The 557,466-nt window shown below is 39.9% G+C and overlaps 2 protein-coding genes and 1 non-coding gene across 23 annotated transcripts; 1 reads left to right on the forward strand and 2 right to left on the reverse strand.

Moving 5' to 3' along the window:
- Positions 1-21,266: 21,266 nt before the first annotated feature.
- On the reverse strand, positions 21,267-127,699 carry TINAG (tubulointerstitial nephritis antigen). The gene is made up of 11 exons (XM_070777770.1): positions 127,311-127,699; positions 113,959-114,022; positions 113,231-113,320; positions 103,818-103,932; positions 88,917-89,040; positions 84,764-84,914; positions 81,685-81,865; positions 79,592-79,637; positions 76,098-76,221; positions 39,624-39,669; positions 21,267-21,906 (listed from the first exon to the last, which is right to left on the reverse strand). Exons 1-11 carry the CDS (start codon positions 127,663-127,665, stop codon positions 21,772-21,774), a joined length of 1,431 nt encoding a protein of 476 aa, XP_070633871.1. The 5' UTR covers positions 127,666-127,699; the 3' UTR covers positions 21,267-21,771.
- On the forward strand, positions 121,742-121,845 carry LOC139179190 (U6 spliceosomal RNA). Its single transcript, XR_011563613.1, has one exon. It is a non-coding gene; the product is annotated as a U6 spliceosomal RNA (small nuclear RNA).
- A 62,044-nt stretch (positions 127,700-189,743) lies between the features above and the next one.
- MLIP (muscular LMNA interacting protein) lies at positions 189,744-485,049 on the reverse strand. 21 transcript variants are annotated; one of them, XM_070777778.1, is made up of 15 exons: positions 473,100-473,383; positions 340,637-340,792; positions 337,057-337,449; positions 316,918-318,399; positions 296,557-296,628; positions 285,937-286,002; positions 285,769-285,852; positions 285,590-285,649; positions 275,827-275,871; positions 262,798-262,842; positions 249,344-249,472; positions 223,998-224,204; positions 200,198-200,251; positions 190,251-190,302; positions 189,744-190,059 (listed from the first exon to the last, which is right to left on the reverse strand). In XM_070777778.1, the coding sequence occupies exons 1-14, from the start codon at positions 473,160-473,162 to the stop codon at positions 190,258-190,260; spliced, it is 2,901 nt and encodes a 966-aa protein (XP_070633879.1). In that variant the 5' UTR covers positions 473,163-473,383; the 3' UTR covers positions 189,744-190,059; positions 190,251-190,257. The 21 variants fall into 21 exon arrangements, with proteins under 21 accessions (XP_070633879.1, XP_070633875.1, XP_070633872.1 ...); XM_070777774.1 differs by having other exon boundaries at positions 285,793-285,852; positions 316,918-318,474; XM_070777771.1 differs by having other exon boundaries at positions 316,918-318,474; positions 473,100-473,378.
- Between the last annotated feature and the right edge of the window lie 72,417 nt (positions 485,050-557,466).

The following is a 557,466-nucleotide window of genomic DNA, read 5'->3' on the forward strand; positions in this document are numbered from 1 at the left end:
TTTCATACAGAGCATTACAAAGTCAAAAGGCAGAACTCATGCTGTTCTGCTATTTTACTTAGTGTTTATATGAATGAAGAAACACGGAGTTTCAGAAGCTTGCTTTTTCTTTTATTTTCCTTTTTTAAATCAGATATTTGTGGTTGACTTAGAATTCATTAGACAGAAAATAGTAGAAATGCTCAGTTTTAGACTTTTATGCTTGCCCAGACTTGAAAAGGAAACTTAGAGTTTATGTCAGTGGAGGCCAATTGTATATGTAGGCAAGGAAAGAATCATCTAAATTTAAGTATCTTTGTGTATTTGCATTTTTTGAAGCTCTATCAAACTCAAATTCCTGGTGCTATTGAAATCCAATTTTTATTGATTTCTTGTCTTCTTAGGACTTCAATTAATCAGAATTATTTAACTCTACAGACATTGCAGATACTAAACTTGGCTACTGGAATATTCACCAAAATTTTGCATCACTTTTTTTTACTATCTGCACTTTATTTTTTTTTTAATTTTATTTTATTTTTAAACATTACATAATTGTATTAGTTTTGCCAAATATCAAAATGAATCCGCCACAGGCATACATGTGTTCCCCATCCTGAACCCTCCTGCCTCCTCCCTCCCCACACCATCCCTCTGGGTCGTCCCAGTGCACCAGCCCCAAGCATCCAGTATCGCGCATCGAACCTGGACTGGCAACTCGTTTCTTACATGATATTCTACATGTTTCAATGTCACTCTCCCAAATCTTCCCACCCTCTCCCTCTCCCACAGAGTCCATAAGACTGTTCTATACATCAGTGTCTCTTTTGCTGTCTCGTACACCAGGTTATTGTTACCATCTTTCTAAATTCCATATATATGCGTTAGTATACTGTATTGGTGTTTTTCCTTCTGGCTTACTTCACTCTGTATAATAGGCTCCAGTTTCATCCACCTCATTAGAACTGATTCAAATGTATTCTTTTTAATGGCTGAGTAATACTCCATTGTGTATATGTACCACAGCTTGCTTATCCATTCATCTGCTGATGGACATCTAGGTTGCTTCCATGTCCTGGCTATTATAAACAGTGCTGTGATGAACATTGGGGTACACGTGTCTCTTTCCCTTCTGGTTTCCTCAGTGTGTATGCCCAGCAGTGGGATTGCTGGATCATAAGGCAGTTCTATTTCCAGTTTTTTAAGGAATCTCCACACTGTTCTCCATAGTGGCTGTACTAGTTTGCATTCCCACCAACAGTGTAAGAGGGTTCCCTTTTCTCCACACCCTCTCCAGCACTTATTATTTGTAGACTTTTGGATCGCAGCCATTCTGACTGGTGTGAAATGGTACCTCATAGTGGTTTTGATTTGCATTTCTCTGATAATGAGTGATGTTGAGCATCTTCTCATGTGTTTGTTAGCCATCTGTATGTCTTCTTTGGAGAAATGTCTATTTAGTTCTTTGGCCCATTTTTTGATTGGGTCATTTATTTTTCTGGAGTTGAGCTGTAGGAGTTGCTTGTATATTTTTGAGATTAGTTGTTTGTCAGTTGCTTCATTTGCTATTATTTTCTCCCATTCTGAAGGCTGTCTTTTCACCTTGCTAATAGTTTCCTTTGATGTGCAGAAGCTTTTAAGGTTAATTAGGTCCCATTTGTTTATTTTTGCTTTTATTTCCAGTACTATCTGCACTTTAAAATGTTGGCTATTCATTAGCAAGCATATACTAAATATGTTTGGAATAAGCATTACATTAGCACAATTTAGGATACAAAATTTTCTCCCTCAAGAAAACTCTAATCAACTATGAAGAGTGTTGATATGAAGTGTGTGTGCTTTACACACACACACACACAATCTCTATATATACATATACACATACACATACATACGCATAGAACATTTTTAGTATTTTTGTAATATTGTTCAATTTCTACTTTAATTGCCCATCCAATATTATGGGCAAATAATATCATATTAGTAAATTCTTGGTTGTTGATCGGTCATGTCCTACTCTTTGAAACCCCATGAACTGCAGCATGCCAGGCTTCTCTGTCCTTCACCATCTCCTGGAGCTTGCTCAAACTCATGTCTTGGTACAGATAGTCATTTCTATTTCAAAACTAGTTAACTGAGGACTTGTTCCTGAGTGCTTTCTGGGATGTAGTTAATTCCCAAGACTTATTTAGCCTTCCTTGGAGCATTGCATAATGAGAGGAAGGAAGAAGGGTATTTGGACCTCATCATTGGCGAAGAACTACAGAGCCTCTTGAAAGTGAAAAAGGAGAATGGAAAAGTTGGCTTAAAATTCAACATTCAGAAAACTAAGATCATGGCATCCAGTCCCATCACTTCATGGCAAATAGATGGGCAAACAGTGGAAACAGTGGCAGACTTTATTTTTTTGAGCTCCAAAATCACTCCAGATAGTGACTGTAGCCACGAAATTAAAAGATGCTTGCTCCTTGGAAGGAAAGCTATGACCAACTTAGACAGCATATTAAAAAGCAGAGATATCACTTTACCACCAAAGGTCTGTCTGGTCAAAGCTATGGTTTTTCCAGTAGTCATGTATGGATATGAGAGTTGGGCTATAAAGAAAGCTGAGTGCAGAAGAACTGATGCTTTTGAACTGTGCTATTGGAGAAGACTCTTGAGAGTTCCTTGGACTGCAAGGAGATCCAACCAGTCCATCCTAAAGGAGATCAGTCCTGAATATTCATTAGAAGGACTGATGCTGAAGCTGAAACTCCAGTACTTTGGCTACCTGATATGAAGAACCGACTCATTGGAAAAGACCCCGATTCTGGGAAAGACTGAAGGCGGGAGGAGAAGGGGAAAACAGAGAATGAGATGGTTGGATGGCATCACTGACTCGATGGACATCAGTTTGAGTAAACTCCTGGAGCTGGTGATGGACAGGGAAGCCTGGCATGCTGCAGTCCATCGGGTCACAAAGAGTTGGTCACGACTGAGTGACTGAACTGAACTGATTGGCTTTTGTCCATATCACACGCAGACGTGATGCTCATTCTCCAGTTTGGTCTCCAGCAGGAGCATCCCTCTATTCAATGAGATGTCGGTCTCACTGTCATTCTCCAGTCCATTTCGTTTTGGACTAATGTAATGATTCTTCCAAACAGATGCTTAACCTATGCTTGTTGATGAATAGCCAATTTATTCAAACTTAGAAGCCACTCTTGATATTTCCCTGTACCTGTTTGGTATATAAGAGACCTTTATGGTCTCTCTTATGTCACTTTAGAACTACGGAAGCCTTCGAGTCACATCAATTTAGCATACCTAAATGGGAACTGTTGGTTTTATCTCAAAACTGCTTTTTCTGATTCTTCCACATCTCAGTGAATGACATTACCATCAGCTCAGCTGGCCAGGGAAAGATCTGAAAGATCTAAAAGTCTCTGCAAATATAAGTTATTGTAGCTACTGTTGAAAACAATATGGAGTTTCCTCAAAGAACTAAAAACAGAATTTTTTCTGGATCAATTGCTGGATCATTTACCATATGATCCAGCAATCCCACTCCTGGGTATGTACTCAGACAAAACTATAATGCAAAAAAAATAGATGCACCCCTATGTTCATAGCAACACTATTCACAATAACGAAGACATGGAAACAACCTAAATGTCCATTGACAGATGAATGGTTAAAGAAGAGGTGGTACATATATACATGATGGAATATTACTCAGTTATAAAAAGAAAAACAATAATGTCATTTGCAGCAACATGAATGAACCTAGAGATTTATCATACTAAGTGAAGTTAGTCAGAAAGAGAAAGATAAATACAATATCACTTATATGTGGAATCTAAAATACGACACAAAAGAACTGATGTAACAGTAATAGAATCACAGACATGGAGAACAAACTGATGTGCCAAGGGTAAGAGGGCGTGGGCCATGGGTGGCGTGGGAGGTTGAGGTTAGCAGATGTAAGGTTCTATATGGAGAGTGGATAAACAACAAAGTCCTATTCTATAATAAATCATAATGGAAAAAATATTAAAAACAGTGTATATATATATATATATATATATACATGTATATCTATCTGAATCACTTTGCTGTACAGAAGAGATTAACACAACATTGTAAATCAACTGTACTTCAATTGAAAAAGAAGATAAAAGTCTTCCACAATCACACAAGCACATCTTTTTCTTCCTGCTTCTCATTATCCCCTGCTCTTCAGTTACTGCCCTGATCTGAGCATCCTCAACCTCTCACCGGTTCCGCAGCTATAACCTCCTTACTGGTTCTTTCTTCATCTTGATTTTTCTTCAACTCATTTTCCACATGGAAATTCAAGACGTAATAGTTTCTCAATGCCTTCCCACCACACTGAGAATAAAATCTAAGCTCTATACTGTGGCCTTCACAGTCCATGTGGGTTTGTTCTCTGCTGTTTCCCAAAATCACCTTGGTCTACCTCCCATCACATCACATCTCACCCCCACTGCACTTTGGCCAATTTATTTTTCCTTCAGCTATACTATTACATTGAGAATATTTATACCTCCCTTTTGAACAGGCTATTTTCTTTTCCTAAAATTTTCTTCTGGCAGAAGGACAGGCTGCATCTGTTTCCGATCACCTTTCCCCACGCTCCCCAGGCTCAGCCCGCCCTGCTGCTTTATCCCCTAACCCATAAATACCCCAGCCACTCACCCTCTTGTGGGGGCCTGAGCTGAGATTGGTTTTTGTCACTTCTGCACTTGACTGTCCTGCAAATACCTTGTCTCTTCTGCAAATACCTTGTCTCTTCTGCAAATATCAGCGTCTCAGGGTCTGGGTTTGCTTTGCATCAAAGAGAGCCTGGTGAGTCAGCTAGAAGAAGAGGATGATGCTTACAGGCAACGAAAGCTTTTAAAAAAAAAATTTTTTTTTTCTTCCCTTCTTCATTCACCTGGCTGATTTGTGAATACTATTAGATAACTTCCCCATAAAAGGCTTTCATGATCATGCCATCTAGATGGATCTGCCCTTCTCCTATGCCCTTCTCTCTACTCTCCCTTATTCCAGCCTGTTTGAACCACAAAACTAAGTCCATTTTTGAACCCCTGTATTGTGAGAACTGTTCTCAATACTTAGCAACAGAGTAGTCATTCAAAAGATCTGTTGAATTAGATACCAAAAATGCTGAGACAAAAAATTTACATCCAAAGTTAACTTTTGCCTTGAAAACAGTATTTCTAGGATAGATTCAAAGTTTGTTGTTGTTTTTCAGTCACTAAGTCATGTCTGATTTTTGAGACCACACAGACTGCAACACATCAGGCTCCTCTGTCCTCCCCTATCTCCCAGAGTTTGCTCAAACTCATGTCCGTTGGGCCAGTGGTACCATCCAACCATCTAACCCTCTCTTGCCTCCTTTTTCTCTTGCCTTCAATCTTTCCCATAATCAGGGTCTTTTCCAATGAGTCGGCTCTTCACATCAGGTAGCCAAAGTATTGGAGCTTCAGCATCAGTTCTTACAACGAATATTCAGGGTTGATTTTCTTTAGGATGGACTGGTTGGATCTCCTTGCTGTCCAAGGGACTCTCAAGAGTCTTTTTCAGCACCCCACAATTTGAAAGTGTCAGTTCTTCAGCACTTGGTCTTTTTAATGGTCCAACTTTCACATCTGTACATGGCTACTGGGGAAACCATAGCTTTGACTATGTGGATTTTGTTGGCAAAGTGATGTCTCTGCTTTTAATACACTGTCTATATTTGTCACAGCTTTACTTCCAAGGAGCAAGTGTCTTTTAATTTCATGGCTGAAGCCACCATCCACAATGATTTTGGAGTCCAAAAAAATAAAATCTGTCACTGTTTCCACTATTTCCCCTTCTATCTGCCATGAAGTGATGAGACCGGATGCCATGATCTTAGTTTCTTGAATGTTGAGTTTCAAGCCAGTTTTTTCACTCTCCTCTTTCACCCTATCAAGAGGCTCTTTAGCTCCTCTTCACTTTCTACCATTAGAGTGGTATCACCTGCACATCTGAGGTTACTGATATTTCTCCCACAACCTTGATTCCAGCTTTTGATTCTTTCAGTCTCACATTTTGCTTGACATACTCTGCATATAAGTTAAATAAGCAGAGTGATAATAAATATACAGCCTTGTCTTCTGTGTGTTCTTGCCACCTCTTCCTGATCTCTTCTGCTTCTGTTAGGTCCTCACCATTTCTCTCCTCTATCATGCCCATCCTAGCATGAAATGTTCCCATGGTATTTCCAATTTTCTTTCCTATTCTATTATTTTATTCTATTTCTTTGCATTGTTCATTTAAGAAGGCCTTCTTATCTCTCCTTTTATTCTCTGGCACTCTGCCTTCAGTTGGACATATCTTTTCCTTTATCCCTTAACTTTCACTTCTCTTCTTTCCTCAGCTAACAGAGTTTTGTCAAGAGAACACATTGGTCATAGAAAACACCCTTTTCCAACAACCCAAAAGATGATTCTACACATGGACATCACCAGACAGTCAATACCAAATCAGATTAAGTTCTTTGCAGCTGAAGATGGAGAATCTCTCTACAGTCAGTAAAAACAAAACCTGGAGCTGATTGTGGCTCAGATTATGACCTCCATATTGTAAAATTCAGGCTTATATTGAAGAAACTAGGGAAAAACACTAAGCTATTCAGGTATGATCTAAATCAAATCCCTTATGATGATACAGTGCAGGTGATGAATAGATTTGAGGCATTAGATCTGGTAGACAGAGTCCATGAAGAACTATGGATGGAGGTTAGTAACAGCAAGTATCCCTCTAAAAATCCCTGAGCTTTAACTTGGTTTAATAACCCAAATCTTTGGAATCTTTCTGGAATCCTCTCTCTTGCTCCTCATCATGGGTCTTAAATCAAGTCCTAATAATCTTATAATCTAAACACTTTGCCAAACTGGACATTTCTCTTCTCCATTTCCTGGTCTAAATCACCACTACATCTAGCCCCAAGCTTCTTAATCAACCACTTGATTAGTGGGAGCCTTGTCTCTGGTCTTGCCCTCCTCACATCAACTCTCCAGCCAGCTGCCGCTGCTGCTGCTGCTGCTAAGTCACTTTAGTCATGTCCAACTCTGTGCGACCCCATAGACGGCAGCCCACCAGGCTCCCCTGTCCCTGGGATTCTCCAGGCAAGAACACTGGAGTGGGTTGCCATTTCCTTCTCCAATGCATGAAAGTGAAAAGTGAAAGTGAAGTCGCTCAGTTGTGTGCGACTCTTCGCAACCCCATGGACTGCAGCCCACCAGGCTCCTCCACCTATGGGATTTTCCAGGCAAGAGTACTGGAGTGGGTTGCCATTGCCTTCTCTGCTCCAGCCAGCAGGACATTTCAAAAATGTTTAATACTCTCCCCTCATCATTGCTTTGGGGATAAAGGCAAAGATCTCTAACATCATTCCTACTGTCTTATACAATTTACTTGTCACCTACCTCCCTACCACCCTCCCTCCTTATCTCACTCACTCACTTGCAAAAGAGCCTCTATTAACTCCTCTGAGATTACTTGTCCCCCCAGGCCTTTCTTCAGTTCAATTCAGTCACTCAGTCGTGTCCCACTCTTTGAAACTCCATGGACTGCAGCATGTCAGGCCTCCCTAACCATCACCAACTCCCAGAGCTTACACAAACTCATGTCCATTGAGTTGATGATGCCATCCAACCATCTCACCCTCTTCCGTCCCCTTCTTTTCCCACCTTCAATCTTTCCCAGCATCAGGGTCTTATCAAATGAGTCAGTTCTTCGCATCAGGTGGCCAAAGTATTGGAGTTTCAGCTTCAGCATCAGTCCTTCCAATGAACACCCAGGACTGATCTCCTTTAGCACTAGTTGGATCTCCTTGCAGTCCAAGGGACTCTCAAGAGTCTTCTCCAACACCACAGTTCAAAAGCATCAATTCTTCAGCGCTCAGATTTCTTTATAGTCCAACTCTCACATCCGTACATAACCACTGGAAAAACCATAGCCTTGACTAGATGAACTTTTGTTGGCAAAGTAATGTCTCTGCTTTTTAATATGCTGTCTAAGTTGGTCATAGCTTTTCTTCCAAGGAGTAAGCGTCTTTTAATTTCATGGCTGCAGTCACCATCAGAAGTGATTTTGGAGCCCCCCAAAATAAAGTTTCTCACTGTTTCCATTGTTTCCCCATCTATTTACCATGAAGTGATGTGACCAGATGCCATGATCTTAGTTTTCTGAATGTTGAGTTTTAAGCCAACTTTTTCACTCTCCTCTTTCACTTTCATCAAGACGTTCTTTAGTTCTTCTTCACTTTCTGCCATAAGGGTGATGTTATCTGCATATCTGAGGTTATTGAAATTTCTCCCAGCAATCTTGATGCCAGCTTGTGCTTCATCCAGCCCAGTGTTTCTCATTTGCCACCCAAGTGTGAATCTCTCTAGTCTATTTACTCCTACCTTTCCTTTGGGGACTAACCTAAATATTCCTCCTGAAAATCCGTTTACCTGCCAACACCCTTAACTAGACCAATTTCTCCTGTTATAGCTTCTAGTCATGCAGAAATTCCCTTCATAATATTCCTCATAAATTATTGTAATTATGCACTGAATATCTATTTTTAATACTTATTTCATTTAGCCACATTATAGTTGCAGCGTGCAGATCTTCCTTGCATCATGAGGAATTTTTGTTTCTGTGTAGAGTCTTTATTTGTGGCATGTGGGCTTAGTAGCTCAGGGACATGTGATATCTTAGTTCCTTGCAGCCACGAAATTAAAAGATGCTTACTCCTTGGAAGAAAAGCTATGACCAACCTAGACAGCATATTAAAAAGCAGAGACATTACTTTGCCAACAAAAGTTCATCTAGTCAAGGCTATGGTTTTTCCAGTGGTCGTGTATGGATGTGAGAGTTGGACTATAAAGAAATCTGAGCACCAAAGAATTGATGCTTTTGAGCTGTGGTGTTGGAGAAGACTCTTGAGAGTCCCTTGGACTGCAAGGAGATCCAACCAGTCCTAAAGGAGATCAGTCCTGGGTGTTCATTGGAAGGACTGATGCTGAAACTGAAACTCCAATACTTTGGCCACCTGATGCGAAGAACTGATTCATTTGATAAGACCCTGATGCTGGGAAAGATTGAAGGTGGGAGAAGAAGGGGACAGAAGAGGATGAGATGGTTGGATGGCATCACCAACTCAATGGACATGAGTTTGAGCAAGCTACCGGAGTTGGTAGTGGACAAGGAAGCCTGGCATTCTGCAATCCCTGGGGTAGCAAAGAGTCATACGCAACTGAGCGACTGAACTGAACTGAACTGGAACAGAAATCAAACCCATGTCCCCTGCATTGCAAGGTAAATTCTTAACCACTGGACCACCAGAGAAGTCCCTGGATATTTTTTCATGCCAGACTAAAAAGCACATTTCCTAAAGGAGAGCCCAGGTCTGACTTTTTTGCCCCAAATATCCCTGGTGCCTGACACAGAGTCTAATAGAGAGCAGACTCTCAATAAATTTCTATTTAAACTTGGATGTGAAAGAGACTCCTATCTCCAAAGTTCCAAAAAGACCAATTGTGTCTGTGTCTACATGTGTGTACATTACCACCATAGACAATGTCAGATTATTAAAACCATTGGCAGCAAATGAATGTTGAAATTCTCCTCCCGCTGCAAGAAGTCTAGATGATCCTGGAAGACACAGATTTACATTTCCATCTCCTAAAGTGAGATGATGTGTGTTTACCTCCAGTTTCTATCTGGAACTTGGAAACCTTCTCTTTTCTTCCCTTGTCCCAGGTAGTCCTTGAAGGATAACTTGAAAACTAGAGGAGTGTCTGTTCTATTTAGAAACATTTATTCACATAGCATCCTTGAGTAGTAGATTCTCTATAGCCATCATGATGTCAAATAGAAGATCTCATGATCTCCCTAAGCACACTTGTAGATATCTGACTAGGCATCCTAATGGTTGGATCAGAAAATATGGACACTGGCCTTACACAGAACAACTCTGAGGCAAGCTGCCCACCCTTAGTCAGCTGCAGGATTGGGAGTCAGGAGTGGGAAAAAGCTTCAGAAACTTGTTTGGATCATCCGTGTCCCCCCCTCCCCTTTTGCCTTCACCTGTTGCCACCTTAAGATAAGGAGACTGTTGTCCTGTCATTGAAAGAGCCTGTGTCCTGTTTAAATTACATCTCCTGGAGCTGCATGAACCACCTGTTAAGTGAAGTGGAGACTCTGAACAGCACTTGTCATTATCACTCAGTACCTAGCAAAGGCTCAATGAATGTTAATACGATTAATATGTTTACTTAGTTGAACATGACCCCCAAGAAGCAATAGACATTTAGTAATTTCTCAGAGGTCTCAAAGCTGCTTTACTTGATAATTTGATATTCACATAGAGAGTTGAGACTAAGTTTTATTGTGCAGTTGCCCCTTGAACAATATGGTTTTGAACTGCATAGGTCCACTTATACAGGGATTTTCTTCAATGCTTACTACCTGATCCACAATTGGCTGAATCCATGGATGTAGAACCAGAACTGGAAATGAAGGTCAACTGTAAAGTTATACATAGAATTTTCACTTTCCAGAGAGTCAGAGCTCTTAACCCCTACATTTTCAGAGGTCAACTATATTACACAAGCACTCCTCCAAACTACATTAAAATAGAAAAATGCTATTTTTATTACTTCATTGCATTATCATCTTAATTATTCTATAATTCTTTAAAGCACTGTTCATATGCATGTCATATACATATGTTAAATATCTGACAAATAGTCAAAAGGGTTTTTTTTTTCCTACAATGGAGTTATTTCTGTTTGAAATTAATACATTTCCAAGGAAAGATATCTTGTGCTGTATTAATTCATGAATCAAAAGTATAAATTAGACAGAGTTGGGTAAATGCTAAAGAGATTTCAAATGGCAATTATCACTGGTAATTGCAATGGTAAGAATAAACTTTTCTTCCTGAGCACAAATATCTCTTTACTGGGAATGTACGTGTGAATTCAACATACCAAATGCCAAAATATTTTAGAGAAACACAACATACTACAAAATCAGAAATGAATGTTTGAATGCAAAATCATTTATAGCTTGCTTGGCTTTTCTGCTACTTTCTTTTCTTTGTCTGTAGGAAACTGTAGGCTAAGAAAGGAGGGATCTCATAGTGAGTGGCTCTTGAAAAAGAGACTCTTATCACTTGAAATGAAAGAACTAACACTTAATGGCCTGGCCACAGAGAGAAGTTCTCCCCAGAAATGTGACTTTCATACATCTGAGAACTAGCCTGCTGTGAATGTTCCAGCTTCAAATATGTATTAGAGGCCTACATATTGAAACGTGTTTCTCGCAATGCAAAGTACATCAATACAACTAGTTACTAAACCATAGAGTTGACATAGCTATGCTATTTAGTTCTACATGGCATTTGTAAACTCACTGAATAGAGATGAGCTGAGAGAGTACATGAGAAGCAAAATATAACTACAATTGATGCAACTTTTCTCAAGGTTCCACTTAATAGAAAATGTGTGTCTTTAAAAAACAAGTAATTAGAATTATAAAGAGTGAAAGGAAGCCATGATTATACTGAGAAGCATCATTTAGATAACATCGTACATGAATACTTAAATTAGAACACCAGAAAAGCTCAAAATTAATGAGTTAAGGGTTTACTTTAAGAAGTTAGAAAAAATATTCAGAATAATTGCAAAGAAATTAGGAAGAAGATAACAATGATGGAAACAGTTATTAACTATAACTATACAGAAAACAATGATGCAGAAGAAAATATGAAAAACCACAATTGTTTCTTTGAAAAGGAAAATGAAATAGACAAATCCCTGACGAGTTTAAGAAAAGAGAAAAAATATGTAAAGGATAAATGATATTAAGGAGGAAAAGTGAGAAATAAATACATATTCAGAAAAATTAAAAGAATGATAGATAGTAATACTATAAATAATATAAACTAATATTTTTAGTAATATGAAAGCATATGAAATAGGAAAATATATATTTCTATTGCTTAGTATGCCACAAATATTTTCTCCTCATTTACTTCATCTCTTCATTTTCCTTATTGTTTGAATTGTGTCTTTTGTGGAATAATGTTATAACTTTCATGTGGTGAAATTTAGCAAACCTATTTATTTCTTGGTTAATGCTTTCTCTGCCTATTTATTTCTTCTTGGGTCATTTTGTCTTTTATATATATATCATATAATTTATATAATTATATAATATTTAATATATGTGTATATAAAACACAAAATGACTATATGCACTATTTTATAAAACAGTAGTTTGTGAAATAATATATATAGTTGAATCTGCAGATGTGAAACCCATGGATAAGGAGGGCCAATGGTCAACACTGAACCATGCTGTTTTATGCATAATAGGGATTTGAGTGTCTGCAGATTTGGGTATCTGTAGGAGCTCCTGAAACCAATTCCCCATGTATACTGAGGGACAAGTGTAATAAATATAGAATTGATAATGTGTTTTATTTAATGAGGATTTTTAAGAGAAAAGGGCTGTGGACACGCATGGAACCATTGTACACAACTCTACATGCTGTGTACAATGTTGTGTATGTTTATACAATGAACCATTATATACAATGAATGGTACATATCATGTACATGTATTATACAAGTATGAAATAAGTCACATTTTTACGGCAAGACCAGAGAAATTTAAACAAAAAAAAAAAACTTTGCCCTTTGACGTCCTCACCCCATACTGCACATTGTATATCTGCTTTATTCATCAACCAGACCTCCCCCACAGGCAGGAAGGCTCGCTCAACCATAAAGAGCAACACTGTTTTAACATCAATGACAAAACTCTTTAAAAGATCCATGCATTCCTGATCGGGGTCACAGGACACACCATGATGATGCTAGATCTGTTATGTAGCTGTCAGTAACACATCATTTGATGTACAGGCTTCTGCCTCAAAAATATTTATACAACTGTGCCTTGACGTCTAACAGGTGGACGTGCTCTCAGAGTTTTCTGAGATTTCTGGGTTATAATCTACAAAACTTCTTAAAAATAAAATTTTCCACTTCTTTCTTAGATGGACTTAATAAGTTTTGGTCACTGTGATGATCCTTGTATAAAATGATACATGTTTGCTCAATGTGTATGTTGCATACCATGAGCCATGGTACACAATTGTAGATTGTATACAACAATGCATACCGGTCCCCACGATGACACCTGGCCAGGGGAGTGAGCCCAGAGCCAGGCAGAGCTTGGCCAGGTGTCCCTGCTACTGCAGAACTTTCCAGGGGCCTAACTGTAACCTGGGAGCATTTTAAATGGTGGGTATAACCCAAGATAAATCTTATATTCTATATAACTGACACTTTTTTATATCTCAAAAGAAACAGACTTAGCTCATTGTATAGGGGGTGGAGGGGGTGGAGGTTACAAACAGGGGGCCAGGGAATGGATGACAGAGGGAAAAGTTCTTTCCAGCTGCACTAATTCTAATCAATGAGGTTGTAACTAGTGATTCTTGGGAGAAACCTCACATTATAGGGGTTACCTGCCAACTAAACATTCACTTTAGATATCTAAACAAAATATCTAAACAAAATGATGTATATTAGTGCTCACTACTGAAGGTGGAAAAGCTTTCCCCTTCATTCAGTCACACCATTTCTGACAGTGCTGTCCTGATTTTCCCGCCTTCATAGAAACCTCTGGGGAGAGAAATGTCTGTATGCCCTTTCAGTTCAGTCAGTCAGTTGTGCCCAACTCTTTGCAACCCCATGGACTGCAGTACGCCAGGCCTCCCTGTCCATCACCAGAGTTTACTCAAACTCCTGTCCATTGAGTGAGTGATGCCATCCAACCACCGTCTGTCATCCCCTTCTCCACCTGCCTTCAATCTTTCCCAGCATCAGGGTCTTTTCCAATGAGCCAGTTCTTTGCATCAAGTCACCAAAGTATTGGAGTTTCAGCTTCAACATCAGTCTTTCCAATGAATATTCAGGACTAATTTCCTTTAGGATGGACTGGTTGGATCTCATGCAGTCCAAGGGACCCTCAAGAGTCTTCTCCAACACCACAGTTCAAAAGCATCAATTCTTTGTGGCTAAGCATTCCTGGTGGCTCAGCTGGTCAAGAATCTGCTTGTAATGCAGGAGACCTGGGTTTGATCGCTGGGCTGGAAAAATCCTCTGGAAAAGGAACAGCTACCCACTCCAGTATTCTGGCCTGAAGAATTCCATGGACTATATAGTCCACGAGGTCACAAAGAGTAGGACAGGACTGAGTGACTTTCACAAGCTTTCTTTATGGTCCAATTCTCACATCCATACGACAACTGGAAAAACCATAGCTTTGACTATATGGACTTTGTTGGCAAAGCAATCTCTCTGCTTTTTAATATGCTATCAAGGTTTGTCACAGCTTTTCTTTCCAGGAGCAAGTGTCTTTTAATTTCATGGCTGCAATCACCATCTGCAGTGATTTTGGAGCCCAAGAAAAGAAAGTCTATTGCTTTCTTTAGAGATCTCTTCAAGAAAATTAGAGATACCAAGGGAACATTTCATGCAAAGATGGGCTCAATAAAGGACAGAAACAGTCCTAACAGAAGCAGACGATATTAAGAGGTGGCAAGAATACACAGAAGAACCATACAAAAAAGAACTTAATGATCCAGATAACCATTATGGTGTGATTGCTCACTTAGGGCCAAACATCCTGGAGTGAGAAGTCAAGTGGGCCTTATTTCCGCATCTATTTACCATGAAGTGATGGGAGTGGATGCCATGATCTTCATTTTTTGAATGTTGAGTTTTAAGCCAGCTTTTTCACTTTCCTCTTTCACTTTCATCAAGAGGCTCTTTAGTTCCAGCTTGTGCTTCATCCAGCCCAGCAGTTTCATGATGTACTCTGCATATCAGTTAAATAAGCAGGGTGACAATATACAGCCTTGATGTACTCCTTTCCCAATTTGTAACGAGTCCATTGTTTCATGTCGAGTTCTAACTGTTGTTTCCTGACCCGCACACAGATTTCTCAGGAAGCAGGTAAGGTGGTCTGTTGCTCCCATCTCTTTAAGAATTTTCCACAGTTTCTTGTGATCCACACAGTCAAAGGATTTGGCATAGTCAATAAAGCAGAAGCAGATGTTTTTCTGGAATTATTTTGCTTTTCCTATGATCCAGTGGCTATTAGCAATTTGATCTCTGATTCCTCTGCCTTTTCCAAATCCATCTTTAACATCTAGAAGTTCACAGTTTGCGTACTGTTGAAGCCTTGCTTGGAGAATTTTGAGCATTACACTGCTAGCGTATAAGATGAGTGCAATTGTGTGGTAGTTTGAGCATTCTTTGGCATTGCCCTCCTTTGGGATTGGAATGAAAACTGACCTTTTCCAGTCCTGTGGCCACTGCTGAGTTTTCCAAATTTGATGGTATACTGAGTGCAGCACTTTCACAGCATCATCTTTCAGGATTTGAAATAGCTCAACTGGAATTCCATCACCTCCACTAGCTTAGTTCACAGTGATGCTTCCTAAGGCCCACTTGACTTCTCACTCCAGAATTTCTGGCCCTGAGTGAGTGATCATACCATCGTGGTTATCTGGGTCATTAAGTTCTTTTTTGTATGGTTCTTCTGTGTATTCTTGCCACCTCTTAACATCTTCTGCTTCTGTTAGGACAGTTTCTGTCCTTTATTGTGCCCATCTTTGCATGAAATGTTCTCTTGGTATCTCTAATTTTCTTGAAGAGTTCTCTAGGATTTCCCATTCTATTGTTTTCCTTTTTCTTTGCATTGATCACTGAGGAAAGCTTTCTTATCTCTCCTTGCTCTTCTTTGGAACTCTTCCCATTTCTCCTTTGTCTTTCAGTTCTCTTCTTTTCTCAGCTATTTGTAAAGACTCCTCAGACAACCATTTTGCCTTTTTGCATTTTTTTTCCCTTGAAGATGGTTTTGATCACCACGTCCTGTATAATGTCATGAACCTCCGTCCACAGTTCTTCAGGCACTCTGTCTATCAGATCGAATCCCTTTAATCTATTTGTCATTTCCACTGTATAGTCATAAGGGATTTGATTTAGGTCATACCTGAAATGTCTGACTTCCCTGGTAGCTCAGTTGATGAAGAATTTGCCTCCAATACAGGAGACCCTGGTTTGACTCCTGGGTCAGAAAGATCCCCCGAAGAAGGGATAGGCTACCCACTCCAGTATTCTTGGGCTTCTGTGGTGGCTCAGCTCATAAAGAATCCACCTGCAATGCAGGAGACATGGGTTTGGTTGTTGGGTTATGAAGATCCCCTGGAGAAAGGAACAGCTACCCACTCCAGTATTCTGGCCTGGAAAGTTCCATGGATTGTATAGTCCAATGGGTTGCAAAGAGTCAGACACAACTGAGCAACTCTCACTTTCAGTTTGAATGGTCTAGTGGTTTTCCCTACTTTCTTCAATTTAAGTCTGAATTTTGCAATAGGGAGTTCATGAGAGTCAGCTCTCATGTCAGCCAGAGTCAGCTCCCAGTCTTGTTTTTGCTGACTATATAGAGCTTCCCCATCTTCAGCTGCAAATAATACAATCAGTTTGATTTCAGTATTGAACATCTGATGATGTCCATGTGTAGAGTTGCCTCTTGTGTTGTTGGAGAGTGGGTTTACTAGGACCAGTACATTCTCTTGGCAAAACTCTGTTAGTCTTTGCCCTGCTTCATTTTGTACTCCAAAACCAAACTTGCCTGTTACTCCAGGTATCTCTTGACTTTTGCATTCCAGTCCCCTATGACGAAAAAGACATATATTTTTTTTTATTAGTCCTAGCAGGTGGTGTAGGCCATCACAGAACCATGAAACTTGAGCTTCTTTGGGATTAGAGCTTGAGGCATAGACTTGTATCACTGTGGTATTGTATGATTTGCCTTGAAAATGAACAGATACCATTCCGCCATTTTTGAGATTGCACCCAAGTATTGCACTTTGGACTCTTTTGTTAACTATGAGGGCTACTCCATTTTTTCTAAAGGATTCTTGCCCACAGTAGTAAACATAATGGTCATCTGAACTAAATTCAACCATTCCAGTCCATTTTAGTTCACTGATTTCTAAAATGCTGATATTCACTCTTGTCATCCCCTTTTTGACCACTTCCAATTTACCTTGATTCATGTTCCTAACATTCCAGGTTCATATGCAAGTATTGTTCTTTATAGCATCAGACTTTACCTCCATCATCAGTCACATCCACAACTGGGCATTGTTTTTGCTTTGACTCCATCTCTTCTTTCTGGAGGTATTTCTCTACTCTTCTCCAGTAGCATATTGGGTACCTACTGAGCTGGGGAGTTCATCTTTCAGTGTCATATCTTTTTGCCTTTTCATACTGTTCATGGGGTTCTTAAGGGAAGAATACTGAAGTGGTTGCCGTTCCCTTCTCCAGTGGACCACGTTTTGTCGGAACTCTCCACCATGACCCGTCTGTCTTGAGTGGCCCTACATGGCATGGTTCTTAGCTTCACTGGGTTAGACAAGGCTGTGATCCGTGTGATCAGCTTGGTTAGTTTTCTGTGCTTGTCCTTTTCATTCTGTCTGCCCTCTGATGGATTAGAGGCCTATGGAAGCTTCCTGATGCGACAGTCTGACTGTGGGGGAAACTGGGTCTTCTTCTGATGGGCAAGACCATGCTCAGTAAATCTTTAATCTAATTTTCGTTGGGTGGAGCTGTGTTCCCTTCCTGTTGCTTGGCCTGAGGCCAAACTCTGGTAGGGGTAAAAGCTATGGTAGGGGTAATGGCAGTAATGGCGGCCTCCTTCAAAAGGGCTTATGCCCCCACCGTTGTATTCAGCACGCAGCAGGCTACTGTCTTTCCACGCCTCCGCAGGAGACTCCTGGGCACTCACAGGCAAGTCTGGCTCAGTGTTTTGTGGGGTCCCTGCTCCTTTCTCCTGGGTCCTGGTGTACACAAGGCTTTGTCTGTGCCCTCCAAAAATCTGTTTCCCGAGTCCTGTGGAAGCTCTGTAAGTAAATTCCACTGGCCTCCAAAGTCAAATTCCCTGGGGGTTCTTAGTCCCCTTGCCGGATCCCCAGGTTGGGAAATCCATTGTGGGTCCTAGCACTTCCTTAACAGTGTGAGAATTTCTTTGGTATAATCATTCTGCAGTTTATGGGTCGTCTGCCCAGCAGCTCTGTGGTGGGGCCAATGGCAATCTCCTCTAAGAGGGCTTATGCCGCACACCACGTGTCTCAGATCTGCTGCAGCCAGAACCCCTGTCCCTGCAGCAGGCCACTGCTCCCCCGTGCCTCTTCGGGAGACACTCAAAGGCAGGTTTGGCTTAGTCTCTGTGGGGTCTCTGGGTCCTGGTGCATACAAGGTTTTGTTTGAGCCCTCTGAGCGTCTCTGGCGGGTATGGGATTTGATTCTAAATGCGATTTCACCCTTCCTACTGTCTTGTTGGGGCTTCTACTTCGCCTTTGGATGTGGGGTATCATTTTTGGTGGGATCCAATGTAATCAATCAGTGAGAAATTGTTCCTTCATGAACTCTTAATTTGCAGTATCTATACGGAATGAAACAAAAATGTATTTTCTGTTTCTTCTATTATTTATCCCCTATCCTCATCCTATTCTTTGTATCTGGTAAAGGGTGGAATTTAACCATGACCGCTTGATTTCATCACCTCCTGTATCAATTGTCTTTCAGCAGGATCAGCCAATGAGAGGCACTGATGAGAGTCTGGAAGGTTTGAGCGAGGTAGAAGCTTCAGTATTTGTCTACCTTTCTGCTTTAGGTGGCACATTTGGCAACACTTTGTCTTTTCAAAACTCCAGCTTTCACCAAACAGGTCAGTCCTGCTCCCATCTACCAGCAGGAAAACACCTGTCCCCAGATCCCAGTCACCCCCTCCTTCACCTTGAGCCCTCCATCTAGGGGTTCTGATAGCCTCCTCCTGCGGCTTGTCCCTGGACTGACTCAGCATACTTTACTCCCCTCTCTGCTCCTCCATCACCTACTCAACCAAGTCTTTTCACTTTATTCCTCTTATTGCAAACACTTAGAGACATTTCCTTTTTTTCTGGTAGAATATCAACTAACAATTCCATTTGCGGATTTAGAGAGAATTCATGAATATGAATTTTAAAAACCTGGAGAAACCATTTTCTTGTTTAGAAGACAAAGAGGTGGGACTCAAACATGGTGAACCCTGAAAGGACATGTGTCTTATCTTCCAGATCTTCTCTATTTCTTTCTTATGTATGTTTCCTAACAACACTCAAAGAAAGAAGCATGATTCAATAGGATGGAGCAGCCAGGCTGTAATTCAATGTGCTATCTTGGGACTATTTCCTGTTTTTTCCAGGAAAAACTAGACAAAGTTCTGGATTTCAACTGAAACCCATGAACAGCACATAAGTGGCACATACCTTGGATTGAACAGGAAGAAAACCAGGTCTGAGTACTCTCAGTGTCACCCAATCTGAGACTTAGTGTTATGTGATCATAGGACGATTCTTCACTCCTATGCTCTAAACACAAAATAAGAATGCTGAAGTCACATGGACCAAATGTGTGGTCCTTCTCATTGCTCAGTCCAGGCCAAGGTGAGAAGGGCACACCAACAGGCCAAGAAAAATCACAGCATAGGAGGACACTGTCTAGCCAGCAGTCAAATCTATTCCACAAACAGCTACTTACTGCTTAGTGGGCAAAGGAAGATGCCAATCACTATTTTCTGAAGGCTAACTCGGGGACTTCAGATAATAAATAGAACCAAATATGCTCTTTAAAGTTAAAAGAATGAGAAATTTTTGATTATTATAGTTTATTACAAGATATTGAATATACTTCTGTGTGCTATACATTAGGTCCTTGTTATCTATCTGTTTTATATACAGCAGTATGTATCTGTTAATCCCAACCTCCTAAGTTATCCCTTCCTCAACTTTGTGCTTTGGTAACCATAAATTTGTCTTCTATATCTCTATGTCTGTTTCTGTTTTGTAAATAAGTTCATTTAAATAATTTATTTAGCTTTGACACAGAAATGATATCATATGACATTTGTCTTTCTGCATTTGATTTATTTCACTTAACATGATAATCTCTAAATACATCTGTTACTGCAATTGGCATTATTTCTTTTTTTGGCTGAGTAATATTATATATTACATTGTATATATATATATGTATATATATTTGTACATGGAGAAGGCAATGGCACCCCACTCCAGTACTCTTGCCTGGAAAACCCCATGGACAGAGGAGCCTAGTGGGCTGCAGTCCATGGGGTCGCTAGGAGTTGGACACGACTGAGTGACTTCACTTTCACTTTTCACTTTCCTGCATTGGAGAAGGAAATGGCAACCCACTCCAGTGTTCTTGCCTGGAGAATCCCAGGGATGGGGGAGCCTGGTGGGCTACCATCTCTGGGGTCGCACAGAGTCGGACACAACTGAAGTGACTTAGCAGCAGCAGCAGCGCAGCATTTGTACATACACACATATATGTGTGTGTGCCTACACATATGTACATACACATACATGTATCAACCAACCACAACAAGGTGAATGAGACTCCTGTATGGTTTCTAGGGGAGAACTAAGTGAATAGATGCTTCTTCTGATAACACAGCAGAGATTAATGGAGAAAACAACCATTGCAGCAGCACTTCACATTTTCGTACTCTGTTTTCTCACATTTTCCACACATCTGGCTCATTTAGCCAGGGTATTATTGGGTGCGACCACATAAAAGAGCTCTATACTGGAAATCCAGACAACAGAGAGCCCAGAAGTGAAGGGCTTGGGTGTCCCACCATCGTCATTATAATCTGCCAGGCTCACTGACAGATCAGCTTCGCTTCTTTATTTATTAATTTGTCATTTAAGATGTCAGTGAATTATTAGAAGATTGCATCCTTTCCCAACAAGGATGCGGAGGCTATTTTTGTTTCTCTGACTATTGAGAACTGAAATCAGATGCAAATTTGTGACATCTGAGCTGTTTTGGGGGGTAAATATGTGATCTCACCCAATACAGCTTTGCAGCTCATTTTAATAGACTTTCCACCAAGTGCACTGGTTTCCAAAAACAGGAGTGTGTGTCCTACATACACATTAAGACGGTACTTCCATTGCCAGCATCTAAGTGTTTTTGTTACTTACCATCTTCCCCGCATCATAAGCAATTACATTGTAGGGTAAAGAGTAGTTCTTTCCTATGATAGTGACTCTCCCTTTGAGTTAGATTGCAAGTTCATTTTAGAAGAATGAAAAGAACCAAAATGTCAGCTTACTGAGAGAAACAATATATTTCCACTGCTTTTTAGCAAATCATAAGCAATGTCGGAATTAAGAAAGCATTATTGGGTGGAAAAAAATTGCAAATGATGGCAAACTGGTGTTTTCAGTGCTTTTTGTTGTCTGACATCCTCATTGTTCAAAGACAGAGACCAGATCATTTCCACAAACAAATGCTATGAACTTTTAAAACAAATGCCATCACACTGTTTGCAAATGATCAAAGTCAAAAGGAACATTGTCATGCGAGGGAAATGAAGACTACTAGGGAATTTAAAAGGCATTTAGTCCCTCTGCAGTCCTCTGTTAGTGGTTTTACATATTCGGTGACATAAAGGAAATGGGAGCTTAGGGCCTGGGGTGAAACAAGAAAACAAGAAGGTTGTGATAACAAGGTGACAAGGCAAAGGTTGCACTGTCACAGAGAACCTCACATGGCTTAATTCCAATTTAAAGGGTGACTTGAATGCTTGGCCTGATGGAAATTTAATGATATGCTATGGTTCATCTGCACTTGTCAGCTGGCCCCAAGCTGCGATAATCAACTTTTCAATGTCAGACTCATTTACTCCACGAAGAATCCTAAAATAGCCATTCTCTCCCCAGGACTTTCCCCAGGAATTTGCAGCAATCTGTAGAAAAACCAAAAAAAAAAAAAAGAGAAAGAGAGAGAGAGAAATACTGAGTACCACGTTTGGATATTTTTAATCCAGTCTGTAATGTTACAAGGTATTCCTGTGTCACTTTATATGCCTTTGACTTATCTTTGACTTATTATAGACTGCAATTATTAAGAACCTGCATATTTTCTAAATAAGAACAAAACAATCATGTTAGTCATTAATTACATTCATAGGCATGTATCCTCATGTTCAATAAGCAGAATTGGTGAATCCCCCAGAGTACAATGGTAACATATACATGAGGGTTTGAAGTGCCACATTAGATGACACAAAACTCCAGTTACAGAGGGTCTGCTATGTGACTGGTCCACGATAAAAAAATATCCCGTGTTCAGAGAGCTTACAGTCTAAGGAGAGATGATCAACATAAGGCAAGTACTAAGGTAGGAATATGTGCATAGAGAAGCATCTCATTCATCTGAATGGTTCAGGGAGGTTGTCATGGAGGAAGTACCACCCAAAATGCTTATTAAAGCCTGGGAGTCAATTGACCAGAAAAAAAAGGAGGAAGAGAGATTCAGGTAAAGGGAAACAGTAAAAAACATAAATATAAAAGCATGAAGCATTGAAATAAAGCAAGAAAGTTGTCATTGATCATAAAACAAAAGCAGGTTGGTAGGTTATGAGGCTAGAAGAGAAGAAAAGGAAACCCATGCAGAGAAAACAATGGTGAAAATGATACAAGTCGTTGTTACTTCCAGCAGGAAAACAGGTGGACAAATTTACATTTTGATTACATTATTCTCTATGAACTGAGATGGGTAAGTTTAAAAAGGCTGGAAAAAAATGCAGGGAAGTAAGCAGCCCTTTGCAGAAAACTGTCCTCAGCAGGAAACCCCTTCTTTTGCCATGTTAGCGAAGGTATATTTTAATTAAACTTAAATCAGGGCCTCCTCATGCTCTGCTCATCTCAACCTAAGCACACTTTTCAAATCTTTTGATCGCACACTACCGTGTCCAACCTGTTGGTTCTTCCCATAAATCAAAGAAGTAGAAATGAAGATTAAGTAACCAGCAGGTGACCAGACCTCTTCCCTAGCTTCCTCTTCAGTAATCTCAGGAACGAACTGTGTAAAGATAGCGACTAAAGAGAGACCACAAGAAGTTGACAAGGCTGAAGGCATGGTGGACAGTGAGGACTCTGACCCCCACCCCAGTGATTAAATGAGATCATTCCCCTTTTCCCTTTAAAATTTTTGTGATGGAGTAGAATCTTCAGACTTGTTTTTTGGGGGTCATAAGTCCACTTCTCCCCAAGTTACTGGCTTTCTGATTAAAAGAAACTTCCTTTTCACCTTTATTTCCAAGCTCTCAATTCTGTTCCATTAATCTGTCTGTTTTTATGCCAGAATCATATTGTTTTGATTACTATTAATATATAGTATAGCTTGAAATCAGGTAAGATGATATTTATTGCTTTGTTCTTTCGAAGGATTGTTTCGTCTACTCTTTTTGTTTCCATATAAATTTTAGGATGGTTTTTCTATATATATAAAAATGCCATTGGAATCTTGATAGGGATTACTTTGAATCTATAGTTTTCTTGGCAGTATTAAATTTTTAATAATATTAATTCTTCTCATTCAAGAAGAGAAGAATTAATAAAAATTCCACTTATTTGTGACTAAAAAGTAAAACAAACACCTTTCATCAATGTCTTATAGTTTTCAGAGTAAAGGTTTTTCACCTCCTTTTTTTTTTTTTGATGCTATTGTACATGGGATTGCTTATTTTCTTTATTTTTTCTGATAATATGTTGCTAGTTTATAAAAAGGCTACTGATTTTTGTATGTTTTGCTATCCTATAATTTTACTAAATTAATTGATTTGATCTGACAACTTCGGGATGAAGTCTTCAGGATTGTCCAAACATGTATACCTTGGAGATTTTGCAGATTCAGTTCCAGTTCACTGGTATAAAATGAATATTGCAATAAAGTGAGTCACATGAAATTTTTGGTTTCCCAGTGCATATAAAGTTATATTTATACTATACTGTAGTCTAGTAAGTGTAAGTAGCATTATGTCAAAAAATAATGTGCATACTTCAAGAATACTTTATTGCTAAAAAATGCTAACCATCATGTGATTATTTTGCAAGTTGAAATATTTTTGCTGGTAGATGGTTTAAAATATTGCAAGCATTACCAAAATGTAGCATAGAGTGAGTAAATGCTGCTGGAAAAATGGTGCCTACAGGTTGCTCAATACATCCTACTGCCATAAATCTTCCATTGGTTAAAAAAAGAAAAAAGTTGAAAAGTCCATAAAGTGAAGTGCAGTGAAACACAGCATGCCTGTATATAAAATCACGTATCTACAAAAAAGGTAATTTTACTTCTTTCTTTCCAACTCTGATGACTTTTATTTCTTTTTTTTGCCAGATGGCCCTGGAAAGGACTTCCAGTACTATGCTTGTTTCTTTTAAATGAATTTATTTATTTTAACTAGAGGATAATTATTTACAATATTGTGTATAAAAAGGAACACATCTGAGTCAGTTCTAATGAGGTGGATGAACCTGAAGCCTATTATATAGAATGAAGTAAGTCAGAAAGAGAAAGACAAATACTGTATATTATGGATATATATATGGAATTTAGAAAGATGGTAACGACCATTCTACATGAAGGGCAGAAAAGGAGACACAGATTCAAACAACAGACATCTAGGCCTATGCTGAATAGGTGTGGTGAGAAGGAGCACCATTGTCTTGTTTCTCAACTTAGAGGAAAAGATTTCAACCTAAAACCATTAAGTGTGTGTGTATGTATATATATATATACATATTTCCACTGGACATGGAAGCAATACATTGTCCCATGTCCAGTGGAAATATATATATACGTGTCTATATATGTGTGTATATATATATATGAAATATTATCAGTAAATATATATGCACAGAAACATGGAAAGTTAGGTCCATGAATCAAGATAAATTGGATGTGGTCAAACAGGAAATTGCAAGAGGAGTGAACACTGACATTTTATGAATCCGTAAACTAAAATGGACGGGAATCAGTAAATTTAATTCAGATGACCATTATATCTACTATTGTGGGCAAGAATCCCTTGGAAGGAATGGAGTAGCCCTCATAGTCAACAAAAGAGTCCTTGGTTACAATCTCAAAAATGAAAGATTGATCTTGGTTCATTTCCAAGGCAAACCATTCAGTATCATAGTAATCCAAGTCTATGACCCAACCAATAATGCTGAAGAAGCTGAAGTTGAAGGATTCTATAATATATATATATATATATCCTGTATATAATATATAGCATAATTAATATATATACTGATAACATTATACTTAATAACATATATGTGACATATATATTTACTGATAATATTTCATATATATATGTGTGTTCCTTTTTATACCTGAGTAATATTTCATTGTGTATATGAGGGCTTCCCTGATAGCTCAGTTGGTGAAGAATCTGCCTGCAATGCAGGACACCCTAGTTCGATTCCTGGGTTGGGAAGATCCGCCGGAGAAGGAAAGGCCACCCACTCTAGTATTCTTGGGCTTCCCTTGTGGCTCAGTATATGTAGCACAGCTTCCTTATCCATTCATCTGACGTTGGACATCTAGGTTGCTATATATATACACATGTCTATATATGTGTGTGTATATATATATATATGAAATATTATCAGTAAATAATAACATACATGTACACATATATGTGTATATATATGTATATGTATACATATATGTGTATATATATACATACATATATAATGTATATTATGCTATATATTATATATGTATGTATAATATATATTATAGCATAATATATAGCATAATTAATGTGTATAATATATAGCATAATTAATATATATACTTAATAACATATATATTATATGTAATATGTATGTTACATATATATTATATGTAACATAATATATTATACTTAATAACATATATGTGACATATATATTTACTGATAATATTTCATATATATATGTGTGTTCCTTTTTATACCTGAGTAATATTTCATTGTGTATATGAGGGCTTCCCGTATAGCTCAGTTGGTGAAGAATCTGCCTGCAATGCGGGGCACCCCAGTTCGATTCCTGGGTTGCGAAGATCTGCTGGAGAAGGAAAGGCCACTCACTCTAGTATTCTTGGGCTTCCCTTGTGGCTCAGTATATATAGCACAGCTTCCTTATCCATTCATCTGACGTTGGACATCTAGGTTGCTATATATACATACACATGTCTATATATGTGTGTGTATATATATATGAAATATTAGCAGTAAATAATAACATACATGTATATATATACATACATATGTAATATATATTATGCTATATTATATATTATAGCATAATATATAGCATAATTAATACATATACTGATAACATTATACTTAATAACATATATGTGACATATATATTTGCTTCCAAATTGGGAAAGGAGTGCATTAAGGCTGTATATTATCAGTACATACAATATATATACATATACTGATAATATACGTATATATCTTGTATATAATATATAGCATATATTTTTCTTTACAGCATCGGAATTTACTTTCACCACCAAATACAACCACAATTAGAGGCCGTTTCTCCTTTGGCTCAAGCTCTTCATTCTTTCTTGGGTTATTTCTCTGCTCTTCCCCTGTAGCATGTGTATGTCTGTCTTAGTCGCTCAATCATGTCCAGCACTTTGCGACCCCATGGACTGTAGCCCACCAGGCTCCTCTGTCTTTGGAATTCTCCAGGCAAGGGTACTGGAGTGGGTTGCCATTCCCTTCTCCAGGGGATCTTCCCAACCCAGAGATTGAACCTGGGTCTCCAGCATTGCAGGCAGATTCTTTACCATCTGAGCCATGAGGGAAAACTCCCAGTAGCATATTGGACACCTACCAACCTAGGGGTTTATCTTTCAGTGTCATATCTTTTTGTACAAAAGTTCTGTTCATTAGAAATGCTGGGCTGAAATATCAACAACCTCAGATATGCAGATGACACCACCCTTATGGCAGAAAGTGAAGAAGAACTAAAGAGCCTCTTGATGAAAGTGAAAGAGGAGAGTGAAAATTTTCACTTAAAGCTCAACATTCAGAAAACTAAGACCATGGCACCTGGTCCCATCACTTCATGGCAAATAGATGGGGAAACAGTGAAATCAGTGGCTGACTTTATTTTTCTGGGTTCCAAAATCACTGCAGATGGTGATTGCAGCCATGAAATTAAAAGACGCTTACCCCTTGGGAGGAAAGTTATGACCAACCTAGAAAGCATATTCAAAAGCAGAGACATTACTTTGCCAACAAAGGTCTATCTAGTCAAGGCTATGGTTTTTCCAGTGGTCATGTATGGATGTGAGAGTTGGACTATAAAGAAAGCTGAGCCCCGAAAAATTGATGCTTTTGAACTGTGGTGTTGGAGAAGACTCTTGAGAGTCCCTTGGACTGCAAGGAGATCCAACCAGTCCATCCTAAAGGAGATCAGTCCTAGGTATTCATTGGAAGGACTGATGTTGAAGCTGAAATTCCAATACTTTGGCCATCTGATGTGAAGAGCTGACTCATTAGAAAAGACACTGATGCTGGGAGGGATTGGGAGCAGGAGGAGAAGGGGACGACAGAGGATGAGATGGTTGGATGGCATCACTGATTCGATGGACATGAATTTGGGTGGACTCCGGGAGTTGGTGATGAACAGGGAGGCCTGGCATGCTGCAGTTCATGGGGTCACAAAGAATCGGACACAACTGAATGACTGAACTGACTGGCTGACTGACTGTTCATGGGGTTATCCAGGCGAGAATGCTGAAGTGGTTTGCCATTTCCTTCTCCAATGGACCATGTTTGTCAGGCCCTAACTAGCAGCCCTGATAGACAAAGTGCCTGAAAAACTATGGATGGAGGTTTGTGACATTGTACAGGAGGCAGTGATCAAGACCATCCCCAAGAAAAAGGAATGTAAAAAGCTAAATGGTTGCCTGAGGAGGCCTTACAAATAGCTGAGAAAAGAAGAGAGGCTAAAGGCAAAGGAGAAAAGGAAAGATATGCCCATCTGAATGCAGAGTCCCAAAGAATAGCAAGGAGAGATAAGTAAGCCTTACTCAGCGATCAATGCAAAGAAATAGAGGAAAACCATAAAATGGGAAAGACTAGAGATCTCTTCAAGAAAATGAGACATACCAAAGGAACATTTCATGCAAAGATGGGCACAATAAAAGACAGAAATGGTATGGACCTAACAGAAGTACAAGATATTAAGAAGAGGCGGCAAGAATACACAGAAGAAGTATACAAAAAAAGATCTTCATGACCCAGATAATAACGATGGTGTGCTCACTCACCTAGAGCCAGACATCCTGGAGTCTGAAATCAAGAGGGCCTTAGGGATTATCACTACAAACAAAACTAGTGGAGGTGAAGGAATTCCAGTTGAGCTATTTTCAACTCTTAAAAGATGACACTGTGAAAGTGTTGCACTAAATATGCCAACACATTTGGAAAACTCAGCAGTGCCCACAGGACTGAAAAATGTCACTTTTCATTCCAATCCCAAAGAAAGGAAATGCCAAAAAGTGTTCAAACAAATGCATAATTGCACTCATCTCACACGCTAGCAAAGGAATGCTCAAAATTCTCCAAGCCAGGCTTCAACAAAATGTGAACTGAGAACTTCCAGATGTTCAAGCTGGATGTTGAAAAGGCAGAGGAACCAGAGATCAAATTGCCAACATCTTTTGGATCATCAAAAAAGTGAGAGCATTCCAGAAAAACATCTGCTCCTGCTTTATTGACTACACCAAAGCCTTTTACTGTGTAGATCACAACAAACTGGAAATTCTTAAAGAGATGGGACTACCAGACCACCTTACCTGCCTCCTGAGAAATCTGTACACAGGTCAAGAAGTAACAGTTAGAACCAGGCATATAACAATGATTTGGTTCCAAATTGGGAAAGGAGTATGTCACCCTGCTTATTTAACTTATATGCAGAGTACATCATGCGAAATGCTGGACTGGATGAAGCACAAGCTGGAATCATGATTGCCAGGATAAATATCAATAACTTCATATATGCAGATGTCACCATCCTTACAGCAGAAAGTGAAGAGGAACTGAAGAACCTCTTCATGAAAGTGAAAGAGGAGAGTGAAAAAGCTAGCTTAAAACTGGACATTCAAAAAAAGAAGATCATGGCATCAGGTCCCATAACTTCATGGCAAATAGATGGGGAAACAATGGACAGAGTGACAGACTTTATTTTCTGGAGCTCCAAATTCACTGCAGATGGTGACTGCAGCCATGAAATTAAAAGACGTTTGCTTTTGGAAGAAAATCTCTGACCAACCTAGACAGATATTAAAAAGCGGAGACATCACTTTGCTAACAAAGGTCTGTCTAGTCAAAGCCCTGTTTTTTCCAGTAGTCACATATGGATATGAGATTTGGACCATAAAGTCAGCTGAGTGCTGAAGAATTGATGCTTTTGAACTGTGTTGTTTGTTGGAGAAGACTCTTGAGAGCCCCTTGGACTGCAAGATGAAACCAGTCAATCCTAAAGAAAATCAGTTCTGAATATTTATTGGAAGGACTAATGCTGAAACTGAAACTCCAATACTTTGGCCACCTGATGCGAAGAAAAAAAAAAAAACTTACTTATTTGAAAAGACCCTGATTCTGGGAAAGATTGAAGGAAGAAAGAGAAAGGGACAACGTAGGATGAGATGGCATCACCAACTGGATGGACATGAGTTTGAACAGAGGAGAAAGGAGCAACAGAGGATGAGATGGCTGGCTGGCATCACTGACTCAATGGACATGAGTTTGAACACATTCAGGGAGATAGTAAAGGACAGGGAAGCCTGGCAGGCTGGAGTTCATGGGGTAGCAGAGAGTCAGACATGACTTGGCAACTGAACAATAGTATATATCATTAATATTACTATATATAGTAATCTTAATAGATTCAGAAAAAAACATTTGACAAATTCTGTATTTGTTCATGATGTAAACTAAACAAATTAACTGTAGAAAAAATGTACCTCACTGATAATATATGTCATTCTATTAATGGATATTTCATATTGATTAGCTTGTATATTTTAAAATATCCTTGCATACCAGGTATAAATCATGATCATTGAGAATGATTTTTTTAATGTGCTTCTGTATTCAATTTGCCAGTAATAAAATGTCTTAATTGCTGTAGATGTATATGAATTCTTGACACCTGGTAGCGTACATCCTCCAGCTTTGTTCTTCTTTACTGTGGCTATCTTGGGACTGTAGGTTTTTTATATCACCATTTAAAATTTAGAATCATTATTTCAATATGATCCTCTGTCTTCCAAAAGCATAAATAAATAAATCTCTAATTCTTAATTAGAATGTTAGTAAATTAATAAATCAAGTTGGGAATGCTAATCTAGAGGTTTGGGGTCATTAATACACTATAATTCTCCTTTTAGCTAGGTCTTCTTTCATTTCTCCCAACACTAAAAATCTTGCACATTTTTTTCATTGAAACATTCCCTCAGTTTTTAAATAATTACATCATTTTAGGTTATGTTTATTTTTAATTTCCCATTGCCTCTCACTACTATATAGAACTACAATTTGTATTTTACATTGACCTAATGCAACTGATGTTGAAGCTGACATTCCAATACTTTGGCCACCTGATGCAAAGAGCTGACTCATTTGAAAAGACCCTGATGGTTGGAAAGATTGAAGGCAGGAGCAGAAGGGGACAACAGAGGATGAGATGGTTGGATGGCATCACCGACTCAATGGAGATGAGTTTGAGTAAACTCCAGGAGTTGGTGATGGACAGGGAGGCCTGGCGTGCTGTGGTCCATGGAGTCGCGAAGACTCAGACACAACTGAGCGACTGAACTGAACTGAACTGAATAATGAGTGATGTTGAGCATCTTTTCCTGTGCTTACTACCTATCTGTATGTCTTCTTAGGAGAATGCCTCTTTAGGTCTTTTTCCCACTTTTTGACTGGATTGTTTGTTTTTCTGGTATTGAGTTGTATGAGCTACTTGTATATTTTGAAGATTAATCCTTTGTCAGACATGACTGAGCAACTGAACTGAACTGAATATCAAGAAAGCTTGCCAAATATGCTGTTTCTAACAATTTATTTCTATATGTATTTTTAAATTTTCTATACACATAACCATGTCATTTGCAAATAACTTCAGTTGTATTTCTTTGCACACTCTGCCTTTATTTTTTGTTTATTTTTTGCTTGCTTGTTTGTTTGTTTGTTTGTTTTACTATACTAGATGGAACCTTCAATAAAATGTTAACAAAAATGACAATAAATGTTTTACTTTTCAGTGATAAGGGGGAAATGTTCAGCATTTGACCATTAATTATGATGTTAGCTACTGGGTTTTTGAGAGTAGACTTTATAAGTCTAGGGAAGGTAGGTTCTTTTCTTAATTTGCTGAGGTTTTAAAATCATAAATGACATCTGAGGTCAGCAGAATTCTACAATGACAGCTACACTCCTGCTCCCTGGAGTGGTTGCCCCATATAATCCTCTCACTTGATTGTGGAAAGGACCTGAGGATATAATGGGATGTCACACCTGTTATTAGATCATGTTGTCTCACAAAGTTGAATAAGTTTTGAAGATGTGATCAAATCCCCAATCAATTGGCTGTGAATTAATTAAAAGGGAGATTATTCTGCCTAAGCTAATCATGTGAGCCCTTTGAAAGAGAATCTAGAAATTGGAAATTGTTGCTCTAATGATCTTGCAGCTATGTTTGGAGAGGATGTATGAGAGTATCTATGAGAGGGCAGGTGGCAAAAAGCAGTTATTATTACATTTCGGCACCTAATAAGATGAGGCTTCCCTGGTGGCCCAAACAGTAAAGAATCTGCCTGCAGTGCAGGAGATCTGGGTTCAGTCCCTAGGTTGCAAAGATCCCCTGGAGAAGGAAATGGCAACCCAGTCCAGTATTCTTGCCTGGGGGAAAACTCCATGGACAGAGGAGCCTGACAGGCTACAGTCCATAGGGTTGCAAAGAGTTGGACGTGACTGAGTAACTCACACACACACACACACACACACACACACACACACACACACACACACCCCAATTAAGATAAGCATTTTTTTCCCATCTTTAGTCTGGCAATGTGATGAACTGTATTTATTGATTTTACATTTAAAACCAACTTCACACTCCTGCTATAAACCTCATTTGATTATAATATTTGCCCTTTTTACATTTTACAGCTGTGATATTTTGTTTAGAATTTTGTATTCATAAGAGATATTGACCTGTAGTTTTCCTTTCTTGAGTTGTCTCTGTCAAGTTTTGGTACTGGTGTTATGCTGATTTGTAAAATGAGTCAGGAACTGCTCTCTATTTTCCTAAGGTATACTGGTATAAAATTGATTTTATTTGTTCTTTAAATGTTTGGAAGAATTTACCAGTGAAGTGATTGGAGACTGGTGCTTTTGGTAAGAGTTTCTTTTTAATACAGTCAGCTTTTCAAACTGTATTATAGCTAGATTTCCTATTCTCACTTTGTATGAGTTTTGATGCTTTGTTTTCCAATGAATTTATCCATTTCATCTATATTTTCAAATATAGTGGCATGATGTTTGCATAGCATCTTAGAACCTCAATAATCATGAAAAAGGAGAGTGAAAAAGCTTGCTTAAAATTCAACATCCAAAAAATTAAGATCATGGTATCCAGTCCTGTCACTTAATGGCAAACGGAAAGGGAAAAAGTGGAAGCAGTGACAGATTCTCTCTTCTTGGGCTCCAAAATCACTGTGGATGGTGACTGCAGCCATGAAATTAAAAGATGCTTGCTTCCTGGAAGGAAAGCTATGACAAACCTAGACAGTGTATTAAAAAGCAAAGGCATCACTTTGCCGACAAAGGTCCATATAGTCAAAGCTACGGTCTTTCCAGTAGTCATGTACAGTTGTGAGAATTAGACCATAAAGAAGGCTGAGTGCCAAAGAATGATGCTTTCGAATTGTGGTGCTGGAGAAGGCCTTTGAAAGTCCCTTGGACTGTAAGGAGATCAAATCAGTCAATCCTAAAAGAAATCAATCCTGAATATTCCTTGGAAGGACTGATGCTGAAGCTGAAGCCCCAGTACTTTGGCAACCTGATGTGAAGAGCTGACTCATTGGAAAAGACCCTGATGCTGGGAAAGATTGAAGAGAAAAGAAGAGGACGGCAGCAGAGGATGAGATGGTTGGATAATATCACTGACCCAGTGGACATGAACTTGAGCAAACTCTGGGAGATAGTGAGGAACAGGGAGGCCTGGCATGCTGCAGTCTATGGGGTTGCAAAGAGTTAGACATGGGTTAATGACTTAATAACAACAACAACAATATCTATCGAACTGAAGACAGCCTTCCTTTTTTATTTCTGTGGTGATTTTTTTTCTCTCTCTTGGTTTCTTTGCAAGCTTTCCTAGGAATTTAATCTTATCAAAGAATCAAATCTTCGCTCTCTTGATATTCTCTATTGTATGTCCACTTTTTTCATTGATTTCTGCCCTTTTCCTTTTAATTCCCTTCCTTCTATTTTTTGTTTGTTTGTTTGTTTTTGAGGTTTGAGTTCTTTATCTAGATTATTAAATTGCTATTTTCAGCTTTTCCTGTTTTAATATATGCACTGATTTTAACCTTTTATTTTTCAAATACATGCATTTCCTATTAAATTCAGTACTGCTTTAGCTAACTAACACAAGTTTTTCCATATCACACTCTGTAAAATTTAATGCTTTCAATTTGTTGAACTTGCCCTATAACCAGCATACGGTCAACTTTGGGAAACATTCCATATGCACAAGAAACTGTCCATTAATATTTGTGTCTAGTGTTGTATGAATTTTAAGCTAGCTAATAGCTTTTTAAAAAATCTTCTATATCTTTACCTATATTTTAGCTGTTTTCTGTATAAAATTATAAGTAAGACATCCTGGAATAGGCAACCAAATTGTAGGTTTGTTTTTCTCTTTTTTCTATGACTTTTATTTATATATTTTATGCTGTGTTATTTTAGCTTTTGTTTGAATGAAAGTGTTTCCTATTTGCCTTCTTTGAAGAAAGTTGTCAATGGATATACAATAAAATTCTAGTTTTGCTTACTTGGAGTTTATTGAGCTTCCTGAACTTAGGTTGATGTCTCTCAGTTTTGGAAAACTTTTGACCATCAGTTCTTCAGATTTTGATACTGCCTCATCCTCTCTCTCTTATCCTTCTGAGAATATAGTTATATATATAGTGAATTAAGTCAGGAAGAGAAAAACAAATATCATATATTAACACATGTATGTGGAATCTAGGAAACTGGTGCAGAGGAACCTATTTGCAGTGTGAGATAGACATGCAGATGCAGAGAGCAGACAGGTGGACATGAGGCGGGGCAAGGAAGTGGGATGGGATAAACTGGGAGACTGGATTTCCATATGTACTCTACCACGTGTAAAATGGTGGGGAGCTGCTGCACAGCACAGGGAGCTCAGGTCTGTGCTCTGTGATGACCTAAAGGGGTGGGATGGGGCAGTGAGAAGGAGGTCTAAGAGGGTGGGGACATATGTATGATATATGTATGATTTACTTCATTGTATAGCAGAAACTAACCCAACATTGTAAAGCAACTATACTCCAATGAAAACAAACAAACAAAAGTCTGAATGTGTCCCACCCATCTCTTACTAGTGTTTTGGATTTTCCATTATATTTTCCTCTGTGTACTGCAACTTGGATATATTTTATTGCATTTTTTAAAGATATCTAATTTTGCATGCTATTTAACCCATACATTGAGTTCTTAATTTCAGACATTGCATTCATATGTACAAAAACTCTTTTATTTTGTATACTGAAACCATTCAATGAAATTCTCCATCTTTTCCTTTATATTTTTAAATATTTTTTTACAATGGTTATTACATCTGTTGCTTCTATTGATAGCCTTTTCCCTTGGTTATTGTCATGTTTTCTGCTTCATGTGTCTCAAAATGTTTAAATGTATGCTATATGCTCCTGCTCCTGCTAAGTCTCTTCAGTCCTGTCCAACTCTGTGCGACCCCATAGACGGCAGCCCACCAGGCTCCCCCGTCCCTGGGATTCTCCAGGCAAGAACACTGGAGTGGGTTGCCATTTCATTCTCTGATGCTATATACTTGCCCATAATAATCAGAGTTATCCCTTGATGTCTGTAGGGGACTGGTTCCACGGGACCCCTCTCCTCTGCACCAAAATCCATAGTTGCTCAAGTCTGCCAACTAAAAATTGACACTTTCCAACATGGCAACCCACTCCAGTATTCTTGCCTGGAGAATATCATGGACAGAGGAGCCTGGTGGGCTACAGGCCATGGGGTCACAAAGAGTCAGGCATGACTGAGCAGCTACGCCTAGCACATCTGCCTCTAAAAGGATGAAGTCACTAGCCGCTGCAGTCTCTGAGATTCAACACACCTGAAAAGAGTTCAGGGGTGAGATCAGGAACGAGGTACCCTGTGTTCTGGAAAACTGGCAGAACAGACCTTTAGATAACTAAATATTTTCAGGAGATTTTATGAGCTTAAATTTTTGCATCTTCTCATATCTAGAAAAGCACTAAAATCTTTAATGGAGACATCTGCTCCTCATGACTAGCCGTTACCTCCACAAAACTAGCAGCAACCTTCTGCAAAAACGTGTATTTGATTGCATGTACTCTCCCTTCACCCAAACCATATGTATATAGACCTCCTCCTCATCTCTTACAAGCAGTTTCTCAGAGCTATCTGAGAGGCTATCTCCTGGGCTATGGTCCTTATTTTGCCCGAAATAAAACTTAACTCACAACTCTCACATTGTGGGGCTTTTTGGACAAGTCTTTTATATAAAATGGCATAATATTTGTGTATAACCTGCACACATACTCTTATATACTTTAAACCATCTCTAGGTTACTTACAATACCTAATGCAATGTAAATGTTATGTAAAAAGTTGAAAAAACAATATAAATACTATATAAATAGTTGTCAGTGTACAGTAAATTCAAGTTTTGCTTTTTGAAGCTCTGTAGAATTTTTTAAATATGTTTTGTTGAATCTGTGGATGCAGAACTGGCAGATATGGAGGGCTAACTGCATAGATATTGACACTGAGATTATTTCCTAAAGAAGGTCAATCTTTTCTTCTTTAAGAGTGATATGGTGAAGAATGGAACCCCTCAATTTAGTCAAGAACTGAGCAGGGTCAGGGCTACAGGAAAGTTTGGTTAAACTTAGTTTTGTGTGTGTGTGTGTGTGTGCCTGGTTGCAAATATTTCAAGGGCTATGTCTACCACGTGCATGTTTCAGGCTCTCTTCAGGCTTGTCCTTCCCCACTTCTGGCAGCAATGTAGACACTCTGTCTTCCCCTTCCCTTAACTACTCATAATATCCCAGCATTCAGAAATATTCCAGGAGGCTCAAATAATATATTCTCTTTCAAATATTATAAATATTAACTGTTGAACACTAATGTTAATTATTGACTACCTCAACTGTATTTTAATAAGGAAAATGATATTTTAGAAAGCTAATTTAAATACAAAAAAGCATCATTCTATTCAAGGTCATGTGTGCATGCCTACTAAGCTGCTAAATCATGTATGACTCTTTGTGACCCACCAGGCACCTCTGTCCATGGGATTCTTCAGCCAAGAATAATAGAGCAGGTTGCTATGCACTCCACAAGGGGATCTTCCCAACACAGGGATCCAATCCATGTCTCCTGCATTGCAGGCAGATTCTTTACCACTGAGCCACCTGGGAAGCCCATACTCAATGGCATAACACCTCTATATATCAACAAGACAAATACAGGTGGTGACCACACACTTGGGTGATTGATTTTTTGTGAGTGCCTTTTGGAAAAATCTAATTAACAAGAGTCACTCGAGTGAGCACAAGCCCTAATATTTAGTATTTTGTAAGTTATAATTTGCCTTCTAATGCATATATTCAAATTAAAATTCTATGATAAATAGACATATTCCAGTACTCTTGCCTGGAAAATCCCATGGACAGAAGAGCCTGGTAGGCTGCAGTCCATGGGGTCACTGGGAGTCAGACACAACTGAGCGACTTCACTTTCACTTTTCACTTTCATGCATTGGAGAAGGAAATGGCAACCCACTCCAGTATTCTTGCCTGGAGAATCCCAGGGACAGGAGAGCCTGGTGGGCTGCCGTCTATGGGGTCACATAGAGTCGGACATGACTGAAGCGACTTAGCAGCAGCAATAGCAGCACCAGCAGCATACAGTAGTCATGTATGGATGTAAGAGTTGGACTGTAAAGAAAGCTGAGCATCAGAGAATTAATGCTTTTGAACTGTCGTGTTGGAGAAGACTCTTGAGAGTCACTTGGACTGCAAGGAGATGCAACCAGTCCATCCCAAAGGAAATCAGTCCTGAATATTCATTGGAAGGACTGATGTTGAAGCTGAAACTCCAATACTATAGCCACCTGATGCAAAGAACTGACTCATTGGAAAAGACCCTGATGCTGGGAAAGAGTGAAGGCGGGAGGAAAAGGGGATGACAGAGGATGAGATGGTTGGATGGCATCACCGACTCAATGGACATGGGTTTGAGCAAGCTCTGGGAGTTGGTGATGGACAGGGAAGTCTGCCCTACTGTAGTCCATGGGGTCGCAAAATGTCAGACACGACTGAGTGACTGAACTGAACTGATGATAAACAGCATTACCTAAACTTTATTTCTGACAGAATAAAGGCTGTATGGAGTTTCCCTAGTGGCTCAGCAGTAAAGAATCCAAGCGCAATGCAGGAACTGCAGGAGACACGGATTCTATCCCCGGGTCAGAAAGATTCTTTGGAGGAGGGCATGGGAACCCACTCCAGGATTCTTGCCTGGAGAATCCCATGGACCAAGGAGCCTGGTGGGCTACAGTCCATAGGGTCACAGAGTGTGACATGACTGAAGCAACTTGGCACACATACACACAAAGGGTACATGTTATAAGGACCTAGGATAATTCATCAAAGTTTATTGTAGTCAATCAGGGAATAATTCCAGTCTTCTTCAAACTGTTTCTTACATATAACTTTCTGTAATTTTAGGCTAATGATTGTTTTTTCTCAGTAAAGAAACATGTGTGTTATAAGTTGGTGAAAAAGAAAATAAAACTCTACATGTATATTCAATACTAACATTACAAAAGCATCAACCATAACAAAAATAATGTAAGAATACAAAGTTGATTGACATATATGAGAGAACACTGATCAATTTTTTAAGTTTATATAGATGATAACAGACAAGATTTTATTTTTACTTCATTTTGAAAAAATACTGATTCACTGTTACAATTTGAAATAAGAAGAGTTGAAAAGGAAACTATAAGCAAGGTGAAAAGACAGCCTTAAGAATGGGAGAAAATAATAGCAAATGAAGCAACTGACAAAGAATTAATCTCAAATATATACAAGCAACTCCTGAAATTCAATTCCAGAAAAGTAAACAACCCAATCAAAAAAATGGGCCGAAGAAATAAACAGACATTTCTCCAAAGGAGACATACAGATGGCTAACAAACACATGAAAAGATGCTCAACATCACTCATTATCAGTGAAATGAGAATCAAAACCACAATGAGGTACCATTTCACGCCAGTTAGAATGGCTGCGATCCAAAAGTCTACAAGCAATAAATGCTAGAGAGGGTGTGGAGAAAAAGGAACCCTCTTACACTGTTGGTGGGAATGCAAACTAGTACAGCCACTATGGAGAACAGCGTGGAGATTCCTTAAAAAACTGGGAATAGAACTGCCTTATGATCCAGCAATCCCACTGCTGGGCATACACACCGAGGAAACCAGAATTGAAAGAGACACGTGTACCCCAATGTTCATCGCAGCACTATTTATAATAGCCAGTACATGGAAGCAATGAATGGATAAGAAATCTGTGGTACATATACACATTGGAATATTACTCAGCCATTAAAAAGAATACATTTGAATCAGTTTTAATGAGGTGGGTGAAACTGGAGCCTATTATACAGAGTGAAGTAAGCCGGAAAGAAAAACACCAATATAGTATACTAACGCATTTTTAAGGAATTTAGAAAGATGGTAATGATAACCCTGTACGCAAGACAGCAAAAGAGACACAGATGTACAGAACAGTCTTTTGGACTCTGTGGGAGAGGGCGAGGGTGGGATGATTTTGGAGAATGGCATTGAAACATGTATATTACCATAAGTGAAACGAATCGCCAGTCCAGGTTTGATGCATGAGACAGGGTGCTTGGGGCTGGTGCACTGGGATGATGCTCAGGGATGGGAGGGGAAGGGAGGTGGGAGCGGGGCTCAGGATGGGGAACAAATGTACACCCCTGGTGGATCCATGTCAATGTTTGGCAAAACCACTACAATATTGTAAAGTAATTAGCCTCTAATTAAAATAAATAAATTTATATTTTTAAAAAGAGTTGAAAACTATTACTATAACATAAATGATTACAATGGATTTTGTCCTGGAGAAAATACCAATATTACAAGCAGTAGTACAGTGATTTAGGATATGACTAAAGAATACAAAACAGGGAGTAGAGACACAGATGATTCTAAAATATTCACTTCACAGCAGGAATTCAGTTGGAAAGTGTTACATACCCAGAATTTTTCTTTCTGCCCCTGTGCTCCTCTTAGTGTGCCCCATCTAGAAATAATAATAAAAATTATTAGCATGGTTAAAAATACTTGAGCTGCATCTTGATGAAACACAAATTATTGTGGGAATTATATCTTTTCTATTTCCCTCTGTCCCACCATGTTTCATTATGGAGCTATCATCATTGCCTACATAAAGGTGAATATACTGTTTCTTTTTAATCAAAACATCATTGACTTTTTAAGAGTCCACTTAACTAGTCCAAATGGCTTGAAATCAAACTCATTGATGAAAGGAAATAAACCTTAGGGCAGCTGGGATGCAAGGGTTTAAAGTACTGAAAGATATCTCCTCTCTTTACATCTCATCTTCTGAAACTCTACTAAAACTCTCCAAGAATACTGATAAAACCACAATGTAAATAAAGATAATTGCTGTAAAAGTGTGTTTTTGCAAAAATATTCATATGCATATATTATTTTATAAAATGGCTATATGACTAAGGTGAAATTTCTCTATATACATGCACATATGGAAATCAAATCCTATATTCTCAGTAAGTGAAGGGGAGAAAGTGGCAGAAAATGAAGAGAAACTAAAGAGCCTATTGATGAGGATGAAGGAGGAAAGTGAAAAAGCTGGCTTAAAACACAACATTAAAAAATCTAAGATCATGGCATCCAGTCCCATCACTTCATAGAAAACAGAAGGGGAAAAAGTGGAAGCAGTGACAAATTTTATTTTCTTGGGCTCCAAAATCACTGTGGATGGTGAGTGCAGCCATGAAATGAAAAGATGCTTGCTCCTTGGAAGGAAACCTATGACAAACCTAGACAGTGTTTTAAAAAGCAAAGGTGTCACTTTGCTGACAAAGGCCCATCTAGTCAAAGCTATGGTTTTCCAGTAGTCATGCACAGATGTGAGAGTTGGACTGTAAAGAAGGCTGAACACTGAAGAACTGATGCTTTTGAACTGCCGTGTTGGACTCTTGAGGGTCCCCTGGACATCAAGGAGATCAAACAAGTCAATCCTAAAGGAGATCACTCCTGAATATTCATTGGAAGGACTGATGTTGAAGCTCTAATATTTTGGCCACCTGATGTGAAGAGTTGACAAATTAGAAAAGACCCTGATGCTGGGAAAGATTGAAGGAAAAAGGAGAAAGGGGTGGCAGAGTATGAGACGGTTAGATAGCATAACTGACTCAGTGGAAAGTGAAAGTTTCTCAGTCATGTCCGACTCTTTGCGACCCCATGGACTATACAGTCCATGGAATTCTCCAGGCCAGAGTACTGGAGTGGGTAGCCTATCCCTTCTCCAGGGGATCTTCCCAACCCAGATCTTGAACCCAAGTCTCCTGCATTGCAGGAGGTTTCTTTACCAGCTGAGCCACCAGGGAAGCCCAAGAATACCAGAGTGGCTAGCCTTTCCCTTCTCCAGTGGATCATCTCAACCCAGGAATTAAACTGGGGTCTTCTGGATTACAGGCGGATTCTTTACCAACTGAGCTATGAAAGAAGCCCCTTCACTGACTCAATGCATATGAATTTGAGCAGACTGTGGGAGACAGTGAAGGACAGAGGAGCCTGGCATGTTACAGTCACGGGGTTGCAAAAAGTCAAACATGACTTAAAGACTGAATGATGAGGATGAGTCTCAGTACTGGTACATTCTCAATGTAACAGATAACAATTCATTAACAAAAAAAAAAATCAAGACTTAAAATACCTCTTCTTTTTCTCTTGATTAAAGCCAGGGACATAGATGTTACTAACATGTTCTATTTACTAATGAAATGTCAAGATTTGTCCAAGATCCCAGAGTGGGGATGTTGAACCACAACTCCAAACCCCATGTTCTTCTCAATATGTTATATTGCTTCTCTTATAAACATTCAGTCCCCAACTACAATGTGTCATGAATGGCATGAGTTTTATGTGGAAAAAGCATATTGATCACCATTTCCATGTGCTTTGGTGGATTATGGGAAAATAATCCTATTCACATAAATTAATCCCTAATATCCCAAATCTCAACATCAGAGTGGTTTTCCATTGTATAAAAAACATTCTGGAAAAGATACGAATTTGTTGTTCAAATATTATCAATATGTCCATTTCCCAGAAAGCTGTTTTTAATAGAGTATAAAAAGAATGATACTGCGGTACCATAGAAGTATTGTTTAAAGACGGCAGGTTTATTGTAAGGATATTGGGGGCATTCATGAGAATAAGTAATAATGCAATAATAATGATCAAATAATGGATCATTTGATCCTGTGACTAAGAGGTTATCTCCTCCTTCTTCCCCTGTGGCTCAGATGGTAAAGAATCTGCCTGCAATGCAGGGTACCTGACTTCAATCCCTGGGTCAGGAAGATCTCCAGGAGAAGCAAATGGCAACCCAATCCAGTATTCCTGCCTGGAGAATTCCATGGACAGAGAAGCTTGGCAAGCCACAGGCTGTGGGTTCGCAAAAGAGTTGGACATGATTGAGTGACTAACACTTTCACTTTTCAAACTGATTCAGTTTTCAAAATCATTTTTCAACTTTATAGTTACATCTACATTCTTGTAACTTTTCTAAATAAGGTACTGACACTGAAAATTTTACCAGTCAAATGATTTGACCCCAAATATTCAAGAGTCATTGTATGCTTCTACCAGTAGATCATATTTGAAAGGTTGAGTTGCTCATTTTCTGCTCATGATGGCTATCATGTCAATTTCAGGAAGGTCAAATTCTGGACCACTCAAGAAAATGTTCTTTCAGGCGGTCTGTCCACTAATTACTTTAGTTATTTATATGAAATACAAAATATACAACTAAATCAGAAGAATCTAAGGAGCCACTTAACTCCAAAACAATATAGGCAGGAGAGGACCCCCACATCTGAGATCCATCAGACGTGGTAAGAAGTTGAGGTACATCATGCTTGAGGCACTAAAGAGCCTCACAGGAAAGAACTTCCATTAGAGAAAGAGGTATCTAGACACAATGAGCTCAATCCAGTAGTTAAACATTTGTCAACAAGGAGGAGGAGCCATTGAGAGTATAATCCATTCCCTGTCACTCAGATATGTCCAAATAGAGCTCCATAATGAACTCAGCTAAGTTTGGAGTTGGGGCAGAAACAGGTCAGACTTTTTATTAAAATCTGAAAAAGCTATTTCGCTAAAAGCTGTGTATGCCATAAAACACTTTTAGTAATACTCAAAAATAGAGGGTAATGGTAGAAATGCATAAAAGTTTCTTTCCCACTTTGTAAGAGATTTCTACCTTCCTAGGCTCCACTGCATTGGGAATGGTGCATGGGAAGACAAAGCAGTGTACCAGAAGGAATTGAAAAGACATAATGGCAAAATACACCATGAAGTAAGAATTGCATGTATCATAAGCCCATTTTAGATATTCCTAGCACTCTCAGAAATACTGAGACTGTTTTGGAGCAGGAAGATCCACAACTGCATATGGGGTTAAGATATATGAAAATGATGACTACACGATAATTCCATTACCAACAATCAAAGACTAACTCCAGTGGACCTTTGAATAATATGGGCTTGAATTGCATAGGGCCACTTGTATGGAGTTTGTTTTCACTAAATACCTACTACAATACCACAGGGTCTGAGGTTGGTTGAATCCATGGATGCTGAAGCATGGGTGCTGAGAACAGCCTGTAAAGTCACATTCAGGATTCCAAGCATGTGGGGCTCATGCTTAACCTCAGCGTTGTTCTCGGGGCAACCGTAATCCTAACAGCCCTAAGAAACAGCATTTTCTCACAAGGAAGAAGTGTAGTTGTATAATTTTTCTTATTCTATATCACTGGAAAAAAAGTAAATAAACCATTCTGTGGATATCTAAGAAGTAAAAACTTTCACTTTTGCTGTTTTTCAAGTGTCATATTTTTCATATGTTCCTAATATTTTTATGACTATCTAAATCATATTTTAATGATATAATAGCAAGCATTCTTATCTTATAAATCTATCAACTCTTTGGAGTTGCCTTAAATTCCTTTTAAGTAGTATTGCTATTTATTATCATTTTAAGACGCATTATTTTGAGCACCAATCATTTTTAATCCAGGGAGAAAGTCAGTGTTCAAATTATTATAAACATTCTCAAGGTAGACAGAAAAGTTCATTAAATCCTTCAATAAAAGTGAGAGAGGAAAAGGAAATAAGTAGGATAAAGCTGATAATTTCAGGGGTTTGGATGCTTGTGAAAAAAAATTATAAACAAAGGATGTTGACCTTTATGCAACATTCAGTCAGAAAGAACATGTCACACCTCTGCACAGAAGCTATTGTTCAGTTTCCAGCCTCTGTGTCAAATGAAAAGCAAGTTTCATCCATCAGAGACTCTAACGTTTGCACTACAACCTTCAGCTATCTTTTCTTTCCTCTGGAGTTTGTTTTCACTAAATACATACTACAGTACCACAGGGTCTGAAGTTGGTTGATGGATGCTGAAGTCTGGGTGCTGAGAACAGCCTGTAAAGTTACATTCAGGATTCCAAGCGTGTGGGGCTCATGCTTAACCTCAGCGTTGTTCTAGGGGCAACCATTATCCTAACAGCCCTAAGAAACAGCATTTTCTCACAAGGAAGAAGTGTAGTTGTACAATTTTTCTTATTCTATATCTGTCTTCTGTGGACAGTTCCTAAGATGGTAACCAAATATCCCATAAAGTCACAAAGAAGTGTTATAGAAAGGTAGACGTGTGGGTTATTTTCTAAATATCCCAGGCTCTGCATGACTGGGAAGAATCAGACCCTAGATTATTAATATCATAGTGAATGCATATATATATATATATATATATATATATGAATAATATATAGTGAATACACACACACACACACATTTATACTTTCCTGAATTGTGGTACTGGATTTTGCTTGCCATTGTACCAACAGGTTGAAAATTTTAGGAATGTGTATATATTTTTACAAATATCTACTCATCAGACAACAAATGTCTTTGAGAACATGAGGATTTTCTTTACATTAATATTTGCTCAAAACCTGTTTACACTCTTCTTTGCTTCCCTTGTGCCTGTTCAATTTGAGAAGTATTCACAAGTATTTGTTTAAATGGACCAGTACCTTAACTGTCCTTTGCTGAGATTTTTCCTTTTTAAAATAAAGAGGTTTTATATAAAGTATTCCAATTTGGGGCACTACCCCACAGGGCACGTGGGATCCTAGTTCCTCAATCAGGCATCAAGCCCACGCCCCCTGAAATGCAAGTGGACCACCAGGGAAGTCCCTAAGAGTGTTTCTTAGGGAGGGATGACTTGGGAGATTGGGACTGACATACACATACTACTATGTATGTGTGCATACGTGCTAAGTCTTCAGTCATGTCTGACTCTTTGTGACCCTATGAACTGTAGCCTGCCAGGCTCCATCTGTCCATGGGATTCTCTCAGAAAAAATAATGGAGTGGGTTCCCATGCTCTTCTGCACGGGATCAAACCCACGTGTCTTATGTCTCCTGAATTGGCAGGCAAGTTCTTTGCCACTAGCGCCACCTGGGAAGCCCATTGCTATAAATAATATAACTAATAAGGATCTATTATATAGCACAGGTAACTCTATGCAATGTTTTGTAATGACCTATATAGGAAAAAGACCTTTAAAGAAGAGTGGATATATGGATATGCATAACTTAAACTCTGCCTTCTGGGTTTATCTTATATGCTTACTTTCAGGTCCTTCTGGAAACATTACCCTTTTGCATAATATTAAGTCTTTCTTAGAGAGACCATAAATTCTACAAAGTAAGCATTAAAGAATGATATAAGATTTTGTATTGCTAAGGTTATTCCCTTTGAAAAGGATGTTATTCTTTTCAGACAACTGTACTAAATGATACTAGACTTCCTAAAATGCTGTTTTAAGTTCTGTCTAGATAGTAAAATCATTGGAACTAAATAAGTACTTTGTATCAATATAATATTTTAAATGATTTTTTTTCCTCTCCTTTGGTTTCACTTGCTTTTGCCGTTGAGACCCATTTGTCCAATGTTGGTCATCTTCGACATGGTAAATAAGAGAAAACTGAATGTGCAATTTTCTTAAAGTAATATTGATATTCCTATAAGTATTTTTTAATATTAAAGCACAGAATCTCTTGTGTACTTCATCCATTTATTTATGCCTTTATTCAGCAAACTACTTTTTAGTACAAAGAAAATATATCTTCTCCCTTCAAGATGCTGATTATCTAATGGGAGTGATGTTGGGAAATGAAAAACAAATGAATTTTTGTATCTTGTTCATGTACCTGAATATGTTCCAGTGTCTTCTAGTTTATAATCTATGGGAACTTGAATAGAATTTGTATCCTACTGTTGTGTGAAATTGTATAAATCTTAATTATACTGAATTGGTTCAAAAATAAAAATTAAAAAATAGTAAAAAATAAATGTCATGGACATGAAATACACAACTTAGAGAATATAGTCAATAATATTGTCATAACTTTGTATGGTGATAGATTGTAACTAGACTTATTATGGTGATCATTTATTAATGTATAAAAATATTGAATCTCTATGCTGTATATTCAAAACTAATATGCTATTGTATGGAAAAATATAAGAATAAATTGAACTCTATAATTGCTACCTTTTTGAAAGAGTGTTTCACAACTTTTCTATAGGTTACAGATGAAGAAATTAACAGTGAGGGCAAAGACCATCCCTTCACAGAGTGGAACAGAAATTCTTCAGGTGGAAATGGAGTGTAGAATTGTAAGCACTTAGTGCAAAGTCGCAAGAGAGCAGTGAAAACGCTATTGCAGCCTATTCTCACAGCAGCACTTAGGCCGGGGGACTGGAGAACAGCGGTGGGAGTGGCTCAGCCCATAAGGAGCACTCCAGGCTATAATGCTTGGCATTTACAAAGCTGCTGATAAAGAGTCATCCAAATTTGGGTTGTCACATGATCCGGGGACAGCTTTGGTGTTAGCATAGGAATAGATTCCAGAGGGAGGATTCATTCCTCTTAATCCCACAGCTTAAGATGAATGTTGTCCTTAAAGCAAGACATAATGAAATGCCCAGTAAGAATGGAAGCTCTCTCAGGCAAATGCTGATTCTTTTAACAGCTGTGTCTCCAACTCCTGAAAAAGTGACTATCACAGAGGCAACCCTCAATAGACACTTTTTTGAGCAAGTACTGGGAATGAACAGGAAGGCATAGGTTTGAGAGTATTTTGGAGATAAAAGGGAGGGAATTTACTGGCTAATATATACCAACTGAAAGGGAGAAGGACTTGAGGCTAACTGCAGGATTTCAAGGTTGAATGAGCAGGAGGGTTCATCAAATATGGCAAATCTTGATGTACACGTCACATGATACAAAGATGTGTTCCTGACAACTGGGTTGACTGAGCAACACCAAGGCTGTAATTACAGAACTGCTTGTTCTTCTTGGGAGTTCTCTCTACTGATAGTGGTTCTCCTTATTAACTTTTAAATTCATGGTTGTTCAGGGGTTCTGACAAGTAAAACACTGAAATAGAGAAGGAAAGCTGATGACTTAAAATAATGGTGAAAGTGACTTTCTGCAGAGTGAGAACTGGGAGGAGGAAATTGCAACCCCCTCCAGGATGTTTGCCAGGAAAATCCCATGGACAGAGGAGCCTGGTGGAGGCTGGTGGGCTACAATCCATGGGGTCACAAAGAGGTGGATACAAGTGAATGACTGAGCACACACACACATGCAAAGTAAGGAATTCTGTGATGAGAACAATTATTTTCTAACCTACCAAGTCAAGATCATATTTGCTTAAGAATCAAGTTCTTTAAATCCAGCTAAGAATTTGGAATGACAAGAAGAAAAAAATATTATATTGATGGTAAGTATATTACACTCTGATCCAAATATCTAGATCAAAATGTTGCAATGTTTCAGATAATTTTCACTTCTGGGGTCCCAGCATTTATCCAATAGACTGAAAAGAGGAATTCAAACTCATGTTTTCTGGGCAGACCAGTTCCATATTAGTGAATACAGATCCAGACAGATAAAAAGCAAAGTTTCTAAACAGTGGACATGTAAAGAAATTTGATGCAGTACAGACAACTAAAACCGGAAATTTTGGAGGAAAACAGGGAACAGATACATTAAGAGAGCCTGATATGAAACTCCAACCCTTCTTATTGAGGAAATGAAAGTCAGATAGGATATAAGTATAAAGAAACCACCAAATGAGTTTCAAGTCATAACAATGATAAGACTACTCTGGATATAGGACTACACTTTTAAAGGTGAGACTACAGCCAGATAATTAGGGCTTTAACACAAAGATTTGAAAGATAACTGCAGTAATAATGAGGCAAAGATACACAGGGACTTGTTGTTTTATGAATGTTCTAGTGGCGACACTTAGTAACTTCATTCAAAAAATTACTCAGGCTTGGCAAGCATGGCCATCTTGAATAGGACGGAGAGCCATCACAAAGTGCTAATTAATGCTAGATCAGAGATGAACGAGAATAGTTTGCATGGGAAAGCAAAATAAAATGATGGTCTCCCCCATCCTCCTTCATTTTTCTACTGAAACAAAATGTCCATCAAGCCAGGGTTCACCGAATCTAAGATTGGCTATTTTGTTGATGCATTCTGCCAGGGAGCTATAAACTTTATCATTGGTTGAAATAGCATATGGAGATTTCTGAAAGATCAGTTTTTGTATGAAAGTGTCAGAGAAGATTGTATATTTTGTGTGCTCCTTAATTAGTCATCCAAACCACACTGTTTATTGAGTTGCAGGAATGTTGCTCACACAACCCTATTGTAATATTTCAGGAAGCAAAAGGATTGCTGAGTGTACTATCACATTTAATTTGACCTACAGAAAGGATTATGGAGGAAATTGATGACAAGGTTGTACTCAGTTCATGCCCTGGTCAGAACGGCCTGCTGAGAAACTGGGAGAAGTATTCCTCTGCATTTACTACGTTAACAGATTATGTGCGGAGATGTCTGCACCATGAGAAATGTGCTGGGAGAGACTGTAGGACCAAAACTATCCATCATCATCAGTGACAATGAACTAGGGTAATATCTAATGAAGCTACACTGTGAGGGAAAACTTCAGCCCTTTAATGTTGGGAATAGAAATGGCTTTCTATTTTTTTTATAAAACCTTAGCACTGAAAGGAGACTTTGGGTTTGAGTATATGACTAATAGGCTAAATCCAGTCCACAGCCGGTTTGGTTGTTTGTTATTTTATTTTACTTTTTTATTGGGGGAGAGTTGCTTTACAATGTTGTGTTAGTTTCAGTGTACAGCAAAGTGACTCAGTTATGGGACACTCAAGCTCATTCATCTACATATTATTTGTGTCAGCAAACGGCAGCGTTGAATAGTCAAGATCAAACAATTTAATCTGACTGTAATCCAATTTATTTCCTTCACAGATAATGCAACTGAGGCCAAAAGAAGTTAAGTAACAGTTCAAAATTATGTAGTAAGTGGCCAAATTGCCCTAGTGTCTAAGGAACACAAGCAACAAAAAGCAGGACCAGAGGCAGAAATGGGTGGAGTCCTTTCCAGCTGTGAAGAGGGAGTGAATGACGGGACTTGCGCAATTTGTAGTGGATGCCAAGGGAAAGGGGGTGCAGCTGAGAGAAGAGAAGGAGATAATGCCAGGGGTCACCCTTTGTGACTTCATCGAGGTGTCATGAAAGGCTTGAAGTGGGAAGGGCTGTAGGCAGCCCTAGAAGGATAATAGTGGTGATGATGAACAAGATGGGCTAAAACGAAAAGTGTGGGGATGGAGTCAGGAGGGACAGCTTGGCTGTGATAACAACATTCCATCAGGGTTGCATTCGCTCACATCCAGCCAACTCATGTATACACAGAAACATTATTAACCTAATTATTAGAATCATGGGGATGAAAATAACATTTGATACACTTATTTTGAGGATCAAATGAATTAAAGTTTTCGTTTAGATTCACAGGTAGTACATGGCATCCGGTCCCATCACTTCATGGGAATTAGATGTGGAAACAGTGTCAGACTTTATTTTTTGGGGCTCCAAAATCACTGCAGATGGTGACTGCAGCCATGAAATTAAAAGACACTTACTCCTTGGAAGAAAATTATGACCAACCTAGATAGCATTTTCAAAAGCAGAGACATTACTTTGCCAACAAAGGTCCATTTAGTCAAAGCTATGGTTTTTCCAGTGGTCCTGTATGGATGTGAGAGTTGGACTGTGAAGAAAGCTGAGCACCGAAGAATTGATGCTTTTGAACTGTGGTGTTGGAGAAGACTCTTGAGAGTTCCTTGGACTGCAAGGAGATCCAACCAGTCCATTCTGAAGGAGATCAGCCCTGGGATTTCTTTGGAAGGACTGATGCGAAAGCTGAAACTCCAGTACTTTGGCCACCTCATGGGAAGAGTTGACTCACTGGAAAAGACTCTGATGCTGGGAGGGATTGAGGGCAGGAGGAGAAGGGGACGACAGAGGATGAGATGGCTGGATGGCATCACTGACTCGACGGATGTGAGTCTCAGTGAACTCCGGGAGTTGGTGATGGACAGGGAGGCCTGGCGTGCTGCGATTCATGGAGTCGCAAAGAGTCGGACATGACTGAGCGATTGAACTGAACTGAACTCACTCATCATCTATGAAATTTATTTTTTCTGCCACCTCTCCCTTTGTTAGTGAAACATAGACTTGGCCGGACCTTCTCTTTGACCTTCTCTTATAGAAGGAGTCAATCATATCCTACATGTTTTTGTTCAGAGACATGTAAATCATCATAGCAACACATGCTTTTAACAAAACCTCCGAGTTCGTTCATCCATCAGAATTGTTATACTCCTGGAGCAGAAGATAAAATCCTGAGCCTAGATTACAACACAGTAAGCTTCTATTATTGGTCACAAATTTTATTTGGGTTTTTCCATAGCATCTTATGGAAAACCTGAATAAATCCTTTGGCCAACCTAATACATACTTTCTAAAAATGATTAGTGATTATTTTGAAAGTACTCTGTCTTTCAAGGCGCAATCTTGAAAGTTCACAAACATACACTTTACCTAACCTTCATGTGAACTCTATCATATTTAAAATTTTGAGGACAATACCTAACCTAGTGATAAAGAACCCACCTACCAATGCAGGGGGCATAAGAGATGCAGGTTAAATCCCTGGGTCAGGAAGATTCCTGGAGAAGGAAATGGCAACCCATTCCAGTATTCTTGCTTGGGTAATTCCATGGACAGAGAAGCCTGGCAAGCTATAGTCTACAGGGTCGCAAAGAGTCAGACGTAACTAAGAATGTAATGACATACCTACCATAGAAGGTATTAGATTAGAAAACAGAAATAAAACAGGATCATAATAATAATATACCAAGCTACAAAAAGGAAAAAGCTAAATTTGAAAGGTAGCACTGTGCCAGGGACTCATAATAAAGCTCCATCACACAGGCCTCCCAAATCTGAAGCATTCACAGGCATTAAAACTCATCTCATAAGGAAGGTAAAGTGCGCTTTCCCAGTACCCGAAAGCCACTCTCAGCCTTGTTGTAATCCAAGTTCTCCATAAATCTAGGGAATTGTCTATAATCACCTTCCACAATCGAAACATTTGTTCATGTACCTTGTCTTTCCTCCATATTTACCAAATAGAAAATTATTATTTCAAACTACATGTTTTACATAACCCTATAGAATTAAAATGTATGTGAAACCCATGTAAATGTAAAGCCGAACTCCCAACTACCTGTCTGACTTTCTTGGTGCAAACAGAATCATACTATCTAACGTCATAAGAATGTTATCACATTTATTAAAGAAATAAAGTTTTCCCTCCTATGGTCACATTTCTATTTCCTTTCTCATTTTTATTCAATTGCTTGTGTTCTAGGAATAATTGGATCATTGTCTAAAAAGAATAATAAATTGGAATGATAAGGGTAAAAGTACATCATGTCCTTGATCAGTACTCACTAATGCCCTAATTAGAATTAGCTTCATATTATACTTTTAAAAAATAATTCTTAAAACAGATTAAGGTAAAAAATTAAAAAGTTCAGGAAAATACAATTTTTTATAGATATTAAAGAACATGTAAAATGAGTAGCCTACTAGGAAGCAGACACAGTGTCTTCTTAATCCTAACAACAGGACAGGGAGGAAACTGTTATTACTCCAGTGAGAAAACTGAGATTTAGAGAGATTAAATAACCTGCCAAAGATCACCCAGGGAGCAGGGCAAGGACCAGCTTCTGCACCTAAGCCTGTCTTTAAATTACATGTCCTTAATGCTCTACAGAGTTGCCTCCATAATCAAACTTAGTCTTTACTGTTCTGGAGCAAAAACAATCTTAGAGACCTTTGCGTGTTAGTGTGTGTGCATTAGTCACTATATCATGTCCTACTGTCTGTGACCCCATGGACTGTAACCTGCCAGGCTCCTCTGTCCATGAAATTCTCCAGGAAAGAATACTGGAATGGGCAGCAATTCCCTTCTCCAAGGAATCTTATGGACCAAGGGATCGAACCTGAGCCTTCTGCACTGCAGGCAGATTCTTTACCATCTGGGCCACCAGGGAAGCCCTGTGCATGTGTATGTACACACAAATATGTGTTTTATGTATGTATTTATATATGCTTTAAAGGTGTGTTTTAATGAATGTCAACAGAGATTTCAAACAGCTCTTTTTATTTAGTATTTTTTATTTAATTTTTATTTTATATTGGAGTATACTTGATTTACAATGTTGTGTTAATTTCAGGTGTACAACAAGGTCACTCAGTTACACATAAACATATACCTATGCTTTTTCAGATTCGTTTTCCATGTAGGTTATTACAGAATATTGAGCCAAGTTCCTTGTGTTATACAGTAGGTCCTTATTGATTATCTATTTTATTAATATATATGCTAAGTCACTTCAGTCGTGTCTGACTCTGTGTGACCCCATAGATGGCAGCCTACCAGGCTCCCCCGTCCCTGGGATTCTCCAGGCAAGAACACTGGAGTGGGTTGCCATTTCTTTCTCCAATGCAAGAAAGTGAAAAGTGAAAAGTGAAAGTGAAGTCGCTCAGTCGTGTCCAACTCTTCACAACCCCATGGACTGCAGCTTACCAGGCTCCTCCATCCATGGGATTTTCCAGGCAAGAGTACTGGAGTGGGGTGCCATTGCCTTCTCCGTTAATATATATAGTAGTGTATATATGCTTACCCTAATGTAATATAATCTCTTCCTTGCCACCAAGTTTCCTATTTGGTAACCACTAGTTTGATTTTGGGGCTTCCCTGATAGCTCAGTTAGTAAAAAACCCACCTGGAATGCAGGAAATTCCAGTTCAATTCCTGGTTGGGAAGATTCCCCTGGAGAAGGGATAGGCTACCCACTCCAGTATTCTGACATGGACAATTCCAAGGACTGTATAGTCTGCGATGGACCGCGCAAAAGCATGCCAGCTGTGACAGACCGCACAGAAGCGTGGCCGAGAGGAACTACCCCTTGCCCAAGGTCAGGGGCAATGGCCGAGAGCGCCAGGCTGTGACAGCGCAGGAGCGGCCAAGAGGAGCTACCCCACATCCAAGGTCAGGGGTGGCAGCTGAGAGGAGCAACCCCACATCCAAGGAGCAGCAGCTGCACAGGCACAGGAGGGCCGAGAGGAGCTACTCCACGTTCAAGGTCAGGAGGGGAGGCCATGAGGAGATATCCCTCATCCAAGGTAAGGAGCAGTGGGTGCACTTTGCTGGAGCACCCATGAAGAGATACCCCACGTCCAAGGTAAGAGAAACCCAAGTAAGATGGTAGGTGTTGCAAGAGGGCATCAGAGGGCAGACACACTGAAACCATAATCACAGAAAACTAGTCAATCTGATCACACGGACCACAGCCTTGTCTAACTCAATGAAACTAAGCCATGCCATGTGGGCCACCCAAGACAAGAGGGTCATGGTGGAGAGGTCTGACAGAATGTGGTCCACTGGAGAAGGAAATGGCAAACCACTTCAGTATTCTTGCCTTGAGAACCCCATGAACAGTATGAATAGGAAAAATGATAGGATACTGAAAGAGGAACTCCCCAGGTCGGTAGGTACCTAATATGCGACTAGAGATCAGTGGAGAAATAACTCCAGAAAGAATGAAGGGATGGAGCCAAAGCAAAAACAATACCCAGCTGTGGATGTGACTGGTGATATAAGCAAGATCCGATGCTGTAAAGAGCAATATCGCATAGGAACCTGGAATATTCCTATGTCCATGAATCCAGGCAAATTGGAAGTGGTCAAACAGGAGATGGCAAGAGTGAACATCAACATTCTAGGAATCAACGAACTAAAATGGACTGGAATGGGTGAATTTAACTCAGATGATCATTATATCCACTACTGTGGGCAGGAATCCCTCAGAAGAAATGGAGTAGCCATCATGGTCAACAAAAGAGTCTGAAATGCAGTACTTGGATGCAATCTCAAAAACGACAGAATGATCTCTGTTCATTTCCAAGGCAAACCATTCAATATCACAGTAATCCAAGTCTATGTACCAACCGGTAACCCTGAATAAGCTGAAGTTGAACAGTTCTATGAAGACCTATACAAGACCTTTTAGAACTAACCCCAAAAAACATGTCCTTTTCATTATAGGGGAAAGTGAAAGTGAAGTTGCTCAGTCGTGTCCAACTTTTTGCGACCCAATGGACTGTAACCTACCAGGCTCCTCTGTCCATGGGATTTTACAGGCAAGAGTACTGGAGTGAATTGCCATTTCCTTCTCCAGGGGATCTTCCCAACCCAGGGATCGAACCCAGGTCTCCCGCACTGCAGGCAGACACTTTACCATCTGAGCCAACAGGGGACTGGAATGCAAAAGCAGGAAGTCAAGAAACACCTGGGGTAACAGGCAAATTTGGCCTTGGAATACGGAATGAAGCAGGGCAAAGGCTAATAGAGTTTTGCCAAGAGAACACACTGGTCATAGCAAACACCCTCTTCCAACAACACAAGAGAAGACTCTACACATGGACATCACCAGATGGTCTACACCGAAATAGACTGATTATATTCTTTGCAGCCAAAGATGGAGAAGCTCTATACAGTCAGCAAAAACAAGACCGGGAGCTGACTGTGGCTCAAATCATGAACTCCTTATTGCCAAATTCAGACTAACATTGAAGAAAGTATGGAAAACCACTATACCATTTAGGTAGGACCTAAATCAAATCCCTTATGATTATACAGTGCAAGTGAGAAATAGATTTAAGGGACTAGATCTGATAGATAGAGTGCCTGATGAACTATGGACAGAGGTTCACGACATTGTACAGAAGTCAGGAATCAAGATCACCCCCAAGAAAAAGAAATGCAAAAAAGCAAAATGGCTGTCTGGGGACGCCTTAAAAATAGCTGTGAAAAGAAGAGAAGCAAAAAGCAAAGGAGAAAAGGAAAGATATAAGCATCTGAATGCAGAGTTCCAAAGAAGAGCAAGGAGAGATAAGAAAGCCTTCCTCAGCGATCAATGCAAAGAAATAGAGGAAAACAACAGAATGGGAAATACTAGAGATCTCATCAAGAAAATTAGAGATACCAAGGGAACATTTCATGCAAAGATGGGCTCGATAGAGGACAGAAATGGTATGGATCTAACAGAAGCAGAAGATATTAAGAAGAGGTGGCAAGAATACATGGAAGAACTGTACAAAAAAGATCTTCACAACCAAGATAATCACGATGGTGTGATCACTCACCTAGAGCCACACATCCTGGAATGTGAAGTCAAGTGTGTCTTAGAAAGCATCACTATGAACAAAGCTGGTGGAGGTGATGGAATTCCAGTTGAGCTCTTTCAAATCCTGAAAGATGATGCTGTGAAAGTACTGCACTCAATATGCCAGCAAATCTGGAAAACTCAGCAGTGGCCACAGGACTGGAAAAGGTCAGGTTTCATTCCAATCCCAAAGAAAGGCAACGCCAAAGAATGCTCAGACTACCACACAATTGCACTCATCTCTCATGCTAGTTAAGTAATGCTCAAAATTCTCCAAGCCAGGCTTCAGCAATATGTGAACCGTGAACTTCCAGATGTTCAACTGCTTTTAGAAAAGGCAGAGGTACCATAGATCAAATTGCCAACATCTGCTGGATCATGGAAAAAGCAAGAGAGTTCCAGAAAAACATCTATTTCTGCTTTATTGACTATGCCAAAGCCTTTGACTGTGTGGGTCACAATAAACTGTGGAAAATTCTGAAAGAGATGGAAATACCAGCCCACCTGATCTGCCTCTTGAGAAACCTATATGCAGGTCAGGAAGCAACAATTAGAACTGGACATGGAACAACAGACTAGTTCCAGATAGGAAAAGGAGTACGTCAAGGCTGTATATTGTCACCCTGCTTATTTAAGTTATATGCAGAGCACATCATGAGAAACGCTGGGCTGGAAGAAGCACAAGCTGGAATCAAGATTGCCAGGAGAAATATCAATAACCTCAGATATGCAGATGACACCACCCTTATGGCAGAAAGTGAAGAGGAACTCAAAAGCCTCTTGATGAAAGTGAAAATGAAAGTGGAGAGTGAAAAATTTGGCTTAAAGCTCAATATTCAGAAAAGGAAGATCATGGCATCGGGTCCCATCACTTCATGGGAAATAGATGGGGAAACAGTGGAAACAGTGTCAGAGTTCATTTTTCTGGGCTCCAAAATCACTGCAGACAGTGATTGCAGCCATGAAATTAAAAGACGCTTACTCCTTGGAAGGAAAGTTATGACCAACCTAGATAGCATATTCAAAAGCAGAGACATTACTTTACCAACAAAGGTCCATCTAGTCAAGGCTATGGTTTTTCCAGTGGTCATGTATGGACGTGAGAGTTGGACTGTGAAGAAAGCTGAGCACCAAAGAATTGATGCTTTTGAACTGTGGTGTTGGAGAAGACTCTTGAGAGTCCCTTGGACTGCAAGGAGATCCAATCAGTCCATTCTAAAGGAGATCAATCCTGGGTGTTCATTGGAAGGCCTGATGCTAAAGCTGAAACTCCAATACTTTGGCCACCTCATGCGAAGAATTGACTCATTGGAAAAGACTCTGATGCTGGGAGGGATTGGGGGCAGGAGGAGAAGGGGACGGCAGAGGATGAGATGGCTGGATGGCATCACTGACTCAATGGACATGAGTTTGAGTGAACTCCAGGAATTTGTAATGGACAGGGAGGCCTGGCGTGCTGCAATTCATGGGGTCTCAAAGAGTCAGACACGACTGAGCAATTGAATTGAACTGAATTGAACTGAGTTTGATTTTGAAATCTGTTAGTCTGTTTCCATTTTGTAAATAAGTTCTTCTTGTATCTTTTTTTAGGTTCCAAGTATTATTGATATCATATGATATTTGTTTTTGTTTCTTTACTTAGTATGATATTCTCTGGGCCCATCCACATTGCTGCAAATGACATTATATCATATGAATTCTTTGCAAAATTATTTATTTTAATCGAAGGCTAATTACTTTACAATATTGTGATGGTTTTGGCGTCCATTGACATGAATCAGCCATGGGTGTGCATGTGTCCCTGCTTCCTAAGCCCCCTCCACCTCCCTCCCCATCCCATCTTTCTGGGTTGTCCCAGTGCACCAGCTTTGGATGCCCTGCTTTATGCATCAAACTCGCTCTGGTCATCTATTTTGCATACAGCAATATGCATGTTTTGATGCTATTCCTTCAAATATCCCACCCTCGCCTTCTCCCACATCGACCAAAAGTCCGTTCTTTACATCCGTGTCTCTTTGCCTGCCTTGCATATAGGATCATCATTACCATCTTTCTAAATTTCATATACACACATATATATATATGTGTGTGTATGTGCATGTGTTAATTCTTTTTAAACCAACCCTTGTACCTTGCCTTTCCCTAAATGAAAATACAGCTGTACTTTTTTCTATTGCTTTGTTTTATAAAAGCAATAATTTTTGCTGTTGTTAATAACAGCAGTTACAGAGTTAACAGTCCTGGTCAGTGTTTCAGATGACAAAAAAATGAAAGACCAATGTCAAACAAGAGCAACGCAGGGAACACAGGCTGTGCTGTCAGTTTGATTCAGCATTGACAGACAAGGCAATGTGATGCCATCAGCTCTGAACACCGAAGTAAAATAAAATCAGTTTCACCTCCCTGGGTCTCTCTTCATCTCCACTTTTCTGTCAATGAACTCAGCTCAAAAGATCCCAACTGTCTGTATAGCCACTCAGTGGCTTTTCTGAATGATCAATAGCTTTCCGTAGCCAGCTGTATCAAAACAGTGCGTCTTGTTTTATTTATTAAGGCTCTCAGTGTTATTTATCTCAGTACCCTCAGCTCCTAGCATGTATAAATTTAAAATCTTCGAAAATATTAGAAAAAAAATCAAGCCAACTTTTTAGAACTATTTAGATGATGTCACTTATTAAAACACCCAGGATGATTTTATTTTCCATTTCATCAGTTCCATTTTCTCAGATTAGAAGTTCAACTTTCATTCACAAGGAAAGAATCTGAATAACATTGCAAATTTGAGAATGTCATTTACAATTATTAACCTCTTCAAAATGTTGCATATTGGGGGGGGGGGGGGGAATTCAGTAAATTTTAAAAGGTTTTTGGGATTTCCCTGGCAGTCCAGTGGTTAAGACTTTGCCCTCCAGTTCAGGAGCTGAGGGCTTGATCCCTGATCAGGGAGGTAAGTCGCTCAGTCGTGTCTGACTCTTTGTGACCCTATGGACTGTACAGTCCGTGGAATTCTCCAGGCCAGAATACTGGAGTGGGTAGCCTTTCCCTTCTCCAGGGGCTCTTCCCAACCCAGGGATCGCACCCAGGTCTCCCACATTGCAGGCGGATTCTTTACCAACTAGCTGCAATGTGGGAGACCTGGGTGCGATCCCTGGGTTAGGAAGGGCCCCTGGAGAAGGGAACGTCTACCCACTTCAGTATTCAGCCTGGAGAATGTATAGTCCATGCATCACAAAGAGTAGGACACGACACGACTGAGCGACTTTCAGTTCACTTCACTCCAGGCAGCTAAGATCCCGCATACTTCACAGCAAAGCACCAAGACAAAAACAACAGAAGCAACAACATAACAGATTCAATACAGACTATAAAAATGGTCTACATTTAAAAAAAAACTTTAAAACTTAAAAAAAGTTGTTGAATTATATATCTAATTACAAATACGGCCCAATCGATCCCCACTGTTGATATTATTACTAATAACAGTAAACATTTATTGAATGTTCCCATATATCCAGCATATGAGTACTGTGTATGCATAATCCCATTTATTCCTCATAAACATCCTTTTATCCCTAGCTTACAAAAGAATAAACATCTAAGTAAATTATAGCAATAGCTTTGATATAGATTCTCTAATGTCAGTCCAATGATTTACTAAACAAGATTAGTATTGAACTGGTTTCAGCTGAATATTGGGTCTGCAACTAACTAGCATGTAATCTCTGGAAAATCTCTATTGCTATGCCCTCTTTTTTTATATTAGGTTATTGGGAAAATAAAATCCAGGGTCCTTTACAGATCTTAGATGGATAAAATATTTTAAGTTTGAAAAGTAGCAAGTTATCTAATCAATTTAATCAAATTATCATTCTAATACTTCTTTTATTTTTAATACTATTTACAATTGGAATATTTCAATACAGTAATAAAAGTAAAATAAAATAATTTAGCAGTCAAATAACCTACTTCATCTTTAAAAATTGTGTTTAAGAAAGATATAAAAAGCTTAGGGTATAGTGAAGAGAAAAAAAGTTTTATAAAAACAAAATCTTTAAAAAATAGCATTTCTCTAAAGAAAAATAAATGCAAGGGACTTAATAGCCTTTAAAGTAAGAAAGTTTATGTTATGTTATTTATAAATAAAACATACAAGTTCCAATTTAAGTTGCTCTGAGTACTTTTTTTGTTTGTTTTAATATCATTAGATAAATAAACTTGAAAATAACTAGATAAATATTGAAAAATGAGAGCAATATAGCAATTTGAAACAACATGATAGTAAAATAAAGCTGTAGGAAACTGAACAATGGCATGTCTTTTGAATAGAACACCCCGACTCAAACCATAATAAATGTATGTAATAATTTAATAAGCTATAAAAATGCACTTCAAAGGGTAAAGAAGGAATAGATTATTTATTATGTGGCCTTGTTGCTTTTAGTTTAGAGTTTAGAGAAAAAAATTAGATTATCACCACACATCATTCACCCAAATATCTTCCAGGTAGATCTTTGACTCAATTACCTTAGAAATAGAAGTTTGAAACTCTAGAATAAAAGTTAAAGCATTGTCCAGGTCAAAGGCATTAAAAGTAAATTTATGAAGCCAAAAATAAACTGGAATTTAGTCAATCGTATAAAAAAGTCAAGTTCCCAATACATTATGAGCTCATACCCATCAAGATTTTAAAATTGAAGTCTCTGCTAGAAAAATGAATAAAGGACAAGAATGCTAGTGACCTTTATTCTAGGGTCACTTCCTACTCTAGTCCTCACCTGCACACTCTTTGGTGAAGATTGCCCCCATGCCCAGGCTTTCAAGCACTTTGATTCCATCCATTTCAAAACCACTTACATTTCAATGCAGTTACATTATACGGGTTGTTTGTTTTAATTGCTGGAGATCAGCCAAAACGGCGGAGTAGAAATACCCTGAGCTCACCTCCTCTCATACCGTGTGTTTACAGGGCTGTCTCCACTACCGGACTGGAAACAGTTCAAGACCAGGCGACTGTATGAACATAACTTCCCAGAGCTCAGGCCTGCCACCGTGTGTCAGGGGAAGAAAGAGTCTTTTTCGTTTTGAATGCTACTCAGTTTGCACTACTTGCTTTATCGCAGAAACTGAACAGTGGATCTCGTTTATTGAAATCCCATTTCTATTCTTTGGTGACAATTTCTGCTCTCAGATACACCTGCATCTCAAAGTACAATGACCCAGAAACAGGCTGAACTGAGTTAAACTGAACATCACAGAACAGGGGGAGGAGAAAAACCACCTGGGCACTTGGAACTTTCACTGAAAACCAAACAATGTTGCTGCAAAGACATACAACTTCCTGCAGAGTCGATGGAGGACAGGGAGGCAAACCCAAAGGTGCCGAAGCACTCAGACCAGGTGAGGCCCCCGAATAGGTAAGTAAATTATCATTACTAGAAGAATGCTCCAGGATTAGGCTGCCTTTTAGTCTCGGTTGTCACTAGATTCCCCCTTGCTCTACTCGCTACCTATTTAATACTTCCAGTGCCTTAAGTGGATCATATTCTCTCTTACTGTGAGATTGTCCGTTTTCTGCTCACTTTTAATCTTCTCTTTCCACGTAGCTCTAGTAATTCCTTGCTGCTCTGCTCACCTCCACAGCAGGTTTCCTCTTCCCTGGAGTTTTCTCTGGCACCAGAAGTGGAGTCCTGTGCCTGCCTATATGATGCACGCCCTCACGACTCAGTTTAAATTCCTGTTGTGTTTGCATCTCCACACTCGAGACATTGTGTGTGGTCAGCACTGCTTGCTCCTCTCTCCCTCTCTGTCTCCCCATTGCCTTCTCTGAACCTCCTGTTTCTCTCTCCCCACCTGCTTGAAAACAGGAGCAGAGCAGGATATTTTTGCTGTTTGTATTCTTAATGCCTAGCACAGTACTTGACATATATTACATACTCAAAATAAGTTTCTTGCTGAAAAATTAGGAAAAAGTCTTTACATATAGAGTAAAGGTGTGTGATCAAAGCAAAGGAGAATATAAGTTTATATAGGAAAAAGGGATACATCTATTTTTACCCTAATGGAATTTTTTGTAAAACAAAAATTAGAACAATTCCTTGAGAAAACATATGTGGTAAAAATACACTGAGTGAATCTTGACATTGGACCTTCTTTGATAGATAATAGATGAATAATAGATAGATGGAAATAACAATATAGATAAATATAGTTAACATTTATATATAACCAAACCCCATGAACAGCATGAAAAGGAAAAATGATAGGATACTGAAAGAGGAACTCCCCAGGTTGGTATATGCCCAATATGCTACTTGAGATCAGTGGAGAAATAATTCCAGAAAAAATGGAGGGATGGAGCCAAAGCAAACACAATACCCAGTTGTGGATGTGACTGGTGATAGAAGCAAGGTCTGATGCTGTAAAGACCGATAGTCCATAGGAATCTGGAATGTTAGGTCCATGAATCAAGGCAAATTAGAAGTGGTCAAACAGGAGATGGCAAGAGTGAACGTTGACATTCTAGAAATCAGCGAACTCAAATGGACTGGAATGGGTGAATTTAACTCAGATGACCATTATATCTACTACTGTGGGCAGGAATCCCTTAGAATAAATGGAGTAGCCATCATGGTCAACAAAAGAGTCCGAAATACAGTACTTGGATTCAATCTCAAAAACGACAGAATGATCTCTGTTCGTTTCCAAGGCAAACCATTCAATATCACAGTAATCCAAGTCTATGCCCCAACCAGTAATGCTGAAGCAGCTGAAGTTGAAAGGTTCTATGAAGACCTACAAGACCTTTTAGTACTAACACCCAAAAAAGATGTCCTTTTCATTATAGGGGACTGGAATGCAAAGGTAGGAAGTCAAGAAACACCTGGGGTAATAGGCAAAGTTGGCCTTGGAATACAGAATGAAGCAGGGCAAAGGCTAATAGAGTTTTGCCAAGAGAACGCACTGGTCATAGCAAACACCCTCGTCCAACAACAAAAGAGAAGACTCTACACGTGGATATCACCAGATGGTCAACACTGATATCAGATTGACTATATTCTTTGCAGCCAAAGATGGAGCAACTCTATAGAGTCAGCAAAAACAAGACCGGGAGCTGACTGTGACTCAGATCATGAACTCCTTATTGCCAAATTCAGACTTAAATTGAAGAAAGTAGGGAAAACCACTAGACCATTCAGGTAGGACCTAAATCAAATCCCTTATGATTATACAGTGAAAGTGAGAAATAGATTTAAGGGACTAGATCTGATAGAGTGCCTGATGAACTATGGACTGAGGTTTGTGACATTGTACAGGAGACAGGGATCAAGACCATCCCCATGGAAAAGAAATACAAAAAAGCAAAATGGCTGTCTGGGGAGACCTTACAAATAGCTGTGAAAAGAAGATAAATGAAAAGCAAAGAAGAAAAGGAAAGATATAAGCATCTGAATACAGAGTTCCAAAGAATAGCAAGGAGAGATAAGAAAGCCTTCCTTAGAAATCAATGCAAAGAAATAGAGGAAAACAACAGAATGGGAAATACTAGAGATCTCTTCAAGAAAATTAGAGATACCAAGGGAACATTTCATGCAAAGATGGGCTCGATAAAGGACAGAAATGGTATGGACCTAACAGAAGCAGAAGATATTAAGAAGAGGTGGCAAAAAATACACAGAAAAACTGTACAAAAAAGATCTTCATGATCCAGATAATCATGATGGTGTGATCACTCACCTAGAGCCAGACATCCTGGAATACAAAGTCAAGTGGGCCTTAGAAAGCATCACTACGAACAAAGCTAGTGGAGGTGATGGAATTCCTCCATCAAATGGAGGAATACCTCCATTTGAAAGAGTTGAGCTCTTTCAAATCCTGAAAGATGATGCTGTGAGAGTGCTGCATTCAATATGCCAGCAAATCTGGAAAACTCAGCAGTGGCCACAGGACTGGAAAAGGTCAGGTTTCATTCCAATCCCAAAGAAAGGCAATGCCAAAGAATACTCAAACTACTGCACAATTGCACTCATCTCACACACTAGTAAAGTAATGCTCAAAATTCTCCAAGCCAGGCTTCAGCAATACGTGAACTGTGAACTTCCAGATGTTCAAGCTGCTTTTAGAAAAGGCAGAGATACCAGAGATCAAATTGCCAACATCCGCTGGATCATGGAAAAAGCAAGAGAGTTCCAGAGAAACATCTATTTCTGGTTTATTGACTATGCCAAAGCTTTTGACTGTGTGGATCACAATAAACTGTGGAAAATTCTGAAAGAGATGGGAATACCAGACCACCTGACCTGCCTCTTGAGAAACCTATATGCAGGTCAGGAAGCAACAGTTAGAACTGGACATGGAACAACAGACTGGTTCCAAATAGGAAAAGGAGTACGTCAAGACTGTATATTGTCACCCTGCTTATTTAACTTACATGCAGAGTACATCATGAGAAATGCTGGACTGGAAGAAGCACAAGCTGGAACCAAGATTGCCGGGAGAAATATCAATAACCTCAGATATGCAGATGACACCACCCTTATGGCAGAAAGTGAAGAGGAACTAAAAACCATCTTGATGAAAGTGAAAGTGAAAGTGGAGAGTGAAAAAGTTGGCTTAAAGCTCAATATTCAGAAAAGGAAGATTATGGCATCTGGTCCCATCACTTCATGGGAAATAGATAGGGAAACAGTGGAAACAGTGTCAGACTTTCTTTTTGGGGACTGAAAAATCACTGCAGGTGGTGATTGCAGCCATGAAATTAAAAGACGCTTACTCCTTGAAAGGAAAGTTCTGACCAACCTAGATATCATATTGAAGAGCAGAGACATTACTTTACCAACAAAGGTCCATCTAGTCAAGGCTATGGTTTTTCCAGTGGTCATGTATGGACGTGAGAGTTGGACTGTGAAGAAAGCTGAGCGCCGAAGAATTGATGCTTTTGAACTGTGGTGTTGGAGAAGACTCTTGAGAGTCCCTTGGACTGCAAGGAGATCCAACCAGTCCATCCTAAAGGAGATCAGTCCTGGGTGTTCTTTGGAAGGAATGATGCTAAAGCTGAAACTCCATTACTTTGGCCACCTCATGCGAAGAGTTGACTCATTGGAAAAGACTCTGATACTGGGAGGGATTGGGACAGGAGGAGAAAGGGACAACAGAGGATGAGATGGCTGGATGGCATCACCAACTCGATGGACATGAGTTTGAGTGACCTCCACGAGTCGGTGATGGACAGGGAGGCCTGGCATGGTGCAATTCATGTGGTTGCAAAAAGTTGGACACAACTGAGTGGCTGAACTGAACTGAACTGATAGTACTATTAAAACAGATATTTTGGAAAATGTAAAAAGTTTTCTAAAACATTTTCAGACTCTTATTTCTAATAAAGTGGAATGATAATTCCATTTTATAAGCCTTTTTGAACAGGAGGATTGTGTGTCAGTGCTACTTCAGCAATTATAAATATAGTTGTTATATTAATCAAATGTATTTATTAATTGGTTTAATCTTATAGAGCAGTAATTATTAGAATTTCCCGATAAGATTCTCTAAAAGCAGAGCACATAATCACTGAGGGCCTAGGAGATGCAGATCGAGTCAGCTCTCTACAAACTGAAATTTGTGTTTCTGTGTTTTACTTTTTTTAAGTTTATGCAAATTTGGAATTCTACTTGAAGATATACCTTTATTTGTTCTGATATTATAATGTTACTGACAAAACTTTTATACTTCTCAGCTGACTCCAGCTGGGTAGAGTCGTATCAATGAGCTTTAGCCAAACAGACATGAATGGACTAGAAAGGTCATTTCTGAGTCAAGGCTTTAAAAGAAGTGAATTTAAAAAGTCCTCCTCATGCTCTTCCTATTTCCCAGATGCAGAATAAAATGAAAACACGTGACCCTAAAAAATGGCAGAGCAATGAAGTAGAAAAAGCTTGGGTCCCTGAAACCATATAGGGGAAAGCCACCCCTAATTTAAGACCTCAGATCTTGAACTATTAAATGAATAATATGCTTCTATAAATGTATTTGAATTATCAAGTATTTTGAGTCTGTTTATTGCAGCAGCTTCTGTTATTCAAAGCAGTGCACTCTCTAGCCCCCCTCCCAAAAAGAAAGAACTAAGTACTTTGCCATTAAAGATGCCCGAAGACCCAAACTCAATGTTTTTGCGTTGCCTATACTAATTACCACATATTTATTTTCATTTTCTAAGTAAGTGTTCATGGATCTGTCTTAGGCTTCGCCATTCATTAAAAACCTCTAATTAAAACATCTGCTCAGAATGTAACAATTTGCCAGGGGTTAAACATAACATAGCATGAAATTTCAGGTTTACCATTCAGTTATTATTTAGAAAGGAAGAAGGGGAAAAAAATGAATGGGGAAAAACAATGGGTGACCCTAATAAAACTACATAAAAATGGTGCAGTTGCACTTAATAGTGATTTGTGTTCCTGGAATCCTTTCTGTATGTATGTTTAGAAAATATGAGGAAATTATATTAGAAACTTAACTCTGAAGCATTATTTTTACTTTTTTAATGAAATATAGTTGAAATATAGTTGATTTAATAATGTGGTATTAGTAAAATGAGGTATACATATATATATTCTTTTCTTACATTCTCTTTCATTGTAAGTTATTACAAAGTGAAGCATTACTTTCATAGTCTCTTTGGATTAATTATCTTTAAATGGATAGATGAATAGATAAATAAATATATAAGACAGATAGGCAGAAATCAAGTGTTTAGGACCTAAAAGACATTGAGTATTCCAAGATAATTAGGTGCTAACAAATAAAATTATGGCTTAGTCCATTCTACCACGATGTTCATAATCTGTAAAATATTGCCTCATTATTACATGATTACTTTTTTCTCATAAACAATAAAAATAAAACATTAAAGCTCTAAAAGGTAAGAAAAATAAGTTAGAGAATCATAAAAATCACAGAGATTAGAATCATCATGGTCTCTAGTCCAGTGATTTTACTATTTTCTTTGAATCCATCAATGCTTTCTTTTCATCAGACTCATCAAGTTTTCTGCCATCTTACTCATATCCTAAACCCCTTGCTTTTCCGATGCCTCACTGCACCCATATGGAGAACTGTCTGTCTTAAATGAACTCATTTCTCTTTGCATCCACCAAAGTGCTGATTATAGCTGCAGAGATCATATACATGAGGGCAGACGGTACCATCAGTAACGTAAGGCAATTCCTATTGGTTCCTGGGGCAACTCCCTCACCTAAATATCCAGAGGACCATTGCAAACCACCTCTATTCTCAAATTTCTGATCATTCATCCTCCCACCACCTCTTCCCTCTACAGTTAACCTCACCTCCTAATTCCTGGAGGTTAGAAAAATAAAAGCAATCTGATAGGAATTTTCCTCAACTTACCACTACTTTTCATGTCAGAAGTTTCATTTAACCTCCTTTATTCCTTCTCTGATGATATAATAGACTCGTCACTCAGTCTTTCTCTAAGACAGATGTCTTCACATACTCTGGATCCCAAGCTTACAGTTTTCCAGTTTTCTCCAGATCTTACAATAACCACTTTTTAAAATACCCTCACTGGTTTCTACTCCTTCTTTGCAGACTCATCATTTTCTAGCCAGTTATGAATATTAGCTTTTTCCCGTCCCTTACCCTCGGTCTGTCTTGCTTTTTTTGCTTTCCTTATTCTGTTCAGCACCATCCATCTTCAACCCTTGCCTCTACTATGACCTCGAGATCCGTATATCTACCTGTCTTCTCTGACATCTATCTGCATTTTTATGTCTCAAAGACATGCCCAGTAGGGAACACCATGTCTCCATTTTATCATCCATTTCAATATTAAATCCATATCCTATCTTCCAGCTTTTCTCTTGAAATCTTTTTTGACTCACCCTTATTTTCTCAACTCTTTCACCATCTAAGTCCAGACTTTTTTTTTTAATGTGATTATCACCATTTGCCTTTTGTATCACATTCTTTATATTTATTGCTTTAACAATGCAATATTTTTTAAAAATACAAAGATCATACCACTTTCATATTTAAATCTTCAATGACTTCCCTTTGCTCTTAAGGTCCTTAATGGAATACTTAGTATCTTTGACTAAATTCTCTACACTAGCCTACAAGTCCTTGCCTTCCAAGATTCAGCAAACACAACTTTCTTTGTGTTCATGTACTACTTTGTATCCTTCTGACCACAAGGACTTTACACAAGCTAATCCCTTTGCCTGCTACTAAACAACTCATAAATCTTATCTCCTACTTTTTTTTCCTCGAGGGTCTTTCTCAGATCTTCAAATCTAGATCAGATATTGTAATAAATGTTAACACTTTCCACCCTGTCTTGTTAAATGTATCAAAACTTCGCATTTTTGAGTGTTTTTGGTTACTATATAGCTGCACTGTGAGGGCAAAGGCTGTGTGTTTTTGTTTTTGTTTTCATTTTTCTTTTCATATCTGATACCGAGCACAACATGGTGAAGAAGATGGGCTTTCTTTTAATGTTTGTTGAATATGTAAAAAAGAGAAACGACTCATTCTGTGTCCAATTTTAAGTAACATTATGGATTTGCATCAAGCTTACAGAAATCTCTGACTTTGATTTTCAATAATTTACTCAAGCCAAATGCCTTCACAGTCATTTTTTGGAAATATGCCCAATTTCTATCACTTTGCAACATTTTAATGTATTTCAGTCAGTCAGTTCAGTCACTCAGTCATGTCCGACTCTTTGCAACCCCATGAATCACAGCACACCAGGCCTCCCTGTGCATCACCAACTCCCCGAATTCACTCAAACTCATGTCCATCGAGTCAGTGATGCCATCCAGCCAACTCATCCTCTGTCGTCCCCTTCTCCTCCTGCCTCATGGCTGCAGTAACCATCTGCAGTGATTTTGGAGCCCCCCAAAATTAATGTATTTGGGGTTGTTTAATTTAATTAAAAAAACTGCAATCCTCATTCACAATCTACTTGAAACATCTTTGTTATTTTTTCATGTTTTTCTTGGACTTTCTTAATGTTTGCTTTCCTTTTGGCTTCCACCTTCCAATTGTTTGCCTTTTCTCTCTGAGTCAATTTTTATATGCTAAAAATTTGATACTTTTGACCCCAGACACACAAACACACAAACTTTGGCATAAAAATTCTGGCCTTTCATAAACACAATTGTATTTGCCTAACAGCCATACATCAATTCATAGAATATAAATTTGATGAAGACCCTGTGTCTATTTTGTTTCCTGATATATCCTTAGTTTCTTGACAACACACCTGGAACATAGAAGTACCCAATAAAATATTTGCTGAATAAATAAACTTTCACATAAAGCATTATTGAACAATGGCAAAAATATGTCCTAAAATAATTTTTATTATTCCCTTTGTAACAGAGAGATTATTCCTCAGTAAAATCCTGTCCCACAAGCAGGGATGACAATGACTTATCCACATAACTTCCCGTAACTTTCTAAAATATCTAGCTGCTACTTTTTTTTCATTTGAGTTTTAGTGGTAAAGCCTGGAATCATATGCAAAAGTAAATGCCTTTAAGGTACTACTTTATACTTCCAAATGAGGGTTTAAAGAAAGTTCACAAGTTTTGGTGGACAAAGACACAGGATGAGCTGTCCCTCATATACAGGACCGTAACACAGAGACCACTGGCCACAATGAAAGTCTTAATTATCATATTCTTCACTGTATGACACACTTTCACCCCACATTTTAACATCTCTAAGTTGAAATCCATCGAATAATCAATGGAGTTGCTTAGTTTAATTAGTAACATTTCTTTCTTCTTATTATTATTATTGGCATATAAAATAAGCCATGTTTCAAAATATCTGGCATTTTTAATTCAATTAAATCCTTTCATGGTAAGGAAAGAAAGAAGAGTAAACTAAAATAGTGAGGAGTGAAGTGGACAAGAAGATCTAGGAGGAAAAAAAGGGGGAAAAAGTACCAACCAGAAGAGGATTACCATGAGGGCTGTGAGCATGTCTAATGCTATGCTTCAGAGTACTTTTGAAATGAGAGTCCTTATATGAAATCTGTCAGCCAGACAAAGCTTCCTAATGGAGCAGTGGCTGTGAGGAGACAGAGCACCTCAGGTGTAACAATTAACACAAAACATCTTCTGAACACTGGCAGAGGACCCCAGACATCCAGAAAGGCAAACCAACATCCTTGGAATGAGTCCATGAATCTCTTGGGTGTTCTTGGCTGTTGAGAGCCATTTCACTATAAATCTAGAGGCTTTGTCTTTTGTGCTATATGGCTTGAGAAGTCTTGATGCTATTGTAAGAAGTCAGGTCTGAATCCCAGAGGCAGGAGATTTAAACTAAGACTTTGCACCTTCAGAGAACTCCTCACCATGGAACATTAATAGACAAGAGCCCACCCAAAGTCCTCCAGCTCAACACAGACCAAGCACCACCCAAGAGCCAGCAAGCTACAGTTCAGGATGCCCCATACCAATCCTTCAGCAAAACGTGAGCACAACTCTGCACATCAACAGACAGTCTGCCCAAATCCATTGTGAACTCACAGATACCCCAAAACACACTACTGGACACAGCACTGCCCTCCAGAAAGACAAGATCCAGCTCCATCCACCAGGACACAGGCACAAGTCCCTCCAACCAGGAAACCTTCACAAGACACTGGTCCCAACCTACCCATGGGGAATAGACTCCACAGTTAAGAGGAACTACAACCTTCCAGCCTGCAGAAAGGAGACCCCAAACTCAATAAATTAAACCAAATGAAAAGACAGAGAAATACACAGCAGATGAAGGAATATGGTACAAAGCTACAAGACAAAACAAGCGAGGCAGAAATAGGTAGTCCACCTGAAAGAGAATTTAAAATAATGATAGAAAGATGATTTAAAATCTTGAAAGCACAATGGAGGCACAGATAAGTAGACTGGAGGTGTGTTCAAGAAGCAGCAAGAAATGTCTAACAAGGACTAGAAGAATTAAAAAATAATCAACAATGAACAATGAAATAACTGAGCATGAAAATATCCTGGAGGGAACCAACAGTAGAGTAACGGAGGCAGAAGAATGGATAAGTAAGCTGGAAGATAAAATGGTGGAAATACCTGAAGCAGAGTAGAAAATAGAATAAAAAGAAATGAGGACCGCCTCAGAGACCTCTGGAAGAACATTAAGCATCCCAACATTCAAATCATAGGTGTCCTAGAAGAAGAAGACAAAAGGAAAGGGCATGAGAAAATATTTGAAGAGAATATAATTGAAGGTTTCCCTGAAATGGGAAAGGAAATAGCCACCCAAGTTCAGGAAGCCCAGAGTCCCATACAGGATAAATCCAAGGAGAAACACCAAGACACATATGAATCAAACTAATGAAAACTGAACACAAGAACAAATATTAAAAGCAGCAAGGGAAAATCAACAAATAACATACAAGAGGACCCCCATAAGGCCAACAGCTGACCTTCAACAGAAACTGTGCAGGCCAGAAAGGAATGGCAAGATATATGTAAAGTGATGAAAGGGGAAAAAACTACAACCAAGATTATTTTATTCATCAGGGACCTCATTTAGATTTGAAGGAGAAATCAAAAGTTTTAAAGACTAAAGTTAAGAGAATTCAGCACCACCAAACCAGTTCTTCAATAAATGCTAAAGGAACTTCTCTAGACAAGAAACATAAAAAGAAAGGCCTATAAAAACAAATCCAAAACAATAAAGTAAATGGTAACAGGATGATACTTATCAATAATTATCTTAAATGTAAATGGGCTAAATGTTCCACCCAAAAGACACAGATTGGCTGAATGGATACAAAAAGAAGAGCCCTATGTATGCTGACTACAAAAGACCCACCTGAGACCTAAGGAGACATACAGACAGAGAGTAAGGGGCTGGAAAAAGCTATACCATGCAAATAGAAATCAAAAGGAAGCATGAGTAGCAATACTCATATCAGATAAAATAGACTTTAAAATAAAGACAGTTATGAAAAAAAGAAAGACACTACATAATAATCATAATTGACATATTGTTAGCCAGACTCATCAAAAAAAAAAGGGAGAAGAGTCAAATTAATAAAATTAGAAGTGAAAAAGGAGGAGTTATAACAGACAACACAGAAATACAAAGGATCGTAAGATCCTACTATGAGAGACTATATCCCAATAATATGGACAACCTGGAAAAAAATCGGCAAATTCTTAGAAAAGTATAGCCTTCCAAAACTGAACCAGGATAAAATAGAAAATATGAATAGGTCAATTACAGACACAGAAATCAAAACTATAATAATTAAAAAAAAATCTTCCAGTAAACAAAAACCCAGAGACCTTCAAAGGTGAATTCCAACAAAAGTTTAAAGAGCTAACACCTATCCTACTCAAACTCTTCCAGAAAATTGCAGAGGGAGGAAAACTCCCAAACTCACTCTATGAGATCAGTAGCACACTAATGCCAAAACCAGACAAATATGCCACAAGAAAAGAAAATTATAGGCCAATATCACTGATGTACATAGATGCAAAAATTTTCAACAAAATTCTAGCAAACAGAATTCAACAGCACATTAAAAAGATCATGAATCATTACCAAGTTGGTTTTATCCCAGGGATGTAAGGGTTCTTTAATATATGCAAATCAATTGATTTGAGACACTATATTAACAAACTGAAAGATAAAAACCCTATGATTATCTCAATAGATGCAGAGAAAGCTTTTGACAAAATTCAGTACCAATCTATGATAAAAGTCTCCAGAAAGTATGAACAGAAGTAACCGACCTTAACATAATAAAGGCCATACATGACAAATCCACAGCAAATATTATTCTCAATGGTGAAAAACTTACAGCATTTCCTCTAAAATCAAGAACAAGACTGGATGCCCACTCTTGCCACTCTTATTCAACATAGTTTTAGCAGTCCTAGCCACAGCAATCAGAGAACAAAAAGAAATAAAATGAACCCAGATTGGAAAAGAAGTAAAACTCTCACTGTTTGCAGATGACATGATTCTTTACAAAGAAAACTCTGAAGATGTCACCAGAAAATTACTAACACTAATCAATGAAAATAGCAAAGTCAAAGGATGTAAAGTTAATACACAGAAATTGCTTGCACTCCTATACACTAACAATGAAATATCAGGAGAAATTAAGGAAACAATCACATTCACCATTACAGCAAAAAGAATAAAACACTTAGGAATAAACCTACCTAAAGAGACAAAGCACAGACATTCAGGTTGCCAACAAAGGTCTGTATAGTCAAAGATATGGTTTTTCCAGTAGTCATGTACTGATGTGAGAGTTGGACCATAAAAAAGACCGAGTGCCAAAGAATTGATAGGCAATTCCTATCAAACTATCAATGATATTTTTCACAGAATTAGAACAAATAATTTTACAATTTGCATGGAAACACAAAACACCCCAAATAGCCAAAGCAATCTTAAGAAAGAAGATTGGAGCTGGAGAAATCAATCTGCCTGACATCAGACTATACTACAAAGTGACAGTCATCAAGACAGTATGGTACTGTCATAAAAAAAGAAATATAGACCAATGGAACAAGACAGAAGTCCTGGAGATAAATCCATGCCCTATGGGGACCTTATCTTTGATGAAGGAGGCAAGAATATACAATGGAGAAAAGACAGTATCTTCAATAATTGGTACTGGGAAAGTTGAGGAACTACACGTGAAAGAATGAAATTAGAACACCTCATAACACCATACACAAAAATAAACTCAAAATGGATTAAAGACTAAAATATATAAAACTCTTAGAGGAAAATTTAGGCAGAACACTCTTTGACATAAATGACAGCAAGATCAACTATGACCTACCTCCTAGAACAATGGAAATAAAAGCAAAATAAACAAATGGGACCTAATTACACTTAAAAACTTTTGCACAATGAAGGAAACTATAATCAAGGTGAAAAGACAACTCTCAGAAAAGGAGAAAATAATAACAAATGAAACAGCTGGCAAAGGATTAACTGTAAAATATACAAGCTGCTCATGTGGTTCAATACTAGAAAAACAAACTACCCAATCAAAAAAAGGGCAGAAAAACTAAACATACATTTTTTCCAAGAAAATGTACAGATGGCTACTAAACACATGAAAAGATGCTCAACACTGCTCATTATTAGAGAAAGGCAAATCAAATCTACAATGAGCTATCAGCTCACACCAGTCAGAATGGCCATATCATGAAAAAATCTACAAACAAGAATTGTTGGAGAGGATGCGGAGATTAGGGAACTCCCTTGCATTGCTGATAGGAATATAAATGGATACAGCCACTACGGAGATTCCTTAAAAAACTAGGAATGAAACAACCATTTGACCAAGCAATACCACTTCTAGACATATACCCTGAGGAAACCAAAACTGAAAAAGACATGTGTACCCAATATTTATTGCAGCACTGTTTACAATAGCTAGGATGTGGAAGCAACCTAGATGTCCATCAACACATGAATGGATAAAAAAGCTGTGGTACATATATACAATGGAAACTACTCGGCCATGAAAAGGTACATATTTGAGTCGGTTCTAATGAGGTGGATGAACCTAGAGCCTATTATACAGAATGAAGTAAGTCAGAAAGAGAAAGACAAATACTGTATATTAGCACATATATATGGAATCTAGAAAGATGAAACTGATGATCCTGTTTGCAGGGCAGCAAAGGAGACACAGACATAAAGAACAGATTTAGGGTCACAGTGGGGGAGGAAGAGGGTTGGAGAGAGTAGTATTAAAACATGTGCATCACCATATGTAAAATAGATAGCCATTTGCTATATGGGAATTTGCTATATGATGCAGGGACCCCAAAGCAGGTGAACTGTGACAGCCTGGAGGGGTGGGATGGGGAGGAAGGTGGGAGGGAGGTTTAAGAGGGAGAAGACAAATGTACACCTATGGCTGATTCATGCTGCTGTGTGACAGAAACCATCACAATACTGTAAAGTGATAATCCTCCAGTTAAAAATAAAATAAAATGATGAGAAGCAAAGAAATTTAAGTGTTTATCTATCTACCTACTGTAAATATATAATATATATATGTATAATACATATGTAATATATACATGTATGTGGTATATATAAAATAGTATAAGCATATATGTGTAAATATATATATGTAATATATATATATATATATATATATATATATATATATATATATAATGCCATGCATATGGAAATACACAACTTTTATCACCTTATACTATAATCACTTGTGAATGTCTCTACTTTATTCCCTAAACTCCTTAAGAACAGGACTATGTATTAATCTTCCTTCTATTGCTCAGCGATGGGCATTTGATAGAAGTTTAAATTCATTAAGTACAAGTGAGTTAAATCTGATAGCTTTGTGTTTGACAAATTCATAGCAAATAGAATTTGATGCAATAAATTTGTAAGGTATTTCATAGAAGTACACTAAGTTCTCTGATAAGGAACATTAACTTACTTGGGTTATTTGATTACTCTCTAATTCACTGATGCATTAATTTTCTGAATATAGTAATTACCAAATCAGGAAATACTAATAGAGAAATGAATAAAAATCTACTGCTTCAGGTCATTTAACAATGCCCAAGGGCCCTAACATATTTCTGAAAAATAAACAAAATCTCCAAAAGTTATTTGCTCACTAGAAAAATTAGCCTTGCTAATTGTCACACATGTGAGATAAATTTTTAAGTGTCTCAATCCTTTAGGAGTTTATAAAAGTGAACACATTATTTCAATTGACACACTCAATATGGAAAATATACAAACAGTGCAGAATGATTAAATACAAACACATTCATATTGTTCAACCCCAGCATGAACAAATTTAGGAGTAGAATGAAGAAAACATGATCAGCATGGCAGGAGAGAGATAATAAAGAATCAGTTCTAATCAATCAAGAAAGGGTCCACATCAAGGTTCCATTCCCAGAGTTCTCTGAATAATAAGAAAGATCATTTCAATCACCCAGTGTGTGGGAAAAATTTTTCCAAATCATGACTATTACTAGGGGAAACAAAAATTGATAATGAAACGTACATAGGAAAGAGATTTAGAAGAAACAGGACTTTCAAACTGAAGGGAAATGGAATTCAAGTGGCACTGAATTCCCAGTTCCAGTAGCAGCATAAAGGAATTTTTTACTCTGTTTGCCTTTCTGAAAAGTCACTGAACAATTAAGAATGGAAAAACAAAGTAAAACAGGACAAGTTTTCACAATTCTCACATAGATTTAAACAAATAATTTTACATTGAATAAAGGAGATCTTACCCTGTCTTCCTGCTTAATCTCTACCATTTGTAATTCCATCCAAAACCTTCTCCCCATATCCTAGCACACTTTGGTTTTGCACACTTTCCTTGATCATCCCATATGTAGAATTCCAATAATCTATTTCCTTGCCTTAGAACAGTTTCTTAGGATGGATTCCCAAGGAAGTGAGAGACATGCTTTGGTACCTTTCCTAAAATAATGAGTTGATTTTTCACTGGATTTTAAAATAATGACTAAATAATGTCAAGGTTTTATAATTTTTAATTTTTATGAGAACCTCTCATACCAAAAGGAATTCTGGCACCTAAATGCACTACATAATCTATTTTCAATCTTATTTTCAGGAGGTATTAAATGAAGACTTTTGAGAAATCACCTTACCCAGTGAGTTTGACTGCATGTGTCCGAAACTTTTGATATTTTTCTGAGTCTTCATTTGTGCTGGTAATGTGTCTATATATCCCTGTCTTATAATTGAAGAAATCCTCATGAACTTGCATTATAGCTAAAATAAAACCCAACAGGATAAATGACATGAGTTTAAATCATTATCTTAAAAAAAAAACCTTCAGAAATTCTTACAGAACAGTCAACAAGTAAATTACCAAGGGTAGAATCTAAAAAGGAATTTTGCGGTTCAGTTTAATTTTCTTTCCTACTTAATTGATTGAAACATTTTCTAGTTCTCTTATAAAAGTAACTTTTAGCTACTTAGCATATTACTTAAAATCACATTGTACGTTTAGAACTCGATCTTTTGTAATTGACAGAAGCACTATTATCAGGAGCTGAATCCTTGCAGGAAACCCAATACACTCACTGGTGATCACCAATTCTCCATTAACCTTGGGCTTCTCCACCAGTCCCTTAAAATTCCAATTAAGCTATCAGTGAAGGGTGAACCTAACAAAGGGTTTAAAGTAATTGTCCTTCCTCCTTAGAAGTAAATACAAAAGTTTCCTTGGTGAGTTTGAATAAAAAGTAACCCTTAGCAAAAGAATACTCTGAGAAGATTGCATCGGTCCCACTCTGGGGAGCTAAACCAATAGTGTATTCTTTGGAAAGGAAGAGCTTATACTCTTCAGAAAGGAAGAGCTTATATTTTATAAAACTCTTCTTTCTTCCCTCACCTAGATTATTTCTTTTTCTTTTCTGTATTGTGGCTGTTTTATTGAAAGGCTTGAGCAATTTATGGTGAATACTTTAAACTTCTCTAGAAGACATGAATTGAAAGCATTTTTATTTGGGCTAGTTACATATACCTTGACAACTGTGCACAATGCTTGTCTTAGTTTGATGTGAATTTTAAATAAAATAAGGAAGAAAGCCACTAACATTTGACAGATGCTAAAATGAAGCTTCTCCTCCAAAGTCAAGTATTACTTTTGATTTCTACTTTTTATTTCATTTTTTAATGTTTCATGCCTTTTCTGATGGTGTCCAAATATTCATAAAAGAGATGAAATCTTTATTTAGTTGAACACACCTTTCCATAGGATGTTAAGAATTTATATAACTGTACTCTATTCAGCTCTTTGTTTTTGTCCTCTTTCCCGCACCTAAAATTCTTTTTAATTCTACAGATTTTAGAAGAATGCACACAGTACCATTTATTCATCAATCTATCACATTTTACATTCTTTTGTAAGGCAGAGGGGGAAAATGTTGTACCTTAGCACTGGCAACAACACGCAGACAGCCATGTTGCATCTACAGCGAGATGAGGCAACCAGCATTTATAACTGTGAAAATATTGCCATTGGCAATCTCTTCCATAGAGCTACTGACCCCATTAGCATTCAAAGCACCATGAATAAAAAGTACTCTTCAACACAGGAATTTACCCTCCCCAACCTAAGAAACATGAATGAGATGCCATGACAATTAACTTGAAGATGGATTCCTCCTTGAGTTTCTGACACCAAACAGACCTGATGATCTAACTACATAAGCTACCATAATGCAATTTTACTTCTGGAAAACCACACAAACTTATTACACTCTACCCACACACAAGGGTAGGATACTGAGCTCTGTCTTCTGCTCTTGCTTCAGCCTGGCAGGAGGAAAGTTCTCAACAAACATTGGTTCCATGATGCTGAATAATTTGAACTTCAACTTTATTATTTTAAAATTTTACCTCTTTATTTTTGATTCAGTCTGTAAAATTCATGAATACTTAAATATCTGACCATTAAATAAACATAAGCTATTCTCAATTTTCAATCATTATGCTGCAGATTTCTTTTAACTGATTAAAAGAATGAGAGAGAAACTTTAAACAGTAATATAATGATTTTAAAGACTCAAAGAGGTTTAGATAATTCGACCAAAGTCATTTAAGTAGCAAATGTCAAAATTGGAATTTCAAATTCAACCTTGACTTCAAATGCCTGGCTTCCTTCAAGTTTGTCACACAAACTCCAGTTAATGAAGGATATATTTAAATTACACATTAATTCCCTACTGTTTTTCTAGCCTTCAAAGATTACACAACTGAAAGGAGAAAAAAAAATTTCTTTTTATTCATTTCAGGTTTTGTGTATGGCCCCAGGATTTTAAAAACTGAATTCAGGCCATGTTCAGAATAAGCTTTGGTTTCTCAATAAATGTTAAGCGATGATAAAGATCAATAAAAGTCTTTCCAACACAATTTAAAAATCTGTATTTCCTGTTATCTGTTGAACCAATATTGATTAGGCCAGCATTCAGAAACACAAAAATACATATAACCAATAGTTCTTTGGGTATACATCAAATGTTTTCAATTTAATTTTGGTTTGTTTAGCCTAATTATTTTATTTATTTATCAATTCCACTGCATTGATAATATTAATATATTTTTGGACTTTTCAGTATTCACAGCCTGAATTTCTATTTTAGGCCTCACTGGTTTTGTTCTCCCAAGCATTTCAAGGCAATATTTAATACTGGAAATATACACTGTAAATTTATTTTTATTCATACCATTGGTGCAAAATAAATTCCAATAGATAAGCAGAGGAACTGTGTATCAGATATAATATCTTCATATTAAATCAATGGACATTTTATAAATTAGTATATGATTTCCTTATTGATTTTAGTTTACTATCCATAACACATTTTCAAAATAGATCAAAATGGAAAGCATTTTATAAATCACAAAAATCGTCCTGGCTTATTTGATTTCTTTTGAGCTCATAGGAAAAGGGAAGTGTCTACTTTGTTTCTATTGCTAAACCTTCATTTTCCTACAATCCATTATCTAATCCATTTAAGCCGAAGTGAGATTTTTAACACTATGTACGAGTCAAATATAACTAAACAATCAAACGAGCTCTCAGCATTTCCTGTTTGAATGTCTTTTGGGTCCATGACCACTTTGTATAGACTGAGCTGACTTTCATCCAATGTGTCATTAACATTTGTTCAACAATTCAATTTATGAATGAGTCTGTCTTCTTCAAGTACAAGAGGAGCTAATGAGGCTATTAGGTGAGCGTATCTCCTATAATTACATTGGTCTTACAACCATTGAATCTTTAAGAATTATCTAAAGCAAAAGATGTCTATCATTTATTAAGCTCTTTATATGAGTTAAATGCAAAGTTGTTTATTAAAGAAATACATAAGACACAATCATATGTCATCCAACCTTACCTTGTGTGCATGCTAAGCCACTTCAATCAAGTCCGACTCTTTGCAACGCCATGGACTGTAGCCTTCCAGGCTCCTCTGTCCATGGGATTCTCCAGGCAAGAATACTGGAATGGATTGCCATGCCCTCCTCCAGGGGATCTTCCCAACCCAGGGATCAAACCCATATCTCTTATGTCTCCTGATTGACAGGCGGGTTCTTTACCACGAGTGCCACCTGGGAAGCCCAAGCTTACCTTGAACTGGTCCATTTTGCATGATTTCTCTCATGATCTCAGTTTCCTGGAGGGAAAAATATCAGTGAACACCATTATCGTTGTCAGAGTACACTACACCTATTGTTTGGTCTGTAATGTTAGGGGCTGTACAATCAGCTTAGGAATTACGGAACCCAGTGTGCCTTGACAACTTGCAATTTACTCTTAATCATACTTTGAAATACTTGCATGTGAATCTCCACATTGGTGAAGTTGCTAAAGACAAGACACACACATGTTTCATTGACTCTTACACTGGCAATAATTTTGTTTTTGTTGTGGTTGGTTATTTTATTTATTTATTTTTTTGAGTGAATTTTTTTATATTATTTTTTAACTTTACAATCTTGTATTGGTTTTGCCATATATCAACATGAATCTGCCACAGGTATACATGTGTTGCCCATCCTGAACCCTCCTCCCTCCTCCCTCCCCATACCATCCCTCTGGGTCGTCCCAGTGCACCAGCCCCAAGCATCCAGTATCGTGCATCCAACCTGGACTGGTGACTCATTTCATATATGATGTTATACATGTTTCAGTGCCATTCTCCCAAATCATCCCACCCTCTCCCTCTCCCACAGAAGTGAAGACAAAATATAATAATTTTTATGGTCAAAAAGAAAAAATTAAATAAAACACTGTTTTATCAGTGGAAAGTAGTGTTATCTCCATTCTTTGGACCACAACAGTGATCCCAGGTGATTATTTTGTGAGGTTCCTCAGTTTTAGCATACAAATATTTATCTGTTTTCATCCACTGTGTAATGCAACTTTTAGGAATGAAGAAGTTCGTTCACATATGCATTTTGATTAGAGTACATCCCAGAAACTAGGACAGAAACAAATATTAACCTTGCACCAGTCCTCCAGATAGTTCCATTTTGGTGGAGTAGACAGACAATCACATAACTAATTGCTAAGTAACATAACTAATCATGATATACTAAGCTTGATTATAGAGACAAGCACAAATACCATGGATACAAACAAGAAAGGGACATTGATTCTGCCTAGAAGTCAATAAAACTTCTTAGAGAAGATGAAGTTTTGACCTACTTCCTTGACATGGAAGTTGGTGGGATAACCACTGGTGTGAGAGGAATCATCACCCAGCTAAGTAGAAGCAAAGAGGGCCAGTGCATGTGGGGAGCAGACAGTGGTCAGTTTATGAGGAACATTATGGGCAGGTGGGGAATGGGTAGGTTGGTTGGACATGAGTCCAAAAAGCAGTAGATCAGAACCAAGTCATGAAGGACCTGTATGTCACGATAAGAATGTTGAACTGTATTCTACAGATAACTGGAAATCACTGAAGCTTCAAACAGTCTGAAAGTGAGAATGTCTAGGTGACATTGATAAGATGGAGTAAAATTCTCCCAGGATTTTAACATGACAAACTGGAATCCAGGGGAATCTTTTTCCCACCATGACTATGTCCATTTCAAGTATTTTGTGGAGTAAGGCAAAGGATGAATAAAATAAGCTAATACCACAGAAAAGTCAATGAAAAAAGGTTTGCTTTAGCTTTTATCTGTCAAGTATGTATATATGTATGTGTGTATAGGCTTCCCTGGTGGCTCAGTCAGCAAAGAATCCACCTGAAATGCAGGAAATGCAGATTCAATCCCTGGGTCAGGGAAATCCCCTAGAGAAAAATGGCAACCCACTCCAGTATTCTTGCACGGAGAATCCCATGGAAAGATGAGCCTGGCAGGATCACAGAAGAGTCCATGGGGTTGCAAAAGAGCCAGACACAACTTAGCAACTAAACCACCATTTACTTTATATACACATATATACGTGTATGTGTTATATAATAAACATAATTATAAAACTCTATTCCCAAGGACATTCTAAAATTTAAGGCAATCATTTGCACAGCTAATATTACAAAGATAAAAAATTATACACAAATTGAAAGTCATTAATAAACACTTCAATAATATCAAAAATTATATCTGAAAGCATAGTATTATTTTAGAATATTCTTGTTTTTAAATAGTTTTATTAACAGTAGTATATATTTTTGCGAAAGCTAACCACTAAGAAGTCTTGCATTTCAGACTTACATTGGAAGAGACCCTGTACGGAGGAGAACACTGGTAGATCCTATTGGATTTCTCGATGCTGTTGGGACATGGCGTGGTGGCATGCCGTTTTCCCCGTCCATCAGACCTACTTGCCATGGCGCAGCCATTGTTGGTAGCATTTTGGTCCTTGAAAAGTGGATAGCACGCATGGGATACCAGTCTACGAGGAGTAAGCAAAGAAGTAAAGGTAATACTTAGGAAATGCAGTAATGACCTATCTCCGTACGATTTTACTGATTCGCATATCTGTAAATCATTCTGGCTACTTACATGTAAGTTTCATGACACTGAACATAGTCCTTCAATCATATGAACTCTTTCCCCGCCCCATTCCTATATCTTCACTATAGTTTTTTTCATGGTAAGGCATTTTATTTTAAATATAGCAGTGTGTACATGCCAATCCCAAACTCCCAATCTATCCCTCCCTCTAACCCTTGCCCTCTGGTAACCATAAATTTTTTCTCTAAGCCTGTGAGTCTGTTCTGTTTTATAAATAAGCTTATTTCTATCAAATATTTTAGGTTCTAAAACCTTGCTCAAATCGATTCTAATAAAGACATTTATCAAAAAAAAAAAAAAAAAATAAAGACATTTATCTACCAAATAGAATTTTGTGAAGATGAAAAGCAATGATTAATAAAATATCTGGTAATATTAATAGGGGAAGGGCTCCTTAAGTCTTCATTTATAACTATAATATAAAAAAGCCAAATAGATAGCCAAAGGGAATTTGCTGTATGACTCAGGGAACTCAAACTGGAGCTTTATAACAACCTAGATGGGGAGGAAAGAAGGAGGGAGTTTCAAGAGGGACATATGTATATCTATGGCTGATTCATATTGATGTTTGGCAGAAACCAACACAATACTGTAAAGCAATTATCCTTCAATTAAAAATAGATAAGTTTAAAAAGCCAAATTTAATATGAAAAAGAACCGGTTTTAGCATATTCAGATGGAGTATTCTGATAAATTATATGTTTTAGAATTAAGTATTTTTACATTTTTATTGTTATAAATACCTTCTCATAGGAATTCAATTATTATGTGCTTATAATTCATGATCCTTCAAGAGAAATTATATATACTACTACAGTATTGAAGTTAATAAGGTAGAAAGTTATCAGATATATACATTATACAAATGATAAAAGAATTTTGATTTCTGATTTTGAAACTGGACATAGAAAAATACAAATTATTTGGATCCAAATCTAACACAATTCATTGAATATGGAAGCAGACGATAAGGAAAATAGAACAGTGAATTTATTTTATGGATAGTTGATGTTCAGCTGGCCATAGAATTATGGTACTAGGATTGCCTCAAGGAAATTCAACAGTGTGAAAAAAGTAAGAGAATCTGAGTAAGAAGCATGATGAAAGCTAAGCCACTTTCACAAAAGGTGCCAGTGGATTACTTGGGGATAATGAGTACTATGGATTGAGGTGTGTCACCCCAAATTCATGAATTTAAGCTCTAATCACCAATGCAATGGCATTTAGACATGGGACCTTTGAAAGATAATTAGCTTTTTTGTTTGTGTGGTACTATAACTTTATTTAAACCAGTAGTGAAAATATTCACATTCTTGAACAATATATTAGATTGGAAACAAATGATTATCTGATCATGATTATCAGATCATCCATGAACAAGGTAAGATTATGGACAAAATTTTCAGAAAGAAGAAAGCATATAATTCACATATATGTATATGTGAATTAGCACTTTCTTTCCAGAAAATGTTTCCTTATGCTAACTTTTCAAATCTCCCTACAAAACTTCTGCTTCATGTAAGTTTAGTTATTCTGTATTCATTCACTTTTCTCTGCTTTTCAAACATTTGTGTGCTTTACTTTTCAACCATAGATTTATCTTTCTGTATACAGATTATCTATATTATCTCTATATACAGATATATAGTTATATCAATATAGACAGATAATTAGCTTTAAATTAAGTCATGAGGGTGGGACCCTCATGCTGAGATTAGTACCCTGAATTAGTACCTGATTAGTACAGAGACATCTCTCTCTGCAAGTGGGGACTCAGTAAGAAGGCAAGCCAAGAGGAGGTGTCTCACCAGAAAGTGATTTGACTTTGAGTACCTTGATCGTGAACTTAGTTTCCAGAAATAAAAACTCTGTGGTTTAGGCCAGAGTTTATGGTATTTTGGTATGTTAACCTGAGCAGACTAATACAAGGAGATTTAATTGGCTTTCAATGTTAAGTTATATTTTTAAGCTCCTGAAGGGCTTTAACTTTTATTATAGTAAAATAATACAGAGCTGACCAAGCACTATTAAATCAGGAAGGTATTAGCCCAAGTTGCCCATTCTAATCACCATCTTATTAGCAAAGCATTAGATACACATTTTAAAGAACTTTATAAATACGTAACACCCAGTCTCTTATAGCACACCCAGAGCACTCAGTGGATGAGGAAAGAACATGTGGGCGGCACATACACCAACTATTAGTTATCAGCTGCTATTTCCTTTGCCAAATAACTCAGCTTTTAAGTAGATCTTAGAGTAGACACAGGGTGCTGCATGGGTATCAGACTACATGAGAGTAAAGAAATGCAACCTGCATCATCTCATCAGATGGGATTAATGGTGACAATGATGTTGATGAGTTGAGGCAACTATACAGCATGTCTTTATATCATTCCTCTGGGTCTTAGGCTAATTTCCCCCTGGCATCATCTATTAATCTGCCTGGGGAACTAAGAGTCTCAAGATAAGTATGAACTCTACCCGCCTTGTGGGACTCTACAACCATTTGGCTCAGAACCACAAGAAGACAATGCTTACTTGTCTCGATTAATTTAGCTAGAACAGTATACATTTTTTCAAACAATTTTTCTGATAGCTTATAACTTCAGTAGATACCAAACAGAGATTATACTTAAATGAAATTCCTGTGTTTATATAGATGTAGCATATATATTTGTAGAGTTTGGGGAAAATGCAAAATGTTTTTTCCCCTTATTCTAACCCAAGCAACACTCTTAAGAATCCTAGAGATACATATTGGGGAGCTATTTACCCACGTTTTCTCAGGTACCACCAAGCCCTATCAACACTTCCGCTGTTGCATCCATGGCGCTTCTTGGCACAGCAAGAGATCAAATTCTGAGGGGATAGGTTGGCGGTGTATCGACCTTGGGACTGAATTGCTATGCGGTCAGCTGCCACACCTGCTTCAAAGAGAATATTAATTAATTTTCAAATGGCACATAATATTGCCAAAAGTTGCATAGCCCTGTTTGTCTGAATCATTAAACTAGTCTCTGAAACTTAATGGAACTTAAAGGCCAAATGTGATGCATATTCCAACACACTCAACCGTGTCATAATTTCAGTCATAGTTGATATCCGGTTTTGGCATTGCTTCATTACGTTACCATCTTCAAAGTCTGTTCTAGTTTCTTGTTCTTTTCATGTTCTATATACTTCTGAATTCTTCATTAAGAAACCTGTCAAGTGAAACACCTTACAAGCAAGAGTCATATCTTGCTTACATTTATATCACCTGTACTTAAAATGTGTGTGTATGAATATCTATAATGAATATATATATTCATTATATAATGAATGTAACTAACCTGAGGCAATCAGAAAAGCTAATCACAGAAATATTCATTGAAAATGTATCCAAGTTAATCTGATATAGTGGAATAAATTACATTTTGGTTTTAAAACTAATTGAGACTAGCATGAATCTACATTATAAACTATCACTCATTAATACTTATGTATGGAATCTAGAAAGATAGTACAGATGAACCTATAGAGAATAGAGACGCAGGAATAGAGACGCAGGAATAGAGACGCAGACAGAGAAAACAGACTTGTAGATACAGTCGGGGGAATCAAAGAGTGGGACAAATTGAGAGAGTCGGATCAACGTACGTACACTACCATGAGTGAAATAGATAACTCTGGAAAGATGCTGTGCAACGCAGAGAGCTCAGCTCCTTGCTCTGTGATGACCTAGAGGGCTGGGATGGGGGGATGGCTCAAGAGGGAGGCGATACATGTATACATACAGCTGATTCATTTTGCGGTACAGCAGAAACCAACAAAACAGTGTAAAGCAATTAAACTCCAATTTAAAAAATTATCAAAAAGCTACATAGCACACTTCCGTGCTTATAATTTTCTTGAAGATCATGTTCCTAATCTCAGTGGACGTCGAATTCAGCTTGTTTTATGTATACATCTACCCTTTGTGACTGAACATTCTATTTGTTTAAATAATCCCCTAGCACGGTTGCTGTTAATGCGTGTTCCTTTCCCCAGCACACATTTGTTCACCACGTGCTAGGTGGCAGGCACAAGACTAAGCAATAGAAATTGCAACAATGAACAAAATCAAGAGTCATCATCCTGACCTCATAGAATGGTAGACTGGGGAAACTAATCAACCAGTAGCAGAAAACTATATATGTGAGCATTTTGATCACGCGACCATGACAATATGTGTGTGGAGATCACAAGAAAATCCGAGTCAGTGACATTTTGGTACAGACTTGTGTTGTTGTTGGAGACCTAATTAGTCTTCTTCTTAATCTCTGACTCACTTTTGATTAAAGGAAGCACATTCATAACCTTTCTTCTACCTATCCACTTTTCTCAGAAGTTATAGTTTTTACTTATCAAAATTATCTGTGTACTGGAACCCCTCACAGTGCTAGTTTAGAATTATTAAACTAGCACTGAAATAAATTCTTCAAAAATAATTCCTTTACTTATGTATTTCTGTATATGTATTTACAAAATGAAATCACAGCACATGTACAATTCTGTAGTGTAACTGCTGGCATATTTTAGATGCTCAGTATGTGCTGGATCTATAACCTGCTACTTGCTTCTCAATTCCCATGTATTTTGTGCTAGGATAAATTTCATAGAAGCAAAAATCATTATACCTCCATCTCTCTTAGTCTCAAGAAAATAATTCCCTGTTTCATAAAAGAAAATAGAAATTCCTTGATGCTTTGACTTTCGGGACAAGGGATCAGAATCAAGTATTCCCGTAACCATTATCTGGTTCATAAAAGACTTTCACAAACAATACTGAAGGAGTCAGAAACCTGCCTCTGGGGTCACTTCTGGGACTTCTTGCCTTTCACTTTGCGCAGGTCACTTCTTTTGTTTGGGCCTCTTTTATAAAAGCAAAGGCTTGAAAATGGGGACCTCTACCTTCCCTTCCAGCCCCATGAATCTGTAGATTCCAACCAAAGGATAAGAGCTTTAAATTCTAGTGATATTCAACATGTTGCTCTTATTACAGACATTCCTGAATCTCAGTGAAGGTTTAATCCAAATTCTCTTGAAATACTTAAAAAAGGTCAGAAGATTTAAAAATGACTCAGTTCAACAAATTGTTTTCCACTCTTTATATGAAAACGTTCACTGGGCTTTACCTCTGACTCACAGTGATATTTTTCCTGCTTATTTTATTCTGTCTCCAAGTTTGCTCTGCAGCAGGCATCATCCCTACCATTCGGAACTCCTTCGCCTCTTAGCTTCTGACATCTTGCTTAAATTTTATTTAGCTATATAACTATATTTTTATATGTGTGCATATTTTTAATTGTCTTCTTTATCCCATTTTATAATTTTTAGCTTCTTTGAAAGACAACTTTTCTCATTGTAACTACTGCTATATTGAATATGCAGGATACAAAACTGACATCCGTTAGGCAGAGGGACAGATGGACTTGGCCCTGTGCTGAGGCCGTCTATGGGACTGTGATCAATGGACCCCAAAAATATACAGCCCAGATCAGCCTAGCAAATCACTTTCAGTACAGCAAATATCTTTCCTAAGACATCTTCAGAAATGCTGGTCTAGCTTAAAGTAAAATTATTATATATCCCTTAGGAGGTGTAATACATTAGCCACATAAACATAAAATGGCAAATGATGTATCTGATTAAATCTGTCCCCATCCATTTGAAACAAGGCTCAAAGAGATTCCCATGCCAGAGAATGTTTACCCTGGTGGGATAAGCATTACCATAGAAGTAACAGATGGAGACACTCCAGGGTGAGCTCAACCAAATGCATCTTTTCTAGAACAAACTAGCTTATTCTATGAAGTGATGGTATTTAGAGAAAGTATCAGCACTGCTCTGTCCCAAGAAGTGCCACCCTTCAGAGCCTATGAAGTTATTTCATGATGCATTCAGTACTTAGTCTGTTTTTGAGGACTCTTGGAATTATTTCTAAGCCTAGAGCACAGTTTTATGAAACTGATCTTTGAGAATAGACAATGTTGTGTGAGGTCTAATTGTTGTAATACAATCAACACATTTTGAGGATACTTTGGAGACCAAATCTTGGGATTAACCTGAGTACTGATGTACTGGCCTTGTGAAACGGTATGAAGTTGCTGTAATAGAGGTGTGTTATCCCTCACACTGCTTTTAGTGAACTTTTTTTTAAGTCTTTACTGAATTTTTTACAATATTGCTTCTGTTTTACTTTTTGGTATTTTGGCCACAAGACATGTTGGGTCTTAGCTTTCCCACTAAGGATCAAATCCACACCCTCTTCGCTGGAAGGCAAAATCTTAACCACTGGGCCACCAGGGAAGTCCCTCCTTACACTTTTGAAGTAATTTGGAAACTACTCTTGTTAGATCAGTTGTTTCACTGTAGAGTCAGAATCTATAAAACTGATTTTATCTAAAATGAAATAAAGCCCATTTAATCCATTATCACTTAGTTCTGAAGTCTCTACATCAAATATATTAATTTCATAATTAAATATATTTCTGCAGATCTAATCAAGAGAAAAGAATATAAGAATTATTTTATACATACAATATATATGTATAGCATACATATTAGGATTGCAGACAGTACTATGGGTAAAGAGGAATCTTATACTGTTCTTATGATCTGGCCTTAACTCTCAAAGAACAAACAAATTTTGGCAACTTTTCTCTGTTGCTCTTTTGATCTACTCTCTATTTAAAATTAGTCTGTGATGATAAAGACCAATTTCAGAGTAAAAATGGGTTTTTATTTAATCTTCAGGCTGCTTTCTCTGGTCAAAGTAAGATTTTATTTTATTGACCAAGTGATAATATTTAAATGTTCTAAATTAAAAACCCTTTTAATTACTATCCCAGTGTCTAGAGTAAAAGGAAGAATTTGTAAGGAAGTAATTAAAATGACTTTATTACTTGCAGTGGAAAAAGCCCAGGATGCAGCACAATTTTTTTGATCCAAAGGGCCATGGGTCCATCCAGGCCATTTGTAAGATGCAATAAAGAATTCTGGAAGATCAGTAGTTTTGGTTAAAGAAGCCTAAAGAAGAAAAAGAAGCAAATATGTCAGAGTTTTTCCAATTTATCCCAATAACCATTATAAGAAATCCCCATGCCCTGTTATAATGTTTATTTTGTACATTCAACTGTTCTGAATGACATTTCTTAAACGTATGATTTATGTAACATATCTCTTTCACTCTATGTTTAAAAATAGCAATTCAGTGTGAGGAATCATAACATAGTACAAAATTGAAAGAATACATAGAATGTGTTTTCTCAGTTACTATATAATGCAATAATTTTGGCCACTGCTTTTTGTTATCCTTACATGCTGCTATTTAGGTGATGGGATAAAAGTGTCAAATTCTCAAGTAGATTGTGGTAGAGTGTCTGCGTGAAAACTCGAAGAGCAGTGCCATAGAAATCCTAGAAATCTGGGTGGTTTTAGATTCTTATGTCATCAGATTGGCCACACTGCAGAATCTTGGAGTTGGAGCAGAATAAATTTGCTTCTCTGAGTAGATAGTTTCAGAGACATAGACACGGTCTCAAAGTCTTTCTACCTGGGACAGAAATACACCTACCTTATACATTACTCATACCTTCATTATTGGTTAATCAGTGTGCTTTTAGGAATTTATAATACTAAGCTGCCCCATGTTCCAGAAAAATAGCTAGATTATCATTGTTATTGCAATTTATCACTTTAGAATTCTAATTTAATAATGGAGCTGGGCTATTTCCCTCCTGCTCTGTGGAAGTAATAAAGGTATAACACATTTTTGCAGGGTTGAGCTATTCAGAATTTGACATCCACTTTCCAAAGTTGGGAGAAGGCAATGGCACCCCACTGCAGTACCCTTGCCTGGAAAATCCCAGGGACGGAGGAGCCTGGTGGGCTGCAGTCCATGGGGTCGCAAAGAGTCGGACACGACTGAGCGACTTCACTTGCACTTTTCACTTTCATGCATTGGAGAAGGAAATGGCAACCCACTCCAGTGTTGTTGCCTGGAGAATCCCAGGGACGGGGGAGCCTGGTGGGCTGCCATCTGTGGGGTCGCACAGAGTCGGACACGACTGGAGCGACTTAGCAGCAGCAGCAGCAGCAGCTCCAAAGTTGGCCAGAGAACTTTGTACATGGGAGACATGCAGTGAATATCTGATAATAATGAAGAAATACACATCTATCTGATAGATTGCACAACTTTAAGAAAATCATTTCCTCCCCACAGGCACATTGTTATAATAATAGCATTTATTTATTTTTTTATGATTTACTGTTTAAAAATAAAAGTATATTAATGTATAATCCTTCTCCATAAGAAAAGGTGATAAACAGGCAAAATATCATATTTATTAAAACATATTTACAGTATCTATCACTAAGTCAGATCAATTCATGAAGCTCACCTGTCAGATCTTACAAGACTTTTTACCAATTATTTAATATTGCTTTTCTTTAAAATAAGCCCTTAGGACTTGAGACCCAAGAAGCGTGTATTACCTTGAAATTTTATTTACTTTATGATGCCAGACAATCTGATATAATAAACACAGGGAAAATTTTACATCTCATTACTCCATGATTATTGCATTCCTCTATAAAGTAAGAATGTTTTCAAGAGCTATTAAAAGTAAACACCACAGAATAACAGCTTTTAGGAGTTGGTAATGAAGTCTGACTTCATTAAATGATTTTTTTTCCTTGGTCAAAGGATAACTTAATAAAGCAAAAAACTCAAGAGGATCAGCTGACAGAGACAGAAATTCCAAAACGACAGTGACCTAAAGACACAAAAATTTAATTTTAAAAAGTTTTACACTATTACAGATGGCATTTTACTTTCATTGTAATGTTGAAAAATTTCAGCCACATTCTGTTTTCAGATTAAGATTAGCCAAACTTGAACAGTCTCCCACCTTAATATTTCAATTTTGATTAGAGATTAAATATCCTGTGAAAAAATGTAAGAATTAAAAGCATGGGTGAATGCTGGAGAATATTTTACAAGAATTGTTGCATTTAATAGAATCAAAATCTCTAAAAGTAATGGAAACCCAGTCACAGAGCAGATTGAGAACTAACTAATCAAATTCTGGACCTTCTGGACAGTGTTACTAAGAGCCCATGTTTGCACAGTATCTGCTCGGCGAATCACCCCTTCATCTCCTAGTTGCACTTATTCCCACTTAAATGTGGATAATGAGTGAGCCAAGAATCAGAAGAAGTCAACAGAAAATATTATTCTCTTCTGACTAAGTTCAGTGACCGTGCATACCAAGAAATTTCTTCTAAGCTACTTAATATTGGAGACGAAAGGGCTAACTTCCAGGTGATAATGGCAAAGTGAATTTTTCATCTTCAATAATATTTGCCTACATGCTTGAAATCTGAAAGAGTTTTGCTTTGTTACTTGGCCAGTTTTGGTTTTTTATATGGAACTAGTTTCTTGTAAATATCATTAATCAGTGACCACACCACAGAAGGTGGTGCTAGTCCCTCAGGGCTCCTGCTCTGAGTAGGCTTTCCTTCCATTTATAAGTTTTAGTGAGAGCAATTTTAGTTCAGTACCTGCAGGCTCAGAAAAATAACTATATTTCCTGGTCTCCCTTGGCTCCCAGGTGTGGCCACATTACTAAGTTCTGTCCCATGGAATTTTACCCCTTTTTATTTATCCTTTTCAGAGAAGACAATGGCACCCCACTCTAGTACTCTTGCCTGGAAAATCCCATGGATGGAGGAGCCTGGTAGGCTGCAGTCCATGGGGTCGCTAGGAGTCAGACATGACTGAGCGACTTCACTTTCACTTTTCACTTTCATGCATTGGAGAAGGAAATGGCAACCCACTCCAGTGTTCTTGCCTGGAGAATCCCAGGGATGGGGGAGCTTGGTTGGCTGCCATCTATGGGGTCGCACAGACTCGGACATGAATGAAGCGACTTAGCAGCAGCAGCAGCATTTATCCTTTTATCTTTTTTTTTTTTTTTTTTTTTTGCTTGAACCCAGGACATTGTCAAATGTAAGAAGCCTCCCAGCTTCAGAGGTGTGATAATAAAGAAAACGTACCTCTGGAAATTGATGAACTGCTCTCTCTTAAGATGACTTTCTCAGAACACTAGTTCTGAGAAATTGTAATAGATAATTACAAGAGGAGCAGCTGATTAATCAAACAGTTCTAAGAAACACTGGCTTTAAAAATTAGTCTTTTTTGTCCTCACTGCAATATTTTTTATAAACTACCTAAGTGCTGAGAGCCTGTAAGAAACAAAAATAATATTTGTGATTCTCAATATGCATGACCCAATGCAACATATTCTAATCTATTTCATTTGATTTAACATCATTTTTGCTGTGAAGTAGATCAGAGGACTAGTTTCATGGAACTCACTTGGGAAAGAATCATCATATAGACAGATAGTTTCTAATTTGGGGAGTCCATGTAACCCAGAAGGACCCTACAAGATCATCTGGAAACAGACTCCCACCCATGTCCTCCACCTGCCTTTTGTCTTTAGAAGTGAAGTGAAAGTCACTCAGTCAAGTGCGACTCTTGTGACCCCATAGACTGTAGCCCACCAGGGTTCTCTGTCCATGGGATTATCCAGGCAAGAATACTGGAATGGGTTACCATTTCCTTCTCCATGTCTTTAGAAAACTTTAGTTAAAGAATGAGTTTAATTAAAGGAATGAGAAAATGCGAAAAGAAAACAGTATAGCAAGAGAAAATAATAATACTTTAGCCATTAACCAAAGTCCAAGGCCTCCTTTAGTTATTCCTCAAGGACTCTAGATAAATATTCAAGTCATGTCTTTTGAGCTGTTTTGCAGACACTGAAACCCCCACCAGGTGGGAGAAGTTAACTATATGCTGCCTTCAAGGATTTAGACTCCAGACCGCTTCCAACCAGAAGGTTAATGATGTGGACTCCCACTTGCCTCACCACCAACCAGTCAGAAGAACGTCCACAAGCTCATGATGCCCTCTTTGACCTGTTGCTATAAAACTCACTACCCTCTCCAGGTCAGAAACACAGTCTTGAGGGCACTAGCCCGCTGTGGCTCTCTTGCCTGGCAAAGCAATAAAGTTATTCTTTTCTGTCTCACACAAAACTCTCTCTGAGTTTCTATTCAGCACCAGTGAACAGAGGCCATATTTCGGCAACAGCCAAAGAGCAGGTATCTATTATATCAGCACACCTCAGGAATCACCTCAGGAATCTACTTTTTAACAGCCACCAATTTTTGTTCCCAGAAAAGGGGAAAAGTAAATTTTCACATTTCTCTCTCAAAGATATGTCCTGTGGTGATCAATTCAGCCCCACGATGTTGATTCAATTACATCACAGTGCTACACGTCAGGCTTCGACTAGTAAAGAAAATAAACCGAAAACCCAGAAACAGACTGATAACACATTCGTTCTGCCACAAGTTCAGCCGAATGAGGAGTGAGGACAGTGTGCATTTCCTCAAGTTTGCTGAAGGGTTTGTGATTCTGTTTTGAGGAGAGAGAGAAAGACAAGAGAGAGCCTGGAGGAAACATAAGGAAGTGCTTGATGCTCTTCGAATTTCAAAACGCTTGTTGCAGAGACATCCAATTCTGCCCCTGGTTCTTCACCCACAGAGTGGAGGAGATGCTGGGATGAACGAGGGAAGTGCGCACTTAGAGTCCACCATGACACCTGCCTGTCATGGCGCCACATCACTGACACCTACTGTTTGCTATGACAAGCCTAGACAGCCTATTAGAAAGCAGAGACATCACTTTGCTGACAAAGGGCTGTATAGTCAAAGCTGTGGTTTTTCCAGTAGTCATGTAAGGATGGGAAAGTTGGACCATAAAGAAGGCTGAGTGCCGAAGAATTGGTGTTTTCAAACTGTGGTGCTAGACTCTTGAGGGTCCCTTGGACAACAAGGAGATCAACCAGTCAATCCTAAAGGAAATCAACCCTGAATATTCATTAGAAGGACTGATGCTGAAGCTGAAGCTCCAATAATTTGGCCCCCTGTTGTGAAGACCCGACTCACTAGAGAAGACCCTGATGCTGGGAAAGACTGATGAGGGCAGGAGGAGAAGGGGGCAACAGAGGATGAGATGTTTGGATGGCATCACCTAGTCAATGAATGTGAATTTGAGCAAGCTCTGGGAGGGTGTGAAGGACAGTGAGGTCTGGCGTGTTTGCAGTTCATGGGGTCGCAAAGAACTGGACACAATTGGGTGACTAAACAACAACATGATGAGAGGTAAAAAAGACCTTGGGAATAGTCACCCTGATATTTCCCAAAGGTACCTCATCGCTCAGTATTTACCCACACTAAAGTACATTTCAGAAAATAATAAGCAACTTCCTCCTAGAGAAACAGATTTACTCAATCAAATACTATGTTTTATCTAGATAATGATGATCCAGGTAATGAAGTAATTTTTTCTTTCTCACCTCAATGATCAGTGGTTTTAAAAGTTATATAATATATAAAATGTTATTTTACTTTAACTGCCAACAAACAAAAGAAAAAGATGCCGTTTTTTATTTGTTGGTGATGTCAACTTAGACACACTAATATCATGCGTATTGAATGTCTGAGAAAAGATGTACTAGTAAACAATGAGGTTATCCCCCAAATTTAGAACATGTTTACATACATCAACCTGATACCATATAATGTAGTAAAGTTACAGGCTTTAAATGTTTATTATTGTTTATTTATTTGGCTGTATCGGGTCTGAGTTGTGGCATATGAACTCCTTAGCTACAGGTTTTAAATGTTATACCAGCTTTAGTAGTGTTTTAATAGTTTCCAAATAGCTCCACCTAAGAGGTGAGTCTTATTTGCGATAAATTAGTTAACTTCATTGTTCTTCCAGGGAATGAATAACAAAGCTATTAAAATTATATTTTTAACTAAGCCAAGTAGAGAAATGAACTCTGACTTTCCCCATCTCTGTTTGAAAACAGTATCTTTTATTCAAAATATTTGCAATATTTATAATAGGACATAACTCAGGGAAGCCTCTTAAAGTTATCTCTCAAATTCAATGCACTTGAACTTGATGACTGAAAAACAATCAGGTACGGAGCTGTTCATTTGATTAGATTAGACTTGACATGATTTGATTTGATTTGATTTAGGAGCAGAGTAGAATTTTCAGGTTCACCAGAAATACATAAAGTCCGTCAGGGCCAATAAATCCAGAACAACACTCTATTTATGAAATAAAATGCTCTAAATAATGAAGCCTTTCATTATTTAGCTCTTACAGAATTTACCTGTTTCAGAAATCTGCTATTCTCCCAAGGTTAATGAAAGGAAGAAAGAGAAAATTTATATATTATATAATAACATTTCTGTTATGCTCAACAATTATATGAGCATAATAGATTATGCTCAATCTATTATAACTGTGTGGTAAGTACTTCTTATTCATCATTTCATGGACTTCTCACAGGCCTGTGAGCTGGGTACCTCTGCTATAACCATTTAAGCCAGACTAAATAAGACCCAAGCACACAGCATGCAGAGCTCATGTCCATCAGGGCATATGAAACACAGCCATGTGACTAAACGCACTGCCTACATGTACCTATCAACAGACCTCAACTGTGCTGCTTCTGTTGGCTTCAAAGGACCTCAGTTTTCAGTTCAGTCGCTCAGTCCTGTCTGACTCTTTGCAACCCCATGGACAGAAGCATGCCAGGCTTCCCTGTCCATCACTAATTCCCAAAGTTGCATGCCAACTTTGCCTACAATCATAATAATTATTTTCTTTCTGAGACACTTAGAAACCTTTGTTTTATCCCTGAATGTATTTCTGCTGCCTCCAGTACTTTTCTTTCAATATTTTAGCATCTCCTAAGTGTGTTCTGTGGGCTTCCCTGGTGCCTTTACGCTTTACCAGATGGTAAAGCATCTGCCTGCAATGTGGGAGACCCGGGTTAGATTTCTGGGTCAGGAAGATCCCCTGGAGAAGGAAATGGCAAGCCACTCCAGTACTCTTGCCTGGAAAATCCATGGACGGAGGAGCCTGATAGGCTACAGTCCATGGGGTCGCAAAGAGTTGGACACGACTGACCGACTTCACTTCATTAAGTGTGTTCTGTGGAATATAAATCCTGTGGAATATTAACCATCATTATAAGCAAAGGAGAAAAGGTTCTATGATGTCATGAGTTCAGGAAACATGGGGTAAAAAAAAATGTCAATGAAGGAAGAGTTCAGTATATTAATGAATAGTGTGACTCTTTGGAAGAAAGATACACCATTTCACAAATATATTTGACCACATATAGGACACTTTTATTCCAAACCTTGCAGGATTGATGACTAATGGCACATATGTCAAGAAATATTGAAATAATCTGTGTTTTCTAACCTGTTTTAACTGTGTTTTTAACAGTTTCTAACTGGTTTTTCTACCATAAAGAGAAAAAAGTCTTAAGTGGTAGAGTTTAAATTTTCAGGGACCTATAGTATTCAGAAGACCAGCTCCCCATCAGTCCCACTGTGAATTTATCAAGACAGCACACGAAGTTCCAATGGGCTGACAGAGAATTGTTGGTTAATCTAATTTAGAGGAAAACAATTTGGAACAGGGTTGTCCAATCAAGGCATTATTTTGAACAATCTCAAGAAAGCACCTTTAAAGAAAAAGTTAGGCAAAGGTTGACCAGCCGATGTCATTTGACTTGACACTAGACGTAATTCTAAAGTGGGTGGAAATGAGTCTTCCTACAAAACAAGGATCTGCATGGTCTAGTCAGGACCCTCTTGCCCTCTTTCTTTCCCCTCTCTCACTTCCTCTCAGTCAGTCTGCTTGTACCAGGGAAAACAATCAGTTTTTGTTTCCTTTTGTCTGCTCACCCTTAGGACTGTCATCCAGGAAGAGCTACCAAAATCTTTAAGCTAGACTCTTTCTAACCTCCCATGATCAGTATATTCTATTCCTCATTGTTACACATCACAGCCTACAAAAATTCATTTGGGTTGAATTAATTCATATTTTGGGGGGCTCCAAAATCACTGCAGATGGTGATTGCAGCCATGAAATTAAAAGACGCTTACTCCTTGGAAGGAAAGTTGCGACCAATCTAGATAGCATACTAAAAAGCAGAGACATTAGTTTACCAACAAAGGTCTGTCTAGTCAAGGCTATGGTTTTTCCAGTGGTCATGTATGAATGTGAGAGTTGGACTATGAAGAAAGCTGAGTGCCAAAGAATTGATGCTTTTGAACTGTGGTGTTGGAGAAGACTCGTGAGAGTCCCTTGGACTGCAAGGAGATCTAACCAGTCCATTCTAGAGGAGATCAGTCCTGGGTGTTCATTGGAAGGACTGATGCTGAAGCTGAAACTCCAGTACTTCAGCCACCTCATGCAAAGAGTTGACTCATTGGAAAAGACTCTGATGCTGGGAGGGATTGGGGGCAGGAGGAGAAGGGGACAACAGAGAATGAAATAACTGGATAGCATTACCGACTCAATGAACATGTATTTGGGTGAACTCCGGGAGTTGGCGATAGACAGGGAGGCCTGGCGTGCTGCAATTCATGGGGTCACAAAGAGTCAGACACGACTGAGCGACTGAACTGAACTAAACTGAACTGAATTCATATAGATTAACCAGTTTTTTTTTTCATATTTATATGATCATGGAACTCTTTGTAGAAGACCTGTTGATAAGCCACTAACTTAGCTAAGAAGACATATTATGGGAACAATGGCTTCAAACAAGCTATGCAGCCAGGAAGCCAGCTAGAGAAGATAAGAGCTTTTCCTTGAACCAGGAATGACTCACAGATCACCTTTCCCACTCAAGATAAAGAATATGATAAATCTCAGTTCTCATTCAGGTAATGTGCTCAAGGAAAAGGACCTGTCTTGGGCTGGTGATGCAGGGTTCTCAGAAAAACTATCCCAACTGTTGGTAACTGCCTATCCAGTTAGTACAGTTAGTATGTAACACCATCCTATGTTGAAAATTGTATTTAAAAAATGTGTTGGGGGGGGCAGTTATCCAGAAGCAAACACACAGAAAATAATTCATTTCTACTATATTCAGAGTCCATTTGATAACTGGGGGTATTTTGTGTTATATGTAGTCACCAGGCTAAGAAGTAACCTATTTTTAAAGCTCTTCCTGTAGCAACCAGTTTAACTCAGTTCATTTGATCCCATGTTATTCACTGAAGTACTTGTTATGTTTCTGATGTTCTACTATTTGACCAGATACCAGGACAATTTCAACACTCAGAAATTTTTTGAAGAGACTTCAGCCTTCAAGCTACTGTACCTTAGAAATGGGAAGCTATTTCCTTGCTGTGTATCATAAGTGGGCAACAGAACTCTTACAGATCAGCCAAATTTTCCTTATTGCCTTCCTGGAACTACTTGGCAACTTTATTACATTAATTCATAGTGCTAGGTAATTTAAATTCTCCCGAAGCACTAATCGTTTTTCATTTAAATATCGCTTTAGTGACTTTTATGCAAACAAATCCCCAGGAGCCAATAAGTGATTTAGAATTAGATTTCCTTTTTCTATGCTATAAACTGTGGCAACCTGGGAAAGAAATGTACCTCATTTCTCCTAGAATATAAAATACTCCAAGTTGCAGGAAAATAGAGCTTCATAAGATATGTTAGAAAGAATTCAGAGAAAATGTATATTACACCTAAATGAATACTTGGCTTAGTGGGCCCTCACTAGAAGCAAGGGAAAAATATTCCTTATAAAGGGGATGAATTTCTTATTTTCCCAGACAATTCTGTCTCTTTTTATCCAGATAAGGACAAAAATGAAAAAGAAAAAAAAAAAAAAAAAAACAAGAAAAAGTATCTCTTTACCAACTGATCATATAATTAAGTCACTCAAAGTTATGATAACCTCTAAAGATGTTATAATTTACTGATTGTAGAAAAAAAATCCAAAAATATATCTGTTGTAGCTGTTCAGTCACTCAGTTGTGTCCGACTCTTTGTGACTCCATGAACTGCAGCATGCCAGGCATCCCTGTCCATCACCATCTCCTGGAGCTTGCTCTAACTCATATTCATTGAATCAGTGATGCCACCCAACCGTCTCGTCCTGTCATCCCCTTCTCCTCCTGCCTTCAATCTTTCCTAGCATCAGGATCTTTTCTAATGAGTTGGCTCTTCTCATCAGTGACCAAAGTATTGGAGTTTCAACATCAGTCCTTCCAAAGAATATTCAGGATTGATTTCCTTTAGGCTTGACTGGCTTGATCTCCTTAAAGTCTAAGGGACTCTCAAGAGTCTTCTCCAATGCCACAGTTAAAAAAAAAAACAATTCTTTGGTTTTCAGCTTTCTTTATGGTCCAACTCTCACATGCATACATGACTATTGGAAAAACCATAGCTTTAACTAAAGGGATCCTTGTAGATAAAATAATATCTCAGCTTTTCAGCACACTCTCTAGGTTTGCCATAGCTTTTCTTCCAAGGAGCAAGCGTCTTTTAAATTTCATGCCTGTAGTCAATATCTGCAGTGATTTTGGAGCCTAAGAAAATAAAGTCTATCACTGTTTCCATTTTTTCCCCATCTATTTGCCATGAAGTGATGGGACCAGATGCCATGATATTAGTTTTCTGAATGTTAAGTTTTAAGACAGCTTTTTCACTCTCCTCTTTCACTTTCATCAAGAGGCTCTTTAGTTCCTCTTCATTTTCTGCCATAAGGATGGCATCATCTGCATATCTGAGGTTATTGATATTTCTCTGGAAAATCTTGATTCCAGTTTGTGCTTCATCCAGCCCAGCATTTGGCGTCATGTACTCAGCATATAAGTTAAATAAGCAGGGTGACAATATACAGCCTTGATGTACTCCCTTCCCAATATTGAACCAGTCCCTTGTTCCATGTCTGCTACTAACTGTTGCTTCTTGACCTGCATACAGATTTCTCAGGAGGCAGGTAAGGTGATCTGGTATTCCCATCTCTTTAAGAATTTTTCACAGTTTGTTGTGATCCACACAGTCAAAGGCTTTAGTGCCATCAATGAACCAGAAGTAGGAGTAGTCAATGAATTACATTTGCTGCTTAGAAATATATCTAAGCTGATCATTTCAGAAAGATATCTGGTTCCAAGATTAAAAGCCATTTTGCTATTTTGAACCTGAATGGGTCAAAGTTAACTGATTCTACAGGAACACTCAGTACCATTTGGGGGACAGATCTTTTAAAGTCCTGGCTCTGCCCATGATATGGAACAACTTAGATGTCTATCAACAGATAAATGGATAAAGAAGATATGGTACATGTATATATACAACGGAGTATTAACAGATATAAAAAGGAACAAAATTGGATCATTCATAGTGATGTGGATGAAACTAGAGTCTGTCATACAGAGTGAGGTAAATCAGGAAGAGGAAGATATCGCATATTAATGTATATATTATGGAATCTAGAAAAATGCCACAGCCGAACCTTCTGCAGGGCAAGAACAGAGATAAATATATAGAGGATGCAATTGTGAACACAGTAGAGTGGGGAGTGGCTGAGATGAGCTTAGAGACTAGCATTAACATATATACACTGCTGCTGCTGCTAAGTCGCTTCAGTCATGTCTGACTCTGTGCAACCCTATAGACGGCAGCCCACCAGGCTCCCCCGTCCCTGGGATTCTCCAGGCAAGAGCACTGGAGTGGGTTGCCATTTCCTTCTCCAATGCATGAAAGTGAAAAGTGAAAGGGAAGTCGCTCAGTCATGTCTGACTCTAGTGACCCCATGGACTGCAGCCTACCAGGCTCCTCCATCCATGGGATTTTCCAGGCAAGAGTACTGGAGTGGGGTGTCATTGCCTTCTCCAATATATACACTAACATGTATAAAATAGTGGAAAACTGCTTCTTGTACACACAGTGAACTCTGCCCAGAGCTGTGATGACCTAGAGGGGTGAGATGGGAAGGGGAGGGAGGCTCAAGAGGGAAAGAATAAATGTGTACATATAGCTGATTCATGTTGTCATACAGCAGAAGGTAACACATTGTAAAGCAATTCTACTAGAATAAAAAAATTATAATAGTATAGTTCTGGCTCTGCCATCTAAATAATTCTAGGTGGCTTCTCTCTACTTCAGTGTGACTTAGCCTCTCTCTTTCTCAGTGTTCTTGTTTTTAAAACACAGATAATCACAGTACCCACTACATCAAGCCAAGAATTAGATGAGATAATGTATGCAAGAGCTAATAAGAGTGCTTGGCACACAACTCCTCAGTCCATGGCAGCTATTGTGATCTTTTCGCGTACTAGTTATAATTTAGCAGCGTCTGCTACCGGAATGTGAATTGGAATAATAACTCAGGGGATTACATCTTTCGAAAGCAAAGCACATTAAACATTTAATGAGAAACTTGTGGATTTACAACTCATCCAACAGCAAACAGCAGCACTGCTTGCTCTCAAATGCTGAGAGCTTCCAGACAGCCAGCAACTGACATCTTCATTGCAGAGTGAAGTGCCAGTTCTTTAGCAGCCTGGACATTTGTTCTTTGGGCTTTTTTTAAATTTAATTTTTATTTTATATTGGAGCATGACTGATTTTCAATGTTGTGTTTGTTTTAGGTGTACAGCAAAGTGATTCAGTTTGTCTATATGCAAATATTCATCCTTTTTCAGATCCTTTTTCCATGCAGTTTATTACAGAATACTGAGTAGAGTTCCCTGAGATATAGGGGGTGTGTTATGTTAGTCCCTCAGTCATATCTGACTCTTTGAAACCTCATGGACTGCAGCCCTCCAGGCTCTTCTGTCCATGAAATGCTCCAGGCAAGAATACTGGAATGGATTATCATTTCTTTCTTCAGGGTATCTTCCTGACCCAGGTACTGTACCTGAATCTCCTGCATTGCAGACAGATTCCTTACTATGTGAGCCACCAGGAAAGCCCCAAGATATACAGCTCTCTTTTTTGATTATCTATTTTATATACAAGGGCTTCCCAGGGAGCTCCGTGGTAAAGAATCAGCCTGATAGTGCTAGACGCAAGAGATATGAGTGGCAAAGAATCGGACCATACAGGCATACAATGTGTATATGCTAATTCCAAACTCCTAATTTATCCCTCCTTTCCAGCTTTCCCTTTTGGTAAGCATAAGTTTGTTTTTGAAGTAAGTCAGACAGAGAAAGAAAAATATCCTATAATATCACTTATATGTGGAATCTTAAAAAAGAAGTACAAATGCCCTGGGCATTTGTAACAGCATCTCAACTGAGAGGTCCGCACGTGGGGTAGTAAAGCTGCAGCTCTAAGTTAGAGGTCTGTGATAACTAGAGATGCAGAAGTCTCTTTATATAAGACGCCGACGATCAGAAGATAACACCTCTCAGTAACGAAAGGGAAAACTAAGTCAGCAGTACAGAGCACGAAGGTGTTAGAAAACGTGGCAATTTCATGAAGGAGTTTGCCAGCTTGTCAGGCAAAGTTTGAAGGTGTTCTTTAAATGAAAAAATGTGAGGATTTTTGAAGATAAACTTTATTAATCATCAAAGCATACTCATCTGCAGTTACTGGCATTTATTTTTTTAATTTCATAATGGAGAGTCCAAGGGAGCCAACAAAACTCTGTTTTGATGAATTCACAAAATAACTAAGTTTACTTAAAAAAAGATAAATGAGGACAAATAATGATTTGCTTAAGCACTGAGTCACTGGAAAGTCAATTATCAGAAACATGAATTTCTCTGAAATGATTAGCAATGTAAATGGACACACAACCATTCTTGAAGAGACTGTATCTCATTGATATTAGTGAACTTTCAAAGTCCACATGAAAATTTTGAGGGCAGTAACGACCATTTTGGAGAAAGGTGTTTGTTTGTTTTTTAATGACAAAATTATCTCAGAATGCTCAAAACTCACTCTTTCAGTTATTTTAAATGATTTTATTTGCAAAGCAGAAATAGAGACAGACACATAGAAAACAAACGTATGGACACCAAGAGGGGAAAGGGGGTTGAACGGGAGGAATTGGGAGATGGAGACTGACGTATGCACTATTGATACTATGTGTGGACAGAGAACTGATGAGAACCTACTGTATAGCAGAGTGAACTCCACTCAATGCTCTGTGTGACCTAAACGGGAAGGAAATCCAAAAAAGAGGGGATATATGTAAATGTGGGCTTCCCCCATGTCTCAGTGGTAAAGAATTCACCTGCAATACAGGAGACACAGGAGACGTGGATTTGATCTCTGGGCCAGGAAGTTTCCCTGGAAGAGGAAATGGCAACACATTTCAATGTTCTCAACTCCAATACTCTCGCCTGAAAAATCTCATGGACAGTGGAGCCTGGTGGGCTACAGTCCAAAGGGTCACAAAAAGTCAGACACCTCTGAATGCCTGAGCATATGTATAATTACAGCTGATTCACTTTGCTGTATAGTAGAAACTAACACCGGAGAAGGCAATGGCACCCCACTCCAGTACTCTTGCCTGGAAAATCCCATGGACAGAGGAGCCTGGTGGGTTGTGGTCCATGGGGTCGCTAGGAGTCGGACACGACTGAGCGACTTCACTTTCACTTTTCACTTTCATGCATTGGAGAAGGAAATGGCAACCCACTCCAGTGTTCTTGCCTGAGAGTCCCGGGAGCCTGGTGGGCTGCTGTCTCTGGGGTCGCACAGAGTCGGACACGACTGAAGTGACTTAGCAGTAGCAGTAGCAGTAGAAACTAACACAATATTGTAAGCCAACTATACTCCAATAAAAGTTAATTTTAAAAATTGCTTTAAATGCACCTATGAACACACTTATATAAACACACATATACATGAATCAAACTGAGCAAATACTTACGGTCACTTCATTCATGCTCAGAAGCAAGGGGCTGGGTGGTAAGGTGCCAAGGCGGTATTTGAAACCCTCCTCTAATGTCATTCCCCAGAACTGGCTATAGTTCTGGGCTGTCCATCTGCCTTACAAATGAAAGAAAAAAAATAGGTACAGGTTATATGATGTCACTTTCATCAATATAGGTTCATGTGACAAAATTGGAACCATTACTGAAACCTAGGTATTTGTTATATTAATGATGCATTATTGATCACTCTAATATGGAAGCATATCACTCTTCTTAAATTAGGTCTATGTCAATGATTTAAATACCTCATTTGAGGAAACTAAGGTTGTATCAACACAGACTAAATTTAAGAATATGGAATCGCTACTTACAGTGAAGTGATTTTAGTAAAAGGCCAATATAGGTAGTTTCTTTTAAAAATCATTAAATGCATTTTAGAAAGAAGCTTGAATGTTCAGGAATGTGTTTAAAGGTTAAATAAGGTAATGTTTTATTTATAATTTAGATGTGAAAAGAAGTTGACTGTATAAAAAGAAGTATCCATGAAAAATTAAAGACAAAATAGTTACAGTTAAAAAGATTACAGCAATGCTAATTAATTTTATTGAAATATTTAAATATTGCAGCCATGAAATTAAAAGACGCTTACTCCTTGGAAGGAAAGTTATGACCAACCTAGATAGCATATTCAAAAGCAGAGACATTACTTTGCCAACAAAGGTCCGTCTAGTCAAGGCTATGGTTTTTCCAGTGGTCATGCATGGATGTGAGAGTTGGACTGTGAAGAAAGCTGAGCGCCAAAGAATTGATGCTTTTGAACTGTGGTGTTGGAGAAGACTCTTGAGAGTCCCTTGGACTGCAAGATGATCCAACCAGTCCATTCTGAAGGAGATCAGCCCTGGGATTTCTTTGGAAGGAATGACGTGAAAGCTGAAACTCCAGTACTTTGGCCACCTTATGCTAAGAGTTGACTCATTGGAAAAGACTCTGATGCTGGGAGGGATTGGGGGAAGGAGGAGAAGGGGACGGCAGAGGATGAGATGGCTGGATGGCATCACTGACTCGATGGACGTGAGTCTGAGTGAACTCCGGGTGTTGGTGATGGACAGGGAGGCCTGGTGTGCTGCAATTCATGGGGTCGCAAAGAGTCGGACACGACTGAGCGACTGATCTGATCTGATCTGATCTGATTACATATAAATGAGTTAATTTGTGTTAAGTGCCCAATAATCTTAGTCATTATTAACAATAATATGAATTCAATTGATGTAAAATTAGATAACAAAAAAGCACATAATTTTCTAGAAACATATTTCATGCCTTACATAGAGAAGGAAGCTTTGTTTTCAAAATCTTATGTTGATATTTGAAGAAAATTCCTTAAGAGATGATAGGAGATGACACATGAAAAAAGATGAAAAGTAATTTAATCAATTTTGATTAATTTAATCAGAAAAAGATGAAAATAATTTAATCAATGTTGTTTGAATTAGCTACAACTTAAGGACAATATATTTTCAGTACTTAAGTCAAAACTAAACTTTATCCTACTGTGTTTATTACCAAAATTGCTTATAATGGGAAAGGGTCTAAGGAATGATTCAAGATACAACTTAATCTTCAATAATATGCCTGACAAGTTAATGCTTTTCTTTTATAAGATCTGTTAGTTCATAAAACCTTAAGTAACTTTAAGACACAATTTTTAAATATAATGTCCATCATCCAAGGAATTTCAATAAGGAAATTTCTGAATATATTAGATACTGCAGCCTTTATTTAAGAGACTACCAGGACCAGCCTTAGGCAAAATCATGATGTCAGTAAAGTATGTTTTTGGTGCTCTACACTAGTAGTCTTCAGACAATGAGATATTTGTGGGTCTTTTAATTAACCATTCAATTTAGTAAACAGGGATCAATTTTAAAAGATAGAATATGGGGAAAACAACAGGAAATATTAGAGTTTATCAGACAGAATGAGAGTAGGTACTGTTTCTATACATTTAAGTATATGTATAGGCGCACACAAACACGTGTGTGTGTGTGTGTGTGTGTGTTGTTTAGTCACTAAGTCGTGTCTGATTCTTTTGTGACCCCATGGACTGTAGCCACCAGGCTCCTCTGCCCTTGGGATTTCCCAGCAATAGTACTGGAGGGGGTGGCCATTTCCTTTTCCAGGTTATCTTCCCAACCCAGGAATCAAACCCTCATTTCCTGCATTGGCAGGCAGATTCTTTACCGCTGAACCTCCAGGGAACTCTGTATATTATATATCTTTCTTTAAAAAGAAATTTAAATATTGAAGAAATATTTAAAATATTTTGACACATATATTTTCTAAAAAAAAATAAATTTCTATTATGGTTTATTCCAGGATATTGAATATATTTCCCTGTGCTACACAGTAGAACTTTGTTGTTATCCATTCTATATGTAACAGTTTGCATCTACTAACTCCAAACTCCCAATCTATCTCTCCCCTACCCTGCCTCCTGCTTGGCGATCACAAATCTGTTTTCTATGTCTGTCATCACTTTCCAAGTTAGCATTTACTGAATCTTCTTAATTTATCAATCATATTCTCCAATAAATACTGGGAACATAGAAATAAATAAACTTTTCAACCGTCAAAAATCTCATACCCTAAAAAATGACAAAGAGAGAAATGACTTCAGTTTGTGTTATTTATTAGCAGTAGGTCAAACCCTGATCAGAGTAGAGAATTGAAACATAACTCTGCCTGAAGCAGTTAGAACAATTTTTTACAGACAGTGACTTTTCAGTGCTCATTCTAGAAGAATGAGAATGAGTTAGGTAGCCAGATGTGGGGGAAGATAGAATTTATTCTAAACAAAGGCAACTCTGGAGCAAAGCATATTTGAAATTGGGAAGCCCATTTAGCGAAGAGGAGATATGTAATGCTTAAACTATGACAGAGACCAGAAAGACAGGCTGGAAAGAGTGTAAATGATGAGGCGGTAAAGCATTTGGGCCAAATTGTCATTTATGCAGAGAAGCGTAATTATATTCTAAATCAATGGAGTGTCATTGAAGAGTTTTCAAGAACAAGAGTAAGAGAAGCAAAGCTTTGTTTTAGAAGGATAGCCATGAGAGTGTAAAGGATTGGTTTGAGGTTTCACTAGGCTGGAAACAAAAGAAAAACTCAGATCACTTCAAACTAGGCTTGATCAAGAAATGCACTAGAATATAGCATAGAAATACAGGAAACGAATTTCTAAAATAAGCTTTGTGAGAAAAATAAGAGCCTAGTGGCTGAGAGTGAAGAGGGGAAAAGCCTGAAACTAACTTTGGATATTCTGGCTTAGTTGACAGGGTAGAGGGAGCTGCCAGTAACCAAGGATAAGTCAAGGGCTAATCTTTTTAGTTTGGGGTATTTTTGATTTGACACATCATTGAGAAATCAGGACCAACTTATTCAATAGACTAGACATTGAGTTCATAATAAAAAATCAGGTTTAGGGATACCATAGATTAAAAATGGGCACAAATTCTTCTCCATTTCTTCCCATTAAGAAATGGAGTTCATTTCTCCAACTGTTGCAAGTGAGCTGGCCTGGTGACTTGCTCTGCTCAGTAGAAAGCAGTGAAACTGCTTGAAAATTTCAAGCCTCAGCCTCCGAAGGGGTCATTTCTAGCCTCCACTCATGTCCTGCTTGAACACTGTCATTATATGAAGAAGCCAAGGCTGTCCTCCTGGAGACATGTGGGCCCCCAACAACCAGCACCAACCACCAGCCGTGGGAGTGAGGCCACCTAGACAGTACAGCCCGGCTAAGGCTCCAGATGTCTGTGGACACATGAGTAACCCAAGGAAAGATCAGGAAAAGAGCCTCAGCTAAGCCCATCCTGTATTGCTGATGTGAACATAAAAATAAAGCCATGGGTGTACATGTGTTCCCCACCCTGAACCCCTCTCCCACCTCCCTCCCTACCCCATCCCTCAGGGTCATCCCAGTGCTCTGGCCCTGAGCACGCTGTCTCATGCATCAAACCTGGACTGGTGATCTATTTCACTTATGATAGTTTACATGTTTCAATGCTATTCTCTCAAATCATCCCACCCTCGCCTTCTCCCACAGAGTCCAAAAATCTGTTCTTTACATCTGTGTCTCTTTTGCTATCTAGCATATAGGGTCATCGTTACCATATTTCTAAATTCCATATATATGTGTATACAGTATATATAATATACTGTAGTGGTGTTTTTCTTTCTAACTTACTTCACTCTGTATGATAGGCTTCATACAATTCATTAGAATTGATTCAAATGCATTCTTTTTAATAGTTGAATAATATTCCATTATGTATATGAACCACAGTTTTCTTATCCATTCATCTGCCAATGGACATCTAGGTTGCTTCCCTGTCAATGTATGGCAAAACCACTACAATATTGTAAAGTAATTAGCCTCCAATTAAAATAAATTAATTAATTTAATAAAAAAAGAAAATAAATAAATAAAGCTTGTGCATCTGTTTGAGTTTCCTGAGCCATATAGCAAATTCCCATTGGCTATCTATTTTACATATGGTAATGTAAGGTAAGTTTCCATGTTACTGTATCAACCTAGAGGGGTGGGATGGGGAAGGAGATGGGAGGGAGTTTCAAAAGGGAGGAGATGTATGTATACCTATGGCTGATTCATGTTAAGGTTTGACAGAAAACAGTAAAATTCTGTAAAGCAATTATCCTTCAATAAAAAATAAACTAATTTAAAAAAAAAGATCCCACTTGCTGCAAGGTGCAGCCAAAATAAAGAGAACTTTTAATAAATAAATAAAATTTGTGGTTTTAAGCTACTAAATTCCGAAGTGATTTTGTTACATAACATCAGATAACTGAGACTGTCTCTTTCTCCCCTTGTTCCACTACCTTGCTGGTGATCACTTGCGCTACGAATTTAGGATTTATAACAGCCCTATCATTAGAAACCCTTCTACACAGCTATGGCATGTGGGCTCCTCAGCTGGATTGTAAATTCCTCCAAGACATTATTTATTTGTATCCTCAGCAGTGCCAAAAGGGAAACACATGTTTTGTTAATATTAATTGCACGAAAACATAATACAAGGAACACATAAGCACCAAAGCAGGTTATGCAGAATGAATAAAGGCTTGGATCTCAATACTACCAAGATGACAGGAATAAATGCTTTAAAGCAAAGGCTGCATATATTTCCATGTAGGTTATTTTTACAAGAGCCTAAAATAGACATTGAATGATATAAAATGATATCATTTTCACACAATGAAAGCAACTTGAACATCAGAAACAGTAAATATCTGAGAATTAGAACTTTCTTTTAAATTCAAGGACTTTTTACACTCTGTCTTTTCTTCCCTGGTAAATAATTTTAGTGTTAGTCCTTTTCTTCATCACTCATCTCTTTTACTTAACTCTTGTGGGCAGAGAGCAAATTGGCCAAGATGGTGTGTTCAGGCTCCCTCTCCCCATGTTTTGTAAACAATGAGTATGTAACAGCAGAGATCATTTATAGCATTGCACATGCCTGTCACGAGGTACTCACTTGGTCACAGGTTGTGTGCAGTACACATATATGTGAGCTCCACCCATAAAGTCGGGGTTTTACTGTGATGTCATGGCTGTGTCTGTTGGATCAGTCACGAGAGGAGAGAATTGTATGGCTGCTGCATCAGCCAAGAGAGAATACTGCTATGGCTTCCGAACCAGCCAAGAGAGAGGCTGTATTAGAGCTGCTGTGCCAGCCAGCAGAGAATAAATGTGCCTCCAGTTCCTGTGGCTCCTCAAGTCTCCTTCCAGCCTCTTAGCTCACAGCTTGCCTCCCCTGGGTTCAAAGAACAGTGTCCACAGTGGGATACAGCAAGACAATTGGTGCCACAAACAGGATGATCAGCAATACAATTGGCATAGTTGGCAGGATATCCAGCAGGTAGGGGAGCCTGAGGTTCCACTAGATGGAGGAAGCCAGTGGCCACCAGATAGCATATGGTACTGGTGGCCTCTGTTCTCTTGACATGGGCTCCAGTTGGAAGACTGGGAAGTGGTGGATGGTTCACTGGATAGTATTGAAAAGGCGTTACAGGCAATGAGTTCTCATTTGCCCAACAAGGCAGCACGAACTGCCTGGCACCGTGGGGTGGGTTTTCCTGACTGCCCTGAAGGCGAATATTGATAGTGCTCTCTGTGATGCCATGCCGGTGTGCAATGTGCAGAGACTCTTGGAAGAACTAGAGCAGCATATATTGGTGTTAAAGTGAGAACCCCGTGGCCCTGAAGAACCCAGCATCTCTGACAGCGAGGCGGTAAGTGACAGTGAGGATGAACGTTATGAGCCCGTGGGTCCCCGCTTGGCAGTGAGGCCCGTTGTGCAGCAGAAAGTGAAGCATGAGCAGCCTAAGGCCAAGGAGTGGGGCTTCGTCAAGGGACCCCAGTGTGACTGAGTTCACGACATATACTCAGGTGGAGTTGGTCAACTTGGGTAAGCAGTTTCAGCAAACGCACAGGAAACACTTGGAAGCATGGCTTTTGTGACTTTGGAACACAGGGGTGGGCCGCGCACCTGAGAGGTTTTGCAGATCCTTACTGAGAGAAGCCCTGGAGAAGGAAATGGCAACCCCACTCCAGTGTACTTGCCTGGAGAATCCCAAGGACGGAGGAGCCTGCAGGCTACAGTCCATGGGGTTGCAAAGAGTCGGACACAACTGAGCGACTTCACCTCACTTCACTGAGAGAAGTAGAGAGACGGCATGCAGGACGCCATTTTGAAAGTGCCAAGAGCCCACAGGTGGCCCGAGCTAGCAGGGGTCCCAACTGGGTTATGCAGATGCAAACGTGGCCTAATTTATGGGGAGGGTACTGTAAAGGCCGTGTCCTCAGATTTAGAAAAGTGTAATCATGTGGGTGAACTGTGAACAGGGACCACAAAACACCCCTTCCTTGCGGGGTGGGCCTGGTGCCTGTCGGGGGTTTTGTGTGTCCTTAATTAAAATTCTGCAGGAAGGGAGTTGCCCCTGTGGAGGCTTTCCTACAATCTCACAAGGACAGACAGTGGACTGGACTTGGCCATGAAAGATAAAGGCACTCCACGTGCAGTGGGTGACTCTTCTAGCACCATGAGGGCAAGGACTGGAACAGGAGTCCCGAGTGATACCTGGTGTTCGGTTTTGCTATGTATTGGGGATGTAACTGCTGTTGTAGCTACTGCTGTTGCAAGATGTAAATCCAAGGGTCAGTGTTACTGGCCAAGGGAATATCACAGATGGATGGCACACAGAATGTGAGCGAGAGACCCTGAAGGGGTGGAGTGTGGGGAGAGAGCAAATTGGCCAAGATGGCGTGTCCAGGCTCTCTTGCCCCACATTTTGTAAATAATGACTGTGTAACAGCTGAAATCATTTACAGCACTGCACATGTGCGTCATGAGGTACTCAGTTGGTCACGAGTCGTGTGTGGTATGCATATATGTGAGCTCCACCCATAAAGTAGGGGAAGTTACTGCTGCCTCACGGCTGTGTCCATTGGGTCAGTCACAAGAGGAGAGAACTGCAGTACATCCGCTGAGCCAGCCAAGAGAGGGGCTGTGTTATGGCTGCTGTGCCCACCAGGAGAGAATAAACGTGTCTGAAGTTCCTAGGGCTCCTCGAGTCTCTTTCCAGCCTCTTAGCTTGTGCCTTGCCTACCCTAGGTTCAACGAACAGTGTGCACAGTGGGATACAGCGAGACAATTGGCGCCACAAGCAGGGCGATTGGTGATACACCTCTTTTTTCCCTTTTGTCTGTGTATATTTTCTTTTCCTGCAATTTTATTTCACCTTTTTTTTTTTTTTTTGAGTCATCTATGTTTGCTACTAAAAGGTAAAGCCCATGCCTCTGATATAGTCCTAGAGTACTCTCAACAGTAAATGAATGATGGGAAAATGCTTCCTTCCAAGGGAGATAGCATTCCCAACAGATCTAGACTCTTACATGACTTTCTCTCCACATTGCTTTAAGCGGTGGTTTCTCTTGGGTTCTGTGACAGCAGAAAGGTTGGCTGCTTATCTTGGCTTCCTGGAAGTGTGTGCTTGCTAGGTCAAGCATTTGAATCCTTTTAGGAACCTGATTCAGATAATCTCCCATGATGACACATATTCTCATGTTCTTTTAATAATTTAAATATCACTTAGCCACGGAAAAGAATTGATTTTCCCTAGAAATACTTAAAATGTCATCATATTATCACCTAAAATATTGGTGAAACACACACACAGAGGAGTTTAAAATGGTTTGAGAATATTAACATCAACAAATGTGACTTCTGGCTTTCACGTCTTCCAAGAAAATACTCAGGGTACGTTGAAAATTAGTGCTCCATTGTGCTGGGAAACATACAGCTTAAGTGTGGAGAGAAATGATATTTTTACTTTTTAAAAATTCATTTGAGGATGACTTCACTTTTATAGTTGCTAGACAATAGATCTTTTCAAGTGAAATCTTTTCCTGAAGGTGGAAAATGTTATCAAGGGTAGAGAAATCCTGAAGCAGAAACCATCCCACCATCCCTCTTCCTTTCAGTTCTGTAAAAAAAGCCAGTGTTGGCATCTTCTCCTTATTCCTTCTATGAAGTGGCAAAGTGACTTTGCTAATCTATCAGAGCATCAAACAGTTATTTTAAGTGTCAATCAGCCCAAGTTTTTGTTTATTAGCAAAGTAAAATGGCCTGACCTTTTGACTCAACTATGAGTGAAATTGGCTAGATATCAGTCATCTCAGTGAAACTGTCTAGATGGACTGGTCTTTTGGGGAATCCTCAAGGTAAAATAATACTCTCTTAAGGTAAGATTCTGCACAGGATAGCTTGAGCTTGTGATTGGCTGCTGCTGCTACTAAGTCGCTTTAGTCGTGTCCAACTCTGTGCGACCCCATAGATGGCAGCCCACCAGGCTCCCCCATCCCTGAGATTCTCCAGGCTAGAACACTGGAGTGGGTTGCCATTTCCTTCTCCAATGCATGAAAGTGAAAAGTAAAAGTGTGATTGGCTAGGTCAGGGCAAATGTGGAAGGAAAGAAAATAAACATGAACGAATCAGTTTGCTACTTCCTGATTTTGTCTGACTACTTATTTAAACTAAATTTCCTCCTACACACCTCACTCATACCATGACAGTGCTCCTTCCTGAATAATTTAAGACCATGCTCCATATTTCTCCTTTGTACATTTTAATTTTTAGTTATTTGAAGTTTACCTCTGTGTATTCCAATTTCACATGTCTTTCTATCTCCCTCTCCATTTCTCTCACACTCTTTTTTTTTTTTTAAGAATGATCTTTTTTTGCAGGTAAGTGATAGGAATTACATTGTTTGAAACATGAGGGGTAACAGGGAGGTGGGCACCAAAAATCCCAGAAAGCAAAATTTTTCTCACCCATAGTCTCCTTTATTGACATGTTCAATTAATCCTGGTTGAACAAGGCATACATGCTGGGAACATTTCCACTGCTGTCCTGAGCATGTGCTGTAAAAATACAAGCATTATGAAAGTGACTGGGCCTTTTAGGAGTACATTTACAAAATTAGTACCCAGAGTTGCACCTTGTTAAGGCATAAAATATATTTTTGATTAATGTTAATGTTTTGATTAATGACTATTTAATTCTTGACAAAAACAAATCACAACACATTCATTAATTACGCTACAACGCAATATCTTCTACTCCAGGCAGTTAATGAATGAAATGACCACTCAGTCATTGAAGTTTGAAAATAGACAACAATGAAGACAGCAGCTTCAGTATATGTAATTGGAAATTCTCTGCAGGATAATCATTTTAAGGCAGTCTGATTATAATATATTTAGTTACTGTGCTCAAGGAAACACGATTTGATTTGTCTATAGTATATCAGAATGTTTGTAATTAATAGATATGCTTAATGGACTGTCACTAACATCAAACTCAAACATTAAAAGAAATATTCATGTGTAGATTTGGCACATCTATTAAAATTAAATATGTTCATAAAGACTACTGATATGTGCTATCTTATGATTCTGTGTATCTGTATTTAAACATATGTTTTGTTTCACAGATATTCCTTTTACTTGAAGAAAACATACACAGCAGAATTCAGTTCTGGGCCACTTAAATTCATTACCAGGAATTGCAGTTTTCTTTAATTACTGATCCTTCTTCATAATGTTGACCATCTCTGTGGCAACCTGTCAACACAACATGTAAACAAATCAAAATTCTAAATTGATTAATAAAATGCATTCACATAACAAGTACTCTAAAATTGTGTTTAGTGTTCTCAAATATGCAAAAATATTTGGTGCCAGTCAGACAGAAATCTACATGGGGTTTTTGTCAGTGTTTGGCCACCTCATGAGAAGAGTTGAGTCATTGGAAAAGACCCTGATGCTGGGAGGGATTGGGGGCAGGAGGAGAAGGGGACGACAGAGGATGGGATGGCTGGATGGCATCACTGACTCGATGGACGTGAGTCTGAGTGAACTCAGGGAGTTGGTGATGGACAGGGAGGCCTGGCGTGCTGTGATTCATGGGGTCGCAAGGAGTTGGACACGACTGGGTGACTGATCTGATCTGATCTGATTTATCCAATTTTTCTGGATTTGTTCCATGAGCTTCTATCCTTGCACTGTGTATTTGTCCCAACTGCGAGGATTTGTAAAGCATTAAAAACTAGATTACTGAGGTATTAATCACTAAACACACTCAAAAAATAATTAATGTGTTTAAAGAAATAGGGAAGCAGTAAAACAGTGTTTGAAATAATTAATAGCATTTCTCATCTTAAAATCTAATCAAGTCTCATATGGATATAAATAGTTGCATATGATTAGAGGAAGGAACAAGGTTTTGGACCAAAATATGAAGCTGTTTCAGCGAATTCACCTTACGAAGAGAAACTCTATTTTTTCTCCAGGATGTGAATCCAGAGGAAAGTTTATAAGACTGCAGCCCTTTGTGTTCTAAATCTAAACATTCCTCAACTATTAACCAAAAAGGGAAAGTGTTAGTTGGTCAGTTTTGTCCAACTCTTTGCGTCCCCATGGACTGCAGCACTCCAGGCTACTCTGTCCATGGATTTCTCCAGGCAAGAATACTGGAGTGGGTAGCCATTCCCTTCTTCAGGGGATCTTCCCAGTCCAAGGATTGAACCTGGGTCTTCCACATTGCGGGAAGGTTCTTTATGGTCTGAGCCACCAGTGAAGTCACATTAACTGCAACTTTTTGCTGTTTTACCAGATTATAGAAACTACTCCAAAGAGATCAATGGTGAATTATTATTGCATGAAAACCAATCAGAAAGATATGGTAAAATAGTGCACTAGCTAGAAACTAAATCTCTTTGTAAATATAACTTACACAAATTACTGAATTAGCAAAAGTAACATAATTCACTCCTGTGTCACATGAAAACTTTCTTGATGGAAACGTAACATTGAGAGATCACATCAATGGCCCCTAGTTAAATAAAATGAATTCTAACTTTTTAAAAAAATATATTTATTTTTAATTGGAGGATAATTGCTTTACAATATTGTGTTGGTTTATGTCATACATCAACATGAATCAGCCAGAGGTATACCTATGTTCCTTCCCTCTAGAAGCTCCCTCCCACCTCTCACCCCATCCCACCCCTCTAGGAATTCTAACTTTTTACTGTATATAGTAATAGGAGTAAATCTACATATTTAAAAATCATTTCAAGTGTCCTGGTTTAACTACAAGCCATAATGTCACAAAAGCCAATTTCAGGTTAGCTACCTTCCAATTTTTCAAAACGTTGTTTCTCAGGGAACATTTACAGCTGCTTTTTTCAGCAAGCACCGTGTTCTCACAGTTGCTTAATGAATTTCGAATATCCTTGTATTTGCATCTATCCATCCCTTTTCCGTGTATTCCACCATCACAGGAAGAGAGAAGGAAAACACTTCTTTAGTGGCCCACAGGGGAGGAAAATGACTCAACTTTAAATTAAGTTCAGAGTTTTAATTACTACCCAGGATTAAACACTTTTTGTAAATAAATTTCTATGTTTGCAATTTACAAAGATCCTAGAACTTTTCATTACCTAGGCAAGCAACAGTAAAAATTCAAGCAACAATTCAAGTGTCATTCAAAGTCAAGGAAAGTACTCCACTGACTAGTTCTAAAGGGTGGATGAAAGTGGGGGGGGAAGCTGATTTTTAAAATTTATTTTACTGGAGTATAGTTGATTTACAGTTTTATGTTAATTTCTGCTAAACAGCAAATGATTCAATATGTATGTATATGTACGTGTGTGTGTGTGTGTGTGTGTGTGTGCTCAGTGGCTCAGTCATGTCTGACTGGGACCCCATGGACTGTAGCCTGCCAGGCTCCTCTGTCCATGGAATCTTTGAGGTAAGAATACTAGAGTGGGTTGCCATTTCCTACACCAGGGACTCTCCCCAACCCAGGGATCAAACCCATGTCTCTCGTGTTTCCTGCATTACAGGTGCATTCTTTACCACTGCACCACCTGGGAAGCCCTATATGCATATATATCTCACAGTGTTTGAAACCTGAGGGGTAGAAGGGAGGTGGGCACCAAAAATCCCAGAAGCAAACATTTTCTCACATACACACACATATATATGTATGTATGTATTATGCCAAAGAATGCTCAAACTATCACACAATTTTACTCATCTCACACGCTAGCAATGTAATGTTCAAAATTCTCCAAGCCAGGCTTCAACAGTACGTGAACCGTGAACTTCCAGATGTTAAAGCTGGATTTAGAAAAAGCAGAGGAACCAGAGACCAAATTGCCAACATCCACTGGACCATCAAAAAACCAAGAGAGGTCCAGAAAATCATCTACTTCTGCTTTATTGACTATGTCAAAGCCTTTGACTGTGTGGATCACAACAAACTGTGGAAAATTCTGGAAGAGATGGGAATACCAGACCAACTGATCTGCCTCTTCAGAAATCTGTATGCAGGTCAAGAAGCAACAGTTAGACCTGGACATGGAACAAATCAGGAAAGGAGAACGTCAAGGCTGTATATTGTCACCCTGCTTATTTAACATATATGCAGAGTGCTGGGCTGGATGAAGTACAAGCTGGAATTAAGATTGCAGAGAGAAATATCCATAACCTCAGACATGCAAATGACACCACCCTTATGGCAGAAAGTGAAGAAGAACTAAAGAGCCTCTTGATGCAAATGAAAGAGGAGAGTGAAAAAGTTGGCTTAAAACATTCAGAAAACTAAGATCATGGCATCTGGTCCCATTACTTTATGACAAATAGATAGGTAAGCAATGGAAACAGTGGCAGACTTTATTTTGGGGGACTCCAAAATCACTGCAGATGGTGATTGCAGCCATGAAATTAAAAGACACTTGCTACTTGGAAGAAAAGTTATGACCAACCTAGACAGCATATTAAAAAGCAGAGACATTACTTTGCCAACAAAGGTCTGTCTGATCAAAGCTATGGTTTTTCCAGTGGTCATGTATGGATGTGAGAGTTGGACTATAAAGAAAGCTGAGTGCCAAAGAATTGATGCTTTTAAACTGTGGTGTTGGAGAAGACTCTTGAGAGTCCCCTGGACTGCAAAGAGATCCAACCAGTCAATCCTAAAGGAGATCAGTCCTGGGTATTCATTGGAAGGACTGATGTTGAAGCTGAAACTCCAATACTTTGGTGACCTGATGTGAGAACTGACTCATTTGAAAAGCCCCTGATGATGGGAAAGATTAAAGGTGGGAAGAGAAGGGGATGACAGCAGATGAGATGGTTGGATGGCATCACTGACTCAAGGGACATGAGTTTGAGTAAACTCCGGCAGTTAGTGACAGACAGGGAGGCCTGGCATGCTGCGGTCCATAGGGTTGCAAAGAGTCAGACATGACTGAGCTACTGAACTGAACTGATGTTGTATGTATGTACGTATACATATGTATATCTGAAAGCTGGTTTTTATTCATACAGCTTAAATGTTTCTTGTCCAATGTACCAGTTTTATAGATAAAGGGACTAGAAATTACAAAGGTTCTAATTGGAGGAGGCTGTCCCTTCTCTGACCTGTTCCCCAGCTACTAATTTTGAAGCCAAGAGAATGCTATCCCCAGGCCTGCCCAACATCATTAGTACTATGTCTAGTGTTATCAAAAGTTCCATTTCTTCGTCTTCCTTCCTTAATGTCAAGTCAGAATTGACTATCAGAAACAATGTTTGCTACAATCTCACTTGAGAGGTGGCTTCTTAAACAAAAACCATTATTTGTTCATCTGAGCCTGGCCAAAGTACTGACAAAGTGAAGCATCAGCTTTTATACTAATACAGAAATTCAGTTCACCCCCTTCCTCTGCTCCTGCCTGACTCCAGTGTATCCTTCATCCCCTGAACAGCATTTAGAGAGCTCTCTTAAGATCTGTGTTATGTCACTCTCTGCTTAAAAGCCTCATGTTTTTCTGTATTAAATTTAGACTAAAACTGAACCTCTTACAGGGACTTGTAAGACCTTATCCAAAGTGTCTCTTCCATAAACTGTGTTCTCACCTCTCCGAGTCTACTGCCTGGAGTGGTATTCCCAGAGGAATGAAGGATTTGCCTGATACAGATAAGGGTGGAAAGAACTGGATTAACTTAATTTGGAGCCAAAGCAAATAGGATTAACTATTGGAGAATCAGGAAAAACAAGGGTCACAGAAGTCTCACTAAGATTTTTGCTTAAGGGATAGAGAAGCAGTGATGCTATTATTGAAATAAGGAACAAGTTTGTAGTGAGAAATCAAGCTTCCGCCTTACATATTTTAGACTAAGATCAAATCTAAGTTAGACATCCTAATGGAGAACATCAAGTAGAGTAGGAATGGAAGTCCAAAGTCAAGGCAAGGCTGGAACATGAATTTCAGAGCCAGTAAAGTACTTATCTTTAGGTTTTTGAGAATAAATAACAGTCTCCTTGAGAGAGTGTTTGTAGGTAAGAGAAAGACATCCAGGACTGAGCTCAAACACTGTAACCAACAGACATTCAGAAAAACAAACTGGGAATAAGTGACCTGGGAAGAAGAGGGGAATTCAGGGCATGGTGGAGTCCTGGAAAGCAACAGACATATTCCACAGAAGCAGAAACAGTCACCTACATAGAGTATGGCTGAGGGGGTCAAGAAAAGAATGGGGATCTGGGATTTCCCTGGTGGTCCAGTGGTTAAGACTCTGCACTTCCAATGCAGAGGAGGCAGGTTTGATCCCTGGTAGGGGAACTAAGATTCCACATGCTGAACAGCACAGCCAAAAAATAAAATAAAAGAGAATGGACACCTGAATACTGCACTTGAAAACATGGAAGCCTTCAATAACCCTGCCAAGATAGAGCTCGGTAAAGTAGCAGGGAACAAGGTCTTGTAGGAATGAGCTAATGAGAGGTTTAGAAGTAAGGAAGTGAAATGTTTCTTTCAGATATTTTGCCATTAAAGGAAAGGAGGAAATAAGATAAAACTGGTTAAGGACATGGAGATGAGGGTGGGCTCTTTGAAAGTTGGGAGCTACAACTACCCACCAGCGTCCTGCAAGAGAATGTCTTGTAAATGACATTTGCTCACTTTCTTAGTTATTTCCTCAGGAAAAGTTCCAAGAAGTGGAAGTTCTGGGTCAAAATTGAGATTTGGACATCTTTAAGGCATTTAATTCATATCATCTTTTTTTTTTTTTTTTTTTTTTTAATGATTTCACCAATTTACACTCACCAGCAGTGAAAAGATGAATTATCCTGTATCACTCTAAGGAATAAACTGTATGATTCCCATGCTAGGTATCACTTCGTCATGGAAACAGAGTCAGGATTAGAAATTAATTTTTGATGTCTAGCTCCATCTCCCAAGCAATGTTTGTATCCTGTTTTGGATTCTACTAGTTTTAAATAAAAAGTATTTCTTTTAAAATGTTAATTTGAGATCTGAAAGACAAATAGGAGTCAACTAAGTGATGAAGGTATTTCAAGCAAAAGAATAGCATGAACAAAGTTTCCTTTGGTGGAAGAAGCACTTTAATTCTCACTAATTTCAGATATTTAAAGTGCAATAAGAGTCAAATACAAAGTAAGTGAAATAAGGAGCACAATGAAACTAAGAAGTAATAATAGCTAACTTCTCTTAAATGCTTTTAAGGTGCTGTGCCAGTCACTGCTTTCATGTTTTTGAGGTATTAACTCTTTCAATGTTCAGAATTATAAATAGCAGCGCTAATAATTGATAACATAGGTAACATAAAATATTTTTGTTCCCATCTAGGGTTAGGTGAGTTACCTTGATTAAAATTGCACTTAAAAAAAAGAGAGAGAAATCTGCCTGCAGTATAAAAATGAATCAGTCACTACTTCCTCAGGGAAGCATTCCCTAATTTTTTTCAGAGTAAGAAAAAAATTACATTATCACATGACCTCTACTTAATGTTGAACACCTTTGTAATTTTATATATATATTTGTTTGATTAATGTAGACCTTCCAGATTGTAAACTCCATGAGGACAGGAATTGTGTTTTTGTGTCATTGTTCAACTTTGTTTTTTTTGTGCCTCATACAGTGCCTGGCAAGTAGTAGGTTCTCAATAAATTTGTTGAAATAATAAAATAATGGATGAGATATCAAAAATAAAATAAAATGATAATTTGAAAATATGATTGATGATTTAAAGGTAGTAGAAATTGAGTAGTTAAAGAAAAGTTGGGAGCTACAAAAATACTTTCATAAATCAATAACTTTGTAAATTGATTGATCCAGAAAAGAAGGAGGGAAATGATGGTTTAGGAGAGAAAGAGGGAGAAAAAGGGAGAGAGGAAAGAAGAGAAGAGGAGAGGGGAGGGAGGAAGGAAGGGACAATTGTAAGGGTGGAGATCTTGAAAAGACAAGAGATGATGGGATTCAGAGCTCAGGAAGAGGAATCTACTTCATGGAAACAGTAACCAAGATGGCAGTAAGTTGAAAATTATGATGAGAGGTGAAAGAATTCCTGGTGTCTTTATTTTCTCAGTGAAAAGCATATAAAAGCCTTCAGTGTGAGGTAATCAAACTGGTTACACCTTGATATAAATAAATAAATAAGTAGATAGATGCATAGCTGTGACTGTCAAAACCAAATGAGTTTTGCAACATTAACAGCCATTATTAAAGAATTAGGTAAATCAGATTTTTGGAAAGTTAAATAAGTCTCTTGATTTTAGAAAAAATGACAGTATGCCTTATGATCCAGCAATCCCACTGCTGGGCAGACACACTGAGGAAACCAGAAGGGAAAAAGACACATGTACCCCAATGTTCATCGCAGCACTGTTTATAATAGCCAGGACATGGAAGCAACCTAGATGTCCATCAGCAGATGAATGGATAAGAAAGCTGTGGTACATATACACAACGGAGTATTACTCAGCCATTAAAAAGAATACATTTGAATCAGTTCTAATGAGGTGGATGAAACTGGAGCCTATTATACAGAGTGAAGTAAGCCAGAAGGACAAACACCAATACAGTATACTGACGCATATATATGGAATTTAGAAAGATGGTAACAATAACCCTGTATACGAGACAGCAAAAGAGACACTGATGTATAGAACAGTCTTTTGGACTCTGGGAGAGGGAGAGGGTGGGATGATTTGGGAAAATGGCATTGAAACATGTATAATATCATATATGAAACGAGTCGCCAGCCCAGGTTTGATGCACGATACAGGAAGCTCAGGGCTGGTGCACTGGGATGACCCAGAGGGATGGTGTGGGGAGGGAGGATGGAGGAGGGTTCAGGATGGGGAACACATGTATACCTGTGGCGGATTCATTTTGATATATGGCAAAACCAATACAATATTGTAAAGTTAAAAAAGAAAGAAAGAAAGAAAAAATGACAGTATAATATAATTTATTTTAAAATACTCCATCAGTGCTCGCTTCGGCAGCACATATACTAAAATTGGAACGATACAGAGATTAGCATGGCCCCTGCACAAGGATGACACGCAAATTCATGAAGCGTTCCATATTAAAAAAAATAAAAAATAAAATAAAATAAAATAAAATACTCCATCATAATGTGTTCTACTATCTGTGTTGGCCCCAACATCACTTCAGGGAAGGCAACTGCCTGCTTTAATCAGGAGTCTGCATCCCATGGGTGGTCAATATAATTTATCCTGAAAGTCCAGACTCAAGGGCAGCTCCTACAAGGGGTTCCACTATCCATCTTTTAATGAACACTAGAGTATAGCATAATGAGTGCCAGATATGGGCTTTCATTGGTAAAATTAGTGACTTGTTAATCAGCATAATGGATATAAGCAGTCAACTCATCACTTAACAATATTCAATTTATATAGATTAGTTTAAATAGTTAAAAATCATATCTCACTCATACTCCCCAGTTTTTTTGTATCTTTTAAGATCAAAAGACTTCGTGCTTAAACCTGATACCCTAGGATTAATCTCCAAAACATCTGTCCAGCCACTGGGTAAGAGGATTTATTATAACCTGATAATCTGTAATATTATCAGATATGGGAAAATGCCAATAAATTTTCAAGCATGGTAAATATGGCAACATCTAACAGGATGGGGACCTGAGATTTCATGAAGCTTACACAGGTTTATGGACTAGTGTAGGTCTCCATACCAATGTATATTATTGTAATTATCAGTATGAACAGCAGAATTTGGAATGTGATTTATCTTCATTGTAATGTGGTTAAGGAGGTTGTGAAGGGGTAAATAACTCTGATTCAATTCAAATGTCAGTGATTTACATCCTTTTTTTTTTAACCAGTGTGAACATAGAAGTTGTGTATAATCAAATTAGCTTATGTCTATTCATAGCAGATGGTTCTCTAGACTCTTCCTTAAGATCTGCCACACTAGAGATTTTGTCTGGAAAATCCAGTCTGGTTGCATTTCAAACTCTATCACTTTTTTTCTGTATCTGACCTTTGAAATTCCCCAATGACTGGAAGTAACTATATGTCCAACTTCCAATTTATACAAAAGGGACATTATAAACAGTGCTGCAATGAACATTGGGGTACATGTGTCTCTTCCAATTCTGGTTTCCTCAGTGTGTATGCCAAGCAGTGGGATTGCTGGATCATAAGGCAGTTCTATTTCCAGTTTTTTAAGGAATCTCCACACTGTTCTCCATGGTGGCTGTACTAGTTTGCATTCCCACCAACAGTGTTCAAGAGGGTTCCCTTTTCTCCACACCCTCTCCAGCACTTACTGTTTGTAGACTTTTGGATAGCAGCCATTCTGACTGGCGTGAGATGGTACCTCATTGTGGTTTTGATTTGCATTTCTCTGATAATGAGTTATGCTGAGCATCTTTTCACGTGTTTGTTAGCCATCTGTATGTCTTCTTTGGAGAACTGTCTGTTTAGTTCTTTGGCCCATTTTTTGATTGGGTCATTTATTTTTCTGGAATTGAGCTTCGGGAGTTGCTTATATATTTTTGAGATTAATTCTTTGTCAGTTGCTTCATTTGCTATTATTTTCTCCCATTCTGAAGGCTGTCTTTTCACTTTGCTTATAGTTTCCTTCATTGTATAAAAGCTTTGAAGTTTAATTAGGTCACATTTGTTTATTTTTGCTTTTATTTCCAATATTCTGGGAGGTGGGTCATAGAGGATTCTGCTGTGATTTATGTCAGAGAGTGTTTTGCCTATGTTTTCCTCTAGGAGTTTTATAGTTTCTGGTCTTACATTTAGATCTTTAATCCATTTTTAGTTTATTTTTGTGTATGGTGTTAGAAAGTGTTCTAGTTTCATTCTTTTACAAGTGGTTTAGGACATGGAAGCAACCTAGATGTCCATCAGCAGACGAATGGATAAGAAAGCTGTGGTACATATACACAATGGAGTATTACTCAACCATTAAAAAGAATACATTTGAATCAGTTCTAATGAGGTGGATGAAACTGGAGCCTATTATACAGAGTGAAGTAAGCCAGAAAGAAAAACACCAATACAGTATAATAATGTATATATATGGAATTTAGAAAGATGGTAACGATGACCTTATATGCGAGACAGCAAGAGACACAGATGTATAGAACAGTCTTTTGGACTCTGTGGGAGAGGGCGAGGGTGGGATGATCTGAGAGAATAGCATTGAAACATGTATATTATTATATGTGAAACGAATCAGCAGTCCAGGTTCGATGCATGATACAGGGTGCTCAGGGCTGGTGCACTGGGATGACCCAGAGGGATGGGAGGGGGAGGGAGGTGGAAGGGGGGTTCAGGATGGGGAACACATGTACACCTGTGGCTAATTCATGTCAGTGTATGGCAAAAACCATTACAGTATTATAAAGTAATTAGCCTCCAACTAAAATAAATAAATTTTTTTAAAACGGGACATTATTTACTTATTTGGCATATTGTTTTTAAACCTTAAGATAATACATTTTTAAGTCCCAGGTTGAAAATAATTACAGTGTAAGAAATTAGACCATATCATGCAGTTAAATAACTGAAAAACATTGAATAAATCAGTGATTTTGTCTCTAGCATCTCAGAGGAAAGTCACTTCATACATGCAAAAAATTACTGCAAATAGTATGCCATTTGGAGAAGGCACTGGCAACCCACTCCAGTACTCTTGCCTGGAAAATCCCATGGATGGAGGAGCCTGGTGGGTGGGTTGCAGTCCATGGGGTCACTAAGAGTCGGAAAAGACTGAGCGACTTCCCTTTCACTTTTCACTTTCATGCATTGGAGAGGGAGATGGCAACCCACTCCAGTGTTCTTGCCTTGAGAATCCCAGGGACAGAGGAGCCTGATGCGCTGCCGTCTATGGGGTCGCACAGAGTCGGACACAACTGAAGTGACTTAGCAGCAGTATGCCATTGTCTATTTATTTCATATAATTTTGTATCTTTTTCAATATTGTGTAGTGTTATTTTCTTTCAACAAGCTACTTTCATAAGAAAGAAAAAACAAAAGAAAACAATTACCTCATGAGTACAGTTATGATGTGAACCTTTGCCTCTAAATAAAATAATAAATTGCTTCCCTCCATCATGAATGGAATAAAAGCTATACCGGGAACATAAGTTCTACCTAAAACATAACCCTAAATTAAAGTCTTAGCAAAGTCTTAGCTTTCAAGCAAAAACGGACATAGATGAAGTAGCAGTTTCTTTTCTAAATGGGTTGTTGCTGCTGCTGCTGCTACTGCTGCTATTACTGCTGCTAAGTCACTTCAGTCGTGTCCGACTCTTTGCGACCCCATAGACAGCAGCCCACCAGGCTCCCCCGTCCCTGAGATTCTCCAGGCAAGAACTCTGGAGTGTGTTGCCATTTCCTTCTCCAAAGCATGAAAGTGAAAAGTGAAAGTGAAGTTGCTCAGTCATGTCCGACTTCGCGACCCTGTGGACTGCTGCCCACCAGGCTCCGCCATCCATGGGATTTTCCAGGCAAGAGTACTGCAGTGGGGTGCCATTGCCTTCTCCATCTAAATGGGCTACAGGGCTCAAATAAGGAAAGCTCAAGTATGCTTTAGCACATCAAAAGCGCTGCAGCTAATACATAATACTCACCCTCAGCATTCGTGAAGCCGACCCTGCTCATACCTGACACCTTTCAATGAGTTCTCATAATAGGATAAAATTTAAAATTCTTGATATAGCCTATAAGTCCCAGCGAAATCTGCCCTCTACTCCTCTCAAACCCCTTCTAATGTCACCTTCAACCCTCCGCCAGCCGTGACTCTCCAGAAACGGTGGCCTCCGTCCAGCACCTAGTCCACACCAAGCTCCTGGCGCCCAGACCCGGTTCTGTCAGCTCCTCAGGTGACCACACCCCTCACTCCCCAAGCTAATACTGTATACTGCTTTCCATGTTGACATTATATTCTGATAGGCTTTCCCACAGCACCGAAATGTTTCCTTCTGAGAATTTAACACAATTTGCAACTGTACAGTGAATTTGTTAAATATCTTACACCACGCATCCCCCCCCCGCCCCCCCCCCCCAAAACTTGACTATCACTCCCATAAGGATAAAGTGAAAGTGAAGTCGCTCAGTCGTGTCCGACTCTTGGCGACCCCATGGACAGTAGCCTACCAGGCTCTGCGATCCATGGGATTTTCCAGGCAAGAACACTGGAGTGGGCTCCCATTTCCTTCTCCGGGGGATCTTCCCAACCCAGGGATCGAACCCGGGTCTCCTGCATTGCAGACAGATGCTTTACCGTCTGAGCCGCTTCCCCATGGTTGCCCCAGCAAAAGTGCAATGTCTGGCATGGTGGAGGCGGTCAATGAATATTTTTCAATGAATGACAAGCTCTCCCATTTCTGATAGACTATTTAATTGCTGTTTGCTGGGAAAGGCAAAGGTCTAGCAGGAATGACCATGCTGTGGAAATTTTAACGTAGTATGTGTGTGTTTTACAAACAAGATGGCACTATTGAAAATGAAAGCAAAAGTCAGCATCTGGATTTTGCTGTAAAGATACAAATCCTAATTTGTCCTGCACTGTCTTCTAATCGTAATTTCCACTCACCATCACCTACTTATAATTATGTGACAGAGTTTTGAGGAAACCTGAATTTTGCCTCATATAAAGTGGAGCAGGAGAGTTTTGTTTTGCGTTTTTTGCAAACTTTAGATATATTGATTGCTCAGAACCTACAGTCATTCTACTATAATTAAACCAATAGAGTAAATAACACTGTCCTCCTTATGAATTATTGAGTTGACCAAAATATTCATTCAGGTTGCTCTATAGAATGTAACAGAAAAACCCAAATTAACTTTTTGGCCAACCCAATATTTATATTTATTCACTCAGTCTTAGACTTTTACAACTACTCTGTATGAAGCACTGTTTTGTTTTTCACAGTTTAAAATCCCTGATTGGCAAAATGAACAAAAACATTCAGGGAGAATCTCTTTGGGATTACTTAGGCAGGGAGGGTGGCCACTTTTATTACGCTCCTGCATTGGTTTAAATGGCATTGCTGTAACAGAGGTTCTAACGCCACTCATGAGACAATAAGTAAAATGTTACATACATCTGCAGAGGATCAATCTTGTGACTTTGATGTGATTTTCTGAGGTTACACTCAAAAAAGCACGAGAGGTTGCTTTTTGTCAAGATGTTTTACAAAGAAAGAATTTTAAGTAACTTTTTATAAGGTGAGTGGCTATTCAAAGCAGAACGGAAATCAGCCTTCGTGGCCGTCACACCAGGACTTTGCCGAAGGTGCTAGGCTGAGGCACGTGCCGGCATCTGAATCAAAGCATGTTAACAATCCAAAGAAATTTAACCTGGTGATCAAAGTATTCATTTTTCATTTCAACTTAAGAAAGGAAGGGTGGAAAGAAAGGAGAGAGAGAAAGAGGTAGGGAGGGAAGGAAGGAAAGATGGAAGAAGAGAGATGGAGGCAGGAAGGAAGGAAAGAGAAAGACAGTTAGACCATGTTATGAACTAGGGCAATGCTGGAACACATTCCCGAATCCTACCTTCTGGGGACCAAGGCTTTGTGCGAGGAGGCCAGCCCTTTTCTTCACGGCAAAATGACTTGTAATCAGGGCAGCAATCAGAATTCTCCCTTTCACAGAATTTATCACAGTAACACAGCGCGTCCGCCTCATAGAACTGAGTCACGCAGCCATCATCTCTGTCTGCACAGCAACCAAACCTTCTACAGTACTGCCCTTCGAAAACGGCTCTTTTGAATCGAGTACCTTCTGAAATGGTGTGATTCCTAGTGAACTCAGCTCCTGGGTCCACTTCTCGTTGTGATAAATACTGTCTCTCCATCCAAATTTCTGTGGTGAGATAAGCAAGGATTAAGATCTTATATCCGGCGCACATTCTCCAGAGGTCAGCAAGGCTCCCACTGGTTGGTATGTTCGATCCCCTTGCCCCTGGGGCTTCTCCTTGGAGCCTAAGCTCTAATCATCAAGACAACTCAGCGTGAATCCTGAAACTGATCCTTTAGTTGAACTGAGTGTATTTCTTGTAGTTAAACATTAATCAAGAATTTCAGTGCTTGCCAAAGATAATGTGCATGTTAGCAATAGACCATTGTCATTCCTCCAATGTTAAAATTTTATATTTCATATTACAGGAGAAACACCCATTGCCATAAAAATAAATACATAAAATCTTAGGTGTAGATGATACATTGAATATTGCTTGCCTTCAAAATAACCTAGATTCTTAAATCAAAAACCTCTCTGGAATACACATGGCCCAAATTTTGGCTGCAATGACTACTGGCAAGGTGTAGGAAATTCAAAAGTCAAAAACACAATTATTCATCTCACCTACTTGCACTGCCTCTAAAATCCAGACTCTCCTGAGATTGCCTGCTAGGCTCTGTCATATCAATAACAAATGCCCAGTCACACACGGGCTTGATAGCGCATCCATACAGCATTCACCTACCAGAAGCATTTTGATTTCAAAACTCAGTGGAGCCTAATTTAGCTAGAAATTCCCTGAAGGTGACCTTAGTTTTCTCTTCCTGAGTTTCTGCTTGACATCAATGCAGGGGTCTGCAATATCTGAAAGGCAGTTTATAGTCAAGAAGAGTCAGTGATCTGAGCTAAGGAGCTGTTGGGGAGGGGGAAGAGAAGAGATGTGAAGGAAACTCAAAGGTCAAGATATCTTTCATGTTTCTGTAAGGCTGTGGGTTTTGCCATCCTGTATTTACTGATTAACTATAATATCTTCCTTTGGATTAGAGACAAATAACCAGCAGACAATGATTCACCAAGAGCGTCTGGGTTGCCTACTGGAAAGGACTTGTCCTGAAGATCAGAAAACCTGGACCCTTGTCCCTGAGCTACTATTTAATTGGCTTTATGATCTTGGGTTCATGATTTGCTTCTCTGGTCCTCAGTTATTTTCCTATAAAATAAGAGTCTTTCTCTCCAAAGTTAATTCATAACTCCAACATATCAAACGTATTCCCCAACTTTGCTTTGTAAATTATTTAACTCATAATTTTATCTTCATTGTTTCCCTTCCTTTGGCACCTTTTTTTCAGGCTGTAAACTAGTGCAAGTCTTTATCTTTTGTTATTTTAGTTTAGTATCATCTTGGTGTCGATATCCATAATCCTACCTGTGCGATCTTAATTCTGCTGCCTCTGATTCCTTGCCACCCACTGAGTCACTGAAGTACTGCAAAGTGCCATTTCCAGCCCCATTCAATTGTCTCTAACCTCGATTCTCATTGACCTGAGTCCATATCATCACACCTGAATCCTCCACAGCATCTAGCCCTGTACAGTGAACTTGTCAAGAACAGGAGCCAGAAAGACTTATGGAAATCAAATTCTAGTTTCACCAATGATTAGCAACACATCTTTAAGAAAGAGGATTAGTCTCTCTATGCTTCAATTTCATCAGCTGCAACATTTAGATAATAAAATTTATTCCCATATCAGGTGGCTGCAAAATTTAAATGAGATAATACATAAAGGTCCTTAGCACATCAATAGTTCAGTCACTCAGTTGTGTCCGACTCTGCAACCCCATGGACTGCAGCATGCCAGCCTTCGCTGTCCATCACCAACTGTCGAAGACTGCTCAAACCCATGTCCATAGAGTCAGTGATGCCATCAAACCATCTCACCCTCTGTCGTCCCCTTCTCCTCCCACCTTCAATCTTTCCCAGCATCAGGGTCTTTTCCAATGAGTCAGTCCTTCATAACAGGTTGCCGAAGTATAGGAGTTTCAGCTTCAGCAGTTCTCCCAATAAATATTCAGGACTTATTTCATTTAGAATTGACTAGTTTGATCTCCTTGCTGTCAAAGGAATTCTCAAGAGTCTTCTCCAACACCACAGTTCAAAAGCATCAATTCTTTGGTGCTCAGCTTTCTTTATTAGGGGCCTCCCTGGTGGCTCAGAGGTTAAAGCATCTGCCTGGAATGCGGGAGACCTGGGTTCGATCCCTGGGTTGGGAAGATCCCCTGGAGAAGAAAATGGCAACCCACTCCAGTACTCTTGCCTGGAGAATCCCGTGGAGGAAGGAGCCTGGTAGGCTACAGTCCATGGGATCGCAAAGAGTCAGACATGACTGAGCGACTTCACTTTCGCTTTCACTTTTCTTCATAGTCCAACTCTCACATCCGTACATGACTACTGGAAAAACCATAGCTTTGACTAGACAGATTTTTGTTGACAAACTAATGTCACTGCTTTTTAATATGCTGTCTAGGTTGGTCATAACTTGCCTTCCAAGGAGTAAGCATCTTTTAATTTCCTGGCTGCAATTACCATCTGCAGTGATTTTGGAGCCCAGAAAATAAAGTCTGTCACTCTTTCCACTGTTTCCCCATCTATTTTCCATGAAGTGATGATGGGACCAGATGCCATGATCTTAGTTTTCTGAATGTTGAGTTTTAAGCCAACTTTTTCCCCCTCTTCTTTCACTTTCATCAAGAGGCTCTTCAGTTCCTCCTCATTTTTTTGCCATAAAGGTGGTGTCACCTGCATGTCTGAGGTTATTGATGTTTGTCCCAAAAATCTTGATTTCAGCTTGTGTTTCATCCAATCCAGCATTTCACATGATGTACTCTGCATATGAGTTAAATAAGCAGGGTGACAATATACAGCCTTGACCTACTCCTTTCCCAATTTGGAACCAGTCTGTTGTTCCATGTACAGTTCTAACTGTTGCTTCTTGACCTGCATATAGATTATTCAGGAGACAGGTCAGATGGTCTGGTAATCCCATCTCTTGAAGAATTTTCCACAGTTGATTGTGATCCACACAGCCAAAGGCTTTGGCATAGTCAATAAAGCAGAAGTAGATGCTTTTCTTGAACTCTCTTGCTTTTTCGATGATCCAGTGGATGTTGGCAATTTGATCTCTGGTTCTTCTGCCTTTTCTAAAACCAGCTTGAACATCTGCAAGTTCTCAGTTCACATACTATGGAAGCTTTGCTTGGAAAAATTGGCACACTACTTTGCTAGCATGTGAAATGAGTGCAATTGTGCAGGAGTTTGAACATTATTTGGCATTGCCTTTCTTTGGGATTGGAATGAAAACTGACCCTTTCCAGTCCTCTGGGCACTGCTGAGTTTTCCAAAATTGCTGGCATATTGCAGCAGTACTTTCACAGCATCATCTTTTAGGACTTGAAATAGCTCAGCTGGAGTTTCATCACCTCCACTAGCTTTTCTCATAGTGATGCTTCCTAAGACCCACTTGACTTCACACTCCAGGATGTCTGGCTCTAGGTGAATGATCACACCATTGTGGTTATCTGGGTCATTAAGATATTCTTTGTATAATTCTTCTGTGTATTCTTGTCACCTCTTCTTAATATATTCTACTTCTGTTAAGTCCATACCATTTCTGTCCTTTATTGAGCCCATCTTTGCATGAAATGTTCCCTTGGTATCTCTAATTTTCTTGAAGAGATCCCTAGTCTTTCCCAGTCTATTGTTTTCCTCTATTTCTTTGCATTGTTCGCTTAGAAGGGCTTTCTTATCTCTCCTTGCTATTCTTTGGAACTCTGCATTCAGATGGGTATATCTTTTCCTTTTCTCCTTTGCCTTTCACTTCTCAGCTATTTGTAATGCCTCCTCAGACAACCATTTAAGCTTTTGCATTCCTTTTTCTTGGGATAGTCTTGATCCCTGTCTCCTGTTCAATGTGACAAACCTCCGTCCATAGTTCATCAGGTACTCTGTCTATCAGATCTAGCCCATTAAATCTATTTCTCACTTCCATTGTATAATCATAAGGGATTTGATTTAGGTACCTGAATGGTCTAGTGGTTCCCCCATTTTCTTCAATTTAAGTCTGAATTTGGCAATAAGGAGTTCATGATCTGAGCCACAGTCAGCTTCCAGTCTTGTTTTTGCTGACTGTATAGAGCTTCTCCATCTTTGGCTGCAAAGAATATAATCAATCTGATTTCAGTGTTGACCCTCTGGTAATGTCCATGTGTTAGAGTCATCTCTTGTGTTGTTGGAAGAGGGTTTTTCTATGACCAGTGCGTTCTCTTGGCAAAACTCTATAACCTTTTGCCCTGCTTCATTTTGTACTCCAAGGCCAAACTTGCCTGTTACTCCAGGTGTATCTTGACTCTCTACTTTTGTATTTCAGTCCCCTATAACAAAAAGGACATCTTTTTTGGGGTGTTAATTCTATAAGGTCTTGTAGGTCTTCATAGAACCATTCAGCTTCAGCTTCTTCAACATTAGTGGTTGGGGCATAGACTTGGATTTCTGTGATATTAAATGGTTTGCTTGGAAACAAACAGAGATCATTCTGTCGTTTTTGAGATTGCATCCAAGTACTGCATTTTGGACTCTTTTGTTGACTCTGATGGCTACTCCATTTCTTCTAAGGGATTCCTGCCCACAGTAGTAGATATAATGGTCATCTGAGTTAAATTCATCTGTTCCAGTCCATTTTAGTTCACTGATTCCTAAAATGTCGATGTTCACCCTTGCCATCTCCTGTCTGACTACTTCCAGTTTGTATTGATTCAGGGACCTAACATTCCAGGTTTCTATGCAATATTGTTCTTTACAGCTTATGCACATTCTTTACAACTTATTAGCAGTCATGCTAAATAAGTGTTAATTATCATTCAAAAGTATATTCTCCACCTAAGAACTCTCTTGTCCTTCAAATCCTGCACTTTCACTGAGAAGCAGATGTCAGAGAATGAGATGGTTGGATGGCATCACTGACTCGATGAATATCAGTTTGAGTAAGCTCTGGGAGTTGGTGATGGACAGGGAAGCCTGGCGTGCTGCAGTCCATAGGGTCACAAAGAGTTGGGCACGACTGAGTGACTGAACTGAACTGAACTTCATTCTCCCCTGCTTCTCATCCCGTTTTTCATCAGGCCCCCAATTCATCTTCTTCTTGGACATCGTCTTGGACTCACTTCCTCTCCTTTTCTATGGTCATTTAAAATATGTTTTTATAATATCCTCAATCCTTTTCCTCCCTGGTCCTCTCAAATAATCTTTCCTCTTTATTCTTAGCATTAAACCAACTTAAAAGCCATAGACTACAAAGATCTTATACAATGTGGACCTCCAGTTTTGGTATCTCTCTGGCCTCAATTTAACCAGTTTACCCTGGCTCATATTGGTCCGGCCATCACACTAACTTTGCTCTCATTCACCATGCTGCACATTCTCCTATCTTAGAACCCTGGCACTTGCTCTTTCTTCTCCTTGAACCATGCTTCCCTGAATCCCCAAGACTTCATTTCTCACCTCTTTTAAGTCTTTTTTCAAATGACACCTTCTCTGAGAGTCCTGGTCCACATTTGCTATCTAAAATGACACCCCGTCTCCAACCCCAGCTCACCCTAATACACTATAATTGTATTCATCAATTATTTGCTTTCTATATTTCTCCTCTAGAAAGCCCTGTAAAATCATAGAATTTTGTCTAATTTGTCTGTTGCCTGTTTTATCTTCAGCCTTTAGTTCTTGACACTTATTGGGCACTCAATAAACATTTATTTCATAAATATATGAGTCCTACCCTTTTCATTTTCTATGCTTGTACAATGTCTCTTAGGTACTATTGGAGATGACCCACCACAGTCTTGGTGCCACCACAAATTTTCCGATTTTTGTCTCAGCTAAGCTTTTAGATGCTGCTCACATGTCTTTAACTTGTTCCCTTCATAGCTATTGATTTCTTAACTTCTTAGAGATCATCACTTTCCAGGGAAGATGTTCTCTCAGAGGTTACCAAGGAGACAAAGATGGTAAATGTCAGTCCTATTCCTTCCTGTCATCAAACACATAAACCCATGTCCATCTGTAGCCATCCTTCCCATCTTCTTTTCAGACTCAGAAGATGAGGTGTCATCCTGTCCCCAAGCAATCCTTCCACGTATGATGCTTAAATCTGCCACCATTTCTCTTCGTCCTTCACTTATCTTTTAGTGCCCATACATATTCAAACCCTTTCTCCTTCAGTGACTTCAGTCCATGAGTAGGATTGCAGCAGATACTACTGGCACTCTACACATATTACCATCTGCACAGTTCACCATCTTAGGACAAGCTGGCTGAAATTGCAACACTATGATTTACTGACCAGAATCCTCCCCTTCTCCAGCACTTCCCCACCCCAATCCAAGAGAGCTGAGAATAAACACCTTCTCTGAAACCCAGGAGCAGTGTTTAAAGAATGCATGAACGAGTGTATGTATAAGTCCCTCTCCTTGTTCTTTGAGGGGTTATCTCTGATACCCACATACACATCGCTTTCACCCTGAGGTAGGAGTGGGAACCCTGCGGTTGGGAGGGATTGAAAGTGGTGCCCTAACTTATTTGTTTCCAGCACATGGTTAAATATTGCAGTTCAAGTGTATCTATTAATTATACTATCTCACTTCAATCAATTTATGGTCTAGAAATTAACTAAAGCTTTCAAATATTCCTATAAAGAAACTTCATATTGAAAGTGACATATTGGACACAAATTCTACAACTAATAAATTCCTTTAGACTAGCAGTTTTCAACAAGGGATGACTTTACCCTCCAACAGAAATTTAGCCATGTCCAGAGACTCTATTTTTTAGCTCATAGACTGTTTGTTTGTCCAGACCACAAGGATCTAGTGAATGGTGGCTAGGGATACTGCAGGGCTTCCTAGAGTGCACAGGACAGAGCTCACAACAAAGAATTACCTGGCCAAAATTGTCAGTAATGATGCTGTTTGTGAACCTTGACTGACACATTACAAACATTTTAAAACAACCAAGAAGAAGTCAGAAAAAGAAAATGAAACGATCATGTTTACTTGCAATTTGGGTTTACATGAAGGTTGATCAGATGAATTTCCAATAAATGACTTCTTTGAGATAATAACCAGTAACAGTAATACATAAATATTGGAGTAGCTTTTCAATAAATCGGATGTAGGATATGCATAACCAGGAAGATCAGAGCCTGCCGCGCCACCCTCTCTTTCTACATGACCATTCTCCTTGGACGTGCTTCATTTCAGACGAAAAGAAAAGCACTGCGTTCCCTCTTCTTGTGATTTTTCCTACCATCATTACACAAGAACAATGAAGAGAATCAGAATCTCTAGATGTTTTCTTGGAAAGAATTAAGTTAATCAAATATGTTTCTTAACACTAGATCTTAGCTAGATGTGTGAAGATTGATGACACCAGAAATTTTAGCCACGCTTATCCAATCATCATCTGATTCAGCTTCCCCTTCTGTGGTTTCAGTTCCCCATGATCAAGTGCTGTTTGAAAAAATTAAGTGGAAAATTCCATGAGTAAGCAATTTTTTTAAGTTGTTAATTTTTATTGGAGTCTAGTTGCTTTATAATGCTTTATTAGCTTCTTGCTGTGCAGCAAAGTGGATCAGAAATACATATATACAGCCCCTCTTCTTTGGATTTCCTTCCCATTTAGGTCACCACAGAACACTGAAGAGAGTTCCCTGCTATCCAGTAGGTTCTCATTTAGTTATGTATTTTATACATAATAACATATATGTGTCAGTCCCAATCTCCCAGTGCATCCAACTCCCTCTTCCCCTCTTGGTATCCGTATTTTTGTTCTCTTCTTCTGCGTTTCTGTTTCTGTTTTGCAAGTTAGTTCATCTCTATCATTTTTCTAGATTCCACATCTATAAGTGGTGTTACACAATATTTGTTTTTCTCTTTTTGACTTACTTGTCTGTTTGACAGTCTCTAGGTTCATCCTCATCTCCGCAAATGGCACTATCTCACTCCTTTTAAAAATCACACACCGTTCTGAACAGAGTAATGAAACCCACACTGTCTGGCTTCATCCCACCCAATACACTAATCATCCCTCTGTCTGGTGTGCCGTGCTGTGCGTGCTACCCACCTGTCATCACTTATTGGCCATCTCCGTCATCAGATTGACTGTTGGGGCATCCCAGCCCTTATGTTCAAGGAACTCTTATCTAACTTAATGCTCATGACCCGAAGCACTAGAGTACTGATGCTGGCAATTCAGATATTCTCTTACTGTGCCCAACTTATAAATGAAACTTTACCATAGGCATGTATGTATAGGAAAAAAACATAGTGTTATTCATATACGGTTGGTAGTAGCCAAGATTTCAGGCATTCACTGGGGCTTTTCAAATGCATGCCCTGTGGATAAGGGAGTAGTACTACAATTGGAAGATTTAGATATATTTAAATAGGCAAATATAGGGAGAAAGAGAGAGAACAGGAAGGCGGGCTTGCCTAAAACAGTTTATTTTATGGGCTTAATTTCCACCATTAGAGATTCCTGTCTTCAAATTATCGAGGCTGCCAAAATGTCCTGCAGGAGCAAGTGCCCTTTGGTGAGGCGAGTTAAGAATTACCAAGTCAGCTCTGAGGGCCTGGGACCTGGTCCCCTCACCTGATGAGAGGTCCAGGATGATCTAATGATGTGGTGGGATGAACCAGTGAGGATGTCAGAGTGGGGATCGGCTTGAGGAAAAGGGACGTGCTCGTCTTCACACACTGGGCCATCGGCAATAGTTTGAGGCTACATTCTTCTTATTTCTACTCCACTGGATTTTCTCAAATTTTAGAATAAAAAATTTCAGTGAGACATAAAACCTTTGCCTACAATGTGTAGTTATGTTTGGATTAGGTTGCTAAGGAGGCCTGCAAGATCTTATACATTATAACTCCAATATATGTCTGTTTATGTACATGGGTCTGATCCCTGGTTCAGGAAGATCCCCTGGAGGAGGGCATGGGATTCCACTCCAGTATTCTTGTCTGCAGAATCCCATGGATTGGGAACCTGGCTGGCCATAGTTGATAGGGTCACAGAGTCAGACACAACTGAAGTGACTGAGCACACATACACACATAATTGTGAAAACACTCAAGTGAAAGCTACTCCTCTGTGGAAGTTTAAGGTGCAGACTTGCAATTGTACATGGTTAAGAAACTTGAAAAAAAAAAGTCAAAACTTAGTAGATCCATGAAATGAAAAAGAGGATCATATAATAGCTCCCCAACTGGATGCTGGGCCCAGGTCCAATCAAGAAGCAGTTTGCCTCAAAACCTTCTCACTTCTCACAATAATTAAATAGGTACTTTGGTTTTACTTTTCCTCTGTTTTGTTTTGTTTTTTAATTTTTTTGAAATGGCAATTTCCACATCTCATTCCATTTTTTAGAACTTTTCCAACATAGAATTGTACCCACACCTATTTATGTAGCATGCATTTCCAGATGAAGATAGCCTCAAGAGAGTATTTGGTTTAGACCAATAATCATCTAAGCAGACTCTAATGGGCTGAGAGGATGCATCCAATTTGGGCCTGGAAGGAAAATAAGAGCGTTCTACTCTCTCTCCCTATATATATATATTCTGCTAAGTCACTTCAGTCGTGTCTGACTCTGTGCAACCCCATAGGCGGCAGCCCACCAGGCTCCCTGTCCCTGGGATTCTCCAGGCAAGAACACTGGAGTGGGTTGCCATTTCCTTCTCCAATGCATGAAAGTGAAAAGTGAAAGTGAAGTCGCTCAGTCATATCCGACCCTTAGTGACCCCATGGACTGTAGCCTACCAGGCTCCTCCGTCCATGGGATTTTCCAGGCAAGAGCACTGGAGTGGGGTGCCATTGCCTTCTCCGATATATATATGTATGCATACGTATATACATACATACATACGCCAGACATTTATGTATATGTGGCTAAAGATTCCACCTGCAATGCAGGAGACCTGGGTTTGATCTCTGGGTTGGGTGATCCCCTGGAGAAGGGAATGGCAACCCACTCCAGTACTCTTGCCTGGAAAATTCCACGGACAGAGGAGCCTGGCGGGCTACAGTGCATGGGGTTGCAAACAGTCAGACATGACTGAGTGACTAAACAACAACAACATAATCCAGGCACATTTGGAGGAGGCATAGATTAATAAAACTTAATCTTAATTCTTACAGAATAACCCAGTCTAGCCAGAGAAGCCAGCTTGTCAAGAAAGCATCACAAGGAGCCTTGATTAGAGTTATTACAGGGGCATTCAGAGGGTTTAGTGAGCGCACACAGTGGCCAACCGTCCTGCTGGAATTAGGGAAAATATTACTGTGGAAATGACATTTCAGTTGAGTTGTAAAAATGGATTGGAAACTTGGGGTTAGTAGATGCAAACTGTTATATATGGAATGGATAAACAACAAAGTTCTACTGTGTAGCACAGGAAACTATATTCTGGGATATACCATAATGTAATAAAATATAAAAAAGAATGTATATATGTGTATAACTGAATCACTATGCAGTACAGCAGAAGTTGAAGAAAAGTAAAGTGAAGTAGCTCACTCGTGGCCGACTCTTTATGACCCTGTGCACTGTAGCCTACCAGGCTCTTCCCTCCATGGGATTCTCCAGGCAAGAGTACTGGAGTGGGTTGCCATTTCCTTCTCCAGGGGATCTTCCCAACCCAGGGATCAAACCCAGGTCTCCTGCATTGCGGACAGATGTTTTAACCTCTGAGCCACGAGGGCAGAAATTAACACATTTTAAATCAATCATACTTTAATAATAAACAGTAAGTAGGATACTTGCCATGTAAAACAGATGGAATTCTAGACTGAGAAGCAGAATATAATAGGTGACATATTTGAAAACCTGATAAGGTTCAGATAATTTTGTACCTTAAACGACAAGGACACACCAAGTATAGACTTCATTTTAAAAAGGAAAAGGAATGTGAGTCAGTTGTTATATATTTTCGCTCACGCTCAAAATTTTGTAAGTAGCATCACACACTTTCCTTTGGGTATCTGCTCTTCCTCCAGGCCATGGACTCCTGGTCTAAGTGACCACCCCAGGTCTTCATCCTACCACTTCCTAGAGGTCTCATGGGACACAAACTGAGCCCCTCATTCAGTGGGGTCACTGGCATGAGTTACTCAGATACTAACACCCTCACAACTGACCAGAAGGACCACGATCCTCAGTCAGTCGGCTTTTCCTTAATTTCTGTGAATACCAAGATCCTTCCAAAACCTCTTTGGGGAAGACTTTCGGTTGACCATGGCCGTACCTGACATTTGTAGTGGATTCTTGGAATGGGAAGCTAGTCCAAATTCACAACAAGACAAGGATATGGTCGGGATGGCACTCGCTGTTAGATCACCACACTGGCAGAACAGAGCAGGGATCAGATGAGGTTGGGGACCAGGAAACTATTGCAGGAGTCTTGGCAAGGCTAATGAGAACCTGGCCTGGAAAGGTGATTCTGAAACAGAGCTAAATAAGATCGATATGAAGGAAGTAATACTTATAAAATGTCTTATTGGATGTGAAGGCAAAGGAATAGGGGCCTTCAAGGCTGAGTTCCAGGTTTCTCACACTTAGAACTAGTGAGTAGCATCAGCTACAGAAGAAGACCTCTGAGCAAAAATTAGCTCAGTTTGGAACCTATTATTTGATTTTTCTGATGTGTTATCCAGATAGGGGTGTCTAATAAGAAACTAACTTCCATCTTTGCTTAAGTATATATTTGCAAGTCACCAACATATACTAAGAACCATGACTATGAATAGCTTTGCCCATCATCAGCTGGAGCTGGAGCAAGACACTGGCATGAATACTGAATAGTCTAAATGTGTTTGTAAGGAAATTCATTTTAGAACCTCATGGGCTATACTGAACATTTTAAAATCATTTTTCACAAACTATATGAAAATTCCAAATATTCCTCAGGCATATGTTTTATGAGAGACATCACTGTGTATCAGAATGATTCTTAGCTTTTTTTTTTTTTTTTTCTCAAGACAAGAGTCGATTGAAATCCCTTACCAGCCACATGACATGAATCAAGCTGTTTTATATTCTTATGGATTTGGTTAACTCATATCAAAATTGGAAACATAATACCAATCTTACAGAGTTGTTTTGAGGATTAAATAAAATAATCTATGGGAAAGTACTAGAAACAGGCAGAAGCTCTTTTCCTTGCAAAGGATTAGTTTACAAAAGGTTGATCTTAAGCCAGTGTGTTTAAAATCCAAAGGGGACCCATTCTTTTAGCTTGTGGTCCTAATGCATTTCCTTAAAATGACTTAAAACTAAACATAATCTTATCCTCTTTGCTGATACGCACTTATTTAGAAATATTTTTCAAAACCTGATTGTTTCACTAATATGAAATGTGTGAATAAGGCCACTTTCTCAGTGATCTCTGCACAAGTGAAAGTGGATTTCCTAGAATATGTCAGTAACACTTACTGCCTCATCACTAGTTTTAATTTGGAAACTTTGAAAAAGCTTTGAGTCTGTCGAATCTCCACCAGCTTGAGACAATCATCCTAAATGTATAAAACCAGCACATCCAATTTTTTAAAGCCTTTTTATTTACAAACCCATTGCCTCCCTTCTGACATCCTAACCCAGGGGTTCACACTGGCTGCAGAATAGAGTCACTGGGAAAGTCAAATTTATAAAAACATAAAATTAACCAACCTGGACACAACTTAGCTACTGAACAACAACAAAAAGTAAACAATCTGCAGATCTTGTCTCAAGAAATGATTATTTCATTGGTATGGTATGAAACATGTTCAAACTCAAAAACAATTGCTGGAATCTCACACTCAAAAGCAGTTTCATTTCTTCAGTCACTTTTTCTTATCTCTTGTCTGTTAATTTTAGTGGTACAGACCCAGGGCCTTCCTTCAAGTGTTTCGTGATTTGCAATATGTGCTCTGGATTCATTGAAAAATGAGTCACTCCATACTCTTCTGTAATACTCATCCATTTCTTTATGACTTTTAATTTATAAACATTGTATCTACTTTTCATCCCATCATGTCTTTTCATTTTCTCACTTATTTTGCACTCATCTACCAGAATGGGGGTGTTCATGATAATGAGAGACTAACCCATGCACAGCAGACTTCCTGTCTATGACTCACAAAACGTAATAACCAAAAATGACCCAAGTGTATCTATTGGTGGTATGTGCTTTTAATTGCAGCACAATTTCATTCACAAAATGAGAGTCTGTGAATTGAACATTTATGAATGGAAAAGCTTCTGTGAAATGCCATTTGCAGCAACATGGATGCAACTGGAGATGATCACACTAAGTGGAGTCAGTCAGAAAGAGAAAGACAAATACCGTATGATATCAGTTATACGTGGAATCTAAAATATGATACAAATGAAGCTGTCTGTGAAACAGACTCAAGGATAAAGAAAACAGACCCAAAGTTGCCAAAGAGAGAGAAAAGGAAATGGGGAAGGGATGGACTGGGAATCGGGGTTAGTAGATGCAAACTATTATACGTAGAATGGAGAACAGCACAGAGAACTATATTCAATGTCTTATGATAAACTGTAATGGAAAAGAATATAAAGAAAGAATGTGTATATACATATGTATAACTAATCACTTTGCTATACAGCAGAAATTAACAACATTGTATATCAACTATACTTCAGTTTTAAAAAAGCTTCTATACCATATATATAATAGCCACTTAATATATATTCATTTCCTCTCTAGATGATGCTCTTTCTCTGCTTCTCCTTTTCCTATCATTCACCTTTGAATTTAAAAAAAAATGCCTTGCTACTGCTGCTGCTAAGTCGCTTCAGTCATGTCTGACTCTGTGCGACCCCAAAGACGGCAGCCCATCAGACTCTGCCATCCCTGGAATTCTCCAGGCAAGAACACTGGAGTGGGTTGCCATTTCCTTCTCCAATGCATGAAAGTGAAAAGTGAAAGTGAAGTCTCTCAGTCGTGTCCGACTCTTAGCGACCCCATAGACTACAGCCTACCAGGCTCCTCCGTCCATGGGACTTTCCAGACAAGAGTAAAAAAAATGCCTTAGGCGGACCTTAAATTGTCTAGCCTTAAATTTTAATCTCTTGAGGGTTTCTTCGTTAGTTGAGTTTCTTCTGGTAGAATAAAAGAGAGTTTTCATTCATGAGCAAAGATCCCGAGGGTATTCACCTCCCATTTACTCACAGAGACAGTGTGTGACCCCTTTGAAAATGTTGATGTTCAATCAGAACACAATGAGGCGAATGAGATAAAACACTGGCTGAGATGGTTGTGTGTGGATTGATGGGGGGTGGGGGGGGGGCGGGGGGGGGCGGTGAGGGTTCCAGACAGGACAAGGTTCCTTGTTTCTCATCAGAAATAGACACCTCTTGGTGTGTTTTAAAGGAATGTATGCAGTGGGTCCTTCACTCCCCCAGCATTAGGCAGGAACCACAGCTGATTGGGAAAGCTGAGTCATTTTGAACAGCTTTTCTAGTAAAAACCAGGAGAGAGAAGGAATGCATTTCCATTATTATAAACAAAAGGGAGATTGGAGACAAATGACTATTTGAGATGTTTCAAAACACTAAGGAGGAAGAAAGATAGAAGAACGCAATCCTTACACAATGTGTGCATCCTAAGTTGCTTCAGTCATTTCTGACTCTTTGCAATCCTATGGACTATAGCCTGCCAGGCTCTTCCATCTATGGGAGTCTCCAGGCAAGAATACTGGAGTGGGTTTCGATAGCCATCTCCTGCATTGGCAGGCAGGCTATTTACCACTAGAGCCACCTGGGAAGCCCCCCACCCTTACACAATACCGAGGGATATAAATAACCCATCTGTACAACTAAAATGACTTCATTCAAAATACTGTGTTCAAGAAGAGAAAGTATGGGGTCTGGAGTGAAGGAGGACCAAATTTTGGTTTTGATATTAAGCCCTCATATTTTGGTGCATTTTTTAGAAATAACTTGATCCTTCTGCAAATCAGTTTCAAAGTGCAATGACAATAAGTAGACCAGTTCAGCATATTTCCTCCCAAGCAGGTTGTCTGTGTGAAGGACACTGACAGTGTAGACCATCAGCCAAGTCAAACCCACTTCTATATTTCTGCCTCTCCTGCAATATGGTGCAAATCTCATGTCCACACATTTTTGCTGCTTGATTCAGAGTCAGTCTAGGCGCCTAATGACTATCTGAAACCATATCCAGCCTCTGCACCCCAACACTGAATGAAATCTTGGAGACAGAGTTTGAGTGAAGTAGAAAAGAATGGTTTTATTGCTTTGCCAGACAAAGGGGGCCACAGCAGGCTAATATGCTGTCAAAATGCTGTGTCCCAACTAAGAGGGGATAATAAGGGGTTTTATAGTAAGGGTTCAAAGAGGAGGGCATGATCAGCACGTGGACATTCTTTTGATTGATTGGTGGTGAGGATAAGTGGGCGTCAGCATCATCAACCTTCTGGTTCCAACCAGCCTGGGGTCTACATGCTTGTGCCCAGCACAGAGTTAACTTCTTCCACCTGACGGGGCTTTCAGTGTCTGCAAAACAGCTCAAAGATCCTGTTGTGTGCATCATTTGAGGAGGAACAAGGAATCTGCTCCAAGGCTGCACTGTTGTCTTCTTCATTGCTCCTCCCTTGTCTCTGCATCCTCTCTTTTCCCTAATTAGCAACTATTTGAACTTGCTCCTTGGAATTCAGGGAAGGTCAGAGGGGCTGAATAAAGCATATTTCCTGTAACTAAGAAATTAAGGACACAGAAAGGTTTCAATGCCCAGGAGCCCCACAGGGTTCTGCACGGTATCATAGCCAATGAATTCATATCAGATTCTTTCTTATATTTTATCCCTGAAAACAACAAAATCTTCAGCATTACAAAGTACTTCAATCTTGTAAAATTTGCATTACAAAATAGCTCTCTTAGCTTTGTGTCTAAATGATATTCAGATTATTCCATAGCTGTCCACAATAATATATTGGTACTTTTGTTACAAAGGTTCCTTTTACATAATTTTTCAAAATAACTCCTAGTTTGAACATCACTTAGGTAAAAACTGGTTGCAGATTTCTAATAGCAACTGTTTGTTTTTCCTGCCCTTCTTTGAGGTGGAAGTTGGTTCTTCAATAAACATTCAAACAGGGCACACTGATGTCTACAGCATCTTGAAGAAGTGTAAAAACAAAAATAGCTTTATACTCTATGGTGATATTGAAAAGCTTTATATTATATGGTGATACTAAGATTGACTTATGCAATTTTAAAAGTAAAGAATAAAGTTTTATGGAATTCTATTGCTTTCTCTAAAGGACAAAAAGAAAACGGAGACCATTTTGGAAAATGATATGCTCAATTAGATCAGAATATTTCAGATCAGTGCAGTTATTCAGTTGTGTCTGACACTGTGATCCCATGGACTGCAGAACAGTGTACTTCCCTGTCTTTCAGCAACTCCCAGAGCTTGCTCAAACTCATATCCATCAAGTCGGTGTTCCATCCAACCATCCCATCCTCTGTCATCCCCTTCTTCTCCTGCTGTCAATCTTGCCCAGCATCAGGATCTTTTCCAAGAGTCAGTTCTTCACATCAGGTGGCCAAAGTATTGGAGCTTCAGCTTCAGCATCAGTCCTTCCAATCAGTATTCAGGACTAATTTCCCCTAGAATTGACTGGTTTGATATCCTTGCAGTCCAAGGGACTCTCAAGAGTCTTCTCCAACACCACAGTTCAAAAGCATCAATTCTTTGGCACTCAGCTTTCTTTAGATTCCAACTCTCACATCCATACATGACTAATGGAAAAACCATAGCTTTGATTAGACAGACCTTTGTCAGCAAAGTAATGTCTCTGCTTTTTAATATGCTGTCTAGGTTTGTCTTAGCTTTTCTTCCAAGGAGTAAGCATCTTTTAATTTCATGGCTGCAGTCACCCTCTGCAGTGATTTTGGAGCGCAAGAAAATACAGTCTGTCACAGTTTCCATTGTTTCCCCATTTATTTGCCATAAAGTGATGGACCAGATGCCATGATCTTAATTTTTTAAATGTTGAATTTTTAAGCCAACTTTTTCACTCTCTCTTTCAATTTCATCAAGAGGCTCTTCAGTTCCTATTTGTTTTCTGCCATAGGGGTGGTGTCATCTGCATATCTGAGGTATTGATCTTTCTCCCGGCAATCTTGATTCCAGCTTGTGCTTCATCAGTCTGGTAGTTTGCATGACATACCCTGCATATAAGTTAAATAAGCAGAGTGACAATATACAGCCTTGGTATATTCCTTTCCTGATTTGGAACCAGTCCCTTTTATGTCCAGTTCTAACCGTTGCTTCTTGACCTGCATACAGATTTCTCAGGAGGCAGATCAGGTGGTCTGGTATTCCCATCTATTTAAGAATTTTCCACAGTTTGTTGTGATCCACACTATCAAAGGCTTTATTATAGTCCGTCTAGTCAAGGCTATGGTTTTTCCTGTGGTCATGTATGGATGTGAGAGTTGGACTGTGAAGAAGGCTGAGTGCCGAAGAATTGATGCTTTTGAACTGTGGTGTTGGAGAAGACTCTTGAGAGTCCCTTGGACTGCAAGGAGATCCAACCAGTCCACTCTGAAGGAGATCAGCCCTGGGATTTCTTTGGAGGGAATGATGCTGAAGCTGAAACTCCAGTACTTTGGCCACCTTTTGGCTATGGCTGGATAGCATCACTGACTCGATGGACGTGAGTCTGAGTGAACTCCAGGTGTTGGTGATGGACAGGGAGGCCTGGCGTGCTGCGATTCATGGGGTCGCAAAGAGTTGGACACGACTGAGCGACTGAACTGAACTGAAGTAGAAATAAATATTTTTCTGGAATTCTTTTGTTTCTTTCTGTGATCCAACAAATATTGGCAATTTGATTTCCAGTTCCTCTGCCTTTTCTACGTCCAACTTGAACATTTGGAAGTTCTCAATTCAAGTACTATTGAAGTCTAACTTGGAGAATTTTGAGCATTACTTTGCTAGCGTGTAAGATGAATGCAATTGTGCAGTAGTTTGAACATCCCTTGGCATTGCCTTTCTTTGGGATTGGAAGTAAAACTGACATTTTCCAGCCCTGTGGCCACTGCTGTGTTTTCCAAATTTGCTGGAATTTGGAAATTCAAAGCTATTTTCAAAATTTGGCATATTGAGTGTAGCTCTTTCACAGCATCATCTTTTAGGATTTGAAACAGCTCAACTGGAATTCCATCACCTCCATTATCTTTGTTCATAGTGATGCTTCCTAAGACCTACTTAACTTTAGTGTCAATTCTTTGACACTCAACTTTCTTTATGGTCCAACTCTGACATCCATACATGACCACTGGAAAAACCACAACTTTGACTGTGTGGACCTTTGTGGAAAAAGTAATGTCTCTGCTTTTTAATATGTTGTCTAGGGTTCTTTTCTTAATATAAACATCAGAATATTTAGGAATCTCATTTCTCACATTGCTTCACTTATTGGCTATGATGTCTTTTTAAATCTATATTCCCAGCCTTGATTTTGCCTCAAATCCCTTACCACATTTTAACTGTACACTGGACACGTCCTTTCAGATATCTCTCATTTAAAGAGGAGTCAAAGTGGTGAAGGAATAGGTGGGCATGGAGTACATCTCTCTCCACAGATGCATGAAAAATACATCTTCAGGTGCAGAGGATCTTGCTGAGAACCAGGTGAGTACTGGCTGGAATCTCTGACCACTGGAAAGGAATATGTAGATCCATGAAAAACTTGACAGAATGAAAAGATAGAGAAATATTTTGTGAATGAAGGAACAAGGTAAACACCCACAAGACCAAATAAATAAAGAGAAAAGAGGCGAACTGCCCAAGAAAGAATTCAGAGTAAAGATAGTAAATATGATCCAAAAATTTGAAAATAGAATAGAGAAAAGGCAAGGCTAATTTAACACACTTAACAAGGACCTACAAGAGATAAAGAGAAAGCAAACAGTGACAAAGAACACAATTACTGAAATTAAAAATACTGTAGAAAGATTCAATAGCAGAATAACTGAGGCAGAACAATGAATAAGTGAGGTGGAAGGTAGAATGGTGGAAATAACTGCTGAAGAGTTGAATAAAGAACAAAGAATAAAAAGAATTAAGGATAGTCTCAGAGACCTCTAGGACAATAGTAAATGCACCTACATTTGAGTTATAGTGGCCTAAAAGAAGAACACAATAAAAGTACAGAAAAATTTTGAAGAGATTATAGTTGAAAAATTTCTTAATGTAGAAAAAGAAATAGTCAATCAAGTCCAAGAAGTGCAGAGTCTCATATGAGTTAAACCCAAGGAGAAACACACTGAGACACATATTAATCAAACTAACAGAAATTGAACACAAATAAAAAATATTAAAAGCAACAAGCAAAATACAAGGGAAACCTTATAAGCTGATCTTTCAGTGGAAACTCTCCAGGCCAGAAGGGAGCAGTGAGATATAGTTAAAGCAATGAAAGGGAAAAATCTACCACCAAGATTACCCAGCAAGGATCTCACTCAAAATTAATGGAGACATAAAAAGAAAAACTTTACAGAGAATCAAAAGTTAAGAGAATTCATCACCATCAAACCAGCTTCATGACAAATGCTAAAAGGATTTCTATAGGTAAGAAACACAAGAGAAGAAAAAGACCTACCAAAACAAACCCAAAACAATTACGAAAATGCCAATAGGAACATATATATTAATAATTACTTTAAATGTAAATGGATTAAGTAATCCAACCAAAATAAACAGACTGGCTAAAAGGATACAAAAACAAGACCTATATACGCTACCTATAAGAGACCCACTTCAGACATAGACCTGCATACAGATTGAAAGTCAAAGGATGGAAAAAGATATCCCATGGAAACCAAAAGAAATCTGAAGAAGCGATTCTCATATCAGACAGATCTTAAAATAAAGGATATTAAAGAGAAAAGGAAGGACACTACAAAATGATCAAGATATCAACCCAAGAAGGCATAACAATTGTAAATATTTATGCAGCAACATGGGAACATGTCAATACATATGGCAAACTCTAACAGACATGAAAGGGAAAACCAATAATAGCACAATAATAGTAGAAGACTTTAACACCCCACTTACATCAATGGACAGATCAGTAGGACAGAAAATTAACAAGGAAACACAAGCCTTAAATGACACATTAGATCAGATGGACCTAGTTAGTATCTTCACTCAAATGCAGAAAACTACACTTTCTTCTCAAGATCACAAGGAACATTCTCCAGGATAGATTACATCTTGGGTCAAAAATCAAGCTTTGGTAAATTTAATAAAATTGAAATTTTTCAAGCACCTTTTCTGATAATGGTATGAGGCTAGGTATCAATTATAGGAAACAAAAACCTGTAAAAAAGAAAAACACACAAATACATGGAGACTAAACAGAATGCTTTTAAATAGCCAATAGATTACTGAAGAAATCAAAGAGGAAATCAAAAAATTGTTGTTGTTCAGTCACCAAAATGTGTCTGACTTTTTGTGCCCCCATGGACTGTAGGATGCCAGGCCTCCCTATCCTCACCATCTCCCAGGGTTTGCCCAAGTTCACGTCCATTGAATCAGTGATGCCTTCCAACCATCTCACCCTCCACTGCCCTCTTTGCCTATTGCCTTCAATCTTTCCCTGCATCAGGGTCTTTTCCAGTGAATTAGCTCTTCACACAAGTGGCCAAAGTATTGGAGCTTCAGCTTCAGCATCAGTCCTTCTGATGAGTATTCAGGGTTGATTTCCTTTAAGATTGACTGGTTTGATCTCCTTGCTGTCCAAGGAACTCTCAAAAGTCTTCTCCAGCACAATTTGAAAGCATCAATTCTTTGGTGGTCTGTCTTCTTTATGGTCCAGTTCTCACACTTATACATGACTACTGGAAAGACCATGGCCTTGACCATGTACCTTTGTTGGCAAAGTGATGTCTTTGATTTTTAATACACTTTCTAGGTTTGTCATTCAAAATATAACTAGAAACAAATGACAATGAATACATGATTACTCAAAATTTATCAGTTCAGTTCAGTTCAGTCACTCAGTCATGTCTGACTCTGAGACCCCATGGACTGCAGCAAACCAGGCCTCCCTGTCCATCACCAACAGCCAGAGTTTACTCAAACTCATGCCCATTGAGTCAGTGATGCCATCCAACCATATCATCCTCTGTCATTCCCTTCTCCTCCCATCTTCAATCTTTCACAGCATCAGGGTGTTTTCAAATGAGTCAGCTCTTCATATCAGGTGGCCAAAGTATTGAAGTTTCAGCTTTAACATCAGTCTTTCCAATGAATATTCAGGACTGATTTCCTTAAGAATGGACTTGTTGGATCTCCTTGAAGTCCAAGGGACTCTCAAGAGTCTTCTCTAATACCACAGTTCAAAAGCATCAATACTTCGGCACTCAGCCTTCTTTATAGTCCAGCTCTCACATCCATACGTGACTACTGGAAAAACCATAGCCTTAACTAGATGGACCTTTGTTGGCAAAGTACTGTCTCTGCTTTTTAATATGCTGTCTAGGTTGGTCATAACTTTTCTTCCAAGGAGTAAACGTCTTTTAATTTCATGGCTGCAGTCACCATCTGCAGTGATTTTGGCACCCCCCCCCCAAAAAAAAATAAAGTCTGACACTGTTTCCACTGTTTCCCCCATCTTTTTGCCATGAAGTGATGGGACTGGATGCCATGATCTTTGTTTTCTGAATGTTGAGCCATAAGCCAACTTTTTCACTCTCCTCTTTCACTTTCATCAAGAGGCTCTTTAGTTCTTCTTCACTTTCTGCCATAAGGGTGGTGTCATCTGCATATCTGAGGTTATTGATATTTCTCCTGGAAATTTTGATTCCAGTTTGTACTTCATCCAGCCCAGAGTTTCTCATGATGTAGTCTGCATATAAGTTAAATAAGCAGGGTGACAATATACAGCCTTGACGTACTCCTTTTCTTATTTGGAACCAGTCTGTTATTCCATGTCCAGTTCTAACTGTTGCTTCCTGACCTGCATACAGATTTCTCAGGAGACAGATCAGGTGGTCTGGTATTCCCATCTCTTGAAGAATTTTCCACAGTTTGTTGTGATCCACACAGTCAAAGGCTTTGGCATAGTTAATAAAGCAGATGTTTTTCTGGAACTCTCTGGCTTTTTCAATGATCCAATGGATGTTGGCAATTGATCTCTGGTTCCTCTGCCTTTTCTAAAACCAGCTTGAACATCTGGAAGTTCACAGTTCACATATTGCTGAAGCCTGGCTTGGAGAATTTTGAGCATTACTTTACCAGCATGTGAGGTGAGTGCAATTGTGTGGTAGTTTGAGCATTCTTTGGCATTGCCTTTCTTTGGGACTGGAATGAAAACTGACTTTTTCCAGTCCTGTGGCCACTGCTGAGTTTTCCAAATTTGCTGGCATATTGAGTGCAGCACTTTCCCAGCATCATCTTTTAGGATTTGAAATAGCTCAACTGGAATTCCATCACCTCCACTAGCTTTGTTTGTAGTGATGCTTCCTAAGGCCCACTTGACTTCTCATTCCAGGATGTCTAGGTCTAGGTGAGTGATCACACCGTCGCAGTTATGTGGGCTGTGAAGATCTTTTTTGTACAGTGTATTCTTGCCACCTCTTCTTAATATCTTCTACTTCTGTTAGGTCTATACCATTTCTATCCTTTATTGAACACATCTTTGCATGAAATGTTCCCTTGGTATCTCTAATTTTCTTGAAGAGATCTCTAGTCTTTCCCATTCTATTGTTTTCCTCTATTTCCTTGCACTGATCACTGAGGAAGGCTTTCTTATCTCTCCTTGCTATTCTTTGGAACTCTGCATTCAAATGGGTATATCTTTCCTTTTCTCTTTGTTTTTTTTGCTTCTCTTCTTTTCACAGCTATTTGTAAGGCAATGGGATACAGCAAAAGCAGTTCTAAGAGGGAAGTTTATATCAATACAATCCTACTTCAAGAAAGAAGACAGCAAGAAAATTATTGAATTGACAAGCTAATCTTACACCTAAAGCAACTGGAAATAGATGAACAAAAGAAATCCCCAAAGTTAGTAGAAGAAAAGAAATCATAAAGATCTGAGCAGAAATAAGTGAAAAAGAAATGAAGAAAACAATAGCAAAAGATCAGTGAAACTAAAAGCTGGTTCTTTAAGAAGATAAACAAAATTGACAAACCATTACCCAGACTCACCAAGAGAAAAGAGAGAAGACTCAAATCAACAAAATTATAAATGAAAAATGAGAGGTTACAAAAGACAATGCAGAAATATAAAGGATCATAAAAGACTACTATGAACAAGTATATGCCAATAAAATGGACAGCCTAGAAGAAATGGACAGATTAATAGAAAAGTTCAACCTTCCAAAACTGAGCCAGGAAGAAATAGAAATTAATTACAAACCAATCACAAGCACTGAAATCAAAACTGTGATCAAAAGTCTCCCCTAGGGGAGGGAGGAGGGAGGAGGGTTCAGGAAGGGGAACATGTGTATACCTGTGGTGGATTCATGTTGATATATGGCAAAACCAATACAATATTGTAAAGTTAAAAAATAAAATCAATATATATATATTAAAAAAAAAAAAAAAACACTTTTTGCAACAGCTGACCAGAGTCCGCGTAGGAGGGCTCTGAGGTCTGGCCGGACAGACTGACCCAGGTAAGAGACTGGCTGAGCGACTGATGGGCTGACAGGCTGGGGCAGCCTTAGTGGCGTTAACTGAGCAGAGGCAGGTACATAAGGGGTTGGGAGGGGTCAGCTCAGGGCCACCCAGGTTGAGGGACAGGGACCGGTTTCCGCCCTCACCGGGCCCACGGACTTGGACACTTGAAGCCCAGGAGTGCAAAGACTTCAAGCCCGACTCTGGCCCAGGCCCTTCTTCCCAGGAGGGGGTTCAGGATTTAAAAAAAAAAAAAGTTTCCCCTAAAGCAAAAGCCCAGGGCCAGATGGCTTCACAGGTGAATTCTATCAAATATTTGGAGAAGAGGTAAGATCTATTCTTCTCAAATTCTTTCAAAAAATTGCAGAGGGAGGAACACTTCCAAACTCATTCTATAAGGCCACCATCACCTTGATACCATATAATTGTGATACTGCTAAGTCGCCTCAGTCGTGTCTGACTCTGTACGACCTCAGAGATGGCAGCCCACCAGGCTCCTCTGTCCCTGGGATTCTCCAGGCAAGAACGCTGGAGTGGGTTGCCATTTCCTTCTCCAATACATGAAAGTGGGAAGTGAAAGGGAAGTTGCTCAGTCGTGTCTGACTCCTAGCGACCCCATGGACTGCAGTCTACCAGGCTCCTCCGTTCATGGGATTTTCCAGGCAAGAGTACTGGAGTGGGGTGCCATTGCCTTCTCCACTAACTGTGATAAAGAGATCATACAAAAAAAGAAAATTGCAGATCAATATCACTGATGAATACAAATGCAAAAATTCTCAACAAAATTTTAGCAAACAATACCCAACAACACATTAAAAGGTTCATACGCGCTATGATCAAGTGGGCTTTTCCTAGGGATGCAAACATTCTTTAATTTATGCAAATCAAACAATATGATACACCATTTTAGCAAATTGAAAGATAAAAATAATACGATAATCTCTTTAGGTGCAAAAAAAGCTTTTGACAAAACTCTGCTGCTGCTGCTAAGTCGCTTCAGTCGTGTCCAACTCTGTGTGACCCCATAGACGACAGCCCATCAGGCTCACTGTCCCTGGGATGCTCCAGGCAAGAATACTGGAGTGGGTTGCCATTTCCTTCTCCAATGCATGGAAGTGAAAAGTGAAAGTGAAGTTTCTCAGTCGTGCCCGACTCCCAGCGACCCCATGGACTGCAGCCTACCAGGCTCCTCTGTCCATGGGATTTTCCAGGCAAGAGTACTGGAGTGGGTTGCCATTGCCTTCTCCTGACAAAACTCAGTACCCATTTATAATAAAAACTCTTCATAAAATGGGCATAGAATAACCTACCTCAACATAATAAAGGTCATATATGACAAACCCAGAGCAAATATTATTCTCAACAGTGAAAAGCTGAAAACATTTTCTCTAAGATCAGGAATAAGACAATGATGCTCACTCTTGACAGTGTTATTCAATATAGTTTTGGAAGTCCTAGCCATGGAAATCAGAGAAAAGAAAGAAAGAAACGGAATCCAGAATGGAAAAGAAGATGTAAACCTCTCACTGTTTGTAGGTGACATGATACTACACATAGAAAATGCTAAAGATACTATCAAAAATTACTAGAGCTAATCAGTGAATTTAGTAAAGTCAATTTAGTAAAGGATACAAAATTAATACATAGACATGCCTCACATTCCTATACACTAACAACAAAAAAATCAGAAAGAGAAATTAAGGAATCAATCCCATTCATCATTACAACAAAGAGAACAAAATACCCAGGAATGAACCACTGAAGGAGACAAAGACCTGTATACAGAAAACTATAAGACCCCAGGAAAGAAACTGAGGTGAAATAAACACGTGGAGAGACCCACCATGTTCTTGGATTGGAAGAGTCGATATTGTGAAAACAGCTATACTGCCAAAAGCTATCTACAGATGCAATACAATCCCTATAAAGTTACCAGTGGCATTTCTCACAGAAGTAGAACAAAAAACTTCACAATTTAAACAGAAACACAAAAGACTCCGCATGACTAAAGCAATCTTGAGAAAGAAAAATGGAGCTGGAGGAATCAGTTTACCTGATTTCAGACTATACTACAAAGCTACAGTCATCAAGATAGTATGGTACCAGCACAAAGACAGAAATATAGATCAATGGAACAAGATAGAAAGTCCCGAGATAGACCCATGCACCTGTAGGCACCTTATCTTTGACAAAGGAGGCAAAAATATACAATGGAGAAAAGGCAGTCTCTTCAATAAGTGATGCTAGGAAAACTATGTATAAAAGAAAGAAATTAGAACACTTCCTAACACCAAACACAAAAATAGAGTCAATATGGACTAAAGACCTAAATGTAAAACAAGACTCTAAAACTCTTAGAGGAAAACATAGGCAGAACACTCTGATATAAATCACAGAAAGATCCTCCATGACCCACTTCCTAGAGTAATGGAAATAAAAACAAAAATAAATAGAATCTAGTTCAACTTAAAAACTTTTGCACATCAAAGGAAACCAAAAACAAGACAAAAAGATAACCTTCAGAATGGGAGAAAAGAATTGCAAATGAAACAACTGACAAAGGATTAATCTCCAAAATATATGAAAAGTTCATGCAGCTCAATATCAGAAAAAGCAACCCAGTCAAAAAATGAGCAGAACACCTAAGCAGATATTTCTCCAAAGAATACATACAGATGGCTAATAAGCACATGAAAAATGATAAACACCACTTATTATTAGAGAAGTGAAAATTAAAACTATCAGTTATCATCTCACACCAGTCAGAATGGTCATCATCAAAAAATCTACAAACAATAGATGCTGGAGAGGGTGTAAAGAAAATGGAACCCTCCTGCACTGTTCGTGGGAATGTAAATTGATACAGCCACTGCGGAGAACAGTCTGGAGATTTCTTAAGAAAAAAAAATTAGGAATAAAACTATTATATGACCCCTTAATCCCCACTACTGGGCATATGCCCTGAGAAAACCACAATTCTAAAAGACACATGTACTTCAACGTTCATTGCAGCAGTATTTACAATAGCCAGGGCATGGAAGCAACCTACATGTCCATCAACAGATGAATACATAAAGAAGTTGTGGTATATATATGTATATATACATATATATACAGTGTATACAGTATACTGCACATATATACATTGGAATGTATATAATTGTATGTACTGTGTATATGTATATATAAACATTGAAAAATTACTCAGCCATAAAAAAGAATGAATTTGAGTCAGTTCTATTGAGATGGATGAACCTAGAGCCTATTAAACAGAGTGAAGTAAGTCAGAAACAGAAAAACAAATATCATATACTAACTCCAATACTTTGGCCACCTCATGTGAAGAGTTGACTCATTGGAAAAGACTCTGATGCTGGGAGGGATTGGGGGCAGGAGGAAAAGGGGACGACAGAGGATGAGATGGCTGGATGGCATCACCAACTAGATCTACATGAGTCTGAGTGAACTCCGGGAGTTGGAGATGGACAGGGAGGCCTGGCGTGCTGTGATTCATGGGGTCGCAAAGAGTTGGAAACGACTGAACGACTGAACTGAACTGAACTGAACTGAACACAAATACATGGAATCTAGAAAAGTGGTATTGGCGAACCTATTTGCATGGCAGCAGCAGCGATGCAGACACGGAGCATGGACTTGTGGACACAGTGGGGGAAGGAGAGGGAGGGTGGAATTGAGAGAGAAGCACTGAAACGTGTACCTCACCATATGTAAAATAGATAGCCAGTGGGGATTTGCTATATGATGCTGGGAGCTCAATCTGGTGCTCTGTGCCTACCTAGAGGGTTCGGAAGAGGTGGGGTGGGAGGGAGGTTTAGGAGAGAGGGGACATATGTATACCCACCTATAGCCGACTCATATTGGTATATGGCAGAAACCAACACCTTACAAAGCAAATATCCTCAATTTAAAAATTAATAAAAAAGAAAAAATACCTCTCAGGAAACTTAAACTCAACATTTGTAAAACTAAATTTATCTTCTGCCTTTTCCACCCTATTTTTGCCTCCAGCCCCACAACAACACACACCCAAACACACACACACATCCCCATACTCAGACACACACACCCAAACACACGCACACATGCACATTCTTCTATGTTTCAGTATTTTTCAGGACAGACTAGCCTTATTCTGCAAGAACATCCCCAATCTTAAAGCATGACGGGAAAAGTCTGTTTCCAGCTCACACAATGTCCTCGCCTGTCTGGGCAACAATCCAGAGCAGCTGCCTCCGCAGCATGACGCAGGGTTCTCAGCTGCTTCGAGCCTGTGGCTCTACCGTCTCCACATATGGTCTCCCTCCTTCTACGAAAGAGGAAGAAAGAGAAGATACACTGGGCTCTCTGCAGCTTCATCCCAGGTTGCAGCCATAACCTCCACGCACATCTCACCAACTGGCAATGGTTGCACTGTCTCTCCTCACTACAAGAGTGTTACCAAGTCTAGTCATCCACATGGTAGAGGATGGAACAGAAAATGAAAACTATGAAGCATTGTCTTTGACTAAATTTCTTAGTTCAGATTCCCAGACCAGAAACTAGACTTCATCCATTTTCTCCATCATCCTCGCACTCTACCCATCCATAAGTGCGTGTGTGCATGCCAAGCTGCTTCAGTCATATCCTTCTCATTGTGACCCTATGAACCCTGGCAGTAGCCAGCCAGGCTCCTGCATCCATGGAACTCTCCAGGCAAGAATACTGTAGTGAGTAGCCGTGCCCTCCTCCAGGGGATCTTCCTGATCTTCCAGGGGATCTCCTGCAGCTCCTGCATTGCAGGTGGATCCTTTACCACCAAGCCACCAGGGAAGCCCATCCATCCGTAAGTGGATGTGATTAATTTTGCTTTCTATCTCCTTAATCAGCCCACTTTTCTTTATTCCCCCACTTAGTAAATTCAAACTCTCATCACGTCTGTCTCTGATGACTGTAGCCACTTCCTCACAGAGCGCCCTGCCTCCAGTATTTTCTCTGATCAATTCTCTACACAGCAGCCATGGTGATCCTTTTAAAACACAAACATGATCATATTGATTTAACCTCAGCTTAAAATTCTTCAGCAGCTCCCTGTTGCTTAAAACAAAAAGTGCCCAAACCTGTAAATATGACTTGTGAGACTCTATATCACCCAGTATGTTCTCAGCTTTCTAATCGCATCTTTTACAGATGCACTCCTTGTAGTGAGTACTGTGCTGTGCTGTGGAGCCCCTTCAAGTCCTGGCTCTTTTTTTGAGGCTCTCAAAGGTGGCCAGTTGACAGCTCACCGCTGAGAACTTTTTCTGGAATTGTCTTCTGTCAAAGGAAGCCGCCTCAGCCAAGGTGACTCCTTCACTCCCAGGCAACATTTATCCAAGGTCAGTGGAAAATACAAGGACCCTCTCCTTTCTTCACATCTGTGATAATTTTAAAGAGCCATCCTGGTTCTAGAACTTGTTATGGGGCAGCCTGAGGTCCCTGCTGTAACTGCATCACAGCCCGCTTCTCTGGCAGCCCAGCCCCACCTCCTTCTTTCTCCTTGACAGGTGCTGTCAACTGAACACACTTCCCAGTAACTTTCTATAGTGACACCTCAGTCTTAGACTCCATTTCTGGGGGAACCTAAAATGTGCTTCAAACTGTCCTGTGAGAGAGAAAGTCACTCAGTCACGTCTGACTCTTTGTGACACCATGGACATTACCAGCTGAGCCACCAGGGAAGCCCAAGAATACTGGAGTGGGTAGCCTGTCCCCTCTCCAGGAGATCTCAACCCAGGGATCAAACCGGGGTCTCCTGCATTGAAGGCAGATTCTTTACCAACTGAGCTGTAGCCACTTGAAATACTCACAGCACCCAGAATGTGTCCTTTCTCCCTTCTAGACCTATACTCATGTGATGTCTGAGTACTGAAATGCCAATCCCACCTCCTTATTCTGCCTGATTAAACTCTGCTTACCCTTAAGGATGTGGGGATCACACGATCTCAATAAAGTGCATCATAATCAGAAGAAGCCTTCTCGTCAAGTCCACATTGGATTATGGCAGATATATACATACATAACAATATATATAAACTAATATAACTAAATATAAACTAATATAACCTAAAACTAACACAACACTGTAAATCAATTATACTCCAGTAAATTTAATTTTAAAAAACTACCCAAACTCTGAGCAATGCAATGTTCTTATCAAATCGCATTGCACTTCCCTGTGAAGTAGGCTCCTGAGTTCTCTCAGATACATAGTGAAAACCATTTGGGATGGCAGGAAAGACCAACCATAAAAATCTGTGATCCCAGTTATTTGCCTCTGGGCTTGAAGGTCAAATATATTGCTTCTTTTCCTAAAAAAATAATTTCTGAACTTAGTCTGTGCTAGCATTCTGGGCTCTTAGCACCTTCTTCTGACCTGGGAACCTCTGAATCCCCAGAACTCTACACAGGGGTGAAGAGATCTCCCAAGATTCCTCCTTTTGCATTGTCCACATGATTACCCACAGACCAGGTAGATATGGTGCCAATCTGAAAGCTGAGATTTGTCCGGGAATCTTCAGTATCCCCCACCCGACATCTTTCCCTCCTCTTCTCTCACTAACATCAAGGGTAGAAGCTGGCTTTCTCCATCCTCCACCAATCCCCTCAGATCTCTCTACACTTGCCATCAGCTGCCTCTTCAGGGCAACCCACTTATCTTTGGATATGCTAGAGGTGTAACCAAATAGGACTCTATGGGATCTTCCCATGGCAGCTCCTCCCCTCAGGTCCTGTTTTAGCTCCTCTCTGAATTACCTACATAATAGTATCTGAAGCACATTTCCTGAGTTGTTGTACAGATGCTAAAAACCCCCACCAAATGGAAGAAATTAACTACTGATGACCATGAGTGTGCAGCCCTCGGACATACTGCAGCATGAGAACTGACAATGCTAACCTCTGTGACATGGCCCTGTCACCTCACCATCAACCAATCAGAATTGTATCCATGCTGACTGCACACCCTAGGATGGCCCTCCCTCACCTGTGACATGACCCTGTCTCCTCACCATCGACCAGTCAGAACTGTATCCATGCTGACTGCACACCCTAGGATGGCCCCCCTCACCTGTGACATGGCCCTGTCACCTCATCGTCAACCAATCAGAATTGTATCCATGGTGACTGCACACCCTAGGATGGCCCTCCCTCACCCGGCCCTAGGAAGAATGCTTTGCTGAAACTTATCCAGGAGTTCAGGTGTTTTGAGCATCTACCTGCCCTGGATTCCTTGCTTGGTGCCTGCAATTAAACAGTGCACTTTCCTTCACCACAACTGGTATGAGTAAATTTTCTTTACTGCATGTGGGCAAGCACACTCATGTTTGGTTCAGTAACAAGGAAAAATAATTTAGAAAATCATTTCCTCTCTTACAATCCATTGTGGAGAGACTGACTTCCTTCAAAGGCCAAGAAAGTCAGCTTTAAAATTTAAAACCAATCAGTGACCTCTTTTCTAAGTATTATCGTCTCTTCTCCTTTCCTGGAATACAAAGTGTGGAGGCTCAGCTTGAGGAGGAGTTGCAAAGAAACACATTCAAGAAGATATGAAAATGTGTGGGCTTCATATTTGAAAAAAACTGACCCACATCACATCTATTCATGTATCTACCACTCCAGGGTATGTTTCCTGTCAGCAGTAAGCATTTTTATTTGTCTTTGGAAATTCTGTGACTAACAGAGGGCATAGTACATGGCAGGTACACAAATATTATTTGTTGAAAGACATTCAGAATTTCTCCAAATCTGACTTCAGGCCCGTTACAATGTTTCTCTGATTCTAAGGAGCTCCATCTTCCATCTCTTTAACACTTGCCTCTTCTCTTCTATTTTCTTTTGAAAGCCAGGAACTTCTTATAATTTTTTATATTGAAGTATAGTTGATTAACAATGTTGTGTTAGTTTCAGGTGTATAGCAAACTGATTCACTTATACATATATGTGTATCTATTCTTTTCTCAAATTCTTTTCCCATTTAAGTTGTTACAGAATATTGAGCAGAGTTCCTTGTGGTATACAGTAGGTCCAGAGTTCCCTGTGGTATACAATAGGTCCTTGTTGGTTTTCAGCTTTAAATATCAGTTCAGTTCATTCACTCAATTGTGTCCGACTCTTTGCAACCCCATGAACCGCAGCACGCTAGGTCCCCCTGTCCATCACCAACTCCCAGAGTCCACCCAAATCCATGTCCATTTAGTTGGTGATGCCATCCAACCAAGGATGTCGTCCCCTTCTCTTCCTGCCCTCAATCTTTCCCAGCATGAGGGTCTTTTCAAATGAGTCAGCTCTTCACATTAGGTGGCCAGAGTATTGGAGTTTCAGCTTCCAAATCAGTCCTACCAATGAACACCCAGGACTGATCTCCTTTAGGATGGACTGGTTGGATCTCCTTGCAGTCCAAGGGACTCTCAAGAGTCTTCTCCAACACCACAGTTCAAAAGCATCAATTCTTCAGTGCTCAGCTTTCTTTATAGTCCAACTCTCACATCCATACAAGACCACTGGAAATACCATAACCTTGACTAGAAGGACCTTTGTTGACAAAGTAATGTCTCTACTTTTGAATATGCTATCTAGGTTGGTCATAACTTTCCTTCCAAGGAGTAAGCATCTTGTAATTTCATGGCTGCAGTCACCATCTGTAGTGATTTTGGAGCCCAGAAAAATAAAGCCTGTCACTGTTTCCACTGTTTCCCCATCTGTTTGCCATGAAGTGATGGGACAGGATGCCATGATCTTAGTTTTCTAAATGTTGAACTGTAAGCCAACTTTTTCACTCTCCTCTTGAAATAGATGGGAATACCAGACCACCTGACCTGCCTCTTGAGAAATCTATATGCAGGTCAGGAAGCAACAGTTAGAACTGGACATGGAACAACAGACTGGTTCCAAATAGGAAAAGGAGTACGTCAAGGCTGTATATTGTCACCCTGCTTAGTTAACTTATATGCAGAGTACATCGTGAGAAACGCTGGGCTGGAAGAAGCACAAGCTGGAATCAAGATTGCTGGGAGAAATATCAATAACCTCAGATATGCAGATGACACCACCCTTATGGCAGAAAGTGAAGAACTAAAGAGCCTATTGATGAAAGTTTTAAATATATAAATGTGTTTATGTCAATCCCAAACTCCCAGTCTGTCCCTCCACATGTAGGGACAGATTGGGAGTTAATCCCAAACTCATAGCCTTCCCGCCTTGGTAACAAAAGTTCCTTCTCTAAGACTGCATCTGTTTCTGTTTTGTAAATAAATTCATTTGTACCATTTTTTAAGATTCTGCTTATAAGTGATATCTTATGATATTTGTGATATCTGTCAGACTAACTTCACTTAGTATGATAATCTCCAGGTGCATCCATGTTGCTGCAAATATTGTGTCTTCTCTTTTAATTTCAGTTAAAATATATCCTCTGAGATACTGTTTGCTTCCACTTTTACCAGTAATCCACACAGTAGGATTACTAAGAAAAATAAACTAGATCTTTGTACATATAAACAAATATACTCTTATTTGTACTTGTGGTATACACTCTATGTACTCAATTTTGTCTGTTGATGTTAATTGACTGCTTTTATCTTCAACAATTGCCCCAGACTCTAATCTCATATAGATAGCAATTTATTTTCATATCACTTGTCTTTGGTATACATTTTTTCTGCATACAATTAAAAAATAATGTTAATCAGCACACAGAAATAGATGAGTAAAGGAGTGAGACTTTAGTATTATAAATAACTGCAAGATATTTATTCTGACTAGATAATGAGACACACAAGAATTTCTAAACCTAGCTAAGGCTACATAGCTGCAATAATCAAAATAATAAATAGCACTTACTGAACTATTACTGAGACAGACTACATGTTGAGAGTTTTACATGTATTACTTCACAGCCTCTTAGAACATTATTGAAAATGCTCCCATTTTACAAGTGAGTTTAAACAACTTTTCTAAAGTCATACAGTTGCTATATGTCAAAAATAATAATTCAAATTAAGACATTTTAGTCTAAAATTCATATTTATTACAATACTGTCTACTTTCTGCATATATGAGGATTCTTGTTATTTCTATGAAATATGCTTTCTACTATACACACTAGTTTTATAGTGTGATGAAAGGTTTGTGGTTGTCACACAATGAGGTGATTTTGGTGGGTTCCAATCCCAAAGAAAAGCAATGCCAAAGAATACTCAAACTACCGCACAATTGCACTCATCTCACACGCTAGTAAAGTAATGCTCAAAATTCTCCAAGCCAGGCTTCAGCAGTACGTGAACCATAAAGTTCCTGATGTTCAAGCACGTTTTAGAAAAGGCAGAGGAACCAGAAATCAAATTGCCAACATCCTCCGGATCATCGAAAAAGCAAGAGAGTTCCAGAAAAACATCTATTTCTGCTTTATTGACTATGTCAAAGCCTTTGACTGTCTGGATCGCAATAAACTGTAGAAAACTCTGAAAGAGATGGGAATACCAGACCACCTGACCTGCCTCTTGAGAAATCTATATGCAGGTCAGGAAGCAACAGTTAGCACTGGACATGGAACAACAGACTGGTTCCAAATAGGAAAAGGAGTACGTCAAGGCTGTATATTGTCACCCTGCTTATTTAACTTATATGCAGAGTACACCATGAGAAATGCTGGGCTGGAAGAATCACAAGCTGGAATCAAGATTGCTGGGAGAAATATCAATAACCTCAGATATGCAGATGACACCACCCTCATGACAGAAAGTGAAGAGGAACTAAAAAGCTTCTTGATGAAAGTGAAAGAGGAGAGTGAAAAAGTTGGCTTAAAGCTCAGCATTCCGAAAACTAAGATCATGTCATCTGGTCCCATCACTTCATGGGAAATAGATGGGGAAACAGTGGAAACAGTGTCAGACTTTATTTTTGGGGGCTCCAAAATCAGTGCAGATGGTGATTGCAGCCATGAAATTACAAGATGCTTACACTTTGGAAGGAAAGTTATGACCAACCTAGATAGCATATTGAAAAGCAGAGACATTACTTTGCCAACAAAGGTCCATCTAGTCAAGGCTATGGTTTTTCCAGTGGTCATGTATGGATGTGAGAGTTGGACTATAAAGAAAGCTGAGGGCTGAAGGACTGATGCTTTTGAACTGTGGTGTTGGAGAAGACTCTTGAGAGTCCCTTGGACTGCAAGGAGATCCAATCAGTCCATTCTAAAGGAGATTAGTCCTGGGTGTTCATTGGACGGACTAATGCTAAAGCTGAAACTCCAATACTTTGGCCACCTGATGCGAAGAGCTGACTCATTGGAAAAGACTCTAATGCTGGGAGAGATTGGGGGCAGGAGGAGAAGGGGACGACAGAGGATGAGATGGCTGGATGGCATCACTGACTCGATGGACGTGAGTCTGGGTGAACTCTGGGAGTTGGTGATGGACAGGCAGGCCTGGCGTGCTGCGATTCATGGGGTGGCAAAGAGTCAGACACGAATGAGTGACTGAACTGAACTGAACTGAAGCACAACACAGCACACACTTCAACACAGACACTTTAACTAGAATCCTCTGCTTTAAAATCAGGCCGTCTCTTCTTACAGCATGCTTTAGTGGAAGTTCCCTCAAGATGATCCAATTTACTTTAACAAACCACACTTTTTAATAAGTTTTCTATCTATGGGATTATCCAGACAGGAACACTAGAGTAAATTGCTATTTCCTTCTCCAGGGGATCTTCCCAATCCAGGAATCAAACCTGAATCTCCTATGTCTCCTGCATTGCAGGTGGATTCTTTACCTGCTGAGCCATTGGGGAAGCCTCTTAATAAGTCTAAGCTAAGCTAAAAATAAATTGGAAAATCTATATCTGAGTATTATTAGAACATGGACATACTTATCAAGAGTAAAGAATGCTACAGGAAATATATATACAATGAAGTCTTTGAAAAGAGTTCTTTTGTCTCTAAGTGTTGCAGTGACCATCTGGGTTAGCAGGCTATGAGTTTTAATATCATTATCAATCAGTTAAACGTTCTTTTGGTCACAAGTAACAGAATACAACTTGAACATATGAAAGCAGGAATAAGAACATTATTGGAAGGGTACATGGAGAACTTCTGTAAGCAGGGAGGCAGGTGGCCCTTTGGAATCAATGGGGCCAGTGACTGAAAAGCCAGAGGAATTCAGATGAGTCTCTTTCATCTGTATTTCCCTCTATGCCTTTCTTTCTTTTGACTCTCCTTGCGAATTATGTTTCTGTGTTTGCCTGTATGTGGAAAATGACCCTGAAAGCTTCTGAGACAGCTTAACATCCAGTGTCTTAACACGAAAGGTAAAATTAATTATCTCAAGTCAAAATCCAAATTTTGGGGGGAGGAAATGTATTAGGCCAGCCTGAAACATGTCCTCATCATGACCAGTTAGATGCGGACTGAGCAAGATTCTTGAACGGGGGTTTCGTTTCTGTGCAGTTGAGTCGGACCTGGGCGCATCGTCACAGTTGTATGTGCACCAAAGCCCCTGCAATGGCTGTGTGCGTAGAAGAGCTGGGGCGTTCCTAGAGAAAAGAGTATGTGTTGGGAAACTTACTTCAACCAAGAAAGGGGGGGAACATAGCTATGATGCTCAAACATGCTTGTGCATGTCATAGGTGTTGGAGACACAAAAGAATAGTATTCTGCATCACAGCCTCAAACACCCTTGCAGGAGGTATACACGGTGCACCCTTTCCTTCACCTGGGCTACTCTCAAGGCCGAGATTGGCTGAGAATGAGTGAGGCTAAAGGAGAAATAAAGGCTAAAGACACTTATTTTCGCTTGTTCCTGGTGATCTGAAGGAAAGAACAAGAAGACTCATCTTTATTGTGTAGGGCACAATATCATTTCTTTTCACTTATTTTCTCTTTTCATCCTCACAGCAATACTTGCTGCTGCTGCTGCTGCTGCGTCACTTCAGTCGTGTCCGACTCTGTGTGACCCCATGGATGGCAGCCTACCAGGTTCCCCCGTCCCTGGGATTCTCCAGGCAAGAACACTGGAGTGGGTTGCCATTTCCTTTTCCAATGCCTGAAAGTGAAAAGTGAAAGTGAAGTCGCTCAGTCATGTCTGACTCTCAGCAACCCCATGGACTGCAGCCTACCAGGCTCCTCCGTCCATGGGATTTTCCAGGCAAGAGCACTGGAGTGGGATGCCATTGCCTTCTCTGACAGCAATACTTAAACTACCTCAAAGAGGTAATAACTTTCCTAATATCAAATATAACATGTTTTAAAAAGAGAGACTTAATCCCAGGCCTGTCTTAGTCCAGAGACTGCACTCTTTTGTTTTTACCATGAAAAATGCATTTTAGAATAAAAACAGAAAAATAAAACTCAAGTTCCAAAAGACTTGGGTAGCAAAATGTAAGATACAAATAGGACAGTAAAGCATATGGATGAAGAAAACATAAATCATATAGATGAAGGAAACATCAGGGAATGGAGAAAAGCTTTAGCTAATATTAATTTTAAAAGCTTATGATCTGGGAGGGAGTAAAAAAAGGCAAGAATGACCATGTAGGTAATGTGATCAGTCATGGACTCTGTAAGATATGCTTGGTAACTAGCACCGTTTCCAATGGTTCAGGATTCTCCCTGATCATTGCCTAGGAAAATTGTGTCATATAACTCAAGACTTGGACAGCTTGGTTAATGAACAGTCTGTTAGTGAACTTTGATGTTCTGACCACAGTTCCCTGGGCACAACCTTATTCAACCATTTTTGCTTAGTGAAACATTGTTTGGTACACATTAATCAGGAAATCTCAAGAGTATAAATTCCAGGAAGATTTTGAGATATTACTTGGTGAGAGAAGGGGTAGAATCTTCACTTCATAGATTAAAAAAAAAAAACAGGCCCCAACAGAACCAATGACTCAGCCACACACACACCAAGCATCCAGTTAGAGTCTGATCCTACCTTCTACCCAGCCCACTGGGAAGGGGCAGGGCTGAGCCTAAAGCAGGGCTAAGTGTGTCCCCAAATAGAGGACCAGTCCATGCTGGCAGGGGAAGGGCCTGGACCTGAGGTCAGATGGTGCGGCCCTCAAATCAGCCACTCCACGTTTAAAGCAAGTTATCAGAACATAGCTTAAAGGGATTTCCCATAGCTGTTAAGAATCCGTCTGTCAAAGTAGGAGGCGCAGGTTCCATCACTGCTCCAGGAAGACCCCACATGCTGCAGGGCAGTTAATCCTATGCACCACAACCCCTGAGCCCACATTCCCTAGAGCTTGTGTCAGCAACAGGAGCTTAGCCCTCACTTGGAGCAGCTAGAGACAGCCTGCATGCAGCGATGAAGACCCAGCACAGCCAAAAATAAATAAATTTTTTAAAGTAAAATAAAAAACAAATGCATAGTTTAGACTCTCCACAGGTCCTCAGCCTTAATGCAATAGTTGTGTTCAGCTACTGTTCACTTACCACAATGGTGGAAAAACAACTGGAAGGAAGCTTTCAGTTGATCGAAGATTCCCAGGTGGTGCTACTGGTAAAGAATCTGCGTGCCACTGCCAGAGTCTTAAGAGACACAGATTTGATCCCTGGTTCAGAAAGATCCCCTGGAGGATGGCTTGGCACCCACTCCAATATTCTTGCCTGGAGAAATCCCATGGACAGAGAAGCCTGGTGGGCTACAATCCATAGGGTCACAAGAGTCAGACACTTCTGAATCAACTTAGCACGCATGCATGCACAATCTCCCCTATAACACAGGATGGCAGGTGTCGGGGGAGGGCCATATAGTGATTTAGTCTTGCACACCCCTCCCCTGGTGGAGCTTTGTTACCCCTCTTTTCTGAAACATTTTTTACTTTAAATTTTTTTACTTTTTTAACTGAAGTATACTTGATTTACAATATTTCAGATTTACAGCAAAATAATTTGGTACACAAATACATATATATACATGTACAGTATATATAAATATTTTCCAGATTCCTTTTCATTATAAGTTATTACAAAGTACTGAATGTAGTTCCTCATGCCATACAGTAGGTCCTTGTTGTTTTTCCTTTTTATATATAGTAGTGTGTACCTGTTAATCCCAAACTCTTAATTTACCCCTTCCCCTCCACCTTTTCCCTTTGGTAACCATAATTTTTTTTTTCCCTAAGCTTATGAGTCTATTTCTGTTTTGTAAATAAGTTCATTTATATCACTTCTTTATATTCCACATGTAAGTGATATGGTATTTGTCTTTCTCTGACATTTTACTTAGTATGACAATCTCTAGGTCCATCCATATTGCTTCAAATGTCACTATTTTATTCTTTTTTCTGGCTGAGTAGTATTGCATTGCCCATACATACCACATCTTCTTTATCCATTGACCTGTTGGTGGACATTTAGGTTATTTATGTGTCTTTGCTATTGTGACTAGCACTACTTTGAAACTTCTAATAATATAGTGATACACGACACCATGAATGCCCTAAAGTGACACTAATGCAGCCCTCTGTTTCGGCACTAAGCAAGCCAGAAGATAGTTTAATTTCAATTCAGTCTGGTTCTGAGTCTTCAGCCCACTCCCACAAATTTATTGACTCTGTATATAATCCCGTTTAAATGAGATACAGAGAGGCATAATGAGAGATTTTCATTTGTTGCAAGTTCAGTTTATCTGGGTTCACTTGGGATGCAAATGTTTGGTTTTAGCTTTATTTTGGTTTTGCTTTTGCTTTAATATTTGTTTTACTTTAAAAATCTTTATTGGAGTATAGTTCATTTACAGTGTTTATAGTTGCTACTGTATATAGAACAGATAAGTAATATGATTTTGCTTTTCTAATGTCACTCATCCTTAAACATGATCTGCATGGAAAAGCTAAGGCCTAAACACCAGGAAGATTTAGAAATGTTTCCGAGGGCTCTAGAGTACACCCCCCTCAATTGCACTCCCAGCACATTTACTCCCGAGGTGCCCTCTCTGCTAATCCACCCACCCTCCTTGGCCTTGGGGGGCAGTACTTCACCCTTTGTCTCAGTCTCACATCCATCCCCCAATGAAACAACACCCCATCCTACAGCCAAACACTGTGGTACCTCCTATCCTTCTGCAAGTCTGCAATTAACAGGAGAGCCTGGAGATAACTGCAGCCCAGCACAGCACAGAGCAGATGTTCAATATAAAAGTTATGAAATAATTGAATGAATCAATTAATTGATAAGTCCAAACCCATTTTCTTGGAAAGCTGCTTTTGTTACCTGAGTTAGCCAGAAATTTTTCCTTAGGTGAAGAATATTAAACCCCAAGGAGGTCTAGTAACAATGTGAACTTAGTCATGTTACTTAACATCTTTCTGTCTCAGTTTTCTCATCTGTAAAATGAAAACGACAATAGTAAATAATGGCATAGTACAAAAAAAAAAAAAAAAAAAGAATGCTTGGCGTGTAATAAGAGCTCACTTAATTTGAGCTATTCTTTTTGCAAGGGGAGTAGCAAAATGAAACATGACATTATCATCTCTCCCCCATGTCCTCTGCCTGCTTTGTCTGCAGACAACCTTTAGCCAAAGAATAAGTTTAATCAGAGAACTGAGAAAATGCAGGAAAAAACGGAAAACAGTCAAAGGAGATCAAATAAGTTTAGTCATTAAGTATAGTCAAGGACATTTAGTTCCTTCCCAAGGGCTATAGATAACACTGTGAGCCATATCCTGTGAGCTGTCTTATAGATACTGAAACCTTCAGTAAATGGGAAAAGTTAACTACATAAAAACCAGACTATAGCCATGATGTTGTTGTTGTTCAGTCGCTGCTAAGTCATGTCCTATTCTTTGCTACCCCATGGACTGCAGCATGCCAAGATTCCCTTTCCTCACTATCTCCCTGAGTTTGGTCAAACTCATGTCTATGGCGTCAGTGATGCTATCCAGCCATCTCATCCTCTGTCACTCCCTGCCCTTATTCGTTCTCAGTATCAAGGTCTTTTCCAATGAGTCAGCTCATTATATCAGGTAGTCAAAGTATTGGAGCTTCAGCGTCAATCTTTCCAATGAATATTCAGGATTTTCTTTAAGATTGAGTGGTTTGATCTTACTGTCCAAGGGACTCTTCTTGAGCACCACAATATGAAAGCATCAATTCTCTGGTGCTCAGCCTTCTTTACAGTTCAACTCACATTTGTATATGACTACCAGGAAAACCACAGCTTTGACTATACTGACTTTTGCTGACAAAGTGATATCTCTGCTTTTTAATATGCTGTCTAGTTTTGTCATAGGTTTTCTTCCAAGGAGCAAGTTTCTTTTAATTTAATAGCTGCAGTCACCATCCACAATATATTTTTGAAGCCCAAGAAAATAAAATCTGTCACTGTTTGCACTTTATGGATACCATAATCTTAGTTTTTTGAATGTTGGTTTTTTTAAATTAATTCATTTATTTTAATTGGAGGCTAATTACTTTATAATATTGTGGTGGTTTTGCCATACATTGACATGAAATCAGCCATAGGTGTACACGTGTCCCCCATCCTGAACCCCCCTCCCACCTCTTTCCCACCCCATCCCTCTGGGTTGTCCCAGTGCACTAGCTTTGAGAACACTGTTTCATGCATCAAACTTGGACTGCTCACCTATTTCACATATGGTAATATACATATTTCAATGATACTCTCTCTCTCCCTAGCCTTCTCCCACAGAGTCCAAAAGTCTGTTCTTCACATCTGTGTCTCTTTTGCTGTCTTGCATATAGGGTCATTGTTACCATCTTTCTAAATTTCATATATATGCATTAATATGCTGTATTGGTGTTTTTTTTCCTGATTTACTTCACACTGTTTAATAGGCTCCAGTTTCATCCACTTCATTAGAACTGGGTTCAAATGTGTTCTTTTTAATAGCTGAGTAATAATATTCCATGGTGTATATGTACAACAACTTTCTTATCCATTCATCTGACAATGGGCATCTAGGTTGCTTCCATATCCTAAATATTATAAACAGGGCAGTTCTATTTCCAGTTTTTTAAGGAATCTCCACACTGTTCTCCATAGTGGCTGTACTAGTCTGCATTCCCACCAACAGTGTAAAGGAGTTCCCTTTTCTCCACACTCTCTCCAGCATTTATTGTTTGTAGTCTTTTTGATAGCAGCCATTCTGACCAGTGTGACATGGTACCTCATTGTGGTTTTAATTTGCATTTCTCTGATAATGAATGGTGTTGAGCATTTTTTCATGTGTTTGTTAGCCATCTATCTGTATGTCTTCTTTGGAGAAATGTCTGCTTAGTTCTTTGGCCCATTTTTTGATTGGGTAATTTATTTTTCTGGTATTGAGCTGCTTGTATATTTTGAAGATTGATTCTTTGTCAGTAGCTTCCTTTTCTATTATTTTCTCCCATTCTGAAGGCTGTCTTTTCACCTTGCTTATAGTTTCCTTCATTGTGCAAAAGTTTTCAAGTTTAATGAAGTCCCATTTGTTTACTTTTGCTTTTATTCCCATTACTCTGGGAGGTGGGTCATAGAGGATCTTGCTGTGATTTATGTCAAAGAGTGTTTTGCCTATGTTTTCCTCTAGGAGTTTTATAGTTTCTGGTCTTACATTTAGATCTTTAATCCATTTTGAGTTTATTTTTGTGTATGGTGTTAGAAAGTGTTCTAGTTTCATTATTTTACAAGTGGTTGACCAGTTTTCCCAGCACCACTTGTTAAAGAGATTGTCTTTTCTCCATTGTATATTTTTGCCTCCTTTGTCAAAGATAAGGTGTCCTTAGGAGTGTGGATTTATCTCTGGACTTTCTATTTTGTTCCATTGATCTATATTTCTGTCTTTGTGCCAGTATCATACTGTCTTGATGACTGTAGCTTTGTAGTATAGCCTGAAGTCAGGTAGGTTGATTCCTCCAGTTCCATTCTTCTTTCTCAAGATTGCTTTGTTTTTTTGGGTTTTTTTTTTTTTTTGTATTTCCATACAAATTGTGAAATTATTTGTTGGTAGCTTGATAAAGATTGTATTAAATCTATAGATTGCTTTGGGTAGTAAACTCATTTTCACTATATTGATTCTTGCAATTCATGAACATGGTATATTTCTCCATCAATGGTGAATGGGATAGTTTCCTTAATTTCTCTTTCTGTTTTCTCATTAGTTAGTGTATAGGAATGCAAAGGATTTCTGTGTGTTGATTTTATATCCTGCAACTTTATTATATTCACTGATTAATTCTAGTAATTTTCTAGTGGTGTCTTTAGGGTTTTCTACATAGGGGATCATGTCATCTGCAAACAGTGAGAGTTTTACTTACTCTTTTCCAATCTCAGTTCAGTTCAGTTCACTTCTGTCACTCAGTCATGTCCGACTCTTGCGATCCCATAAATCATAGCATGCCAGGCCTCCCTGTCCATCACCAACTCCCAGAGTTCACTCAGACGCACGTCCATGGAGTCAGTGATGCCATCCAGCCATCTCATCCTCTGTCGTCCCCTTCTCCTCCTGCCCCCAGTCCCTCCCAGCATCAGAGTCTTTTCCAATGAGTCAACTCTTCGCATGAGGTGGCCAAAGTACTGGACTTTCAGCTTTAGCATCATTCCTTCCAAAGAAATCCCAGGGCTGATCTCCTTCAGAATGGACTTGTTGGATCACCTTGCAGTCCAAGGGACTCTCAAGAGTCTTCTCCAACACCACAGTTCAAAAGCATCAGTCCTTCAGCCCTCAGCTTTCTTTATAGTCCAGCTCTCACATCCATACATGACCACTGGAAAAACCATAGCCTTGACTAGATGGACCTTTGTTGGCAAAGTAATGTCTCTGCTTTTGAATATGCTATCTAGGTTGGTCATAACTTTTCTTCCAAGGAGTAAGCGTCTTTTAATTTCCTGGCTGCAGTCATCATCTGCAGTGATTTTGGAGCCCCCCAAAATAAAGTCTGACACTGTTTCCACTGTTTCCCCATCTATTTCTCATGAAGTGATGGGACTGGATGCCATGATCTTCGTTTTCTGAATGTTGAGCTTTAAGCCAACTTTTTCACTCTCCTCTTTCACTTTCATCAAGAGGCTTTTTATTTCCTCTTCACTTTCTGCCATAAGGATGGTGTCATCTGCATATCTGAGGTTATTGATATTTCTCCTGGCAATCTTGATTCCAGCTTGTGCTTCTTCCAGCCCAGCGTTTCTCATGATGTACTCTGCATAGAAGTTAAATAAGCATGGTGACAACATACAGCCTTGACATACTCCTTTTCCTATTTGTAACCAGTCTGTTGTTCCATGTCCAGTTCTAACTGTTGCTTCCTGACCTGCATATAGATTTCTCAAGAGGGAGGTCAGGTGGTCTAGTATTCCCATCTCTTTCAGAATTTTCCACAGTTTGTTGTGATCCACACAGTCAAAGGCTTTGGCATAGTCAATAAAGCAGAAATAGATGGTTTTCTGGAACTCTCTTGCTTTTTCCATGATCCAGCAGATGTTGGCAATTGGATCTCTGGTTCCTCTGCCTTTTCTAAAACCAGCTTGAACATCTGGAAGTTCACGGTTCACGTATTGCTGAAGCCTGGCTTGGAGAACTTTGAGCATTACTTTACTAGCGTGTGAGATGAGTGCAATTGTGCGGTAGTTTGAGCGCTCTTTGGCATCTGGAATCCTTTATTTCTTTTTCTTCTCTGATTGCTGTGGCCAAAACTTCCAAAACTATGTTGAATAGTAGTGGTGAGAGTGGGCATGCTTGTCTTATTCCTGACTTTAGGGGAAATGCTTTCAATTTTTTGCCATTGAGGATAATGTTTACTGTGGGTTTGTCATATATGGCTTTTATTATGTTGAGGCATGTTCCTTCTATTCCTGCTTTCTGGAGAGTTTTTATCATAATGGGTGTTGAATTTTTCAAAGGCTTTCTCTGCATCTATTGAGATAATCATATGGTTTTTATCTTTCAACTCATTAATGTGGTGTATCACCTTGATTGATTTGCAAATATTGAAGAATCCTTGCATCCCTGGGATATGGCCCATTTGGTCATTATGTATGATCTGTTAAATATGTTTTTGGAGTCTATTTGCTAGAATTTTGTTAAGGATTTTTGCATCTATGTTCATCAGTGATATTGGCCTATAGTTTTCTTTTGGGGGGGCATCTTTGTCTGGTTTTGATATTAGGGTGGTGGTGGCCTCATAAAATGAGTTTGGGAGTTTACCTTCCTCTGCAGTTTTCTGGAAGAGTTTGAGTAGGATAGGTGTTACTCTTTTCTAAATTTTTGTTAGAATTCACTTGTGAAGCCATCTGGACCTGGGCTTTTGTTTGTTGGCAGATTTTTCATTACAGTTTCATTTCCATGCTTGTGATGGGTGTCTTAAGATTTTATATTTCTTTCTGGTTCAGTTTTGTTTTGTTTTGTTTTGTTTTTTTAAATTTTATTTTATTTTTAAACTTTACAATATTGTATTAGTTTTGCCAAATATCAAAATGAATCCACCACAGGTATACCTGTGTTCCCCATCCTGAACCCTCCTCCCTCCTCCCTCCCCATACCCTCCCTCTGGGTCGTCCCAGTGCACCAGCCCCAAGCATCCAGTATCGTGCATCGAACCTCAACTGGCGACTCGTTTCATACATGATATTATACATGTTTCACTGCTATTCTCCCAAATCTCCCCACCCTCTCCCTCTCCCACAGAGTCCATAAGACTGACCTATACATCAGTGTCTCTTTTGCTGTCTCGTACACAGGGTTATTGTTACCATCTTTTTTGGAAGGTTAAACTTTTCTAAGAATTTGTCCATTTCTTCCAAGTTGTCTATTTTATTGGCATGTAGTTTCTGATAGTAGTCTCTTATGATCCTTTGTATTTCTGTGTTGTCTGTTGTGATGTCTCCATTTTCATTTCTAATTTTCATTTCTTCTCCTTTGTTTCTTGATGGGTCTGGCTAATGGTTTGTCATTTGTTTTATTTCTCAAAGAATCAGCTTTTAGTTTTGTTGATTTTTGCTATAGTTTCCTAATTTTTATGATTTCTTTCCTTCTACTAATGCGGGGGTTCTTCATTTCTTCTTTTTCTAGTTGCTTTAGGTGTAAAATCAGGTTATTTATTTGATTTTTCTCTTGTTTCTTGAGGTAAGCTTGTATTGCTGTGAAGATTCCCCTTAGACTGCTTTTACTGAATACCGTAGGTTTGGTGTTGTCGTGATTTCATTTTCATTTGTTTGTACATAAATTTTTATTTCCTTTTTGATTTCTTCCATTATTTGTTGGTTATTCAGAAACGTGTTGTTTAGCCTCCATGTGTTTGTATTTTGAATAGTATTTTTCCTGTAGTTGACATCTCATCTTACTGCATTGTGATTGGAAAAGTGAAGTCTCTCAGTCGTGTCTGACTCTTTGCGACCCCATAGACTGTAGCCTACCAGGCTCCTCTGTCCATGGGATTTTCCAGGCAATAGTACTGCAGTGGGTTGCCATTTCCTTCTCCAGGGGATCTTCCCTACTCAGGTCTAAAACCTGGGTCTCCCACATTGTACATAGACGCTTTACCGTCTGAGCCATCAGGGAAGTCCTGATTAGAAAAGATGCTTGAAATGATTTCAAGTTTTTTGAATTTACCAAGGCTAGATTTATGGCCCAGGATGTAATCTATCCTGGAGAATATTCTGTGTGCACTCGAGAAAAGGTGAAATTCATTGTTTTGGAGAGATATGTACTATAGATATCAATTAGGTCTAACTGGTACATCGTATCCTTTAAAGTTTATGTTTCCTTGCTAATTTTCTATTTGGTTGATCTATCCATAGGTGTGAGTGGGGTATTAAAGTCTCCCACTATTATTGTGTTACTGTGAATTTCCCCTTTCATACTTGTTAGCATTTGCCTTTAATACTGAGGTGCTCCTATGTTGGCTGCATATATATTTATAATTGATAATCTCCTTCTTGGATTGATCCTTTGATCATTATGTAGTGTCCTTCTTTGTCTCTTTTCACGGTATTTCTTTAAAGTCTATTTTATCTGAAATGAGTATTAGTCTCCATTTGCATGAAATATCTTTTTCCAGCCTTTCATTTTCAGTCTGTATGTATCCTTGGTTTGAGGTGGGTCTCTTGTAGACAGCATATATAGGGGTCTTGTTTTTGTATCCATTCAGCCAGTCTTTGTCTTTTGGTTGTGGCATTCAATCCATTTACATTTAAGGTAATTTTTGATAAGTATGATCCTGTTGCCATTTACTTTGTTGCTTGGGTTCAAGTTTATAAACTTTTTCTGGGTTTCCTGTCTAGAGAAGATCCTTTAGCATTTGTTGGAGAGCTTGTTTGGTGGTGCTGAATTCTCTCAGCTTTTGCTTGTCTGTAAAGCTTTTGATTTCTCCTTCATATCTGAATGAAATCCTTGCTGGGTACAGTAATCTGGGTTGTAGGTTTTCCTCTTTCATCACTTTAAGTATGTCCTGCTATTCCCTCCTGGCCTGAAGAGTTTCTATTGAAAGATCAACTGTTATCCTTATGGGACTCCCCTTGTGTGTTATTTGTTGCTTTTACCTTGCTGCTTTTAATATTTGCTCTTTGTGTTTGATCTTTGTTAGTTTGATTAATATGTGTCTTGGGGTATTTTGCCTTGGGTTTATCCTGTTTGGGACTCTCTGGGTTTCTTGGACTTGGGTAACTATTTCCCTCCCCATTTTAGGGAAGTTTTCAACTATTATCTCCTCAAGTATTTTCTCATGCCCTTTCTTTCTGTCTTCTTCTTCTGGGACTCCTACGATTTGAATGTTGGAGTATTTAACATTGTCCCAGTGGTCTCTGAGATTTTCATTATTTATTTTAATTCTTTTTTCTTTTTTCCTCTCTGCTTCATTTATTTCAACAATTCTATCTTCCACCTCACTTATCCAATCTTCTGCCTCAGTTATTCTACTGTCAGTTCCCTCAGAGTGATTTTGATCTCATTTATTGCATTATTCATTACTGATTGACTCTTCTTTATTTTTTCTAGGTCCTTGTTAAACATTTCTTGCATCTTCTCAATCCTTGTCTCTAGTCTATTTATCTGTAACTGTGTTTTGTTTTCAAGATTTTGGATCATCTGTACTATCATTATTCTGAATTCTTTTTCAGGTAGACTCCCTATCTCCTCTTTTTTTGTTTGGTTTGGTGGGCATTTATCATGTTCTTTTATCTGCTGAGTATTTCTCTGCCTTTTCATTTTGTTTAGATTGCTGTGTTTGGGGTGCCCTTCTGTCAGCTGTAAGTTCATGGTCCCTCTTTATTGTGGAGCCTGCTGCCTGTGGGTGGGGTTGGACAGGTGGCTTGTCAAGGTTTCCTGGTTAGGGGAGCTTGCATCTGTGTTCTGGTGGGTGGAACTGGATCTCTTCTCTCTGAAGTGCAACGAGTTTTTGGGTGTCTATAGCTTTGGCATGGCTTTGGGCAGCCTGTCTTTTAATGCTCAGGGCTGTATTCCTGCTTTGCTGGAGAATTAGTGTGGTTCAGATTAGAGTTAGTCTTGCACTGAAACTTGTTGGCTCTTGGGTGGAGCTTGGTTTCAGTATAGGCATGGAGGCTTTTGGGTGAGCTCTTGTCTATTAACGTTTCCTGGAATCAGGAGTTCTCTGATGTTCTCAAGTTTTGGAGTTAAGTCTCCTGCCTCTGACTTTCAGTCTTATTCTTACAGTAGCCTCAGGACTTTTCCATCTATACAGCACAGACGATAAAACTTCTAGGTTAATGGTGGAACAGTTATTCACAGTAATGGACACCCAGAGAGGTTCACAGAGTTACATGGAGAAAAGAGGGAAGAGGGAAAGAGAGGTGACCAGGAGGAAAAGAGGGGGAGTCAAAAGGAGAGAAAGAAATCTAGCTAGTAATCAATTTCCTAAGTGCTCTCCACAGTCTGGAACACCCAGAGAGATTCACAGAGTTGCATAGAGAAGAAAAGAGGGGAGGAGGAGATAGAGGCTACCTGGAGGAGAAAAGGAAAATTCAAAAGGGGAGAGAGCAATCAAGCCAGTAATCACACCCCTAAGTGAAAACGGATACTGGAAATTAGATTCTTAAAGGTACAAAATTGATAACAAATACCTAAAAGCAAAGATTAAAAATCTAGAGTAGAGGTTAGATTCTCAAAAAAAAAATTAAAAATGCAAAACAAAATCAATCACAAAAATAATAAATAGGGTCTTTTTTTGTAAGGTAATAGTAGATTATAAAAATGAAAATTAAAGGAGTAATAAAGAACTTAAATCTTAAAAGAATTAAAAAGTGATCATGGTAAAAATATATCTAGGAATTTCTCTGGACCTGTTGAGGACAGTGTGGGGTCAGTTCAGTTTCAGATTGTTCCTTGTTCCAGCTTGTACTTGTTCTCAGGTCTATAGGCCACCTCCAATATTTAGCCAATGCTAACTACAGGGTTTTAATCTGTTGCACCTGTCACTTCCAGAGCAGTTCCCTCTTCTTTGTTTATTTTGGCTTCCTCTTTTTGCAAGTCTCTTCATTGTCTAATTTCTGTCCTGACACCAGGGGGTGAAGGTGGTCACTTACTTAGTCTCACTTGTTCAGTTGTGTTGTGGGGAGGGAGGGACACTGCAAACAAACATCACTGGCGTGTATCAGGAGTGTTCACTGTGTATGGACCACACTGGGTTTGTCCCAGCTCAAGGTGGCGTGTCCTTCCTGGGTCTACACTGCTCAGGCTCCAGGGTGCTCTGCAGGAGCACTGTCCAAGGCGGGCCTTGTGTTTCCTGCACTTCCCAGGACTAAGCCACTCAGGTTCTCGGGTACTCTGCAAGGGCACATACTCAGTTGAGTGTGTGTTTTGTGCCCTTCCCAGGTCTGAGCAGCTCAGGTGACCATGTTCTTGGCAAGTGCACTGTCCCAGGTTGACCATGTATCTTAATCACCTCCCCGGTCCTGGCCTGTAGTTTCCTGGGTGCACCGTGAGAGCACCGTCTCAGGTTTACTGTGTATCTCCTCTGGGTAGCGGATCTCAGGCTGCAATCCTCTGGCAGATGTCAACTGTCCAGGATCCCAGGAAAACGTGGTTAGTAACTAGGACCCTGCTCACAGTTTGGTGGAGGATGCCAGCCTCTGCAGCTGAGAGTGTAGCAGCCCTTTGCCTTCCAGCTCTGGCTGTCACATGAATGTGAAGTTTTAAGCCAGCATTTTTACTCTTCTCTTTCACCCTCATAAGAGGCTCTTTCGTTCCTCTTTGCTTTTCTGCCATGGGACGTCCCACCATGGCACTAGTAGTAAAGAACCTGCATGCCAATGCAGGAGACATAAGAGATGCAGGTTTGATCCCTGGGTCAGGAACATCCCCTGGAGAAGGAAATGGCAACCGATTCCAGTATTCTTGCCTGGAAAACCCCATGGAGAGAGGAGCCTAGAGGGCAATAGTCCATAGGGTCACAAAGAGTCAGACACAGTTGAAGCAACTTAGCACAGCACATCTTCATAACCTCAGCACATCTGAGGTTGTTGATATTTCTCCCAGTAATATTGATTCCAGCTTGCGAGTCATCCAGCCCAGCATTCCACATGATATGCTCTGCATAAAAGTTAAATAAACAGGGTGACAATATACATCCTTGATGTACTTTCCCAGTTTTGAACCAGTCAGTTGTTCCATGTCTGGTTTAACTGCTGCTTCTTAACCTACATACAGATTTCTCAGGAGACAGGTAAGGTGGTATTCTCATATCTTTAAGAATTTTCTAAAGTTTGTTTGACCCACACAGTGAAAGGCTTTAGAGTAGTCCATGAAACAGAAGATATACCTCTGGGAATTTCCTTGCTTTTTCTATGACCCAGCGGATGTTGGCCATTTGATCTCTGGGGTTGGACACCAGGAACCCTCTGCCTTTTCTAAATCCAGTTTGCACATTTGGAATTTCTCAGTTCACATGCTATTGAGCCTAGCTTGAAGGATTTTGAGCATTACTTTGCTAGCATGTGAGATGAGAGCAATTGTGCACTAGTTTGAACATTCTTTGGGATTAACCTTCTTTGGTATTGGAATAAAAGCTGACCTGTCCCAGTCTGTGGCCGCTAGGAGTTTTCCAAATTTGCTGACATACTGAGTGCAGCACTTTAACAGCAAAATCTTTTAGGGACTTGAAATAACTCAGCTGGAATTCCATCACCTCCACTAACATTGTTCATAGTAATGCTTCCTAAGGCTTACTTGACTTCACACTCCAGGATTTTCTGGCTGTAGGGAGTGACTACACCATCATGGTTATCTAGGTCATGATGATCTTTTCAATATAGTTCTTCTGTGTATTTTTGCTACCTCTTTTTAATCTCTTCCACTTCTGTTAAGTCTTTTCTGTTTCTGTCCTTTATTGTGCACATCTTTGCATGAAATGTTCCCTTGGCATCTCTGATTTTCTTAAAGAGATGTCTAGTCTTTCCCATTCTATTTTTTTCTTCTATTTTTTTGCTTGTTTTATTTAAGAAGGCTTTCTCACCTGTCCTTGCTATTCTCTGGAACTCTGCATTCATCTGGGTTTATCTTTCCCTTCCTCCTTTGCGTTTTGCTTCTCTTCTTTTCCCAGCTATTTCTAAGGCCTCCTCAGACAACTACTTTGCCTTCTTGTATTTCTTTTTCATGGAGGTGGTTTTGGTCACTACTTTCTGTACAGTGTTACTAACTTCCATCCATAATTCTTCAGGTACTCTGTCTACCAAATCTAATCCCTTGAATGTATTCATCAATTCCACTGCATAATCATAAGGGATTTGATTCAGGTCATATCTGAAATGTCTAGTGGTTTTCCCTACTTTCTTCAATTTAAGCCTGAATTTTGCAATAAAGAGTCAATGATCTGAACCACAGTCAGCTCAGGTCTTATTTTTGCTAACTGTATTGTGTTTCTCCATCTCCCTATGCAAAAGATATATAATCAATCTGATTTCAGTTATGACCATCTGGTGATGTCCATGCATAGAGTCATCTCTTGAGTTGTTGGAAGAGTGTGTTTGCTATGACCAGTGTATTCTCTTGGCAAAAATCTGTTAGCTTTTGCCCTGCTTCATTTTGTACTCCAAGGCCAAACTTGCCTGTTACTCCAGGTATCTCTTGACTTCCTACTTTTGCATTCTAATTCCCCCTAATGAAAAAGACATCCTTTCTCGGGTCTTCATTTTATTTTCTTTGACATTATTGGTCGGGGCTTAGACTTGGATTACAGTGCTGTTGAATGGTTTGCCTTGGAAATGAATCAAGATCATTTTGTCGTTTTTTGAGATTGCACCCAAGTACTGCATTTATGACTCTTTTGTTGGCAATGAGGCCTATACCATTTCTTTCTTGGGATTCTTGTCCACAGTTGTAAATCTAATGGTCATCTGAATTAAATTCACCCATTCACACCCATTTTATTTCACTGATTCTGAAAATGTCAGTGTTCACTCTTGCCATCTCCTGCTCGACCATGTCCAATTTACCTTGATTCATGGACCTAACATTCCAGGTTCCTATGATGCAATATTGTTCTTTACAGCATCAAACTTTCACCACAGACACATCCACAAATGAGCATCATTTCCACTTTGGCCTAACTTTTTCTTTCTTTCTGGAGCTATTTCCCTACTCTTCCTCAGTAGGATATTGGATACCTACCAACCTGGGGGCTCATCTTTCAGTGTCATATCTTGTTGCCTTTTCATACCGTTCATGGGGTTCTTCAGGCAAGAGTACTGAAATGGTTTGCCATTCTCTTCTCCAGTGGACCACATTTTGTCAGAACTCTCCACCACGACCCTTCCATCTTGGGTGGCTCTGCATGACCTGGCTCATAGCTTCATTGAGTTACATAGGGCTGTGACCCATGTGATGTTTTTGGTTAGTTTTCTGTGATTGTAGTTTTCCTTCTGGAGACTGTGAGATTATAGTTCTTACTCCTTCTGTCTGCCCTCTGATGAATGAGGATAAAAGGCTTGTGCAAGCTTTCTGATGGGAAGTACTGGATGTGGAGAAAACTGGGCCTTGTTCTGGTGCGCAAGACCTTGCTCAGCAAATCTTCAATCCAACAGTCAGGTGATGGGTGGGGCTGTGCTCCCTCCCTGTTAGTTGTTTGGCCTAAGAGGACCCAGTCCTGGAGTCTACAAGCTCTATGATAGGGCTACTGGTGACTTCCAAAAGGACTTATGCCAACATGTCCATGACATAAGCCACCACAATTCCAAGAGCTGGTCTCAAAGAAATGGGAACATACTGACCCTGGAACTGAAGATCAACTCTACTTAAGCAGGATGCTTATTAGACCATCTCATGATCAATTTCAAGGTGATTGAGCTAATGTACCATTTCTGCATGTAGCCCACTCCCTCCACCTATAAAAGTTCTTGCCCATGATTGTCAGTGGGGGGATTCAGCCTTTGGATAAGAGTTCCCTGTTCCCGCAGCCCTGTTTCCTGGCCTCCAAAATAAAGCAAACTTTCTTTCCACCAATTTTGCTTTTTTTGGCTTTTGATCAGAGAGCAGCTGGACCCCACTTTTGGTAATAGTTGTATATTGATGGGTAATTATATGAGTGATATACTTAGAATGGGTGGATTGCAGATTGTGAAGCAGAAGCACACCACCCAGCTCTTGTTTCATTCTCAGCAGCACCCGGGCATCTAGATTATGCCAGTTCCCATACATTCTCAAGATGAGTTGAGAAAGAAATCAGTTCTTTGGATAGTTCCCCAACAGTCAGCATGGTGGGCTACAGGTCCAGTCTTTTCTCTCCTTCTTCAGGAGTTGAGAGTTTTCCTCTCAACCATATAGCCACATGCCAGGGCTAAAAATTGTTGTAAGACAGTACCATGAATTTTCCTACTGGCTTTGATGCACCTGAATCTGTGCTTGACTTAACTGGCTTCTGATTCTCTCACAAAAAGAACTGGTCCCTGTATTGTTATTGAATTAGTGTCTCCATGGGAGGAAGGAGGGAATGGGACTTCCTATTGTAACCAAGTGGGAGCCTACAAGGCATTCCCACCCCTCACCCACATCCTCTGCCTGCCTTTTGTCTGTAGAAAAAACTTAAATCAAAGAATAAATGTAACCAGAAGTGAGAAAATGCAAAAAGAAAGGAAAACAGTCAAGCAAAACAAAATAATAATTACTTTAGCCATTGAACAAAGTCTAGGACCTTTAGTTCCTCCTTCAGGACTATATATAATATTCTGAGCATGTCTTATGAGCTGCTTTGCAGATACTGAAACCCCCACCTGGTAGGAGGAACTAACTGTGTGCTGCCCACAAGCACTTAGATCCCAGACTGGTTGGAATCAGAAGCTTGATGGTATTGATTCCCAGTTACCTCACCACCAACCAATCAGAAGGATGTTTACAAGCTGACCACACATCCCACAAACCCCTTCCCTCATCCTGTCTTTATAAATATATCCCTGAAATCCATCAAGGAGTTGAAGTCTTTTAAGCAATAGCTTCCTGAACTCCCTGTTTGGCACCTGGAATAGAGCTATTCTTTTCTACTTCACCCAGAACTCTATCTCTTAAGCTGCAATTCAACATCAGTGCACAGAGGTCAGGTTTTGGCTTTACCACTCTGCCTTTTTGCTGACTTCACTCACCTATTGTGTGTCTTTCTGAGAGCTAAGAAATTCTTACTAAAAGGCAGATTTCCTCTTAAATCTCTTGGATAAGAATTAGGTCCCATCTTACACCATCGATGACAGTGGGCTCCACCTGGCACCAGGAATTAGGACAAATAAGTTTCCATTTTTGAAGCAAAATGTTGGGAAGAGAGAATTTCTTTCCTGCAGGAAAAAATAGTGGTTTGGAAATTTGGAGGAAGGAAAGATGCATAGGACACAAAGGCACCAACAGTGCAGGAAGACTATGTTTTGTGGCGTCTCTGCCTGTATGAGCAATGCAAGCAATAAGCAATTCAAGTACAAGCAATTCCAGTCAGCCTGATCTTGCACGATTCTGAGAAACAAATGACATGTAAGGCAGCCAGGACGATCCACTCACCAGATCAATTTCCTAAAACTGGGACATGGGACAACCCTCCAGCATGCATCTCTATGCATCTTAGAGGACCTAGCTGCCTCAAGCACAATGTAGAGGCTTGAGAGCCTCTGAAGTGGAGATACAGGGTCTAGGCGGGGCCCGCAAAGTTTCTTATCCAAGCCCAGGATGCCTCGTTTTGGTGGTGCTGTTGACTCTGACTCATTTGGGCAACTAAAGAGAGGTTCAGACATTTAAAAAAAAAAACATTTCAAATCTCAGCGACCCTTAAAGTTCAGTTTCCAGAGCATCAGCCCCACTTGCCCAGGGATAAGGGGAGTACTGGGAATTTGGGTTGATTTAGACAATCAGAGAGAACAGTCCTCAAGGAGGAGGAAGAAGAGCCCAGAGGAAAGGAATATCAAAGAGCCAATTTGCAACACATCAGGGCAGGAGAGGTAACAGGCTTCCTCTTGAACATAAACTATAACCATTTGATTATGGCTACCTGAACCTCTGTGTGAGTCATTCTGAACACAAACCTAGACTCTGTAGCTCAAGATCAAGATTACAAAAGGGTTCTTCGTGAATAGAGGATGCAGGTTGGGAAGACTGGCATCCAGTTTGCCATTCTGGCTGAGAAGAACTGTTTCAGCCCCTTGCACCTAGGATCTGTAAGAACGCTTACACAAACCATCCTATCGGCACTCACTGGTCTGTACTGAAATATTCAAAAGGGAGTGTAGATGATTCTATAGCCATCAGAATGAAAACCAAGGAATGCTTATAACTCAGCTGCTAGTAATGAAGTACAGGAGTGTGTCTATTTGTGTGTGTATATTCGTATGTGAGGGAGAGAAAGTGTGTGCGTGTGTGTGTGAGCTGGAATGTACTGGGATGTTTTAGCAAAACCTGAATAAACCTTTTGGCCAACCCAGTTAGTTGGAAAACACTTAGAAACTGGAGAACTGTGACCACATTTAAAATGGAAGACCGATTTAACACCCCATCTGCTTTTGTTCCCTTGCGTGCCTCCCTCCCATCCCCGAATTTGGCGGCAGTGCTAACAGGCTGTGACACCCTGAAAGCCCAGGGCCTGAGAGCTGACAGGGAAGTGTCTGCCAGGAAAACCTTCACTGAGGCTGTGTGCGGACTGGCCCTGACAGCCAAGGACACTCTCTTCATAGGAAATATCTGAAATTCGCTCCACAGGGCAGTTCAACAAAGCAGAACCTTAACAGGTGTACAAAGCACATTTTCTTAGTTAAATTCTGGCTCCAGGCTTACATGGAAATAGGATACAAGCTGAAAGGACTGGTCAGTCAGCTGCAGATTTTCATTTATGTTTCCTATAAATTGTAGAGATAAAGCACTTACTACTTAGGAAATGGCCTGACATGACTTATTGGTAATAAGACCCCCCAAATTATCTTATAAAACAAAAGAGACTCTTCTGCTCCATTTAAGTCTTCTAAAGGAAGCCCACCTCTCATGCAGCCAATCAAAAGAAGCTGAAAAGTTTTCTGGGCATTTTTCCAGAAAGTCAAGTGCATTTTTCATTAACAGCACTTTTCGCTGTTTCTCCCCATATTCTTATCTACCACTGAGACAGAGTGAAAAAGCACAGGTCACCTTCACCATAGCTTATCATTCAATTCATAACCACAATAGCTCAAGTCTAAGGTCAAATCTCTCCTATTCCCTTTGCTATGTAGGTTGGTCCTGGAGCCTGAAATCACAGCTGCATCAGAGAGCTGAATATGGCAAATTTTCTAAAAATAGGGTCCATAGAGTTAAGGGATCAGCCCCTCGGGGAAGTCAGATCGGAGCCTAGGATATGGTTCAAGGTCAAGCTGTGGTCTGAAGGGAGCCTGGTGATGAGGGAGCGCATGACCAGGCATGGATTTCAGTCCGCTCCCCATTGTTATCCAACGTTTTGCCCCTATCAGTACTGCCACAAAGCATGCTGCTGCTGCTGCTAAGTCGCTTCAGTAGTGCCTGACTCTGTGCGACCCCATAGATGGAAGCCCACCAGGCTCCCCCATCCCTGGGATTCTCTAGGCAAGAACACTGGAGTGGGTTGCCATTTCCTTCTCCAATTTGTGAAAGGGAAAATTGAAAGTGAAGTCACTCAGTCATGCCCGACTCTTAGCAACCCCATGGACTGCAGCCTACCAGGCTCCGCCGTCCATGGGATTTTCCAGGCAAGAGTACTGGAGTGGGGTGCCATTGCCTTCTCCAGCCACAAAGCATGCCTTCAGCTAAATATTGCACAGAGATTTCTTTCTTTCTATTGCTTTGGTTTTTTTCACTGTTTTCATCTTAGAGATTCTGCTCAGGGTCTGAGTCACCATCTGTAGCCCTCTGGAAAATGTTGTTTTTTTTAACATTATTTACTAAGCTTCCTCTGACTATTGTATAGTTTCATGTTTAAAAAATTTATTCTCAGAGTGTTCACTTAAGGAAAGTCTAGACTCAGGTGCTGAAGGGATATTATTGAATAATTCCAAATAAATCCACTAGAAAACCTTTATAAGAAAAAATTAAAGTGTGTTCATTAAAATAGTAAACAAAAAGTCTTTCTAGTCAAATATATTGAGAATAATATGTTCTAAAACATGAGGGAAATATAACTTTACAACAGACCACAAGAATATGTGGAAAGTCCCCAAAATGTAATATATATTTTAAACAAATTCAGTAATAATTCCTAACTACTATTTGATTACTCTAAGGCCTCCAGACTTGATCTAAGCAAAACAGTCTTTCCTTCTTACAAAACAGATGATCTTCTCATTCTCATTCTCGTTTATTTCATTTCTAATAGATAGTTTTTATCAATTATGAAAATGCAAGGCAGTAGAGTTAAGATTTTTGTTCCTAGACCTAATTGCAGAATTGTCTGCTTCCCTAATAAATAAGATTCTCAGAATTCTCCTTATTACTTAAGGTTTCCATGAGCTCTTTCTTCCTGTAGGTTACTTCAGAGGCTATAAAAGGCAATATTCAAGGGACTTCCCATTTTTTCCAAATTGAAATTTTACAAGAAGATAGAATCCGATTGGAAATACACCATGAGAAGTCCCAAAACAGAATAGATACATGTGTATAACTGAACCACTTTTTTGTATACCTGAAACTAATGAAACACTGTAAATTAACTATACTCCAGGATAAAATTAATTTTTTTAAAAGCCGTATCAAGAAATCAGGCTTGTAAATGTTGATGGACAGGGAGGCCTGGTGTGCTGTGATTCACGGGGTCGCAAAGAGTCAGACATGACTGAGCAACTGATCTGATCTGAAAGGTTGATAGTCCAGCTTTAGAATGACTGCCCCAATTTACTCTGAGTTTAATTAACTGTGAGAACACATTCTACCTTGTGTCCTAGAAGCCACCCAAGCATGGCCAAGAGGATGAGCTCTGGTCACCCACTGAAGTCACTGGTCTTAGGATGATTCTTCACTGGCTCCTCCCCTCTCTAGCTCACTCCTTCATTCCTTTATCAGGGTTGTCTGTGGTCACTAGACATGGAACAACAGACTGGTTCCAAATAGGAAAAGGAGGTCGTCAAGGCTGTATATTGTCACCCTGCTTATTTAACTTTTATGCAGAGTACATCATGAGAAACGCTGGGCTGGAAGAAGCACAAGCTGGAATCAAGATTGCTGGGAGAAATATCAATAACCTCAGATATGCAGATGACACCACCCTTATGACAGAAAGTGAAGAAGAACTAAAGAGCCTCTTGATGAAAGTGAAAGAAGAGAGTGAAAAGTTGGCTTAAAGCTCAACATTCAGAAAACGAAGATCATGGCATCTGGTCCCATCACTTCATGGCAAATAGATGGGGAAAAAGTGTCAGACTTTATTCTTCTGGGCTCCAAAATCACTGTGGATGGTGATTGAAGTCATGAAATTAAAAGACACTTGCTCCTTGGAAGGAAAATTATGACCAACCTAGACAGCATATTAAAAAGCAGAGACATTACTTTGCCAACAAAGGTCCATCTAATCAAGGCTATGGTTTTTCCAGTGGTCATGTATGGATGTGAGAGTTGGACTGTGAAGAAAGCTGAGTGCCAAAGAATTGATGCTTTTGAACTGTGGTGTTGGAGAAGACTCTTGAGAGTCCCTTGGACTGCAAGGAGATCCAACCAGTCCATCCTAAAGGAGATCAGTCTTGGGTGTTCACTGGAGGGACTGATGTTGAAGCTGAGACTACAATACTTTGGCCACCTGATGCAGAGAGCTGACTCATTTGAAAAGACCCTGATGCTGGGAAAGATTGAGGGCAGGAGGAGAAGGGGACGACAGAGGATGAGATGGTTGGATAGCATCACCGACTCAATGGATATGGGTTTGGGTGGACTCTGGGAGTTGGTGATGGACAGGGAGGCCTGGCGTGCTGTGGTTCATGGGGTGGCAAAGAGTTGGACATGACTGAGTGACTGAACTGAACTGTGATCACCTCCAAGATAAAGTCATCACACACTAAATACTTGTCTTTAAATCTACTCACCAGGGAGCCCAAATAAAGACAGCCTCAGTACCTGTCTGTTCCACACCTAATGCATATCTATCCCTGCTACCTTCTTCCCTCCAAGCATCCACTGTGCTCCCAAGTTGCTCAGGGCAGTGACACCATCACCAACCAATCTGAAAAGCACGCTCTTTTCCTGGTTCTCCCCACAATCAACTTGTCCATCCTGTGCCTGTGCTCTCAGCACTCTGATCTTTGCTGAGAAACTGAACAGATTGGACAATGGCACTCAGATGCAGCTCGCTTTGGTAGAAATAACACAGTAGCGAGAGCAAAAGGCCTGGTGCTGGGTTTATCCATCACTACCTTGGTGACCTCAGTCAAATAATCCTTCAGGTTCAAGGTCTTTTCATCAATGATATGAAGAAAAAATACCTAAGGGACAACTGCACTGATTTAGAAGGTCTAGAAGTTTCTGAGAATTGGAAAATTTAGCATGGATAGGACAACATGTTCAAACAAACTTCCTGTCTTAAGCACTGCCTTTGATGATGGTAAAGCCTGAGTTTTCATAGTTCAGATCTTCAAGTACAGAGAAGTTGGAGACATAAGAGCCCTAACACATTGTTGTGGTAATAAAAATGAGGACTTACATTCAAAGGAATAGTAATGTGGAAGGATGTAGTCCAATTAAGCAGATCTAATTTGATTATGCAGACTTAAAATCAAATAATTGTAAACCTGTGTGTATATACATCCCAGAGAAATTCTCATAAAGATACATAGGAGATTACGAGAAACCATATACAATAAGTCCCGTACCTATAAACAAGTTCCATTCTGAGAGTGTATTCATAAGTACTGTGTGTTCATAAGCTCAACAAAGTTAGCCTAGATGCCCAACTAATACAGTCGGCTGTATAGTACAATACTGTAATAGGTTTATAACACTTTTCACCCAAAAATACATTAAAAAAACGAACAAAAAGTAAAACATTTTTAATCTTACAGTATAGTACCTTGGAAAGTACAATAGTTCAGGACTGCAGCGGCTGGCATTGAGCGAATAGGTGAGAAGGGTTACTGACCGGATGATGGAGAGGAGGTGGGAGATAGAGCTGAAGGGTCATCAGCAACAGGAGACAGGACAAGCTGCAGTTTCGCTCACACCTGATGCCGATGGCCCAGGGTCTGGTTCCTTACTGGAACCAGATGCACATTCACATCTTTGAAAGTTCACAGCTTGAAGGTTCACACGTAGGGGACTTACTAGACGTCACACTGGTAGGGGGTAGAGAAAGGTGCTCTGAGAGCTCACCCCAGGGCAGGTGGGTAGCTGAGATGTGAAGGGGGCAGGTGGGTAGCTGAGATGTGAAGAAGGCAGGTGGGCAGCTGAGATGTGAAGAAGGCAGATGGGTAGCTGAGATGTGAAGAAGGCAGGTGGGTAGCTGAGATGTGAAGGGGGCAGATGGGTAGCTGAGATGTGAAGAAGGACCTCAGGTAGCTGAGGCATTTACAGAGCAATAGAGTTTACAGACCACAGGGTGAAGTGGGGAAAAAAAGAAACAAAATATAAACTATAATATCATTTACGTTTATTAAATATATATGCAGCAAAAAAGAATGCACATCTTCAAAACATATATAGGTAAAGAATATATATCAAACACAAGAATGTGTACCTATAGCAGGAAAAGAGAAGATAGAAATCCTTAGAAAAGTTAATCAATCAATCGTCCGAACAAGTAGACAGGAGAGGGGTCTTGCCCAAACTTATAAGAGCAATGAACTAGGGAGTGTGATCGACTCAACCTTTTGTTCTCAAAGTCAAAGATGAATGGACAAACAATTGAATAAATGGCTGTCTTAGAACCTGATTATCTGGTGTTAGTTCTGTCTTTAGCATTTACTAGCTTGATTTAACCTTTTGGAGCCTCTTCTCACAAATATAACATATTGCTCTTCTCACAAACATAAAATATGAATACTCCTATTACCTGCCCCACAGGCTCATTGTGAAGGTTAAATCAAATTCGTGGTGCTGGACACATCATCAGAACACAGTGTATACTAAAGATGATGATCAATAATGTAAAATGATGCCTCACACAGTCTAGCAGGTAGAGAAGTAGTGTTTGGGGGAGAAGAAATGAGCAGAAAGCATTACTAGGGCTCCACTTCTCCTCACCCACTAATGAAGGAGATGATGAGGACTTTGTATTTCCAGGCACCAACTGGAAATACAGGATGTTTTTCTTCACTTCTGCTCCATCTTTATTGCTGCAATACAACAATGGAGCCATCCAAAATGGTGCGTGGAGGATGAGGAGGCCAACTGTTCTGTGGCAACTCTCCTTGCTTTGCCCTGGGCAGGATGATGAGGGTGATGGAGCAATGGTCTGAGGGCGCAATGGCTCCAAGGAGAATGTGAGTTGGGCACGAGGGTACGCAGTGTCTACCGAGTCCTCTGCTACCAGGGGCTCGATGTCCAGAACCATGGTGGATTCTTCATTGGTGTATTGCCCCAACTGGGCAGACAAGACAAAAGCAGCCACTTCGAGAAGGTGAGGACTGGAAGCTAGGGGTGGCAGCTAGAAAAGAAAGGGAACACGGCCAATATGGCGGGCACTGGGTGTGCTAGAGTGGGCGGCTCCCAGGACTGTCTGCGACAGGGTGGTTTGCTCTCCGGTCTCGGCTGCTCCCAAGATGATGGGTACAAACTAACTCTGAAGCAGCCTCTGCAAGAATCACGTGGTGACAGTCAGAGAAACAGTGATGGAGGACAGCTCAGCAACACGACCTACACTTGACGGTCTGCACGTCCCAGGAAGCGCAGAACCCAAACAGGACAACAGCGCGTGTTTGTGTCAATACCAGCTTTCACACCTTCAAGAGTTTCCCAGTGAAGCCCTGAAAGCAGGCAGGGACTCCTTTGCAAAAAGCTACTTTTTTTTTTTTTTAATGTGTAAAAATAATTAAGCAGTAGGGAAATATAACCTGATTCAGACAGTAACGTATGCATAAAATAAAACTGGTGTTGAAAAATCATCACGCCCATCCGTCTATTTCCCCATGTTTCTTTTTTATTTGCCTGCTAAACAGAGGGGCGTGTTAGTATTGCTGTCAGCTTAATGGAAGGCATTCAAGGCTCTAAGAGTGGTGGGAGAAACGGTAGGGAAATCTCTTCTAAGCGGGGTGTTAGTGACTACTGCCATGTTATATGTCCGCAGGGAACATTTTTAGTTTCACTGCAGCTCAAAAGGAAAACACTAAGGCTGAAAAAAGAGTGATAAAAGTTAAATCTAGCAAGTGATTAGCACCAGCGTTCCAAAAACTTCAGCCCAGCCTGAGTGTTCACTTCCGCTCGATCTTCATTGCTGCAAAATAAGAGGAAACAGTAGTCAGGTTAATGGAGACAGAACTTTAAAAAACATGCCCATTCATACCCAGGTATAGCATTTCATATAAAAATGATTTGGAGTAGGAAGTTTTTGTTTGTTGTTTTTCTCGGTAGCTGTTTTCTTTTTTGTTATACAGTTAATGGTAGGATAAAGACACCCGGTGGTACCTTCAAATCAGACCCCGGTCTCTCCAGAGCTCAGCACAGCAGTTCTGACCTCCTGCAAGGGGTGACAATGGCTTTGAGGGGCTGGTGCCACCTTGAGGAACAGCCCTGCCATATCCCACCCACAACCCTCATCCTTCAATGACTTGGCTGCTGCCAACTTCTTCTTTAGTGTTAAATGCATCATTCCCTAAAATGTAGCCTCTAAATCACAGAGAAGGTAAAGTGAATTGGGATTGGATTTCCAAAATGGGACATTACAAAAGCAGGAGGCAGCAAATGAACCTCTTGCCTTTTTTTTCACATATTAATTCCATTGGCTTCCCAAGGCTGCTATGGAGTAGTGGGGTGGTTCCACTGATTTTTTTATCCTTCAATCTCTGTTTGATAAGATTACATGGTCTGGAGCAGATAAGGTAAACTTAACTGAGTGGAGATCAGTATTAGCAGATTATATCAGTCTAGAAAGAAGTATAAAAGGAAATATCAGAGAGGAGGACAAAAGAGAAATTTAGTTCTAAAACTGTACTCTAATAGAGCAATGTGATAAAATGACATTGAAAAGAAAGACTATAACTATATATTTGCAGGTGCCAATGCATGGCTATCAACGGAACATTCCAAAAACGCTAGTGGAAATTGAGGGAGGTCAGTGTCTCTTCTGCAGGCAACTCTCTGTTTTGTGATTTGTTGTTTTTGTTTAAATTTTGGGTGGGGGGGGGGGAGTATGGTTGATTTACAAGGCCATGTTAGTTTCAGGTGTGCAGCAAAGTGATTCAGTTACACATGTATACACATCTATTCTTATTTAGGTTCTTTTCCCACATAGGCCATCATAGAACGCTGGGTATAGTTCCCTGTGCTACACAGTAGGCCCTTATTAGTCATCTATTTTATACATAGTAGGGTGTATCTATCATAGGAAAAGGAGTATAGTTCTCTGTGCTGTGGTAGGGCCTCATTGATTATTTTATATATAGCAGTGTTTATATGTCAATACCAGCCTTCTAATTTATCCCTCCCTCTCCCCCATTTCCCCTCAGTAACCACAGACTTGTTTTCCACATCTGTGACTCTGTTTCTGTTTTACAAATCAGTTCAGTGTTTTTATTTGTTTGTTCTGTTGGTTGGTTTTTTGTCCTGAGCCAGACCAAGGGGTGAAGAAGCCACGGTCTGAGAGAGCTGTGGCTCAGAGCCGCTCCATCGGGGATACGGGGGACGTGCAAGGCCTGAGGGAAGCAGACAGGAAAACTGCATGCAGCAAAGCCAAGTGGCTGAGCAGGACAGAGGAACAGGACATGCCCGAGTCACAGAGGAGAGCCTTCCTTTGCCAGATTAGGAGGAGGTGGAGGAAAAGTTGCTAAAAACAAGAGGTAGCTGCACTCCTGTACTGATTTGTTCTGGCCACAGAAAACCAATAGTCATGAAATAAATGAGTTGTAGTTTTCAACATTTGAATTCTCTGAAGTTTTAGAACAAAAGGAGAAAAATGCCTCAATGACATCACCTCCTTTTTCCTTCTAACAAATAAAAATGAGCATGTTTTTTTATTTTCCTGAGAGTAGCAACACTTGGTGGGCTTCCTGGGTAGCTCAGATGGTAAAGAATCCACCTACAATGCAGGAGACCCTGGTTCGATTCCTAGGTCTGGAAGTTCCCCTGGAGAAGGGATAGTCTACCCACTCCAGTATTCTTGCCTGGAGAATCCCCATGGACAGAGGAGTCTGGCGGGCTACAGTCTATGGGGTCACAAAGAGTTGGACATGACTGAGCGACTAAGCACAGCAGCAGCAACATTTGGTATTTGAGATATTTAAAGAAATCATCATCTTTGACTAACTCTTATGAAGGGCTATGTATTTTATATACTAAACACTTTACACACATGAATGTAAATCTTCATAATCCTTTGATCTAACTTTACAGAGAATGAAATTGAGGCTCTAAAAGATTAAATACCATGCCCAAGAACACAGTATTCGTAATTAAATACTCATTTGTTCAATGTTTCCTGTTTGTTTTTGTTGGTCATACGGTCATTAGTTTGTTTCATCCATATTAAAGCATATAACATGTTTGACTTGTAAATGGTAAACTCTGCCCCAGAAGAGTTTCAACAGAGAATTTAAGGATATACGGGATTATAACATACAATTAAATATTGGACAAAAGGCCCTCTCAATTCTCTTTCAAATGTAAGATGTTATAATTATAGAAATAATTAGATCAGATAGCAGAGGACTGAGCATCTCATGCCCTGACACCAGGCTGGGAAACTGAGCACCATTTCTCATCTCCTCTGAACCCACTGAAAGGTCAAAGCCGTGTTTACCACCACCATTCAGCAGCTGGTTTGAAATGACATGATGTTATGACAGGTTGAGTCAACATTTTATACCTTTTGTGACTTTTCTATTTTCTTTGCCAATCTCAATGTAGGTAAGGAGCTGAATTACTCAGGAAAAACAAATGTCTACATTTAAGACATATGTAAATCATTAATAAAATAAATACATTATTATTTTCAGGCTACTTCCCAGCAGTGAAGGCTCAGTATTATATCCTGTCACCAGCTGTACAACAAAGTTATTTTGAATAAAAAAATATATATAGGAAAGACCATAAGATATTCAGAAAATTGCAATTTTGAACAGAGTCACATTCCAAAAGTGGTTTTTGTTTAAAGTTAACTTTAGGTAATAAGTGATGCAGTGTTGTGAAACTTTAAGCCAGTGTGACAGAAGCACTTTCTTAAAGAATGTGCTGTGTAAATTGATTTTTCCTTCCCTTTCAATATATAACCAACTCTGAACAATCTTATCTGTCAAATGAAAGAGCATGATCTACACATGTCTTCTTGTAAAGATGAAGCCAGACTTCAGGTATACAAAGCAAACTGTCATTTCCAGAAAATGTATCTAATAATTTATTAACAGTTACATATTAATTTTTTCTGAAACATTTAAAATATATTTTGGACATTTGCATAACTACTAAAGTTGGTGTAAAAATATAAGATCTAGCATCAGAATTTATTATCCATAAGACAGAAGTGACAAAATATTCAGCAGCTAAGGTCCTATGTGGATAGGATGGTAGGTAGAGAATGCAGGTCTAACGGATTCTAGGAAAGACAATGTTGAATTTGGAGTCAAAAAAATTTAATATCTGGTGACCTGAGCCCTGAATAGTTATTAACCCTGATTCTATTATTTTGTTTTGTTTATCTCGAAAAGCTAATGCCCACAAGAAGGTCAGTCCTTCAACTTTCCGACTTCTGCTCAGCCTTTTACCATGATTCATTATAATATAAAACCCAACATGAATCTATTGAAACGACTTTGAAGGAAAAACCCCCAAACTGTCAAACCCTCACCGCTCCTATAATATTTATAACTGAGTCCTGAGAAAAGAAAAATCAATGAGACTTGTTTCTCTTTAGTGGCTATTTTAGAATCAGACTCTCAGATTCTGGTACTACTTCATATCAGCCAGGTATAAGGACAAATAAAAATGTTTGAGAGGCTTAATTACCCTTGCTGAAAGTAAAGGAAGAAATTTCCCTCCCTTGTTCTTAGAGCATTTGTTTCAGAAAACTTGTCTCCTCTCTTGGAAATGGAGATACATCCTTGTGAAATCTAGATGGGCATCTTATCAGTTTTAAGACTCAGAAGAGCCTCAAGGACTTGACAACCATCTCCTTTAAAGGTAAACATCCAAGGAGATAGAAGAAGCCTTATCTCTAAGTTTCTCCTAGGTTCTCAGGAAGGATGGGAGTCTAACTTTAGTTGACACCTGGCTCAAAGTTGTAAAAATAGCTCCTGTCATAAAGATAGGAGAAGTTTCTTTTTCCTTTGTATAAAGTCAATGAACTAACACAGGTGGTCCTCCCAATTACCAGTTGATTTAGAATGAGCTAAGTGGAATAAACACTATTTGTCAAGTCCTCTTATCTGAGGGTAAATCGAATTATTGTTTATCTCGAGAATGTATATATAATGGGTTAAACCTACTTGGCTATATGAAGGGTGAGATGTCTTCTGTCTTTGTGATCGTTTGGTGCTTGTGATAGACATCACAGTCTGGTTGAATGCTTAGTCAATAATAAAAGTGCTTTCTCTTCTCTACTACCTTTGTGAGGAGGACTCTTGGGTTGGTAAAAAATATTTATTTTAATTTTATTTCCTCAACACAGGCTGTAGGCTTTCAACACAGAAAGGTCACGTTGATAAGGTTCAACGCTGCAAATCTGGCGGTCAGATATCTTTCTTTCTATTTTTCCTTGCCCACCTGGATGCCTGGGCAAAGTAGGGATCTACCCAGGTATTCATATGAGGTGACCTGGACCTCCAACCAGTTGTCAATCAAAGCATATGAATCTTCTTTTCATCAGTAGTTACAAATATACAGATACCAAGTTCTTCTATAAGGTTACAACCTTGAACACCGCAATCCAAGATTTATCAAAGTTTGATTTTGATAAATAATATTTATGGGAAATTGCTTGCAGGGCACAGAGTGGGCCCATTCCTCTTGATAATTCCATTTTTACCCTTGAATCAAACAAAAAAATGAGAGTGGCTTCCATGGACAAATAACTTATTTTTCTCTTTTCTGTGTTCTCATCTGGAGAATAAACATAAAGGAATGAGACACTTGTCCCATAAAATTAGAACTTGAGACATCAATGGAGGTTCTGGAATTAAAAATAAAATGAACACAAAATCTTCTATACACCACAGCAGTAAATCGATCCTAGACGGTCACCTTGCCAGCAGAATTGTTATCTTGTCAACTCAAGTATTTATCAAAAATCTGCAAAGAGAAGGAATAAGAACACAGGAGAAGAATTTGCCTAGTATGTGTTTTATGAGCAAGTAGTGACTGATTAGCTCTCCAGTTGTGTTAATAACAAATGGATCTGAAAGTTCAGAACCAAATGCATATTTAATCTTGGAAATCAATTGACTCTCAAGTTAAAAATGAAATAGGCCTAGGATTGCATGTAGCAGGTAATGTGAAGACTGGCAGGTCGGTTATATCTCATTCCCAGCCTGACTTTCACATTTAAACTTGTAGAGAGAGCAGTGAGCTATCTGGACTGGTTGTGGATCCGAGTTGCTGAATTCACCAGACATGAGGAATACAATCAGAAATGATGATGATGACTGTTAATGGAAATTAATTTTTTCTAAGTAACTATAACCAGAAAGCATTATCTCAGGCAGAGAGTCTGCTCTAAATGAGATGGTGTTATATGTTGAACTGCAACGATGTCAACAATTGTTGATGGGAATGTAAATTGGTAAAGCCACTATGGAAAAGAGTGTAAAGCTTCCTCAAAAAAAAACAAAGACAGAATTGTCATAGGATCCAGTAATTCCACTCCTGGGCATATATCAAGACAAAACTAATTCAAAAAGATACATGAGCCCCTATGTTCATAGCTGCACTATTTACAATAGACAAGACATGGAAATAACCTAAATGTCCATCAACAGATGAGTGGATAAAAAAGATGCAACGTGTGTATACACACACACACATATATATACACACACACAACTACATATATATATATACACACATATACATACATATATATACACATACATACATATATAAACACATACACACATATACATATATATACACACATACACATATACACATATATACGTGGAATCCTACTAAGCCATATAAAAGAATTAAATAATGTCATTTACGGCAACATACGTGGACCTAGAGACTATCATACCAAGAGAAATAAGTCAGAAAGAGAAAGACATATACCATGTGATATCTCTTATATGTGGAATCTAAAATACACCACAAATGAACATATCTACAAAACAGAAATGGATATAGAGAACAGGCTTGGGGTTGCAGGGGAAGTGGCAGAAAAAGGGAGAAAGATTGGGCGTTTAGGATTAGCAGGGGCAAACTACTATATATGGGAGAAGGCAATGGCACCCAACTCCAGTACTCTTGCCTGGAAAATCCCATGGACGGAGGAGCCTGGTGGGCTACAGTCCATGGGGTCGCTAAGAGTCAGACACGACTGAGCGACTTCACTTTCACTTTTCACTTTCATGCATTGGAGAAGAAAATGGCAACCCACTCCAGTGTTCTTGCCTGGAGAATCCCAGGGACGGCGGGGCCTAGTGGGCTGCCGTCTATGGGGTCACACAGAGTCGGACACGACTGAAGCGACTTAGCAGCAGCAGCAAACAGCAAAGTCCTACTGTATGGCACAGGGAAGTACATTCAATATCCTTTGAAATAAAGCATAATGGAAAAGAATATGAAAAAGAATGTATATATGTATAACTGAATCACTTTGCTGTAGAGCTTAAGTTAATAACAATACTGTGAATCAACTGTATTTCAATGAAATTACTTTAAAAAAATAAATGCAAAGGAACTCAAAAGAAGAAGAAATCTATGCAAGTGACCGTCTTTGAAAACTGATCAGCCAGCTGTTCACCATGGTTAAATTCATTATTTAGGGATCTCGCCTTCTTCCTCAGACACAACTTAGCAACCGAACAACAACAAAAGCCCCTGGACTTAGTTCACATCAGATGTTACGCCCAACCCCAGTCTAAGTATTTTCCAAACCTTGTGTAGAATGTCAAAGGAAAAAGAAAATATTCGGTTTTATTAACTCAGTAACAGTGAATCTCAATGTAGAACAGATCTCTCAAATGTAACCTACCATAGCTTACAGTATAGGCTAAACTTTTATGACAGTAGACAGGAAGAATTTGTGACCCAAATCTTACTAATGCAAGTGAAGTGAAGTGAAATCGCTCAGTCATGTCCGACTCTTTGTGACCCCATGGACGGTAGCCTACCAGGCTCCTCTGTCCATTGGATTTTCCAGGCAAGAATACTGGAGTGGGTTGCCACTTCCTTCTCCAGGGCATCTTCCCAACCCAGGGATCGAACCCAAGTCTCCCGCATTGCAGGCAAACGCTTTAACCTCTGAGCCACCTGGGAAGCCAGCATTCCCTAAAGCAATGTTGTTTTATGATTTCAAATTTTTGTTTCCAAGACTGACTTGATTGGCTTTTCTAGATGACAATGAAGGAGCTAGAATTTGAGGCTCTCAACTCTGCTCATACATGTAAATCATCAGCAGAGATTTTAAACCTGCCTTTGCCCACCTCTAGAGATTCTTGACCCACTCCAGTGTTTTTGCCTGGAGAATCCCAGGGACGGGGGAGCCTGGTGGGCTGCCGTCTGTGGGGTCGCACAGAGTCAGACAAAAGCAAAGATTCTTGATTCCATTTTCCTAGTGGAAGTGCACTTTTGGGCTTTAAAAAGTCCTAGGAGGGGACTTCCTTGGTAGTCCAGTAGCTAAGACTCTACTCCCAGTGCACGGGCCACAGGTTAGATCCCTGGTTGGAGAACTAAGATTTCACAAGCCACTGGCATAGCTGAAAAAAAAAGTCCCAGGAGATTTTAATGCTGAGCCAGAGCTAAGAACTACTGTCCCAGATGAGCAGCTGAACTGTTTTGAGTTAGCTGTTTTTAAATGGACTTTATAAAGTATAGGGCTTATAAAAATAATGACCAAATTAAATCCCACATTTCAGGCAGATTTGTTACTAGCTGAGCCACAAGGGAAGCCCTTTCAAATGGACTTTATAAAATATAGGGCTCATAAAAATAATGATTAAATTAAATCAAGTAAATCTAAGGTTGTTTTTAACTGAATACCTGAACTAATTTGAAAAACTAGTGCCTACAAATAGCAGGATCAAGCAAAAGAAACAGCAATCTGGTAGTCCGAAAGGCAGGAAATGAGAGAAAACCAAGAGGGGAATTCTGAGATCTGCTCAAGGTCCTTCCATGAATGTCTGTTTGCAATGGATTGGTAACTAGCATACTTTACTCTCTAGACCATATGGTCATAAGACAATAATTGCATTATAAAAACAGGTAGTTTACTTGTTTGGTGCTTTGAGGGTAAATAAATACCAAAAAGAAGATTTGGGGAAAGTGCACAGGTAAATATTACTGTTGATCACACATCATAAGAAATTATCTAAAGTTATTAAATCACTCCCCTATGTGCCAGTGTAACTAAGCAAAATCCTGCACATGGATGCCTAAAATGGTAGTTTAATTATCAAAAACATTTCTTCTTTTATTTTTTTTAGTTTGATATATATTTATTTTTATTGAAATGTAGTCTGATTTACAATTTTATGTTAGTTTCTTGTGTGCAGCAAAGTGATTCAGTTATACATATAATATTAATATATTATATATAATATATATAACCCCTTGGAAAAGAATCTGAAAAAGAATGTATTTATATATCCATAAATATATATACATATATTCTTTTTCAGATTCTTTTCCATGATAGGTTATTACAAGATACTGAATATGGTTCCCTGTGCTACACAGTAGGACCTTGTTTAACTATTTTACGCACAGTAGTGGGTATCTATTAACCCACACCTTCCAATTTACCCTCCTCTCTTTTTCCCTTATTAACTTTGTGATTTTCTATATCGATGAGTATGTCTGTTTTGTAAAGAAGTTCATTGGTATCATACTGTAGATCCCATGTATGTGATATCAGATGACATATAGATTATCAATAAATGGATACCCCTCGGCCCCAGTTTCCTCCTCTGTAAAACGGGAAAAGTAATACTCAACTTACAATGTTTTTTGACGATTAAGTAAAACAATGCATCTAAAGTGCACAGCATGCTAACATATAGTAAACTCTCAATAAATTGGTAATTATAATCATTCTTAATGCTGGCATGAGTACACAGAAATCAACAGGCTTCTGATAAGAACTGCTAAAATTTTTCAGCAATACAACTTGGCTACATGTATCAAAATTTTCCCATTACACCAATAATCCTGGTTCTAAAAAACATCAGAGATATGGTCAAGGATACAAATCCATGCCTATTCATAGCATGCCTTTATATTTTAATAACTAAGGTTATAGCAGTGGGACACATCAATACTGTATGTTAGAAATTTCAAAATTTGCATAAATTGGGATGTCAGTTTATAAAATATACCCCAAACTGTGGAAAATATGCTTTGGGGAAAAATTCAGATTTCATTTATAATTTTATTTGGAATTTTATTATTTTTATCTCTCTTTTGTATTATCGTATTATATATATTTTTAAACTTGGAGGCTACACAATTGAGCATGACTAATTTGTAAGGGTATCTAGAATGAATGAATGAATTCACTTTTTACCTCCATAAAGACAAGTCCTGTAAAAAGTACTTTTTTCCCTCACCTTTACCACTTTGCCTAAAGGGATATAGAAGAAAACAATGCTCAATTAGTCTTGCTCGACAGAAAATTCCATTTTTTTATAGAATTTTTTCTTGCCCCTTTGGTATAGCATTTTTTAAAACTAAGAAAGGTCTTTTCACTTACTTTTCTCTGTCAGCTCAAATGTGAAAATGGCTCAATATTTGAATGAAATTTAGAGCTATATTTGCCTGTATATTTGCACTTTTGCCTGTATGCTACCCACCACGTGCAAAATTCATGTGGGAGTTGGAAAACTGAGCTACCAGATGGTCCTGGGATTCCTAACTCAGAAGACACTTATAAATATTGTGGGACATGCACTGACCTTCTAGAAAAAGAAAACAACAATGGCTTCACATAATGAATCCAGAGAGAAAAATCACAAAAATAGATGAGATAGAAGTAGTTTGTGATCAAAGTGGTACATACATGGGCACCTCTAGTACCACCTTCCACATTGAGAAGCAAGAATTTACTCCTTAACTATCAGATGCTTCTGAACAACACAGAGTAGGCCCGTTCATTCTTTCTTTAAAATAAAACAGATTTTATTAATTTTTAATAGAAGATTGGCTTACTTCTACAATCCAGTATTACATGGAGATGGATAAGCGGATGTTCAATTATATTCTACATTTACCTCTTTGGAATCAAGGGTTTCGTGTTCCGGAATAGCCATCATTGGATGACTCAGCTTCACAGAAAAGACGCCCAGGATGTGATCAGAGATAGAGGTAAGGAGAGATAAAAGTTTATATTTAAGTTGGCAGTTAAATGATGATGCAAGTATAGTATTGCCGATCATAGTAGATTCTACCAAGTGTAAACATTAAGATTTAATTGTTACTAAAAACAAAGGAAGGTATTCTTAACATAGAAAAAATTTTTAGCAGATGGTGAATCCTTAGAGCCTAAAACCACATCTTATTTCTCTCTGCATCCTACATACACTCGAACAGTGCTTGGCACACAGCATAGACAGTTATTAAATGTTTACTGAATGAATGACTGTTAACATACACTGGCAGTTCTCAGAGAGAGGAAATGAAGTTAAATCTATTTTCTCACAACAACCCTCAAACTGAAACGCTCCAAAGCAAAAGAGACAAATCATGTTCAGACCAGCAATGCAGGTGCCTCTGCAGATAGTTAATGCTATATGAAATGTAAAACACTGTGCACTACTGTAAACATAAAGAATCTCAAAACACAAGGGCTTCATAAACACTGCAGTCTTACCAGATGCCACCATGATAACGCAGTTTACAACACAGTGGCACGTTAACAGAGGGAGGTTCTTTGGTTTTATAGGAAATTTTTTATTATTGCATGGGTTTTCTGAGCACTATACATACCCTTAAACCTATTAGGAAAGAAGAAAGTCATAGATATGCAAGCAAAAGAGGCAGACAGAATGAGGCACACAGACAAGGGGAAGGCAATCATTTGTAATAGATCTGTTTACCCCCTTTATTTTTTAACCGTCTCTCCTCACTCCAGCTTTAAAGTAACCACGATACTTGATTTCCCAGAAATGTCCCAGCTTCTACTATGATCCTGGGCAAATCCAGGCTATGGAAATAATTGCCTGCCCTTTACCCTCATCTTATCCTGATTTGATCAGTGAATCATCAGATCAGTAACCAGCTCCAAGGCAATTCGGAGGGTCCCAGGAGTGCAGCCTTGGCCCCAGGTGGACATCACCAGTGGCTGCCAGGGAGGCCAAGGAAGTCCCATCTCCTTAAAGTTTCCTGAAGTTTCCCTCTGTTCCAGCCCATGTTCAAGAATGTAGTCTGCTTTTATTTAAAGCTATAGCTTTGTTAAATCTGTCCCAACTGTGAAATACCCTGGGTGTCAAAACATCAGGGCTCCTAGAATCCTGAGATCATTACTTTAAATGGAAGCGTGATCTGGCCCCAAACCAACTAGAAATCCAAACAGCTTTCCAAAATTCAGCTGAAAGCACTTGCTTTCCCCTGTTGATCAGGGTCCCCTGAGATCCTAAACCTGGCTTAGGATCAGATGCTATGTACCCCTTCAAAACTCAAACCTGAGTCCCGGAGACAGCAAAATCTTAAGCATACCTAGGCTAAGTGGTACGGTAATTATATGAATCATCAGAATCTATACAAATGTCAATCTCCATTCTTCTAAGATACAATAGGATAAAAATCCTGAAATTTGAAAATGTTGTCCCAATATTCAACTGACATTGGAAAAGCAATTGAGTAATTATCTGACATCTATTTTACATTTTATTTTTTCAATATAGGTATTCATTCATTTAAATCCTAAAATATATTTTAATCTGGAATTTCAAAAACTATGTGTGAGCTCTCTTAACCAACAAAAAATAACAGCAAACGACTGATTCTAATTAACTGGTAATCCCCAGATCACTTATATTTGGCTTTGGAATGCTTTCTTCTATTTATGATCTTGTGACCCAGCAGGTTTGCTTTTTGATTATCCTTGAGGTGACTAAAAACATATAAACTGTGATACTGTTAATGGAGTAAATCATAATAATTTATAGTTTCCTCACATGACAAATTCATTATATGTATGTGTTTATATAGGCTTCCCTGGCGGCTCAAGTGGTAAAGAATCTGCCTGCAATGCAGGAGACCCATGTTCCATCCTTGGGTCAGGAGGATCCCCTGGAGAAGGAAATGGCAACCCACTCCAATATTCTTGCCTGGAGAATCCTATGGACAGAGGAGCCTGGCAGGGTACAGTCCATGGGATTGCAAAGAGTTGGACAGGACTGAGCGACATCACTCACTCACTCATTTGCTTATACAGTGTTAAGAGCAATCTAGTGAGGTGAGCACTAATTTTACCCTGTTTCACAAACGAAACCAAAGCACCAAGAGATGGGATGATGACTTCTTCAAGGTCTGGAGCTAGTAAGTGGCAGAGTCATGATTGGAGTCTGGGTGACAGTCTCTGGAGACGGTGTTTTCAAAGCAGCGGAAAGTGGTAATACGCCGCTTGGAAGACGCTCGGGAGTTGGCGGTGGGGACAGACAGACGGAGGGAGTGGGGTGTGGGGGCAGACAGACGGAGGGAGTGGGGTGTGTGCCACGTTGCAAAAGGGAAGGCCAGGTGCTAAAGGCAAGAGCATACAGTTCAGAGATCAGAAGTAGTTCAGAGTGTCTGGGGCAATGGGTGTCTCCACACAGGAGACGCAAGAAAATGAAGCTTGGATGTCAGACGAGGATTCTGGGCTTCATTCTCTAAAGAGTGAGAAGTCCTTGAATCTCCAAGGGAGACAGGGGCACACGTGATCAGATTGTCACGTCAAAAGACATCGCCCTGGCTAAAGAGCAGAATACAGATGGGGGAGGAGGGGGTGGAAGACCTGCAGGTAATCAGAGAGAAAGAAAATAAAGAAGGTTTAAATGAAAGCATTACCTTAGAGAATAGAATGAAGTCAAGTTTCCCTGGGTGACCCTAGATCCCCCCTACCCTCCAGGGGGAGTGAAGGAGCGTCGGGTCGACATGTTGAAATTTTGTTGATTAGGGAAGAAAAATCACAAAATGTTCCAGGGAAATACAGTAAGCCTCCTACATACAAGCCTCCGAGTTGCAAACTTTCAAAGCTGGGACCACCTGCGCATGCGCCTGCATGTCCAGTCACATCAGGCATGAGACGCACTGCAGCGTGCCTCCCTCTCCTGCTGCCGACCCCGCAGCTCCACCATCTCCCACCTCCTCTACCCTCCATCAGTAGCTCTCCTAGCCTGTTCACTCGATGCCAGCCCCTGTATCCCAGCTATTGTACTGTAGACTACTGTACTTTTCAAGGTATTGTAAGATTAAAAATGTTTTCTTTTGTGGGTTTGTTTTTACTGTTATCGGGTGAAAAGTATTATAAACCTATGACAGTACAGTACTATATAGCCAATTGTGTTAGCTGGGTCCCTACCCTAGTCTAACTGTGTTGAAATTCTGAACAAATTGGACTTACAACACGCTCTCCGAACAGAACTCTTTTGCATGTAGGGGACTCACTGTCATGCTGAGGTTGGCATGCATGCTGAATGCAGAGGTTTTGTAAAGCATAAGAGCTGGAAATGCCACGTGAGGAGAACAAACATGGCAGGGACAGCCTCTCATAGTCAGAATGAGAATGAGGACACTAAAACATGGAAATATATCCCATATGTTAATAGACGGATGATGTGTTATCCAGAGAGTTAGTGGTTACAGGAGGACGGCGAGAGTCCTCCGAGCCTGATTACTTGGTGGTGAATGTGCTGGAGAACAAATTACTATTTTGTCTCAAAAAAAAAAAAAATACCCTGAAAAGTTATTAGTTTTATCATCAGACCTTTATTCAACATAGACAGATCAATGAAATGGAAAGCTCGGGTGAAATGAGACAAAACATCCTTTCATCCCAGATGGAAACTCCAGTCCCAGATATTGTATAACACTCATCAGACCTTTGCTCACTCACCACTGGGGGCTAATCAACAAGCGGTATTTGAATGAAACCTTCGGTTGAGTTTTATTACCCTCTTGATCACAGCTGCCACCACACAAATATAAAGCCTTGTGGAGTATTTGTCACCTGTGTGGGGCTTCCTCATAAATGTCACTGCATCTTCAGGGCTAACTTCTGTGACAAAGACAGATAAAAATCCCCTCCAAGCAACTGGAGAGACTCCTACAGCGAGAAGGAAAAAGAACTATGCCAAATGTGGTGAAATCACTTAATTAAGTCTTAATCTACCTGAGGAACTGCATCCAGAGCGCTAGCTTTTATGAATCAGCTCTCGCTCCTGCTCAAAGATGTAGCAGATTTTTCTCACCTGCCAGAAATGATGAACCTGAGGAAGTGCAGCAAGAAACGTTCCCATTTTTAAATCGCTGAGGGTGCTACACCTGCTTTTCAGAATTCAGTCCTCAGGATTGCTTTTTAGCTGAACCACATCCTCTTGTAAACTTCCTTCACTCTATTCATCTTCAGGAAGCTATCCCCCCTACTTCTGTCTCCTACCGAGATTTGTGAACCACTCAAGCTAGAGTGTAAACTTAAGAACATCTCTCAAAAACAGACATGACAATTACCGAAGGGGCACCTACATAGAGGTCTTTGCTTCTGAGTACAGTGTTGTCATGGTGAGACTGTGAGCCACTGGATGCTGTGTCCTTTTGATGCTATTCACCTTTAGGTTGACTGGACCTGGTACAGAGGCCACGCAGCAGAGGAGACACAGAACGTATATTGAATAAATAGTAATGAAAGAGGGAAGGAACGAAACAGAGGAAAGAGTGTTTTCTGACTTACAAAACTATAGAAATTCTGCATTGGTGAAGAATTGGACTTGTTTACTACATTCCCCAAAGTCTTCTCACTGGTAAGAAACTTTGCAAACTAGGGATGCTAAAACCAGTTCTATGGCACTTCTGCGTTCTGCTTAAATCCCTCACGATTCTTCAGCTTCAGGAAGACAAATATACTATGATATCCCTTACATGTGGAATCTGAAAAAGTGGTAAAAATGAACTTATATACAAAATAGAAATAGACTCTCAGACATAGAAAACAAACATGTGCTTCCCAAAAGGGAAAGGTGGGAGGGAGGGATAGACTGGGAGTTTGGGGTAAACAGACACACACTACTGTACATAAAATAGATAAACAACAAAGACCTACTGTATAGCACAGGGAACCATATTGCATATCTTGCCTATGATAAAATAATTAATAATCGCCTATAATTTAAAAGAATATATAGATATATATGCACGTGTGTGCTCAGTCACGTCAGTTGTGTCTGACTCTTTGTCGCCCTATGGACTGTAGCCCGCCAGGCTCCTCTGTCCTTGGGATTCCCCCGGCAAGAATACTGGAGTGGGTTGTCATGCCCTCCTCCGGGAGATCTTCCTAACCCAGGGATCGAACACGCGTCTCCTGTGTCTCCTGCATTACAGACAGATTCTTTACCCACTGAGACACCTGGGGAAGCCCATATACATATATGTATAACTAAATCACACTGCTGCACACCTGAAGCTAACATAACATTGTAAATTAACCATCCTTCAATTTTTTTAAAAAAGGGGAAACAATTTAAAAAAAGGACTGAAGTTAGTCATCAGTCTCTGAGTCAAGACATTCTACTTGCAGGTTTGTGTCTTTTTCTCTTGAATCGCTCAAGGGGCCTGCGACGCTAGGCCTTCAGGCATCCTGATCTGCACAGGACCTAACTACCCTTGTTAGATGAAGCTAATCTCCAGGCAGCACAGTGCCCACCACTCCCACTGAGGAAGGTCAAGGACCAGAGATCACCTAGGATCGTGCTTATACCTAAAAGTCTGGTTTACTTCACTCACTTAGGGGGTCTGCCTGGCCAAACAAAACATTTGAGATTTTATTTCCTGATTCACAGCATATCCCAGCACTGAGGAAGCACTGGGTAAGTCCTGTAATTTTCAGATTCTGATGCAGCAGGTCTAAGGAGCGGCCTGCATGTCTAATGGGTCTCAGGTGAGGCCAACAATCCCAGAGGTTGAGGAGCCAGACCCCAGAAAAGATCTGTGTATGAACGTATGGAACCGATGTGTTGCTCAAATATTTGTCTATTGACAACTGAAGTTAGCTATATCCAACGTTCTTAATCGATTAAGTTACACAGAAGTTGTGTAATTAAATACTTTTCTACGAAGGGTTTTATTGAGTAAGTGTTTATGGGCCAGACACTTTGCTGGATGTTAGTGAATGAATAGACATTGTCTCTCCTCTTGGAGACTGCAGTGCAATGGGAGAAGCAGATATTAACTATATAATCAGGATTCAGTTCAGTTCAGTTCAGTCACTCAGTCGTGTCCGACTCTGTGACCCCATGAATCACAGCACGCCAGTAGGCCAAAACAAACACAAAATAATGTGTTTGAAGGACAAGTTCAGCTTGCTATGAGGGTTCATCACAGATAAAGTGGATCTGGTCTAGAACGAAGGAATCTCTTCCCAAGAGGCTGAAATCTACATTGTAGATTCTACGGAATAATCCTCCTAATAGCGAAAAGAGGGGCAGAGTTCATATGGGGTGAGTAGCTAAAAAGAAATTACTGACCACTGTGCTGATGGGAAAACAGGGAGAAATATAAGAATGGATGGACCAAACGAGTGAGAAAATCAGGGACCCAGGCTAGAGAATCACTGTGCAGGCATTCTGCCTGCGTCAGCTCCACTTCAGAAGCCAAATGGAAAATACTCATTAAATAAATCAAGCCTGTTAAATAGGAATCTGTCTCATTGCCCAGAAAGACTACAAGCTGCTTGAGGACAGGGCTGATAATATGCTAGTACAAGCTGATTGATTTTACTGCTCAAGATTCTATGATTGGTTGCAGGAACATGGGTAGATCTAGAGATGATCATACTAAGTGAAGTAAGCCAGACAGAAATTACTGTATAGAACTGTAGAGAAACAAAACTATCATATCGCTTATATGTGAAATCTAAAAAAAAAAAAAAAAGATAGAAATGAATTTGTATACAAAACAGAAATGGATCCACAGACATAGAAAACAAATTTATGGTTACCAAAGGGAAAAGGGAAATTAGGGCTATGGGATTAGCAGATACAAACCACTATATATGAAACAGATAAACAACAAGGACTTAATGTACAGCACAGGAAACTAGTCTCAGTATTCTGTAATAATCTATAAGGGAAAAGAATCTGAAAATAATATATATATACATATATATACACATATGGCCGAATCACTTTGCTGTACATATGAAACTAATACACTGTTCTATAATAAATCAATTATACTTCCATTTTTTAAAAACGGAAATTAGACTACGTGCATTTTGAAAAATATGCCTGGGACAAAATATGCCTCGGACAAATTTAACTTTGCCTGGGACAAATCTGAGTTTGTACTTAATGAGAGCAGTTCGTGATACAGGCTATGAGGATGCAGCTGTTCATGACAGTCAGAAATATGCTACTCCTATCCATACGTCTTAAGGACGTCATCAGTATTAGCCTGGGATTTTTTTTTTTTTAATTACTAAACTATTTCAGTAGCTTGAATATTTATTTTTAGAATTTAAAGGTATAGCGTTGACTATTTCAGGCAATGCCCAAAAGTTTACACATTTGTCTATGCTACTAACTTCTGATGTAAATTGGGGAAAACCACTTTGTCTCGGGACCTCGGTTTTCTCATCTTTAAATTCTGGGTGCTAACTAAATGATTTCTAGTTCCTTCTCTCCTTGGATTATTGTGTTCATTGATAAATGCTATCTCAGGAGAAAAAAAGAAAAAAAGTTCTTCCTTTTTGGAATCTCCTGCACTGAGCCACAGCTGAGGCAGAAGTTACACCTACAGGGAGGGTAAAAATGACCTCCCTGTGGAACCTTACCTGGGATCCTTAATATCAGTTCTTAGCTGTGCCACTTGCTCCGTGGGTAAAGTTTCATAAACACTATGAAATTTCACAGCATTCTTGTGTGCATTCACTGAGTATCCTCATGTGAAAGTGTTAGTCACTCACTCATGTCTGACTCTTTGCAACCCCGTGGACTGTAGCCCACCAGGCTCCTCTGTCCCTAGGATTTTCCAGGCAAGAATACTGGAGTGGATTGCCATTTCCTTCTCCAGGCAATCTTCCCAACCCAGGGATCGAACCTGGGTCTCCTGCATTGCAGGCAGAGTCTTTGCTGTCTGAGCTACCAGGGAAGCCCAAATGCTGAGCTGGAATTTGGCATGTTAATTGTTTTATAAACCTATAGGAAACTCACCATTAAGTGCTGATCATTAATATCATTATATCGGTATCTAAAGAGCAGTAAGTCTAACACCAGCAAGAAAACAGGAATTTTCTGCTTTGATCTCTGTGATAGATCTTTGGCAATATTGCTGAAGATTCCCCAACTATGCTATTTTTTTATTCTTGGCCTTCTCTCTTTGACCCCAGGAGGTCCAGACTCAAAATGAGTTAGAACCCTCTTCTCCTCCAAAGACCACCTTCGAAAGGGCAGCAGATGGTATTTTTTCCATCTACGCATTCAGCCTATTTTGAAGATAAACACCACATATCCGTGTTTACTCACATTTTTCATCTAAAATTGCTTCTTTCTCAACTGAAAAACTACTCCCCAGAGGGGATTAACCACCACATTTGCTTTCTTCACTGCACAGCTCCCGGGTTGGAATGGAAATGAAGCAAAATCTACCTTCTAACAATATTCTAGGACTCACATTCTGGAACCTGAAATTGGAATTGACAAGGAAGCATATTTGCTGTTTCTTTATTTCCTCTATCCTTTAAGGGCACAATTAGTTGCTTAGTACTACAGGCAAAGCACCCTTTTCCATTGTTCTCAGTATCTCACACTCACTCTAGTACAATCATAAACCAAATGTCTCCTTCACAACAGATAATGTTAGTGGCATTTTTCTCCCCCATTCTCTCTCTTCTATAGACTAGAAGGGGTATTAGCCATTTTATTCCAGTGTGACACACAATTCCTGTCCTGCCTTAGCTCCAACCCAGCTATTCCTAAATTGTAACTAGCTATTCCCAAGTTGCAAGGAATTTATCCCAGAACCCAGGAGTGTGTCAACGGATGTCAATTGGCATATGATAAAAATTTGGAAGTGGTTTTGAAGAGGAAGAACAGGCATGATTGTGATGATGTTAATCCATACCCCCGTCCCCTCCAGAGGCCCTGACCTGATCCCTCTCTGCTCTCTCCTAACACGATGCTCCCAGCCACCTCCTTGAGGGAACTGACGTGTAAATGGCTGGGAGGCAGATGAGCTGAGGACGGTGAGTCTACAGGTCAAGCAAAAGGCTGCCTCCTGCATGGTACCTGCCAGCCCCACCTCCCTGAGCTTGGATTCTGGTTCTCCATCCCCACATCTCCCTGTTCATTCTTTCAACTCACCTTTCAGGAATGATGTCAGCACCTCCTAACACTCATTGCATCTGCTATATGCCTTTGAGCTTTCAGTACCCCCATGCTCCCTGCCCCACACCAGGCCCTCCCCAACTCTGTCATCCGGCCAGGCCCTGCAACTTGGTCTCAGTTGGAAGTCATTCCTGATTCCCACAGCCTTGCATCCCTGAGCCTTGTTGTAATCTAAGATCTCCCCTCTAGAGATTCTGTCTTCTTTTCCGATGTTCCTGCTAGAACCACAACTTCATACTATGATAGTTCTTTATCTAAATATCAAATCATAAAATAGGTGGAGTATTTACTGGTTGCTAAGAAGCCCATGGAAAAATCTGTGTTTAGTTATGTTAGCAGGTTTCAGCCATTTCAAAGCATGAATGAGATCTTTTGAAAGTCAGGGTAAAAATGCTTCCAACTTTGTCCAAGATTTTTATCACCTAGCATTTGAGACAGTGTTAAAATGTCATATAAATACAAAAGCATGAACTATATTCTCAGCCATACAAGGCCTCAGAATATTTGCCAAATAAAGACCTACCTTGAAACTTGCTTGCATCCAGGACTCAAGTAATAAAAACAGAAGGAGGCAGCAAGAAATACAGAAAAGTAAAACACCCTGATAAGTATATCATTGCCATTAAAAAGCCACAAAAGAACTATGGAAGAAAGAGAAAAATGATAACCAACACATGCCAGGAACAGAGATCTAGAATTGAATGGTATCCACATGATGAAAGACAACGAAAGGAGCCAAGTGAGCAAATAAAACATGGATACTGACAGGGGTGTATAAAAGTGAAGGTGAGTCTCAAGCCAAGGACATCGTAACAACAAAGCAGGATGGATAAATTCTAAACTAATAAATTCATGTCTTTTGGATGGAAAACTGGGAAGAAGAGACACAAAATTATAGTGATGAAAAATGTAAAATAATACGACAGAATTAATGTCATGTAACAAGATAATCTAAGACACAAAGAGAAGTCTCTCATGTTAAAATAAAAAATCAGGAGGGAGAATATCCACTTAATAAAAAACATACACAAAGGAGACATATAAAAGTTAGAAAGAAAAGAGGAAAAGATCTACTGTCCAAGATGAGCTGAAATAAAACTAGAAGAACAGCTTATTATCTTTGAAATGGAATTTAAGAAAAAGATTTTTGTAAGGGGCAAAAAAAAATTATGTACTGATTAAAAAAACAAACACTGAACAAGAAAATAGAACCATAAGAAACACACATTCCTAATCCTATAGTCCCAAAGTCTTAAAATGTCCCAGTGGTTGACTTGTAATACTTTGGGAGTGAACTTACACACAGCTAGGGTATCTCAAAAGTTAAGAAAGTGTTTCAGTGTCCAGTGGGAGCTAAATAAATACTTTGAAATAACCTGAGGAGAGGTCTAATCCACTGAAATATCTTTCTTCCACAAAAGAGATTTCTATTTGAATCACAGGATATATGGACCATGTGAGGGCAAATGAGCATCGTTATTTGATGACTGTTAATCAAGTGTCTAATTGTACTTCAATCAGTCATACATGGGTAGACGTCAACAAATTTAGCAATCAGAAACAAGTTTATGGTCAAATTTTAGTAAAAGAAAAAAAAGAAAAAAAATAGCGGTCACATTAAGCAACAGGAAGCAATACAGGAAAATTTTTCCCTTAAGTTTCAACATGAAACTACTTGATTGTATAAATGCCATTTTCATATATGGCTTTTGTTACATGGAGTAAATAAAAGGATAACAAAGCAAATTAAAGGATGAGACCAACAATTAGGTTGAACAATGTGAAACTGGTAAGCTAACGTTCTTCTAAGTCAAGAACTGTTGAATAATACAATTTCATAGAGATCAATCTCATATATAAGATAGCTGTTTATCTAACCTTTTAATGCTGCTCTTTTTCTTAAATGTCTTTTAAGAATACATATTTAACTCTCTTTTAGACACATACATATGTATTGAACATACATATATATACACACACACACAAAAAAAGAAAAAATACATATATTTTAAAGACCCAGTATGAAGATAAATGCCTCCATCAGGGATTTCATTTACTTCAGAGCCCACAGCTGCCTCCTCCTACAGACCGTTGCCCTCTGCTGAGAAGGGGGTCCAAATACTGAGTTCCTCGATCCTCTATGCACACCGAAGTCCACAGCCAGTGATGACAGATGAGGGGTATCCAAGGGCAGCTCCTCTGCCTCAAGGGCGGATGACCTTGCAATTCATGGCCCACAGCCCTCTCCCTGTGAACTAGCTATGGCTAGACTGTCTGACATCATTCGTGCTCTTCTCCCTGCCCTTCCCAATCATGATATACACTCTCCCTTACGGGATGCTTTTGTGGAGAACCACATCCTCAGCAGATCACAAACTCCGAACCCCTATCTCAGGCTCCACTGCTAAGGAAACTGGTCTAAGACACCATGCAATGGGGATGGGGCAGGTGGCAGCTGAGTGCTGTGAAACGCAGAAGGCTCATTTTTCCTTAGTGTCTCCATCTGAACAAGGTCCAAATGAATGCCTACAACATAGAAACATGGTTCATCAATTCTAAGGGGCCGGTATGTTATTTTACAAGAGTTGTGAAATGAATCTTTCTCCAAATATCCTTTTCTTTGCTAAGAATTCCATCCAACCTGCCTTCTACTGCACATCTCTTTCGAATCAGCAAATTATTTTCATGGTGATTTTATTAAAAGTGTTATAATAAAAACCTTCAGTTAGGTATCAGCACATGAGTTTATAGAGAGAGAGAGAGATAAACGGATTATTCTTCATTCCCTGAAAGAAATGTACAAGTCAATTTCTTGTGACTATATTAAGTACATTTTTAAGTGATAACTGACAATGAGATAACCCAACACGCGTCTGGTTTTAAATGCCAGCCTGTCGTTAGGCTTCTATAGTGTTGAGTTGTTCTTTCTGCCCTCTAGTGGAGAACCCAGCAAAATACTGACTGATTAATTCTTTTTCAGAACCACCAACTACTCATTGGCATTCTTTATTTTAATGTTAAAAGTCCAATTAATTTGCATTGAGCCATTTTAAACAGGAAATTCTTTATGAACATATTATACGAATGAATCCATTTCAAAGGCAATTTGGCACAGGCAAACAGGTTTTAGTTTCCTGAAAAATATCAAAACATTAAAAACCAATTTTGAGTTTATAGAGCTTTTCCTCCTATTCCACCCACCTCAAAGGTTTTCTCTTCTACAGAATCTTAATAGTTATCCAATTCCCATTAACTCCAAAAGTTGTCAGAGAAATTTTAGAATTGAGCAACACGGTTTATCTTCCTGATGATAGAAAATAAATTACCTTCGTTTATTCAGACAGAAGTATTTCTCATTATGTAGAAAGAACACAAACAGACGTTATTAATGGGGAGGATAAAAAGAGGTTTTGCTTCCAAAAGTCAAGGTGACTTTTTCACTGAGGTAGCTGTGGCTACTGCTACTGCTACTGCTAAGTCACTTCAGTCATGTCCGACTCTGTGCGACCCCATAGATGGCAGCCCACCAGGCTCCCTCGTCCCTGGGACTCTCCAGGCAAGAACACTGGAGTGGGTTGCCATTTCCTACCTCAGTGAATTTTTGTCAGTTTTAGGAAAACAGCGGCTCTCTCAGCCTTTAACTTTGGAACTGTGGCTGCCTAAGAAGGTTGGAGCCTGGGATAAAATATGAAGAGTGTACGTGGTTCATGATGAACCCAGCCTCCAGCAATCACTCACGCCAACCCACGGGTGTGTCACACAGCCATCTTTAGTCCTCAGTTTCCTCATCCAGAAACTGAAGGAAGTCAGGAGGTCTCGGTGGTTACTTAGTTCCTGTCCTGACATCTACATCCCGCCATATAACTAAAAGAAAGCCTGTGGTTCCAGAGCAGAGGCATCCAAGAACATGGTAATGCGGCTTCTCTGACAGATTAGTGTGTGTGGGGGGGCGGGGTGGAAATTCCTTAAGAAAAACTAGTCAAGTACCAGCTATTAAGCTAATTCTGTGGAATCCTGTACACATCATTTATACTTTCTGAGCCTTGGTTTTTCATATGTAAAATAAAGGGGATAAAATCTACTTTACGATTGTTTTCAATTTTAAATAAAATACTGTCTATAAGGGAAGCAGCCTATAGTCTATGTTTTGTAAATATCAGTTCCTTTCACAGAGAATCTTGGAGACGCCTCATCTCACAATTTCAGATGAGCCCCCGCATAGGAGGCAGAGCTGTCTGGCAGTATTACCTCTTGCTAACTTCAAACCATATTTCTGAATTCCAGCGGTTTCCTCAACACTCTGGGCTGCTTTCATTTTCTCGAATTTTCCTTATTTCTTTTCTTTCCCACCTGGAAACCATCCCACACTGTTCCCTCTGCTTGGATGTCCAGATTGGACCCAATTTTCTTTATGAAGCTTAGATGAAAAATCATTCCTCACTAAATATTCCCCGATTCATCAGACGGGATCAGGACCACTGTTCTATGCACTTGTAACTACTTGTCATCTGTGTGGCAGCTGTCACAATGATCATTTATAATGATTTTTTTTTTTTGCTTATTTGTTTAATTTTTGTGTTTCACCAAATAGAAAAGAGGTTCCTGACAAAGGCCCTTGCTTCCCAATGCATGAGCAGCAGAGACACAGTGCTTTACAAATAAGAGCTACTCAATATATCTTTATGAAATGAATACAGCACACTTTGTCAACTGCCAGACTCGAGGGTTCTCAGACTTTGTGTTATAATAAAAAAAAGTTTCAAGGTCTATGCTCTTTTTTATTCTTGGGGAATTAGGCTAGAAGTTGGACAAGGATTTTGTAACCTTGAACCCAATCACATAACTTAGGGTTCATTTTCTGCTTCTAAAGCTATGCCCAATTGTAAACTACTTATCTCAAAGGAATGCTGCTTTATTCTTGAAATGTATTCATAAAAGATTTTTTACATCTTTAGATCTAAATATTTAGAGCTTACATTAGAAAAGCAAGTTTTTATTTCAAAGCCCCCTCAGTCTTTGAATCAGTTGGTAAAAGATAGAATTACTTTAATTTTTCCCTTCTCCAGCTGAGCCATAATCTGCTTTAATTTCTGTTGATTGATTTCTGTTAAAAGATCAAAAAAACTTCAGGAAAAAAAATCTCATTTCAGTGGAGCTACTAAAATAGTTAATGCATGTTGGAAATATGCCTTTAATATTAATATTTTAAATTATTGAATTTCTATAGATTCCCAGGGTCAGTTCTCTGAGTAGCTATGCAATGATTATGCCAGTTAAGATATTCTCAATCCCATGGTAAAAATATAAATTTTACTAATGAATTAAATTCAAAAATTAAGATATAGGAGATGAAACTGGGGAAAAAGAAACAAATGAGAAAAGTCAACATTTATAGGGTGAAATATCCAAGAGGAAAGAAGGGATAGTCGTATCTGGGAAGAAGGCTAAAGCCTGTGCCCCTGACTCATCCTGTATGTAAAAGTTTCTTTCCTTCCTTCATCTTCCTACCTCATTCACACTCTTGTGCCAATCCCCCAATAATCCATAATACGAGAACAAAAGTCAACTGAATCTAATGGCACCAAAGAGTTGACAATTACAATTGGTGTTTTTTTCCCCCTCCTATTTCTAATACTGTACACTTCTTATTCATAATCCATCTTCTAGGTAAATTCTTCACTATTCTATTAATAACAGACATCTCACCCTTGGCTTATTGTAAGTGGAGTGATCCTTTATATAAAGAAGACAAATAATGGATGGAATTGAGCTGAAAACACCTCATTTTTGCTCACTGAAGTCTCACTTTTTCATCACAGACAAGTTATATTTCCTTTTTATTCTTAATCTACAATATCAGCAGCTGCTTGGAAAACAGCCTAATAGAGATGGATCAGTAAATATTCTTTTGACATATCATAAGGATAAAATACATTTCAAGTAAAATGCTTCATCTTTCTTAGCAAAAATGTAATTCTAATATAAAGCATTGCTATATTTTAAAATCTCTTTTTATGAAAAAGGCACTTTTATTTTTTAAAAGAATTAAATTATAAAAAACTGCATGTTGGCAGTTGTGTTATTTTTTTTTTCAAAGAGAAATGACTTTTAATAATTGAAGTAGCGCACTGGGAAAAAATATTTGTACCTTGGATTCAATAAGTCCAAGAATACTGGATATATAAACACTCAACCCAACTGTAAATGTTACAAGCTCATGGGGACAATTTTGACTAAGAACTCAACCTTATATTTTACAACCTACTCTAATTAGAAGAAAAATTCTGTGACTTATGTTAGTATATACACTATTTAACAGTTGTGTTTCCTTTAACTTACTAGAGGTTATGAGAAAAAATCAATTATAATCAAACACTTGCAAAAATGTCAGTATAAACAGGTTTTCTTTCTAAAGTTATTTTTCATATTGAAGTTCATTTTCTTGTTGAATCATTACAGAATTTAAAAAGCAAAAGAGGAAAATGTTGCTATCATAGAAGAAGCATAAAATTTTCAGTGGAGCAGAAACTTTAAGATCACTCAATTCAGTGGAAGTTCTGAGTCTAGAAGTTTCAACTGAGTCCCATTAATCTACATTTTTCTAAGATCTTTAGGTAATTCCAATACAATCAGCCGAGGTGATCTCTGAGAGCAAAAGTTTTGGAACCAATCCCAATACCATATTACAGCTAAGAAAAAAAGAAACCCACAGGAAAAGAGCGAAGCATGTGGCACAATAGCATCTATATAAATTTAATTATAAATACACAAAATAATAATGCAATTTTGAAAGAAAATATACTAGCAACAATAGTGTAGCTGCCAAGGGGAAGAAGGAAAGCAAAGTGAAAAATTAAAATGAGCCAGAATACGTATGTGAATAAATTGGAAGGGTAAAAGTACTGAATAGATTGTAATAAAAGGAAAAAGTCAATTTTAGATGAGAGTAATGTCCTACTAGCTACACTGATGGATTGTTTCTTTACTCCAGCACCAGAATTCTATAAATAGGCAGCATGCTGAAAACATATAAAACTGTGTACTTAAGGTGAAATGTGAAAGCTGCATGTATCGGTTGATCATGGTAACAATTCTAAGCTAGAGATTCTATTTTTATTGCTATTTTATAGGTAAGAAACTAAAGCACACGTTTGAATTACTTTTCCAAATATAAGCATAAAGCAATTCATTTATTCAACAAAATTGTCAGCAACCGATGTCTTCATTACAGAGTCTGAAGACAACCTTAAGCTGGTTTTCACTGTAAGTACACCCACTGATCTGGAGCAGGCAATGGCACCCCACTCCAGTGTTCTTGCCTGGAGAATCCCAGGAACGGGGGAGCCTGGTAGGCTGCAGTCCATGGGGTCGCACAGAGTCGGACACGACTGAAGTGACTTAGCAGCAGCAGGAGCATACCCACTGATCAAGTCAAGGCACTTCTGCTAATGAGAAGGCTCAGTAAAAATAACTAAAATCACATCATTTAAAAAATATTATTGACTAAAATGGTTTGTTACATTAATATACCTGTAAAATATTGACTTTCTAAAAACTTTTTAAAATGAAATATTTTTTTAAAATGGAAAACACATCAGTATGCTTTAAAAATAAAAAAGATGAAGGTTTATCCCACAGAGAGGTTAATGCTTTCTTGTCTCTGTGGGAAATCTTTGTCTAGCCATGGTGTCAGCAGCCCAGGGGTCTGAAGCAGGAGTGAGAGCGGGAGTGGTCATGACCTTGGGGAGACAGGAGTGAGCAGTGAGGTCTTAAAAGTTCCCTGCCCCAGAGCTAAACCTGGGAAGCCTGGGTGAAAACCAGGAATCCTAACCAGTAGTCCACCAGGGAATAGTGGCTGGAATAAAGCCACTCTGGCTCTTGTCCCTCTTGAAAACAAGACTTTTCAAGGATACAGAGCTGTAAAAACAGGCACAAAGCTGATGATGAGAGGCACAGCTCAGTCATGTCTGCATGGGAGGACATGCAGAGAAGCAGTTTATTTATTTAAGACAGAGGCGAGGCAGAAACACACACCCAGAGAAGAGTGCGGGCGTCCTCCTGAATGAGAGGGGGAAGAAGATACTTACATCATCATTTATCTTTACCATTATCATACATCACTTATATCAGGCAGCTCCTCCTGGCCCTTGTTTTCCCTAGCCAATCATCCTGCTTCGTTTCCTACATCTGACCTGGTCCAGGGCCCTCTCAGACAAGCAAGTGCATCCTTTAGCCAAGATGGATTCCACGGCAGGGGTCGCTGGGAGATTCACAGTGCCTATTATGGAAGAGCAGTCCCTCTTTTTTTTGATCCCCAAGGAACTTTTCCGCATATGTGCAGTCAGGGAAGTCTCCTTGACCCTAAGAATGACAGATGTGGTCATCTTATCTCTTTACTCCAGCAGAGCTCAGCTCCTGCCATGAACTTTTTCCTTGAAGGATCCAGGGAAAACAAATCTCCAGTGTACTCAGTTTGACAAATTCTAGCTGCTCAGCCATGGAGCCAATCTACCTCCCACCTCAGTCATGGCTGGGAAGAATGTTCTAGACAGGAAGAAAAGAGGTAGATGATGAATAACTCTCTCCTGCTCCGAAGGGAAAGCTATAGTGGAAGAAAGGATATGCTAGAGATAAACACTGGAATATTCAAATTGAAAGTGCTGGAACCAGCCCTTGCATAGAAAATACAAAACAGAATTTAACAGCAGAGGAACCTATGGGAGGGCATGTATGTAAACAAATCAGCTATACTTAGTCCTCCACGGACAAAACCAGACCAGAAATAACATGGAAAGTGGTCACAAACAAGGCTCAAAAATTTTTACAAAACTGAAGGTGAAATAAAATGGCTGGACAGTCATACACACAGCCCCCTAAATAATCTAATTTTTTAAAATGACAGAATGCCTGTGAATTTTCTCCTGGGGCTTCAAAGCTGTCTCTGTGTCTATAAAAATCTTATTCTTCCTTGTAAAATCTCTCCAACTTTCCCTGTAAATAGAGCCTTCCAGAGTAGGAAATCCCAGCCTTCCTCCTGCCAGCAGATGAGAAAAGCCATCTGATGGTGACGGCTTAGTTCTGTCTCTTCCCAGCTCTAATCATCTCTGGCATGTGTTTGCTTGTTGCTGGTGTAGACTGGCAGAGCAGAGACTCTAGAGAAACAAAGATGAGAAAGAACATCCTGTCAACACAGCCTATGGTTGTGCTAAATGAAAGGTCAAAAACGTAGTTGGGATAAGAAAAGAGGAAAAAGCGCACAAGGCCGAGAACTTCAGCTGGAATATGAAAGTGGGCCACAAGAGTTGGAATCCTGGGTTGACTTAAAACGCTTGTGAGAGTGGAAGAGAGAATAAATGAGGCAGAGGCTGGAAAATAGATGTTTGGGAGAGCAATAAGCTTTCCATAGATGCACGTTAGAGGTAGGTAGATTTTCTCACCTGAGGGTCAAGAAGGTAGCTGAGACCCCAGGGCAGTGCGTCAGTGGGGCCAGAGAAGAGGAGTCTTTCTAAATGAACTGAATTCTCACAAATAGAGGGTGGACAGCATTAGACCTAAACATAAAAGATGTGCTGTGAGTGGGTCGTTTTTAGCTTTGCAGATAAACATGTTTAAATGCATTGCAAGATGGAGGGGAAAATGGCCAAATGAGTCCAGATGAGAGACAATTTTAAAACTGACTAGCAGGTCACAACAGAATTTTAGAGAGTAGGCAAATTCACAAATACGGACTCTTGCAGAGTTCCTATGGCAAAGGAGGCACGAACAAAAGAGGAGAGGAGAATATGTGGGGGCTCTAAGCTGATGGTTCTGAGATGAGCAGGTTCCACGTCTACCTGCTCCTAGCATGTAACTAACAATGTTTTCCAATGCATGCTATAGAGGTTCAGGAGTACTGACCTAGAGCCAAGGAGGTCATGCTGTGCAGGTGAAGAAAGAAGGATGCAGTAACGCATTATAGGATTGATGGTCATGGACCGACAGGACTGCGGACACCCTGTGGATTCCAGCATCCACGTTCAGGTGCGGAGGATCAGAGGTCTCCTGCCTCTACATACCATTCCATTCAAGGCCCTCCATAAGCTCACTGGAAACCGGAGGTAGCCCTCAAAAATGGTAGATCCTTAATTGAGGTAAATTGTACTGAATGTACCCATAAACCTTTAAATTGACTCAGATTTAGCTTCTGCTTAAAATAGAAATGGGGCTTCCCTAGTGGCTCAGATGGTAAAGCGTCTGTCTGCAATGCAGGAGACCCGGGTTCGATCCCTGGGTTGGGCAGATCCCCTGGAGAAGGAAATGGCAGCCCACTCCAGTATTCTTGCCTAGAAAATCCCATGGACCGCGGAGCCTGGTAGATTACCGTCCATGGGGTTGCAAAGAGTCGGACACGACTGAGCGACTTCACTTTTACTTTCACTAAAATAGAAATAATCTGAAATTTGTATTCAAACATCTTGTGCTCCTAGTGAATAAGTTGGGTCATTTTAGTATTTGTTCATCATTAGCACATATTTGTTGCTCTACCTATAATGTGAAAAATATCATATTAAGCATGTCATGTCCTAGGTGGACACTAAAATAATCACAACAAATAAATACATGATAACCTTTAATATGCACGAGATACCTTGGCACAGGCAAAGGTTATAAAAACTGAAAGAAAAATACCACTTTGAGTGCTGATACAGGGGGAAACTTCACAGGGAGGAGGGATCATTTGATTAGGTCATGAAATTTGAAAATGATTTGCATAAGTAAGATGAAAAGCAGGAAGGTATTTTTATATGGGGAGAATGAGTGAGCAAGTTGAATAGCAAGAAATTCCCAAGGCACACCTGGAGGAAAATAGCAGATTAGCTTAAGCAAAGTGGAATACTAATAAAGAGTAGTAAGAGATAAAACATGACAGATATAAGAAGAATCCATGCAACTTGGTGAGTGACTAGCTATGATGACAAAGCAGAAGAAGCATAATAGGTAAATCAAGTTTCAAGTCTGGGGGCTGAGCATCGTGGTGTTAATGACAGAAGTAGGGAAGCCAGAACAGAACTGGTTTGAGGTGACATGAGATGATGAGCTTGAGGTGACAACATGACATCCTAGGGGAAATCAGAAGTAAGCAGCTGAAGGTATAATTCTGGATCTCAAAGGAAAAACAGAATTGGAAATGTGGATTTGAGGATCATCAGTACAGCTAAGATCATCCCAGAAGCCTGTGAGTGGGTGCGTGTCAAGTGAGGCAATTAGAGACAAGACACAGAGGAAGAAGAAGTGTCCACCAAGAAAATAAAGAAGGGACAGTGAGGGAGTTGAAATTTCCATATTACCCCAACAGCAGAGTGAGGTCGGAGATCCAAGAGTGAATAATCAAGTGTCAACTGCGACAAGGGATAAAAGAGAAGACTTAGTTAAATTCAGCTGAGTTTGTTGACAAGCAGTTTACCCTTAAGAGAGAAATCGCAGTAGAATGATAAAATGTTTTCAAGAATGAATTAAAGAGTGAGTTTAAAGAGGGGGATGAAAATAATGGCTACTGACCCCTTTGAGGGAAAGAAAGTCTTGAAATTACTAGGTTTGCAACGTTGTGAAAGAAAAGGATGGAAAAGTATTCATTTTAGTTTGTGTTTTGAAGTTTCTGCACTCAAAGAAGAGTCCATTGGAAAAAGAACAAATGGAAATGTAAGAAAGTAATGGGACTGACAATTCAGGAAGAGCTGAGTCATTGGAAAAGACCCTGATGCTGGGAAAGACTGAAGGCAAAAGAAGAAGAGGGCAGCAGAGGATGAGATGGTGGGATAGGTCACTGACTCAATGGACATGAATCTGAGCAAACTCTAGGAGATGGGGAAGGACAGGGAAGCCTGGCGTGCTGCAGTCCGCAGATCACAGAGAGTCAGACGTGACTTAGCAACTGAACAACAGTTAGTAACAAGATCTAACTCGTACATGATCCTCATGTCCCACGCACTATTCTAAATACTTTACACGTACTAGCCCATCTTATCATAGTCTAATAAGGTAGGTACTCTTATTATCCTCACTTTATAGATAAATGGAGACATTTGGAGGCTATATAATGTACCCAATATCACCACCTGGAAAGAATGGTGTCAAGAAATGAACTCGGATGGACTGATTGAAAACATTGCACACTTATCCACTGGGCTATGTTAGTTACAAGGGTTAAAGAAGGAAGTAAGAGTAATGACTCCCTTCATGAGGTGGAGGAAAGAGAGGACATACTGGTATAACCAAGATATAAGGGAAAGTGCCTGATCATCATCATATGTGATAGGATGTCATATAAGGTTCATCATATGAACTTATGAAAGCAGGAGAAGAGATCAGGGATTAGTGTAAAGATTTAGGGCAAGAGAGGAGCATGCACTACAGATGCAACAGAAGAATAAAACCTGTCAAACATTTTTCTGTAGCTACGGTTGATAAAGAAGCCCCAAAGATAGCTATATAAGGTCAAGTTCAGTGTGGATCTCTGGGGCAGGGGTGGGAAGGTTTGAGTTTGGAGATAAACCTAGCAGGTAAGGCTGAAAGTGAAGCCTGGGAAGGATATTAGGATATTGAAGAGAAGTTAATTTAAATGACTATGTTTTACAATTCCAGGCAAGTTATTTCATTTAGTACACTGTTGGCCATTACAATACAAGTTTAGTAAACACAAAGGTCAAATTGAATAATCCATACATTTTAATAAGAGCAATTAAAATATCAGACTAAGCAATTGAATATTCCATCAAGAAATGCTAACATTACTATATCAGATGTGAATGTTTCTTTATTCAATATCAATAAATCTCAGACATTGAAAGACAAAATCTATTGTGAAGTTTTTATAAAATGAAAATAGTTGTCTAGCCTCAAATGGCTGTGATATATTTTTCTTCACAGGCAGACCAGGAAAAGGCTAAAACATGGATGAAATACTGACTTTATCTTTGCTGAATGTCTCCAGGAAACACTACCAAAATGTCAAAGGAAGAACTATTTGGAGCAATTGATATTTATAAAATACAATTATAATCATATGATGCTCATCGATGACATTATAAGAAAATGGTATGTTATCAAAATATTAACTCTAATAGCTAAATGAATTTCATAGATGTTGGCTAGTATTAAAATAGGGAAAATTTAAAGCAATATAAAATCATTTAAAAATACTATACTCTCCATGAAATACTTTTTCTAGACCAAGAGTTTAGAAGCAACCAAAGGTCATACAGATGCCATCCTGAACTTAGCCTAAAGACACTTTGCGGAAAATGATTACTTTTTAAAAATTTGCTACTTTTTCCATAAATTCTTAAAGTTTATATGTTATATTTTCATTTTTTGTTTAGTTCAAGAAATTTTCTTTCTCTTTCTCTTGTTTTTTTAGCTGCATGGCATGCGGGATCTTAGTTCCCCAAGTAGGGATTGAACCTGCTCTCTCTGCAAAGGAAGCTCAGATCCTCAACCACAGGACTTCCAGGGGAGTCCCAGAAATGAATACTTTAAAAATTTAATTCAGGGTTGACCACTCAATCATGATAAATGCTATTAAATATACAAAGCAAAATTTTCCTCATAATTGTGCTCACTTTTTGGATGATTTTTTGGTGTTTAGATTGGATTGATGAACAGTTGCTTTTTTTAATGCTTTAGGATTCAAGGAATATTAGTCAACTGCATACACTCTGGAATATATGGTCTTGATTGATTTCCAAGTATAGAGGTATATTTCATTAAATATAGAGATTTTGCAAAAACAAATACTTTAAAACAAGATTTTGAATTTAAAAATGATTTAACTGGTGATTGATTTTGACTAGTCAATTCTTTTAGAAAAGTTTCAAAATCTGAGAGCCTATGCTAGCCAGGACGTCCTTATGGTGATGCTCAGAAGAGCAAAGGATGCTTATACATAAGCCTCTTGTGCTACTGACCGCTTGCTTCTAATAGAATATTCATGATTACATTCCAAAGCCAACTATAAAATTTTTGCTTTGTTAAAAATATATTTTAGGTACCGAACGCCTCATTATTTGTTACATGTCTCACCACCATACATAATAAGGCAAATAATTCATTTTAAAATAAAATATCAATATTCTGTTACAGATATCCATAGAAATTCTAAGTATTCCATTGCACACTGACTACAATTATAAATGCTTCCTCATCAAGGCACTGTCATTTTGAGACGTTTTTAAGAACTTTGAACTGAGACTAGAAGATAAATGAATAATGGCCTCTTGTCAGGCTTTGAAGCATGTCTTGGGATTTCCACTTTGGGATCACAGCATGAAACAATAAGCAATGCAAATCAGGAAATGACTCTGAAAGGAAACAAATATTTCATACTTTCCCAAGGTTAATTATTATCTTTTTGTAAGGACATGTGCCTTCCCACAAATATTTAATATTCTCAATATACTTCAATATTTGTAACATATGTTTTCTCCACATTTAAAAGTTAAGCATGGGGCATTCTCACCTTATTATATGCGTTGTGACTAAACAAGGTGTGAGAATTCTCCTGTTCATCACTCAAGGAGAAGGAGGACAAGTGGCTGAAGGGTCCGGGGGTAAGACCGTCAGCATGCGGGCGGGTCTGTGGCCGCAGGAGGGACTTAGCAGGAGGATGGAGTCTAGTCTGATATAAAGGATGGAGAGAAACAGGCTTGGGAGGGGCAGGCACATCCTGGGAAGAAGAAAGGCATAAAGAGGATGTTAGTGGGCAAAAGTCATGCTTACTGGAGACTGAGTCTAAGTACTATTGATGCTGGGCTTCCCTGGTGGCTCAGATGGTAAAGAATCGGCCTGAAATGCAGGAGACCTGGATTCGATCCCTGGGTTGGGAAAATCAACTGGAGAAGGGAATGGCTACCTATTCCAGTATTTTTGCCTGGGAAATCCCTTGGACAGAGGAGCCTGGCCAGCTACAGTCCATGGGGTCACAAAGAGTCAGACAAGACCGAGTGGCTAACACATACACACTATGGACGCTGCATCAGAATATTTTACTAGCAGGAAGTAAATCTCTCCTTACACTTGGGATCCTCACAAGACTCCTGCTTTTACAGTGCACTGTCTGTCTCTTCCAGTAATTTCTGTAGATTGCCCACCTCCAGCCTCTCCTGCAGAACTGAACTAGTATCTGCAGTGACTCCTGATGGGACCACATTTGTTTAAGGACAGAACTCATCCCAAAGGCGGGAAGATGGGACTAAAGTCTCTAATGAAGAGGTAAGAGTGGAATTTAACTTAAAAGTACTTGTGATTTGGTCTGGAAGGAACTGGGGGAAGAAAGTGGGAGGGCATCATAGAGAATATCAACTCATGATTTAAGCCATAGGGCCATGAGTTTCTGGGTTGGGCTGAGTATGAGGAAGAAATCAGAGAGAGGTGAGTCTAGAAAGAATGAACGAAGATGTTCATTCCAGGAAGTGTGTTATTTAGGGAAGAAACTGGAGAGCAAACAGACGAGCTCAACTGTAGAGGAGAGAGGCAATGAGGTTTTAACCAAAGAGGGTCTTTCCACCCCTGGAAAGGGATGCCTGTGGAAGTCGTGAAGGAAATAAGAACTAGTAGATGAGACCTTCAATTATGTGAAAGGAGCAAAAAAAAAACCACCCTGGGGGGAAGTCTCGAGCTTACAAAGAAAACTCAAAAGAAGGGCCTGTATACATAGTTATCATAAAAGAAAAGGGTTATATATTTTGCAGATCTTTTTTAAGCACCTCTTATATTCCTGAAATTTTTACTGTAAGATGATAAATTGACAGTGATTATCCTACAATAAAATTCCTTAGGGCATAAACCTTATAAAATGAAATCTGTTTTATTCACTTTTGTAACCTCAGCATCAAGCATAATGCCTTAATGGAGCAGATGTTCAATGCAATAATGACTAAGTTTTCCAAAGAATATGATATATTCAAAGAGGTCAAGAATGCATTCAATTATTTCATTATTTTTCTGTTCTATTAGCAATAAATGAATGTATTTGGCTGTGTGAAATGGAAATTTAGGACAAAATAATGCACATTACTCAAAATGACAGTTAAACAGGAAAATTCAACTTTTAAAACTATTCAATTAATATTATTTTCTGTTAGCCAAATTGATTTTGTCAAAATCATGATTGATTAAGTCCTAATTGGTTTTCTAAAATTTATGCTGAATCTGTTGTATCAGAAGATGCCTCCTGCAATGGGGTCACACTTACTTTAAAAAACTTCAAAACATACTTTAAAAATATTTAAGCAAGTTAATCACCCTGATACCAAAACCAGACAAAGACAACACACAAAAATAAAACTACAGGACAATATTACTGATGAACATAGATGTAAAATCCTCAACAAAATTTTGGCAAACAGAATTCAGGAAACATCAAAAAGTTCATACAGCATGATCAAGTTGGGTTTATTCTAGGGATGCAAGAATTCTTCAATATATGCAAATCAATCTATGTGATACACTGCATTAACAAATTGAAAGATAAAAACCATATGATCATCTCAATAGATGCAGAAAAAGCCTTTGACAAAATTCAGCACCTGTTTATGATTAAAACTCTTCAAAAAATGAGCATGGAAGGAACCAACCTCAACATAGTATAGGCCATATATGATAAGCCTACAGCAAACATTATTCTCAATGGTGAAAAACTGAAAGTATTCACCCTAATATTAGAACAAGACAAGGGTGTCCACTTTCACCACTATTATTCAACATAGTTCTGGAAGTCCTAGGTACAGCAATTGGAGAAGAAAAAGAAATATAAGGAATCCAGATTGAAAAAGAAGAAGTAAAGCTCTCACTTGTTTGCAGATGACATGATACTGTACACAGAAAACCCTAAAGATAGTATCAGAAAATTACTAGAGCTAATCAGTGAATGTAGCAAGGTTGCAGCATACAAAATCAATATATAGAAATCACTTTCATTTCTATATACTAACAATGAAAAATCAGAAAGAGATATTAGGGAATCAATCCCATTCACCATTGCAACAAAAAGAATTAAATATCTAGGAATAAACTTACCTAAGGAGATAAAAGAACTGTACACAGAAAATTATAAGACAGTAATGAAAGAAATCAAAGACAACATAAACAGATGGAGAGATACTCCATGTTCCTGGGTAGGAAGAATCAATATTGTGAAAATGACTATACTGCCAAATGCAATCTACAGATTCAATGTGATCCTATCAAATTACCAATAGCATTTTTCACAGAAGTAGAACAAAAAAATCTCACAATTCATATGGAAACACAAAAGCCCTGAATAGCCAAAGTAGTCTTGAGAAAGAAGTCTGGAGCTTGAGGAATCAACCTTCCTGACTTCAGATTATACTACAAAGCTACAGTCCATCAAGACAATATGGTACAGACACAAAACCAGAAATATAGACCAGTGGAACAAAATTGAAAGCCTAGAAATAAATCCATGCACCTATGGTACCTTATTTTTGACAAAGGAGGCAAGAATACACAATGGGGCAAAGACAGCCTCTTCAATAAATGGTGCTGGGAAACCTGTACAGCTACACATAGAAGAATGAAATGAGATCACTTCCTAACACCTACACAAAGATAAACTCAAAATGGCTTAAAGACCTAAATGTAAGCCCAGAAACTAGAAAACTCTTAGAGGAAAACATAGGCAGAACACTTGATGACATAAATCAAAGCAAGACCCTCTATGACCCACCTCCTAGAGTAACGGAAATAAAAACAAATGTAAACGAGTGAGACTTGATTAAACTTAAAAGCTTTTGCACAGCAAAGGAAACTTAATATAAGCAAGGTGAAACGACAACCCTCAGAATGGGAGAAAAGAATAGCAAATGAAACAACGGACAAAGGATCAATTTCCAAAATATACAAGCAGCTCATATAACTCAATACCAGAAAAACAAACAACCCAATCAACAAGTGGGAAAAAGACCTAAACAGACATTTCTCCAGAGAAGACATACAGATGGCTAACAAACACATGAAAAGATGCTCAACATTGCTCATTATGGGAGAAATGCAAATCAAATCTACAATGAGATATCACCTCACACCAGTCAGAAAGGCTTATTAGTTTCTGGTTTTTTACCTCGTGTTTATTTTAAATATCAAGCAAATACAAATCTACATTTCACTTCACATATACAGACTATAAGATACATTTATTAAAAAGAAGCAATCTATACACAGTGTTCTGAATTTTTTTTTTTTTCCATTTGACAACAGTTTGGGGACATTTCAGTACATGAAAGCTATGGATTCCCTATGAGCCACATTACTGAGTTATCTCACTGGTTATAACCATCATTCTGCGCTTCTCTTGGAAGTCCCAGGTATATAACCTAAAATGCCAAATCAACTAGGACTGTCATAAATTTGGCTCTTCTTTGCCAGTTTGTACAATTTTCAGGATTTTCTTTTGTCTAATCCCATTGGCTAATGCCTCTAACATTATTATTGTTAAATAACAGTCATGTTAATGTGCAATTTTAATGGGAGTCTTGTAGTATTTGCCCACTAAAGGTGGCTTTTAGATTAAAATGTATCCTAATTATGTTTTATTTCTCAATCAACTGTTTGATTGTTTTATCAACTAATTACATTCCTTAATTGATGTGAAAAGTGGTTAATATGAAAATTGAGTAGTAAGCACAAAGAATAATTGTGTAAGAAAAAGTCAGCATTGTTGTTGATTATTGACAGTACCTAGGAAAAGAGAAACTGCACAGGCTCTGGTTTATAGTCTGGGTTCAGCTTGTTTTCCTTGAAAGCTTTTTTTAATTAATTTATTTGATTGAAGTAGAGTTATAAATTTTCTTCCAAGGACTAGTTTAAGTATGTCTGATTAAGTTATAATAGATGATTATCTCATTATCTTTTTTTCAGGTAGAAATTTTATATTTAATTTCTTCTTTAATCAAATAATTTGTTGAAAAGCAAATTTTTCAATATATAGATGACAGGGATTTTATGTTTTCTAAATCTGTTATTAATTTAATCAGAGAAATTTCTCTACTATTTTTTCTTGGCAATTAATATTTTTATTGAGGTATATTTTATTAACAATGTTATACAAATTTTAGATGTACAACATTATGATTCACAATTTTTAAAGATTATTCTCCATTTACAGTTACTATATAATATTGGCTATATTTTGTTGCAGGATACAGTTGATCTACATATATATTAATTCAATTTACTTAAGAGGATCTATCTTTACGTAGTTTCCTATATAATCTGTCATAACCTGAAAAGTGAGATCTTTATCACCAATATATTTTCACTTTTTCTCACCTTATGTCTTGCCTTTGCCTTATGAGTGTTGATCCTATATTCTGATGTTTAGATACCCTAATGACTGTATCTTCCATGTGATTTTTATCTTTTAGCATATAAAGGGGTCTTATTTGTCTTACTGGGAGAAGGCAATGGCACCCCACTCCAGTACTGTTGCCCGGAAAATCCCATGGATGGAGGACCCTGGTAGGCTGCAGTCCATGGGGTCTCACAGAGTCGAACATGACTGAAGCGACTTGGCAGCATTTGTCTTATTTAAGGAAATTCTATTTAAGAGCCTCTTGATGAAAGTGGAAGAGGAGAATGGGAAAGCTGGCTCAAAACTCAACATTCAAAAAACTAAGAACATGGCATCTGGTCCCATTACTTAATGACACATAGATGGGGAAAAAATGCAAACAGTGACAGACTTTATTTTCTTGGGCTCCAGAATCATTGTAGATAGTGACTATAGCCATGAAATTAAAAGTCTTGCTCCTTGGAATAAAAGCTATACAAGCCTAGACAACATATTAAAAAGCAGAGACATTACTTTACTGACAAAGGCCAGTATAGTCAAAGCTATGCTTTTTCCAGTAGTCATGTATTGATGTGAGAGTTGGACCATAAAGAAAGCTGAGCACTGAAGAATTGATGCTTTTGAAGTGGGTTGTTGGAGAAGACTCTTGAGAGTCACTTGGACTGCAAGGAGATGCAACCAGTTGATCCCAAAGGAAATCAGTCCTGAATATTCATTGGAAGGACTGATGTTGAAGCTGAAACTCCAATACTATAGCCACCTGATGCAAAGAACTGACTCACTGGAAAAGACCCTGATGCTGGGAAAGATTGAAGGCGGAAGGAGAAGGGAACGACAGAGGATGAGATGGTTGGATGGCATCACTGACCCAGTGGACATGAATTTGAATAAGCTCTGGGAGTTGGTGATGGACAGGGAAGCCTGGCATGCTGCAGTCCATGGGGTCACAAAGAGTTGAACACAACTGAGCAATGAACTGAAGTGAAGGAAATTTTGGCCAGGAGTCAACCTTCTCAATATGAAGATTATAATTTCTCCTCTTTTGGTTTGTAGCACCTAGAACAAAACTTTGTCATCCTCAACTCTTCTCATTCACTGGGTTTTACAGTCCCAGCTGTTGTTTGTTATCCAATCTAGCAGGCTTTTCTTTTCCCTTTATAAAAATTTTGTTTATCTCCACAGTAAATGAATTTTTCCTGGACTGTAAGTTTTTGCAAGAGGTTCATAAGAGGAAGGGACAGTTACCTGGGATTGTCTTTATGCTCCAAAGATACAGGGTTTGGGGTGTGAGTCTCTCTAGCCTTTATTTTTCCTTAAATAATGAAGACTGTCATCTGTATAGTATTTTATGTGGCAACTTATCTGTGTTCAGGCTGCCACAGAGAGAGCCTCCTACAAGTAAGACTTACTCTGAGATTCACTGCATAGCCTCACCTCTTCTACGTCCCAGAACGAAATCAGGTCAGGGATCTCCTGTTACCAACACGTGCACCCATGCAAAGACAGGTGGTTGGGGTTTGCACATTAAGGTGTATTCCACACATTCAAGACAGGTGTTTACTGACGGTAACCTTACTCCATTTCCTCCCAAATTCACATCTGCTCACACTCGGCACTGATCTCAGCGTCCTTTAGTTGTCACCTCACTGCTTTTTGTTGGTTTGTTTCTCCTCCTCTTTGCTTCCAGATGATATCAATGATAAAATGTGATTCATGGCTAACTTGATAGTGGTCATAGTCAAGAACCTCCTTTACAGCTTTGAAAAACACTCATAACGCATCATGAACTTTTTAAAACAGTTCACCATAAGGAGATAACTTGAACAACTCTGGATGAGCTAGAATATTTTCTTGGTTCCTCTCTATCTCATTATTGTAAATTATGTAAATATCTTTTATATCCATGTCCCTCTATTCCTATTCCTATATATAGGAGTCTTAACTATATGCATAAAATCATATGCATATATGTAATATATATAGTGTGTATGTGTTTCTACATCTTCCTTTTCATCATAGTTTATCTATGAATATTTATATAATTTGCAACCTCATAACAGAGTCTGTTTTATATATATATACTCCATTGCTGATTATACCTTCAAAGCTTTCTCAAAGAACAATGAGTTCATTAAAGGCACTTATTTTAGAAAATAAAATATATTCTGACTTAATTTTCCTTTAAGTATTTCATATTTAGAACACAAATGCTATAACGAGAATATTTGTATGTTTATACTTTGATCCAGCTGCATAATAAAACTCCAATATAATGTAATTTGCTCATTACTTTCTCAAACATTCAGAGGTGTTTTCTATGCATTTTCTAAAGGCATTTGATACAAAGGAGTAAATTTCAGTCCATCATTCTTTTGTTTTCTATGTATCATATTTCAGTGTTTACTGCAGTAGGAAAAAATACATGTATCCCCAATGAAACTGGATTTTTAATTTCTTCCTTTATTAAGGTTCCTCAGAAAAGATTTTGTCATTTACTTAAGGAAAACTTTAATACTTAGTGCCCCTTGCCTTTAAACAAGCAAGCTCTGGCAGTTGGTGATGGACAGGGAAGCCTGGCATTCTGCAGTCCATGGGGTCGCAAAGAATCAGTCACAACTGAGCAACTGAACTGAACTGAACTGCCTTTAAACATTCCTGAAAATTGCACAGCATCTCCAAGTCCTAGATGCCTACTTTGTAAATGCCTTACTAATTATGATGCCATAATACAATTATTATTTAAAATTCAAAGCAAAAAACTATAAGCTGAGGGCTAGGTATACTAATTACTTTGCCAACAAAGGTCCATCTAGTCAAGGCTATAGTTTTTCCAGTGGTCACGTATGGATGTGAGAGTTGGACTGTGAAGAAAGCTGAGTGCCAAAGAATTGATGTTTTTGAACTGTGGTGTTGGAGAAGACTCGTGAGAGTCCCTTGGACTGCAAGGAGATCCAACCAGTCCATTTTGAAGGAGATCAGCTCTGGGATTTCTTTGGAAGGAATGATGCTAAAGCTGAAACTCCAGTACTTTGGCCACCTCATGTGAAGAGTTGACTCACTGGAAAAGACTCTGATGCTGGGAGGGATTGGGGGCAGGAGGAGAAGGGGACGACCGAGGATGAGATGGCTGGATGGCATCACCGACTCGATGGACATGAGTCTGAGTGAACTCCGGGAGTTGGTGAAGGACAGGGAGGCCTGGCGTGCTGCAACTCATGGGGTCACAAATAGTCAGACATGACTGAGCGACTGAACTGAACTGAGGTATGCTAATAATTAAATAGTTACAAAACAAAAACAAACTCAGACAGAGGACAGACTTGTGGTTTCCAAGGGAAAGGGGGTGGAGAAGGGATGGACTGAGAGTTTGGGATTAGCAGACACAAATTCTTATATGTATCGAATCAATAAACAACAAGGTCCTACTATTTATAGATTGGGGAACTATATTCAATACGCTATGAATGGAAAAAAATACGAAAAAGAATTTAGTGTAGAACTGAATCACTTTGCAGTATTCCAGAAATTAATACAACATTGCAAATCAACTATACTTCAATAAAAGTTTAAAATATAATGAAAGAAGATATAAAATCTTATTTCAAATATTAACAGATATCAGGGAATCTAGAAAAATGGCATTGATGAATCTATTTGAAGGGCAGGAACAGAGATGCAGACATAGAGAACAAACTTGTGGACCCAGCGAAGGAAGGGAAGGATGGGACAAACTGAGAGACTAGTATTGACATATACACACTGCTGCTGCTGCTGCTGCTGCTAAGTCGCTTCAGTCGTGTCCAATTCTGTGCGACCCCATAGACGGCAGCCCACCAGGCCCCGCCGTCCCTGGGATTCTCCAGGCAAGAACACTGGAGTGGGTGCCATTTCCTTCTCCAATATATACACTACCATGTGTAAAACAGACGGCTAGTGGGAAGCTGCTGGATAACACAGTGAACCCCGCCTGATGCTCGGTGACGTCCTAGAGGGGTGGGATTGAGGGTGGGTGGGAGGAAGGCTCAAGGAGGAGGGAATATGTATATACTTATGGCTGATTTGTGCTGTTGAACAGCAGAAACCAACACAAGATTGTAAAGCAATTATCTTCCAATTAAAACTAAAAATTAAAAAAATTAATAATTTCAAATTTGGCCTGAGTTCAGTTCAGTTGCTCAGTCATGTCCGACTCTTTGTGACCCCATGAACCGCAGCATGCCAGGCCTCCCTGTCCATCACCAACTCCTGGAGTCCACCCAAACCCATGTCCATTGAGTCGGTGATGCCATCCAACCATCTCATCCTCCGCTGTCTCCTTCTCCTCCTGCCTTCAATCTTTCCCAGCATCAGGGTCTTTTCAAATGAGTCAGCTCTTTGCATCAGGTGGCCAAAGTATTGGAGTTTGAGCTTCAACATCAGTCCCTCCAATGAACACCCAGGACTGATCTCGTTTAGAATGGACTGGTTGGATCTCCTTGCACAGAAGAACTGTACAAAAAAGATCTTCACGACCCAGATAATCATGATGTTGTGATCACTCATCTAGAACCAGACATACTGGAATGTGAAGTCAAGTGGGCCTTAGGAAGCATCACTACGAACAAAGCTAGTGGAGGTGATGGAATTCCAGTTGAGCTATTTCAAATTTGGCCTACTTCTTGTAAAATTCCAGTAGGTTATCAGTGTTTATAACTTATACTTATGGCTGACAGCAGGCTTATCCTAGACCTAGGTGTTATATGACCTCTGGTCACTTCTTATTCTTATTCATTTTCTATATGAATAGTGGTATATTCAATCTAGATTATTTTGCAGAAGTTATTAAAATAAAGGTATTTGCTTACTGTATGAAGAATATTTAAAAATAGTTGAAATGATAAATCTTGTGTCCAGTTGGGCACATAAACTGCAATAAAAGCCAGCTGAGGACTTTCTGTCCATTGCACAAAGCTGGAGAGCCCTGACCCTTGCCTGGGAAATCTCACTTAGGATATACATGAGTTGCAAGTGTCCAACATTCAGTCCTACAAAAGAGACTAATGTAAAACCACATGCATCACCAAAGCTTAAAATCTTTCTTACTCTTAGAGAACAAACTTATGATTGCCTGGGGGGAAAGAATGGTGGGGAGAGATAGTTGGGGAGTTTAGTATCGACATGTACACACTGCTATATTTAAAATGAATAACCAGCAAGGTCCCACTCTACAGCACAGAGAACTCTGCCCAGTGTTATGTGGCAGCCTGGATGGGAGGAGGGTTTGGGGGAAAATGGATGCACATATATCCACCTGAAACTATCATAACATTGTTAATCAGCTATATACCTCAATACAAAAAAAAAAAAGCTAAAAAAAAAATATTTCTTACTGTTTTCGGTAAGAAGTCAACTTTTACTGTAAATGCCTACGTACTGTATTTGTAGGCTTTGCAAACCTTGTATTCTGTCACAATTACTCCTGCTATGATATCATGAAAGCAGCTTCGGATAATACATAAATGAATAGATGTGGCCGTGTGCCACTGAAAGTATACAGAAGTAGTAGAGGATCAGATCTGACGCATAGGCCATAGCTCCTAAACCTAGAGGCTTTTAAAAAAACAGGCATTAATAAAATATTTATTATGTCTGGCCTGCACCCCACCTCCCTTCCAGTGAATTATCTTGACGTTGGTACCTTTTTCTTTGGAGATCACTATTCTAGACGATTCCTGACAATGAACATCATTCTACTCTGATTTAGCATTAAATAGATGAATCTCATAAGGTTCTAGTGTTTGAGGGAAGGACGAGAACCCTAAAATTCTCTTGTATATGTTTCTATCAGCAAGATATGTAAACATAGTAATTTCCCATAAAATCCATACAGTGTTTTTCACTTACTTGAGAATTTTCTTTTTCAACATAAAAATACATAGAACAACTTTTTCAAAATAAGCTTTATTTAAGAGGTTGGTTTTTAAAAAGGAATTATGTTATAATATCCTGCAAAACTCCAAGAACACAAGAAGTTATGAAATAAATAATATCTTTGTTCATTAGAGAAAAATTACCAAATATGCAGTGAATAAATTCATTTAGCTGCGTTTGTTAAAAGAACTACAGCGCCTGCAGAATTAGATACTGACAGAGGCATCCGAAAAATAATGCTATAGCAATACCTAATACATTCATCACTCTAGAAAAAGCCCACTTTCTATTTAGCCATCAAATCAAACTGTTCAACTGCAAAAGTTGTTTCCATTTGTTTAACACCAAAGGGCATTGGAAGGCATACGGACTCTTCTCATTAAAGCTGGCACATCTGAGGCTCTTTTGTTCCATTCTGGTTTTCAAAAGTTACTTCCTTTCTTGTTGTTTAGTAATGAAGGCTGAAAATCCACTTTCCCCTTGCTTCTGCTTCCCCTCGCACCCCCACATAGCTATCTGTGCCTGTGGGAACTCAGAGCACCGCTGGGGGAAATTACGGGAGCCTTTAACTCCATCTTCTTTTTCTTCTTCCCACCTCTTTGGGAAAACAACACTTGTTTTTAAATGCAGCACTTATTTTCAGCTTTTCCTTCCTGCCTGAAGCCTAGAACAATTTAAAATCAGAGGGACAGCATTTCTGCTACAGTTTTAATTTCAAACAGCAGTGTTCATAAAGGCAAGGACAGTTACAATGTATTTCTTAAAGAGTGCCTCCTTCAGCCAAAGATGTATCAACATTTTAAAGATATGATCACAGAGACTCCAAATTACTAGGAAGAGATTCAAATCATTGATAGTTCACTACATCAGGCCAAAACAAATTAGGTCTCTTAATTTTGAACATATGGCATAACTTCTTGCTTATCAATTGCAATTTTGAAACATCCATATGCGTTTTAAAAGCAGACATGCTTAAAGCAACACATCTATTTCAGGTCCTGATTTGAACCAAAAAATTTAAAGTTGTGAAATATGAAAAAGGTAGCATATGCTTAGCTATCTCAAATTCTCTATTTTAAAAAGAAGTTTTTTAAAGGATTAAAACATAATTTTGAAGACAGAATTTGTATTATTTAGTGCTGAAAGTTTGCAGTTAGCTGAAAGCAAGTTTCACAGAGCAGATAACACAGATAAGTGAAAGTGTCAGTCGCTTAGTCGTGTCCAACCCTTTGTGACTCCATGGAGTATATCCCACCAGGCTCCTGTGTCCAGGCAAGAATACTGGAGTGGGTTTTCATGCCCTTCTTTAGGAGATCTTCCCAATCCAGGGACTGAACCTGGGTCTCCCACATTGCAGCCAAATTCCCTAGTGGGAAGCCCTGGAGAAGAAAATGGCTTCCCTGGGGAAGAAACTCCAGTATTCTTTTTTATTTTTTATTTTAAATTTATTTATTTTATAATTGAAGGATAATTGTTTAACAGAATTGTGTTGGTTTCTGCCAAATATCAACACCAATCCACTCCAGTATTCTTGCCTGGAGAATTCCATGGACAGAGAAGTGGTGGGCTACATACACCCCATGGGGTCACAAAGAGTCAGACATGACTGAGCGACTTTCACTTCACTTTACTTCTTTACTGTCTGAGCCACCAGCGAAGCCCCTTAAACATAAATAAACATGAAGATATTTGATAGAGACATGCTCATGGGAAATGAAAGAGGAAGTATTATATAATCAATACAGTGGGCACCAGAGAATGAAAATGCTGAGTTTTATATTTTTCTATACATATAGTTCGGTTTTCACCCACCATCGTGACCTGGAGGTTTTTGGGGGAAAGGCATAATTTAAGGTGAAGAAGTTAGAAAGTAATAAAGAAAAGAGGCTTCTCTGACTTCCTACTAAAGTGTTAGCAAATACATTCTCTTCATGGTGGGAAGAAAGAAGAGAACGCATTTGCTGACACTTTAGTAGAAAGTCAACTCCTTTCTTCCAAAATTATAGTACTTCTAGAAGAAAGAGTAACAACAGTAAACATTTAGAAAAGTGTATTCCCTTTAATGGGGAAGGCAATGGCACCCCACTCCAGTACTCTTGCCTGGAAAATCCCATGGACGGAGGAGCCTGGTAGGCTGCAGTCCATGGGATCGCTAAGAGTTGGACACGACTGAGCGACTTCACTTTCACTTTTCACTTTCCTGCATTGGAGAAGGAAATGGCAACCCACTCCAGTGTTCTTGCCTGGAGAATCCCAGGGACGGAGGAGTCTATGGGGTCGCACAGGGTCAGACAGGACTGAAGTGACTTAGCAGCAGCAGCAGCGACTTAGCATTCCCTTTAAAATGTCCAGAGTCCTTTCACAGTGACTGGGGGGACTTTCCTGGCAGTCCAGTGGTTGAGAATCTGGGCTTCTACTGCAAAGGGCCCAGGTTCAATCCCTAATAGGGGAACTAGGATCCCACATGCTGCATGGACAGCCCAAACACATTTTTTAAAACGTCATAAATGAGCATGAGTATGTGTACCATTAGAAATGAGATTAGTAGTCCCAGTTTTCAAGGACAAAATTGAAGTTTCTGAAGTTCAGAAAGTTGACTGATACTCCCAAGACCACACCAAGCCCATGTTCCTTCCATTGCCTTCTGTCACATTCCTCTCCTTTGTAGGAAGCAGGAAAGTCACTGCTGGAGCAGTGAGAGTGAAAGTCACTCCATCATGTCAGAACGCTGGAGTAAGTAGCCTTTCACTTCTCCAGGGGATTTTCCCAACCCAGGGATCGAACCCAGGTCTCCCACATTGCAGGCGGATTCTATACCGGCTGAGCCACCAGGGAAGCCCAGTAGTCTCCAGTAACCAACCAACCCTCCAGTCATGGTAGGGTCCCTTAATGGATAAGGAAACACCAGGCCATGGAGTGTGTAGCCTGAGTGTGAAATCAACAGTCAGAGAGAGAAAGTGCGGAGGGCTGCAGAGAAGGTTAAGAGCAGCAGGAAGGCGACAGAGATTAAGGTTCAGATATTTACAAATCACTAGAATCTAAGCACAAAGGGGACAGGGATATTATCTGCCCTGTTTCCTGAAAAGTCATCCAGGTTTTTTACATAGCCTGGCACAAACATAAGTGGCTGGAGACTAAGAGGAAATAGAAGGGAAGTGAGTGTGGAGAGACGCAGCAAAATCATCCATCAGGAAATCACGGCAAGAACCACATACCAGCGGTTACTGTCCATCCCTTTCTGCTCTGTAGGTCTGCACTCCATGGCCCTTCCACCAACCTGGGCAGCTAGGGCTTAATACCATCCTCATATCTAAGGGTAGGATTTGAGTGGTAACAGTTACAACTGAATTTCAAAGAGAAATTTGGTACATTTCATATATAAGAACCATTAGAGGTAGCCTTCACATTGTATGTTAACAAAGTGTTACAATTTTAAAGAAAAATGATCTTGCAATTTTTAATATCCTGAGGTTTTGTTCCTTTGACTCTATTATTGTTTTACCAAGAACCTTAAGTGAAAACATTGAGGTTCAGGAACAAAATTGTGTTTCCTGTACAGAGCTGTGTCACCTAGTCCAGCATCACCTTTTAGAGAGATTTAGAAAAGCAAAATTTATCCCCCAAGTTCCCTGCAAGGATTATCCCAGAGTCTTTTGTGGTTGTGAAACAAAGGAATTAAAGTATGGTATCTTCTGTATTTAAAGAATGCAGAAATGGGAAATTCAGATATGGCAAAGACTTACAAAAACATCTTCACTTTCATTATAGAAACATTGTTATTTAAATTTTAGTCTGCCTACTTGGCCTTCTTATTCAGCATATTTGCAAAGGAAATAGCTGTCAAGTTTGCAAATGGAAAAAAAATAATTTACGTAGCCAAGACCAGGACCCCAATAAAGGCTGTTATATGTTTGTGATTTTTATAGGAACACACACATATATAAATATATGTATACATACATGCATGCGTGCTAAGTCACTAAAGTCATGTCTGACTCTGTGTGACCCTTTGGACTTCAGCCCAGCAGGCTTCTCTGTCCATGGGATTCTCCAGGCAAGAAAACTGCAGTGCGTTGCTGTGCTCACCTCTGTATACATATATATTTAAATTTAATTTTGAAAGTATATCATTTCCTCCCCCCAGCCAGGGATTTTAGTTTAAGGAAAAGCAAAACAAAAAGTAAATAGGATTTTTTTAAGGAAAAGTCAAAATAAAAGTTTACCTACCCTAAATTGCTCAATCAGAAAGAAAAAAAAAACCAAAGTAAGCTCTCTGGAGATGGGTATTATCTGTCATGATTTTGACCTAGATAGTAAATTAAAAGATTTTCCATCTCTCTAGAGTTATGACCTGATTAATACTCGATCTTTTTTTTCCCCCTGGTTTTTGGATCACCTAAGGATGTGAAACCTCAGAAGCATCCCAATAATATTTAAAGGCATGAACACAAATTTCAGAGTAAGGAGGTACCTTCAAAAGTACTTCATACAACACCCTCATTTGCAGATGTATAATTAAATTCAGGAGCAGGAATGACTTAGTCCAAGTTAGTCTGATGTAAATATTTTAACAGTTACCATCAGACTGCCCAACTTTTTTGAATTTCTCTTTTAGTTAATTGTCCTGACACCTAACAATTGGGGAAATACAAGAAAGAGAGAGAAATGTTTGGGAAAGTAGGGAAGCTATAATCTTGCTAACAAAGCCAGAGCCAATGCAAATGCATGTCCCTTGTCAAACAGGGCTATCATTATGAGTAGAGGCTCCATGGAATGTGGAAAATTTCATAAATGGAGGCTTGTTCATTTCTTCTGTGTCAATCAAATAGGAATAATTTCTTAGTTCAAACACAAAAAAAGTCACCTAACCAATGCTGGTTGAACAGAAATGTCCCTGGCATGGGTGGCACTAAGCATCATTAATCATAAAATTCTTGGAACTGGAAGGGAGACAAGAGATGGGCTAGTCTAGGCCTCTCAACTCTTGTACTAGTGACATTTGGAGCAGAGTAAGTCTTTGCCCTGGGGGACCGTCCTGGACACTGCCGCCACGTTTAGCAGCTTCCCTGGCCTCTAGCCACTGCATGCCCGTAGTACCCCAAGCTCCAGGCAAGATAATAATGGCTGGACAATTCATGCCAGATGAGAACCACTGCCCAGTCCAGCTCCCTCTCTTCATCCTTCAGGTTCAGAGTTCACAGATGCACTGGGTAGAACTGGCTATCACAATCACCACTAGAACACACACTTCAGAGCTCTTTCCACAAAACCAAGCTGCCCTAGATCCCCGTTGGTTCAGTTATACATCAGAATGAATAAAGGCATCAGATCTTTGCCTGAATGAGAGGTGAAACCAGTCCAACCTAAGAATACACTGCAAAGGGTCCCCCTGGTGGCTCAGCTGGTAAAGAATCCACATGCAATGCAAGAGACCCTGGTTTGATTCCTGGGTCAGGAAGATCCCCTGGAGAAGGAATAGGCTACCCACTCCAGTATTCTTGGACTTTCCTGGTGGTTCAAATGGTAAAGAATCCACCCGCAATGCAGGAGACCTGGGTTTGATCCCTGGGTTGGGAAGATCCCCTGGAGGAGCGCATGGCAATCCACTCCACTATTCTTGCCTGGAGAATCCTCAAGGACAGAGGAGCCTGGTGGGCTGCAGTACATGGGGTCACAAAGAGTCAGAGATGACTGAGTGACTAAGCACACGCATACGAGGATACACTGCAAAGAGCCAATCCTTCTATGAAATGCAATTCACGAGGGTCTAAGGCTTCCCAGAATCCATTAAGCCACAGATTGAGAAAAACACCTCTATTTTTCTGAGCTTACCCAATGGGATAAATATCACATATACTTGTTTTGATTTGAGCAGGTAAAATATGCTAAGCCTTTCTGCTCTACAAGACAAGGATAACCGACAATTCAGTTCTTGGTAAGCGGTTTCTTACCAAATGCATTTTCTGTTTTCAGAAATATTAAAGATATAGAGGTTCATAAAGCAAATTGGTATTTGGAAGGCTGGGCTACAGTAGAGTAAATTTCACTTAGGATGTCTAGATTTGGAGATTAGAACAATATTTTGAAAAACTCTAAAAACCTACTAGCTCTTCCATCTCAAAGGAATCACCAATCCTTTACAAATTTACTGCAGATAGCTCTTTTCACATAGCCTTTGAGATAAAGAAAAATACACTTTAATCCTGTTTTCTATTTTTCCATATATTTATTTTAAATCACTCGCTTCACTAACCTGATATCAGTTTTCGCAGATTGGACTGCTGAAGCTCTTTGGTTTCTTTAATGGGATTTAAAAAATAGTTTATTTACCAGTCTGAGCTCTCTGCTTCCTTCTGTCCTATGCACTCTCTTGGCTGTTCTTCTCATTTGGATTTATCATTTTCTCTGCCAATATGACAAGCTTAAAGTTATTTTATCTTAGATCACAGTGAGGAAGAGAAGGTTCCTAATTCTCTTCATATGAGTCAGCTTCAAACTTCCATATATTCCTGTGACCTTTATATTTGTCATCATACAAAGTCTGTCTAATCTCACCCACATTTACACACACTCCCATGTATAAAAGAGATAGCTAGTGGAAACCTGCTGTATAGCACAGGAACCCCAGCTCTGTGCCCTGTGCTGACCGAGGGCCAGGGGATGAGGCGAGGGTTGGTGCAGAGGAGGTCCAAGAGGCAGGGGATGGATGTATACACGCAGCTGATTCACTTTCTTGTACACCAGAAACCAACACAACATTGTAAAGGAACTATACCCCAATTAAAAACATGTATTATAGTGAAATTCCTAAAAAGTAAAATATCTAACAATCTCTCCAATGGTTAGAGATTGTAACATTTATTCTAAACACATTAATCTTAGCATTTATGGTCAAAGAATATATCCAGTTTTTACTATGTCCTCCTCAAGATGTATTCTACTTGGATTCCATTTCTCATGGGTTGAGGAAACACTCAATTAAAAAAAAAAAAAAAAAAAACGGAAAGAAAGGAAACCATAAGCCCCTCACCCCAGGTTGCATTTTGCTATGTATATTTATTTTGATTAACTAGTCCCCAAATCATCTTAACAAAGCTGTGGGATTGAACCTGTTTGGGTGGAGATGGAGGAGATCATTGTAGACAGTGTTCTGGTATATCAGACAAAGCCATCAAGTTCTATTCATAGGCTGATGTTGATTCAAAGTTCAACATGGGTTGAGAAACAGAATCCTCTGAAGTAAAACGTAAGATGCATATTTTTTTCACAAATATAATGAACTTTCTAAGTTTTAAATAACCCTTATTTTGCCTATTACTTAAAATTATTTTACACAGCTACCTTCATTCTTTTGAAATCCTGTTGAATGATACTTTTAAGGTGAACACAATAGAGACTTTTAAATTCTATATTTTAATAAAACCTTATTTTAGGTACTGTTTGTCTTGCCTTTCCCTGGCTTTTCTCAAACAAATATACAGAGAAAAGCTTAATTTAAAGCTGGAATATTCAAAGAAACTTAAATTTTTTTAATTGGAGGATAATTGCTTTACAATATTGGGTTGATTTCTGTCCTATACCAACATGAACTAGTCATAGGTATACACATGTCCCCTCATACTCTCCAGCCTCCCACCCACTTTCCATCCCATCCCACCCCTCTAGGCTGTCACAGAGCACCAGGTTTGAGCTCCCTGGGTCATTCAGCAAATCCCCACTGGCTATCTATTTTAAACACAGGGTAATGTGTATGTTTCAGTGCGACTCTCTCAATCCATCCCACCCTCTACTCCCCACACTGTGTCAAGTTCTGCTCTCTATGCCTGTGTCTCCATTACCATCCTACACGTAGGTTCATCCGTACCATTTTTCTAGAGTCCATGCTGCTGCTGCTAAGTCGCTTCAGTCGTGTCCAACTCTGTGCAACCCCATAGACGGCAGCCCACTAGGCTCCCCCGTCCCTGGGATTCTCCAGGCAAGAACACTGGAGTGGGTTGCCATTTCGTTCTCCAATGCATGAAAGTGAAAAGTGAAAGTGAAGTCGCTCAGTCGTGTCCGACTCTTAGCGACCCCATGGACTGTGGCCCACCAGGCTTCTCCGTCCATGGGATTTTCCAGGCAAGAGTACTGGAGTGGGGTGCCATTGCCTTCTCTACTAGATTCCATATATATGCATTATTATATGATATTTGTTTTTTTTTTCTTTCTGACTTACTTCACTCTGTATAATAGGCTCTAGGTTCATTTGCCTCATTAGAACTGACTCAAATGTGCTCCTTTTTATGGCTGAGTAATATTCCATTTTATATATGCAGCACAACCTCTTTATCCACTCATCAGTTGGACATCTAGCTTGCTTCCATGTCCTAATTATTGTAAATAGTGCTACAAGGAACACTGGGAAGATGTGTCTTTTTGTCTCATTGTCTTTTTCACATCGTTCACATGTTCTTTGTTGCTTTTATGGTTTCCTCAGGGTATATGACCTAACAATGGTGGGATTGTTAGGTCATATGGTAGTTTTATTCCTAGCTTTTTTGAGGAATCTCCATTTCTGTTCTCTGGGGCTTCCCAAGTGGCACTAGTGGTAAAGAACCCTCTTGCAGACGTAAGAGATGCAGGTTCAATCCCTGGGTAGGGAAGATCCCCTGGAGGAGGGCATGGCAACCCACTGCAGTATTCTTGCCTGGAGAATCCCATGGACAAAGGAGCCTGGTGGGCTACAGTCCATGGGGTCACAAAGAGTCAGACACGACTGAGGCGACAACACACGCACACACACACACTCTTCTATATAGTGTCTGTATCAATTTGCATTCCCACCAACAGTGCACTGTGGCAAGAGGGTTCAATTCCTCCACACACTCTCCAGCATTTGTTGCTTGTAGATTTTTTGATGATGGCCTTTCTGACCAATGTAATGTCATACTCACTGTATTTTGAATTGCATTTCTCTAATGAGTGAGGAGCTTCCCAGTTGGTGCTAGTGGTAAAGAACCTGCCTGCCAATGCAGGAGACCTAAGAGATACAGGTTTGATCCCTGGGTTGGGAAGATCCCCTGGAGAAGGGCATGGCAACCCATTGCAGTATTCTTGCCTGGAGAATCCCATGGACAGAGGAGCCTGGCAGACTACAGTCCATGGGGTCGTACAGAGTCAGACTTGACTGAAGCAATGTTGAGCATCTTTTCATGTGTTTATTATCCATCTATATTTCTTCTTTGGAAAAATGTCTATTTAGGTCTTTAATTTTAATTTTTTTTTTAAAGAAACTTAGCCTTCCAATTAGAATTGATAAAAATTTAGATTTAATGAATACAACTTTTTATGCCATAGACCTCAATCCTATCAGACGTAGATAAAAATGAAACTAAAGGTTAAACTCAACCACAACAAATAACAGAAAAAGAGGAATACAATTTACATGAGAGGCTCTAAATATGGTCATGGTCATCTCTCACAAATAAAGACATCTGAGGAGTTAACAAAACAGGACATATTTGCTTAAAGTCTTCAGATCATCACTGTTTCCCAGTAGATTGGGGTATAGTCAGAAGCTATGTATTCACTATTTGTTAAACTACTAATGCTCTGAAGCTTCACTAATGTTTAGAATTCAGTTGCTTAACTAATTATTAGAAGTGGTCTGTCTATTATGATAGAATTGACAAATAGGTCTTCTTTATGTGTTTGTTGTAAAGCAAGTAAAAATCTAAGATTCCTAATCCTACAGAAAGCAACAGAGGGGTACAGAAGAAGTCTCCCTTGATCGTGCAGATCCTGCAGCCCTTAGCTTCTGTCTTCCGTGATACATACACAAAGTGAAGAGAAAGCTTAAAGCAATGCTAATAATAACAATAATAAATAAAAGGGAGAGATAAAAGCCTAAGTTTCCTAACTGATTATATCCTGGAGGAAAAAGTGTGTTTTGTCTCCATAGGACAATTTTTTACTATTAAAAAGTTTTATTGTACTGATGATAAATTATCTATTACATATAGTACATAACCCATATATGAAAATAGTCTATTATCTATTACCCATAGAGGAGGAAAGAAGGAAGGCATGCAGGAAGAAAGGAAGGAAGGGAGGAGGGAGGAAAGAAATAAGAAGAGAAAAACACACAAGGATTTCATTACATGAATAAGAAAAACAACCTGGTAAAACTTGGAGAAGCTGAATCTCTAGGCTTAACTCTTCAAAAACAAATGTAGCCCTACAAGGAATTTAAGCTGTGTCCCCATAAAACTATTCACCAAATCACTTAATCATTTCTAGATCTGAAAAGGTTAAACATTTTAATCTGAAAAAATACTTCCTAATAAAATATTAACAAGATAAAAGGTAATTTTATGATAAAAGAGAGTGAGCCACCTTGATTGAGAAATGTTGAAAAAGGTAGCAATTTGTGGCAAAAACAGAAGTCATTCAGAAAAAAAACACAGTGTTATCTAGTTCCACCTTTTGCCATGGTGAGTGTCTGCTCAGTAACTATAAAATGTGAGTGACATGAAGAAGTGCAGGGGACGATCACAGTAAAAATATAATTTGATTAATAATTAGATAGAAATCTGAAAGTCATCCACATAATTATTAAAGTTGAATGTCAGGCAGATAGTTTGGTAGGGCAGTCAGATGGCTAAGAAAACTCAGAAGTAAAAAAAAAGAATGTAAATGCTACAACAAAGAAAATTCTCTAAATTATCCTTTTACATTCTCTATGGTACAAAGGAAATTCATTAAAGGATCATTTTCACACAAAAACATGCAATTTTCCTATTGAAGCAAATTAGAAGGAAAATAAAAGTTAAGAGGTATACATGCTAGAAAGCATTCTTTTTCATTTAAGAGAAAAGAAAAACATTTGCAGGAAAATCAGATTAAACTACAATATCACCCCCCCCCAACTTTCAATTCTGTCCAAAATATTTTTCCTATATTTCTCTATGGCTTCAAGAAAGAAATGATATATCTAACAGTATGGGTTGAATTACTAATTTATAAAGAATGGGATGAAAATGTTTTATACATGTCATATAACTGAGGTTAGCAATTGCTTTTGCTTTTTCTACTAAGTTGAGACTCCAATGCAATTCACTTTGTCTAATTAAATACATTAAATGACCAGGAAAAAACCAATATATTTTGAAAACTCACAGAGATAAACAAAAAACCATTCCTCTCTTTAGTATCTTTATTTTCATCAGCTAATTGATTTTCTAAACTTTTATATCTTCTGGATGTCCATTTGTCCAACCAATTCTGTTAATTATTTTCCAACCCAACCTTTAGTTATTAACAAAACTATGCTTCAAAGTACATCATCATAGTTTTATATCCATATACAGAGTGTTGAGGATATTCTATAAGAACTCAAAAGTACCACAAATTGATATAATAATGGATTGAAAGGTAATTTCAGAGAAGCCTAAGCTTCATTCTGAAGTGTCTTTGTTTAAAAATCCATCTAATATAGAATGGTAGTTCCTGGCCTATGCCATTTTGATGCAAAAGTTGTTGATTAATAAGTCTCAATGACTCAATTATGCATTTGGTTTCAAACTTGGCTTTTAATACTCAGAGGGTATCTCCAGGCAAAATTTCAGTTCATTACCAGTTCAAAAGATTGCCCTACTGTACCTTCTGAAGCTATAGCAAATACATTTCCATCTGGTCTCATCATCTTTGGTGCCTGACATTTTGTAACCGAGAGTTTTGAAATAATATTTTATGGCACTGAGGCTGCCAGGGGAAATTTACTGACTTAACAATCCCATTCAGCACTTCCTGTCATGTGGAACTATCCTCAGGACGAGGCAGATTAGTGAATATGAGCTGCTCCAATTTGGCTCAACTGTCAGGCTGAAGTAGTCTCCATTACATGGATGGCTGAGATCAGCCATTGAGTGTGGAACCATTCAATTTATTCTGTGGCACCAGTGAAGGAGACAATAATAGTGACCAGAATGGAATACACTTGAGTAGACTCCCTCCTGCTAAGTTCTGATGAAGCAGCCACACTGAAACCATAAATTGTTACTACTCAATGTATTGTTTAAGGAATCTCAGCATCTACACCTGTGAGCTGTCTTTTGTATCTGCCTCCATTGTCGATTCTGGCCACAGTGAGATATTGGTTACAGCTCAATGTAGAGGCCAATTGAGAGCATACGCAGTTTCCTGGTTTCCTATTATATGCATTTTTCCTCTCCTGCAAAGTCAATGAATAAAACCAGGCAAAGTACGGAATTCGCTTTTAAGTACTCTGTTAGACTTCTTTGAATTTTGATAGTCCGCTGACACAGAAGTTAGGATACACACAAGAATAAATTGATTGAAAGAAAATATAAATAAGTTTATGTCTGTGGCACCAAAATACTTAACAAAAGAACTAAAATTGTGCACTAATTATCTGAAAATACATTGGTTTATGGTGTATATACATAGAGCTTTAAACTTGCTATATAGTCAGGAAAAGCTGTGAAAAGAATTGGCAACTTCTTTTAATGAAAATAATTTCCTACACCTGAAAATGGAATTTATCATTCCAGAGAACAGTAAATTGTGATACTGTATAGGAAGATTAACTTGACATTCTACAAAGAATCTTGTTCAAAGTAAAATGCATTAATTTGAAATTATACTAATAAAAAAGAATACAATTTTTACTTTACAACATTAGATCATTTTTAAAGAATATATTGCATGGATAATATGTGAAATTTATTTTGTGTCAACATTTTATCATATAACAATAGATAACTTTTATAAATTTTTATAATAATCCCTTATTGTCTAAAATGTCACATTAAGCCTCTAAATGATTAGTATCATTAGATATCTAATGAATGCTTTTATTGATGATGGAAATATGCTTTCCTAAGAGGAATTTCCATTACTTTTATGTGCAAATTTAGTGAACACAACCTTATATATCAATAGGACTTTTCTAATTTAAATTGAGGGCTTTTTTCCCCCTGAAAAATGGAAAAAATTGCCTCTAATTATCATTTTCAATGATACTGCTGCTAAGTCACTTCAGTCGTGTCCGACTCTGCGCGACCCCATAGACAGCAGCCCACCAGGCTTCCCTGTCCCTGGGCTTCTCCAGGAAAGAACCCTGGAGTGGGCTGCCATTTCCTTTAATGATATTAGTGCCCTCTAAAAATGTTTAACTTATTGAAATCCTATCAGTCTTCACAAAGTATATACAAATAAGCAGAAAATATTATCATCTCCATTTTATAAATAAAAACTATAGCTAAGCATGAGAAAGTATTTATAATGAACTTTTTCAAGACTTTGAGCCTGGTCATATTCTTAGATTTTAAGTAAACCAGATTTTAAAATTTGAAGGATCCTTAAATACTTCATCAGAACACCCCATCTTATGCATTAAGATACTGGAACGGGGCGAGATGAAATGCCTTGCTCAGTGTCATAAAGTGAGATGAGATATTTCTTATGTTTCACAAATATGAACAGAATCTCTATTTCCAAGAATTGGTTAGTTATCATTTTCAAACTAAAGTTTAAAGAGTACAGTACTTTATGTTCCTTTGTAAGTCTATTCTATTATATATTACCAAATGTGGTGGTGATCTTGTGTTTCCCAGTTATATCCACAAAGGTTTCTGGATTGTTTGCATTGCTTAAGCATGTAATAAAGTTTGAGATATAAAATATATAACCTATGCCTATTTGTTGCATTGGAAGAAGACAAACAAAGATGCAAGGTTTCTCTTTGAGATAATGTATGAAATTTTATACTACCTAAATGTGTATCTTCATGCTTTCCCCCAATATCTTATAAAGCATCATCAACAACCTTCCATTATACATTCTCCAACAATAGGATATATAAGGGGAATTTACCTTTTTAGTACATAAACAAACAAAAAAATACCTTAAAGTAACTTAACCTCCTACTCCCTACCTAGCACCACTCAATCTAGGGGATCACATCATCTCTACCAAGTTGATAGGAATCCAAACAATAGATCTTTTGTCAAATGTACTAATGTACTACCAAACCTAAAAAACATGCCAGTCCAGGTTCAATGCACGATACTGGATGCTTGGGGCTAGTGCACAGGGACGACCCAGAGGGATGGTATGGGGAGGGAGGAGGGAGGAGGGTTCAGGATGGGGAGCACATGCATACCTGTGATGGATTCATTTTGATATTTGGGAAAACTAATACAATTATGTAAAGTTTAAAAATAAAATAAAATTAAAAAAAAAAAAAACTATGTCACTTCAAAAGGAAGTGGCATTTTAGTAACAAGAATGCAACATCTATATCACATGAAGACTCCATGATGTCTTCATAGAAAGTAATGTCTTAATCCCCAAAATAATACCAGCACTAGGTAGAAAAATTTTAGACAAAAGCCTTTAAATACTTCCAAATATCATCCTGGAAATACTTAAGAATTTTTATTATGCAGAAAATAGAGCTTTTTTTAAATTACTAAGGTTATTCCAATCACATTTTCTTGTACATGCTCTATTCATTAGGGCATTTCTATATTTTGTACAGTTATTTATCCAAATATCAAAGACATTTTCACGTGTACACTCACCTGCTCAGAAAAGAAGTCACTGTTATCCTCCAGGTATTTACTGAAAGGGTTGGGTTCATAGACTTCCTCCTCTTTTTTCAGTAATATTTTGGATTTTACCGGTGCAGGGCGAATTACTCCAGGCTTTGTCTTCATGAATGTCAATAAATTTTTAGAAATAAAGAAAAAAATACTATTAAAATGAATACATAAGTATATTAATTCATTCAAATGTACTCACAGCACTTTATTATTTTTAATTTTTAAATGATTTTATAAATACATAAATAGCCAGAAATCAAAAGATTTTAACTAAAGTAGCTTTAGTTTTAAGTGACCTGTTATACAGTAATCAATTTAAAAAGATCTACTATCATGACATTCAAAATGCCAAAACATCTTCATCTGTCTAGTCAAGTATCTTTACCAGCACTTTCAGCCAATAGATATTTCATTTGACAAATATTTAGTGACGGCATCCTCAGGGCCAGGCAACATGCCCATTTGGGGCATGATAGGAGAGATGAATTTGGTACAATTCACCAAGTCCATAACAACTTTCTTCTTCTGGAAACTGTCCCCGCCCCCCACACCCTAAAATCCCAGAATCCATGTTCAGACTGCCTATAATGAAACCAGACAGGGGTGGCGTTCTGACCCGAGAGGGTAGGGGCTTCTCCCAAGAATATGGAGCAGGGCTTTAATCTACTCTTTAGTCATGCTACGAGATGGAAATGATACTATGTAAATCTGGGAGCTTTGGGAAAGCCTTACTCTGCCATAAAAGCAGATCTGATGAGATCAAGAAAAATACAGCAAAGTATAAGGAGAAGCAGCCAGTAGAGGAAACACACGAGGGCTTTCCAGAACCGAATTCCAAAACATCCCTGGAACCAAGCAGGATTTCTGGTCTGAGACTCCCTGAGACTTTCCTTTTCTTTAACACAAAATTCCCTTTTGTAAACTCAGGTTGACCTCTATAATTTGCAATCAAAAGAGTCTGAGTGAATAGGCCAGTCATTCAAAATTCATGGATTTATACCCAACATCAGTTAGACAAGAGAGGGAAAGGGAGAAATCTAGTTTGGGGCAATTTCAAAATGATGTTTCACAAACACAAAAGTCTTGTTACACTGTAAAGTGTCACAAAATGATGGATAAGTTTACAGAAACATCCCAAACAATAATTTGATAAAAAGTTGTGACATTTTTTTCTGTATGAGCACTTTGCTGTAATCATTCTTATCAGGTCCATTTCTTTTCAGAAAATAGAAAATTAGCTCTCTTCAGTCTGTGCTGATGCTCACTAGTTAAGCCTTAAGGATGAATATCTATCTTGCTGCCATACAAGCCATTGGTTATGTTTTGAGGCTTGAATAAGTACCATTCTGCAACAATTTTTTTCAGCTCATATTTTCCCAGGCGACTTTCATTTCTATGCCAACAGGGCAAATAAAGATTGAGGAAAAGTCTCTATTTTCCACAGGCTGGGCTGGGAAATATTTCCCATTTAAGAAACTGATTTCTTTCCAGAGGGGAAAAGTAAGCAAGTATTAGGTTGGTCCAAAAGTAATTGTGATTTTGCATTGCTGAACTTTGCTGTTTGATATTGGAATGCATTCTCAAATAAACGTGGTTATGTTATAAATCATTTTAATGTGCATTTCTTGCTTTATGTTTTTTGCTGATGACTTACTACTTGCTGCATATTTTGTATTTATTTTAGACTAGGGAAATGATTTTAGACCAAAAGCAAATTTGAGCAATTTTCTTCTTCAAGTTCAAGATTGTAAAGCAGCGGAGACAACTTGCAGCGTCAACAATACATTTTGCCCAGGAACTGCTAACGAACATACAGTGCAGTGGTGGCTCAAGAAGTTTTGCAAAGGAGACGAGACACTTGAAGATTAGGAGTGCAGTGATCAGCCATCAGAAGCTGACAGTGCCCAACTAAGAGCCGTCATCGAAGCTGATCCTCTTATAACTACATGAGAAGCTGCTGAAGAACTCAGTGTTGACCATTCTATGGTCATTTGGCATGTGAAGCAAATTAGGTGTAAAAGCTTGATAAGTGGGTGCCTCGTGAGCTGACTGCAAATCAAAAAGATCATCATTTTTAAGTGGTATCTTCTCTTATTCTATGCAACAATAACAAACCATTTCTCAGATTGTGATGTGTGATGAAAAGTAGATTTTATACACCAATCAGCAATGACCAGCTCAGTGGTTGGACTGAGAAGAAGCTCCAAAACACTTCCCAAAGCCAAACTTGCACCAATAAAAGGACATGGTCACTGTTTGGTGACCCACTACAGCTTTCTGCATCCCAGCAAAACCATTACATCTGAGAAGTATGCTCAGTAAATTGATGAGATGTACTGAAAACTGCAATGCCTGCAGCCAGCACTGGTCAACAGAATGGGCCCAATTTTTCTCCATGACGATAATAAACCACGTATCACACAACCAGCGCTCCAAAAGTTGAACAAATCTGGCAACGCTACAGTTGCCTGACCTCTCTCCAACTGATTACCACTTCTTCAAGCATCTCAACAACTTTTTGCAGGGAAAATGCTTCCACAGCCAGCAGGAGGTAGAAGATGCTTTCCAAGAGTTCGTTGAATCCTGAAGCACAGATTTTTATGCTACAGGAATAAACAAATGTATTTCTCACTGACAAAAACGTGCTGATTGTAATGGTTCCTATTTTGATTAATAAAGACGTGTTTGAGCCTAGTTATAATGATTGAAAATTCACAGTCCAGGACCGCAATTACTTTTTCACCAACTGAATAACACCCAATTACATGTGAAATTGCACAGGTGAGTATACACATGACAGTCATATCCTCCAATGAACCAACACGAGAACAAAGCCCAGGCAAACACTGATTTCTACAGCCACCGGTAACGGGGAAGCCTGATATCTTGGTCATGATGCAAAACTGTCCAGATTTCAGGCCTCTCTTTTCCACACGACTTCCTATTACATTTCTCGTTCCTGCCACTTCTATTCCTGTTCCTTCTCCTAATTTCCTCCTCCTTTGGAAAGTAGGAAATCAGTACAATCCCAGTACTTAGGGCTTACCAGGTTCAAAAGCCAGCATGGAATTTTAGGAGCTAAGCTTGACAGCAGCAGCAGAAAGATGAAAGCAGAGGTGAGAAATCTGGCCAGATGCACGTGAGATGCTAGAAGACTCTCCCTGCCAGGAAAACAAGGTCCCCTGGTCCCTGCATTGCTAGCAGGTTGATGTGTTGGGTTAGCCTGACCTGGAACCTTCCACTCGGATCATCTCTCTTGGTTTCCTCATCCTCCAGGGTGAGTCCAGAAAAGACACTCTTCTGGTTGGTTGGATATCAAATATTAATAGCTTTAATATCAGAATCGGTTACTTATGTTTCATATTTGTTTCTCTACCAGGCCTTATGCTTTATGTTGCTATGAATTTCCTAAATCTGATGGTCATCTGACCATTCGACAATGATTCTTTCCCTATTTTCTCTACTTCAGATTTTCTATTTTCTATTAGAAAATAGAAAAATAGTTTCTAATTATAACTAGTCTAATTAGATTTCTCTATTTCAGATTTCCCAGGTGCTCTTTACTTGGATTCTGTGTCCCTCGTCTTGGTCTACCAGAAGTCTCTGAATTTTCCTCCTCCTAGTTTGCTTCCTTAGGTCTCAGACCTGTTGCCCCACCCTGATTCTTCCATTATTTTCACCACCTCTTTCTTTAATCATGATTTTTTTTTCTTTTTCTTTTTTTCTCCCCCCTGAACCTTAACTTGCTGTCACTCACCAGTCAGCATTTAATGGACAAGGAAGTCAGCTCCATGCAAAAAAATACTAAACATAGTTTGCCTTTGACATTGTTCACACTTCCCATCCTATGACCTTTACCCACACCCTCCACACCTAACTGCGTCTCAGTGTTTGGTCAAACTGGAACTCAAACCCTGGCAGCCCAATTCTGAACCTCACGCACTCTCCGTGAACCATGGTACACAGTCAGTCCTGACCAAGGCTGCTGCACCTGCTCATACCATTCCACTACTGCTTTGAAACCTGCCTCAAAGACTGAGCACTCACTGTAGACAGGGACACCATCATTATTCCAAAGACTCTAATTCCATATATTACAGGCACCACATTCAATATGTTAAATTGATTATCTCGGTTCCTCTTCTCAACACCCTGTGAAAGAGTCAGAATCAGTAACATGCCAAAGCCATGCAGTTAATATGTGAACAACTCAAGATTTAATCCAAGTCTGGTCTGATCATAAGCCCAGGATTTGAATTACTCTGGATGATTCATTTTTAGCTGCTAAAGCATTGACAGATCCAGCTAGACTCACAAGTGATACAAATATCATTCTAACGACACCAGGAAAAGTCACTCCATCTAAGTGGAGAAATAAAACAGGTAATAACTCCCCTTCTCAGCACAAAGGACACAGGAAGAAAGATAAGAAAGTTCTTCAAAAAGCAAATTTCAATGTACTGTGATAAACCTCTTGAGAAATGGTTTACACTGTACATAAGACATTTTTTTTCTCTTTTGGAGCTATATTTTGGGGAAATAATTGTTAATCTTTTCATTCTTGCTATTAAAATATTTTCCCCACATTCAGAAAAATAACATTATCATTGTAGAAGGGATGATCAGACATTTTATTTTTAACTAGAACCAGAATACTATGATTTTGATTAGTTATTACAAGTTTTAAAATCTGAGAACCTCATTAGAGCCAGGTGAATATGTGGGCTTTGAGTGGATGGATACTCTGCCTGTTTATATTCTTCTTGACACAACTCCAAGAGTGCTAGACTCCAACAATCACGGAGAACTCCACTCTCCATTTGCTTTGAGGAGCAGAGTAGCTCACACAGTACTGATAAATTCTCTGCTTTAAACTAAAATATAGCTGATTTACAATGTATCAGTTTCAGGTGTACCGCAAAGTGATCCAGTTACACATATACATATATAATGTGCATATGTAATTACATATGTATTCTTGACATTTTTGAAGTGCCTCAAAGACAAAACAACCATTGTCTTAGAGCTTTGAAGCATCCTTCTATCAGATCATCTATCAGATGCTCTCTGGAGCCATTTTTCCAGTTGAGATCTAGTCTATGTCAGGAAATGTAGTGTCTACATGGAGGTGAACAAGACATACCTCGTGTTCTCAGAGGGCTCACAGTTCAGATGAGTTAAGCACGTTACAACCACCGTGTAAGTCAAGCCACATCACTGGACTCCTCTCAAGGCTCCTCTCTAACTCCACCTTCTCACTTAGAATAAAAGCTAAAACCCTTACAGGGGCTGCAGGGAGACCTACTCTTTCACTCCCCAAACAGCCTCCCCTTTCCCATCGAATCTCCTGCTCTAGACCTCTCTCCCTCACTGTCCCCTCTGGCACACACTGTGTCTTCCCTCCTCTGGAGTTTGAACTTGGCCTTCACATTGTCTGGAACTCTCTTCTCCCTTTCTAGGACTCTTTCGATTCTTCATGTCTCTGCTTAAATGCCACATCATTATCAGATAGGTCTTCTCTAACGATCTGTATAAAAGATCTTACTTGCCCTATTTTTTTTTTCCATCTGACCTCAGTTGACGTTTATTTTCTTGCTTCCTCCACTAGAATGTAAGCTCTGTGAGGCCAGAGATCATTGTTTTCTTCACTGTTATCCTTCTAACACCTAGAACTGTGTTAGGAACCTAGCAGATGCTAAACAGACATTTGAAGGATAAATAAACTAATTGACAGGAAGAAGCTCAATATGTAGGCTGCTGCTGCTGCTGCTGCTGCTAAGTTGCTTCAGTTGTGTCCAACTTTGTGCAACCCCAGAGATGGCAGCCCACCAGGCTCCGCTGTCCCTGGGATTCTCCAGGCAAGAACACTGGAGTGGGTTGCCATTTCCTTCTCCAGTGCATGAAAGTGAAAAGTGAAAGTGAAGTCGCTCAGTTGTGTCCAACTCTTCGCTACCCCATGGACTGCAGCCCACCAGGCTCCTCCATCCATGGGATTTTCCAGGCAAGAGTACTGGAGTGGGGTGCCATTGCCTTCTCTGAATATGTAGGCTATAATCCATCAAAGCCTTAAAAAGTTTTGACTGTCCATTTAATGTCTCCTCTCATTTTTCTTGGACTTCCCAGCTGGCGCTAGTGGTAAAAAAAAAAAAAAAAAAAAAAAACCTGCCTGCCAATACAGGGGATATAAGAGACATGGGTTCAATCCCTGGGTTGGGAAAATCCTGTTACTGCAGTGCTTTTGCCTGGAGAGTTTCATGGACAGAGGAACCTGATAGGCTATAGTTCAGGGGGTTGCAAAGAGTCAGACATGACTGAAGTGACTTAGCGTGAACACACTTATTTTTCTTGGAATGACTTTTTGATTACAGCATAACCAAGGAAAAGGGAACATTACAAGACAGAAGATCCACACTACCTTTCACCCCTAGAGAACTAGAAGAAGGGATGTGGATTGGTGAGCTCTACCTTCAGAGATGAGCAGAAAGCAGAAGTTACCATCTTTGATGATACAGGAAGTCAAGACCAGGGACCACATCTTTAAGGACTTTGCAAGATTTTAACTCTATTTTTTAAAAATAATTTCTTTTCCCCTGTTTGATTACAGTGATAATAAAACTAACACCACCAGGAGACAATGATGTCATGTTCTTTGGAGAATTGGAGCGTGGGTGAGACTTGGGAGATCATATCTAATTCTATTCTTAGTCTTAATGGAGAAAAAGCTCAAGAGGTGCAGTGTGTGGAGTCCCAGGGCCTGGAGGCAGGTTTTAACGGCCTGTGGGGCGCTGGTTCCGCTATTCATACTCATCAAGTAAACACTTACCCGAGAGCATTGTTACTTGCGCCCTGTAAAAAACAGACATTGTCTCTGTCCTTTGGAACTTATAACTCTATGACAACAGGTTGGTATTGCCTCTGGCTGGAGACCAAAGTTGAAAAGTAACTGCCAGCACTGATCTAGAGAATGCATTATATAGATAATGCCTTCTTAAAACAACATCTTTCTTAAATTAACTCCAACTAGCAGACTGTGTTTTTAATTGCTTTCGACTGCACTAGCAAGCTCTAGGGTCACGTGATAAGAAAACAAAACAACAACAACAACAAAAATCAGCAAAGGAAGTAACAGAACATAGCACATGGAAAATCCATGGGTCTGGCTAGGAATTCTACTAATTTGATGGATCCGAAGAGTGTGAAAAGTACCATCGCTACTTCTTTTAGCCATTTGCTTCTGTCTTGCCTATATTCGCCAGTGCTTTTGTTTTTGTTTTTAAGTTACTGGGGCAACAAACTCAAAGAAATGCAAAAACATTGTCCTAGTCAAGATTGTTGACAAAAGCAACATTTTCTAAATTATTTAGCTGATTCACTCGTTCAATTAATAAAATGTTCATTACCTCCAATTCTTTTTTAAATAAAAATGTTAATGTGCTTGTAGCAAATACTTAAGCTTTTATTCTCTCAAAGAAATATCTCAAATTTTAAAACATTATAGTACAGAGTGAAGCTTCCAAAATTAGGGAGGAGGGTGTGGACAGATTTTAATACCACCCATTAGCTGCAGGACTTATGACACATGGTAGACTTCAAAGTGTTTTTCATCAGAATAATAGAAATAACAATTCCTTCCATACTAAGTCACAAACTGTGCAAATCTAATAAGATAATATGCATGACAGAACTTTGTAAAGAGAAAATAGCATAGAAGGAAATTGAAAAAGAAAAAAATTCTTTCCTTTTTCTTGCTTTTGTATTTATAATTCAGAGTACTGATACCAAAGGATCTTGATTACCCAGGAAAATGTTTATCTGATGACCTTTTAAAAAAATGTTTTATGGTTTTTTGATTAGCTTGTAAAGAATCTGCCTGCAATGTGGGAGACCTGGGTTCGATTCCTGGGTTGGGAAGATCCCCTGGACAAGGGAAAGGCTACCCACTCCAGTATTCTGGCCTGGAGAATTCCATGGACTGTATACTCTATGGGATCGCAAAGAGTCGGACATGACTGAGCGACTTTCACTTTCACTATGATAGTTGTAATACAATAAACATATACAAGATTTCAATAATTATAAACCTATTCCACAGCTCAGAAAACATCTTTTGAAATGTACACGACATAGATTTCCCAGACTGAAATATCTCAATAGTTAAAGAAAAGCCAATAGCATGACTCAAACCTGAGGAGGCACCCATAACAAATGCTGCAGCACTTAAGCATGTTGTGTCAAGGCAAATTAGTCAAGAATACACTGCCTTTAAGCTTAAAGAAGGCATCAGTTCTACACAAAAGCTTTCAGGGCTGCAATTTCTGAACAACAGGGACCTCAAGGGCTCTTAGAAAGAATAGTCATGCACCACTAAAACCAGACACATCCGTGGGCTTTCAGAACTGGGAACAAAACATATGAAAGGCTAAGTACTCTTCTGTATAATGTTCCAGTAAGATGCACTTTGCTCTTACCTGTAGTCATGTGGTTTATTAAATCTGTTGTTTTGTACTCTCTAGATTCAGTGTTGTGTCTTGGGCAACAATGAGCATTTTGCAGTGGCATAAAATTTCAAAAGCAAAAGCCAGAATCCTAGGGACGGGGAAGCCTGGTGGGCTGCTGTCTATGGGGTCACACAGAGTCGGATACGACTGAAGTGACTTAGCAGCAGCAGCAGCAGCAGTGTCTTCTAACCTTAGGTTCCCCATCTAACTGCCAAAGAAGACCAGTGCTTACCCATCATGTTGAGCCCAATCTGTTTTCTTACTCAGAAAAAAGACGCCGCCAGCCTCTGTTAAGACTGTGATGACCCAGTCCAGGAATTAGGAAAGCTTTGTGAAGGGTCAGCCTAGATCTTGGATCTTCCTTTCCTTCTGTTCCCTTTCAGATGCTAAAGGATTCCCTGTTCACAGGTGTGAAGCCTCAGTACCCTACTGGACTCACCCAGCCCCTCCTCTTCAGGAAGTGATCATATGTGCCCCGTGAAGGTCACACTTCCATAGCGTCCTGATTTCCCAACAGCCTTTTTTTTTCCCTCCTTGAATTATCTAAAATAAATAATGATTCCTTTTTAAAAATCACACAACAAAGATGAGCATGAACCCTGTGATCTTAGATAATCTATTCAAACTCTGTGACCCCGTTTCTTTATCTGTAAAATGGCCACAAAGTAAATTTCAGAGATAATATTTCAGAGATTTTTTTGTGCAATAATAGACCCCCTGACTTAGTGACTAAACAACAACACACCCAACTCCATACGGGATTACCTGGCAATGTCACATATTATGATATATGAGCCTTACAATAACCCCTTCAAGCTGACACAGCAGTTGTCCCAACCTCCATTTTCATGATAAGTATTTCCAACACACTCTCATCTCTAAGTCCCTTCCCAGTTTTGATGTACTACGTTTCTGTTTAATAGAAAGAGAAACAGGGACATAGTTGGTGAACAAGTTTCAAAAGACTTCTTTCTGAGCCTAATACTACATAACTTGGCTTGCAAGGTGAACAGTGGAAATATTTTAATAGTAAGGGGAAAGATCACATTTCTTTTCTTCCTTGAAGTGTTGAATTGGCATAATTATAATGTAATCAGGTAAGCCAAGTTAAAATGAAAAAAAAGTTTGGTTTTTTCTTGGTCTATTCTTTTTGTTTAATTTATTTTTTAGTTGAAAGATAATTGCCTTACAGAATTTTGTTGGTTTCTGCCAAACCTCAACATGAATCAGCCATAGGTATACATACATCCCCTCCCTCTTCAGCCTCCTTCCCATCTCCCTCCCCACCCCACCCCTCCAGGTTGTCATAGGGCCCCTGTTTGAGTTTCCTGAGCCATACAGCAAGCTCCCACTGGCTACTTGTTTTCCATACGTTAATGTAAGTTTCATCGTTACTCTCTCCATACATCTCACCCTCTCCTTCCTTCCCACCCCTACCCCACCCTGCCATGTCCATCAGTCTGTTCTCTATGCCTGTGTCCCTCTTGCTGCCCTGCAAATAATTTCATCAGCACCATCTTTCTAGATTCCAGATGTATGTGTTAGTATATGATATTTACCTTTCCTTTTCTGAAGTAAGTACTTCACTCGGTATGATAGGCTCTAGGTTCATCCACCTCATTAGAACTGACTCAAATGTGTTACTTTTTATGGCTAAGTAAAAAGCCAAAGCTCAAAAACAAAACGGCTTCTGTATTAAGCTTAGGCTACCATAGCAATCCATCATTTATTTTCACTTCAAACAATTTATTACTTTTCTCCCCTAAAATAGGAGTCAAATAATTTTAATTAACTGCTTATTTCATGCAAAGTATACAATATTTATTCAATATTTATTTACATAATTTAACCATAATCTATCATATGTTCCCCCAAATTTTGTTTTCCTGTGTTATACACGTGTTTATACATGTATAAACAAAAAGCAATACATATACATGTGTATGTGCCATCAGAATTACCTGTAATATGGCATTTATATGCATAGCATATGTTACAAACACACACATATAAATGTGTGTGTGTATATATATATGTATATACACATATTGGTTTTTCAAAGGTATTCTTATTTACTCATTTTATTCAGAACTTAAAAGAGAATTCGTAATGGCAAATATTGGAAATCCACTCATAAAAATGAAAAATTATAATTTAATTCATAAATGACAATACTTAAGGGCAGAAATATTATAAATTCTTTAAGAAGCAAATTCATACACTATCACTAGTATGTAATTATTTCTACACTATTCCATACTCAGGGAATGTAAGTACAAGGTTAATGCGATGAGATAGAAGTCAGTGATTAAATTGAATAATTATATCAATCCAAGAGATGTTCTTTTTGTGTGTGATAGCTTGCTTGAAAATAATCACTTCACAAACCTACCTAGATCTCAAGTGCATTTGGGGATTAAAACTTAATTTAAAACTTGGCTAAAAAATTCCTTGAACTCTCTATAGAAAAGGTCTAAAGTAAATGCAAAAAAATTATCATCAACATCAGTTAAAGCAATGCTTTGCATTTTCCCCCTAGAGAACACAAGAGTCAAATTCATAGAATTATTTGATTAGACCAAAAAAAGTTCATTATCACATTTACAATGAGTCATTCATACTATATCCTATTTCATGAAATCATATTTGCTTTCTTAAAATGTTTTGTAAAATATTACATCAAGACTGACATCTATACATATATCAACATATATCTGCATATATATCATATATATGTCATTCTGATAATACATATATACATTCACACGCAGTCAACACCTAAAATCTATTTTTTGTGTACTATGTTGAGTATACAAATATTTCTTGATTTTCAAACATTACTCTCAAGAAACAGGTACATATATCATTATTTTCAGTGTTAAAATAGCTATAACAACAGTCCCATATCTAAAGTGGGAAATTGTTCAACTTCATAATGTTATCATAGTGCTGGTTTCCATGGCAACGCCTTCGCTCCCTTGAGCTAGTAACCATGGACTCTGCCCTAGAGAGGCTTGGACAGAGTGTAATTGAATGCTTTTCTTGCTCAGTTAGGAAACTGAAGCCCAGGTTCTCCGATTCCTGACTTCTCGCTGTCAGTCCAGTAGTTAGTGTCAGAGCAGGAAGTAAAAGGTAGGTCTTCTGGCCCCTGTTCCAGCATCCTGTCAACCTCACTATACCGCCTGCCAGTATTCTAAACCAACGGACACTGAATGCACACACGCACACACACCTCATATACAAATGATGCACATAAACGCCGACACACCCAAGCCATTTGCTTCAGTCAGGCTATTTTAAGAGTCAAACAACATTCTTTATGACTTTCTAGCACTACAAATAAAACACTGTTCTCATTTTGGCATGATAATGACAAGATGACTTGTTGGTTATGGATGTAGGATATAGAAAGAATTGCTTAAAAAGAGAAGAATCAGTATCACGCTACTTTTCCAGATATTTTCATTCATTTTACTAGGTATTTTCATTCCTTTTCACTTCCTTTACCGTGTCTATTGTTTAGGAACCTATAATTATAAACAGTTAAAACTGTTTATATTACTACATGTAATAATATCTAGGCAGTTTACATCATGGTTCCCATTTGCTAACCACTTGTAACAATAAGAAATATGAAACACTGTAAGAAAAAGTAATTTTTCTATTTAATTAAATATTTATCTATAAATAACAAACAGATCCTAGAGCCTAGATCTGTGTTGTCCTACAGAGTAGCCACCAGCCCCCTTGCTGGGCCCTTGAAATGTGGCAAGTCTGAATTGAGATATGCTGTAAATATAAAATACACTGCAGATTTCAAGACTTTACCCCTACAAAAATAATGGAAAATAATCTCAATTTTATACTACTGTATGTTGAAAGGATAATGTGTGTATATTAAATAAATAAAATATATTATTTAAATTAATGTGACCTGCTTCTTTTTAGTTTTTTAACATGGCTACTAGAATATTTAAAATTGCCTATGTGATTTATATTTGTGGTTCATACTGTATTTCTGCTGCTCATCCCTGGTTTGATCATTCTTTATCTTCCTGCCTGAAACATCTCATTTCCTATTTCCCCAAGTTCAGAACCTACCCTACACGATTAAAGATGACCTTGTTCTTGAACCCTTTTCTGATCTCTCCCACCAGGAAATGAATCCTTGCCTCTAAAACATCAGTGTCTGCTTCCAGCCTTGACCACTCTATTCTAACACCACCACCAGGGTGCAAGTTATCAGCAAACACGGTCTATATATGTTTTTATGCATGTTTGTAACCTATAAAACAACCAGCATGGAGCTTTAGTAAAGCATCAGTAAACTTGTACTAGACAAGTAAGCAAAGAAATTTATCCATAGTGTATTTGTCCTCGGTTCACTTTTTAAAAACTTATCGATTTATTTTAATTGGAGGTTAATTACTTTACAATACTGTAGTGGTTTTTGTCATACGTTGCCATGACTCAGCCACAGGTGTACATGTGTCCCCCACCCAGACCCCCCTCCCGCCTCCCTCCCCACCCCATCCCTCAGGTCGTCCCAGTGCACTGGCTTTGGGCGCCCCGTCTCATGCATCAAACCTGGACTGGTCACCTATTTCACATATGGTAATATACATGTTTCAGTGCTATTCTCTCAAATCATCCCACCCTCGCCTTCTCCCACAGAGTCCAAAAGTCTGCTCTTTATATCTGTGTCTCTTTTGCTGTCTCGCATATAGGGTCATTGTTACCATCTTTCTAAATCCCATATATATGGGTTAATATACTGTATTGGTGTTTTTCTTTCTGACTTATTTCACTCTGTATAATAGGCTCCAGTTTCATCCACCTCATTAGAACCGATTCATTTTTGTTCAGATACATCTATCTTGAAAGATTAGGATTTTCTGAAATACTAGGTCTATGATTTAATAACAGGATACATACCAGCTGACTCTCTGGTACCGTAGAAGATGGTGAGGAGAGGTTTGCCTGCAAAATTATAAACATAGTGTCTTTTAGTGAAATTCATAATTTAGTAATTATATCTGTTTAAGTATTTTGAAGTTTTTTATTATTAAAATAATACATATAAATTTTAGAATTTTGACAGATATTGAGGAAAAATACCATTATGTCAACTCCAAAATAATTGTTTTACATTTTTTGCTCATTGCCTTTCAATATTTCCCCTACACATTTTCATTCAGCTCACATAGTGGTAAATCTGATGTTTTACATAGTGCTTTTCCTTAGCATCTTAACACAAGCACCAGCAAAAGGCATCAAAAATTCTTCAAGGTGATGTAATATTTCATCCTCCATACACTCCATATTCTACTTACACCAACACTGTTAGCTATTTATATTTATTTATAGTAAAAGAAAACAACAGATTTTGCCTTAAATTACTCATATTAAAAAAATAAAGCTTTCATGAAAAAAAAATCTTTTTTTTTTTTTAAATTGTTTTAAGTTAATATTGTTTCATCATTCTTGGTTCCTGAATTTCACACCTTTCTTCTGGAGTTAGTTTCCTTCTCACTGAAGTAAATGCTTTGATAGTTTTGTTTTTTTTTTTTTCCAGAGCTTCCCATCTTGAACTCTCTCTGAAATGTCTTTATTTTGTTCTCCTCTTGAGCTAGAATTTACCTGAACATAGAATTCTAGGATAATGGTTATTGTTCCCAGCATCTTGAAGATACTGTCCACTTGCTCTGACTTCTGTTAACTGCTGTCTGTCTAAACATTGTAACTTGGATTATCTGTCTTCACATTTCATTAGTGTTTAAGGTTTTTCTCCAGGGAATTCTGAAAGCTCACTATGATGTGTCTGAGGGTGACCTCCTTTTATGTATCCTTCTCTGGGGCTTGGTAAAGTCCTTTACTCTGAGTATGCATATCTTTCTTTGATTCTGGAAAATCCTCTAGGAATCTCTTCACATATTGCTTCTCTCCTATTACATCTAATCTGTTCTTTACAGTTTCAATAAAATATATGTTGGGTCTTCTGAATCCATCCTTCATTTCCATAAAATTCCTTGTCATATTTTTTTTATCCCATTATGCTGCATTCTGGATTGTTTCCACACATAAGCCTGACAATTAATGAATCAAAATTAATATACATTAAACATGGGCATTGAATTTTATATTTTTACAACAGCATTTTTAACTTCAAGGAGTTCAATTTGATTCTTTATCCAATCTTTTTATGGTGTCCAGAACTCCTTTTAACTATTTCAACATTTTTATTCTATTTATATTTCATTCCAGATTTTTCTATAATCTCTCAGGGTTAAATTGGGCTTCCCAGGTGGCACTCACCAGTGCTAAAAAACCCACCTGCCAATACAGGAGACATAACCAATGCCCAGTTCGAACCTTGAGTCGGGAAAATCCCCTGGAAGAGGACAAGGCAACCCACTCCAGTATTCTTGCCTAGAGAAATCCTATGGACAGGGGAGCCTGGTGGGCTACATCCCATAGGATCACAGAGTCAAACATGACTGAGTGACTTAGCACACACACACACGATTAAATCTCCTGTTTCCTGTATCTGCTGATTCTCCTCCATGCCTCTGTCCCAAGATGTCCTTCACTCATTTGGTGACTTTTTAGTTTTGATTTTGAGCTCCTCTTTAGTCGGGGTAATTTTAGTGATGATGTCTGTAGGTATCTGAGAAACTCTGGGTTGGAAAACCATGCCAATAATACATTTCATGTTTGCCCTGGTGGGGCCCCAGGAGTTTCACTGACTCTGGGCAAGCTTCCATTTTATTTCATCAAATGCACGGGGGCGCAGGTCCCCACATGTTCAAGTTTCACAGGTTTGTTGTTGCGTGTGCGCTCACTTGTGTCTGACTCTTTGTGCCCCCATGGACTGTAGCCCACCAGGCTCCTCTGTCCATGTAATTTTCCAAGCGAGAATACTGGCTTGGGCTGCCATTTTCTGCTCCAGGGATCGTCCTGACCCAGGGATCGAACCATCATCTTTTGCATCTCCTTCATTGGCAGGCAGATTCTGTATCAACTGTACCACCTGGGAAGTCCCATTGAACTTGCTCCAAATCCTTCATCCTCATAAGTTGAGCACCCATTTTTTTATGGATGTGCAGGAGTGCAGGGTACCCAGGAGTGCAGGGTAAAGATGTTGGAAGCATGTATGTCTATTTCCATCCCACACTTCATGGATAGGGAACCTTCCAGATACCTGGATGCACACAAAGGATTCATTTCGAGCCCTCAGATTCACTATACAGTGAAAGTTAAACTCTAAGTTCCTGGCTCCTAAGTCCTGATGCACCTGTGTCCTACAGAACTTATATAAAGTGGGGAACCCCACTTTATATCTTATTTTCCCACCTGGAGCTCTCTCCTCATATCTGGCACCCACAGTTTCACTTTCTTTCTTGTAGTTTGAGATACATATAGACTTTAACAGTTCCATTTTCTCAAGCTATTCTGCCCTTAAATGGGAGGCTGGGCTTCCATATCAGCTCAGCTTTCACCATTGTCGGGAAGTGGAATATATATACAATTTTTTTTTCCTTTGGTTGCACCATGTGGCATACAGGATCTTCCTAACTAGGGAATCAAACCCTTGGGCCCTGCATTTAAAGTGCAGTCTTAACCACTGGCCCAGAGAAGTCTAGGAAGTGGTCAAATACAGATGCACAATTTTAAATATACTTGGCTAAGACACAATAAAGCTGTGTTTCTAAACTATTTCTATTCTTTTTGAAGTTGCAAATATGTTCAGGGTTTATGACAGACGAGTCAATGTTGTCTTCACCCTCTGAGAGGTGAATGATGACTGAACACTGAAGGCTGAGTGACTCCCGTGGTATTGCCAAGCACACAGGAGTGTGAATCACTAAACGTGACAACCAGGCACCTGCAGTCCTTCTTGTACTGTGTCCATTACGGTTTGTTTTTTATTTTTGACTCATGCCATTCTTCACCAAGATGGCCACTGATCACTGTCATTCCTGGTGGCTCTAAGGCAGCAGGCTGTCCTGGCTACTGGCTTCCTACCTCTAGCTGTCCTGGCCAATAGCTGTGGACCAGGTTAGTGTCCACTAAGGTTTCTGACTCTTCCGTGCTACAGAAAATTGTCCTTCAGAACACTCACTCACCAATTGCTCAGTTCACCGAAGGCTTCATTTTTAACCTCGTAATGCAATATGAGTAATGGTTACTTCTAATGTCTTAGGATCTTTTTCCTTTAGTTAGTTTTTCACTATTGGAATACTGAGAGAGTTTCTCTACTCATTTCCTTAGTTAAACAGCTTCTATGAAATATGCTGAACTAAACGTGTCTTGATGGAAACAACATAGTTAAGGGGCTTCTCTGGTGGTCTAGTGATTAAGAATCTGCTTTGCAATGCAGGGGACACTGGTTCGATTCCTGGTCCAGGAAGATTCCACATCCGGTGGAGCAACTGGGCCCGTGCGCCACAATTGCTGAGCCTGCGCTCTAGAGCCCAAGATCCACAACTGCTGAGCCCACGTGCTGCAAGTACTGATGCCCACGTGCCCTAGGGCCCATGCTCCATAATAAGAGAAGCCACAGCAATGAAAAGCCAACACATCAGAACTAGAGAGTGGGCCCGCTCACCACAACTAGAGACAGCCCACGGGGAGTGAAGACCCAGCACGGTCAATAAACAAATATTTTTAAAAGCATAGTTAAGTTTTTATCTCAATAATTTTAAGGAAAAAAGAACTCACCCACTAAAACTATTTGCACAATTTAACTACATTACTAACATTTTTCAGTACATTGTGCTAAATAATACCAGACTGTAATACAGAAAAAAGATAAAATGCTCAGGCAAATATATGATTAAATTAGGGGAAAACCCATATATCTTTGCATTCAATCTCCACAAGTCCCCCAGATTTCTTCACTGAGAATGATGACATAACATTAAGGCGTTTTAGACATCCCCAATACATTTTTATTTCATCTAATATAATGGACTTCGTATCACTGTTATGAGAAACTATTTCCAGAAGGAGGAAAAAAATAGAACTAAATTTGAACTTTAGGGTGGAGTAAAGCCACTGCAGATCCTTTATCAAAGAAAAAGAATATTGGTTTATGTGTACTATCACTAATAAAACCAGACTCTCTCAACCAATCTAGTTGTGTCAAACCCTTAGAGAAGCCTCCTTCTCCTTGCCCAATATGGGTTGAGATTGTTTATTAAATTCTGTAGCTATAGTTATGTTACCAATATTCTAGCAATGATTTTTCAAGAGTAAGGAAAGATTGTTTGGTGAGCTGAGGCTGGAGCTGTGAATAGTGAGAGGAGACTACTATATTTAAACAACTGCCCATGGGTAAAAAACTAAACTAAGGAAGAGAAGGAACATGGGGTACCTAAAAACAAGCCTGAAACTGGACCTGAACAGCACTAAGCTTATTAGTCATTTGACCTATCCATGAAGAACATCAGAGAGAGTGTAAGAATGGTTCTTGTGTGAAACAAGGTCCTATGGTCTATATTCTATAGCCTTTGACAGTATTTTAATTACTAAAGAAAGAAAAGGTGGAGAGTGCAAGTATTTTAACCCATTTATCATCATTGAAAACCAAAAAAACACAAAACTTTTTAAAACAAACACAGCAGTCAAAAAATTGTGAAAATCAAAACTTCTTATTTCAAAGAAAATCTGTTAAAAAAGCAAATTACATGCAAACTAATAGAGTTAGACTGAAGAAAGAAACAAGGATTTGAAATCCACTGAAAAATGAATTGCCAAAGACCTCGTGCCTGAGGCACATAAAGAAAAGCCAAGCTCCTCAGGCATTTTCTAATGCTGCTTTTCCGTGCAATCTGCAGCTGTTCCCTATGCTTGACTCATGGGTATCTGGCATCACACTAGCAGACACCCTTTTGGGAGATTGAAATAAAATCAAGTTGCAGCAAGTAAAAAGTGCTAAACACTTGCTTTTGCCTTCTACCCTCTGCACTAACACTTTTAGCAATTTTTTCTCCAATAGTTATGTCCCTCTCAATTCAATAGCATTAAAGTGTTTCTCTTTGACCTTTTCTCTGTTGACTTTAATTCTCCTGAGTCTTCTTAAGGCTCAAAGGATTTGAAATCCACTGACAGTAGATTTGGGAAGGGCTGGGAGCTGGGCGTAATCAACCTTAACATCCATTCTATTCTTAGGGTGAGAGAGTGCTTTGTTTTGTATAGAATGGTGGGGAGGATCCGGAGGGGAATTTTAACTCCAGGCTGTTTTGAGCCATGTAACTTTCCTTTAACTTATAAGTAGAATCTGATATATGATACAAATGAACATATCTACAAAACAGAAACAGACTTACAGACATAGAGGACAGACTTCATCGAAAAAGCAAGAGAGTTCCAGAAAAACATCTATTTCTGCTTTATTGACTAGGCCAAAGCCTTTGACTGTGTGGATCACAATAAACTGTGGAAAATTCTGAAAGAGATGGGAGTACCAGACCACCTGACCTGCCTCTTGAGAAACCTATATGCAGGTCAGGAAGCAACAGTTAGAACTGGACATGTAACAATAGACTGGTTCCAATAGGAAAAGGAGTACGTCAAGGCTGTATGTTGTCACCCTGCTTATTTAACTTCTATGCAGAGTACATCATGAGACATGCTGGGCTGGAAGAAGCACAAGCTGGAATCAAGACTGCCGGGAGAAATATCAATAACCTCAGATATGCAGATGACACCACCCTTATGGCAGGAAGTGAAGAGGGACTAAAGAGCCTCTTGATGAGAGTGAAAGTGGAGAGTGGAAAAGGTGGCTTAAAGCTCAACATTCAGAAAACGAAGATCATGGCATCTGATCCCATCACTTCATGGCAAATAGATGGGGAAACAGTGGAAACAGTGTCAGACTTTATTTTTTTGGGCTCCAAAATCACTGCAGATGGTGATTGCAGCCAGGAAATTAAAAGACGCTTACTCCTTGGAAGGAAAGTTATGACCAACCTAGATAGCATATTCAAAAGCAGAGACATTACTTTGCCAACAAAGGCCCGTCTAGTCAAAGCTATGGTTTTTCCTCTGGTCATGTATGGATGTGAGTTGGACAGTGAAGAAAGCTGAGCGCTGAAGAATTGATGCTTTTGAACTGTGGTGTTGGAGAAGACTCTTGAGAGCCCCTTGGACTGCAAGGAGATCCAACCAGTCCATCCTAAAGGAGATCAGCCCTTGGTGTTCATTGGAAGGACTGATGCTGAAGCTGAAACTCCAATATTTTGGCCACCTCATGCGAAGAGTTGACTCATTGGAAAAGACTCTGATGCTGGGAGGGATTGGGGGCAGGAGGAGAAGGGGACGACAGAGGATGAGATGGCTGGATGGCATCACCGACTCGAAGGACATGAGTTTGAGTAAACCCTGGGAGTTGGTGATGGAGAGGGAGGCCTGCCGTGCTGCACTTCATGGGGTTGCAAAGAGTCGGACACGACTGAACAACTGAACTGAACTGAAGGGGGAAGAAGGGTAGGGAAGGAGAGGGTTGGGAGACGCAAGGTGTTACTGTATTTTGCAGGGAATTTTATTTAATATTCTGTGATAAACCAACATGGAAAATAATATGAAAAAGAATATATATGTATAACTGAGTCACTTCTCTGTACAGCAAAATTAACATGTGTGCATGTCTGCTCAATCATGTCTGATTCTTTGTGAGCCATGGATTGTACCTACTAGGCTCCGCTGTCCATGGAATTTCCCAGGCAAAAATACTGGAGTGGGTGGCCATTTCCTTCTCCAGGTGATCTTCCCAACCCAGGGAGTGAAGCCTCATCTCTTGAATTGGCAGGCAGATTCTTTACCTATGTGCCACCTGGGGAGCTCCACAGCAGAAATTAACACACAACATTGTAAATCAACTATCCTTCAATTAAAAAAAATTAATCCAATGGTACGCATAGGAGGTACCAAGACCATAGAGATATATCCGTGAGACATCATATCTTTCTTGCTTCTTATTGCTTTTTCTATCTGTAGACCTTACCCTGTATGAATATCTCACTAAAAGTCACTGTAGCAGTTAGTAATATATCCCCAAATGTTCTAAGTATAAAAAGTAGAGTTGGAAGTATTTTAAAAGTTTGACTCAGTAAGTCAGGGAATGATGATTCCATGTTGCTATGAACATAACTGGTAGGCAGAATAAATAACCGTGGGCACCAGTGACAGTCAGCCTCCATGTGTCACAGTTTACACTGAAGATCAAACCAAGGGAAATGTGGGTGAAATATGGCACCTTCGTGTTTGATGACGTGTAAAATGATGATACGGACCAAGGCATAAGAGATGTCTCATTAAGTCATTTCTCTTCCTCCTCATTTAGCACAACTGATATAAGGATCTTCCATTTCTTCCTCAGCCTCTCTCACACAAACATATCTTGGAAATATTTCTGAACCATCAAGAAAAGAAAGAAGAATGGTCAGCAGAGTGGAATTTCTTGCTGAAACTGTTCATAACTCATCAAATATCTGGTCACATCCTACAGAAGCAGATGCGGATCCATGTCTGGATGTAAGTGGATTGGATCTGTCACCTCTTACCCTAAGATCTGTGGCTGCATTAGGGCATGTCGGCCCTGAAACACTCCAGCATAGCAACATTGCCAGCCATAGCAACAAGGGGACTGCGTGTGCTGGCTAAATTGGAGAAGATGACCTTTATTTGAATATCTGTATATAGAGAAGGAAATATTCTTAATAAAGTTTGACACATTTTTAATATACGATGATATTTTGAAAGCAATATACTTCCATTGTAATGATATTTTTCTGTCCCTCCAGCTCATTAAAATGAGATTTTTACCTCTATGCTATATTATATTCAATAAGCCTATCTCTGTTCTTTCTCTGGCACTTAAAAAGTAATTTCTGAAATGTAGTGAGTTTATTAAATGAGTTGTTATCAATAAAATGTGACTCCAAGTGAGAGTTTTTTGGATAAATTAGGAATAAGTCCAAATACTTGCCCTATTTTCTGAAGTTGCTCTTTATTAAGAAAGTATACTGTGGTTTTGAATTACATGAGTGAAATGAAATTATATTGGCAGTAGTTAATGAAAAATAATAAATAGTTGCAAAGACAAGTATAATGTAAAGGGAAAAAAATGACATTCCCCTCCAGAGACGTTAGTATGAAAACAGAATCAAACGGAAACTTAATTAGAAAATTCATTCCTTAGGGGGAAAGAAACTCTTTAAAAATGAGTGCCATGGAAAACAATCATTCATAGTTTAACTGATAAATTATGAGTTAATTTACACATAAGAAAATAATTTAAAACATCAGAAATATTCTAAACATTATCATCTCAGATGTTGTCACCAGATACAAAATTACTCATTTCAAGTTTAGACTGAAGGTTTGGGGTGATGAAGAAATAATTCAGACCCAGAAAATGAATACTAATGTATAAAATATTTAAGGAAGACAAATTATTTTCAGCTTCTGTTGGTGCAAACAAATATTAACGACAGGGGCTTTAACACAAGGAAGACCTAGGTTGGATTTTCCTCCTCTGTGACTGTTTCCTCCTCCATAAAATAGAAATTTGAAATAATCAGACCCACATCATAGGACTGGCATCATGTTAGATGAGATAGTTAAAACTCATCTGTAAGAGCTCAAAACATTAGTTATTATGATTATTGAATTTGGCATCTATTAAAAACAATGAAGTGAAATATGAATGATAATATAATTAATCCCACAAGTGACCTATGATGATTAGGACCACTCAATGTGTTTGTTAGCCTCATTTAAATTCTATTACACTTAAGAGAACCTGAATTAAATTACTTTGAAATAAACTGCAATTCAAGTATACCATGAATTGAAGAAAAAACCTTGACTTTACTACAGTAAAGGAGTAAAATGGTACTTTACTACAGTAAAGGAGTAGAGTATGGTACTTTACTACACCTGGCTCATCCTAAAAAGCAGACTATGTGGAGTGTAACAATGGGTGCAATCAAGATGAAGAAAAGGACATGAATTGTTTTACAAGGATTTTCTATCTTTTTTTCTTTTTTTGATGAAGGAAAGCCAGCCTGTCATCAAAGGCCCCATAAAAAGGAATTAGTCGTGTAATTTCTCATTATTTAATTAAACCACTCTCATCATCCCAGGAAAATCGGAAATCCAATGAACATACTACATTGAGAATTAGCATCTTTGTACATTTGTTTTAACATCAGTTCTCAACACCAGTTCTCTGTCTCGCTCTTCTCCAATTCTGTGAACAAGTATCGTGCTCTTTGCTATTTTGATTGTTTACTGTCGTCCCCATCCTGTGCTTCACAAATGGGGACACTGCTGTTCTGCTCATCCCTCACACCCAGTGACTCTGCAGAAGAGCTGGGGCATGGCAGACACTCAGATATTTGTCAAGTCAGTGGGGAAAAAGGGGGAAATTGAATAATAGGGCTAGAAACGGACTATACTTTCTACTCATCACAGTTCATAGATTATATAGGATAGTTTTTTAAAGCGCCCCCCCCCACCCCTCCAAAGTAGGGTTTTGAGTGGAGTGTGCTAACCAGCTGAGGATAATCCACAGTGTAACAAAACTTTTTCTTCTTGGTTCTAATTCAAGTCTTCCCTTTTCTCCTCTGAGGTGCAGAAGTTGGTAAACTGCATGATCCCTGCTTTGGAATAAAATCTAAGAAGGGCAGTAACACACCTGGTCCTAGCAGATGTATACTGCGAAGATGACTGTTTTCCTCAAAGTTTGGAAGAGAGATGGCAGAATATTGAAATGTTACAACCTGTAGGATTCTCAGATTTGCTTTTGAGTTTCCATGGGAGAAGAAGGGAGAAAAATATAAAGATTAATTAAGTGAAAACTATTCAAGTCACACTTAATATGATGCACTTATAGCTCTGTTAATACAAATATTAGAATTTCTAGAAGAAAATATTATAGAATCAGTGGGGAGAGATAAATTAGGAGGTTGAGATTAACCTCCTAATTATTATATTATATTATTATATATACCGTAAATATATAGAATAGATAATCAACAAGGACCTAAAATAAAGCACAGGAAACTCTACTCAGTAATCTGTATTAACCTATTTGGGAAAAGAGCCTGGAAAAGAACAGATCTATGTATAGCGGTACATCACTCTGCTGTACACCTGAAACTAACACAACACTGTAAATCAACTATACACCAATATAAAATTTCATTTTTTTTTTCAGTGCAAAAAGTTTTTAAAAAGAAAATATCCCAGTGTCATTCTTTTTTAAAATCATGGTATATTGTATTTAAGATCAATTGTTCACATAAGATTAAGGCTTATAACTAAGGAAGACTTCTGTTCTAAAATTTCATTTTTCTCCTGGAAAGAAATGTCAGACATCATTTAGTAAATGGAATAACTGAAGCCAAATATTTACAAGTGTGACTTCCCTATGATGGCACCAGAAACTAGTTTTCGCACCCCACTGTAAAATTACCCATCTAGTCTTCCAAAAGACATGGACATATTGGAGGTGTCACAAACAATTCAAATGTCATTTTGTGGGAGAAAGTAAAAAAACAAATCTTCTCCAAGAAACCAAATTTAATCAAAATCAAGAATCTTATCTGAGTAAGAATTGATATTTGTTTGAGTCTATATTAAATCTACTTGATGATTCAGTTAACTTCAGTTAACTTTGAATGATTCAAATGCTGTCACAAAGTTTGGGGCAAATGTTAACCTCCTTTAATTAAGTCAGATAACAGAAGAATAATTTGAAATAGCCTCTAACTATGGAGACTGAAGCAGCCCCTGTAGGATTATTGCCATTGCTATCAAATTACTCATCCCCTGGAGTGATGGAAGAAGGCATCCTTATTTCAAATAAGCCTAAATCAGACTTGGGTGCAAACTAAGAGTAGATGAGAAAGAAAGGAGAGAGTAAAGAATATTCTAGCTCTTTTTTTCTTGGATCTGGCTTTTGCAGAATGTCTTAGTCACAAAAAGTATAGAAACATCTCTAAGGACTTTCTTTTCTTACATTCAACTACAGAATCAAAGAACTAGCTAAATCATGGTGCACCCAGTCTTCCCAAGATAAGGAGGAGGAAGAGAAGTGGAGACACATAGACAAAGGGGAAAAAAAGAAGGAAGGGAAGAACAATCATTTATTGACTCATATCTGTGTCAGGACTACATTAAGGACTTTTCATACATTAACCATTGTAAATCTTACATCAACCATTAGTATCCCAATTTTGAAAGTGTTAGTCACTCAGTCGTGTCTGCCTCTTTGTGACCCCATGGACTGTAGCCCACCAGGCTCCTCTTCCATGGAATTTTCCAGGCAATAATACTGGAGTGGGTCACCATTTCCTTCTCCAGGGGATCTTCCCAACCAGGGACTGAACCCGAGTCTCCTGTGTCTCCTGCACTGCAGGCAGATTCTCTACCTGCTGAGCCACTGGAGAAGTCAATATTATAGATTAAAAAAAATCTAAGGCACAGACAGGTTAAATGACTTTCCAGGATTCTGGAGCAAGCAGCAACACTGGACGTGAACTTGGGCAAACTTCAGGAGATGGGAGGGACAGGGAGGCCTGGCATGCTGCAGTCCATGGGGTGTGCAAAGAGCCGGACACGACTGGACGACTGAACAAAAACAACAAATAGCCACCAAATGCCTCCACTTTTTAAAGTATTTGCTTCAAATAACTTCCAGGAATAACAGAAAATAACAGTGAAACTTCTAAATAATGTTCTAAGCAGTGTTCCTATCCATACCCCCTAAACATCACTTCCTGAATGTGATGAAGCTGAGTAACTTCACTCAATTCATTATCTGCCTTGGGAAGGTTCAGATGAAGGCAGAAATGTATACACTGAAAGAAGATTGGTCACAAAATTTATTTACTAATTGACTCTGAATGATGATGATGATACTCGAAAATATAAACTAAAAGGAATAGTTTGCTGGTTTGTTTTAAATTAAATTTTAAACACTTCCTTAGGGAACAGTCTTATTTACACCAGAATATGTTTGGTCAGATGCAGAATTTGACTGCATGATGGGTTATTTAGTGAATAGAGAGTAGGAATGGGGTGAAGCTATGTGTGTGCATATGGCACATTCAGAGCCAGCTCACCACAACTTATTGAATCAAGTGTGTGAGTTTATATCTACATGCTCATTATTAATACACTTTTGCTCAAAAGTGGGACTGATTTCTTTGTTAAAAATTTAAATTCAAACATCGAAATGAATCCACCACAGGTATACCCGTGTTCCCCATCCTGAACCCTCCTCCCTCAAAACTACTACAATATTGTAAAGTTTAAAAATAAAATAAAATTTAAAATAAATAAATAAATAAAATAAATAAAAAATAAAAAAAAAATTAAATTCAAGAAAGCAGCAAACTAGTCAAAATCAACTAAACTGGCAATCCCATTGGAAATAGACAAATCTTAATATTTCAAGTATATGAGTGGACTCTATCATAATAAGCATCATAAAACATTACAAAAATGAAAATGCTATCTAAGCACAGGTAATTAGAAAGACAGAAAGCAGGTACTAGAGTTCTGTTTGATTCAGCCAAACTAATCAGATAAATAAGACCTCACTTAAGAACCTCACTTAAGAAGGAATGGGGAGGGAGGAGGGAGGAGGGTTCAGGATGGGGAACACATGTATACCTGTGGCGGATTCATTTTGATATTTGGCAAAACTAATACAATTATGTAAAGTTTAAAAATAAAATAAAATTTTAAAAAAAAAAAGAAGGAATTCAGTCAATATACTTACTTGAAATAACTGATTTTTCCACCTCTCGGCCAATCACACCATCCTAACTCTTCCATTTATGAAAAATTCAACTAATTCAGCTCAGATGATTGTATAATTGAGTTCACCCCAAAGCATGCCCAAGCACCCATTACGACAGCAGTATGTATGATTATAAAGCGACTTACATATTTGGTTTCTCGACCAGCTGCTCTTGGAAGAGTTGTAGGCATCTGTATGAAAATAAAAACAATTATGGTACTGAAGTAATCAAAAAAATATTAAAAGATTTAACTTCTGGGATATGTGTTCACCTTTCTTTTCCTATTAAGACTTTCTAACCAGTACTCCATCTATTCTATACAAAACCTCCTGTTCCTTTGAAATTTATTTCACTAAGCTTTACTTTCACTTTATTATTCTCTTTATTGTTGTTATCAATCAGTTTTGAAGAAATTATATCTTATTTATTGATGACGTTCACTCATGGATCATAATAGTTCCTCACACAATTTCAGGATTCACACAGAAGTCTCTATCCCTCAATTCTTTGAGCTGTTCAAGTCCAAAAACATCCTCATCTGCTCCGTTTCAATCATCAGCTCCCAGGACTGTTCCTAGATGTGACCTTCACAAATGGGAAACTTCTGAAATTTCATTTCTCACATCTGTCTTTTAGAACTCTACTTCCCATCTACCATCTTCATTTCTCAAACATCCCAACACAACATTTCTTCAGCCTCACTGAGACTTCCAAATTAATGAGCCTTCCCAGCTCCATTACATATGCTTCATATTCTCAGTCATTTTAATATCTTAATTTATCTTGCTTCTTTCTCTCCTTGTGACACAAACTCACAAAAACTAACAATAAAAACATAGATGGATCACATTATATATTTCCTCCAAATTTGCACTTGAGATGTAAAACATGGCTAGAGGAACTTTCTCAATCAAGCTAACTGATTTCATTATAAACTATGAAATAAATTTATACATCAAGCACATTACAATAAAAATGAAGAATTAGCTATGGATACAATGGCTTCCCTTGTGGCTCAGCTGGTAAAGAATCTGCCTACAATGAGGCAGACCTGGGTTCCATGCCTGAGTTGGGAATATCCCCTGGAGAAGGGAAAGGCTACCCACTCCAGTATCCTGTCCCGGAGAATATACAGTCCATGGGGTTGTAAGGAGTCGGACACTACTGAGCGACTTTCACTTTCACTTTTTCACATACACGTGAACCTGGGTTGCAGGGAGAAATAGACGACAAAGCAGCACGTGGAAAGCGTTTTATTTGATGGAAGTTTTGCATCTTGGATGTGGTGGTGGTTACATAACTATATGCTTTGTCAAAACTCATAGCATTGTACACTAAATGGGTAAATTTTACAATGGGTAATTATACCCCAATGAACCTGACTTTTAAAACAGAATTACATAAGCTACAAAAAAGAACTGAACATAAAGACTGAAGAAGAGAATAGATAGTGAACAAATTCTTGAACTGGAATATCAGACCAAGGAATCTTCTTGGAAGAATTAGGAAACAATAAATAGAAAAAAAAAAAAAAATGTAAAGATGAAGACATGGAATATAGAAACAACAGTGACAAAATCACACAGTGAGAGCCCTAGGAAGAAAGGAACATTTGAAAAGATAATGACTACAAATATCCTAAATGTGAGGGGAGGACGAGACTGAAAACTTGAGATGAAAGGCTAAAGAGAGGATCAACTCAGACACATAAAAGAAAACACACACACACACTTAGACGCATAATAGGAAAAATCAGTAACATCACAGAGACAAAATTCTAAAAGATTACAGTGCTACTCTGTGAATGATCACTCTGCAGTGGTGGAGTAAATATCATACGGACAAAACATTTCACAAGTTATGTTGTTGACAAGAAAGAATCTAGGTCAAAAATCTGTTGAGAAAAGGGGACCTATAATTTTATATCTGGCAAAGCTATAATTTAAAAGAAAGGGTAAAATGCTAATCTTAGGAATACCGGCAATAGAATCAGAATACACTTTTCAGCAGGAGTTAAAAAAGAAAAATAAATCTAGGAAAAATCTATGAATCTTTCAGAAATCAGGATCTAAATAAAGATTAAGCATCTAAATAAAGAATAAATCAAGAAAAATATCACCATTAAAATTCAAATATAGAGGTCCAAAAGATATTAGCAAACTGTGTGTGTATATATGTACATATATAGAGCTCTTGGTTGAAACTGGAAAGTGGAAAATGCTGTGGTATTTAATTTTGGAAAAATACACTTGTAAGTCTGAAAATTGATAGGAAAATCAGCACAGTTATTGTTTTTAATAATTTACATCTAATTATGAACAGTAACAAAAATGCAAACTGAAATTTTCTTCATTTTCAAACCAATAAATGTCAAAATATCCAAAAGAAAACATTTTAAGTAGAAAATATACACTAAGATGACAGGAACTCATCCTAGTAGAAGAAGAATTGCAATAACTGTTAATGGCTTAAGGTCCCAGATCAACAGAATTCCAGATTAAATATAAAAGTGATATTCAGAAAAATGTTGTCTTGAAGAAAATAAGAGCCTACAAAAGATAAAAAGTAATAGAAAATAGTAAAATTTAAAAAATAACAAAGTATATCTAGGAAAACATGGAGGAAAAACTGCAGATACATTATGCTTATCAGGTCAGTGTTTTCACACAAGACTAAAAAGAACAGCCTTCCATGTGGTGTCCTAAATGCAAAAAAAATTCAAAGAACGGATATATTTGTACACGTTATACATTCACCTTGTCACACAGCAGGAACTAACACATTATTGTAAAGCAACAATACTCCAAAAAATTAATTAATGAAATTTAATTTAGAAAATAAAAAAGAAGGGACTTTAAAAAATAAAAGAAGGTGTACACAAAATTAAATTGAAAAAAGAAAAAGTAGGTTTGGTGTAAAAGTTTTTTCTCTGGTTGTTTTCTTTTTTTCCTGGATGGTGCCAGAAAAAATAAATATGATTTTTATGAGTGTCAAAAGTAGGGAAAACCACTAGACCATTAAGGTATGACCTAAATCAAATCCCTAATGATTATACAGTGGAAGTGAGAAATAGATTTAAGGGACTAGATCTAATAGACAGAGTGCCTGATGAAATATGGGTGGAGGTTCATGACATTGTATAGGAGGCAGGGAGCAAGACCATCCCTAAGAAAAAGAAATGCAAAAAAGCAAAATGGCTGTCTGAGGAGGCCTTACAAAGAGCTGAGAAAAGAAGAGAAGCCAAAAGCAAAGGAGAAAAGGAAAGATATCACCATCTGAATGCAGAGTTCCAAAGAATAGCAAGGAGAGATAAGAAAGCCTTCCTCAGGGATTAATGCAAAGAAATAGAGGAAAACAACAGAATGGGAAAGACTAGAGATCTCTTCAAGAAAATTAGAGATACCAAGGGAACATTTCATGCAAAGATGGGCACAATAAAGGACAGAAATGGTGTGGACCTAACAGAAGCAGAAGATATTAAGAAAAGGTGGCTAGAATACATAGAAAAACTATAAAAAAAGATCTTCACGACCCAGATAATCATGATGGTGTGATCACTCGCCTAGAGCCAGACATCCTGGAATGTAAAGTCAAGCGGGCCTTAGGCAGCATCACTACAAATAAAGCTAGTGGAGGTGATAGAATTTCAACTCAGCTATTTCAAATCCTAAAAGATGATGCTGTGAAAGTGCTGCACTCAATATGTCAGCAAACATGGAAAACTCAGCAGTGGCCATGGGACTGGAAAAGGTCAGTTTTCATTCCAATCCCTAAGAGAAACAATGCCAAAGAATGCTCAAACTACCTCACAATTGCACTCATCTCACACGCTAGTAAAGTAATGCTCAAAATTCTCCAAGCCAGGTTTCAACAATGTGTGAACCATGAACCTCCAGATGGTCAAGCTGGTTTTAGAAAAGGCAGAGGAACCAGAGATCAAATTGCCAACATTCTCTGGATCATCGAAAAAGCAAGAGAGTTCCAGAAAAACATCTACTTCTGCTTTATTGACTATGCCAAAGCCTTTGACTGTGGATCACAATAAACTGTGGAAAATTCTGAAAGAGATGGGAATACCAGACCACCTGACCTGCCTCTTGACAAACCTATATGCAGGTCAGGAGGCAACAGTTAGAACTGGACATGGAACAACAGACTGGTTCCAAATAGGAACAGGAGTACGTCAGGGCTGTATATTGTCACCTTGACTTCTATGCAGAGTACATCATGAGAAATGCTGGGCTGGATGAAGCCCAAGTTGCGATCAAGATTGCCAGGAGAAATATCAATAACCTCAGATATGCAGATGACACCACCCTCATGGCAGAAAGTGAATAAGAACTAAAGAACCTCTTGATGAAAGTGAAAGAGGAGAGTGAAAAAGTTGGCTTAAAGCTCAACATTCAGAAAACGAAGATCATGGCATCTGGTCCCATCACTTCATGGGAAATAGATGGGGAAACAGTGGAAACAGTGGCTGACTTTATTTTTTGGGCTCCAAAATCACTGCAGACAGTGACTGCAACCATGAAATAAAAAGACGCTTATTCCATGGAAGAAAAGTTATGACCAAACTAGATAGCATATTAAAAAGCCAACAAAGGTCCATCTAGTCAAGGCTATGATTTTTCCAGTGGTCATGTATGGATGTGAGCATTGGACTATAAAGAATGCTGAACACTGAAGAACTGATGCTTTTGTACTGTGGTGTTGGAGAAGACTCTTGAGAGCCCCTTGGACTGCAAGGAGATCCAACCAGTCCATCCTAAAGGAAATCAGTCCTGAATGTTCATTGGAAGGACTGATGCTGAAGCTGAAACTCCAATATTTTGACCACCTGATGCGAAGAGCTGGCTCATTGGAAAAGATTCTGATGCTGGGAAAGATTGAAGGCGAGAGGAGAAAGGGATGACATAGGATGAGATGGTTGGATGGCATCACCGACTCAATGGACATGAGTTTGAGTAAACTGAGGGAGTTGGTGATGGACAGCGAGCCCTGGCGTGCTGCAGTCCGTGGGGTTGCAAAGAGTCAGACACGACTGAGTGACTGAACTGACTGAAAAAATTTCAAAATAAATTAAAAAATCAAAAGAATAGCCTTAAGTTCAAAAGATCTGTATATGCTAATAAAGGCTAGAAAAATAGCAAAGGTAAGATAGAACAACATATAAGCAACAACAGTATAGTTTCAAAATCAGAGTCAAATCTAATAAACCCCACTGAAGGCTTATTTATTCTCTTTCCTTGGCAGCTGTCACCGCGTTCACATTCTCTTGAATGCTGTGCTCTTGTAGCTTCCATGCTGCCCTGACTTTGCTCTCAGAGTGGATTCCATTCTCCATGATTGGACCCACCATGTTTCCTTCCTGGGATCTTCATACGGGGTGCCCACAACATCCAAATATTAGTCGACCCCTCCCCAGCCCTCCTACCATTGCCAGATACACAGGCTTAAGGCCTGCTTGACACATACCTTGAATTTATCCTGTCCAAACAAACATAGCCTCTTCATCTTCCACATTATATCTCCCTGTCTGCACTCGATGCAGAGACCAGGAGCTCTTCCAAGATTCTCCTCTGCTTCTCTACTCACATCCAAACCCAAGCAAGCCTGCAAGATCTCTTTCACACCTAGTTCTTCTCTGCAACTCCTCTGCACCCACTCCATCGAGATCACCATCACTGCTCCTCCTAGCCTCGGTAGCCTCCTTACAGCAGCCATCAGGATCTTTCTCAGCGGTTTCCTACTGCTGCTGCTGCTGCTGCTAAGTTGCTTCAGTCATGTCCGACTCTGTGCGACCCCATAGACGGCAGCCCACCAGACTCCCCCGTTCCTGGGATTCTCCAGGCAAGAACACTGGAGTGGGTTGCCATTTCCTTCTCCAATGCATGAAAGTGAAAAGTGAAAGTGAAGTTGCTCAGTCGTTTCCAACTCTTAGCAACCCCATGGACTGCAGCCTACCAGGCTTCGCAGCCCATGGGATTTTCCAGGCAAGAGTACTGGAAAGGGGTGCCATTGCCTTCCCCCCATATTTTTATATCTTCACATTTTCCCATGGAACTCAAACTTCATGCCATGGCATGTAAGTGTCCTCACCAGCCCTGCCCCTGTCTTCTCAGCTCATTTCCCACTGTTCACCCCAGGCTTACCACCCTGCAGCCACACTGGCCTTCGTCACACGCACACACTGAGCTCTTTCCTGTCAGGACATCTGCAAATCCTTACTCCTCTTCCTGAAATTGATTATCCCTGATCTTTATATGACTGGCTTCTTTCCATCTTGGTCTCAGTTTGAATCCTATTTTCAGACTGCTATATCCAAAGTACACCTCTCAGAGTGGAGAAACTGGAACCCTCTTGCATTGTTGGTAGGAGTGTAAACTGGTGCATCCACTATGGAGAACATTACAGAGATTCCTTAAAAAACTAACAATAGAGCTACCATATGACCCTGCAATCCACTCCTGAGCATACGTCCAGAGAAAATTCTAGTTTGAAAAAATACATACACCCAATGTTCATCGCAGCACTATTTACAATAGTCAAGACATGCTACTGCTGCTGCTGCTGCTGCTGAATCACTTCAGTCGTGTCCAACTCTGTGCGACCCCATAGACGGCAGCCCACCAGGCTCCCCCGCCCCTGGGATTCTCCAGGCAAGAACACTGGAGTGGGTTGCTATTTCCTTCTCCAATGCATGCAAGTAAAAAGTGAAAGTGAAGTCGCTCAGTCGTGTCCGACCCTCAGCGACCTCATGGACTGCAGCCTTCCAGGCCCCTCCGTCCATGGGATTTTCCAGGCAAGAGTACTGGAGTGGGGTGCCATCGCCTTCTCCGAGTCAAGACATGAAAGCAACCTAAATGTCCATTGAGAGAGGAATTGATAAAGAAGATGCAGTACATATATACAATAATAAATTACTCAGCCATAAAAAATAATGAAAGAATTCCATTTGCAACAACATGGATGGACCTAGCAATTATACTAAATGAAGCAACTCAGACAAAGACAAATACCATACGGTATCATTTATAAGTGGCATATGAAAAAAAGATACAAGCGAATTTATTTACGAAGCAGAAACAGATCCACAGACAGAAAACAAAGTTGTGGGTACTAAAGGGGAAAGTGGGTGGGGGAGGGGTACATTAGGAGATTAGAATTAACATATATACACTCCTATTAATATATATCAAATAGATAAAAATAAGGTTCTACTGTATAATACCAATACAATACTACTATACTTAATATTTTATAACAACCTATAAGGAAAAAGAATCTGAAAAAGAATATCTGTGCATATTATACCTAAATATATATATTTATATAAATATATATACACATATATTAACTAAATCACTGTGCTATAACCTGAAAAACACAACATTGTAAGTCAACTATACTCCAGTTAAGAACACAACTAAGTACCCTGTCAAGCTGCTCTGCCTCCCTCACCTTTATCACCATGGTGCCTCACAGTGCCAAGCCCATCACTAACAAGTATTTGCTAAATAAAATACTTGCCTTAAACTTAATGGCCTGGAATAATGCAGTTTTAACTTATAAGCATTAAATATTTGTTAAATAAATAAATAATATAGATGATTACTCACATTATTTCTTAAATCCTATCCCTGTTACATTTAATGTAATATGGGGTATTTTTATATGTTTAACAAATGAAACGGAAAAAAAATACCTAAAATTTATTCCGTAGCTCTGGCAAATCAAAACTTCCCGTCTTTAGATTAAAAGACATAAAGAATATACAACAAAATAGGTTACAAATAGAGAAGATGTAACTATTTGCAGGTCCTCTCTGTGAAAATATAATTCTTCATACAGACCGATTAATTACCTGGCTTCAATGTCATTATTAAAGGATATTTGTCTATAATGTTCCAATTGAAAGTTAGGAATACTTTTAATCATAGGCAATTCTATACATTTAAAATCTACTTTAAACATGACATTGTAAGTCAACTATACTCTAATAAAAAATTTAAAATAAATGCAATCTACTTTATATATATATATATATATATAATTCTAATTTTGAAAAAGAATAGGCAAAAAAGCATTTATACTAATTCCAAGGGACAAAATAAGACTGGCCTAAAAAACTAACAATTAACAATAAAAGAAAAACCACAATCATTTTAAAATTTGGATAAGTGGATCTATACAAAATATTCAAAAAAATAATTTGGAGAAATGTAAATTTTATCCCAATGAATGAAAATAGCTATATAATAAGAAGGAAATATTTAATAATAACAAATAATGCTTTAGTAGTCCTCAAATAATATAAAATATCCAGGATTCAGTCTGTCTGAGTCAAAGAACAAGGAAATAAATTTAGTCAACCAAAAGAAAAGAATTCCAGAAATAAAGACGCTTGCTCCTTGGAAGAAAAGTTATGGCCAACCTAGACATCATATTAAAAAGCAGAGATATTACTTTGCTGACAAAGGTCCATCTAGTGAAAGCCATGGTTTTTCCAGTAGCCATGTACAGATGTGAGAGCTGGACCATAAAGAAGGCTGAGTGTTGAAGAATTAATGCTTTTGAACTGTGGTGTTGGAGAAGACTCTTGAGTGTCCCTTGGATGCAAGGAGATCAAACCAGTCAATCCTAAAGGAAATCAGTCCAAAATATTCATTGGAAGGACTGATTCTGAAGCTGAAGCTCCAGTACTTTGGCCACCTGATATGAAGAACCGACTCATTGGAAAAGACCCTGAAGGTGGGAAAGATTGAAGGCAGGAGGAGAAAGGGAATGACAGAGGATGAGATGGTTGGATGGCATCACCAGCTTGATGGACATGAGTTTGAGCAAGCTGTGGGGATTGGTGAAGGGCAGGGAGGCCTGGAGTGCTGCAGTCCATGGGGTTGCAAAGAGTCAGACACGACTGAGCAACTGAACTGACTGAAAGCTCTTAGACTAATGAAAGCTCTTACCTCATTAGTCATTAGACTAATGAAAGACCTTACCTCATTTTCCATTTCTTCAAAGTCTAAGGGTTGTGAATTACATAAGGACTGAAGCTATGGTTTCTGATTAGAATGAGCCACAAACTCTACATGCAATTCCATATTTGAAATGTCAACATATGACAACATAGCCCCATATTTTGGCTTCTAAACTGTTTTGAATGTAACCTACAGATAGAAACAGATTTTACTCCAGCCTGTACACACAAGCCTATACCTCTACATGTAAACAAATTGAAAGAAATAGCAACAATATCCACCCACTGGTTGGAATAATAGAGTCTGATGGATAGTTTACATTCTTACAGTTATATTTTTAAAATAATCATCAGCACATTATCTTTTTAAAATTTATTTCGAATTTATTTTTCTGGCTGTTTGGGGTCTTCATTGCTGCATGTGGGCTTTCTCTAGTTGTAGCGAGTGGGAGCCACTCTCTAGTTGCCGCCCTTGGTCTTCTCATTGTGGTGGCTTCTTTTGTTGCAAAACACAGGCTCTAGGCACACAGGCTCAGTAGCTGCAACTTGTGGGCCCTAGAACACACAGCCTTCAGTAGCTGCAGCACGCCGGCTCATCAGCTGTGGCTTGTGAGCCGCAGAGCATGAGTTCAATGGTTGTAGAGCAGAGGCTTAGTTGTTCACAGCACATGCAATCGTCCCACATCAGGGAGCAAACCTGTGTCCCCTGCACTGGCAGGCGATTCTTATCCACTGCACCACCAGGGAACTCTCTTGCTATCCTATTTTTAAAATGCTGTTTGCTAACAAAAAACACACACAAAAAAACACTATACTGGTTGCTGTCCACTAATTCCCCAAATCACTATTGGGCCTTGACCTTTATTTTAAAAATCATTAACCTAGTAACTCTTATGGTTGAATAAATTAAATTAAATATATATATACATACTTTGATTGTGTCAGAACCCAAAAAAGTCTGTAGGGAACTTGAAGGAGAATCAGAAGAATGCTAGGGAAAAAAAAAAAAAAAAAGGAAAAGCTTAGGATGCATCCAGCCTAGTCAAGCAGAGGGAAATGAAGTGAAGCGAAGCAAAGGTTTGAATTGCATGGTCTAGTCTAAGGCATTACCATAGACAAGGAATCCTGTAAGACCTTATCAATGGTAGCACAGAGCTCTTCAGTTTGCTGCCTGAGTTGTGCAGGGGAACACAACTGGAAGAATTGAAACCAGGTACTGTGTTAGCAAAGAGTTTCCGGATTGTATTTCAAAAGCAGGGGTGGATCTGAAGCCATTACCTCCAGAGGTGGGTCTAAGGTGCTGTCCTTCGAAATGCTGTCCGTCTTGGCTGGTTCGTCTAGTGCCTAGTGATAATAAATGAAATGGTTCTCATGTGAGGCTTTTAGTCAAATATACAGATAGTAAAGTCTGAATTCAAAGAAAGCTCTGGATGTCTCAATGTTTCCAAGAAGAATAATCTTGGAATCATTTCATGAGCTACTGTCTGACACGGAGGCATTGCCCACAAATGTCTACATTCTGCTGTTGAACTAGTACCTCCAATATAAGAAACCATATAACTCCTATCGGCACCCCACTGGCTTTTCAAGGTAAACATTTGAGGGGCTTTTCCCTTAGGTGGGAACCTTAAAAGTTGGGACACTCGATGTTCAGCCTAAAACCTAAGGGAGGAACTGGGAGCTGGAGTTGCCCTCGCAATTGTTTGACACTGTACCAGGGGCAGGGTTAATGGCAAGAGTGTATCTCAGCTTTCCTGCCAGGTTTGATGTGGGTATTTTCTTATGAATCTGAGATGTTGGAGTCACTCAGCTGGGTTCTGGATTTCTCTCGGGGGGAATTTCTCCACGTGCAGTTTGCACATTCAGCCTATCATTGGGAGGAGAGGAGTTCAGAAGCCATCCATGTTGCCATCTTGGTCTCTCTCCTTCATCATGTCTAATATTTGTGTCTACCTGCTTTTTTCTTAATCAAATTCCAGGTAGGATTATCCATTTCTAATCTCTTAATTGGACTAATTTTTGGCTTTGATCTTTGGCATACTCATTCCATTTCAGTCATTTCTGCTTATGACTCACTATTTACTTCTTGCTATAGTCTTTGGATTTATCCTTTTTTCCCTCAAAGAATCCTTTTTGTGGCATTCTGCAAGTTATGATATGTATACGATCACTATTATACAATGCTAAACATATTTTTTTAATATTTCCATTAAGTTTCCTTAGACTTAAGAGTTACTTCAAAGTAGTTTTTCTTTCTAATTTTTAGGAATATAAGTTTTTTATCCAATTTTTAAATTACTACTTATTTAGTTAGAACCAAAGAATTTCTTCAAAGTTGTAATTTCTTATGTAGTTTGAGATTTATGGTATAAGACATAAGTTTTATGTAAATATTCCATAATATCTATTCTCTAATTGTTGGCTGCAGAGTTCCATGTGTATGTGTGTGTATGTATCAGATCAAAATTTTTCATTGTTTTTTCCAAATCATGTTTAGCTTTATTACATTCTTATGCATGTTCATTCTTATTAACAATTGAAATCATAAAATATGACATAATTGTTAATTTCTCCTTGTGATCTTAGCAATTTTGCTCAATGTTGTTTGAAGTCATTTTATTAGCTACCTTCATAGTTAGAAGAAGCATACATTCTTCATGAATTAAATATTTGTATTTATGAAGTGTCTCTCCATATCCGTAACAGTACTTTGGCTCTTAATCTCTATTTTGCCTGATACAATCAAATGTTTTTATTAGTACTTTTTACTATATCATTGCCTTTTTATTTCCAACTCTCTGCATCCAAACATTAGAAATCAGTGTTTTTTATAAATGTCTGGAATTCATTTCTTAATCTGATCTAATAATGTCTTTTAATATAAGGTAACATTTATTATCATGTTTCTAAAATATATTTGTTTTACCTTTGTCTCACTTTTTCTATTTAATTTTTATTCATATTTTGAATTGTTTAATTGATTAAAGTTAATAAATTAAATTTACTGTAATTTATTTTTTCCCTGAACTAATTTGGATATCATGCCAGACAAGGCTAAGGTTCACCAAATTACTTCATTTTCTCAGGCAAGGATATACATTTCCTTGAACTTAAGAATTTAGGGCTTGTGACTGACTTTTCCTAAATGAATGTGAGCAAAGGTGATTCATAACTTCTGATGAAAGTCACTTAAGGGTGGATATGACTTTTCGTCATTCTCTTTCTTCTTCAGATACCTGAAAATACGAGATGGAAAGAAATTACATCACTGAGCCACGGTGAATCTCCAAGTTGAGCTGTACCCCCTTGAGGTGTGGGAGAAAATGAATATTTATTGTGTTAGGCTAGCTCCCTTATTTCAATAACACAGAGGAAATTGTCTGAAAGCTATTTCTTCCAAATCCATTCCTTTACATTAAATGAAATATAAAACACTAGCTATGGTCACCTAATAGAAATGCTTGAGCTTTCCTTTCTCCTACCATAGAAAAAAAAAGTATCTTTTTTCTTTTCCTCCTCCATCCTTCCTACTTAAAATTAATTATGCATAATAGGTAGCAGGGAACAGAAAATATCATAAAGACAACTCCTTGCTGCTGTTCAGACAATTTAATTTTTCCTTGACACAGTGTTCTAACCGCTTCCTATTTACCCTGTGGGTTGGGGTGAGGCGGGGAAGGGGTTCCCACTCTACAGTGCTAGGACCCCTGAATGCATGACATTGGGCAGGTGAAATCAAGCAGAGTTCAATACTCAGAGGTGGTCATGGCCCAGGGGAAGAGAGTGTGTGTCCCATCAGGGCCACAGAAAAGTTGTGCTCAGGAAAGAGTAAAAAACCAGGGGCTGTGGGAGGCAGGCTTTGCAGGATCAAGTGAGATGTCCCTGGTTCCTTAGAAGGCTGTGGTCACCTTGATTGAATAACTACACACTGCACCTGGTCGGTCTGACAGGGAGAGTTGGGGGACCACGTCTGGAGAAGCAGAATGGGGAAGAGAGCTTGTAATTCAGCTACCTGAGGCCCTCCCAGTTCTACCAGATGCCAAGCACATAATATTGGGCCTTAGTTTTAGGCTTTACACCACATATGGCTTCTATGATAATAATTATAGAAAAGAAAAAAGTCAGGAATTAATGATCAGAATTAGGAACAAACTCCTTAGGAGAGAAGTCTGGTCCAGCCCTTCCTTGCCTCTCCACCAACACCTTCTACCCACTCCTCCCTTGCATGCTGCTCTTTAACCACAAGGGACTTGGGTTTCTAACCTTCTAACCACACGTCATCAACTCCACCTAGATGGATCTGTCCTCCACCGTCAGCTCACTTAGAATTCCTACTCACCCTAAAGATCTTAATTCAAGTCCTTTCTAATGGCTTTTGGCGTTTGAAGCAGGCAAAGTCTTTCACTCCCTCCTTGAGATACCACATCATTCCACACATGATTTAAAAATATTGTATCATCATTATTCTTTGACTGTATCTCTATCCTACTGGACCACCTGTCCTACTACATTATGTAACTGTGGCATTTATCTTGGTAGCCTCAGGATACAGCATATGATGTGTCTTCAGGAAAGACATTTAGGATGAACTGGAAGGGTGAACTGACAAATAAATGGAGTTAAATGAATCATAGAAAGAATATGATTTCAATACACCTCAGTAAAATGCTCTAGGGAAGGAGGTTGAACTCTGAATATTTTAAATAACAAATAATTTATTTTCCCACATTTCAATTAAATTTGTTTGCCATCAAAGATCTGAGTATGTGATCAGTTTAATATAATGAGCAAATATTATTTTAGCCAAAATCAAATAGGGTTATTATCCTGGTTACTTCATAGGAACTTACTAAGCAAACACATCCTTTATTATACAACTTAAAACATTGATTTTTCCTGAAGGAATAAAAAAACTACCTACACAGAATACTTGGAAAATTAAGGAGGATAACTAGTAGTATTAATATATCAGCAATGCTGAAACCTTGAAATGAAGACAATATTGTCAAATTGCATTAAAATTTGGAGGGGGGTTTATTCGAGTTTAAATAGCCTTGAAATTTTCTAGAATTGATTTTTTTATTGACAAGGAATTCTCTGTCAAGTATATCATCTTGATCCACTCCTAGCAGACTTTTTTTTTTTCCACTGTGGTACAAAATGTATTAAAAAAACATACATTAAATCTCTATTAACATGAAGTGTAACCATAGATTGCTTTTTGACAACTTAGCAGGACTGTATTGATGTTTCTTATTCATTTTAAGTGAAGTTCTCTCAGAACACTCTCCAGTAAAAGGTTTTATAAAAACATATATTTTCCACCAAATTGGAAGATAGCCAAGCAAGGCATAAAGAGAACATACTTTGAATCCCATTTTTCAAGATTCTTAAGTAATGGTTAGAAGTATTCTGATTAAAATTTGTTATATTTTGCTCAGCACAACCAACTTTGGGGCCCAGTTTTTGAAAAGACACATAGTCTCTTTCTGACTTTAAGAAAAAAATAGTTTCTGAATTCAGTATGATTTTCTAATTAAGGGCCAAGAACCAAGAACACCATTGCAAATCAAAGTCTTCGTGAGATATGCCTACGCATTTTAACAGGTGTTCCTCGTCCAAAAGGAGCAGTTCTCATGGAACCGCAGTCAGTGTTAAGTAAGATATGTTAAACCAGCAGACTGATTAGAACCTGCTCTCTTTGGAGATAGGATTAAGTGCTAAAAATCTGAAAACAGAAAGAATTAGTTGCACTCTAAGCAGAATTAGAAAGTAAACTGTTTCCAAACAAAAAGTTATATAAAAAGACTGGTAAACTTTTTGTGATGCCACGACTTTCTAACTGGATTGGATTTCAAAAATTTCATGGGTAAGTACTGTATTTTAGTAATGATAAAATTAACCTCCCAAAAACAATTCAGGCAGAACCCAAATGTTGCTATACTTTGTTAACCAGGAATTGGGTAGAAAAATCCTCTAACCATAAGAGATTTGCTTGATTTTCAGTCATTAATACAAAACCATTTGTAAGACTGGAGATATTCTCAGGCAAATAAATCTCATTTTGATTCTCTAGTCGGAGAATAGCTTTCAGACCTGAAGAAAGGGGGAAAATGTACACTGTAAGCCAAAGGGGTTTCCATTATAAAAGTATAGCTTCTTTAAAGATCTAGGAATATTTATCAATAGATTATTTTCACGTGATTGGTTTAAAAATTTCAAGAATTGAGGAAATTTACTTGGTGTTTGTAATCCCAAGATCTTTGGAGGGTTAAATATCCGTTCCTCACACACAGAAGGAATGGATTTTTGGCAAATCATTAGGCTAGTTTCAAATCCATTCATCAAGGCGCAATGGCAAAGCCTCTGGACTTTTTCTTCATTTAATCAAGGATATCAGAAGGATGTTTCTGATTTCCAGCCGGCACCTCCTCCACTGTAATCCACCTCCTCTCTTTCAGTAACTTAAGGAATTGTGCTGGTCTGTATATCCTCATTCACTCAAGTCTTGTCAGAACTAAGCCATTCCCAATTCCCTTTAACTGTTCCTCATTAAAAAAAAAAAAAAAAAAAAAGCTTTTGCTGCTCTAATTTAATGAATATTTAAACATATTTTAGCAAGTAATAAAAAAATTATCTAAAACCACCATCTCTTGCTGAATATTTCACATTAGCTCACTGACATCACTGTTGCATGCAGAGTAGGGAAAAGCCAGGGGGTAACTGGATCCCACTTGAGGTCCATTTCAGCAACTTACTACCCTGCTGCTTTTGGAAATGCAGTTGACATCTTGGAGCATCAAAATCCTTACAGAGCTGCGAAGATAGTAAAGCATTTAGCTCCGTGTCTGATACACTAAAGGACTCAATATGGCCGCCGTCGTGGTATTCTTTAAAAGGCGCCAAGTCTAAAACCAGCTTACTTTCCCTGTAACAGAGGCCCTTTCTATCTTTTCCATGGAATTAGCATTCATGAGACTTATTCTACCCCAAAGGAAGACTCCTAACTACCATACACTAGGTATCTTTATTTTTATAATCCTATGAGCAAAAATTTGGCTTAAAATCCTGTGAAATAAAATTGGAAATTTTAGAGACCTACCCAGGTGAGGCACCCCCTCTCCAGTACTCTTGCCTGGAAAGTCCCATGGACAGAGGAGCATGGTAGGCTGCAGTCTATGGGGTCGCTAAGGGTCGGACACGACTGAGCAACTTCACTTACATTTTTCACTTTCATGCATTGGAGAAAGAAATGGCAACCCACTCCAGTGTTCTTGCCTGGAGAATCCCAGGGACAGGGGAGCCTGGTGGGCTGCCGTCTATGGGGTCGCACAGAGTCCGACACGACTGAAGTGACTTAGCAGCAACTCAGGTGAAAACTGAATTAATTTATTCAATGAATGCTTAACAAAAGCTACTGCATTTTCTCACAGTTTATAGTAGGGAAAAAGAAAAATCCAATATGTATATTTAAATATGGTTTAGTAAGTGTTTTAAAAGAGTAGTTGAGTGGTAGACAACTGCCCAAGGGCAACCAGTTAGTATAGACTTGGGTCCTGGGCACTTCTCCACTGCTAAACAAATTGGGAACACATTTACTTCTTGAAATAACCTAAATTAAGACACTCACTCTAGTCTAGACCATATGCTTAAGTTAGTAACCAGATTTTGTTAAATTTTTAAGACATGCATTGATCTTAAAATAGTCTCACCCAAAGACATATGATTAATCTGATTAGAGTTTAAAAAGTCACCTTTAAAAAAATTAAACTGGCAACTTAGAATAAAACATTTACATTGACAAGATATCTCAAATCTTTACTTTTCTATTTTTTTAGCATAGTCCTCCCTATTGTCTTTGAAACAACTGTTTATATTCTCCTTCCACCAGGAGAAATAAAATGATTTTTCCTGTAATCTTCATTTAAATAATTCTGTAGTTTATAGGTGCTATTTATAAAACTGATCTACTCTAAAATTCTTTCAGACACACATAGGTTATGAATTAAATGCACAGTAATATCATTTGTTGGAAAAATTAGTACCTAACTGTAGCCTTGATTTTATCCCGAGAGATACTTGTGAAGAAGGCAACAGATACAATACTTCCAAAGAAAAAGTGTATTATTTCATGGAAAAATAGCAATCACCATGAGACAATAAATATTCATATTATTTGATTACAATGAAACATTCCTTTATCTTTCCTATCCTTAAAATAATTGCACAATAAAAATAATAATCCATGTATTTAGAATATAAATGTGTTTCCTTCAGTTTCACCTTTTACCTATTGCTATTGGACTTAGATGATAAGAAAAATTAGTCAATAAGAGAGAGATGTTTAACATTCTCTGAAAAGGATAACAGTACCCATATGGAGAATAAAAAATAATGTCCATATCAAAATTATTTCCTCTACAGAACTTGGTATATTGTTGAAAATATTGTAATAAGGACAGTCATGAATGCAAATTCATCTAATTATTTTGTTCCTGCTTTATAATCACTTGTATTACATCCTCATCTCAGTCTTGGAGAAGATGATTATTGGCAGGAGATTAAGTCAAAGACCTCGATGCCAACACATTAAAATATGAAGCCTGACATTCATCTTTTCCTGTAAAGCCTTAGTTAAGGCTTAAGCTAAAAATGCTTCCCTCCTAAACATTCATGGAGGGGAAATGATAGAAAATGGAATAAGCTATAAATTTAAGTTTGATGTGGACAATAAACTATAGAACAGAAGTACCAGATACTTCATATCTCTTGTCAACAAAATGCACTCTTTTGAAAATTATGGGCTTCATCAAGGGGTGATTAAAGCTGAAACCAGTTGGGGGATCCAATGAGAGCTTAAGGTCTAATCAGAAGGGATACCTGTATTTCAATTTGGAGAAAAGTTTGCTTTAAAAAACAGTATTATTTTTTAAAGTGATTCTGGTTCCTCATTAATTATACTGTATGCTATAAAACAAAATATGGTATAAGAAATCTGACTGGGGGAGAATTGCTGAACTATCTTAAGATGAAGTAAATGGGTTCATTGCATCTCCAAGGCGGTCCCCAGCATGGACCCTAACAGAATCCCGTAGTGACACTGTGGCATCACCCCTCTTAACTGTACTGTTCTGCATGATATTAAAGGGATCTCCGAAAAGTTTCTGGGATTCAACATATTCCAAACTACAAATCCTCCCCCAAATAGATGAGCCTCTTATTATTATAGTCCTAATTTACCCACTCGATTCAGAAATTAGTCCCTTTGATTTTGATGGCATAGGATGAGTTCTATTGTATAAACCGGATTTATTTTTTTAAAACTACAACCATGAAAGAAACAACACAGTATAATTCAAGAAATATGATGGAAAATATATAACCTCTCATAAAATCTTGGGATAATATTTTTATGAGTTAAAAATTCTTAAACGTAAAGTTTCCCATTGGGGAGTACATAACATAGGAAAGCCAACCAAAAAAAAAAAAAACAAAAACCAAGCATCATGTTATATCCTGTGACCCTGAAGCAATTCAAGTATTTGTGGTCCAAAAACAATATCTTAGCCAAGAGACAATTATCCACACTAGATAAATGTATTGTGTGCTCAGTCAGGCTAACCCCTGGTGCATAAATGCATTAGATATTTTAAATTAGATATCATGATATTTACAGATGTTGTACTAAAAACAAAAATGATAATTTTACTGAAGAGTATGTTTTGTTTGAAATTAAAAACACAAACCCTCTCCTTTATGAACTTGCGTTAGGTTCAGTAAAAACCAATACCACCAAAGACTTTATGAAATGGGTTTTGATGAAATTTGAAATTAAGCTAATCATTCTTCATTTTTAATGACTGACTAATAAAGTATAATCCTTAAAATCCATTGAACTGAAAAAGACAGAAATTCTGAAACCAGGAAGTCTGCATGGCTGGTGAGGGAAGAGCTTCTCTCATGTCTGTGAAGGCAGGCCCTTGTGAGCAGATTTTGGAAACATCCATCTAAATGGGCAGAGGGTCTATGGTGAAGGAACACTTCTACTAAGACTCCACATGGTAACTCTAGACATAGGATAAGGGGTATCTGGTGACACGGTGATGGTGTCACTTCCTCATGCCTCCAGAAATCTCCCGCTATTGGAAACCTCCCTTTTGAGGGAGTAGGGGTGGGCATGCAGCATGCAGGATATTAGTTCCCCAACCAAGAACTGAGCCCGTGTGCCCTGCAGTGGAAGCTCAGAGTCTTAACCACTAGACCACCAGGGAATTCCCCTATGTTATCCTTCAATGAATCATAAAAGGTCAAAATTTGGAAAAGAAGCTAGAGGAAAAAGCTACCCATCTGCCTGCAACCAAGTAACTCCCACCCCACCTCAAAGGATTCAGATATATAGAGCATACTCTGGGCCACAGTTGGATAACAGTTCGTTATCAGAGATACACAATGTAAGAGATTCTGTCAACTAATGTTCACTTATACACCTCTTAGCATTCCCCACTAACAATTCCTATTTTTTAGACAAAGGAATATACAGAATATGAGAACATACAGTTTTATTCTCCAGATCATGCTAAAAATTTTAGCATGTATATTCAAAAACCAGTAGTCAAAATATCACCTGGTTGGAAATACTAACATTTGACAAATAATAATATTATTTGAAACACTATAATTGCACACACACACAAAAATGGGCTTCATGCAATCAAAGATATATTGCCTAAATAAATAGCATAAAAATAACATAGGAACTATACTATGTCATAAACTTGGTAATTGATTTCATTCATTTCCTCCACTGGGACTTCATTAGAGCCTTTGTAATGGACTTGTGAAACAAGAGGCTTTAATTTAATTTACCCAGCGAAGCAGAATCCTGTAATTTTATACTTTATGACTCTTAATAGCAAATCAAAAATGCCCTGGAGCCATGTGAAAGCAGCTGGGTCACTGGAAAGGATTTCCACCTTCTATCTCCTTCATGGAGGTCAGATCAGTGAGAAGGATAAAGATGTTCAGACTGTGATCAGATTTAAGAGGTTAAGTTAGGTGCTTGGCTAATGCATTTCCACCCTGTGGAAGCCACTGTAGTGTGTTAAAGTGAAAGTGTTAGTCGCTCAGTCGTGTCCAACTCTCTTTGGCCCCGTGAACTGTAGCCCACTAGGCTACTCTGTCCATGGAATTCTCCAGGCAAGAATACTGGAGTGGGTTGCCAGGCCCTCCTCCAGGGCATCTTCCCAACCCAGGGGTTGAACCTGCATTTCCTGTGCGTCCTGCACTGCAGGCAGATTTTTACCATCTGAGCCACCTATGAATCACCCAGTTTGAAAGGTGGCCAGTTGACCAGATGTAACCCCATTTTACCTCTACTCCGTCGACTGATCAATGTGAACAGAAGTGGACACCCTTACATATTTTTTTAAGATTTTCTATGGGGACTTTATTTTTAAAGTCTTTACTGAATTTGTATAATCCTGCTTCTGGTTTATGTCTTGGTTTTTTGTGAGGCATGTGGGATCTCAGCTCCCCAACCAGGGACTGACCCACACCTCCTGCACTGGAAAGCGAAGTCTTAATCATCACGGGACCACCATCCTGGAAACACTTAAATTTTAACAATTATTTAAAATTCCAAAGGACAGGGATATACTCAGAGATACACGATGTAATCAAGTTTCCCAGAGCTGCCTGACAGCTCCTACCCAGACTCTACTGATAAATTAATGATGTCTCCAATTCTACTCACCAAGATGCTTTCACCATGTCATCCTAAACTAAAAGCAGCATTTTATTTTGGTAAATGCAAAACTTGAAAACAGAAATTTTCTAAAGAACATGAGCAATCTTAGAAAACATCACCAAAATGTACTCTGCTTTTGAGCCAACACTGACCTTCTGTTCCAAAAGCAATGTGTTTGTTGGGATTGCTGCAAAAGCCTTGTAGCTGGACTTGGTCTTGTATTGCTAGAATGGGGGGTAACCAGAAAGTAAGAATGGAGTTGAAAAGGGGAAAGAATGTGACATAATTTTAGACCAGTTCTACTAAGTTAAACGACATGTTATCAAATGAAGGAAACAATGATTATGCTTCAACAACTTGCTTTTGACAGAAAAAAATTAGCTCTTCCTGTTAATGTTTTATTAGAATAAGAAGCAAAGAAATACCACAGTAAAACATCAGCCTAGGGATTATAGGCAATTATATGGTATATCATTTCAGAGTTTAAAAACATTCCTTTTTACAAAGTTATATGTAAATTTCTCATTGGCAGTATGCTGTGACAGGAAGACTATTGTATAAATATTTGGGGTATTTTTGCTTGATTCTCAAAGGAATGTGGGTCTTTTTTTATGGTGCTGTAATTAACAAATATTATGCCAATAAGTTTAATTGAACTTGATACAGTCTCTTGCATCATTTATAAAAACAGTGATCAGAACACATAAAATCTGGTAATAATGTTTAAAAAGTAGTATTTTGAATAGATGTGATAGCAATTTAACTCCATAATGGGAAAACTAGGAGGCCACTAGAAGGTCTTAAATTCATTTTTTAAACTTCATCACCCTCTCCTCACTTTCCAATACAGTGATATTAAAGAATCAAAAGATAAAATATTCCAAGTTTTAAGTAAAAGTTGGGGTAATCCAGTTCAGTTTTGTAGAGTATATGGGGTTGAGCATGAGAAAACTGTAGAAATCAGGATCATAGACATAATCAAAATCCCAGTGTTGAATTGCTCTGGGTGCCAAGTTCAAGGTTCCTCTCATTTCAAAAGCTCCTGTCTCAGGCAGCTTCCCCACCGGCCCCAGAGCTGTGGGAAACTGGCGCACAGCACCAGGCTGTCTTCATCCCCTGCAAGCAAACCAAAGGGTCTACAGAAGAAGACAGAGTAATCAAGTAAAATAAAAAAATGCCAGGGATGGAAGAAGCAATGCTTCGGCCCCTTCAAGCCCTGAGTCTCTCTGTTGACCTGGTACAGTAAGCCCCCCACATATGAACAAGTTCCGTCCCAAGAGCGCGTTGGTAAGTTCAATTTGTTTTTAAGTCCAACTAAGTTAGCCTAGATACTCAACAAATACATTTGGCTATATGGTACTGTACTATAATAGGTTTGTAATACTTTTCATACAAATAAAATGTACATTAGAAACAAACACAAAAAATGAAACATTTTCAAATTTACAGTACAATACCTTGAAAGGTTCAGTACTACAGTACAACAGCTGGGATATAGGGGCTGGCATGAACGTTCACATCTTTGAAAGGTTGAAACCTGAAGGTTCATATGTAGGGGACTTACTGTACTACTATAGTCTCCAGAAAATAATGTATTTAAATTAATGATTGAAGCAAAATACCATCTCAACATGGAAAATAAGAGCCGACATCTATAACTAGGAAAATGACATGCATTGCCTCATTTAATTTTGCAGAATCCCTATAACTAAACAATCATTAAGCAAAGGCTATGTGGTGAGTTCAGATGACTCATCTAAGACCACAGCCCATATAAAATCTAAAAGATTTGGAATTCAGGTCCACCAGACCCATATCTCTCAATAAGATATCTTCTCCCAAGGAATATCTAAACAGATAAATAATGCAGAAAAAATGTTATTAATACTCCACAGTGGTTTTGTGGGTATTTAATTGTAACAATAGTTGCAATAATAATTAACAATCACTACCCTCTAAAACGGAGAAGGCAATGGCACCCTACTCCAGTACTCTTGCCTGGAAAATCCCATGGACGGAGGAGCCTGGTAGGCAGCAGTCCATAGGGTCGCTAAGGAGTCGGACACGACTGAGCGACTTCCCTTTCACTTTTCACTTTCATGCATTGGAGAAGGCAATGGCACCCCACTCCAGTACTCTTGCCTGGAGAATCCCAGGGACAGAGGAGCCTAGTGGGCTGCCATCTATGGGGCCGCACAGAGTTGGACACGACTGAAGCAACTTAGCAGCAGCAGCAGCACCCTCTAAAAGCTTACTAGGTACGCTCTAAAAGCTTACTGTGTATTATCTCCCTGAGTTATCAAAACAAACCTATGACGTAGATACTATATTACCTTCACTTTATATATGGAAACTAAAAGGCTTCCCTAATAGCTCAGTTGGTAAAGAATCCACCTGCAATGCAGGAGACCCCAGTTCTATTCTTGGGTCATCAAGATCCTCTGGAGAAGGGATAGGCTAACGACTCCACTATTCTGGCCTGGAGAATTCCATGGACTGTATAGTCCATGGGGTCGCAAAGAGTCGGACATGACTGAGCGACTTTCACTTTCACTTCAAAGCAGAGAGATGTTAAGAAAGAATTTATCTAAGGTCTGCTGCTGCTGCTGCTGCTAAGTCACTTCAATCATGTCCGACTCTGTGCGACCCCATAGACGGCAGCCCACCAGGCTTCCCCGTCCCTGGGATTCTCCAGGCAAGAACACTGGAGTGGGTTGCCATTTCCTTCTCCAATGCATGAAAGTAAAAAGTGAAAGGGAAGTCGCTCAGTCGTGTCCGACTATTAGCGACCCCATGGACTGCAGCCCACCAGGGTCCTCCGTCCATGGGATTTTCCAGGCAAGAGTACTGGAGTGGGGTGCCATTGCCTTCTCCGAGGTCACTAGCTACTAAATCATAGCTGGGATTTGTACATGGGTGCTCCAGGTCAACAGCCATGACTCATCTACCATAGGACCTCACCTCATCTTTCAGGGTGCATAATTATTTATAACCTTTGCTCGCCTATCCTCAGCTGCTGTAAAGAATATAGCTGAAAAGCTTGGTCAGAGCAATATTTTGCTATTATACATGTAATGCCATATAATATTAGACTCAGAAGTGAAATTGAAGGCAATTTGGTTCAACCCCCTTAGCCAAATCTGATCCCTTGTTCAACCACACCTCCCAAGGTAGCACGTTTTGTTCTGTTACAATTAGTACAAAATTCTCCATTATATTGAGACAAAATATGGTTCTACTAACTTACTCCTAGAGGATATTAGTCCTTTTTTTCCCTGTTTGACTAAGAGGTCTCTTCTGTGTGATGGTTATACTGCTATCTCTATCAACCTTTTTCTTACTGATCCTCAACTGAAGAACTCCACTATCATTTTCCTCTGTCAATATTCTTTTAACGTATTTAAAATTTAATTTTGATTTTATATTAGAGTATACTTGGGCAATGGCACCCCACTCTAGTACTCTTGCCTGGAAAATCCCATGGACGGAGGAGCCTGGTAGGCTGCAGTCTGTGGGGTCGCTAGGAGTCGGACACAACTGAGTGACTTCACTTTCACTTTTCACTTTCATGCATTGGAGAAGGAAATGGCAACCCACTCTGGTGTTCTTGCCTGGAGAATCCCAGGGACGGCGGAGCCTGATGGGCTGCCGTCTATGTGATTAGCAGCAGCAGCAGCAGCATACTTGATTTACAGTGTTGTATTTAAAAAATGATACAAATGATCTCATTTACAAAACAGAAGCAGATTGACAGAATTTGAAAACATTTATGTTTACCAAATTCTGTTTACCAAATTTGAAAATTTATGTTTACCAAAGGGGAAAGGTGCGGGGAAGGATAAATTAGGTGTGTGGGATTAATATATACACACTACTATATGTAAAAATTTAAAAGATATGTTTAACTAGATTATTTTTAACACAAGGCAGAATATCATCATCATGTACATGATATTGACAATAAACTCAATTAATACAGTGAAGATAATAATCATAGGAATTGTCTCCTTAGTTTTTGTGTTATGTTTAGAATACAGAAGAGCGTGAAATTGAAGTCATTTTATATATTATTGGATCACAGTGACTATGCTAGAGCCTAAAATTCCTAATTCTTTCATCTCTTTTTTAAAATTAATTTATTTTAATTGGTGGCTAATTACTTTACAATATTGTGGTGGTTTTGCCATACATCAACACGAGTCAGCCACGGGTGTACAGGTGTCTCCTCATCCAGAACTCCCCCTCCAACTCACTACCCACCCCCATGGAGAACAGTGTGTAGAGCCCTTAAAAAACTGGAAATAGAACTGCCATACAACCCAGCAATCCCACTGCTGGGCATACACACAGAGGAAACCAGAACTGAAAGAGACACATGTACCCCAGTGTTCACTGCAGCACTGCTTACAATAGCTAGGACATGGAAGCAACCCAGATGTCAATTGGCACATGAATGGTAAGGAAACTGTGGTACACAGACACAATGGAATATTACTCTTTCATTTCTTTTTAACATTTGGTTTATATTTGGTTTGTCATTGTAAACTGTAAAGTTAAAACTTTTATGTTATTTCATGAACCATTTTTATCTTCATTCAAGTCACACATTAAGGACAGAAAGCTCTTGCCTACTGGATTCTGCCAACCTGATGGGCATTGAACCATCTTGTAAATTTACTTGGATACAGCAGTCCAATTAACAGAGTCATTCAACAAATTATTATTGAGTATCCACTTTGTCATGTGTATTGTTCTAAGTATTAGAGATTCAGCAGTAAACAAAACTCACAAGACTTTACTCTCTAGAGTTGATATCTCATTGAACTGAAACAAATGAACAATAAATAAATAATAAAGAAAAGTCCTAGAAAGATAAATAATATTCAGAAAATTAAAGTAAAATGATGAGATAGAGAGTGATCTCAAGAATGCTTTGGATTAAACATTCAGAACAAGTGGGAATTCACAGGAATACATCACTAGACCTCTAATAGGACTAGTGGAAGATAGGAAAAAAGGAAGATATCTTTCCTTGTTCGTGATATCATGAGAGACATCACGAAAGCTGGAACCTGGAAGGCATTCAACAAACGTCTATTGCTTTAAGAAAATCTCTCACTTCCAGTTATAGTTGTTTTTGTAAACAATCACAAACTAAGAATTTGCCATAATTTTCAGAATTTACCTTGGAATTTTGTGTGAAAAAAAAAATTGCTTGCTTCTTTTTTCTGGTAAATCTCTTCCATAATTTACAATAGTTTTGCAATAGAAGTCGTAACTTAATCCTTCTTTTTTTGTGATATAATTTTTCTAGACCAGGAGATTGTACTTCTTTACAGCAACCAGATGTCCTTTCTCCTACTTCATCTATCTGGAGCCTTATGCATCTCTAAGATATATTTTCCCTTCATGGATCAAGGCAAATTGAATACGGTAAAGTAGGAAAGAGCAAGATTGGATATCAACATATTAAGAATCAAGGAAGTTCCAGAAAAACATCTATTTTTGCTTCATTGACTATGCCAAAGCGTTTGACTCTGTGGATCACAACAAACTGGAAAATTCTTAAAGACAACCCTACCTATCTCCTGAGAAATCTGTGTGCAGGTCAAGAAACAACGGTTAAAACCAGACAAGGAACAATGGACTGCTTCAAATAGGGAAAGGAGTACGTCAAGGCTGTATACTGTCACCCTCTTTATTTAACTTATATGCAGAGTACATCAAGCAAAATGCTGGGCTGGATGAATCACAAGCTGGAGTCAAGACTGCCTGGAGAAATATCAATAACCTCAGACATGCAGATGACACCTCCTTTATGGCAGAAATGCAAAAGGGCAAAATGGCTGTCTGAGGAGGCCTTACAAATAGCTCAGAAGAACAGAAGCTAGAGGCAAAGGAGAAAAGAAGAGATATACCATTTGAATGCAGAGTTCCAAAGAATAGCAAAGAGAGAGAAGAAAGCCTTTCTCAGTGATCAATGCAAAGAAATAGAGGAAAAAAATAGAATGCTAGAAACTAGAGATTTCTTCAAGAAAATTAGAGATACCAAGGGAACATTTCATGCAAAGATGGGCACAATAAAGGACAGAAATGGTATGGAAAAGACAAGCAGAAGATATAAAGAAGTGGCAAGAATACATAGAAGAACTACAAAAAAAAAAAGAGATCTTCATGACCCAGATAACCATGATGGTGTGATCACTCACCTAGAGCCAAACATCCTGGCATGAGAAGTCAACTGGGTCTTAGGAAGCATCACCACGAACAAAGCTAGTGGAGGTGATGGGATTCCAGTTGAACTATTTCAATTCCTAAAAGACAATGGTGTGAAAGTGCTGCACTCAATATGCCAGCAAATTTAGAAAACTCAGCAGTGGTCACAGGACTGGAAAAGGTCACTTTTCATTTCAATCCTAAAGAAAGGCAATGCCAAAGAATGCTCAAGCTACCGCACAATTGCACTCATTTCACACACTAGCAAAGTAAGGCTCACAATTCTCCAAGCCAGGCCTCAACAGTACGTGAACCATGAACTTCCGGATGTTCAAGCTGGATTTAGAAAAGGCAGAACCAGAGATCAAATTGCTAACATCCACTGGATCATAGAAAAAGCAAGAGAATTCCAGAAAAACATCTATTTCTGTTTTATTGATTATGCCAAAGCCTTTAACTGTGTAGGTCACAACAAACTGTGGAAAATTCTGAAAGATGTGGGAATACCAGACCACCTGACCTGCCTCCTGGAAACCTGTATGCAGGTCAAGAAGCAACAGTTAGAACCGGACATGGAACAACAGACTGGTTCCAAATTGGGAAACATCAAGACTGTATATTTTCACTCTGCTTATTTAACTTATATGCAGAGTATATCATGCGAAATGCCAGGCTGGATGAAGCACAAGGTGGAATCAAGATTGCCAGGAGAAATAATAACCTCAGATATGCGATGATACCACCCTTAAGGCAAAAAGTGAAGAGGAACTATAGAGCCTCTTGATTTGGAAAAGCTGGCTTAAAACTCAACATTCAAAAACTTAGATCATGGCATCTGGTCCCATCACTTCATGGCAAATAGATGGGAAAGCAGTGGAAACAATGACAGACTTTATTTTCTTGGGTTCCAAAATCACTGCAAGTGGTGACTGAAGCCCTGAAATTAAAAGATGCTTGTTCCGTGGAAGAAAAGCTATGACCAAGCTAGACAGCATATTAAAAAGCAGAGACATTACTTTGCCAACAAAGGTCCGTCTAGTCAAGGCTATAGTTTTTCCAGTAGTCATGTATGGATGTGAGAGTTGGACTATAAAGAAAGCTGAGCACTGAAGAATTGATGCTTTTGAACTGTGATGTTGGAGAAGACTCTTGAGAGTCTCTTGGATTACAAGAAGATCCAACCAGTCCATCCTAAAGGACATCAGTCCTGAATATTCATTGGAAGTACTGATGTTGAAGCTGAAACTTCAATACTTTGGCCACCTGATATGAAGAACTGACTCATTAGAAAAGACTCTGAGGCTAGGAAGGATTGAAGGTGGGAGGATAAGGGGACGACAGAGGATGAAATGGTTGGTTGGCATCACTGACTCGATGGACATGAGTTTGAGCAAGCTCCGGGAGTTGATGATGGATAGGAAAGCCTGGCGTGCTCAGTCCATGGGGTTGCAAAGAATCTCACACGACTAAGCAACTGAACTGAACTGAACTGAATGGCAGAAAGTGAAGATAAACTAAAGAGCCTCTTAATGAAGGTGAAAGAGAAGAGTGAAAAAGCTGGCTTGAAACTCAACATTAAGAAAACTAATGGCATCTTGTCCAATCACTTCATGGCAAATATATTGGTAAAAGGTGGAAACAGTGACAAATTTTATTTTCTTGGACCCAAAAATCACTGCAAATGGTGAGTGCAGCTATGAAATTAAAAGACGCTTCCTCCTTGGAAGAAAAGGTATGACAAACCTAGACAGCATATTAAAAAGCAAAGACATCATTTTGCCAACAAAGGTGCATCTAGTCAAAGCTACGGTTTTTCTAGTAGTCATGTACAGATTGTGAGAGTTGGACCATAAAGAAGGCTGAGCACAGAAGAATTGAAGCTTTTGAACTGTGGTGCTGAAGAAGACTCTTGATTGTCCCTTGGACTCCAAGGAAATCAAACCAGTCAATCCTAAAGGAAATAAGTCTTGAATATTCATTGTAAGGATTGATGCTGAAGTTGAAGCTCCAATACTTTGGCCACCTGTTGAGAAGAGCCAACACTTTTGAAAAGACCCTGATTCTGGGAAAGATCAAAGGCAAAAGGAGAAGGGGGCAGCAACAGATGAGATGGTTAGATAGCATCACTGACTCTTATTGCCATAAGAGATGCCTTTTACGTTCACTATATTTCCTCTGTGTTTTCTTAACAATATTCTAATTTGGAACATATTTCTTTTTCAGCATTTCAAGGCTTCCAGGTATTAAATCAAATATATTGAGTTCTCCTCTTTGGTTTAAAATTACAAATCACTCCAATCACTGTTATTATAACTCAAATAATAATAATAGGCTGTAATACTACAGACTGGAATCACCATTAACAAATCATACAAGGTAGAACCAACTAGGCTGACTTTGAATCCAGCAAAAAAAATTCAATGATAACTATTATATCTCTTCAACTTACAATCTATGCTTTCAGCCATCATTCAATAAATATTTCCTAAATATCTACTACATGACAGGTGCAGGGCAAAGTTTAGGTTTAAAAAAAGAACTGGTATTTTGTAAGCAAGTTTATCAGAGCTAATTCTATTTAGAGGCAATGCTAGATATTGCAACATAAATCCTGGGTGTGAAGATGAGGATAGCAAGAACACCCTTCCCCTTCAGAAAATATTTCCCACCACTATTGTTACCATCACCCCTTCATTGTGTGTGCGTGTGTGCATGCTAAGTCACTTCAGCTGTGTCTGAGTTTGTGCAACCCTATGGATTGTAACCTGCCAGGTTCTTGTGTCTATGGGATTCTCCAGGCAAGAATACTGGAGTGGATTGCCACGCCCTCCTCCAACGAATCTTCCCAACCCAGAGACCGATCCTGTGTCTCTTACACCTCCTGCATTAGCAGGCAGGTTCTTTACCACCAGCGCCACCTGGGAAGCCCAGGTAAAAGTGTCAGTCACTCAGCTGTGCCCAACTCTGTGGACCCTATGGACTGTAGCCCACCAGGCTCTTCGGTCCGTGAGCTTTCCCAGGCTAGAATACTGGAGTGGGTAGCCATTCCCTTCTCCAGTGGATGTTCCTGACCCAGGGATTGAACCCAGGTCTCCTGCACTGTAGGCAGATTCTTTACTGTCTGAGCCACCAGGGAAGCCCGCACCCCCCATCACTGACACGTTAAGTTCACCACAGGCTCTAGTAATAAAGAGCTATGGGACCTCAAAACAAACTGTGCTACTTGCCTTGAGAATCAGGGATTTGAACTTATGGTTACACTTTCAGTACAGTCAGCTTCTCTGTCTAGAAGCATGCATCACATGGCTGAGAGCATCACTCCAAATGTCTGCTTCCTGCTCCTCAGGGACCCTGTTTACACTGCCCTGGTTAGCGTCTCCCTGAGACGAAAGCTCAAGCCAAGCCCTGATCCAATTCACAGGAGGAGGCTGCCCAGACACGTCCCTTACATCTGAATCACTGGCAGAACACAAGGTCCACACTGAGCCTGATAACTGAAGTGCTGTGGGCAGAGCAGGCTGGCTGTAGATAACGGCCAGGCAGAGAGGCTGCAAGCTACTAGGAGAAGTTCCCCGGACAGTTCTTCCCAGGTCCCTTCTCCATGGCCGATTTATTTTTGTGTGTTTCTAGCAAGTGTATAGCATTTATTTCATTGCATTACAAGATTCTGCCATCCGTATTAGCCTCATAGGCCATTTAGAGGAGAGATTTTATATTATTTCCAACACCTAGTACCAAGCTGGCAAAGAACAAATGTTCAGCAAATATTTGTTGACTTAAATTGAAACATTTCATTAAAAATTACAATAAGATTCAGGAGGTATAAAAAAAAATTTTAATTCCTCATCTGCTGTTCAAGTCTTAGAAAAGTCTCTTTGAGTTAAATTGCACAATCATCCCTTAGTAAAAATGCAAAACTCCCTGAGGAGTAAGAAACTAGGGCTTTGGTCAATCATTGTCACTTGAGTGTGAATCCTTCCTAAGATGAGTTTGGAAAAGCTAGCTGAAGAGAAGCAAAAGAATGGGATACAGAATTGGTTAGTTCTGAGATAGCAGGGATGTGACAATCGTTGAAAACCTAGAATCCCCAGAAAGGTGCCAAGGTGGAGGAGGTGGAGGAGAAGACAGTGAGACGAAAAGAGAAAAACGAAACAAAAAGATACCCATGTCTAGTGTCAGCTATTTTAATGACATTTTACATACAGCTGGCTTTGACCATGGCTGAATGTTTGCTAATCTACCTACAAAATATACCCAGAAATATTATCTTCTCCTTCACTGCCACCAAAGCCACCACCGTCCATCACTCCCCCACCCCCAGGTGGTTGCAACAGCTTCCTAAGGTCTTCCATTTTCCCTCTCACCCTCTAACGGTGACAGCACAGCAGCCAGATAGATTGAATCGTGTCAAATGAATGAAACTGGGTCATTTGTAGAGATGTGGATGGACCTAGAGACTGATACACGGAGTGAAGTAAGTCACAAAGAGAAAGACAAACACTTTTTATATTAAATATATTAAAATGTACAAGTGGAATCTAGAAAAATGGTACAGATGATCTTATTTGCAAAGCAGAGATAGAGACAGACATAGAAAACAAATATATGGATACCAAGTGGGGAAGGGGGGTGGGATGAATTGGGAGATTGGGATTGACGTATATATACACTATTGATAGGTATAGGATACAAAACTAACTAATGAGAACCTATTGTATAGCATAGGGAACTCGACTCAGTGCTATGTGGTGACTTCAATGGGAAGGGAATCAAAAAGGAGAGGGGTTATATATGTATATGTGTGACTTCCCAGGCGGCTCAGTGGTAAAGAATCTGCCTGCAATGCAGAAGACGTGGGTTGTGTCCCTGAGCCAGGAAGATCCCCTGGAGAAGAAAATGACGACCCTCTCCAGTATTCTTGCCTGGGAAATCCCATGGACAGAGGAACCTTGTGTGGGCTATAGGCCACGGGGTCGAGAAGGGTCAGACTTCACTCAGTGCCTAAACAGCAACAGCAATATGTCTATGCGTAGCTGATTCCCCCTGCTGTACAGTAGACACTAACACAACTTTGTAAAGCAACTACACTCCAGGAAAAATTAAATAAATTTAAAATATAAAACATTCCAGTGGTTTCCTGACTTACTCAAGTTAAACATCAACGATTTAGCATAGCAAAGAGTCCAAAATGCAGTACTTGGATGCAATCTCGAAAACGACAGAATGATCTCTGTTTGTTTCCAAGGCAAACCATTCAGTATCACAGTAATCCAAGTCTATGCCCCAATCAGTAACACTGAAAAAGCTGAAGTTGAACGGCTCTATGAAGACCTACAAGATCTTCTAGAACTAACACCCAAAAACGATGTCCTTTTCATTATAGGGGATTGGAATGCAAAAGTAGAAAGTCAAGAAAAACCTGCAGTAACAGGCAAATTTGGCCTTGGATACAGAATGAAGCAGGGCAAATCTAATAGAGTTTTTCCAAGAAAACACAGTGGTCATAGCAAACACCCTCTTCCAACAACACAAGAGATGACTCTACACATGGACATCACCAGATGGTCAACACCAAAATCAGATTGATTATATTCTTTGCAGCCAAAAATGGAGAAGCTCTATACCGTCAGCAAAAACAAGACCAGGAGCTGACTGTGGCTCAGATCATGAACTTATTGCCAAATTCAGACTTAAACTGAAGAAAATAGGGGAAACCACTAGACCATTCAGGTATGACCTAAATCAAATTCCTTATGATTATATAGTGGAAGTGAGAAATAGAGTTAAGAGACTAGATCTGATAGACAGAGTGCCTGATGAACTATGGACGGAGGTTCATGACATTGTACAGGAGACAGGGATCAAGATCATTCCCAAGAAAACAAAATGCAAAAAAAGCAAAACAGCTGTCTGAGGAGGCCTTACAAATAGCTGTGAAAGAAAAGAAGCCAAAAGCAAAGGAGAAAAGGAAAGATATACCCATCTGAAAGCAGAGTTACAAAGAATAGCAAGGACAGATAAGAAAGCCCTTCCTCAACGATCAGTGCAAAGAAATAGAGGGAAACAACAGAATAGGAAAGACTAGAGATCTCTTCAAGAAAATTAGAGATACCAAGGGAACACTTCATGCAAAGAGGGGCTCAATAAAGGACAGAAATGGTATGGACCTAACAGAAGCAGAAGATATTGAGAAGAGGTGGCAAGAATGCATAGAAGAACTATACAAAAAAGATCTTCATGACACAGATAATCACAACGGTGTGATCACTCACCTAGAGCCAGACATCCTGGAATGTGAAGTCAAGAGGGTCTTAGGAAGTTTCACTATGAACAAAGCTAGTGGAGGTGATGGAATTCCAGTTGAGCTATTTCAAATCCTAAAAGATGATGCTGTGAAAGTGCTGAACTCAATATGTCAGCAAATTTGGAAAACTCAACAGTGGCCACAGGACTGGAAAAGGTCAGTTTTCATTCCAATCCCAAAGAAAGGCAATGCCAAAGAATGCTCAAACTCACACCATTGCACTCATCTCACACACTAGTAAAGTAATGCTCAAAATTCTCCAAGCCAGGCTTCAGCAATATGTGAACCATGAACTTCCAGATGTTCAAGCTGGTTTTAGAAAAGGCAGAGGAACCAGAGATCAGATTGCCAACATCAGCTGGATCATCAAAAAAGAAAGAGAGTTCCAGAAAAAGATCTATTTCTGCTTTATTGACTATGCCAAAGCCTTTGACTGTGTGGATCACAATAAACTGTGGAAAATTCTTCAAGAGATGGGAATACCAGACCACCTGACCTGCCTCTTGAGAAACCTATATGCAGGTCAAGAAGCAACAGTTAGAACTGGACATGGAACAACAGACTGGTTCCAAATAGGAAAAGGAGTATGTCAAGGCTGTATGTTGTCACCCTGCTTATTTAACTTCTATGCAGAGTACATCATGAGAAACGCTGGGCTGTATGAAGTGCAAGCTGGAATCAAGATTGCTGGGAGAAATATCAGTAACCTCAGATATGCAGATGACAACACCCTTATGGTAGAAAGTGAAAGAACTAAAAAGCCTCTTGATGAAAGTGAAAGAGGAGAGTGAAAAAGTTGACTTAAAGCTCAACATTCAGAAAACTAAGATCATGGCATCTGGACCCATCACTTCATGGGAAATAGATGGGGAAACAGTGGAAACAGTGGCCTACTTTATTTTTCTGGGCTCCAAAATCACTGCAGATGGTGATTGCAGCCAGGAAATTAAAAGATGCTTACTCCTTGGAAGGAAAGTTATGACCAAGCTAGACAGCATATTAAAAAGCAGAGACATTACTTTGTCGACAAAGGTCCGTCTAGTCAAGGCTATGGTTTTTGCAGTAGTCATGTATGGATGTGAGAGTTGGACTGTGAAGAAAGCTGAGTGTGGAATTGATGCTTTTGAACTGTGGTGTTGGAGAAGACTCTTGAGAGTCCCTTGGATTGCAAGGAGATCCAACCAGTCCATCCTAAAGGAAATTGGAAGGACTGATTTTGAAGCTGAAATTCCAATATTTTGGCCACGTGATGCGAAGAGCTAACTCATTTGAAAAGACCCTGATGCTGGGAAAGATTGAAGGCAGGAGGATAAGGGGACGACAGAGGATGAGATGGTTGGATGGCATCACTGACTCAATGGACATGAGTTTGGGTAGACTCCGGGAATTGGTGATGGACAAAGAGGCCTGATGTGCTGTGGTTCATGGGGTCACAAAGAGTCGGACACGACTGAGTGCCTGAACTGAACTGAACTGAATTGTGCTAAACATCTTATGATAATCTATAAGGGAAGAGAATCTGGAAAACACCGTATGTGTATACATGTACTGAATCACTTTGTTGTACATCTGAAACTAACACAATATTGTAAATCAACTATGCATCAGTAAAAACAAATTAAAATATATTGAAAACTTAGAAATGGTCTACAAGTCCTCATAGGACCAAGCTCTCCCAGTTACATCTCCCTCTGACAGCCTCAGCTTCCCCTACTCACTCTACTTTTGCCACACTGGCTCCCTATCTGTTCTTTGTACCGGCCCCGTGGTCTGTGGCCTTAGGAATTTTTCCTGACTACATTCTCTCAAGAAGCATCACGTCCACAGATGTCGCCCTCTCAAAGAAACCTATCTGCATCACCCAATATAAATTTATGAAAACCACCACCTCTTGCCCTGATAGACTTTTCTCCATACCACTTATGATCTTCTCATAGACAAGAAAATATACTCATTGAAGAGCAGGGTCATTTCTCTCTCCCCGTAGATTGTAAATGTTCTTCCAGCAGGCATTTAGTGCAATGTTGGTTCAACATCTTCACAACTTTGAAAGGTATACATAATAAGCACGTGATACATACTGACTGTAGGAATGAGTGATTTGTTTTGAACCCAGAGTAACCATTTTTCCTCATGGAGGTACATTTCATATTGTTTGTTTCCCAGATTACATGAGGGTCAGCAGAAATGGAGAAAGTCGCATGGAAGCTTACCACCAAGTTTCCAGTGTGATATATTTGGAAATATTATGATGCCTCAAAGGAATGAGAGTTTATAAATGAAACATCAGCTATAAAAGTTCAGGAAATATCAAAAAGCTCCCAAATGATTATCTAAATAAGCTATGTGCCCAGAGAGCATTCAGGCCAGGGCAGCCACACCACTGGACCCTCACAGAGCTGTGGACCATCATCAGTGAGGGGCAAAATGAATGAGTTTTTGATATAATGACCATCCCAAATTTCCATATGGAATGCCATGATAACCCACTAGGAGAAAAATAGAAACTATTTTATAAGTGAAGGCAAATATATTAGAAGCCCAAATACAACTCTGTGTATTAGCTTTCTGATATTCAGGCTTTCCCAAGGCGAAAAGCAAGGTCTCCAACAATACACATGTTGATCAAAGAGCCGTGGGAGCAACATTTAAGGAGACACCCATCCTGTCTAGGGCCATGATTATAATGTAAAGTAGTATTTTCAACCACATCCGAAATTAAAATATAGCCATTACATTATATAGACTCAGAACCTTCAGGTTCTATGAGAAAGAAATATCAAACATGTCTTACCCCTGAATTTAGCTCAGCATTATCCAGCTGTTCCATTTTATTTTCATATCAAAGGAGAATACAGCCCAGGCTTGGAACTAATACCTTCTAGGCACTGATATTTTAATTTGATCGTCTTCCATATTATAGGACCACTCTCCTCTTGGGATCTGGCACTGAGGGAAGCTGATTTAAATCTGAAACTCTTTGACTTCAAAGAGCGTTCTGTGCTCAGGTTAGAACCACAGTGGAAAGAGAGAGATAATAAACTCCAAAAAACACAGAAATTATTTGATATCCTGAAGCTTTTGTCTATTTCCGCCTATCAATCTATAAAATAATCTTAGCAATTTAAGCAAAGCTAGTCAAACATCAAAAGAAACTGAGAATTGGGGTAAGCTTTATCTCTTCCAGTATCCATCAGTGTTCATTTTAAAGAACTTTTTATACTCAAGTTTATATATTACTCCTTGGAAGGAAAGTTATGACCAACCTAGATAGCATATTCAAAAGCAAAGACATTACTTTGCTAACAAATGTTCGTCTAGGCAAGGCTATGGTTTTTCCTGTGGTCATGTATGGATGTGAGAGCTGGACTGTGAAGAAGGCTGAGTGCCGAAGAATTGATGCTTTTGAACTGTGGTGTTGGAGAAGACTCTTGAGAGTCCCTTGGACTGCAAGGAGATCCAACTAGTCCATTCTGAAGGAGATCAGCCCTGGGATTTCTTTGGAAGGAATGATGCTAAAGCTGAAACTCCAGTACTTTGGCCAACTCATGTGAGGAGTTGACTCATTGGAAAAGACTCTGATGCTGGGAGGGATTGGGGGCAGGAGGAGAAGGGGACGACAGAGGATGAGATGGCTGGATGGCATCACTGACTTGATGGACATGAGTCTCAGTGAACTCTGGGAGTTGGTGATGGACAGGGAGGCCTGGCGTGCTGCGATTCATGGGGTCGCAAAGAGTCGGACACGACTGAGCGACTGATCTGATCTGATCTATTTATATATATAGGGATTCCCTGGTGGCTCAGACAGTAATGAGTCTGCCTGCAATGCAGGATACCCAGGTTCGATCCCTGGGTTGGGAAGATCCCCTGGAGAAGAACATGGCAACCCACTCCAGTATTCTTGCCTGGAGAATCCCCACGGATGGAGGGGAATGGTAGGCTACAGACCATACGGTCGCAAAGAGTCGGACACAACTGAGCAACTTCACTTTACTTTCTTTCATATATATGTATGTATATACATACATATGCTATGCTATGCTAAGTCACTTCAGTCGTGTCCGACTCTGTGTGACCCCATAGACAGTAGCCCACCAGGCTCCCTCGTCCCTGGGATTCTCCAGGCAAGAACACTGGAGTGGGTTGCCATTTCCTTCTCCAATGCACGAAAGTGAAAAGTGAAAGTGAAGTCGCTCAGTCGTGTCCGACTATTAGCGACCCCATGGACTGCAGCCTACCAGGCTTCTCTGTCCATGGGATTTTCCAGGCAAGAGTACTGGAGTGGGGTGCCATTGCCTTCTCCGATATATATACATATATATATATATATATATATACACACACATATATATACACACACACACACACACACACACACACACGGGCTGATTTTTACCTAGAGAGATAATAGCAAAAAAAAAAAAAAGGGAGGAAATAAATATGATAAAGAAGAGTATTATTCAAGAGAAACTAATTTATCAGAAGTTATTATAAATTTTATCCATTATATGAAACATTCTTCTGTTCAAAGAAACAGATAAAAATGGATAAATTATAACCACTCTTCATATTTTAATACAGTTCATCAAATTTTATCATGCATTTCTATAAGCTTGAATTATATGAACTTGGAAATAAAGAAACTAAACAGGAATAAATAAAGCAAATGCCAAGAATTCTTCAATACTGGGAGTAGTAAGTGAGCTGTGGAGGAAAAGGTCATCGAAAAACTTGATTTTAGGACAAAAAGATTTTATCAGAACTCCCTTCAGGCTCATCCTCTTCCAACTCTTCAAAAACAGGGCAAAACATAAACAAAGCAGCTGCTAAGTCACTTCAGTCGTGTCCGACTCTGTGCGACCCCAGAGACAGCAGCCCACCAGGCTCCCCCATCCCTGGGATTCTCCAGGCAAGAACACTGGAGTGGGTTGCCATTTCCTTCTCCAATGCATGAAAGTGAAAAGTGAAAGTGAAGTCACTCAGTTCTGTCTGACTCCTAGGGACCCCATGGACTGCAGCCTACCAGGCTCCTCTGTCCATGGGATTTTCTAGGCAAAAGTACTGGAGTGGGGTGCCATTAACAGAAACTCTCTAAAGAAGCCAGTGGAGTAAAACTACTTTTCACAAAGGTAAAGAATAATTTAAGTATAATGCAGTGTGGTATAAGAGATCATTGTCAATAAATTCAGGAAAAGGTAATGTTTAAATCACCAGGTTTTTTTTTTAATACATCACAAGTGAATTCCATAATAACATATATGTATTGAAAAAATAACCACCAGCTCATTTACTTCAAATAAACCACTTTTTCAAATTTAGAATTAGGGTAAAAGATTTTTTCCATCTCATTTGCTTTTTAAAATAGAAGGACTTCATAATCTGGAAAAATATATTTTAAAATGATCCAAATATTATATCAATTGATCATTCTAATCATCATCTCATAATGATGATTTCCTTCCTAAGAATTAATAAATCAGGCTAAAATTATAATGTATATGAGTTACTGCTTTGTTGCAATAAATCTCAGTTTTTAAAAAAATGGCTTCAAGATTCCGTAGACTTCAATTACTATAAATGTCATCTCAGTCAGCATAAGAAACATTACCTGAGCAAGCTATTCATTGAACAACAGTTTCTTAGTACAGAGAATGGAGAAAATAATACGGCCAATCTTACACAGTCATAACAAAAATAACAGACATAGTCTCTTCTAATTAAATTTTAACTGCTTTGTGTAACTACTGTGATGGTTCATGATTCACAGAGAGTATTTGATCTTGTTTCTATAATTATCATTGGTATTATCACTAGTTGATGATAAGACCAGTATTCTTATGTGTCCACATACATTCATCTGGGACCATCTTTTGTATATTTGGTCAGGTTGTTTAACATTTCTGAAATGCCAACTGCTTTCCTCTTCATTAAGCTAAATCCTAAACATTGGAACATAAATCTTCCAACATTTATGACAATGTACCTCACTAACCATATCCCATAATAATATTCTCTGAATTCAGTGAACTTTTATAATTTTATACATAATCTGTATTATACTGTTAATATTGCCTTGTCCTTGTTTTCTAGGTTTACTGTAAATTTACTAAGTCTCTACAGCTTCTCCACATTATGTATATATATGTATGCTTGCATGCATGCTAAGTCGCTTCAGTTGTGTCCAGCCCTTTGTGATCCTATGGACTGTACCCTACCAGGCTCCTCTGTCCATGGAATTCTCCAGGCAAGAATACTGGAGTGGGTTGTCATTTCCTTCTCCGGGGGTCTTCTGACCCAGGGATATAACCCGCGTCTGTTTCCTGCATTGGCAGGAGGGTTCTTTACCACTAATGCCACCTGGGAAACTCATATACATGTATGCTTTTCTGCTACATAAAATTTGTTTTTTAAGACAAAGGATTATCTCTTCCTTAAAAATAAAACACACATCCTCTAAAAAGCTAGTATAGCGGTGGGCATACAGTAGATGCCTCATGCACGCTTTTTAAGGTGAATCATATTGTAACCTTAATAGGTTAAGATCTTGTTAATATAAGATCATGTGGCTCTTTGATCTTTTCCATGATTAGTTCACCACCCCAACAGAGATAGAATTGAACACAATCTCCATGGAATCAACCTGGATGCTCTAATGGTGTTATTTCAACACACTGAACTGAAAATCCCAATCCCTTTCTAAATACAGGCACTTTCATAATTTTATTTCACATGTATAATAATGACTGGATTCTAAGCTTTCTATCTAACCACAGATAAACTCCACATCCTAAGTTACATGGGAACAGCTGGGAAGCTGGTAGAGGTGCCATTCTAGGGCAGAGGTGCCTTCTTCCAGAACAAATGAACCATGAATGCTATGGGTAACTCCTTCAAATGTTTCCCTTCTCATATTAAAATAGATGCTGATCCACATCCTTGTTCAACAGGTTATGTCGGAGGATTTAAAAGTCAATATTTCTCCTCTCTTAATTCTATTTCCCTATACCCAGCCTGTCCACTCTTTCTGTATTTTATAATCACTATGTATTTAGTATTTGCTATGCTAAGTCACTTCAGTCGTGTCCAACTCTGTGTGACTCCAGAGATGGCAGCCCACCAGGCTCCCCCATCCCTGGGATTCTCCAGGCAAGAACACTGGAGTGGGTTGCCATTTCCTTCTCCAATGCATGAAAGTGAAAAGTGAAAGTGAAGTCGCTCAGTCGTGTCCGACTATTAGCGACCCCATGGACTGCAGCCTACCAGGCTCCTCCATCCATGGGATTTTCCAGGCAAGAGCACTGGGGTGGGGTGCCATTGCCTTCTCCGATTTAGTGTTTAGAATAAAGCAAATAATTTTCACATACAAAGGAAATTTCTATTCTATTTTGCCATATACATATTAATATATAACTAAATACATATTGATTTAGCTTGAGGTTTATGGAAAACAATAAAGAAATGAACATTGTAGAAGGGGAAAAAATTAATAATAATAAATAAATGCCAGCAAAAGAAATAGAAAGTTTTCAAATTGATTTCACAATCATTTGGGGCTTGACATATAAAATTCCATTTTACACTAATCCTATCTACTATTCTATCAGTACAGGATATCTTGGTAGATAATACGGTTCATGTTATTAAATAAATCATAAATGTATCATATTCCCAAATCTCATCTAACTGCTCTAAATTCCGTCTGTGGGATCAATAATATAACTCATTATGCCTGGGAAAAAAATGCCCTTAAGGCCATAGATATAAAAAGTTACCATAAGAGGATTTGCAAAATCAAAGAGGTTTTCAGAAACATGCACAATTTTAAACAGATTATAGTTCATCCACACATTCAAATACACCAAGTCTTACATCCTCTTGCACTACCTCCTTGTAGGAGCAGAATGAATATCATAATCATTGATTTTCCCCTGGAAAAAAATTCTTCTATTTTCAAAAGAAGCATGCACCATGCAACGTGCAAAAGAAATACCTTGGGTTTCTTATTCTCAGGGCCTGCTGACATGGACAATGCACAAGGTGAACTCAGCTCCTTGGTTCTTGTTAGACAGAAGGGAGGTGACGGAGCTGAGACAGATGATCTGTGGTCAGATATAGAGCTTTCGGATTTCCCAAGTCTTGAAGGCAGGGAAAGATTTGGGTGCAGCGTGGAGGGACTGAGCTGGTGTGTTTTTGTGGGAGGATTAGCCAGGGGGAGAGCAGAGGACCCCAGACAGGGAAGAGAGGCAGAGCTGGAGCTGGAGACAGGGGCTGGGGGTGCAGTAGACGGAATCTGCCCTTGGCTAGAGACCGGCGCTCGTGCGCTCTTAGATCGGTTTATCAGGTTTGAAAGAGCTGGGGACGGATGGTAGCGTCTCTCTGGTGAGGAGAGCATGGCCCTTGGGTTAGTGGGAGGAGACACAGAAGACGATGTGGAGGAAGGTGATGTAGAGGCACGTGAGCAGATATCCCTGGGCTTTCCCGGGCCTCTGGGGTCAGCATCCTGTCTGCCTTTCGAAGACAGAGGAGAAAAGCTTGGAGGGACGGGAGGCAGACCCACAGAGCTGGAGGTACCAGTTTGCAGCTGGGAAGTCACTGGGCTGCTCTTCAGAGTCGGGGATGGCATTTTCTCTACAATCACAGAAGCGAAGCTGCTACCGCCCTGTTTTGGGGGAGAAAGGGCCGATGCCTGGGGAGGGGGTGCAGCTTTGGTGGGAGAAGGAAAGGGGAAGGATGGCTGGCTGAGGTCGGAAACCGGGTTTTCCCTTTGCTCTGGAGACCCTGATCGCAGGGAGCAACTTGAGAGGGATTTCTTAGGTGTGGGTGGGGTTTGTTTGACTTTTTGATCAAGCGTGAGCGTGGAGGAAGCCAGGGAGTTGAGAGAGAAGGTGGGACAGGAGGCCGGGGAGAGGGGCCTTTGGTGAGAAGGGCTGGACTTCAGGATGGCGGTGAGGACGGAAAGCCTGGAGGGCACCGGGGGTTTCACCCCTGACCTCGAGAGGCTCCCGCTGGAGGACGCTTGGCTACAGACCGTAGAGGAGGAGCCGTGGAAAGGGGAGGGGAAAGCTCTGGGACTCGGCGAGAGCGAGTGCGTGACGATGCGCACGGGGATGTAGGAGGCTGCACTCGACTTCAGAGAAGCACCGGAGGCTGGTGAAGGAGAAGAGGCTCTCGGACTCTCTTTGGGACTAAGGACGTTCGAGGTGACCGTCTTCTTGAGGACTTCAGAAGTCTGCCCCGGGTTTTGCTGTGCTGTGCTTGGACTGGATGAAGGAGACCCTGATAACTGAGCGGGTTGGGGGACCTGTGACGTCGAGGACGTGCCCTTCGGTGCAAAAAAAGGTGCAGAGTGAGCGGAAGTTTGAAAGTACGTGGTTGTTTCTTCCACCAGGGCCCCGCGGGCATCCAGCCTCCTCGAGTGGAACTCCTCCAGGACAGAGGCGCTGGCGAGGTCGCCTGGGGCAGGTGGTGTTTTCTGATTAGTTGGAGAAACAAAGGAGAAAGCAGGTGGTTTACGGGCAAGCTGCTCAGAGGCAGTGGGAGAAGTTAACTAGAGGAAAGAGAAATAGACAGGGTCATAGGACATCATTTGTGAAACTGTCAAAGGATTCTTGTCACTCGTGCGTTTATGCAAACAGTCCTATTCGTTTACACAAAAGGAAGCCCTTAAACCTCCCCTCAAATGGAAGAAACTCATTTTGCTAATGAGGCGTTTCTTTGAATTTGAAATAAAATATAAATAAATGGTGAACTCTTAGACACTAGATCTCATTTATTCCCCAGAATACACATCAATATAAAATTGTATTTGCATGTCTCCCTTTGGAAAATAATTCACTGACAAAATCTAAAAGAGCTATCTTCTTTTGGAATTGGGTGATTTGAAAAGATTTAAATCATCATTAATATAAATTTCAAAATGCACTTTGGAACAGGAAATAGCTTTTCTTCCATTGTAAGACTATAAACCATAATATGATAAAAATGATTACAATATTTCAAAAGTTTAACACACTTTGTTTAAAATTCTAAAAACTTAGACTTTTCCTACACATTGTAAACCTGAAAATAATGGCCAGAATTCAAAAGATACAGCACCCAACATCAACATACAATGATAAATTGAGAATGAAAGCCAAGGGTGAAATAGGAATGGAGTTTTAGCTTATGAAAAATATTTTCCCTAATTACTTGTCAGAATGAACAGTTAACAAATGATGTGAGTTATGCTGGAAGGAATGAATAGATAAGCATAGTACTTTATAAATGCAATCTGCCTGAAACAATGCAATTCACCAATCCACATCAAATAAAAAGAAAATAAAGAAATCATGTCCAAAAGTGGTTAGGGAGAGCCCATAAAGTAACTGGGTATCTATATTCTTGTGCTATTTTTTTTAATTATCCTGTATTTTAAAACAAGTACTGAAATTATAAATGATTCTAAAGCCAAATCTTTTAAAGAGCAGTTTCCTTTCAAAATTATTTAATGGAGTCTCTCAGTCCATAAGGGAAAGGAAAATATTTGTACCAAAGAATTTAGAACATATCTGTTATCAAAAATATTAATAAATATTTATTAAGTTATATATGTTATATAATATTATATATATTTAGTATATATCAGATAAGCTTACAACCATAATAATTAACTTAGCAAGAGCTTCATTTATAAACTCAGTAAAAGATATTTCTTGATTTTGCTTTTTAACATGTTAAAAAGGTGCCCATCAGACCGAATGCAAAGATTTTCACATCAGAGCTTTGAGTCCTAAAAATATTTAAAACTGATAAATGCAAACAACTCATCCAAAACTTATGTTTCTGAATTAATGTACCCAAAATATTCCTTTCTTTTCATATGTAAATTTGTTTGTAAATTTGCAACACAGAATTCTTGCCACATAAATAATTTTTGAATATTTTGGCATGTAACCCAGAATACTGAAAATCAGGGATAATTGAAAATCAAGCAGAATTCAATAAAATTGAGATAGAAAGTTTAACAACCTCCTCACATAAGTTCTACTTAGAAACAATTCTGCTTATCCAGTGTTTGTAAAACCAACTCATAAGATTAGTTGTAAGTGAAAGTTCTCTGTTTCCAATGATTGATCTCTTCTCACAGAAGGAATGAAGAAATTTCAAGAGTATGTAGAGTCTCTTTTTATGTTATGCCATAGCTTTTGGTATAAAAAAATTTTAAATTAATCACAGCCACAAAAATCCCATTACCTTTTCAGCCATGTTTCCAAATAACTTCATTTTATATAACAAACTCACTAATTCATCCTGATTATCCTGTTAAAATCACAGGACTGTGATTTTGAGGGTCTCATCAGAAGAAAAGACTCTTCTCTCCAACTTCCTCAAGACCATGGCTTCTAATTAATTACCAAACATTCTATTGCATGAAGTCCTGTCTTACCTAATATAAGTAATTCTAAAACTTGATTACTGAAAAACTAAGAAAAGTTCAAAGAGAAAGATTCTGAAGAGTCTAAGAATGTTTTTATTATATTTTTCTAATCAATGTACTAATAAGCATTTGCAATATATTTTTCAAATTTTATATTATCCTAAATTATACTAAAATAAAAATATGGTACCATATTCTTATAAAATTCCCAGGAGAGGAGAATGCCTTTTGTAACATGTAAATGAAAAAGATTCATTTCTTGAGTTCCTCTTATTAATAAGTTAAAAAAAAAAGAGGGTATAAAGACATGAATAATTTTATGCAGAAAGAAAGGATGGATACCTGTCAAAATTTAGTCAACTTACTCAGAATAGGCCTTTTATTTTGCCTCTCACCTGTAAACCCCTAACAGGGGATAATACACTTCTCTAGTGCCTGCAAATTATTTCAACCCCTTCATCCTCTCCCATTAATACCCTCTGTTCTGTTCTCTAGGTTTGTTACTGATGTACTCTAATTCCTTCTCTCTCAAGCCTGTTCTCTGTCCTCTCCTCCATTTATCTTCTAACCTGACCTTTGTTGATGCCTTTGCTTCAGAAACTTCTCTAAAAACACTGCTGACCGTGTTCTCTCATCCCCAGCTCTCTTCTGATTCCTTGAAACCCCCTCACCATATGCTTCCTTCCAAATCATTTCCAAAGCTTTCTCCTAGAAAAACTATCCTGAGCTCTGAATACATTCACAATAATCCCCATAACAGAGGATGCTTGCAATGTTCTGCTCTCATCAGGTGGATGATCCTTATCCTAAATCCACCCTTGGATCCTGCATAATAGAGATTATCAGTTATTTGAACAACCAATCTCTGTAATAGAGCTGCCTTGTCATTTTAGTAAGTCTAAAATTAACTGTTTCTCAACACTATTCATAATAACCAACATATGGAAATAACCTAAATGTCCTTCAACAGATGAATGGATAAAGAAGACGTGATACATATGTGAAATGGAATATTATTCAACCATAAAAAAGAATGAAATAACACCATCTGCAGCAACATGGATGCAACTAGAGATTATCATACTAAGCAAAGTAAGTCAGAAAAAGAAAGACAATACCATATGGTATCACTTACATGTGGAATCTAAAATATGACACAAGTGTACTTAACTTCAAAATAGAAACAGACTCAGAGACAGAAAATAGACTTGTGGTTGCCAGGGGAGAAAGGTTTGGGGGAGAGATGAGTGGGAGACTGGGGTTAGCAGGTACAAAGCATTACATGCAGGATGGATAAACAAGAGCCAACTATATAGCACAGAGGACTATATTCAGTATCCTATGATAAACCACAAAGGAAAAGAATTTGCAAAAGTATATATATATATATGTGTGTGTGTGTATATATAATTTAATCATTTTGTTGTACTGTAGAAATTAATAGCATTGTAAATAAACAATACTTCAATAAAAATTAACAAATAAAATTAACTGCTTCTGTGTATATTCAGTTTTTTCCCAGCGTGTCCATGGATTCTGAGACATCAGACTCCAAGCCAGAGTGCCTGATCTGCTGCCGCCTGATGTTCTGAATAGTGACGAAGATTTGAACCAGGTTGGTCCATATATACAGTTGTACTCTTTCCCCTCAACTGACACAGTCATACAAGGCAGAAACTTCTGATTCTCCCGTGTCCTCAAATGCAGTCCTTACGTTGTAACAGCTAGGTCTCCCAACATACCTACTGCTCTGTCCTCTTCTCACAGATGGACATTCATAGTGCCATCAACACCTCCCCATACCTACCATGAACCGATTGTTCCTTCACAACAGAGCCCTTCTCTTATGACCCAGGCTCATCTCCCTCAACCCCTGCTAGTTTGCATTTTAGGTTTTAAAATTACTTTTTTAATCTCAACCTTTTGCAAGCACTGTCAACATTCTGTCTTGTTCTTTTGCAGATCCACTTGGCAAGTTGTTATTCTTAAATCAGTCCCACCAACTGTCCTTATGCTCCTAGATCTAGTTTACCTAAAGCCACTATTTTAAAAAATCTAATATAATCCTGTTGATTGGCAGGGCCACTGCACTTATTTATGAGTTTGTCCTGCATAAGGGTATCAACTGAGAGTGAGAAAGGCGTTTCTTGAACGAGGCAGAGGGGGTCCCTGTCTCTAGTTCACCCATGCGCTGGTAAGGCACTGTGGATGGGCACCAACATAAATGTAAGCTCTGTAAATCTCAGCAGGGCTGTGTACCACTCACCTTTTGTGTGGACTGTTTGGGATTTTTTTCCCTCTCTTATATTTTGACCCCAGCTTCCTCTCCTGTTCTAAACAACAGCCTTCAACAAAGTTAACACTCTCCACAAACTCTTTTCCCAACACCACCCTCACTGTATTCAATAGATGACCTGCTGCTGCTGCTAAGTCGCTTCAGTCGTGTCCAACTCTGTGCGACCCCATAGATAGCAGCCCACCAGGCTCCCCCGTCCCTGGGATTCTCCAGGCAAGAACACTGGAGTGGGTTGCCATTTCCTGACCTAGGTTATTTTTATCCAAGGAAAATTGAGACTACCAGGAAAATTAAATTTTTCTAGAACTTTCTTTCTCCCCTTTCATTCATTCTATGGAAATATAATGGACTTTCCCTTTTTAAAATGCAAATTCCCCAGTGTGCTCTGCATTCCAGCAGCTTTTCTTTTCTCCAGGATCCCATTTCATCAGTCCCCCGCCCCCCCATAAGCTATGTATCCATCTTTTTTTTTTTTTTTTTTTTTTTTACTGATTTGCTCATCCTAAAAGCAGAATACTTACAATCTTTAAAAAGTAATAACTATCATGTAGTGGACTGTAAAAATACCCACATTTTTCTACTCTTTTTATAAGAAAGGCAAAGTCCTTTTCTTCACTTACCCTTTAACCTCAACTGGCCATATGACTTGTTTTGACCAGTGGGTCATTAGCAAATGTAATATAAGACATATTGAATTGAAAAGCACTTGTGGATTGGTGCTTGCTGGCTTGCTGAGTGGACAGCATCACCTTGATGTAAATGAGCCCAGTTCCTCACTGGAAGAACTACAAGACCACATCTCAGTTAACCAGCCAGCAGCTGACCCAGAAGCCAACCGCAGGCACATCAAGAACCACAGTAAAGATCACCTGAGTCTGACCCAGATCTGTAGAACCACCCAGCTGAACACAGACAACTGTTGATCTGTACATTTTTTAGCTAAATTAATGATTGCTGTTTGAAAACACAATTTTGGCACAGTTCATTAAGCAGCAAAAGCTAACCGATAGAAGCATGTGCACATACATGCACCAAGTTCTGTGGCATCCATAAACACCCTATTCACAGGTCCACATAGCTTTATTCTGAGTCACTTCTGAATCTATATCTTTGTGTTGATTTCCTTATTTCTTGTGGCCAACAAACCCTAAAGTAACTTCCCACAGAAGCCCTCATCGTCTGCCTTCATAATCCCCTCTTCATTATAGATGGAAACTGTGACTTGCTTCTAGCTAATCGAACCTGGCAAAGGATTTTGCAGATGCATTTAAAGTTCCTAATCAGGTGACTTTAACTTAATCAAACAGGAGATGCTCCTGAGTAGGCATCACCTACTGCAATAGAGCCATCTGTTTCTTTAACTTTACCCTTTGTATTCCATTGCTTATGCTACATTATATTGCCTATAGCCGGAAATATACAGGAGAGCCCATTCTCAAGGCTCTTAATTTTAAAGGCATAACATTTCCCATTCTTAAAGAGATAAAACATTGTGGAACAGAGAATAACATCTATTTTGTTGGCAGTCTATAGGAACATCATGACCTGACCTATATGGACAGCTGCAAGAACAAAGGATTCCAACACCAAGAAGTTTGCAACAACTAACCACCCTTCCTTCCTTTTTACTATTGATTAAAAAAAAAAAAAAAAAACCTGAAGACTAACTTGGGGAAGACACTTCCTCGGAACAGTGGCTTGCCATCTTTTTGGTCTGCTCAGTTAAGTTCAGTTCACTTGCTCAGTCGTCTCTCATTCTTTGCGACCCCATGGACTATAGCATGCCAGGATTCCCTGTCCATCACCAACTCCTGCAGCTTGCTCAAATACACATCCACCGAGTCAGTGATGCCATTCAACCATCTCATCCTCTGTAGTCCCCTTCTCTGCCTGCCTTCAATATTTCTCAGCATCAGAGTCTTTACCAATGAGGCAGTTCTTTGCATCAGGTGGCCAAAGTGTTGGAACTTCTGCTCCAGCATCAGTCCTTCCAAAGAATATTCAGGAATTATTTCATTTAGGATGGACTGATTGGATCTCCTTGCAGTCCAAGGGACTCTCAAGAGTCTTCTCTAACACCACAGTTCAAAAGCATCAACTCTTCAGCGCTCAGCTTTCTTTATGGTCCAACTCTCACACCCATACATGACCACTGGAAAAACAATAACTTGACTAGATGGACATTTGTTGGCAAAGTAATGTCTCTGCTTTTAACATGCTGTCTAGCTTGGTCATAGCTTTTCTTTCAAGAAGCAATTGTCTTTTAATTTCATGGCTGTAGTCACAACCTGCAGTGATTTTGGAGCCCCCAAAAATAGTCTGTCACTGTTTCCATTGTTTCCCCATCTATTTGCCATGAAGTGATGGGACCAGATGCCATGATCTTAGCTTTTTGAAGGCTGAGTTTTAAGCCAGCTTTTCCACTCTGCTCTTTCACTTTCATCAAGAGGCTCTGTAGTTACTCTTCACTTTCTTCCATAAGGGTGGTGTCATCTGCATATCTGAGGTTATTGGTATTTCTCCTGGCAATTCTGATTCCAGCTTGTGCTTCGTCCAGTCTGGCAATTCACATGATGTACTCTGCATATAAGTTAAATAAGCAGGGTGACAATTTATAGCCTTGATGTACTCTTCCCAATTTGGAACCATTCCACTGTTTCATGTCTGGTGCTAACTGTTGCTTCATGACCTGCATACAGATTTCTCAGGAGGCAGGTAAGATTGTCTGGTATTCCCATCTCTTGAAGAATTTTCCAGTTTGTTGTGATCCACACAGTCAAAGGCTTTGGCATAGTCAATAAAGCAGAAGTATATATTTTTCTGGAACTCTCTTGCTTTTTCGATGATGCAACAGATGTTGTCAATTTGATCTCTGGTTCCTCTGTCTTTTCTAAATCCAGCTTGAACATCTGGAAATTCTCAGTTAAGTTCAATACTGTTGAAGCCTCGCTTGGAGAATTTTGAGCATTACTTCACTAGCGTGTGTCATGAGTGCAACTGTGAGGTAGTTTGAACATTCTTTAGCATTGCCTTTCTTTGAGATTGGAATGAAAACTGACCTTTTCCAGACCTGTGGCCACTACTGAGTGTTTCAAATTTGTTCGCATATTGAGTGCAGCACTTTAATAGCATCATCTTTTAGGATTTGAAACAGCTCAACTGGAACTCCATCACCTCCACTAGCTTTATTCATAGTGATGCTTCCTAAGACCCACTTGACTTCACATTCCAGCATGTCTGGCTCTAGGTGAGTGATCACACCATCGTGATTATCTGGGTCATAAAGATGTTTTTTGTACAGTTCTTCTGTGTATTCTTGCCACCTCTTCTTAATATCTTCTGCTTCTGTTAGGTCCATACCATTTCTGTCCTTTATTGTGCCCATCTTTGCATGAAATGTCCCCTTGTTATCTCTAATTTTCTTGAAGAGATCTCTAGTCTTTCCTATTCTACTGTTTTCCTCTATTTTTCTGCATTGATCACCGAGGAAGACTTTCTTATCTCTCCTTGCTATTTTTGGAACTCTTCACTCAGATGGATATATCTTTCATTTTCTCCTTTGCTTTTCGTTTCTCTCCTTTTCTCAGCTATTTGCAAGGCCTCCTCAGACAGCCGTTTTGCCTTTTTTGCATTTCTTCCTCTTGGAGATGGTCTTGATCACAGTGTTACGAACCTCCATCCATAGCTCTTCAGGCACTCTATCATATCTAATCCCTTGAATCTATTTCTCACTTCCACTGTATAATCATAGGGGATTTGATTTAGGTCGTACCTGAACTTTCTTCAATTTAAGTCTGGATTTGGCAATAAGGAGTTCATGATCTGAGCCACAGTCAGCTCTCAGTCTTGTTTTTGCTGACTGTATAGAGCTTTTCCATCTTTGGCTGCAAAGAATATAATCAATCAGATTTTGGTATTGACTGGTGATGTCCATGTGTAGAGTCATATCTTGTGTTGTTGGAAGAGGTGTTTGCTATGATCAGTGCATTCTCTTGGCAAAACTCTGTTAGCCTTTGCCCTGCTTCATTTTGTACTCCAAGGCCAAACTTGCCTGTTACTCCAGGTATCTCTTGACTTCCTACTTTTGTATGCCAGTTCCCTATGTTGAAAAGGACATCTTTTTGTTTGTTTGTTTTTTGATGTTAGTTCTAGAAGGTCTTGTAGGTCTTCATAGATCTGTTCAACTTCAGCGTCTTCAGCATTACTGGTCAGGGCATAGACTTGGATTACTGTGATATTGAATGGTTTGCCTTGGAAATGAACACAGATAATTCTGCTGTTTTTGAGACTGCACCCAAGTACTGCATTTCAGGCTATTTTGTTGAGGGCTACTCCATTTCGTCTAAGGGATTCTTGCCCACAGTAGTAGATATAATGGTCATCTGAATTAAATTCATCCATCCAGTCCATTTTAGTTCTCTGATACCTAAAATGTTGATATTCACTCTTGCCATCTCCTGTTTGACCACTTCCAATTTACCTTGATTCATGGACCTAACATTTCTGGTTCTTATGCAGTATTGCTCTTTACAGCATCGGACTTCACTTCTATCACCAGTCACATCCACAACCGGGCATTGTTTTCACGTTGGCTCCGTCTCTTCATTCTTGCTGGAGTTATTTCTCCCCTCTCCTCCGGTAGCATATTGGGCACCTACCGACCTGGGGAGTTCCTGTTTCAGTGTCATATCTTTTTGCCTTTTCATACTGTTCATGGGGTTCTCAAGGCAAGAATATTGAAATGGTTTGCCATTCCTTTCTAAAGTGGACCACATTTTGTCAGAACTCTCCACCACGACCCTTAGTCTGCTGGCTTTCTGAATAAAGTTGCTAGTTCATGTCCCAATAACTCTTCTCTCAATTTATTGACCTGATATATTGCAAGTAGTATGAGCTTGGACTTGGTAATACTAATCAAGTGGGCCCTTTAAAAGAGGTTCCAAGTGCTAGCAATCAAAGTAACAAACTCTCTCTATTGCCAGCTTTATGAAGCAAGCTGCCATGAATTCTACATCCTCAAGGGAATGAATTCTGCCAACAACACAGGGGAGTTTAGAGACAGACCCTTCCCTATAAAAGCCTGAAGATGAGAGGAACTTGACATCTCGGTTCCAAACTTGTAAGACCCAGCTCAGCTGTGCCCAGACCTCAGATCTACAAAAATCTGGAGAAAATAAATAGGTTTTTTTTTTTTTTAAGCCACTAAATTTATGATAATCTGTTATGCAACAATAAAAAAGTAATACTTTCCCCCTGATTCTTAACAGCTTTTACCCCATGCTCTTCCATAGAATCTGCCATCAGCAATGTTCACAATGGTTTACTTTTTCCTTAAGCTCCACAGTCACTTGAATCCTTATCTCTTCTGATTTCTCTACAGAATCTGGTTTCCAATCTTGTCCTCCTTTTCAAAACTGTTTATCTGTGGCCTGTATTTCATCACTCACCTAGCGTATTTCCTTGCATATTTGATGAGCTCTTAGCTCCTTCTATTTCTACCCTTTCCTTGCGTGTCAGTACTTCCCTGGCTGTCCCCACTGCCTAGAATGCCCAGGCCCCTGTGGTCGGCCAAGAATACTTTGGCTCATCTTTCACATTTCAACGCAGACAAATGTGAACCCTTCCCGGTAGTCCAGGGCAATCTAGGCCTCCTCCTCGAGATGTGTCACTCTCCCTTGAACATATCACCTTTCGTTGTCATCGTTTTCAGGCTGCATCTGTTTTCCAAGCCCCTTGAAGGCAGGTACTATGTTTTTTTTTTTAAGTTTACTTCCGTAGTGTCTAAGGCCTGGCATGTTACCTTCTTTCAGGTGAAGAAATAAATGTCCAGTGGGTTTAGGAAGGCCAGAGAGCAGGGTCATGGGAAAAGGAGGATCATTCATTCATTCATCAGACACTTTCTAAGCACCTATAGCGTCCCAGGCATAGGGGTTAGGTGATAGGGATGAGAAGGTGAGCAGATTTTTTGTCTTTACAGGGCTCAGAAATCTACTGGGGTAAGAGAGAGATAGAAAGGCTACTCTGATATAATGTGCCAATACGAACAGGGTATTTCAGTGTACAATAAAAGCCTACTACTGCTAAGTCACTTCAGTCGTGTCCGACTCTGTGCGACCCCATAGACGGCAGCCCACCAGGCTCCTCCGTCCATGGGATTTTCCAGGCAAGAGTACTGGAGTGGGTTGCCATTGCCTTCTCCGAAATAAAGACCTAGGACTATAATAAAGGTTTCTATGTATAATGCCTGTCCAAATGATTTTCCAGACTCTCTTTTCCACAGACCCCTAGAATGCAGTCTCTTAATTACAATAATATGTGTGCCAATGTCCAAATTTCCCATAATTTGTTATAAGAACCTCCTCTATTTGACTACCATTAGTTCTTCTGATCTTATGTTTCATGTCCTTTCTTAAATTCTGACTTTCAAACTGTGTTTGAACCAATATATAAAAAATTTCCCTCCACCCATGTTCCTTACCCTATGCCCCCGAACATGCTGCCATTTCTAACTTTTTTAAATACAGTGAGTCATTTCTGAGAATGTACCATGGGCCTAGGAACTATTCTAGCCTATACAGATGACCACATTCAATGCTCACAGGAAGGTTGATAGAATTGCTCAAAGGAAGACACTAAAATTTACGATTTCAAGTCACTACCCAGATGGGCATGACTATAAGTTGCCTGTCTCATTTTTGCTTTTTCATACCATCTCTCCAAAGCATGACCCCCCTTTCCTCACCACTTATCCACTCTTCAGCTTGATTTCTGCCCAGCACTGCACTCACACTGTTCCCATCAAGGTCATCCAATGACTTCCTATATTTATAGGAACTGTCTATTCCTATAAATGTCTATATTTAATGGACTGGGAGGGCCCTACTTTATTTGGCTTTGTTCTGTATTTTATTTGACTTGAATTATATTTATAATATTTTGTATTGTGTTACATGTTTTTTCATAAACCATGTTCTAGAACAATATTTGAATAGAAGACAGCAGGCAGCCCTTCAGAGAAGAGCTGGTCAGATGCTGGACAACCTCATCCCCACTCCCAGAGGAGGTGTGTGTCCAAGCAGGTAACCAGGATGAGGCTCTAGGCTCACACCTGGGGCAGCAGAAGGGGTCCCGTGTTCCAGACTGAGACAGTGGCCAGGTCAGACCCCCACATGCCTGCCGCCATCCCCATAAATCTTCTAGTTTTACTAGTAGTCAAAGAAGAGAAAGCCCCTCCTTTCCTTGTAGGGGCCACACCTTCCCATAGAGGCCCCTAGGGCTTCAGCTCCACTTCTATCAGCTAAAGGCCTTCTGATCTTTCCCTTCCCTTTGATCTTGCCCTCTTGATCTCTTAGCTTCTAATCTTCTCTAAATCAATCAGGAGCAAATATTAACCTGACTGTCCCACTTGGCAGAATTACTTGCTGCTGCACAGTAAGAAAATCTGGCAAGCAGCTAGCGAGTACGGAAGTACAGAGTTGGCGAGGAAAGCTGCCTGCTTCAGGTGGTCTCCTGACATCAAAGGCAGAGAACCGTGTGTTTCCTGTGTGATAATCCCATGTTCGTGCTGAAAACATGTCATGCTGCCAGAATGTTCTTTCACGGATTGGTATTCTGTGTTCCCAAATGGATGTAATTGATACCAGATTCACTTGAGCTTAATAAAGAAAACATTATTGAGATACCTTAAAATTACTGATTAATTCATGTTTGTATATTTTGCTATCTTGGCCCTGTTTATCATTTTTTTTGTTGTTGAAAGTCTCTTTAGCTTTCCCTGCACGAAACCCCCCTCTCTAACTTTTTCGGTTCCCTCTCAGCCTCCTTCTTTGCTTCTCATCTTTCACAGGTTCTGGATACTTTACTGCGTCCTGTCTTGTATCCCGTGTCTTCCTATGCTGCATTCTTTCCATGAGTAAACAATTCCATTCTCATAGCTTCAGCTTATGTGGCCAGTGCCTCCAGTCTCCCATCTTCCGCCCATGTCCAGATTCATATTAGTATTCCCAGCCTCTTTCTAGACAGCATCATGCTGTACCATCAGGCATCTCAAATTCAACATCAAATGGCTCATCTCTTCCTATCCCCTCCCAAGACCTATTATTCTTTTCTCATTAATGGCAGCATTCATTCAATTTCCTTGGTTACAAATTTCAGTCATTGTTTATTTTTCTCCATGTATTGTCAAGGAGCAAATTCAGTTCATTCTATGCCACAAAGTCCCTCTTTTTGTTCCCATGGTCACTGTCTTTACTCCAGACTTTATCATAGGATTTTCAGATAAATCACTCTGTTTTCATGTATCCATATCCACCTCTCCTTTTAAGTCTAATCCTATCCAAATGTCATTTTCTCAACATTCAGAAAACGAAGATCATGGCATCCGGTCCCACCACTTCATGGAAAATAGATGGGGAAACAGTGGAAACAGTGTCAGACTTTATTTTTGGGGGCTCCAAAATCACTGCAGATGGTGACTGCAGCCATGAAATTAAAAGACACTTACTCCTTGGAAGGAAAGTTATGGCCAACCTAGATACCATATTAAAAAGCAGAGACACTACTTTGCCAACAAAGGTCCGTCTAGTCAAGGCTATGGTTTTTCCTGTGGTCATGTATGGATGTGAGAGCTGGACTGTGAAGAAAGCTGAGCACTGAAGAATTGATGCTTTTGAACTGTGGTGTTGGAGAAGACTCTTGAGAGTCCCTTGGACTGCAAGGAGAATCAACCAGTCCATTCTGAAGGAGATCAGCCCTGGGATTTCTTTGGAAGGAATGATACTAAGGCTGAAACTCCAGTACTTTGGCCACTTCATGCAAAGAGTTGACTCATTGGAAAAGACTCTGATGCTGGGAGGGATTGGGAGCAGGAGGAGAAGGGGACGACAGAGGATGAGATGGCTGGATGGCATCACTGACTCGATGGACGTGAGTCTGAGTGAACTCCGGGAGTTGGTGATGGACAGGGAGGCCTGGCGTGCTGCGATTCATGGGGTCGCAAAGAGTCGGACATGACTGAGTGACTAAACTGAACTGAACTGATCCCTGGATAAGACATTCTCAGAAGTCTACACCAACATTCCAGAAATTAACTTTCAAAATCATTCTGAATTTTATTTGAGAGGATTTTGATTCAACTGCAGATATAACTTTTTTACTTTTGACTTAATGCTTTAAAATTACAGTCTTTAATGATTTTTAACATAATGTACTTTTAATTTATTTTTTATTGAAGAATAATTGCTTTACAAAATTTTGTTGTTTTCTGTCAAACCTCAACATGAATCAGCCATAGGTATACATATGTCCCCTCCCTTTGAACCTCCCTTCCATCTCCCTCCCCACCCCACCCCTCTAGGTTGACGCAGAGCCCCTGTTTGAGTTTCCTGAGAGTAAAAGTGAAAGCTTCTCAGTCATGTCCAACTCTTTGCGACCCCATGGACTATACAGTCCATGGAATTCTCTAGGCCAGATTACTGGAGTGGGTAGCCTATCCCTTCTCCAGGGGATCTTCCCAACCCAGGGACCAAACCCAAGTCTCCTGTATTGCAGGCAGATTCTTTACCAGCTGAGCCACCAGGGAAGCCCCTGAGTTTCCTGAGCCATACAGCAAATTCCTGTTGGCTATCTATATTACATATGGTAATAGAAGTTTCCAGGTTACTCTTTCCATCCATCTCACCCTCTCCTCCCCTCTCCCCAAGTCCATAAGTCTATTTTCTATGTGTGTTTCTCCACTGTTGCCCTGTAAATCAATTCTTCAGAGCCATTTTTCTAGATTCTGTATATGTATGTTAGAATATGATATTTATCTTTCTCTTTCTGACTCACTTCACTCTGTATAATAGGTTCTAGGTTCATCCACCTCACCAGAACTGACTCAAATGTGTTCCTTTTATGGCTGAGTAATATTCCAATGTGTATATGTACCACTTCCTTAAAAATCTAGGAGTAAAACCACCATATGACCCAGCAATCCCACTCCTAGGCATATACCCTGAAGAAACCAAAACTGAAAAAGACACAGGTATCCCATTGTTCACATCAGCACTATTTACAGTAGCTGGAACATGGATGCGACCTAGATGTCCATCGACAGATGAATAGATAACATAAGTACTTTTACCGAAACATGCCACTTCAGCAGAAATATTTGGAACACAAAATACGCTCAACCCAATATTTACACTGACTATGTTCAAGGTGATATAGTAGCCACTGTAGGGAACAAAGTGCTTAATAAAAATGGATTCAAGGTGAACGTTAGTTTTAAACACTTTACAATCTGCTAGGCAAGATAAGGCATGAACCTAAATAGTTACATACATATTGCAATAGGATCATTGTTATAGAAGATTTACAGAAAAAGCTACTAGAATTATCTTGAAGGAGCGTTTGCTTTCACTGAAGGAACCAAAGCGGGCTTCATAAAGGAGTTACTATCTGAGCAAGGACTTCAAAGATATGAACTTTGAAATATTTCTGTTTTTTATATACCATTTGAACCTCATGTATATGCAAGACACTCCAGAAAGTGCTACAGATACAGAAATGAACAAGAGACAGACTTTCCCTTGACTTCAAATTGTCCTCAGTCTAGCAAGAAAGATAAAACCCATTATTAGAATCAGGTGAAAAGGAATTATATTGGAGATTTTCTAAAAATACTACAAACTACAAGGAAAATTACAAAGATGTAGGAAAGAAACTAAATCCTCTTCAAAGGGAATGTCTCTTGGAAACGGTGTTGCTTGGGCCTGGCTTAGAGTTCCAGGTAGCTGAGGTTACATGAGGATGGGCTGGGGAGAGAGCAGCATCACACACAGAAGGGTCAAGGGTCAGGGGTGCAAGGGTGTGATGCGTGAACTGTGATGACAGTTCAGGAGTGCTGAAGAACAGAAGCATGAGATGCGGATAGAAAGTGACCTCAAGGCTAGGTAATAGGTTAAAGGCCACACTAGGCATTAGGTACGTATTTTTAGGAATAACTTCATAAATTACACAATACACGGATTCATTTTTACCAAGGAGACCAGAAATATACTTAATCAACTGCCTCTCTGATTGAAAAACTGATGTTGTTGGCATCAGGTAATCCAATCATGGGATAATCTTTAGGCTTTTTACATTAAGCTTCAACTACTGGCTACACTGGGCATCCCTCAGAGCTCAGTCGGTAAAGAATCTGCCTCAGTGCAGGAGACCTGGGTTCGATTCCCGGGCCGGGAGGACCCCCTGGAAAAGGGTATGGCAACCCACTCCAGTATTCCTGCCTGGAGAGTCCCCATGGACAGAGGAACCTGGCAGGCCACACCCCATGGAGTCATGAGTGGACACAACTGATGGACTGAACCACCACGGGCTACACCGGCTTCTCTGGTGGCTTAGATGGTAAAGAATCTGCCTGCAGTGAGGGAGACCCGGGTTCAATCCCTAGGTCAGGAAGATTCCCTGGAAAAGGAATGGCAACTCATCCCAGTATTCTTGCCTGGAAAATTCCATGGACAAGATGGGCTATAGTCCGTGGGGTCACAAAGAGTTGGACACAACTGAGCAACTACCACTAACACACATTGGCTACATTCAGCTTCTCAGACTGCCTTCTCTGATGTGCTGGCCTCTTCTGTTTAGTTTACATTTGTCAGTAACAGTCATCTTATTTTTATTTCATGATATCTACTAATGGATTATTATAGGAAATGGAATCCAAGACAATGGCTATTCACAAACACTTTAGGACCCAGGTTTCCTCCACCTGGAGTAATCATAATACTCAGCCACCACTAATGAATTAGGCTGAGCTATGCCTTTTCATTTGGAGCTTTGATAACTGTAACCTACTTTTAACTAACTTATTTTGGCCCCCTGAAAAAGATCCCAAATGTGTATTTTTGTCTCTAGTTTGCCCTCTATATATTAGGTAACATAAAAACAAAATAAATGACCAACTCAGCAGTAGAAATACAGTAGTTGAGGAAAAGGATAAATTAAAAATCTAAATATTGCTTCATTAAGAATGTTTTTCCTTATTTATCTTATTTATACTTGGTATCATCATGTTTGCGTGTTCTTCAAAAGTCCACATTAAACTATTCTCCACTGACTATGGAAGCTTCTACATCATCAACTTGCTTCTTTCATCATCTTTACTGAGGCAAGAAAGAAATGTTTAAGCCTATCTCTACTTACTGGGAATATGTTTAATTAGATTATTAGAATTTTTCCAATAACTAGGTAAGAATAAAGTTCAAGAGGAAATAAATGTTTTAGTCCAATAGGCTGGACAGTGGTACCGCAGTGAGAATCTTTTATCACCCAAAGATGCTATGAGTATACTGGATGCTTTAAGTGACATAAATACATCATCAGGAAGTCAAGAAGGCTCCAAAAATAAAGATGTGGCACCAGAGATTTAAAAAGTGCCTGCCCTACAGTCTTGCAGAGGTCCTAGTACTACCAAAAGGCCAACTCACCAATAAAAATGTTCTCCCAGCTACTTTAGGAAGCTTGCAAATACCTGGTTTAGAAGACTCTAAACAGGACACCGTGACACTGACTCATGCTCATTGTCACAGAGAGTTCTTCATTGATTCATTTTTCACTCCCAAAGCCAAGCCAGCCTCTGCATTCCTGACATTCTCTGCTTTGTCAAAGTCTGATAACTTCCTGACAACAAATAACCATTCTATTTTTGTTTTCCCTTCAAAATTCCCCCTTCCTCCTCCTTCTTTCCTGTCATCACAGATAATGGGTCTCCTACTGTATCAAAGACTCTCCACTTAAAAGGAACCATTCAATCTTGCTGCTAAATTTTGTGGTGGGATCAAACTGAAAAATTCTTAAAGAGATGGGAATACCAGACCACCTGGTCTCCCTCCTGAGAAATCTGTATGCAGGTCAAGAAGCAACAGTTAGAACTGGACATAGAACAGACTGGTTCCAAATCGGGAAAAGAGTATTTCAAGACTGTATATTGTCACCCTGCTTATTTAACTTATATGAAGAACACATCATGTGAAATGTCAGGCTGGATGGAGCACAAGCTGGAATCACAAGCACAAGATTGCCAGGAGAAATATCAATAACCTCAGATCTGCAGATGACATCACCCTTATGGCAGAAAGTGAAGAGGATCTAAAGAGCCTCTTGATGAAAGTGAAAGAGAGTGAAAAAGTTGGCTTAAAACTCAACATTCAGAAAACTAAAATCATGGCATCTGGTCCCATCACTTCATGGCAAATAGATGGGGAAACAATGTAAACAGTCATGGACTTTAATTTTTTGGGCTCCGAAGTCACTGCAGATGGTGACTGCAGCCATGAAATTAAAAGATGCTTACTGCTTGGAAGAAAAGCTACAACCAAGCTAGACAGCATATTAAAAAGCAGAGATATTACTTCGCCAACAAAGATCTGTCTAGTCAAGGCTATGGTTTTTCCAGTAGTCATGTATGGATGTAAGAGCTGGACTATAAAGAAAGCTGAGCACTGAAGAATTGATGCTTTTGAACTGTGGTGTTGGAGAAGACTCTTGAGAGTCCCTTGGACTGCAAGGAGATCCAATCTGTCCATCCTAAAGGAAATCAGTCCTGAATGTTCATTGGAAGAACTGATGTTGAAGCTGAAACTCCAATACTTTGGCCACCTGATGCAAAGAACTGACTCACTGGAAAAGACCCTGATGCTGGGAAAGATTGAAAGAGGAGGAGAAGAGGATGACAGACATGAGATGGTTGGATGGCATCACCGACTCAATGGACATGAGTTGGAGTAAGTTCCAGGAGTTGATGACGGACAGGGAGGTCTGGCGTGCTGTGGTTCATGGGGTCGCAGAGTCGGACACAACTGAGCGACTGAACTGCCTGACTTCTGCCCAGGTCACTGAGGCCAGCCCTGCTTATGGTGGTTTCCAGGAACACAGTCAATATTTCTCTTAAGACACAGAGGAGGAAACGATTTTCCTTACATACTCTTGTTCCTAGTGCATCCTTTTACTCCTCTTTTACTAGTTTAAAAGTCACATATCTACATGTCAAATCTAGTTGATATCTGTATGTCATATCATATCTCATCTTTGAAATGTGCCTCTTGATGCACCCAGCCTAACAAGCACTCTAAGAAATTCCCTTTACTGACCTTATTCAAGCATTTTCAAAAGGAAGAGTTAATATTCACCCAAATCCACCCCAGCTAAGCATTTTACATGTTCTCTTCAACCAATTCACAGTACAATTTATCCAATCCTTAGGAATTTATTATCTTCATTTACACTGTGATGATTTGTGATCTTGGGATTTTAGTTTTTTAATGTTTTTTTTCCCTTGAGAGTTTTGTATGCCTTGATCCCTTCAGTAAACAGAAGGCCTTTGCAGACAAGGAATATGAAACATTTTTTTCTTACTGACAAGAAGAGAAACCTACCTGCCCGTGTCTTTGCTGAGAAGCCATCGCCTGAGGCCTTTCAGGATGCGACGGGGCCTGGAGGTCCGCCCCTCGAGTTTTGGGGCGCACCGCATCGGAGGCCAGACTGGAGGAGATGGCGAGAGACGCGGGCCGAGCGGCCGGGGGGCCTGTCCCCACTGGGGGTCCCTGGTCACCTTTTCTGCCCGGGACTTCCTCCTCCCCCTCAGAGTCCACAATAAAGACATATTCCGCTTTGAAGAGGTCACTTTGCTGCATTCCTTGAGGTTTCTTCTCTTTAGATTCCCTTCCTTGGGAAGCCTTGTCCTCAGCCTCTGAAGGGCAAGTCAGTGCTCCTCGTTCTCTCTCCTGTTGGCGCCCAACGTTCAAGGTGAAGTACTCACTGGAATCAAACTGCAATAAATGCAGAAACATAAAAGAGTTGATGTTGCTTTGATAAATGCTTCTTTTCTACATGTACTCTTAAACACTTAACCTGCTCATATTCTTCAAGGACAAAAGGTTTTACAAATATACCCCCAAATCAAGTTGGCATAGGAGAGTTTGGGTTGAAGTTAATGGCTTACTTTTAATAACTCACTTGTATGTCATGCTCCAAACCTAAGTGATTTAGGACTCAGAATTAACGTCAACAAACAAACATGCTTTCAAATAAATTTTGATATGACTTTGTAGAAAGAGAGGATGAGGGCAATGTCTTCCATAAAGACATTCACAAAACACATGGGAACTGGTCAGTCATGGGCTTAGTTAATAATCAGCAAAACTTGTATAGCCTGCATAAGCTGGGGGTGGGAAATGAAATCCCATTGAAAGGTTCTAAAATAACATGCATTCCTCTACAAATCGAAGAAGAAAAGTAAAATTGGAACAAAATGCAGAAAATTCAGACAAAATAGTCCAAGCCTATGGGAAGAACTCATGAATAGGACATCAAAAAGATAGATATTTTTAGCATCAAGTGTTTTCTACTGTTATTTTAGTTTTTATTTACAATCCTAAATATTTTCCCATTCAGTTTTCTATGAACACATAGGAGGTGTACAAGACCAGGAATTAGATAGTTTTCTCATGTTACCAAAGCATCTTTTTTCTAAAATGGTACCAGCAATGTACACCAAGACTGTGTTTAAAAGACCCAATACTAATTTCCTTGGTTTTGATAAGCATTGTTGTTGTTGTTAGTTGCTAAGTTGTGTCAGACTCTTTGCAACCACATGAGCTGTAGTCAGGCTCCTCTGTCCATGGAATTTCCCAGGCAGGGATGCTGGAGTGGGTTGCCATTTCCTTTTCCAGGGGATCTTCCTGACCCAGGGATCAAACCCTCATCTCTTGCTTGGCAGGTGGATTCATTATCACTGAGCCACCTGGAAAATGATGATACTAATCTTTTTTTTTTTTTTTTTTGCAACATTTCTCTAATATTATTTCAAAATAAAAAGATATAAATAAGCTAAAATAAACTAAATGTCAACTATGGTCATCAATTTAATGTTTGCTAATATGTATTATGTGTTGTGTGAGTGAAGATAGAATAATCAAATCATTGATGAACTAGGAGTCAAATTCATACCACCAGACCACACTTTTCAGCTGATGATGACATAATCAAGATAAAATATACTTTGCCTCTGATGTGGAATTTTCTGAGAGTGGTCATTTCACATATTAAATTATAACACTATGTCGTAACAAGGGCCCTTGTGTCTCAGATAGTAAAGAATCTGCCTGCAATGCAGGAGACCCGGGTTCAATCCCTGGGTCGGGAAGATCCCCTGGAGAAGGGAATGGCAACCCACCCCAGTTCCAAGGACAGAGGAGCCTGGTAGGCTACAGTCCACGGGGTTGCAAAGAATCGGACACGACTGAGCGACTAACATATCACATACAGTAACAAAACCCAAATTAGAAGGAAGCTTAAATTAAAAACAGAAGGATTCAAAGACAGATTGCTTATGATGGAAAGTAGCAGAATAACTAAAGAGCTGGCAAAATTGAGCTCATTTTTGAAAATGCTATTAATGATCTACAGTAACTCCCTGCTCCCACAGTCCAACATTCTCTATTTGTTTATTCTGATGAATTTTTTACAGCATTTCTTACCACCCGAGGTTTTATTATATGTTTTTCATTTTTTTCATTGTCTGTCTTTCCAATAACAAATAACTTATGAGTTGACTTTATTCATCCAGAATCCACAGCACCAAGCACACAGCATGTGTTCAAGTAGTTTTTAAATATACAAAGAATGAGGGATTATTTACCCTGCTGTATTATAATATTGAACTGCTTAAGAAATAGGAAGAAAAATGTTTATTCTTTTAAAAATGTGGTTGTGTAGGTATCATTGCCATCTGTAGATGAATATCATTAGTTCAGGAAGCTTTGGAAATCTGCAACCAAGATTGATTCATACGTCTATAGTCTCATGAACTTGGAGCACCTAATCACAAAGGATCCCTTGAATATATTGTACGTACTTGAGTACCGTGAGAGAGAAACTTCCCAGAAGTGTCTTATGTAGCTTTCAGAATTTCTCTAAAATAATTTGTTCTCACAATAGTTTTTGAAATAAGTCCCAGGTTCATGGTTATATTATTGCTTGCTAGATAAGATGCTTTGATATAGACAAAGAGAATCAGATAATTTTATTTCTTACAAAGTTGGCTCAAAAATACCACAAAATTCACACAGTAACATTTTTTTTTATAAGAGGACAGTTATTAAAACACATTTTAAAGAAAGAAGTTTTTACCAAAAAAGTTGTTATTTTCACACAAGTAATTTTTAGTTTTTTGTTTAATTTCATTTTCAGCCTTGGTCTCACTTTAGATAAGTATAATTGGGGTATAAATACAATTTTATAATCTACTGTATCATTTAACATAACATTAACATGTTCCATAAAATTGAATAATCATTATAAGTTTGTCAAGGTGCTGCTATCAGATGCTTAGCTTTTCTCTGTTAGATATTCGGCTCTTTTTATTTTTCCCTAATTATTTTCCTACGTAATACTTTTTATCTTCTGTAGTATTTCTCTGGTATACATTTCCACTTAGATAATTGAAAGGTTATGAAAAGTTGTATGATGTGGATAAGGGTTTTCCAACCAAAATTGTACAAATTCACAAAACTAGCAGCAAAGTGTGAGCAGGACAATAGGTCCACAAGCACCCTAAACATGGACTATTATATTCTTTAACATTGTTAATCCATTACACGTAAAACAGCACCTCACTCTTTATCTAATAGCCTTTAAAGATAAATTTAAACTTTGCAAAAAATTTTGTATTTTTATTTTAAGGTACATCTGGGAGGGGCGGTGCCAGGAGGCATAATATATCACATGAACAACAAACGACAGGATGTCAAATCAAAAGGGTTGAGAATAACCTATTGTAGAAAACCTGAGATTTGATAACACTGAAGTACCCATTACATAGTTATATTTTTAGCCACTCTTAGATTTCCCCGTTATCTCACTTTAAGTAGAGAAAATAAACATTCATACAGATTTTCATGTCGTTATTATGGATACTTTAATTACTTGACATAAAAATAATAAAAATAATCCTACCCTATTTACAGTTTCTGGAGTCTTATCACTTGGTTCCTCAGGAATTTTAACAATGTATTTAGAAGTGTCACCCAACTGGGAGTGGGTTGGCAGTCTTCTGACAGTGGGGACAAATGTGAAGATCAGAGGTTTGGCTTCAGAATCACCAGAAGAGACCTATGAGACATGTAATAAATTAGACTTTCAGTCTTATCAAAGGTTTATGTTGACTTTACTTTCTATATATTATGGTATTTTCCTGTTTATTTTAATAAACTGCCTATTGTCCTGTGATTACATTTATGATTGCCAAAGAGAACAGCTATTAAAGAATTCATAGTGTATCTGATCCTTTTTTTATGAAAATATTTATCAGTGAATGAAATAAAGCCCCAGGAAGATCTTATTGTAGGACATGGCAACAGAAGAGTAGGTTGACAAGCTGAGCTGCTGGAATGCTACACGTTAACATGGATAAACGTGTAGCATTCCAGCAGCTCAAGCCCTGACGTTAAAAGATGCTTACTCCTTGGAAGGAAAGTTATGACCAACCTGCTGCTGCTGCTGCTGCTGCTGCTGCTGCTGCTGCTAAGTCACTTCAGTCGTGTCCGACTCTGTGCGGCCCCATAGACAGTAGCCCACCAGACTCCCCCATCCCTGGGATTCTCCAGGCAAGAACACTGGAGTGGGTTGCCATTTCCTTCTCCATATGACCAACCTAGACAGCATACTAAAAAGCAGAGACATTACTTTGTCAACAAAGGTCCGTCTAGTCAAGCCTATGGTTTTTCCAGTGGTCATGTATGGATGTGAGAGTTGGACTGTGAAGAAAGCTGAGCACTGAAGAATTGATGCTTTTCAACTGTGGTGTTGGAGAAGACTCTTGAGAGTCCCTTGGACTGCAAAGAGATCCATCCAGTCCATCCTAAAGGAGACCAGTTCTGGGTGTTCATTGGAAGGACTGATGTTGAAGCTGAAACTCCAATACTTTGGCCACCTGATGCGAAGAGCTGACTCATCTGAAAAGACCCTGATTCTGGGAAAGATTGAGGGCAGGAGGAGAAGGGGACAACAGAGGATGAGAGAGTTGGATAGCATCACCAACTCAATGGACATGGGTTTGAGTGGACTCTGGGAGCTGGTGATGGACAGGGAGGCCTGGCGTGCTGGGTTCACGGGGTCGCAAAGAGTCAGACACAACTGAGCGACTGAACTGAACTGAACATGGATAAAAGTCAATTTCAACACAGACTAGATGCTGTGCTTGTGATGACCCCACAGAGGTCAAGAACTTTCATCCATTTAACCCTGGGTTAGCAGGTTCAAATTGACTCATAATCACCAACTACATGTGAAACCTCAGACATGCATCATTAATGAGTAGGCTAAAATGTGAATGGAAAGTTGAAAATGTACCTTCCTGGCTATCAATATACCAATGCCTCTTCTCAAGGATATACCTTCTCTCTCATTCATCCTTTATTCATTCAAAAATTATTTTGTTAAGTTTTTACCATGTGGCAGGCACTCAGGAGCCAGAAAGACAACGGCAAAAGGGAACAGTTAATAGATCTCTCACAAGTAGGAAAATGGTGTGCACAGAACAGGAAGTGAAGCTGCTCAGTCATGTCCGACTCTTTGCGACCCCTTGGACTGTAGCCTACAGGCTTCTCTGTCCATGGGATTCTCCAGGCAAGAATACTGGAGTGGGTTACCATTTCCTTCTCCAGGGGATCTTCCCGACCCAGGGATAGAACCCAGGTCTCCCACATTGGAGGCAGATGCTTTAACCTCTGAGCCACCAGGGAAGCAGGCGGCGTAGGTTCAATTCCTGGTATATCAATTAAGATCCTGCATGCCGCACAGTGAGGCCAAAATATAAATAAATAAAAGTAAACAACAGAAAGAATATAGCCTCCTCTGTGAACAGAGAAAATGAATGAAGACACAGAAAAGATGCCACTGTGGGGCACTGGGAGAAGCTGGAAAGTGACAGGAATCATCTTGCATTTAAACCATATTTGTGATGCAATTAGCCCCATCTGGTCAAGGTGACACTACCATGTCGCCACCTCCCTGCTCGTCATAGGAAATGCAATGGTCCCAGCCGGGCCTCCCATGCTCCTCTCCCTTCCAGCCTTGCCACCATGCCTTATCGCAACATGCCCTTTAACCCGGATCACATCAGCCCCTCAAGAAACCCAGCCATCCCTGTATCCCTGTGTGCCACGTACAGCCCTAGTCTTGTTCCTTTCTTGTACTTGTAACTGCGCACGACCCTCTGAGGCTTTCCCAGAATAGACCCCCACTCATGCCCTCCACCTGACTTTTGTCTGTAGAAAAACTTTAGTCAAAGAATAAATTTAATCAGAGAAACTAGAAAAAAGGAAAACAGTCAAGCAAGACAAAATAATAGCTTAGCCACTAAACAAAGTCAAAGACATTTAGTTCTTCCTCAAGGACTATAGATAATATTCTGAGCCATGTTCTTTGAGCTGTTTTGCAGATACTGAAACCCTCACCAGGTGGTAGAAGTTAATTGTATACTGCCTACAAGCACATAGACCCCAGACCGGTTGGAACCAGAAGGTGAATGATGTGGACTCCAAATTATCTTACCACCAACTGATCAGAAGAATGTCCACGAGCTGACCACGCCCTGCTCCTTGAACACTGACTCCTCGTGACCCCCTCCAGGGAGGGATGCACAACCGTGCAGGCACTGGCCCGCTGTGGCCCCCTTGGCCTGACAGAGCATAAAAGCTATTCTTTCTCCTTCATCCAAAACCCTGTCTCTACATTTCTATTTGGCACCAGTGTTCAGAGGTAGAGTTTCAGAAACATACACTTATCCAGCTCTTGGAAACTTCTCATCCTTCACTGTCTGGAATTCAGGCAGTTGTCACACAGCCCTGCACATCCTGAACCTCTTCTTCGCTTGCTGTAGCTCGTAAACCACAGGCCCCTCTGAAGGCCTCTGCTTCCCAGCAAGTTCTCAGTGACCATCTCCTCTCACACTAAGTCTAGAATAGGATAAGCGTCCTCCTTGTTCTCTTTACAGCTTCCAGACCATTCTTCTTCTTCCCTCACCCCTGCTGCTGCTGCTAAGTCGCTTCAGTCGTGTCCGAGTCTTTGCGACCCCATAGATGGCAGCTCACCAGGCTCCCCCATCCCTGGGATTCTCCAGGCAAGAACACTGGAGTGGGTTGCCATTTCCTTCTCCAATGCACAAAAGTGAAAAGTGAAAGTGAAGTCGTTCAGTCGTGTCCGACTCCTAGCAACCCCATGGACTGCAGCCTACGGCTCCTCCGTCCACAGGATTTTCCAGGCAAGAGTACTGCAGTGGGGTGCCTTTGCCTTCTCCATCCCTCACCCCTACAAACCTCCAAGTCTGAAGCTCCTGATATGCACCAGATAACGCCCTTCACTACCTACCTCTCCTTGTTGCAGTCATCTGCCCACAACCAAGTCAACCCCTTCTTTCTTTGAAGATTTAGTTCTAGGGTTAATTCCATTCCTTCTAACGCTATATCCCACGGGTAATTTTTCTAGTAGCATATGTCACTGACCTCTACACTTCCTTGCCCTTCACATCCCTGGCAACAACCAACAGCCACAACAAGCCTTCCATAATTTTGGAGTGTTTTCCTTCTCTGACCAACACTTCTTTCCACATCATTCCTCTGGTTCTCTAACCAGCATTTCTGGGAACCCATCAAAATGGAAGTCTACTGATCCTTCCAGCAGTAAGTTTTCCCAGATTCCTTTTTTTAGCCAGTTTCAATGTCTGATACAACTACTCCTGTGGACACCCCTCCAAAGCCTTGCCTTCTCTCACGTCATCATCCCCTTTGGGTAAATCATGGTGCTCATTGACTCTAACCCCTACCAACTCTACTCTGGCATCACAGAGGTAAATGCGGCTGGGGAAAAAGTTACAGGACCGTGCTTGCTGGTTTCACTTAAGATGAGTGGCTCTGAGCCTCAAGTAGGTCCTTTCATACTACTCTATAATCTTACTATATTTTTTATTAGACTATGATTGCTTTACAATGTTATGTTAGTTTCTACTGTACAACGAAGTGAATCAGCTATGTGCAAATATATCTCCTCCCTCTCTGACCAACCTCACACTCAACCCCCAATCCCACTCCTCCAGGACATCACAGAGCACCCAGCCGAGCTTCCTGCCCTTTATAGCATGTTCCCACTAGCTATCTATGTTACACAGCATAGCATATATATGTGGGCTTCCCAGGCGGCTCGGCGGTAAAAAATCCACCCACCAATGCAGGAGATGCAGGAGACATGGGTTTGATCCCTGGGTCAGCAAGATCCCCTGGAGGAGGACATGGCAACCCACTCCAGTATTCTTGCCTGGAAAATCCTTGGACAGAGGAGCCTGGCGGGCCCCAGTCCATGGGGTCACAAAGAGTCAGACAAGGCTGAGCACACATGCATGCAGAGTGTATCTGACAATCCTAACCTCCCAATTCATCTCACCCAACTCTTCCCCCTCCATATGCGTATGTCCGTTCTCTACATCTGCGTCTCTATTCCTGCCCTGCTTTTCTCTATCTGGAAGAGAAAAACAAATATCAGATACCAACATGTATATGTGGAATCGTACTATACATTGATAGATCCAGAGCCCATTTACTCTCCCACGCACATAGAAAGCTCACATCTTCTCTGCTTTCTGCAAACACCTGCATCTGCTTCTCACTCTGAGCTAAAAACTTTGTTTCCCATTTCACTGAGATAACTGAAGCAAACAGAAGAGAACCTCCAAACCCCTCATCACAGCTTCTAGTCACCAACCTACATCTTTGTCCTTTTATCGGACCATCAGTCCTTCTATTCCACTGCTACTAAACCAAACCTCACGTGATTACATTGCCTTCTATAATACTTTCATTTACTTAAAATCTTATTAAATGCCTACCAGGTGCTAGGCTTTATTTTAGGGCTTGGTGATATGAACAAAACCTCTACCCATTCTAGTGGGAGGGAGACAGGAAGCAAAATAAATAAGATAAAGGTAGAATTTTCAATTGAGCTAAGTGCTATGAAGACTAGTATAATACTCCACAGGAGAAAAAATGATAGGTAAAACTTGGGTTGGCTATAATTTAAAGGAAAAACTTAGAATTTGCTGAAAAACTAGATGCAAGATGCAAGAGGCAGACAAGAGTCAAGACATACCAAGTTTTTGACCTGAGTAACTGAAAGATAGTCTTCATAGAAGTGAGGAAAATAAGAGGTGGCACTGGTTTGAGAATAAAGATCAAATTTGATATGACAAAAATACATCCAAGAGGAAATGTGGGGATAGGAGAAGCAAAGTTCAGAGCAGAGTCTGTGCTGGAGATAAAATTATTAGGGTTGTTAACCTATACATGGCTTTGAAAACCATGAGACCAAATGAGATCACCAGGGATACAGACACAAACAGGAAAAAAGAGGTCCAAGGCTGAAGCATCCAGGCTTTACCATTTAGTGGCCCAGTAGCTGAAGAAGAACTCGTAAAGGTGACATTGGATTTTAAGATAAAAATAAGCCTGGAACATCATTGACAGCAATAAGAAAGAGGCCGGACCATGAATAATAAAAGGATCGACAGGCTATTGTGAGAGTCCAGCCCAAATGTAAATCCAAGAATTTGTCATGAAAGCAATTTGCTTGGTTGTTGGATAATCTCTCCAGGGATGCTCAACTGCCTATCATAGGAACGGAGAGAGTGAACTGCAGGATTTATAGAACTGATGTTCAGAGTTGGTTCTGGCAGAAGAATGTTGTGCGTGTCAGGAAATTGAGAGCACCAATGAGAGAAAGCAAAGGGTCAGCCAGGGAGCTCAGTGCAGACAGGAAGAAGGGGGACCTCACTCTAAGAGACTAGCAGGCTCTATGGCTGAGAAATCAGATCTGAAAGCACAGTGGGTATTTGGGAGAACAGTGGGGGTCACAGTACAGGATGCAAGAGAGAGCTTGAGATCCGGTAGCATGGTAAGTCCAGCTGATTATCAGTTCTAGGCTTATAACCAGGTACAGTTAGGATTCGGGTTTCTAGAAACAACACACATTCCTTAAGGAATAAAAAATACACAGACCAACCCTTCTGAGCCAACTATCATTTTTCAATATTATTTTCTGCCTTTCAAAATAATTGTCATTATTCCTCCATAACAGTCAGGTCACAATTCCCAGGTTGTAGCTTATCATCAGAAAATAATAAATCAATGGAGTTGAGCCTGAGTATTTGAGATGAAAAAACAGGAAGGACACCGAGCCTGTGAAGGTCAAGGAACTGGGAGACAAGAAGGCCAACAAGACTCCAGTTGTGACAACAAAAGCCACGCTGGGACTGCAGGGCTGGGCTGGAGAAGACAGTACAGCAACACTGCACGAGGCAAGGGTCAGGTGTCACCAGGATCAGCTGACACTTGGGACAGGAGATTGCTAATCAGATTTTGTGTGTGTGAACACACAATCAAATAAAGAGAACTAGATACCCTTGCAGGAGATTTCACCAAGTTATAGATGGTCTAACGAACTAACTCTGGACCACTTACGGTAGGATACAACTTTCTGGTAACCATTTTCCTGGGCTCCAAAATCACTGCAGACAGTGACAGCAGCCATGAAATTAAAAGACGCTTGCTCCTCGGAAGAAAAGCTATGACAAACCTAGACAGCATATTAAAAAGCAGAGACATCACATTACCCACAAAGGTCCAAATAGGCAAAGCTATGGTTTTTTCAGTAGTCATGTACGGATGTGAGAGTTGGACCCTAAAGAAGGCTGAGTGCCAAAGAATTGATGCTTTCAAACTGTGGTGCTAGAGAAGACTTCTGAGAGTCCCTTGGACTGCAAGGAGACCAAACCAGTCAATCCTAAAGGAAATCAATCCTGAATATTCACTGGAAGGACTGATGCTGAAGCTGAAACACCTGATGCAAAGAGCCAATTCACTGGAAAAGACCCTGATACTGGGAAAGACTGAGGGCAAGAGAAGGTGCGACAGGATGAGATGGTCGGATGGCATCACTGATTCAATGGACACAAGTTTGAGCAAACTTGGGGAGATAGTGAAGAACAGGGCAGCCTGGCATGCTGCAGTCCATAGGGTCACAAAGAGTTGGACACAACTTAGCGACTGAACAGCAAACCAGAAAACTAAGACACCTATGCCTTCTAGAAACATAAAAATTACATAAAAATAAAAATTAGGGCATATTCCTTAGGGCATAAAAATTACACAGCAAATCCTCTGAGCCAACTTTCGTTTTTCACTATTATTTTCTGCCTTTAAAAATAATTGTCATTATTCCCCCATGGCAGTCAGGTCACAGTTCCCAGTTTGTAGCTTATCACCTGAAAAACAATAAAGCAATGCTTTCCTTTGTAGGAGGAGACATGAGATCCCTCATGAGATTCGGGGAGTCCAGTAGCCTTTATCAGACACAATACAAGACCCTTTGCAGAGGGATTTTTTTTCTAGAAAGGTTTCTTTACATGACTAATCTCATCAATGTCATGATAGATGGAGAGAGGTTTTAGCAAGGAAATCACTGAGGGTAGCTCAGATAATTTATCACAGAATTTCATTTGGGTAAGAAATAAAGATAGCCCTTTAAGAATCAAAGAAGAGGTGAAACTGACTTTGTCCTTGGGTTCTGTAGGCCTGTCCTCATCTCCCCACAGAATGATTACAGGTCTACTTTAGGTTCTATCTAGATGAAATTTAAACACTAATCTATGAAAGACTTCAATTCACTTCCCTGTGGTTACAAAATATGTATCACTTTTATTAACAATAAGTGGTTTTACTTTCTAAAGCATGTACAATGACAAAAACTTACTTCCCCAAAAGGCTTGCTACGTAAGTTCCCAAAATACAAATAGAACGTCACTATTGATGCATCATAAACTATTGACTTTTTAAAGGCTAATAGCTACAATTTTAGTGAATAAAATGGAAATGTGATACAATAAACACGGATGCTCCAATGAATATGGTGTGCTTTTAGAAGGATGTCCTCAAAGGAATTTCTAAAAGTAACCATATGTTGACAATGAAAGCAACTGAAAATAAGTAGAATTGTTTCCTTCTCCTTTATTGCTGTATTTTCCTACAAATAGCCACAGCCTACATAAAAGTTCTTCACCAGGTAAAAAGAACATTTTTTGAGAATTTTTAGTTGAACCAATACATAATATCATCAAGAATAACATTAAAAATGGAAAATCCAATCGTACTAAAGGCTTATTCATCTTCCTAGGTTACTGTCAGAAGATCACAGATCAATTCCTGTCCACACATGCAACCTCAGATCATCCTCAAAAAGGGGCAATGGTTTGGTATTTGCTTTTAAGCTGAGAGTACAATGTTGGCATGTGGCTCTTTTCATCACATTTCCGTACCATCTTCTTATCCTACCACGGATGCACAGAGTTTTTGCACAGAATTTAGTTGGAAAGGATTTGAAATTACACTAGCTATGCTATACAACAGGCTGCTTGACTGCTGAATCCCTTATTCGGGAAAGAAAAAGAAAAATTTTGCTGTTTACTGCACACCGTGGCCAGGTTCCAAAAAGCCCAGAAGTGAATCGCTATGGTGAGATGAAAAATCATTTTCCACACAAAGCAGAAACAGATGCATGTTAATATCACTGCACTGGTTAAATGCCAATTAACACTTTCCTTTGTCAGCGTTGTTTAAAAACACATCTCAGTTCTTATCCTTGGGAAACTAGTTTAATAATAGAAATTAGAGCTGAAAGGATGAAAAGCTTTCCCTAAATATGGTTTCAAGCACTTGAAACTCTGAGACTGTCACCTTCTCACCGGCCAGCCGACCAATAATTTAAGAAACTGCTTTCCCTCATGCCATGCGGGCTGAGTGTTTCTTTGCTCAGTTTCCAGGAGCAATGCCTTCCTTCCTTCTCTTTCTCGAAATGCTCTCTTCTTCTGATGTTGACACCCACACTCACAGATGGCCACTAGCCTCTTATTGAGAAGAGACAAGACAGGGTGTCAGCGCTTACACTCCACCAAGGACCGTCCTCAGCATCTTCTTCGGTTGCCAGTAAGCAGCTTTGCTCTATCTGCTCATCCTTTCCACTAACTGCCTATAACATTTCATTTTGACATAGTCAAATTTATCTACACCCGGGCATCTCTCTCACAAACCCTCTTGCAGCAAACACCACAGTGCACAGCCTTTCAAAGTTCTCGAAAGCAGGAAGGAAAGCCTTCCTTTTACCTGGGGTGTGGTCTGCACGCTCCCTGCTAAGACGCACGAGTTCATTTGGAAGCAATTGTTCCCGCAGTCCCTCGGAAGCCCCTGGGTTTCTGGAAGCATTGATTCATCCCATAAGGGAGTGAGCAAACCAATGAGTGAGGTGGGAAGGGAGCCGCTCCCTGAAACAACACACACACTCGCGGGGAGAAAAGAATTCTAAAAAGAGGTAATGTGGACTCCTCCCTGAACAGAAGAATTTTTGTCAGCTCCAAAGAGCAGATTCATGCTCAGACAGTTTTTAGATTTGGAACTTCAGGAGAGGTCAGATTGACTGCTGAAATGGAGCCAGTAGAAGTAAAAAAAAAAAAAAAAAGAATTGCCACCTATATGCATTTCCCTTTTCTTTTCATGCACATAGTCCAATTAAACATTCTGCAAAAAGAACAGAGGAGCCAGATTGTACAGCAACAAGAAGCTGATTGAAGGGCCCGCACAGCTGACAATCTCAGCAATCAGTTGGTCACACTCGCTGAGAACATTTAGAGGCACAAATACACGCAAACACTGGGTCTAAATAAAGAACGAGAAAACACACAGCGATTCCTTCTTAAAATCAGTAGCTTTAATTCTTGGTCCTTGGCATGTACGTAGTGAGCAATGCTACACCAGCATCGGCAGTGACTGAAGTCTTGCTATTAACCAAATTTGCTCTCAAATAGAGCTTGGAATCAAAAACCTGTCAAAACAACATTCCAAGGTTCCTGGAAGACAGTGAGTGTCCCAACTGCAGAAAACTTCCAAACTTGACACGTGGAATTGATCGGCGTCTTCCGTTTTTGTACTTCTATTTTCTGAGTATTGATTTTTCTCCAAATCTGTAATATCTGTATTTGTGCTTTGGCGATGAAAGTTGTTCTGTTGCAAGAGCTGGTTATAGACCAAAAGCTCTGGGAAGGAATGAAGGAGTTATTTTAGGGACCTAGATTATACCACTTAACATTTTCCCTGCTTATCAGAAGCCCGAATTTGTGGAAACACTACAAGTAAAACAATTGTCGAAAGTGATGCTGGGGAAAACTAGCACGTTGGGGAAAACTACTCCAAATAACCTAGTACTTGTTTTTCAGGCAAGGCTTTATCAGGGCCCCTGCTGCAGTGGTGGGGAGGAGAGCAAATGACAAGTTCCCATGTCTACTCTCTCCCTGAGGAGGGGCAAGCATTCCTCACACTGGGAGAGGGTACGGGTGTGTCCAGGGATTGGGCCAGGGGACTGGCTTAGGTGGCCTGCCCATCCCTCTGATGGTGTTGCCTTTTCATACTCTTGACGGGGTTTTGAAGGCAAAAATACTGAAGTGGTTTGCCATTCCCTTCTCCAGTGGACCACGTTTTGTCAGAACTCTCCATCATGACCCGTCTGTCTTGGGTGGCCCTACACAGCATGGCTCATAGTTTCATTGAGTTAGACAAGGCTGTGGTCCATGTGATCAGATTGGTTAGTTTTCTGTGATTGTGGTTTTCCATCTGTCAGCCCTCTGATGAATAAGGATAAGAGGCTTATGGAAGCTTCCTGATGGGAGAGACTGACTGTGGGGGAAACTGGGTCTTGTTCTGATGGGTGGAGCCATGCTCAGTAAATCTGTAATCCAATTTTCTGTTGATGGGCGGGGCTGTGTTCCCTCCCTGTTGTTTGACCCAAGGCCAAGCTATAGTGAAGGCAATGAAGATGATGGCGACCTCCCTCAAAAGGTCCAAGAAAGGTCTGTCTAGTCAAGGCTATGGTTTTTCCAGTAGTCATGTATGGATGTGAGAGTTGGACTATAAAGAAAGCTGAGCACTGAAGAATTGATGCTTTTGAACCGTGGTGTTGGCGAAGACTCTTGAGAGTCCCTTGGACTGCAAGAAAATCCAACCAGTCCGTCCTACAGGAAATCAGTCCTGAATATTCATTGTAAGGACTAATGCTGAAGCTGAAATTCCAATACTTTGGCCACCTGATGCGAAGAGCTGACTCATTGGAAAAGACCCTGATGCCAGAAAAGATTGAAGGCGGGAGGAGAAGGGGCCGACAGAGGATAAGATGGTTGGATGGCATCACCAATGCGATGGACATGAGTTTAAGTAAACTCCGGGAGTTGGTGATGGACAGGGAGGCCTGGCATGCTGCAGTCCATGGGGTCACAAAGAGTCAGACCTGACTAAACAACTGAAGTGAACTGAACTGATGGTGTTGTGTGCAGGAGATATGTGCAGTATTCTACTTTTGCTCCTGACACCAAGGTTTTTTGCTCTCAGCTCTTCAGAAATGGTAGTTGGGTTTTTTGGTCTCTTTGTATCTTTTGTCCAACATTTGTCCAAATTGCACATACACACATTATGTTTAATACCATACAGTTTAATGATCTAAATTTTTAAAGTGAATACTGTAAGACATCAGAAAATAAATTGTGCCTTTTTCTATGCAAGGTGTATTTATGGATACTCAAGAGACTATACCGCCCTCTTGCCCTCAAAGAGCTTCCAGTCCAATTGAGACTATAAAACAGGTGTACGAATAGAGATGCAAAGTAAAAAAGAAAAGAAAAATCCCCATACTGCAGTTCTCAAAGTTGATACATAAATCACTTGAAATCATGTTAAAATGCAGTTTCTTAAATATCCTGTGACAAACCACAATGGAAAAGAATCTGAAAAAGAATGTAAATATGCAAATAACTGAATCACTTTGTTGTACAGCAGAAATTGTACATTGTAAATCAGCTATATTTCATAAAATATTTTTAATGCAGTTTCTGACTGAGGAGATCTGTGGCCCCAGATTTGACATTTCCCACGAGCTCCCAGTGGTGCCTACCTACTGGTCTGTGACACTATGAGTAGCAAAGACTTAGAGGAACTTTTGGAGGGTGGTGAGATCACAGTCATCTGGGGTGAGCAGTTCAAGGATAAAGAAACATTCAGGCTGGACTTAGAAGAATTGGAGCCTTCCTGGTGGCTCAGATGGTAAACTGAGAGAGACCCAGGTTTGATCCCTGGGTCAGGAAGATCTCCTGGAGGAGGGCATTGGAACCCACTCCAGTATTCTTGCCTGGAGAATTCCATGGACAGAGGAGCCTGGAGGGCTACAGTCCATGGGATTGCAAAGAGTCAGATGTGACTGAGTGACTAACACTTTCACTTTCACTTAGCAGAGCAGGGGAGTGAGACCTCTGAAGATGAGGCAGAATAGCCCTTACTTCAGGCAGAGAGAAAAGCTTGAGCAAAGGCCCCTATCAGACCAGCAGTAAGCAGCAGCGAAAGTTGCTCAGTCGTGTCCGACTCTCTGCGACCCCACAGACTATACAGTCCCTGGAATTCTCCAGGCCAGAATACTGAAACGGGTAGCTGTTCCCTTCTCCAGGGGATCTTCCCAACCCAGGGATCAAACCCAGGTCTCCCACATTGCAGGCAGATTCTTTACCAGCTGAGCCACCAGGGAAGCAAAAGAATACTGGAGTGGGTAGCCTATCCCTTCTCCAGGGGATCTTCCCGACCCGGGAGTCAGACCCAGGAATAGAACCAGGGTCTCCTTCATTGCAGGTGGATTCTTTACCAACTGAGCTTTGAGAGAAAGCCTCAGGGTGGGCTGCAAGGCATGGGGCCGAAGAGTCAGACAACCCACTGGCTGGAGGACCTTGGGTGGGGTAGTTACAGGACCTCTCAAAGGCTCATTCCTCTACCAGTGAAACGTGGATCAGAATAGTGCTTATTTCACAGGGTTCACAGAACAGTACTTATTAAATTCAGCATGTAAAGCTTTGTGCCAGGCAAATAATGTGTGTTACTGCTGTGAGTACTATTGTTACTCAGTAGAACCCAGGTCTCCTGCACTGCAGCAGATTCTTTACCCTTTGAGCCACCAGGGAAGCCTGGTAAGTAGCGTACATCAGAATAAAGGCAAATAAGGCTACAAACATAGGTTCAGTGTGGATCATCAGAGACCTTTTTTTAATATACCATTTTAACCTTTACAAAGTGTACAGTTTAGTGAGCACATTAAGGACACTTACATTGCTGTGCAACCATCATTATTAATCATCCACAGAACTTTTTTCATTTTGTCAAATTGACGTTCTGCTCTGATTGAGCAATAATTCCCCATTCCCCACACCCCCCATCCCCAAGTAACCACTGTTTTACTTTCTACGTCCAGATTCATCTCTCCTCTTCCTTGTAGATCATCAGAGATCTTGAATTAAGGTGTTTTGATGTTATTCAGTAGGGAATAGGAACAAAGATTTGTATATATGAAAATGTATATATTGGGTTGACCAAAAGGTTCATTCAGGTTTTTCCATACCATCTTATGGAACGAACCTTTGGACAACCCTGTATATGTATATGATTTTCCTTGAGTCATTTTACAACATGAGAAACAATGACATTAATCCATTATTTTGCTATATATGCACATATTTATATAATATATATATCATCGTATATGTATATACCACATATACATAAAATTCTTAATTCCTAATCCCTACTGAATAGGGTAGCTTCAGCAAATCCTAGAGACCACACTCATCTCCACGTTCTGTCCTTTGTCAATGGTTCATAAGTTTATTCCACATGAATTCAAACAATCAGGAAGCTCTTTTCCAAAGTCTCATTCTGTCCTTACCCCTCTGATCTTTCTTTTTTTCTCATTCCCTCTCCCAAGCAGAAAGCAATATTTAGACATATTGGTATGATCATATTTGGGAGAGGAAATATGTTATCCCCTATCCTTTGCCCTATTTGAATTTTTCCTTGAGTCATTTTACAACATGAGAACCAATAAAATTAATCCACTATTTTGCTATTTTCTCTGTGTCTCTTTAATCATTTTCTTTCCCTTGTTTTATTAATAATTGTTGGTATTATAGAGTATTTCTTATACTGATGGAAAACATAATTTTTTACTTAAAAAAAGCATAATAGCCATGCATTATAGTAGCATGCTTCAGTCATCTGGCTAGTAACTACATACAGCCTCCCAGAGCACATGTATCTAGAAAAATTTCTATAGAAACCATCCTCAATGGAACAGAAAGTGATGGCACCTCATCAAAAAATAGGCCTCAGTCGTGGATGATGAAGACCAAGTGAATTACTGACACAGGATCAAGGCTGGGAGGAGGGGAGAGTCTAGCCTCCAATTACAACTACTGTTTTCTAGAGATAAGAAGGTCACCCAGGGTCTGCCTAAGACCATGAAGCATTTCACAAACATAGAGTTTTAATGATGTCTGTCTTACTAAAGAACACAAACTGTTCTGTTGAATAATCGATTCCCAAAAGAAAGTGAAGTTTGTTGAAGTTTGCAACCGGCAAATACAATCCAAAATTCTCTTTAAAATCTGGCCTTACTGATGGCTGAAGTAGGGCATCCTTCCCACTTCTTAACTATACAGATATTACTGCAGTACCTTCCAGCCAAGAGACTCTTAAGGTATTGCTGTTAAAACAAACCGTATAGAACAAATAGTCTCTCTTCTTGACATGGGAAACAAATTTGAGGAAAACAATAGACGTATCCAGAAAAGTTTGCTAAGAAACATGTAAGTGATCAAACAAATCCAGCTTCTATTTACTTCTTCATAGCAGGTGCTACTATTAAAATTAATATATAGCCGAACTTCCCTGGAAGTCCAGTGGTTAAGACTTTGCCTTCCAGTGCAGGGGGTACAGCTTTGATCCCTGGTCGGAGAGCTAAAATCCCACATACCTCACAGCCAAAGAACCAAAACGTAAGATAGAAGCAATATTGTAACAAACTCAATAAAGACTTTTAAAAATTGATATGGTTATATGTATCGGGAATTCTTTAGTATCTGGTTCCCTGATTGGAATGAAAGCACTAGAACACTGGGAAATTTCTATTTTTTTCCCTGCTGTATCCCCAGCATCTAATACAGGAACTATCATGTAGTGGGGGCTCAATAAATGTCCATTACATAAATGAGTGACCATGTGCATTCATGAGCGTTGTATGGAGGTCTCAGAGAGGGCAAGAGAGATTTCCGTGTTCAAGGAGTATACAGTTGTTAGGGAACCATTGACCGAAACCACCTGCCTTGGCCAAGCACAATGAAAACCATTTCCCTGAGTTGCTTCACATCAGGAGGTATCCTGATAAGGAACACGCTGTGGCTACAGAACACTAACCAGGGTAACTTGGGAGGGGCACAAAGGAGGGAGGAGGCACAAGCCCATAATATGTCCTACCAACCTCTCAGAATCCTTTGCACTGATTTCCATCTTGGCTGAGAGACACACCATCAGGAAGGACCCTAAGTCAGACCAAATATGGGCCAAGCAAGATGACTGGCCAGAGACAACCTGGAAACTAACCCCACTGCCATAAACCTGGAGCCGCGAGCCACGTGGCAGAGCAGTTCTCCTGGGTTCCCTGACCCTGCTTCTCTCCACCTGGGCAGCCCTTCCCAATAGTGTCTCTTGCTTTGTCAGCGCGTGTGTTTCCTGGGACAGTTCATTTTTGTGTTTAGACAAGAGCCCACTTTCATGCCCTGGAAGGGCGCCCCCTTCCTGCAACACAATAAGAGTGATTTAATCACTGTATAATTTTGCTTCTTTGAAGACAGATCAGATATAAAAACAGCAACACCCAATGCCAAAGCTGTGAATGTTTTAAGGATGGATGCAAGGAATCAGCATCCAAAGGGTGTGTGAGGGGCCGGGGTCCTTGGAGGAAATGGAGAAGCTTCTCTGGTCTAGATCACTCCTCCCAGTCTTGGCTGCCGTGGTCTGTCACCCTGACCACCCCACATGCTCCACCCACTCATCACAGAACAGATTGTATCCTACATATACTATGTATAAATATACCACTTAACAAGTTTTATGTGATGCTATTCTTGGTGCTTTTAATATAGATCATCTCTTGAATTTCTCACAACAAGCCAGCAAGAGAATTATGATGTCCATTAGATGAGTAAGAAAAATAAGACTCAGGGAGATTGAATTACTTGCTTAACCAGCATAAGATGCAATCAGATTTTAAACCTGGTGTGCCTGGCTAGAACCCAGGTTCACATGGACTCTTATTTGCTAACTGCCTCTGCCAGCCTTAGCTTAGAAATACTTGTTTACAGAAAAGTGATAAGAAAGGTTCAGGAATCAGTAGCCAGCAAAGATTTTGTTTTTAACAACATTAAAGAGAATTGGGCTCAGATGAACATTTTCCCCAAGCCTCCAGTATTCGTTCCCAAAATGTGGCCGGCTACACACTGACTTTTCTACCTTTCATCACTGTTATTCTCTTATTGTTTCCATGTAGTTCTATATAAAAGGAATGCATCATTATTTTGCAACATACATAACTTTAAATTGGAAATGAGATAACAGCAAAAAGTCAAATTGTATTGGTACAAATGCTAAAGCTATCTAAATTTCAAAATGGATAGTGCAGCACAGACTCAGAAAAATATTGTTGAATGATTAAATCTGTTTATGACAAGTATTTCCTTATATTTATAAACAATATTTATCTTCAAAAATATCTAGAGTAATGTGTGATCTCTGATGTTTTATACCTTCAATATATTAATTCTTCTAATAATATTTAGTTTTGATAATATCTAAAGTAATGTGGGAGCCCTGGCTTATGGTCTACACCATCAATGTATTAATTCTGCTAATGGAAAAAATGAAACGTGGAATCAGATTCCAATAATAAATCTACTAATTATTAGCCGATGAAAGCATGTAGTTACTTTAAATCCAAGAACTTGTGTTTTTCCATCTATACAATGGGCATCATAAAGGCATCCAAATCTCAGAGGGTGAATATGAAAATTAAAGACATATTTCATACGTCTCATGACATATAAGACCCCAATGTTTGGCCCCACACAAAGCAGGCGCACCATAAATGTTAATTTCTGTCTTTCTTTCTAGGACAGATGAAATGTATAAGATTTAACAAAAATCTCTAGTGGATACAGTCTCAGAATATGCCTGCGTTTTCTTGCAGTGTCCTCTGTTTTCCCCTTAATGTGTTCACTCCAAAACAAAACAGGAAGGCATATTTTAATCATCTTCATCCTTGTCACTGTCATCCTAAATATCTTTTACAGACCCTCTGACTTGCCCACAATTGTTGAAGACTGGATTCACCACGAGTTCCAGAACACTCCAGCAGCATGTTAACAGACCCAACATTCAAGGCTCCTTCTCCTACAGAATCAATCACAACTTGGACAGAAGGTTTGTCCTGAAAGTCCATATGCAGAGTAATTGGCTGAAAAGATGCCGGTGAATCAAAGCACTTTGGAATGATCTTTCCTTTTGATTTTAGGTTTGACACCATAATTTCCACAAAGGCAAAAACCAGCCAATGGCTACAGTAGCCAGTATATTCCCCCAGGATGGGACGTGTCCTGGGCCAACACTGCCAAGTAGTCTTCCATGAAGACAGTCATTAATGATGGCTTTTTGAATCACGACTGCATCCCTGGTACTTAACCTTGAGGAGACACTAAATGTTTGTTTGTTGGGTGAATTCATTAATAGTGCACGCCTACCCTACAGAAAAGAAAAGGTCAGAGACAAAGGTGTTAGGGGTCAAGAGTAAAGAAATAGAAAATCAAAAGCAAAGCTTTTCTCCCCACGACTGACCTCATTAGAGGTAAGACAGGAGCTACTGTAATTTAGCCTTCCACTGTCACTTGTCTGACTACATCACATTATATAGTAGAATGTTTCCTAGGTCAGAAATGGCTAGCATTTCAAATGCGGGATGTTAAGAGGCAACACAGGAGATAATACAAGGAAAACATGTTTCTTAAGTGTCTTCTCTGTGTGCAATGAAGTACTACACAGCAGGCAAGAAGGAAAAATCTCAAGTTAATAAAATAGATCATTTTAAAGTAATTTATACATCATGAAAAGGAAACTGAAATAGCAACTATTTACCCCCCCCAAAAAAAAACACTTTACCTACTTTTCAAATTTGTCCAAAAATTAGAATAAAGAGACTATTAAAAATTTGCAATGGCTTCCTTATTTCCATAAGGAAACTAGGTTACCTAAATGCACAGGGATTTGGGATACTTAAATGAAATGAATCATGAGACATTTCCACCATATGATAAACTCTCAGAAATGATCAGTTGTTGTTGTTCCTGTAGGCGTGCCCAAAGTAACTAGCAATCTAACATTAAATATACATTTAAAACCAAGAAATGTCAGTTCTGTAATCATTTTAAGATTTCAAAAAATATACTATTACTGAATATATAATCCTAAGTGCTTTTCTTTAAAATCAGTATTTTGAGTTCTTTTTTTTTTTTCCTCTGATCAACCTTTACTATTTTTTCTTGCCTTTAGATTTTTACATCTGTACAGACAGTGAAACTCTCCTCCCACTAATGATTTTGCTCACTGATAAGTCTGCATGGAAAGGCAAATCTATTCCCTTCAAATCTGCCTATTCTTATAACCAGCAGATTCTAACCAGAAACACGTTTCAAGAGTTTTTCTGGTTTTAAATACCACCATACTATTTTATTCTAAAATCAAACTATAGGGTTCCTGGTAGAAATATTTTAAGAATCACTTCTCAGTATTTTGAAAACACATATTGACGTGAATAAATCCAGTTACCTGAAAAGGTTAAGGATGCTGTAAGGCTGTCTTCTGTAAGTCTTAGATCCCAACAGGCTGCACGTGTGCATGGTGGGCAGTAACATGTATATATAGAGAGAGATTTTTTCAGATCAACATGTGACTGTGTAGGCGATAAGTGAGCCTTCAAACTATGCAAAAATAAGTTCTAGAGGTTCTAATGACATTCAGCTGAACAGTCTGTAGGCATAAAGGAATCTGAGATACACAAAAAAATCATTATTCCAGTGCATAGTTATTAAAATGTTTTGCTGCAAAAAGAGAATGCCCTCTTTCTTTCTGGAGACATTTACTAAGGACCATAAGGTATCATTTCAAGGCTCGCAACAAGCTCACCATAAAAAATGCAATATATGTTTTCTTAATATTTTCAAATTTCACTTTAATTTTTTAAACTATTTTTCCTTTAAAAACTGACATAGGAGAAAATCAAACAAAATGGATTCCTCTTCAAAACAGATGTTTAGGGAAAGAAGAATGAATAATCACTAAGTACCCTTAACAATTCCTATGAAAATGTATGTGGGATTTTATCTCAGAAAATAGAACCTCTGTGGACTCTTGCCAACTCATTACTTTTTAAAGAAACTGTTGGCTTTCCAGACTCTTAACCATGAGCTCAGCAGCCAGACTGCAGGGCTTGGGTCAGAACTCTGCCACTAAATAACTGTGTGTGTGGCTTTACATAGATGACTCAATTATCTCATCTGCAAAATGGGAATACTCAGAGTAGCTACCCCATGAGATGCACATAAACCCTTAGAACTCTAGCATTCAGCATGGCCTAGGCAATCCATAAATAGTCACAGTTACAATCAACCATTGCTAACAATAGAACAACCATATAGAATTTAAACCCTGGTGGCTAAGATGGTAAAGAATCTGCCTGCAATGTGGGAGATCTGGGTTCCATCCCTGGGTGGGGAAGATCCCCTGGAGGAGGGAATGGCAACCCACTCCAATATTCTTGCCTGGAGAATCCCATGGATAGTGGAGCCTGGCAGGCTACAGTCCATGGGGAGGCAAAGAGTCAGACACGACTGAGCAACTAAGCATAGCACATAGATTTTAAATAATTAATCTATTTTTTCCCAACCTTCCTCCACCCATTCGCACATCCTATTTCCAACACTTCTAAAGAATGAGTAGCCTCTTACTGCTCAGATCATTGACTTTTTCTGAACGTCTGAGTTATAGACATTGTTGGCTCTTTTCACAGTCAGAGAAGTCTTCCTCTGGGTCTCTCGGAGCCCTCCCCACCTGGTTCTTCCCCAGTCTCTCCTCTGCTTCTCCTCACCCAGAATAAAGAGCCCAGAGACTCAAGCTTCCTCTTGCCTCTGCCTGATTGCCTCCATCCAGAGGGTTGCCCTCAGCTCTCACGGTTTCAAGCCCCACTGGCACCTCCATTGCAGCCCTCTCTCCCCGGCCCCAGCTCTCCTCTCTAATGTTTGATCTGAGAGTCAGAGAGCAAGTAGTCGGGCTGGGGGGTTTGACCAGTGGGGGTTTAAAGCCCGGCTCTGCCATTTGCGAGCTGTATGACTTTGACCAGTTTCTTCCTTCCTCAAAATCCCCATTTCCTCATCTATAATAGATTGTGTAGAACATGTACCCCATAGGCTCCATTCAACAATACGATAGATGTAAAGCATTTGACATAGTTCCTGGTCCACAGAAAGGGCTCAATATTCAGGGAGTAGGGGTGGAGGAACTGGGGAGATGTCATTAAAAGTTACAAACAAAACTAGAAGACGAATAAGTTATGCAGACCCTACAAACTTGAAACTAGAAGATGAATAAGTTATGGAAACCTAATGCACAGCACTGTGATTAAAAACAATACTATATGTTTCAAAATTGCTATGATACTAGGTCATAAATATTCTAAGAATAATTTTGTGACCTTAAAAAACAAAACATGTTAGATAAGTATTAATATTAACATTCAATAGTATATGTCCAAAATCTTCTGTCATTCTCCATCATATGTCAAATAATTATTCATAATTTCTAAAATGTTTTACTGCCACCATTATTTTCAAGACACTACATTTTAGGGGTTTTATTATTTTCTCTGATTTGTTTCCATCATCTGAAGGAAAACATAGTAATATATTCTTCAACTGTGATAAAAAGAATTTTTTTCACCTGTGTATGTTGCTGCCTCGTTTAAATGTTAAATTCTGCAGCCTCCCTTACTTATAGGTGTGGCCATGTGATTAATCTATGATAAGTGAGATATAATTAAAAGTAAGGCTCCTTAAAATTGTGTGACATGCCCTCTTTGTCTCATTTTTCACCCTTCTGTCTGGGATGTGGATGTGATGGATAGATCTTTAGCAGCCATAAGAGACCCTGATAAGACCCACATGAGACCCATATGAGACCTTTTAAGCTTTACTCCGAACACGATAGAATGATTCATGAATTGGCAGGAGGAGCCCCCAGTCAAGGTTTGGGCCGACAACCTCTGAACATTTTTTTAAATAATCTGAGAGAGAAATAAATGTTTATTCTGAGGTGTCTCTCTTGTCTACAGTGAGGTCTGATCGTAAGTGAATTAAGAACATCTCGATTTCTGATTTTCTCTGACACGCACCCGCTCTCTTCTAGCCAGGCCACGTTCCTTGAACTCTCACAGTCACTTTAGTTCCCTTTGCCTGTCAACTTCTAACCCCCCGGAGGTCTCGGTTCTACTCAACAAAGCAGTCCAGAGCCAGCAGGAGCCTATAATTGATTTTTTCTCCCTCTTATCTAAATGTTGTAGCATTTCTCTTCTGTTCCACATTATCAATTATTCCCATAGGATAACCTTGCCTCTTGGATTATTTGTAAGGTCATAAATAACCAGGGGTTGCAGGTTGGGTTCTTCAGAAACAGATCCTGAGATAAAGTTCAGGGTGTCAATTATTTATGAGGGATCAACACCCATGAGAGTGATGAGGCAGAAGCAGGACTGGGCAGAAGGAGACGCTGAACTGTATGTGAACCTGATGGAGCCTGGCTGACTGTGTAGGGAGCTTGGGAGTGAGTGTCATCACGAGAGCATCCCGTAACCAACCAGACGGGCCAGGCCTCCGCCCCGTGCCCTTAGCAAGACGTCACTGCAGGAGGGGAAGACCCTGAGCGGGGTGACAGGTCTGCCCCGACACTCCACGCACTTGGCAGCAAGACCTCCCCCAAGAGGGAGCCGGGTGTTCACCTCTGTGCCTTGTGTCTGAATTCCATGCTTCTCTTCCCAAAACACCAATCTTAATATTAAACCAACAAGTGTTTGATAAATCTTTACAGAAAACTGCCTTAAAACTTACTCTGTGTCTAACTAACCTAAGAAACATAATCAGTATGAACTTCCTGAGATGAAGCCCCTCACCCCCTAAAAAAAGGGTATTTAAATGTTCCTTTATAAGAAAAGGTCTTATAAAACTTTTTCCTTCTGCTTCCTGGAATCAACACTGACTTCGGCCAAAGCTTGTGTTGCAGAACATGCATTTTTCACTTAATTCCTCTGAAACCTCCCACCACGCTGGATGCCGCCAGGGTCCTCCTAACACACACCCCGTCTGAAGGAGGAGCACGTGGGTCCAGCTGCCCCTCCACCGCTCCTACGAGCGACCCCATGCTCCTGGGGACCATCTTCTCAGGACCACAGCCCACCGTGCACCTGGAGATCATGAAAGCAAGCTCACGATGAAAACACTCCCTCTGTTACTACGTATGCTCTTCTCTGGTATTTTCCAACCCCCCTCACTCTAAGCTCATTCAGGCAGGAAATCTCAGCAGGGTCTCCCCAGTGGCTATAGGTCCCTCAGCTCATCAGGAAAAAGGTACCTTTCCTGTTTACTCTGCCCCACTTTTCTACCCCAAATACTCCACCCAGACCCACCGCACTCCGGTTACAGAGGGGGCTGGCAGAGGATTGCGGAGAGGGAGGGACTGTGGAGCGGGAGTTATAGAGCCCACAGCTGAGTGAGGTTCTGACTGTGCTCAGGCTGAGGGGGCAGCCGCAGGGGGGAAAGTCACCAGGGCTAAATGATAATAATAATACCAGAAATAATAATAATAAATGAAAAGCCCATACAAGAATCCGCTAAGACCTCTCACTTGGTCCTGGCCGCTTGTGAGCAGAGGAAGGAGAGCCTGTGTTCCCGGGATGCATCTGGGCTGTAACTGACAGTACCACTTCAGCCTAGAGATGAGCAAGATGGAACAAACCCCAGGTGAGCTCGCTTGGCCAGGCTGCCAGCTGCAATCCCTCTACTTCTCCTCCATCCACCGCTTCCCAGATTGTAACTTTATGGTAATTTTTCCAGTTGGAGCATCACTCATCTGTTCTCTGCTACAAGGATAGCTTCGTCAAGAGCCCGTGGTCTTCGCAGGTCGGCGATGGAGGGTGGTGGTGATGCCACCCGACACGCCATCCACGGCCAAGCCACCTCAATGGAGTTCCCGTTTATTAAGGCACCACTTGGGGTCTTTGAAATGTTTGTGATTGGATGCTGTTTTCTTCATCTCCCCAAGTGAGCGGGCCTTGTCAGAAAGTCAAACTGCAAAAGGGACAAAGTGCTCTGATCATGGAAGGGTGGCTTTGTTGCCAGGGAAACAGCTTGCAAGGGAGAAACAGATCCTATTTGTGAATGTATAACCAGGAGAAGAAGCAGATGCTAAGTTTCTGAGTGGGTCTAATTTACTTCGAGATGTACTGGATGGAAAGAGTGGGTTCCATTTTTTAGGCCATAGATTAGCAAAATTATGCACTTTGGAGGAAATCTTCTTACTCTAGCCTAGAAATGATGGATAAAAACAAATTACTTATTCTCCTTTTCTTAGCTTTGCAAACCAAAAAAATAAAAAGTCTAGAAAAGCAAACAAAATTTTCCCAGGAATTCCCATGGGATCCGAGAAAATGACCCCTGGATGTACCACAAAACCCAGCACAGGAGAAGGCCTCTTACATACTTAAGCATGATTGTAGAGGGGGGAAAAATTATGAACACTTCCCACATATTTTCTAAGCTGTTGTCCAGAATGGAAAAAAAAAAAGGTGAAGAGGTTAGTGGGCACTTTGCAGAAATGAACAAGGAACAGTTTGGGGCCCCCCTCAGAATACCTCCCCTCCCTGCTGATGAAGCCTGAAATCTAGAGCTTCGTTCTTTGACCTTGTTGCAAGTTTCAGATCCTTTCCTGGAAGTTAATTTTGATACCAGGAGAAAGGAAAAAAGCCCTTTAAATGTGAGATATCAGCCAATCTAAACAGTGGTTTCTATAATAGGATGAAAGAATTTGGAGCTGGTGGCCAAAGAAATTAATATAATTTTTATCATCATTGTCATCATTATTACTATAACACCTCATCATCATCTCTATTATTATAATTATCATCACCAACACTATCATAATTCACTGAGACCTCTATCACTGTTACATAATGACAATAGCTGCTTTTCTTTAGAATTTACCATGTACCAGAAACCGTGTTTTAATTCTCAGGAGTTGGCAAACTTTTCTGTAAAGGGCCAGAGATAAATATTTTAGGCTTTTTGCATCATCTCTGGCACAACTACTGAGCTCTGCCATCATCAGGTAAACATGGCCACACAAACGTGCACATCATGGGCACCCTGGTGGTTCCATTCAGCTTCAACCACGAAAGCAGACCGTAGGCCAGGTATGGGCTGCTGCCCCTGGCTTACCAACCAGCACCATTTCATCAGTATCCTCACAAGACTGTGAGCTCGGCGGGAGCATCTTTATTTCTCCAGTGAGGAAACCAGGCATGTCAGAGACTGAGTCGTTTGTCCACGGTCACACGGGAAGCAGACGGAAGGCAGAGTGAGACCTGCCATCACCAAGGCAAATGCCTGCTCCCCACCTCCTCGTCCAAGTCTGATCCACATACCCCATGCTGCTACTCAAGATGATTTTATAAGATACGTTTATAAACAGTTTAAGAGCTCTATTTATTTTAATATGCATGAAAAACATATAACCAGAAAACTCAACATTTGATTTTATTAATGGTTTTTCTTCAGATGAAACACAGGAACAATCATAATAATCACTTGTGTGCCTTTCTATTTCTAGAAAATAGAGAAAAGATATATCTGTTGACAAGAGGGAAAATCTTTTGTAATACCCATTCAGTATGTAGGTATCATTTTGGCCTTTCAAAAAAGCTTTCATTCTCTGCTCTCACTTGATTTGCACAGAAAGAAGAAAAGAAGTATGATATTATTATCTCCTTGTGGCAGATAAGATAAACCAAGATACAGAAAGGTCAAATGGTTTCCCAAGGTCATGCACTGTGACAGCAGCCTGAGACAGAGCGGGCAGTTTGCATAGCCCCAGCTCCCTTTTTCCTCCTGCTGTGTCATCCACGTGGGCTCCCCAGGGCTCAGAGTGTAAAGAGCCCAGCTGAGGAACTTCTTGCTTCTCCCACAGCATGAAGGTAACTAAAAGCCAGCAACACGAGTCAGGTTTCTTGGGCCTTGGTGTTACAGGGCCAGTCACCCACATGAACAAGTGTGTGTGGGCATGCACAGCGGCAGTGGGTAAGGCCTGCCCTGATTTCCATCAGAGCAGACTGAAAGTATTTTCTGTTTATTTGCTTGGTTTTTGTTTTTTTTTTTTTTCCACTCCACTTGGATTGCAGAATCTTAGTTCCCAGACCAGGGATCGAACCCAGAAAGTCCTGCAGTGAAAACTCCAAGTCCTTATCACTGGACTGCCAGGGAATTCTCTGAAAGAACTTTCCAGATTAGCCATAAATCACTTTGTAAGCACCAAATGCTAAATGAAATGAATATGAAATTCCATACGTGTTTTTAAAAGAATGCTTGTTTTAGCTGCTAAAAGACACTTACACCTTGGAAGAAAAGTTATGACCAACCTAGATAGCATATTCAAAAGCAAAGACATTACTTTGCCAACAAAGGTCCGTCTAGTCAAGGCTATGGTTTTTCCAGTGGTCATGTACGGATGCGAGAGTTGGACTGTGAAGAAAGCTGAGCGCTGAAGAACTGATGCTTTTGAACTGTGGTGTTGGAGAAGACTCTTGAGAGTCCCTTGGACTGCAAGGAGATCTAACCAGTCCATTCTAAAGGAGATCAGTCCTGGGATTTCTTTGGAAGGAATGATGCTAAAGCTGAAACTCCAGTACTTTGGCCACCTCATGCAAAGAGTTGACTCATTGGAAAAGACTCTGATGCTGGGAGGGATTGGGGGCAGGAGGAGAAGGGGACGACAGAGGATGGGATGGCTGGATGGCATCACAGACTTGATGGACGTGAGTCTGAGTGAACTCCGGAAGTTGGTGATGGACAGGGAGGCCTGGCGTGCTGCGATTCATGGAGTCGCAAAGAGTCAGACGCGAATGAGCGACTGAACTGAACTGAACTGAACTGAAGATGTTGGATCTTAGCCAAGTCACTTCCTGTTCAAGGACCCCAGATTTTTCATAAAACATAGCTGCTGGACTTGATCAGCATTTGTTTGTTTTGATTGTTGTGTTATTTGGGTTTTTCAGGGGATTATAGTTTATTCATCTATAAAAGAAAACCCAGATGTATTTCAGAATAAGCAGACTGAGAAAAAGAAAACACCTCTAGCTTTTCTATCAGTTTCAGGAGCTCATCCATAGCGCAAATACAGCCATGTCTTGGAGAAAAAGCATCATGACACTGAAAGATATTTCTACAGTTTAACTTAGGGAAACTTTGTTCATTCCCTGAACCAGTCCTGCTTTTAATAAAACACAGACTTAGAAAAAAGATGGGGAGTAAGAATAGGAGTAAGAGATAGTTGAGGAGTTTGAGATCAACACGTACATATTGCTATATTTAAAGGAGATAACCAACAAGGACCTACTGTATAGCACATGGAACTCTGCTCAATGTTGTGTGGCAGCCCAGATGGGAGGGGAGTTTGGGGGAGAATGGATGCGTGTAATATGCATGGCTGAATGCCTCTGCTGTCCACCTGAAACTATTACAACACTGCCAATTGGCCAAACTACAAAGTAAAATAAAAAGTTAAAAAAAAATGGGTACCAGACAGTAATAAATAGATTTTAGAAAAAAAATTTTTCACTAGATCAGTGTTTTTCAAGTCACAGGTTATGAACACGAATAAATTGTGTTCAGTATTTTTAAATGAATTCACGAGCAGAACGGAAAACAATCAAATGTAATAGAAAATATCCCAATAAGCACAATATCAGAGACTGTTTCAGATTCTCTCACACAGACACAGACATACACACATGGGATTTGCGGTCCACAAATCTGAAAGCCATTGGGCCAAATGAGCTGAGCTTTGTGTAGCTGAAAGACTCAGTAACCCTCTACCCTTTTCTCACTGTGATAAACTCACTCAAACCACACACTAAAGTGATGGAAAATCAATAGAAATGTAAATCTTACCAATCCTCTCAACACTCCAAGTCTTCCAATTATTGAGAAATTCTTTATAATTCTTTACTATTATTATAAATTTGGTTCTAGTACATTGCAGACAAATTCTATTATGATGTCATTTAGATCATTATCATAGACTATGAACATATTCATTAACAATAATGACACTTTTGCTACATTACAGGTATAATATAACTATACTTATATTTAAATATACTTTGGGAAAATATGATCAATAAAGAAATAAACTCTGAAAAACCTGATTTTTGTGGTCCTCCTTGCCTGCATATAAGTAAGCGTGTGTGCTTAGCCGCTCAGTCATGTCCGACTCTTCACAACCCTGTGGACTGTAGCCCACCAGGCTCCTCTCTCCGTGGGATTCTCCAGGCAAGAATACCAGAATGGGTAGCCACTTCCTCCTCCAGAGGATCTTTCTGACCCAGGGACAGAACCTGCATCTCTTATGTCTCCTGCATTAGCAGGTGGATTCTTTACCCACTGAGCCATCGGGGAAGCCCATGTAAGTAAGACAAGACCAAATAAACCATTCCACAGGGACCACTTTGAAAGGAATCAAACATGTATCAAGATGTACAAAAAAGAGCAATGTTTTCCAGTTCTGATTTCCCTTTAAAGGTACGGTCAATGCTCTTGCAGGACAGGTATGTTATGATTTGCATTGAAATGGCAACTCATCAGTCTGTAGAAAAACCCAGCCAACAGAATCCAGCCTTTTGGGTTCCAATTCAATGACACTCTGCCTCATTTGCAGAAATGGTAGTGGCAGCGTGTGTGATAAACTGAATGGAAAGGACAGGAAAGACACTTCAAGAATTCACTTTCTGAAACTGAAACCCATTCTATTTTTAATCCTCTCTCGTGGGCATTTAATTCCAGATCCTAGTCAAGTCATGCTGTAAAAAGTATCCACGTTGACAAATTACCAGCACCTCACTTAGCTGCCATTCCCCTTCCGAAAACCATCTTCATGGATTAGTATTCAGAAACACAAGCTCAGTTAAGTGTGTTTTGCAGAATAAAGACTCTGAAAACTGAAGAATGAAAAGGAGAATTATATGACTTGTGAGCACAAAGTGAGAGAATAAATAAGAAGTTTTGATTGTGCTGAATGTTTACAAGCTCTCCAACAGCAGGCATGAGTGTAATTTAAATAAATGCACAGGTGGACACCTGGGGTTTAGAAGGATCACCAGAGCTGATCCTCACAGAAGCTGAATGCCTGGCACGGTTCCCAGACAATAAGGGTCAAGTCTTTGCTTGTTCCCACAGTGATTAGGGAACGGCTAGATTTCATTGAAGTAATAAAAACTAGCATTACCACTGTATAGCCCAGGGCACTCTACTCAATATCCTATGATAATCTATATTCGAAAAGAATCTGAAAAAGAAGGTTTATGTACATGTAGAGCTGAATCACTCTGCTGTACACCTGAAATTAACACAGTGTACATCACCTAAACTCTAATATAAAATAAAACATTTTTTAAAAATACCATTTATTTGGAACTCACTGATTTTTCTTCCAAAGATCTTGAAAACTCATCCTTACTCCTATCTTACTGACAAGGCCAATCTCCTAAACAGATTCTATGAATAAAATCTTCCCTAGTCTCCATTTCATCTTAAATTCAATTGACAAGTATTTTCTCTCAAGCATCGAATAAGAATGCCTGTAGTGAAGACACTGTTATTCAACAGAAAAAGAAGACATTAGTTCAAACTTCACTGAATAAAAATTTAGAGGCTTCCTCTGTACAAGATGCCTTCCTTAAAAGACCTGTAGATTTTATAGTATTTCATTTTCCATATTTAATAAATGTCTTTAAAAAATAAAAGTTTCCAGAAAACTCCAGTGGCTCAGTTATTACTCATCAATCTAGAAGGGGTTCTCTGCTGGGACTGTTCTACTCCCTGAAGGTCACGGCTGGAGTCACTTTTGATTGTTGCAAAAATGGGGAGGAGTGAGCTGCTGGCATCTAGTGGGTAGAGGCCGGGGTGTTTCTAAACATCCTAGAGTGCGCTGGTCAGGCCACTCAACAATAGTCTGTTTGGCCCAAAATGTCAGCAGTGCTGAGGATGACAAAACCTTTTTACAGTATTTCCCTGACAACAAAACAGACAAACAAAAATATGAAAATGAACGATTGTGACGATGCTGTATTTTGGTCTGTGCGTGCCTGAGTGCTAAGTTGCTTCAGTCACATCTGACTCTTTGTGAGCCGATAGACCTTAGCAGGCCAGTCTCCCCTGTCCATGGGATTCTCCAGGCAAGAATACTGGAGAGGGTTGCCATGCCCTTCTCCAGGGGATCTTCCTGATCCAGGGATGGTAACCGCATCTCTTACATTGCCTGTGTTGCAGGCGCTTTACCACTAGCACCACTTGGGAAGCCCTATTTTGGTGAAACAGTTGGCTTAAATATTCGCTAAGTGACTTGCTTCCCTACCTTAACCTCAAGTAGATGGGATTCAAATTCATGTTTAGCAAAGCTGCAGATCCCTTCATGACTCTCCTACTTGCCGCCTCAGGATTGCTGGAGAATTTTAAAGCCATCCATACCAAATCTGCAGTCCTATCTTCTGTGTGTGTGTGTGTGTGTGTGTGTGTGTGTGTATGCATGAGAGAGAGAGAACTTCTCCACCACCACCACCACACACACACACACACACAGACATAGTACTTAACACAGATGGAATGCCCTGCACACAACTGGTCACATCAACCAATCGTTCAGAGTGAGAGGGTTAAAAAGACTGCCTTGGAGTCAGAAGGATGGAGATTGTAATGGTCAAAGAAAGTTGCTTTGGATAGAAGGTGAAAATTAAAACCAACCACAGTAAAAAACTTAGAATAAGATTGTCAGACATGCCAACTGATGATAGAGTGGGAGTGTCTTCCCAGGAGGGGTTAGAGTAGTCTGAAAGCCTAATCGATTCTAACCGAGAAGAGGCATCTTCAACGTAATTCTTATACATGAATGTCTATATCTCAAGATGTCCTTATAAGCTTGTGGGTGCACTTTATACAGCCATCTGAGACTTTTCTGCCAGACAAGACACGGGCAGAACTTTATCACTGATGAACAGTTGAGAAGAAAATGTAAATCCCTTAAGGATCAGATCTCACTCATGATGGGGAGGTGAAGTCTGAGACCCTCTGCTTATGTTTCTTGCCACTTTTAATGTGCAACAGCAAAAGAAATAGAAACCAAGAATCAGGTAACAAAAGCACTCTCATCTCTCTAAAAATGATGCTTCCAAATTAGAGACAAGGTTATTTAAGAGGTGGGGAGGTACTATCCATAAGGATTCATGGGAAATTGGTTGCAGGGGTGTGGGCAGGTAAGGAGGTTCGATCCAGGGACTTACCACCAAGGCACTGGATCAAGGTCAGTTTCATTCAGAAGATATGTTAATGGCCTCATTTGGTTACCATCCCATAGTTTTTTAAATATGCAAGTTTGGCAGCTGTTCAAACAAAATATTTTTTAAATATGCTTGTACAATATAGATTTTAGTTTAAAAATAAACTCAATATTTGGGTTTAATTCAGGGTTTAGTAAATTCTTCAAGGATATTTGGTGTAATGGGATGTAACATTTTATTTTGGCTTTTTGAGATGATGTTTCAAGGGGATTCTGATTCTGGTTTCAGAAAGACTCAAATGTTCAGGTATGAAAATTCTGTGGAGGGACAGTCTTGGACTTTGAGCTGTTTTATTAGCATTCTACCCGTGAGAAACAGAAACATCCTAAACCATTCAGCGCACCTGTCATTCTTCAGAACCAAAATGCATTTCAATCACATTCTCCACTCTATTAAGAGAAGTATAGTTTTGAATCCTGGAAAGAAAATTATCTTGTGGCCTTGGAATACAAGCTTATTCAGGTAATATGAAATGCCAAGCAGCCTACAATTCCAGCTCAGGTAAGGTAATTCCTAATTGTATTTATATCATGGAAAGTAGGTATTTCAGCCTTATTGAAATATTATTGTGAAAGGACTTCTTTTTATCATCAAAGTAATGTAACTCAGCATGGCTACAAGTGTAGAGAATCTCTGAAAGTTCATATACGTCTTCTAAATTGTGAGTCAATTTAATTACTAATTTAACTAAAACTCAGAGAAAACCAAGTGTCTTTGAAAAGAAAGATGCTTTTGTTGTACTTTTGAATGTATTTTTAGTTATGGAAATAATTTTTTTTAAAAAAACCTTCAGAATTTTGTCTAAATGCTTTATTTTCTTTCTTTCTTTTTTTATGTTCCACTAGAAGTGTTCAAATTATTTGCATTATCTTCAAAAAATGTTTTAATTGGGAGGAAAAATTTAATTTTAAAAAAGTTTTAAGAAAGTATATTTAGTTATCATTCATAGCATAAGAATGAGCATATTCACTAAAAGAGATGAAGAAACTCCCTTCTAGTGGGTCAGCATTCTCTATCATGTTGCATATATAAGACACACTTAAAGGTTTAATACACTAAGTCTTCTTAGGGGTTAGCACATAGGATTGTTTAGGTTGAGGTGGGGGTGTCAGAGCACATATGATCTCCATATAGCAGTCTCCAAGATTCCTGGAGTATGCACCAGGAATAAATAATAAAATAATCCATGTGCATGCTTTCACTATATGAATATTTGTTGGTTTATTTATTAATTATCTTGTGTGTGTACTCCTGCACAAACATATAATGTAAAAATTGCACCTAAATGGAAATCAAAATGGTGAAAATAAAAATTAATACAGATTAATAACCCCCGCGAAGCCCTAATAATGGAGGAGACCGATGGACCCCAGGCTGAACAGCTGCAACCAGTCTCCTGCTAACACTTCAAGATAAGATACCAGCAGGAGCACCGGGCATGGACTGGGTGGAAGGCAAAGTGACCACAATTTCCTCACACTTGCGGTCAAGGGGATTTCCCAGCCTGACACATGTGCAGAGAAGGTACTCCATGTAGGGAGGGTGTAAGGGAGGAAGGAGCTGCCAGCACACAACATGTTCTGCCAACCCCCAGAAACCTTCCAACTGAAATCCGTCTTGGCTGAGAGATGCACATGACTACCAGGAAGGGCCCTGAGTTGGGTTAAACACAGCCACAAGCAAGACAACCTGCCAGAGATGACCCAGAAGACCGCCCCCGTGAAAATGGTCTAAGCGGCCCCTAACTATTGGGCGCAACTCACTCTGAGTTCATGTACTCTTCCACACACATTGCACTTTGCTTCTAATAAATGCTTGATCTGTTTCAAACTTTGGGCTCTCTGCTGAATTCTTTCTTCAAAGAGTACAGAGACCGAGGCCCTTCTTCCAGCTGCCTCGCTAATGAGATCACTAACAGGTTGCGTTGGCACAACAACCGAGACGTGGCACCCACTCTGAGACCGCTGCGATACATGTAACGCAGGCTACTCAAGCGCCACGCACAGCTGACTTTTATGAGGCGCTGGTTTTGGAACATCATAAGGAGTGGCAAACAATACCCACCAAAGCTAAGAAGCTAGTTTGCCCTAAAATCCAAGGGACAATGTGCTTTAGGAGACATTCTTTGATGCCCTTAACATTTAAAGAACAGCCTAGAGAGAAGGTGGAGATGGATGAGTGGCATTTATCTTCATGTACAAAGTGAAGCCATGACCCAGTTTTTATGGCTGGTCATGCTCTCTGGCCTTTTCCAGCTCTGGCTTGGAGACTGTCTCATCTGCCACAGAACCCCAGGGAAGCAATGAAGGGTAAAACAAACCTATACTTTGCCAGCCCTACACTCAAGCGCCTTGCCAGCCCCTCATGTCTCCAGTTAGGTTATTCACACACACCTTTTTCTCTCCTAAAGCTCCAGCCTCAGACCTTTGACACTTTCAGGGAGCTAGGCGCCTCAGAGACCTCACAGAAGTTTCTCTTTTCCTGGATTTTCTTCAGAAAAGACAAACTCTTTTACCTTAATTCTAAAACCACCTGGTTTCAACTAAATGTGCAACATTTGGAAAACACATTAGCATAAGAAGACACACATTTCTTCTTTAGAGCAAGAGCTCAAGGTGAAAATAACCCTAGGGTCCTTTCTTAAGGCTCCCAAAGGCAGCTGCTCAGCTGAAGAAGTTGAGCTCAACACTAAACTCAGCCTCCCCAGATGTTTTCCCGTTGGGCACACTCCCCAAGCAGGGCTTCAGGCTCTTCCTAAAGACTGGCAGATGGGCCTTCTGGCAAAGGGTAAGGATCTCAAGGGCAGGTAGAAAAAACCAGAAAAAGAGTTTCCTTCATAAGCATCTGAATATCTCTCTGCTATTTACAGTTTTCTTGATCAGTCCAGTAAATGACAGCATCATCCAGGCTAAACCTGCTTTCCTCCGTTCAACCAGAGTAATGTTCTCCCGACAAACGCGCCCACGTGGGTTGAGACTTGCTCTCTCTCTCTTTCACTGCCACACAGATCTAAGAGCATGGGCCCTCCAGTGCAGAAGCCGGAGGGCCCAGGAGAAGCCACCAACAGCTTCCAAGGATGCTCTTACCTGAAATTCCTTGGCTCATTTTTTTTTTTTACCCTAAAGACTTTTTTATGCCGACCATTTTTCAAACTCTTTATTGAATTAGTTTCAAATTTGTTTCTGTTTCATGTTTTGATTTTTTTTGTCAGTGAGGCATGTGGGATCCTAGTTCCCTGAACAGGGATCGAACCTGCATCCTCTGCACTGGAAGGCAAGGTCTTATCTACTGAACCACAGGGAAGTCCCTCCCTTACAACTGCATTCATTTCTCTTTTGTCCATACTTTTTCTCCTTGATTTCCCTTTTTCCTTTCTTTCTTTTCCCTTCCGTTTCTTAAAACACTTTCCCTCCATGAAATATCTACCTCAACTGAGTCACTCAGTTCATTCTTCTTAATTGATAAACAATCTAAACCCCGAAGCTTATTGCGAGCAACCTGAACCTTCTAACATCCTGAGAGGTTTATGTCTCTAAGGCAGATTTTGTAATATCCGCCCCACCCCTGACCCTCCACCCTTAGAGCTACGGAAGAGTTGCTTCTACACTATGTTATTTTGGCTCTGGTACCATATTCATATGGAATTTCCAAGGCCATTCCCACTGTTATCTCCTCAACAGTGTTCATTCATTTGCTTTTTTAAAATAAATGTTGAGCTGAGCGTGAGCGGTGTATCATTCGGTTCTGGAGACAGCGGTGACCTAAACATACAAAATTCCCTGCCCTCTTGGAGCCTCTATTCTGGAGGAGAGAGAGACAACAAAAGAAAAAAGCTATATATTAGAGTGCAATAGTGCTGAGGATGGAGAAGGAAATGGCAACCCACTCCAGTGTTCTTGCCTGGAGAATCCCAGGGACGGGAGAGGCTGGTGGGCTGCTGTCTATAGGGTCACACAGAGTTGGACACGGCTGAAGCGACTTAGCAGCAGCAGCAGCAGCAGTGGTGCTGAGGAAAAGATAACAGTGGCAGCTGGATACAGAGTACCAGGAAGTGGAGATGGGAGTATGATACATTTTAAATAAAGTGAACAGGAAGACTTCCTTGAGGTGACTTTTAAAAAGGAACTTGAAGGAAGTAAGGAAATGAGTCATGCTGATCTCTAGAGGAAACACCTCAGGAAGAGAGGATGGCAAAAGCCAAGAACCGGAGGTGGGAGGAGATCTGACTGAGAAACAGAGCCTGGGGTGGCTGAGGACCAGTGATCCTGGGGAAGAGTCCCTGGAGATGCGGCCAGGAGAGGCTTGAGGAACCCAGGTCAGATGTGAAGACCTGTCCATCACTGTGAGGACTTGAGTTTTCATTCTGAATGAGAAGGGAAACTCTTGGAATATTTGGAGCAAAGAAGTAACATGATCTCCTTATCCTATGAAAGGGTCATTCTGGCTGTATTAGGAATAAATAATAGGACATGACAATACAGAGATAAATAAATTGATGACTTGCAATGGGGAGGGGAGGAGAACAGCAGAGGGACACTGGAATAAGCCTCTTTCTCCAAGGACACTTTTTTGTATAGCTTTGACCACTGAAATCACGCTAATCTTTAAAATATTCAAAAAGGTAAAATTAAATCAACAACAATGGGGAGGAATCGCACCAGTGACTATAAAGAGAAACAAATTAACACAGATATAGAATTGACAACATAACACAATGGACAACAAAAGAAAGTAATCTAACTTTTGAGTTTAGTACATATGCCAAAAAAAGGCATAAAACATTAGTATACAAGTCAAAGATCTTACAGAATCGAATATACCCTTAGAATCATGTCCCAGATCAAGAAACAGAACTTCTCCAGCACAGAAGACGTCCTCATTCTCCCTTCCTGTCGCTATCAATCTAGTAATGGCCGACCAAGGGTAATCGCTACCCTACCTGCTAAGAGCACAGAACAAGGTCAACTGTGGCGGGGGCAGGGGAGGGGGGAGAGGGGTGTGAGTCTGTCTTTAAACTTTTGGTTTTCTATTGGGGTATTCTATTGTCGATTCTGCTCACAGCACCAATCGTTTCTCTGTATCTCACTGTGCGCACTGTTTGCTGAACGCACGGTAGGTAAGGTGAGAACTAAGCGGCCGGAAGAAAATGCGAGGAGTTCCATCTGCGTAGGGACTGCAGATGCGTTTATTTCCTCCTGGCTGGTACAGTACAGTTCAGTACAACATAACTACACACAACTCTTCAGGGCTTTTCCAGGTGAAGCTTATATACACTTACAGGACAAAAAGTAGCCCGTGGCCAAGAGAACACCTCATGCAAAGTCACTGTTTACAGAGCATGCCGTGAGAGGCCATGAGAGCGTGGGGCGAGAGAGCCTGACTGATGCCATCTTGGTAATTTCCCCACAGGTATCAACGGGTCTTCTTAGCTCTATGTAAACGGACTCATATGGCAGGAACTCTTTTAAGTCTGACTTGTTTTCCTCAATATTATATTTTAAGACTAATGTATATTGTTATGTGAAGCTGTAGATCCTTCACTGTGGGAGAAAAAAGATATAAATGTGAAGGGGGAAGATCAGAAATAACCCCAATTCAGTGGATGGTAGAGATGACTAGAAAAATATTTGCTTTTCCTAGTTGTTTCTGCTGAAAGGACTTAGAGGCAGTGATACCCCAGAAACAATAAACACATATGGCACCTAAATCTTGATTCCTGCCATATCCCCTTAAAAAGGACGAGGGTTGGAGAAATAACCAAATCCAAAGTTGAGTCAAGAAAACTACAAGATGATACTGAGACAGGCTGCGACCTGGAACCCTCTACTGCAGTGCTGCAATGCTTGGACCCGGACAAACATCTCCTCCAGCAACAAAATACAAAGAAACTACAAGGGACTAAAAATAGCTGTGTGCATGCACACTTGGGGCAAATTATGGACTGCTGCTAAGTTGCTTCAGTGGTATCCAACTCTATGCAACCCCATAGACTGCAGCCCACCAGGCTCCCCCTTCCCTGGGATTCTCCAGGCAAGAACACTGGAGTGGGTTGCCATTTCCTTCTCCAGTGCATGAAAATTGAAAAGTGAAAGTGAAGTCGCTCAGTCGTGTCCAACTCTTAGTGACCCCATGGACTGCGGCCTACTAGGCTCCTCTGTCCATGGGATTTTCCAGGCAAGAGTACTGGACTGGGGTGCCATTGCCTTCTCCAAAATTATGGACAAGATACAGAAGACCAAAAAAAAAAAATTAGTTGCCACTTTTGAAGAACTGGGAGCAAAAGCAGGGTACTGCACATGCCCCCTGCATACACCACCACCAAAGCGGTGAGCAAATCAGCTAAGCCACCCCTCCTGCCCAACCCCTGGACTCACCACTACCCTCACCCCACATAAAGAACCAGCTCACCCCCTTTGGTGAGTGAGCCAGCAAGGGAATCTGTTACTTGTTTTTGCTCCCCTCTGCTGCAGCGGGGGCTCCAATAAAGCCTTGCTTAAATTTCTTGTCTGGCCTCTAGTCAGTTTCCATTGATCAAGGAGGCCAAGAACCCTGGTTGGGAACAATACTAAAAATTCCACCTAAAACATAAATACATGGGTAGGGGGAGAAAGTTCTTCCTAGCATGAGAGTACCAACTAAAAGTAGAAATAATATCAGAGTTAGAAAAAAATGAATCCTAATAAATGCCAAAGCCATCAGATAGAAGGCTGAGAACAGCACATTCAGTCTCAATGCCTCCTCATAGATTGCTAATTAATTGCAAGGAGAGAGGAAATATTTTACAGGAGATGAATATGGTAGACATCAACTTATACAAGTAATCAACATGAATGTCAACAAAAAAGTAGCAAACTGAAATCATGTGCTTTCTTATGTGATAATAACAGGAATACATTTCTTGTATTTCATTCTAGATGAAAATAATAATCTGAATCTCATCATGAGGGAACAAACAAAAACACCCAAATTAAAGGACTACCAAACGAATACGCTGCAGTCTTCAAACTGTCAATGTCAGAAAAGACAAAAGTTGAGAAAATGTCCTATATAAAGAAAACCAAAAAGACATACATCTAAATAGAACACATGACTCTGGGTTACATTCTGAATTGAAAAGAGATGATGCTATAAAGAAGATTGCTATAAAGAGTAGTTCACTAATTTTGCATTAATCCAAGCAAGAAAGAATGAGTTTGGGATGAAGGTATAAGCTGTGGAAATTAATATAAAACATATGTTCAAAAACAATACTATATCTATGCTAAATTTCCTAAATTTTATAACTGTAATGAGTTATAGGAAGAAAATTTTCTTGTAATTAGAAGATTCATGCTGAAGTATTTCGGGATTAAATATTGTGATGTCAACATCTTACCCTGAATTGGTTCAACAAAAATGATGATAGATGATGATGATGGTGAAGATAGAGATATAAAGCAAATATGGCAAAATGTTAAATAATTGGTGAATCTAGGTGAACATTATTTGATGTTCATTGTACATTTCTTCGAGTTTTTCTGCAGCTTTGACATTTTTAAAATAAAAAAGTAAAAAGTTTGAAAAGAATATATCTATTAAACATTTTTAGTTTTAATTATGCATACCTCAGTTTTTAAAAATCAGAAATATCAGCTATCAACATGCTATAATGAATCCTTTGTTAGCCTGAAGCAAAAATACAATTGAACTGTCACTACTTTCTTATTTCAAATGCACAGAGAGTTATTTGGCAATAGATGCTAATCATACTGGCTTATTTAAACTGATTTGTTATGACAAGATGTCCTGGGAAAGAACAGGTGTAGGGGAATCTGAAACTTTGCAAAAGAATAAAATTTACAGTTAAAAATAGAAGACAATACACTTTAGGGGAACAAGGGGCAGCAAAGAGGGCAGGTTGGAGGCACTAATTTTGCACAGACAAGGAAGTATGGGTTTGGGACCAAGGCAATAGCTGTGGAAGAAGTGAGAACTGGAGAGACTCTATTTTCAGATCAATGATGAGGCTGATGGACTGAATGTGGGGTATGAGAAAAAAAGAGAGGAGTCAATGGTTGCTCCAAAGTTTTGGACCTGGATAAGAAAGTAAATGTGAATAGATGCTTACAGGAGGATGAACACTGGTAGGCAGGATGAACACTGGTGGGCAGCTCTGTACACAATGACTTCTTCAAAGGAAGGGAGGATGGAGGGCTTCTGAGATGAAGGTTCCATTTCTTGATCTGGGAGATGCTTTAAAGTGACATCACTACAGATGCTATGGACATTAAAAGAATAATAAGGGAACACTGTGTATGAGTGTATGACCACGAAACTATCAACTTTGGGTGATTGTGTGTCTATATAGGTTCATGTATTACAATGAACATATCACTCTGGTGGGAGATGTTAAAAATAGGAAAGGTTATGGATGTGTGAAGGCAGAGGGTATGTGGTAATCTCTGTACCTGCCCCTCAATTTTACTGTGAGCCTTAAATTGCTCTAAAAAATAAAGTCTTAATAATTTTCAAAAATGGTTAAATAACATCTCACAAGGCCATACACCAAGTAAATGGTAGACCTGGAACTCAAATCCAGATCTTTCTGATGCCATGGCAGTGTGATCTTAACCAATATCCTACAATGCTTCTCAGAGAGATGCCTCTCAGAGATGTAACTTGCGACATGACCAGTTGGAAATGAACAGACTGACTCAAGAGAAAGGAGTAGGCTGGAGATGCGCTCTCAGTGAGCCCCATCTCGTCCTTCAGTTGGTTACCCACTGAAGGAGCTCCTATCTGGAGACTGGGATTTACTGAAGGTGAAAAGTCTCCCACAGGTGCAGTTCCTGGAGAAAAGCCATCTACAGGCTAAGCGCAATGGATTTGAAATCAGACCTATCCGTGTTATTAGATCTTCCAAGAAGTATGCACTTGTTGCAGAATCTGAACACATTTCTATAGTAACTTGACATCATCTCAAAGAACCTTCAAGTCGTGACATATGTAACTTCCAGACAGAAAATAAATGAAGTCAAGACAGAATTTTATAGAAGTTCACAACAGCTGAATTTCTGGAATAAAAACTTAGTATTCAACCGCTCCCTTGCCTCTGAGATAAAAAGGCCTTTACAATAGTAAGGATATATTGGGAACAGTTACAGCTGTGCTACCCTGGGGGAACAAGCTTAAAAGGCAATGAAAACACACTAATCTTCCCAATTTGACAAATTCTAGAAGAATAAAAATGCCTGAAATTGCAAGACAAAGACCACCTCTATCCTTATTAACCAAAATAAAAAAGGTCCCTAGCTATTTCACCTGTACACATATCCACCTGCTAGCAGGCATAGAAAAACAATCAAATCACTCTGGAATGCATTCATGGTGGATTAGATAAATCCTTTTCTCTCTGTCCCATTTCACTGGCACCTAGGTAATGTGACCCTGACTGCATGAGCAACGCCTCACAAATAGAAGCTGCCGGAACATTCAGTACCCATTCAGTATGCCATCCTCCCAGGCCCGATATACCCAATGCCCAGTGTAATTATATACAGCACCATAAACTATGCTGTTATCTCCAGCTACTACTGTGGATAAGTCTCAGTTTCAAAGGGCACTATTGGAGAGAAAAACACAGAATGAAACTTCATAAGTGGAGTGCAAAGTGTCAACTGAAGAATCTAGGAATGCTTGAATGCCAGGTTAGGAGAGAGAGAAGGGTGGGATAGGGAAAGAGGGAGAGAAAGAGAAAGAGAAATAGCAGTGAAGTTCAAAGAACAGCCAAGGTGGGGAAGTGAGAACTGTGGCTTTTGATTTTTGCTCTCCTAATGCATAGCTAAGAATATGTTAAGGAGTTAGAATTGCATTTTGAAATACATTTCAAATGTATTTCAGTGTGTTTCAAAACACTTCAGAGTTTAGTTACATCTTAAACAAAAATTAATTCCTTATTAAATTCATGATGCTCCCTCCAACCCACAATTTACTCAAATGATTTCTTGTTACATAAAGTTACAGTAAAATCAACTTTTCCTGGAGTAATTCTAAGTCGAGCATGCATCAGTCCACAGTAACTTGAACATCTGTCACCTGCTACATTATAAACAGTCACATCAACTACAACATATTACCATGATATGAAAGAAGAAACACAAAGACAGGAGACAGCATTGTCAATGTCAAAATCATGACACAGTAACAATAATAAGGAATTTCACTAGTAATGCCAGAGAACTCACAGAACATTCCAGTCCAAAGTACCAGCTGCCCACGGAGCCTGGTGCCATGTGTCAAGCTGGCAGAGGTCGAGAGAGCAATGGTTGTAACAACAAGGTCAGGGTTAGCCGACAGACCCTAATTGGCAAACACTCGCCGGTGTCAGCTGCTGATACTGATGAGCTGTGAAGATGACAAAGCACTGTACAATCACGCCCCCCTTTCTCCTGCCTCCCCAACAACTCTGGACCAGAAATAGAGATGCATCTGTTATTCAAATCGCATCTGAATATATTAACCTATTTCAACCTTAGTGTCGTTCTAAGAAAAATTCTTTGCCTGGAAATGGAGGGAAGCTCTATTTTAAAGGTTATGAAAAGGGCCTAATCTGTTTTGGTTGCAAACGTGTTGTTTAGTCACTAAGCCACGTCCTTCTCTTTTATGACCCCAGGGACTATAGCCCGCCAGGCTCCTCTCTCCATGGGATTTCCCAGACAAGAATATTGGAGTGGGTTGAAATTTCCTTCTCCAGGGGATCTTCCTGACCCAGGGATCAAATCCACACCTCCTGTATTGCAGGCAAATTCTTTACCACTGAGCCTGCAGGGCATCCCTGGTATGTATGTATATACGAATATACATTATGTGTATATATCAAATAACTAAGGCTGACAGAAACTCCTCAAATTGAAAGCCTTAAGTACAGCCTCAAATTTACAATAACATCCATATTAAATTGACACTCTTGAGTCAACTCAAGCAATTTTTCTAGGTATCATCTATGTGCCAGGGACGAAGGAAATAAAAATGAAAAGGTCTACTTTTGCTCTCACTTGAATTCACAGTCTTATGAGAAAGGGAAAGTCACTCAGTCACGTCTCTTTGTGACCGCATGAACTATATAGTCCATGGAATTCTCCAGGCCAGAATACTGGAGTGGTTACCCATTCCCTTCTCCAGGGGATCTTCCCAACCCGAGCATCGAATCCAGCTCTCCCATACTGCAGGTGTATTCTTTACCAGCTGAGCCTTATGAGAGAAAGAGGCAAACAGAAAATATTGCACAATGAGGTCACCACTACATTAACCCACCAATGGGAGAAATGCTCTGCATATTCAGAGTTGGGGAGAAGACACTGGCAGTACACAAATTTTTTAAAAAGGATTTATAAGTTAAATATATATATTTTAAGGGCTCCATATAGAGCAGCCTTTAAGAACTGGAATAATTAGCAAGTTATGTAAGGAGAAAATTCACAGAATGAGCAACAGAAATGACAAAAACAAAACAGGAAAAGATATGCAATCTGCCTCCTAATCAGGAAAGTGCAAATGAAGCGCATAATGAAATGTCATTTCCTTCCCAACCAAATTGGCAACACTAGATGCTGCCAGGATGCAGAGGAACAGGTAATGTCACACACAGCTAAAGGCAGAGTAAGGCCACCTTAGAAAGCAGTTTGGTAGCGTCTCAGAACAGGAGACCGTGGGTACATGCCATGACCAGCGATAGGTGCACAGCCTAAAGAAACTGCTGCACACGGCCCAAGAAATCACGTACCTGAATATTGTATTGATGCTCTCCATTAGAGGAAAACAAGAGTCCAAAAGCCCATCAACTTAAGAATAGATAATTAAGTGTGATGAATGTATCCAATGAAATAGTACAAAGCAATAAAATTAATTCCCTAGAATTATATCAACATAACAATATCCTGAAAATAGACTATTTTGAAAACAAGCAAATTATAAAAAAATAACTTCCATGACATGATTTGTGTGGTATTCAAATAAAACACAAACTAGCTGCATATAGATTACAGGTGTATTAGTATAAAGTGCTCATGAAAATCATAAACACTAAACCCAGGACAGTAAACTATCCTGAGAAAAATATGATAGAAAGAGGGAGATAAGAAGTTTCCATTAATGTTTAAAGATCATTATTGCTCTTTGTTATGGATCGGAACTACTGTAAGATACTAATAATAAGCTCCAAAAATGAAACAAAAGCAGAGGCAAACAAGCAATTGGCTCTGCCTCAAGGTAAACGACAGTGAGACTAGAGTGAATAAAATGATAATGAGTCATTGGTGGTGGTGGTGGTTCAGTCACTAAGTCGTGTCCGACTCTTGTGACCCATGGACTGCAGCCTGCCAGGCTCCTCTGTCCATGGGATTCTCCAGGCATTACCTGGCATCAAAAAAAAAAAAAAAAAATCTGCCATGGAGAAGTCAAAATGTACTAAAAATTTTTGAGAAAAATATTTTGATCCCAACACCGATTTAGAGGCTCCGCTGCTTTCTGTTCATTGATTGCAACTGAGACTGAACAGTCAGTGTGATCAAATACTCTGTATAATCTGCACAAGCACTAAAGGTGCCCTTTTTCATCTCCTCCAGTGGAAACCCACAAGTGTCTTATGACTATGAAGGCAGCACCTCCCCAGGATCTTGCTCCTCTCTTGCTCCTCTCGAAAATCAGATTGCTTGAAAGCAACTCACTGTCAGGGCAAAATCTTTTTGTGATACTGAACAGTGCTGGATCCCACGGTTAGGGTTAGGCTGAAAGGAAGAGAGAAACTGCATCTGTCTATTGATACCTCCATGCAGCAGTTCGGCAGTGCAGTAAACAAATACTTATTAAGCGCCAACTGTGTTCCCGCCACTGTCATGAGCAAATGGAGGGAAAATTACACATGATCTATTGCTTGCAAGAAGATCCGAGACGGACTCGCAAATAAACAAGAGCACGGAGAGGGATCCATTAGTGCCAGAGGAGACCAGGGGAGGTGGGGAGATAGGTCTGAACAATAAAATAAAATAAAACAGCACTTTGCAGAAGTTTTAAAGGGCACTTCAGGCAGAATCCCAAAGTCATGAATCTTAGGGTTGGAATAGAGTTCATTTAAAACAAGGTCTCTGAGATCAGGGTGAGGAAGACTGGGGGAAAGAGGGCATAAAAGGAGATGAAATAAATGTTCTTTCACCAAGCCTAGTGATGAAATTGCAAGCAGGAATAAATGGTGTGCCTCAGGTAAAAGAGAAAGTGCACAGTACTTTCAGAGTTTCTTTTGGTTCTTTGGATAGATGGTATATCTATCTATCTACATAAATTTTTTTTCAGACAAATATTTATGTATCTATCTATAGGATAGAGAGGTCAGAAATAAAAGCTACCTATTTATGGACAATTAATCTTTGCCAAAAGAAGCAAGAATATACAATGGAGAAAAGACAGATTCTTCAAAAAGTGGTGCTGGGGAAACTAGAGAGCTACATGTAAACGAATGAAATTAGACCATTCATTCAAACCACATGCAAAAATAAATTCAAAATGGATTAAAGATCTAAATGTAAGATACTATAAAACTCCTGGAGGGAAATATAGGCAGAGCATACTGACATAAATCACAGTAATACTTTTTGGATCAATCTCCTAAAACAAAGGAAATAAAAGCAAAAATAAACAAATGGGACCTAATTAAACTTAAAAGCTTTTGCACAGCAAAGAACACCATCAATAAAATGAAAAGAAAACATACTGAATGGGAGAAGATACTTGCAAATGATGTGATCAATAAGGTCTTAATATACAACGTATACACATAACTCACATAACTCATACAACTCAACATCAAATTGAAAAATGGGCAAAAGAACTGAACAGCAATTTCTCCAAAGCGGAAATGCAGATGGTCAACAGGCACATGAAAAAGTACTCAGCATCACTAGTCATTAGGGAAATGCAGATTAAAAGCACAATGAGACATCACCACACACTTACAAGAATGGTTATCCTCAAAAAGAACACAAATAACAAAGTTAGCAAAAGTGTGGAGAAAAGGGGAACCTCATACACTGTTCGTGGAAAAGTAAATAGGTGCACCACTGTGGAGAACAGTATGGCAGTTTCTCAAAAACTAAGAATAAAACTATCATGTGACCCAGCAATTTTATCCCTGGGTATATATCCCCCCCCCAAAAAAAAAACCCAGAAACTAATTTGAAAAGATTCATGCACCTCAATGTTCATAAGCAGCATTATTTACAATAGCTATTTACAATTGTAATTTACAATTACAATAATTGTACAATCATTTACAATGGAAGCAACCTAAACATCATCAACAGATGGATGGATAAAGATGCAGCATACATACTACTCAGCCATAAAAAAAAGAATGAGATTTTGATGTTTGCAGCAATGTGGATAGACTCGCAGAACCTTATGCTACGTGAAATAAGCCAGACAGAGCAAAGCAAATACTGTAAGATATGAGTAACCTGCAGAATCTAACAAATACAACAAACCAGTGAAATAAAAAGGAAGCAGAATCAGATTCACAGATATAGGGAAAAAACCAGTGGTTACCAGTGGAGAGCAGGAAAGGGAAGGGGTAATAGAGGGGTAGGGAGGAAAGGGGGTTATTAGATTATACTAAACCATGTCTGAAGGAAGCAGAATCAGATTCACAGATACAGAGAACAAACCAGTGGTTACCAGTGGAGAGTGGGAAAAGGGAAGGGGCAATATAGGAGTAGAGGGGAAAGGGGGTTATTAGATTATACTAAACCATGTTTGTGAAGCTTTTGATAACTACAAAGCACTATAGAATTTAAAGAATCATTCAATTTAAAAACCTTTTTAAATTAAAAAAAAAGTTTCTGCTGGTTCTCTTAGTAGTTGGTAACTTTTTTTCCTCAGATAAAGATTTATATATATATATATATATAGCTGTAGAGATGATAGATAAATATGTGCTGACTTTCTCAATTGTGTCGAACTCTCTGCAGCCTCATGGACTACAGCCTGCCAGGCTCCTGTGGTCTGTGTGATGGAAGGAAACTTCTAAGAACAGGATACTCTATACCCAATGTCAAGACTTCCCATCCTGTGCTGGGGAGTAGATTCATCCCCACCAGCTTTCTAATCTTCGGTAGAAGTCGACTCCGTACAACAGTGTTGTGCTGGTGGCATTTGAAGGAATGCAGTAAGAGGGGCAACATCTAAGAACCAACACAGAAGGAGGAAGGGTGACAACTAGAGGGATGGTGGAGGATCCGTCAGGGCAGGGAGGGCAGAAGGAGGCTATAGGAATGGAGATTACATGATCAAATACTCATTTCCCATAATATGGGGCAAGGAAAACCAAGGCAGCTTATCTGGAAATTAATGGTGAAGATGACAGTTCAGAGCTGAAGTGCTTTCAAATATTCAAGACATCATAGCTGCTGTCATATGCATGTTATACACACACACACACACACACACACACACATGAAAGACTAGATTGATAGTACAAATAACAAATGCTGGAGAGGGTGTGGAGAAATAGAAACCCTTCTGCACTGTTGGTGGGAATGTAAATTGGTGCAGCTGCTGTGGAAAACATTATGGAGGTTCCTTGAAAAAACTAAAAATAGAATTACCATATGATCCACAATCCTACTCCTGGGCATATATCCAGACAAAATTATAATTCAAAAAGATACACAGAACCCTATATTCATAGCAGTGCTACGCACTATAGCCAAGACATGAAACCAACCTAAATGCCCATCAACAGATGAATGGACAAAGAAGAAACAGAACATACATACAATGGAATACTACTCTGCCGTGAAAAAGAACAGAATAATGCCATTTGCCGCAACGTGATGCAACTAGAGATTATCATACTAAGTGAAGTAAGTCAGAAAGAGAAAGACAAATACCATAAAATATTACTTACATGTGGAATCTAAATTATGACACAAATGAACCTAAATATGAAACAGGAACAGACTCATGGACATAGAGCACAGACTTGTGGGAGGGATGGACTGGGAATTTGAGATTAGCAAACGCCAACTATATATTTAGGATGGATAAACACCACAATACTACTGAACAGCACAGGGAAGTTTATTCAATATCCTGTAATAAACCATATTGGAAAAGAATTTGAAAATAATATCTATAACTAGATCACTTTTCTGTACACCAGAAAGTAACACAACATTGATAATCAACTTTATTTCAATTAAATTTTTTTTCACAAATTTCCTAGTAGAAGCATTTACATTTTAACTTTAGTAGTACCCAATATAAAACACAGTAGATGGCAGAAATCATAGTTCTGCACTTACTAAAACACGATTCAGTATACAGTTAAATTTGACCTATCATACAGAGTGAAGTAAGCCAGAAGGAAAAACACCAATACAGTATACTAACGCATATATATGGAATTTAGAAAGATGGTAACAATAACCCTGTGTACGAGACAGCAAAAGAGACACCGATGTATAGATCAGTCTTATGGACTCTGTGGGAGAGGGAGAAGGTGAGAAGATTTGGGAGAATGGCATTGAAACATGTAAAATATCATGTATGAAACGAGATGCCAGTCCAGGTTCGATGCACGATACTGGATGCTTGGGGCTAGAGCACTGGGACGACCCAGAGGGATGGTATGGGGAGGGAGGAGGGAGGAGGGTTCAGGATGGGGAACACATGTATACCTGTGGTGGATTCATTTTGATATTTGGCAAAACTAATACAATTATGTAAAGTTTAAAAATAAAATTTAAAAAAATTTGAATTTTAGATAAACACCAAATAAGCTTTTAATATAATTATGTACCAAAAAATATTTAGAATGAAGAATTTTTTAGTATTAGTATGTTCCAAATAGTGTGTTCAACATACTGAAACTAAAAATGTACCTATCATTTATCTGAAATTCACGTCTATTTGCTAACGTGGCAACACCAGTTCCATCTTTTGTGCCAAGGCCCAAACAAGAGCTAGACATCTCCTTTTGTCTACTAATTATCTGTGTGGTATTTTATAAGCACAATTTTTAGGGAGAAAATAGGGGAAATTGATTACAAGTCTGTTTTCAAGCATTGTTAATCTAATCTGTGAAAGCCTGAAGCAGTAGGTGTCTCAAAGGCTTTGATACAACAAAGAGTCCCCTGCTTGTCAGGAGCAGTAAATGGAACCAGTTGAAATATTTCTGCCAAAATGACAGCAGGTCAGGTGGTCACACAACCTATTCAGAGTCATTATTCCATTTTTCTGTCAGATTGCTGAGTGAAAATGAGAACAACCTGGACCAGGATTGCAGAAAACTGTTAATTTTGACCTGAATGTAAAGCTATTTTCTCATTAATGAAAAAAATGGTTCATAATCCTCAGTAACAGTTGAAATAATCTAACTACATGTCTGGCAATAAAACATATGTCCTGAGTCATGTATTTGGAAGATAAATGCTCTTGACTGAGCTTTGTTCATCTGTTTCTTAAAGCATTTACTTGCTTGCTTGCAGACTTTATAAATGCTCTGCTGAGGTCAGCTGGTGCTCTAAGCTGATGCTGCTATGGGCCCCATTTTTTTTTTAGTACATAAACAGAACACATTTACATTTTCCTCACATTAATAAGACAGTCTTTGACTGCTATAGTTTCATTCACTCAGTCATATCCAACTCTTTGCAACCCCATGGACTGTAGCCCGCCAGGCTCCTCTGTCCATGGAATTCTCCAGGCAAGAACACTGGAGTGGGCTGCCAGGCCCTCCTCCAGGGGATCTTCCCAACCCAGGGAGCAAAACCAGGTCTCCCACAATGCAGGCAGATTCTTTACCATCCGAGCCACCAGGGAAGCCTGACTGCTTTAGAGGGTGTGGTTTTTTAAACATCCTGCCAATTTTAATTTTTTAAGGAAAAGTAGAGTTTGGTATGCTTTTAAAGCAAGACCATCTTGAGTAACTATTTTGAATATTGAACATATTAATACAGTCTACTTTTTATAGGTTCACCAGAAATGGTCTAAATCAGGGGTCTGCAACTAAGGTCTGCAAGACCAATGTGACTTGCCACCTAGGCTAGAAAATGAACTTTTATTGGAATACAACCACACTCAATATTTATACATATTTTTTTTGCTACAGCCACAGGGTTGAGTAGTTACAGCCTTTAAAGCCTGAAATATTGACTCTCTGGTCTTTACACAAAAGACTTGTCAACCTCTGGTCTAAATAAACATTTGCTACCAGGCAAGGGGACCGATCACTCACCTAGAGCTGACTTGGCAGCTTTGATAAGTCAGGCCTTGCATAGTGAAGAGACAAAGTTCAAAACACTGTCAACTTGGAAAAGTCTCCTCAGGCAAGGACAACAAAAATAAACAAATGGGACTACATCAAGCTAAATGCACAGTGAAGGAAGCCAGCAACAGAAAAGACAACTGAATGGGAGAAGATATTTTCAAATGATATATCCAACACGGAGTCGATACAAAAATATATAAAGAACTTACATAACTAATATGAGAAAACCAAATTGTTTAAAATGGGCAAAGGAGCTGAGTAAACATTTCTGCAAAGAAAATATACATATGGCCAATAAGAAAAGTTATTCATCATCACTAATCATCAGGAAAATGCAAACCAAAACCACCCTGAGAAAATGCCTTATCACATGTCAGATGGGCTACTGTCAAAAATACAACAAATAACAAGGACTGGTGAGGATGCGGGGAAAAGGGATCCCTTGTACACTGCTGAAGAAAATGTAAATTGGTTCCATCACTAAGGAAAACAGTATGAAGGGTCTTAAAAAAACTGAAAATAGAACCACCACAATGATCCAGCAATTACACTCATGGGGATTTATCCAAAGGAAACTGAAACACTGATCTGAAAAATACTATTAGAGTTTCAAAACACTAATTCAAAAAATTCATTGCAGCACTACTAACAATAGCCAAGATATGGAAGCAATCGAAGTGTCTGTCAACAAATGAACAGATTAAGAAGACGTGGTATACACACAGAAACACACAGATGATGGAATATTTCTCAGCCATAAAAGAAGAATAAAATCTTGCTATTTGAGATAACATGGATGGACCTGGAGAGTGTTACGCTAACTAAAATAAGTCAGACAGAGAAAAACAAATACTGCATGATGTCACTTATATGTGGAATCGAAACAAACAAAACAGAAACACTCATAGATACAAAGAACAAATTGGTCGTTGCCAGAAAGCAGGGGTTATGGGGGCACGGGTGAAATAAAGAAACTCAAGAGAAGAGAATGTACACATCGGGAATATTGTCAACAATACTGTGTGGTGACAGATAATAGCAGTCTTATCGTCCTGACTATCTCTGTGAAATGCATAAAAACAGCAAATCATTATGTTGTACACCTGAAACTGATAAAATCCTGTATGTTAATTATAACTCAAAAATAAATAATATAAAGAAACATATGGAAAAATAAAAAGAAATCAATCGTGGTGATGATCACACAGGTATGTAGTGCGCTAAAAACCACTGAATTATACACTTGATATGAGTGAATTGTATGGTGTGTGAACTTTATCTCAATAAAGCTCTGTACACACACATATAAACACACACACCACCTGCAAAGGGGCGGCCTCCTCACTCAGCCTAATGCAAAAACCATTTTTAGTGGGTCATTCACCTCTACCTTTCACTCCTGTCAGTGAAACTAGATAGTTATCTAGTTGCTATAAGAATCAAGTTCAGTTCAGTTTGATGTCTTTCTCCTTTTATCTTTTTGAAACTAAAAAAATCCTTTAAAGTTGCCTCTGGCACATCACACCCTCACTGCCCATCAGAAAATACTAGCCAAAATCAATCTTAGAAACATTACCAACCAGTCTCCATCATCAGTTACTACACTTTCGTTTGGGGAATACAGGAGATACATACTTTTCACACAGGGCTGTTTTAGATGAAACTGTTGTATTCAGGCTTTAATCTTGGTGGTGCCTCCAGCACACTATGCAAAATTTATTCTCTGAAGCTTGGGAAAAGCCACGGGGACCATCTATTGGGCTTCTCTCTGTTTCCAGCAAACACTGGCCACAGACACGCCTCACTGCAGAAAATAAATGCCTTACATTGCATTTCTTTTCATGCCATTCCACTGGCAGTGCCCTAGAGATGCTCTCCTCCAGAAAGATGGTCCAGTGGCCTTTCCAAATTTGTTCAGACAAAGCCCAGAGACATCAACTGGGTGAGGACTGGGCAGAGGAAAAGTGTCCACACTTGCCTCTGACTGCACAGTCAGCCCATGATTTTCAGTTAGATTTATGGTTACTGGGGGTGCGACTGGTGGCTTTGGGAAGACCAATGGAAATTATTCTGAAGAGCCTTAGTTTATTCCACCCTAATCCACCCAATGTATCCATTCATCCCAAGCTCATGAGAGCAGAAGAGGACAGGTGACTGCAGAGAGGTAAGTGCTTCCCCAGGGAGGAGTCAGAAATGTATCATCTGATGCTCACCAGAACTGGAGGCTTTAGTAGACTAAATACCTGTGAAGTCATTCACTTTATTATTGAAACATTCTTAACTGGGACACAAATGATATTCTCATTCTATGAAACACTTGTCACCCATTAAAATGAAACCCATTAAAATGGTACTGTGATGATGAAATATTCAAATCCACTCTTTCAACTGTAGTGAAATGAAGGGCAAATTCAAGTCATGGATTGGCTTTGAGGACTGACGCTTGGAGCGATTAACTGGCAGACTCTAGGCTCGGAGTTATTGGGAAAATTCCCTTACTGGCCTGGGAGACCAGGAAGCCCTCAGGAATGAAAAAGGAAGGAGCTCTTTGTGAGATGTCTCTGAAGTGATAACTTGCCTCCTGACTATGGACCCATATCAGTTAGTTCAGTCGCTCAGTCACGTCTGACCCTTTATGACCCCGTGGACTGCAGCACACCAGGTTTCCCTGTCCATCACCAACTCCTAGAGCCCACCCAAACTCATGGCCATCAATTCAGTGATGCCATCCAACCATCTCATCCTCTGTCGTCCCCTTCTCCTCCTGTCCCCAATCCCTCCCAGCATCAGGATCTTTTCCAATGAGTCAGTTCTTCGCAACAGGTGGCCAGAGTATTGGAGTTTCAGCTTCAGTATCAGTCCTTCCAATGAATATTCAGGACTGATTTCCTTTAGATCCTGGTTTGATCTCCTTGCAGTTCAAGGGACTCTCAAGAGTCTTCTCCAACACCATAGTTCAAAAGCATCAATTCTTCAGCACTCAGCTTTCTTTATAGTCGACCCATATCAGTAGTGGTCCAAAAAAAAAAAAAAAAAAAATGCCCCTTTTACTTTTTAAAATATGTCAAGTCTGGAAGCATCATGGAGTCTTTCAATAGTTACTAACAAAAATCACTAATATGTATCAGATAAATGGTATGCGGCAGAGATTTTCAACATTTAGCAGACATGATAGAAATCCTATTTATAATAATGACATACTTAAAAGCTACTTGAAAGAATTTGATCATAAATAAGGCCCTACTGTACAGCACAGGGAACTCTATTAACACTGTGTGATAAGCCACGTGCATATGCACACAGCCACTCAGTCCTGTCCGACTCTTCGCGACCCCGTGGACTGTAGCCCACCAGGCTCCTCTGTCCACGGGGATTCTCCAGGCAAGAATACTGGAGTGGGTTGCCATGCCCTCCCCCAGGGGATCTTCCCAACCCAGGGACTGAACCCAGGTCTCCCAAATGGCAGGCAAATTCTTTACCGTCTGAGCCACCAGGGAAGCGTGATAAACCATAATGAAGAAGAATATACAAAAGAATGTACTGATATACATATTTATGTATAACTGAATCACTTTGCTGTATAGCAGAAATTAGCACAACATTGTAAATCAACTATAGTTCAATATAAATAAATAAATATGTGATCCAACTGGTAAAAGATCTGATGTTGCTCTTAAAATTCAACAAACCAATCACAAATCTATCTCCACACAGTAGACAAAAACAAGGACAAATAAGCATAAATCGCCTTGAATAAACATTCAGTAAGAGATACACAAGCATCTCTCTGATTATTATTCAGGGACTTAGGAAAATCTTTTTTCTCAAATGAAAACAGCAGCTGTGCTTTTGCAAATAAAGAAGTCAGAAATCTTGAAATTTATGAGCAAATTAATGCATTTCTGTCTATAATAATAATTTCCATGTATCAGCTGCTCTCCGTGTACCAGGCGTTTTCCATGTAGTGTTTCTCCATCCTCACAGCCTGAAGGCCCCCTATGATTTCAGACAAGGAAACTGAACACTCGCCTCCAGCAGCGTAGCTAACACGTGACACACTGAGGCTTTGTTGTGCTGCTCTGGTTCCCCAGTAGATGGAAGTTTCTAGTTCTAAGACGGGAACAAAGAGACACACCCATTCATTTGCATAAATTAGGGTAAACCCATTTCTTTCTCCAGGGGATCTTCCTGATCCAGGGATCCAACCTGAGTCTCCTGCCTTGCAGACAGGCGCTTTACCATCTGAGCCACCAGGGAAGCCCAAGGCTTCTTTCAGTTAGGGACCAACCTCAACCCAGTATATAAAAAGTATTCATCTTTCAGGACGACAGCTTAACTAAGGTACCTCCACTGTGATCAACAGCTGTTTGTTTTTGAAAGTGAGATCATGAAAGCTAACAGGAAAGCAATGTGACTTTAGGCCCTACTGTACAGCACAGGGAACTATAGTGAATATCCTCTGATAAATCATGATGGGAAAGAACATTAAAAAGAATGTTTATATATGTATGACTAAATCACTATTCTGTACAGCAGAAATTAGCACAGCATTGTCAATCAACTAGACTTCAATTTTTTTTTTTTTTTTTAATGTGGCTTTAATTTCCCTTTTCAGGGAATTCCCTGGCAGTCCAGTGGTTAAAACTCCACACTTACACTGCAGAGGGCACAGGTTCTATCCTTGGTCAGGGAACTAAGATCCTGAACACCAAGTGGCAAAAAAAAAAAAAAAAAAGATTTCTATTTTCCTCTGGAAAGAAAATCAGTCCTCGGCCGTTCACCTCCCAGAGCTGGTCTGGAGTCCTGCCATGATTAGTGGCAGAAGTCTCCCATCCCCATTCAATTCACAGGTCTGCAAAGTGCCAGCAGTTTCCAGAGTGAACCATTCGGTTCACTATAAAATCAATTACCTTATCCCATCTATAGAGCAGGTACATTCTGGCAGCTGTTTGTCTATCGTGCCTTGAAAAAAATAACCATAAGATAATGAAGTTGGTGGAATTTCTACTTTAAAACTCTTGGAAAACATGACTTAAGAAAGTACGGCTCAAAAGCAAAAGAAATGACTGAAGGAGAAACTGAAGACAGAGTAAGCTTAGTCTGGTTAAACACACATGAATGCTAGGCTATTTATGACCAACTTATAAAAAATTTTATTATAAATTATGGAGTTAATATGTAACAGCAAACCTGAAAATGGGCAATGAAATGTAAGTTTTAAGTGAGCCTGGGTTGCACCTCTATTTAGCTGTGATTATGCTACTAGGGAATCTGTTAGAAACGCAAATTCTCAGGCCCTACCCCAGATGTGCTAAATCAGAAACTCTGGAGATGGGACTGAGCAATCTATGTTTTAGGAAATTCAAAAATTTGAGAACCACTATTCTAAGGCCCATGAACTCAGTGTTCTCATGTACAAGAATTGACTAAACATACACTTGGACTGCAAGGAGATCAAACCAGTCAATCCTAAAGGAAATCAGTCCTGAATATTTGTTGGAAGGACAAATACTGAAGCTGAAACTCCAGTACTTTGGCCACCTGATGCGAAGAACTGACTCATTGGAAAAGATCCTGATGCAGGACAAGATTGAAGGCAGGAGGAGAAGGGGACGACAGAGGATGAGATGGTTGGATGGCATCACTGACTCGATGGACATGAGTCTGAGCAAGCTCTGGGATTTGGTGATAGACAGGGAAGCCTGGCATGCTGCAGTCCATGGACACAGTTCACAAAGAATCAGACATGACTGAGTGACTGAACTGACTGACTGATACCCTTAGGGCTAACCAAAGGAAAAGTGAACCACAGTAATCTTCAATTTATAGAAATGAAAAGTTTACTTTCAAACTATTTTGGTTTTCTATAAGAACATAGCAAAATGAACTAAAATGCTCAGCCCAACCCACAAAACTAATTGAACTTCTAAAATTAGAACTCTCATACTAAAAATGCAATTTAATAGGCATTGTAACGGAATGTCCTTCCAGAAGTAACTATGGAAAATTGAAAGCTGATACATGAGAGAGGTCAAGGAAGGAGAAAAGGTTCTCCCAACCCCTCTCCCCCAAGGCTCCCACCCCCACTTCTGTGCCAACTCCACTGGAAGAGAAGGACAGCGTTTGAAAACGGAGCAGAGACGGAGTTCCCCCGCCAGAAGGCAGTGAGTGATGACTACTGCATTGGACCTCTGACAACATGTGGCAAGGCTGAGGGATGAATGGCAAAAATCTCCAGAGATGTCAAGGCCTGCTGACAGAGATGTCAAGGCCTGCTGACAGAGATGTCAGTCCCCTGCTGCTGCTGCTAAGTCGCTTCAGTCGTGTCCAACTCTGTGCAACCCCATAGACGGCAGCCCACCAGGCTCCCCCATCTCTGGGATTCTCCAGGCAAGAACACTGGAGTGGGTTGCCATTTCCTTCTCCAATGCATGAAAGTGAAAAGTGAAAGTGAAGTCCCCTAGAAGCTGGAAAAAAGTCAACAGCAGCCCCTGAGACAAAAGAAAAAGGAATGCTTAGAAAGAGTTTATTTGCATCCAAGAGCTGTTTGTTACCAGGCATTTGAAAGCAGAAACAATGAAATCAATCACTAGATACACTTACACAAACCAGTCACAGAGGAGAGGAGAGCTAGAGTACTTCTGATGACAGATTCAGACAAGACTTTGTTCTTGCTCCACATAAAACTCCCCAAAAGGTATCACAGAGGTATCTCAATGTAAATCACAGGATGCTTCAAGCAACAGAATGCTGGGAAACTCTGAAACCTGGTTACTAACCAATGGACACCACCATCAGCAGTGCATCATCTCACTTGGCATGTGCAGAGTCTAAGGAGCCAGAATTAGCTTCATGCTGAAGCAGAAAAGACGGATGCCTAAATCATGGGATTTGAAGTCCAACATGAAGGTCTGTCTACCCCCAAATTATAACATATAGCTCAAGAGGTCAGGTTTTTTTTTAAACTTATATCCATATTAATGTTATCTACAAAGAAGTTATTAATACCTAAGTGTTTCTGCCATTCCTCAAAGGATCTTTGAAATCTCTCTCAGCGTTAACTTAAAAACTAATTTAAGAAAAATGGTTTCGCTGCCTTAAATTTACACCCTTTTTCTTTTAATCCTAAACAGTTTATCTCATCATGACTTTTGACTTTTTCTTAAAATCTGCTATTGAAGGATAATGATGTATCATGGACTCAGAAGATTAGGACTCTGTCTATGAAGAAAACTAAGCTTCCCCAGGAAGCTTTTGATATTATAAATAGTTTGCAAATGTTTTTATAGCCTACGGAAGAGACAACTTTGATAGAGAATGCATCCATGCATATTTGATTTTGTCTTGTTTGTTAAACCATATACCACTATTACAGGAAAGTATATACCCCCATAAAAGAGGACCATACACTACTTGAATTTCCATTATTATTTTTTGCAAGCCATTTCTCTCTCCCTGAAGGTCTTATTTTAAAATGCAAACACCTAGGAAAGAAGTAATGCATCATCACCTACAATTTATAGCAGTGGAATATATATTTTGTTTGCATTAATCCTTAAGTGAAATTTAATATTTTCTTCAATTATGAATACAATCAATCACTGTAGAATTAGCACTATAACTTTAATTCCTAAAGAAATCAATATTTTTATATCACATTACAAAATAACATTACAGATATAGCAAAATATCACCGATTACTACTTGAAGTTATAAGAGTTATTAGACCTATCTCCAAATCTTGCTATTTAATGAACGAAGCACATATTACCACATCACAATTTTAAAAAATATTCTGATGCCTGTATTTCAATATAAGTGGTTTCCTTTGTTATATGTATTTTATAGCAGGCATGTAAAAATCATATGCTAAGAAGGGAACCATCAACTTCCAAGACTGAAAAGAGGTGGCTCAAAAAATGTTACATAATGAGCTCATTTATTACATATATTTTTAAATTAAATTGTAGTTGATTTACAATGTTATGTTCGTTTCTGTTGTATGGCTAAGTGACTCAGTTATACATATACATATAGTCTTTTTCATATTCTTTTCCATACTGGTTTATCCCAGGGTATTGAATATTGTTTCCTGCGCTGTAGAGTAGGACCTCATTGTCCATTCATTCTAAATATACTACTCAATTCAGTTCAGTTCAGTCGCTTAGTCATGTCCGACTCTTTGCAACCCCATGGACTGCAGCACACCAGGGCCTCCCTGTCCATCACCAACTCCCAGAGCTTACTCAAACTCATGTCCATTGACATGATATTATCTGCTAATCCCAAATTCCCAAATCATCCCTCCACAACTCTCCCTCCCTCTTGGCAACCACTCTTATGTCTGTTTTCTGAGTCTATTTTCTTTTTGACCATGGCAGCAAAAGATTACAGGATACCATAATAGCTGTTGGAAAGAGTTCCTCAAGGTTAGAAGGCAAATTTCATGTGTAATAAACTCGGCACACCTTGCCTTTTCCAGAAACAAAAGCAGGAACATAGTCCTCTTAAAGGCACATTAATTACTCAAGCTGTGAGCTTGGAAATCATGAGTTGGATGCACCTACTCAGCTTCCCAGCTGGCTCAGTGGTAAAGAATCTGCCTGGCCAATGCAGGAGACACAGATTGGATCCCTGGATCTGGAAGACACCCTGCAGAAGAAAATGACAACCCGCTCTAGTATTCTTGCCTGGGAAATGCCATGGACAGAGGAGCCTGGCAGGCTACTGTCCATGGGGTCTCAAAGACTCAGACATGACTTAGCAACTGAGCATGCCTGCACTCTGCCTCTACAACCAAAACATCAGCAGAGAATCTCTGGGTAAAGCAGTCCAGTTTAACAGTTTACTATTATACAGGATGTCAACCATGGAGCAGGTAGGGAAAGAAAGAATGGAAAATCTGACATTATATCAAGCCGAGCTAGTCCCAGCATGATGTTAAGTAGCTGAGAAAATTGAAGGAGAAACAACAAAGCAGTGAATGAGGCAGGAAGCTTAGTCAGGAGATGAGCTGGACAGCTCTCCAGGGAAAACAGTTGAGTCGTGCGTGGGTGTCACAAATGGTCCATTCCTTAACGCTTAGCACTGAAAAGTAAAAGCAATCATTTCATGTGGTCTACCTGGGAAGGGGGCAGAGAGAGAGAACTAGAACAAAATGAATAACTATGGAGGACACATTGGCACAAGATGAAAAAAGCTTAGCAGAGGGGGAAACAAAGCGTGTTGAATAAGTCAACTTTGAACTTGACCACTTCATATTTTTTCACAAGTTTGCACAGAACCTTATTGTTCAAACACTAGGTTGTGGAGGTCGTTTAGTCGCTAACTCATGTCTGGTTCTTTTGAGACCCCATGGACTGTAGCCCTCCAGGTTCCTCTGTCCATGGGATTTCCCAGGCACGAATACTGGAATGGGTTGACACTTCCTTCTCCAGGAGATCTTCCCAACCGAGGGATCAAACCCACGTCTTCTGCATTGGCAGGCGGGTCTTTAACCACTAAGCAAGAAATATGATATAGTTTAATCTCCAGTTGTGATTTAGTCCATTATGTTTGAATTAAAAATACAGCTGACTTGAGTCTTTTTTAAAGATATTTTCGAAATAATTTTGGAATTAACAGCATTATTTTCATCATCACACAATTGTTAAGGTCTCTACCTGAATGTTTATGTAAATATATCTGTACTATTTGCTATCTGTAAACATCTCAACAAGAAAGATTAAATTACTTAATTGAGAAGCAAAGAATAATATTCATTGAATAATGTTGAAATCGTCTCAAGAAGAAACAAATATATCTCCTCTTTCTAATAAGCAAATAAAGTGGTATAAAAATATAAATAAAATGAATGAAACTGTGACCTCTGGGCTCAGACCTGGAGACACAAGGAGAATTCTTAGGATGCCTGGAAGACAATAAATGTGAAGTAGCCTATCCAGTGTGTGTGTGTATTAATCAGGGCAATGAAAACGGCTGGGGTAGCATACACCACTGACATCTGTAGGTGAAGGAAGGATGTAGAGGACATCTGTCATATTGTCCTCTTCCCTGTGATGCTTCCTCACCGCCAATCACATCTTCCACCTTAACTACTCTGGGAGTTGACATGGTCCATCTACCTGGCAATGCACAGGAGGCACACACCTGACCACACTTAATCCCTGATTTTCAATCTTGGCTTTGATATGTGAGTCAATAAAACATTGTTTCAACCTAAACTATATAAAAGTTTGATTTGTATCACTTATCCAGTTCTAATGAAAATCATGAAGATAGTTAATGTTTCATGGCTTCCTGGGTTTTCTCAGTCTCCGCCTACAGTGTTCAAGGTATAGGCTGTGTACAGAAAAGCTTTTAACTTCGTGACTTGAATATTAAAAGCATAGAACTCACTGTGGGCAATTAGCCCTCTAACCTAAAAGAATCTCAAAATGCTGATGGCTTGTTTAGAAGAGAACAGTAAAACTTAGCCTGAACTTGGAAAAAGTGATCAAACCTAATTCTAGAGAATGAATTGAAATGAGCTGATGATTTTAAAGAAGGACAGATTTTTGAAATCCCGAAGATGGTGGAGGAGCAGGTGGACATGGAGTACATCTCTCTCCATGGATACATCAGGAATATACCTTCAGACACAGAAATACATGCAGTACACCATCTGAGAATGGACAGAAGCACCTGACTAGTGGAAAAGAAAATATAAAACCATGCAAAACTAACTGCCCTCAGTGGGTGGGGGAACTAAAGCAGGGGTCTGATCCCCACAGAGGGGCCATTGCCTGAGTCAGTAAGTAAGTGTTAGTCACTCAGTCCTGACCAACTCTTTGCTACCCCAAGAATACTGGAGTGGGTTGCCATTTCCTTCTCCAGGGGATCTCGCCAACCCAGGGATCGAACCTGGGTCTCCTGCACTGCAGGCAGATTCTTTACCCACTGAACTACAAGAAAGCCTGTGTCTGCCTAAATGGAATGAGAATCAGACAGTCCTTGCCACAGCCATACATACCCTGGACAGGGACAAGGGTCCCCTGGAAGGTGCAGTGGCTGGAAGCTGGAGCTTAGGGATTGTGGAGCAATCCCAGGGTGAGGGCTGCTGTTGACTGTGGAGAGACTGATCGAGGGGATGTGAGGGAGGGGACTGTGGTGGGAAATGCCTGTGGAGGAAAGCCAGGCAACCATGGAAGCAAGATGATACTGCTGAGTCATGTGTAGCAGGTGGAGCCATCAGCATAGCCTCTCTCTCCCCACACGCCAGCACCAGCAGCTGAACAATAAAGATGCTGGCCCAGCAAACGCCTGACGCACTGAACTACAGAGCAGGGCCCCTCCCAGGGTGCCCCTTTAAGTGCTGGACTTGCCCATCTACAGAGCAGGACCCCACCCAGGGTGCCCCTCTATGCACCTGTCACGCAGAACAACAGAGAAGGATCCCAGTCAAGAGAGCCCTCTAAGTGCCCAAATGGGCAGAGTTATGGAGAAAAATAGGTCAAAAAGGCCTTCTGATCACCAGCTACAAGAGGCTCAAAAGAAGACTCTCCTAGGGCCATAACTCCTGTGGCGAAGGCAGTCCATGTCCCTGCACACTTGACACCACCAGGGTCCCCACAAGCCAAGCAGCTGTGCCACCTACATGCTCAACTCTCACAGGGAAAAGTGGCCACAGGCAAAAAAAGTCTTGCATCTACACGCACAGGGTTGCTTCAGTCGTGTCCAACTCTTCGCGACCCTATAGACTGTGGCTGTCAGGGAGGAGGATTCTCCAGCTAAGAACACTGGAGTGTATTGGCCAATACTGGTTGCCATACCCTTCTACTACTACTACTACTACTAAGTCGCTTCAGTTGTGTCTGACTCTGCGACCCCATAGACGGCAGCCCACCAGGCCCCGTCGTCCCTGGGATTTTCCAGGCAAGAACACTGGAGTGGGTTGCCATTTCCTTCTCAATGCATGAAAGTGAAAAGTGAAAGTGAAGTCACTCAGTCGTGTCTGACTCTTCACAACCCCATGGACTGCAGCCCACCAGGCTCCTCCATCCATGGGACTTTCCAGGCAAGAGTACTGGAGTGGGGTGCCATTGCCTTCTCCGCCATACCCTTCTAGAACACTATATTTCCTGCTGCCCTAGCCGCCCACTCCCCTGAGTACCTGGTGCTGCCAGAACCCCTGCAACTCAAGCAGCTGCACCACCTCCACACCTGGCCCTCACAGGAGCAAACCCGAGTCCTCCAGAGAAGCCTCAGGAGCAAACCCCAGTGGATGACCCACATGCAGAGGGTCGTCTAGAAATAAAACCACAATTGAAACCCAGGGGCATTGTGGCTAAGGAAGAAGACCCAAAACCTTCCCACCAGGTGTACAAATTGCAGATTAAATCCACACGGTCAACTAGGCAGACTCTGTCTATGGAATATATAAAGACATTGAGAGCTCCCACAAAAGAAAACACACTAGTTCTGATAGCTGTGGACATTGGAGGCAAGAACACACAGGAGTAGGACCAGATTAGAATCTGAGCAGCCCCCATGGCAGGCCCAGAGATCAGTCCAGTGTTGGAGGGTGTCCTAGGGAGGTGAGGTGGACTGTGACTCCCAGTGAGGGAAAGGACTCTGACAGCAGTGACTGAAGAAAAACACATTATTCTTGTGTTTTCACTTGTTCTGTAGATTCTTTTGGATTTTTTCTTTCCTTTCCCCCCCCTCTGTTGTAGTTGTCGATTTGGTACTGCTAAGCTGCTAAGCCGCTTCAGTCGTGTCCGACTCTGTGCGACCCCACAGACAGCAGCCCACCAGGCTCCCCCATCCCCGGGACTCTCCAGGCAAGAACACCGGAGTGGGTTGCCATTTCCTTCTCCAATGCATGAAAGCGAAAAGTCAAAGTGAAGTCGCTCAGTCGTGTCCGACTCCCAGCGACCCCATGGATTGCAGCCCACCAGGCTCCTCCATCCATGGGATTCTCCAGCCAAGAGTACTGGAGTGGGTGCAAACCTAATTAAGCTTTTGAGCTTTTTTTTTTCCTCAGTCACATTTTTCATCATTGTCATTAATCTCTGCCTCTACACTGGGCTTTTGCAGTTCTGTGGAGTTTTCCTTTTTCTTTTCTCTTTTAATTTTAATTTTTTAAACCTATTATTATTTTTTATACATTTCCTCCTTTGTTTGCTTTTGCTACTATCTTTTCCCCTTGCAGCTAATCTTTAATGTATATAAATCTTCTTTATCTGCCTCTATTTAACTTTGCATATCTATTCTCTCTTTTCTTTTCTTTCTTTCCTTTCCTTTCAACATATTTGTTAGTTTTACTTCCACTGCTTTATTCCCCAGTTGGCACCTTGCTTTAGGTTGTTTTCCAATTTGTGCTTTAGTTAGCTTTGTTCTTAACTGACAGGTATTATTTTGGTTTCCTTTGTTCGCCGGATAGGTCTATTATACTTTACTTTTGTTGGACTATTTTGATTTTGCTTATGGATGTATATGTATATGTGTATATTCAGTCACACTTTTTATTGTTGTTATAAACCTCTGCCTCTATGTTGGGCTTTTGCAGTTCTATGGAGTTTACTTTTTTTTTTTCTCTTTCTTTAATTTTAATTTTTAATTTCTTAATCCTATTATGATTTTTTCTACATTTATTCCTTTGTTTGCCTTTCCTACTGTTCTTTTCCCCTTACAGTTAATCTTTAATGTATATAAATCTTCTCCATCTACCTCTATTTAACTTTGCATATCCTTTCTTTCTTTTCCTCTCAATATATTTGTTAGTTTTGTTTTCATTGCTTTATTCCCCACTTGGCACCTTGCTTTAGTTTTTTTTCTCCTGTTTGTGCTTTAGTTAGTTTTGTTCTTAACTGGTGAATATAATTTTTTATTTCCTTTGTTTGCTGGGTCAATGTACTGTACTCTATTTTTGTTGGACTGTCTTGACTTTGCTTATGGATGTATATGTATATGTGTATATTCCATTATTTTGATTATTATTTGCCTGATTTTATAACTGCCATTTGTCTGGGGTTCATCTTTGATTTCTCATTTTTGAATATTTGTTTGAATCTCACTTAATGCCATAACAAACTACTTGTGGAATCTTCATTCCTGACTAGAGATCAAATCCTGAGCTTTTGGAGTGGGAGCACTGACTCCAAGACCCTAGACTACCAGAGAACCAACACTAGGGGGTATCAAATAGTGAGAACTCACACAAAGGAAACCACTAGAATACAAGACCCAGCACCACCCAACCATGAGTAGCAGCCTGTGCAGGACGCCTCATCTAAACAACAAACAAAACAAAAATACAAACCCAATCATCAGCAGACAGGATCACCACCTCACTCAGTCTTGCCCATCCCAAGAAAAACAAACAAACAAACAAAAACTCAGCACAAATCTCACACAAACCACTGGACCAACCTTAGGAGGGCAGAAACCAAAAGAAATTGAGAATTCAACCTTGAAGCCTGGGATAAGGAGACCTCAAACACAATAAGTTAAAAAAAATAATGAAAAGGCAGAGAAATACTACACAAATGAAGGAACAAATTAGAAAGAAACACAGAAGTCCAAATAAATGAAGAGGAAATAGGCAAAATACTTGAAAAAGAGTTCAGAACAATGATAGTATAGATGATCAAAAACCTTGAAAACAAAATAGATAAAATGCAAGAATCAATTAACAAAGACCTAGAAGAATTGAAGAATAAACATTCAGAGACAAAAAACACAATTACTGAAATTAAAAATACTCTAGAAGGAAATCAATAGCAGAATATCTGAAGCAGAAGAACGAATCAGTGAGCTGGAATATAGAACAGGATAAAGTAAAAAGAATAGTCTCAGAGACCTCTGGGATAATATCAAATGCACTAACATTCAAATTATAGGGGTCCCAGAAGAAGAGGAAAAGAAAGAGAGATTCTTTTTTTTTTTTTTTTGAAGATATTACAGTAGAAAATTTCCCCAACATGGAAAAGGAGATAGTCAGTCAAGTCCAAGGGGTGCAAAGAGTCCCAGACCAGATAAACCCAAGGAGAAACACGCCAAGACACATACTAATCAAACTAACAAAGACTAAACACAAAGAAAGAATATTAAAAGCAGCAAGGGAAAAGAAACAAGTAACATACAAGGGAAACCTCATACGATTAACAGCTGATCTTTCAGCAGAAAGTCTGCAGGCCAGAAGGGAATGACAGGATATATTCAAATTACTGAAAGGGAAAAATCTACAACCAAGATTATTGTACTCAGCAAGGATATCACTCAAAATTGATGGAGAAATCAAAAGCTCTTCAGACAAGCAAAAGTTAAGAGAATTCAGTACCACCAAACCAGCTTTACAACAAATGTTAAAGGGACTTACATAGTCAAGAAATACAAGAGAAGGAAAAAGATCTACAAAATCAACCCCAACAATTAAGAAAATGGCAATAGGAACATATATATCAATAATTACTTTAAATGTAAATAGATTATAGGTGCCAACCAAAAGACAGACTGAATGGATAAAAAAAACAAGACCCATATATATGCTGTCTACAAGAAACCCACTTCAGACTTAAAGACACATACAGACTGAAAATGAGAGGATGGAAAAATACATTCCATGCCCATGGGAAGCAAAAGAAAGCTGTTGTAGCAATCCTCATATCAGACAAAATAGACCTTTAAATAAAGAAGATTACAAGAGATAAGGAAGGACACTACATAATGATCAAGGGATCCATCCAAGAGGAAGACATAACGATTGTAAATATCTATGCACCCAACACAGGAGCACCTCAATACATATGACAAACACTAACAGACATAACAGGAGGAATTGACAGTAACACAATAATAGTAGGAGACTTTAACACCCCACTCACACCAATGGACAGATCATTAAAACAGAAAATTAAAACAGAAAATCTTAAATGATGCATTAGTTTAGATGGATCTCATTGATATCTTCAGGACATTCCGTCCAAATGCAGAAGAATACACCTTCTTCTCAAGTGCACATGGAATGTTCTCCAGGATAGACCACATCTTGGGTCACAAATCAAACCTCAGTAAATTTAAGAAAATTGAAATAGTATCAAGCATCTTCTCTGACCACAATGCTATGAGACTAGATATCAATTACAAGAAAAAAACTGTAAGAAACACAAAAGCATGGAAATTAAACAATACGTTTCTAAATAACCAACAGGTTACTGAAGAAATCAAAAGGGAAATCAAAAAATTTCTAGAAACAAATGACAGTGAAAACACGACAACTCAAAACCTATGGGATGCAGCAAAAGCAGTTCTAAGAGGGAAGTTTATAGCAACACAATCCTACCTCAAGAAACAGGAAAAATATCAAATAGACAACCTAACTTTACAGCTAAAACAACAGGAAGAACAACAACAATAAAAAAAAAATTAGCAGAAGGAAAGAAACCATAAAGATCCAAGCAGAAATAAAAGAAATGAAAGAAACAACAGTAAAGATTAATAAAAGTAAAAGCTGGTTCTTTGAGAAGATAAACAAAATTGACAAACCTTTGGTCAGACTCATCAAGAAAAAAAAAGAGAGAAGAATAAAATCAGCAAAATTAGAAATGAAAAAAGAGAGGTTACAACAGACAGTGCATAAATACAAAGGATTATAAGAGACTATTATGAACAACTATATGGCAATAAAATGGATAACCTAGAAGAAATGGACAGATTCTTAGAAAAGTTCCATCTCCCAAAACTGAACCAGGAAGAAATAGAAATTATGAACAACCCAATTACAAGCACTGAAATTGCAACTATGATCAAAAATCTCCCAAAAAACAAAAGCCCAGGACAAGATGGTTTCACAGGAGAATTCTATCAAACATTTAGAGAAGAGTTAATGCCTATCCTTCTAGAACTCTTTCAAAAAATTGCAGAGGAAGGAACACTTCCAAACTCATTCTATGAGGCCACCTGGCCACCCTGATACCAAAACCAGACAAAGACAATAAAAAAAGAAACCTATAGGCCAATATCACTGACGAACATAGATGCGAAACTCCTCAACAAAATTTTAGCAAACAGAATTCAACAATACATCAAAAAGCTCATACACCATGATCAAGTTGGGTTTATTCCAGGGATGCAAGGATTCTTCAATATATGCAAATCAATCATGTGAGACACCATATTAACAAACTGAAAGATAAAAACCATATGATCATTTCAATGGATGTAGAAAAAGTCTTTGACAAAATTCAACACCCATTTATGATTAAAACTCTTCAGAAAATGGGCACAGAAGGAACCTACCTCAACATAGTAAAGGCCATATATAATAAACATACAGGAAACATTATTCTCAATGGTGAAAAACTAAAAGCATTCCCCCTAAGATCAGGAATAAAACAAGAGTGTCCACTTTCACCACTATTATTCAACAGAGTTCTGGAAGTCCTAGCTATAGCAATCAAGAGAAGAAAAAGAAATAAAAGGAATCCAGATTGGAAAAGAAGTAAAGTTCTCACTGTTTGCAGAAGGCATGATACTGTACATAGAAAACCCTAAAGATAGTATCAGAAAATTACTAGAGCTAATCAGTGAATTTAGCAAAGTTTCGGGATACAAAATCAATACACAGAACTCACTTGCATTTCTACATACTAACGATGAAAAGTCAGAAAGAGAAATTAAGGAATCAATCCCATTCACCATTGCAACAAAAAGAATTAAATATCTAGGAATAAACTTACCTAAGAAGACAAAAGAACTGTACACAGAAAATTATAAGACACTAGTGAAAAAAATCAAGGATGACATAAACAGATGGAGAGGTACTCCATGTTCCTTGGTAGGAAGAATCAATATTGTAAAAAATGACTATCCTACCAAATGCAATCTACAGGTTCAATGTGATCCCTATCAAATTACCAATGGCATTTTTCAGAGAACTAGAACAAAAAATTTCACAATTCATATGGAAACACAAAAGACCCTGAATAGCCAAAGCAGTCTTGAGAAAGAAGAATGGAGCTGGGGGAATCAACCTCCTTGACTTCAGATTATACTACAAAGCCATAGTCATCAAGACAGTATGGTACTGGCAAAAAAACAGAAATATAGACCAATGGAACAAGATATAAAGCCCAGAAATAAATCCATGCGCCTTTGGGTACCTTATTTTCGACCAAGGAGGCAAGAATATACAATGGGGCAAAGACAGCCTCTTCAATAAATGATGCTGGGAAAACTGGACAGCTACATGTAAAAGAATGAAATTAGATCACTTCCTAACACCATACACAAAGATAAACTCAAAATGGATTAAAGACCAAAATGTAAGACCAGAAACTATAAAACAATAGGAGAGAAACATAGGCAAAACACTCGATGACATAAATCCAAGCAAGATCCTCTATGACCCACCTCCTAGAGTAAAGGAAATAAAAACAAGAGTAAACAAGTGGGACCTGATTAAACTTAAAGTTTTTACACAGTAAAGAAAACATTAAGCAAGGTTAAAAGACAGCCCTCAGAACGGGAGAAAATAACAACAGATGAGACAACTGACAAAGGATCAATTTCCAAAATATACAAGCAGCTCATACAAAGCCAGAAAAACAAACAACTCAATCTAAAGGTGGGGAAAAAACCTAAACAGACATTTCTCCAAAGAAGACATACAGATGGCTAACAAACACATGAAAAGATGCTCAACATAGCTCATTATTGGAGAAATGCAAATCAAAACTACAATGAGATATCACCTCACACCAGTGAGAATGGCCATCACCAAAAAGTCTACAAACAATAAATGCTGGAGAGGGTGTGGACAAAAGGAAATGCTCTTGCACTGTTAGTGGGAATGTAAATTGATACAGCCACTATGGAAGATGGTATGGAGATTCCCTAAAAAACTAGGAAGAAAATCACCATATGACCCAGCAATCCCACTCCTAGGCATATACCCTAAAGAAACCAAAATCGAAAGAGACACATGTATCCCATTATTCATTGCAGCACTATTTATAGTAGCTAGAACATGGAAGAAATCTAGATGTCCCTCAATAGATGAATGGATAAAGAAGTAGTGGTACATATACACAATGGAATATTACTCAGCCATAAAAAGGAATGCCTTTGAGTCAGTTCTAATGAGGTGGATGAACTTAGAACCTATGATACAGAGTGAAGTAAGTCAGAAAGAGACAGATAAATATCGTATTCTAACGCATATATACAGAATCTAGAAAAATGGTACTGAAGAATTTATTTACAGGGCAACAATGGAGAAACTGACATAGAGTTAGACTTATGGACATGGGGAGAGGGGAGGAGAGGGTGAGATGTATGGAAAGAAACTTACATTACCATACGTAAAATAGATAGTCAATGGAATTTGCTGTATGGCTCAGGAAACTCAAGCAAGGGCTCTGTACCTAGAGGGGTGGGATGGGGAGTGAGACAGGAGGGAGGTTCAAAAGGGAGGGGAAAGAATAGAAGTGAAAAGCAAAGGAGAAAAGGAAATATATAAACATCTGAAAGCAGAGTTCCAAAGAATAGCAAGAAGAGATAAGAAAGCCTTCTTCAGCGATCAATGCAAAGAAATAGAGGAAAACAACAGAATGGGAAAGACTAGGGATCTCTTCAAGAAAATCAGAGATACCAAAGGAACATTTCATGCAAAGATGGGCTCGATAAAGGACAGAAATGGTATGGACCTAACAGAAGCAGAAGATATCAAGAAGAGATGGCAAGAATACACAGAAGAAGTGTACAAAAAAGATCTTCACGACCCAGATAATCACGATGGTGTGATCACTGACCTAGAGCCAGACATCCTGGAATGTGAAGTCAAGTGGGCCTTAGAAAGCATCACTACGAACAAAGCTAGTGGAGGTGATGGAATTCCAGTTGCGCTATTCCAAATCCTGAAAGATGATGCTGTTAAAGTGCTGTGCTCAATATGCCAGCAAATTTGGAAAACTCAGCAGTGGCCACAGGATGGAGAATGTCAGTTTTCATTCCAATCCCAAAGAAAGGCAATGCCAAAGAATGCTCAAACTATCGCACAATTGCACTCATCTCACACGCTAGTAAAGTAATGCTCAAAATTCTCCAAGCCAGGCTTCAGCAATATGTGAACCGTGAACTTCCTGATGTTCAAGCTGGTTTTAGAAAACATACAGGAACCAGAGATCAAATTGCCAACATCCGCTGGATCATGGAAAAAGCAAGAGAGTTCCAGAAAAGCATCTATTTCTGCTTCATTGACTATGCCAAAGCCTTTGACTGTGTGGATCACAGTAAACTGTGGAAAATTCTGAAAGAGATGGGAATACCAGACCACCTGATCTGCCTCTTGAGAAATTTGTATGCAGGTCAGGAAGCAACAGTTAGAACTGGACATGGAACAACAGACTGGTTCCAAATAGGAAATGGAGTACGTCAAGGCTGTATATTGTCACCCTGCTTATTTAACTTATATGCAGAGTACATCATGAGAAACGCTGGACTGGAAGAAACACAAGCTGGAATCAAGATTGCCAGGAGAAATCTCAATAACCTCAGATATGCAGATGACACCACCCTTATGGCAGAAAGTGAAGAGGAACTCAAAAGCCTCTTGATGAAAGTGAAAGTGGAGAGTGAAAAAGTGAGCTTAAAGCTCAACATTCAGAAAATGAAGATCATGGCATCCGGTCCCATCACTTCATGGGAAATAGATGGGGAAACAGTGTCAGACTTTATTTTTCTGGGCTCCAAAATCACTGCAGATGGTGATCGCAGCCATGAAATTAAAAGACGCTTACTCCTTGGAAGGAAAGTTATGACCAACCTAGATAGCATGTTTAAAAGCAGAGACATTACTTTGCCAAAAAAGGTCCATCTAGTCAAGGCTATGGTTTTCCTGTGGTCATGTATGGATGTGAGAGTTGGACTGTTGAAGAAGGCTGAGCACCAAAGAATTGATGCTTTTGAACTGTGGTGTTGGAGAAGACTCTTGAGAGTCCCTTGGATTGCAAGGAGATCCAACCAGTCCATTCTGAAGGAGATCAGCCCTGGGTGTTCTTTGGAAGGAATGATGCTAAAGCTAAAACTCCAGTACTTTGGCCACCTCATGCAAAGAGTTGACTCATTGGAAAAGACTCTGATGCTGGGAGGAATTGGGGGCAGGAGGAAAAGGGGACGACAGAGGATGAGATGGCTGGAGGGCATCCCTGACTCGATGGACGTGAGTCTGAGTGAACTCCGGGAGTTGTTGATGGACAGGGAGGCCTGGCGTGCTGCGATTCATGGGGTCACAAAGAGTCGGACACGACTGAGTGACTGATCTGATCTGATTGGCTGATTCATGTTGCACTTTGACAGAAAACAATAAAATTCTGTAAAGCAATTATCCTTCAATAAAAAATGAATTAATTTTTTTAAAAAGGACAGATTTCATGTCTATTTTCTAAAGAAACTGCTACCTTAAGGATTCTGCAGAAGCTATTGAAGGTTCATTGTACTGTTCTGAAAGAAAGAGTTAAAATGCCAGTTTCAGATTTTCCCCTTTATTTCTGAACTATGTTTTATTGAATGTGCTGGGCATTTAATGTAATGACAACTGTGAAACAGTATGTCAAACTCACTTTCTTTCTTCTTTTTATCAATTTCAGTATATTTGATTAATTCAGCTACAAATACACACTGTATCCTGAATTAATCTTAGTGTCCTGCTACAGATCAAACGTCAACTCATGAAATTTAAAATTCATGAGTGCTTCTCGCATTAATCTCAACCTCCATCTCTCCTAGAAGAGATTATGCCTCAATAAGTACATGCCTTTGGGAAAATTACAGTGCCTTTGCTGTCCATAAGGATGTTGGAATTTCATAAGGTTTCCCAAATATTTTCATGTGTCAATGTCACTGATGAAGGCAGAAAAATGTACATAATTCATTTTGGAAAAAAAAAATCTCATCTGCTTTAAAATGAGAATGGGACTTCTTTTTTCTCTAGATATCACTGACATTGAATACTTAGGTTTGAGATAAATCACCACTTCATCAAAGCAATCTCTTTCTCCACTTAACTTTCACATTATTTTTTGGATGAGGCATCACTTTCTACTTAGTACTGTATTGATTTGTGGTCATGTTTATCCTCCTTATTTGACTAGAAAGTCACCGAGGGCTCTGAGTGTGGTTTTTACATCTGGAGCAATTGTGGCACCTGATTCAGGGCTTTGGACAATGAGGAAGTTTCTTAAGTGTTTGCTGAAGTAACGAATCACCCGCAAACCCAATCTATTTCTCATTAAGTTATAATAATATAATGCTGGAAGGAATGTTTATTGCCTTCCCTCACTCAGTATGAATCTACACTCTGTTTAAACTGGCCTTCCTAAGTAAGGAAATTGTACAGTGTGTTACACATTGTGATCTAAACCCCAGAAAGTTCTCTTGCCTCTAAATATTCAGAAATTTGTGTTACTATGGATACACACACACACTCATACTGCTTAGAATTTCTAAATTTAGAATTTCTAAAATGAGTAAAGAAGATGCCATCAGTCATTCATACATCAATTGGAGTTAGTCAAAGTATTTCTTTCCTGAAAACCTCAGGAATTAGGATAAAAGGGGTTTATGAGCCAAATATGTTGCACACCGTTAATGCTGATAGAAACAAATTTGCTTATTGCTTTTAGAGGAAGACCTGGCTATGTGTGTGAACATACATGCTGATACATAGAAATGTTCATGCCTTTAGCCTAATGATCCAATGTTTGGAATTTGTTTTAAGTAAATAATGTGAAAATGAAAAAATGAGCCAAGACATTTATAACAGAATTTTAAGAGGAAAATATAAAACTAATACCGAGTCAAATAATACCAAGCCAAAAAATCAATAATAGAAAAGGTATTTGATATTTATATAAAAATTTGATGACTGACTCTACAACTAAGATAAATGTAGAAAGGATACAGAAAATGCTGCTGAATGGACAAAAGAAAATATAAAATTATATATATTTTTATTACAACTACATATAATTTCATTGGTATGAAAACTGGAAGAGATCATCCAAAAAAGGATTACCTATATAGTTATCAGAGTTGGAAATCCATTCTGGAAATATTATTGATAAAGCAAAAACTATAAAATCTGCAAGTTTCAGGTGAGGACCAGGAGTAGTGTATAAACTTATATTGACTAAGTATATTGGAGGTGGCCTGGACTAGACATTTCATGAAGGGCTGTGGCAGCCCATGGAAGGAATAACGAAACCCACAAGACTGGAGGACACCAAAAAATTAACCCAAGTGTTTCAAATGCTGTCTAAGATTGACCTGCCTGAAAGATCCCAGAGTTACAACTTCACTTAGAATTAATCTAAGTCTCAGTGGTATATTCTCCCTTATAGTTTCTCTAATGCCTTTATGCTCTAGTTTAAGACTTTTGTGATTGCTTTTCCCTAGGAAGAAACAATGATTTAGCTAGAATTCATACTCAATGCAATTCCTTTAATACATTTAGTCGTTATCTTTACATATGCATCTAAATCCTCTTTAAAATAGTAAGAAGTCTCTATCCTTGATTCCTTTTAACTAGAGGTAACTCTGATGAAACAAGAAATGATTCATAATAATTTAGTCCTAATAACAATAGCTGACACAAAATGAGTGTGCTCCCGATGAGCAGCACTCCGGGAGTTTGGTATGGAGCAGCTCATTTTCATCACATAACAATGAAAGGACACGAGTACATTCATAGTTTTCAGATTAGAAAATCAAGGGAGAAAGAAGTTCATTACCCCAGATTTTCTAACTAGTTTGAGCAGAGCTGCAATTTATGCACCAAACACTTTCAATTCTACCTCTCTTTAGGCATTAACTCCCTCCTGCTAAAAAATCATGAGGGAGTTAACAATTATCTTAGCAACATGGAAGAACTCTATTAAGGGAGATCTCCTGAAGGGCTTGCTAATTCTAGATTCTCTCAAATCTGAACTCAGAAGTAATTATGATACAGTGTGTTATACAGTTAAACTCCCTAATACTTTAAAAATTATCAGTTGCTGAAGATGAGTTATTTGGTACTGTGTCAATTAACTCCTTTGTCTCCAGCGTTCCTGTATCTCCTCTTTCTTCCAGATTCTTAATGGTTCTGAAGACCTACAAATTGACCTTGACTCACATAAGGGGAGAAATGTTTATCTTGTGGGTTTTTTGAGAGGATTTTGAAAGAGACTTTGAGTCTCAAAAGAGTGTGAAACACACAGTCTTCCTTACTGTGCTGATAAATTAAATCTCCATATCATAGTGGGCACTGATGCTTTCGGGAAAGAAGTTGAAGGGGACAAAACTCCTGGCTTCTGTATTTTAGCCACCAGCAGACAGTGACTTGATACCATGAAAATTTGCAAACTTCTAATGCTCCTTTCTCCAGCATTGAATCAATTAATCACACACCCTGGACTATAAATCAATGTATGCCTTGTTGTTGACTCTTGATTCTGAGGATTGATTGGAGTTAACACAGAAAAACCAATGAGGAAAAATTAGGCAGGTCCACCATAATTTCTGTCTCTTATTTTTATGATTTTCTTTTAAGTCAAAATTATCCCCAAATCGGAGAAGGCAATGGCACCCCACTCCAGTACTCTTGCCTGGAAAATCCCATGGACAGAGGAGCCTGGTGGGCTGCAGTCCATGGGGTCGCTAAGAGTCGGACACGACTAAAGTGACTTATCTTACCTTATCTTACCTTACCTTATCCCCAAATATCTGGGTTATTTCCAAACTAGAGCCAACAGCTTTTAGGAGTCATAAAAGCAGAATTCATTAGTATTAGAACCTCAAGCAAGGGAAGTCCAGTCAAGGCACAATTTTTAAAATGGCTTACCTTATTTCCAATGAAACACTCATTGAAATTTCTGAGAAAGCAAATTAGTTAATTTAAATCTATAAATGATCTTTCTGACTCTCCGTTTGTACCAATTAAGTGTTCAGGGTAGAATTCTAAAAGTACCCAATGCATTCTCTAAAAGTACCCATTGCCCAATATCTACCTTTGGCAATAAAATTTGGAAGATTTTTGCTCTCTGTATTAACAAAGCTCACACATATGCACACATGCGCACACACACACACACACACACACACCACTGCCCCAACTGTGCCACCCCTGGGACACAGGATATAACTGATTGTGTCTATTTTAAGTTTTAGCTTTTAGGGTAAATCTATCAGACCACCTGATCTGCCTCTTGAGAAATTTGTATGCAGGTCAGGAAGCAACAGTTAGAACTGGACATGGAACAACAGACTGGTTCCAAATAGGAAAAGGAGTTCATCAAGGCTGTATATTGTCACCCTGTTTATTTAACTTATATGCAGAGTAAATCATGAGAAACGCTGGACTGGAAGAAACACAAGCTGGAATCAAGATTGCCGGGAGAAATCTCAATAACCTCAGATATGCAGATGACACCACCCTTATGGCAGAAAGTGAAGAGGAACTCAAAAGCCTCTTGATGAAAGTGAAAGTGGAGAGTGAAAAAGTGAGCTTAAAGCTCAACATTCAGAAAACGAAGATCATGGCATCCGGTCCCATCACTTCATGGGAAATAGATGGGGAAACAGTGGAAACAGTGTCAGACTTTATTTTTCTGGGCTCCAAAATCACTACAGATGGTGACTGCAGCCATGAAATTAAAAGACGCTTACTCCTTGGAAGGAAAGTTATGACCAACCTAGATAGCATATTCAAAAGCAGAGACATTACTTTGCCAACAAAGGTTTGTCTAGTCAAGGCTGTGGTTTTTCCTGTGGTCATGTATGGATGTGAGAGTTGGACTGTGAAGAAGGCTGAGCACCGAAGAATTGACGCTTTTCAACTGTGGTGTTGGAGAAGACTCTTGAGAGTCCCTTGGACTGCAAGGAGATCCAACCAGTCCATTCTGAAGGAGATCAGCCCTGGGTGTTCTTTGGAGGGAATGATGCTAAAGCTGAAACTCCAGTACTTTGGCCACCTCATGCGAATAGTTGATTCATTGGAAAAGACTCTGATGCTGGGAGGGATTGGGAGCAGGAGGAGAAGGGGACGACAGAGGATGAGATGGCTGGATGGCATCACTGACTTGATGGACGTGAGTCTGAGTGAACTCCGGGAGTTGGTGATGGAGAGGGAGGCCTGGCGTGCTGCGATTCATGGGGTCGCAAAGAGTCAGACACGACTGAGCGACTGATCTGATCTGATCTGATCTTAAGCAGATTTACTTACTATAATAATGTTTAATTAAATAAATACAAATGGTTAAATTGCTTAATACATATTTGCATTACAAATTACATTGTACAAGTTACAATTACACTGTAACTAAATGATAAGCAAAGAAATTAATTCTATGGAAAGAGTTTGTATGTGGGCTCCCAGGTGGCTCAGTTTTAAAGAAACTGCCTGGCAATGCAGACCTGGGTTATTGGGTTCGATCTCTGGGTCAGAAAGATCCTCTGGAGGAGGAAATGGCAGCTCACTCCAGTATTCTTGCTGGGATAATCTCATGGACAGAAGAGCCTGGTGGGCTATAGTCCACAGGGTCTCAAAGAGTCGGATACTACTGAGTGGCTAAGATTGATGGCTTGACAGAGTTCATATACCATTGTTAAATATGTCAAAGTCATAATATCTTTATCATATGCAAAGTATTTCCTCCAAATATTACAAAATAATTCAGCTTCAAATGGAACTTTTGTCCAATTAAGTTTTCAAAGCACACATACATTCATACCAATTGACAAGAGAGTTTTCAGGTTAAAAAAGAAGCAAGGTGAGGGGAGAAACATCAGCGAAGTGAGGGATCAAGAAAAAGGTCTCATACTTTGGCCTATTTTCATTCTGGCCCTGAACATTCACTTACCATTCAACAAACATTTATTGAGAACCTACTAAGTGGCAGACACACAATCTGGATCCCTGTTTAAAAATATACAAAGAAACAACTTTAAACTTGAATTTTTCCTTATTTTCATTTGTTTGCCAATGACCACAGGCAATTCCTTTCATTTTTTTCCACTTTAAAGACATGAGAAATGGATGTTAAAGTTAAGCCAGGATTAACAGAGGCTTAGAAAGGGATTCTGTTGAGGAGTGAGTAAGCGCTTCTGTTCCTCACCTCTCTCTTTTTTCCCATTCATCCTATGACACTCCTGCAGGCAGAAAATGAAAGGGCCTCCCTTTTCAGAAAAAAGTGTATAAGTCAGATTGCAGTTAAAAGTTCAGAAAAGTGAGCAAGGGGAGACTAGCCTAGACTGTAGATCATCAGAAAGTCTAAAGCAGATTTGACTTCGTCTAAAGTAGATTTGACTTCTTTAAAAACCTTTTATAGGTTAACAGCAAAACCTTTTATAGGTTTTTAAAGAAGCCTGAGTTATTATAAAGGTGTTTTTAGGGCTACTGACCTGACTGTGATTCACAGAGTGAAACGATCAGAGAGAAAGTGTCTTAAAATATTCTGTGACATTAGCTGTAGGGGATAGATGGATTGATGGATTAAATTCAAACATTTCAGAGAAAGGTCTGTCAGAACATGACAACAAATTGGGAGATTGGGACTGACCTATATACACTACTGTGTGTGAGACAGGTCGCTAGTGGGAAGCTCAGTATACAGCTCAGGGAGCTCAGCTCAGTGCTCTGTGGTGCCCGGGAGGGGTGAGGGGTGGGAGAGGAAGGAGATCCAAGAGGGATGGGACACATGTGAACATACAGCTGATTCACTTCGTTGTACAGCAGATATGAACACACCATTGCAAAGCAGCTCTATCCACCCAACCTCAAAAAAAAAAAAACAATGTGAAGACACTTACACTACTGAACTGCACACTTAAAAATGATCAAGTGGTAAAAAAAAAAAAAAGGTTACCTATTATCTCTAAAAAAATGTATTCTGGTGGATGTATTACAGTGTCTACTATACCAATCTATATTACAGAAAGCATCTCCCATATAGGAGGCTGAAGGAGTTCTAGAATGAGGTTTTAATTTTAACAACACACACACACACAAAAGAACTTGACAATGGAGAGGAGTCGGGGGTAGGGCGGGGGGGGAGGTGATTGCTGTGATTGGGATAGTGAGAAAAGAGGGAGTCAACAGCAAGAGAGCTAACACTTGAGGATAGCATTTGGATTTGAAGTAAGGAATACTGCAAAAAGTTTCCGAAGTTCTAATGTTGAAAGTAATTTGTTCTCTGCTCTGGTCCATTGGCTCCCATCACTCAGATGAGAAAGGACCAGAATTGATGACTCGCAAGGCTATTACCTTGTTTATCACAAAGGTGTCTGATGTAAAATCAGGTCAGCTGGAAAAGAACTCAGAAATCTCCTAAAATGAAATGTTTTAAATGCGAGGAGTGAAAATAAGTACATTCAAAGCAAAGATTTTTAAAAGAGAGTGGCTTAAAAAAAAAAAAAAAGGATAGCACCAATTCGAGAGAGTAATGGGATTTGTCACAAATCCCTGAGCAACCCTGTTGCTCCAGGACTTCTGAACTGACCTTCGGTTTTTCTTCCCTCCCCTTCTGGCCTTTTCCTCTATACCCATCTGACACTTACCCTTTAACTTTGCTTTTCACACCTGCATTGTTAATGTTATTATAATCTGCATTCATTTTTTCCACTAATTCCCCAGTGGAAACTCTCTGAAGGCAGGAATGACACTGTACTCATTTTTGTATCCAAATACTGACACGGTGTTTAATACATAAAAAGGTCTCATTTTATTCAAGACTGTTTTATTGGAATATAATTACTTTACAGTGTTAGTTTCTGCTGTATAGGAAGTGAATCAGTTATCCGTATACATTCACCCCTTCCCTCGTGGCCCTTCCTCCCAGCCCCCACATCCCACCCCTCCAGATCACCACAGACGCTGAGCCTTCATCCCTATGCTTTAGAGAAGTTTCCCAGAAGCCACCTATTTTACCAAGGTTGCTTCCGTGCCCTGGCTATTATAAATTGTGTTGCAATGAACACTGGAGTGTATATGTCTTTTAAATTCAATTTGTATGTTTTGTCTCTGGAATTAACATAAATTCTTCTAAGGTTGGAGCCCAATGTCCTGCATAAAACCTTGAGCAAAATGGAATAATAGTCAAGGAAGTTACTTTCGTATTTTGTATTTTTGTACACTTTACAATCAGGAAAAAACATACACTATCACATTTGATCTTCAGGGCAGTCCAGCAAGCCAAAGTTTCACCCCCAGGTATGGATAAGGAACAGATGCATATTTTAAGCCATCAACTCAGGACTACATGGCTGGCAGGCACTATTTGGAGCTCAGCTTCCTCTTAATACAGGCTGGCCCACTGCTTATTTGGTCCTTGTCCTCAGGACAAGTCACTTAATTAACTGAACCATCTTCACTTTCTTATCTCCATCTTCTTCCTGAACCAGTTGTTTTTCTACCAATAAGAAGACATACTTGCAAAACAGATGCAAGTTGGGAAAACTGCTTCAAGGGATAAAATTAACAACTGTTAAAGTGAAAGTCACTGAGCTGTGTCCAAGTCTTTGTGACCCCATGGGCTGTAGCTCACCAGGCTCCTCTGTCCATGGAATTCTCCAGGCCAGAATACTGGAGCGGGCAGCCATTACCTTCTCCAGGGGATCTTCCCAACCCAAGTATCAAACCCAGATCTCCTGCTTACAGGCAGATTCTTTACCATCTGAGCCACCAGGAAAGCCCAAATAATAGATGACAATTTCTAGTGACTCAGACACTTCCCCAAGACAGCTCACTCCCCTTCGATCTTTGGTAAACTTCCCCCCATTGTCTACACTGAACCTGAAGAAAATTGTCAAACACAACACAGATATAAATTTCTTTACCTCCTAAAATTGATAAAAGCCTAAACTTCTGTCCTTAGTAAATATCCCTAGATGTCTCTCCCCTGTCTGTCCCTATCTGATTGCCTCCCCAGGGCACTGTGGCTAAATATATACATTGGTTTGGGTGTCTTCTGTGTCTTTTGTCTGTATCAAATATATTTATGTATATTTTTTTTTCTCTTCTATCCTTATACTGTGACTGAATCTTTTTTTAATTCTCTCCTTTTCAAACCTTCTTCCTGCTAAATTATTGTCCTTACTAAATAATTTTTTATTCTGTATGCTCTTTTGCAACTATCTACTTCCAAAAATAAGATACTAGAACAATTGTTACTCTTGCAACCCTTGACTAATGTATTATACTTCAGAGCAAACAAAAATGTTTCTCACCTCCATTCCTTAGGTTTCCTTTTCATCTAAAGATGCCGAGGGACTTCCCTGGTGATCCAGTGGCCAAGACTCCATGCTCCCAATTCAGGGGGCCTGGGTTCAATCCCTGATCAGGAAACTAGATGCCACATGTCACAACTAAGAACCTGCGTGCTGCAGTGAAGATCAAAGATCCCACATGCCAAAACTAAGACTTGGCACAGCCAAATAAATAAATATTTTTAAGTAAAAAAATAAAGACACTGAAACGTTATTGATATATGTATGACTGGGCAGATGGAATAGCACAGCTCTGGTCAAGATGCAAAGTGGGAGCCACAGCTCACGACTCTGACCTCCACACAGAATCACTGAACAGGGCACGGGAAGGACATTCTCATCCAGCTGAGGGCCGCTTCCTGTGCTCTCTGACCTGGCCCTTTGAAGTCACTTAGGAAGGTGGGCTGTAACGGTAAAAGGTCAAGTTACAGCACGGGTAAATAACATCTCCCCTAGGATTTCTTACATCTCAGTTGAACTCATTAGGAAAAAAAGAGTCATTAAAATATTAACAACTATGATTTAGGAAAATGTCATTTAACCATGAAGCACTTTCGATTTTGGGCAAGAATGCCATGTGTTTAAGATTTAATACTGCCATCTTTGAAAAGCAGACTGGATAGCTACAGCTTTCAGTGGCTCTGGAGGCACCTAGGTATTTCTGGGACGTATTTGAAACTACATAAGATTTCTCCAAACATGATAACGGATTATGTCAATTCCACTTGTCCATTGCTCTGATTCTCCCCATTTATAAACTGAGTGTAATAATGTTAAACAAGAGCATGTCACTGACTATCTTAAAAAATCTTTCAACAGAAGTCTACTTTTTGGACAAAGTCTTGGGAGAAATCAATACATACCCACTGTGAATGAAATAGGTCTCATGGTCAATCTAGGTTCAAAATATTTTGAGAAAATACCCATTGGAGAAAAGAAACTAAATATAATCAGGCTAATGGAGAGATAGTTCCATTAATAAATCCAAGTGATAAAGAACAAAGTCAGACTCTTTCTCTCTAAACAACCATTAACTAGCTAGCCAATCACTATAAAAAAAATCTAGGAGATGAGGAAGGGAAGGACTGAGAGTTTGGGATTAACAGATGCAAGCTAGAGTATATAAAATGGATAAAGAATAAGGTCCTACTGCATAGCACAGGGAGCAATATTCAATATCTTGGGATAAACCATAATGGAAAACAATATAAAAAAGAATATACATATGTATAAATGAATCGCTTTGCTGTATAGCAGAAATTAACACACTGTAAATCAACTATACATCAATAAACTTTCTTTTATCTTTTTAAATAAAATTTTTTAAATGCTAGCCTTTAATCATGCCAATAATAGTAACTCACTATTTATGGTCAGCAGATATTTAAAATAACATTCCCTGATGATTCCAGGGTTGGTCACTCATTAACTCTGTGACTTTGCACCTTTATGTCATTTCCATAAAATAAGAATTTTGTAGATGTCTTTCCCTTCTTATATTCCAAAATTTTATCATCAAACTTTAATTCATTTCCTATGTAAGTATTTTTACTCCTCATATAAATTAAAGAAAGTAGGGAAAATCAATACACAATTCATATATGACCTATATCAAACCCCTTACGTTATACAGTGGAAGTGACAAATAGATTTAAGGGATTAGATATGATAGACAGAGTGCCTGAAGAACAATGGATGGAGGTTCAAAACATTGTACAGGAGGTGGTAATCAAAACTATCCCCAAGAGAAAGAAATACAAAAAGGCAAAATGGTTATCTGAGGAGGCTTTACAAATAGCCAAGAAAAGAAGAGAAGTGAAAGTCAAAAGAGAAAAGGAAAGATATACCCATCTGAATACAGAGTTCCAAAGAATAGAAAGAAGAGATAAGAAAGCCTTCCTAAGTGAACAATGCAGAGAAATAGAGGAAAACAATAGAATGGGAAAGACTAGAGATCTACTCAAGAAAATTAGAGATACCAAGGGACTATTTCATGCAAAGATGGGCACAATAAAGGACAGAAATGGTATGGACCTAACAGAAGCAGAAGATATTAAGAAGAGGTGGCAAGAATACACAGAAGAACTATACAAGAAAGAGTTTAATGACCCGGATAACCACAGTGGTGTCATCACTCACCTAGAGCCAGACATTCTGGAGTGTGAAGTCATGTGGGCCTTAGGAAGTATCACTACAAACAAAGCTAGTGGAGGTGATGGAACTCCAGCCGAGCCATTTCAAATCCAAAAAGACGAGGAGATGATGCTGGAAAAGCGCTGCACTCAATTTGCAGCAAATTTGGAAAACTCAGCAGTGAGCACAGGACTGGAAAAGGTCAGTTTTCATCCCAATCCCAAAGAAAGTTCAAACTACCTCACAATTGCACTCATCTCACACGCTAGCAAAGTAATGCTCAAAAGCCTCCAAGCTAGACTTCAACAGTAAGTGAACTGGAAACTTCCAAATGTACAAACTGGATTTAGAAAAGGCAGACGAACCAGAGATCAGATTGCCAACATTTGCTGGATCACAGAAAAAGCAAGAGAATTCCAGAAGAACATCTACTTCTGCTTCATTGACCACACTAAAGTCTTTGACTGTGTGGATCGCAACAAACTGTGGAAAATTCTTAAAGAGATGGGAATACCAGACTACCTTACCTACCTCCTGAGAAACCTGTATGCAGGTCAAGAAGAAACAGAACTGGACATAGAATAATGGACTGGTTCAAAATTGGGAAAGAAGTACATCAAGGCTGTATATTGTCACCCTGCTTATTTAACTTATATGCAGAGCACACATGTGAAATGCCAGACTGGATGAAACACAAGCTGGAATCAAGATTGCCGGGAGAAATATCAATAACCTCAGATATGCAGATGACACCACCCTTATAGCAGAAAGCAAAGAACTCAAGAGCCTCTTAATGAAAGTGAAAGATGAGACTGAAAAGGCTGCTTAAAACTCAGCATTCAAAAAATGAGCATCATGGCATCCAGTCCCATCATTTCATGGCAAATAGGGAAACAATGGAAACAGTGACAGACTTTATTTTCTTGGGCTCCAAAATCACTGAGAATCGTGACTGCAGTCATGAAATTAAAAGACGCTCGCTCCTTGGAAGAAAAGCTATGACAAATCTAGACAATGTATTAAAAAGCAGAGATGTTACTTTGCCAACAAAGGTCCATCTAGTCAAAGCTATGGTTTTTCCAGTAGTCATGTATGGATGCGAGAGTTGGACTACAAAGCAGGCTAAGTGCCAAAGAACTGATGCTTTAGAACTGTGGTGTTGAAGACTTGAGAGTCCCTTGGACTGCAAGGAGATCAAACCAGTCAATCCTAAAGGAAATCAACTCTGAATATTCACTGGAAGGACTGATGCTGAAGCTGAAGCTCCAATATTTGGGCCAACTGATGGGAAGAGCCGAATCATGGGAAAAGACCCTGATGCTGGGAAAGACTGAGGGAAGTAGGAAAAGGGAAGAGTCTAGGACAAGACGGTTGGATGGCATCACTGACTCAATGGACGTGAGTTTGAGCAAACTCTGGGAGATAGTGAAGGACGGGGAAGCCTGGTATCCTGCAGTTCATGGGGTGACAAAGAGGTGGACACAACTGAACAATTCCTCATATGCTAGTCTCCTTTCAAGTTTGAGAATAAAGAGATTAACAGGAATTAGCAGTATTTAACAGTATTATGACAAGACACATAGAAATGCCTGAGTTCAGCCAATCATCTCACCTTCAGGGCACTCCAAGGGAGCCTCATGTGCGAACACAAATCAAAGTAACATTTTATTAATAACTGTCCAAATACCAGATTCCCCAGTGAAAGGCTTTGATGAAAAGTCAGAACCAATATGAGGCCTAAGCACCATCTTCTACTCCACTGAAAACAACAGAACAGTATATTCAGGTTGAGAGGAAGAGAGGGAAGAAAGGAGGGAAAGCAAGATGTTTGAGCACGCTGGCTTCTATCTTTGAAGATGCAGTGGTCAATGAAGTCTCTCTCTCTCTCTCTTGTTCTATCTCCTTCTCTTTCTTTCCTCCCTGCCTTGAAAAAAATATAACCAATAAATACATCCCTTTCCCAACGACAATGTCTTGTTATCATTATGGACTTAGGATTTGCCTTGCTTCTTGTCAATATGGAAACCATCAGGGTCAACACAGGCCTTTAAGCGCCAATATGCTACCGTGGATGAAGGGGTTCCATTCACGTCCATGTAACTTTCTCTGTACGTCCTCCCTTTTCTCCCTCTACCTGTCCAGTGTTCTTGCCTGGAGAAGCCCAGGGACGGGGGAGCCTGGTGGGCTGCCGTCTATGGGGTCGCACAGAGTCGGACACGACTGAAGCGACTTAGCAGCAGCAGCAGCAGACATTTGGTTCCTACTGAAAAACAAACTGAATTACAACTGCTGTTGAGCCAATAATCGATACTTGAGGGGTCAATGCCAGCAACACGTTTTCCTAAGAGGCTTGGGGAGGGGTATGGTCCTTCTCATTTAAACCAATTCAGTTCTTTGTGATTCTTCTGGGTTTATCTTAAAGGTCACATTCCCAAGGAAGCTTTTCCTAGCCTTTTGACCTAAATTAGATAATGTTTGTCTTATGCTCCCCTTTGGTAATGCTATTTACATTGTTCAATTCAGTTCAGTCACTCAGTTGTGTCCAACTCTTTGTGACCCCATGGACTGCAGCACACCAGGCCTCCCTGTCCATCACCAACTCCCGGAGTTCACTCAAACTCATGTCCATTGAGTCAGTGATGCCATCCAACCATCTCATCCTCTGTCGTCCCCTTCTCCTCCTGCCTTCAATCTTTCCCAGCATCAGGGTCTTTTCAAATGAGTCACCTCTGCACATCAGGTGGCCAAAGTATTGGAGTTTCAGCTTCAACATTGTTACATATTTAAAAACTGCCTTTGTTATTAGAATGTAAGCCCTATAAAGGCAGGCAGGCAGGTCAGATAAATGTCCCCTCCCGCCAGGCAGTCACAGTGCTCTGCCCAGGGGCAGGCAATTCTGCCCAAACTTTAGCCCCACTCACACCTTGGTGGGAACAGACATACGCACACAAGATACTCTAAAAGCAGAGGCCAGATTTGTGCTTTTATCACTGTGTCCCTGTACCTAACGTGAAGTCTGCCATCTGGATAAAGCTTGATAATTATTTAACAAACTGAATTTTAATACTGAAGTTCTGACACTTGAAATACAAGACGTAATTATAAATTGAGCCTTTCAATGAATTTTCCCAAATAATTTTCCTACATCTTCCTCTTTCACCCTCTTAAAACACACACACACACACACACACACACACACACACGTACCATCTTCATACACACTGTACATTATTTTTTGTTCCTAGCTTGTAATTCAAGCTTATTTGTTTATATTAGTCTGACAAATACAACCTGGCTTTACAATGAATGTTTCAGAGGTAAATTGGGGAAAACTGAGGAAATTAACATAGTGTATTATTACAGATTAGATTCTTCTTTTCTATTAAGAACTATGGATATATTTGTTAAACATGTTGCCTCTATTTTTACCTCCCTATCCCAAACAATTTGAACAAATCTCCTGCATTTTCTTGATAAAAATGGAGCTCCATTTAACTGCAGAGTTTACACACTGTATCTTGGGATCCTTAAAGCAAAATATTTTACTTCAGTCAGGACATGATCTAAAACATATATGTGGGTGATAAGTGTGTGTGTGTATGAAAAAGAAGTTCCCAATAATTAGTTATCCCCAAATAAAACAAACTGCCTCAAAATTTACATAACTTGTCGCTTGCCATGACTGGCCAAAATCAAGCATAAATGGGTTAGTATTTATCACAAGTGTCCTAAAGAGATTCCAGCAGAACAAAGAAAGCTTGAGAAGATTTGTATTCTCGATATTTCCTAAGAACACAAGTGGTGCTGCCTGAAAAGCGACTACAATCCCCATGAATGCAAATTTACAGGCATTTTATTAACGTACTATTATGTATGGACCACAGAATTAATAGAATTGCTGGAAACACTTTGTCGTGAGTTCACTGAAACAGGAAAATCCAAGATTAGTTTGCCTTCCTTCTACAAGGAAGGAATCCAAGGCAGTATCCATACCATGGTTGCAGCTCCAGAATTTAGAGACATTCCAGCGCTCACATTCCATGATCACAGCCCGAGTCTTCATCCACTCAGTGGCCCAGCCATACTGGATAGGGCTTTTAGTGTTCTGGGTTAGAATCAGGCTTCTGTGGGAGTAAATGTCACCTTTGATATTAACTAACTGTCCATGCCCTTGAGTGAGTCATTTAATTTCTCAATGCCTTGTTTCCAGATCTGAAAAACTACGATGAAAACAATACCAAAATTATCTGGGCCACTGGAGGGAGTAAATAAATGAGCCAATACATAAAGTCCTTAGGATCCTGCCTGACACAGGTTCAGTTCGGTTCAGTCACTCAGTCGTGTCTGACTCTTTGCGACCCCATGAATCGCAGCACTCCGGGCCTCCCTGTCCATCACCATCTCCTGGAGTTCGCTCAAACTCATGTGCATCAAGTCGGTGATGCCACCCAGCCATCTCATCCTCTGCCGTCCCCTTCTCCTCCTACCCCCAATCCCTCCCAGCATCAAGGTCTTTTCCAACAAGTCAACTCTTCGCATGAGGTGGCCAAAGTATCGGAGTTTCAGCCCCAGCATCAGTCCTTCCAATGAACACCCAGGACTGGTCTCCTTTAGGATGGACTGGTTGGATCTCCTTGCAGTCCAAGGGACTCTCAAGAGTTTTCTCCAACACCACAGTTCAAAAGCATCAATTCTTCAACGCTCAGCTTTCTTCATAGTCCAACTCTCACATCCATACATGACCACTGGAAAAACCATAGCCTTGACTAGACGGACCTTTGTTGGCAAAGTAATATCTCTGCTTTTGAATATGCTATCTAGGTTGGTCATAACCTTCCTTTCAAGGAGGAAGCGTCTTTTAATTTCATGGCTGCAATCACTGTCTGACACAGGTAGTACTCGGTAAATGTTAACCTTATGTCTTTGGATAATTTTCTCTTTCCAGTGTCTTAGTTTTCTCATTCTAAAGCATGTACAAAAAGAATGTTCCTATCTTAGAGCACTGTGAAAATCACAGGAGAAAAGTAAAATTGCTTTGGAATAGATCAGCTTCTACACAAATGCTAGGAGTGAATAAAAATAATATTACAGACAGCTAAGCAAATTTTTTTCTTTCTGCCTTCTTTTCAGTAGAAAGTACTTTGTAACTTTTTTCTTCACTCTGCAAGAGAAATGTTTCGGGGAAAAAGAACTAGGAGTTTTACATCAAAGTAGACAATCGCTGTAGCAATAAAGGCATTCTTCCTGGTAAGCTTTCAGAGATGGCTTTTAGCATTTTTCTGCATATGGAAGATTGGGGCTTTTTTATTATCACAGAGTGAACTAAAAACACGCTCCACAAAAACATAAAAGCATTCTCTCTAGGAAGCGGAACAGGGCCCTGGCTTCTGGGCCTCCCACTGTTGACTTCAGCAAGTATTCCCTGAAGTGTCATTCACAGAGCAGTCTGCCAAAGATGTAGGGAGCAGAGTGACCTCCAACAAAGAGGAAGAACAGCATCTTCTTCAAGTGGTCAGAGAAGCTGGAGAGCAAAGCCTCTCTGAATCGCTCCCAAAGGTCTGCCTGACCTTTCACATTCATGCTGCAGTCCGGGGCATCCTCTTTCAGGTTGTCAGTGGAATCTTCCAATTTCCCAAACTTGCTCAACTCAGGGCTGAAATTTAAAGCCTTGCATTTAGAAAGCCAAGGAAGGACTGCCTTTGTGCTTGATGGGCTTAGTGCAACGGCGGTTCAAGTGCATCAGGCTGAGGGGACAGGTGCGTCCCATCAGGGCACACGCTCACAGCAGCGTGGAAGCAAGCCTTTAAGGTGAAGAGGTCATTTCTCTTGCTGTTGTAGAAAGGGTTGAAAATATTTAAATATATGTAGTTTATTATATACATGTAATAGTATATATAAAAATATATACAACGTAAAAATCATCCCGAATCTCACAACTTGGACATAACCGAGATAACATTAGACCTAACAGTCTAAGCTCCACAGGGTCAGGGATCTCACATAAGGATGAGCCAGGAGACAAGATCCCAGCCTGGAAGAGCTCAGCAGGGCTCCTCTCCTTGAGATGTCACTTGCTTAGGTGGTCTCTACAGAGGATGAGACGGCTGGATGGCATCACTGACTCGATGGACATGAGTCTGAGTAAACTCCGGGAGTTGGTGATGGACAGGGAGGCCTGGCGTGCTGTGATTCATGGGGTCGCAAAAAGTCGGACACGACTGAGCGACTGAACTGAACTGAACTGAACTAGGTGGTCTCTGTCACTCTATTTTAAATTTCCCCCAGTTCTCCCTGAGTAAGTTTTCTCCATAGCACTGATCACATTTGAACACTATATATATTTATTACAATATATTGTTATATATTATATAAATACATTTATAAATATGTGATATAAATGTTATAATAAATTATTGAATATTAAATATAGATTACTGATCATTTTTCTTCATGTCATGTTCATTAAGAAATGTAGCAGATCATAAGTGATCAGTTTAATTTCATCTTATATATTTTTCCTATTTATTTTGCTTATTATGTCTTTATTCTCCCTAAAACAGTGGTTTGCTCTGATTCCCAACTTTAAACAGTGCCTGGCATGGAGCAGGCAATCAGTAAATATTACCAAATTATTGAGGAAATAGAGATTAAATCAAACATACTGCAATGCACCTTTTTCCTAATAATTATGAACTAGTTCAATTAATTTTAGTTCATTCAATCATTATAAACCAGTCCAATAAGAGAGGACTTGGTAAATAAATCATGATTCTTCTACAAAACAAAATATGTCAAAATTTTGTATTTTGATATTTAATAAAATATTTTGATATTTTACAGCATGTAAATCATCCTGAATCTCACAACTTGGCAAAAAACAAGTTAACATTAAACCTTAGAGTTTGTTAGATTTTGAAAGTCAGATTATGAGAGAATATGCATAATACGATCCTATTTTCAATACATATACAAATCATATTGATGTTGTGTCTGGCATGATGCTGTGTGCTTGGGCCAGCTGGATGAAAAAGTGTACACAGGAAACTGACATATAAAGAGATAACAATGACACAATTAGATAAAAACTATAATGAATATACCTGCATTTTTTCTGCTTTAGAATAGGTCTGGCTCCTTGAGAAAATGGCCAGGGAAAAGTGGGAACAGTTACCTCATTAGAGAAAAGGCACTTTATACATATATGTCACGTTAATGGCCAAGCTGCCAGGGAAAATGTTATTTTATTGGGACACATGACGACGCAATGTTTTACTTACCATTCAAAAGCAAAGCCACTACTTCTAACCCCTTCACGAGCACAGTGACATCTTGCAAGGGACCTACAGCTTATAACTGCTTTGATGGCTTTAGCCCTAAGTCTAGATCGGAACAGTGTGGGAATCAGAGAATTGTGGAGAAGGACACTTCTGTTCACTGCTCACTGAAGCCCGTGGTGCTGCATCAGCTGTGGTCCTGAAATCACAAGAGGATTCTTCTTGGTTTGTTTCACCGTCCCTAAGACACCAAGGAAAGCAGAGACTTGGAAACTCGATCTGACCCAACCGCCCTGTTTGTCATCAGTACAATGTGTCACTTGCAAGTTCATCCAGTATCTTCCATTCCAGGGTGGGGAGCAGCTAAGAATAGCTGCAGCGTTTGACTCTAAGCGGCCTGCCGGGAAGCCCAGAGCCGACTGCGTGACTCATGATGGGATGCAAATTCTTGTGTGAGCGCTGATACAGAGGAGCTTTTCAGCGAGGGAAGGAGAGGGTGCCTCTTAACAAGCTGCCCTGGCTGCCAAGAACTTCCGCCCCCCTTTTGGTCTTTTAGTGACAAAGGGCAAACCTGGAGATAGGCAAGACTCCAGAACAGCACTAAATGGCACGAGGCTAAATTTCTCTCACCTAGCTCAGATAACGAATTTGGATGCTTTCCTTTAAAGTAAAATTTAAACTCTGAAATAAGCTTCGGTCATAAACAACATCATAATCTAAGATAGCAGAACCAAGGCTTAAACAGGTTGGGAGTGCTTCCACAGTCTTCATTTCAAAGGATTCCTATATTATTTATTGTATTAGCCACTACGTGTATTCGCATCAGCTAACCATCTCAGATTACCTCAGATGGATCCCACTCTCAAATACTCACTTAAAAATCTGTAAATAAAATGAAAATAATGCTAGCAGTGAATATTTATTCAGCTTGGCACTGTGCTAAGCTCTTTAGGTACATTTTCTAATTAAATTGTTACGATCACTCTGTAAAGTATATTAGATTATCATGCCTGAATTAAGTTCGGTTACTTGCCCACAGTCACAAAATTAGTCATCATGAGAACATCCTGCAATTTGGCATTCTTTCTTCCATTTTCATTTCAAGACCACCTGCTGTGGTAAATCAAGAAATTAATATTGAACTTTATAATGAGATTTCACACAAGCATCTGTCTATGGTAAGACTACTAATTCCAACCTTATATTGTATTCACCCAGAATGCAAATTAGGAGAAAAGATGGATTTTTTTTCTCTAAAGTGTGGAAGAAGAGACATCATTAATGCTCACCATTCTCACGTGAGATTTTAAAGGTAGAAAGATGTAAAGATCAAAATAAAAATGATTCAAAATATTCAAAAATCCTACTGCCATGCATATTCTTTTCTCTAATGAAATAGCTGATACCTGACTGTTCTGAACCACAAAGATGGCAATTCTGCACAGTTCAACCCTCAGATAGCACAGTGATGCTCCAGGATGTGGGCTCAGGACCAAGCAGACCTTCAAGACCTGCTCTTCACACTTTCTCGTTCTCTGATTTTGGCACATTATTATCACTCTCAGTCAAAGGTCCTCATGTTGTGAAATGGGGCTAATGAAAGTTCCCACCTTTGTGAGGATATAATTTGTACAAAGCACTCACAGGAGCAACCATCCAGGTCTCAGCGGTGAAGGATGCGCTAAGATGATTATCACGTAAGTGCTCAAAGAGCCTTCCCTCTAAGAGACAGGAGACAGCAAGCTCTGGTATACTTTCCATTTTTTTAAGAACATCAGCCGTATCGCATTAGGGCTGTGCCCTTAATGACTTCAAAGTGTACCTATTTAAGCCCTTACTTCAAGACTTTCCAACCTATATGTCACATGCATGAGCAAAGAAACCTGTTAGATGACTTCAGCCTCAGCCAGTTTCTAACGGTAACCTCAGAGGAGATGCTGAGCATGAATTACCCACGGAAACTAATCTAATTCCAGACTCACTGCAAACATCTGAGACAATCAGGTAGACAAGTGATTCAAAGTGTCTGGGTGGCTCGGGTACTTTTGAACGATGCCAGCAAGCCCCGAGTCCACATACCTTCCCCTTACAACATCTCCTCAACCTAAGTGGACCAGCGTGTGCATATGAGCCCGCATGTGCAACTCTATTCCTTTTCCCGTGAAATGAACACCAGAATCACCTCAGCACCCAGTGAAGATCCGGCACCCTGATTTATTCTCTCATTCTAGAATTATACAGTCAAAATTTGTCACCCCATGTTCTCATTTTTCTCTCTTGTGCCATCACTTTCTCTATTTCAAAAAGAATAAATTTTTGCTTATAACTTCTCTCTAAAGAAACAGGGAAAGGAGGACATTCTTGAATGTGTGGTTAGACTTGTCATTATAACTCCCTGGTTTTTAGCACATTGTGTAAACATGACTGACTATGTTTATCCATATTATGTAGATAATCATTTACTATTTCAATTACTTTGTGTAAAATAAAAGTAAATATTCGTGCCTTTTAAAAACAAAAATGCTAATTAATTCTCTAAAATCAATGTTACTAAACATCGCCTAAACCTTTTCTTGCCAGAGTTGCAGGAAGAATATAGATATTTTTAGTGGATGGTTGAACAATAACTAGACGAACTTTAGATTTTTTTCTGCCCTAAGACGCACAATTCCCTGACTCCATAGTTCCTGTACCTTCCACCCCACTTCACTGACCCTGTAAGGCCATTTATCATCACTGTCCAGAGCCGCCCAGTTTGTCATTCATTACCACCTAGGATGATCATATATTCCTTCCCCAGGACCAAGTGACTGGGCAAAGTTATGCCCATGATCTACCCCTGACAAGTTAGCGTTCGCACTCACAATTTTCCAGCTTGCGACTATCACCATCCGTCTCTTTCGTCATACCCCACGAGCCTACCTAAGAGTGAAGCCAACACAGAGAAGCCAGGACATGGAGAGAGAGAAAAGCAGAACAGCAAGGAGACGGACAGAGTCAGAATACCGCACACGTCTTTTCAACTCCTGGATTCAGCTGTTCCTAAAGTCTATATACCTGTGGTCTTCTTAGTTATACCAACTAATAGAGTCCTTTTTATTAAAAGCAAGTTGACTTGGATTTCTGGTATCAGCAACCAAAAATTCATGTAAAATAAATGACAAGGACATGCTGTATAGCACAAGGAACTATATTCAATATCTTGTAATAACCTATAATGGAAAAGAATCTGAAAATGTAGATATATAGATAATAGACAGAACTCCTAAAATAACACATCATTGTAAATCAACTATGCTTCAATTAAAAAATATATAAACTTGTAAAATGGGTGGTATAATGCCTAGCCATAGTAAATGCTCATTAAATTATATAAATATACAATTTAATATAAAGACCACACACTGATCTCAAGCATACAAAAAGTACTATACAGTGTATCACAAACAAAACACAGATGACTAAATCAGCCTTCAGGGTATTGCTATTCAAGTGTTAATGCTATGCATTAACTCTTAAATTCAAATATTAAGTACACATAACTTCAAATGTTAATATGGCTGTTGTCTTTCCAGTAGTCATTATAAATATGAGAGTTGGACCATAAAGAAGGCAGAGTGCCAAAGAATTGATGCTTTGCAACTATGGTGCTGGAAAAGATGTTTTTTCTTTTTTGATTTATTCATTTTTAATTGAAGGATAATTGCTCTATGGTACTGCATTGCTGTTGCTGTTGCTGCTGTTAAGTCGCTTCAGTCATGTCCAACTCTGTGCAACCCCAGAGACGGCAGCCCACCAGGCTCCCCCATCCCTGGGATTCTCCAGGCAAGAACACTGGAGTGGGTTGCCATTTCCTTCTCCAATGCATGAAAGTGAAAAGTGAAAGTGAAGTCGCTCAGTCGTGCCCGACCCTCAGCGACCCCATGGACTGCAGCCCACCAGGCTCCTCCGTCCATGGGATTCTCCAGGCAAGAGTACTGGAGTGGAATGCCATTGCCTTCTCTGATGGTACTGCATTGGCTTCTACCAAATATCAATATGAATCAGCCATAGGTTTACCCATGTCCTCTCCCACTTGAACACCCCACCCACCTTCCTCCCCATCTCAACCCTCCAGGTTGTTATCAAGCCTCAATTTGAGTTCCCCGAGTCATACAGCAAATTCCCTTTGGCTATTTATTTTACATATGGTAATGTATATTTTGATATTACTCTCTCCATACCTCCCACCCTCTTCTCCCCCATCAGCTGTGTCCGTAAGTCTGTTCTCAATGTCTGTTTCTCCATCGCTGCTCTGAAGATAGGTTCATCAGTACTATCTTTCTAGATTCCATGTATATGCAGTAGTATATGATAATTGTTTTCTGGAGAAGACTCTTGAGAGTCCCTTGGACTGCAAGGAGATCAAACCAGTCAATCCTAAAGGAAATCAACCCTGAATACTCACTGGAAGGACTGATGCTGAAGCTGAACCTCCAATACTTTGCCTACCTGATGCAAAGAACCAACTCACTGGAAAAGACCCTGATGCTGGGAAAGATTGAGGGCAAAAGGAGAAGCGGGTAAAAGTGGATGAGAGGGTTGGATGGTATCACCTATTCAATGGACATGAACTTGGGCAAACTCCGGGAGATGGTGAGGGACAGGGAGGCCTAGTGTGCCACAGTCCATGGGGTCACAAAGAGTCGGCACAACTTGGTGACTGAATGTACCCACATAGAGTAATGGGAGAACACTGGGTCTCAGGAGGAGCCTGAGTGAGGTTGTCAGCGAGAAGAGGAGTGGAGAGACGAGCGCAGAAGGGATGGAGGTCAATTCCTCCTGAAGGACCTGGGGAAACCTTCCAGAAAAAAGTTGGCTTTCAGCTGGCTTTGCTGAAGAGTTGGATATCAAAAGCCTGAGCTGGGGATGTGGTCGATAAACAGCTTCCAGAGGTGGTCAGCAACACGAGTACAGAAACTTGAAAATTCGCCATACGTTTGTAAACAAAGTGACCCTGGATCCATGAGCGTTCACGTGAAAGGTAAGTGTATCAAAGTCATACTAGGGAAGGAACACCAGGAGAACTTCCTGTCTCCAATAGGCTTTCAGAATTCTCAAAATCTCAAGTTTGGGGGATAAACACACAGATGCCTGTGAAACGCATCAGAATATTCAGACTGCTCACCATTGCCTATGGGTACCAACTGGAACAAAACGCATTTTTCCTCTTCAACCCTGGGGATGGTTCCTCTTGCAATGCCCAAATCTGGACGTAGCTCTCTTCCACCTTGCCACTGCTCTCCTTCTTCAATAACGAGCTGAACTTCTTCCAAAGAAGTCCAGTCGGCGGCCTCCACTTTCCCACCAGCCTCTCACTATACAACCCCTCGGAGGCCGCACAGCTGACTAAAACAGTCATAGAGAAATTTAGAGCAGAGCTTCAGGTTTCTGTCCTACGTACAGCTTATTTGTGGGATCTTGAGGAAAAAATATTTAATCTCTGTCGACTTTGGTTTCCCTCTGTAAAAGTCGGGCAATGGAAACCTCCCAGCTCTTGCTGAGAAAGTTAAATGATGTGCTCAGCCCAGCTGTTGTGACAGTGTAATCTCTTAATACTTGCTACTTTTTCTCCTTGTCATTGTTGTTAATTTCTTTCACTGTTCTCTGCCATCCACACTCACATTCACTTGGAACACCTTAGCTGAAGTTCAACAGTGACGCTAGGTCACAGGTCAGCAGTTATCAGTCCCCTTCTGTCTCCAAGGCTGCATCCGTCCCAGACTCCTCCTGATGCTCCCCTCCACCTGCTAACTCCCCACCGTCAGAGTTTTCACTTCAACCTTCAAATACAGGGATCCTTTCTCTATAGACACTGACTCTTTCTCTTGGTTCAAACTATGAATTGTAACATGTACTGCTGCTACTGCTAAGTCACTTCAGTCGTGTCCGACTCTGTGCGACCCCATAGACCGCAGCCCACCAGGCTCCCCCGTCCCTGGGATTCTCCAGGCAAGAACACTGGAGTGGGTTGCCATTTCCTTCTCCAATGCATGAAAGTGAAAAGTGAAAAGTGAAAGTGAAGTCGCTCAGGCATGTCCGACTCTTAGCGACCCCATGGACTGCAGCCTACCAGGCTCCTCCGTCCATGGGATTCTCCAGGCAAGAGTCCTGGAGTGGGGTGCCATTGCCTTCTCCGTGTAACATGCATAACCAAATCCCTTTGCTGTACACCTGAAACTAACACAACATTGTGAATCACCTACTTGCTGTTGTTGCTCAGTCGCTAAGTCATGTCCGACTCCGTGGACTGCAGCACACCAGGCTTCCCTGTCGTTCACTATCTCCCGGGGTTTGCTCAAACTCATGTCCATTGGGTCAGCGATGCTATCCAACCACCTCATCTTCTGCTGCCCTCTTCTCCTTTTATCCTTTTGCTATTTGCTGTTGGTGGTGTTCAGTTGCCCAGTCCGACTCTTTGTGACCCCATGGGTGGCAGTACGCCAGGCCTCCCTGTCCCTCTTCATCTCCCGGAGTTTAACCAAGTTCATGTTCATGGCATCAGTGATGCCATCCAGCCGTCTCATCCTCTAACACCCTCTTCTCCTCCTGCCCTCAATCTTTCCCAGCATCAGGGACTTTTCCATGCGTCATCTGTTCACATCAGGTGACCAAAATACTGGAGCTTCAGCTTCGTCATCAGTCCTTCCAGTGAATATTCAGGGTTTAACTCCCTTAAGATTGACTGGTTTTATCTTTTTGCTGCCCAAGGGACTCTCAGGAGTCTTCTCCAGCCCCACAGTTTGAAGGCATCAAGCCTTGGGTGTTCTGCCTTCTTTATGGTCCAGCTGTCATGCTGTACAAGACCACTGGGAAGACCATAGCCTTAGATTATACATATGGACCTCTGTTGGCAGAGTAATGTCTCTGCTTTTCAACACACTAAGTTTGTCATAACTTTCCTGCCAAGAAGCAGTCATCTGATTTCATGGCCTATCTTGACCATTTTGCTATACTCCAATGTAAAATAAATTTAAAAAACAAACTATGAGTTGTGCGCACTTACTATTCTAGCTCTAATTTTGCATTTCCAACCCCCTGCTGTGATATCTATCTAGTGCAGTTGGCAGACGCTCAGCCTGGATGCCTGCAGTGGAATTTGTCTCTATCCACACACCCTGTTCCTCCGCAGCAAACAGCAGGACTATCTTCTTGCCTCCAGGCTCCTATTATCCATCTTCCATCTCCCTCCCTCCTTGGACCTAATGATCTGTCCAGTCCCAGAGATTTTTTCCTTTCGGTGGACTGGCCCTTTCTCTCGGTCAGCTCCCCAGCACCTGTGTCAAGCACTCTCCCACCCACGCGTCCTATAGCTTTGGCCTGAGATACACAGTTTAGGAGAAGACGCTCTGGAATCATGCTATCTCAGCCATGAGGAACTGTCACTTTGACGGCTCTGCACTGAATTCCAAATGCTGCAGTTTCATTGCAATGTTTCCAAACATCATAGTAATTTGTGTCGATTGTAGGTCACATAATTTTTGTGTTTTCAATCTAACACAACATACTTCCAAAAACTATTTGTTACTACTTTTCTCCCTCAGCAAGGGCCAGATTTCCTCAGTTTTTGTTCATTTTTTAGTGCTAACAAACAAGGCTACACTCAGCAGCAAGAAATAAAATGACTAAATGCCCAGATATGATTTCAAGGGGCAGGAAATTTCTCCATCCCTGGCTCACTGGCAACAAAGTATCGTTTCCAAAGTTGTTCTCCCGTGATCATAACTATATTTCAAGAAATAAGCCAAAGAACGTTAATTTCAACAACTCATAAGAACAAAATAATGGACACAGTTTTAATGTCAAATAAACAATGGGTTAAATTATTTAGGGTACACCCATGTAATACAGCCATGACTATCAGCATGTTTAAAGATATAAAATATATCATCATAAATTAAGAGGATGGGCTGGTGCACTGGAATGACCCAGAGGGATGGTATGGGGAGGGAGGTGGGAGGGGGGTTCAGGGTGGGGAACACGTGTACACCCGTGGCAGATTCATGTTGATGTATGGCAAAACCAATACAATATTATAAAGTAATTAGTCTCCAATTAAAATAAATAAATTTATATTTAAAATAAATAAATAAATAAATACTACTGGGAAAAAAATAAAAATAAAATTTGCAAACAGGATGATTTCATTTTGTTATGTGAAGAATGTATCCCAAAATGAACAAAAGTTGTGTTGGAGAGATGGGATCATGGAATTTTTTTTCTCTTTATTCAACTACTTTCCATGTATTCTATAATGAAAATGTGTTAAATTACAGGAAAGGGGAAAAAAGAGTTTTATTACCATCAGAAATAATAGTAAAAAAATAATATTCATGTCTTGTTGCTGTTATTTAGTTGCTAAGTCGTATCTGACTCTTTTGCAACCCCGTGAACTGTAGCCAGTCAGGCTCCTCTGTCCATGGGATTCTCCAGGCAAGAATATTGGAGTGGGTTGAAATTTCCTTCTCTAGGGGATCTTCCCGACCCAGGGATCGAACCCATGGCTCTTGCATCTCTTGCATTGACAGACAGATTCTTTGCCACTGAGCCACCAGGGAAGCCCAATACCCATGTCTTAAAAATAGCCTTTTATTGATAACATTTAGTGTTAATATAAATTAGGTTACTCAACATTTGTGGAAAGTATATTTTGCTGGATTCTTAGAAAAGAGGAGATATGAATTTCTGAAGATACTAGGAGGAAAGGAAATATAACCACTAGTGACTGCATTAGTCAAAGAGAGAGGAAAATAAAAATACAGCTTTCTCACTTACCTAGAGAGAGCCTCACCTAGGTAATCTTACCTAGAGAGAGCCTTCCACCAAATACAGCTGCCAGTAAAGAAATGCAAAATTAGAGTCTCCACCAAGTGTGCTATTACTCCCTCTACATCCACGGCAACTCACTTGCATAATAAAATAGGTTATGATGATTCACAGAGAAATCAAATTTATATTTTTGCCACAAGCATGTTCCTTAGTTTTAAGGCTCTCCAAACATAGCCGTGCACACAAGGCCAGCACAGCTCACAAATTTCAAAAAGGGAAAGATAATTCCACAATTTGAAGCCAAGTTTAAGATGGCTATATTTAAGATAAATATAACATTTGAAATAAAAATCTAGGATCCCTACATGTCAAGCATGGTATATAATCTCATGAACTATTTCTTGTTACATAAGCTCTGTATGAAACTTTGTTTCTCATTTTCCTACCACAGGTGAGAAGAAAGTTGATACACCTAAACTAGGCTGGAGAAGAACTTTTTCAAAAATAATTTTGTTTTGTAATTCTCTTTTGGTGGAGCAACTTGTAGGATCTTAGCTCCCTGACCAGGAATTGAATATCAGCCCTCGGCAGTGAAAATGCAAAGTCCTAACCACTGGGCTGCCAGGGGATTCCCAGGAAGAGCTTTTTCCAAAGAAATTTTTCAAATAGGAATCCTTGGTTCCCTGAATCCTTTCCACTGGTCAGCTCTGGCTGTTTCTTTCTACTATTTGTAGCATTGATCTCACTGATGTAACACCCCCCTAAAGTCTGCACAGCAGAAGTCCAAATAAAGTAATGGTTTTCTCATGGTTACCAAAGGGGAGAGGAGGAGAGGCGGAAATTCCGCATTGAAGATTAAGAGATATACACCACCATGTATAAAGTCAACAACAAGATCTGTGTATAGCACAGGAAACTATATTCATCATCTAATAATAACCTATAATGGAAAAGGATCTGAAAAAGCATACATATATGGAAGTGAACAGTGTAACAATCACTTTACTGTACTCCTGAAACACTGTGAATCAACAACATTTCAATTTGAAAACAATTACAAAGAAGAATAGATAAAATACCAAAAACAGATTAATTCATGGTTTTAGAATGAATTTTAAGGTCTTCTTATGGGTTTCGTTTGTTTTGTTCTGTTCTGTTCTGTTCTGTTCTGTCTGCTCCTTTTGCTCATGCATCTTGTATCTCAACCAGGAATTGAATCCTGGCCCTTGGCAGTGAAAGTCGGCAGTCCTAACCATCGGGATGCCAGCAAACTCCCTTTAAGGCCTTCTTTTGGAATCATGTTATATTGGGGGGAAAAAAAGCCTACCACCAATAGAAAAGATTGCTTTCAAACACCCCAAAATTGGCAAAAACAATCAATTGACCCATGTATTTGAATAATAATGAGCATGTGCCTATTGGCTTGAAATGCTTTCTAAACACTGAAATTTTTCAAAAGAACAAAGAACCCAAGGTGTGTATTTTAAACATTAGTGAGAGATCCTGGGACATAGAGTGTCCTGTTTGGGCCAGAGCAACTCATGGGACAGACAGCAGTTCCGCGTCCCCTAGGGAGCCCTGGTCACACTTGCAGATGGACAGCTCAAGGTGAGACGGAGGATGGCTGCCTGGTCTTCCATTCCCACTCCCTCCTACAGAATCGTGGCAGCTTCTACAACAAACAGATTGTGGCTTTTCATTCTTGAACAGGTACCATTGATCAAGGATATTGTCACATTTGTCAAATTTAAGGACTAAATACCCCAAATGACCAGACCCTTGACCATCTTTGCTGTGACTCCCTGAATCTGCATTAACAACAGAGTGATAATGTCAATGTTCTTTTTTAAAAGACCAAGAAATTTGGCCTCCACTCTGCCTGCTTCCCTGAGCTCAGACAGTAAATAATCTGCCTGCAATGCAGGAGACCTGGATTCAATCCCTGGGTCAAGAAGAGCCCCTGGAGAAGGGAATGGCAACCCACTCCAGTATTTTTGCCTGGAGAATTCCATGGACAGAGGAGCCTGGCAGGCTACAGTCCCCGTGGTGTTCCAGAGTCAGACATGACTGAGCGGCTAACACTTTCACTTTCACACTTTGCCTGCAAAGGAAGAAAGAAGCACCAAAGTCATCTCTTTGGTAATTTTTGTAACTTTAGGTAAAAATTTAACATAAAGTAGCAAAACACACCACTTCACATACATCTGAATCTCTTTGGTTCCACGGCCAATATAGCACTCCTGGCCAGCTCGCCTCACGTTTTCGGGTTAAGTGAGGCTTGTCTCTTTCCCTGCTTCTCTTTGTTCTCATCCATTCCACACTCGTTGCCATGCTAAACTCCCTATAATGCCTGTCATCTTTAGCATTTGGGTCCCCTGAACTATTGGATTGGCAGAAAGTTCATTTGAATTTTCTGTACCATGGAAAAGCCAAACAAACTTTGTGGCCAACCCAATACTTCCTAAGTATTAGTTGAGACTGGACTTGATCTATTTGCTCAATCCTTCTCTCCAAAGTAGCTATCCGTTTTCTTTCTACCTAGTAACTAATCATTAGCAGGCATCCTATTCCCTAAGCCTAAAAGAGTCCAGTCCATCTCTGTACTAGGTATCTTTCTCTGTCCTAGCTCTGGTGGCTGGGTCTCCTGGTTCAGTTAGCTTTATACAGAAGTGAGTGGAAAATATACTTAGTACAAAAAAAAAAATATATATATATATATAGGGCTGTATGCCAGCAAACTTGGAAAACTCAGCAGTGGCCACAGAACTGGAAAAGGTTTTCATCCCAATCCCAAAGAAGGGTAATGCCAAAGAATGTTCAAACTTCCTCATAATTGCACTCATTTCACATGCTAGAAAGGTAATGCTCAAAACCCTGAAAGCTAGCCTCCAACAGTATGTGAAGCGTGAACTTCCAGATGTTCAAGATGGATTTGGAAAAGGCAGAGGAACCAGAGATCAAATTGCCAACATCTACTGTACCATTGAAAAAGCGAAAGAATTCCAGAAAAACATCCACTTCTGCTTCATTGACTACACTAAAGCCTTTGCCTGTGTGGATCATAACAAACTGTGGAAAATTCTTAAAGAAATGGGAATATAGACCATCTTATCTGCCTTCTGAGAAATCTGTGTGCAGGTCAAGAAGCAACAGTTAGAACGAGACATGGAACAACAGACTGGTTCAAAATTGGGAAAGGAGTACGTCAAGGCTGTATATTGTTACCCTGTTTATTTAACTTCTATGCAGAGTACATCATGAGAAACGTTGGGCTGGATGAAGCACAAGCTGGAATCAAGACTGCCGGAGAAATATCAATAACCTCAGATATGCAGATGACACCACCCTAAAGGTAGAAATGGACAAGGAAATGGCAAACCACTCCAGTATTTTTGCATACAGAATCCCACGAACAGAGGAGCCTGGCGGGCTACAATCCATGGGATCACAAAGAGTCAGACACAACTGAGCGACTAACACAACAACACAATGGTAGAAAATGAAGAGGAACTAAAGAGCTTCTTTTTTTTTTTTTTTTTTTTAATTTTAATTTTATTTTATTTTTAAACTTTACATAATTGTATTAGTTTTGCCAAATATCAAAATGAATCCATCACAGGTATACATGTGCTCCCCATCCTGAACCCTCCTCCCTCCTCCCTCCCCATACCATCCCTCTGGGTCGTCCCAGTGCACTAGCCCTAAGCATCCAGTATCGTGCATTGAACCTGGACTGGCATCTCATTTCATACATGATATTTTACATGTTTCAATGCCATTCTCCCACGCTCCTCTCCTGTCTGTGGTCCCGTCCCTACTCGCCAGGCCTGCTAAGGGATGAAGTGACGAGGACAACTGTGATGGTTAGTTTCATGCGCCAGCCAATCTGGGCTAAGGAATGTCCAGGTAACTGGGAAACATTATATCTGGGTGTGTCCGCCAGGGTATTTTTGGAGGAGATTAGCATTTGAATCCCATGACTGAAGAAAGAAGATCTGCCCGCATGACTCTGAATAGGCATCCTCCAATCCTCTGAGAGCCCCAGGAGGACAAAAAGTCAAGGGGTGGGTGAATCGTCTCCCTCTCTTTGTATAGATTTTAACATTTTTAAATTTTTAAACTGTTATACAATTTTGAAGGTCACTTTCCAGTCACAGTTATTACAAAACAGTGGCTCTGTCCCCCACGTTGTACAGCTCATCCTTGAGCCTATCTTACACCCAGGAGTTGCTGCCCCCCAGCCTGCTCCCCTACATCGCCTCACCGCACTGCCATCCCCACTGGTACGCTCTACTTTGCTCTCTGTATCTGTGAGTGTGCTTCTTTTTGGTTTTATTCACTAGTTTGCTGTATTTTTTAGACTCCACATGTAAGCTATTACCATACTGTGTTTCTCTATCTCTGAATTGTCTCTTTTTGAGCCCTGCCCTCCGACCTTGGGGTTCCTAGTTTTCGGGCTTTCAGACTTTGACTGAATTATGCTACTGGCTTTCCTGGTTCTCCAGCTTGAAGACAGTGTATCATGGCATGTGTCAGCCTCCATAACCATAAAGGCCACAATAAATTTCCTCTCGTATATCTATATTCAGATAGATACTTAGAGAGATATCCTATTCTCTATTTCTCTGGAGAACTCCGACTAATACAATCATAATGATGATGATGATGATGATTTCGGATAGGGATTCCTACCTTTCCAGATTTCAAAGCATTGTGATATATATTACAAACAGATGTATGTGTAGATATATTCACACACAGACAACTGGGTTGGCCAAAAAGTAATTTCAAGTTTTCCATTATGAAAAATACATCTATATATGTTACATATATATATATATATATATATATATATCACACATTAGCTATATTTATACCAACATATATCATATATATTATCATGGTATATCTTAGCAGTTGTCATGTCAGATTTACAGAGGAGGAACTTTATCCTAACTGTGTGTGAATTAGTCATTCAGTCATGTCCAACTCTTGTGACCCCATGGACTGTATTCCACCAGGCTCCTCTGTCCATGGGTTTCTCTAGGCAAGAATACTGGAGTGGGTTGCCATGCCCTTCTCCAGGGGATCTTCCCAACCCAGGGACTGAACCTGGGTCTCCTGCATTGCAGGCAGATTCTCTACCGTCTGAGCCACCAAGGAAGCCCTTATCCTAACTAATAAATAAGAAAACGGAAGGAGAAAGTTTTAGCAAGTTTCAAGAAAATTGCAACAACAGGAAAGTTGTCCCTGGTCAGGTTGGAGTCTTGTAAGGTCTACTGCCATTGATTCCCAGACTTTGCAACTCTTTTACTCTCTGTTTCCTCACCATATTTAATTTATATCACAGAATACTTGTTTACGGATATTTTGTAGACGCTCCTATGTAAGTTCACATTTTGTCCCCAACTAAACTGTGACTTTCTGTTGATAATCTCAGTTATTATATTGTTCAATTTTCTGCCTACTGTTGTCAGAGACAGTCATGATTTTAAAGAGAAGTAATTCGTTCAGGATTCTAAAATCAGTTGCTAGGGGAACAAGCTAAAACTGCAGCCATTAATCTGTAAGTAAATTTGCTGTAATCCAAAAAAGGAGGAGGAAGAAGAGGGAGAAGGAGATGGGAGGGATGGAGAGGGGGCAGAGGAGGAGGGAGGGGTGGGCGGGGAGATGGTGGGGGGGCAGGAGAAAGCTGACAGTGGTCGTTCCTCCACCCTCATACACATCCTAACTAGAAACTCACACACACACACACACACACACACACACACACACTATAGGTAATGGGAGGAATTTGGTCCAAGCGATATTTATGGCATTGAAGGAAGTTGTCAGTTCCTAATTTACAGAAAGGATACGCGGAGGCTAAGCAATGGACAATCAGACTGTTGAGAAATTGTGACTTAAATCCCAGGGAACTCTGCTGCTCGTCTGACCAGCATGAATTCCTCTCTTCCCAAGAAGAATCATGATATGGTGAAGCTCCTTCCTCCACAGATCAGGTGAATTGGGGGAAATCAATCTGATTTTACACAAAAAGCCTAGTTTCTAAGCGAGCGGTTTTTCACTAGGTGGTACCACCCTCCTAGTGGAGCTCGGAAACGTGTGAAAGTGTTTTTGGTCATCACAGCTTCACGTGCTTCGAGCATTTTGTGTCCCTGGGAATCTAAATAAGCTGCAATGAAAAGGACAGCAATTATACCACCCCAAAGCCAACAGTGGACCTGCTGGAAAATACTGCTTTCAACAAACCAGTGGTTCATTATTCTGATAATGGCAAAAATTCCTGAATAGACACAACCAATGATACACACATGGCAAATAACACATGAAAAGATGTTCGAAATCCTTAGTTATTAGGGATGCAAGACAAAACCATGATGAGGTTTTAGTACATACCTATTAGAATGGCTATAATAACAAATGTTGAAAATATAGGAGGTAAAATACAGGTAAGATACAGAGCAACTGGAATGCTCACATACTACAGGTAGAAATGCAAAACAGTGTTGCTACTCTCCGAAAACAGTGTGGCAGTTTCTTATAAAGGTAAAAATACACCTCCATGACCCCAAAGCCTCTCCTAGTTATTCACTCTAAACAAATGAAGGCTTGTGCCCACACAAAAACCTGTACACTAATGTATGTAACGGTTCTGTTCATAATAGCCCCAAACCAGAAACAACCCAAACGTCCTTCAGCAGGTGAAGGGCTAAACAAACCTTGGCACATCCATGCAATGGAAACTTCCTCCACAATAAAGAAACAAAGTATTGATCTACGGAGGTGTGCAACAGCCTGGATGGAACTCTAAGGCACTGTGCTGCTGAGCTTAGCCGCTCAATCATGTCTGACCCTTTGTGACCCCATGGACTGTAGCCCGCCAGGCTCAGCCAGGCTCCTCTGTCCACCGGGATTCTCCAGGCAAGAATACTGGAGTGGGTTGCCATTGCCCTCCTCCAGTCTAAGGCATTATGCCCTGTGAAAAAAAGCCAGTCTCAAAAGGTTATATACTGTAAGATTCTATTGACCTAAATGTCTCAAAAATACAGAAAAAAAAGACATACTTTTGGAGACTAGATCAGTATTTGCCAGGGGTGAGGAGAAAGGGGAAAGATATAACTACAAAAGGATCATTTTGAAATTGCATATTATGTCTCCACAAGGGACTTTTTTTAAGATGACTGAACTGTTCTGTACTCTGATCATAGTATATACAAATATGTATGCATGTGTTAAAATGTATAGAACCGTACATTTTTTTAAAAGTTGATTATGTGGCATGTTACTCCAAAACTAAAATTTTTAATGAGATCAATAATTAGTTACCAGATATATTTATTCACTAGCTTTCTCCTTTGCAGCAGGGTTCTCAAGAACAAATAAAAGTTATTTAGCAAAGGATAAGTGTACATGTTAGAAAGTAATAGTGCATAAAAGAGAGAGGGAGAGAAATCACTGGGAGATTTCAGTGCGGAGAAGTCATCTCTGGATAAAATTGGATAAGAAATCACTTCTGAATAAGATGAGGATGGGTCAGAGGTAGCCTGAAGCGACTTAGCAGCAGCAGCAGCAGCAGAGGTAGCCTGGATCTGAAAGGACTGGTAGATTTTTACATTTCTTTCCTTTTATAGTTAACAGTATTAGTAATACAAAAGTAATACATGCCCGGGTAACACATTCCAACAATACAGAAGGGGAAAACTAATTGGTAAAAGACACACACAGTTACTACTAACCCCACACCCCAGGGTAACCGCTGTTAACTTGGACACAGCTTGGTTTATGTCCTCCCATTTTTCTATGCGTGCACAAACGTTAAACAGACACAATTCATTGACCAGACTGAACTCAGCAGAGTTCATGAAATGATTTTATTTTTCTCCAATACCTATAACTGTGCTATCAGATTGCTCTGTATCATCCCTTAAAAACAGCTTGAGAGGATCCCGCAGCTTTGTGGCACCTCTCAGCCACTGAAGTCTGTTTAAAGCAGCAGTTTTGGGGGGAAAAAGTTTTAGCCTAAAATGATCTCAAGCTATACATAGCATGCCAAGGATTTGAATAAAATTGCAAAAAATTGAAAGAGAAAAAAATCCATCTAGTTTAATATTATCTTACACTTTTGATGTTGAATATGCATGTTTAGCTACATTAATAATTTATGAGTAGACTTCTGATTATTTCATCTATGTCCCTAAAGATTTACATATTCAAATTTGCCCAATACTCAAGGCCGTCCCTATCAGAAAAATGGAGAATCACGTTCCATTCAAGTTCACTCTATGTCAAACATATTTATAAATGGAGATTTTGGTTTTATTTTTTAATAATAATAATGTCTTTAAGAATAATAATAATAATGTCTTTTTCCCTTATTTATCAATATATCATTATGAGTTATCAGAGCAATTAGATCTATCTTCTTTTTTTAATGACATGACTTAGCTAACCAGTCACACATTGACAAGCATTTAGATTGTTTCCGATTTTTGCCATTACAAAATATTGTCACATGAAAGGTGGATGTACCTTGTGCCTTAGGTTCCTAAGGCTGCAGGAATGAATTACCACAAACTTGGTGACTTAAAACAACAGGAATCAGGACTTCCCTGGAGTCCAGTCGTTAGGACTCTGCCTTCCAATGCAGGGGATCTGGGTTCAATTCCTGATCATGGAATTAAGATCCTACATGCCACATAGCATAGCCAATGAATAAATAATCAACAACAACAACAAAAAGATTGTTTAAAAAACCAGGAATACATTCTCTCACAGTTCTGGAGGCCAGAAGTCCCAAATCAAGAAGTTGGCAAAAGGATGTGGGAGAATCCTTGGCCCTTCTGGCTTCAAGTACCCAGATGCTCCTTGACATCTTGGCCACTCACCCCAAGCTGCCCCTGCGTGTCTGTCTGCTTCACTTCTCTCAGGACATTTGTTCTTGGATTGAGTCCATCCTAACTTAGAAGGATCTCATCTTGAGATTCTTTATTGCACCCACAAAGACTCTTTCTTCAAACGAGATCACACTCACAGGTTCTGTCTGGTCAAATCTTCTTTTTTGGCTGTGTTGGGTCTTCACTGTGGCACCCAGGCTCTCGAGTGTGCAGGCTCAGGAGTTGCCAAGCATAGGCTTAGGTGCCCCACTGTGTGTGGGATCTTAGTTCCCCAACCAGGGATCAAACCCGCATCCCTGCATTGGAAGGCGGATTCTCAACCACTGGACCACCAGGGGAGTCCCCGGTCACACCTTCTGAGAGTCTGTCCACCTCACGACACCTTGTAACATATGAACACAGAGTCTGTAAGATCTTGGTGCGTGTGCGTTTAGTCACTAAGTCGTTGTCTGACTCTTTTGCAACCCCATGGACTGTAGCCCATCAGGCTCCTCTGTCCATGGGATTTCCCAGGCAAGAACACTGGAGGGGTTGCCATTTCCTTCTCCAGGGGATCTTCCCAACCCAAGGATCAAACTGCAGGTTCCTGCTGCATCTCCTGCATTGCACGTGGATTCCTTATCGCTGAGCTATGGAGGAAGAGAAGTACCCCACCTAGATTACAAGGTATTTATACCCAAATTGTGATAGACATCACACAAACCCTGGATATTCTTGGCCTCTTTCATGTTTGCTAATTTAAAAAAAAAAAAAATTGAAGTGGTGCCCTGTTTTCGTTTGTAATTCTTTGGCAATTAATGCAAGTAAACTTATTTATTCTCATTAAAGATGAAAATCCTCATGAGCATTTTCTATTTCTTCATCTGGTTTACATTCTTTATTTCTTTGCTGTGATTTTTTAAAAATTAACTCACTGATTTGCACTTGCTCCTGTCTGATAGGATGTGGGTATATGAAAGAGAAAGAAGTGGACATTTTAAAATCTGGCCTCTCCTTCCTTCTGGAGGTTCTGGGCATGAAGAACTCGGGTCTGGAATTGGGGTGAGGGGCAATGGCTCACACCGTGGGAGCCCAGGTCAGGACTCTGGTTGACAGACCTAAGATGGGTCAGGCAGCTGGTTTGTCAGTCTCTTCTGTTGATGCCAGATGAAGCAGGGCTCAATCAGTGGTCCATCTCCAGTAAGCAGTATACACGGTAGCTGAAGACATAGGCTCTGAGCCAAACATGCTTCAAGGAAGGAACAGGCTAGCTCCTCGCTGTGCTGCTTTGGACAGTCAGCCTTGGACAGTTGCAAAATGAGCAATATACAGAAATAAGATGCTGAGAACCCTTTGCACCTGTTTTTTCTGTAGGGAATGCCCCCCCCACCCCCACTTCCTCCTCAGGGAGTGTCAGCTCCCGAGAGAGGCTTTCCTGAGTGTTTCTGAGCAGCCTGCACTCACTCTCTGGCCTCCAGCCATCTCCAGTCCTTCTTGCTGTTTTACTTTCTTTTTCCATTTATTGTTACCTACCGTTACCTTGTTTATTCATTCGTTGGACGGCTACTGTCAGCTCTCTCACCACCCTCCCCTACAATACTGGCCCCATGAAGGCTGTGGTCCAATTGGTCGTGTCTACTCCTGTATCTTCAGTACCTAGAGTGATGTCTGACCCACAGTACAGACTTAAAAGGCATTTCAAGTAGTTAAAGTAGATGAATGAACGGCTGATGAACAGTAAGTGTAAGTAGTGTAAGTAGCCTTGCACACAGTAAGTGCTCAAAAATGACACTGAGAAGCAATAGCTAAACCTCTGGGATTCTGCTTCTTACCAAACCAGACGGGTCCACTCACCTGCAAACAATAAAGTCAATCTAGTAACCCCATCAATCTAGTAACCCCATCAATCTAGTAACCCCATCAATCTAGTAACCCCAAGTTGCAGTGAAGGAAAGTGCAGTGTTTATTGCAAGTGTCAGGCAAGATGTCCAGGACAGCTAGGGCTCAAAATACCCAAACTCCCCGATGGCTTTCAGCAAAGCAGTTTCAAAGGCCAGGTGAGAGAGGGGTGTCCCAGGGTGTGTGATCAGCTAGTGCATAATTCTGACGGTGAGGTAACAGGGAAGGGTCACAGGTGTTCATACTATCAATCTTTAGGGGGCTATACGCTCATGATCATCAAGCAGCTAATTTCTTCCACTTGGTGAGGATTTTAGCATCTATGAGGCTTTCTGGGTGGCTCAGACAATTAAGAATCTGCCTGCAGTGCAGGAGACCTGGGTTCTATCCATGGATCAGGAATATCCTCTGGAGAAGAGAACGGCAACCCACTCCAGTATTCTTGCCTGGGAAATCCTAAGGACAGAAGAGCCTGGCAGGTTACAGTCCATGGGTCACAAAGAGTCAGATACGACTATGCAACTATCACCTTCACAAGGACTTAGCATCTGTAAAACAACTCAGGAAATGTGCATCAGATATATTATCTGGCTACCTCAGAGAAGAGCTACAGCAAAGGATATGGGGTGGAGCCTCATAGGGTTCTGTGTGGCTACATGCTTGTTAAATTAAAGAAACAAGGAGGTCGTTACACTGAGTGGCTTCAACCTGTCTTAGTAGCCCCTGTAAGCAAGCCAAAACCTAAGACTGAAACATCTCAAGGTCGAGAAAACCCGAGGACACCAATCACAAACAGCCAACCTGACTTTCCCAAATGACAGGCTGCTTAAGTCCAGGCCATCAGGTCATCTCCTCCCTCTGCTTCCCCTTCTTTCCACAAAACTCTTCCCCAGCGTCTGTCAGTGGACAGCTCCGAACAACGCCCTGTTTGATGCTGCCCAATTCAATGGATTTATGCTCAAATAAAACTCTTAACATTTTTAGTATGCCTTGCCTTATCATTTTTTATATATTTACATGTTTATGTATAGTGGGTCTTTTAGTTTCTCCTTATTTCTAAATAATGCATGTGTATGTTAGTTGCTCAGTCATGTCTGGCTCTTTATGACCCCATGGACTGTGGCCTGCCAGACTCCTCTATTCATTGAATTCTCCAAGTAAGAATACTGGGGTGGGTTGCCATTCCCTTCTCCAGAGGCTCTTCCTGACCCAGGAGTCAAACCTGGGTCTCCCACATTGTAGTCAGATTCTTTACTGACTGAGCCACTAGGGTTTGTAAAAGGAAATTTATTATTATTTTTTTTTTTATTTTGTATTGGAGTGGCTTCCCTGGTGGCTCAGATGGTAAAGAATCTGCCTGCAATGCAGGAGACTCAGGTTCCATCCCTGGGTCAGGAAGATCCCCTGGAGAAAGGAATGGATATTCCAGGATTCTTGTTGAAGAACTCCATGGAGAGAGGAGCCTGGAGGGCTACAGTCCACAGGGTTGCAAAGAGGCGGACATGATTGAGTGGCTAACACTTTCACTTTTCATAGTTGATTAACAATGTTGTGGTAGTTTCAAGTAACAGCAAAGGGACTCACTTGATCTTTTTTTAATTCATTCACTTATTTTAACTGGAGGCTAAGTACTTTACAATACTGTGGTGGCTTTTGCCTTACGTCGACGTGAATCAGCCACGGGTACGCATGTGTCCCCCAACATCCTGTATTCAGCACAAAAACAGAACTTGCTAACAAGTGCCTGGGCTGTCAAATCCTCTTTCGGGTCATTGGCATTGGCATTGTCACTGTCTTATTTTTAAATATTCTATTGGAGAAGGCAATGACACCCCACTCCAGTACTCTTGCCTGGAAAATCCCATGGGCGGAGGAGCCTGGTGGGCTGCAGTCCATGGGGTCCCTAAGAGTCGGACACAACTGAGCGACTTCACTTTCACTTTTCACTTTCATGCATTGGAGAAGGAAATGGCAACCCACTCCAGTGTTCTTGCCTGGAGAATCCCAGGGATGGGGGAGCCTGGTGGGCTGCCGTCTATGGGGTCGCACAGAGTCGGACACGATTGAAGCGACTTAGCAGCAGTAGCAGGGATCCTAAAGGGAAGAACTCTGTAGCTGTGATTTGGTTTGGGTCTAGAAATGGTTACTATTTTAGTGTGGCTGTTCACCAGTTCCCCCACAACTCACTGTAACACAGAACACACACTGTGTGTCTGGCATTACTTCTATTCTTTTAGCTTCATTTCACAGTTCATTTTACAGGGTGGGGGCTGGGGGCAATGAGTAAAGGTGGTCAAAAGACACAAACTTAGTTATATGTTCTGAGGATGTAATACACAGCATGATGACTGTTAAAAAATAAGACAGAGATTTAAGGATAGACTTTAATAAGGGCTCTTCATTTCCTCATCTTTTATGTTTAAGTCTTGGAGTAAGCCTGCATCGTGCAGTTTCACACACGGGGCCACCATCCCTTCACTCATTTTAAACCACTGGGGTCACACAGGTCAGCACCACACCAAAGAGAATGTTCTTTTCTATAACTTTAAAAATTTTGTGTTTTACATTGGAGTATAGCTGGTTTACAGTGTTGTGTTAGTATTGGGTGTACACCAACGTGATTCAGCGATACATATACATATATCCATTCCTTTTGGATTCTTTTCCCATTTAGGTTCTTACAGAATATTGAGTAGAATTCCCTGTGCTACACAGTAGGTCCTTGTTGATGACATGCTTTATATATACGAGTGTGTGTGTGTTCATTTCTCTTGTCAGCGAATTTTCTAATTTGTGTTTTCATCACCGACAGCCACTCCTTCAAACCTGAGAGATGCAACTGTCTACACCACAGCCCAAGAACTTTCCCTTTTGAAGGAAAAGCGGTCTGGCTTTAAGATCTGTCTTGGCCATTAACACACTTCAGTAACATTCACCTATTTAAAATCCAACCTATTTATTCCTCTTGAGTTATCTTATTTGTGCTTGTTTGTTTTCAAATGGCAGCTCCCAGCATGATTTTCAGATGAGAATGATTTAAAGTTCATAAAATGTCATTACATGGTACTATTTTCTCTAACAAATTACCCAGGAAACTAAGATGCAAGTCAAACTTCAACCACTTAAACTTTTTCCATAATATGATCAAAATGATAGAAACACCAGCTTTCAAAGATTTCCTACAATTTTGCTCATCCTCTTTATTAGTGAAATGTTTATTGTTCAAAGATCTAAAGCATGTCTATTTTTTAAAATGCTTTAAATTGGTTTTACAGATTTTTATGGTTATTATGCCTTTTCCATTCCAACTAGAGATATATTTTCCAATAGTAATTTCTATGATGGGACTGTGGTCTTTTTGAGATTCTCTCTGAGTAGAGTTGTGATAAAACATTCATTTCAACTTTAATCATGGATTTATTAAGGAAAATTCCTCCAAAAGAACATTCTGAATACCCAATATATTACAATTTCTCAGTTACCACTCACACCACATCCAGTTCCATAAGAGAAAAAGAAATCTCAGATTTTTAGGGAACAGAAAGCAAGGCTGTGGCAAGGTAAAACTGTGACATCAGGACTTCCTTGGGGGTCCAAGACTTCACCTCCCAACACATGGGGTACAGGTTTGATCCCTGGTCAGGGAGCTAAGATTCCACATGACCTGCAGCCAAAAAACCAAAATATGAAAAAACAGAAGTAATGTTCTAACAAACTCAAAAAAAGACTAAAAAGGGTCCACAGAAAAAAATATCTTGTAAAAGTGTGACAATGAATGTAAAATTCCAAGGACTGTGCCTATCTCATGACACATGCTCAAGATCTTTTATTGGTTTTTATTCTAATTCCCTAATGTGAAAAGTAAATGGACCTTCTTACATACATGATAAGAATGACAAAATGGAAAAAATTTTGAAAGTTTATATGTTACAAAGACTGATTTGTTTGCTGAGTAAGAAAATAAGGATCCTAAAAGAAGCAAGAGAATGAAATCACAGTAATGTTTTTCTTTTTTTTTTCAGCAATGCTAAAAACAAAGCAAAGTTCACTAAACCTTTCTAAAGACATCTGAAAGCAGAGACCAAAATTCCAGAAAGCATGATTGTTCGTTGGGACTTCATGGATCAATAACTGTCTTTTTTTTAAGATTCATCATCATGTTATAAGTAGAAAGAAAAATTTGAAACAAAAAAAAAAGGAGGAAAGAAGTACTCTCCCCATTAAAAAGAATAAATTAAATAAACAAATTATTTTATGAAGGAGATTACTTTGTTCTTATTTTTCTCATTTACTCTAGAGTGAATAACACTTGTCATGCTTGTCATAGACAAGCAATAATCCACAAACCATTTTTGGCAGCCAGTCTTCTAGAAAACACCATGAGTGAATGAGAGACTTCTGAGATCTGCCTTCTTTACTCAAGGACCTTCAATTCATCCAACCATACATAAGAGAAAACCTCACTATGAAACCAGTAACCTTCACTTAGATGGGAGTCAGATCAGAAAATAAGTCTACGGATAACTTATCAGAGGAAATCTGCAACAGCCTAGTATGTATCGTGGGCTTCCCAGATAGTGTTAGTGGTAAAGAACCCACCTGCCAATGCAGGAGACATAAGAAACATGGGTTTGATCCCTGGGTCCAGAAGATCCCTGGAGGAGGGCATGGCAACCTACTCCAATATTCTTCCTGGGGAATCCCATGGACAGAGGAGCCTGGTGGGCTACAGTCCATAGGGTCACAAAGAGTTGGACACAACTGAAGCGACTTATCACACACATATGCAATATGTATCGTATGGGCACTCAGGCCACCTGTCAGGACCACAGCTGACCTTCAGCATAATTCTAAGGGGCAGGAGAGTCAGGGGAAGCGTAAATAAGAATTTTCTGAACACCATACACCCTGATCTAGGTGGTATTATCTCACATTACATCATAAAAATATTATCAATTGATACTAGTGTTGTTATTCACTCAGTCATGTCCAACTTTGTAACCCCATGGACTGCAGCACGCCAGGCTTCCCTGTCCTTCACCATCTCCTGGAGCTTACTCAAACTCATGTCCATTGAGTCAGTGATGCCATCCAACCATCTCATCCTCTGTCATCCCCTTCTCCTCCCACCTTCAATCCTTCCCAGCATCAGGGTATTTTCCAGTGAGTCAGTTCTTCACATCAGGTGGCCAAAGTATTGGAGCTTCAGCTTCAGCACCAGTCCTTCCAATGAATATTCAGGGTTGATTTCCTTTAGGATTGACTGGTTGGAACTCCTTGCAGTCCAAGGGACTCTCAAGAGTCTTCTCCAACACCACAGTTCAAAGTATGAATTCTTTGGCACTCAGCCTTCTTTACAGTCCAACTCTCACATCCATACATGACTACTAGAAAAACCATAGCTTTGACTAGATGGACCTTTGTCAACAAAGTAATGTCTCTGCTTTTTAATACACTGTCTATGTTTGTCATAGTTTTTCTTCCAAGGAGCAAACATCTTTTAATTTCAGGGCTGCGATCACCATCTGCAGTAATTTTGGAGCCCAAGAAAATAAAGTCTGTCACCGTTTCCATTGTTTCCCCAACCCACTTTAGTATTCTTTCCTGAAGAATCCCCATGGACAGATGAGCCTGGCAGACTGCAGTCCATGGGATCATGAAAGTCGGACACAACTGAAGCGACAGAACACGCATGCACACATATATATTTATACGTATATATACATATATTCCTTTTCATATTCTTTTCCGTTATGGCTTATCACTGGATATTGAATATAGCTGTGCTCTACAGTGAGACCTTGCTATCTATCCATCCTAGACATATCAGTTTGTATCTGCTAATCTCAGACTCCCAATCCTTCCCTTCCCCACCCACCTCCCCTTTGGCAACCACAGGACTGTTGTCTATGTCTGGGAACCTACTTCTGTTTTGTAGACAGGTTCACTTGCGTTGTACTTTAGATTACATAGAAGCAACTGCCCAGACTTTTTGCTTACGCCTTGCCTTGTATGTCAACCAAGGACAAGACCAGTAAGAATCACAAATGTTCACTATGCCTTGTGACTCTCAAAGGGAAATCCTGAGGAAACGCTGTTCCAGCTTTTCTGAGGTATAATTGACAGATAACACTGTAGAATATTTAAAGTGTTCAGTGTGATGACGATACAGGTATACTTCTTGAAACAATCCCCCCACCAACCTGGTTAACACCTCCAGCACCCCACCTATTCACCTTTCTTCCCTTTGGTGAAAACATTTATGTTTCACTCATAGCAAATTCCAACCATATTAGCGTGTTATCAACCGTAACACCACATTCCACATCAGATTCTCAGGCCTTATTTATCTTATAATTGAACGTTTGCTCCCTTTCACCAATCCCTCCGTACTTACCCTTCCGCTAGAGGAGCCTGGTGAGCTGCCGTCTATGGGGTCGCACAGAGTCGGACACAACTGAAGCGACTTAGCAGCAGCAGCAGCAGCCCTCGGAAACCACTTTTCTACTCTCTCGAAAGAACATTTGAAAGTCCAGGTATGACCTTCAGGTTCCCAAGAACCCTCTTGTGTGTTTCTCTCCCACTTGTACTCTGCAGTCACTGAGTATCATATTGGAGATCTCTCTTCCCTCCTCCCTCCTTCCAGGACTGTTGCATGACAGATAAAATAATTTTTGCTGTGTTCAGTCAATATATTTGGGTCTACTTATAGCAGCTACTTAGACTAAACTTCTAATACAAGTTCATTAGCCTAGTAATTTTCCCATTAAAATTTAGCAACTTCTGGAATTACAGGGAAATAGGTGTCAATAGGAGAAGGCAATGGCATCCCACTACAGTACTCTTGCCTGGAAAATCTCATGGACGGAAGAGCCAGGTGGGCTGCAGTCCATGGGGTTGCTAAGAGTCGGACATGACTGAGCGACTTCACTTTCATTTTTCACTTTCATGCATTGGAGAAGGAAATGGCAACCCACTCCAGTGTTCTTGCCTGGAGAATCCCAGGGACAGGAAGCCTGGTGGGCTGCTGTCTATGGGGTCACACAGAGTCGGACACGACTGCAGTAACTTAGCAGCAGGTGTCAATATTTTTACATGTGTTATTTCTATCAATAACTTTTGTTATGAGGGCTATCATTACCTTCATTTCACAGACAAGGATTCTGATATTTAGAGAAGTTAATAAACTTGCCAAGATTATAAGTTAATACACTTGACAAGGTTAAATGCCCCAGGTAACACAGTGAACTGTGGGAGCCAGGAACGATGCCAATGTGACGTCAAGCCAAGGCCCCACACCACCATATTTACAATCCCTTTGGCCCTGAGTTACACTAGGCAAAGCCAGCTCAACTACTCGGGGAGAGAAACTGGCATTTTTTAAACCAATAAACTATTCTCTTTTTGGTCAGTTTTTAAATCTTTGTCCAATATTTCTATACTGCCTTTTTTTTTTTTTTTTTACTTTTTAAAAATTTATTTTTAACTGAGGGAAAATTGCTTCCCAATGTTGTGTTGGTTTCTGCCATTCGACAACGCAAATTAGCCACAATTATATGTGTATCATCTCCCTCTGGAGCTTCCCTCCCCGCCCTTCACCCCAGCCCCCTAGGTCATCACAGAGCGCCAGGCTGGGCTCCCTGAGTGATAAAGCAACTTCTCACCAGCTATATGAGAGGTTTGTGGGGGTCTCGTAACATAGCTCATATTTTCTATAGATCTATGCTTTTAAAAGTGCACTTTCAGTGATTAAATATATTTGGGCAAGTGTCATTCACCGTGGTAAAAAAACCCAGAAGCATTTGAATTTTCCCCTTTCTGCAGATGAGGTATGAAATCCAGGCATGACGTCTCCATCAGAACTTTCAAGAATCTAAGTTCTACCCTCCCAGAAGGTTATAGAATCACATTCATCAAAACTGGAAGGAACCTCATATGATCCAGTCCAGTATTTTCTTCTTACCATGAGGACGCTGAGACCCAAGGAAATGAAGTAACTTGTCACAGCCATGTCTAGACTGATGGTCCAGCTTTCCTCATTCTTCCTGCAATTCCACTCAGCTTCACTCAGAGACTGACAACAAGAGGCCAAAGAGAAGAGCACCACGTGCTGTTCCCTGATGACCTCATGACATGATGTATGATGCTGGGGGTGCGGGGGCGGGGATTTACACCTTTGAACAAAATGCTTCCACACCTTTGAATAAAGTGATGTAATATTCTATCCACTGGGAAACTGACGGAACTACAGCTATTTGTCTATGGCCCTTCTCTTTCTCTTACTGGATTCATTTCACAAGTACAATTAACCAACATTTAGGAAACCTGGGCTGAGTTCGCCCTTTCTTTTCACGGTCAAGGGCATCGGCTGCACCAGTAGCTCTGTAGCCCTGAAGCAGTGCCATGGAAGAGCCTTTCTCTCCCCTCTCTCTCCATCTGTCTCCCTCTCTCTCCCTCTCATACACACACACATACACACACACACACACACACACACACACACACACACAATATCCTGATACACAAAAAGGAAAACTAAGCTCATGCTCTTAAAAAAAAAAAAAAAAATTTCAGTAACTAAATTCAGGTTGTCCTTTTGCTAAGAACAGAAGCAAATGACATTTGTCTGTTAGAGAAAACTTTCGACTTTTCAAGAGTCATCCCTGACCCCTGGAATCATTGATTCCCAGATCTCTATGCAGGAGTAAGTTAAATACCAGCTGCCCGTGTGCCCTGGTTTATCTGGGACAGTCCTGGTTAGTACCTGTTGTCATAAAGAAATTATTAATCGCACCCCTTTTACTCTCAAAAAGCTCCCCATTTGAATCATACAGCACATTGTCACCTGGTCAAATAAGAACTTGAAAAATCTGTCCATCACATAAAGAACCTGATTCTTACAAATAAATGCCAATAGTATCAGAGGGGAAATAAAAATGAGTGGTCATAAAAACAAGATGCTTCCCATGAAACTATCTTTTTATTCTTTAAAGTTATAAAATTTCAGGTAGCAGTCTATTTCAAAGTAAGTTCTTATAAAGTTCAGATTTGCAAAATACTGCAAACACCTCACTCAGAAAATATTTCCCATAATCTTCCTAAAACAGTAATCTTGTCCACCTGAATCTTTAAGCAAACTGATGTTTCGTTCCACCATTCTCAGTGTTTCTGTAGGAGTATTATTTGTTATTTGGACCCAAACACTAATTAGAAAGCAGGTAATTGGAAACATAAAATTTATCCCAGAATATGTTCTTGAGCAAATTTAACCATAAAGAAAATTGAGTTTAGAGACAACATGTTATGGTGGTTCAGTGCATGGACTTGGGGGCAGCCTGGGTTTGCAATGAGCTTTACCATTTACTAACTATGAAACTAACCTCTTTCACCTTGGTTTTCCCACACATAAAACTAAAACAGAACTAATATCAACTTTGGGAGTTAGAGCTATTTATGGATCTATATATCTCCAGTATGTATAGAGAGATGCCAAGGTCATAGCAAAACTATTGATATGTAAGTATTAACACAGGTGGCTGTTGTTGAGATGATGAAGCACTCCTCTGGTGTTTGAAAGAATCTATAATACATGGGATTATTTTGTCATGGATAATTAGAGTGCATATGCCATTCCAATAAATGATGCTGAAACATCTGGACATCCAAAGACAAAGAAGAAGATGGAAAAGGAGGGGGCCAAGGAGAATGAGGAGGAAAATGAAGAGAAGGAAAGGGAAAGTGGGGAGGAGGAGGGGTAACTGTCAACTTAAAATTACTTCTAGTACTTTAAATACTTGGGAAACTTAAAATGATCCTTTTTATATCTCAAGTATTATTTTCAAAATCCCAAAGCCAAATGCACAAAAATTCCAGACAGAAGTATGTGCTCCATTCTACCTCATCCAGAGTGTATGATTGTTACTGCAGAGTGTGTTGGGATAATCTACCTCACAGCACTGGATTTGGTAGGAAAAGAAAATTAATCTTAGAAAAATATAAACTCCTCAAAAAAAATAATAATCCTCAAAGGATAATGCAGATTCTACTGATGTCCTGAGCATCTCATTAATCATAACTGCCAGGGGTAGAGTTTCCAGGTATCTGAAAATGCCTAATTAATTGCCATTTTTCATAGTACCTAACTTTTAACAAAGGAAACAACATGTTCTTGGAGCAAAACTGAAGTTCAGTTAATTATTTTAAAATTGTATTAAAAGACAGCATCTCCGTGGCTGTCCTTCTCCCCACTCTGAGAAAGTTCCACACCTCTGCCCTTCTTTCTTTGCTCCAGGAACCAGCGCCTGGGCTCACAGGAGTCTGCCACTCTCTCTGCCACACGCAGGCCACACCCTGGCCATGCTGTCGCCAATGCTGAGATCTGCAGTTCTGCCACCCCCGTCGTCGCTGCCCACCAACGGCCACACCAAGGCGTCCAGGGCTCTGCAGTGAAGATGCAGACGCTTTTGCCAAAGCTGCCGGCACCAAGAACACTGGCGTTTAGTGCTTTCCACGCTGCTCAAAGACTCCCCGGAAGACATCTCTGCCCATTTTTTTCTCACGAGCAAAACAGCTGAGATCTAATGAAAGATTACCCAGAAGGGACGGTGACCTGCCATACTTAGGGTCCCTCATTTTCTATGGACAAAACCATAAGAATCTTATCTTTTACCCCAGGAGTTAAAGGTAAGTCTCTCCCTGGGAGGATTTTCAATGTCTCTTAAAAAACAAGTTTTTGAAAGTGCCAAGCTACCAGCTCTCCGGACGTGGCCGAATCTTAGGATGAATTCAGTACAGGCTTCGTCTGTGATCCTTACTACTTAGGAAGTCAGATAAAGAGCACTGCACACCCACATGTACGTGAAAGTCACACCTGTGCAGTTAACCAAGATTTATCAGGTACACACCAGACACGGACCTCAATGCCAGGAAAATCCAGTTCTTGTCCTTGAGGAGTTTGCGGTCTGGTGGTGGCCCAAGGCTGTTTGGCTAAAAGATGAAAGCTCTCAAGAGTCTATAAATCTGCTCTCAGGTGAGGAATAGTGCACCAAATATCAGCTGACCTTGCATTCTTCTCTGATACAATCTCAGTTCAGCAGGATCATAAAAACGTGAGGTTATTATGAACAAAAATAACTCTGAGCTATTTGAAATTTAGTAAAACTGAAAAATGTAGTTCAACTCACAGTATTGCAGACTTTATCTGTAAAGAGAAGCACTGCCCAAATACATTCACTGATTTGCTTGCTAATGTTCTTCCCAAGTAGAAGGTCCATAAAAGACTCATTCATTCCATACTGCACAATATCTGTATTTTTGTAGGGAAAAAAGTGGAGTATATTGTCCACTATCCCACAGCCCTTAAGTTTCCTCATATAATATTATCGTGGATTCATAACTACTTTCTCTACTGTGTCCATTATTCTTGCTTTTACAAACAATATGGCAATAAACATCATTGAAACTAATATTTGTACATTTCTGTGCTTCAAAAAAATTCTTAGAGTAAAATTACCTGGCCAGTAGACATACAAGTATCCAAGGCTTCATTACATATTATGCTCCAGAAAAGCTGTCTTAATATAAGCCCTACTTGTAGTATAGGAACTATATGTTTTATAGAAAAATTCTAAAGTAAATAAGTGAACCATTGGTGGTTTGCTTTCCCAGGAAAATACATTATGTCCAGGGAAGAAAAATGGCAGATGAAGTAAGAAACATAAATTATGATCTCTTGAAGAGAATAAACAGTTTCTGGATTTAAAACTTTTTTCAGTCCAACAGCACTTTTAACCATATTTATGATGTTGAAGCTGAAACTCCAATACTTTGGAGTTTCAATACTTTGGCCACTGGATGGGAAGAGCTGACTCATTTGAAAAGAGTCCCACCTCGATGCTGGGAAAGATTGAAGGCAGGAGGAGAAGGGGACGTCAGAGAATGAGATGGTTGGATGGCATCACTGACTCAATGGACATGAGTTTGGATAAACTCCAGGAGTTGGTGATGGACAGGGAGGCCTGGCATGCTGCAGTCCATGGGGTCACAAAGAGTTGAACATGACTAAGTGACTGAACTGAACTGATGTTCTTCTTTTAAACATTCTACACACACGTGCACTAGGATGCCTTCCTAACAATTCACCTCAACTCCTCCGCTCCTACAAACATCCAGCCTTGATAAGTTTAGCAGTCACTGGTATATTTTTTATTAATTGTATGAGCTACATATTAAGTATGTCATAACTATTTGCACTGCACAATCTAGCCTTTTTGTTCTCTCCCTACATAGAATCTGCATTAATGTAATATAAGTATTCTCCACTGAGTGTGTACCATGTCTTTCAAAATGAGTGCCATGTTTTATTAGAGAAATGCAAATCAAAACTATAATGAGGTATCACCTGACAAGGGTCAGAATGGCCATCATCAACTACAAACAATAAATGCCGGAAAAGGCGTGGAGAAAAGGAAACCCCTATGCACTGTTAGTGGAAGCGTAAATTGAAATAGCCACATGGAAAACAGTATGGAGGTTCCTTAAAAAACTAAGCATAGAACTACTATCTGACCCAGCAATCCTATTACTGGACCATATACCCATCATTTCAGTCAGTTCAGTTCAGTCGCTCAGTCGTGTCCTACTCTTTGCGACGCCATGAATCACAGCACGCCAGGCCTCCCTGCCCATCACCAACTCCCGGCGTTCACCCAAACTCACATCCATCAAGTCAGTGATGCCCTCCAGCCATCTCATCCTCTGTCATCCCCTTCTCCTCCTGCCCCCAATCCCTCCCAGCATCAGAGTCTTTTCCAATGAGTCAACTCTTTGCATGAGGTGGCCAAAGTACTAGAGTTTCAGCTTTATCATCATTCCTTCCAAAGAAATCCCAGGACTGATCTCCTTCAGAATGGACTGGTAGGATCTCCTTGCAGTCCATGGGACTCTCAAGAGTCTTCTCCAACACCACGGTTCAAAAGCATCAATTCTTCAGTGCTCAGCCTTCTTCACAGTCCAACACTCACATCCATACACGACCACTGGAAAAACCATAGCCTTGACTAGATGGACCTTTGTTGGCAAAGTAATGTCTCTGCTTTTGAATATGCTATCTAGGTTGGTCATAACTTTCCTTCCAAGGAGTAAGCATCTTTTAATTTCATGGCTGCAGTCACCATCTGTAGTGATTTTAGAGCCCCAAAAAATAAAGTCTGACACTGTTTCCACTGTTTCCCCATCTATTTCCCATGAAGTGATGGGACCAGATGCCATGATCTTCATTTTCTGAATGTTGAGCTTTAAGCCAACTTTTTCACTCTCCACTTTCACTTTCATTAAGAGGCTTTTGAGTTCCTCTTCACTTTCTGCCATAAGGGTGGTGTCATCTGCATATCTGAGGTTATTGATATTTCTCCCGGCAATCTTGATTCCAGCTTGTGTTTCTTCCAGTCCAGCATTTCTCATGATATACTCTGCATATAAGTTAAATAAGCAGGGTGACAATATACAGCCTTGACATACTCCTTTTCCTATTTGGAACCAGTCTGTTGTTCCATGTCCAGTTCTAACTGTTGCTTCCTGACCTGCATACAAATTTCTCAAGAGGCAGATCAGGTGGTCTGGTATTCCCATCTCTTTCAGAATTTTCCACAGTTTATTGTGATCCACACAGTCAAAGGCTTTGGCATAGTCAATAAAGCAGAAATACATGTTTTTCTGGAACTCTTTTGCTTTTTCTATGATCCAGCTGATGTTGGCAATCTGATCTCTGGTTCCTCTGCCTTTTCTAAAACCAGCTTGAACATCAGGAAGTTCACAGTTCACATATTGCTGAAGCCTGGCTTGGAGAATTTTGAGCATTACTTTACTAGCATGTGAGATGAGTGCAATTGTGAGAAAACCGTAATTCAAAAAGATGCACGCACCCCAATGTTCATTGCAGCACTGTTTACAATAGCAAGGATGTGGAAGCAACCTAAATGCCCATCAACAGAGGAATGGATAAAGAAGATGTGGTACATGTATATAATGGAATATTACTCAGCCATAAAAAGGAATGAAATGGTTCATTTGTAGAGATGCAGATGTACCCGGAGAGTGTCATACAGAGAGAAATAAGTCAGAAAGAGAAAAACAAATATCATACATTAATGCATATATATATATGGAATCTATACAAATCGTATAGATGATCTTATCTGCAAAGCAGAAATAGAGACACAGATATAGAGAACAAATGTATGGATATCAAAGGGGGAAGTAGGAGGCTACGAGGAATTAAGAGATCGGGATTGATCTACAGAAACTACTGATACTGTACATAAAATAGATAACAATGAGAACCTACTGTATACACAGGGAACTCTACTTAATGCTCTGCAGTGACCTGAACGGGAAGGAAGTCCAAAGGGAAAGGATACATGTATATGTAGGGCTGATTCATTTTGCTGTCCAGTAGAAACTAACCAACACTGTAAAGCAACTCCACTCCAATAAAAATTAATTAAAATTAAAATAATTGGGAAAAATAAAATAAACACTCTTACTTTTGAAATTTGGTCACCCTTCCAGGAGAGACAAAATTAAAGCTTAGAATTTTGATGCTGGCACACCTTCTAAGCATTGCCTCTGGTTTGAAATCACAGCCTCAGGACTTCCCTGAGGAAGTGGTCCTGTGGTTAAGACTCCTTGCTTCTATTGCAGGGTGTGAGGGTTTGACTTCTGGTCAGGAAACTACAATCCCACATGCTGTGTAGTGTGGGCAAAAATTTTAAAAAAGGAAAAAAGAAATCACATTCTCTCGCAGAGGACAAACCCCAGACACAAATCCAGGGTTTGTGTAACTTGTACCCCATTGTGATTTCCTTTTGCCTAATGGCTCCTGTTTATTGAAGGCTTGTTGTATGCAAGTGCTTTTCCAAACTTTCCTCATTGCCAGTCCATATAACGGCCCTGGGAGGCGAGTCACATCCTGTTTTAGAGGTAAGGAAACCGAAGCTGATGTAGAATGATCACGTAAGAGCCTGGATTTGAACGCTCACCCCAGAGTCCCTGCATTGAACCACCACCATCACTATGGCACAAAGAAGCAGGGTCAAAACAATAACATTCATTTTCCAACTTTCAGAAACAGCATAATATTTTTAATTACATGCTCAGAATATTTCTTGGCACACCATATAGCATGGCTTATAAAACATTTATACATCAGAACCTCTCTCTCAATGAAGAATCTGGGTGTTTGACAACACTCACCACCTACTGAAAAGATTTTCCAACATTGAACATTGAGGAAGATTGACTTTTGACACGTCTTTTGGTTCGAGAAGACTGAAGGAACCCAGGCATTTCCCTCACATCCTCCTCTGGACTGCATTAAAAGGAGAGAAAAGGAATCTAAAAGAATAAACCCACAACTATAAGAGACCTATCATAGGAGGGGAATCAGCATGAAGCTGTGTGCCGTAAGTTTCTGGAAGATAGGAGACGGAGGTGCATTGCGCTATGAAGCAGAGCTGCAGCTAGGAAGGGGCCCTGATAGATGCCTGTCCAAACCCTGGAGGCACCAGAGCCAAGGAAGGCAAATTTCACAGGGCAGGACTGTAGGTGGGCTGCAAAGAAGAGAATTCTTTGGCGGTCTCTAAGACCCATCCCACTTCTTCTTCCACTTGCCGTGCAAAGGAGAACGGGTGGGCAGAAAGTCACAAGCTACACGCAGAGAACTCCCAGGCTGGATGGATGAATGAATGAATGAGAAGAAGCCAACGGAACGACAGACAGGAATTCCCAGGTTGAAAGCTGAGGTCCACTGGAAAAGCAAACCAGAAATCAGAAAACATTTGATTTTTTCCATATTACCTTCACGTTTTCTAAAAGAGCTGCCCTTTCTCTAATAAGCTTATTAATTCAAGCTGACATTTTCTCATTCAGCTTCCCCATGATGACGTGACATCCCAGCAAAGTGGAACAGGTTCAGGAAAGCAATCCTGTGAGCTCTCTCCTCTGCTCTGAAAATGAACGTCATCAAGGCAGTATTCATGAGCATGAAGTGGTCTCTGAATGGCTACATCCTGACAGACACAAGGCCAATCTTGGAGAAAAAACTGTGGGGACATCTTCCCCAGAAGCTACCTGTGCAAGGAAACCCCCACTTAACTGAGAAGGAAAGTGACGAAAGGACGCTCCAGAAAATCTCAGGTTATAAATAAAAGAGAAACGCCGGCTGTTAAATCGCAGACACCCTCTCGCCATTTTAAAAAGCCATCTCCTTATTTTTATGATCAGGCAGCAAAACAAAGCCCTCGACTCTCTAACGTGCTTGCATCACTAATACCACAGTCTGCTTGCCATTCCCTGGGGGAAGCCATACCCCGGACAGCACGCGTGGCTAGTTAAGTCATTGTTAATTCCCACAACGAGAACCTAGGAACCACCTCACCGCAGTACAGGGTGTTACAAACATCGCTGTGAAATCACAGCTCGGTGAGAGCCCACCATCCATCTTTCTTCTACTCGTCAGCACACAGAGCTCCAGCAAAAGACCCATTCAAACAGCGCATCTCAGACTTACATTATCAGCAGACACTGCTTTAATTAGCAGTGATTTTCAAAGGACTGGTTTGGCTTCGAGAACTTCCTGTGAACCATAAAGTAGAAATCTGGATCCTTATCAGTTTCACTTTTCTCTTCCCCTCCCTGCCCTGGGTTCTAATAGACTCAGCCCTCATTTTTTTCCCTTTGAGAAAAAAGAAAAATGGAAATGGTGGCTAGGATTTTGCCATTCGTGTGCAATCCACTTTTTCCTCAACCTCAGTGATGCAAAAGGGACTAAAATTAGAGTTGCAAAGGGACCAAGTTATCTGTGTCAGGCACATTGCAAGGAGCAGCGAGAACTACAAGAGGGAATGAATACGCCCTAAACAAACCATCTCAGAAATAACATTTAAAACACAGAGCCCATATTTTGTAAATTGCTACTCCTGATGAAAACACAGAGCCCACTTTATGTACTGCTGTAAGAAAACAGAATGCCTTATTTTGATAATATTTCAGTGTTAATATTGAAGCAATTACATGCTTCTTTCTTCATCGATTCCATAATTTTCCCCCATGATCCAGTTCTCAAATCTTTGTCATTTCTCAGTGAAAACATTGAAAATATATGCAATTCAATTTGTGAGCACTGAACTGTGAACTTTCTATACTGCAAGGAAGGTTTAATCTAATCATGACGACTTCTGTTTTACATTTGGTCAGTGATGACATAAAAACACAAATTATTTCAATGTTTGTATAAACAGACATTCTTTGCCATGGAAAAAATTTAATCAGCACACAGCCAAAGGGTATTTTGCTAGAGACTCAAAGTTTCAGAGAGAATAACAATCTTGACAAATCCAACCCAGCCTTGTACAACCTAGCCTCTTAGCTAGGACACTAGCTAGTGTTAGTCACTCAGTCGTGTCCAGCTCTTTGTGACCCCATGGACTGTAGCCCACCAGGCTCCTCTGTCCATGGGATTCTCCAGGCAAGAACACTGGAGTGGATTTCCATGCCCTCCTCCAGGGGATCTTCCCAACCCAGAGACAGAACCCAGATCTCCTGCATTTCAGGCACATTCTTTACTGACTAAGCCACCAGGGAACCCCCAGGACACCAAAGGTTAAGTGACTTGTCAAAAGCCAGACAAATACAACCTTCCCTAGCCTCAGATACAGCATGTTTTTCACCACATAGGCACTTAGGAAGAAAGCCTCTTATTTGGAATAAGAAGTCCTCATCACACACACACACACACACACACACACACGCGCGCATGCACACACACACACGTGTAGGTTCTCTGTTCTGATTTTCACAGATATGTTAGAATGGTCCCCAGAACACAGACACACACACACACACGTAGGTTCTCCGTTCTGATTTTCATAGATATATTAGAATGGTCCCCAGAACACACACACACACGTACGTTCTCTGTTCTGATTTTCATAGATATGTTAGAATGATCCCCAGAACACCTGCATGCACTCACCTACCCTAACTCATCATTTTCCCAGCCTCACCTTATTCTGCCATGATGCCCATTAAGACTCAACTACAAAATTGGTGCAGCCATTATGGAGAACAGTATGGAGGCTCCTTAAAAAGCTAAAAACAGAGCTACCATATGATCCAGCAACACCACTCCTCGGCACATATCCAGACAAAACCATAGTTCAAAAGGATGCGTGCCCCTGCACCCAGTGTGCAAGGCAGCACTGTCTCCAACAGCCAAGACGGAGCAATTTACACATGTCCACTGACAGAGGAATGGACAGGAAAGACTTGTGTGTGTATATATGAATACACAAAGGAGTATTACTCAGCCAAAGAAGGGATGAAATAGTGCCATTTGCAGAGACATAGTCAGAAACAGAAAAACAAGTATCATATAACATCATTTATACATGGGATCTAGAAAAACGGTACAAATGAACTTATTTGCAAAGCAGAAATAGAGTACAGATGTAGAGAACAAACTTAAGGTTCCCAAGGAGTGAAGGACGGGCAGGATGAACCGGGAGATGGAGACTGACATATACACACTACTCTACGTTACGCAGACAACTCGTGAGGACCTACGGCAGAGCAGGGAACTCTACTCGGTGCTCTGTGGTGACCTAACCAGGAAGGAACTATACAGAGGTCGATGCATGCATATACGCAACTGATTCACTTGACTGCACAGCAGAAACGAACACAACATTGTAAAGCAACTACACTCCAGTAAAAATTAGTTTTAAAAGAAGAGTCAGTTCCCACTGCTTTGACAGTTTCCCACTGATTCCCATGACAGTGACCCATCACCATTATGGCATCACGGCGTCTCATCTCCTCCCTCCGTTCTTTATATCATGCTACAGATTCTTCAGATAGCTTTAAAAATGTGTTACTGGCTCTATGAACAGGAGGCCAGAGAGAGGTTGCTGCTGCTACTGCTGCTAAGTCGCTTCAGTCGTGTCCGACTCTACACGACCCCACAGACGGCAGCCCACCAGGCTCTGCCATCCCTGGGATTCTCCAGGCAAGAATACTGGAGTGGGGTACCATTTCCTCCTCCAGTGCATGAAAGTGAAAAGTGAAAGTGAAGTCGCTCAGTTGTGCCCGACTCTTAGCGACCCCATGACTGCAGCCTACCAGGCCCCTCCGTCGGGTGGGACTATTTCTCATGAAAGAGAGCTCTAAGAGTAGTTACTTAGTTTTTTACCTTGACTTGCCAGTGGTCAGGACTCATGGTTACTCTGTGCAACTACACATCTTCACCTAGGGTGAAACCAGAATCTTCTTACTACTCACAATGCTTGAGGGCTGTTTCAGTTCTTTGGAGAGCACATCTTAATCAATCAACTCCCTAATACCTGGTACAGACTGATCAATCCTATGCCCCTCTACTGACTTCTCAGAGGAGGTCTACCCCTGTAAGATATGAGACCAACTGACTTGATCTCACTAAAAGTTCGGAAGTGACGCTGAGCTCAGGAATTCAGAGAAGCTAGTTCTGAGTTTCCTCTGTTTGCCTTCCAGTCAAGGGAGGCTTACTGAGCTGCTTACCATAAAATTGTGTTCAGTACCACCCATCTGTTTTGTGAAAAATAATTATTTCCACAGAGTATGTTGAGTGTCAGCTTATTACAGAGCTTTGGCTCTCTCAAACAGTTAAATTCAAAATATACTGATGACGAATGGGCCATCTTAGGAGGCGTGTAGAATTCACAGCAGGCACCACAGACGTGCCAGAGAGGTCAGCGGCATTCTCAGAGACGCGCAGATGCCTGCCATTCTCCGTGATGGTGCCACCCGGAAAACCGAATGAGCCAGTAGCATGGAGGAGTTAAGGTTTGGGCACAGATTAACTCATATCCTCTACATCAGAGTAACCAGACACAGTGGACATTCAGAACAACTTCTCAGTGAAGTCCAGAACATAGCAAGGGTCACTGGACCACTCTCACAAATAGCAAAGAAATGGAAGGAAGTTTTCAAGATAAATGACCAAATGTCAAAGAAAAGGAAATATTGTTTGTTTGTTCTCCACTTCCCTTCATCTTGGTCATCACCAGAATTAGTGTATTAAGGATCTAGGGCAATCAATTATGACATAAAGATACAGAGATTCAGCACCTTTCCTCCAGAGAACTACAAACTTAAATTTACCACTTATTGTATTATGTGATGCTACCTTGTCAGAAATAATGCATAGATCAGAAACAACACTCAAGCTGTACAGAAAATAATCTCTCAATAACACACCAAAAACACTGGCAGTAGTCTACACTTTTTTGTTCAGATATGTAAGCACCTACTAAGTGCCTGTTACCAGGGACCCTAGTTAGATACAATAAGAAAAATAAATAGGTATGCAAATGTTGGTTTGATGCCTTGGGAGCTTGCTGGGTGAAATTTGAAATTGGTTATCATACGGGGGGGGGGGGGGTTTGGAGAGACCAGAGAAGGGGCAGAGACTCCAGAAGGTGGGTGGAAGGTTTAATAAACAGGGATCTTACATACAAGGCTTTCTTGGGCATCAGCAAGAGAAGTCAATCTCCTGGATTGCCTGTCAGAATCTTAGAAGTTTACAGAGAGGTCCTACCTGGGTCCAGTCAGACTGTCCCACCCAGACAGTCTCAGCATCCCCTTCTTCTCAAGGCTGCATCCCTGAAACAGCTCCCACTGTGGGAACAGTAGACAGAATTCATATTCTAAGGACAGGGGACCAGGGAGGAGGCTTCCACTGCCTGGTCTTGCTCTTGGGTCAACCAGAGGTCATGTTCTCTCTGTGATCTCCTCCAGCAGTTGATATTATAATGAAACAAAATATGTTACTGCATAAAATGCTTCACGATTGTTCTCATTGTTAAGACATTCTGATGAGTAATTATATATAGTCTTGCTGTCCCGAGTCTATGTAAGAATGAAAAAATTTGGAATGTTTATGTTTTGCACCCTTAGAATATTTCTAAGCTACTTAAGCTTACCATTATTTCTTTATAATCTACTAAAAAACAATCAAAACATAATAATCTCCTCGATGGCCGAGGCTTTATCAAGCATGTTCCGTGGCAGCCCTTAGCACATGTCTTGTTCAAATGGGCATTCAGGAATACATACCGATCTGAAAGGATCTTTTTGTTTCTCAGGACAGACATGAAGTTGACTCTTTGAAAATGCTCCAAACAAAACTCAACAATGATATCGGGAATTACAGCCAAAACAGTAGTTTTGCGTTTTGTTTGCTAACAGATTTCTTCTTAGAAAAAGATTTTACTTTTATTATTGAATCTATAAATTGATAGTTGATTTAACCTTAAAGTACTACCCTTCACTGGATTACCACAGAATTTTTAAATGTATGTTTTGTATACTTATATTTTACCCATCATTTTTTCTTCCACATCATTTCTCTTTCATTGTATTCAAAAGAGTCATGATTCTCTTTCCCTAAAATTGAGGAGAATGTTTTTGTGGATCCTAAGGAAATCTACATGTCATAGGATAAGTCTTTCACCCTCAAATTTAAAATAAGTAAAAAAATTTTAATAATTAAAGGTAAAATTTTACTTAAAATACCAGTTTTAAGCTTCTTATATTATACACATCCTGTTTAACAAACTGTCAGATGATTAATTTCTTTCTCAATCTCAGATAGTTACTTTTACTCAAAAAAGCAATGTTTTTTGAGTAAAAAACACAGCAGTCAGTTCCACTGTGTTCATTTGTTTCCAGCAAGCATCCGTATAAAATGAGTTGGCTGTTGTACCCTTCTCATTATGATGATTTTTGTGATATTTATTGAACATTTATTACTTGGGAAGATAGAATTGTCTCGAGATATACTAACTGATGTGATAGAAATTATTAGACTTATGTGTGAGATCTATTTGTTCTTATCACCTTTTAAGAGAAAGAAACCACCATTAAGTCAGAATGCTCTGAGACGCATGACTATTTTTACTCTGTTAATACTGTATTTTCTTTTTCATTAATAAATTTCAGTTAAAGATCAATGTAAGTGAAATTCTTTGTTGATGCATTTAATCATCTAAAATAAAAGGAGTTTGGAAAGTAGTCAAGATTTCTTGCTTTAATTTTACTTGTTATATTATTTACTTATTTTTGGAGTAGGAAATGGCAACCCACTCCAGTATTCTTGCCTGGAAAAACCCAAAGACAGAGGACCCTGGCAGGCTACAGTCCACACGGGCACAAAGAATCAGACACGACTGAGCAGCTGAGTACTAGCACCATTTACTTATTTATCTATTTATCTGCACAGGTAACTTTCCCAAGCACTGAACTTTATTTACTGTGTTCCTGCCCTCCCTGAGAACCGCCTATGCTCAGTACAGATTGGATATTCTGGCGTCTTCTGATCCACCCCAGATTTTCCTGCAAATCTCCTGGAAATTCATCAGGGGCCAGTCCTAGGCTTCCCCTCCAGACAAAAGTCCATGAATGTTATGACAATTACTCCCTCTAAAGAGAGGTTTTTGCTCACTTCTTGATTCAGAGCTGTGTTCTGGAGAGATTCGGGCACGTTTGACCTCCCGGGCAGTGAAACGTTTATACACCAAGAGTTCATTTTCACTTTTGTTCACTTGCCCCATGTCCACTATGGTTATTATTCCTCTAAAAGACTGCCAGTGAGCTCTGGATCCAATTTCACACTCGTTCATAGCAACTCTTACTGGTGTATTTATTAACCATCTATCTGGTTCCATCAAGGTTTTATAACTCCTAAGCCTTATAGTTCACATATCTGAGTGTTCCTTTTACTTTGAAATGCATTTCAGCTTTCTCATTTTATGTAAACAAAGCCTGGATATGTACTTGCTAAGTAAGTCAGGCCAAAAGCAGTTTGAAAATAACAGGTTCAGCCGAGGGACTTCACATACATTATAGTTGATGCTCGTAACAGCCTTCCGATTAAGTATCACTGCTCCCCATCAACAAGCGACTTAACTGAGACGCGAAAGGCTTAAACAAAATCCCATCATCCCACATTTAGAAGTGATGGAGTGAGGATTCTCATCAGATCTTCCTGATTCAAAACCCCTGGTTAGTTCTACAGTAACACATGGCTTTTTAAAACAGTCCAAAAGCAAAGTGGTCTGGGGCCATGACATGTTTAAACAATCACCTGCAGAGAGGTCCACGGTCAATATTCAAAATGACCCAAATCCTTTAAGAAGAAGTTTTATAGATTTTATCCAATATATTTCTTCAAGACCATGAAATTCTAACATACGTTAGGAGTTTTCAACACAATATGGTTTTTTCTTCCACCTTTCAGGTTTTAATATCATTGCTAGTGCATATATCTCAATGTCAGACATCCAGAACAACACATTCTCATGAGTTCAAGAAGCCACAGTCTTACAGTCAATACAGTTTTAGTTTTTGCTACTTGTACAGCTATTAAAATAAGCCATGCCCTGTTCTAACATTAACTCTGAAGCCTCAGTAACTTTATAAACATAATTAATCTCCTAAACCTATCAGGTGAACCATGAACAATACATTCTAATCTATGTTACAGCACATTCTGTGTTTGAGCAAACAGAAGTGACCACTGTGTTTACTGACATTAAATTTCTTAGCATCAAGGTAAAGCAACTTTTACAAATTTTACTGCCAAAAACTAAACTTTTTCAAAAGTAAATTTTATCCTTACATTTTATCATTAACTTTTTCCATAAAAAAATTAAAATTGTCCATAATACTCAGATTTCCCTTGACACACATTCCTGGTATCTCTGAAATTGAGTTTTGAATATTCGCTAAACTTCATATGAGTAAAGAAAATAACCTCCCAGTATTGAGGTGACCACCACCAGGTCTCAAAATAAATGGATCCTGGTTGTTAAAACAGAGATAAACCATATCATTTAACTAAATCTAATTTACCCACATTCTAGTAATGACATCATATTAATAATTTTATCACATTGTTTTCAGTAAAACCCTTGGAACTCATTGATTTCAAGGTCATTGACCAGAAAAACAGGGAAACACAGGTGCCTGGTATAACGTTTTCACACTATAACAACTGATTTTTGCTCTGCTAGTTACATCATAAATCCGTGTTTGTGAAATATCAGCCTTACCGTCAGTTTCTCCTCTAAATTCTCATTTAATAAGCTTCCTTTTCCATGCTTTTCAAAGTCCATGTTGAAAGAGAATGAGAGAGAGAGAGAAAGAAAAGGCAAGATTCCGATTCTGTCTAGAAAATGATGTGATGTGCTTACATGTTAGATATTGCAGGACATTCCAAGTTGTGAGAGCCCAGGACACTATCAGAAAGCCCTGGCGATAATTTCTGGTTAGCTAGTGTTTCCATTTATAGATGTTCAAACCCCATAAACAGAGCCCTGAAGAGACGTCAGGCAGCTGGCCTTAGATAATGATAAATGTCACCAGATAAGAAAGCAACTCCTCAACAGGAGATTATCCCTACATGTTAGGTTCCCTGAGCCAAGAAAGATGTCTGTGACAAAGAGCCACTGTCAAAGAATTCATTAATAGCCATTGCAGTCAAATAAAACGTACTATAGAATATGGGCCTAATAAACAAAATTTAAAAGGACAAATGTGTTGGGACTTCCCTGGTGGTCCAGGGGTTGCGACTCAGCCTTCCAATGCAGGGAGAGAGGCGGGCGGGTTCCATCCCCGGCTGGGGAGCTAGGATCCCACATGCCTCACAGCCAAAAAAACCAGAAGCGATATGGTGATAAATTCAATAAAGACTTTGAAAAATGGTTCACATCACCTACTGAAGAGCACATGGAACTCTGCTCAATGTTAGGAACTCCCTGGACGGGAGAGGGGTTTGAGGGAGAGCGGATACCTTGTGCATGCTTGGCTGAGTCACTCTTTGTTCATGGAACCTATCACAACTTTGTTAACTGGCTACACCCCAATATAAAACAAAAAGTTTGAAAAAAAATAAAATTAAAATGATCCACATCAAAAAAAAAAAATCTTTAGATACAATCTAAACCTGGCATTCAAGCCTCTGTACTAATGTAAGCTATACAAATAGATCTTTTTTTTAACCTCTGTATCAATAAATGAGAGTAACGCTTAAAAAAAAACTTTACAAAATAAAATTAAAGGACAAATGTGATGGTCTTATAGCAAACATGAATCAGCCAGCCCCATTCTTTCTAATTCCGATTTGAATCCTGGCCTTATTTTGCAGTTCAAAACTTTAAAAAGTCACTTCAAGGAAAGCACAAAGTTAACTAATTAAAGCTATTCAGACACACAACATATATATTCAAGAGGTGTTGTCAACTTTATATCATGAAAAGTAGGCAAATGATGTCTACAAACTTCATAAAAGAAAAGTGATATTTTTCCTTCACAAACCTTATTATTTTTTTCATTATCCTGGATTTTCTACTGAGAACAAAGTTATGACATAGAACATGAAACTCACTTTTTCCAGTCAAACAAATGTTCCCAGAATTCTTTAGAAATAGTTATATGCCTGAAAAAAAATTAACTGTGCAGCGCGATGGTAATTAACTCCCTGTTTTTTACGGAGAATAGATACGTGGATGGCAATAAAAACGGCTTTCAGAAACATGTTGCGAGGCTCTGACCTTTGGCGTGATCACAGCTGATTCTCTATCATCAGGCCGGGTGCACTAGGCTTATTCTGCATCAGGATGGAAGGGCTGAGGATTCTAGAAGTGAAACATTTAGCAGAAATAAACCTAGCCACCACTGTTTCAGGATGAGAATTCAGAAACTTCTATCAGACTCATGGGCAAAAGTGGTTTCCCTCTTTGGCTCTCCTCAGATCCAGAAAGGGAATCACACATGCTAGTTATTGTTCCAACAAGCTTGGAAATGTAAGTCTTAGAGGCTGATTAGCATGCAAGATCCATACGTGTCAAAAGCAAGGCAAGAGCTGACATTTCATATGAGGATGAAACAGAACAGGACCTTATGGTCCTTCCCCTCCATGTTCTCTGCCTGCCTTTTGTCTGTGAGAAACCTTAGCCAAAGAATAAGTTTAATCAGAGAAGTGAGAAAATGCAGAAACAAAGGAAAAGAGCTCAACAAGATTAATCACAGTAGTCATTAAGTATCTAAGAACTTTAGTTTCTTCTCAAGAACTATAGATACTATTCTGAGCCATATCCTGTGAGCTGTCTTACAGATACTGAAACCGCAGATGGGAGAAGTTAACTACATGGTGCCCAGACTGTAGGCACGACACAGCGTCGCAGTTCTGAGAACTGGCCTCAAAGAAACAGGGAAAAAATGACCCTGGAATTGAAGATTAACTATTTAAAACAATCAAGATGGCTCTGATCAGACCACTGACGACCAATTTCAAGAGGACTGTCAGAGCTGACTGTACTGTTACTGCATGGAGTCCCCTTCCTCTGTCTGTAACAGCTCTTGCTCACTGATTGTCAGAGGTGGGATCGGATTTTGGATAGAAGTCCACCCTCCTCCTCCCACCCCACCCACCGCTTGCTGGCATCCAAACTAAAGCAAACTTTTCTTTCCCCAACCTTGCCTCTTTATTGGCTGTTGCACGGTGAGCAGCTGGACCTTACTTTCAGTTACAAAGGAGACTTCCCAAAATCTCTCTAGAGGGAAAAAAAAAAACCCACAACCCAGCATACTATGGCTGCAAAAGAAAACTTGGTCAATGCTAATATAATACCTGAAGGTGAAATCTATGATCCAGTTGGGAGTAAAGGGAGGGTGGGATGCAAAGCTGGTTGGGGAAGGAGCAGATGCTGGTGATAATGAGAAGAATGGAAAGTTTAATTAAACAAACATGTGCTGAGTATCCATAATGGATGAAGAGTACTAGGTGCAGGCAGATTTTTTAAATAATGGATAAAAATAATAAAAAACGCTAAGATATAATCTCTGCTTTCCTTCCTTCAACAAGCTCACAATGTAGGTGTGACTGAACATAAATAAGATAACAGCACTCTTACACAGCACACCCAACAGCACTCACCCTGTGCCAGCAACGGCTTTAAGACTTTGCATATACTGTCTTAATTAATTCTCTAAACCACTTGTAGGAGGTAGACACTATTCTACCTACTTATTCTTAGTGTTTGTTAAACACTTCTAGGTAGGCACTGTTATTTTCCCCATTGTTACCAGCTGAACTGTCTTCTCCCCAAAATTCACAGTGGAAATCCTAACCCCCCAGTCTCTCAGAATAAGACAATATTTAGAGATAGGATCTTTACAGAGGTAGCTAAGTCAAGATGAAGGGAGCCATGTGACTCTGCAGAGATAGCTGTCTGGTCAGAGGAAGGAACATGTTTGCTATTGTTGATAAACAGGAAGGATAGCTCTTGGCTTCCGTTGGACCAGCAAGTGCATGAGGGTTGGCTTTTATATGGGCATAATTTTAGCTAAGGAAAGGTCCTGGTCCTTCAGTTCAGTTCAGATCAGTTCAGTCGCTCAGTTGTGTCCGACTCTTTGCAACCCCATGAATTGCGGCACGCCGGGCTTCCCTGTCCATCACCAACTCCCGGAGTCCACTCAAACTCACATCCGTCGAGTCGGTGATGCCATCCAGCCATCGCATCCTCTGTCGTCCCCTTCTCCTCCTGCCCCCAATCCCTCCCAGCATCAGAGTCTTTTCCAATGAGTCAACTCTTCCCATGAGGTGGCCAAAGTACTGGAGTTTCAGCTTTAGCATCATTCCTTCCAAAGAAATCCCAGGGCTGATCTTCAGAATGGACTGGTTGGATCTCCTTGCAGTCCAAGGGACTCTCAAGAGTCTTCTCCTACACCACAGTTCAAAAGCATCAATTCTTCAGTGCTCAGCTTTCTTCACAATCCAACTCTCACATCCATACATGACCACTGGAAAAACCATAGCCTTGGCTAGATGGACCTTTGTTGGCAAAGTAATGTCTCTGCTTTTGAATATGCTATCTAGATTGGTCATAACTTTTCTTCCAAGGAGTAAGCGTCTTTTAATTTCCTGGCTGCAATCACCATCTGCAGTGATTTTGGAGCCCCAAAAAATAAAGTCTGACACTGTTTCCACTGTTTCCCCATCTATTTCCCATGAAGTGATGGGACCAGATGCCATAATCTTAGTTTTCTGAACGTTGAGCTTTAAGCTAACTCTCTCACTCTCCTCTTTCACTTTCATCAAGGAAAGCTCCTGGTCCTTAAACATATGTAAAATATATTTAAACATATCCCTCCAGAGTCACATGGCTCCCTTCACCCTTTATCCAGAGCTTCCCCAGTGACCATCTAATTTAGCATATCCTCTGTCCATTCATTTGCTGTCTTCTACTTCATGCTGCTGCTGCTGCTGCTAAGTCACTTCAGTCCTGTCCAACTCTGTGTGATCCCATAGACGGCAGCCCACGAGGCTCCCCCATCCCTGGGATTCTCCAGGCAAGAACACTGGAGTGAGTGTGGTGCCATCACCTTCTCTGCTTCTACTTCATAGTTCTTATCATTCTGCCAGCCTATCATTATACATGATATTTGAAGCTTTTGTTATCGTTGTTGTTCAGTTGCCCAGTCATGTCTGACTCTTTGTGACCCCATGGACTGCAGCACACCAGACCTCACTGTCCCTCAACATCTCCCAAAGCTTGCCCAAGTTCATTTCCATTCATTGGCAATGCCATCCAACCATCTCATCCTCTTCTCCTTCTGCCCTCTATCTTTCCCAGCATCAGGGACTTTTCCAATGAGTTGGTTGTTTGTATCAGGTGACCAAAATATTAGAGATTCAGCTTCAGCTTCAGTCCCTCCAATGAGTATTCAGGGTTGATTTCCCTTAAGATTAACTGGTTTGATCTCTTTGCTGCCCAAGGGACTCTCAGGAGTCTTCTCCAGCACCATAGTTCACAAGCATCAATTCTTTGGTGCTCTGCCTTCTTTATGGCCCAGCTCTCACAACCGTAGACCACTGGGAAGACCACAGCCTTGACTATATGGACCTTTGTCGGCAGAGAAATGTCTCTGCTTTTCAACACACTGTCTAGGTTTGTCACAGTTCTTCTGCCAAGAAGCAATCATCTTCTGATTTCATGACTGCAGTCACCATCCACAGTAATTCTGGAGTCCATGAAGAGGAAATCTGTCACTACTAATGGGGCCAGATGTCATGATCTTAGTTTTTTAATATTTAGCCTTAAGCTGGTTCTTTGACTCTTCTTTCACCTTCATCAAGAGGCTCTTTAGTTCCTCTTCTCTTTCTGCCATTAGAGTGGTATCATCCATATATCTGAGGTTGTTGATGTTTCTCCCACCTATCTTGATTCCAGCTTGCATTTCTCATGATGTGCTCTGCGTATAGGTTAAACAGAGTGACGGCAGACAGCCCTGTCGTACTCCTTTCTCAGTCTTGAACCAATCAGTTGTCCCATACAGGGTTCTAACTGTTGCTTTTTCACTGGCATACAGGTTTCACAGGAGACAGGTAAGATGGTCTGGTATTCCCATCTCTCTAAGAGTTTTCCACCAATTTGTCATGATCCATATAGTCAAAGGCTTTAGAATAGTTGATGAAACAAGAGACAGATGTTTTTCTGAAATTCCCTTGCTTTCTCTATAATCCAGCAAATGGCAATTTGACCTCCCTCTTCCTTTTCTAAATCCAGCTTGGACATCTGGGAGTTCTTGGTTTGCATAATGCTGAAGCATAGCACGCAAGCATGACCTTACTAGCATGGGAGATGGTGCAATTGATTTGAAGTTTATCCATATCTAACATTTATTTTCAGTTCATATCTCCAACTACAATAAGTCCCCTACATGTGAACCTTCAAGCTGCAAACTTTGAAAGATGCAAATGTGTGTTTCATCAGTGCCAAGTGCAAATGAAGCTGCAGGTTGCTCTCCAACTCCTGTTGCTGACGATCCTTCACTCCACCATCTCCCACCTCCTCTACCCGCTCCAGTCAGTAACCCTTCCTGCCTGTTCATTTGATGACAGCCCCTGTATGCCAGCTGTTGTCCTGTACTGCTGTACTCTTCAAAGTACTATACTGTAAGATCAAAAATGTTTTCTCTATTTTTTGTGTTTGTTTTTTATGTATTACCTGTGTGAAAAGTATTATAAACATATTACAGTTCAGTACTATGTAGCTGATTGTGGCAGTTAGTTACCTAGGCTAACTTTGATGGACTTACGAATGCACTCCAAGAACAGAACTCTTCCATATGTGGGGGATTTCTTGTACTATATAAGCACCAGAGAGTGCTTTATTCATCACTTTATCCAGGCACTTAAAGCATGTGTGTGTGTGTGTGTGTGTGTGTGTGTGTGTGTGTGATTCAGTCACTTAAAGCATAGTAAGGACTAAACAAAAGGACGTGGAAAGAGCACAGGAGAGAGGAAAGAAAGGAAAAAAGCAAAGAAGGAAAAAAGGCAGAAGGGAAGGAGCAAGAGACAGGAGTGAAATGTATCCAATGGATATGACTTAGGGAGGGAGCTTCCCTGGTGGCTCAGTGGTAAAGAATCTGCCTGCCATGCAGGAGCTGCAGGAGATGCAGGATCAATCCCTGGGTGGGTAAGATCCCTGGGAGGAGGGCATGGCAACCCATTCCAGTATTCTTGCCTGGGAAATCCCATGGACAGAGAAGCCTAGCAGGTTACAGTCCATGGGGTCATGAAAGAGTCAGACATGACTGAAGGGAGCTAAGCATACATGCATGGACGTGACTTAAGACATTTATTGCATTGATATTTAGACAACTTTTGATAGAAAACATAGGAATAAAACGCATGTTTATCTAATACAAATTATACTACAGATGAATACAATATTGATTGTTCACTTATCTTGCTCAAACCGCTAACAATTAAAGTGAAGAAGAAATAGACTCAGGAAGCAGGAAGAATTTAATTTACTTGCAGATTCTGCCACTTTGTAGCTGGGTCACTTTCAGCAAATTAATTCTCAGTCTCAGTTCCTTCTCCCTTAAGTAAAGGAATGGTATCAACCTCTTAATGTTCTGACAAACATTAAAATGTGGTAACATGTGAGAAGAACTTAACCCACTGTCTGCCATCAAGCAAGTTCTTGGTGAAGGTGTGTGCCATTAATCCCCTGGGTTTCATGAAGTTTATCTAGAAAAAAAGTTAACTTCAAAGATAATGTCAAAATCCTAACAATGTGGCATTGTTAAAATTAACAGAGAGAATGGGAGAAAATATTTGCAAATCATTTATCTGATAAGGGACTTATATCCAGAATACTGTTTTTGTCCTTTATTGTGTCCATCTTTGAATGAAATGTTCCCTTGGTGTCTCTAATTTTCTTGAAGAGATCTCCAGTCTTTCCCATTCTATTGTTTTCCTCTATTTCTTTGCATTGTTCACTTAAGAAGGCTTCCTTACCTCTCCTTGCTATTTGGGAAAGATTGAGGCCAAGAGAAGAGAGCGACAAAGGATGAGATGGTTGGATGGCATCACCAACTCAATGGACTTGAATCTGAGCAAACTCCGGGAGACAGTGAAGGATGGAAGCCGGAAATGCTGCAGTCCAGGGGGTCACAAAGAGTATGACATGACTTAGCAACTGAACAACAACGATCCGGAATACATAAAGAACTCTTACAACTCAAAGAAAAAGATGACCCAGTTTAAAAAATTGACAAAGGGGCTTCTGTGGTAGTCCGGTGTTTAAGAATCTGCATTGCAACGCAGGAGGTGCTGATTCAAACCCTGCTTCAGGAAGATCCCACAGGCCGCAGGGCAACTAAGCCTGAGCACCACAGCTACCGGGGCCCACTCAGCCTAGAGCCTGAGCTCACAACAAGAGAAGCCAGCAGAGTGAGAAGCCTGGGCGCCACAACTGGGCAGTAACCAGCCCGCAGCAGCGAAGACCCAGCAGCCAAACTAAATAAACGTATTTTTTTTAAATAGGCGCAGGATTTGAATAGGCATTTCTCCTAAGAAGACAAACAAATGGCCAACAAGCATATGAAAAGCTGTGCAACGAAACTGTGATTACGGAGCACAAATCAAAACCACAGGGAGATAGCAGTTCGCACCCCTTAGGACGGCTAGAATTAAAGCAGATAGTGACAAGCCTTGGCAAGGATGTGGGTAACCAGAACCTCGGATGCTGCTGCTGTTACAAATTGGAACAGTGTAGGAATCCCTCAAAATCTTACAGATACAGTCACCATATTAGCCATAAATTCTAATACTAGGTATACACACAAGAGAAGTGAAAACATATGTTCATACAAAAATTTGTAAACAAATGTTCATGATAGCATTATTCATAACAGTCCAGGTTCAATGCAGGATACAGGAAGCTTGGGGCTGGTGCACTGGGATGACCCAGAGGGATGGTATGGGGAGGGAAGTGGGAGGGGGGTTCAGGATGGGGAACACGTGTACACCCATGGCGGATGCATGTTGATGTATGGCAAAACCAATACAATATTGTAAAGTAAAAAATATAATAATAATAATAAAAAAAATTTTTTTAATGTGAAAACATAAAGGGGATGTATCACAGAGGTGTATTTCTCAGCAATAAAAAAGAATGAAGTCCTGATACATGCAACAATGTGAATGAATCTTGAAAATATGGTAAGTGAGAGAAACTGGTCACAAAAGCCACATATTGTGATTCATTTATATGAAACACCCAGAATAGGCAAATCCTTAGAAACAGGCCATAGTTGCCAAGGTTTGAAGGGCAAGGCAGACTGTGGAGTGACTGCTGATGAGTAGGGGTGGGATTTTTGAATGTGATGAAAATATTCTGATGTGAGATAATGATGATGACATACAAACTCTGAATATGCTAAAAAGCACTGAATTGTATGCACACTTTAAAAGAATGAATTTTATGGTATGTAAATTATGGTTCAATGAAGGTATTATTTTTAAAAAACAGGAAGATCTATAATTCCTAAGACGGGAATTTATGATTTTTTTCCCCAGGAATATAATATGAGCAACAGGTCACTCCAAACAGAAATTAAAATCTACCATACATTAAGCCAGCAAGAATTCCACTCAAACATGAAGCAAATGACCCTTAGTAAATGATTTTTGCTTCGAGACACTGTCACCTCACTCTATTCCTCATCACCATATGCCTGGTATGGCTGGGGAAATACGGCTCAGATTTTGTGCCCATATTCAAAAATTGGGGGAAAGTAGAGTTTGCCACTATTAAAATGGCTTTTTTAATATTCATTTATTTTTTACTGAAGGATAATCGCTTTACAGAATTTTATTGTTTTCTGTCAAACCTCAGCATGAATCAGCCATAGGTATACATATATCCCCTCCCTTTTGACCCTCCCTCCCATCTCCCTGCCCATCCCACCCCTCTAGGTTGATACAGAGCCCCTCTTTGAGTTTCCTGAGACATACAGCAAATTCCTGTTGGCTACCTATTTTACATACAGAGGGCTAACAAACACATAAAATGGCTTTTTTATCTACTAGGTCCAAGAGTTAATACAGGTTTTACTTTTTTGCTTTTTTAATAGTGGTGATCGTCCCCACGCCTGCCGTTTAAAGAACTTTCATCTCCATGACAAAAGCACCGGTAAGCGCTCTACTGCTGAAATCTCACAAGGTAGGTGGACACCCTCAAGGCGTGAAAAACCAATGCTGTCTTCTTTCTAAAAGAATGACAGTCTGTAAGCATTGTGTAGACAACAAAGATCTTCCTCACTGTATGCTCCAAGGATAAATGTCTTTTTATTAAAAAAGGATCCTCTTCTGAGACAAGGAACACCGTTTATATGGGTTTCTTGTCATTCTCCACAGCATCTCCAAGACTAGGGTCTTACGTGTGCTGCACAGTCAAGCCAGAAGCCCAGGTAACCCCGCCTGTTTCGTAGTGATGCAGGACACTGCACTCAGCACAGGCCTCCAGGTGCCTCAGCGGTCCCAAGGACCCCCATCCCCCACCCAAAGGATGTGTTTCTGTGGTACCCAGGCGCCAAATGCACGTCTAGCTGGGCCCCCCTCCACTGCGAACTGAGATAACTTTGGACTTGTTGGTGTTGCTTTTGGTTCAAAATATATGCCTCTATCTCTAGGAGACTCTGTTTGATGGTCCAGTGGGATGAGGGTGGCGGTGGAGGGCGACAGTGAAGAGCCAAATGCAGAGAATGGTTCCCAGAATTCCCTGAGTTGATTTATCCATTTTGACCACTGTGAACTCTCAGGCAGCAGTTGGGAATTCTCATTTTACGAAATCCCTCTGTCTCATCTTCTTGTCTGTCATCTGACAAATAGGCAAATACTCAGACTTTAACCTCTCACGGTCACCATGTTTAAGCCTCTTCATGGCTTCTGTGGACCAGAGGTGCGTGCCCACAGCTTGTGAAAAAGACCATGTCCACAGAGCAAGTTCTTAACATTGAATCTGTCACTATGTAATATACGATTTTTGAAAGCTGAAGCTGCCAAGAGGACACAAAAGCAAACCCCTAGATATCAGTAAAGGATAATTGCAATAATGACAGCTTAACAACTTGGTACCTTTGTAGTTATCCCTCTTCAATGAAGCATAAACCTTTTCTACTAGAATATTACTTTTTTACTTCTTCTGATACTATTTGTGCCCTTGTTTTTGGTTCTGGGCCATATTTTTTAAATGACTCTGGGCAAGACAGCTTAGTCAATGGGAGGAAAAGAATATTTTCTATATAAAGCATTTTCTTTATATTTTATCTAAAATAAAATATTTTATCTATAAAATCACCTTTGATGGTAGAGCACTTTTTTGGCGCATTAGAAAATAGTTCAATTAAGTGAGAGCTGTGAGCACTCTGAAAAGTGTTATCTTTTCAATGTGTGCATCTTTTAAATGCCTATTCTTCTATCAAAACTTGTTGAAAAATAAAATGTGAGGTTTTTAAAAGAAACACTAATAACGATCAACATGGAGAGAGAGCAACGATTCTGATATGAAACAAAAGTCTTATCTCCTGTTACACAATTTGTAACACACGAGCTGAATAAAGTCAGTCTGGGATCCAAGACCAGCAAGTTCCATTTTCTCAACTGTTCTATACTCAGCACCCACAAGATATATTATTTATACAGAGTATATAAACACTGTATTTACATATATACAAATATTTGTATATACACAAATATATACACTATATGTATATAGCAGATACACTTCACAGTAGTCAACAAATCTCTCTTTCTCTCACACACAGACACACACAGACACAACCACACACACACCATTACTGTCTCAGGAGTGAAGACAACAGTCAGATTAAACTAACAAGACTTCAGGAAAAAGGATTCAAAGATGGAAGTCTTTACTTTCTGAATATTAGAATCCCGTGTGTGTTTCTCACATCAGAAAGGAGTTCTGGATTTAAGTTTTCCTGGGTCTTTGTGGCTTAATCAAAGCAATGAGGTTTCACACCATCACTCACTCCTCCCCCAACCCCAGCAACTTAGCTGTTGTAGTTGTGTTGACATGACAAATCACTTTGCCCCCAAAGTCACAGCTCCATGCCCTTTAAGACAGCGAGCCTGGGATATACTTTCAGTTTTATCGTTAGTAAATGAAACACGTTCCAAGGCAGCCGTGTCCTTATACAGAAAAAAAGCTTACCTTTCAACTGACTTGGAAGCAGCCAGCAGGGCGGTCATCCGTCAGGGAGGTCACCGGCCACATTCCCCAAGCAGCTGACCCTGTCAGTCTTTGGAAATACTGTTTACTCTGTAACTAAAGTTGGATCCTGGGCACAAGTCACCAAAATGAAATTTTAAGAGTTAGGCGTAAACCTCATCCCCACTGAGACCTCTTCATGAAAACAGGAGTTGTGAAGGTTCCCTAGATGATTTCTTGATAAAAATTCTCAACAACTGTAGAGATCTGGAGTCCAGAGTTGAAAAGTTTTACAATATAGCCAATTATCTAATTTTTAGTGTACTGATAAAAATTCTTTAAGCTTCCTTATGGACATAAATAACAGATGAGGAAAAGGTTACTGAAAATGGAGTTTCTCTTCTGTTTGCTTCAACTGGATTTTTTAAAGTAAGGTTGAAAGTCCTCCAGAAATGAAATGACAATTGATCCAGAGAAGGTAAGTCAGAATTATACAAAGGGTGGCTTGTGGCAGGCTGAACAAACCCCACAAGTGGGTGGGGCACTTGCCCTGAGATCCAGCCTCCAGGAAACACCAAAGAGCAGGCTGTTGGTTCACAAACTAGCCTTAGCATGGAGGGCGAGGAGAACAAGGCAGACACTCCAGACTGGCGCGTGGCAGGTTTAATCAGTGAGGGACCTTACAACCGAGGCTTGTCTTTGGTGACCACAAGGTGAGTAGCTCTCCACACCTGTCCACCCACCAGAATCTTAAAAGTTTATGTAGAGGTCAAGTTGGGTTCAATTTTGTCCTCCATTCAGATGGTCTCAACAACTCAAAGCTCACTCCCGGCTGTGTCCCCCTTGGGAACTGTGGTCAGAATGTACATTTCAAGGAGAGGAGAGGAGGAAGTGATCTCTGATGACCTGGGTGCAGCTCGCAGATCGACTTCCGGTCACATCCACTCGATGACCACTGCCAACACATTCCTTCGCCACACCTTCCTCATTTCCCACAAAATTTTCCTCTCATTACTCCCAACAGAAGCAAGTCCACATTACCTCAAAACCTGCTAATTTTGCATACAGGCTGCACACCAGGTTATTCAACCTTGACCTCTGGTCCTTTTGGAGAATGTTTTTAAACCACCTCCCAAGAGACTCATTGTGCCAAACAAATTATAAATCACTTATTTGATTTATTTCCACACATTCTGTGGAAAATATTTCAGGTTGGCCTTGTCATCCCATCCAGTATATCATCCCACTCTCCATTCTACAATAAATAACATTTTTAAAAGAAAAAAATCACAGCGTCTATTTGTCATTTTGGAATTCTTCACATCAGTACTGCCTTCCATTATTTCCACTAATTAAATTGATTTACGTTGTCAATTTCTAAGTGAATACTCATGTAAACAGCAGGGTTATTAATATTTTAAGGCATCGTTTCCTCCATTTCATCCAGATGAAATGACTGGAGGCACAGGAGATCACGTCACTGTGCTGGTGCAGACAGCTTCCCAGATGGACCGCACCATCTACTGTCAGGAGCTTGGAGAGAAGTGAACAGAATTCTGTACAGCAACACACCAAAGCAGGCTGAACCTGAGAAGTGCTGAATTCGGAGAGTAAATGATGTGCGTTGAGAGCCAAAGAAGGAGACCACTTTGGTTAGGACATTGGAGGTGATTCCTCGAAGACTGGAGCTGGGTCACCCTAGTCCTTGCTGGTAAAAGTGGTCTTTGAACAGCAACATGGACCTCACGTGGGGACTTGTGAAAAATTCAGAATCTCAGATGCCAGGCCAGACCTACAGAGTCAGAATCGGCCATTTTGACAAGACCCCCAGATGATTCCTGTGGGCATTAAAGTTTGAGAACCACTGATTTCACTACTTTGGGAATTGATAGAGCTACATGGGCCTATTTCTCTTCATCCTGTTCACAGCACCAACTGTCTCACTGTTCACACCGTCCGCACCCGGGTAGGCAAGGCATGAGCTAAGAGGCCGGAAGAAGACCCGAGGAGCTGGAGGAGCTGCAGACGCATTTATTCTCTTCCGGCTGACACAGCAGCCGTACCAGTATTCTCTCCTGACTCACGCGGCCGCGGTCGCATTCACTCACGCGGCCGCGGTAGCATTCACGCTGTAGTCTCGCCTCTCATGGCCAACCCGAGGGACACGGCCCTGATGCAGCAGTAATTCCCGCTGCTTTTTGGGTAGCGCTCTTATCTCCCTACAGCCCAAAGTAACTCACGACAGTGCAGGGTTATAAATGAGCTCAGCTGTTAGTCATTATTTACAAAATGTGGGGCAAGAGTGAAAAGCCAGGGGGCAGGAGAGCCCGACACGCCATCTTGGCTAATTTGCTCTTTCCTTACAAGGGGTAATGTAATGGAGGCCAGACTATGAAAGGGTGCTTGAGGAGAGGCCGGTAGGCTTGGAGAATTTACAGAGTACATAGGAGGATTTATGTCTGCTACTAACAGTAGAAATAAAAACTCCACGACCACTTACTATGAGCCAGTGATTGTGCTGAGTGACTGATGCAATGCTGTCTCATTTCATGCTCTCAACAACCCGGTGAGGACGCTACATCATTTTTCAGATGAGGAAGCTGAGACTTACAGAGGTTAAGTAACTTCTCAAGTTCTCACAGAAAAGAGCAAGCCACACTTTCCCTTGAGCCAGAGCTCTAGGCCACTCCCTGCTGTAAGCCTCAGATTCTCTGGACCAGCCATGAATTCCGGTCCACGTCGTCCTGATAAAGTTCCCCTGAAGAGCAACCAAAGGGCCTGCATCTGACAGGTACATTCAAGGAAGCCCAAGCTCTGTCCCTCCATACTTACCTTTTTCTCAAAGAATCTCTCCTGATAAAATCAGGAGAGAAGACAGGCAAGATTGTTCTGGTGACTAAGGTAATTGCTTTTTCACTAAAAATTTAACTTTTAAAACATTTTATTAACAAGTTCACACACTGTAGAAAATCTGGAAAATACAAAGAAGTACAAAAAGGAAAATTTTAATTTTTTGTAAAGCTGCAACTCAGTTACACTACAGTTAATGGTAAAGCACATTTCTTTCCAGGTTTTTCTTTATATAGTTAGAATTTTTAATATAATTAGAATGGGGACTGGTGTTTTTATTGAATAAATACATTATGAATACTGTCTCCTATCACTAATGCTTTTATTCTTGAGCATTTCTGACGGTTGGGTGGTGTCAAACATAATTTTTGTCTGTCCGGCCAAGATCCAGGGGCAAAGGTCAGGCAATGACATTGGTGAGAACCATCAGATATAACCCACCTTAATGGACGTCTCTCTTCTTTATCATTTTAAAAATGAAATTGGTCACATAAAGTTTGCTTAAAATAACAGAATAACCATAGGTTAGAAGCAAATGAAATTATCATACTTCCCCAAAATTAGAAAAATAGGACCATTAGAAATACTGTACTTCTATGGCCATGAATGATGTGGTTTCTCATTTATTACAAACAACAAGTCAACAAGGGCTCTTGATAAAATATCTGTTGTTTTTTAAAAATACATCAATTATTATGTTTGCTGTAAAAATATTTTAGTATAATGCAGAATCACTTTGGATAATAGTGTATAACTTTTTAAAATATCCCAAAGTAGAGACATCTTACTTACATAGACTTCATTCCAGCTAAAATCTGAAAGTATACCATTTGAAAGTATATCATTCATGGGTATTTAGTACATTCACAGTGTTGTGAATCACCCCCAGAGGAGACCCCATGTCCATTAGCAGCAGCCTCCACCACAGCCCCTCACAACCCTTATTTACTGTCTGTATGGATTTGCATATTCTGGAAGTTTTGATAAACAGAATTATACAATTTTTAAAATTGTGAGAAAAACAATAATAATATGAATAATATAAGGACACAAGAATATCTTACGGCATTCAGCCAGGCCTCATGAGGGCTAGAACCAGAAACTAAGACGTCATCAGAAACAAGTTTTTCTCTGCTGCTACTGCTGCTAAGTCGCTTCAGTTGTGTCCAACTCTGTGCGACCCCATAGACGACAGCCCACCAGGCCCCGCAGTCCCTGGGATTCTCCAGGCAAGAACACTGGAGTGGGTTGCCATTTCCTCCTCCAATGCATGAAAGTGAAAAGTGAAAGTGAAGGCACTCAGTCGTGTCTGACTCTTAGCGACCCTATGGACTGCAGCCTACCAGGCTCCTCCGTCCATGGGATTTTCCAGGCAAGAGTACTGGAGTGGGGTGCCATTGCCTTCTTCCTGGGGTCCCACAATCTTTTGTTTTTACTTTCTTCATATTTCTGCTTTCTTCCTATTTTTCTGAAAATTTGTGTTCTTTCTACAAGCATGGGAAGATGCCTGTACCCCCCACGCATGTCCCTCATTCCAAGGCATACATACCAGCTGACTTGCTTTCTCTGAATTCCCAAGTGTAAATACCCTGGAGAGAAAGTCCATCTCCCTACCTCGAGTCAGATGACCACCATGATCCAATCTGGTTTGGATAACAGGACATAGAGAAGGAAGAAGCTGGGGCAAGGTCACTCTCAGAGGAGTGAGAAGAGGAGATGCAATCAAAGGGATGCACTTAAATTTGGAAAAACAAAAGCAATAATATTTGGTGGATTTTTCTCTTTTTTCTGTTCTTAGATTTAATAATATTTCCTTCCAGGCTTTTTCTCTATACAGGAAATTTTAATTGCAAGAATAATGTATTAATTTTAGACCTAAACAGTAATTTTTTATCTTACTATAAAATCTTGAAAAGCATTTTTTATATCAACAAGTAAAGTGCAGTTAGTGAATATGCCACATGTCACTAACCACCCTCAGGTTGTGGGAAGCTTAGCTTGTTTCTAGTTTGCCATGATTAAAAAAAAAAAAGAGACATGCATCTTGGTGTGCCAAAAATTGTTTCTCTATTTTAAATTATTTCCTTAAAGTTGCCTTCCTGAGGCTGAGTTTTGGCAGATTAAAGAAAACAAGTAAATCATCCAAATTCCTGACAGAGATTGCTAAATTTCTTTCCTGAAGGGTTACATAAATGTGCTTTCCATAGCCTCACCAGCGTAAAGTATCAGCATATTTTAAAAATTGCCATAGTGGAAACTTCAAAAAGACATTCACTAGTGTTCTTAAGGTAATATGAGTGCAAACATGGTTTCTTCCATATGATTGTGAGACACAACCACCACGCATTGTTCAGTTAGTATCAAGCCTCCCTGGGTAGCCAGGATTGAACATGGCAGTCTTCCTCTGTACCTCTCTTCATTCCTCCACTTGTTAGCTTCTGGTGGTGGTTTAGTCGCTAAGTTGTGTCCGACTTTTGTGGCCCCGTGGGCTGTAGCCTGCCAGACTCCTCTGTCCATGGGATTCTCCAGGCAAGAATACTGGAGTGGGTTGCTATTTCCTTCTCCTGTTAGCTTCTGAGCACTGTGCAAAACTTGGAGATAAAATATTGATTCATAGACCCTGTGCCTAAGGGGATTGCTGTGCAAAGAACAAGAAAGATAATAATTACTCAGCTGCCCTACAGAGCTTTGAAAACCCTTGGTGAGGTTTAGCCAATAGGTCCTCTGGCCAGTGCTGGTCCAGATCTACACTTCAGAAAGCCCAAAGAATGGGGGTAAGTAGTGCTCTGAATGCATCCCAGCCCCAAGCCTAGGCCCACCAAGCACATGTCTGTTTAACTGAAAGAAGAATGCCTCTTTTAAAATACACCTTATTCAGATGATCAAAATGGTAAGCCCAACTACAACATCTGAGGCAGACAAAACCTACACTCAATGGTAGACCATTATGATAACACTCCCTCCCTCCCTCCTTCTCTGTCTCTGACTGATAACAATTTACCAATGTGAATTTGCTCCCAATTTGAGAAGTTCATCGAGGCATAATTTAGAATTAATAAACTGAGGGCAAGAGCATACAATGAACACACTTCCCAAGTTAGACAGGGGTTTAATGTCACCACATAAAAACAAGTCTCTGTGTTTTCCGAGTACCAGCTGTGCACTGATCAGGAACATGAGAGGAATTCTGTTAATTATCATTACCCAGAAAAAAATAATTAGTTGCTTTGTGGGGAGAACAAAAAACAAATGTTGCCATTTCCATTTTAATTTCAACCACTGAGGTTGATAAAACTCAAAATTGGTCTATTTTGTGAAAATCATAAGCTCATTAGCACAGCATTAGCAGATTGCATGTTAATCTTCATGTCCATGAATTAATTTGTACACCATTCATTGGATGATTGATGTATTTTTTCAGGGGACATGAAATAACTGCCAACCAGGAAGTAAGAAGGGTGACTCAAACACCCTTGAAGAGGATAAAGCAAGTCAACTTTCTCAAGATTTCAAAGCATCATAAAAGTTTGTTTTATCGCATTTTCCTTTTCTTCAGTCATGACAAACTGACTTTCATTCTCCTCCACACCCTGCAGGTGAATTTCAGAGCCATCAGATCAGTGCAAGGTAGAGTATAGCCAACAGGCACACAAAGAGGTGCTCAGCCTAAATAATCATCAGTTCAGTTCAGTTCAGTCGCTCAGTCGTGTCCGACTCTTTGCGACCCCATGAATCGCAGCACGCCAGGCTTCCCTGTCCATCACCAACTCCCGGAGTTCACTCAGACTCACATCCATCGAGTCAGTGATGCCATCCAGCCATCTCATCCTCTGTCATCCCCTTCTCCTCCTGCCCCCAATTCCTCCCAGCATCAGAGTCTTTTCCAATGAGTCAACTCTGCGTGAGGTGGCCAAAGTACTGGAGTTTCAGCTTTATCATCATTCCTTCCAAAGAAATCCCAGGGCTGATCTCCTAAATGCAAATCAAAACCACCATATCACCTCACACCTGTCAGATGCCCATCATCGAAAAGGAAAATGATAAATGTTGGAGAGGATGTGGAGAAAAGGGAATCTTTATACACTGTTGGTGGGACTGTAAATTGGTGCAGCCACTGTGGAAAATAGTATGAAGATTTCTCAAAAAACTAGAAATAGAACTACCATAGGACCCAGCAATCCCACTCCTGAGTATATATCCACAAAAACAGAAGTAATAATTCAAAGAGATGTATGCACTCTAATGTTGATAGCATTATCATTTACAATAGCCAGGCTATGAAAGTAACCTAAATGTTCATCAACAGATGGATGGATAAAGATGTGGTGTGTATATATATTATATACATGGGCTTCCCTGGTAGCTCAGGTGGTAAAGAATCTGCCTGCTAGGTCAGGAAGATACCCTGGAGAAGGGAATGACAACCCACTCCAATATTCTTCCCTGGGAAATCCCATGGACAGAGGAGCCTGGTGGGCTATAGTCCATGGGGTCGCAAAGAGTTGGACACAACTGACTGACTAAAATTTTCACTTTCATATATATGTATATGTATGTGTGGGTGTGTGTGTGTGTATGTGTGTGTGTGTATGTATATATATATATATATATATGTGTGTGTGTGTATATATATTATGAGTGGTATTTCATTGTGTATTAAATACCACTCAGCCACAAAAACAGAGTGAAGTTTTGCCATTTGCAACACCATGCATGAACTTGGAGGGGATTATGCTAAGTGAAATTAATTGGAAAGAGAAAGACAAATACTGTATGATATCATTTATATGTGGAATCTAAAAAATACAACAGACTAGTGAATATAACAACAAAAAAGAAATAGACTCACAGATGTAGAAAATAAATTAGTGGTTACCAGTGGGGAGGTACCAACTATTGTGTAAAAAATAAGCTGCAAGATTATAGTGTACAACACAGGGAATATAGTCAATATTCTAGAATAACTATAAATGGAATGTAATCTTTAAAAATTGTGAATCACTATCTTGTACATCTATAATTAATATAATATCATACATTATCTACACTTCAATAAAAAAAAGTCGGATCAACTGTAGCATCCTCTTCTCAAGAATCGTCAGGCATAAGGCCCCACGTGGTCTACCTGACAGAGAATTACAGTCAATAGAGACCACTATAATTTGTTTGAAACAGACTGTGGTATCTGAAATACTAAAGACAATGCTAGGCTGTTCAAGTAGCTCACAGATGCTAGAACATGCTGGGGAGACCAAAGAATTGTATTTTCAAAAGTTTGGAGCTCGTAGGAAGCCAACAGAATTCAAACTGAAGGCAGACATTTTAAAAAAATAAAATAAAATAAAATCTAAGAAAATTGGACCCCAAGGAGAAATAAGCAGCCACACCCTTGCCCCTGCATCTAGAACTCTAAATCCCAGTTGAGGCCAATCCATCTCTCTCCACATTTTTGTGCCATTAATTAAGGAATTTATGTGTATCATTAAATAACTTCCAACAGATCAGATTTGCCTCACAGATTCAAACAAGAGCTTGGAACAGAATATTATTTGAGTCCAATTTATACCTTTATGGATTTAGGCATTTATTCAAATTCCCTGAGCCTTTGTTTCTTATCGGAAAAAAAATGGGAATAACAACTCTCCTGTAATACCGTTTGAGGGATAAAATATAAAAAGATCCCTGAATATTTGTACTATCTTTGTGGGAATTGTTCTTCCTTTCATCACCCTGAGTTGTTGGCAGAAGAATACGTTATCTGAACAGCAAACTTCCACTGCCAAGCGTCCATAGAGAGAAGCTACAGTTGCAGTGGAATGAAACTAGTCTGCATGTAGCAAACGTAAGGATCCGCCTCCTTGTCATTGTGCTGCATGCCGATTGGTAGACACAATAAGCCATGGATATAAGCATCTATAATTAGTATTGCTTCTAGAGCAAAGTTTCTTTTCAAACTTTTTCTCCATTCTTCAAACCTGTAACCAACATTGATGTAAACAATTTTTTAATGTGGCTTCCTCATGATTTCACTCACAGGAACAATCAGCCACGTTAAAAGACAAAGTGCTGAGGCTGCCCTGGTGGTGCAGTGGTAAAGAATTCACTTTGCAATGTAAGGGACACTGGTTGGATCCCTGGTCCAGGAAGACCCCACATCTGCACCAAAACTACTGAGCCTGTGCACCTCCAGCGTATTCTGTGCAATGAGAGACACTACTGCAAAGCGAAGCCCAAGCACCACAACAAAGAGTAGCCCACCGCTCATTGCAACCAGAGAAAAGCCCACACACAGCAACAGTGACCCAGCACAGCCAAAAATAAAGAAATCTTAAGGGGAAAAAAAAACAAAAGACAGTGTTCCTTTGGCCCTGAATCCATATGCTCCTGCCCCAGTGCTCAGGGATTCCGCCCACGGTTTACACTCTGGCCTCATCCACTGGGGTCATGGGGTCAGAGGTGGTGGACTACGTCGACCCCCAGGGCCACCTCCTCCTTCTCCATGGAGGGTGGCGAAGGACTGGTGGAGAATAAGGGGGAGGCAGCTAGATAGTATATGTGGACAGCTTTGTATTGATACCGCACACAGATTCCATGAGGTAGCTGGGATCCTTCTTTCCCTTCTTTCCCTTTTACAGGTGAGGACATTGTGTCTAGTAAATGTTGAACAAGTTTCCCAAGGCCCCAGCTAGGAAGGCACAGGATGAGCCATGGATTCGAGAGGGAATCCACCCTACACCTTAGTCTCCAAGGATGTAGGTGTGGGGGTGGTGTGGGGGCCAGGCAGGGCCAGAGGAGGGAGTTCAGAATCCTGTACAGTGGCAGCTTTAAGAGAGATCCTGAGAGTCAAGGATTAATGGACAAGGGAGGGTCAGATCTGAGCATTTCCACTATAAGTATTTGGCTCTGCGAAAAGCCATGGATGAACCCCTGGGTGGATTGGTCTGGCTTTAGTTGGAGAAGCAAAGGCACCAGGAGTGTCATGGAAATAAGAGATTTACTATAAGAATTAGATGAAGTAGAAAATGGCAACCCACTTCAGGATTCTTGCCTAAGAAATCCCATGGACAGAGGAGCCTGGTGGGCTACAATCCATGGGGTTGCAAAGACTTGGACACGACTAAGCACCCACAACAATAACATAGGAATTAGAGCTTTCACAGCTGTGGGAGGAGCAGAACGGTCTAGAATAGTTATAGGATAGAAGTCATTAGCCTCTTTCCAGGGTACACCAACCTCTGCACAAGACAGAACTCAAAGAAAGATCTGAGAAGCCAAGCACGGTTAGTCTGTGAAGTGGGTCCGTGAGGGGAGCTCGGGGGGAGTCTTAGGGGGTGGTGGCCTCTGGCGGTCATTGCCTCTGTGGGTCTGAGGTCAAGCATCTGATGGTGGACCTGGGGCCAGAGCTGGGCAGCAGGTCCAGTGGTCAGGAAAATGAGTGGGCCATCAAGTGAAGGACAGCAAGGACAAAATGCGACTTGAGAGGAACGTCTGTGTCTTTTCATCTCTGGATCTGGTGGGCTTCCATTTACGTATATTCACCCAAGCTCCTCTCTTGACCAAAAATAAGGGAAACTCGCCAGAAAAGGGATTCAGGATATATGGCCCCAAATTCAACCAAGTTATCAAAAGGCACAATTCAACACAATAAGTGAATGCAGGAAAACCAGTTAGGTGGATGGTGGAGAAGGAGAATTATGAAAAAAAAAAAAAGAATAGGACTTAGTAATCTAATCACACAAACCACAGCCTTGTCTAACTCAATGAAACTAAGCCATGCTGTGTGGGGCCACCCAAGAAGGGAGGGTCATGGTGGACAGGTCTGACAGAATGTGGTGCACTGGAGAAGGGAATGGCAAACCACTTCAATATTCTTGAGAACCCCATGAACAGTATGAAAAGGCAAAATGATAGGATACTGAAAGAGGAGCTCCCCAGGTCAGTAGGTGCCCAATATGCTACTGGAGATCAGTGGAGAAATAACTCCAGAAAGAATGAAGGGATGGAGCCAAAGCAAAAACAATACCCAGCTGTGGATGTGACTGGTGATAGAAGCAAGGTCCAATGCTGTAAGAGCAATACTGCATAGGAACCTGGAATGTCAGGTCCATGAATCAAGGCAAATTGGAAGTGGTCAACCAGGAAATGGCAAGAGTGAACGTCGACATTCTAGGAATCAGCGAACTCAAATGGACTGGATTGGATGAATTTAACTCAGATGACCATTATATCTACTACTGCGAGCAGGAATCCCTTAGAAGAAATGGAGTAGCCATCATGGTTAACCAAAGAGTAAGAAATACAGTACTTGGATGAAATCTCAAAAATGACAGAATGATCTCTGTTCATTTCCAAGGCAAACCATTCAATACCACAGTAATCCAAGCCTATGCCCCAACCAGTAATGCTGAAGAAGCTGAAGTTGAATGGTTCTATGAAGACCTACAAGACCTTTTAGAACTAACACCCAAAACAGATGTCCTTTTCATTATAGGGGACTGGAAAGCAAAAGTAGAAAGTCAAGAAACACCTGGAGTAACAAGCAAATTTGGCCTTGGAGTACGGAATGAAGCAGGGCAAAGGCTAATAGAGTCTTGCCAAGAGAACGCACTGGTCATAGCAAACACCCTCTTCCAACAACACAAGAGAAGACTCTACACATGGACATCACCAGATGATCAACACCGAAATCAGACTGACTATATGCTTTGCAGCCAAAGATGGAGAAGCTCTATACAGTTAACAAAAATAAGACCGGCAGCTGACTGTGGCTCAGATCATGAACTCCTTATTGCCAAATTCAGACTTAAATTGAAGAAAGTGGGGAAAACCACTAGACCATTCAGGTATGACCTAAATCTAATCCCTTATGATTATACAGTGAAAGTGAGAAATAGATTTAAGGGACTAGATCTGATAGACAGAGTGCCTGATGAACTATGGACAGAGGTTCATGACACTGTACAGGAGACAGGGATCAAGACTATCCCCATGGAAAAGAAATGCAAAAAAGCAAAATGGCTGTCTGGGGAGGCCTTACAAATAGCTGTGAAAAAAGAAGTGAAAAGCAAAGGAGAAAAGGAAAGATACGAGCATCTGAATGCAGAGTTCCAAAGAATAGCAAGGAGAGATAAGAAAGCCTTCCTCAGTGATCAATGCAAACAAATAGAGGAAAACAACAGAATGGGAAAGACTAGAGATCTCTTCAAGAAAATCAGAGATACCAAGGGAACATTTCATGCAAAGATGGGCTCGATAAAGGCCAGAAATGGTATGGACCTAACAGAAGCAGAAGATATTAAGAACAGGTGGCAAGAATACACAGAAGAACTGTACAAAAAAGATCTTCATGACCCAGATAATCACGATGGTGTGGTCATTCACCTAGAGCCAGACATCCTGGAATGTGAAGTCAAGTGGGCCTTAGAAAGCATCACTACGAACAAAGCTAGTGGAGGTGATGGAATTCCAGTTGAGCTGTTTCAAATCCTAAAAGATGATGCTGTGAAAGTGCTGCACTCAATATGTCAGCAAATTTGGAAAACTCAGCAGTGGCCACAGGACTGGAAAAGGTCAGTTTTCACTCCAATCCCTAAGAAAGGCAATGCCAAAGAGTGCTCAAACTACCACACAATTGCGCTCATCTCACACGCTAGTAAAGTAATGCTCAAAATTCTCCAAGCCAGGCTTCAGCAATACGTGAACCATGAACTTCCAGATGTTCAAGCTGGTTTTAGAAAAGGCAGAGGAACCAGAAACCAAATTGCCAACATCTGCTGAATCATCAAAAAAGCAAGAGAGTTCCAGACAAACATCTATTTCTGCTTTATTGACTATGCCAAAGCTTTTGACTGTCTGGATCACAATAAACTGTGGAAAATTCTGAAAGAGATGGGAATACCAGACCACCTGACCTGCCTCTTGAGAAACCTATATACAGGTCAGGAAGCAACAGTTAGAACTGGACATGGAACAACAGACTGCTTCCAAATAGGAAAACGAGTACGTCAAGGTTGTATATTGTCACCCTGCTTATTTAACTTCTATGCAGAGTACATCATGAGAAACGCTGGACTGGAAGAAGCACAAGCTGGAATCAAGATTGCCGGGAGAAATATCAATTACCTCAGATATACAGATGACACCACCATTATGGCAGAAAGTGAAGAGGAACTAAAAGCCTCTTGATGAAAGTGAAAGTGGAGAGTGAAAACGTTGGCTTAAAGCTCAACATTCAGAAAAGGAAGATCATGGCATCTGGTCCCATCACTTCATGCGAAATAGATGGGGAAACAGTGGAAACAGTGTCAGACTTTGTTTTTTGGGCTCCAAAATCACTGCAGATAGTAACTGCAGCCAGGAAATTAAAAGACGCTTATTCCTTGGAAGGAAAGTTATGACCAACCTAGATAGCATATTCAAAAGCAAAGACATTACTTTGCCAACAAAGGTCCATCTAGCCAAGGCTATGGTTTTTCCAGTGGTCATGTATGGATGTGAGAGTTGGACTATGAAGAAAGCTGAGTGCCAAAGAATTGATGCTTTTGAACTGTGGTGTTGGAGAAAACTCTTGAGAGTCCCTTGGACTGCAAGGAGATCCAACCAGTCCTCCTAAAGGAGATCAGTCCTGGGTGTTCATTGGAAGGACTCAACACTGAAGCTGAAACTCCAATACTTTGGCCACCTCATGGAAAGAGTTGACTCATTGGAAAAGACCCTGATGCTGGGAGGGATTGGGGGCAGGAGGAGAAGGGGACGACAGAGGATGAGATAGTTGGATGGCATCACCGACTCAATGCACATGAGTTTGAGTGAACTCCAGGAGTTGGTGATGGACAGGGAGGTCTGGCGTACTGCGATTCATGGGGTCACAAAGAGTTGGACACGACTGAGAGGCTGAACTGAACTGAATGAATATACTCAGGTTGCACTAGTGGTAAAGAACCTGCCTGTCAATGCAAGAGAAGTAAGAGATGCAAGTTCGATCCCTGGGTTGGGAAGACCCCCAGAGGAGGGCACAACTTGCCTGGAGAATCCCATGGACAGAGGAGCCTAGTAGGCTACAGTCCATAGGGTCACACAGAGTCAGATACGACTGAAGCAAGTTAGCACGCACATAACATGCAAGCAAATATAAAGAATTTATCTTTAGAGTTAACTTTAGCTAATATTAAAAATATAGTTATTTATAAATATGTTATAATTTACAACAGTAATTTACAAAAATATAATAAGTCCAATTCTAGCATTATCAAAGGATTTTAAGCCTAAGTACTGGGGATTCCCTTTGCCTCTTACAGCAAAGCTTATTGTTTCTAACAAGAATGTATTAAACTGACAATGTCATTTTGAATAATCATTTTTAAAACTTCAACTATGAAATATTCTTCATAAAAAACACTACCAAAACTTTTTAGAAGGAGACTGTTTCATAGAAGTGATACACAGTTATACTCACCTCTAACAGGTTTTCTTGTCAGTGTGAAAAATCATGCCAGATTTTCAGTTGCGAAAATTCTTATATTCAGAGGACTGAAGACTTCAGATATATGACTTCAATAGCAAAAGAATAAGACATATTTGGGATTTTGGCTTTCCAAATATTTGATGCCATAGACCAATCCTCCTGTTTCTTCCAACCCCTGAGAAACCAAATCTCATTCCTTGTCATTTCTAGTTCAGCTCAGTTCAGTCGCTCAGTCGTGTCTGACTCTCTGCAACCCCATGGACTGCAGCACACCAGGCTTCCCTGTCCATCACCAACTCCCAGAGCTAGCTCAAACTCATGTGCATTGAGTCAGTGATGCCATCCAACCATCTCATCCTTTGTCGTCCCCTTCTCCTCCCATATTCAATCTTTGCCAGCATCAGGGTCTTTTCTAATGACTCAGTTCTTCACGTAAGTTGGCCAAAGTATTGGAATTTCAGCTTCAGCATCAGTCCTCCCAATGAATATTCAGGACTGATTTCCTTTAGGATGGACTTGTTGGATCTCCTTGCAGTCCAAGGGACTCTCAAGAGTCTTCTCCAACATCACAGTTCAAAAGTATCAATTCTTCAGTGCTCAGCTTTCTTTATGGTCCAACTCTCACATCCATACATGACTAATGGAAAAACCGTAGTTTTGACTAGATGGACTTTGTTGGCAAAATAATGTCTCTGCTTTTTAATACGCTGTCCAGATGGTGATAGCTTCTCTTCCAAGGAGCAAGAATCTTTTAATTTCATGGCTGCAGTCACCATCTGCAGTGATTTTGGAACCCCAAAAAATAAAGTCTGTCACTGTTTTCATTGTTTCCCCATCTATTTGCCAAGTCGTCTAGTCAAGGCTATGGTTTTTCCTGTGGTCATGTATGGATGTGAGAGTTGGACTGTGAAGAAGGCTGAGCACTGAAGAATTGATGCTTTTGAACTGTGGTGTTGGAGAAGACTCTTGAGAGTCCCTTGGACTGCAAGGAGATCCAACCAGTCCATTCTGAAGGAGATCAGCTCTGGGATTTCTTTGGAAGGAATGATGCTGAAGCTGAAACTCCAGTACTTTGGCCACCTCATGCGAAGAGTTGACTCATTGGAAAAGACTCTGATGCTGGGAGGGATTGGGGGCAGGAGGAGAAGGGGACGACAGAGGATGAGATGGCTGGATGGCATCACTGACTCGATGGACTTGAGTCTCAGTGAACTCCGGGAGTTGGTGTTGGACAGGGAGGCCTGGCGTGCTTCGATTCATGGGGTCGCAAAGAGTTGGACATGACTGAGCGACTGATCTGATCTGATGTGATCTGATGGGACCAGATTCCATGATCTTAGTTTTCTAAATATTGAGTTTTAAGCGAACTTTTTCACTCTCCTCTTTCACTTTCATCAAGAAGCTCTTTAGTTCTTCTTTGCTTTCTGCCATTAGGGTGGTGTCATCTGCATATCTGAGGTTATTGATATTTCTCCTGGCAATCTTGATTCCAGCTTGTGCTTCTTCCAACCCGACATTTCACATGATATACTCTGCATATAAATTAAATAAGCAGGGTGACAATATACAGCCTTGACATACTCCTTTCCCTATTTGGAACCAGTCTGTTGTTCCATGTCCAGTTCTAACTGTTGCTTCTTGACCTGCATACAGATTTCTCAGGAGGCAGGTCAGGTGGTCTCGTATTCCCATCTCTTAAAGAATTTTTCAGTTTATTGTGATCCACACAGTCAAAGTCTTTGGTGTAGTCAATAAAGCAGAAACAGATGTTTGTCTGGAACTCTCTTGCTTTTTCGATGATCCAGTGGATGTTGGCAATTTGATCTCTGCTTCCTCTGCCTTTTCTAAATCCAGTTTGAACATCTGGAAGTTCATGGTTCATGTACTGTTGAAGCCTGGTTTGAAGAATTTTGAGCATTACTTTACTAGCGTGAGATGAGTGCAATTGTGCGGTAGTTTGAGAATTCTTTGGCATAGCCTTTCTTAGGGATTGGAATGAAAACTGACTTTTTCCAGTCCTGTGGCCACTGCTGAGTTTTCCAAATTTGCTGGCATATTGAGTGCAGCACTTTCACAGCATCATCTTTTAGGATTTGAAACAGCTCAACTGGAATTCCATCACCTCCACTAGCTTTGTTCGTAGTGATGCTTCCTAAGGCCCACTTGACTTCACATTCCAGGATGTCTGGCTCTAGGTCAGTGATTACACCATCATGGTTACCTGGGTCATGAAGATCTTTTTTGTATAGTTCTTCTGTGTATTCTAGCCACCTGTTCTTAATATCTTCTGCTTCTTTTAGGTTCATATCATTTGTGTCCTTTATTGAGTCCTTCTTTGCATGAAATATTCCCTTGGTATCAATTTTATTGAAGAGATCTCTAGTCTTTCCCATTCTACTGTTTTCCTCTATTTCTTTGCATTGATCACTACGGAAAGTTTTCTTATCTCTCCTTCCTATTCTGTGAAACTCTGCATTCAGATGGGTATATATTTCCTTTTCTCCTTTGCCTTTCTCTTCTCTTCTTCAAATCTCATTCCTGGTCATTCATACAGACCCCCTAACCTGTCCAAGATGATAATTGATTGAGGTTCCCCTATTTGACTCACATGGTAAATAAGCCTCAAAGACACAGAAGAAACAGGTCCCTGACTTCCTTTAAAAATAGTAAGATTAACAGACTTCAGGTAAACCCAAGTGTGCAGTGAACACTGCCTTGGAAGTGAAGCCACAGGCACAGAATGAGAGGCAAGGCGGCCTGGCCCCTGTCTTGTCTCTATCACACGGTCCCTCTGAGAACCTACTTGCTCATCATTAAAATGAGGGCACTAGACAAGATCATCTCTATCTTTTCTTTTTGTTCTAGAGGTCTAATACTGCCATAGTCGTAGGTTCAATAAATATACCCTCACTCACCCTCTGAGCAAAACATAATGCAGACATTAATCAACGACCAGTCTATCACTGGTCACAGGCCCCAAAGCCTCCATACATATGGCCTTCCACTCTTTGGCTTCCTTTTTTATAAGAAGCCATAGAGCTTTAAAACTGTGCATTTTTTTAGACCAGTAGCCCTTTCTGGTAATACTTTTTATGAGTCCTAAGGACGATAATTGATAGCCCCTTTCATCTAAGGTCCTCAGTACCTAGTTACAGTCCTGGTGACATATACCATCCTACTCAAATATCAGTGACAACCTCATCATGTAGACAGAGCTGAGGACATTACAGCTATTTTTCAAGGAGACTAAATGGGTTAAACAAAAACCAAGGAGACACCATGCCTGAAGAATCACAGTCTTAAAAAAAAAAAAAAAAAAAGAATCACAGCCTTATTTTCTTCTTTTTGTCATAACCTGCTGAGGGATTTTTTTTTTTTTTAAGATGGTAAAGTCTATCAGATAGTAATCATTTTGCACAGTGCAAAAATTGTGTAAGATAATTAGAAACAAGATTCATAATAGAGAGGTACTTCATGGTTGTTCACTCAAGCAGACTAGTAGCCAATGTAAACTCAATGAAATGTGATAAGTTTGTGTCAATAGAAACAGAATTATGTTGATGTAGCTTGACAAGAATTGCTAGTGTGCAAGTTAACCCACTACTGTTTCCTCAAGAAGCTGTATAGTATACACACATGCATATGTATACACACAAGCGTACTCACACATTTATATACACACATATATATAGGCACACACAGATATATATACACACATAATATATGTATGCATACATTATATATACATAAATTATATATACATATATGCACATCTACATGTCACGCAAGTGTATGCTCCTCGGTTCTTTGTCTCGTTACAACAAAGATTTGGAGTGAAGGACATTAAAGCCCCCTCGGCATGTCACAGCTCTTGGGTCTTGGATAGACCGTGTTATAGCTCTCAGGTTTTGAAAGGACCATGTTATGGCTCTTAGACAAATCAGTGTTGCAGCTCAGTGTTACAGCTCTATTTTATTTAGAAGATAGCAGGAAAATCCATCTCTGAGGCATGAGGGCACATCGATCCAAAGACATGAAGAGAAGAGTGCTCCAGTGTGTGGAGAGAGAGAGAGAGCTAGCTTTGCCTCCTCATTTTATCAGTTTTTCTCTCCCTGGGCCTGTCCTATGTAAATTGGGCCAGCCAGGAGTGCTGTTTGTTTTACCTGAGGTCCTCAATCCGGTCCTCGGACCTTCTTTTGTTTTATTTTCGGGGCTTTTCCCTTCCTTGTCTTTTAGCCACTGCCATTTTGGACTCCTTTTCCCTATTCTACCTACCTAACATTCCCCCCTCAAGAGATGGGAGGCCCAATTCTTTGGGAATAGGGGCATCGACGTCTTTCTGGCTACTTCCTGCTGAACTGGGATGGCGAGGGGTATTGGGCCTCCCCCTCTTGCTAGTCTCAAACCTCAGAGTCCTTATAGCGGTGCCCATCTAAGGGTGAGTGATATTTTCCGTAGTCAGCTGTAGTTTTATATCTTTGTTGAACTGGCACTGCATGTTGTAGCTGGTTGACCTGGGCAGAGACAAAACAGGTTAGACAATTGACAGGACATGGAATAATCATAGGCATCATCAATATAGCATAACAAGGACTAGTAGGGCCATTAGCCGATTTTAAATTCACATCACCAGGATAGCTCAAGTCCCTCCTTGTTCAGGGATCAGAAGATCTATCTCCTGTCTGTCTGGAGTACAATCTCTGTCAAGCTCTATTGGCTCTTTAGAGCTATCCTGAGAAATCTTATCACCAGAAACCAGATTTTGGGTGTGTTCATTAGAATGACACTCATTGGTAGTCCTGAATAGGCATCTGAGAGCTCCCAGGGACTCACAGGTGTATTGAGTGTCCTCTTCTGTTTTCTTCCACAGCTTGACTCATGAGTAGTGAATCCAGGAGTCATGTCCTGGTACCTTGACTACTGTGGGGGTAGAAAGTATTACAGGGTAGGGGCCCTTCCATGTGGGCTGGAGTTGAGGCTTTGGGGACCCATCTTTTTAGACTTTAATTAGGACTTGAGTCCCTGCAGCATATAGTGGTGACTCCTTAGAATCTTTTGGGTCCTGGTTCATACCCCACAAGTGTAGATCCTGTTGGAATTGCCCGATGGCCATAGTATAAGACTGGAGGGTCTGAAGCTCTGGATCTAGGAAGAGGTCATTGACATAACCAAAGGTCTCCCATATACCATCTCATAAGGACTAAGACCAATCTGTTCCCTAGGGGCAATGCGGGTGCGGAGGAGAGCTATTGGTAAAGCCTCCTTCCATCACAGGGAGGTCTCCTGGGTTATCTTTTTTATTGCTGATTTTAAGAACTGATTGGCTCTTTATACTTTTCCTGAAGATTGAGGCCTCCAGGGACAATGGAGATACTAAGTAATGCCCAATGCTTTCGAGACCCCTTGGGTGACCTTAGAAGTAAATGATGTCCCATTGTCACTTTGTGATGACCTGGGCAGACCAAATCTTGGAATGATTTCATGGAGCAGTTTTTTTTTTTTTTTTTTTTTTTACCACCTCCTCAGCCTTCTCAGTCCAGGTGGGAAAGCCTTCAATCCATCCTGTGAATGTATCTATCATGACTAATAGGTATTTATATCCTTGAGAAACTGGCATCTGGGTGAAGTCCATCTGCCAGTCCTCTCCTAGGTATGTCCCACATCGTTGGACGGGCTGGGCCAGCTGGGGTCTTCGAGCTCCTTGGGGGTTGTTTAATTGGCAAGTGGGACAAGAGGAGACCACCTGTCTTATAGTTGTTTGGAGGCCTGTTCCTCTGAAGGACCTTTCTAGTCATCTTTGGAGGGCCTTTTCTCCTAAGTGGTGGCATGTAAAGATTTAACCAACTTCCATTGGAGGTTCCCAGGCAGAAAAAGGAGTCCCTCCTTTTGGAACCACCCCATATGATCTTCTTGAAAGCCCTCGCTCTTAGCTTTGAGTCTCACCTTCAGTATATGAAGGAGTTTCTGGCAAATTAGTCTGTGGAACTAAGGTGGCAATCCCTATTAGGTCATGGTTCTGTAATGCTGCTCTCCTAGCTGCCTGATCACCTGCTTGGTTCCCTAGTGCCACTTCTGTGTTCCCTTTTTGGTGTCCTTTACAGTGGGAGACTGAAACCTCAGTAGGCAGATGGACTGCCTCCAAGAGTCGAAGAATCTGATCACCATATTTGATTGGGGACCCTCAGGTGGTCAAGTGGCCCCTTTCTTTCCAAACAGCCGCATGTGCATGTAGCACCAGAAAGGCATACTTGGAGTCAGTGTAAATGGCTATTCTTTTTCCTTTTCCCAGCTCTAAAGCTCGAGTCAGGGCTATGAGCTCAGCTAATTGGGCTGAAGTACCTGGTGGCAGAGGCTTAGCCTCTATGGTCTCAAAATTGGAGACTACTGCATACCCGGCTCTTCTTTTTCCATCCAAGACAAAGCTGCTTCCATCAGTGTACCAGATTTCCTCAGGATTGGTCAGAGGGTCTTCTGACAATCCCTCTCGGGGTTTTGTCCAGTGGTCCAAGGTTTCTAGACAAGAGTGCAAGGGGAGAGAGCCCTTGGGGGTAGGCAGGTGGGTGGCTGGGTTAAGAACATCAGTGAGGCCTGGATTTCCCATCAGCATTACTTGATATCTGAGGATTCTTTGATCAGACATCCATAAGTGGCCTCTCCCATTTAGGAGTTGTTTTACTTGGTGGCTGGTAAAAATAGTTAGTTTGCCCCCAAAGGAGAGTTCTAAAGCATCTTCTATCATGATTGCAATAGCTGCAGGATTTCGAAGGCAGGGGGGCAAGCCTCGGGTGGTTGGATCAAGCCTCTTGGATAAGTAAGCTACAGGCTGGGGCTCAGATCCCAACCTCTGAGTTAACACTCCCAAGGCTATTCCCTCTCTTTCATGGACAAAGTTGGAATGCTTTTTCTGGGTCTGGCAACCTCAAGGCAGGCACCTGAGTTAAGGCCTGTTTTAGTGTAGCCTCTGCCTTCTTTTGAGGAGTTCCCCATCAGTGGGGTTGAATCACCCTGTCCCTTTAAGCTTTCATATAAGGGCTGGGCAATTAGACCATAGTTGGGTATCCAGATTCTACAATAACCAGTTAGCCCCAGGAAAGCTCGCAATTGTTTTCGAGTCATGGGGGAGGGCAACTGGAGGATTTCTTATACCCGATCAGAGGACAGCCTCCTGAACCTATGTGTAATCTGAACTCCAAGGTAAGTGACCTTTGTCTCGACCATCTGTGCCTTAGCACAGGAGACTTTATATCCCATTTGTGCCAAGAAGTTTAGAACCTGAGTTGTATCTTATTGGGCACTTTTCTCATCTGGAGAGCAGATTAGTAGGTCATCTACGTATTGTAATATTTTCCCATTAGGTCCCAGGTCCAGATCTAGGAGATCCCAGCTAAGGGCCTGTCCAAACAGGTGGGGGCTATCTCTGAACCCCTGAGGTAATACTGTCCAAGTCATCTGTTGGTGTTATTTTCTCCTTGGGACTCCCACTCAAAGGCAAAAAGATACTGGGATTCTTTAGCCAGTGGTATACAAAAAAATGTATCTTTGAGATCCAAGACTGTAAACCACTTGGCACTGGGTGAGATTTCTCCCAAGATTACATAGGGATTGGGTACTGTGGGATGGAGGGGGACTATAGCTTCATTTATAATCCGGAGATCTTGAACCATTCGCCAGGTTCCGTCTTTTTTCTTTACTGAGAGGACTGGGGTGTTACATGGCGAACTGGTGGGGGCCAATAGCCCACAAGCAAGGAATTTATTTATTAAAGGCTGTAGTCCCTCCCGGGCCTCTCTTTTGAGAGGATATTGTTTCCAGTTAGGAAACCGAGTGGGATCTCAGAGGACAGTGATGACCGATTCAGCTTGGTGGGCTCGTCCAAGAATTCCCTGGTCCCCTGGGGGTTAATTTTGTCCTCCCATAGTTTTCGGTCCCTCTCTATTGGAGAAAGTGTAATGGGTTCTTCAGTAGTAACCAGGAGCTGTAGAGCTCTAGGGGCTGAAAAACTTCCCATCACAAGGGTGGTCCCCAGTTTAGTGAGTATATCTCTTCCCAATAAGGGGGTAGGACACTCAGGGACCACCAGAAACTGGTGGGAAAATATTTGTCCATCCCAGCAACAAAGAATGCTCGGGTGAATCTTTTAGAGCTGCTTTTCCTGTAGCACCCCAAATGGCACAGGTTTGGGAGGAGAAGGCTCCGGAGTAGGAGATCGAGACAGAATAGGTAGCCCCTGTGTCAACCAAGAAATTCTCGGACCTACCTGCCACATCCAGTTGCACCCTTGGCTCCAGGCCCATGATGGTTATCTGTGACAGGCGGGCTGGCTGGAGCGGGCCACTTTAGTCCTCTTGAACCATCGTGAGGGTAGGCGCTTGACCTTGAGGCTCTTGGGTCCCCAGGGCAGAGTGCCGCTCAATGTCCCAGTTGATGGCATTTGTGGCAAGCCATTCTAGGAGACCTGTCATGGTTTGGACACTCTTTGGCCCAATGCCCCGCCTGTCTACAGATCAGGCATTTGTCTCGTGCCTTGTCCTTCAAGGACTCGGGGTTTGCCATAGGGCTTCTCTGGAGGGCGGCCAACATCTGGGCATGCCTTGTCTCTTTCTTTCTCTCCCTCTCCTGGGCCTTGGCCTCCTTCTCCTGTTCTCTGTTATAAAAGGTATTGGTGGCTGTCTGGACCATCTCATCTAAAGAGGCAGCAGGGTCCTGCTGTTGTAGCTGTTGTAACTTAATTCTGATATCTGATGCACATTGGGAATCACCTGTCCCTTGTAAGAGTGTAAGTCCGGGTTGGTAAACTTTTAGAGGGCCTCTTTTAGCCTTTCCAGAAAGGCAATGGGGTTCTCATTGGGCTCCTGAGTTATAGTCCCCCAAGTAATAGGCTTCCTTCTGTTTCCATGGGAGGACTTCCTTAGGGATGAGTCTTTCTCAAGTCTATCTTACCCAGAACTGTTGCATCCTGAGAGCCAGGTGTCCCCGGGTCAGGGTGCAGATCCCCAGGCAGGCTGAGACATGACAGCCTCCTAGAGATCGAATCCCTGGGCAGGTCAGGGCATGACGGCCTTCTGAGAATTGGGTCCCTGGGCACGTCGAGGCGTGACGACCTCCTGGGACCCCTGGGACTAGCGGATCCCTGAGCAGGTTGAGGCGTGACAACCTTTCAAGGACCAGATCCCTAGGCAGGTCAAGGCGTGATGACCTCCTGGGACCCCTGGACTGGAGTTTGGGCATCCCCAAGGTCTCCAGCATGACCAGTGCTGGGTAGAATTAAGAGGTTTGTAACTCACTGCTAGTTTGGCCACCATGGACGGGAATAGATATCATGATGTAAGCTCATCCTACTTAGTACTGTTGTAACCTGAGAGCCAGGCGTCCCCGGGTCAGGGTGCAGAACCCCAGGCAGGCTGAGGCGTGACAGCCTCCTAGAGATCGAATCCCCAGGCAGGTCGAGGAATGACGGCCTTTGGAGAATTGGGTCCCTGGGCAGGTCGAGGTGTGATGACCTCCTGGGACCCCTGGGACTAGCGGATCCCCGAGCAGGTTGAGGCGTGACAACCTTTCGAGGACCAGATCCCTAGGCAGGTCAAGGCGTGATGACCTCCTGGGACCCCTAGACTGGAGTTGGGCATCCCCAAGATCTCCAGTGTGACCAGTACTGGGTAGGATTAGGGGATTGGATATTATAGAGTATTTCCCTCCCAAGGCCAGCTATTTTCTGGTTGTCCCTCCAGAATATTGTAAAGGCAACCTTGTGGGTCTGGATGGGGCTCAGGAAAACAGCATGAAACAGGAGGGAAGGGGGCAGAGCACAACCTTTGAAAGAATGACATAGCACAAGGGTATAATGTAAACCAATTAAAATCAATTGGGTCCAAGATAACAACTCAAATTCAAGTAAACCTTAATCCCCAATCTATAAGCCAACAGACACACCCAGAGGTGGCAGGACAGCTCCAAGACACAAGGTCAAAAGATGGGGAGTGGGTGATTCCCCAATGGCCTGGATGATCCTCTCACTCATTAGCATATGAATTCACCCCGCTTGCAAAACCTAGCCAGGCCACATTCCATGGCCCCAGCCCTTGTCCTCGGTAATGGCCCACACCCTCAAGGGTGGGCTTCTCTCTGAATCCTAACAAATCCACCTTTTACTTATCGCTTTGACTCTCAACGAATTTTTGCAATAAGACCTCAGAGCCTGAGCTTTATTAGGTACCCAAAGCCATTCTGGGTTTGGTCAGGCTCAAGTCTCAGGAGAGGGCTGAAGGACAGGAGGAAAAAGCAGTGGGAAAACCGTGCCAAGGAATCCCCTTCATAGCCTGCCAGAAAATTTGCTAAATATCTGACCGGTGCTCACAGTTTCATTGGTCTGATCCTTGACACAAAGAAGAATAAGGACAGAAGAACCCCCACCGGCTTGTGTAACAGCTAGTGGGGCTCAGCAGATAGCGCCTTTGGGACATGCTGAGGAGTAGCCTCTCCAGAGTCCCTCAGTTGCGCCCACTGCCACCTGCCTGTTCACAGGAGGTTTGAGGAAACAACAAACGAGAGATTGTAAAGGAATTAAGATTTCGTTAGGCATGTCCCTCCAGCCATAGGAGCGAGGACCTCTTACCTTAACCGGAGGTCTTCCAGAATCTGAGACTGGGCCACGTGAGCTTTCTGCTGAGTTCATTTTTCGCTGTCCGGTTTCCAGCACGACGGGCCTTCCCCTGCGCTGGATTTTCTTTGCGTTCCGCTTCTACTGCAGGAGCTTCGCTGAGTTGGGCTCCTGCTGTGCCTGGCCTCTTCCACGTAGAGGTTGTTTCAGGCAGGTTAAACCCGAGTCACGGCACCATAGATGTCACGTGAGTGTATGTTCCTCCGTTCTTTGTCTCGTCACAACAAAGATTTGGAGTGACGGACATTAAAGCTCCTTTGGCATGTCACAGCTCTCGGGTCTTGGATAGACCATGTTATAGCTCTCAGGCCTCAAAAGGACCATGTTATAGCTCTTAGACAAATCAGTGATACAGCTGTATTTTATTTAGAAGTGAAGTGAAATCGCTCACTCGTGTCTGACTCTTTGCGACCCCATGGACTGTAGCCTACCAGGCTTCTCTGTCCATGGGATTTTCCAGGCAATAGTACTGGAGTGGATTGCCATTTCCTTCTCCATTTTATTTAGAAGATAGCAGGAAAATCCATCTCTGAGGTGTGAGGTCACATCAATCCAAAGATGCGAAGAGAAGAGCACCCTAGCGCGCGGGAAAGAGCTAGCATTGGCTCCTCTTTTTATATGTTTATCTCTCCCTGGGCCTGTTCTATGTAAGTTGGGCCAGCCAGGCGTGTTGTTTGTTTTACCTGAGGTCCTCACTCCAGTCCTCGGACCTTCTTTTGTTCTATTTTAGCGGGCTTTTCCCTTCTTTGTCTTTTAGCCACCACCATTTTGGACTCCTTTTCCCTATTCTACCTACCTAACACACATATAAACACACATACATATATTTTATCCACACATATATACTCATACATGTATAATATATACATATATATTTACACACATACATTTATATATACATACATATACACACATGCATATATATATACACATCCATTATATACACACACACACACACACACACACACACACATATACCTATGGAGGACACAAACCCTCTCTATATACATACTTCATGTACTGAACTGAACTTACAAATATAAATGCCTTCCGATCAACCAACCTTTAATCAGTCTAGTGGGCACTTATGAAACAACGGGAAGTGAGGACCATGGTGAACTGGACACCGCTGGTCCTTATGCAGCTCCAGGCTATTGTTGCTGTAGGAGAACGCAGTCCTGGTCTTTCCAGATCTTCTCATTTTCCAGAGAAACTGGATTCTTCTATGAAATCTCCTGATTTTAAATATGGGGAAATATTTCAATTTTTTATGCTATACAAGAAAAGAAAAAAAGCATACAAACACAGCACTAGTCACACCCATAGGGCAGATTAGGCCACCATGATGTATATAGCTTGACATATATATCATGATGTGATATATAGCTTCTATTGAATTCCAATGTTAATACAACAAAGTATTTGGCTTGTTAGCCCGGAGGTCCCAGGACAGTAGAACCAAAACCAAGTTCTAAGGAATGAGAACCAGGTAAAACTAAAATCTAATAGTATAGTTAACAAGGATAGGACCAAGACCAAGGTCCTGAAAAAGTGAAGTGTTGCCTAAATTCCCATCCCTTGTGCCTGTGATCTGGACATGGTTCTTGAGTAAACTGTGCACCCGATCACCTCCGGGCCTTTGCATATGCTATCCCGATGCCTGGACACCCTCCATTTCCTCCCCTCACTTTTCAGTTCAGTTCCGTTCAGTCACTCAGTCGTGTCCGACTCTTTGTGACCCTTGGACTGCAGCACACCAGGCTTCCCTGTCCACCAACTCCTGGAGCTTGTTCAAACTCGTGTCCATCAAGTCGGTGATGACATCCAACCATCTCATCCTCTGCCGTCCCCTTCTCCTCCTGCCTTCAGTCTTTCCAGCATCAGGTTCTTTTCCAATGAGTCAGTTATTTGCATCAGGTGGCCAAAGTATTGGAGCTTCACTTTTACTGAGCACCTTATCTTCATGATCCTTATTCTGAGCCAAGTCTCACCTGCCCCAGATATCAGTTAGCAATCTCCACACTAATCCTGCCCTTGGCAGTGCTATGCTCTGGGGTTTATCCAGGACAGGACTATATTTGTCTGTTTTCTTGCACTTTTTCCTGGATGAATCCAGAGGGTCCTTAAAGGCAAAAATCTCTTAACTCCAGAAAGAATGAAGGGATGGAGCCAAAGCAAAAAGAATACCCAGCTGTGGATATGACTGGTGATAGAAGCAAGGTCTGATGCTGTAAAGAGCAATATTGCATAGGAACCTGGAATGTCAAGTCCATGAATCAAGGCAAATTGGAAGTGGTCAAACAAGAGATGACAAGAGTGAATGTCGACATTCTAGGAATCAGCGAACTCAAATGGCCTGGATTGGGTGAATTTAACTCAGATGACCATTATATCTACTACTGTGGGCAGGAATCCCTTAAAAGAAATGGAGTAGCCATCATGGTCAACAAGAGTCTGAAATGCAGTATTGGATGCAACCTCAAAAACGACAGAATGATCTCTGTTCGTTTCCAAGGCAAACCATTCAATATCACAGTAATCCAAGCCTATGCCCCAAAGAGTAATGCTGAAGAAGCTGAAGTTGAATGGCTCTATGAAGACCTACAAGACCTTTTAGAACTATAACCCAAAAAAGATGTCCTTTTCATTATAGGGGACTGGAATGCAAAAGTAGGAATTCAAGAAACACCTGGAGTAACAGGCAAATTTGGCCTTGGAATATGGAATGAAGCAGGGCAAAGACTAATAGAGTTTTGCCAAGAAAATGCACTGGTCATAGCAAACACCCTCTTCCAACAACACAAGAGAAGACTCTATACATGGACATCACCAGATGGTCAACACCGACATCAGACTGATTATATTCTTTGCAGCCAAAGATGGAGAAGCTCTATACAGTCAGCAAAAACAAGACCAGGAGCTGACCATGAACTCCTTATTGCCAAATTCAGACTTAAATTGAAGAAAGTAGGGAAAACCACTAGACCATTCAGGTATGACCTAAATCAAATCCCTTATGATTATACAGTGGAAGTGAGAAATAGATTTAAGGGACTAGATCTGATAGATCAAGTTTCTGATTAACTATGGAATGAGATTCATGACATTGTACAGGAGACAGGGATCAAGACCATCCCCATGGAAAAGAAATGCAAAAAAGCAAAATGGCTGTCTGGGGAGGCCCTACAAATAGCTGTGGAAAGAAGAGAAGTGAAAAGCAAAGGAGAAAAGGAAAGATATAAACGTCTGAATGCAGAGTTCCAAAGAATAGCAAGAAAAGATAAGAAAGCCTTCTTCAGTGATCAATGCAAAGAAATAGAGGAAAACAACAGAATGGGAAAGACTGGAGATCTCTTCAAGAAAATCAGAGATACCAAGGGAACATTTCATGCAAAGATGGGCTCGATAAAGGACAGAAATGGTATGGACCTAACAGAAGCAGAAGATATTAAGAAGAAATGGCAAGATTACACAGAAGAAGTGTACAAAAAAGATCTTCACGACCCAGATAATCACGATGTTGTGATCACTGACCTAGAGCCAGACATCCTGGAATGTGAAGTCAAGTGGGCCTTAGAAAGCATCACTACGAACAAAGCTAGTGGAGGTGATGGAATTCCAGTTGCGCTATTCCAAATCCTGAAAGATGATGCTGTGAAAGTGCTGCACTCAATATGTCAGCAAATTTGGAAAACTCAGCAGTGGCCACAGGACTGGAAAAGGTCAGTTTTCATTCCAATCCCAAAGAAAGACAATGCCAAAGAATGCTCAAACTACCGCACAATTGCACTCATCTCACACGCTAGTAAAGTAATGCTCAAAATTCTCCAAGCCAGGCTTCAGCAATATGTGAACCGTGAACTTCCTGATGTTCAAGCTGGTTTTAGAAAAGACAGAGGAACCAGAGATCAAATTGCCAACATCTGCTGGATCATGGAAAATGCAAGAGAGTTTCAGAAAAACATCTATTTCTGCTTTATTGACTATGCCAAAGCCTTTGAGTGTGTGGATCACAATAAACTGTGGAAAATTCTGAAAGAGATGGGAATACAAGACCACCTGATCTGCCTCTTGAGAAATTTGTATGCAGGTCAGGAAGCAACAGTTAGAACTGGACATGGAACAACAGACTGGTTCCAAATACAAAAAGGAGTACGTCAAGGCTGTATGTTATCACCCTGTTTATTTAACTTATATGCAGAGTACATCATGAGAAATGCTGGACTGGAAGAAACACAAGCTGGAATCAAGATTGCCGGGAGAAATCTCAATAACCTGAGATATCCAAATGACACCACCCTCATGGCAGAAAGTGAAGAGGAACTCAAAAGCCTCTTGATGAAAGTGAAAGTGGAGAGTGAAAAAGTTGGCTTAAAGCTCAACATTCAGAAAAGGAAGATCATGGCATCTGGTCCCATCACTTCATGGGAAATAGACGGGGAAACAGTGGAAACAGTGTCAGACTTTATTTTTCTGGGCTCCAAAATCACTGCAGATGGTGACTGCAGCCATGAAATTAAAAGACACTTACTCCTTGGAAGGAAAATTATGACCAACCTAGATAGCATATTAAAAAGCAGAGACATTACTTTGCCAACAAAGGTTCATCTAGTCAAGGCTATGGTTTTTCCAGGGGTCATGTATGGATGTGAGAGTTGGACTGTGAAGAAGGCTGAGCACCGAAGAACTGATGCTTTTGAACTGTGGTGTTGGAGAAGACTCTTGAGAGTCCCTTGGACTGCAAGGAGATCCAACCAGTCCATTCTGAAGGAGATCAGCCCTGGGATTTCTTTGGAAGGAATGATGCTGAAGCTGAAACTCCAGTACTTTGGCCACCTCATGGGAAGAGTTGACTCATTGGAAAAGACTCTGATGCTGGGAGAGATTGGGGGCAAGAGGAGAAGGGGACGACAGACGATGAGATGGCAAGATGGCATCACTGACTCAATGGACGTGAGTCTCAGTGAACTCCAGGAGTTGCTGATGGACAGGGAGGCCTGGTGTGCTGCGATTCATGGGGTCACAAAGAGTCGGACACGACTGAGCAACTGATCTGATCTGAGAGTTTACAGTCTCAACTTTTAAAATACTGTCTGGCACATAGTTTGTATTTCTTAAATGAATATTTACTAAATAGTACTGTAATCAAAAAAGCAAGAGAGTTCCAGAAAAACATCTATTTCTGCTTTATTGACTATGCCAAAGCCTTTGACTGTCTGGATCACTATAAACTGTGGAAAATTCTGAAAGAGATAGGAATAACAGACCACCTGACCTGCCTCTTGAGAAACCTATATACAGGTCAGGAAGCAACAGTTAGAACTGGACATGGAACAGACTGGTTCCAAACAGGAAAAGGAGTACATCAAGGCTGTATATTGTCACCCTGCTTATTTAACTTCTACGCAGACTACATCATGAGAAATGCTGAGCTGGAAGAAGCACAAGCTGGAATCAAGATTGCCGGGAGAAATATCAATAAACTCAGATATGCAGATGACACCACCCTTATGGCAGAAAGTGAAGAGGAACTAAAAAGCCTCTTGATGAAAGTGAAAGTGGAGAGTGAAAAAGTTGGCTTAAAGCTCAACATTCAGAAAACGAAGATCATGGCATCCGGTCCCATCACTTCATGGGAAATAGATGGGGAAACAGTGTCAGACTTTATTTTTGGGGGCTCCAAAATCACTGCAGATGGTGAATGCAGCCATGAAATCAAAAGACACTTACTCCTTGGAAGGAAAGTTATGACCAACCTAGATAGCATATTGAAAAGCAGACACATTACTTTGCCAACAAAGGTCTGTCTAGTCAAGGCTATGGTTTTTCCAGTGGTCATGTATGGATGTGAGAACTGGACTGTGGAGAAAGCTGAGTGCCGAAGAATTGATGCTTTTGAACTGTGGTGTTGGAGAAGACTCTTGAGAGTCCCTTGGACTGCAAGGAGATCCAACCAGTCCATTCTAAAGGAGACCAGTCCTGGGTGTTCTTTGGAAGGAATGATGCTGAAGCTGAAACTCCAGTACTTTGGCCACCTCATGTGAAGCATTGACTCATTGGAAAAGACTCTGATGCTGGGAGAGATTGGGGGCAGAAGGAGAAGGGGATGACAGAGGATGAGATGGCTGGATGGCATCACCAACTCGATGGACGTGAGTTTGAGTGAACTCCGGGAGTTGCTGATGGACAGGGAGGCCTGGCAAGCTGCAATTCATGAGGTCGCAAAGAGTCGGACACAACTGAGTGACTGAAGTGAACTGAACTGAACTGAGTAATGTAATAAAAAATCTGATAGCCTTTCAGAAAAGTAATTTTTAAAGTAAAATATTTTAAGTAGAACAATATTTTAAGTTATAATATTTATATTTTTAGGTTACAGATCCTCCTGTATCTATTTCTTAAATTATAAACTAAAGTCAGGCACTTTCCCTTTCTTCCTGCCTTGATAGTGGATATGATGGGTGGATTGATGGCAGCCTTTTTGTGACTATAAAGAAAAGATGAAGAAAATGCAGATATCAGACTTGATAACATTTATCATTGGACCAACTCTGCCATCCAATAATGTCTGAACCTTTGAGGAAAACGCACTGTTTTAAAACAAAAATTAGTTATAATACTATAAAGAATAGTAGCATTTACTCAGAGATAGAGAACTATTCTAGGAGGTACTTCTGTTGAAGGTAAATAAGATATTATTCCATATATGAACTAAGACTAGAGGAAATTAACTTAAAGGAAAACACCTAAGAGAAAAAGAAACAATACATTAGGTCATTATTACTTGCTCTTTCCTCCAAACTAATTCATGCTCTTCCAAAGTTAATCATTAAATAGGAAAGCTATTTTATTCCAGCAGAAAATGAACAACAAGTAGGTCATTTGTACCTAAAGAAAAGAATTAGTTACACCAGACACACAAGAACAAGGTAAAAATCTATACAATGACTTCAATCACTTTTTTCCAGTAAAATATAAGAAATGAAAACACATCCATGGTTACTCTAGAGTCATTGACTATGGAGGTTTTATAAAATGTGCTTAAAATAAAAAGTATGAAATTTTAATATGCTAATAACTTCATGTTATGTAGACTGTTTCAAGTTATATGGTTTTTATTAGCATTTAAACATATTTATTTATTTTTCAACTTTTTATTTTGTATTGGAGTATAACTGACTCACAGCGTTGATAGTTTCAGATGAACAGCGAAGGGACTCAGCCATACATATACATGTATCCATTCTCCCCCAAACTCCCCTCCCATCCAGGCTGCCACATAAGACCAAGAAGAGTTCCATGTGCTAAACAGTAAGTACTTGTTGGTTATCCATTTTAAATATTGCAGTGTGTGCAAACAACCACAAGTTCTTTCTCCAAGTCTGTGAGTCTCTTTCTGTTTCGTAAATTCATTGTACATTTTCTTTTAGATTCCACATGTAAGAGATATCACACGATATTTCTCCTTTACTATCTCAAATTATATGATCTTTAACTCAAATTTCTAGTATTTGCAAATGAAAAGCAATCTATATGACAGATGAATTTTTTTTTTTACCTCTTTAAAACAATTTCTAACAACTTAAACTATGACTAAGGCAGTGTGACTCAGGAACAATATTAGAAAAATATAAGTGTCAAAAATATGCAGTTGTTTTTCTTGGAGGATAAGACGATTTAAAAGCATTACTGAAACCATCTGAATAGGGGAGGCTGCCTCCATTGGCTCATCCTCCATCTTGATGTCCCCTGGGTCTTGAGATCCCAGGTCAGGGGCCTCATTTGAAGCAGAAGCACGCGTCAGAAAAATCCCAGGTATCTTTGAGATAATCAGAAGTTGTTGACTAATGAAATGTGGGATTTCTCAAAAGGAAGGAGGCTAAACAAAAAAAGATGAACCAAAGGCCAGGAGTCACCGTGGAAGATGAGTAATCAAGTAAAGGTAATTACTGACAAAGGTGTGACTAAAGCACGAATAAAACAATGGGGCAAATGTTTTAGGCAGTAGAATATAAAAGAAGGAGACAATGGATCCAGTTAAGGATAGAAAAGCAAATAAAAGCGCTTTGCACTTCAGGAATGTCAGTCTGATTTTGCTATTTTATTGGCAGTTTTGGTGTGTGGGTTATTTTGTATATCATACTGTAGTCAGTAATGAGAAGACAAGGGTTCACCCATACATTAAAAGTCCACATTACAATATGCACAGAGTTTGATAAACTGAAGAAGAACCTCTTAGTACTCAATGCCAGAACATATTTTTCCTTCTAAAATATACTTTTAACAGCCACTAAAGCAAAATTACTTGCATACTGGTTTAATCAAAATCCCAAATGCTAATCGATGAATGTGTTATGTGCAAGCATCGATTTAGTAGGCAGATTCACCAAAATGAAATCCTTGTTAGTTTTTTGTTATGAAATACAGATGAGAAAAAGCCAGAGGGCAGATCCTCAAATCCTTGAAAACAAGTCTCTCCAAGTTTAGCTCTCCTATGGCTGTTACATTGCTATGACTCACAGAAAAGTAGAAAAATCCCCATCCAGAATGCCAGATTAACATAAAAGTTTAAAACTGCAAAGAGTGGGAGCATCAAGTCACACTGGAAACGAGGTCCCTGCACACTGAGATTTCAGTATCTTGTAGTAAATCACGTACATTTCTAGGCTCTGTGTGCCTGGAATTTTATTCATATAGAACATGCATAACTGATTAGAACCACAGTAGAATCTACTCTGAAACAAAGGCATGGACAGATGGGAATAAATCTGGATGAGAAGATACAATGAATAAGTTCCAGAAAATGGAAGCAAGTGTTTCTTATATTCTATAACACACATTACAGACAAATACTCAAAGGCGAAGTTTTGTAGACAGATCCACCAATTATTAGGTAACAAAATAATGGAAGAGAAATAAAACAAAAAAAATTAAGTTGGTTACCTAATAATATATTATTATTTAGAATCAATAATATTAATAACTATAACCACAGTAGGGGAAAACCTAATTTGAATAATTTTTAACAGTTTTGACCTATGAGCTATTTGTCCTCCGTCTCAGGCTGGGCAGGAAGATGGGAGAACTAGAAAGATCCTGAACTCTTTTTAGCAGGCTTGTTTCTGTAGTGGTTGTGGGTGAAGGTATTCTGATACTGTTTCAGACGTAATACAGGACTGAGCAAATGATTCATGTCCTGATGTTTCTGGAAGCTAAGATTCTCACTGGGAAAGAAGAGACACATAGATGTGGGAGGGGGGCGGTAAGAAAGGTAAACTGGAGGGGCTTCCCTGCAACGCGGGGGCCTGGTTGCCAATCCTGGCTGGGGATCTAAGATCCCACATGCAGCACCAGGGAGGCCAAGGAATTTAAAAAATAAAGGAATAAAAAGAAAGAAAGGGGTCCCATCCTTACCTTCAAAACAAAGAAGCAGTAAACTGGAATCGGAGATACGAGCATGAACTCATAATACTTAAACTACGTGTGTATGTATCATGCATATGCACGCGCCCATGTGTAGACCATGTGCGTATGCACATGCGTACTAACACGTGTGCTGCACGTGTATATTTCCTGGCTCTTTCCACTGAAAAGGCTCAGAAGACGGACGTTCCAGGAACATTAAGCACAGGCCGGGGCAGACCTGGATCTCTTAACACCACGCCCCCTGGCAAGAAACCGGGGTCCTCGGAGAAGTGGCTGAAAGCCAGGCTGGAGAAGAGTGAGGCTGGAGCTGCCGGATGAGCCTGGAGCTTTTTTTTGTTTTGTTTTTACTTTAATGAACCTTTTCTGTTCACTGAGCAGTCTGGACAGATGATGAAGCACATGGCTCTAGAACCGACCTGCCCTTCCCAGGCTCTGCTCTGGCCTCATTCACCTAACTCATGGGGGCAGGGTGGAGGTTTCAGCCAACCTCCCAGGGCTGGGATGTGTCAGACCAGTCCAGGTGAGGGAGAAGTTAGCCTCCACCTCCCACCCCACCTGGCTTTGTGAGCAGAAGGTGAAGAGCCCTTCAAGCTTGGAATGTTCAGTTGCAATGGAAGGTAAGGATATGCTGCCAAGAATCATGGCAATATGATCCAGGCACAAGGAACCATCTTGAAGGGACTTTACTGTCCAAAGTTGCAATAATCTGAGCTCAAAACTAAATGAGAATGATAATTAGATGCCACGTGGGGTGGGTGGGGTAGGGATACATGAGGCCACGTGTCCACACAGGTAGCACACGCAGGGTGGGGACGCGAGCATTCTTGTTTCCGGGACAATATTATGTGCCGACTCGTACCTGTGGATAAAGTGGGTCAGGATGACCTTTCCAGGTGTTACATTCAGACGGTAAGTTTTGTTCTTGCAATTCAAATAGTGGACAGATTAGCTCAGGGTAATGTTTCTTCTCTGGGCCCTGGGGTGATATTCTTTTTCTTAAAGTCAGTATTTAACTGCTAAGAAGAGAGTCACCAATGTGTGATGAACACTCCAGAGGAGACAGCAAAGACAGAGGACTGAGATCCATTCAGTTTCTTCATGGCTCCTCTGAACATGAGGGTGATAGACCTGTAAAGCAAGAGGTTTCATTGAATTTGTATGACAAAACGAGAACACTCCTTGATGGGAATTTAAAAGTTCTGAGCATTGCTACTCAAAGCATACAAAAATGAAAAACAATGAGAAGAAAAACTCCACATTGGCCTAGATATCCCCAGGTGATCCAGCAAGAACATTTTCCTGTGATTTGATAATTGTACAAAGCTTTGTCCTTTTTCTCCCTGCCCTACTATTTTTTAGAGAGCATAAAGCTGAACAATAACATTTATTTTAAGCCTAAGATACTGGCAGTTGAAATGTGGATTGAGTCCAATCAAGACCGAGTCCAACGCCACCAGAGCTTTTAAGTGAGCATGATAAGAAGGCTTTCCAGTAGATTCAAAGAAACAGAACATTCATACAGAAAGGCAAATAAAATCCAGAAATCATGGGATGGAAGAGTGCAAAGCCAAGCAGGGAGGAACGGTAATGGCAGAATGAAGGAGGAAGTCAGACAATTGCACCCTTGAAATGCTTCAAAAGGTCAGAGACTAAGATGAGAAAGAGGTGGAAATATTTGTTCTCGGCAGACCAGCTGGAAGCAAATGTTCTCTGATTTCTGTAGTATGGGCCCAGCAAAGAAGCCAGCCCACACACGGTGGGAGCCGCTCATTTTGAAGCCAGGATATTTTATTGAGGAGATAGATACTTTGGTAAGGTAACATCCAACAAGGAAACACTGGCACTGTCAAGCTGAATAAACCTGAAACATCACCACTTGGGCTGAGCACACCAACCCATTTGAGATTAAACTCACCGGAACCATATCAGCATTTAAAACGTATATTTCTGAGACTATTCCATCAGGGTCATTGTGAGAAAATACTTTCTGAATGTTTTAAATCATCACTGAGAAAAAGGATATTTCTATTTTGTAAGACATTTGTTGCTTTTTCTTTTGCTTTCGTTGAAATGTATTTAAGAGAAGCCTATTAAAACAAGCAAAATAGCTTTAACAACTGAGAGAAACCTAATGTCTGAAACGTAATGTCATGAAACATTTTCATGACAAAAATATCCATATATTATTAGGAAAAGTGCTTATTTCCAGGAATAAAAGCTAACTCTTTCTGGTCATCTGTTTTCTTTTCTAACTATCTACTCTCACTGAATTTTCCAGGGTACGTATATGTGGTTTTTCATTATGCTGCAATACTAAAGACTGACTCATGTTTCAATCTTTTTTAATATAACTTGCTTTCTTCTAGGAGATGGTTCTAATAAGAATACTTCCTGAAATAGAGATAAGAACATGACGGTATCTTGGTCTGACACTCACAATCCAGCCCTTGTGTGAACAAGGATATCACCCTGCAGTATCATATTAAAACCAGTTCTAAATCTGACTTGGACACTATAAGCTCTGTACATTTTTTTATTGGAATATAGTTACTTTACAGTGTTGTGCTCGTTTCTACTGTGAACAAAGTGAGCTGGCTATAGGTATACATGTAACCCTCTTTTCTGGGTTTCCCTCACATTTGGGTCACCGCAGAGCACTGAGCAGAGCCCCCTGAGCTATACAGTCGGCTCTCATTAGTTATCTATGTTATCCATGGTATCAATAGTGCATGGGCTTCCCTGCTGGCTCCGTGGTAAAGAACCTGCCAACCTTGCAGGAGACCCAGATTCAATCTCTGGGTCGGGAAGATCCCCTGCGAAAGAAAATGGCAAGCCACTCCAGGATTCTTGCCTGGAGAATTCCATGGAGCCTGGCAGGCTACAGTCCATGAGACTGCAACAGAGTCAAACATGACTTATAGCAACTGAACAGCAACAACATTCTCTTTCTAGATTCCACATATATGCATGAATATATATTTGTTTTTCTCTTTCTGACTTCACTCTGTATGACAGCCTATAGTTCCTTTTAAATTATTCAAATTTTATGTAACAAAATTTGTGGCATATGCACAAGAGTTTTTAATCTAGCATGTCATCAACTCAAACATAAACTTCCTGCCACCATGAATCATGGCTCATGACCTCTGCTTATGACCTGTGCAGCACCTAAAAGGTGAGGGCACTCCTTCCTTCCGCTTTTTTCTTTTCCTGATCCAATCCATTTGATTCCACAGTACCCAGGTAGGTAATTAAAGGGTCAAGCACAGATCCAGCAAACGCTGGAAACAGTTGCTATGGCTGCAAGGAGTGGAGCCTGCTGCCTTAGGGTCATCTCCCCACCCACCCAGCCCTCCCCTCCTACCTCCTCCCCCATCTGCAGGGCTGCTCCCCCAGCAAGATCAGGACAATGCTTTGGTATTTTGAGACTAGCTCCAAAGGTTGATGGAGCCACAAAGCCCCATACAGAAATATGTGAAGACATTTAGGGAAACTCATTAGTAAAAGAAGAAAGACAAAAAACTGGGTGTGAAAAACTTCAGAGTATATGGCATCTGATAAATCAAGAATTCAGGAACCTTCTCCCACAGTAAACAGTGGTGAAGTGGGCTGTGTTGAGAGTCAATTTATAACAACTATTTTTATGGTATTAGTACCAGACAACTTTTTTTCTTTCTTTCTGAGATTTTGTACAAATAATCCTTTCCTGCCTTATGTAAATATAACTGAAAATTAAATCACAAAAGACTTTTATGTATTTGCATTATGGGGACATAAAGTTTTCAAAAATAGAGAGATAGGTTAATTGCTGCAGGTTGGGTTTCCCCAACACAGACAGTGAGCTGGAGAGAAGATCAATAGCCCTGAAGTGTAGAGGACAAAGCTGGATTGGACAAAGGGAAAAGAGAAACTTCAGCTCCCACCAATAGGGCCCATCAGAGCAAGTCCAAGTTGGGTGGCGATGGCTGGCTAGGCTTTTATCCCTTCTGCCCCATCAGCCCTTGGAGGTGGATTGCTTGTGCAGAAGGAGACAGGACAAAGCATCTCTGTCGTTGGAGCAGACATGGAAGGACAAGCGACAAGTGTGGGCTGTCTGCCCACTGCCCTCCCTGAAGATGGCCGGCAAGCTCTTCCTTGAAGAAAGACCAGGGCCACGCACTCCATGCCCACCAAGCTGGCACTCATTGGCTAGACGACGGTCCTAGGTAGAAGCCTCTTCCAAAGTCATCTGTATCTGGGAATTCCCTGGTGGACCAGTGGGTAGGACTCTGCCCTTCGACTGCAGGGGGCCCAGATCGATCCCTGGTTGGAGAACAAAGATCCTACAAGCTGTGCAGTGCCTTAAATGGTGCATTCCATTTAACAACAACAACAAAAATTTAGCATTCAGACATTACTTGGGAAAACACATGGAGAGCCACTCTGAGGGAGGCTGCCTTGAGCTTGTCTTCATGTCTGTTGAGCCAGTTACATCAGCAAGGTGGGCGAGCATTGTCCTCTGTAAAAGCCACCATCAGCGTCTCTCTGAAGCTGGGCTCACAGCTCCGCAGCCTGCTCAGGTTTGAGGAATCCACAGCAAATAGCAGACTGTCCTTCACCTTAAGGAGCTAGAAAAGGTGAACCATAGCAATCTTTGGCTTGCTAGTCAGGTCCCAACCACAGACCAGCAAGGAGGAGTGATTTCCAGTAAATGTAAACAGCAAGCTCCCCAGGCCCCTCTCTAACAGCACTGCTGGCTCCTGAGAAGCAATACTGGGAGCTAACTGCCTGATCGCTCCCCTCAATCAGGTGGTCCCTAGACCTGCTTTCCTCCTCCAGCACAATCATCTTCACCCTCGTTGCTACGGGGATTACCGTGAGGATAACCATTTGTGAACAAGTGCGGGTTTAGGCAGCCCTCTCCAGTCTGACATTTCTCATGATCTGAACACGGCAATGCTGAGAACCAAGCCTGGAGTCCAGAGAACACCCACCAGGTAAAGGTCATCATGGCCATGAACCCTGGACTCAAATGAGGCTTTATCATCATTCAGGCTGAAGACCCAGTTACTCTGACCCCAGATTTCATCCTGACTCTGAACCTTTCCCCACAGCTGTGAGTCTCTTGAAAAATCTTTTCTAGATCTCTCTTTTTTCTCATCTGAAAATAGGGTGGGTGAGGGTATGGTTGGTATAGATGATGACCAACTCCAAAACTCCAGGGGGGAAGACACTGCTGTATGGACCCAAAGGGACAGCTCTGCTCTCCCTCATAAATCAGTCACCTGGCAAGTGAAAATAAAATGTCTATTACCTATTAAGGGATACTCAGCATACCATTTGGGTATGTGGTGCTACAGGCTTGAAATGATCTCCTTTCTCTCTTAGCCAACCCAGAGTTTGCCTTAAAACCAGCAAGAGCCTAACTTTGGTTATTCAAAAGTTCATTCAAAAAAAAGCAAACTCTCTTAAACCACAGTGAAGCCATTCTCAGATCCTCTCCTGGGTGAGCCTGACACCTGCTGGCCTCCAGCTCCTCTGCACCCACACTTCAGAAAGAGCATGTTTTTGCAAGATTCTAGCTAATACTCTCTATGTTAATGTATCTGATCTAGAATTTTCAGATTCTAGAAAATCGCATCTGGAAAGAATCGCATCAGGATGTTTATGCAAGAGTGGGATTTTGAGCAAGACTCCACTGTATCTGAGCAAGCCATTTAAGAATTAAGGAAGTACATTTCAATAAATAAATTAATTTCAGTCACACACACACACATGCAGAAGGATCTGAAAATTCTTTAAAAAAAAAAAAACTCTTCTAAATTCCCATTCATCATTTATAGGAATCTGTAATCTGTTAGTGATACTTATGGGTTAATAGAAAATCAAAGTGACAGATAATATGAGAGAAAATGAGAAATAAAGGGAAATAGAAGGTGAGGGAAAGAAAGAAAGATGGAGAAGTGGGAGTACTGCGTATTCCATGTGTGCTCAGTCGTGTCCCACTCTCTGCAACTCCATGGACTGTAGCCCGCCAGGCTCCTCTGTCCATGAAATTTCCCAAGCAAGAACACTGGAGTGGGTTGCATGTCCTACTCCAGTGGATCTCCCCAGACCAGGGATGAAATACAGGTGTCCTGCATTGCAGGAGGAGTCTTTATTACTGAGCCACCAGGGAGGTGGGAGTAGATACAGAGAAATAGGCAGGTCCAGGCATAAAGAGACGAAACCAAAGCAGCCAGAGTCAAAGGACAGTGAATTGGGAAGCAAGAGGGTAGATCGTTCACTTCTCCAGACAAAACCTGCCCAATATGGTAGAGCAACGCGACCCAAGAGCATTTAAGCTGCCTGGTGACTGGCACACTGCACTCAGCTGACTGCTCTCTTAAGCTGCCAACTTTATCTCTAAGACAGCCCATGGCGAGAGTGTAAGTTCTTGTCCTTATAGTGAAGAACACATTTCTGAGGCAACACTAAATTCAAGACTTTCATCTGAAAGGGGACTTCTTACGTAAATCAAAACTACAATGATTCCTCCAGCTCCATTCTTCTTTCTCAAGATAGCTTTGGCTATTCGAGGTTTTTTGTATTTCCATACAAATTGTGAAATTATTTGTTCTAGCTCTGTGAAGAATACCGTTGGTAGCTTGATAGGGATTGCATTGAATCTATAAATTGCTTTGGGTAGTATACTCATTTTCACTATATTGATTCTTCCAATCCATGAACATGGTATATTTCTCCATCTATTAGTGTCCTCTTTGATTTCTTTCACCAGTGTTTTATAGTTTTCTATATATAGGTCTTTAGTTTCTTTAGGTAGATATATTCCTAAGTATTTTATTCTTTCTGTTGCAATGGTGAATGGAATTGTTTCCTTAATTTCTCTTTCTGTTTTCTCATGATTGGTGTATAGGAATGCAAGGGATTTCTGTGTGTTGATTTTATATCCTGCAACTTTACTATAATCATTGATTAGTTCTAGTAATTTTCTGGTGGAGTCTTTAGGGTTTTCTATGTAGAGGATCATGTCATCTGCAAATAGTGAGAGTTTTACTTCTTCTTTTCCAATTTGGATTCCTTTTATTTCTTTTTCTGCTCTGATTGCTGCGGCCAAAACTTCCAAAACTATGTTGAATAGTAATGGTGAAAGTGGGCACCCTTGTCTTGTTCCTGACTTTAAAGGAAATGCTTTCAATGTTTCACCATTGAGGATAATGTTTGCTGTGGGTTTGTCATATACAGCTTTTAGTATGTTGAGGCATGTTCCTTCTATTCCTGCTTTCTGGAGAGTTTTTATCATAAATGGATGTTGAATTTTGTCAAAGGCTTTCTCTGCATCTATTGAGATAATCATATGGTTTTTATTTTTCAATTTGTTAATGTGGTGTATTACATTGATTGATTTGCAGATATTGAAGAATCCTTGCATCCCTGGGATAAAGCCCACTTGGTCATGGTGTATGATCTTTTTAATGTGTTGTTGGATTCTGATTGCTAGAATTTTGTTAAGGATTTTTGCATCTATGTTCATCAGTGATATTGGCCTGTAGTTTTCTTTTTTTGTGGGATCTTTGTCAGGTTTTGGTATTAGGGTGATGGTGGCCTCATAGAATGAGTTTGGAAGTTTACCTTCCTCTGCAATTTTCTGGAAGAGTTTGAGCAGGATAGGTGTTAGCTCTTCTCTAAATTTTTGGTAGAATTCAGCTGTGAAGCCGTCTGGACCGGGGCTTTTGTTTGCTGGAAGATTTCTGATTACAGTTTCAATTTCTGTGCTTGTGATGGGTCTGTTAAGATTTTCTATTTCTTCCTGGTCCAGTTTTGGAAAGTTGTACTTTTCTAAGAATTTGTCCATTTCTTCCACGTTGTCCATTTTACTGGCATATAATTGTTGATAGTAGTCTCTTATGATCCTTTGCATTTCTGTGTTGTCTGTTTTGATCTCTCCATTTTCATTTCTAATTTTTTTGATTTGATTTTTCTCCCTTTGTTTCTTGATGAGTCTGGCTAATGGTTTGTCCATTTTATTTATCCTTTCAAAGAACCAGCAATGGAACTGGAGGAATCAACCTACCTGACTTCAGGCTCTGCTACAAAGCCACAGTTGTCAAGACAGTATGGTACTGGCACAAAGACAGAAATATAGATCAATGGAACAAAATAGAAAGCCCAGAGATAAATCCACGCACATATGGACACATTATCTTTGACAAAGGAGGCAAGAATATACAATGGATTAAAGACAATCTCTTCAACAAGTGGTGCTGGGAAATCTGGTCAACCACTTGTAAAAGAATGGAACTAGACCACTTTCTAACACCATACACAAAAATAAACTCAAAATGGATTAAAGATCTAAACCTAAGACCAGAAACTATAAAACTCCTAGAGGAGAACATAGGCAAAACACTCTCTGACATACATCACAGCAGGATCCTCTATGACCCACCTCCCAGAATATTGGAAATAAAAGCAAAAATAAACAAATGGGACCTAATTAAACTTAAAAGCTTCTGCACATCAAAGGAAACTATTAGCAAGGTGAAAAGGCAGCCTTCAGAATGGGAGAAAATAATAGCAAATGAAGCAACTGACAAACAACTAATCTCAAAAATATACAAGCAACTCCTACAGCTCAACTCCAGAAAAATAAATGACCCAATCAAAAAATGGGCCAAAGAACTAAATAGACATTTCTCCAAAGAAGACATACAGATGGCTAACAAACACATGAAAAGATGCTCAACATCACTCATTATCAGAGAAATGCAAATCAAAACCACTACGAGGTACCATTTCACGCCAGTCAGAATGGCTGTGATCCAAAAGTCTACAAATAATAAATGCTGGAGAGGGTGTGGAGAAAAGGGAACCCTCTTACACTGCTGGTGGGAATGCAAACTAGTACAGCCACTATGGAGAACAGTGTGGAGATTCCTTAAAAAACTGGAAATAGAACTGCCTTATGATCCAGCAATCCCACTGCTGGGCATACACACTGAGGAAACCAGAAGGGAAAGAGACACGTGTACCCCAATGTTCATCGCAGCACTGTTTATAATAGCCAGGACATGGAAGCAACCTAGATGTCCATCAGCAGATGAATGGATAAGAAAGCTTTGGTACATATACACAATGGAGTATTACTCAGCCATTAAAAAGAATACATTTGAATCAGTTCTAATGAGGTGGATGAAACTGGAGCCTATTATACAGAGTGAAGTAAGCCAGAAGGAAAAACACCAATACAGTATACTAACGCATATATATGGAATTTAGAAAGATGGTAACAATGACCCTGTGTACGAGACAGCAAAAGAGACACTGATGTATAGAACAGTCTTATGGACTCTGTGGGAGAGGGAGAGGGTGGGAAGATTTGGGAGAATGGCATTGAAATATGTATAATATCATGTATGAAATGAGTTGCCAGTCCAGGTTCAATGCATGATACTGGATGCTTGGGGCTGGTGCACTGGGACGACCCAGAGGGATGGTATGGGGAGGGAGGAGGGAGGAGGGTTCAGGATGGGGAACACATGTATACATGTGGCGGATTCATTTAGATATTTGGCAAAACTAATACAATATTGTAAAGTTTAAAATAAAATTAAAATTTAAAAAAAAAAGCTTTGGCATAATCAATAAAACAGAAAAAAAAGAAAACAAACTACAATGAGGTATGACCTCACACCAGTCAGAATGGCTATCATCAAAAAGTCTACTAAAAATGTTCAGTATCTTGTAATAAACTAAAACACAAAAGAATCTGAGAAAGATATATATACATAACTGAATCACTTTGCTGTATACCAGAAACTAAGACAACATTGTAAATCCACTATATCTTGATTTAAAAAAGAACCATAAAATGCAGATAAGTTATTATTTTTTAAATCTACAAATAATAAATGCTGGAGAGGGCATGGAAAAAAAGGGAACCCTCCTACACTGCTGTTGGGTATGTAAACTGGTATACCCACCATGGAAAACAGTATAGAGGTTCCTGAAAAACTCAAAATAGAGCTATATGACCCTGCTTTTTTCCCACTCCTGAGTATATATCCAGAGAGAACTCTAACTAAAAAAGATACATGAAAAAGATGTTTGTATAGAAATGAATTTATTTACAAAACAGACTCACAGACACAGAAAGCAAACATACTGTTACCAAAGGGAAAATGGGGAAGGGATAAAAAGTAGGAGCTTGGGATTAATAGGTACACATTACTTTATGTAAATAAACAAGATCCTACTGTATAGCACAGGGAATTATATTCAATATATTGTTATAACCTATAGTGGAAATCAAAAAAAGAATATATATATATACACATACACACACATATACATGTATAACTGAATCACTTTCCCATACATCTGAAACTAACACAGCACTGTAAATCAACTATAGTTTAATCAATCCATCAATCAATGGGGACTTCTTAAGATGTCACTGAACACTTCGTTTCCTTAAAATCAATTTCTTAGTGCTTATATAATTAGTCCTTCTTGGAGAAGGGGACAGAAATGCAACCAAGACATAAGGAGCACAGTATACACAGTCAAGGCTGCATATTGTCACCCTGCTTATTTAGCTTATATGCATCATGAGAAACGCTGGGCTGGAGGAAGTGAAAGCTGGAATCAAGATTGCCAGGAGAAATATCAATAACCTCAGATAAGCAGATGACACCACCCTTATGGCAGAAAGTGAAGAAGAACTAAAGAGCCTCTTGATGAAGTGAAAGAGGAGAGTGAAAAAGTTGGCTTAAAGCTCAACATTCAGAAAACAAAGATCATGGCATCCGGTCCCATCACTTCATGGCAAATAGATGGGGAAAAAGAGGAAACAGTGAGAGACTTTATTTTCTTGGGCTCCAAAATTGCTGCAGATGGTGACTGCAGCCATGAAATTAAAAGACACTTGCTCCTGGGAAGAAGTTATGACCAATCTAGACAGCATATTAAAAACCAGAGACATTATTTTGCCAACAGGGGTCCATCTAGTCAAAATTATGGTTTTTCCAATAGTCATGTATGGATGTAAGAGTTGGACTATGAAGAAAGCTGAGAACCAAAGAATTGATGTTTTTGAATTGTGCTGTTGGAGAAGACTCTTGAGAGTCCCTTGGACAGCAAGGAGATCCAACCAGTCCATCTTAAAGGAAGTCAATTCTGAATATTCATTGGAAGGACTGATGGCTGAAGCTGAAACTCCAATACTTTGGCCACCTGATGCAAAGAACTGACTCATCTGAAAAGACCCCGATGCTGGGAAAGATTGAAGGCAAGAGGAGAAGGGGACGACAAAGGATGAAATGGTTGGATGGCATCACTGACTCAATGGACATGAATTTGAGCAATCTCTGGGAGTTGGCGATGAACAAGGAAGCCTGGCGTGCTGCAGTCCATGGGGTCGCAAAGAGTCAGACTTGTCTGAGAGACTGAACTGAATTGAACTGAAGACATTTATATTGGGATATAATAAAATATACACTAGAATTCATCTCAATATGCTTAATGTTATATAAAAATATACTTCCTATGCTGTAATTTTTCTTATCCTTTGTTTAGGGTAGAAGTCAGAAGATGAGCATTCTCCTCTTAGGTCAGATCAGATCAGATCAGATCAGTCACTCAGTTGTGTCCGACTCTTCGCGACCCCATGAATCGCAGCACGCCAGGCCTCCCTGTCCATCACCAGCTCCCGGAGTTCACTCAGACTCACGTCCATCGAGTCAGTGATGCCACCCAGCCATCTCATCCTTTGTCGTCCCCTTCTCCTCCTGCCCCCAATCCCTCCCAGCATCAGAGTCTTTTCCAATGAGTCAACTCTTCGCATGAGGTGGCCAAAGTACTGGAGTTTCAGCTTTAGCATCATTCCCTCCAAAGAAATCCCAGGGCTGATCTCCTTCAGAATGGACTGGTTGGATCTCCTAGGTCAACCACTTATTAAAGGTGACAATTAAAGCACAATTGCAGTCATCTCACATGCTAGTAAAGTAATGCTCAAAATTCTCCAAGCCAGGCTTCAGCAATACGTGAACCGTGAACTTCCTGATGTTCAAACTGGTTTTAGAAAAGACAGAGGAACCAGAGATCAAATTGCCAACATCCGATGGATCATCGAAAAAACAAGAGAGTTCCAGAAAAACATCTATTTCTGCTTTATTGACTACACCAAAGCCTTTGACTGTGTGGATCATAATAAGTTGTGCAAAATTCTGAAAGAGATGGGAATACTGGACCACCTGACCTGCCTCTTGAGAAGCCTACATGCAGTTCAGGAAGCAACAGTTAGAACTGGACATGGAACAACAGACTGGTTCCAAATAGGAAAAGGAGTACGTCAAGGCTGTATATTGTCACCCTGCTTATTTAACTTATATGCAGAGTACATCATGAGAAATGCTGGGCTGAAAAAGCACAAGCTGGAATCAAGATTGCCAGGAGAAATCTCAATAACCTCAGATATGCAGATGACACCACCCTTATGGCAGAAAGTGAAGAGGAATTAAAAAGCCTCTTGATGAAAGTAAAAGAGGAGAGTGAAAAAGTTGGCTTAAAGCTCAACATTCAGAAAACAAAGATCATGGCATCCGGTCCCATCACTTCATGGGAAACAGATGGGGAAACAGTGGAAACAGTGTCAGACTTTATTTTTTGGGCTCCAAAATCACTGCAGATGGTGACTGCAGCCAGGAAATTAAAAGACGCTTACTCCTTGAAAGTTATGACCAACCTAGATACCATATTAAAAAGCAGAGACATTACTTTGCCAACAAAGGTCTGTCTAGTCAAGGCTATGGTTTTTCCAGTGGTCATGTATGGATGTGAGAGTTGGACTGTGAAGAAAGCTGAGTGCCGAAGAATTGATGCTTTTGAACTGTGGTGTTGGAGAAGACTCTTGAGAGTCCCTTGGACTGCAAGGAGATCCAACCAGCCCATCCTAAAGGAGACCAGTCCTGGGTGTTCATTGGAAGGACTGATGCTGGGGCTGAAAGTCCAGTACTTTGGCAACCTCATGTGAAGAGTTGACTCATTGGAAAAGACCCTGATGCTGGGAGGGATTGGGGGCAGGAGGAGAAGGGGACGACAGAGGATGAGATGGCTGGATGGCATCACCGACTCAATGGACATGAGTTTGAGTAAGCTCTGGGAGTTGGTGATGGACAGGGAGGCCTGGCATGCTGTGATTCATGGGGCTGCAAAGAGTCGGACACGACTGAGAAACTGAACTAAACTGAACCTACCTGAGACTCTGTTTCTTTATCCATAAAATGGGGACACCAACAAGCTAGTCTGGCCACCTTAGAGGATTATGAGAATCAAGTGGAGTAATGTCTGTGAAAACACTGTGAAATTTTCTGAGTTAGAGTTTAAAACTGTGGAATCAGGGTCTTCCCTGGCGGTCTGGTGGTCAAGACTGTACACTTCCAATGCAGAGAGTGCAGGTTCCAGTGGATTAGATCTGATAGTCATAGTGCCTGAAGAACAATGGACAGAGGTTTGTGATGTTGTACAGGAGACATGGAGCAAGACCATCCCCAAGAAAAATAAATATAAAAAGTCAAAATTCAAGAAAAGAAGAGAAGAAAGGCAAAGGAGAAAAGGAAAGAAATATCCATCTTAATGCCAAGTTCCAAAGAATAGCAAGAAGAGATAAGAAAGCCTTCCTCAGTGATCAGTGTAAAGAAATAGAGGAAAAAAATAGAATGGGAAATACTAGAGATCTCTTCAAGAAAATCAGAGATACCAAGGGAACATTTCATGCAAAGATGGGTACAATAAAGGACAGAAACGGTATGGACCTAACAGAAGCAGAAGATATTAAGAAGAGATGGCAAGAATACACAGAAGAACTGTACAAAAAGATCTTTGTGACCCAGATAGCCATGATGGCGTGATCACTCACCTAGAGCCAGACATCCTGGAATGTGAAGTCAAGTGGGCCTTAGAAAGCATCACTATGAACAAAGCTATTTCAAATCCTAAAACGTGATGCTGCGAAAGTACTGCAATCAATATGCCAGCAAATTTGGAAAACTCAGCAGTGGCCATAAGACTGGAAAAGGTCAGTATTCATTCCAATCCGAAAGAAAGGCAATGCCAAAGAATTCTCAAACTACTGCACAACTGCACTCATCTCACATGCTAGTGAAGATGCTAGTGAAGTAATGCTCAAAATTTTCCAAGCGAGGTACTGAACTGAACTGAGAATTTCCAGATTTTCAAGCTGGATTTAGAAAAGGCAGAAGAACCAGAGATCAAATTGCCAACATCCATTGGATTATAGAAAAAGCAAGAGAGTTCCAGACAAACATCTATTTCTGCTTTATTGACTATGCCAAAGCCTTTGATGTGTGGATCACAACAAACAGGAAAATTATGAAAGAGATGGGAATACCAGACCACCTTACCTGCCTCCTGAGAAATCTGTATACAGGTCAAGAAGCAACAGTTAGAACCAGACATGAAACCACAGACTGGTTCAAAATAAGAAAAGGAGTACATCAAGGCTGTATATTGTCACCCTGCTTATTTAACTTACATGCAGAGTATATTATATGAAATGCCGGGCTGGATGAAGCACAAGCTGGAATTAAGATTGCCGGGAGAAATATTAATATCCTCAAATATGCAGATGAAACCACCCTTATCACAGAAGCATAGAGGAACTGAAGAGCCTCTTGATGAAAGTGAAAGAGAAGAGTGAAAAGCTGGTTAAACTCAACATTCAAAAAACTAAGATCATGGCATCCGGTCCCATCACTTCATGGCAAATAGATGGGGAAACGATGGAAACAGTGACAGACTTTATTTTCCTGGGCTCCTAAATCACTGCAGATGGTGACTGCAGCCATAAAATTAAAAGACACTTGCTCCTTGGATGAAAAGCTATGATCAACCTAGACAGCATATTAAAAAGCAGAGACATTACTTTGCTGACAAGGTCCATCTAGTCAAAGCTATAGTTTTTCCAGTAGTCATGTATGGATGTGAGAGCTGGACCACAAAGAAAGCTGAGCACCGAAGAATTGATGCTTTGAACTGTGGTTTTAGAGAAGACTCTTGAGAGTCCCTTGCAAAAAGATCCAACCAGTCCATCCTAAAAGAAATCACTCCTGAATATTTATTGGAAGGACTGATGCTGAAGTTGAAGCTCCAATACTTTGGCCACCTAATGCAAAGAGCTGACTCATTAGAAAAGACCCTGATTCTGGGTAAGATTGAAGCCAGGAGGAGAAGGGGATGACAGGATGAGATGGTTGGATGGCATCACTGACTCAATGGACATGAGTTTGAGCAAGAACCTGGAGTTGGTGATCGACAGGGAAGCCTGGCGTGCTGCAGTCCATGGGGCTGCAAAGAGTTGGACACGACTGAGCAACTGAACTGAATTGATCCCTCTTTCATTCCCTTTATTCAAACTACCATGGAAGAAAAATTGAATGCACCCTTCCTTCCAGTCAGTTAGAAGTGACTTTATTGGGGCTTACACGATGAACCAAATGAGGTTACTCCTGTGAGTAAGTTCTCACATGAGTCGCTAGCCACCCCGTCATCTTGTGTACCTATGACTCAGGCCACAGAACAGGGATCCCAGACAGAGATGCACATTTCCCAGGTCCTGGGCAGCACTATCTCACAAGTGAACTTTGATTCCACGGAGGCAGAAGGACTTACAAAGAGGCATGAGTCACCGGGTGATGTCACCTGCTGACATCGTTTTCCACTCATTTGGGATAACTCCACTCCCACACACGGCTGAGCTATTTCCCTTAAAATTTAGAACTTTGAGACCTACAGAAGCCGTTTTCTCCTTAGAAATAACCATGCCTAGAAAACAAGAAGCTGGAAAAGCAGGCTCTGAGAAGTTCCTTCCAGAATGATGGCATTGGTTTTCACTTCTATTTGCATAGCTATGTGAAAAGTGGATCTTACTTATAAGTTTATGAACGTCTGCAGAAAAGTCCAAGTAGACAGCCTGTACCCCAGGGCAGACAAGAAGAAAAGATCAACACTTCAACATGTATTCATTTGTTTACCTCATTATTTTCAAAAATCATAATTTTGTATGTTTTATGATGAATGTAATAGAATAATACAATGCATTTAATGAATTTATCATGTATTATGCTCATCTGCATTTAAATAATTCATATATAAATAGAATTGTTCATTTAATATCTGTGCCTCATCCTGCAAAAGCTGGCAAAACACAAAAATACAATAAAGAATATTTAGAGACTATATTCTGTTTAATTTTGTCAAGTAGACAACTACATGTTGCCTGATATGTTGTTTGGTCCTAAAAGCTCAGTCTGTCCCCAGCTTACAAGTGTCAGAGACTAACACGAAAATGCTAGGACTTTGATCCTAAAAGTGAGTCCAGTAAGACAGTGCAAGTGCATTAATATCCATGGATCATGACTAGAAGCAGGACTAACAGAGCTGGGTCTAGCGTCATTACAGCCATCAGCATATAACACACATGTAACCACAAACAAAGCTGTGAAAACATCAGGTCACACACCTGGTGTGATGTTTATATTTCTCAAGAGAAGTCATGTCACAGCATTGCAGCCCCTAAGGCTAACATGAAATTGAACGCTTCTTTAATTCAAAGTCTGGGAACTTCAAGAACCTGATCTTCAAGATGGCACAATCAAGGCAAGAGAAGTTAACCTGGTGACCACCTCCTCAGAGAAGTGAAGTGCCTACATGGACCTACCTGACATACCCAGAAGTCACAGGCAGAAGGGTGGTAAGACCTTGCCCTAAATACAGCACCAGGGAGCTCTCTCCCTGTTACACGCGTAACGTACGTGATTCACTTTCCCAATGAGGCGTCCTTCCGAGCTGAGTCATCAGCAGAATCAGGTCAGCCAGGTTCTGAGACAGTTCCTTCCTGTGGGGCACAGAGTAACTCATCACATCCCTTTTTTGTTACTTCTTGCTGTAAATTTTAAAATAAAGATTATCTATAGGATCCTCCATTCACCTCACATGGCTGAATCCAACCCCCAGGGCTGTGAAGATGATGACTTCCTCCAGATTTAACGAAGACAATGGGCATGACCGACCTTCCCCCCTTTCCTCCCACCCACCGCCCATCATGACTCTCTCAGTAAAGTGCTAATAAGGAGGGTCATAAATTCAAGTCCTCAGCTATTTCCAAGGACCAAAGCAAATAGGAAAATGCATGCCAAAAGGGGGAATTGCCAAAGAGCATCAAAATTATGCTTCAATAAATAGACAAGTAATTAATCAAGGGCTTTTACCCAAGAAATTATTCTTACTTATCAACCTAACATATTATTTACCCAGGTTTGCAGTTGAGAGAAAATAGAGACTTTGGCTTACTTTCCCCCCTAAATACTGTTCCTTACTTTGATAAAAAATGGCCACACAAAATATCTAAATTATAACACTAATTAGCTTATTCTAGCAATCCCATTCCTGGCCATATATCTGGAAAAGGTGAAAACTCTAAATTTGAAAAGATGCATGCACCCATATTCATTGCAGCTCCATTCACAAGAGTCAAATACGCAAGCAGCACAAGTGTCCTTCAACAGATAAAGATAAAGATAAAGAACGGATACAGATGTGGTACACATATACAATGGAACATTTCTCAACCACAGAAAAGAATGAAATAATGCCATTTGCAGCAATATGGATGCACCTAGAGTTGTCATACTAAGCAAAGTAAATCAAAGACAAATATCATATATCATCTATTTGTAGAATCTAAAATATGATACAAAGGAACTTATGTACAAAACAGAAACACACTCACAGACACTGAAAACAAACTTATGGTTACCAAAGGGCAAAGGAGAGGAGGATAAATTCGGAGTTTGGGATTAACAGATACATGCTATTCTATAGCATGTATATAGATTAGGCAAAAGGGGCTTACTGTGCAGCACAGGTAACTATATCAATATTTCATAATAACTTAGAAAAGAATCTGAAAAATTATACATAAGAGTGAATCACTTTGCTGCACATCTGAAATTAACACAATATGGTAAATCAACTACATTTCAACTTTTAAAAATAATAATATAATTAAAGGAAAAAACTAACAGCTTCATCCATCCAATCGAAACTCTAGCATGGACATCGAGAAGAGCAGATGTTCTGTGTGCTCAATCATGCTTTTGGATTAAGGGCGCCTTATGTCATGTAGTCATGGCTGATCGACTTAAAAATACTGCCACGTGAAGAATTTTTTTAAAGACTCTTAAGGTAGCAAATGCCTTTAGGGATCCTATAGACATCACCTTCCTCTTGTCCTGGAAGTAGAAAATGCTCAAAGCTGAGTAGACTTCTCCACAAATACTGGGGGCCAGACACTTTTCAGGACTTAGTAAGAGACAGTCACCTTGCTCTCTTACCTGTAACCCAGGTCCAGCACCATATATCCCATTTGGCTCTTATCCCTGCCACACACGCCTCAGAAAGCTTCCTGCCCAAGACCACAGGCTCCAAACACAGTCTAGTTCTGAATCCCAGCTTTCCCATTTGCTCGCTGTGTGACCTTCACAAGCTCTTTAACTTCTTGGTGTCTCAGTTTCCTCATCGCCTAAAACGTATCTTATTGCACCTGTATGAAGATTAAGTAAGTGAATATGTAAAGGATGCTCTGTACTCAGTGATAATGACTGGGGGCTGGAGGCGGAGGGTTGAGAGGATGCAACTGCCCGAGTTGAAAGGCCTTGGCGTGCGAGGAGGGGGAGGAAAAAGAGGGTGGTTTCTTCTCTTCTTTTTTTTTTTTTTTTCCAATTATAATAGTACATGCCTTTATTTTTTTTTTTTTCTTCCAATTTTATTTTATTTTTAAACTTTACATAATTGTATTAGTTTTGCCAAATATCAAAATGAATCCTCCACAGGTATACATGCGCTCCCCATCCCGAACCCTCCTCCCTCCTCCCTCCCCATACCATCCCTCTGGGCCGTCCCAGTGCACCAGCCCCAAGCATCCAGCATCATGCATCGAACCTGGACTGGCAACTCGTTTCCTACATGATATTTTATATGTTTCATTGCCATTCTCCCAAATCTTCCCACCCTCTCCCTCTCCCACAGAGTCCAAAGGACTGTTCTATACATCAGTGTCTCTTTAGCTGTCTCGTACACCAGGTTATTGTTACCATCTTTCTAAATTCCATATATATGCATTAGTATACTGTATTTATGTTTTTCCTTCTGGCTTACTTCACTCTGTACAATAGGCTCCAGTTTCATCCACCTCATTAGAACTGATTCAAATGTATTCTTTTTAATGGCTGAGTAATACTCCATTGTGTATATGTACCACAGCTTTCCTATCCATTCATCCGCTGATGGACATCTAGGTTGCTTCCATGTCTTGGCTATTATAAACAGTGCTGCGATGAACATTGGGGTACACGTGTCTCTTTCCCTTCTGGTTTCCTCAGTGTGTATGCCCAGCAGTGGGATTGCTGGATCATAAGGCAGTTCTATTTCCAGTTTTTTAAGGAATCTCCACACTGTTCTCCATAGTGGCTGTACTAGTTTGCATTCCCACCAACAGTGTAAGAGGGTTCCCTTTTCTCCACACCCTCTCCAGCATTTATTATTTGTAGACTTTTGGATCGCAGCCATTCTGACTGGTGTGAAATGGTACCTCATAGTGGTTTTGATTTGCATTTCTCTGATAATGAGTGATGTTGAGCATCTTTTCATGTGTTTGTTAGCCATCTGTATGTCTTTTTTGGAGAAATGTCTTCTTGAATGAAACCAATCAAAGGGGGCTTTAAGAGAATCCTTGGTAGAAACTAGGGGTCTCAGGAAGGGGAGCTGGCGCCTCTCCCAGTGGGTTGCCAGCTGAGCTAGCCTGCTTCCCTAGACAGGAAAGAGTGGCGTGGACAGCAACTGGAGATGGGAGAGGCGGGTGGCCCTCGGGAGGCTTGGCCAGGGATGCTGGGCTTCCCACGGCCGAGTGCACACCGTGGAAGACAGCTGAAGCTGAGAATCCTTGCTGCTTCTCTATCCAAGATAGCTGTCCACTGGGCAAGGTGACTGTGAGGTGAGTCTCTGGGGGTGCCACCCAAAGGGCATTAGGACAGCAAAAGGTGGCACCAGATCGCTAGTGGGAATTGGGCTGCAGTGAGGCTCTGGGCCCTCTGAGGTGTTTCCAGGGGCCCCTGAAGAGAGAGCGAGGTTGTTGCTGGTTTTTTTTTTTTTTCCTTTCTTAATTTTTTCTTATTATTTTTTGAAACTCTGTTTTCTTTTTTATTTTATTAATTGGAGAGACAGCTAGTCTTTGTGTAACTGGAAAAGAAGGTGGGAGGGGTGATCACGAGCAGCGGTGACCCACTGCCCTTCCCCCACGAAGCCGCAGCACATCAGAGGACTCAGACCCAAGAGGAGGAGGCAGGAGGCCTGGGAGGCAGGAAGGTGGTCACACACAGACACACACAGCCCACCCCCAGACCCCAGGACAGCAGCCTGGCCAGAGGGTGATGAAGAGGGGGGAAGCTTAGATTGGAAATGAGGATTGAAACCGTACTGAACTGAGGCGAATACGCACTGAAAACCTGCAAAGTTAGTACATGCGTCTGGAGAGTCATCGCAAGGCAGCCCCTGAGGTCTGAGAGATGGCGGCTGGATTCTACACTGAGAGGAAAGGAGCCCTGTTTCCTGTTTGAGTCGCCGTGAGTTCTGACTGATGGACAAATTGGTTAGAAGAGCATCATGGTGATCACAGGGGCTACTAACTCCTAAATCCAGCCTTCTTGTCAATTTGCTGTGGTGTAGTTGCTAAGACATGTCCAACTTTTTGGCAACCCCGTGGACTGTAGCCTGCCAGCCTCCTCTGCGATTTCCCAGGCAAGAACACTGGAGTAGGTTGCCATTTCCTTCTCCAGGGGATCTTCCTGACCCAGGGATGGAACCCACATCTCCTACATTGGCAGGCAGTTTCTTTACCATGGAGCCATCTGGGAAGCCCCTTCGTAACAATATGTCAACTTTTAAAAATGCACAATGTCAGAGTTGCCAGTTAAGTTTTATTTGGGGCAAAATTAGGACCAGGAGATAGCATCTCAGATAGCTCTGAAACTGTTTCTAAGAGGCAGGGGGAAAGGTCGGTGTGGATGTGATTCGGGTGAAAGGGGAGTACGCGCAATCAAGCATAAATTTTTTTTACAGAAGGTTTCTGCTAGTCACCAGGCACAGTCTTCACCGTGCCTGGATTTTAGTGCTTTTCTAGATCTGTGAAGATTCAAGAATTAGGCTCATAAAATCAGCCCCTGAAAATATCTAACTACCGGAAGGCCTGCTCTGCCAGTTTCCACTCCCCACCGCCAGCACACAGAGCCTCTCTTCTGCTCTCCACCCTGCACTCCTTTCAGGGAGTGTTGAATATCAGCAGCACATGGTTTAATTCTTGTGCACGTCGAGGGCAAGTGCCCACGGCAATGTCTTAGAAAGCAAAAATTAATCTCGTACAAATATAATTACCTGGAATTATCCTTCTTTCCACAATACTTGCGGGGTGTTGTCTACTTTGTAATCCTTCTTCTCTGAAATCTGATCCCACCTTCCACTCATGGGAGTGGATTTCACTCTGCAATCAGCCCCTGGATCCACAGCTGACTGGACCAGCAGGGATCACTGACCAACGGGGTCACCTGAGCACTGAGGATCACTTGTTCTCCGAAATCCAGAAGTCCATTATACTTTACAAAACAACAAAAACCTTCTACAGAGACAATTCTATGAAACCAGAGCATAAATGAAATTATATTTCTCTAATAAAGTCAGGAATTATTCCCCTTGTTTGGGTTTTTTGGTGGTTTTTTTTTTTAATTTTTCATGTTTGTTTGGCATAGGCCAGCAACAATATTTATATCATTTATATCCGTTTTTGGTTTGCTTTGCTTGTTGTCACTTTTTAAATTTTTTAACCTCTTTGATTTTTAAACAACAAAATATATAACAGAAAAAAATTCCATAGTACTTGCTTTGCTGTTTTAACTCATTCATTTTTCTGGTGTATTAGATGAAATTTGGTTTAAATGGAAAATGATAAAGATCTCCAGGCAACCACGTCTTGACCTTTTCTCATTTTAGTCTTTAATTTCATTACTTTAAAAGGGTTGACATGTAAAAAAAAAAAATTATGATAAAAAGCATGAAATAGATTCATGTTCTCTGAAGTGGGGTACACACACCCGGAAAGATGCACACAACCCCAAAATAATCCATCAGAGTGTAGGAAAGAATCTAGGGCTTCAATTAAATTTAATCATAGTCTTTTATACTTCAATTTTTCTATATGTATGTCTTATGATGGACGTCGTGGATTAGTCCAGTATTCGGTATGCTGCTGCTGCTGCTGCTGCTGCAGCTGCTAAGTCGCTTCAGTCGTATCCGACTCTGTGCGACCCCATAGACGGCAGCCCACCACGCTCCTCTGTCCCTGGGATTCTCCAGGCAAGAACACTGGAGTGGGTTGCCATTTCCTTCTCCAATGCAGTATTAGGTATAGAAGTATCTAAATAGACACGTATGTATGTATCAGGTTTGCACGCTCAAAAAAGCGTACTCTTGAAAAAAAGCCTCTGAGACAGACCAGAAATCGCCACTTTTCCTGACCTACCTGCTTTTCCGTCCTAGGGCACAGTGCCATCTAGTGGTGTCTGAGATAATACAGCCATTCAAGTTGGGTTATTTTTCTAAGAGTGTTGTCATTCAGATGGCAAGATCTGCAAATACTAACGTTCTAACTAAGCGACAGGTAAATTTAACTACATTATAGGAAGCTACAACGACTATTCCTATAGCTTCCTGCTGGTGCCTCTGTCCCCCTAAAGGCAGAGCCTTCCCTGAAGCTACCAGGCTTTCTTCCCTGCCTCATTTATGCTTCTCTGTCTTCCAGGTCCGCCCTCCTTCCTCCTTTAAATCTGTTTCTGATCACACCAGGGAAAGGCCTGCGCCTTCCTCTGTGCTTCTAGGGCACTTGTCTGTCTGATGATTTGTTTGTGTATCTGTCTACTAGTCTATTAACTTCTAAAGCAGCAGATCCAGCAGAAAAATAATAGAAGACACACATATAAGTTACACTTACAACTGTAAATATTCTAGCAGCCACATTTTAAACAGCAAAAAGAAACATAAATTTTATCTTAATATATTTAATGAATCCAAAATAATATTTCAATATGTAATCAACTATAGAGATAGTTCCTATTTTTTTTTTCATAGTAAGTCTTCAAAATCCAGGGTCTGTTCTATATTTATAGCACATCTCAATTTGAACTAGCCACATTTCAAGGACATGTGTTTAGTGGACTGTATTGAAGAGTGATTTCTAAAGGCAGAGTCTGGTATCTCCTTACAATTTAATAAGTGCTCAATGAATGCTTCCAATATAAATAACTTAAAGCTGATAATGCTGCTAGATGTTCTCTGGGAAAATTTGTCCTTTGTATATCACAGATTGGGTCTCTGTAAATAGACACCATAAAGAATGTACAAACAAGCCTCTCTTACAGGAGAAAAAGAATCTGGAAAATGCTAATTTTGTTCTAAAAACTCCCTTTAGAGGTAAGGTTTATGCATATGAATTTCAATGTATTGAATAATTGTAAAATTAGCAATTGTCAGACTTCTAATTATGCACCTAGATTTCACCTTATAATATGAATATATTTTAATTACTTTTTACATATCTTCTTGCTATGCCAGCACAGAACACTTTTTAAAAACAAAAACTGCTCTGTTTTGTGCGTCGCTGTACACTCAGGGTGGAGAAGGAAATGGCAACCCACTCCAATGTCCTTGCCTGGAGAATCCTAGGGACGGGGGAGCCTGGTAGGCTGCCATCTATGGGGTTGCACAGAGTCGGACACGACTGAAGCGACTTAGCAGGAGTAGCAGCAGTACACTGAGGGCCTATGTATGGCTGGCATATAGTAAGCATTCTAAGATGTTTGTTGATTTGGTAAATTTGAGAGCTTGGATCAGTGTATGTTCTATTTTTCTCTGGATTTGTGACTTTCATCTATTTTTTTCATTCATCTCAAAAACAGAGTTCACCACTATATGCTAAGTGTTGAGGCAGAGAGGATTACAAATTATGACTCCTTCCTTCAGGTCAATGCACAGGAAAATGCAAAATGTAATCCTATCTCAGGACTCACCTTCCCAGACTGCTCCCACATCCTTCTCATGGGGAAGACTGCACCTTATGCTGCCTATTGCATTTTTGTCTCCCTCTGTCTCTGGTATACTCTTTTTTTGTTGTTGTTACAAATGCAATATGTTTCTAAAAACATTGTGATATCCTAAATTCAAAATAATACAAACACGGAACTTCCCTAGCAGTCCAGTGGTTAAGGCTCCACACTCCCAATGCATGGGGCACAGGTTCAATTCCTGGTCGGGGAACTAAGACCCCGCACTGCAGTGCATTGGGGCCAAAACAAAGCAAAACAATCCAAAAAAATATCCTGATAATGGATGGCCATTTTTTCTGCATATTTATCTTAATCACTTGGTATAGCAATTTTTTTAAATTTTAGATTGGAGTATAGTTAAATTACAACGCTGTGTTAGCTCCATGTGTACAGCACAGTGATTCAGTTTTGCATACACACATATCTATTCTTCTTCAGAATCTTTTGTGACAGCCCAGGGAAGCATGTAATCCTTCTTAGATGCTCCAAGGAGTTAAATTATCCCTTCAAAAGTCAACATATTAATCAACGGAACCAATAGGAGAAGTTAAATATTCTGACTCTTAGGCCATGTCTCCACTATTACGGTTTCACCTCTGAAGTTTGACAGTGCATCTTCCAAGTCATCTAGTCTGTAGTTTATTACTGTCTTGTATTTAAAATAAACTTCTGGTTTTTTCTTTTTCTTTCATTCGTATCTTACAAGGTTAGTCCACAGGGATAGAAGTAAGAACTTAACCTCCTCCAGAACTCTGAGTATGAAAGCAGTGATGCCAGCACAGAATAAACTCGATTGGTGGTCTGCAGTAACCCTCTAGACCCAGTGTTGAGGGCCGTCATGTACTGACGTGCAGGCTGGGCACTGTGCAAACTTGCAAAGTGCCAGTCAGGTACACGGTGTGTAAACCTCATCCAGCAGCCATGGGAGTGGTTACCTCCAGGTCCACATGGAAACAACCCCAGAAATCAAATCAGGTCCAGAAGCGTGTAAACAAAGGTGGGGATGTCTGAGGGAAAATGTAGGGCTCACAGAGGGCCCCAGTCTGGCCTTCACAGCCAGCGGGCAAATGCCTGCAGGGTGGGAACCAGGCCCAGGTTTGTTCAGACCCAACTCTGTGCCCAGCAGACCTCGTTCATAACCCCAAATAAATAATAAAGAAAGAAAGTGAAGTCGCTCAGTCATGCCTGACTCTTTGCGACCCCATGGATAGTAGCCTGCACCAAGCTCCTCCGTCCATGGGATTTTCAAGGCAAGAGTACTAGAGTGGGTTGCCATTTCCTTCTCCAGGGAATCTTCCCAACCCAGGGATCGAACCCAGGTCTCTCACATTGTAGAAAGACACTTTGCCATCTGAGCCACCAGGGAAGTCCCAAATAAATAATAATTTATTTATTTAAAAGCATGCGTGTTTCTGGGAATCCCCTGCTGGGTAAGACTCAGCGCTTTCACTGCCAGGGCCAGGGTTCAATCCCTGGTCAGGGAGGTAAGATCCCACAAGCTGCACGGTACAGCCAAAAAAAAAGGAAAAAAACATAGATGTGTCTCTAAGGGCTTTGCAAAAGGCAAATATTACGTGGGTTAAGAATCACAAAATAAGTACAGGTGATTCTTTTCACTTATAAAGTCCTTGAAAAATACCAGAAATTGCTATTCCAACATTCAGTTAGCATATAACTTGAAGTCCATATCCACTCCTTAAAAGTGAATGACTCTTAACAAAGACAGCTTTACTCATTTTACTTAAACTGATAAGTAATATGAGCAATCTGGAAAAGCTTCTGAAGACATTTCATTCTAGGAAGAGAAAACAGTCAAAAGACACAACTCGATTTGGAGCTTTAAGTAAGCGTGTGACACCATTCAGTGTGTTGAGACCCATCTTCATCATCTGTCTGGCTGTTTGCCTCCTCCTGGTACGCAGGGCATTCTGGCGGAATTTTTCTCAAGCAGCCTGTCAGTCAGGGCCAGGCTGAGAACACAGAAAAAATTGTATCCAAACTTTCTCCCACAACTCACCCTTGGCTTCAAAAGCAAAGAGAGGGAAAAAAAAAAAAAGTGGAAAAGAGTCACTGCATTTTCAATGCTGGCCATTCAGCTGCAACTTCTAGAGTCAAGGCTGGTTCATTCTTGTTTGCAGACATGCAAGCCTTGGCCAAGTTCACTCTCCAGCCCCTGCAAAGCACAGGGAGAGCGCGCAGGTTCGTCAAGCCTCATTACTCTTCAGACCTCAGCACGGGGTCATTTGTGAAACGATCAGACTCCACTGAAGCCTAGCGCTGAGGCCAGGACACTGGCTTACTCCCAGATAGTCTACCTTTCCGTTGGTCATGACTTAGTCAAATGTGACTTTGAGACTATCATTTCATGAAAATGAACTAAATCATCTCAGGAAGGAAAAAAGTCTCCATAAACCATTTAACTCAAACAGTCAACATTTATGGACACACAGAGCTTTCTGCTGGGACTTCTGGAGCATGCGTGAGTTAAGGTTCCTGCCTTCAAGGGCGTGTACAGACGACAACATGCATTCAAATGTGCACACGCAAGCAGAGTGTAAGAGTGGAAGGCAGCACACACTGAGAGGGGGTGAGGAGTAGATAAGAGGGCAGGTGCTGAGCCACCGTTTGGATGTAAATCCTGGTTCTACCGTCCTGTGACCTTGGGTAAGTGACCTCACCTGTCCATAACTGGAGTTACTCCACTGACTGTGTGATGAGTAAATACATTAAGAACAACTTAGAACAGTGCTGAGTACACAGTAGAAACTCAGTTCCATGGAGAGAAGCTGTAATTTTATAACTAGGAACAATATACATGGGATAGGAAGGGCTTCCAAAGTCCAAACTAGGGGGAAATCGCTGTGGCTTGGTGGATCAGAAAAGGTTTTCTGGAGAAAATATTAGCATCTGAACTAAGATTGGGAGGAAATGTAGGGATTCAGGGGACTGGATTCAGGACAACCTAGTCAGAGGGATGTTTTTTTCACTGGAAAATAGGGGAGGATGAGGTTGAAGGATGGATTGCTCATTGTGGGAGAGCCAGGCACCAGGACGAGGATGGTGGGTTTCATCCTCAGGACAACAGGAAGCCCCAGAGGTTCCTGAAAAAGAGAATGATGGACAGGAGTAGTTGTCTTTACAAAGGTTAATTCTGCAGTGCCTGGAAGTGAGCCTTGGAGGAGAAGCCGCTCGTGGGACGATTGCAGTGATTTAGGTACAAAAGAATGAGAAATAAAAAGGGTTAAGAGCCAGCACAGGGACTTCCCTGGTGGTCCGGTGGTTAAGACTCTGCGCTTCCACTGCTGGGGGCTCTGCATGCTGCACAGTGTGGCCGGAAAAAACAGTCAGCACAGGTGCTCTCATACAAACACTACCAACTGGCCATGGTTCCAGAACAGAGACGAGAGGAAGGTTGACAGCATCAGTGACAAAAAGAATGATGATGCTACTGACGCAAACAGGCAAATCCAAAGCGCTGACTTTTTTTTTGAGCCGGGAGGAGGAAATCAGAATTACCTTCTGGACATAAAGACTTCAAAGTAAGAGAGCAAAAAGCAATCCCATAAAGGCAAGTGGAGATGTGAAATTATCACAGAAAAGAAAGCTAAGATCAAACAACTGGTAGAGGAGCCTCAGATGATGGGAGCCAGAAGAATGGATGGGTTCACAGAGATGGATTAACGGAGACTAAGAATTAATGGATAAAATGAAGAAAAAGACACACTTGGAAGGAAGAGCATGGCTTCTTCAAGGAAGGAGCTTTGATTTTTTTTTCTCCCACAATGGCCATGATGGAAAAGTACTTAAAATGGTAAAAGATGACAGTTGATGCTGAAGCCTTGGTTTAAATCAGTAAATAAGTGTGCCAAGAATAAGACCCTGAGCTGGAAGCTGGGGGAGCAGGGGGTTCAGGGAAGCGGGGGTGCCAACCACAAGGGTCTCAGCCCTAAAACTCCGTGGCATTCTGTTCACCTCTAGGTGTGGTGCTGGGACTAACTTCAGTTGCTCTTTGCACTATTTTTATTTTCCAGTATTCCTTAATTAGAAAGTTTAACCTTTTAAAAGTATGAGGAAAACTATTATAGAAGCTTATAAGACATCTGTCTATAGGAGTAGGCTTCATTTTAGCAATTTTCAAGGAAAATGTAGATACTACATGTGTGTGCGTGCTCAGTCGCATCCAACTCTTTGCAACCCCATGGCCTGTAGCCCAGCAGGTTCCTCTGACAATAGAATTTTCCAGGCAAGAATACTACAGTGGGTTCCCATTTCCTTCTCCAGGGGATCTTCCCAACCCAGGGATCAAACCCACATCTCCTGCACTGGTAAGGGGACTCACTACCAGCTAAGCCACCAGGGAAGCCCCATTTATAGACACAGGTATATTCTACTCTAGAGGAATTTACATACCATTTTTATGGAGGAAAATCAAATGCATGCCAGTTATTTTTTATTTCTATTTTTAATACATAAGATGCCTCAGCAACAAATTAGTTAAAAATTTTGTTTTTAACTAATCCAGGCCCCTGCCATAGATTCTAAAAATACTCAAACACCTCATCTATCTAGTCAGTCCGTCAGTGCATACTGAATGCATTGGGGAACACATTGGTAAGCAAAAATAAAACGTACGTACCGTCTCTGTGGAGGAAAGGGAACTGTCCTACAGTGTTAGTAGGAATGTAAATTGGTGCAGCCACTATGAAAAACAGTATAGAGATTCCTCAAAAAACTAAAAATAGAGTTGCCATATGATCCTAAAATCCCACTCCTGGGCATATATCCAGACAAAACTATAATTCAAAAAGATACATGCACCTCCACGTTCATAGCAGCAGTATTTACGATCGCCAAGTCACGATGCAACCTAAATGTCCACAGACAGATGAATGGATAAAGAAGATGTGTCCACAGACAGATGAATGGATAAAGAAGATGTGTCCACAGACAGATGAATGGATAAAGAAGATGTGGCACTGTTACTCAGCCATGAAAAACAATGAAATAAAGCCACTTGCAGATCCACGGTGGACCTAGAGATTATCATACTAAGTGAAGTCAGTGGAGGACCATATATCACATCACCTATATGTGAAATCTAAAGTAGGACACAAATGACTGCAACTTTGAAAAGAAACCAATTTACATAGAGAACAGACTTGTAGCTGCCAAGATGCAGGCAGGGATGGTTGGGATTAGCAGATCCAAACTAGTACGTACGGATGGATAACAACAAAGTCCTACCATACAGCACAGGTAACTATATTCAATATCCTTTGGAGAAGGCGATGGCACCCCACTCCAGTACTCTTGCCTGGAAAATCCCATGGACGGAGGAGCCTGGTGGGCTGCAGTCCATGGGGTCGCTAAGAGTCAGACACGACTGAGCGACTTCCCTTTCACTTTTCACTTTCACGCATTGGAGAAGGAAATGGCAACCCACTCCAGTGTTTCTGCCTGGAGAATCCCAGGGATGGCAGAGCCTGGTGGGCTGCGGTCTATGGGGTCACACAGAGTCGGACACGACTGAAGCGACTTAGCAAGCAACTAAACTACAATGGAAAAGTATATGAAAAAACACACATGTAACTGAGACACTTTGCTGTGGACCTGAAACTAATACAACATTGTATTAGCATGTCAACCATACTTGAATAAAATAATCTTTAATGTACCCTCTCTACCCGCGTGGGATGGAATTGCCCCTTGGCCATCTTCCGCTTCCGTCCCCACTGCCCCGCACAAGTCGTTGGCGTCTGTGTGACCGGCGTCTTCTGAGGGCGGGGCGGCAAACGCAGAACCCCCGGAGCAGAGCGCCGCCTCGTTCCCTCGTCTCCCCCGACCTCCTGGAAATTCCGTCCAGCTCTCGCCCCCTCAGAGCCTCGCCTCTGCCCTGAGGCTGGGCTCCTCTCCTCTGCGATCACCTCCCTCCGCTCACCCTTCTCAGAAACAGTGACCTGTTTTTCCACCTGCCAGTGGAAATTTTCAAGTCCTGTTTCTTCACAGCGTTGTGCCGGTTAGCTCTCCGGCTGCGTCCCGGACCTGTCCTGACTTGTAAACTCTCCACCTGTGGTTCTCGGTTGGAGCTTGGGTGTTGGCATCACCTGGAGGGCTTGTTCAAACAGAGGGTGCCGGCCTCACCCACAGAGCTACGGATTCAGTAGGTCGGGGTGGGGCCTGGGAATTTGCATTTGTTAATTCCCAGGAGACACTGCTGTTGCTAGTGAACAGTCTGTCACACTCTGAAAACCACTGTCTACAAGGTTTTTGAACAAGCTTTCCTAACAACAGACTCAACTCAGCTCCTGGCCTCAGCATCAGCCCCACAGAGAGAACTGAACTTTTAAATAAGTTGTTCCCTCTCTTGGGCTTAGGCAGGGCCATCCCCCTTAGTAACATTTTCTGCATCATCTTCAAGACATTTGTCCTGCCTTTTGTTCCGAGCGTTCCTGTAAGGAGGATTCCGACTCTATTTTTTTTTTTTTTCTGTTCAGGAGTTGGTATTTTATTTGGGTGATAGCATTTGCTGAATGTATTAAAAGTGGTTGACTTATCTTTTTTAAAAAAATCTTTTTATTTCATACTGGGGTACAGCCAATTAACAACGTTGTGATAGTTCCAGGTGAACCCCGTGAAGGGACTCAGCCATACACAAACATGTATCCATTCTCCCCAAACCCCCTCCCATCAAGGCTGCTACATAACACTGAACAGAGCTCCATGAATTCTACAATAGGACCTTGTTGGTTATCCATTTTAAATATAGTGGTGTCTGATTCTATCTTGAATGTTTGACCGCCAGCAGCTCTCTGCCGATGAAAATAATCAATAAGCCATCAATAATAAAAGAAAAGATACATATGAGTGTGTTTATATAACTAATTCACTTTGCTGTACACTTGAAATTAATACAATTTTGTAAATCAACTATACTTCAATAAAGTTTTTTAAAAGGAAAATTAAGAAAGAATATATCCAAAGCAATTTAAAATATGTCTGAAGTAGCCATCAATATATAATCATTTTTTGTCAATATCAACCACATCCCCTTTTCCTAGTAGAACTCTTTGCTTCTGCAAACATGTAAAATATGCATGAAAAAAATGGAGGTTGCTTTTTCCTGTGCTTATTCCAATAAAAACTAATGAACTCTGAAAAAAAAAAAAGAATAGAAAAAAGTTTGAGTCAAACTGAGGACTAGAGCCAGGAAACTAACTTTTCAGATTACTCTGAGAAACTGCTCCCAAGAAGCAGGGTTTACAGCACAGTTTTCTGTCTTGTCCAAATAAAGAACATTAAACAAGTCAGGGAAACACTTCAGGGTTTCAAAAACAGATGCTGAACACATACAGCATGTCCAGCAGGGCCTTGGCACCTGCGAAGGGAGACTTTTCATCCAAAGAGGACTGGCACTGGGTTCCCAGGAAAAGGAGCATTTCATCTTTATTTTTAACACAGATTTCTTTACTTGTCTTTAATAGTTAAAGCAGATGTACAATGTATATTTGATATGCCACAAACAAGCTATTGTAGTTAGCATCAGATTCAAGTTAACTCATGTCTAAGGCAGAATGACTTCCCTCTACCTCAGTACACAAAAATTCCTTTTATCCTCTCAAACCTCACCCTCCCTCTTCCCCTTATCCCGGTATCTGAGAAAGCCTGAGTGCTCCCTGCTTGTGCAGGGGGGGCGATTCAAACCACAGCATTCTCTCTGCGAGTGAGCCCTTTCCCCAGCTCACCCCTCTGACCACAAAAGAAAAGGCCAGCCCCCTTCCCTTTCTAGCTCAGGCCATTCTGCATCTGCATGAGCGGCCTGCCTGCTCGGCTCAGAAATCCCCATTATGTAACTAACGAGCCTTCTCACATCCCTTTGCTGTATGACATCACCAGTCTCAACATCCAGCGCAAACTCTGAAAAATTCCCCCAGGGCTTGGAGGCTTTTTGTTTTTCTCTTTACATCTAAAAACACCCAGGAAAAATTATTCTATGCAACCGAATAAGCAGAATGAAGGAAAAAGCTAACATATGGAATTTGAGACACCTACCCCACCACCATCACCCCACCAGGTTACTGGAAACAGGGTAGAGGCATTTTAGGGGGAGAAAATGAAAGGAAACTACTCTGGAAATTCACACCAGTCCAGCAGAAAAGTCCTAAAGATACTGACATTATCAGACTGCCTTACAGAACAAAGACACACCATGTCAGCCAGCCCCATTCATGCAAACAGAGCTTCCAGTCAGCTTCATGCCCCACTTAAAATAAGCAGTTGGGGAGCTCCCTGGTGGTCCATGGCTGGGACTCTGCACTTTCACTGACGTGAAACCCCTGCTCCGGGAACTAAAATCCTGCAAGCCATGAGGCACACAACATAAAGTTAAAAATTAAAAAGAGTAAGCAGACAAGTAAGGATCACCAGACATTTGAGGAAACTCAGATGAAAGACAGATCAGAGCAAATAACAAGAAAAAAAAGTAACATAGGAGATACATGCAATGCAGGAAGAAAAAAAAAATTCCTCACAAAATACCGTGAATATCTTCAAAAAGATAAGAGACACTATTACATTCATGAAGTAAGAACAGGACACTACTCTTTTGCAAAAAACATACTTGGGGGGGAAAAGGAGCTCTGAGAAATCAGAAATACAATAGCAGAAATTAAAAACTTGGAAGAAGAAAGCTTCCAGGAAGTAAAAAAAATATGGAAAATAGCAATTAAAAAATAGAGGAGAAATCCAGTAGCTCAAAGATCCAAGCAATAGAAAATCCAAAAAGAGAGAACAGAGAAACAAAAAAGTAAGTAATCAACATAATAATTTTTTTCAATTCCCCATATTCAAAGAATATTAATTTTTACCTTGAAAGGTGCACATAATTCTAACATATAGATAAATATAGATGTACATGATGCTGTAGCATTGTGAAATTTCAGAACAACAGGAAGGTAGTGAAGATTGTGAAAGCTTCATTTTTTTTCTTGCAAAAGACCAAGAATCAGAATGGCATTGGAAAACCTAACAAAACTCTGGAAATAAGTCAAAATTACAAGGGAAAATAATTTCCAAACTAGAATTATGTACTGAAACTATTAAAAGTTACAATAAAATTAAATACATATATATATATATATATATATATATATATATATATATTCTGCTATGCTATGCTATGCTAAGTCACTTCAGTCGTGTCCGACTCTGTGTGACCCCACAGACGGCAGCCCACCAGGCTCCCCCGTCCCTGGGATTCTCCAGGCAAGAACACTGGAGTGGGTTGCCATTTCCTTCTCCAATGCATGAAAGTGAAAAGTGAAAGGGAAGTCGCTCAGTCGTGTCTGACTCTTAGCAACTCCGTGGACTGCAGCCTACCAGGCTCCTCTGTCCATGGGATTTTCCAGGCAAGAGTACTGGAGTGGGGTGCCATTTCTGATATGGTAAGCCTAAAAAATCTTTTCTCAGAAAACTACCAAAGGATGTGTGTGTGTGCTAGTCGCTCAGTCATGTCCAACTCTTTGCAACCCCATGGACTGTAGCCTACCAGGCTCCTCTGTTCATGGGATTTTCCAGGCAAGAATACTGGAGTGGGTTGCCATTCCCATCTGCAGGGGATCTTCCTGACCCAGGGATTGAACTCAGGTCTCCTGCATTGCAGGCAGATTTTTAACCATCTGAGCTACCAGGGAAGCACCTCTGAGCTACTAAGGAAGTCCAAAGGATATGTTCCACCAAAACAAGGAAATAAACCAAGAGGAAGACAAAGGAAGTAAAACACAAGTAATCCAACATCAGAGTGAAAAAAAAAAAAATCACTAGGAAGATGGTGCAGGCAGCTCCTGAAGAACTAATTCTGAAACAGGTCTTGAGAGCAATTAGGGAGTTTCAAGCAAACTGGGAAACAGCAAGGGATTTCTTCAAGATAATGAGATAGAACTTAATGTGACTGATTACATTTGGGCAACTGATAGAATGTGGGACTAAACTGGTGACAAGCATATAAGATAATGGAGCAAACAATTATTAACTCCAAGGAAAATACAGCACTTTACAAGAGAGAAAAAGTAACCATTGTATGCCACGTCCCTTGTCCATAAAATAGCATTTTGATTTTTTGTTTAGTTTGTTGAAAGATAGCTGATTTACAATGTTGTGTTAATTTCTGCTGTGCAGCAAAATGATTCAATGATATACAGATACACATTCTTTTTCATAGTCTCTTCCATTATTGTTTATCCCAGGATATTGAATAGTGTTCCCTGTGCTACACAGTAGGACCTTGTTGTTTATCTAGTCGATATATAATAGGTTGCATCTGCTGATCCCAAACTCCCAATAATCCCTAACCCTCAAATAGTGTTTTTATAGCAAAAACCAATAGCATTGAATATTCTTTTAACCAAAATTTTTGTACAACTGTATTAGGAGGGAGGGAGGAAGGCAGAAAGTCAAAATGGATAGTAGGTAAAAAAGAAAAAATATCAAGTAAGACTATCAATCAATACATTATGACTAAAATTATAAAAGTTTAGTAATAGCAAAGTTGTAGCAAAGAAGTAATAACAGAAATCTGCCATATAGGGATACAGGAATAAATCTCAAAAAAAAAAAAAAAATCTCACTTTGGAAGTGGTTGTTGCTAAGGAGTGGAAATTGGGAGATGTCCAGTGGACTGCCAAGTTTTTATTGGAAGCCCTGTACACTTGCCCAACTTCTTAAGCTCTGTGCACGTGCAGCTTTAAATAGTTTAAATATAAACTACTCCTACATTTACAAAATAACTTACCCAATAAAAATTCCTAAATTTTTTTCTTGATTTTTTATTTTTTTGACTGCACCACGCAGCCTATGGGATCCTAGCTCCATGACCAGGAATCAAACCTGTGCCCCCGCATTGGAAGCTCAGTCTTAACCAGTGGACCACCAGGGAAGTCCCTGATTTTCTCTTTTAACACCTATACTCTCCCCACAAAGAATCTGAGGTGACATATCAAAATATACATGTAGCTAAAAAGTCAACATGAATACAGAAGAAAATCAAGGGAAAGGAGAAAAAGAAACACAAGTTTCTTAACGAATTACCAAATTTATAGTAACTTTTATATCATTTTATTTCTTCAATTGAAGGCAATGAAAATATAATGATTCTATCAGGATTTTGTGTGATTTCACTTTGTTTAATTTCGCTTTGTTTTACAAGAACTCTGCAACTCTTTTTAGATGTGAAAAGGGTATTCTCAATCCTTGGAAAAGCTGAGAACCACTCAACTAGAAAATTATTTCTGACTCGGAATTTGGAGCTGAGCTCCTTTTGAAAAGTGAATCTACGCTGTTAATATTCACATATCAGCTCTGCTTCTCCCCAAGGACAAGCACACAAAATAGAGGCTGTCGTTTTTTCTGTAAACCTCAGGCTATGTTTTAAATATTTATGTGTAAGAGGAATATCTGAGCCAATACTGCTGATGCCAGGGGAATTTCTGCAAATGGGAATATCTATGAACGCATTTCTCTGAGAAATAACTGTGTCCACATCAGGGCTGCTTTCTGTTTGTCTTCGTAATAGATGCAATAGCCTAGGAAACTGTCAAGGAGTTGCTTCTGTTTCTTAAAAATAATATTCCGATTACCATTAGGGACACAATTAGCTCTTAATCGACAATGGCCTGTGTTTTGTATTTTCTAACTTTTGTATTTATTAAAGTAGCAACTTAAAAAACTCTGCAAACCACCCAGGTCATGAATTTAGAGTTTTCTTTGTTCTAAGTTGTTATATTTTATTTTCTAACACTTGTATTTTTCTTCACAAATAGCTGCAATTTACCCAGAAGGAAATTTACCAAAATATTAAGGAAGTAATTATTTTCTTTGCAGGGAACAGCATTTTCTAAAAGAAGAGCGGAAGGGAAGAGGATGTCAAGAGAGGAGAAAACAACCGAGATAGAAACAAAGCACATCATCCCAGGTGTGGTTTTCTGTAAAGTTTTTATAAAACTCACTGAGAGTGGCATTCTGTGTTTTTATGTCACTCCCCTAAATGACTAGCAGTTCAAGAGCCTGAAAAACTTAAGAGGAATATTCTTGTTCCCCAAAGATTCTGTATGGAGGAATCGCACAGAGCAGTTATGCCACCTATCTCAGGACACACAGCCGGTCAGTAATACATCTCAGACCAAGGCAGGGCCACCATCTCTGGAGCCAGTTCTGCCCTCGCCATCTCCAGATTGGGCAGATACATGCAAAGCGATTGACAAAGATGTGTTTCTGTGAATAAGTGGAGACTCAATCACTCCACTTCAGATGTTAAACTTCTCTGTATTGTACCATCAAACTAAGAGAACTTTATTTTTGCATCCTAAAAATAACTAGTAGCTTCTAAATATGTGGGTCCAGAGAAATCGATTGCAATGGATAAATTATTTCATCTATACACTACAGCACACACATGTGCATGCATACACACACATGTACATGCACACATACATACGCTAATATCCAGTGAGGCCATTTGCCACCTAGAAGAAGCCTTGCAAGTGGCAAGGTGGCAACATTTTCCTGCATGGACAGCTTTGCGTTGAAGGATTGCTGTATCTGTTTGTCAGTCCTGGAATGTGAGTAACCTTGAGTGTCTCTAGAGACATGGCTGGAAACTTGCAAACTGCTGAAAGCAAAATCAGAGAAATCACCTCTTCCAACAGTCACGACCAACTCCTTACTGTGCATGTAGCTTCTCTGATTTCTCATGAAAACGTCCCAGGCATTTCTCTGGTCACTGCTGTTGAATCTATTATCTGAGAGATCACCAAAGGATTGGCTCCTGCTTTAGATTTTAAGAAGAAAAATGAATGTTACATAGAAAAATGAAGAAGAAAAATAAGTGCTATACAGTCTCTAAAAAATGTGATAAAGCAGAACGATAACATCCATCTAAAAATATATCACTCACCCTGTTGGTGAAAATATTCTGAGACATAGAGAACGTCTTTAATAGATTATTTTCACCCTTTGCTGTATTTTATTCCCGTCCTTTCTTCAAACATTCTAATGCTACCAGCATGATACCCCTTCCAAATCATCCTGCTTTCCACATCTTCACCTTGTCTTAAGAGAAATGCCTGAGCGAAGCTACTCCTTTAGTACATTCAAGTTTAAAGGCTTACTGATTTTTTTTTTCAAAATAGAACATAGAGGGGGATAAAAGTGAAGAAATAGAATTAATTATTACAATGAATATAAATAGAATTATTATAAATAGAAATATAATTATTTCATTTAGTCACTCAAGGAGACAGTGATTTGGAGGGGTTTTGCTGACTCTGCAAAATTTTTTAAACTAGACTTACCAAAATAAGAACAGCCTACTGAAGCCATCAGTAAACACCCTTAAAAGCTAAGCAATGCTCACAGTGATGAATAATTACAGAGAAATGATTGTTTAGAATACGTGGGAAAATGTTTTAAATCACTAAAGCATATTTATTTGCAAAAGTGATGTCCTATAAGAAACAGTAGAGTGTCAACTGACAGACAAGATCTAAGAAGAGAATCTTCTAAATCCTCTGAAGCCAACTCCAGTACTGGGTCAAGCACTGAAAAGTTCAAGCCAAACTTGAAAAGATAAATAGCGAATTCTGAAAAGCACAGTTGCAGCACACTGTGCATGAACAGTATTTTATTAAGGGAATATTTTTCACTCCTTGGCAAGGAGAGATGTTTTCCATGATTCCATCCACATTCGTGGGACTTACTCAATCCATTTAAGTCGTCAAATGATCGTCTCCCTGCCCACCCCTTTCCTGATCCTGAGAATAGAAAAGTCCACTAAGAGCTTCTCGACGGTACCATGGCAACACGCCATCAAACACAAAGGGGACTGGTGCTGAGAGGATGGGGCAATCAATGCGACCCACACTAGCCGAGTCCAAAGGACCGTCCAAAATGGCAACATCACCACCTTCACTCACAGCGCACTGTTTTGGACTATAAGTAGTTAATATTTCATTTTATAGCTGTGAGAGAAAGCCTAAAAACTAATTTTTTTAACCTAGTATATGCTATTTCCAAAGACCTATTCTCACACATTTCCAGGTGGGCGCTCTCTCTCCTTGGCTTCTTGCGCTGGACTGACTCCCCATTCTGTTTTTCATTAGCTAAGCTGAACCTGTCCGAAAAACCACGAAAACTTTCCTTTCCCCGTAATGAGCCCCAGTGGGAACCTGGCAAAGGAGCTCTTCCGAGGTTTCAGGAACCTGTTACCCTCATCCTGGGAGTCAAGATGGGAGCAGG

Source organism: Bos indicus, chromosome 23 (genome assembly GCF_029378745.1).
Source record: "Bos indicus isolate NIAB-ARS_2022 breed Sahiwal x Tharparkar chromosome 23, NIAB-ARS_B.indTharparkar_mat_pri_1.0, whole genome shotgun sequence".
In the NCBI taxonomy this organism is placed as follows: Eukaryota; Metazoa; Chordata; class Mammalia; order Artiodactyla; family Bovidae; genus Bos; species Bos indicus.

What these genes read in the sequence shown, in the direction of transcription:
- TINAG (XM_070777770.1), bottom strand. Translation starts at nt 127,665, where the DNA reads ATGTGCGCCGGATATAAGATCTTAATCCTTGCTTATCTCACCACAGAA. An exon ending in CTGGGCTTTTTCCACTGCAA is followed by an intron (nt 84,915 to 88,916) that starts GTAATAAAGTCA and finishes TCTTTGAAGCAG; the next exon opens with GTGTGGCAGCTGACCGCATA. An exon ending in GGCAGAAAGAAAAATTCTGG is followed by an intron (nt 21,907 to 39,623) that starts GTATGTAACACT and finishes GTTTTTCTACAG; the next exon opens with ATTGCTGCAAATTCCTGGGG.
- MLIP (XM_070777771.1), bottom strand. Translation starts at nt 473,162, where the DNA reads ATGGACTTTGAAAAGCATGGAAAAGGAAGCTTATTAAATGAGAATTTA. An exon ending in CTCAGCAAAGACACGGGCAG is followed by an intron (nt 318,475 to 337,056) that starts GTAGGTTTCTCT and finishes TCTTTCCTCTAG; the next exon opens with TTAACTTCTCCCACTGCCTC. An exon ending in AAACCCTTGATTCCAAAGAG is followed by an intron (nt 190,303 to 200,197) that starts GTAAATGTAGAA and finishes CACCCCTTGCAG; the next exon opens with GAGGTCAGAACTGCTGTGCT.